At 57.4% G+C, this 496,261-nt stretch overlaps 17 protein-coding genes, 8 long non-coding RNA genes, 2 other non-coding genes and 2 pseudogenes across 175 annotated transcripts, besides 84 other annotated features; 14 read left to right on the forward strand and 15 right to left on the reverse strand.

Annotated features, from left to right (window-relative positions):
* Positions 1,092-1,386: a silencer, noted in NCBI's record as "tiled region #5782; K562 Repressive DNase matched - State 20:ReprD". NCBI's record gives its function as "represses a minimal TATA promoter and a strong SV40 promoter by Sharpr-MPRA in K562 cells {active_cell/tissue: K562}" and the evidence as "EXISTENCE:reporter gene assay evidence [ECO:0000049][PMID:27701403]".
* GPIHBP1 (glycosylphosphatidylinositol anchored high density lipoprotein binding protein 1) lies at positions 12,682-16,634 on the forward strand. 2 transcript variants are annotated; one of them, NM_001301772.2, is made up of 5 exons: positions 12,682-12,783; positions 13,286-13,414; positions 14,477-14,590; positions 14,723-14,802; positions 16,475-16,634. In NM_001301772.2, exons 1-5 carry the CDS (start codon positions 12,732-12,734, stop codon positions 16,475-16,477), a joined length of 378 nt encoding a protein of 125 aa, NP_001288701.1. In that variant the 5' UTR covers positions 12,682-12,731; the 3' UTR covers positions 16,478-16,634. The 2 variants fall into 2 exon arrangements, with proteins under 2 accessions (NP_001288701.1, NP_835466.2); NM_178172.6 differs by having other exon boundaries at positions 14,723-16,634.
* LOC124902036 (uncharacterized) lies at positions 19,331-22,165 on the forward strand. The gene is made up of 2 exons (XR_007061138.1): positions 19,331-20,549; positions 21,536-22,165. It is a non-coding gene; the product is annotated as an uncharacterized LOC124902036 (long non-coding RNA).
* Positions 45,498-45,657: a silencer, noted in NCBI's record as "silent region_19610". NCBI's record gives its function as "represses an Ori minimal core promoter by ATAC-STARR-seq in GM12878 lymphoblastoid cells {active_cell/tissue: GM12878}" and the evidence as "EXISTENCE:reporter gene assay evidence [ECO:0000049][PMID:35858748]".
* Positions 45,858-46,747: a silencer, noted in NCBI's record as "silent region_19611". NCBI's record gives its function as "represses an Ori minimal core promoter by ATAC-STARR-seq in GM12878 lymphoblastoid cells {active_cell/tissue: GM12878}" and the evidence as "EXISTENCE:reporter gene assay evidence [ECO:0000049][PMID:35858748]".
* ZFP41 (ZFP41 zinc finger protein) lies at positions 46,403-62,169 on the forward strand. 2 transcript variants are annotated; one of them, NM_173832.6, is made up of 3 exons: positions 46,403-46,606; positions 49,154-50,804; positions 59,239-62,169. In NM_173832.6, exon 2 carries the CDS (start codon positions 49,308-49,310, stop codon positions 49,902-49,904), a length of 597 nt encoding a protein of 198 aa, NP_776193.3. In that variant the 5' UTR covers positions 46,403-46,606; positions 49,154-49,307; the 3' UTR covers positions 49,905-50,804; positions 59,239-62,169. The 2 variants fall into 2 exon arrangements, with proteins under 2 accessions (NP_776193.3, NP_001258085.3); NM_001271156.3 differs by lacking the exon at positions 59,239-62,169 and adding an exon at positions 52,352-53,055 and having other exon boundaries at positions 46,403-47,213.
* Positions 46,788-46,837: a silencer, noted in NCBI's record as "silent region_19612". NCBI's record gives its function as "represses an Ori minimal core promoter by ATAC-STARR-seq in GM12878 lymphoblastoid cells {active_cell/tissue: GM12878}" and the evidence as "EXISTENCE:reporter gene assay evidence [ECO:0000049][PMID:35858748]".
* Positions 50,148-50,648: an enhancer, noted in NCBI's record as "H3K4me1 hESC enhancer chr8:144332854-144333354 (GRCh37/hg19 assembly coordinates)". NCBI's record gives its function as "activates a minimal SCP1, AML or CMV promoter by ChIP-STARR-seq in naive H9 embryonic stem cells {active_cell/tissue: H9 hESC(naive)}" and the evidence as "EXISTENCE:reporter gene assay evidence [ECO:0000049][PMID:30033119]".
* Positions 66,375-67,084: a silencer, noted in NCBI's record as "silent region_19613". NCBI's record gives its function as "represses an Ori minimal core promoter by ATAC-STARR-seq in GM12878 lymphoblastoid cells {active_cell/tissue: GM12878}" and the evidence as "EXISTENCE:reporter gene assay evidence [ECO:0000049][PMID:35858748]".
* GLI4 (GLI family zinc finger 4) lies at positions 66,909-76,395 on the forward strand. The gene is made up of 4 exons (NM_138465.4): positions 66,909-66,948; positions 68,824-68,984; positions 74,168-74,266; positions 75,361-76,395. The coding sequence occupies exons 2-4, from the start codon at positions 68,861-68,863 to the stop codon at positions 76,266-76,268; spliced, it is 1,131 nt and encodes a 376-aa protein (NP_612474.1). The 5' UTR covers positions 66,909-66,948; positions 68,824-68,860; the 3' UTR covers positions 76,269-76,395.
* Positions 67,245-67,364: a silencer, noted in NCBI's record as "silent region_19614". NCBI's record gives its function as "represses an Ori minimal core promoter by ATAC-STARR-seq in GM12878 lymphoblastoid cells {active_cell/tissue: GM12878}" and the evidence as "EXISTENCE:reporter gene assay evidence [ECO:0000049][PMID:35858748]".
* Positions 67,925-68,747: an enhancer, noted in NCBI's record as "H3K4me1 hESC enhancer chr8:144350631-144351453 (GRCh37/hg19 assembly coordinates)". NCBI's record gives its function as "activates a minimal SCP1, AML or CMV promoter by ChIP-STARR-seq in naive H9 embryonic stem cells {active_cell/tissue: H9 hESC(naive)}" and the evidence as "EXISTENCE:reporter gene assay evidence [ECO:0000049][PMID:30033119]".
* Positions 69,374-69,563: an enhancer, noted in NCBI's record as "active region_28067". NCBI's record gives its function as "activates an Ori minimal core promoter by ATAC-STARR-seq in GM12878 lymphoblastoid cells {active_cell/tissue: GM12878}" and the evidence as "EXISTENCE:reporter gene assay evidence [ECO:0000049][PMID:35858748]".
* Positions 70,349-70,849: an enhancer, noted in NCBI's record as "H3K4me1 hESC enhancer chr8:144353055-144353555 (GRCh37/hg19 assembly coordinates)". NCBI's record gives its function as "activates a minimal SCP1, AML or CMV promoter by ChIP-STARR-seq in primed H9 embryonic stem cells {active_cell/tissue: H9 hESC(primed)}" and the evidence as "EXISTENCE:reporter gene assay evidence [ECO:0000049][PMID:30033119]".
* Positions 74,501-75,144: an enhancer, noted in NCBI's record as "H3K4me1 hESC enhancer chr8:144357207-144357850 (GRCh37/hg19 assembly coordinates)". NCBI's record gives its function as "activates a minimal SCP1, AML or CMV promoter by ChIP-STARR-seq in naive H9 embryonic stem cells {active_cell/tissue: H9 hESC(naive)}" and the evidence as "EXISTENCE:reporter gene assay evidence [ECO:0000049][PMID:30033119]".
* Positions 75,145-75,788: an enhancer, noted in NCBI's record as "H3K27ac-H3K4me1 hESC enhancer chr8:144357851-144358494 (GRCh37/hg19 assembly coordinates)". NCBI's record gives its function as "activates a minimal SCP1, AML or CMV promoter by ChIP-STARR-seq in naive H9 embryonic stem cells {active_cell/tissue: H9 hESC(naive)}" and the evidence as "EXISTENCE:reporter gene assay evidence [ECO:0000049][PMID:30033119]".
* Positions 79,005-79,647: an enhancer, noted in NCBI's record as "H3K27ac-H3K4me1 hESC enhancer chr8:144361711-144362353 (GRCh37/hg19 assembly coordinates)". NCBI's record gives its function as "activates a minimal SCP1, AML or CMV promoter by ChIP-STARR-seq in primed H9 embryonic stem cells {active_cell/tissue: H9 hESC(primed)}" and the evidence as "EXISTENCE:reporter gene assay evidence [ECO:0000049][PMID:30033119]".
* MINCR (MYC-induced long non-coding RNA) lies at positions 79,619-81,164 on the reverse strand. Of its 2 annotated transcripts, NR_120682.1 has the most exons (3): positions 80,946-81,164; positions 80,346-80,461; positions 79,619-79,979 (listed from the first exon to the last, which is right to left on the reverse strand). It is a non-coding gene; the product is annotated as an MYC-induced long non-coding RNA (long non-coding RNA). The 2 variants fall into 2 exon arrangements; NR_120683.1 differs by lacking the exon at positions 79,619-79,979 and having other exon boundaries at positions 80,286-80,461.
* Positions 80,944-81,093: an enhancer, noted in NCBI's record as "active region_28068". NCBI's record gives its function as "activates an Ori minimal core promoter by ATAC-STARR-seq in GM12878 lymphoblastoid cells {active_cell/tissue: GM12878}" and the evidence as "EXISTENCE:reporter gene assay evidence [ECO:0000049][PMID:35858748]".
* Positions 90,370-90,945: an enhancer, noted in NCBI's record as "H3K27ac-H3K4me1 hESC enhancer chr8:144373076-144373651 (GRCh37/hg19 assembly coordinates)". NCBI's record gives its function as "activates a minimal SCP1, AML or CMV promoter by ChIP-STARR-seq in naive H9 embryonic stem cells {active_cell/tissue: H9 hESC(naive)}" and the evidence as "EXISTENCE:reporter gene assay evidence [ECO:0000049][PMID:30033119]".
* Positions 90,370-91,135: a biological region, named in NCBI's record as "H3K27ac-H3K4me1 hESC enhancer GRCh37_chr8:144373076-144373651".
* Positions 90,416-91,135: a silencer, noted in NCBI's record as "silent region_19615". NCBI's record gives its function as "represses an Ori minimal core promoter by ATAC-STARR-seq in GM12878 lymphoblastoid cells {active_cell/tissue: GM12878}" and the evidence as "EXISTENCE:reporter gene assay evidence [ECO:0000049][PMID:35858748]".
* ZNF696 (zinc finger protein 696) lies at positions 90,881-99,416 on the forward strand. The gene is made up of 3 exons (NM_030895.3): positions 90,881-91,231; positions 92,436-92,529; positions 95,204-99,416. Exons 2-3 carry the CDS (start codon positions 92,466-92,468, stop codon positions 96,262-96,264), a joined length of 1,125 nt encoding a protein of 374 aa, NP_112157.2. The 5' UTR covers positions 90,881-91,231; positions 92,436-92,465; the 3' UTR covers positions 96,265-99,416.
* A 1,432-nt stretch (positions 99,417-100,848) lies between these two features.
* On the reverse strand, positions 100,849-102,543 carry LOC124902037 (uncharacterized). The gene is made up of 3 exons (XR_007061139.1): positions 102,214-102,543; positions 101,474-101,618; positions 100,849-101,297 (listed from the first exon to the last, which is right to left on the reverse strand). It is a non-coding gene; the product is annotated as an uncharacterized LOC124902037 (long non-coding RNA).
* Positions 106,770-107,270: an enhancer, noted in NCBI's record as "H3K27ac hESC enhancer chr8:144389476-144389976 (GRCh37/hg19 assembly coordinates)". NCBI's record gives its function as "activates a minimal SCP1, AML or CMV promoter by ChIP-STARR-seq in naive H9 embryonic stem cells {active_cell/tissue: H9 hESC(naive)}" and the evidence as "EXISTENCE:reporter gene assay evidence [ECO:0000049][PMID:30033119]".
* Positions 107,271-107,771: an enhancer, noted in NCBI's record as "H3K27ac hESC enhancer chr8:144389977-144390477 (GRCh37/hg19 assembly coordinates)". NCBI's record gives its function as "activates a minimal SCP1, AML or CMV promoter by ChIP-STARR-seq in naive H9 embryonic stem cells {active_cell/tissue: H9 hESC(naive)}" and the evidence as "EXISTENCE:reporter gene assay evidence [ECO:0000049][PMID:30033119]".
* Positions 108,788-159,441, reverse strand: TOP1MT (DNA topoisomerase I mitochondrial). 20 transcript variants are annotated; one of them, XM_047421333.1, is made up of 16 exons: positions 159,339-159,441; positions 158,728-158,868; positions 131,951-132,065; positions 130,688-130,803; positions 128,814-128,935; positions 125,686-125,808; positions 124,810-124,997; positions 123,949-124,093; positions 123,463-123,606; positions 120,665-120,850; positions 117,482-117,550; positions 117,187-117,301; positions 115,463-115,590; positions 115,191-115,285; positions 109,532-109,681; positions 108,788-109,007 (listed from the first exon to the last, which is right to left on the reverse strand). In XM_047421333.1, the coding sequence occupies exons 2-16, from the start codon at positions 158,852-158,854 to the stop codon at positions 108,905-108,907; spliced, it is 1,926 nt and encodes a 641-aa protein (XP_047277289.1). In that variant the 5' UTR covers positions 158,855-158,868; positions 159,339-159,441; the 3' UTR covers positions 108,788-108,904. The 20 variants fall into 20 exon arrangements, with proteins under 20 accessions (XP_047277289.1, NP_001245375.1, XP_047277290.1 ...); NM_001258446.1 differs by lacking the exon at positions 131,951-132,065; XM_047421334.1 differs by lacking the exons at positions 158,728-158,868; positions 159,339-159,441 and adding an exon at positions 133,572-133,744.
* Positions 120,531-121,194: an enhancer, noted in NCBI's record as "H3K27ac-H3K4me1 hESC enhancer chr8:144403237-144403900 (GRCh37/hg19 assembly coordinates)". NCBI's record gives its function as "activates a minimal SCP1, AML or CMV promoter by ChIP-STARR-seq in primed H9 embryonic stem cells {active_cell/tissue: H9 hESC(primed)}" and the evidence as "EXISTENCE:reporter gene assay evidence [ECO:0000049][PMID:30033119]".
* Positions 121,195-121,858: an enhancer, noted in NCBI's record as "H3K27ac-H3K4me1 hESC enhancer chr8:144403901-144404564 (GRCh37/hg19 assembly coordinates)". NCBI's record gives its function as "activates a minimal SCP1, AML or CMV promoter by ChIP-STARR-seq in primed H9 embryonic stem cells {active_cell/tissue: H9 hESC(primed)}" and the evidence as "EXISTENCE:reporter gene assay evidence [ECO:0000049][PMID:30033119]".
* Positions 121,859-122,522: an enhancer, noted in NCBI's record as "H3K27ac-H3K4me1 hESC enhancer chr8:144404565-144405228 (GRCh37/hg19 assembly coordinates)". NCBI's record gives its function as "activates a minimal SCP1, AML or CMV promoter by ChIP-STARR-seq in primed H9 embryonic stem cells {active_cell/tissue: H9 hESC(primed)}" and the evidence as "EXISTENCE:reporter gene assay evidence [ECO:0000049][PMID:30033119]".
* Positions 122,523-123,184: an enhancer, noted in NCBI's record as "H3K27ac-H3K4me1 hESC enhancer chr8:144405229-144405890 (GRCh37/hg19 assembly coordinates)". NCBI's record gives its function as "activates a minimal SCP1, AML or CMV promoter by ChIP-STARR-seq in primed H9 embryonic stem cells {active_cell/tissue: H9 hESC(primed)}" and the evidence as "EXISTENCE:reporter gene assay evidence [ECO:0000049][PMID:30033119]".
* Positions 131,359-131,892: an enhancer, noted in NCBI's record as "H3K27ac-H3K4me1 hESC enhancer chr8:144414065-144414598 (GRCh37/hg19 assembly coordinates)". NCBI's record gives its function as "activates a minimal SCP1, AML or CMV promoter by ChIP-STARR-seq in naive H9 embryonic stem cells {active_cell/tissue: H9 hESC(naive)}" and the evidence as "EXISTENCE:reporter gene assay evidence [ECO:0000049][PMID:30033119]".
* Positions 133,568-134,252: an enhancer, noted in NCBI's record as "H3K27ac-H3K4me1 hESC enhancer chr8:144416274-144416958 (GRCh37/hg19 assembly coordinates)". NCBI's record gives its function as "activates a minimal SCP1, AML or CMV promoter by ChIP-STARR-seq in naive H9 embryonic stem cells {active_cell/tissue: H9 hESC(naive)}" and the evidence as "EXISTENCE:reporter gene assay evidence [ECO:0000049][PMID:30033119]".
* Positions 133,568-134,501: a biological region, named in NCBI's record as "H3K27ac-H3K4me1 hESC enhancer GRCh37_chr8:144416274-144416958".
* Positions 133,792-133,841: an enhancer, noted in NCBI's record as "active region_28069". NCBI's record gives its function as "activates an Ori minimal core promoter by ATAC-STARR-seq in GM12878 lymphoblastoid cells {active_cell/tissue: GM12878}" and the evidence as "EXISTENCE:reporter gene assay evidence [ECO:0000049][PMID:35858748]".
* Positions 134,042-134,501: a silencer, noted in NCBI's record as "silent region_19616". NCBI's record gives its function as "represses an Ori minimal core promoter by ATAC-STARR-seq in GM12878 lymphoblastoid cells {active_cell/tissue: GM12878}" and the evidence as "EXISTENCE:reporter gene assay evidence [ECO:0000049][PMID:35858748]".
* Positions 138,601-139,338: an enhancer, noted in NCBI's record as "H3K4me1 hESC enhancer chr8:144421307-144422044 (GRCh37/hg19 assembly coordinates)". NCBI's record gives its function as "activates a minimal SCP1, AML or CMV promoter by ChIP-STARR-seq in naive H9 embryonic stem cells {active_cell/tissue: H9 hESC(naive)}" and the evidence as "EXISTENCE:reporter gene assay evidence [ECO:0000049][PMID:30033119]".
* On the forward strand, positions 149,636-149,742 carry RNU6-220P (RNA, U6 small nuclear 220, pseudogene; annotated as a pseudogene).
* Positions 159,442-163,718: 4,277 nt separating the features above from the next.
* Positions 163,719-183,685, forward strand: RHPN1 (rhophilin Rho GTPase binding protein 1). 12 transcript variants are annotated; one of them, XM_005250772.4, is made up of 16 exons: positions 168,340-168,511; positions 173,599-173,757; positions 175,017-175,132; positions 175,989-176,117; positions 176,844-176,919; positions 177,733-177,810; positions 178,160-178,284; positions 178,376-178,542; positions 178,779-178,972; positions 179,293-179,449; positions 179,526-179,639; positions 180,053-180,247; positions 180,732-180,808; positions 181,036-181,182; positions 181,271-181,432; positions 181,900-183,685. In XM_005250772.4, the coding sequence occupies exons 1-16, from the start codon at positions 168,452-168,454 to the stop codon at positions 182,113-182,115; spliced, it is 2,172 nt and encodes a 723-aa protein (XP_005250829.1). In that variant the 5' UTR covers positions 168,340-168,451; the 3' UTR covers positions 182,116-183,685. The 12 variants fall into 12 exon arrangements, with proteins under 12 accessions (XP_047277275.1, XP_005250829.1, XP_005250830.1 ...); XM_005250773.4 differs by having other exon boundaries at positions 179,529-179,639; XM_047421315.1 differs by lacking the exon at positions 168,340-168,511 and adding an exon at positions 169,289-170,170.
* RHPN1-AS1 (RHPN1 antisense RNA 1) lies at positions 166,087-168,099 on the reverse strand. The gene has a single exon (NR_026785.1). It is a non-coding gene; the product is annotated as an RHPN1 antisense RNA 1 (long non-coding RNA).
* Positions 167,298-167,853: an enhancer, noted in NCBI's record as "H3K4me1 hESC enhancer chr8:144450004-144450559 (GRCh37/hg19 assembly coordinates)". NCBI's record gives its function as "activates a minimal SCP1, AML or CMV promoter by ChIP-STARR-seq in naive H9 embryonic stem cells {active_cell/tissue: H9 hESC(naive)}" and the evidence as "EXISTENCE:reporter gene assay evidence [ECO:0000049][PMID:30033119]".
* Positions 168,017-168,086: a silencer, noted in NCBI's record as "silent region_19617". NCBI's record gives its function as "represses an Ori minimal core promoter by ATAC-STARR-seq in GM12878 lymphoblastoid cells {active_cell/tissue: GM12878}" and the evidence as "EXISTENCE:reporter gene assay evidence [ECO:0000049][PMID:35858748]".
* Positions 168,097-168,556: a silencer, noted in NCBI's record as "silent region_19618". NCBI's record gives its function as "represses an Ori minimal core promoter by ATAC-STARR-seq in GM12878 lymphoblastoid cells {active_cell/tissue: GM12878}" and the evidence as "EXISTENCE:reporter gene assay evidence [ECO:0000049][PMID:35858748]".
* Positions 168,594-169,501: an enhancer, noted in NCBI's record as "H3K4me1 hESC enhancer chr8:144451300-144452207 (GRCh37/hg19 assembly coordinates)". NCBI's record gives its function as "activates a minimal SCP1, AML or CMV promoter by ChIP-STARR-seq in naive and primed H9 embryonic stem cells {active_cell/tissue: H9 hESC(naive and primed)}" and the evidence as "EXISTENCE:reporter gene assay evidence [ECO:0000049][PMID:30033119]".
* Positions 168,757-168,806: a silencer, noted in NCBI's record as "silent region_19619". NCBI's record gives its function as "represses an Ori minimal core promoter by ATAC-STARR-seq in GM12878 lymphoblastoid cells {active_cell/tissue: GM12878}" and the evidence as "EXISTENCE:reporter gene assay evidence [ECO:0000049][PMID:35858748]".
* Positions 169,502-170,408: an enhancer, noted in NCBI's record as "H3K4me1 hESC enhancer chr8:144452208-144453114 (GRCh37/hg19 assembly coordinates)". NCBI's record gives its function as "activates a minimal SCP1, AML or CMV promoter by ChIP-STARR-seq in primed H9 embryonic stem cells {active_cell/tissue: H9 hESC(primed)}" and the evidence as "EXISTENCE:reporter gene assay evidence [ECO:0000049][PMID:30033119]".
* Positions 182,904-183,003: an enhancer, noted in NCBI's record as "active region_28070". NCBI's record gives its function as "activates an Ori minimal core promoter by ATAC-STARR-seq in GM12878 lymphoblastoid cells {active_cell/tissue: GM12878}" and the evidence as "EXISTENCE:reporter gene assay evidence [ECO:0000049][PMID:35858748]".
* Positions 199,967-200,614: an enhancer, noted in NCBI's record as "H3K4me1 hESC enhancer chr8:144482673-144483320 (GRCh37/hg19 assembly coordinates)". NCBI's record gives its function as "activates a minimal SCP1, AML or CMV promoter by ChIP-STARR-seq in primed H9 embryonic stem cells {active_cell/tissue: H9 hESC(primed)}" and the evidence as "EXISTENCE:reporter gene assay evidence [ECO:0000049][PMID:30033119]".
* Positions 200,615-201,262: an enhancer, noted in NCBI's record as "H3K27ac-H3K4me1 hESC enhancer chr8:144483321-144483968 (GRCh37/hg19 assembly coordinates)". NCBI's record gives its function as "activates a minimal SCP1, AML or CMV promoter by ChIP-STARR-seq in primed H9 embryonic stem cells {active_cell/tissue: H9 hESC(primed)}" and the evidence as "EXISTENCE:reporter gene assay evidence [ECO:0000049][PMID:30033119]".
* Positions 200,761-200,937: a silencer, noted in NCBI's record as "fragment chr8:144483467-144483643 (GRCh37/hg19 assembly coordinates)". NCBI's record gives its function as "represses an EF-1alpha promoter that drives an FKBP-Casp9 reporter gene in an ReSE screen in HepG2 liver carcinoma cells and K562 erythroleukemia cells {active_cell/tissue: HepG2 | K562}" and the evidence as "EXISTENCE:reporter gene assay evidence [ECO:0000049][PMID:32094911]".
* Positions 201,263-201,910: an enhancer, noted in NCBI's record as "H3K27ac-H3K4me1 hESC enhancer chr8:144483969-144484616 (GRCh37/hg19 assembly coordinates)". NCBI's record gives its function as "activates a minimal SCP1, AML or CMV promoter by ChIP-STARR-seq in naive H9 embryonic stem cells {active_cell/tissue: H9 hESC(naive)}" and the evidence as "EXISTENCE:reporter gene assay evidence [ECO:0000049][PMID:30033119]".
* Positions 201,911-202,557: an enhancer, noted in NCBI's record as "H3K27ac-H3K4me1 hESC enhancer chr8:144484617-144485263 (GRCh37/hg19 assembly coordinates)". NCBI's record gives its function as "activates a minimal SCP1, AML or CMV promoter by ChIP-STARR-seq in naive H9 embryonic stem cells {active_cell/tissue: H9 hESC(naive)}" and the evidence as "EXISTENCE:reporter gene assay evidence [ECO:0000049][PMID:30033119]".
* Positions 205,097-206,076: an enhancer, noted in NCBI's record as "H3K4me1 hESC enhancer chr8:144487803-144488782 (GRCh37/hg19 assembly coordinates)". NCBI's record gives its function as "activates a minimal SCP1, AML or CMV promoter by ChIP-STARR-seq in naive H9 embryonic stem cells {active_cell/tissue: H9 hESC(naive)}" and the evidence as "EXISTENCE:reporter gene assay evidence [ECO:0000049][PMID:30033119]".
* Positions 207,100-207,419: a silencer, noted in NCBI's record as "silent region_19620". NCBI's record gives its function as "represses an Ori minimal core promoter by ATAC-STARR-seq in GM12878 lymphoblastoid cells {active_cell/tissue: GM12878}" and the evidence as "EXISTENCE:reporter gene assay evidence [ECO:0000049][PMID:35858748]".
* Positions 207,460-207,659: a silencer, noted in NCBI's record as "silent region_19621". NCBI's record gives its function as "represses an Ori minimal core promoter by ATAC-STARR-seq in GM12878 lymphoblastoid cells {active_cell/tissue: GM12878}" and the evidence as "EXISTENCE:reporter gene assay evidence [ECO:0000049][PMID:35858748]".
* MAFA-AS1 (MAFA antisense RNA 1) lies at positions 207,657-218,614 on the forward strand. Of its 7 annotated transcripts, NR_186793.1 has the most exons (6): positions 207,657-207,833; positions 209,279-209,452; positions 212,656-212,946; positions 216,378-216,625; positions 217,188-217,383; positions 218,439-218,614. It is a non-coding gene; the product is annotated as an MAFA antisense RNA 1 (long non-coding RNA). The 7 variants fall into 7 exon arrangements; NR_186792.1 differs by having other exon boundaries at positions 212,528-212,768; positions 216,374-217,383; NR_186791.1 differs by having other exon boundaries at positions 212,656-212,843; positions 216,378-217,383.
* Positions 221,957-222,544: an enhancer, noted in NCBI's record as "H3K27ac-H3K4me1 hESC enhancer chr8:144504663-144505250 (GRCh37/hg19 assembly coordinates)". NCBI's record gives its function as "activates a minimal SCP1, AML or CMV promoter by ChIP-STARR-seq in naive H9 embryonic stem cells {active_cell/tissue: H9 hESC(naive)}" and the evidence as "EXISTENCE:reporter gene assay evidence [ECO:0000049][PMID:30033119]".
* Positions 225,952-226,041: an enhancer, noted in NCBI's record as "active region_28071". NCBI's record gives its function as "activates an Ori minimal core promoter by ATAC-STARR-seq in GM12878 lymphoblastoid cells {active_cell/tissue: GM12878}" and the evidence as "EXISTENCE:reporter gene assay evidence [ECO:0000049][PMID:35858748]".
* On the reverse strand, positions 227,528-230,196 carry MAFA (MAF bZIP transcription factor A). Its single transcript, NM_201589.4, has one exon. The coding sequence runs from the start codon at positions 229,868-229,870 to the stop codon at positions 228,809-228,811; it is 1,062 nt and encodes a 353-aa protein (NP_963883.2). The 5' UTR covers positions 229,871-230,196; the 3' UTR covers positions 227,528-228,808.
* Positions 230,113-230,552: a silencer, noted in NCBI's record as "silent region_19622". NCBI's record gives its function as "represses an Ori minimal core promoter by ATAC-STARR-seq in GM12878 lymphoblastoid cells {active_cell/tissue: GM12878}" and the evidence as "EXISTENCE:reporter gene assay evidence [ECO:0000049][PMID:35858748]".
* Positions 235,231-236,016: an enhancer, noted in NCBI's record as "H3K27ac-H3K4me1 hESC enhancer chr8:144517937-144518722 (GRCh37/hg19 assembly coordinates)". NCBI's record gives its function as "activates a minimal SCP1, AML or CMV promoter by ChIP-STARR-seq in naive H9 embryonic stem cells {active_cell/tissue: H9 hESC(naive)}" and the evidence as "EXISTENCE:reporter gene assay evidence [ECO:0000049][PMID:30033119]".
* Positions 235,255-235,429: a silencer, noted in NCBI's record as "fragment chr8:144517961-144518135 (GRCh37/hg19 assembly coordinates)". NCBI's record gives its function as "represses an EF-1alpha promoter that drives an FKBP-Casp9 reporter gene in an ReSE screen in K562 erythroleukemia cells {active_cell/tissue: K562}" and the evidence as "EXISTENCE:reporter gene assay evidence [ECO:0000049][PMID:32094911]".
* Positions 236,017-236,800: an enhancer, noted in NCBI's record as "H3K27ac-H3K4me1 hESC enhancer chr8:144518723-144519506 (GRCh37/hg19 assembly coordinates)". NCBI's record gives its function as "activates a minimal SCP1, AML or CMV promoter by ChIP-STARR-seq in naive H9 embryonic stem cells {active_cell/tissue: H9 hESC(naive)}" and the evidence as "EXISTENCE:reporter gene assay evidence [ECO:0000049][PMID:30033119]".
* Positions 237,123-340,911, reverse strand: ZC3H3 (zinc finger CCCH-type containing 3). 4 transcript variants are annotated; one of them, NM_015117.3, is made up of 12 exons: positions 340,840-340,911; positions 337,467-338,784; positions 335,721-335,917; positions 307,210-307,363; positions 274,862-275,049; positions 268,081-268,123; positions 267,846-268,004; positions 267,673-267,742; positions 265,181-265,312; positions 240,400-240,584; positions 239,505-239,827; positions 237,123-237,551 (listed from the first exon to the last, which is right to left on the reverse strand). In NM_015117.3, exons 1-12 carry the CDS (start codon positions 340,883-340,885, stop codon positions 237,520-237,522), a joined length of 2,847 nt encoding a protein of 948 aa, NP_055932.2. In that variant the 5' UTR covers positions 340,886-340,911; the 3' UTR covers positions 237,123-237,519. The 4 variants fall into 4 exon arrangements, 3 of the variants coding, with proteins under 3 accessions (NP_055932.2, XP_011515245.2, XP_011515246.2); XM_011516943.3 differs by lacking the exons at positions 237,123-237,551; positions 239,505-239,827; positions 240,400-240,584 and adding an exon at positions 250,022-250,115; XM_011516944.3 differs by lacking the exons at positions 237,123-237,551; positions 239,505-239,827; positions 240,400-240,584; ... (3 more) ...; positions 268,081-268,123; positions 274,862-275,049 and adding an exon at positions 275,073-284,411.
* Positions 249,103-249,397: an enhancer, noted in NCBI's record as "tiled region #10662; HepG2 Activating DNase matched - State 5:Enh". NCBI's record gives its function as "activates a minimal TATA promoter and a strong SV40 promoter by Sharpr-MPRA in HepG2 cells {active_cell/tissue: HepG2}" and the evidence as "EXISTENCE:reporter gene assay evidence [ECO:0000049][PMID:27701403]".
* Positions 261,347-261,456: an enhancer, noted in NCBI's record as "active region_28072". NCBI's record gives its function as "activates an Ori minimal core promoter by ATAC-STARR-seq in GM12878 lymphoblastoid cells {active_cell/tissue: GM12878}" and the evidence as "EXISTENCE:reporter gene assay evidence [ECO:0000049][PMID:35858748]".
* Positions 261,347-262,133: a biological region, named in NCBI's record as "H3K4me1 hESC enhancer GRCh37_chr8:144544126-144544839".
* Positions 261,420-262,133: an enhancer, noted in NCBI's record as "H3K4me1 hESC enhancer chr8:144544126-144544839 (GRCh37/hg19 assembly coordinates)". NCBI's record gives its function as "activates a minimal SCP1, AML or CMV promoter by ChIP-STARR-seq in primed H9 embryonic stem cells {active_cell/tissue: H9 hESC(primed)}" and the evidence as "EXISTENCE:reporter gene assay evidence [ECO:0000049][PMID:30033119]".
* Positions 261,817-261,886: an enhancer, noted in NCBI's record as "active region_28073". NCBI's record gives its function as "activates an Ori minimal core promoter by ATAC-STARR-seq in GM12878 lymphoblastoid cells {active_cell/tissue: GM12878}" and the evidence as "EXISTENCE:reporter gene assay evidence [ECO:0000049][PMID:35858748]".
* Positions 261,907-262,076: an enhancer, noted in NCBI's record as "active region_28074". NCBI's record gives its function as "activates an Ori minimal core promoter by ATAC-STARR-seq in GM12878 lymphoblastoid cells {active_cell/tissue: GM12878}" and the evidence as "EXISTENCE:reporter gene assay evidence [ECO:0000049][PMID:35858748]".
* Positions 262,134-262,846: an enhancer, noted in NCBI's record as "H3K4me1 hESC enhancer chr8:144544840-144545552 (GRCh37/hg19 assembly coordinates)". NCBI's record gives its function as "activates a minimal SCP1, AML or CMV promoter by ChIP-STARR-seq in primed H9 embryonic stem cells {active_cell/tissue: H9 hESC(primed)}" and the evidence as "EXISTENCE:reporter gene assay evidence [ECO:0000049][PMID:30033119]".
* Positions 264,978-265,886: an enhancer, noted in NCBI's record as "H3K27ac-H3K4me1 hESC enhancer chr8:144547684-144548592 (GRCh37/hg19 assembly coordinates)". NCBI's record gives its function as "activates a minimal SCP1, AML or CMV promoter by ChIP-STARR-seq in naive H9 embryonic stem cells {active_cell/tissue: H9 hESC(naive)}" and the evidence as "EXISTENCE:reporter gene assay evidence [ECO:0000049][PMID:30033119]".
* Positions 267,702-268,608: an enhancer, noted in NCBI's record as "H3K27ac-H3K4me1 hESC enhancer chr8:144550408-144551314 (GRCh37/hg19 assembly coordinates)". NCBI's record gives its function as "activates a minimal SCP1, AML or CMV promoter by ChIP-STARR-seq in primed H9 embryonic stem cells {active_cell/tissue: H9 hESC(primed)}" and the evidence as "EXISTENCE:reporter gene assay evidence [ECO:0000049][PMID:30033119]".
* Positions 270,041-270,742: an enhancer, noted in NCBI's record as "H3K27ac-H3K4me1 hESC enhancer chr8:144552747-144553448 (GRCh37/hg19 assembly coordinates)". NCBI's record gives its function as "activates a minimal SCP1, AML or CMV promoter by ChIP-STARR-seq in naive and primed H9 embryonic stem cells {active_cell/tissue: H9 hESC(naive and primed)}" and the evidence as "EXISTENCE:reporter gene assay evidence [ECO:0000049][PMID:30033119]".
* Positions 278,547-279,047: an enhancer, noted in NCBI's record as "H3K4me1 hESC enhancer chr8:144561253-144561753 (GRCh37/hg19 assembly coordinates)". NCBI's record gives its function as "activates a minimal SCP1, AML or CMV promoter by ChIP-STARR-seq in primed H9 embryonic stem cells {active_cell/tissue: H9 hESC(primed)}" and the evidence as "EXISTENCE:reporter gene assay evidence [ECO:0000049][PMID:30033119]".
* Positions 287,244-287,781: an enhancer, noted in NCBI's record as "H3K27ac-H3K4me1 hESC enhancer chr8:144569950-144570487 (GRCh37/hg19 assembly coordinates)". NCBI's record gives its function as "activates a minimal SCP1, AML or CMV promoter by ChIP-STARR-seq in primed H9 embryonic stem cells {active_cell/tissue: H9 hESC(primed)}" and the evidence as "EXISTENCE:reporter gene assay evidence [ECO:0000049][PMID:30033119]".
* Positions 287,782-288,318: an enhancer, noted in NCBI's record as "H3K27ac-H3K4me1 hESC enhancer chr8:144570488-144571024 (GRCh37/hg19 assembly coordinates)". NCBI's record gives its function as "activates a minimal SCP1, AML or CMV promoter by ChIP-STARR-seq in primed H9 embryonic stem cells {active_cell/tissue: H9 hESC(primed)}" and the evidence as "EXISTENCE:reporter gene assay evidence [ECO:0000049][PMID:30033119]".
* Positions 300,916-301,416: an enhancer, noted in NCBI's record as "H3K4me1 hESC enhancer chr8:144583622-144584122 (GRCh37/hg19 assembly coordinates)". NCBI's record gives its function as "activates a minimal SCP1, AML or CMV promoter by ChIP-STARR-seq in naive H9 embryonic stem cells {active_cell/tissue: H9 hESC(naive)}" and the evidence as "EXISTENCE:reporter gene assay evidence [ECO:0000049][PMID:30033119]".
* SNORD149 (small nucleolar RNA, C/D box 149) lies at positions 305,649-305,712 on the reverse strand. The gene has a single exon (NR_145785.1). It is a non-coding gene; the product is annotated as a small nucleolar RNA, C/D box 149 (small nucleolar RNA).
* Positions 315,065-315,259: a silencer, noted in NCBI's record as "fragment chr8:144597771-144597965 (GRCh37/hg19 assembly coordinates)". NCBI's record gives its function as "represses an EF-1alpha promoter that drives an FKBP-Casp9 reporter gene in an ReSE screen in phorbol 12-myristate 13-acetate-treated (for megakaryocytic differentiation) K562 erythroleukemia cells {active_cell/tissue: K562(+PMA)}" and the evidence as "EXISTENCE:reporter gene assay evidence [ECO:0000049][PMID:32094911]".
* RN7SKP175 (RN7SK pseudogene 175) lies at positions 341,574-341,862 on the forward strand (annotated as a pseudogene).
* Positions 348,709-349,298: an enhancer, noted in NCBI's record as "H3K4me1 hESC enhancer chr8:144631415-144632004 (GRCh37/hg19 assembly coordinates)". NCBI's record gives its function as "activates a minimal SCP1, AML or CMV promoter by ChIP-STARR-seq in primed H9 embryonic stem cells {active_cell/tissue: H9 hESC(primed)}" and the evidence as "EXISTENCE:reporter gene assay evidence [ECO:0000049][PMID:30033119]".
* Positions 349,299-349,887: an enhancer, noted in NCBI's record as "H3K4me1 hESC enhancer chr8:144632005-144632593 (GRCh37/hg19 assembly coordinates)". NCBI's record gives its function as "activates a minimal SCP1, AML or CMV promoter by ChIP-STARR-seq in naive H9 embryonic stem cells {active_cell/tissue: H9 hESC(naive)}" and the evidence as "EXISTENCE:reporter gene assay evidence [ECO:0000049][PMID:30033119]".
* GSDMD (gasdermin D) lies at positions 352,851-362,526 on the forward strand. Of its 2 annotated transcripts, NM_001166237.1 has the most exons (14): positions 352,851-353,224; positions 354,523-354,660; positions 355,398-355,494; positions 357,826-357,915; positions 358,796-359,016; positions 359,241-359,433; positions 360,067-360,235; positions 360,466-360,568; positions 360,834-360,887; positions 361,206-361,292; positions 361,423-361,595; positions 361,673-361,814; positions 361,912-361,985; positions 362,126-362,526. In NM_001166237.1, the coding sequence occupies exons 5-14, from the start codon at positions 358,800-358,802 to the stop codon at positions 362,366-362,368; spliced, it is 1,455 nt and encodes a 484-aa protein (NP_001159709.1). In that variant the 5' UTR covers positions 352,851-353,224; positions 354,523-354,660; positions 355,398-355,494; positions 357,826-357,915; positions 358,796-358,799; the 3' UTR covers positions 362,369-362,526. The 2 variants fall into 2 exon arrangements, with proteins under 2 accessions (NP_001159709.1, NP_079012.3); NM_024736.7 differs by lacking the exons at positions 352,851-353,224; positions 354,523-354,660; positions 355,398-355,494 and having other exon boundaries at positions 357,810-357,915.
* Positions 352,965-353,710: an enhancer, noted in NCBI's record as "H3K27ac-H3K4me1 hESC enhancer chr8:144635671-144636416 (GRCh37/hg19 assembly coordinates)". NCBI's record gives its function as "activates a minimal SCP1, AML or CMV promoter by ChIP-STARR-seq in naive and primed H9 embryonic stem cells {active_cell/tissue: H9 hESC(naive and primed)}" and the evidence as "EXISTENCE:reporter gene assay evidence [ECO:0000049][PMID:30033119]".
* Positions 353,283-353,577: a silencer, noted in NCBI's record as "tiled region #11851; HepG2 Repressive non-DNase unmatched - State 1:Tss". NCBI's record gives its function as "represses a minimal TATA promoter and a strong SV40 promoter by Sharpr-MPRA in HepG2 cells {active_cell/tissue: HepG2}" and the evidence as "EXISTENCE:reporter gene assay evidence [ECO:0000049][PMID:27701403]".
* Positions 353,711-354,454: an enhancer, noted in NCBI's record as "H3K27ac-H3K4me1 hESC enhancer chr8:144636417-144637160 (GRCh37/hg19 assembly coordinates)". NCBI's record gives its function as "activates a minimal SCP1, AML or CMV promoter by ChIP-STARR-seq in naive H9 embryonic stem cells {active_cell/tissue: H9 hESC(naive)}" and the evidence as "EXISTENCE:reporter gene assay evidence [ECO:0000049][PMID:30033119]".
* LOC100310756 (uncharacterized) lies at positions 356,283-357,735 on the reverse strand. The gene has a single exon (NR_147504.1). It is a non-coding gene; the product is annotated as an uncharacterized LOC100310756 (long non-coding RNA).
* Positions 357,625-358,266: an enhancer, noted in NCBI's record as "H3K27ac-H3K4me1 hESC enhancer chr8:144640331-144640972 (GRCh37/hg19 assembly coordinates)". NCBI's record gives its function as "activates a minimal SCP1, AML or CMV promoter by ChIP-STARR-seq in naive H9 embryonic stem cells {active_cell/tissue: H9 hESC(naive)}" and the evidence as "EXISTENCE:reporter gene assay evidence [ECO:0000049][PMID:30033119]".
* A 3,129-nt stretch (positions 362,527-365,655) lies between the features above and the next one.
* On the reverse strand, positions 365,656-372,236 carry MROH6 (maestro heat like repeat family member 6). 18 transcript variants are annotated; one of them, XM_047422089.1, is made up of 15 exons: positions 371,885-372,236; positions 371,497-371,649; positions 371,131-371,285; positions 370,341-370,458; positions 369,937-370,121; positions 369,707-369,844; positions 369,415-369,529; positions 369,161-369,304; positions 368,905-369,078; positions 368,016-368,183; positions 367,588-367,725; positions 367,250-367,352; positions 367,075-367,140; positions 366,862-366,929; positions 365,903-365,981 (listed from the first exon to the last, which is right to left on the reverse strand). In XM_047422089.1, the coding sequence occupies exons 1-15, from the start codon at positions 372,176-372,178 to the stop codon at positions 365,976-365,978; spliced, it is 2,025 nt and encodes a 674-aa protein (XP_047278045.1). In that variant the 5' UTR covers positions 372,179-372,236; the 3' UTR covers positions 365,903-365,975. The 18 variants fall into 18 exon arrangements, with proteins under 18 accessions (XP_047278048.1, NP_001094348.1, XP_011515517.1 ...); XM_011517221.3 differs by having other exon boundaries at positions 368,905-369,081; XM_047422090.1 differs by having other exon boundaries at positions 365,904-365,981; positions 367,606-367,725; positions 368,905-369,081.
* Positions 370,745-371,594: an enhancer, noted in NCBI's record as "H3K27ac-H3K4me1 hESC enhancer chr8:144653451-144654300 (GRCh37/hg19 assembly coordinates)". NCBI's record gives its function as "activates a minimal SCP1, AML or CMV promoter by ChIP-STARR-seq in naive H9 embryonic stem cells {active_cell/tissue: H9 hESC(naive)}" and the evidence as "EXISTENCE:reporter gene assay evidence [ECO:0000049][PMID:30033119]".
* Positions 372,237-372,337: 101 nt separating the features above from the next.
* NAPRT (nicotinate phosphoribosyltransferase) lies at positions 372,338-377,794 on the reverse strand. Of its 5 annotated transcripts, none has more exons than NM_001286829.2 (13): positions 377,557-377,794; positions 377,280-377,407; positions 377,121-377,203; positions 376,733-376,863; positions 376,526-376,641; positions 376,110-376,306; positions 375,896-376,036; positions 375,542-375,626; positions 375,086-375,166; positions 374,887-374,989; positions 374,694-374,809; positions 374,450-374,557; positions 374,249-374,364 (listed from the first exon to the last, which is right to left on the reverse strand). In NM_001286829.2, the coding sequence occupies exons 1-13, from the start codon at positions 377,780-377,782 to the stop codon at positions 374,302-374,304; spliced, it is 1,578 nt and encodes a 525-aa protein (NP_001273758.1). In that variant the 5' UTR covers positions 377,783-377,794; the 3' UTR covers positions 374,249-374,301. The 5 variants fall into 5 exon arrangements, with proteins under 5 accessions (XP_047278379.1, NP_001273758.1, NP_660202.3 ...); NM_145201.6 differs by having other exon boundaries at positions 374,655-374,809; NM_001363146.1 differs by lacking the exon at positions 376,526-376,641 and having other exon boundaries at positions 374,655-374,809.
* Positions 377,202-378,109: an enhancer, noted in NCBI's record as "H3K27ac-H3K4me1 hESC enhancer chr8:144659908-144660815 (GRCh37/hg19 assembly coordinates)". NCBI's record gives its function as "activates a minimal SCP1, AML or CMV promoter by ChIP-STARR-seq in naive H9 embryonic stem cells {active_cell/tissue: H9 hESC(naive)}" and the evidence as "EXISTENCE:reporter gene assay evidence [ECO:0000049][PMID:30033119]".
* Positions 378,110-379,018: an enhancer, noted in NCBI's record as "H3K4me1 hESC enhancer chr8:144660816-144661724 (GRCh37/hg19 assembly coordinates)". NCBI's record gives its function as "activates a minimal SCP1, AML or CMV promoter by ChIP-STARR-seq in naive H9 embryonic stem cells {active_cell/tissue: H9 hESC(naive)}" and the evidence as "EXISTENCE:reporter gene assay evidence [ECO:0000049][PMID:30033119]".
* Positions 379,192-396,879, reverse strand: EEF1D (eukaryotic translation elongation factor 1 delta). 54 transcript variants are annotated; one of them, XM_047421441.1, is made up of 11 exons: positions 396,812-396,879; positions 392,111-392,124; positions 390,072-390,202; positions 388,455-389,545; positions 386,193-386,316; positions 385,683-385,754; positions 380,693-380,792; positions 380,518-380,618; positions 379,970-380,191; positions 379,476-379,670; positions 379,192-379,294 (listed from the first exon to the last, which is right to left on the reverse strand). In XM_047421441.1, exons 4-11 carry the CDS (start codon positions 389,543-389,545, stop codon positions 379,256-379,258), a joined length of 1,944 nt encoding a protein of 647 aa, XP_047277397.1. In that variant the 5' UTR covers positions 390,072-390,202; positions 392,111-392,124; positions 396,812-396,879; the 3' UTR covers positions 379,192-379,255. The 54 variants fall into 54 exon arrangements, with proteins under 54 accessions (XP_047277397.1, XP_047277377.1, XP_047277388.1 ...); XM_047421421.1 differs by lacking the exon at positions 390,072-390,202 and adding an exon at positions 393,880-393,982 and having other exon boundaries at positions 391,553-393,535; positions 396,343-396,879; XM_047421432.1 differs by lacking the exons at positions 390,072-390,202; positions 392,111-392,124 and adding exons at positions 392,179-392,357; positions 393,339-393,535 and having other exon boundaries at positions 393,880-396,879.
* Positions 388,551-389,052: an enhancer, noted in NCBI's record as "H3K27ac-H3K4me1 hESC enhancer chr8:144671257-144671758 (GRCh37/hg19 assembly coordinates)". NCBI's record gives its function as "activates a minimal SCP1, AML or CMV promoter by ChIP-STARR-seq in naive and primed H9 embryonic stem cells {active_cell/tissue: H9 hESC(naive and primed)}" and the evidence as "EXISTENCE:reporter gene assay evidence [ECO:0000049][PMID:30033119]".
* Positions 389,053-389,552: an enhancer, noted in NCBI's record as "H3K27ac-H3K4me1 hESC enhancer chr8:144671759-144672258 (GRCh37/hg19 assembly coordinates)". NCBI's record gives its function as "activates a minimal SCP1, AML or CMV promoter by ChIP-STARR-seq in naive H9 embryonic stem cells {active_cell/tissue: H9 hESC(naive)}" and the evidence as "EXISTENCE:reporter gene assay evidence [ECO:0000049][PMID:30033119]".
* Positions 395,527-396,126: an enhancer, noted in NCBI's record as "H3K27ac-H3K4me1 hESC enhancer chr8:144678233-144678832 (GRCh37/hg19 assembly coordinates)". NCBI's record gives its function as "activates a minimal SCP1, AML or CMV promoter by ChIP-STARR-seq in naive H9 embryonic stem cells {active_cell/tissue: H9 hESC(naive)}" and the evidence as "EXISTENCE:reporter gene assay evidence [ECO:0000049][PMID:30033119]".
* Positions 396,880-397,294: 415 nt separating the features above from the next.
* On the forward strand, positions 397,295-402,688 carry TIGD5 (tigger transposable element derived 5). Its single transcript, NM_032862.5, has one exon. The coding sequence runs from the start codon at positions 397,368-397,370 to the stop codon at positions 399,294-399,296; it is 1,929 nt and encodes a 642-aa protein (NP_116251.4). The 5' UTR covers positions 397,295-397,367; the 3' UTR covers positions 399,297-402,688.
* On the reverse strand, positions 402,674-409,039 carry PYCR3 (pyrroline-5-carboxylate reductase 3). 3 transcript variants are annotated; one of them, NR_138144.3, is made up of 7 exons: positions 408,922-409,039; positions 408,228-408,340; positions 407,526-407,590; positions 406,417-406,596; positions 405,931-406,143; positions 405,526-405,618; positions 402,674-405,346 (listed from the first exon to the last, which is right to left on the reverse strand). NR_138144.3 is itself a non-coding variant. In NM_001329866.3 (6 exons), exons 1-6 carry the CDS (start codon positions 409,010-409,012, stop codon positions 405,164-405,166), a joined length of 765 nt encoding a protein of 254 aa, NP_001316795.2. In that variant the 5' UTR covers positions 409,013-409,039; the 3' UTR covers positions 402,674-405,163. The 3 variants fall into 3 exon arrangements, 2 of the variants coding, with proteins under 2 accessions (NP_001316795.2, NP_075566.3); NM_001329866.3 differs by lacking the exon at positions 408,228-408,340 and having other exon boundaries at positions 405,931-406,083; NM_023078.6 differs by lacking the exon at positions 408,228-408,340.
* Positions 410,147-410,646: an enhancer, noted in NCBI's record as "H3K4me1 hESC enhancer chr8:144692853-144693352 (GRCh37/hg19 assembly coordinates)". NCBI's record gives its function as "activates a minimal SCP1, AML or CMV promoter by ChIP-STARR-seq in naive H9 embryonic stem cells {active_cell/tissue: H9 hESC(naive)}" and the evidence as "EXISTENCE:reporter gene assay evidence [ECO:0000049][PMID:30033119]".
* On the reverse strand, positions 412,082-417,512 carry GFUS (GDP-L-fucose synthase). 11 transcript variants are annotated; one of them, NR_182148.1, is made up of 11 exons: positions 416,938-417,013; positions 416,031-416,187; positions 415,570-415,684; positions 414,251-414,379; positions 414,088-414,161; positions 413,784-413,917; positions 413,628-413,688; positions 413,215-413,281; positions 412,988-413,067; positions 412,660-412,759; positions 412,082-412,429 (listed from the first exon to the last, which is right to left on the reverse strand). NR_182148.1 is itself a non-coding variant. In NM_001413408.1 (11 exons), the coding sequence occupies exons 2-11, from the start codon at positions 416,174-416,176 to the stop codon at positions 412,374-412,376; spliced, it is 966 nt and encodes a 321-aa protein (NP_001400337.1). In that variant the 5' UTR covers positions 416,177-416,187; positions 417,392-417,512; the 3' UTR covers positions 412,082-412,373. The 11 variants fall into 11 exon arrangements, 9 of the variants coding, with proteins under 9 accessions (NP_001400337.1, NP_001400339.1, NP_003304.1 ...); NM_001413408.1 differs by lacking the exon at positions 416,938-417,013 and adding an exon at positions 417,392-417,512 and having other exon boundaries at positions 413,628-413,692; NM_001413410.1 differs by having other exon boundaries at positions 412,082-412,421; positions 413,628-413,692.
* Positions 417,135-417,314: a silencer, noted in NCBI's record as "silent region_19623". NCBI's record gives its function as "represses an Ori minimal core promoter by ATAC-STARR-seq in GM12878 lymphoblastoid cells {active_cell/tissue: GM12878}" and the evidence as "EXISTENCE:reporter gene assay evidence [ECO:0000049][PMID:35858748]".
* Positions 417,135-417,794: a biological region, named in NCBI's record as "H3K27ac-H3K4me1 hESC enhancer GRCh37_chr8:144699896-144700500".
* Positions 417,190-417,794: an enhancer, noted in NCBI's record as "H3K27ac-H3K4me1 hESC enhancer chr8:144699896-144700500 (GRCh37/hg19 assembly coordinates)". NCBI's record gives its function as "activates a minimal SCP1, AML or CMV promoter by ChIP-STARR-seq in primed H9 embryonic stem cells {active_cell/tissue: H9 hESC(primed)}" and the evidence as "EXISTENCE:reporter gene assay evidence [ECO:0000049][PMID:30033119]".
* LOC105375798 (uncharacterized) lies at positions 420,050-433,368 on the reverse strand. Of its 2 annotated transcripts, none has more exons than NR_188083.1 (3): positions 432,914-433,368; positions 431,754-431,928; positions 420,050-420,364 (listed from the first exon to the last, which is right to left on the reverse strand). It is a non-coding gene; the product is annotated as an uncharacterized LOC105375798 (long non-coding RNA). The 2 variants fall into 2 exon arrangements; NR_188084.1 differs by lacking the exon at positions 432,914-433,368 and adding an exon at positions 432,198-432,247.
* Positions 433,369-435,482: 2,114 nt separating this feature from the next.
* Positions 435,483-453,194, forward strand: ZNF623 (zinc finger protein 623). Of its 8 annotated transcripts, none has more exons than NM_001261843.2 (2): positions 435,483-435,609; positions 449,362-453,194. In NM_001261843.2, the coding sequence occupies exon 2, from the start codon at positions 449,457-449,459 to the stop codon at positions 450,945-450,947; it is 1,491 nt and encodes a 496-aa protein (NP_001248772.1). In that variant the 5' UTR covers positions 435,483-435,609; positions 449,362-449,456; the 3' UTR covers positions 450,948-453,194. The 8 variants fall into 8 exon arrangements, with proteins under 8 accessions (NP_001248772.1, NP_001075949.1, XP_047278457.1 ...); NM_001082480.2 differs by lacking the exon at positions 435,483-435,609 and adding an exon at positions 435,626-435,879; XM_047422501.1 differs by lacking the exon at positions 435,483-435,609 and adding an exon at positions 436,234-436,254.
* Positions 445,374-445,433, reverse strand: LOC124902077 (U7 small nuclear RNA). The gene has a single exon (XR_007061197.1). It is a non-coding gene; the product is annotated as a U7 small nuclear RNA (small nuclear RNA).
* A 9,387-nt stretch (positions 453,195-462,581) lies between the features above and the next one.
* Positions 462,582-467,951, forward strand: LOC105375799 (uncharacterized). The gene is made up of 4 exons (XR_928737.3): positions 462,582-463,832; positions 465,381-465,503; positions 467,309-467,381; positions 467,683-467,951. It is a non-coding gene; the product is annotated as an uncharacterized LOC105375799 (long non-coding RNA).
* Positions 468,510-469,010: an enhancer, noted in NCBI's record as "H3K27ac hESC enhancer chr8:144751216-144751716 (GRCh37/hg19 assembly coordinates)". NCBI's record gives its function as "activates a minimal SCP1, AML or CMV promoter by ChIP-STARR-seq in naive H9 embryonic stem cells {active_cell/tissue: H9 hESC(naive)}" and the evidence as "EXISTENCE:reporter gene assay evidence [ECO:0000049][PMID:30033119]".
* Positions 469,011-469,511: an enhancer, noted in NCBI's record as "H3K27ac hESC enhancer chr8:144751717-144752217 (GRCh37/hg19 assembly coordinates)". NCBI's record gives its function as "activates a minimal SCP1, AML or CMV promoter by ChIP-STARR-seq in naive H9 embryonic stem cells {active_cell/tissue: H9 hESC(naive)}" and the evidence as "EXISTENCE:reporter gene assay evidence [ECO:0000049][PMID:30033119]".
* Positions 481,518-481,743: a silencer, noted in NCBI's record as "fragment chr8:144764224-144764449 (GRCh37/hg19 assembly coordinates)". NCBI's record gives its function as "represses an EF-1alpha promoter that drives an FKBP-Casp9 reporter gene in an ReSE screen in HepG2 liver carcinoma cells {active_cell/tissue: HepG2}" and the evidence as "EXISTENCE:reporter gene assay evidence [ECO:0000049][PMID:32094911]".
* Positions 483,943-494,849, forward strand: ZNF707 (zinc finger protein 707). Of its 12 annotated transcripts, NM_001288805.2 has the most exons (8): positions 483,943-484,006; positions 486,381-486,478; positions 487,458-487,531; positions 488,126-488,765; positions 489,521-489,587; positions 490,537-490,663; positions 491,064-491,177; positions 493,135-494,849. In NM_001288805.2, exons 5-8 carry the CDS (start codon positions 489,573-489,575, stop codon positions 493,992-493,994), a joined length of 1,116 nt encoding a protein of 371 aa, NP_001275734.1. In that variant the 5' UTR covers positions 483,943-484,006; positions 486,381-486,478; positions 487,458-487,531; positions 488,126-488,765; positions 489,521-489,572; the 3' UTR covers positions 493,995-494,849. The 12 variants fall into 12 exon arrangements, 8 of the variants coding, with proteins under 8 accessions (NP_001275734.1, NP_776192.2, NP_001275735.1 ...); NM_173831.4 differs by lacking the exon at positions 486,381-486,478 and having other exon boundaries at positions 488,668-488,765; NR_110191.2 differs by lacking the exons at positions 486,381-486,478; positions 487,458-487,531; positions 488,126-488,765 and adding an exon at positions 486,845-486,942 and having other exon boundaries at positions 490,537-490,696.
* The last annotated feature ends 1,412 nt before the right edge of the window (positions 494,850-496,261 follow it).

A 496,261-nucleotide genomic window follows, 5' to 3' on the forward strand; every position in this document is an offset into this window, starting at 1 on the left:
TCTGGCGTGGCGTTGGCATCACATGGCAGACAGCAGACCCCCTTACCTTAGGTGTTCCCTCAACTCAACCAATTGCAAACTAAAGAATCCTCAACCGACTATGACTTGCAAGCCCCAGCTTCCAGATGTCCTGCCTTTTCAGGTCAAACGAATGTGTACCCCCTCCCCATGTACTGATTTATGATTTTACCTGCAATTCTTGTCACTCTGAAATGTCCAAATTGTAGGGTCAGGTGTGGTGGCTCACGCCTGTAAACCCAGCACTTTGGGAAGCTGGGGTCAGGAGTTCAAGACCAGCCTGACCAACATGGAGAAACCCCGTCTCTACAGAAAATACAAAATTAGCCAGGCGTGGTGGCACACGCCTGTAATCCCAGCTACTTGGGAGGCTGAGGCAGGAGAATGGCTAGAACCCAGAAGGTGGAGGTTGTGGTGAGCCGAGATGGCGCCGTTGCACTCCAGACTGGGCAACAAGAGTGAAACGCCGTCTAAAAATAAAAAATAAAACTGTAACCCAGTGGCCTCAGGACCACTTTCCCAGGACCTCTTGAGGCTGTGTTTCCCAAGCCTCCATGGCTCACTTGCATAGACTCAGGATAAACCTCTAAATACTTTGGCAGAGCTTGCTTTTTCCATCGTCAGTAGCAAAAGTAACGTGGAACACGGGACATGCTTAGTGAGAAAAAGCCATATCATTATCCAATTTAAGTCTTCCTTCCATCTTATTTCGGACATTTTGCTACCCACAGGACTCTTTCCTCAAAGAAAACTTTATACGAAAGCTCAACCTATAAATAGACAAAAGCACAGCTAGTCCTTTTTAAGTCAGATTTGGGAAGTCCAGGCCCCTGAGTCCTCCCCTGCGGCCCCTTGAGACACCTGGGTGGGGTCCCAGCACTCTGAGGAGCCTACTCGGAGGCCATGGCCATGCTCATAGGAGCGCGAGGGCTCCCAACCTCAACCTCTGGCTCTGGCTGGGGCCAAGGGCCGGGGAAATGCAGCTAGCACTGGCAGAAGGGACTGTAGCTGCCCGTGGGACAAGAGGGCTTAAAAAGCTGCCTAAAGAGTGCTCATGGAAGGCTGAGCTCTGAGTGAGACCCAAAATCTGTGGATGAGGCGGCTGTTCCCAACAGCACTGGGAACTTAAAGAAAGAGAATGAGGAACCTGAAGTCCTAAATCTGGCTCAAGATGCAGCCTGAGACTGGGACTTCCTGTCCTGTAGCTAAAGGACCTTCTGCTCTTGCCGATATGGCTGACAGAGCCAGAGCCAACGCCGAGTGTGATCCCCCAGGATGCTCTGTGCAGATCAGCCGAGCTCCACCCCGGCAGGAGCTCAGTGTGAAAGTCAGAGCGTCGGCCTAGAGCTGGGGGAGAGGAGTGGAGGACCCGGGAGTCTCCTGAACCCCAGCCTGCCTTCGGCCAAGGCATCCGCATCTGACGAGGCTGCACCCGCCCTGTCTGAGGACCCTGCGCCCACTCCACCTCCGAGACAGGTCAGGAAGAAGCTGGTCGCACCCAAGACCCTGCCAGCTCCCCGCTACCCAGGCCTCCAGCTTACTTCTAACTGCAGTCAGAACGTCATGCCCCAGGGCACAAAGCATATTCAAACCTGAAAGGAGGAGGCTACCTGGCAAAAGATTCACAAGAGTTTGCTATTTTACATCAGCAAACATCTGGTGAATATGAGTGGAGCTAGGGAGGGCATCGTTTTGGATTGAGCTCAATGTGTTGGTCTGGACGCCCTCAGTGGAGATTTCATATTTGAAGGGATAGCTCTAGCAGCTGGCAGGAGCTCGAACAATTTGCTTAGCTTGGTGACAAAAACCTGGAATTCACAGTGGCCACGTGGAGCCGAGAGGCGCAGCTGATAAGGAAAGAGGACTTAAGCTAGGTGCAGTGCACAGAGGCCCCCTGGCTGGGGACGGAGGCCCAGCCAACGTCTCTGCAGCAGTCCTTGGGCCGGGGCCAGTTCACAGACCCTGCTGTCCTCCCGGCCTCCTGCACGGGGCTGCTGCCATTTGTCAGAGGAGCCAGCAACTGAGAAAGGAAAGTGCCCTGATCTCTCGGGGGAGTCTGGCACGGGCTCCAGGCCATCACTGCTTTTTCTGGGCACCCTGGCTGCCCAGGGATTTTGCAGTGTGGTGGGGGCATATGAGGGTGAGGTGACTGAGTTGTGGCCCAGTTCTGCCCTCAAGCTCAGTGGGAATAGAACCTCCCCCTTGGTGACTTTCCCAATCCCGAGGTGCAGTGGCTACACCCACAGCATGCAGGCTCATCTTAAAGGCTCTCCCACCTTGGAGGAAGGATCTGCAGGACGTAACCACTAGTGAGGCCACACTCGGCGGTCCAACCATCAGCACCACGACCAGGGACGTGAGAGGCACAGGGCCCATTCCCTCGCTCCCAACTCACCACCTGGCTGGTGAATGGTAAGCGGGACCTGAGGAATAACAGCAACCATCAGATGCTCAGGTGGCAATTTACCCACAGGTCTACGCTGGCTCTTGGAACACAGGGCTAGTGATCGGGAAAATATGTTTTTCTCCCTGCCAATAAGCAGAAAACACACAAATGGGTTCCCTCGTCTGCCAGGGATGCAGCACTCCCTTCCTGTCTTGCTCCAGGGCTTCTCTGGCCAGCTCTGTGCCTCGGTTTAGACTGAGGGGCCTCAATGGTCTCACGTGGCCCCGGCACCAACAGCCCTGAGCCCTGGGAGAGCCGAAAGCTGCTGAAACTTCAGATGTCCTAGTGCAAACTCACCTCCAAAAGCGGAGCTGGAGAAATGTGGGACCCACCACTCAGTGCATTCCCAGGGCCCAGTGGTCGGGGCCAGGGTGGGTTTCGCCCATGAAACTGAAGGACCAGTGCACCCACCAAGATGGAGCTCAGCTCCTTATGCAGGAAAGACACCTGCATTTGGCTCTGCTGTCCCCACAGAGTCAGCAGTGGTTCAAGGGCTGCAGCAGGAATGGTGCTGCCCTGCCCTGGCCCGGTGGACCCAATGGTATCCGCCAGCTGTGCCAGAACAAGTCCTGGACAGAGCCTGTGGCAGCCCTGGGAGGAGGAGAGCCACACAGACCCTGGGGTCTGAGCAAGGTATGGCCCCTCGCAAGAAGCTCTTCGCAGCAGTCAAGGAGCTGGCAGGGCCACGTTTCCTCCGGAGACTCAAGGGGAAAGTCCCTCCTGGCCAGGGGCTCCCAGGGCTCCCCACCTTCCTGGGCTTGTGGCCACATCACTCCGGTCTCTCCTCTGTCTCCACACTTCACATCTCCCTGCTTTCTTTTGTAAGGACATCTGTTACCCTAACTCCAGATGATGTCTTCCCAAGATTCTTAATTACATCTGCAAATACCATTTGCCCAAACAAAGGCACATTCATGCATTCAGGTGATACGGTTTGGCTGTGTCCCCACCCAAATCTCACCTTGAATGGCAGCTCCTATAATCCCCATGTGTCGTGGGAGGGACCCGGTGGGAGGTAACTGAATCATGGGGGCAGGTTTTCACATGCTGTTCTCGTGTTAGTGAATAAGTCTCAGGAGAACTGATGGTTTTACAAAGGGCAGTTCCCCTGCACACACTCTCTTGCCTGCCACCATGTAAGACTAGCCTCTTTCATCTTCCACCATGATTATGAGGCCTCCCCGGCCATGTGGAGCTGTGAAAGAGCCATTAAACCTCTTTTTCTTTACAAATTACCCAGTCTCGGGTAGGTCTTTATTAGCACCATGAGAACAGACTAATACGTGGCCACTGGGGCTTGGATATGTCTTTTCAGGGGACTGTTTGACCCACATCACGACTCTTTCCACGAAACAGCTTCTGACTGGTTAGCAGCCCAGATGGTGAGCATGTGCCTGGCACTGGGCTCCAAGGGGTCGTGCCACTGGACAGCCCACCACGAACAGGTGTTTTCTGATCCATGGAGTCTTGCAGTAAAGGTGGCCACCACAGTCCACTTCCCCGGGGAGGGGGAGAGACAGGAGTGGCCCTAGGGTCCTCTGCACCTACGCCCTCCCTCTCAACCTATGAACTCCAAGGAACCTTTCAACAAACTCCTCTTCTGCTCCAACCAGCCAGAGTCCATTGCAGTTCCCCACAGTTGGGGTCCCTGTCTGATACAGCAGAGAAGGTGAAGCCTCCGACACAGGGGCAGAGATGACAGGAAGTGTGTCCAGAACACAGGGGTGCAGAAGCCCCATCCTGCTCTGTGATTTGACAGGAAGTGTGTCCAGGACACTGGGGTGTGGAAGCCCCATCCTGCTCTGTGATTTGACAGGAAGTGTGTCCGGGACACTGGGGTGCAGAAGCCCCACCCCGCTCTGTGATTTGACAGTAAGTGTGTCCAGGACACAGGGGTGCGGAAGCCCCATCCCGCTCTGTGATTTGACAGGAAGTGTGTCCGGGACACTGGGGTGCGGAAGCCCCATCCTTCTCTGTGATTTGACAGGAAGTGTGTCCAGGACACAGGGGTGCGGAAGCCCCATCCTTCTCTGTGATTTCACAGGAAGTGTGTCCGGGACACTGGGGTGCGGAAGCCCCATCCTTCTCTGTGATTTGACAGGAAGTGTGTCCAGGACACAGGGGTGCGGAAGCCCCATCCCTCTCTGTGATTTGACAGGAAGTGTGTCCGGGACACTGGGGTGCGGAAGCCCCATCCTTCTCTGTGATTTGACAGGAAGTGTGTCCAGGACACTGGGGTGCGGAAGCCCCATCCTTCTCTGTGATTTGACAGGAAGTGTGTCCAGTACACAGGGGTGCGGAAGCCCCATCCCGCTCTGTGATTTGACAGGAAGTGTGTCCGGGACACAGGGGTGCGGAAGCCCCATCCCGCTCTGTGATTTGACAGGAAGTGTGTCCGGGACACTGGGGTGCGGAAGCCCCATCCTTCTCTGTGATTTGACAGGAAGTGTGTCCAGGACACAGGGGTGCGGAAGCCCCATCCTTCTCTGTGATTTGACAGGAAGTGTGTCCAGGACACTGGGGTGGGGAAGCCCCATCCTTCTCTGTGATTTGACAGGAAGTGTGTCCGGGACACTGGGGTGCGGAAGCCCCATCCTTCTCTGTGATTTGACAGGAAGTGTGTCCGGGACACTGGGGTGCGGAAGCCCCATCCTTCTCTGTGATTTGACAGGAAGTGTGTCCGGGACACAGGGGTGCGGAAGCCCCATCCTTCTCTGTGATTTGACAGGAAGTGTGTCCGGGACACTGGGGTGGGGAAGCCCCATCCTTCTCTGTGATTTGACAGGAAGTGTGTCCGGGACAATGGGGTGCGGAAGCCCCATCCTTCTCTGTGATTTGACAGGAAGTGTGTCCGGGACACAGGGGTGCGGAAGCCCCATCCTTCTCTGTGATTTGACAGGAAGTGTGTCCGGGACACTGGGGTGCGGAAGCCCCATCCCGCTCTGTGATTTGACAGGAAGTGTGTCTGGGACACAGGGGTGCGGCAGCCCCATCCCGCTCTGTGATTTGACAGGAAGTGTGTCCTGGACACTGGGGTGCGGAAGCCCCATCCCGCTCTGTGATTTGACAGGAAGTGTGTCCGGGACACAGGGGTGCGGAAGCCCCATCCCGCTCTCTGATTTGACAGGAAGTGTGTCCGGGACACTGGAGCGTGGAAGCCCCATCCTTCTCTGTGATTTGACAGGAAGTGTGTCCGGGACACAGGCGTGCGGAAGCCCCATCCTTCTCTGTGATTTGACAGGAAGTGTGTCCAGGACACTGGGGTGCGGAAGCCCCATCCTTCTCTGTGATTTGACAGGAAGTGTGTCCAGGACACAGGGGTGCAGAAGCCCCATCCTTCTCTGTGATTTGACAGGAAGTGTGTCCAGGACACAGGGATGCGGAAGCCCCATCCCGCTCTGTGATTTGACAGGAAGTGTGTCCAGGACACAGGGGTGCGGAAGCCCCATCCCGCTCTGTGATTTGACAGTAAGTGTGTCCAGGACACTGGGGTGTGGAAGCCCCATCCCGCTGTGTGATTTGACAGGAAGTGTGTCCAGTACACAGGGGTGCGGAAGCCGCATCCTTCTCTTTGATTTGACAGGAAGTGTGTCCAGGACACTGGGGTGTGGAAGCCCCACCCCGCTCTGTGATTTGACAGGAAGTGTGTCCAGGACACAGGGGTGCGGAAGCCCCATCCGGCTCTGTGATTTGACAGGAAGTGTGTCCAGGACACAGGGGTGGGGAAGCCCCATCCTTCTCTGTGATTTGTCAGGAAGTGTGTCCAGGACACAGGGGTGCGGAAGCCCCATCCCGCTCTGTGATTTGACAGGAAGTGTGTTCGGGACACTGGGGTGCAGAAGCCCCATCCCGCTCTGTGATTTGACAGGAAGTGTGTCCGGGACACTGGGGTACGGAAGCCCCATCCCGCTCTGTGTGATTTGCCTCCCGGCACCTCTCCCTGTGAGGTCCCACCCCACACTGCTGTGTGAGCTCAAGAGGGGCTTACAGCCTGGGCTTCTGCAGCCAGAGACTCTGGCTGGGACATGAGGGCTGCGTCCTGGGGCTAAACACAGAGCTTCATAAGTCAGGCTGGAGAAGAGGAGCGGGTCTGGGCAGGTGGGGAGAGGAGGCTCAGGCTGAGCCCCACGCAGTGGGGACGAACGGGAGACTGCTGGTGGCCACTGCCATTCCTGGAGGGCTGGGTGAGGCTGGGGGCTAGGGCTCTCCATCCACCCTCCACCCAAGCCCACTCACAAACAGGAGCTCAGGTGGCCCTGCCACCCCTGCTGGGCCCTCACCTCTGCTCCTTACTTCCCCCTCCGGGGGCCCATGCTAAAGTGCGCAGGACAGTGCAGTATACAGGAGCTTTTGATCCTCAAGTGGAGCAGCCCTGGCTTTGACTCCCAGACCCCTGTTTCCTCCGGGTCGTTGTGAGCCAGAATAGAACAGGCATCAGATGAGGGCTGTGGGCAGTCAGAAGGGGTGTCCTGTGGCACAGGGGCAGCATCTCACCCAGGCTGGGGGTACAAGGGGCTGATGTGCACACTCCTGTCCTGGGCCCCCAGGCTGGCTCTGGAGTGCGGCTGCCGGGGATCGCAGGCTGGCTCTGGAGTGCGGCTGCCCAGGACCAACTGTGTCTCCCTGGAGTGTGGCTGCCTGGGACCAACTGTGTCTCCCTGGAGTGTGGCTGCCCGGGACCCACTGTGTCTCCCTGGAAGGCTGAGGCTCTGAGGTTGGGTACCATTTCCAGCAGGTGGCTGGATATCATCAGGGTATCCCACCCTGGGGCTCACTGCATCCTGGCCCTCGAGCTTGGGGCCTCTCCTCACCCACCTCACACCCCAAATCCAGTTGGATCCAAAGGACCAACTGTGAGAAAGCCATTGCGGTGGCCCGGGAGGCCCTGCGTCCCCATAGTCACTAGAGCCACCTCGACACTTGGTGCAGGTGGTCAGCTGCCCATCACCACCTGCGGGCAGAGGGAGGCCCCACCCAAGACCACCTCCCGTGGCCTCCTCCCTCCCCTCCTCCTTGCTTCCCCCACCTAACCTCCTATCCTCTCCCCTGCCCCTCCAGTGGGGCCACTGTGGAAAACACTGGAAGTTCTGCCTCCATGCCTGCCAGGAGTCTGAGTGGGACATCCCAGTGACGTGGTCCTGATGTGCAGAGGCTGCCAGGAGGCCCTGTGCCACCCCCAAGGCTGGGGGCCCACGCCATAGCCTGGGGGGGCTCCTGCCTGCCCTGGGCTGCACCTCTCTGGCTTCTCTGGTAGCTGCTCTCCCTCCACACACCCTCTCCCCGCCGCTGTGGGTGAGTGCCTGCCGCTCACCCACCCACACACAGATCCCACCCTGAGCTCAGCCATCAAGTTCCTGCCTTCCAGGGACTGCAGGGCCCCAGGCCTCTCATTCGCAGGCCTCTGCTGGGTGGCAGGGCCCAGGGGTCGGCTTGAGCAGAAGACATGGCCCTGCAGATCAGTGGCCAAACGTGGACCTTGACAGAAGGCGAGCCCAGCGGGCAGTCTCCATATGAACACACAGCAGCAGGCGCAGATCCTGCCTTCTCCTGTTCCTGCAGAAAGCAACGTGCTGGGACACTCAGTCCTCGGCTTCCTCCGCTTCCTGTTTTTCTGATCAGGATGTAAAGAGCTTCTTCACTGTCATACAGCTGCAAAGTATCCCTGCATCGTTATTTTTAGTCTCTTTCAATATTGTGAAATTGCTACATTGTTTTTAACATTTTAACAATCTCACTGTGAAGGAGATTGATTTCTAAACGGATAAAATAAATGATAGGAACAATGTATTCCTTGCTCTTGCATTTTTCCAAGAGGGGGACCCAGTACGGCCATAGGGGGATGTTAAAGCCAAGCCTTGAATCCCTCCGAGGGCACCGAGCTAGGGGTGGGTACAGGAGTGCCGCTGTGGAGAAAGGTCTCTGGAGAGGATGGTGCCTGGGCCCTGCCTCTAGAAATCGAAGATGGATAGTGGCAGGAGGCAGCGGGGGTGGGAGCTTGAAGGACCATCTGAAGCTCTGCTAAGCGGAGCTAGACAGAGATCAGTCACCCTCACAAGTGGGGGACAAGAGGGACCCCCTTGGAAGAGCAAGGGAAAGGAGACTCTCCAGGGTTATGGTGGTGGGGCTGAGGGTGTCTAAGGACTAGGAAATGGAGCATAGAGGGTTCCAGGTGCAGAGCAGCATGGAGGGGAGCTGGGAGGCCAGGGAGGGTACCTGAGTGAACCACACGTGAACGAGTTAATGAACGAGCTTCTGGAACCAGGATGTGTTTCCCTCGTGGGTTCTAGGGGTGCCTGGGAGCTGCAGGACCCGTGGGAGCTGCTCCCCCTGGCCGGCCCGCCCACCCACAGCTACCTCTGAGTGCTGGATCCCAGGAAAGAAAAAGGGCTTGTACCTCAGTGCACATGGTGGGCAGCCTGCTCAGCCTGGCACTGTGGGGTCATCAGAATCAGAGAGAGCCGGGCACAGCGACTCACTCCTGTAATCCCAGCACTTTGGGAGGCCGAGGCGGGTGGATCACCTGAGGTCAGGAGTTCAAGACCAGCCTGGCCAACATGGTGAAACCCTGTCTCTACTAAAAATACAAAAATTAGCTGGGCGTGGTGGTGCGAGCCTGTAATCCCAGCTACTCAGGAAGCTGAAGCAGGAGAATCGCTGGAACCCCGGAGGCGAACATTACAGTGAGCCAAGATCCTGCCATTGCACTCCAGCCTGGGCGACAGAGTGAGACTCTGTCTCAACAAAAGAAATAAATAAATAAAAATAAGCGGAGAGTAACCCCAGGGGAGGAGAGTCTGGACTCTGCTCTAAAAACAAGCCCCTCCCTCTGCCAGACTCAGGTTCAGTGAGACAAGAGAAGGTTGGCTGCAGAGAGGGCAGGAAGGAGCTCAGAGCAGGGAAAGTGTTGCAAGGGCCAGCACATCTGCAGTCTGCATCTGCCCCAAAAGGCCCTACTCTCCCGGTATGGACACCCTACACTTGCCCCTCAGTCAGAAACACTTGCCCACCCTTCCTTATAGAAAAACTCTGCTCACCCCTCAGGCCCAGCCCCAAGGTGCCCTCCTCCCAACGCCTCCCTCATTCCAAACCCAATCTCACGGCAGGCTGCCTCCCAGAGATGGCAGTGCACAGGTCTGGATCTGACTCGAGCTGGTGTCAACACGGGGGAGGGCGTACAGAGTAGGACGCGCAGGCCCAGGACAGGGCCACACAGCCCCCCAGGACAGCAGAGCCCATGGCCCCACCTGGGCATGATGCCAGCATGGACCCTGCCTGCCGAGCCCCGCCCCCACATGTCACCTAGGCAGGATGGAGTGTGGATGGCCAGGCATCCCCTGTCCACAACCAGCACCAAGCTCTGAGCCCAAGGCTGCCGCTGCCAAAAAGAGCCACGTGAGTCATGCAGGCCCCACCGTGAGAGGAGGCCCAGAGAACCGCTGTGTCAGAAGGGCCAGCCCCACGAGCCAGCAGAGCAGGCAAGTCCAGGCCCCAAGGCACAGAGGTCTGTGGGCAGGGAGCGGGGGTGGCCGGGCTGCCCTTCAACGGTGCCCTGGGGTGTGCGCATGGCTCAGGGAGGAAGCCTGGGCCTGGAAAGGCGGTTGAGCCCAGGGGCGCAGGTGCAGGCTCGAAAATGACCCATGCAGCTGCCATCAGGACCACCAGACCTTAGCCCTGGCCCTGGGGGACCACAGCCCTGCCCTGAAGGTCTTAGGCATCATATCTTCACCCTGGAGTGTCTGAGAGGTCATGACCTTGCCCTGGGGGCTTGAGGGAGGCTGCGTGGTGCCTGGGTGGGATGAGGGGGTGGGCTCCACATACAGAGCCCACCACGCCTACCTGCCGGCTGTAGGCAGTGCTGGGGAACCAGGTGTCTGCCACTGCGGGTCCCCTTTCACACCTGCGCACCATCCCAGGTGGCACCTTCTGTAGGGGCTGGACCAGACCCACTAGCCTTTCCGGGGCGGGACAGAGGGAACAGCCTCTCAGTGGCGAGCACTAAATTTAATTCAATCTGCGAATCAAATGTGCTCTGATTGTCCCTAGGTGATTCTCGCAATAAGCACTTGCCTGGGCTGGGCAGTTTGCACCTGGGCTGAAGAGGAGCTGGGCCCAGAGGGAGGCAACGTGCAAGGGCCTGGGCCCCTGTGGAGGGGAGGCGGCAGGTGGAGGCCCCTTGAGAATCCCAGTAGCGCCCTTCCTAGGAGCAGCTCCTGCAGCACTAGATTCAAGGGCCTGTAGCGGTAGCCGGGGCGGGGCGCGGGGGAGGTAGGGCAGCAGGAAAGCGGGGCACCAGGGAAGAGGGGCGACAGGGAGGCGGGGCGTGGGGGAGGAGGGGTGAAGATGACGGGAGGCGGTGCACGGGGGAGGCGGGGCACAGGAGAGGCGGGTCGACAGGGAGGTGGGACGCTGGGGAGAAGGGGCGAATGGGGGCGGGGCGATGGGGAGGCGGGGCGACGGGAAGTAGGGGCAGTGGGGGAGGCGGGGCATGGGGTAGACAGGTGTGGGGGAGGCGGGGCACCAGGGAAGCGGGGCGTGGGGGGAGGCGGGGCGTGAGAGAGGCGGGGCAGTGGGGGAGGCGGGGCGTGGGGGGAGGCGGGGCAGTGGGGGAGGCGGGGCAGTGGGGGAGGCGGGGCGTGGGGGGAGGCGGGGCAGTGGGGGAGGCGGGGCAGTGGGGGAGGCGGGGCAGTGGGGGAGGCGGGGCGTGGGGGAGGCGGGCCGAGGGCGAGAGGGCGCAGGGAGGCGGGTGGGGGTGGGGCCACGCGCGGAGGGGCAGGGAAGGGCGGGGCGGGGCGGGGCGGGACGGGGCTGGGGGGGACAGGCATCAGGTATGAAGAGTTTGGGGCTGGCGGGGCGTGTCCGGCTGTGGCGTGGGCACCACTATGGGAGACCCTGGCTTGGCAAGTGACCTTGCAGCCTTGGCTGGGGAAGGGCTAGATGCTGGGTGGGTGCCGGTAGAGTGGAAAGAATGACAGGTTCAGGTGAATTAAGGAAGGATGGTTGACTCGGTGGCTGGGACATTAGAGACAGGTATTCCCAGCCTCAGGCGCTGTCCTAAGCCCAGCAGGTACTGACCCTTGATGGTCACCTCACCCTATGAGGGAGCTGAGGCCTGGGGAACCCAAGGGGCTAGTCCAGAACCCACAGCCGGGGGAAGGAGGAACCGGGTCTTAAACCCAGGTAGCTCACTCCAGAACCAACTCAACCTCTGTTACAGGTGGCCGGCCAGAAAATGCCCCACCCCACCCATTGACAGTCGGGGAAACTGAGGCCTCAGTAGGTGAAGTGCCTGGCCCAAGCACCAAGGCACACAGAGACGCTCAGGCTTGACCCTGGCTCCGGACGTCCAGCCCCTGCCGCTGCCCCACCCCTCTGCTGCCCTTGGGAGAGGGGCAGCTCAGAGCCTCGACTCTGCACTCTGCATCAGCACCCCCCAAGGGCTTGGGTGGGGTCTTGAGAGGAGGGGGTGGCCTCAGGGAGCGACCTGGGCTTTCCAAGCCTCTCCCAGAGCAGCCCGTCTCTCACACAAGGCCAGAAGGCAGGTGGGTGCTGATGGCTTTCCCAGCAAGAGACCGAGGGGGCGGGCCCCCAAGAGCTCCAGAAAGCTCTCCACCGGACACCAGCAGGAACAGCACTGCAGATGGAGCAGCAGGGGCAAAGACCCGAGGTGATAGTGAGGGGCAGCCGGGAGGCCTTGGGCCTAGCAGTGCATTGCTGAGTGTGGGTGAGGAGGAGGTGAGCACGCAGCCTTAGCTTGAGGGCATTGACTGTGTTTTTACTTAAATGCTCTTAAAGGGGCCTGGGTGTGATGCTGACTCTAGGATGACGATGCTTGGCCAGTGACCAGCAAATAGAGGGTCTGTGACCCCAAGGTCCTGTGACTATGGAGCCCAGACATGGGGTTGAGGGGTGTCAGGCATGGCCCATTCCGGGGCGAGGCTCCCTGCCCTGCACTGCAGGGCTGAGGCACTGAGCGGCAAGCCAGGCGAGGGCCAGCACCACCTTCCACCTGCCGTGGCACGGGTGCACAGGACGTTCCAAGGCCAACCACAATGACTTCTCCTTCCCCTCTGGCCCCAGATGTCCTGGAGGGAAACAACAGTCCCTGGCCTGGCGCCTGGAGCTGGGGACCAGTGTGAGGCCCATTGTTTGAGGCTGGAGCTGGTGGGGGCCACTAGGAAGCCCACGGCAATGCCCTTCATCCCACTTACCGCAGCTCCAGAGCCCTGCGGGAGGACTCAGAGTCAGGGACACAGCAGCGTCCGGCGAGATGAAGGCGCTCGGGGCTGTCCTGCTTGCCCTCTTGCTGTTCGGGCGGCCAGGTGCGGGGCAAAGGGTAACCCTGCGGTGAGGGGGCAGCAACAGCAGTCCTGGAGCACAGGGACCTCCAGGGACCCCCAGCAGGGGCTTAGGAAGAAGGAGGGGATGAGGCTGGAGTCCCCAGCCCAGAGCAGCATGGATGGAAGCTGGCCTGGGTCCCCGAGAGTCCCCAAATATCTGCGCCCCTGTTTATGTGGGGTGCGGGGAGGGGCTACCATAAAGGGCCAGCCCACAGCAGCTGCTGTTGTAACTACAATGCCAGGGCACACTCGGCTGCAGGACAGTGAGTAGGGTGAGTAGGGTAGTAGGACAGTGAGTAGGGTGAGTAGGCTGCAGGACAGTGAGTAGGGTGAGTAGGGTGTTCAGGGTAGGGGCCCTCCCCAGCCACCCTGGGGCCCGAGGATGGCTGGGGAGGGCCAAGGAGTTGGGGGCACGATGCTTGCCCAGAGCAGGTGTCCTCCATACCCGGGTAGCTGAGGCTTACAAGCATCCCTGCACGGCCAGGGAGAGGGCAGACACAGCAGGAGGAAGAGGAAGAGGACGAGGACCACGGGCCAGATGACTACGACGAGGAAGATGAGGATGAGGTGGAAGAGGAGGAGACCAACAGGCTCCCTGGTGGCAGGAGCAGAGGTATGGCCGCCCCAACCCCAGAGCCCTGCTGCCTGATCTGCCTGGAGCATTCTGGGCGGGGCTGTGTGATGGAAGCCAGCAGGCCACAGTCCTGCTGTGAGCTTGCCTCCAGCAGAGTGGGGGACACTCAGTACACCCCTCACTGCTGCTCACCATGACACTCAGTTGCCTTCCAGAGTAGGGAACAGGGGAAGAAGCCACCAGCTGGGAGGGTCAGTGGTGCCAGGATGTAGAGGTTAAATAGGAGTTCACCAGGCAGAGAAGGGCTCAGTGGGGGCCTAGGGTGGAGACACAAGCACAGAGGCCCCAGGGTAGGGTTCAGTTTTGTGGGGCAGAGAGAGCAGCAGGGTGGGCCGGTCCTGTACAGGGGAGGGCTGGATTGGCTGCTGCGGGCTGGGGAGCCAGGGAACCGCTTAGAGCAGAGCAGAGTAGGGCTAAGAAGAGCCCACCCTCACTGCCCACCTGACACACCCCTACACGTGGGCCACCCTCTGCTCTCTCCCATCCCGAGAAAAGCAGAGCAAATCGCCGCATCCAACCCGAGGGCCGGCCCCTCCCTAGCCAGGGACCACAGCGTGCCCCACCACACACAGCCCCTCCCTAGCCAGGGCCCCCAGCATGCCCCACCACACACAGCCCACCCCCCTCCCAGGAGCCCCAAGCCTGCCCTCAGCACGAGCCCTGCCCCACACACCCACGAGGTGTCCCCTGTGAGGCCCTCCTCTGCCAGGCCTGGTGCTCCTGGAGGCAGGACTGAGTCAGACCCACCTCCAGGTTTCTGTGACCACGGCAGGAGCCTGGGCAGCATTGTCGCAGGACGTGAGTGATGATGGGAAGTTCGCCCTGCCTGACCCGCAATCCCTTGCCCCCTAAACACACAGGCTCACGCACACAGCACAGCTTACAGGACCAAGTCAGGGGTCGCCCGCCCATCTGAGCAGTGGGTGCTGGAGGCTCACCAGGCTAGGCTTTGGGAGCACAGCTGAGAACGGGGAGGTGGACAGGGACGTGGGAGGAGACCCTGGGGGGCCCGGCCTCGGCCTGAGCCCGCCTTGTCCCCAGTGCTGCTGCGGTGCTACACCTGCAAGTCCCTGCCCAGGGACGAGCGCTGCAACCTGACGCAGAACTGCTCACATGGCCAGACCTGCACAACCCTCATTGCCCACGGGAACACCGGTAAGTGGGCGTGGGGCCGCAGCACATGCACCCCCAGGCGGCGGGAAAGCCAGGGGCCCGGAACAGAGCCCTGCAGAGCCACCTCAGAGACCCCGCCCATCCTCAGCACTTGTTCCCCACTCCCCTTCCCAGAGTCAGGCCTCCTGACCACCCACTCCACGTGGTGCACAGACAGCTGCCAGCCCATCACCAAGACGGTGGAGGGGACCCAGGTGACCATGACCTGCTGCCAGTCCAGCCTGTGCAATGTCCCACCCTGGCAAAGCTCCCGAGTCCAGGACCCAACAGGCAAGGGGGCAGGCGGCCCCCGGGGCAGCTCCGAAACTGTGGGCGCAGCCCTCCTGCTCAACCTCCTTGCCGGCCTTGGAGCAATGGGGGCCAGGAGACCCTGACCCACGGCCCCTCCCCACCCCCACCCGGCTCACCCCCGGCCCTGCCAGCACTCTGTCTGGTACCTTCCCCTCCTGCCCCTGCACCAGCTTTGGAGAATGGATTTGGAGTGTCTTGGGCGATCCAGCCAGCGCAGGCCCCCCGGCCCGGTTGCTTCCTCAGTTCCCGGCTGTGTCCTTGGTGTCCTTTCTCCACCACCTGTGAGCAGCAAGACTGCCGCACGTGGGCGCTGGGTCCAGACCTCGGCTGCCACGCCCCAGGACCTGCAGCCCTCATGGGGGCTGGGGATCCCCATCAGCACAGCCAGGCAGAGATGATACCCACCACACACCTGGGGGCCCCCACACCCAGTCCTCACCCTTAACTTCTGCCATGGGAATTCCTCCATCTGCAGCGGTCACACGGGCCCACCCTGCCCTTCCCCAGGTCGGCCTCTCCGCTGTCTGGAGGGAAGGGGATTTGGAGGGAGGCTGTCGTCGCCCCCAGGAAAGACGGGCCTGGGGGAGGCGGGACAGTGGGAGAGGCGCGCTGAGGATGAGAGGGCACAGGGAGGTGGGTTGGGGTGAGGCCACATGCGGAGGGGCGGGGCGGGGGGGGGCTGGGGGGACAGGCACCAAGTATGAAGAGGATGGGGCCAGCGGGGCCTGTCTGGCTATGGCGTGAGCACCGCTATGGGAGACCCTGGCTTGGAAAGTGAACTTGCAGCCTTGGATGGGGAAGGGCCAGATGCTGGGTGGGTGCCTGTCACCTTGAGGTGACCATCTAGGGTCAGTACCTGCTGGGCTTAGGACAGCGCCTGAGGCTGGGAATACCTGTCTCTGCTCTAGCAGAGGCTAAAGCAGGCTAGAGCAGTGGAGGGGTGGAGTTGATGAAAGGAGAGGAGTAGATGAGATGGAATTTTTCCAGCCTCATCCTGGCCTGCCCTCTAGACTCCAGTCCCCAAGCCCTCAGCCTAGTGGGTGTCATGGATGGATCTGGGGGTGTCAGACAGGCTACCCTGTGCCAGGGAGGGGGCAGAATGGGCCTGCAGCTTCCTGCAGAGGAAGCAGGACTGGGTAGCAGAGCCGGGAAGGTGGGTGGCCCATTACAGGGGGGTCCCCAGGGTGTCCTCTGGCAGGGCTGTGACTGCTGCAAGCTCTGCCTTCACCAGTAGCTGGTGCCAGGACAGAGCTCTGGGACAGCAGGCAGAGGCCGAGCCTGGGCCACAGCTCAGCCACTGACTTGGGTATCAGTTTCCCCTTCTGAGAAGTACAGAGTGAGACTTAAAGAACCCCTAGATCCCCACCAGTTCAACACTCCATTAACTGGGAAGCCCAGAGTCCTGTCCGGCCTGCCAAGTTCATCCTGGTGGACAGCGGGAGGCCTCCGCTAACTGTTCTCTTCTTTTCCTTATTAATAAAACACACAATGCCTAGCTGGGGGGTCGGAAGGCAAATGCCCTAGATGGTGGGGTCACGTCTTTCTCCTTCTCCTTCCTCCTTCTGCTGGCTGAAGTGATGACTGGAGCTCAGCAACCACTTTGCACCATGAGGCAGCACTGAGCACGGTAGGGCAGCCTGGTGAGAGGGGCCTAGCTCGCTGCCGACAGAAGTCACTGCCTACCTCAGGGTCCCCTTACCTGGGTGGGAAATAAATTTCTGCTGTGTTGAAGCTAGTTATTTGGGGTGTCTGTTACTTGCATTTTCACACTGACACATGCACATGTGTGCACACGAACACGCACGCCTACAGCCCCACTGGAGCACAGTGCAGGGGTCAGGCTGCCTGCTTCGAATCTAAGGCCCAGCCCTCCCCAGCTCCATGACCCTGGAAGCCCCTTCACCTCTCACTTGGCTCCGTCCAGCGGGAGTCCTAGGAGAGCCCTCCTTGTGGGCTACAGTGAGGATCCTCCAGAGTGCTGGAGCACCACGTGTCAGGGCTTACAGCCCCGTGCCTGGCAGAGAGCAAGTGCTCGACAAATGGGAGCTGTGGCCATCAGGACACTTCTCATGACCCCACTCTTCACTTGCCATCTGTATGTGTGAACATAGCACATGCCCCACCTGAGCCAGCCCCAGACCCTCATGATCCAAAGAAACCTCGTTAACCACACCCGACTTAGAAACACTGGGCGACGTAACCTGAGTTCGCCAAATGCTTCCTTCAAACTGATGCCTTAAAGCCCTGCACAGCTCTGAGTGGACAGACCCCCACCCCTCCCGGCCCACACCACCTCCTGGCGTGCAGTCTGAAGCCACTGGCTGTAGGGCCTGCCCCAGCCTTGGGGTCCTGTCTCTTCTCCCAGGGTCCTGGGCCCTGCCAGCAGCTGGGTCCCTCATCCTTGCCCCTGAGGAAGCAGAAAGCCCAGTCAGACTCTCCTGGGGCTCTCACCTGACCTGCCCAAAGGCACGGGAGCTGTGAGTGTCTCCGCAGCTATAGAAGCCAGAGAGGGGCCAATACAAGAACAGAGAAGCCCATCAGCCAGTACCCATCCCCACACCACCCCCACACCCCCTCAACACCACCCCCAACACCACCCAACACCACCCCCACACCACCCACCACCACCCACCACAAGCCCCAACACCACCCACAACTCCACCCCCCACACCACCCCCAACACCACCCCCAACACCACCCAACACCACCCCACACCACCCCCACACCACCCAACACCGCCCCCACACCACCCACCACCACCCACCACAAGGCCCAACACCACCCCCACACCACCCCCAACACCACCCCCACACCACCCCAACACCACCCCCAACACCACCCCCACACCACCCCAACACCACCCCCAACACCACCCCCAACACCACCCCCAACACCACCCCCACACCACCCCCACACCACCCCCACCACCACCCCAACACCACCTCACACCATCCCCAACACCACTCCCAGCAGCTCACAGAGGGCTTTCTCCTGGCACCCACTCAGGCTCTGAGCAGGAAGAGAGGGTATCGTGCTTAGCTGTCTACGGTGGGCCCTGTCACAGCCCCCCGAGGTACGAAAGCCTGCAGCTGCGACATGAGGCTCGAGCTCAAGGTCACACAGCTGGGCGGTACAGATCCAGGATCCAGTCCCCGGGCTTCCTGCCAACCGCACCCAGCTTCCCAGAGGTGTCCCAGGCTCCAGGACGCCTCAGCTGGGGAGGAGCTGGATGCCAGCCAAGAGCCAGCCAGATTCCCAGGCCAAGTCGAGTCTGAGCCAGGCAAGTCAGCGGTGCCAACGGGCGGATGGTCACAGCCAAGACACCCTGGGCCCCGTCTCAGAGCCCAACGCATGCTGTCAGTCTCAAGAGTGAACATAGAGGGACCTCCCTTTCTCATCCAGCCCAGCAGCAGGGAGACTGGGGGCTGGGGGGCTGGGCAGGGAGGGGGCGGGGTCTGGGCAGGGAGGGGGCAGGGCCCTGGCCCAAGAACCCATGTCCCTCTGTACCAGTTTCCCAGGGCTGCCATAACAAATCACCACGAACCTAGTGACTTAACACAAGTTCATGCTGTGGCTCTGGAGGTCAGAAGTTCACGTCAGGGCTCTGGCTGGGCTGCGTTTTCTTGGGAGAGAATCCACCCCCGCCCTCTCAGCTTCAAGAGGCCACCTGCTCTCCTTGGCTCATGGCCCTTCCTCCACCTTCGAAGCCGCTCCAACCACTGCTCCCTCACCAGCTTCCCGAGTCAGCTCTCCCTCGGCCTCCTTCTTACAGGGATCCTGTGACCACAGTTAGGACTCGCCTGGAGAATCCGGAGCCATCTCCCATCTCAGATCCTCCGCTTCCTCATGGCTGCAAAGTCCCTTTTGCCATAGAAGGCACATTCACAGGCTTGAGGATTTGAACCTGGGTATGTCAAAGACCTTTCCTGAGCCCACATCAGCCCTTCCCTGGACACCTGCTCCGAGACTAGCTGTGCTCTGGAAGCCACGGTCCTGGGGAGGATAAAGCCCAGCTCCCTGGCTCAAGGGGGCCACAGTCCCAGGAAGGAGGCCTTGCCGGGCCCCTGGTGGCCACAGTCCAGAAGTCAGTCCCACAGTGGTCTCTTCCTGCCCCAGAAGAATTCAGACCCCTTCGCCTGTGCTCATCACGAGAAGCCGGGCAGAGGCTTGTTCTCACTCTGTCTCTCCCGCACCCCTTGGGTCTGCCCACACCCAGGTCTCCCCGCCATCAAAACTGACCAAGACCAGGGTGCAGTGCCTGACTCACTCATGGGACAAACCCTAACCACGCCTCCCTCCTGACTCAACTCATGGGACAGACCCTAACCACGCCTCCCTCCTGACTCAACTCATCGGACAAACCTTAACCACGCCTCCCTCCTGACTCAACTCATGGGACAGACCCTAACCACACCTCCCTCCTGACTCAACTCATCGGACAAACCCTAACCACGCCTCCCTCCTGACTCAACTCATGGGACAAACCCTAACCACGCCTCCCTCCTGACTCAACTCATGGGACAGACCCTAACCACACCTCCCTCCTGGCTCAACTCATCGGACAAACCTTAACCACGCCTCCCTCCACCATGAGCTCTGGCCACTCCCACATAAGGACACACGAGGACACAAGGGGCGTCTGACACCCCCGGGACTGGGCCCCCAACCTCTGCCCGCCAGCCATTCGGGGACAGGTGGACTCAGATACGTGGGTGGGGGAGACCTGGGTGTGGCAGAGCCGAGGGAGTGCAGGAGAGACCGTGAGAGCAGGACTCTGCCTAGCACCCTGGAGATCCTCCCCAGAACCCACCAGATCCATCCCTTTCCTCCTCCTTAGGGACTGGGGCCAGCAGGCACTGCTCCGGCACCCACTCTCTGGAGGATGGAGCCAACGTTGCCTTGGAAACGGGCATCCAGGAGTGGAGTTCATTCCTAACACGTTCGGCTTTTTGTCTCTTAATTCATTGGACTTAATAATGACGTCTGCGCAGAGGAGGAGCAGGGGAGGAGGCGGCTGGAGAAGCTCGCCTCCGAGGCCAACTCTCCCTCAGCCCTGCCTCTGCCCCTGGTGATCCTCTGAGCCCAGGATCCGGTGACTCAGTGGTGTCCCCAGCAGGCTCTGGAATGCACTGCAAGTCACACCACGCCCTGGGCAAAAGCCAGCTCCCCCTTCCCCTTCTCTCCCCTCTGGGCTCTGAAGGCCACAGGTCAGCCTCCCCTGGAGCCCTGGCTTGCGCAGCCACCGCTCTGCCTTGACCCTGCAGCGCCTCAGGCTCCTGCCCCCTGCCTCAGGCTAGGGAGCCCAGGAACCCAGGGAAAGGGAACCCTGCCACGCCCCTCCCCGAAACCTCTCGCAGCTTCTAACTCCCCGGGCCTTGGCTCCGGACCACTGCTTCAGGAAACACAAACTCCACCTCCCCGTGAAGAGACCCAGCATCTGAGAAACAAGATGAAGGGAAGGGGGCAAAACCTCGGCTGGATGTCATCCTACCAAAGGCGTGGCGGCGTCCTTCCTCCCTGGCCCTCAGCCCTTCCCGGAGCTCCGGGGCCAGCAGGGGCATCCAGCACTCCGAGTGGGAGGGGAAGCCTCTCGGCGCCTGAGCCGGTCAGCCCGAGGTCTGGATCAGGCCCCAGTGCTTTCAGTAGCAAGGTACAGGAACCGAAAATCCTGTCATTGCAACTTTAAAATAGAAGTTTCATTTTGCTCCCGTAAAGAGAACTGTGGAGGCAGGTGACTGCGGGGAACCCCTGAACGAGCCAGGGATGAGTGAGCAGGGCCTGGCCATGCTGTCGGGGAGACCCTGCTTAAGCCGCAGGGAGTCAGGGAGCACTGCCCTTCATGTTCATCCGTGGTGGCCCTAGAATTGCACCATCAACCAGAGTCTGCTTCTGGCAAAAGGGCCCGGGGGTCTCCGCCATCAGACCACTCACCGCAGGCCACAGCTCGGATGGGTACGGGGCACCGGGGGAGGCGGCCAGTGCGTTAGACTCCCCCGATGCCCCTGGGGAGGGCCGGGGGTGCGGCCAGGCCTGCGTGGGCGGAGGGGTCCTGTCCAGGTGGTCCCGGGCCTGGAGACCTGCTCCTGCCCCTCCAGGCCTCGTCCTCTTCTGTAAAGGGGAAGCTGGCCCAGGAGCTTCCGGTAGCTTCCAAGGGAACCTGGTCAGCCCGCAGGAGACTGGGTAGGAGGAGGGGATGCAGAGATGCCTCCAGAACACGGCCTCCAGCCCGGTCACCGCGCCGCCTGCCGTCTGGGGAGCGCGGGTCACAACCAGACCAGACCCGGAGCCACCTGGGGCAGGGGTTAGGCCTGGTGCTAGGGTCCCGCCCCCTCCACCGGCCCTGCCCTGGAGCCACCAAGGGCCACCAACAGCCGGTCCTCCCCAGCCGAGGGCGACCCGAGGAGCTGCCGACCTCCGCACCCAGCCTCTGTCCCCTGCCCCCGGCCTCTCCCCAACCCTGGGCTCTGCACCCTACTCCAGGCCCCTCTCCTGGGCCTCTGTTTCCACCGTCCCCAGCCACTGACCCCCACCCTGGACCTCTTCCCCCCAACCCCGTGCCTCTGTGCCCCCCTTCAGCCTCTGTCCCCTGCCCCTGGCCTGTGTCCCCAGGGGGACTCTGTCCTGTTCTCTGTGCAGCGTCCATGTGGGTTCCCCAGGGACCATCGCCTGAGCACTTTGGCAGCTCCGAGTGGCAGCCACGCCTTCCAGGTCCCGGGTGAGAAGGCCCTGCAGCTCTCCGCCGTGCTCTGTGCACACGTCACCATCTACTCAGCAAGCCCCTGGTGTTCCTGGCGGCATGAAGGTGTCACGGCCCTTCCAACAGAGCGACTCCATCCTGAATAGGGGCTGAGTGAAATGAGGCTGAGACCAGCTGGGTTCCAGGACCTTGGGCGTTCAGTCACCAGATATTACAGTTAAGGGAACAAGTGAATAATGTTTACCAAAAAGACCCAGGAAATAATGTCCTGATGTCCGATCTCTTAGGAACAAAAGCATTCTTAGCTTAAGAATGAGTTTCGCTTTGAACATAGTAACATAGATTCTTGCTAGACAGTAGTTACACAAAGATAAACAATCCTTTGTCAGGAGCCCCGGCAGCGGAGCAACCTCCCCCGTGATTTTTTGGCTTTCTTGTCTCACATAGAAACTCCCACTACACCTGAGGTGGGCCCCTTCCTCCTCTTGCTTTCAGGAACTCCCTGCTCTGTCTACAGAGTAGCCATTGTTTTATTCCTTTACTTTCTCAATAAACTTGCTTTCTGTGGATTCAACCTGAATTATTTCTTGCACAAGATCCAAGAACCCTCTCTTAGGGTCTAGATTGGGACCCCTTTCTGGTAACTAAGGTAACTGGCAAACCAACCTACAACCTGGGAACCCTGGGACCCAGGAGCCCCAGTGGTCAGGCCCTTCCTTTCCTTGAGGCTCTGGGGGCGCACCCCAGGGCTGGTGCTGGCATCCTCGCTCCTTCAGGATCCTTGGAGTCAGTTTTCCCTGGAACTTGCCCCATATTTGTGACAGTAACTAGACTGTGGCCAGAAATCCCCTACCCCTGAGCTGGAGCTGCCCCTTGTAAGCCAAAAGTGCCTGAGATGGGTCTCAATCAATTTAGAGGTTTATTTTGCTAAGGTTAAGGATTGTGACCCTTGACACAGCCTTAGGACATCCTGAGAGCATATGCTCAAGGTGATTGGGGTACAGCTTGATTTTATACCTTTTAGGGAGACAGAAGTTACAGGCAAGGCCACAAATCAGCACACGTAATGTATATCCTGGTTTGGCCCAGAAAGATGGGACATTTGGAAGCAGGGGCTTCCAGGCCACAGGTGGAAAGCTTCCCTGATTGACCATTGGCTGGAGGGGTCAAGCTCTGCCTGAAGAGTTGAAATCAGCTAGAGTCAAGCTAAGAGGGGTGCAGGAGGGTGTGGAAGCCAAGGTTCTTGCAGCCAAGCCGCTTAGCAGCTTCACCTCAAACCGCGTTTTAAAACTTCTTTTTATTTCCCCTCTTCTCCTTTCTCCCCAGTTTCAAGCCATAGCTCTGGAGATAAACTTTACAGCCTCGGAATGTGCTGTGACCTCCGCTCTCTTTTCCTGTTCTGTGCTCCAGGCCTCATGCACACTTATTTACGTGGAAGGTTGTTAGGCGCGCACTATGCTCACCAATCTGGTCATCTGTTTCCTTAAAACCTTCAAGGGTCAGATCCTGACACAGACCAGACACCTCTGGAATTCTCTCTCCAGCAAAAGGTTACTTCAAGGCAGGAACCCACTCCCGTCTAGAGACTGACAACAAGATTGACAACAATTAGTTTATAACCTGGTAGAAGCCACGCTGGCCCCTGCACCAGAAGGAACAACAATTCAAGACAAGCCACGGGAGTGGGTCATGCACCTGGCACCTCCTCACCCCCCAGCCTTTTCTGCAAACCCTCTCTTTAAAATCCCCTGCGTGGCAGGGTGCGGTGGCTCACGCCTATAATCCCAGCACTTTGGGAGGCCGAGGCAGGTGGATCATCTGAGGTCAGGCGTTCAAGATCAGCCTGACCAACATGGTGAAACCTCATCTCTACTAAAAATGCAAAAATTAGCTGGGCATGGTGGCGAACGCCTGTAATCCCAACTACCTGGGAGGCTGAGGCAGGAGAATCGCTTGAACCTGGGAGGCGGAGGTTGCAGTGAGCCGAGATGAATCACTGCACTCCAGCCTGGGCCACAAAAGCAAAAGCCTGTCTCAAAAAACAGAAAAAGAAAATCCCCCTGCGTTCCCTCCACAAATGGAAGAGTGGAATTGCTTTCTGCTACGACGGATAATAAAGTCTCATTCTCCATCACACCTCGTTACTATTTTGGCTTCCTTCTACAAGCCACGGGTGGCCAGACCCTTCTGCCCATTACATTATCTTGTAGATGAAGCCTCCAGGTAATTCTTGTAGAAAACTTAGAAAGTAATGACAATGACCTACACACCACCAACCAACTGATTTATGCCAGGTTTTTTTCCTTGTCCATGTTTTGGAGTCTTTTATCTAGTTTATCGAATGACTGTTTCATTCTGGACAAACTCCGCGCACAGCTTTGTCTCCTGCGTTTTTGCTGGGATCAGGTCATGGCCATCTGGAGCAGCGTGCATTTCAGCAGCTTGGATGGTCTGTGACGGAAACCAGCTAGGGGCCTTTCAAACCTCAGTGGCGCTGGCACTTATCACTAGTAACAGTCTTTATTTCTGCTCTGTAGAAGGAGCTTGGCTTTGATATCCTTGAGGTCGGTGGAGTGACGTGAGGAAGCACTGCCGTTGTGGTAAGCCCCCTGAGAAGGGAGATGGTTCCTCGCCACCGGCCTCAGCCTCCCCAGCTGTACAGGGTACGGTGATGTCCTGCAGAGATTTTAACAGATCTTGGGACCCCCTCTTGCTGCCTCAGTGTCATTTCCCACCAGCCCTGGACTGTCCCCTCCAGAATCTCTAAGTCCAGGTGACAGCAAGGTGCACACTGCTTCTTGTCACCCTCCTGGCCACACTGGCTCACTTACACTCAAGAACAGCCTCACAGAGGGAAAGAAACTCATGCAGCAACCCTGCCGGTTACAAGTTAGTGTTTTTTTTTTCTTTTTTTTCTTTTTCTTTTTTTTTTTTTGAGACGGAGTCTCTCTCTGTTACGCAGGCTGAGTGCAGTGGCGTGACCTCGGGTCACTGCAACCTCTGCCTTCTGGGTTCAAGCAAGTCTCCTGCCTCAGCCTCCCGAGTAGCTGGGACTACAGGCGTGCACCAACACGCCGGGCTAATTTTTGTTTTTTTGTTTTTTGGTAGAGTTGGGGTTTTACCCTGTTGGCCAGGCTGGTCTCGAACTCCTGACCTCAGGTGATCCTCCTGTCTCACCTCCCAAAGTGCTGGGATTACAGGCATGAGCGACCAGGCTCAGTCCTTTTTTTTTTTTTTTTTTTTTTTAACAAATTGTTGTTTTCAACATGTGCTTTTGCATAGGCAGAGAAAACTGTCTGGAAGCGGGAGCAAACTCCTGGGAATTGCTTTCAGAGACAGCAGTGGGGAGGGCGCTGCTTCTCACTTGAGGTACTGCTCTTTCATTTGGATCTTCTCGGCAGGCATGCTAATTCTGTAATGAAGAGTCAATGTCAATAAAAGAAAAGATGTATGTGGCTGAATCCCCACAGCAACTAGGCCCCTGCTCTCCTGTCTGGGGCTTGCAGGAGGCCTCCAGGGAGGTGACGCTCCACTGAGCACTGAAGTCAGGGAAAGAAGGGCGGGAAGGCAGCGCAGAAGCAACTGGGAAGGGGTGGGGCTTCCAGGAGAGACTGGGAGCCCCCCGCAGCCCAGCAGGCCTTGGGGTGCTGGGCAGGGTGCTCCATGCTGGACCAAGGTGAGTGGGCGCCCAGGTCCGGGATCTGGGATGTCAGCCGCAGGAGCAAGGAGGTGGTGGTAGGAGACAGCATGGCCCTGAGGGAGGCCCCCCTTGCCCCCAGCTTCCCCTACTGCGGTGCCCGTGAGTCATTCCCGGGTTCATTCCACAAACCTTCCCAGAACTCTGTGCCAGGCACTATGTGGGAAGTGGGGCTGGGGCTGGGGGAGACGCATCTTAGTGAGAACATCCCAGACCCCACAAAGCCCAGGCTGGTAAACACAGGCACAAGCGGAGACAGCCGTGTGGTACAGGGAGGCCTGCCTGGAGGAGGGGGTGCCCAGCTGCCTGGCCCCCTGCATCCTGCGCCTCCCCACATGCAGTTGGTCCCCCTGAAGTCCCTCCTGGGTGCTTTGGGAATATGTATGAAGGGCCCCGAGGGCCTTTCCATACTCCAGCCCCACCTCTGCCCTGGACTTCTCTCCCCAGCCCAAGCCCCATGCTTTAGACCTTCCTGACCCAAAAGCCCCTCCTGTTCTGAATGAGGAAACTGAGGCCCAGGCAGAGGAAAGGACTCAGCTTTTTGTTTTCACAAAGGTTGCACAAGTGATGCAACTTTCCTCACAACACGACGTGGGGGCCCCCAACTTGCAGGCCAGTGCCCCGCCCCGCAGCACGCTCCTGCCCCATCGTTGTATGGACTTAGCACCCCTCACCTTGGCTCCCCCGTCCCAGGCCCAGGCTGGGTCTTTGTGACGGTCTCATGCAATCCCACACAACTTGTGAGGTTGCTGTTGCACTCCATTCTGCAAAATGCGGAGGCTGTGAGGAGACCTGTTGGAGCCAGGATTCAAGGAGCTTTCTCGGCTCCGGAGCACAGGGCTGCCTCTCCCAGGGTTTTCCAAATTCTGGGCTCTGCCTGCTTCCTCTGTCCTCCAGTGAGCATCCTGACTGCCCTGCCCTCTCCATCCTTCTCTGACCCCCAGGCTCCTTCTGTCCTGCACCCATCAGCTCACAGTTTTATGTTGCTGCCGCCTGGGGTCCTGCCCAGTGTCCCAGTTGGTGGGAAGCTCCTGAAGGGCAGGCCGGTGCAGGCACAGCTCTCTGAAGAAGGTTCTGAAGTTGTTGTTAAGACTGCAGTGGCCGGGCGTGGTGGCTCACACGTGTAATCCCAGCACTTTGAGAGGCCAAGGCAGGAGGACCACTTGAGCCTGGGAGTTCCAGACCAGCCTGGGCAACATAGTGAGACACCATTTCTACAAAATAAAAAAAAAAATTAGCCGAGCATAGTGGCGCAGGCCTGTAGTTCCAGCTACTCAGGAGGCTGAAGTGGGAGGATCGATTGAGCCCAGGAGGTTGAAGCTGCACTGAGTGAGGATTGCACCACTGCACTCCAGCCTGGGCAACAGACTGAGACCCTCTCAAAAAAATAAAATTAAATTAAATTAAAATTAAAAATAAATAAATAAAAGAAAGAGACAGAGACTGCAGTGAAAGAGAATCTGCAGAGAGGAAGGGGCTGTGTGTGACTTTGCATCCACAGGATTTTAATTTATGGAGGTGACTGTGCTGGCACAGAGAGGCCAGTGCCATGAGAGAAGTGCCGTCATGCCTGGGAGGATGTGAGGATGAGCGATATGACAGGAATGAGTGTGGGGTCAGCCCCAGGCCACCTAACAGCCAGGCCAGAGGTTGCCTGCTGGCACCTGGGCTCTGACCTTGTGTCTGAGCCCCACAAGACTCCAGGACCCTCTGCACCCCAGGCAAGACATGCCTACCCACTCGGTCTCCTTCAGAACCACGGACAGTGCCGGCGAGCACCACGCGCCACTGACCTGAGCTTCTAGTTAATTCCATATGGTGCCTCTGCCTCCTCCAGACTCAGCTGTCACCACGACCTGGCCAGCAGCAGGACCACCGGCACCCAGGTCTGACCTCAGGCTCCATCCCCTGCTGGACCCATGGGACCTGGCCCAGTGGCACCAGAATACCTGGGCCCCACCCCTGCCCTGGGCCCCACCCCTGCCCTGCGCTGCTGTTTCCTCAGCACTTGCTGTTTCCTCCCAGGCCACCTTCCCAGCAAACTCCCATTTATTTATCTATTTATGAAACAGGGTCTCACTCTGTCACCCCAGCTAGAGTGCAGTGGTGCAATCATAGCTCACTGCAGCCTCACCCTCCTGGGCTCAAGCGATCCTCCCACCTCAGCCTCCTGAGTAGCTGGGCCCACAGGCATGTGCCACCATGCCTGGCTAATTTATTTATTTTTGGTAGAGATGGGGTCTCACTATGTTTCCCAGGCTCATCAGCAACTCCCGTGCTCAAACGATCCTCCCACCTCAGCCTCCCAAGTAGCTGGGATTACAGGCGTGAGCCACCACACCCGGCCTCCTTTGTCGTTTAAATCCAAATATCGCCTTGTTCTGCAGGCCTGACCACCTGGGTCCTCGTGGGCTGGGCTCCTCTCTGTACTCCCGTTCCATCATAACCTGCCTCCCCTTCCACAAGGAGCACTCAGGGCGCCAGGGGCTGCGGTGGGTTCCCTGCCCCTCTGGAGCGTAGCAGCCTGTGCCCAGTGTTGGTGCCTGCGGGAGAGGGAGGCGGGGGGGAGAGGGAGGCGGGGGGGAGAACAGGTTCAGATCCTGCTGCTTCCCTTTCTGTCCTGGTGGCCAAGGCTACCTGCACAGGTAGATGAGGAGGGCACTTCCTTTCCCAGTGGGCCCTGGGTGGGATCATGGAGGGAGCCCTCGAAGGCATCTGGAGCCCGGGGCGGGTGCTCAGTCGACATGCACCCCTTCTGTGGTCGGACCCTGCTCCTGGCTTCCTCCCAAGCCCCCGTGCCTCCTGTTCGCTGTTGCTCTGAGTGCCGTCCAGGCACAGGCCCCAGTCCTTGGTGACCTTCCAGGCCACGCCTCTCAGCCCCGACACCTGCAGGGGCTTGGGCCCGTCCAGAGAGCACCCCTCCCTGGAAACCTCCGGGGCCTGGAGCCTGGGGCAACGCCTCTGTGTGGGCCCCGAGGTGAGAAAGGGACCTGTGTGGCCTGGAGTGAGATCCCACTGGGACCGGAGTGTGGACCTGCTGCCTGCCAGCTGTGCCGTCTCAGGCTGGCCATTTAGCCGCTCTGTGTTCGGGTCTCTCGTCCACGACACTGGGAAAAACCAAGCCCATCTCACGGGACTGGTGTGGAGATTTTCTGACCTTCGGCCGCCACACCCTGGCATGTGCTGGGCGACCCCTGCCCTGCCTCATTGCAGTCTGTTTCCCAAGCCGGGTTCTGGTTCCTTGCTTGTCCCCACCCCCCACAGTGTTTCGGACCCTCCTCCGGCATGGGGTCTGCCCGAGGCCCGGCTTCTCACACACACCCCTGCCACACCTACGCACCCTTAATAGGGAGGGACCAGCAAACCCACGGGGACCGAGCCCCACCCCCAGCTGGCTCACCACCCACCCAGAACCCAGCCCTGGGGCCACCATCTGGCCCCTGTGACCCTGCACCGGCCCCTGTGACCCTGAACCGCCCCTGACCCAGGAGCAAGTGCAGTGAGAACACCCTGTTTCCTCCTGGCTCAGGGCGGCCGTGACCTGCAGCTGGAGTGAGGGGCACTTGGGCCTGGCTCCAGGGATAGAGGAGGGGGACCTGCCCAGCATGCTGACCCTGCTCGAGTCTGTTAGATGGGTCTGGGAGGGCCTGCCTCCCTCTTCCACACAGACCCTGAGGGCTCCTCCTCTCCAGCATGGCAGCCTCCAGACCGAGTGCGTCCCGTGCCCACGCCCCGTCCCCCGGGTCGCCTGTCCAGACCGAGTGCGTCCCGTGCCCACGCCCCGTCCCCCGGGTCGCCTGTCCAGACCGAGTGCGTCCCGTGCCCACGCCCCGTCCCCCGGGTCGCCTGTCCAGACCGAGTGCGTCCCGTGCCCACGCCCCGTCCCCTGGGTCGCGTGTCCAGACCGAGTGCGTCCCGTGCCCACGCACCATTTCCCGGGTCACCTGCTCAGACCAAGTATGTCCCAAGCCCGCGCCCATTCCCCGGGGTCACCTGCTCCTTCTCCACTCACCCAGAGGAAGGTGACAGAATGTGGGGATCTGCTTTAATCTGATATCTTCCTGGGGATTTCCTGTCCCCCAGGACAGGAAGCGGGCATCCACTGCTGGGCCTCCGGCTCCTTGTTCTAGTCTGTGGGAACTCGCTGGAGAAGGAGGCAGTGTCCCCAAAGCAGGAAATTCCTAAGGAAGGAACCTCTGCCTTCGGTCCCAGGCAGACCCTAGGGACGCTTTCCTGAGACCACTGAGGTCTGCAGAAGCTAATGGTCACCGGGATGGGTCAGCTCTGCAGGAAGCAGGGCGAGGCCACCGCTCCTGCACCCAGGTCCCTGACAGGAGATGCCCGTATTGGGACCTTTCCAGAGGAGAGAGGCGTCCCCAGCTCCTGTCATGGAAGCAGGTCATGCACCTTCAGGCTGGCCTCAGACCAGGGCACAGCCAAGGCTTCCTGCCCTCTAGGGTCTGCAGGTGGGAGGGGAAGGGGGTTCAGCTAGTTCCATGCTGGATACCGCGGGGTGCAGGGGCTTCCAGACATCAGGAGGTGGGAGCGCTGCCTGACACTCAGGCTTCCAGCAGCAGAGACCTCACGGGGGTGAGCCCTTTCACTGCCGCTTTGGTGGTGCAGGAAGCCTGGACCCAGCTCCCGGCTGGGGCATCCCATGAACAAGAGGAGGGTAGGAACCCAGCAGAGGACAACCTCCTCGACATAAAAACTTCTCCACAAAAGACCCAGGGAAGAGGAAGGAAAGACAAACTACAGACTGGGAGAAAATGTTTGCAAACTGCATAGCGGACAATGGACTGGAATCTACGATCTATTCACAACGTATCTCAAAATTCAACAGCACAAAAACAACCCACTTACAACATGGACAAACGACGTAAAGAGCTATTTCCCTGACGAGGACACGCAGAAGGCAAACGTGCACAGGAACAGATGTTCGACACCACGCACCCTCAGCGTTCCGACACTAGAACCACGGTGAGGCTGCAGCGATGGCTCACTCATGTCATCCCAGGACTTTGGGAGGCCGAGGGGGGTGTATCACTTGAGCCCCAAAGTTCAAGATCAGACTGGGCAACATAGCAAACCCTGTTTCTAAACAAACAAAAAATTCACGGTGAGATCTCATTATACACCTATCAGAACGGCTAAATAAAAAATAAACTGTTGCTGGATGCGGTGGCTCAAGCCTGTAATACCAGCACTTTGGGAGGCCAAAGCAGGAGGATCACTTGAGGTCAGGAGTTTGAGACCAGTCTGGCCAACATGGTGAAACCCTGTCTCTACTAAAAATATAAAAATCAGCCAGGTGTGGTTGTGCGCTCCTGTAATCCCAGCTACTCAGAAAGCTAAGGCAGAAGAATTGCTTGAACCCAGAAGGTGGATTATGCAGTGAGCCGAGATCACACCATTGCACTCCAGCCTGAGTGACAGAGAGACGCTCCATCTGAAAAAATAAAAATAAATCAAATAAATAAATAAATAAACCATGACCACCCCACATGTTGATGGGGAGGCAGAGAAGCTGGGTCACCTACCTGCTGCTGCTGGGAGTGGACGATGGAGCAGCCGCTCTGGAAGACAGCTTGGCTGTTTCTTATCAAACTAGACACGCAACTCCCACGACCCCCTGATGCGCCCCAGAGAAATGAAAGTCATGTTCATACAAAAACCTGCTCATGAGTGTTCACAGCAGCTTTACTTGTTTTAGGCAAAACCTGGGAAGCAGCCCAGATGTCCTTCAATGGCAAAGGGTTCAGCTGGTTCCATGGGCACCAGGGGAGACAGCCCAGCCACAGGAAGGCGGTGCCGCTGAATGGCATAGCCGCCAGGGGGAACTACAGAGACTCTCCGGAGTGAAAGTGGCCTCTCAACAGGCGGCCTCCAGGACAACTTCCTCTGCACAGCTCCCTGCAGCCACAATTCTGGAAATGGAGAGAACCAATGAGTGGCCACAGGGGCTCCCAGATGCCCCTCCCCACAGCGGAGGGTGTAATATTGCACCAAGTTATGCAAAATGATAGCCTTGGGTTGGGCACGGTAGCGCACGCCTGTAATCCCAGCACTTTGGGAGGCCAAGGCCAGTGGATCACCTGAGGTCAGGAGTTCAAGACCAGCCTGGCCAATGTAGTGAAACCCTATCTCTACTAAAAATACAAAAAAAAAAAAAAAATTAGCCAGGCGTGGTGGCAGGCACCTGTAATCCCAGCTACTTGGGAGGCTGAGGCAGGAGAATAGCTTGAACCCAGGAGGCAAAGGCTGCAGTTAGCTGAGATCATGCCACTGCACTCCAGCCTAGGCAACAGAGTGAGACTCCATCTCAAAAAAAAAAAAAAAAGAAAGAAAGAAAAGGTTACCCTTGGAAGAAACCGAGCGAAGCATATAATGAATGTCTCTCTGTTATTTCTTACAACCATATGTGAATCGACAATGACCTCATTACAATTTTTAATTGAAAACTAAAGGCGGCTGGGCATGGTGGCTCATGCCTGTAATCCCAGCACTTTGGGAGGCCAAGACGGGCAGATCACGAGGTCAGGAGATCGAGACCATCCTGGCTAACACGCTGAAACCCCGTCTAGACTAAAAATACAAAAAAATTAGCCGGGCATGGTGGCAGGCTCCTGTAGTCCCAGCTACTTGGGAGGCTGAGGCAGGAGAATGGAATGAACCTGGGAGGCGGAGCTTGCAGTGAGCCGAGATCGCGCCACTGCACTCCAGCCTGGGTGACAGAGCGAGACTCCATCTCAAAAAACATAAAATAAAATAAAATATTTTTAAAAAACTAAAGGCAGACTATTTTTAATAAAAGCAGGTGTCCGAAGCGTCAGGGAGCCCCGCTGGAGGGAGAGCCTGTGGGCGTCCTGGGGAGAATTGGGTGCCAGGTGCTCACCGGACCCCTGGAGCCCAGTGCGGGGAAGCTGTGGCAGGGAGCATGGAAGGCTCTGCGCAGATCAGCCCTCCCTGGGCACTGAAGATCTTCCCTGGAGGGAGGGCCTGTCATGGAGTGGGAACATGCTGGGGGGCGCACAGGCCCCAGCCCTTCTGCCCCCTAGAGAGGGAGGCCCTTGGCCAGGCACGGTGGCTCACGACTGTTATCTCAGCACTTTGGAAGGCCAAGGTGGACAGATCACCTGAGGTCAGGAGATCAAGACCAGCCTGGCCAACATGGTGAAACCCGGTCTCTACTAAAAATACACAAATTAGCCAGGCGTGGTGGTGGGCACCTGTAATCCCAGCTACTTGGGAGGCTGAGGCAGGAGAATCACTTGAACCAAGAAGTGGACGTTGCAGTGAGCCAAGATCACGCCACTGCACTCCAGCCTGGGTGACAGAGGGAGACCCTGTCTCAAAAAAAAACAGAGAGAGAAGGAGGCCCTTGCTCACATGTCAGGATTGAGGCCCAGGAGACCCAGGGGTGGGCAGAATGTGAGGGACTGAGAGCTCAAGGCTGAGTCGGCTTGGAAGAAAAGTCAAGGTGATTGAGCTCCGTGTGAACAAAGCTGGTTGTGTGCTGTTTTGCTATTGTTGTTGTTTTGTTTTTTTTCTTTTTCTTTTTTTTTTTTTTTTCCAGAGACAGGGACTCACCTTCCCACCCAGGTGGGAGTGCAGTGGCGTGATCTCGGCTGACTGCCGCCTCGACCTCTCAGGCTCAAGCCATCCTCCCACCTCAGCCTCCCAAGTAGCCGGGACCACAGGCACGCACAACCACACCCAGCTAATTTTTTGGTGTTTTTTGTAGAGACAGTCTCGCTGTGTTGCCCAGAATGGTCTCACACTCCTGAGTGCAAGTGATCCTCCCGCCTTGGCCTCCTAAAGTGCTGGCATCACAGGCATGAGCCACAGTGCCCAGCCATGTTGTCGTAGTTTGGGTTTGGTTTGGTTTTATTGTGTGTTTTGGCACAGCCCTTGCTCAAACCCTGCAGAAAACAGAAGATAGGTATGTACTGACTGGTTTCAACTAGTGTGGGAAAACCTGGGTACCCTCCCCTCTGTTTCCCTGAAGGCGCCCAGGCCACCAGCTTCATGAGCACCCAGCGGATAGGGTGTGCCTGGTACCACCACAGGAAGGCCAGCTCTGGACACAGGGAGGACGCACGAAAGGCCGAGACAGTGCCCAGCCAGTGCGGATCCTGTACGCCGGCTGCTGGGTTCTCCTCCCTGTGGCCATCCACCTTCATGCTCTGCCCTCACACCCTGGGGCCATGAGGCCAGACAGACTGGGCTTCGATCTGCCATGTTCCTGGCATGCACTTTAGGTGGGCGCGCTGCTCCAGTTCTCCCTCTGTGCCATGACAGCAGCTACAACTGAGGGCCCTGGGTGCACATGAGTGTGCAGTGAAGGTCAGGCATCCGTGAGGTCCACCGTCACACACTCCCAAGGGACCCCCAGCCAGCGCTGCACAACCACCAGGGCCACAGCAGCTCTGTCTTAACCATGTGCTGAGTTGTCTCGTAAATCAGTCCCAAAGCCACACACAAACCCTAGTATCACACAGACCTCCCTCAGGTGCTGGGGGCCCTGGTCCAGTCACCCCCTGCCTATTGACCACACTCCTCCACAGTGATGCACCCCAGTGCTGAGACCTCTGGCGGACTCATATAACCCTCCCCCCAGCACTGTGGTTCGGGTCTATCTCTTCCTGGGCCCAGGTCTCTTCTACCCAGGATCCCGTCTCTCCCGGACTGTGATGTGGGCGGCCTCGGCACTATGAGGCCAGGTGTCTGCCTTCCCTACAGACACTGGACTCTCGTATCTTCCCCGCTGGCTCCCTGGACCCAGGGCAGTGCAGCTTGGTTGGCTCAAGATCACAGCTCACCCCCGCTGAGGATTCCAAGGAGCATAATAGCTATGACAAAAATAATCTTAGAACAGACCTCTTCACATCCCTGAGAGGAGATGACTGTGACCTTCATCACTCCCATCTTACAGATGAGGAAACTGAGGCACAGGAAGGCTAAGTGCCTTGCCCAGGACCAGACAGCAATTCTGAGGCAGTTCTGGGATCTAAGCACAGGTGGCCTGGCTCCTGGGTCCACACACTCAACCCTACCCACAGCCCCCTCAACATGGTGGGGCCATCTGTGCTTCATCATGCACAGTGGCCTTCCAACCTCTGCCAGCTGCACAGAACAGGTGTGGACAAGGCCTTGGCCATGCACCATACTCAGGATGGTCTCTGCCTTGGAGAATCATGAGGCAGCACTGGTCTCCAGGGCCAGGTGGGCTGATGTCCAATGCTGGCTCAACAGCTTACTTGTTGTGCAAATCAGCCTGGTCCCCTGCCCTCTCTGAGCCGTGGTTCTTCATCTGTAAAATGATGATGTCCACGGCTCCTACCATATTGAGCTGGCAGGATCACACACACAGCACCTGCCTACAAGGATTACAGGATCACACACACAGCACCTGCCTACAAGGATTACAGGATCACACACACAGCACCTGCCTACAAGGATTACAGGATCACACACACAGCACCTGCCTACAAGGATTACAGGATCACACACACAGCACCTGCCTACAAGGATTACAGGATCACACACACAGCACCTGCCTACGAGGCACATGGTGCAGGACTAACATAGTCCTGGCGGTTATCCAAATGGCCAATTCACCAAAGCCAGTGTGACTGCTTGCAAAACGGCCACAGAACTTGCACCTGTTATCTGTTGCTATATAACCCATTCCCCCGACATGTACTGGCTGGAACAGCAAGCGCTTCTCTCAAGCTTCTGTGGGTCAGGCTCACAGGAGCAGCTCAGCAGGTCCCTCGGGCTCAGGGTACTTCATGGGGCTGCAGCCGTGCTGTCGGCCGGAGCTGTGTCGTCTGGGGCTGGCTCCCAAGATGGCCCCACAGGCGGCTGCTTCTCACTACATGAGCGTCTCCATCGGCTTCTGGGTTTCCTCACAACATGGCGGCCGGCTTCTCCCAGAGCAAGTGACCAGAGGGTGAGAGCAGTCGGACGCCATGGAGCCCCTTGGGACCTGTGTCTGAAGTCACTCTGTCTGGACCTCACTTTATTCCGTCTGTGGAAGTGAGTCACTCAGCCCAGGCCACACTCAAGGAGGCGAATGAGGTTCTGTCTCTGGATAGGAGGAGTGGCCAAGAGTTTTGCCCCAGGTTCTAAAATAGAACCATTTCGTTTTCACTGACCACTTCCATTCGCTGTTCGTTACAGCTCTGTAAGAAAAGGCGCGTCTGTGTCCCAGGTCCTGGCTGCTGCCAGGTGACAGAGAGATGGGAAACAGAAGGTTGTAAAGAAATATGCCCCCAAAATACATTCCTGACTATGCGTCCTCACGGACAGACGCTCCATGGCCATGTCTGTATGCGTGGGAACACAGCCATGGGCCATGGTATTTGCTGTCTGTCCCTCTGCCAGGACAGTCCCTCTGCTGTAGACAGCATGGCATGCCCACCATCCCTCCTTCAGGCTTCCGAGGAGGCTTCCCCGAGGCCATGCTGCGGTGCTTGAGGGTTGCAGGAAGCAAAACCGCGAATGAGGGGGGCTGCTGCTGGTGTGAAGCGAAGCATGGACACATGTTCTTTGTTCCAGCACCCCGAATGGAGAAGCCTAACCCTTCCCCACTTCCCCCACCACTGTCACAGTCAGGTGTCTGCCAGGTGTGCAGCCCACTCTTCCTCTGGGCTGCTTCTCTGCTCCTGTGCTGAGACTATGCTGTGCCAGTTACTGTTGCTTCCAAAGGGCTGTGTCTGCTTGAGCAAACTCTCTTCCCGTGTTCTTCGTTGGTTCCTCAGCTGCCGTGTCTTACCATTGGTATGTCCATGTAAGTTCTAGAATTAGCTTTCCTTTTTCTTTAACTTTTTTTTTTTTTTAAAGACTAGGTCCACTCTGTCTTCCAGGCTGGAGTGCACTAGCACAATCATGGGTCACTGCAGCCTTGGCCTCCCAGGCCCAAGCGATCCTCCTGCCTCAGCCTCCCAAGGAGCTGGGACTACAGCACGTGCCACCATGCCCAGCTAACTTTTTTTTTTTTTTTTTTGTAGAGACGGGGTCTCATTATGCTCCCAGGCTAGTCTCAAAATTCTGGGTTCAAGTGATCCTCCTGCCTTGGCCTCCTAAAGTGCTGTGATTACAGATGTGAGCCACCATGCCCAGCCTAGCTTTTCAAGTTTACAAAAGTCTTGCTAGGATTTTGACCGGAATTGCATTGCATCTGTAAGGTGAAATTGAGAGCTGATATTTTAAAAATATTAAGTCAGGCAATTCACGAGCCTGGGCTTTATCACCATTTATTTGGGTCTTGTTTAATGTCTCACAAAAACACTGTATAATTTTCCCCATGAAGATCCTCCATATGTTTTGTTGGGTTTACTCCAAGTTACTTTATGCCTTTGATGTTGTGAATGGTGTCTTTCCATTTTCATTTTCATTTTGACCATCAGAACTGGCTTCTGACGACCCTAAAGTAGAATCCTCACCCCTAGTTAGGACCCACGGGTCCCAGAGCCCTCACATCCTCCTCTCTGGCTTCCCAGAAGACCAGCTCGACAGGGGCCTCCTTGGGCACCCAGCAGCCATTGCTCTAGGTGGACCAGCGGTGGGGTGAGAGGACTCTGCCCACCCCGGACCCAGCTCCTCGGCTTCCCCTTCTAGGAGTTCAACTGAATGGGCAGTGAGAAGTGGGGACTCTCCAAGCCAGGCCATGCACCTGCTTCCCAGGGCTGGCCTGAGGCCGGCAGATGCCCTTATACCCTACCTGGGGCCCGCTCCTCTTGCCTGCCCTGCCTTACTTAACATCATAAACTTCATCCTGGAAAGAACCCTGATGTGATGGGTGGGCAGTGCCCTAGGAGGGGCTCAGACCCCAGTCCACGTAAGGAGATTCATCCTGCAGAGAAACCCCGTGAAATCCCAAGGGGAGAACATTCACCCAGTGAGTGCAATGAACTCACAGAAACGTTCAGGTCTAGGTAACCTGTTACCAACACCAGAGAATCCACACAGATAATTTGCACAGGAAGAAGCCCTGGCCAGGTGTACTGCTCACGCCTGTAATCCCATGCTTTGGGAGGCCGAGACAGGCAGACGGCTTGAGCCCAGGGTTTCGAGATCAGCCTGGGCAACATAGCAAGGCCTCGTCTCTACAAAAAAAAAAAAAATGAAAAAATTAGCCAGGCATGCCGTTGCACGCCCATGGTCCCAGCGACTCAGGAGGCTGGGGCAGGAGGATCGCTTGACCCAGGGAGGTTGAAGCTGCAGTGAGCAGAGATGGAGCCACTGCACTCCACCCTACGTGACAGAGCGAGACCCTGTCTCAAAAAAAGAAAGAAAAAAGAAACCTTGCAATGATCCTGAGAAAGGACTTTTAAATGTAGCGTGGAAGAGCTGGACAAACTGCAGCCTTTTGGTATGTCCATGTAAGTTCTAGAATTAGCTCAGAGAGTGGGTTTATGCTGGAAGGGAGCTTCCTCTACTGCCCAGCCTGTGCCACCCTGGATAAGTTACCTCTGAGTGAGTCCGTTAGTGGGTGAACATGGGAAAGATTACGTAATTGGAGAATAAATGGATTTACCACCAATGTCTTGTCATAGATTATAAGCCCGAGGGGCGGGTGTTAATTTTTCCAATTAAATTGGTGTGACATATAATTAAGGAATGTGCTCACAGGTAAGGAGCTGGGGTTTCATGGAAGAATGATTCTGCTTAGTGGCCTGACATTTTTGTGTCTCTTGCTTGCTCTGCATGCAAAAGCCTCACCGGTTCACTTGTTCACGCGGTCTCCTCGCCTGTGCTCCAAAACAGAGATTCTGGACCCCGGCCACACACAAGAATCATCTGGGGGTGATTTTTCAAAACGCTGATGCTAGATGCCAGCCCCTCTGCCCCTACCCCAGCTACAGTGGGATCTCTTAGAGGTGGGGGACTGGTCAGCATTTCTCCAAGCTCTTAGGAGTTTCAAATGAACAGCCCGAGCTGTGCCCCACTGCACCAGGGAGCTTGTGCCATCTGCTGCCACTCAGGCCCTGCCTGATCATCAGAGTCACTGGGAAGCTTCTAAAATTACAGGTTATGAGGCTTAACCCCAATGGCATTCTGTTTGACCAGCTCTTGGATGATGTCTGGAAATCCCTTTTTTTTTTTTTTTTTTTCTTAAAAAGATTCCAAACTGATTCTGATTATGAGCAGGTTTAGGAACCAATGCCATAAAGGGCGTGAAAACCAAGGTAGCAGCTGTCCCGCCAGGCAGGGAAGACCTGGGCACTCCCTAGGCCCTGCCATGCCCCACACCATCCTGGGCATCCTCCATCTTCACACCATTTGGTCTTCATTGAAGATCCCATGAGATCCTGTTCCTACCCCGTCATGCAGGAGGGACCGCTGAGGGCATCTGAACATTGTGCAGGAGGGAACGCTGAGGGCATCTGAACATTGTGCAGGAGGGAACACTGAGGGCATCTGAACATCGTGCGGGTGGGAACGCTGAGGGCATCTGAAGTTGAGGAGCTTGCCCACATCAGCAGTGGGGTGCAGGGGTTGGAATCCAGACCCAGACCCGCCTGCCTTGGCTCCATCCCACCTGCTGTCCGAGACTCTGGGCGCCTGCCTGTGGATCCAGGCTCCAGCACACCGCTCAGCAGGCCCCACAGTCCTGGGAGGTCCAAGCCCTGGAACAAAGCAAAGCGCAGGCCTGCGTCTACACACCTGTCTCTGTGGGCTCTGTTCCTCTGATGCAACCCTGACGGATCCATTAGTATGACTGGAATGTCCTTGGGATCAAAACTCACTTTTTTTTCTTCTTTAGACAGAGTCTTGCTCTATCGCCCAGGCTGGAGTACAGTGGCACATTCTCAGCTCACTGCAACCTCGGCCTCCTGGGTTCAAGCGATTCTCCTGCCTCAGCCTCCCAAGTAGCTGGGATTAGAGGTGCCCGCCACCATGTCCGGCTAATTTTTTTTGTATTTTTAGTAGAGACGGGGTTTCGCCGTGTTGGTCAGGCTGGTCTCAAACTCCTGACCTCATCATCCACCTGCCTTGGCCTCCCAAAGTGCTGGGATTACAGGCGTGAGCCACCGCGCCCGACCGGAATCAAAACTTTCTAACTTCTAAAAGTTAGATTCTGGCTTCTAAAAGTGTGGCGCTGTTTTAGGATGGTTTTAGGATGGCTCAGTCCATCCAGTGGGAAGATTCTTTAAGCCCCTTGAACGTTTGGGCTGGAGAGAGAGTGAAATGAGGGCAGAGGTGCTGATTGGCCCCACACCAGTCACTGACAATGGCAGCTCCCGAGACGGCCATGGGTGCAGCCAGTGGGCACATTGCCCCCATTTTAAAATAACTTATAAATTACAAGCCAAGTTTAGCAAGTGGGTACTGCACTAAGGGCTTTGTGAGGACTTTTCACGTAGCCTTCACAATGACCCCACAGGGCAGGTGCTATCATCTTGCCCCATTTGACAGGAAATCTACTGACCATCCCAAGGCACACAGCCAGCAGTGGTGCTGATGTCCAGGCCCAGTGCTTTGACACTGTCGAGTTTCTTAAACCCTCTGAGCCTTCATTGTTTTATCTGCAAAGTGGAGACACCACCAGCAGTGAGTCAAGCACGAAACTAGGTGATTGATGCCTGTGCCCAGGATGCCGGGAGGATCTCAGCCACAGCTGTTGCCTGTGCCAGCCGCTGCGGAGAAGGATGCCACAGGCACAGGGCACCAGGGCGATGGGCTCTCCAGGGGCAGTGTCAGTGGCTCAGTCACCCACTGAGGCTGGTATCCCAGGCTCAATGCCCACAGGGGTTCCAGTGCAAGTCCTGGGCCCCAGGAGGACCCGCACCCCAGGGCTCATCAGTCAGCCAGTCAATCAGTCCACAGGCACTAGCTGAGCGCCCGCTGTCTGTGAAGCACCCTGGTGGAGCTGACGCTCTTATCCTTGGGCAGTAAAGAAGCGAACACTGCGGTTCAGGAGTTCAGCACAGCAGTCCTGGGGTCACTGCTAAGGTTCTCGTAGCCGCATTAAAAAGGGAAAAAGAAGCAAACGCAGGCCAGGCGCGGTGGCTCACGCCTGTAATCCCAGCACTTTGGGAGGCCGAGGTGGGTGGATCACCTGAGATTGGGAGTTCAAGACCAGCCTGACCAACATGGAGAAACCCCGTCTCTACTAAAAACACAAAATTATCTGGATGTGGTGGTGCGTGCCCGTAATCACAGCTACTTGGGAGGCTGAAGCAGGAGAATCTTTTGAACCCGGGAGGCGGAGGTTGCGGTGAGCCGAGATTGCACCACTGGACTCCAGCCTGGCGGACAAGAGCGAAAATCTGTCTCAAAAAAAAAAAAAGAAAAGAAAAGAAAACACAAAATCCCAGTGAGCTCTCTCTCCAGTGTCCTGCACAGACCTTCACAAAGTAAGGGCCACCCAGGAAAACTGCACAGAAGAGAGAAAAGGAACTGGCTGTGGGCCTGAGGTTGCTCTCAAAACATTTTCCAGAAAAAGAAAGTCCATCTGAGTGCCAAAATACAGAAAAGTGTCTACATTTTGGAAAGAAATTTAAAATGACTATGGAACAGGTGCAGCGGCTCACGACTGTAATCCCAACACTCTGGGAAGCTGAGGTGGGAGGACTGCTGGAGCCCAGGAGTTTTAGACCAGCTGAGGCAACAGAGTGAGACTTGGTAGCCAAAATAGTAAAAGACTGTGGGACACAGGAGGATAGTCTTGGGAAGGTAACGCAGGAGAGAAGAGGGTTAAAAGTTAGGGAGGAGTAGTCGGGTGCAGTGGCTCACCCCTGTAATCCCAGCAATTTGGAAGGCCAAGGTGGGTGGATCACCTGAGGTCACGAGTTCAAGACCAGCCTGGCCAACATGGTGAAAACCTGTCTCTACTAAAAATACAAAAAATTAGCTGGGCGTGGTAGTGGGTGCCTGTAATCCGAGCTACTCGGCAGGCTGAGGCAGGTGAATCACTTGAACCCAGGAGGCGGAGGTTGCAGTGAGCCCAGATTGTGCCATTGCACTCCAGCCTGGGCAACAAGAGTGAAACTCCGTCTCAAAAAAAAAAAAAGTTAGGGAGGTGCAGCCTTTGAAAGTCAGGTACTAAAGAGAAAAAGAAGCAAGAAGGGGAAATTAAGATGCTGAAAGACAAAAGACCTTTTTAAAAAGTCAAACATCGACCAGGCACAGTGGCTCACACCTGTAACCCAAGCACTTTGGGAGGCAGGGGCAGGCAGATCACGAGGTCAGGAGATCAAGACCATCCTGGCCAACATGGTGAAACCCCATCTCTACAAAAAATACAGAAATTAGCCGGGCACAGTAGTGCACGCCTGTAGTCCCAGCTACTTGGGAGGCTGAGGCAGGAGAATTCCTTGAACCCTGGAGGTGGAGACTACAGTGAGCCGAGATCACGCTGCTGCAGTCCAGACTGGGCGACAGAGCAAGACTCCATCTCAAAAAAAAGAAAAAAAAAATCAAACCTCACAGCACCCTTCTCCACTGACTCCCCTCACCCCCTGCAAAAAATAAATAAATAATAGAGAAATAAATAAAATAACAGGCACTAAGTAAAGAAACCATACCTTGTTACCCTGACATGAAAGGTCCCTCTTGGACTAAGAATCTCATAAAATAACTGAAACTTCTGTCCACAGACATGCTAAGGGGTAACTTCATCTATTTAAAACCACTATAAAAAGAAAGGGGAAAATGAAAAGATGATTTAGCTTATGAAAATTCCCAAAATAATGCCAGGTGTGGTGGCTCACACCTGTAATCCCAGCAGTTTGGGAGGCCGAGACAGGCGGATCATCTGCGGTCAGGAGTTCAAGACCAGCCTGACCAACATGGAGAAACCCTGTATCTACTAAAAATACAAAATTGGCCGGGTGTGGTGGCACATGCCTGTAATCCCAGCTACTTGGGAAGCTGAAGCAGGAGAATCACTTGAACCCGGGAGGCAGAGGCCGCAGTGAGCCAAAATCACACCATTGCATTCCAGCCTGGGCAACAAAAACGGAACTCCATCTCAAAAAAAAAAAAAAAAAGAAAAAGAAAATTCCCAACCCACCGACCCTGTGGGGCTGGACCCTACATAATATACTGCAAAAATCAGGGCTTCCAGGCAGAAACATCAAATAACTTTCAGGAGCATGAGAATTAGATGGGCCTGAAACTCCTCAAAATCAATAAAAATGAACATAGCAACAACGAAGCAGCATTTTCAAAAATCTCAAGAAAAGGGAGAAAACAACGAACTGTGCAGCCATTCAAGCTTTCCTTCAAGGAATTACAGCTTCAAGAGAGCAGTTTTAAACTTGCCAGAGCTCAGGGGTCCTGCAACTATAGGCCCATCAGGAGGAACCTCCTAGATGGGCTTCCTCCAACCACAAGCTGCTTACGGGTCAGCCGTAAGACCCACGGGGGTGATACATTGAATGGTAGACCCAACATAGAAAGAGAAGTGCAGTCGAGAGGGGAAGAACCATATGTGCTGTGTGTGTTCTGACAAAGTTGAAATGGCATGACTTCAAAAAAAACACCAGGAAGAGGAGGAGGAGTGGGAGGAGGAGAAGGGGGGGAGGAGGAGGGGGAGGGGGAGGGGGATGAGGGGGAGGGGAGGAGGGGGAGGGGGAGGAAGAAAAGGGAAAAGCTCCCGGGTGGTTGTGCAGGCAGTAGGGAAAAGTGAAAGGGCACCATTCAATCCAACAGGCCAGACAGTAAACCACTCAGGAGGAAAGCAGTTCTCTGTCCCTCTCTAAGCTAAGAGACCGAAGTGTTTGTCTCCTGTCCTCAGTCCTCTTCTCTGGTGGCTGTCCCCTGCAGAGCAGACTGGGACCCCACTCACTAGCAATAGGACTCCCACATCGGAACATAGGACTGTGACCCAGAGGTGCCCAGGCAGCCATGAGAGGCAGCCCGCCACCCAGAACAAGAGGCCTGGGCTTCCGGGCAGCTCCAGCCTTTGCAGCACGCAGGCAGGGCACAAAACAGGGATGTGCGAGAGAAATGAGGAGCAGAGACATGGCAGAGCCTGGGGCCCCCAGCCCCTCTTCAGAGAGGCTGCCTCTGTGGGAAGCTCTGCAGGAAAGGGGTCCTCAGCCCTTGGAGCTTCTTTCCATATTTACAGGGTAGCTGGAGCGGGGGGGTCTGGTGACAATGGGAGATTCCGGGCCAGGGAAACAGCCTCTGCCCACATATCACATACCAATGGTGTTGGCACCAAATGGAGTCTCTGGTGGGCCGGCCCAGCCACCACCACGCCTGAAGGGACTGGAGGGGCCACCTGGCTCATTTAGAAGGCAAGGGGCTGTCTCTTTTGAGATAGGGGAAGGACACCTTTCTCCTTCTTCTGCTTTTGTTTTTTGTTTGTTTGCTTTTGTTTTTTTTTTTGAGATGGAGTCTCGCTTTGTCACCCAAGCTGAAGTGCAGTGGCATGATTTCAGCATCACTGCAACCTCTGCCTCCCAGGTTTAAGCAATTCTTTTGCCTCAGCCTCCCAGGTAGCCAGAACTACAGGCACGTACCACCACACCCGGCTAATTTTTGTATTTTTAGTAGAGACAGGTTTTCACCATGTTGGCCAGGCTGGTCTCGAAGTCCTGACCTCAAGCAATCCACCCACCTTGACCTCCCAAAGTGCTGGGGTTACAGGCATGAGCCACTGCGCCCACCCTGCCATTCTTATTCTCAGTCTTATTCTCTCTGTCCCAGCCCCATCAGTCATCAATTGCTCAATAAATATGGATTAGGCACCTGCTATGGGCTATGTGTTGGCCCCCGATAATACAAAGATGAAAAAGACAAGCCCTGACCGAGGGTCATGTGCAGCATGTAACCTGTATGGACAGCTACCCACGCAGCCTTGGCCTAAGGCTGGCAGGGGCGAGGCCGGGGCTGGCACAGAGGAGCTCGAACAGGTGGAGTCTTAAAAAGCAGGAAAGGGTCTGTCAGGCGGAGGCGGAGCGGGGGTGTTCAAGGCCCAGGGTTGAGGCATGCAGCCGATGCTGTGTGGCAGGGCAAGCACTTGCTGCTGAGTCTCCTGGAAGGGGAAAGGGTGGTGAGAGGGGCGGCCTGCAAGTCTGTGCAGGCCCCTTTGCAGCTGCTAAGGGGGCCCAGACCTCATCCTGCAGGACAGGCGTGAAGCTGGGAGGGCCACTGTGGGTTTGCCCGGTAAGTCAGTCCCTCCAGCTGCTGTAGGAGGGGTGGACAGGGGAGCCCAAATGAAGGCAGGGAGACCCCAGGGCAGGGCACAGAAGTAATGCTGGTGAGAGGAGATGGGGTTGCAGCCGGGACAGAGGAAGCAGGCTGGACAAGAGTGGGTGGTTTAAAACATTGGGAGGTAAAAGCAACAGGATGGGAGAGGGGGGTGGGACGAGGAGGGAGCAGAACTGCCTGGTTTTCAACACCTTGCTAAGTCCAGGAGGCAGTTGGAGAGAGGGCTGGGTGGGGGCAGGCAGTTCCTAGGGTGCCACGACACCAGCAGCACCTAAGATCTCCACTCATGCTCACTCAGTCCACACGACACGAGGGCCCAGCACACATCAGGCACCCAGAACAAGAACAGGTGGCTGCCCTCCAAGAGCTGATTTGCATGGGAGTGTGGGAGCGGGGGATAATTAATAATAAATATAATAAGGAAATCATATAGAAAGTGGAAATGGGAAGTGTTGGGGGGGCAGAATGCTGCAGATATCCTAAGGAGATGTGCCAGAGCCAGCCCAATGCCCATCCTTCCCTTGGCTACAGGCGGCACTTGTGACTTGAATCTGAGTAGAACTGGGCCGAGGGGGTGGCATGTCACCCACAATTAGGTTCTGTTCCACAGGACTCCATCTGGGGGTGGGGCTCTCCCACGGACCCTGGGGAAGCGGCCACCCTGTGAACCGCCCACCCTCCCACAGTAGGGACTGGCAGGCAGCCCCCGGGAGCTGAGAGCAGCTCCTGCCGGCCCTCAGTCCTACAGGCACCAGGACATGACTTCTGCCAGCAATCGCATGAGGTGGGAAGTGATCCTTCCCCAGTCCAGCCCCCAGATGAGAACACAGCGGCTGACCAGAGCTGAGGACCCAGCTAAGCCTGGCCTTCTGGCCCACAGAAGCCTTGAGATAATAGGCGGATGTCGTTTTAGGACACCCAATTTGCGGTACGTAGGGAACTAACACGCGGGGCTCTGGCGGGCCTGGCGGCTCAGTGCGATCTGGGCAGGCAGGAAGTGGAGTGAGCACAGCCAGCGGCTGGGAGCACATCCCGGAGGGGCTGCCTGCGGCGGGAGGAGCGGCAGGGGCCACGTGGTGGGGGACGGCTCGCCAGGGCGCGCACGCGGTGGCGGCGGCGGTGGAGGCGTTGCCCGCCTAGCTAGGGGCCCGCGGCCTGGAGAGGCGTCGGTTCTCCTTCCGCGCTGAAGGCGGAGACAGCGACTTCCCGTGGAGGCAAGCCGTGGGCGCCGCGGAGGCGGGGGCTGGGGGTCGGCGGAGGCGGGAGCTGGGGGTCGGCGGGGGCTGGGGGTTGGCGGGGAGCGTCCTCAGGGACAAGTCTCCCAGCACGCGGCCGCGACCTCCCCGTTGGGGGTCTGGAGCCAGGAGCCCACGCGCGTCGGATCCGGAGAGTCTGGTGGGCGCAGCCTACGTGACAGGGTCGGCTCGGGACCGAGCTGCTGGGGACTGGGCCTTGCGGGGCGGGGCCGCTGGGGGCGGGGCATGAGGGTGCCGGTTCGGGGCGGGGCTTTTTGGGGGCGGGACATGGGGCGGAGCCTGGGGGCGGAGCATGTGGGGAGGTGGCTGGGGAGGAACTTTCGGGGGCGGGACACGAGGGCGGAGCCTGAGGGGGCGGGGCATGAGGGGAAGCCGGCTCGGGAAGGAGCTTTCGGAGGCGGGGCCCGCTCGGGGAGGGACCTGATTTCGGGGGAGCCTTCGGGAGGGCGCCTGCCATAGACGACTGTAAAGGGGCGGGGTCAGCTCGGGGAGGACCCTGCGGGCGTGGCGGCAGTTATGGGTGAAGCCTGAGGGGGCGGGGCCTGATCGGGGCGGGGTCTTCGGGGGCGGAGTCGGCTGGGGATGGAGCCGCTCGGGCCGAGCCCTCCACCGCCCACCATCACCGAGTCCGGCCCAGGCTCCTAGCGCGGCCGCCGGAAGGGGCGGGTCAGCGGGCGGGCATTTCCTGCCGGTGCCTAGGGCCGACGGGGACGCTGGCACTGGTGGGGAGCTGTTGGGGGGTCCCGCATCTAGGGCTCTCCTTTCCTGCCTCCGGCCCCCGCGAGGGGCGCGCGCCTCTCCCCGCCCTCCAGCAGTCCTGGTAGGGCCCGGGCGCGTCCGCGCTCTGCAGCGGGAGGTCCTCGTCGCCTCTCGTCTCCAGCCAGGTACTCACTGGGCTCCTGCCTGCCGCCTCCGGCCCAGGACGCGCAGCGTCGGTATGGGCCCCGCCGCCTCCCCGCACCCCGGCGCTCCAGGGATGTGGCAAGACCCGGCTTTGAGCACCTCCCGGGCGCCGGCCCCGAGGCCGACCTAGCTCTGCACGTGGGCCGCGGGGCTCTGCCGTTGAAAGGAGAGCCTCTAACTAGGAGCACGCACGGGACCCTGGCGGGCCCCTCCGCCTGGCTCAGATGCCTGGCATCTCAGGCCTTGGCACAGCTAGCAGGCCCCTGGCAGGCCGTGGACCCAGCAGGCTGTTTTAGTGCAGATTGCCCCTGAATCTCAAGCCCACTAATGTTCCAGTCTCTCCATGAGACCCAGATCCCTGAAAGTAGTGGAGGGAGGCGCCAGGGTGAGTGAGGTTTTCTAGGCAGCCCTTACCGCCCACGGATACCCAGAGCTTCATATTACAAGTGAAGGGTCCTCCGCCCAGAGAGGCGACGGAGCTACGCTGGAGTTGCACGACAGAACCAGAACCCCAGTCTTTAGGGGTGTGGCAAGCGTGGGTTGCGCTGTTTGTAACTAGCTAATCACTCCTGTCTACAGGCCTGTGAGGTGAGGCCAAGAAAATCGCTATGGTCCAATCCGTTTTTGTTTTTTGCGTGTGGGGTTTTTTGTTTTGGTTTGGTTTGGTTTTTTTGTTTGAGACGGAGTCTTGTTCTGTCGCCAGGCAGGAGTGCACTGGCGCGACCTTTGCTCACTGCAACTTCTATCTCCTGGGTTCAGGCAATTCCCCTCCCTCAGCCTCCTGAGTAGCTAGGACTACAGGCACGTGCCACCACGCCCAGCTAATTTTTTGTGTTTTGGTAGGGACAGGGTTTCACCATGTTGGCCAGGATGGTCTCGATCTCCTGACCTCGTGATCCGCCCACCTCGGCCTCCCAAAGTGCTGGGATTACAGGCATGAGCCACCGCGCCCGGCCAGTCCACTCTGCTTTTAAGAAATATTTTATTTCTCAGGGTGGGCAGCGTGTAGAGAAGTGAGTCATTCCAGTCTCTGCCGGTTAGCACCTGCCAGCCTAAGTTGAGTCGACAGAGCCGTTATGGAGAATGTTCCCTGACCACAGTATGTGACTAGGATTTGGAGATAAAAAAGATACGATCCTCGCCTTCAGGAGACCCTGTCGCATAAGGAGACTGCCATGTCAGTGACCAGCCACACGTGCAGTGACAAGTGTCTGGAAGAAGGAACAGTGCTGTACAGCATGGAGGACCCCCACACAGGCCTCGGGCAGCAGCCGTTAGGCTCAGTGGGTTCACAAACCACCCCCCGCCCCGCCGTGGAGTGGAGTCTGCAGAGAGCCAGATAGGTTCCCGCCATGCCCTGGAGAGCTGCCGTTTCTCCAGCTCCGCCCTGCCCATGAGGCAAACAGCTGGTCGACTGGTCTTCTGTGCTGGTTCTTGGTTCTCACCTTTGTTTCCTACCAGAGCTGGACCCCGGCCTCAAACTCCAGCCAGCTTGGGCTGTGATCCTCTATCCTGGGCACCAGGGCCCACCCCCTGCCCACCCCAGCAGAGATGCTGCTTTATGCCTGCATCCTCCCTCAGCACACGTGGCCTTCATCTTCAGTTCTGGCGCCCACCTGATCTGCCTCCTCCCACACGCCACCTCTAGATAGAGCCCTAGAAAGTGATGTTGGCCTGAAACTGAGTCACATTCATCTAAACATTTTCCTGTAGAAAAGACCAGACCCTCCTTGTTGAGATAGGAAATCTGTAGTGAGTTTATGTGTTACCTGCACTCATGAGGGAGAGGAGGGAAGGCCACCAACCTCCTCTCAACAAAGAGAATTCAAAGTATTTATGTGTTGAGTTGTGTCACTTACGACATGCATATCAGCTCCACTTTCTACCTAGGGTCAACCCTGGCCTCAAACTCCAGCCTGGTTGACCAAGAACTAATACAAAGGGTACGGAATATTATTTCTTAGAATATGACTGGGCATGGTGGCTCCCACCTGTAGTCCCAGCTACTCAGGAAGCTGAGGTGGGAAGGATGTGACATGAGGGGTTCTGCTGGCTGCTGTGGTCCATGGCAGGGGGGCAGCCCTGGTTTCATGAACTCAGAACCCAGCCTCTGGGGGATGGAAGCACTCTCCACTGGGCACGTGTGGTCCCTGCAGCCTGTAGCTTCAAAGCACGGTGACTGGTTCCAAGCCCAGTATGGTGGAGAAGGAGACTACGGCAGGAACCAGGGGGATTCGGGGGTGGAGGAGGGAAGCCGCAGGGCAGTTGGTGGGTACATCAGATCCTGTGGACATGGTGTGCAGACCCGGAACCCCGGCAGAGGAGCAAGGATTCCTTGGTGAGCAACTGATCCCTTCATCGAGACAAGGAAAGGCCGGGAGAGAGTCAGGTGGGGCTCCGGGGAGATCAGCAATGCCGTTTGAGACACTCTTGGGGGAACACATGGGAAGGGAGGGGCCGCACCTGAATCCCACATCCCCTGAAAGGCAAACCTTTAATCTGAGGTTCATGTTCTTGCTTCTCCCCAGCACCAAGAGGATGGTGGCCCTTGGCCTCCTGGTGCAGAGCATCAGTCCCACGCTGGGAGTGTGGAGAGGTGCGTGGGAAGCAAGCCATTGAGGAAGTGGGGCCAACAGAGAGGTCAGCAGCCCCTTAGCCCTCACGCTTCCAAGGAACAGAATGATGGAGAAGCCTGCAGGCAGAAAAAAGAAGACGCCGACCCCAAGGGAGGAGGCAGACGTGCAGAAGAGTGCGCTCAGAGAGGAGAAGGTGTCCGGGGACAGAAAGCCACCTGAGAGGCCCACTGTGCCCAGGAAGCCCCGCACAGAGCCCTGCCTGAGTCCTGAAGACGAAGAGCACGTCTTTGATGCCTTCGACGCTTCATTTAAAGATGACTTTGAGGGGGTTCCCGTGTTCATTCCTTTTCAGAGGAAGAAACCCTATGAGTGCAGTGAGTGTGGGCGGATCTTTAAGCACAAGACAGACCACATTCGCCATCAGAGGGTCCACACTGGAGAGAAGCCCTTCAAGTGTGCGCAGTGCGGGAAGGCCTTCCGGCACAGCTCTGACGTCACCAAACACCAGAGGACTCACACGGGAGAGAAGCCCTTCAAATGCGGGGAGTGCGGGAAAGCCTTTAACTGCGGCTCCAATCTCCTGAAACATCAGAAGACGCACACCGGGGAGAAGCCCTACGAATGCACGCACTGTGGGAAAGCCTTTGCCTACAGCTCCTGTCTCATCCGCCATCAGAAACGCCACCCTCGGAAGAAGCCCTGAGCCGGGGCCATCTGCGGACTCGGGCCCTGCGGTGCGAGCCTCGCCGGACACCTGCTCCGTGGCTCCCTCGTGTCCCGCGTCTGATGGGGGCGCAGGGCCGTGCGCACTGTGTTCCGTGCCCTGGGGACCCCCGGAAAAGCAGCCCAGTCAGATGTGGGAACGTGCCAGCGAGGGAGAGACCTTTCCACTGCAGAGAGTCTCTCTGATCAAGACACCGCAGTGATGGAGAAGCCACCAGAGGCTCCTTGCAGCCACAGAGCATTTTCCAAGTTCCCGATGGCGAACGGGGCTCAGCACCAGAGACCAGGGAGTATTCACTGCCATCCATTGGACGTGTTTGGGTCACCTCAGAGCACCCAGCAGGAGAGGCTCCTGGTGTAGTGGGCAGCCCAGCACTTCCCGCTGCTGCCTGCCTGTGATGTCCACTCTGCTTAAGCCTTTCATCTGCCGCTGAAGGCCCCAGTCTGGACTCTCTGCCCTCTGGGTCCCCGAGCTCTGCAGCGAGCCCTGGGACCACTCATCCCTGCCCAGCCAGCTTCAGTGCCCGGGGCCGCTTGTCCCTGCCCGGCCTCTGTGCCCCAACTGTGCTTGGTCCTCTGGCTTCTCTCCTCCTGCTGGAGTGCCAGTCCCTGAGCTCAGACCCCCGTCCCCGGAACTGGGCCACACCACGTGCCCTCTTGGCCCAGCCTTCCTCCCAGAGAGGCGGCCTGACTTACCTGGATGGACTTGGGACAAAGGTTCCTCAGGACCTTGGACACCACCACCTGCTGAGCTTCCCGTCCCAGCCATGCAGTGGGGCCCCTGGGGTGCCCTCGGCAGCTTCGGTCCAGCCTGCATCTGCCCCTCGGCCTTCCGACGTGGGCGGTGGGCCCCAGCCCCACAGACCAGCCCAGCATTCAGGTTAGTTCTACTTCTTCATGCCTGTACCCAGTCCTGTCCCACCCAGTGGCAGGTCCACAGGCCTGTGCCACCCTTGTGTCCATCCAGGAGCAGTGTGGACGGGATCCTGTGCTCTCTAGGGACTGTGGTTTATAAGAGGGTAGCAAATGACTTTGTAAACCAGGAGGTAAGGTTTTTTATTGGGAAATGTTGGCGCCTATGTTTTCAGCTGTTTAGACGTGAAACACTAATCACGGCCCTAGTCTTTGGGGATTCTGTCCTGGAAGGAGGGTCCCGATTCGAGCTGGAGATGGCCTTGGCCTTGTCCATTGAGCAGTCTCAGAAATGGACTAGGGTACACTGCCCGGATGATGGAGAGCAGTCCTGTCTGGGTGGAAACGTTTACTGGGTTAACACATTTTTCCTGCCGCGGTCTTTCTGAGGGCTGTAATATTCCTGCCTGTCTGTGTAGGCCCCATACCAGCTTGGCCACTGTGGGGTCACTTGGAAAGGGAGCCTTTCGGCAGGCCTCCCCTCCCACTGGGAGGATGCTTCAGTCCCTCTGCACTCAGACGTGTTGGAAGCACATTCCACACGCAGAGTGTGTCTCTTCTCCCGGCTGCTCCTGCTGCTGGCCTGGACAGAGGAGCCTGTTCCATGGCAGGGGGTCCTGAGTGCTGCCACTTGTAGTATCGTGGGGAGGCTGCTCGGCTCCCAGCCTCTCTCATGCCCACTGCCCATGGGCTGCACTGACAGATGTGTCTCCTCACTTCCCCTTCCCCGCAGAAATAGAAATAGCCTAGAACTGGAAAATAAAACTCCCGTAAATCCCAGAACCACACTGTCACCCACACTAGCTTTGCCTCTGGCCTGGTTAACTTTCTATATAGCAGGTCCCAGAGCCCAGCCCGTCACCTGCTCACACTGGGTCCTGACCCGCAGGGCAGCATCTCCCAGATGGCTGTAGGGCTCTCTGAGGTCGGGTGACACTCAGTGCCTGGGCTGGCTGCGGACCCAGGCAGGCTGGTCCATGCGGAAGGCCCCACCCCGCCATGCCCCCATGGCATTGCTGGTGTGGCTGTGCTCGCCTGCGGGCCCTGCCTTTGTTTGGGTTGAGGCTGTGTTGGCCTTCATCAGACGTGTTGCCTGGGGGGGTTCTGCTCTCGGGACCACACACACTGGAGGGGCCTCCCCAGCGCAGGTGAGCAGGTGAACCACCAGAGGGGAGCCGTGGCGCCTGTGGCCTCCTGATGGTCCTGCCGCCTCAGTCGCTGCTGGAAGCACGGCCTTCGTGGCTTCTCAATGGCCCGTGGTCCCAATGGGGGTAGGTAGGTGGCAAGTCCCGTGGTGTCGTGTACCTGCCTCTGTGATGACTGTGTCTCACACTATTGGGCGTGTGCTGGGGAGGCCAGTCTTCCCGTGGGGCTCCCCGGGGCTGTGGTCAGCCCACTGCCGTCAGCATGGGGGTGAGGGGGTGAGGGAGCGAGGGGGCGGGCAGCCTCAGCCTCACCTAGATAGACTGTCCCTGGATGCCGCCGGCGGACCACGGCCAGTGTTGACCCCCACAGGGCAGGACATCCTGGTGGGCCCCCTGGCCCGGATCTCCTTATGCAGCCGTTCCCGGTATGTCCTGAGGCTGGACGGCCTCAGCCAGCTGTCACCAGGAGAGGAATACTCGCACTCCCAGAAATGGACATATCAGGAGGTGAATTGTTCAGAAGCAGGCATCAGAGCACGTGTGACGTGTGATCCTGGATCGGAAGAGTTGCTTTGAAGGACTTTGCTGGGACGTTTGGCCGACCTGGATTGTAGACTCCAGGCACAGTCAACTGCAGGCACAGTCAACTGCAGGCACAGTCAGCACCAGCGCAGCAGGGACGGGGCGGTCCTCACTGACGTCCTCCTACTGCAGATGCACACTGAGGCTCTTGGCCGCAGAGCGTGGCGTCTGCAGTTCATGCCAACGGTGTGTGCACGTCCCCGGAGAGTGACAGAGGAGAGTGGCTAAATGTCAGTCATGGGGAATCTAGAGCACAGGTGGGCACGCTTCTCCGATGAAGGGTCAGGCAGGAAATATTCTTGGCACTGCAGCCATACAGCCTGTGCCTCAGCACCCACGGGGGACCACAGAAGGTTGGGGACCACTGCTTTAAACAACTAGCTCTCCCGTGAAGAGCAGGTCCCCACCCTGCTGTGTAGGGCAACAGCAGATGTCAATGGCATATGAATGAACGAGCGTGGCTGTGCCAATAAAACTTTATTTACAAACGTAGGAGGTGGGCCGGATTTGCTTGCCGATCCTGTCCTAGGTGAAGGGTGCATTCGAGCTCCTGGTATAGTTTGGACGTCTGTCCCCTCCAGATCTTATGTGGAAATGTGATCCCCAGTGTGGGAAGGGGCCTGGCAGGAGGTATTCGGGTCACGGGGACAGATCCCTCGAGAATGGCTTGGTGCCCTCCTCACAGTAATGAGTGAGCTCTCACTCTTGAGGTTCACTGGAGAGCTTGTTGTTTAAAGCAGTGGTCCCCAACCTTCTTGGCACCTGGGACCAGTTTTTTCCGTGGACAGGGAGTGGTGTGGATGGTTTGAGTATGAAACTGTCCCACCTCAGATCATCAGGCATTTGATTCTCATAAGGAGCGTGCAACCTAGATCCCTCGCATGCAGTTCACGGTGGGGTTCGTGGTCCAGTGAGAATCTAATGCCACCGCTGATCTGACAGGAGGCGGAGCTTAGGCGGTAACGCTCACTCGCCTGCCACCCACCTCCTGCTGTGTGACCCACTTCTAACAGGCCATGGACCCGTCTTGAGGTCAGGGACTCCTGCATTAAAGAGCCTGGTGCCTCCTCCCGTCTCTTGCTCCCTCCCTGCAGCCTCACCAGAAGCCAAGCAGATACCTGTGCAGCCTGCAGAACCGCCAGCCACGTAAACCTCGTTACAAAAACTTACCCAGCCTCGGGTGTTCCTTTATAGTAACACACAATGAACTAACACAACTCCCAGTCCTTGCACACGCTCTCTGTGTCTTAGTGTCCTTCAGAATTAGCTGTTGGCAGGGAAGAGCCGGCGTCAGGAGTCAGGAACTCGGACACAAGAAAGAAACCAGGGGGCGGGACAGGGAGCTGCTCAGAGCAGGCATCCTCTGCTGTCTGTCGGGATGTGCCACAGAGGGTGGCAAGTGTGGACACGGCTGTCTAGGATGGCCCAGGAGACGGGCACGCATTCCCTGGTGGTGTCTGCATTTGGTTTGATTTTACTTATGATAGTATGATCGTTGCTTTTCCCCGTTACTGACAATAGGGAGCGTTACTTTTTTTTTTTTTTTTTTTTTGAGACAGAGTCTCATTCTGTTGCCAGGCTGGAGTGCAGTGGCACGATCTCAGCTCACCACAACCTCCACCTCCCGCGGTCAAGCGATTCCCCTGCTTCAGCATCCCGAGTAGCTGGGATTTCAGGCACGCACCACCACGCCCAGCTAATTTTTGTATTTTTAGTAGAGACGGGGTTTCACCATGTTGGCCAGGAAGGAAGCATTACTTTTAATGCCTGCACAATGACCAGTTGAATCGAAAAGGCACAGGTGACTTATCCACTTCCCAGCATGGGCATGTGGGCTGTTTCCAACCTAGGTTATTATAAATAATGCCACAATAAATATCTTTTCCATATTTAGGGCCAATAGGACGGATTCCCAGGTGTGGATTGACATCTCACCAAATGCCAGCCCCAGGTCATGCCCACAGAGACGCCTGCAGCAGCGCATGGCTGGCAGGACCACCTCAGCCTCTCTAGCAGCAGGCAGGTGGGTTCCTGATCCTAAACTCACACTTTAATCTGATGTCTTTGATTTCTAGGACGCACGTAGTGGGTCAAGAGCATAGCTCTCAAGTCAGGGGCTGTGGACTTGACCCTCACTCTGGAACTGTGGGGCCTTTGCCTCAGTTTTCCCAGGTGTGAAATGGCGATGCTGACAGTGCTTAACCCCACAGGGTTGCCAAGAACAAGAACCGTAATACGTGACGTCGTAAGCACACTGCTGGATCCTACGAACTGTGTGACCGTGTCAGCTCGCCCCGTGTCTGGTGTTAGTGAGATCAGAGCTCGCCCCGCGTGCTGGTGTTCTTGAGATCAGGGCTCACCCCGCGTCTAGTGTTAGTGAGATCAGAGCTCACCCCGCGTGCTGGTGTTAGTGAGATCAGGGCTCGCCCCACGTGCTGGAGTTAGTGAGATCAGGGCTCGCCCCGCGTGCTGGTGTTCTTGAGATCAGGGCTCGCCCCGCGTCTAGTGTTAGTGAGATCAGAGCTCACCCCGCGTGCTGGTGTTAGTGAGATCAGGGCTCGCCCCACGTGCTGGAGTTAGTGAGATCAGGGCTCGCCCCGCGTGCTGGTGTTAGTGAGATCACGGCTCACCCCGCGTGCTGGTGTTAGTGAGATCAGGGCTCTCCCCGCGTGCTAGAGTTAGTGAGATCAGGGCTCGCCCCGCGTGCTGGTGTTAGTGAGATCAGGGCTCGCCCCGCGTGCTGGTGTTCTTGAGATCAGGGCTCGCCCCGCGTGCTGGTGTTAGTGAGATCAGGGCTCGCCCCGCGTGCTGGTGTTAGTGAGATCACGGCTCGCCCCGCGTGCTGGTGTTAGTGAGATCAGGGCTCTCCCCGCGTGCTAGAGTTAGTGAGATCAGGGCTCGCCCCGCGTGCTGGTGTTAGTGAGATCAGGGCTCACCCCGCGTGCTGGTGTTCTTGAGATCAGGGCTCACCCCGCGTGCTGGTGTTAGTGAGATCAGGGCTCGCCCCGCGTGCTGGTGTTAGTGAGATCACGGCTCGCCCCGCGTGCTGGTGTTAGTGAGATCAGGGCTCGCCCCGCGTGCTGGTGTTAGTGAGATCAGGGCTCGCCCCGCGTGCTGGAGTTAGTGAGATCAGGGCTCGCCCCGCGTGCTGGTGTTAGTGAGATCACGGCTCGCCCCGCGTGCTGGTGTTAGTGAGATCAGGGCTCGCCCCGCGTGCTGGTGTTAGTGAGATCAGGGCTCACCCCGCGTGCTGGAGTTAGTGAGATCAGGGCTCGCCCCGCGTGCTGGAGTTAGTGAGATCAGGGCTCGCCCCGCGTGCTGGTGTTAGTGAGATCAGGGCTCGCCCCACATGCTGGTGTTAGTGAGATCAGATATTGGTTCACACACGAAATGGGGGCCATGCAAACTGACTGCCTTGGATACTTCTCCAAGGAAAAGATGAGAGAGCTGGCTTCAACAAAATCGGCATGGAAAACAACAAAAGATACATTTTTGGGGCCAGATGTGGTGACTCACATCTGTAATCCCAGTGCTTTGGAAGGCCGAGGCAGGAGGATCACTTGAGGCCAGGAGTTCAAGACCTGCTTGGATGACAGAGCAAGACCCTGTCTCAAAAATAAAAGATACATTTTTTTAAATCCACTTGGAAATTTTTTTTAACGTTTATGGTTATGAGAAAAATTGCATAACCAAAACAAAACCAGTCTGCCATCTTTTTTGTCCCTATCATTTGGCACAGACAGACGAACTCCTGACGTCACAGCAGGACCAAGAGCTGAAGCCGGAGGCACAGACAGATGAATTCCTGATGTCATAGCAAGACCAAGAGCTGAAGCCGGAGGCCGTCTAGGCTGACCTCTGCTTCGGTGTCTTGTTTAAAAGAAGCTCTTATTGCAGGAAGAGAAAACCTACATGACCCAGGTGAAAGATAAGACACTTAAAATTCAGTGATCATATGACTTAACAGAGCACCTGATGGCAGTGGGAGCCAAGGGCAGTATCCAACCCTGTGTGCTTCTGTTGCTGTTAGGAGAGGAGCTGGAAGTCAGGAGAGGAGCTGGAAGTCAGGAGGGAAGCACCCAGTGTAACAGTTAGAAGAAGAAAGGCCCAGGCCAGGCACGGTGGCTCACGCCTATAATCCCAGCACTTTGGGAGGCCAAGGCAGGCAGATCACCTGAGGACAGGAGTTCAAGACAAGTCATGGCTAACATGGTGAAACCCCATTTCTACTAAAAATACAGAAGAAAATTAGCTGGGTGTGGTGGCGCATGCCTGTATTCCTAGCTACTTGGGAGGCTGAGGCAGGAGAATTGCTTGAACCCAGGAGGCGGAGGTTGCAGTGAGCCAAGATCACGCCATTGCACTCCAGCTCAGGCAATAAAAGTGAAACTCTGTCTCAAAAAAATAAATACATAAATAAGTAAATAAAGCCACTTATTAATACAATTAATGGAAACAGACACCATTGAGAGGACAAAAGAGCTAAGAGTTGGTTCTTTGAAAGGACTATTAAAATTGACATCCTCTGGCAAAATGACTAAGAAAAAAGGAGCAAATCACCCATCAGGAATGAGAAAGGAAGACAGTTCAGCCACATCCGATGCTGAAAAGGTGAGAAAAGCCTGTGCTGACAAAGAGAACTCCACCAAAACGGTTCGACCATCAGGAGGAAAGTCACGTGGCAGCCCAGCTCGAGGAGACACGCACACAGAATCCATCGCCATGACAGAGATTGTGTGGATGATTCTCAGTCTTGCCAAAGAACACCAAGTCCAGGTGCTTTGCACGTGAGTTCAAGAAACAGCTCCAGTTTTACCCAGACTCGGAGACAGACAAGAAACACACCCTGTGTTATTTTCTGAAGTGAGTGTAATCTGGATATCAAAATTACAGTTCAGTGTCACTCATACACATATACATGAACAAAGGTACTAAGCACTTGCAGGCCAGGCACGGTGGCTCATTCCTGTCATCCCAGCACATTGGGAGACTGAGGTGGGAGGATCGATTGAGCTCAGGAGTTTGAGACCAGCCTGGGCAACAGAGTGAGATTTCATTTCTAATAAAAATTAAAAATTAGGTATGGTGGCGTGCGCCTGTGGTCCCATATACTCGGGAGGCTAAGGTAGGAGGATCAGTTGAGCCCAGGAGGTTGACACTTCAGTGAACTGGGATTGTATCACTGCATTCTGTTCTGCAGACGTGAGCAGGAGTGATGGACGCCTCTTCCAGGCCTGGCCTCCTGAAATCTTCCCTGTAATCATCTGCTGTCCTCCCTTCCTGTGACTGAGAGAGAAGGACTCAGAGATGGCAGAGCCACACACCAAGAGAAGGAGCCATGTCCTGGAGTCACCCTCGGGAGAGCCTCAAGACCCTGTCATGGTGTGAGCAAGAAGGGGAGGCCTCCTGAGCCAGACGCTGACATGCGGAGGTTCTTCGTTATCCCAGCCACCGTTACTTACCCTGACCACTGTAGCAACAAATGACAAATGTTCAGAATATGTGCAGCATTCATAGGAACCAGGATTTTTAAAGACAAATATCTAAATAGAAAAATGGCCAAAACAGGAGTTCAAGACCAGCCTGAACAACGCAGCGAGACCCCATCTCTAGAAAAAAGAAAAATGGGCAAAAGTCGCAGAAGAAAAAAACATCCATGGCTCGTAAATACCTGAAAACATGCTCAATCTCTTTAAAAATCAGAGAACACAAGTTAAAACAACAGATCCAATTCTGTGCCCCACAGCGTGGTAAAGATGGCCAGGTCGGATTCGGATCCTTGCATGGGACGGGCGGGGGTCCTCATCTCCTGCTGCGGCACCAGGCAGCAGCACAGTCTGGAGAGCAGCCTGGCGTTTTCTGGCAAAGGCGAAGATGTGCGTTCCTGCTGACCCAGGAGCCGCCTGTTGACTTCCCCTTGAGAAACGTGTGTGCACGCAGCCAGAGACACAACAACGTTCATGGCATGCACTGTCAGGAAAGCCGGAAAGAACCCAAATGCCTGTCGGTAGCGAAGCGGGTAAATCATGGTCTGTTGGTCAAGGGAAGCTGTTGGCACAGTGGCCACGCAGCTAGCCAGGACCCACGTCAACCCCTACGTGACAGACACACACTGAGCAGAGAATGTAAGGCACAGAAGACACACGGCGTGATTTTAACCACCGCAAAGTTCGAAACCAAGCAAAACTACACAGTGTGGTGGTTGGGGACACATGTGGTCCAACTGCAGAGAAAGGCAAAGGCATGGTTCACACTCAGGAGAGACGGGCCGGCACAGGGCACGGGCCCCTGGGTGGTATCTCGCGCTTAAACCGGATGGAGGGTGAGTGAGCATTTGCTCTAGCGCGGTTAAAGGATCATGTCATGTACACTCAGCTTACACATCTGACACCCTCCCACCTTCCTTAACGTTTTTAGAAAACAGGGAGCACTTCCTCATGAACCTGGTGCCATCCAGCCCTGGGGTGCACGGGTTAACGCCCACTTCCACGCCCCCCACTGATCTTGAGGCCCCCCCGCCCCCAACCCTGGCCTCCGTTGCCCACAGGTGCCTGTTTCCACTCAACCCAAATTTAAGCCATCTTCTTGCTTTCAGAGTGTGGTCTTTACCAACAGAGGAACCGGGTAATCACCGCACTTCTCATGTATTCAGAAGATATTTCTCATCCTTTTCAGGCTGGTAGAGCAGATCACCCCCAAAGCAAGAAGTTCCAGATGAAATATGCATAAGAAGCAGCCTCAAAACTAACAAAAAAGATTCGCACATTCCTCAGTTAGAGGAGGAGCAGAGATGAAGAAAAGGAGAAGAAAAGCGCTGGAAAGAGAAGAAAAGGAACCTCCTTCTGTGCAGCAGGCTCCTGGCCCAGGGAGTGCGGTGTGCGGCAGAGTGCGTGCAGGGAAGCAGCCTCTGAAATCGTGCAGGGAAGCACCCTGTGAAATCGTGCAGGGAAGCACCCTGTGAAATCGTGCAGGGAAGCACCCTGTGAAGTCGTGCAGGGAAGCACCCTCTGAAATCGTGCAGGGAAGCACCCTCTGAAATCGTGCAGGGAAGCACCCTGTGAAGTCGTGCAGGGAAGCACCTTCTGAAATCGTGCAGGGAAGCACCCTCTGAAATCGTGCAGGGAAGCACCCTCTGAAATGCCTAGAAATAGCTGCCGGGCTTTCACTTGGTTCCCAAATTTCTTCAAAGGTCAAAACCATCACAGTGGGCAACTTTACACCCCAGTGTTCACTGTCCTCAGGCCACTGCAGAGCCATCCTAGTGGGGCAGTGGGCGCGGGGCGGGGGCTCCTGACTCCGGTGAGGTCACCCTGGAGGGGAGTCCCAGGAATCAGCCTGATGTTCAGAATGCCTTCCTGGCATCTCAGAAGTGTACTGGGGGAGACGTGAGGACCTTTCAGCCAAGTGTCAGCGTTCTTATTGCAGGAGAACATTAAAGCCACAACCCAGAAACTTCTCAGGAGCATGGCGCACCCACACCAGCCCCGGGCTCCGCCTGGACAGCACCTCCTGGGCCGCCCTGACCAGCAGACACCATCCTTCCAGCCTCTCTTGGCCACCCGGACCAGCGGGCACCACCCTCCCAGCCTCACGCGGCCACCCTGACCAGCAGGCACCATCCTTCCAGCCTTGCTCAGTCACCCTGACCCAGAGGGCTGCCCTGACCAGCGGGCACCATCCTCCCAGCCCCACTCAGCTGCCCTGACCAGCGGGCACCATCCTCCCAGCCTCACTCGGCCAGCCGAGCTCTGTAGGCCTCAGAGTGCAGAGAACCTCAAATGTTGTGACTTTGCTCTGCTGCAGGGACCTGCCATGGAGTGTCCCTTGTGCGAGCATTTTGAGAGCTATGCCAGCATCCATCCCTGCAGGTCCCATCCCTGAGCCATTTCTCAGGAGAGCAGGAAGGGAGCAGGGAGAGGGGTGCTCCCAGCCAGCCCCGGAACCAGAGGTCTGGGGACGCAGCCGACCAGCCCTCCTTGTCTGGGCCTCTGTTTCCTCTTCGACACAGGGAAGCAGGGAGGGGCCGATCAGCGACTTAGGCCTGTTGGCTGTGGTGGGGTCCACCTGCGTTTCTGGGGAGCCCACGGACCCTGGGGTGTACCTGGGTTTCATTCCCAGTGACCTCTCCTATTGGTCCCCATTTGGGGCGCTGAGATGTGATCGTTTCTTTCCTGAGAATGAGCTGAGGTAAAAACATGCTGGGGAGGAAGATGGGCCCTGGGGGCAGCGAGCTGCGCCTCTGCACCGGGAGAAAGGCCGTGTCCCCAGAGCTGAGGCGGTGGTGGGCAGGGCTCCTGAGAAGCCGGGGCAGGGCAGGGTGTCTCTGAGGTCAATGAGGAACAGCTGAGGTCCAGGGACGCAGGAAGGATGGGGTGAACTCCGGGATGGGGCCGGCAGGGAGCCTCACGCTTACAGAGCCTGGTGTTGGCACTCTCCTGGCTTCCTCCGCAAACCTAGCCACGTGGTCAGGGAGCCCGGGCCTAGCAGACGGCCCCCACCTTGACAGAATCCCCAGGGTCGTGCGTGGCGGTGGGGGCGACTTCACAGCCGAGACCGGGCCTAACGCTGCTGTCTCGCAGTCACCCCTGCAGGCCGCTCAGGGCAGGGCTCTGGCCTGACGGGGGTTCCTGGACACGCCTCTGAGCCGGCAGCCCCTACCCGCACCCGTGCACCTTCCACGCCCGTCTCCAGCAGCCCCTGCCCCCACCCGCACCCCTGCACCTGCCACGCCTGTCTCCGGCAGCCCCTGCCCGCACCCGCACCCCTGCACCTGCCACGCCCGTCTCCGGCAGCACCTGCCACGCCCGTCTCCGGCAGCACCTGCCACGCCCGTCTCCGGCAGCACCTGCCACGCCCGTCTCCGGCAGCCCCTGCCCGCACCCGCACCCCTGCACCTGCCACGCCCGTCTCCGGCAGCCCCTGCCTGCACCCGCACCCCTCACGGCTGTCTCCGGCAGCCCCTGCCCGCGCCCGCACCTCTGCACCTCCCACGCCCCTCTCCGGCAGCCCCTGCCCACACCCGCACCCCTGCACCTCCCACGCCCGTCTTGCCCTGGGGCCCAGGTGCAGGTCTGTGAGGAGGGCAGCCCCGTGCTCCCGTGGCCACCGCTCAGCCAAATGGATTCAGCGAGGGTTTTTAGTGTTTGTGCCTGTGTCCCCGTGTGCCTGTTTCCTGGTGAGGCTGGATGCCTGGCATGTCTGAACACTCACATTCCCCAGGCATGCATGTGCAGCCGCCGCCGCCACCCATGTACTGTGGCGCTGACCCCTCCTGTAACAGCTGTGGTCTTGGCCTCTCGTGTTGGTGGCAGATGTCCCATTTCCCAGTTACTTTCTGTTGTCCAAAAGTTTAACTGTCCTGCCAGCCAAAGCTGCTGAGCATTACTCTGATAGACCATCAGTCCTTGGTAAGTGTCCTGTGCATCTGGGATAAGCATCCGTTTGTTTTCAGCTGCGCTTTCTGTGACTTGCTCTGCGTGAGTCCTCGGTCCACGTGGGCCGTTGCGCTGGTTCCCAGCCTGCCCGACACACTCACTGCGACGCCTCCCTTGCCTACTGCTTGCTGGCTTCTGTGTTCTCTGCAGTAAACATTGATTTCTGACTCGAGTGCTGTCTTCATTGAGCTCTCTGCACTCTGGGGATGCAGTCAGCGACCCCACGAAGGCTACCGGCTTCCTCCCAGGGAACAGTGCAGGTGCTGCTTCCCAGGACCACAGGACCCTGGCTGGTCGCTGCCTGTGATGGGTCTCCACAAGACCACTCCCCATTAGCCAGACTCACAGGAGACTGACACATAAATGAGAAAGTTGTTCACTAACTCACAATGGGAGCAACCCTTTGCAGTGCGGAAATGCTCTCAGCCTTTCTGGCCCCGGATACCTGGGAAGCTAAGGGTTCATTAGGTGGCCTAGTGCCTGCACTCAGGATGCCCCAGAGGAGGCCCCGGGGTTCCTGAACGCCTTCTTCAGGCCCTGTCTTCAGCCCTTCTCCAGGCCCTCTGAGTTCCAAACAGCACTCACTTTTGTCTGGTCCTCTGTTCCCCGGCTCGCACCTCCTTCGTCAGGGCAGTTGCTCTCAACCAGGGGTACTTCTGCCCCTGGGGCCCACTCGGCAATGTCCGGGACCGTGTTGGCGGTCACAGCTGGGCGGGGGCACCACCGGAATCTGGTGTGCAGAGGCGGGGGTCCTGCCCAGATGCCAGAGGTGCTGCAGGTGAGAGATACAGATTTAGACCCTGTGACGACAAAGAAAAGGACGGGAAAGGTGGCTCTCAAGGCCCCAGGGAACCGCCCAGAGACGCCTGGGGTTCCAGAAGCTGGAAAGGCATGGAGCGGTGCGGGAACAAGCCTCTGCGGTGGCTGGAGATGTGGGGATGGAGACTGGTCATGCCTTCACACACTTAACCAGAACCCTCCCAGCTCTCCCTCCCCTGCAACCAAGCCAGCAAGGCGACACGGTGGCTGGCGCTGGCGAGAGGCAAGTGTGCTTGACTGCCTTTCTCCACTCTTGAGGACAACACCCAGAGTGGCCCCGTCTTTGCCCCACCAGCCCAGGCCTAAAGCTTCCTCATCATCCGCATCCCGGCCTGGGACTTAGGCGGACTTCTGCCAGCTGTGTCACGTGCAGGGGACTGCAGCCACTGACCCCCTCTCCCTTCTGTCCTGCTCTTCTCTACCCCACAGCCCCAGGCAGATCTTCAGTGCATGTCAGCTCTCCTCCCTCCCTCCCTGCAGACCCCTGTGCCCCGCAGTGCCCTGAGAATGACGTCTGAGCCCCCAGTGGAGGTGTCAAGGCTGTTCGGTCTGTCCCCATCCCGTTCTGTCCTCCCCTTGCTCACCACACTCCCCTGCCTGGTCTTCCAAACTCGAACCCCAGGCAACTCCTTCAGGCATCAGACCTCTGCCCCTGCGCCCCTCCTGCCTCTCTGTGATGGGCTGGCCCTTCCCTTCTGCTGCCTCCCCTCCCTCCTTCCTGCTCCAACCCCTATCTCTCTCTGATGCTGCCCCTTAGAGAAGCCTTCTTGGACCTTAAGCCTGGCCACTCCTCTAAGCCCCTCATCTCCAGGTGTGGTCTAGGAAGTGCTCTCAGCCTCTCTACTCCAGTGGCTCGGGGTCTCTGACCAGCCCTCCTGCCAGGGAAGCTTTGAAGGTTCCCACAGGGACCCCTAGAGACAAGGGCACTGCCCGTCCAGATGGCACCCTCACCCCAACCCCAGCAGCACTGGCTGGAGCAGGCCATGCCTGTGTGGGTATCTGAACAGGCACTGGATTCCCCGATCTCAACAAAAGAAGCCCATGGAGGCCTTTTCTAATCCACAGTCCAAGAGGACAAATCAAGACAACAGGCTGGGGGGGCTGGCTGTGGGCCGACTCCCACGTCTTAGGACCAGGGGCTCTGGGGCTGTTTGGGCTGGAACCCCTCCTCCCAGCATAACAAACACTAGCTCATTATTTACAGTGAATACCCAACAAAACCCTGCTCGAGGTGAGGAGCGGGGACCTGCTGCTCCAACAGACCAGACTGGCTGCTGGCTCCGAGCTCATTAAATCAGCAACCTTTGCACTCCCTCCAAAGCCCTGCCCGTCACCTTCACACCTCCCTGGTGGGGGAAGGGGATTCTTCCACTCTGATTACACCCGTTCCCATCTCCCTTCACTCCTGTGAGCTGGCCAGGCTGAGGATTTGTCCAAAGGGCCTGGGGAGTGAGACGCTCCACAGCTTCTCATGGGTCAGCCGACATGGACGGTAGCTTGGGTGACTCAGCTTCCCGTGATGCGCTGGATGCACAGGGAGCTGGTGACAACAGCCTGTGTGTGTGACAGAACAGCCTGTGCGTGTGACAGGACGTCAAGAACTACATACAAAGACACAGCTGCCCCCAAAAATGAGTCTGCACAGCCTGGTGCAATGCAGCTGCAGCCTGTCATCGAGTCAATTGCATTGTCGTCCGCCGCTCTCCTGATGTAGTTCTGTGTTTGTCCATTTTGCACTGCTATAAAGGAATACCTGAGACTGGGTAAGTTGGTGAGCGCCTGTAGTCCCAGCTACTCAGGACGGTGAGGCAGGAGAATAGCATGAATCCGGGAGGCGGAGCTTGCAGTGAGCCAAGATCGCGCCACTGCACTCCAGCCTGGGCCACAGAGCGAGACTCCGTCTCAAAAAAAAAAAAAAGAAAAGAAAAAAGAGGAGCTGGGCGCAGTGGCTCACGCCTGTAATCCCAGCACTTTGGGAAGCTGAGGCGGGTGGATCACCTGAGGTCAGGAGTTCAAGACCAGCCTGGCCAACATGGCAAAACCCCGTCTCTACTAAAAATACAAAATTATCCGGGCATGGTGGCGCATGCCTGTGATCCCAGCTACTTGGGAGGCTGAGGCAGGAGAATCACTTAAACCTGGGAGGCGGAGATTGCAGTGAGCCGAGATCGCACCAATTGCACTCCAGCCTGGGCAACAAGAGCGGCAACTCCATCTCAAAAGTAAATAAAGAACAAAAGGGGTTTGCTTGGCTCACAGTTCAGATCAGCGTTCAGAGGGTGCTGCTGTCCCTGGTCATACTGTACAAGAAGAGGCTTCTGGGGAGGGCTCAGGAAGCTTTTACTCACAGCAGAAGGCAAAGTGGGAGCCAGGGCATCCGTCACTTGGTAAGAGCCAGAGCAAGAGAGGGGCGGAGGCGCCAGGCTCTTTTTAACAGCCAGCTCTCACTCATCACCAAGGAGAGGGCACCAAGCTACTCATGACCCAAATAGCCTCCCACCAGGTCCCACCGCCACCATCAGGGGCCACATTTCCATGAGATGTGCAGGGGGCTCACTTCCAAACAGTATCAGATATAGTACTAGTTCCTTTTTTTTTTTTTTTTTTTTGAGACAGAGTCTCATTCTGTTGCCCAGGCTGGAGTGAAGTGGCGCGATCTCGGCGCAATGCAACCTCCGCCTCCCGGTTCAAGTGATTCTCCTGCCTCAGCCTCCCAAGTAGCTGGGATTACAGGTGCCCGCCACCGTGTCCGGGTAGCTTTTTTATATTTTTAGTAGAGATGGGGTTTCTCCCTGTTGGTCAGGCTGGTCTCAAACTCCCCACCTCTGGTGATCCACCCACTTCAGTGTCCCAAAGTGCTGGGATTACAGGCGTGAGCCACTGCGCCCGGCGCTACTTATAACTTTTTAAGAAACTACCAAGCCAATTTCTAGAATGGCAGCACCACTTTGCCTTACCACTGGCGATGTCCCAAGCTGCTCCGCGACCTCAGTGATGCTTGGCACTTGTTAGCAGTTTTTACCTGAGCCACCTGGCAAGTGTGCAGTGGCACCCACCGCGATGCTGGCCGGCCCTTCCCTGACAGCCATCCCTTCCCGAGCCTATTGCCATCCCTGTGCCCTCTTCGGTCAAACGTCTGTTGCGGCTCTTGCCAATTTTCTAACTGGAATGTTTGTTTTCTTGCGGTAGAGTTTAGAGATTTTTACATATTATCAGCCTGGGGGCTCCTCCACCCACACAGCCCTGAGCGTCCACCCTGGCAGCTGTTGCCCGTCTGCAGGCCCCCCCGCCCTCTGCTCCGCGTGCCCCTCCAGCTCAGGGGTCCCCTCGCCTCGGCTCTCTGCACCCCTGCTCAAAACGGTCAAAGAACCCTCCCCGGCCGTTTATTTTTCCCAGAAAGTGACAATTTTCTCTTTTCAGGTCGTAAGCACAGAACTGAGGGAGAAACTGTGGCTGAACAAGAGGAAAATGAGGAAGGAGTCCATGAAGGGGCTTTGGGGAACCTGTAACATCCTCCTCAGGCTCCCGGGGACGCCCCTGGAAAGCAGGCAGAATCGAGGGCGCTGGGGCCCCCGCGAGGGGAGCGGGAGGTCGCGCGTCTCGCAGCGGTTCCCGGCCGCCGGTGACCATCGCTGCGGACACATCCCGAGGAGGGAACCCAAGAGGGCGGCGGGGGGGACTCGCGAGCTGAACGTGGAAGCAACTCCAGCCGAGGACCCCCGGAGGCCTGGAGTGCACGGAGGGGCCGCGGGCAGCGTGGGGACGGCGCCGTCATCTCCCGAAGCCCGGCCCCGCGCTGGCTCCCCGGGCGGTGCAGGGCCGGCGTCGGGAAGGAGGCTCCGAGGCGCCGGCTTCTGCGCCCCACGCAGCGCCGCTCCCCGCGCCCGGGCGCTTTGCAGGCGCGGGCGGGATCCGGGCCAGCGTGTACGCGAAAGCCACGCGCGGGCGCAGCCCACGAGGGGAGGGGCGGGGAAAGGCCTCCTCTTCGCTCCCGGCCCCGCCCCCACACGGCCACCGAGGCGTGCGGTCCTCCCGGGGCCCAGAGCGTCCCGGAAGTGCGCGCCGGCCGGGCGGAGTGGGGCGGGGCCGGACACTTCCGTCCGGCGCGCGGCGTCCTCCTCCCGCTCGGAAGGTGAGTGGGCGCGGGCGGCGGCGGCGGCTCCGGGTGCCTGGGACCAGCCCAGTCCGAGCTCGTGCGCCGTACTCCGCGGTGCAGCCCTGCCCAGCCGGGCCGTGCGGCCCTTGCAGCCGCCGCTCGCCGTGACCTTGGCCTTGGGCCAAGCCCGGGGAGCGGGGTGGGCTCCTGGGGGTCGCGGAGCAGCAGCGGACCGCCCCGCCCAGCGGCCCTGGCGATAGCGGGTGTCCGTTCGCAGGGCGCCTTTCCCAGGCACCCAGTGACGGCAGCTGTCGTCATCGCCACTCTGCAGATGGGAAACTGAGGCCCGGAGGTCCCGCCGCTCCGGAGCGAGGAGCCGCCGGACCCCAGCGCCGCACCGCCGGGCGGACGCGCTCTGTGCCGAGCTCCCGGCGATTGGGTCCGCTCCCACGGGGCTGGGAACAGAGGGGCAGAGGATGCTTCCCCCGAGCCGCTGGCAGGAGTGCCCTTCCCCCTTCAGTCTGGAGCTCAGAGTTTGTGCGTCCCTGGGGGTGAAGGGGCGTCCACGCTGTGATGGTCGCCTCTGCTCAGTCCTGGGGGCCAAGCCAGGGTCGGGGTGATCGAGCAGGCCCTTTTACCAGGTGTCCCCAGTAAGTTAACTAAGTAACTTGAGATGTGACTTCAGGGTGGAGGACCTGCACCCAGTGGCCACCTACCTGGTGACCTGACCCTTCCCATCATTAGGGGATGGAGGCTGGCCCAGAAGCCGGGCACTGGGGTGGCGGCCGTGTGGGAGCTGCCTCTCCCACTTCCTCGAAGCAGGCACTGTCTGCTGTTCTTAGATCTGAGTATCCGTTAACTTTTGTCCTCTTTTCCCGTTCCTTTCTTCACTCCCTGCCCCAGATTAGGAGTTCCTACTCTATCACAGTATGAAAGAAAAGTCACTTTTCACATTGGACTCAAGCCGTTTTTGCAAAGTAAACTAAGAAGTGTCTTGGAGCCCTGAGTGAGTCTCCCAGTGCTGCTGCAGGGCTGGACTAGGGGATTCCAGCCTGCAGTCTCTGAGGGCTCTGTAGGGTCTGAGGAAGAGAGTTGCCCTCTGGAAACGTCTCTTCTCTGCTGTTCGGGAAAAACCTTATTAAGATTTCCTCCAAAACACTCATGCGCAGCAGGCATGGTTCGGTTTTCAGCCCTCCCACAGGGCCAGCAGCTGAGGTTTTTCTGGAAGACTCCCTATGCCTTTCTCTGGGGGAGGGGTGATGCCACGGGCTGGAAGGAGATGCCAGAGCCTCTGCTGGGACAGGAGCTTCGCTTCAGCCCCCACAGGCGTCTGCTGTGCCGCCCAGGCGGTGGCTGCTTCCTAAGCGCGCCTTCCAAGGCGTTACTCCTTTGCTGCTGCTGCTGCTGCTGCTGTTGTTTGAGTCTTGCTGTGTCTCCCAGGCTGGAGTGCAGGGGCGCCATCTCGGCTCACTGCAACCTCCACCTCCTGATTTCAAGCTGTTCTCCTGCCTCAGCTTCCCAAGTAGCTGGGATTACAGGTGCCCGCCACTGCGCCCAGCTAATTTTTATATTTTTAGTAGAGATGGGGTTTCACCATATTAGACAGGCTGGTCTCAAACTCCTGACCTCATGATCTACCCACCTCGGCCTCACAAAGTGCTGGGATTACAGGCATGAGCCACCGTCCCCAGCCACTCAAAGCGTTATTCCTTACTGAATAAATGTGCCAGGTCCCCCAACTGCCTCACCCCAGGCCTATGTGTCTCTGTGGGTTCATCCTCCATCCTTGCTCCTCCTGGAGTGGATAAACCTCCATCTCCCCTTGGAGAGCTGGCATGTTGCCTCCTCCTGCACCATCCCCCCGACATTCCTCCCAATCCCCTCATCTGCCATGGTTTTCATTTTCCCCAGGTCCCAGGTGTGACACCTTCAGCAGGTCTCAGGGAAGATGGCAGCCCTAGGGGACATTCAGGAGTCCCCTTCTGTCCCGTCCCCTGTCAGTCTCTCATCACCGGGGACACCTGGAACCCAGCACCACGAGCCTCAGCTTCACCTCCATGGGCATCAACATGGTACTCACCCAGCCCGCTGTGCGCCCTCCACCCTGCATCCCCTGCCCTCACGTCCCCTGCCCTGTCTCCTCCTGACCTGCCACGCTGGCTGACTTGAGAGGCGCCTCCAGACACCTGTATGCAGCTCCTTCAGCAGCTGGGGTTCCCACACCCTCAGGCCAGGGGCTCGGCGCGGGTTGGGTTGGGGCAGCGGTGGTTGAGGCTGGGGCCAAGCCTGAGCTCTCGCTCCCTAGGGACAGCTCCCCGCATTGTTTCTTTCCTGAGTTGAGGTATAGGAGGGAAAGTGGCCTCAAAATCTGGATCCAGCGTGACCAGGAGCAAGGCATCGCCCCTCTGAGTGTGTGTTGTCATTCAGGAAGTGGAGCAGCCAGAGTCCTTGCCAAGCTGGTTTGGGTGTGATCCCCCGGGACTCGCAGGGACAGAGCGCCAGCCTTGCTCCACCCCTGATGTTGTGGCCTCATGGTCACATGGCAGGCTCTGGGAGTTGAGGTGTGGGGGAGTCCCAGCCCCATAGTGCCCCTGGCTCTACTCCCTCTCAGAGGTCAGGGATCCTGAGGCTACATCTCTGCTGGGTGTTCCACAGGAGGCCTGGCCTCGGCCCTCGTGGCCCAACCCAGCACATGAGCTGCTGACAGCAGGGGCAAGGCCCCATATAGGTCAAGCCTGGAGAGCCCGTGCCTGGCCCAGGAATGGGGGCAACCTGGCACAGGGTTCTCCCTCTTGGGGAGTCAGAGTCCTGGTGGCTGAAGGGACCACTGAGGCTTGTGGAGAGCAGCTGCGCTGCATGGGGCCCTCAGGTGGGCACTCAGATGGGGACAGAGAGTCCGGGGGGCTCCCCCAAGGAGCCAGGACCAGGGTGAGTTAGAGGAGCAGGGAGCCAGGCAGCTTGGCATCCACTCCCCTGCAGCCCTGCCGTCTCCGCTGCGGTGTCCCGAGCAACTCCCCAGGGACTGCGAGGAGGCTGGGAAGGGGCGCCCGTGGGCTGCCTGGGCTGCCTGTCCTGGTGGACCTGGCCAGGGGCTACCTGGAAGGATCCCAAGCCCCTGCAGCACACACTGTGGCTGGGCCTCCAGCCCATGCCCCTGAGGGCCGTGCTCCTCACCCCTTAGTCAGAATCTCAGGGCCCACCCTTGCCCTCTCATGTCATCTGTACAATGGCTGAGAGGAGTTCTCCTGTCCCGTTACCAGTGGGGACACAGAAGCCCAGAGACAAGGCCAGGAGGTCAGCAGACTCAGGGCATGCCCTGGCACCCCCCCAGGCCTGATGAGGTGTGACTTCTCTAGGGGGACAGTTTCTGAGGGAGGGCACAGCCCAGCAGATCATCTTGGCACAGCACAGGACACACACTGAGGTGGCTGCAGGCCAGTTTCTGCAGGATAAGAAACTGACGCCCAGGTGGAGGGTGGGCTGGGGAGCATGGAGGGGCCTGGGGCCAGGCCCCCTGAGCCTGCAGGGTTGCGCTACCCCCAGCCCTGTCTCCACCAGCTGTGGGCAGCCAGGCCCAGAAAGCCAGGCATGAGTCCCCAGCCCCACAGGCCTGGAAGCCTCCTGGGCACTGGAGCCATGTCCGAGTGCCCTGAAACCCCCAGGGGTTTTGCCCCGTGGGAGGGAGTGGGGGCTGCACCAGCAGCTTCTGCCGTCTCCTTGCTGTGCTAGAAACAACATCCAGGGAGGACAGATGAGCTGGGCCCTGAGAACAGCAAGTGTGGCTGCTTTCCCCCAGCAAGAGACTGTGGCAGGAGGAGATTGTGGCTGAGGCACAGCGGGGCCTGGGAAGGCTGTCAGGTAGCCAGAGCCAGATAAGGGGGCGGCCTTCATCCCCTCTTCATGCTGATAGGCCTGGTGTAGAGAGAACGGGGCCAGGCCGCAGCAATGGGCAGCTACTGTCCCAACTTCCAGGCACTGGGTGAAGGCAGGGGCTGTTTCTGGGCGTTTCCAGCTTCCTCTGCTCCTTGGGAATGCCCAGGGGCCACAGATTCCTAAGCAGGGGAGACCTCGCTGTTTCTGGAACTTGCCCAGGGCCATCCTGCCAATTAGGGATCAAGACAGGACTTGGAGCCGCAGCCTCCCAACTCCCAGAAAGAAGTTTGCAGTGGGCCAGACCGAGGTTCCTGGGGCCCACCCCAGGCACATGTGGTCACCTCAGGAGCCTCTGGTGGGTGCGTTGCTGGGCACCAGGCCGTGACGTATCAGGGAGCAGAGGAGGTCCCAAGTAGGAGCCGTTTATCAGTGGGGAGGGTCGTGAGGGGCATGAGGAGCGGCCGGGTAAGGTTCTCTGCGGTGGTCCCTGCAGCCATGAAGCTGGGGTCCCACAGCAAAGGACTTGGGGCCATGGCCTAGCCCAAGCCTTGCAGAGCGGGGAGACCAGGCGGTGGGAACAGGCCACAGTTCCTCATCTCCCAGGACCTCTGTGGTCCCCACGGAGATGCAGATCAGGAGCTGGGCTGGGCTTGGGGGACTGAGGGTCCCCACACAGCTTCTCAGGGATTGTGTTGTGCCCCAAGGCCACGCCCACCAGAGCCAGCACTGCCTGGGCCGGTTCTGGAAGGTTTACCCAGGGGTCCTGCGAGTGGAGGGGCAGTCTGGGCAGGAAGAAGTGAGGGAGGGGAGGCCTGGGACCCTTGGGGGCTTGCAGCCCTGTGGGGGTTACTGAGTGCCCAGGCTGTTAGGGAGGACCCCATGGGCAGGGCAGGGCCACCCCGCGACAGGCACAGCATCTTTCCACATGGAGCGCCTGGCCTTGGCACCTGAGATCTGGACTCTAGGTTCCCACAGACCACCCCCCAGCGCCTAGCTTGCTCCCCTAACTCACCCTGGTCCAGGCCCGGGCACACAGCACTTGCTGTGCCATTTAATACACAAAGGCCCTTCCAGCCAGGAAAGCACCCACCTGCCGCCTGTCCCCAGACGTGTACAGCCACCTCACCTCCACTTGGAAGACCAGCCCCAGCAGGTGGGCAGCCCTGGTGTTTCTCCAGTTCGGGCCACACTGTCCCTGTGTCACAGCACAGTGGGAGGGCACTGGCCAGGTGAGGGGTGGTGAAACTGAGGCAGGGGTACTTCTGCATAGAGCCAGCAGGGTGGGGAGCAGGGTCTGGGTGTGCACCCTGTGGAGACCTGGCACAGCCTGGGCACAGCCAGCAGGTGGCAGGTGACTGAGCTCTGCAGAAATGGCCCGAATGTGGGCAGGTGTCAGGATCCAGGGTTAGGCAGTGGAATGACAGTGACCCATGCAGCCCACACCTGACCCTAGGCCACCCCCATCCTCCCCTAGAGAAGGTCCTAGGAAGTGCTTTGCTGCCTGCACAGGGCAGTTCCCAGGGAGCTGGGGGCCATCCTGAGTCGGCTTGTTCCGCAGCAGGGTAGAGACGGTGCACACCACCTGGCGTTGCTTGACTCTGAGGGTGTCTCCGGGCACCCCTACAGCTGGCAGCGGCTTTGGCGTGCTTCCTATCTTGGTAATGTCACTGGCCCTCTTAAAGTGACAGCCCGGGGAACATCCTGCCTGTCAGTGCCAGGGCATGGCCCCAGGAACAAAGCTGGAATCGGGGTCACTTTCTTTCTCAAAGGGCTGCCAGGTCCTCTCCAGTGGTGTCCCAGCGCAGGGCAAAGGTGGCAAGGCTGTCTCAGGTGATGTCCTCACCGCCCCCTCTGTAGGAGCATGGCGCTGGAGCCTGCCCTGTATTTGGCCATCTGTGGAACAAGCCAGCTCCCCTGGCTGCCAGGGGATGGTGACATGGTGCCCCCAGGCCTGTCTCCACAATGGGGAGGGTATCCGAAAGACCCAAAGATGGTTTGGGACCCCCACATCCTGCTTTGGGGCAGCCAAGCAGTTCTGGACCCTCGGCTCTCGAGGAAGGGACGTCGCACAGCCGCCCCCACCTGCTGAACTTCCCAGCCCTTCATATCGGGCCTCCCCTCACTCCTCAGCCTGGGTTCGGAAGGTCTCCCAGGGGCCGACCTGAGGGCGGGAGGGCGTGTCGGGTGAGTGAGTGGCTGGCTGGACTGGGGAGGTCCCCCCTCCATGGTGGGCCAAGCTGGTCACCCCACCGCAGCTGGGGCAGGCCTGCCTGAGGCTGGAAAGCCCCATGAAAAGCTCACAGCCAGGCACTGTTATGAACGGGGTGTCACAGCCAGGCACTGTGTTATGAACAGGGTGTGGACAGGAGCCTCTGCCCACCCCAGCCCTGCGTCTTTCTGTGCCCATCTCTGCATTGTCATTGCTGGGGACACCCAGATTCGGCCTCACGGGGCTAAGAGACACACCCGTCCTTGAGTACAGCCCCCAGCCACCCTCTCTGCTGTGGGCAGAGGGCAGGTGAGGCACCAGGGTGGCACAGCACTGAGGGGGCAGGTGAGGCACCAAGGTGGCACAGCACTGAGGAGACAGGTGAGACCCCCAAAGGGGCCTGGTGCCCCTGCTGGCGTGAGGAGAGCTGACCACTGGCCTCGGGCAGTGGAGCCCACGCCCCTCCCTTTTCAGTCTGTGCTCCTTGAGCATTAAGGCCATCCCCCCACCCTGCCCCCACCAAGTCTTGGGTGGGAGGGGGGTCTTGGTCCTGGGTGCCCAAGCCTGGTGTGCCCAGGGGTGAGGGGCTCATAGATGGGCCCAGCCCATTCCTCAGGCTCTGCCTGAGGAAGCCAGGGGCCAGTGCGCTGGGCCTGCTGGAAGCAGCTGCCTCTGCTGTTTCTGGGCGCTCGTCAAGGACAGCAGAGAGCCCCGGAGGGACAGAAAGGTCTGGGGCCAAGGCAGGAAGGCTTTGTGAGGTACGGGTGTGGGAGCCTGCAGGGCCAGCACTTTGAGAGGCCGGTCCAGAGCAGCACTGCAGGATGCTGGGGCATGGAGGAGGGTGGGCCACAGCCCACCAAGGTGACAAAGCCGCCTTCAACGGCAGGAGGGCCGCTTCAAAGCTCCCCCAGGTTTTGGCTCTGCTTACTGGGCTGAAGGGGAATGAGCTCCCAATGCTGGCCCCTGGAGGAGGAGGCTCTTGAACCGAGCTGGGAAGGAAGGTAAAGGGCATTCGTGGCTAGAGAAGCCCAAGCAGCGGGCCTGCTGTTGGGATTGGGAGGGCCAGGAGGTGTCCTGTGTCAGGGCCACAGCCCGGGAGCACGTGGCGGTCAGAGAGGAGCGGAGGCAGTGGTCCAGAGGGTGGAGGTGAGCCCCAGCCTCCCTGACCCCCAGGCTCCCCTGGCTCCAGCCCTAAGGTGCTCTCCCAGCCGTCCGACCTGGATCTCCAAGACGTAGAGGAAGTGGAGATCGGCAGAGACACCTTCTGGCCCGGTGAGTGAGCAGAATCGGGTTACTGGGGGACCAGAGCTCTGCGCGTGCCAGGCTCCTCACAATGCCCACCTCTGTGGCACCCCCAATGCTGGCACCACCCCCTTCCTGGGGCCCCTTTTCTTCCCTGGCATCAGCTCACCTCTGCCCCGTGGCCCCTCCCCCACTCTAATGCCAGTCCAGTTACTGATGCTTCCCGAGGCGGTGACTGCAGCCCACAGCCACCTGCGCCAGTGGCCCCACGTGGACTCCTGCCGGCCCCAGCTGGACACAGTGAATCAGGAACTCCTCCCTCCCCTCCACCTGCCTTGGGCTGGGGCTTCTGGCTCAGGGCACCACTGTCCCCCCAGATCCACGAGTTATCCTGTGTCCCCTCCTCCTCCTGCATCCCCTAGATGGCCTCCCCTCAGCCTGGTTGGAGCTGTGTCCAGGTCCCCTGCACCTCCCCCTTGAGAAGCTCCCAGGGTTCCCTCTGGGCGATGTTAGTGATATGGCTGGATTTAACAGTGCTGAGCCCTCGCCCACATCTGGGCGGCCCTGGGGTGGGGAGCAGGTGTCTGAGGTCAGGTCCCTGGAAAGAGACCCTGGGCCAGAGATTTGCGTGGGAAGCTCCTGGGGTGGGCATGGGAGCTGGGCGGCAGCACACTTGCCACCGAGGCCTGGGGCAGCCCCATGAGGAGCTGTGCCCATATGGACCACATCCTCGGCAAGGGCTTTGAGGCGCCCTCTGGAGCTCTGGCGTCCCCCAGGCTCCGGGTCCTCACCAACACTTAGTGCTTCCTCCTGGCTAAGGGTGACCCCATGGTCTGTCTTGCCACTGTGGCTCCGTGCACCGGCACGGCCGCCGTGGTGACTGTGGATGGTCCCAGCAGCTCTGGGTCACCCTGCAACGCCCCCCACCCCTGTGTCTATGTCAGCTCTCCTGGGCACGGCACTCCGAGCCCCTGTCCGCTTGTCTCCCATCCACTGGGTGCCTGGCCCCTCCTTGTCCCCTCTAAGCCCCCCCGTCCAGCTCTGCTCTCACTCCCCGTCCCCGTCCCTCCGTGCCACGGTGGGGGCATGCGGGTACTATCCGCCTCTGCCGTTTCTCATTTCAGACTCCGAGCCCAAGCCGGAGCAGGCTCCACGCTCTCCTGGCTCTCAGGCCCCTGACGAGGGGGCGGGCGGGGCGCTGCGCAGCCTCCTGAGGAGCCTTCCCCGCAGGGCCCGGTGCAGCGCCGGCTTCGGGCCTGAATCCAGCGCGGAGCGGCCGGCGGGCCAGCCGCCTGGGGCCGTCCCTTGCGCCCAGCCGCGGGGCGCCTGGCGCGTGACGCTCGTGCAGCAAGCAGCGGCCGGGCCCGAGGGTGCGCCCGAGCGGGCTGCCGAGCTGGGAGTCAACTTCGGTCGGAGCCGGCAGGGCAGCGCGCGGGGGGCCAAGCCGCACAGGTGCGAGGCCTGCGGCAAGAGTTTCAAGTATAACTCGCTGCTCCTGAAGCACCAGCGCATCCACACGGGCGAGAAGCCCTACGCCTGCCACGAGTGCGGCAAGCGCTTCCGCGGCTGGTCGGGCTTCATCCAGCACCACCGCATCCACACGGGCGAGAAGCCCTACGAGTGCGGCCAGTGCGGCCGCGCCTTCAGCCACAGCTCGCACTTCACGCAGCACCTGCGCATCCACAACGGCGAGAAGCCCTACAAGTGCGGCGAGTGCGGCCAGGCCTTCAGCCAGAGCTCCAACCTGGTGCGCCACCAGCGGCTGCACACGGGTGAGAAGCCCTACGCCTGCAGCCAGTGCGGCAAGGCCTTCATCTGGAGCTCCGTGCTCATCGAGCACCAGCGCATCCACACTGGCGAGAAGCCCTACGAGTGCTCCGACTGCGGCAAAGCCTTCCGCGGCCGCTCGCACTTCTTCCGGCACCTGCGGACCCACACGGGCGAGAAGCCCTTCGCGTGTGGCGCCTGCGGCAAGGCCTTCGGCCAGAGCTCCCAGCTCATCCAGCACCAGCGGGTGCACTACCGCGAGTAGCCGGGCGGGGGCTCGGGGCTCGGCCTCCTACCTGCCCCCAACCCACCCTCCACCCCGTCCCCCACGGTGGGCACTGCCCAGCACCGCATGCCACGTGTCCGGAATAAATTCTTTTTGATTGTTGGAAGTGGGAGCCGGCACCTGCCTGGGTGAGACCTTGGGGCAGCTTCCTGTCCCCGAGGACCCGCTGCGGGATGGGGGTGATGGGGCTGCTCCACCAAGACCTGCCATACAGGGCCACGGGGTCCCTGGGGTCTGGCGGGCGGCCCGAGTGTCGTAGGGGAGGATCTGAGGCCTGGAGGTGTCCTGACTTGCCCAAAGCTGATACCCCACCATCAACACGGGAGGCGGGGGGGGCGCGCCCAGAGCAGGGGTCGAGGACGGGGCCAGTCTAGAAGTGCTCACAGGCCTGGCCAGGCTGCCTGTCTGCCACCTGGGTGAGGGGTCTCTGGCAACTCGGTTCCCTTATGTATTTGGGAGGCCTCTGCTTCTGTAAATGCAGCAGGCTTCCCCACGTGCCCTGTCAGCTCTGCTGCCTCCATTCAGTGGGGGGCCTGCTGGGCAGCAGTGGCCCGGGCTTCCTCTGCACCAGCCCCTTGCCCTGGGGTGTGGGGGCCCAGGGTGTTCAGGTCTTGACAGGTGTGGGCTGGTACGGCTGGGCCTGCCGGGCCCTCTTCAGAGCTGCCGGAACACTGCTTCTGGGCAGGGGAGTCTGGGCCACGAAGCTCTGGGAGAGCTCAGCTGGGGGTGGCTCCAAGTGCTGAGTGCCAGTGATTCTGCCAGTGCCTTCTCCCTGCCCTGCCTGTGCCCTCCGGGACAGCTGGCAGACCCCGGACCCCAGCCTGGCTCCTCCGAGGCTGTCCCTCTCCAGGTCTCACCTCCCCTCCTACTGTGACTCATCCAGAACCCCGGGCCTGGCCCCCAGATGTGCCTGTGGCGGGCCTCTGAGGTCACTGTCCTGGTGAAGACGAAGGCTACCGTCCCCGCTTTCTGGCAGTGTCTGCGAGGGCCTGCGCAGCGCGCATCTGATGTCATCAGCCCCCAGCAAGCCCGTTTTCCAGAAGAGAACCCGGAGGCTCCGAGGTGACGTGTGGCTTGCTCGAGATCACACGATCAGTGACGGCACCAGATGAATCCCTGAGCTCCCTGACCAGCCATCCACCCAGGCCCCTGCTGAGACAGCGGGACCTCGTTTCCAACTCAGAAGCCCCCGGAACGCGGCTGCCCGGCTTGGGAGCCTGCGGCACAGGGCCCTGTGCAGCCCCTTGGGGAAGACGGCCCCAGGCTCTGCCAGCCCCCGCCACCCTCTCCAGACCATGCTCTGGGGGCCCTATGGCCACCAGCGCTCTGGACGCCCCACTCTGCCAGGTGAGAACGAGTTTAGGGGTGCGGGCTGGAGGTCAGTGTGTCTGTCCGAAGTCAGCTGGGAGGCAGGCGCCTACTTGAGGCGTCCTTGCTGGTGTGCGGTGGGCCTGGGGTTCAGACTGTCTGCCTGAAAGGTAAGGGTGAGGACGCCTGCATTCTCCTTGTTCAGTAACACGCGTGGGCAGCCAGGCCGAGGTGCTGGCTCTACTAGGGGATTCATCTGGTGCCGTCACTGATCGTGTGACCTCGAGCAAGCCACGAGTCACCTCGGAGCCTCCGGGTTCTTCTCTGGAAAACGGGCTTGCTGGGGGCTGATGACATCAGATGCGCGCTGCGCAGGCCCCCGCAGACACCGCCAAAAAGCGGGGACGGTAGCCTTCGTCTTCAACAGGACAGTGATCTCACAGGCCCACCACGGGCACACCTGGGGGCCAGGCCGGGGGTTCTGGAGGAGTCACAGCAGGAGGGCAGGTGAGACCTGGAGAGGGCGACCCCGGCGCCCGGGTTGGACTCCCGCCCGCTGCGACCGGAGAGGGGAGCCCGGCGGTCCTCCACGCCGTCCCAGATAGTCCCGGAAGTGGCCGCAGCTCCTGGAGGGGCGGGGAGGGGGCGGGGCCATGCGCACTCGCGGCAGCCCGCACGAGACTCCCGCAGCGGCAGCTGACGGGAGGCTTCCCGGAGAAGGAAGTGGGGTGCGGCGGGTCCTGGGCCAGGCAGGGCTGTTCCTCCGCGCCGGGTCCTAAACTCTCTGCAAGGTCTCTGTGTCCTCCCTCGTTGGGCAGGGCCCGCGAGATGCGCTGAAATGGCATTTACGTCTTTCCCAGTGTCCTCAGTGCCTTCTCCAAGCCCGCGGGCACGGGGCTGATTCTCGAACGTGCCATCTGATCCACTCAACATTTCTCGGGAACCCCAGAGCGGCCCGGCAGGACCCAGGCGTGGACTTTTAAGGGCATTTTTCTACCTTGTGGTGGCTGCCGGGTTTATCAGCGTGCAGTTGAACCGGACGTGATATTCCTGAGCCCTCCCGGGACGCCTGCGACCCTGAGCTGTGCTCGGCCTCTTGGTCACGCCTCTCCCCATCCTCCTTCGATTTGCGTCACACGAGGGCCGCTTGTCCGGGTGGCCGCCCCCGGGGCTGGCTCGGAGCCCCGTCCCACCCCTGCCGGCTCTGCCCCATCCCCCGCCACCAGAGGAACCTGGACGCAGACCACCTGGAGCATCTCCAGCTCAACGGCCAATCTCCAACCCACACCACCTCCAAGCCCACACCACCACCCCTCTCCCTCCTCCGACCCAGGACCCCGATTCTCAGCCTTCGCCCTCTCTCTCCTCCCCGAAGTGACCAGGGATCTTCCTAAAGATCCCATGGTATCTGGGAGCCAAGGTTTGGGATCTGCCAGCCCTGATTCCATAACCCACACTTATCCTTCCTCACGGAGCCTGTTTCTGCCTCTGACAATGGTGGTTAGCGCAGCCCGCTCCGCACCGCACATGGCGGCTGCAAGGACGGCATGGGTGGGGTTCTTTGCACAGTGCCAGGTACATAGCAAATCCCCACAAAAAGAGCTCCTGGAAGGGCTCTGTCAACAGCGTGAGTGGACAGTCTCAGCAGAGGACCACCTGAGGCTTGGGTTGGTCACAGCAAATGTGAGAGACCAGGAAAAGGGGTGCATGTGAGTTCTGGAACCCAGAAAGTGATCATCTGTATCTGGCACAGTATCTGCTTTTGAGCCCAGAAGGAAATAAAGGCCCTGGAGGGGCGCTGAACCCTAAAGCACTGGAGCTGCAGGGAGAGGTCTTCTGAGGCAGCTTCTGGCAGCCCCAGACAAGGGGAGGGCCAAGTGCTGACCTAACCATGGCCTTGGGGGCAGGTGTGCAGGCCTATGGATTAGCAAATAAGGACCGAAACATGCTTATGGATTAGCAATTAAGGACCAAAACATGCCTATGGATTAGCAATTAAGGACCAAAATGAGCTTAAGTTTGGACCCTTTTCAGTTCACAAGCGTTTTTATTTTTACATACATATATGTAGCATGGTGTATTGGCTAAGAAAATCGACCTTGGAATTTCAAGCCCAACTCTACAGTTAACTGTGAGGTTGGATGAGTTATTAATGTCTCTGAATCTATTTCCTGATTAGTAAATGATGTATTATGGTTCTCCAGAGAAACAGAACCAATGATGTGGGGTGGGGGAGGACAAGAGAAAGAGGGTTATTATCAGGAATGCACTCACAGGGTTATGGGGGCTGGGCAGTCCCAAGACCTGCAGCTGTCAAGCAGAAGAGCTGATTGAAAGCCAGTAGACTTGAGACCCACAAAGAGCTGATGTCTCCATTCAAGTCTGAAGGCAAGAAAAGACGTAGGTCCCGGTTCAGTCAGGCAGGAGGTGGTTCCTATGCGGGCCTTGAACTAATTGAATGAGGCCCACCCACATTATGAAGGGCACTCTGCTTCACTCAGTTCACAAATTCAAATGTTAATTTTATCCAAAAACACCCCCACAGACACACTCAGCACACACAGTGTCACTACTTACTCTCAGATTGCTCTCCAGACTGGGGGAACCAATTGACAAGGCCCCCAGCTCCCCCAGCTATGAGACTACATTCCCCATAACTTTTCAGCATGTTCACTTGATTCTCCAACCTTAACAGACTTGTGATATTACTTTAATGGCAAACAAGGCTCTGCTGTCCCACGCGCTTACTTTGCCACATGGCACAGTATCTGTGTCACAGACGCACTCTTCCCAAGGACAGGTCCAGGCCTGTGTCAGTCACTGCTTCATCCCAGCACCTAGCACAGGGCCTGACTCATGGTGAGCTGTGGACAAACGCACATGCAATTAACGACTTGTTCCTGCCTCAGGGTTCTCTTTTCCAGATGAGTAGAACAATTCACATTTTTTCACTCCTTACTTCAGACTGGGAGAAAGGGCCTGAGCAGAAGGATCAGAGTTCAAAGGAGGGGACACAGCGCCACAGAGGCAATGCCTGGAGCAACAAAGATTGGGGTTTGGGCATGTACTGGAGTGAGAGTGGAAAGGGCATGGAAGTCAGGGTCCAGTCAGAAGACAGAGGCCTCGTCAGTTATTTCAACAGAGAGGATTTCGCATCATGAATCACTATGTACGAAGTGACTACCGAAGGAGCTGAAAAGAGAACTCTATCTCAGAAGCAAAAACTGCAGGGAGCACCTGCTACGCTAGGGCTGTGGAAACAAAGGGAAGCGTTTGGAATTACTGGGGTCAGAAAGCCTGGGAACTAAACCCCTAAGGAGAGGGCTTCGCAGGTCTCTGGTCCCTGACCTGGCCCCGAGGGTGGGGACAGATCCCCGAGGCGAGGCGTCGATGGCTGCGGTCTGAGGTCTCTAGCGGGGGGCCGATGAAGCTCTTCTGCGAAGTTGGGAACCCGCGCACCAGTTTTAGCAGCCGCGGAAGGAAGTGCTCTTGCCGGGGCGAAGCAGCAGAGTTCGGAAGACACGCGACCAGGGCACCAAACAGACCGGAAGCCTGAGGAAAAAACCGGAAGCAAACCGGAAAGAGTGTGCCCCTCTCTCCTCCGCAGCCTCGCGCGCTTTCTCTGGCGCCCCTAGTGGGAAAGCCTAGCATGGCACCAGCTGGCCAAGCAGAAAAAGGTTTGCGGAGACCGGGCCAGCCGCAGAGGTGGAGCTGAGGGTCAAAACCTCCTCCCTGGAGCAGGAGGGCAGAGAGGCCTTCCTTGTACGTTCGAGCGGATTCATAAGATAAATGGTGAAGGACTCAGATGGCTGAGATGAGATTTTGTAGAAAAACCTCGCCGAGTGCCAAGTGCAGCTAGGGCTTCAGGAGTCCAGCCTGGTTTGTAAGCCTCGAGGAGCCCACGCGTGGCCGCAGGTGCAAATGGTCTCAGAGCAGCCATGCACGGGAGAATTCCTCCCAGGGAGAAACGCCGTGAATGTGACTTCTAGGGACACGCACAGCCGGTGGAAACCGTATGCATGTAGTGTGCATAGGTGAGATGTAATGGAACACTGGAGAAGCACCTTGTGAACGTGGGAAGGGTTTCGCGCATGCTCAGGCTCCGTTCGGGATCAGAACATTCCCGCAGGAGAGAAGCCAATGAGCAGCACTGGACGTGGCCACACCTTCGTGGAAGCGCTGGTCCTCAGGCATCAGAGTGGACATAGAGAGGCCCTGCAAATGTAATGACTGTGGGAACGCCCGCCTCCTGAGTTCATGCTGCCGTGAGGGAGCGGACTGTGGGTGCGGGCATGCGGAAAGGTCTCAGATAATCCCCACTGGAGAGGAACACTGTGGATGTCATCCACGCAGCAGAATCGGATAAATTGCACCAAGGGACCCCACCCCCACCCCCTGTGCAGTGACCACCGCAAAACCTTTAAGCAAAGATCTCATGCCCCGAAATGCCAGGGCCGTCACCAGGGATGCAGCAGGGAGTGAAACACCCATCTCTTTTCTCACACCAAACCGTAGCCAAGGGATTCACCACGAGGTGAGCCGGTGCGAGAGGGAGGACTCTGCAGGCGGAGACTGCCCTCGGGGTTGTGGCCTCAGAACGGGGTCCTGCTCCCTGGAGACATGGACCCTGTTTCTTACAGTAGCTTTTGTGCATCATGGGCAGGCAGTGCCAGTTGACACCAATCAAGTCTCAACACTCAGCCTGCACACGTGCAGATCCTCTGGAAAAACGCAGCCCCTCCCATCCTCAGATCCTAAGAGAGGTAGGGGCCTTGCCCATTAGCTGACTCCAAGACAACCTGGCTGGGACTAGAAGGTGAGAGCCAACCCCTGCGGCTGCTACAAGCCCCACAGGAGGCCCGGGGAGGGTTTCCTGGCAGTGTCTTCCGAGTCGCCGCAAGTTTCTGCCCAGTTTTCACAGCCTGCTCTTCCCTGGGTTCCGGCTGGGTCTCTTCCTCAGGTATGGCTCCACGCCTCCCCTGCCCAGTTGATGCAGGTCTCGCTCTGATCACATCCAGTTCCTGTAGACCATTGGCCACTCACCAGGCCGCTTTGCCTTGCGTTTTCTAGGGTCTTGTTTCATGGGGTCATGGGAACCCACTCAGGGACCACCCAACTACCTGAGAGGCCCACTGGAAAACGCAGATTCCCAGGCCCCACCCCAAGGGATTCAGCAGGCCTCAGGGGAAGCCAGGAAATCTGGATTTAGTTCAAATACCCAAATACATTGATCATGGGCCTGGTTCGGGAATCTGTTCTCCTCCAAGCCCTCAAAGCAGGAGCTGCTGGCCTGCCCTCTGCAAGGCCGCTGCCCAGGCTCTCCTCAGACACCACCTGGACGGGCAGCTCGAGCCGTGGGACGCCCCTGCTTGGGCCAGAATCGGGTCCTGCACCTCAGACCTGCAGGGCCCAGCTCGGCCTCTGGGCCTCTGGCAGCCGCGCCCTGCCTGGCACCCCCTGCCTCCGTGACGCCCCATCTCTCTCTCTACAACGTAGCCCCGTGCTAGTTCACAGCCTCGCGACCCCTCCCAGAGAGGCCCCACAGCCATGGCCCCCAGCCGCGCGAGCAACGCCAGGCACTCGCCCGGCCCTGGCCCGCCACCCTTGGGTTCGCCTGGGGTCCCCCGCCAGTCTTCCGAACGGGTCCTCCGAGCTGCCTAGAGCGCCCGGAAATGCCCTCGGCATGGGGCGGGGCTTGCGGGGGCGGGGCCGCGCTGCCGACTCGGGCTGGGCTTGGCTCACTGGGCCTAGGCAGTGCCTCAAGCGTGGGATACCCTGGTCAAGTCTTTAAAGATCACAGGTTTTAAACAGATTTCTTTTTACCCAATAGCATTTATTCATACTCTTTAAAGAAATTTGGGAAGTGTAGGAAAAATAGAAGAGACAGAAATTTTCTCCTCAGCACTACGGGCTAAGTATCCCAAATCCAAACACCCCCAATTCAAAACTTTTGAGCAGCTGACATGCCGCACAAAAGGAAATACTCACTGGAACACTTCAGATTTCGGATGTGGGAATTTGGGAGGCTCACCTGCTAACTATGGTACAAATATTCCCCAAAAAAAGCCAAAGCTTTTTTTTTTGAGACAGAGTCTCGCTCTGTCGCCCAGGCTGGAGTGCAGTGGCACGATCTTGACTCACTGCAAGCTCCGCCTCCCGGGTTCACGCCATTCTACTGCCTCAGCCTCCAGAGTAGCTGGGACTACAGGCGCCCGCCACCGCGCCCAGCTAATTTTTTTTTTTTTTTTTTAGTAGACACGGGTCTTCACCGTGTTAGCCAGGATGGTCTCGATCCCCTGACCTCGTGATCCGCCCGCCTCGGCCTCCCAAAGTGCTGGGATTACAGGCGTGAGCCACTGTTCCCGGCCGCCAAAACACTTCTGGTCCCAAGCATTTTGGATAAGGGATACTCAGGCTGTACAAGGAATGTCTGTGCACGTTTTTAGCAGCTCTTGCTGTTACACTAAATAGACTTCATGGTTAGCTTGTCCCTAAAATAACCTTCACGTCCTGAGGTCTGAGATCTGCTGGGAGCAGTGCTGGAAGCCCTATTCCCCCACAGCGAGAGGGGCGCCAGCATCCCTCATTTACGGGAGGAAATCGAGACTTGGTGAGGACGTCCCACAGCCCGGATTTGAACCCAGGCTTGGATCCGAGGCCCACGTGCTTGCTCCACAATGCCCCCTGCTGGCCACCCTCCCTGCCCTCAAAGATTGCTGTAACCAGAAGTGGACGAGCATTTCGGGGAGGAATGCTCCCCGCACAAGCCGAGGGGTCTCCCAGACTCCACTTTGGTGTCCCTGGAGTGCCCATGCCAGCGACCTTTTGGTGGGTCTTTTACCCCAGATGGAACTGTCGCCAAGTGTGTCCCCATCGTGGGGAGAGGAAGTGGATCAGCAGCGTCAGGCCTTGCGGAGGTGCACTCGCACCCTCCTGCGCTACGGTCTCAGAGGCAGGAGGACGCTTTCAGGGAGCCAGCCGCTGTGGCACCTGCAGCAGTTTCAGCAGTTGGGCAGCTCCAGCCGCCCTGCCACACCCTCACTCCTCATCCACTCCAAAATTCAACGCAGCATGCCGAGCCCCAGGTACGTTGAGGCGGAAAGCTATGGTCCCCGCCCGGAGGAGCCATGCAGTTCCCCGCAGCGTGGGTGGAGGAGGAGGGACAGGTGTCCCAGTCCTTGAGTCTCAGGTGGGCAAAATCATGCCACTACTGTGGCACTCGTGTGCCTGACTCCAGGCAGGGCCTTCCCGTCCTGCCGCCCTGCACTCTGTGCATGGCCATTCTGTGAGGCTGCTGCTCCTCAAGCAGCCCGTGGGATGGGAAATCCCCTCGTTTACACGGTAGACCATCCAGCCCAGCGCCTGCTGCAGAGCCTGGGTGAACAGCGTCTGGGTGACGAGAGTAACAGGCAGGATGCAAGTGGGAGCAGGCGGCTTCCCAGGACCTCGGTCCATGTGCCCATCCAGCAGGACCCTGAGCCCAGCTCCCATCTGGGGAGAGGGCTCCACGGGGGCAGGCAAGAGGGGCTGCATGCTGAGCTCCTGAAAGCTCTAGAATGCCCTCTGTAGCCATTACACTCGACGGAGGGCATGGCGAATAGCAAGGGCTTGGGGCATGTGGTTGGGTTTTAGGTTTTTCCTTGCAGGACTGTGCTGAGCCTGCACCACTGGGAAGCCCTTGGCCTCTGCCCTTTCTCTGAAACGCTCCTCTTCTGCCTGGATGCCTTGGTCATTCTTTCCTCATCCATAACCTTGAATAGCTTCACCAAGATCCGTGCTGGTGTCAATATTTTATATTAAGTTTTCCTGGGATATGGTGTTCTTGATTTTTTTGAATTAGGGTATAATTTACATAGCGAAAATGCCCAAATTTTAAGCACTCGGCTTGACTGTTTACATGTTTACACTCTTGCTAATCCCCCCAGGTCACAGCATGGAACTTTCCAGAGCTTCTCCTCCCTTTCCCTTCCCCTCCCCCAGCTGATGGGTATTCTAGCTTCTGGAGGGCCCTGTCTGCCATCGGGCCTCTCAGGAATGGATTCGTCTGCCCGCCCTCCTGGCACTCCTTTTGCTCCACACGATGTGCTAGAGGTCACTCCGGGTGGTTCTGTGTGTCTGTTGGCCCCGTCCGCGCCGGCGTGTGGTTTCCCATTCTGAGTGTTTGCTCTGACCCCATTTTTATTGCTGGGGTTGTGTGCTTCTCAAGCCCTTTTCCAATCCCAAACCTGTGGTGTCTTTTCTGAGTTAGAACACCCTAGTGGCTACAAGGACCCCAGAGTAGGAAGCCCAGCATCCGTGCGACAAGGCTGGGTTCCCTGAGAGCCAAGCGGCCTCCCCACCTCAGCGCCCTCCCCAAACTCCTGCCCACACTTCAGGACCCGCTGGCAGTGCTGCTTGAGTCACTGCTCCCTGCTCTCTGCTTCTAATGAGGCCTCCACGCGCTGCTTTCTGGCACCTGGCAGGCGGTGCCTGCTGTGCCTGTGTTTCTCCCTTCTCTTTCGCGAGCTCCCAGGGCAGCCCCCGTGGTGCTCTGTCCACCTTCGGGGGTGTCCCTGGTGCCCAGCGCAGCAGGAGTGAATGTCCTGAGCCTGAGCCAGTTCTCCTTGACTGCACAGCACCAAGGTGCCAGTCAGTGCTGGTCAGGCTGGCCGCTAGGTCTTGGTGCACCCGCCACTTCCTACCACCCTTGCATTTTCTCCTCTTAGGGCCACTGGTGTGTCTCACCTGGAACCTGCTCACCAAAAACCCGTCTGTTACTTCACAGATCCTGCCACGCGGGAGCCCGGCACAGCTTGGCTGAGGTCTCTGCCAGGGTCTCCTGGAGCTGCCATTAAGCTGTCCTGGTCTCCGAACTCCTGTGGAGCTTGAGGTCCTTCCCTGACCATTCGGGCCGTGGCAGGATTTCCATCCTGCGGCTGTGGGGGTCAGGCCCTCGGCTTCCAGGGGTAACTCAGAGGTCTCTGCCTCCCCTGCTCCTTCTGCCAGGAGACTGGGAGTCCTTCCTTTCTGTGTCACCTGTTTCCTGGCTGCGTGTCCACTTGCTTCAGTTGACCCACGGCCTCTTCTTTGAACAACAGTCCTCTTTCTCTGAGGTCTTTTTTTGTTTGTTTGTTTTTGTTTTGTTTGGTTTGATTGGTTTGTTTTGAGACAGAGTCTTGAAGGGGTGGGTTGCCCCTCCACACCTGTGGGTGTTTCTCGTTAGGTGGAACGAGAGACTTGGAAAAGAAAAAGACACAAAGTATAGAGAAAGTAATAAGGGGACCCAGGGAACCAGCGTTCAGCATATGGAGGATCCTGCCAGCCTCTGAGTTCCCTTAGTATTTATTGATCATTCGTGGGTGTTTCTCCGAGAGGGGGATGTGTCAGGGTCACAAGACAATAGTGGGGAGAGGGTCAGCAGACAAACACGTGAACAAAGGTCTTTGCATCATAGACAAGGTAAAGAATCAAGTGCTGTGCTTTTAGATATGCATACACATAAACATCTCAATGCTTTACAAAGCAGTATTGCTGCCCGCATGTCCCACCTCCAGCCCTAAGGCGGTTTTTCCCTATCTCAGTAGATGGAACGTACAATCGGGTTTTATACCGAGACATTCCATTGCCCAGGGACGGGCAGGAGACAGATGCCTTCCTCTTGTCTCAACTGCAAGAGGCATTCCTTCCTCTTTTACTAATCCTCCTCAGCACAGACCCTTTACGGGTGTCAGGCTGGGGGACGGTCAGGTCTTTCCCTTCCCACGAGGCCATATTTCAGACTGTCACATGGGGAGAAACCCTGGACAATACCTGGTTTTCCTAGGCAGAGGACCCGGCGGCCTTCCGCAGTATTTGTGTCCCTGGGTACTTGAGGTTAGGGAGTGGTGATGACTCTTAAGGAGCATGCTGCCTTCAAGCATCTGTTTAACAAAGCACATCCTGCACAGCCCTTAATCCATTTCACCCTGAGTTGACACAGCACATGTTTCAGAGAGCACGGGGTTGGGGGTAAGGTCATAGATTAACAGAATCTCAAGGCAGAAGAATTTTTCTTAGTACAGAACAAAATGGTGTCTCCTATGTCTACTTCTTTCTACACAGACACAGTAACAATCTGATCTCTCTTGCTTTTCCCCACAGGTCTCACTCTGTCACCCAAGCTGGAGTGCAATGGCGTGATCTCAGCTCACTGCAATCTCCACCTCCCGGGCTCAAGTGATTCTCCTGCCTCAGCCTCCCGAGTACCTGGGATTACAGGCGAACACCACCACTCCCGGCTAATTTTTGTAGTTTTAGTAGAGATGGAATTTCACCGTGTTGGCCAGGCTGGTCTCAAACCCCTGACCTCAGGTGATCCACCCGCCTCGGCCTCCCAACGTGCTGGGATGACAGGAGTGAGCCACTGCGCCAGGCCCAGCTGTCTTTGTTTTTCAGGGGTGCCTTTGGTAATTTCTTCATCGTACTTTTTTTTTTCAGGGTAGCAGGTAAGAGACTCAGTGGATAGGCTCATGGAAACAGTCCTTGAAGGGGTGGTATTCTAAGACTCAGCTACTTTTTTTTTTTTTTTTTTTTTTTTTTTTTTTTTGAGACGGAGTCTCACTGTGGAGTGCAGTGGCGAAATCTTACTGCAACCTCCGCCTCCTGGATTCAAGCAATTCTCCTGCCCCAGCCTCCCGAGTAGCTGGGACTAAGGCAAGCACCAACATGCCTGGCTAATTTTTTGTAATTTTTTTTTTGGTGGAGATGGGGTTTCACTATGTTGGCCAGGCTGGTCTCGAACTCCTGACCTCGAGTGATCCTCCTGTCTTGGCCTCCCAGAGTGCTGGGATTACAGGCGTGAGCCACCTCTCCGGCCTGGACTCGGCTACTTTTGGATCAAGAAATCCAGAATTTTCTAGACTGTGAACTTGCCCTTTATCATGGACATTTACCACCTGCAACTGCCCAGAGGTTCTCTGTCTCACCCTACACCGTGAGGACCCCCTTAGCAAACAGAATTCCAGGGCGCGGGCTCTTCGCAGGATCTGAGCTATTCGCGGGCGTCCTGAGTTGCTTGGATTCACTCCCCCACCCCCATGTCCCTGGAGTCCTGCCTTGTGTTTTCGATTCTGTTTCTCAGGGGCCCCAGCGTGTGGCCTCCCATTGTGGGAGAGCAGGAGGGAAGCGGTGAGGGGTGATTTCGGAGGAGGCAGAGCCCCGGGTGTCCGTGGGAAGCTCCAAAGCCGGGCCGCGGGACGGCTACCCTGGGCTGTGACGCAGTCCAGGATCTTCGCCAAGGCACCTGCTGGAGGCCCCTCCTGGGTCCCACGACCCCGACTGCGCCTGCCGGCTGCCAGCGAGGAGGCGGGGCCAAGGCGAGGGCGGGGCCGAGGCAGGAGGGGCGGGGTCGGCCTGATGGGCGGGGCTTCCGTGTGGGCGGGGCTGCTGGCCCTGCGGTCTGAGCCAGCGGGGAGAGGCCCGGGCGGAGGAGGCTGCGGACTCCTAGAGGTTCAGTGCCGGAAGTTGGGCCTGGAAAGGGGGCACCGCCTTCCCGGTTCTGGTGGCGGGGAGTGAGGGGACGGGCGAAAGCGGCACAGGGAACAGCATGACACGGGCCTGAGGCAGGGCACATTTGGAAAGGGGCGAGGAGAGGGCAGTGGCTTCTGGCACGGCAGCAGTGGGCATACAGAGGCAGTCGGGACCCGTCTGGAAGAGCCTCCGCCCGGGGTAAGGAGCCGGGACTGTGTCTAGGAGGCAGTGGGGAGCTCCGGAGAGCGAAGCGCCTCCTGCGCAGACTCGCGTGCTTGGAGTACCGGAGCCTGCAGGGCAAGAGAGGGTCTTCAGAAGACCCACGACGTTCCACTGGGATGCAGAGGGAAACGGTTACTTGTACTTCTACATCATCTCTTTTAGATGTGTGTGTGTGTGGTGTGTGTTGTTGTTGTTGTTTTTGTTTTGCGACAGAATCTCTGTCACCCAGGCTGGAGTGCAGTGCCAATCTCGGCTCACTGCAGCCTCCGCCTCCCGAGCTCAAGTGGTCCCCCCGCCTCAGCCTCCCGAGTAGCTGGTACCACAGGCGCCGGCCACCACGCCCGGCTAATTTTTAAAAAAAATTTTTAGTCGACACGGTTCTAACTATGTTGCTCAGGCTGGTCTGAAACTCCTGGACTCAAACAATCCTCCTGCCTTGGCCTCCCAAAGTGCTGGGATTACATTCATGAGCCTCTCGCCCACCCAGTCTAAGTGTTTTAATTTTTATCTTTTACAACAGCTTCTAATTTGTTACAAATAAACGTGCAGCATGTGGTGGGAGTGTTCAGGTGTTTACTGGTGCAGTGCGCAATGAACGCGGTTCCAGGCACGAGATGTGGAGGCCCAGAGGCAGATGCCGGGTGGCGGCGGCGCGGGACTGTCGGAGGCGCGGGCAGGGACCTGGGCTCCCAAGGCTGTGGCCCTCCCGCCCCAGTCCAGGGTCCAGTTCCAGGGGCGCGTCTGGCCCTCTGTTGCTGTCTTCTTAGGGTTCTCTCATGGGAATCGGTTCTTCAGCCTTTCTTTTCTCCCCAGAGAGGGTCTGTCTACTCGTTGTAAGAGGGAACAAGTCCACATTGCAGCTGTACACTTTGCACCCATGATGAAAAGCGTCACTTTTGCAGCATTCCAGCTGGAGATGCGTGACCTTCGGTCTGCGGCAGGCGGAAGGGCGAGAGACTTGGACAGGAGGTGCATCTTGCCCGGGGAAGGCTGAACGAATGAGAGCTCGGTCCCTGGTGAGAAAGAGCCCAGAGCCCGCGAGAGGCGGGCAGCAAGGGCTTCTCTGCAGCGGAGACGCGAGGGCGGCGTCCTGCAGGGAGGCGGGGGGCAGCGCCTGGGGCGCTCCAAGCTCTCGGCCCCAAGGAAGCCCACGCTCGGGACCCGCGTGCTGCCACAGCCCCGGGGGCCTGGAGGGTCCCGTGAGCCGAGCGGGACCCGGGACAAGCGCGGGACGCCGCGGGGAACGGACGGGAACGCGCGTGGCCGCCCCACAGCGGGCCTTCGACACCTCCTGACACGTCCTGCGGGTGCCCGGTCCTCAGTTGGCTCGAGCCGGATCCCGGCGCGCCAACGGCTCGACCTTGCCCCCCACGAGGCAGGGCTTCCTGCCCGGCAGGAAGGACTCGGCCGGCGCCTGCGGGCAACCGATGAGCTGAAGGCGCCGCGGCTGGGCCGTCCCGCTCTCCCGCCGCCGAGCGCGCTGTCCTCCCGCTGCCCAGAGCGTCGCCGGAAGTGCCGAGGGGGCGGGCCAGGGGTGGAGACTGGCGTTTCCGGCGCGCGACGGGGCGGGGACCGTAGCGGGTGCAGTCCAGCTGCTCTGGACGCTGAGGCCCCGGCTTCTCTTGCTGGGGTGTCGATTCGGGAGGGCTGAGGGCGCGGCCGAGAGAACGGGGCGGTCACCGCCGCCGTGGCCCGCGCGTCCCGCGCTCTCCTTGCAGTGCAGGCCCCAGCCGCTCTCGGGCGCGGCGTGGGGGAGGCGGCCCTGCAGGTGCGTACCCGGGGTCCGACACGTGCGGGGCTTCCTGCGAGCTGAGTCCCCGCTGCGCGTCTTCAGGCCTTTGTAAGTTGTCAAATTTCCCACCGGCCCAGCTCATCGAGCTTCTTCCCAGCTGTGAACAGGAGGGCCTGTTCCCTAATTCTTGCCGGTAAGGTACTTGCAAAAATCTGCTTCCAGACTAAAAAATTGCACTTTAAATTACCTTTTTGTAAAAGCGGCGGGGTCTCGCTATGTTTCCCAGGCTGGCCTCCTACTCCTGGGCTCAAGCGATCCTCCCGCTCAGCCTCCCTGGCAGGCGGGATTACAGGCGGCTTAAATTAAATTTACTAATTAATCACTTTATTTACTTATTTTTTTAAGACAGGGTCTCACTCCAACGCCCAGCTGGAGTGCAGTGGCGAAATCTCGGTTCACCCCAGCCTAGACCTCCTGGGCTCAGGCAGTCCTCCCACCTCAGCCTCCCTAGTAGCTGGGACTACAGACGCCCACCATCACACCTGGCTAATTTTTTGATTTTTTGTAGAGACGGGGTCTCACTATGTTGCCCAGGCTGGTCAGGAACTCTTGTAATCAGTCAGTCCTCCATCCTGAGCCTTTTGAAGTGCTAGGATTACAACTGTGAGCCACAGCACCCAGCCAAATTACATTTCTTAATTGCACTTGAGGTGAGACCTAAAAAAATGTATTGCCTACTGGTTTTTCTTCTTTGTGAGTTACCTATTCATGATCTTTGCCAATTTTCCTTCCTTTCTCATTAATATATAGAGGTCTTTATCAGATAGGGATGAATCTTTGCATTGCACGTATTCCTCCCTTTTTGGTTTTTTTTTTTTACATTAAATTTTTTTATGTAGTTGAATTTGTCAGACATCTGATGTCAGGCTTAGAAAAATCATTCCTCATTCCAAAACTTTACCATTCAAATAAGTTGTTCTTTTCTTCTGGTTTAACATTTTTATATTCAAATCCTTATAACTACCAAGAAAATTTTAAAACCCATGGGAATTTCTCTAGACATTTGAAGACTGCTGGAGGGCGCGGGCTTCCTCAGCATGGAGCTAGGAAGCTGTGGCCACGCCCACCTGTGCTCTGCGTCAGCCCTGGGTGGAGGGGGACCCGCAGAGCCTGGACCAGAGTTCCTGGGCATCCCACAGAACAGAACACCCGCTTCTGGGAGTGTCTGTTGAGCCAGGACCTTGATTGCTAGTGACAGGAGTGGGCCCAGCTGGGTGATGCAGCTCCCACAGGGCCTGTTCTGACAGTTTCCTCTGAAGGCATTCTGACCTCACTGCCCCTGGCCCCTGTACCTAGCCCTGGCTGTGATTTATTTTCCTTTTCTTTTACCTAAGCAGAAATTGTTCCAACTGCTGGTGTTCTGCAAGATGGAGCCAGGAGGAGAGCCCACAGGTGCTAAAGAGAGCAGTACCCTGATGGAGTCCCTTGCAGGTGAGGGGACATGTCCACAGTCGGGCCCAGAGTTCCAGGGCAGGAATTGAACAGGAATACAGGAAAAACACCATGTCTCAGTCACTGACGCAGAGCATATACTGTGTCCTTGGGCGCAGGGTGAGGGAGGGAGGTAAACGCAGGCCCATCAGATCTCCTGGGCATCTGTTTGGTGACTGTCTTTGCCAGTGAACTGAGAGCTTTTGGTTAGAAAGTCTGGCAGCCCCAGGCTCTGCCTCTGGGAAGGTCTCTCTCTCAGTGCTTCTCCACCTTGGCACCGTGGCTGTTTTGGAATGGACGAGTCTTTGTTGAGGGGCCATCCTGTGTGTTGTAGGACGTTCGGCAGCACCCTCGCCTCTGCCCACTTGGTGTCAGTAGGGCCCCCTCCCAGTTGTGACAATCCAAAACATCTCCACACATTGTCAAATGTGCCCTCAGGACAAAATCGCCCCCATGAGAACACTGCTTTATGTTTTGGGGCCACCCTGAGAGTGTGTCACAGCAACAGCCCGGGAGATGGCGTGGGCAGTGCAGGCCCTGCTGTGAGGTCTGGGATTGCCTCCATCGGAAAGGCGTCCTTGGGGCCTGCAGGCTGGATCCAGTAGAGCTCCACCACGTATGTGTCCCCTTCTCACCATAGTCTTGGTTCTTTTTCCTCATAAGCAATACCTTTGAGTCAGTTCTTGAACTTCCAAGTCTGCAAACCACAAGACCAGGGCTGGGCCTCTGCCAAGGGGCTTCTGTTCTGCAGGCCGCCCTGAGCGCCTCCCGCCCCCTGGCTGCTCAGTGTCAGGGGTCTGCAAGGGCAGAGAGAGGTGGGGACTGTCGATAGCAGCCTGCTCTCATCTGCCCTGGAACATCCCTGCCCCACCCCCACCTCCACAGGAGCTTCCGTCTTATCTGCGCCCTCCACATTCTTGAGAGGTGCAGCTGGGACTCAGCCGCTTCTCCTCTGCTGCCACAGCGGACTGCCTGCAGACTGAGAAGTCCTCCTCAGTTGCTGTGCTGGCCTCGTTGGCCCCCCTCCTCCTGCTGCCCCTCCTGGCTGAGTCCTCCTGCCTCCTATGCAGGCCAAGCTCAGTTGCCAGCTTTCTCATGTCCCAGGGTTTCACCCCTACCCCTTAAGCCTTTTTTCTAAATGGCCACATGGTCTGTCCCTGTGAGCCAGTGGAACCAAATCTAACCAGTGGCTTGACTGCCAGACAAGGGCCATTGATAACGCAGCCTGGATGGGGTTGCTCAGCCTGACCAGCGCCGCCGCCGCCCAGCCCACATGGGACGTGGGTTGCTGCTTCCAGCTCTTGTTCCGGATTTCTTTTCTTTTCTTTTTTTTTTTTTTAAGACAAAGTCTTGCTCTGTCGCCAGGCTGGAGTGCAGTGGCGCCAGCTCACTGCAATCTCCACCTCCTGGATTCAAGTGATTCTTCTGCCTCAGCCTCTCAAGTAGCTGGGACTACAGGTGTGCACCACCACACCCAGCTAATTTTTGTATTTTTATTAGAGATAGGGTTTCACCTAATCTTGATCTCTTGACCTCGTGAACTGCCCACCTCAGCCTCCCAAAGTGCTGGGATTACAGGCGTGAGCCACCGCGACTGGCCTCTTGGTCCGGATTTCTGTCTGAGTGAGGACGCTCCTGTTTGCACATAACAGAAGCCCTTAGAGTTTGGTGTTTGGGGGCAGTTGTTAAGGAGTCTGCGTTGTCTCAGGGAGTCCAAGGTAAAAGGAATGAGCTGGGGCCATGGCTGGGTGTGGTGGCTCACACCTGTAATCCCAGCACTTTAGGAGGCTCAGGTGGGAGGAGGGTTGAGCCCAGGAGTTCAAGACCAGCCTGGGCAACACATTGACACACTGTCTCTACAAAAAATTTTTAAAATAGCCTGGTGTGGTGGTGCTCACCTGGAGGTGCGCCACCTACTTGGGAGGCGGAGGGAGGATCACTTGAGCCCTGAGGCTGCAGTGAGCCATGATGGTACCACTGCACTCCAGCCTGGGTGATAGAGCAAGACCCTGGCTCACAAGAAAGGAAGGAAGGACAGACAGAAGGCAGAGCTGGGCCGTGGGCTCTGTTGGGTGCCACTGTCCCCGGGCCTCCTGCTACATCTGCCTCGCTCCCGTCCTGGCTTGCTGCCAGCTGTCTCCAGCCTCCTTTGCTTTCCCAGCTGTCCCGCAGAGTAAGGCAGTGCCCAGAGCCTGCGTTTCTGTCCCCTCCCCTCCCAGGACTGGGTGGGCCGAGGCTAGAGGTTTAGCCCTGTTTCTAGCCCCGTTTAGCCTCGTTTCTGTTTGTATATTTTTAAAATTCTATTTTTTTAAGAGACAGGATCTCACTATGTTGGCCAGGCTGGTCTTGAACTCCAAGTCTCAAGTGGTCCTCCTGCCTCAGCCTCTGAAAGTGCGGAGATACAGGTGTGAGTCACCACATCCGGCCCCACAGCCCCGTTTCTGGAGTGGCAGTGCAGGATTCTCGTCTACCTCATAACCATGGGGGTTAAGAAGGTGGGGAGGAGAAAAAAACTAAAAAAAACGAGGCGGGAACTGAATGGGCAAAATCAAAGGTGTCTGTGGCACACTGACGTCACCATCACTGTCACTCTGTCGTCACCACGATTGCCAGAGCCACCCTCGACTCACGTTCTCTTACATCTAAAATCGTTCCTGTCTGGCCTCTTTTTCAGCTGTGAAGGCTGCTTTCCTGGCGCAGGCCCCGAGTGGCAGCCGGTCAGCCGAGGTGCAGGCAGCTCAGAGCACGGAGCCTGCCGCAGAGGCAGGCGCTCCCGAGGGAGAGGGCCACAGAGGGGGGCCTCCCCGGGCGTTGGGGTCTCTTGGCCTTTGTGAAAACCAGGAAGCCAGAGAGAGGCCCGGAGGTTCCCCTCGAGGCCCGGTCACTTCTGAGAAAACTGGAGGACAGAGTGGCCTCGAGTCAGACGTCCCTCCGAACGCAGGCCCCGGCGCAGAGGGCGGGGGCAGCTGGAAGGGGCGGCCTTTCCCGTGCGGCGCCTGTGGCCGCAGCTTCAAGTGCTCCTCGGACGCGGCAAAGCACCGGAGCATCCACTCGGGGGAGAAACCGTACGAGTGCAGCGACTGCGGGAAGGCCTTCATCCACAGCTCGCACGTGGTCCGGCACCAGCGGGCGCACAGCGGGGAGAGGCCCTACGCGTGCGCCGAGTGCGGCAAGGCCTTCGGCCAGAGCTTCAACCTCCTCCGGCACCAGCGCGTGCACACGGGCGAGAAGCCCTACGCGTGCGCCGACTGCGGCAAGGCCTTCGGCCAGAGGTCGGACGCCGCCAAGCACCGCCGCACCCACACCGGGGAGAGGCTGTACGCGTGCGGCGAGTGCGGGAAGCGCTTCCTGCACAGCTCGAACGTGGTCCGGCACCGGCGGACCCACCACGGGGAGAACCCGTACGAGTGCCGGGAGTGCGGCCAGGCCTTCAGCCAGAGCTCCAACCTCCTCCAGCACCAGCGCGTGCACACGGGGGAGCGGCCCTTCGCCTGCCAGGACTGCGGCCGCGCCTTCAGCCGCAGCTCCTTCCTCCGCGAGCACCGCCGCATCCACACCGGGGAGAAGCCCCACCAGTGCGGCCACTGCGGGCGCGCGTTCCGGGCGCTGTCGGGCTTCTTCCGGCACCAGCGACTCCACACGGGCGAGAAGCCGTTCCGCTGCACCGAGTGCGGCCGCGCCTTCCGCCTGAGCTTCCACCTCATCCAGCACCGGCGGGTGCATGGCGCCGAGTGAGCCGGGGCTGCGGCGGAAGAGATGCCGGCGGCCTGGTGGGCGCGAGGCCGAGGCCGGGGGAGGCTCCTGTCCGCCCCGTGCGCGGTGAGGAAGTAACAGCCGGCTGCGCGCCTGGTTCTCGGGTTGCGAAAGCCTCGCCAGGCCTGCATCCGCCTTGGCTTGGGAGCAATCAGGAGAGACAGGGCTCGGGGAAGGCGAGCGCTGCCCGCGGGAGGCGATTCCCAGAGGCGGGGAGGTCTCAGGGGTCTGTCCCGGGCCGGCCGCCCGCCTCTGAGACTCCCCGCCTCCCACGGTCAGCTGCTGCGGGGCAGTGGCCGGTGATTGAATCGGTCATTCCTCCGCAACCAGGCCTCCATCAAAACCCTGCATGAGATGAGGGCCTCGGGCTTCGGGTTGGTGAAGGCGGGGTGGGGGGGCAGTTAGGAAGGGGGCGCCCAGACAGGGCATGGAAGCCTCGCGTCCTCCCCCGTACCTTGCGGGTCGGTGGTTCATCCATGTATTTCAACGCCTTTTCACAGCCGGTTCATATGGTCCCGACTTCTGTGTGCTTAGAAAATTATGGAACTTGGCCGGGTGCGGTGGCTCCCGCCTGTAATCCTAGCACTTTGGGAGGCCGAGGCGGGCGGATCACACGGTCAAGAGATCAAGACCATCCTGGCCAACATGGCAAAACCCCCATCTCGACTAAAAATACAAAAAATTAATTGGGCGTGGTGGCGTGCGCCTGTAATCTCAGCTACTTGGGAGCCTGGGGCAGGAGAATCACTTGAACCTGGGAGGCGGAGGTTGCAGTGAGCGGAGATCTGGGCACTGTACTTTAGCCTGGGCGACAGAGAGACCCATCTCAAAAAAAAAATTGGAACCTGAGAAGGGGGTCGTGGGGTCCCCGGGGCCCACCGTCTGCACTTGGCATCTGAAGTCGGGGTGGTCTTGTGGGACTGACCCCTTACCCTGTGGGTTCTGCACTAGCTCCGGGCAATTGGTGACAGAATCGAGTTAAATTGTAGGACATCGCGTTGGTGTCTGAGAGGGAGTTGGAGAGCTGGTTGGTGTGGAGGGAAAGGCTTACACACATGTGATTTCAGAAGCGTTCTGTGGGTAGAGGAATCGTTTTCTCTTTGAGACTGTTATGAGTATGTACAAATGTTATTTCCTGTAAAATATTTTCATTTTTTAAAATGTTATTTTCTAGATAGAAAAGTAGAAGTGTCTCTTTGGGGAGCGTTTTTGGGGGCGTATAGTAAAGCTCTGTCATCATGAATTAAGCGAGGTGGGCTTTGAGTTTCTTGGGATGACAGGGAAATGTGAGCCGCCTACTGGCCGTGAGCCCCTGGGGTGCGGTTGCAGGATTCGCCCATCCTGGTCTGGGTGTGGCTTGTGACCACCTCCTGCAGTTCTCTGCCCAGGTAAGGACTAATTGGGAAGAATTCTGGGTCCTGAGCTGGCTGCCGCTTCCAAGACAGTCGCTTTGAGGGCTCTTGGCACCGATTTTGTTAAAATGCATGAGCTTAGGGTTGTGCAGCCTGTAGGGGCAGGGGTGGTCTCAGAATGGATTTGGTGGCCCCACCGTTAATTAAGCTCCTGACCCCTGGGCCGGTGGTGAGGTGGGAAGATGAGCCTGTGTCTCCCATGCTGAGCCAAGATCCTCAGGTACCAGTAGCGGTCAAAGCACCTGCTCCCTGAAGGAAGCTTACCTGGCTTAGCCTCATTCCTGCTCGTAAGTCAGGCATTCAGCTTGCAAAGATCCCCAAGCACACAAGGAGAGTCAGCTGACTGAGGGCCAACAGAAACAGCAGGCAGCCGCTGTCAGCCACAAAGAAACGCAGATCCTGAAACTGTCATCATACAGGTGAGAGGATAGTTATGTGTGAGGTGTTCAAAGAAGTCGCGCAGTCAGTGATGAGAAAGCTGTAGGGTACATACTGTCACGCATGAATAGGCAGGACTCCTTAAAGAACTTTTGGAAATGAAAAACAGGCCAGGTGCAGTGGTTCATGCCTATAATCCCAACACTTTGGGAGGCCTAAGGGGGAGGATCACTTGAGCCTAGGAGTTCAAGACCAGCCTAGGCAACATAGGGCTGGGCACGGTGGCTCACGCCTGTAATTCCAGCACTTTGGGAGGCTGAGGCAGTGGATCACCTGAGGTCAGGAGTTTGAGACCACCCTGGCCAACATGGCAAAACCCCATTTCTACTAAAAATACAAAATTAGCTGGGCATGGTGGCCCACACCTGTAATCCCAGCTACTCGGGCAGCTGAGGCAGGAGAATCCCTTGAACCTGGGAGGCAGAAGATGCAGTGAGCCGAGATCACGCCATTGCACTCCAGCCTGGGCAAAAAGAGCAAAACTCCATCTTAAAAAAATAAATAAATAAAGGAAAATGAGCCGAGTGATGGTCTTAGATATAAGATGGAATGGCAAGCAAATAAAATTATAAATATGAATACATATGTATATATAAAAGAATAGTGTCAACTAAAATACTAGACAACAATAGCATGTAAATTAGAAGGGACAGAAATGTTCTAAGACCCTCCGGTTGTTGGGAAGAGGGTGTAAGATAGTGTTTAATTTGACTTTGATAAGTTAAATGTGCATAGTGTAATTTAATGTTAATTACTAAAAGAGTGTAACCAGTCTATACATCTCTAATCCAATAAAAAGAATAAAACACTGTGATTTAAAATGTAGTCCCAGCTGCTTGGGAGACTGAGGCAGGAGGATCTCGGCTTGGATCCTCAGACCAGGAGTTTGAGGCAGCAGTGAGCTACGATTGTGCCGCTGCACTCCAGACTGGACAACACAGTGAGAGCCCATAAAATAAATAAATGAACTGAACACAAACTTCTGTCAATTAAAAAATAAGAACGAAATCAGGCTGGGCCTGAGCGCTGTGGCTCACACCTGTAATCCCAGCACTTTGGAGGCCAAGGTGGGTGGATCGCTTAAGCCCAGGAGTTCGAAACCAGCCTGGGCAACATAGGGAGAACCTGTCTCTACAAAAAATACAGTAAGTAAGCCTATAGTTCCAGCCACCCAGGAGGCTGAGGTGGGAGGATCACCTGAGCCTGGGAGCTCGAGACTGCAGTGAGCTGTAGTCATACCACTACACTCCAGCCTGGGCAAAAGAGTGAGACCCTCTCTCAAAAAAGAAAAAAAAATCAGAAACAAACTGGGCAAATTAAGATGGTGGAAACAAAACTAAATATGTCCCTAACGACAGTAAGCTGTATAGAATTGCCGGTTGACAGGTAAAGGTTAGGACTGGGTGCAGTGGCTCATGCCTGTAATCCCAGCACTTTGGGAGGCCGTGGTGGGTGGATCACCTGAGGTCAGGGGTTTGAGACCAGCCTGGCCAACATGGTGAAACCCCGTCTCTACTAAAAATACAAAAATCAGCCAGTTGTGGTGGTGCATGCCTGTAATCTCAGCTACTCGGGAGGCTGAGACAGGAGAATGGTTTGAACCTGGGAGGCGGAGGTTGCAGTGAGCCAAGATTGCGCCACTGCTCTCCAGCCTGTGTGACAGAGTGAGACTGTCATACACACAAACACACATAAAGATTAGGAGGAAAATCTGTGACCCAGAGTCACACACATGAAGACAGACAGGAGGGAGGCGTGAGTCAACCAGGGGAAGAAAGGCAAGCTCAGGTGCCATATGAAGTCCAGAACATTGTTTTAAAAAGGAAACTCAAAAATAATGATGGGCCAGGCATGGTCGCTCACCCCTGTAATCCCAACACTTCGGGAGGCAGAGACGGGCGGATCACTTGAAGTCAGGAGTTCGAGACCAGCCTGGCCAACATGACAAAACTCCATCTCTATTAATAATACAAAAATTAGCCAAGTGTGGTGGTCTGCGCCTGTAATCCCAGCTACTTGGGAGGTTGAGGCACGAGAATCGCTTGAACCTGGCAGGCAGATGCTGCAGTGAGCCGAGATTGCGCCACCGTACTCCAGCCTGGACTTCACTCAACCTGGGAGGCAGAGGTTGCAGTGAGCCAAGATCGCACCGCCAACTCCAGCCTGGGCGTTACTCAACCTGAGAGGCGGAGGCTGCACTGAGCCAAGATCACACCGCTGACTCCCAGCCTGGGTGTCACTCAGGCTCAGTGAGACTCCACCTCGAAAAAAATAAAAAAATAATAAAAATGTCTTAGAGATGGAAATGTAATGGGCAAAATTAAATTAGCAAGAAGGTGGAAAGTGGAGAAAATCTGTTTGAAAGAATGAAAAGACAAGAAGGTGGGTGACAGGATAGAAAGATTAAGACTAACAGGAATTCCAAGGAGGGGAAAACAAAAACAGAAAATGGTGGGAATGAAGTTATTAGAGAAATAATTTTCCCCCAGAACCGAGAAACATGAATCTCCAGAGTAAAAGCACCTACCGATATCTCGCACAAAGATGGAAGGAACGACCTACATCCAGGCATGACGTGAAACATCAGACAGTCCAGGACATAGAGACGATCTGAAAGCGCAGATCACACACACAGGCTGAGGAATAAATCCCTTCCCAAGGGCAGACTGGAAGTTAGAAAATGACAGAACAATGCTTCGAAAATTACAAGTGAAAATAATTTCCAACCTAGAACTTTATACCTACCCAAGTGGTCAGTCAAGTGTGACAGTATGACAACATTTTCAGATATGCAAACTCTTACTTTTAAAAATTCATTTTCAAAATACATGTTTTCAGGAGCCTACTAAAGGAGGAGCTCCAAATCAAGGGAGCAAACCAAGAAAGAGGAAGAAGGGGCTGGCCACTGTGCTGTAATCCCAGCACTTTGGGAGGCTGAGGCAGGTGGATCATGAGGTCAGGAGTTCGAGACCAGCCTGTCCAATATGGTGAAACCCCGCCTCTACTAAAAAATACAAAAATTAGCTGGGTGTGATGGCGCGTGTCTGTAGTCCCCACTACTCAGGAGGCTGAGGCAGGAGAATCGCTGGAACCCGGGAGGCGGAGGTTGCGGTGAGCCAAGATCACACCACTGCACTCCAGCCTGGTGACAAAGCAAGACTCCGTCTTAAAAAAAAAAAAAAAAGGAAGAAGTGGAATCTTGTAAATGGGGTTTCATAGAAAAAAAGTGGTGAGGGGCATCCCCACGTGACAACGGAGCCCCAGGGCTGGGCAGAGAGAGCCGCGTGTCCTGGGACCGTCCGATATTTCCCACAGTCCACTCTGGAGCCACAGTGACTTACTTTCCTTCCACAAGTGAAATATGCTCGCCACCCCCCACTCAAGCCACCCAGAGGTCTCTTCCTGCTGCTGTCTCAGCTCAGAGGCCGTCAGCTCATGATTCTCCTCTGGTCCGGATGTGTGTGAGATGCCTCTTGAGGCTATAAACTAAAGAAAAAATTACCTGCCTCGACCCCAGCACAGGATTTTGAGACAGGCCCAGGATAAGCACAATAACTCTCTCGTTTGAAAAAGAGAGCGGTGGGGGCTCATTCACTGCAGACCCCAGTCTGTAGTACTCTGTTGACTCAGTCAACAGCATGTTGCCAAGGGACCTCATTAAGGGGGCAGAGTCTGTGTCTTTTTTAGGGCCTCATTTTCCCTGGAAGTGACATTATTATCCTTTTTTTTTCCCTCAGATTTTGGCTCTGCCCTTGGTCTCTCTCCTCTGTGTTTTTAGATGTCCGATAGCCTGTATTTGAGGCTAAGCAGCTTTCTTAGCTGCTTACTGCCTGTAGAAGGAGGGAACCCAAAGGCTTCATTTTCAGCTGTTTCCATCTCTGTTCATTTAAACTGACACAATGCCCTTAAAAATCTGGTGGGTTTCGGGCCGGGCGCGGTGGCTCACGCCTGTATCCCAGCACTCTGTGAGGCCAAGGTGGGTGGCTCACGAGGTCAAGAGATTGAGACCATCCTGGCCAACATGGTGAAACCCCGTCCCTGATAAAAATGACAAAATTTAGCTGGGTGTGGTGGTACGCACCTGTAGTCCCCGCTACTCAGGAGGCTGAGGCAGGAGAATCACTTGAACCCAGGAGGCAGAGGTTGCAGTGAGCCGAGATCGCGCCACTGCCCTCTAGCCTGGCAGAAGAGCGAGACTCCATCTCAAAAAAACAAACAAACAAAATCTTGTGGGTTTCTTAGATTATATTCTCCACTAGACAAAAAATATACTTAAACATTTGTCAGTGTTTTCTCTGTTTCATATGATGTGTTAGCATGTTGTGGGAAAACATCCTTTAGGGTCTTAGAAACACTTTTGTCTAGCTGAGAGGATTTGTACTATATACTATCTTCCAGCATATATATATATATATATATATATATATATATATATATATATATATTTTTTTTTTTTTTTTTTTTTTTTTTTTTTTTTTTTTAGAGACAGGCTCTTGCTCTGTTACTCAGGCTAGAGTGCAGTGGTGCAATCAGTTCACAGCAGCCTTGAACTCCTGGCCTCCCACCTCGGCCTCCCAAAGGGCGGGGATTACAGGTGTGAGCCACCACACCCAGCCCCAACATGGTAAACTTTTCTGGGGCCTTAACAATGGATATGGCCACAACCTTGATTTTATCTTTATCCTGAGGCCACTTACTACTTGAATTCTTTGCAGGCAGTGGTGATACACCCTACAGTCCCAACTGATCAGGATGCTGAGGCAGGAGGATCCCTTGAGCAATATAGGGAGATCTTGTCTCTAAAAAATAAAAGTAAATTTAAAACAACTTTTGAAAGAAAATGCTTTGCTGACTGCAGAGACAAGATGTGAGATGGTTTTGTTTCCCAAGCCAGTTCAGGCCCCGGCTCTGTGTCCTCCAGATTCCGCCTGCAGACTAGACGATCCCTCCTTTCACACATTTCATGCTCGCAGGCCTCACCAGTGCCACGAGGAGCGTTCCGCTGACATTTTTGCCACTCTGTCTGGAGCTCTGCTTAGCTGGGTCCATTTTCTAATTTCCAAGTTACTGAAGGCAATTTTTTTTTTTTTTTTTTTTTTGAGACAGAGCCTGGTTCTGTTTCTCAGGCTGGAGTGCAGTGGTGCGATCTCGGCTTACTGCAGCCTCTGCCTCCCGGGTTCAATTGATTCTCCTGTCTCAGCCTCCTGAGCAGCTGGGATTACAGGTGCCCGCCACCACGCCCGGCTAATTTTTGTAGTTTTAGTAGAGACAGGGTTTTGCCATGTTGGCCAGGCTGGTCTTGAACTCTTGACCTCAGGTGATCCACCCACCTTGGCCTCCCAAAGTGCTGGGATTAGAGGCACAGGCCACAGCACCCGCCCAAAGGCAATTTTTTTCACCCAAATTTTTCACTACTACCTAATCATGGTTTCTTCTGCTAATAGTCTCCTCCCCGTGTTTCTGTTCTCCAGCCCCAGACTGCACTCGCAGTCAGTGCACTGCGTCTTAGGTGTTGCTTCTGCCAACAGCTGTCTTAGACGAGGTGGCTCTGCCAACACCTGTCTTAGACGAGGTGGCTCTGCCGGCACCTGTCTTAGACGAGGTTGCTGTGTCAAAATTCCACAGACCGACTGGCTTCACAGCAGACATTTCTTTCTCCCAGCTCTGCAGGCTGGGAGTCCAGCCTCCAGGTGCCACAGACCCAGTTCCTGTTGAGGGACCACCCCCAGCTTACGGACAGCAGCCTCTTGCTCATGTGACCGTCCCGTGTGTGCTCCTGGAGAGGAGGCTCCGGTGTCTCTTCCCATGAGGGCACTCATCTCATCGTGAGGGTCCCCCAGGATCTTCTCTAAACCTGCTCCCCTCCCAAAGGCCCCACCTCCAACACTGTCTTGCTGGGGGTGAGGACTTTAACATGTGAACTGGAGGTGAGGGACAAGTATCCAGTCCACAGCAACCCCAACTCTGGGACCCAGTTTCTCTACTGGCACTTGCTGAGTAACCACCCACCCAGACGCCTGGTGGCTCACAGCTGCAGGGACACGGTGCTTCTGTGGCCGCAGGCGTGAGGACCCGGGTCCTGGCCTCCCTGGGGCCTGTTCCTCGGCTGTGCCCGGTTACTCAGGGCTGCTCTGGTCCTGCCTCCCCAAGGAGAGCCCTTGTGAGGTCACAGGTGCAGAAGGAAGCCCGTCCGATGCAGACGGATGTTCCAGCCAGGCGGAGAGGAGAAAATCAGTACCTAAAGCATCTGACAGAAAAGGAAAAAAAAATCCAAAATAAACCATTTAGAATAGACTCAGAGGACATAACACACCTGGGACTGACTTACATGATATTTAGGAAAGATGTGTAAGATTTCTACATGTAAACTGAGAGATGGGATGTTATTATTACAAATTTTCCTAAGCCAGGGTCACCCATGCTGGAGGGCCGTGGTACAATCACAGCTCACTGCAGCCTCAACCTCCCGGGCTCATCCTCCAACCTCAGCCCCACGGGTAGCTTGAGACTACAGGCGCGCACCACCATGCCCAGCTAATTTTGGGGGTTTTTGTTTGCTTGTTTTGGGAGAGACAGGGTCTCATTATGTTGCCCAGGCTGTTGAGATGGAACATTACTCACAAACATGTAAAAACTCAAACGATGGCGGGTCTGCCCATTCATGGATGGAACAGGGGGTGTCAACATGTAAAAACTCAAACAACGGTGGGTGCCTGTTCGTGGATGGAGCAGGGGGTGTCAACATGTAAAAACTCAAACAACGGCGGGCGTGCCTGTTCGTGGATGGAACAGGGGGTGTCGGGAAGGCGTCAGGGCTCCCGGTTGCTGTCAGTCGCCCGTGAGACCCGAGCAGCAGTCGCTCTGTTCTTGTGATCATGGCTGAGTGGGATCCAGTGTGAGTCTCCACCCGGCCTGTTACCCAGTTCCAGCTGCAGGGCCTGGGCGCCCTTTTCCGCCTGGGCAGCAGTGAATGAAGTTGCTCTAAGTCCCTTGCTGCTCTTGGTGCACTTAAGAGAGGGCTCGCAGGCCACAGGATAACAGGAGAGGCTGAGTGCGCGGCATCCTCCATCATGGAAACGCATCTCGCACCAGCACACGCAGCTGGCTTTTCCACTACTTTTGCCCGTCGATGGCACCACCCAGCTTTTCTCTGGGTGGGACAGGTATCTGTCCACCTGGGGTTTCTACTCTGCATGTTTTATCTTTTTTTTTTTTTTTTTCCTGAGATGGAGTTTCACTCGTCGCCCAGGCTGGAGGATAATGCCATAATCTCAGCTCACTGCAACCTCCGCCTCCCAGGTTCAAGTGATTCTCTTGCCTCAGCCTCCTGAGCAGCTGGGACTACAGGTGCCTGCCACCATGCCTGGCTAATTTTTGTATTTTGAGTAAAGACAGGGATTCACCATGTTGGCCAGGCTGGTCTTGAACTCCTGACCTCAGATGATCCGCTCGCCTCGGCCTCCCAAAGTGCTGGAATTACAGGCGTGAGCCACCGCGCCCGGCCATGTTTTATCTTTTATCCAGGTAGTCTGTGACTATCCAAACGAGGCTCTGACAGTCTACAGGGATCGTGTCAGTCTGGAGAGTTGGGTTAAAGGCAGGTTGTTCGGGGTGAGAAGGGGACGCTGAGGCAGCAGGTGGTCACAGCCTCACGTCTCAGAAGGATGCGCTGAGCAGTCCCGGGGTTTTGGGCAAGTGAGGTCCACACCCCTCTAATGAGTACCTTTAGAGGCCACTGGCCTGCAAGTTCTGATGACGGGGAACAGCCTTAGGGGCCTCTCCCTGGAGCTCCCACTCACCCCCTCGACCCCCACCCTGCTGTGTCCTGAGCTGTGGCTTGGGAGATGTTTCTGGACTGGGACCAGACCCCGCAACCTAGAGAGCCAGCTCTAGGCTGGGAATTCCTGGGCTTAATGTCCAGGCATGAAGTCAGCTCCTTGTGTGTCCTCATCTGTACAGAGAGGGAAAGGCCCATCACCGTCTCCGCGAGGACAGACTCCGAGGTGATGTGGGTCGGGCCTGCACCCTCAGTGGTTTCCCTTCTGGAGTCTGGGCCTGCTCGGCCAGTGCCCTCATTTTCTGTGGAGCTGTTCCATGTCTGGGCACAGAAGCACCTCTCTGGGAGCAGGTGGGGACGTGAGAGCCCCCTGCTGGAACTGTTCTGTCACAGGCCCCGGGAGGAGCTGGACCTGCTGCCGGAGCCCCTTGGGGCAGCGGGTGAGCCGCGGTGTGAGAGACTCGGGCCTGGAGCACCAAGGGCCCCACAGCAGGAGGGATGGGGGTGCAGCCTCCAGGGCGCTGGGGTCCTCTTGGCTGACCAGGAGCCTTACACAGGGGCTGCCTCATGGGGTTGGCGGGAGCCCCGGTGTGAGGGAGACAGCCACAGAGGCAGCCCCGAAAGCAAAGCGCGGAGCAGATGGCAGAGGATCCCACGTGGCAGAGGAGAGGGCAGCAGAGGATCCCACGTAGCAGAGGAGAGGGCGGCAGAGGGTCCCGTGTGGCAGAGGGCAGCAGAGGGTCCCACGTGGCAGAGAAGAGGGCGGCAGAGGGTCCCGCGTGGCAGAGGATCCCACGTGGCAGAGAAGAGGGCAGCAGAGGATCCCACGTGGCAGAGGAGAGGGCGGCAGAGGGTCCCGTGTGGCAGAGAGGGCGGCAGAGGGCCCTGCGTAGCAGAGGAAAGGGCAGCAGAGGGTCCCACGTGGCAGAGAAGAGGGTGGCAGAGAAGAGGGCAGCAGAGGGTCCTGCGTGGCAGAGAGGGCGGCAGAGGGTCCCGCGTGGCAGAAGAGAGGGCAGCAGAGGGTCCCGCATAGCAGAGGGCGGCAGAGGGTCCCGCGTGGCAGAGGAGAGGGCGGCAGAGGGTCCCGCGTGGCAGAGAGGGCAGCAGAGGGTCCCGCGTGGCAGAGGAGAGGGCAGCAGAGGGTCCCGTGTGGCAGAGAAGAGGGCGGCAGAGGGTCCTGCGTGGCAGAGAGGGTGGCAGAGGGTCCCGCGTGGCAGAGGAGAGGGCGGCAGAGGGTCCCGCGTGGCAGAGGAGAGGGCGGCAGAGGGTCCCGCGCGGCAGAGAAGAGGGCGGCAGAGGAGAGGGCAGCAGAGGGTCCCGCGTGGCAGAGAAGAGGGCGGCAGAGGGTCCTGCGTGGCAGAGAGGGCGGCAGAGGGTCCCGCGTGGCAGAGGAGAGGGCGGCAGAGGGTCCCGCGTGGCAGAGGAGAGGGCGGCAGAGGGTCCCGCGTGGCAGAGGAGAGGGCGGCAGAGGTTCCCGCGTGGCAGAGGAGAGGGCGGCAGAGGGTCCCGCGTGGCAGAGAAGAGGGCGGCAGAGGAGAGGGCGGCAGAGGAGAGGGCGGCAGAGGGTCCCGCATGGCAGAGGATCCCACGTGGCAGAGAAGAGGGCAGCAGAGGATCCCACGTGGCAGAGGAGAGGGCGGCAGAGGGTCCCGTGTGGCAGAGAGGGCGGCAGAGGGTCCCACGTGGCAGAGAAGAGGGCAGCAGAGGGTCCCACGTGGCAGAGAAGAGGGCGGCAGAGGGTCCCGCATAGCAGAGAAGAGGGCAGCAGAGGGTCCCGCGTGGCAGAGGAGGGCAGCAGAGGGTCCCGTGTGGCAGAGAAGAGGGCGGCAGAGGGTCCTGCGTGGCAGAGAGGGTGGCAGAGGGTCCCGCGTGGCAGAGAAGAGGGCAGCAGAGGGTCCTGCGTGGCAGAGAAGAGGGCGGCAGAGGGTCCCGCGTGGCAGAGAAGAGGGCGGCAGAGGGTCCCGCGTGGCAGAGAGGGCGGCAGAGGATCCCGCGTGGCAGAGGGCAGCCGACAGGCAGCTCTGAGAGGATACAGGGTTGGGAAGCTCAGGCAGAAGGCCATCGTAAGAGCTAAGAGCTACGTATGGAGAGTGTGGAGGTGATGAGAACTGAACGGGGGCCGCTGGGCTTAGTGACCAGGCAGCAACTGTGCCCTTGCTGAATTCCAGGCGCTAAAGAACTTGGTGAAGAGTCCGGGCCCCGCTGAGAGGGTGGCGCGTGCGCAAATGTGGAATCCTCACCCAAAGTCCTCAGCCTCAGAGCACACGAAGGTGTTTCTCCTCCCCTGTCGAGCGGGAACCGGGGGTCCAGGCTGGGACGCTGATTGGATGTGACAGCCCAGCAGACTCCATGCTCGGGGTGGAGGCTTCAAAGGACACGGCAGGCGTCAGGGACTTTTCTTTCTCTTTGAGATGGGGTCTTGCTCTGTTGCCCAGGCTGGAGTGCAGGGGCGCAATCACAGCTCATTGCAGCCTCAATGTCTGCTCAAGCAATCCTCCAGCCTCAGGCCTCTAACATGCCAAGATCACAGGTATGAGCCACTGTGCCTGGCCTAGGGACTTTTTCTTTTTCTTTTTTTTTTTTTTTTGAGACAGTCTCACTCTGTCGCCCAGGCTGGAGTGCAGGGGCACGATCTCGGCTCACTGCAAGCTCCGCCTCCCGGGTTCACGCCATTCTCCTGCCTCAGCCTCCCGAGTAGCTGGGACTACAGGCGCCCGCCACCACGCCCGGCTAAGTTTTTTGTATTTTTAGTAGAGATGGGGTTTCACCGTGTTAGCCAGGATGGTCTCGATCTCCTGACCTTGTGATCCGCCCGCCTCAGCCTCCCAAAGTGCTGGGATTACAGGTGTGAGCCACCGTGCCCGGCCGGCCTGGGGACTTTTTCTAGTGATGTACAAGCACTTGCACACATTTTATTGTACAAAATTCCCCAGTACTGCTTTAATAGTGAAAAAAACACACACACATACAAAAGAAGTTTCAACACGGCTCGTCGTTAGAATTCAAAGTCTTCTCCTGCCATGGCGAGAGCCCAGGCGAACCTCTCCCGCTGTGTTTTGCTGTAGATCTTCTCCACTGGCACCCTGAACCGCTTGCACCTGCGGGAGGCAGCATCAGCCCAGGCAAGCAGGCAACTCACCCACCTTGAAGGCCAGGTCAGGGTGCTCGGCAAGGGCGAGCGTCCTCCATGCAGCAGAGACACCAGAGCCGCCTGGTGTAGCTGGGACCTGCTCCTCTAGGCCAACCCCACCCCACGCATGCCGCCACCCTGGAGCATCAGCGAGGTGTCAAAGACAACCTGCTGTGGCCTAGGTGTCCACCGAGCAGGGCGCTCAGCCACCTCCCACTCCCTGTGGGCAGGCTGAGCTCCACAGGCCCTCCTGATGCCTCCGAGTCCCAGGCCACTGTCAGCACCCCCACTTCACCCTGTCCATCCGAACGTTCAGGGCAGGGAGAGCTGATGACACAGGACTCAGCATCATGGGTCCCTGTCACAGGGAGGGCCTGTGCTGACCCCAGGGGACACGGGACAAGGGCAATGCTGGGACTGAACAGAGGCCTCCTGGAAAACCCAGGCCCCCCATAGGCCACAGGTGGGAACTGAGACCCCAGGCACACGCACCAGGCAATGCTGATCCTGGGGTCCAGGTAGTTGAGCTTGGACGTGCCCAGGGCCACCTGCTTGTTCTCCTCCTTGTCCGTGGCCTGCACACTCAGCTGCGCCAGCTGCTCCTGCAGCTTCTCCAGGAGCCGCCTCTTCTTCTCCAGGACACTGGCAAGAGAAGAGGAGGCCGCGAGGCCCCGCGCTGGACTAGCGCCACCTGAGGAGACCTGCACTTCTCTGGCCCTGCCGCCTTCCCTCCCAGTGCAGCCCTGTCCCTGTCATTGTCATCAGTCATCCATCACAGCAAAAGACCAGCCGGGATCAAAGGTGGAAGCTCAGCCCCACCCCAGCTGCCAAGTCAGATACAGAGGAGGGCCGTGGGCGGAGGGTGAGCAGCCCGTCAGGACCTGACTCGCAGGAGGGTGAGATGCTCGACACAACAGACTGAGGCCGGCCCAAACAGGATGAGGGCAGCGAGACCAGGCCCGAGAAAGCAAACACAAATGTCCTTTAACCTCCGGGAAGCCGCTAAGCCCTCCTTCCTGCCTCCTTAGGGAAAGCAAATTTCAGCACAGAGATGCCCTTTCCACATTACTTGCACCCTCCAATGCCAGAACATCACCCACACATGCAACCTCTGACCCCAACTCTTCTAGGAATTTGTGCCACAAACACTCGAATGTGCGTGGAAAGACAAACTTGCGCCTGCAAAAATACGGCTGAGAATGGGGCAGCCCGCCGGGCCAGAAGCATAGGTCCGGGGAAGTGCCTTCCCAGCATGAGCCACATCCCCAGGGGCCGAGGGACACATGAGGGGCTGCTATTTATGTGAAAACAAGGAGGGAAAACAGAGGAAGAGCCAGCACGCACACACAGTCCTTCTGGAAATGCTTAAGAAATTTCTCTTGGCTTTTTTTTTTTTTTTTTGAGACGGAGTCTTGCTTTGTCACCCAGGCTGGAGTGCAGTTGCATGATCTCAGCTCACTGGAACCTCTGCCTCCCGGGTTCAAGTGAATCTCCTGCCTCCTGAGTAGCTGGGACTACAGGCATGTGCCACCACGCACATGATTTTTTTTTTTTTTTTTTTTTTTGTATTTTTAGCAGAGACAGGGTTTCACCATGTTGGCCATGATGGTCTCAAACTCCCAACCTCAAGTGATCTGCCTGCCTCGGCTGCCCAGAGTGTTGGGATTACAGGCATGAGCAACCTTGCCTGGCCAGGAAATGCTAAAGAAATTTTACAGCAGCTGCCTCTGGGGACAGGAGGTCAGGGGTGAGTCACAGCCTTATTTTTCACTGAATACCCTTTGTTCCAATTGACATTTCCTTCGCACACGCCACCATTAAAAACAGACCCCTGCATCTCCGGATGCTCATCCTGAAGAGAAAACTTTTACCCTTTAAGAACCACAGCCAGGCCAGGAGCAGTGGCTCACGCCTGTAATCCCAGCACTGTGGGAGGCCGAGGCGGGTGGATCACGAGGTCAGGAGATTGAGACCATCCTGGCTAACATGGTGAAACTCCGTCTCTACTAAAAATACAAAAATTAGCCAGGCATGGTGCCGTGCACCTGTAATCCCAGCTACTCAGGAGGCTGAGGCAGGAAAATAGTTTGAACCCGGGAGGCAGAGGTTGTGGTGAGCTGAGATCATGCCACTGCACTCCAGCCTGGGCAACAGAGTGAGAGACTCTGTGTCAAAAAAAAAAAAAAAAGAACCGCAGCCACAATAATGAGGAATGAATGAAAGAGGGAACATCACTAAAGAAATAAAAAAGATAATATGGGAATACTATGAATAACTGGGCACCAGCCAGTTAGACACCCTAGACTAAACAAATTCCCAGAAAGATACAAACTACCAGAACCAACTCACAAAGTATAGAAAATATGAATAGAACTATAACAAGTGATTATATCAGTAACTTTAAACGTCTCCCAAAGAAAAGCCCAGGCCTAGATGGTTTCACTGGTGAATTCATTTAACAAACTGACCCTAGCCAGGCAGTGCAGTGCAAGCCTATAGTCTCAGCTATTCAGGAGGCTGAGTTCGGAGGACTGCTTGAGCCCAGGAGTTCAAGACCAGCCTGAGCAACACAGCAAGACTCTCTCTTTAAAAAGGCACCAATTTTTCATAAACTTTCATGAAATATTAGATATTATATTAAATATTATTCAACTCGTTACCAGTATTACCTTGATACCAAAATCAATGACATCATAAGAAAACTATAGACTAACATGCTCATGAATACAGATGCAAAAACCTCAACAAAATATCAGCAAACTGAATCCAGCAATAGACAAAAATGATTACACAATTGCTCAAGTAGGATTTATCCCAGGAATGCAAGGATGGTTTCATATCTGATCAATTAGTATAATACATCCTATCAATATAAGGAAGGGACAAAAACAAGATCTCAACAGGTGCAGAAAATCATTTGACAAAATCCAATGCTCTTCATGATAAAAAAAAAAGAACCTCAACAAACTAGGAATAGAAGTAAATTTTGTTAACTTAACAAACAGCTTCTGTGAAAAACCTACAGTTAACATCATATTCCATGATAAAAGCATGAGAGTTTTGCCCCCAGTATCAGGAACAAGGCAAGGCTGCCCACTCATGTCCAGTGTACTGGAGATTCCTGCCAGGTCCATAATGCAAAAATATGAAATAAAAGGCATATGATTGGAAAAGAAAAAGTAAAACTATCTCTGTTTGCATACAATATGGCCTTTATAGATACAGTCCTAAGGGCCAGGCATGTTGGCTCATACTTTTAATCTCAGAGCTCTGGGAGGCCAAGGCAGGATTGCTTAAAGCCAGGAGTTCAAGAGTAGCTTGGGCAACATACAAAAATTTTCTTAGTGTAAAAATTAGCCAGTTGTGGCCGTTGGCACCTGTGGTCCCAGCTACTCAGGAGGCTGAGGCGGGAGGATTGCTTGAGCCCAGCAAGTTGAGACTATGGTGAGCTAGGATGCTGAGACATCTGGCTGTCCACATGCAAGAGAATGACCCTGGGCCCTTCCCTCAGACCACACACAAAAATTAACTCAGAACCAATGACCTAAATGTAAGAGTAAACCAATAAACCTCTTAGGAGAAAACAGAGAAATCTATCTTCATGGCCTTGGGTTAGGCAAAGCCTTCTCAGCACGCTGACTCATCCAAATCTTAAATGTGTCACAGGACACCAACAAGAAAGAAGAAAGATGTGGCCGGGCGCAGTTGCTCACACCTGTAATCCCAGCACTTTGGGAGGCCGAGGTGGGTGGATCACCCGAGGTCAGGAGTTCAAGACCAGCCTGACCGACATGGTGAAACCCCATCTGTACTAAAATACAAAAATTAGCCAGGTATAGTGGTGTGTGTCTGTAGTCTCAGCTACTCGGGAGGCTGAGGCAGGAGAATCGCTTGAACCCAGGAGGCAGAGGTTGCAGTAAGCCAAGATCACGCCACTGCACTCTAGCCTGGGTGACAGAGCAAGACTCCATCACCAAAAAAAAAAAAAAAAAATAGGGCTGGGAGTAGTGACTCACACCTGTAATCCCAGCACTTTGGGAGGCCGAGACAGGCAGATTGCCTGAGCTCAGGAGTTCAAGACCAGCCTGGGCAACATGGTGAAACCCCGTCTCTACTAAAATACAAAAAAATTAGCCGGGCATGGTGGCGGGTGCCTGTAATCCCAGCTACTCAGGAGGCTGAGGCAGGAGAATTGCTTGAAACCTGGAGGCAGAGATTGCAGTGAGCCGAGATCATGCCATTGCACTCCAGCCTTGGCGACAGAGCAATGCTCTGTCTCCAAAGGAAAAAAAAAAAAAAGAAAGAACAAAGACAACCCAAGAGTGGGCGAAACATCGACGAGCTCTTACAAGTCAATAATAAAACAACAACCCGACTGGAAAATGGACAGAGGACCTGAGCAGTCATTCTCCAGAGACGATACAGAAGTGGGCAACAAGCACCTGCAAAGAGCACCCACGGCCAGACGCTCCTTCACACCCACTGGGCTCTAATCGACACATGGAAAACTGACCCTACAGTGGCGCCTGGACAGAGGAATCGGAGCCCTCACACACTGCTGGTGGGGAGGGGATGGTGCCGCCGCCCTGGAGAAGAGTCTGGCACCTTCTTCTCATTTCCTGACCCCACAATGACAATCACAAACCTCCTTGGCGGCCAGGGTCTCCTCCTCCCACGGCTCCATGTGTCCCACTCTTGTCCACAAGGCATATAGTTTGTATTTTTAAAAATCACAAAGTTGGCCAGGTGCAGTGGCTCATGCCTGTAATCCCAGCACTTTGAGATGCCAAGGCAGGAGGATCACTTGAGGCCAGGAGTTTGACCAGCCTGGCCAACATGGAGAAACCCCGTTTCTACTAAATAAATAAATGAGCCGGGCGTGGTGGCGCGCACCTGTAACCCCAGCTACTCGGGAGGCTGAGGCAGGAGAATCACTTGAACCCGGGAGGCGGAGGTTGCAGTGAGCTGAGACCGCGCCAGCGCACTCCAGCCTGGCGACAGAGACTCCATCTCAAAAAAAAAAAAAAAAAAATCACAAAATAACAATTGAAGAGGAAAACAAAACTGGCCATGGGAAGGCGCGTCTGAAGCTGCCACATCTGGGTTGGTGTGGGCGGCAGCTACCTAGGTGCTGAGGCAAGAGACTGAGGGCACGAGCTGTTCCAGTATAATAAAATACATAAGAATAGTTATACTATATATAGATCATAGATATGATTATATATGAATATCATTAATCATTAGTTGGTAGCAATTACTCTTTTTTCCAATATTATAATAATCCTCGCTCTACAATCATAGCCTAGGAAAAACCAGGCCATACAGAGATATGAGGGGACATAGTGAGGAGTAACCAGAAGACAAGAGTGCGAGCCTTCTGTTATGCCCAGACAGGGCCACCAGAGGGCTCCTTGGTCTAGCGGTAACGCCAGCGTCTGGGAAGATGCCTATTGCCAGGCCAACCATGGTCTAGCGGTAGCATCAGTGTCAAGGAAAAACACCTGCCACTTAGCAGACCGGGAAAGGGAGTCTCCCTTTCCCCAGGGGAGTTTAGAGAAGACTCTACTCCTCCACCTCTTGTGGAGGGCCTGACATCAGTCAGGCTCGCCCGCAGTTATCCGGAGGCCTAACCGTCTCCCTGTGATGCTGTGCTTCAGTGGTCATGCTCCTAGTCTGCCTTCATGTTCCATCCTGTACACCTGGCTCTGCCTTCTAGATAGCAGTAGAAAATTAGTGAAAGTACTAAAAGTCTCTGATATGCAGAAATAATGGCGTAAACTGTTCTCTCTCTCTCTGCCTCGGCTGCCAAACAGGGAAGGGCCCCGTGTCCAGTGGACATGTGACCCACGTGATCTCACCTATCACTGGAGATGACTCACACTCTTTACCCTGCCCCTTTTGCTTTGTATACAATAAATAACAGCGCAGCCAGACATTCGGGGCCACTACCAGTCTCCGCGTCTTGGTGGTAGTGGTCCCCCGGGCCCAGCTGTCCTTTCTTTTATCTCTTTGTCTTGTGTCTTTATTTCTACAATCTCTCGTCTCCGCACAAGGAGACAACAAGGGTCGTCTCCCACCGACCCTGTGGGGCTGGACCCTACGGGTTGGGACAGGGCCCCGGGAGAAGGCGTCTGAGGGCACGGGTACTCACCTCCTGGACTTGCCATCCCCTTGGGCTTTGTGCTCAGCCCTCGCCCTCCTCAGCTCTGCCCTGGCCTCAGCCACCTGCTCCTTCTTTGCCTGGATCTGCAGGAAAAGGGTCCAGACAGGGCTGCCCCTCCCCATCCCGCACCAGCCCCTGTGCCCACACCCTTCCACACCCTACGTGCCCACCGCAGCTGGCTCCCAGGCCTGTGCCGAGGCTCTGGGGAGGGGGAGGGGTCCCTTGAGGGCTGGGCTGGGGGCTCTCCTGGGAGCTGCTACCTTCGTCTGGAGATTCTGCATCGACTTCTCGAACGTACTGGGGGTTGCTCGCTGATGGTTGCAGAGAATGGCCACGACTCGGTTGGCTCGGTTGTAGGATAAGATCTTAGCTGCTATGCTGTCCTCGGCTGAGAGGCACGGGCTGTCAGAGGCAGCACCCACGGGGCCGGCCACCCTCCCTGTCTGCCCTGAGCCGGCCTTAACGCGCCACACAGCGCAGCCCCTTCCACTCACACAGGCACCCACTGGGATGGGGAGAGTGAGGGCCAAGGGTCAGTGACCCTCCAAGGTGGCCTCGAGAGCAGGGCCCAGCGTCTTTAACCACAGCAACAAGGCTTCACGTGGGGCCACAGCACAGGTAGCACCACCCGGGCCTTCCCAGGCCCCATGGCAAGGAGGAGGCCCAGCCGCCTGGACGGGCGAGTCTGCCTGTCACAAGTCCCCAGCACCCGGCTTCCCCTGGCGAGTCTGTGGGTCCCTGCCTGTCACAAGTCCCCAGCACCCGGCTTCCCCTGGCGAGTCTGTGGGTCCCTGCCTGTCACAAGTCCCCAGCACCCGGCTTCCCCTGGCGAGTCTGTGGGTCCCTGCCTGTCACAAGTCCCCAGCACCTGGCTTCCCCTGGCGAGTCTGTGGGTCCCTGCCTGTCACAAGTCCCCAGCACCCGGCTTCCCCTGGCGACATCCCCTCAAGGTACCACGTTGTCTCCATTTTCCAGTCAAGAATGAGGTTCAGAGAACGTAAGCACTGGCCCCAAGGCACCTACTGGAGCGGCCACTCCTTCACGCCCATCCTGCATGGCCCACCCAGCTCTGGAAGCACGTCCACAGTGGGCCCAGCACCTTCATTTCCTCTCCCAGGCCCGGCCTCGGCCCCTATGCCCTCACCCAGAATCTTCTGCCTCCCTCAGTGGAGGGGGCGTCTCCTCTCCTGGGGCTCTCACCTGGATGCCAGCTAGCTCCTCCGCATCCCACAGCCCCAGTGCTGCCCCAGCTCCAAGGTTGTCCCCAGGGCAGCACAGCACCGGCCTCTGAGGCCCACGGGTGCACGCGAAACACATGCCGAGCGTCAGCGCCCCTGAGCACCCAGCCTCGGCGCCTCCTCCAGGAAGCCCTGCTTGGGGAGTGCGGTGGGCGCCGGGGTGGGAGGCACCCTCTGGACAGTCTGTGCGTCCAATCTGCCCGGACATCACAGAGCAGCCCGGACATCACGGAGCAGGGGCAGCGCCAGGGACAGAGGGAGGAGAGGCCCTCGCCAAGCTTAGACAGCATCCCCAGGTTGATGGCAGGGGACAAAGAGCAGAGGGCCCTGAAGCTGAGACAGGGCCGTGGACAGAGGCCCAGAGGTCGGGGTGCTCAGACAGCTGAGGGTGGGAGGGACAGAACCACTGGAAAGTGCAGAGGCCTCCTGGGCCTTCAAGAAAGAACCCTGAGGAGGAGCTGAGGAACACCACCAGGCCATGGGGCCTGAGTAGGGCTCAGCAGTAGGGGCCGCCCCGCAGGGAGAACGTGGCTGGGATGCCTGGGGTCCCGAGAGCCAGAACCTCCCTCCTCCTCCCCAGGACTCTGGCCACCTAGGCTGCCAAGCAGCCAGCCCACAACCTCAGCCCATTTCCCAAAGAAGCGGCCCCACCCCGAGGCTCACTCAACAAGGGCCAGCCGGGGAGCCCGGTCTGGGGCAGGGGCCGTGCTCCCCCCGCGCTGAGTGTGGGTGTGGGGCAGGCTCACCGCGCGTCAGGGCCCGCAGCTGCTCCTGCAGAGTGATGGAGGCGTTGTAGGTCCGGAACACCTTGGCCGTCAGCCCGTCCATCAGCTCCTGGAGGTGCTTGTTCAGGCTGGTCGTCTGGGGAGGAAAATGGTCTCTATAATTACGTGGTTTTGCGGGGCCGTCCCAGCCTCCCGCGGGAAGGAAAGGACATGTCAGCCGTTGGGTCAGGACAAAACCCTGGGCCAGACTCAGCGCCCACGCCCTCTCACTGGGTCCTGCCGCCGCCCACTGCTGAGGAAACACGAGCCGGCTTACGGTCAGCCTGTCGAAGAGGTCGTCCCGGGGGTCCTTGTTCTCCATAAAGAGCTGTAAGTTCTTGTACACCTGAAGGAGAAAGAAGGAATTTCAGAGGACAGAAAAAACCCGAATCCAGTGAGGACCTGAAGGGCGTCTACGCAGAGCCTGGGAGCCCACGGGAGGCTTCCCTGAGGAAGGTGGCCCGAGCAGCATCACCGTCACCTGTCGGCATCCTCCCGTGACACGGCCCCCACCCTCCAGTGTGGCAGTCACCGCTACCACACGCACAGGCAGCGTGCTCAGGAGGTGGGCGTGACTCCTGCCCTGCAAACCCCCTGGGTGACCGCGGCAGGTGGCCCAGAGTCCCCGGCTCCTTCTTCCATCAATGCCGGATTTCCACCAGGTGAGCCCACACCCTTGTAATGTGAGACACTCATCTGACATCACAGGACCTCAGGGCCTTCGGGGTTCCTGTGTCCAACCTCCCTCCACCAGTCCCTTTGGGGAGAGGACATTAATTCCCTTCTGGAAAGACCAACCCTGCTCCGAGGAAACGCCAGCCTGCACCTGCACCCATGCCTGCCCTCCCCTCAGTTTCACCTGCTGGTCCTCCTACAAGTGGCAGGCACCCTCCCTGAGCGCTGGGCATCGGCTCCAGGGCGGAGGTTGCTGTGGCCTCTGTGTTGCTCTCTCCAGCACCAGCATGGCAGCCCTCCCTCACCAGACACGGGCAGGAGGCCCCGCACCCCCAACTGGCCCCCTCATCAGCCTGGCACCATGGCTGATGAACCCCATTCTACAAACCCACAGGCACCGGGACATGGCGGGAAGCCCCAGCCCACAGCTCCCGACTTCTGGCTTCTTCCCTCATCTTCCTCTACACGTTTGGTTTCACACCGCTGATCTTGACGAGGCTTTATGTCCCGCCTTTTTCTCTACATCACATGCATTCCGTTACCGAGTGCTCCCCTGGACAGCACTGCAAATGGCTGGCTAGTCCTCTGTCTGGACAGAGTGCAACTCCCCATCCAGGCCTGCACCACAGCCGATGCTTCACCACGGCAGGGGCACTGTGGTGAGCACCTCCTTGCCTCTTCCTTTCGTGTGTTGGCTTCTGTCTCCTACCTCCGATTAATTCATTCCTTAGGAATGACTTCCCGACCAGACTGCCTGAGGCCGGGCCCTGCCAGGGACTCCTGTTTCTCTGCTGCCCTCAACACCTGTCCCCAAACTTCCATTTCTGTTTTTCAACGGCTCCACTCCATCCCACGGTTGGGTCACATTAATTTTTTTATTTTTTTTTTTAATTTTTAGAGACTAGGTCTGGCTCTGTCACTTGGGCTGGAGTGCAGTGGCACAATCATAGCTCACTGCCGCCTCCAACTCCTGGGCTCCAGCAACCCTCCCACCTAGCCCTCCCAAGGTGTCTGGACTACAGGTGTGGGCCTTGCGCCCAGCCTGAGTCACATTTGTGCTTTTGAGGTGCAGGGAGTTCGTGCGTGGATCTGTCCAACGTCACTGCGACGTGGCGCCCACCCAGACAGGGGACACCGTGACTCTTCAGGACAGCCATTCAAAGGTGAGGATGCTCCCCAGGTTCCAGTCTTCCTTCAAGCCAGTCTGGAGACCAGAGATCTACCCAGCCCTTCCCGACCACACTCATCCCTCTGGGCATCTATGCTGGTGGAGCTAGGGGCTGTGGGGGTGGTGGGCAGCCACTAGTCCCTGCAGCAGAGGAAAGAGGGCAGCCCCTCCCAGGTGTACTGGGGTGAAAAGTGTTCCCGAAATTCATATCCTCACCAGAACCTCAGAATGTAACCTTTTTTTTTTTTTAGAACGGTCTCAGCCAGCCACAGTGGCTCATGCCTGTAATGCCAGCACTCTGGAAGGCTGAGGCAGGTAGATCACGAGGTCAAGAGTTCAACACCAGCCTGGCCAACATGGTGAAACCCTGTCTCTACTAAGAATACAAAAATCAGCTGAGCTTGGTGGCAGGCACCTGTAATCCCAGCTACTCGGGAGGCTGAGGCAGGAGAATCGCTTGAACCCAGGAGGCGGAGGTCGCAGTCAGCCAAGATCTCACCACTGTACTCCAGCCTGAGCAACAGTGCGAGACACCGTCTTGAAAAAAGAAAAAAAATTTAAAGAAGACAGGGTCTCATTTTGTCACCCAGGCAGGAGTGCAGTGGTGCCATCTTGGCTCACTGCAAGCTCCGCCTCCTGGGTTCACGCCATTCTCCTGCCTCAGCCTCTCAAGTAGCTGGGACTATAGGCGCTCGCCACGATGCCCGGCTAATTTTTTTTGTATTTTTAGTAGAGACGGGGTTTCACCATGTTAGCCAGGATGGTCTCGATCTCCTGACCTCGTGATCCACCCGCCTTGGCCTCCCAAAGTGCTGGGATTACAGGCGTGAGCCACCTTGCCCGGCTGTTTTTTTAAATTATTATTTCAGAGACAGGGTCTCATTATGTTGCCCAAGTGGTCTCAAACTCCTGGGCTCAAGTGATCCTCCCACCTCAGCCTCCCGAAGCACTGAGATTACAGGAGTGCACCACCATGCCTGGCCAGAACGTGACCTTATTTAAAAACAGGGTCTTTAGAGACTGATAAGATGAAGTCATAGAAAGAGTGGGCTGGGCCCTAACTCCAATACGACAGCGTCCTTGTGAGAACACGCAGAGGCAGAGATGCAGGGAGAAGATGGCCATGTGACAACGGAGGCAGAGACTGGGATGAGGCAGCCTCAGGCCAAGGACACGCAGGATCCGTGGCCCCACCAGATGCTGGGAAGGCAGGAGGATCCTCCCCGAGTGTGGGCGGGATGTGGCTCTGCCAGCACCTTGACTCAGACTCTGGCCCCCAGGGCTGAGCGACAATAAACGTCTGTTAAACCACTGGGTCTGCAGTGCCTTCCTCCAGCAGCCCTGGGAGATGCTCCGGCCGGGGGGCAGGAGACGAAGCTGGCGTGACACACGTGCCCTTTTCAGCCCCCGACCAGCTCCCTTGTGAACCCTTGGGTCTACCATGGTGCACAGCCTCTCCTTCACCTTTACCCCGATCAGCCCCGGCACAGCAGGCCTCACCCAGCAGGCAGGACGTGGCAAACGGGCCACAGACCCCACGGCAGCTCCGGCACGCCCCCAGACATCCAGAGCAAATACGTGTCACATAGCGGGGGCAGCTGGCGCGAGGGCACTCACCGGCTTCTCCACCGGCACTCTGTTGTAGTAGCGGATGCAGTCCTTCCCCAGGAAGTCAAATTCCACCACGTGTTGGCAGCCATCGGCCTCCGGGTGCAGCTGGACGTGCTCCACGCGGAGGGAACAGCAGCCCACGGTGTCGGCCGCCTCACCGTCCTCCTTCTCATTTCCTGCTCTCAGTGCCAGCTAGTTGGTGGGGAATGGTCAAAGTGGGTGGTGCGTGCACACGCACGCCACACACACGCACGCCACACACACGCACGCCACACACGCACGCCACACGCACGCCACACACGCACGCCACACACACGCACTCCACACACGCACGCCACACACACGCACGCCACACACGCACGCCACACACACGCACGCCACACAGGCACGCCACACGCACGCACGCCACACGCACGCACGCCACACGCACGCCACACACAGGCACGCCACACACAGGCACGCCACACACACGCACGCCACACACGCACGCCACGCACGCACGCCACGCACACATGCCACACACGCACGCCACACACAGGTACGCCACACACGCACGCCACAAACACAGGCACGCCACACACACGCACGCCACACACGCACGCCACACACGCACGCTACACACACACGCACGCTACACACACACGCCACACGCACGCCACACACGCATGCCACACGCACACCACACGCACGCCACACACAGGCACGCCACACACACAGGCACGCCACACACATGCACGCCACACACGCACGCCACACACGCACGCCACACACATGCTCACCACACGCACGCCACACACATGCACGCCACACACATGCACGCCACACCCACAGGCACGCCATACAGATGCATGCCACACACACAGGCACGCCACACACGCACGCCACACACAGGCATGCCAAACACGCACGCCACACATGCACGCCACACACACAGGCACGCCACACAGGCACGCCACACGCACGCCACACACGCATGCCACACGCACGCCACACAGGCACGCCACACACACAGGCACGCCACACACAGGCACGCCACACACATGCATGCCACACACGCACGCCACACACACACGCCACACACATGCACGCCACACACATGCACGCCACACCCACAGGCACGCCATACAGATGCATGCCACACACACAGGCACGCCACACACGCACGCCACACACACAGGCACGCCACACACGCACGCCACACACATGCTCACCACACACGCACGCCACACACATGCACACCACACGCACGCCACACACAGGCATGCCACACAGGCACGCCACACAGGCACGCCACACGCACGCCACACACACAGGCACGCCACACAACAGGCACGCCAAAGATGCACGCCACACACACGCACGCCACACACAGACACGCCACACACATGCACGCCACACACATGCAGGCCACACACATGCATGCCACACAGGCACGTCACACACACACGCCACACGCACACCACACACGCACGCCACACACGCACGCCACACACGCACGCCACACGCACGCCACACGCACGCCACACACAGGCACGCCACACACGCCACACACGCACGCACGCCACACACGCACGCCACACACAGGCACGCCACACACATGCACACACACATGCATGCCACACACAGGCACGCCACACACGCACACCACACACGCACGCAACACACACGCACGCCACACGCACGCAACACACGCACGCCACACGCACGCCACACACGCACGCCACACACGCACGCCACACACAGGCACGCCACACACGCCACACACGCACGCCACACACGCACGCACGCCACACACGCACGCCACACACAGGCACGCCACACACATGCACACACACACATGCACGCCACACAGGCACGCCACACACAGGCACACCACACACGCACGCCACACACAGGCATGCCAAACACGCACGCCACACATGCACGCCACACACACAGGCACACCACACACAGGCACGCCACACAGGCACGCCACACACACAGGCACGCCACACACGCATGCCACACACAGGCACGCCACACAGGCACGCCACACACAGGCACGCCACACACACAGGCACGCCACACACATGCACGCCACACACGCACGCCACACACGCACGCCACACACATGCTCACCACACGCACGCCACACACATGCACGCCACACACATGCACGCCACACCCACAGGCACGCCACACAGATGCATGCCACACACACAGGCACGCCACACACGCACGCCACACACACAGGCACGCCACACACGCACGCCACACGCACGCCACACACATGCTCACCACACACGCACGCCACACACATGCACGCCACACAGGCACGCCACACACACATGCACGCCACACACATGCTCACCACACACGCACGCCACACACATGCACGCCACACACACAGGCACGCCACACACACACGCACGCCACACACACAGGCACGCCACACACGCACGCCACACGCACGCCACACACATGCTCACCACACACGCACGCCACACACATGCACGCCACACACACAGGCACACCACACACATGCACGCCACACACACATGCACGCCACACACATGCACGCCCCACACAGACATGCCACACACAGGCACACCACACGCACAAGTGCACACACACCACACAATGCACATGCACACCCTACACACATGTTCACACCCACACACGTGTGCACATGCACACACCCCCCCCATCAGAATGAGGTTCCACCCCACACACAGGCCCACGTCGCCACACTGCACCATCCAACTGGGAGTCCTCGCCAGGAGAACCAGGATGAAGAGCCGCCAGGAAGCGAGAAGGCCGCATACCTTATCGATGAAATACAGGGCCACCGCCCGCTGTCTCGTCTTCATTTCCCGAGACTTCCAGTCAGCCCGGTACTGGGAGCGGATCTCGTCCACAAATCCCCGCAGGCGTCGAGCTGTTTCAAACTTCTGCCAAGCTGTCTCCCCCTAAACGAAGAAAATAACAGGAAAGAAAACATTCACATTCCTGTTAAATAACGGAGGAGGCTGTCAACTCTCCCTCCCCCAAACCTCGTGCTTCTCCACTCAGTGGTGCCGTGGTCAGGGGCTGGGGCAGCAAATCTAGCTGGGTGATGCCGGCAGTGAGCACCCATGCCCACTCCTGGCTTTGGGGCTTGTGCCTGCTGGCACAGCATGACCTCAGCACGGGCTGGCCGACTCCCAGCCCATCTCAGAAGCCTCTGCCGGTGCCCGGCTTACACACCTCCCTGCCGGCGTCCTCAGGGGGACCTCCTGGGGAGGAAACACCCTGCCAAGCCCTGCGCTCACCTTCAGCTTCGAGCAAGGGTTCAGCATGATGTACTTGATGGAGTTCTGAACGCTCTCGGTCCAAGCTGCCAGCCACGTGACGGTGTTATCGGAGCGCACCTCCTTCCACTGGTGCCCCGCCGGCGGCTCGGGGATCTTCGAGTCCCTGCAGCAGAACAACGACCCAAACATAACTTGGAGACCTTATTCTCTGGAATGCAAGCAAAAGGAGCTGCTCTGGTCAACCGTCCCACGTGGTGGCTATGGTGGTGGCATGGCTCCTGACCGAGTCTGGCATCAGAGGTGGCCTGCCTGGCAGCTCAGACAAAAGCAGCCACTCAATCTACCCTCTGCACACACAGGAAGGCCACAGTGCACCAGGAGGCTGGGCGGCCACCCAAGCAAGGCACCGCTCTGCACAGACCTCTCAGCACCAACTGGGACGACGAGTGCCCTGCCCCACACAGCCTGGCCACTGGGGGTCCTGCAGGCAGGGTCCCTACTCCACCCTGTGGTCACACAGTACAACATGTGGCCCAGCAGTCCCCTCTCCACCACTTGGAATGTCCCTCCAATAAGTTCAAAACACCTAATGCTACTGGGCCATCCAGATGGTGTGGGATATGAAAACCACATGGAGGTGTCCTTGGCGGGAGAAAGTCTCAGCCATAGCAAGGCGAGGACTTCCGACCCCGTGGGAAGCACCCTGGGAAGGCCGCCCTTGCCCGGCCACGCCTACAGGCTGAGCTCCACAGGAATGGTGTGGGGGTCACCAACCACATGTTTCTCGGTGTGCCTCCCTCTCCCAGGAGGTGAAGAAAAGCCAGCCTCACCCGGGTGGCGGGGGTCCAGTGCCCGCCTGCTGCCCGCCCGGCCACGCACCTGCTGCAGTTGATAACCACATCCTCTGGCGTGATCCTTCTCTTCAGCATCCCCATCTTGGGATGGTCGCCACGGCCACGGAACAAGCCAGGCGGCTCAATCTTGAAGTTGCCTATTTTTTCTTGGTGACCATCTAAAATACAGTAGCCGAACTCTTGCTGAAGTTTTTCTGCCTCTTCTTTTAGCTTCTGAGTTAATAAAACAGTCAGTGGACATTAGCAGTGAAGAGAAGAGAACAGGCCTCAGTCCGTTGTTGCTAACCCGGGACCACCCTGCTCTGTCTGGCTAACTCAGCTGGACCCTCAAAGCCCTTCACAATCCATGGAGGTTGCAGGGGCAGGGGACAGTGCAGGTGGGCTTGCAGGGGGCACCGAGAGCCATGGCCTAACCACCCCATGGCCTGGACTCCCCGGCCCCTGCACAGACTTCGGCTGTTTTAGGCCTAAGCAGTAAAGCCAGGTGGAGGGAGCGTGGCTGCCCGCCATGGAGGAGGAGGGCTAAGGGAATCCCTGAGAAGGCCACATGGAGATCACAGCACGGCAGGTTCCTGTTAGATGTAGGGAGACGCATGGCACAGAACAGCAAGAAGCCGACTGGCCTGCACAAGCCCCGCCCTCAGCCCACGGCCCGTCTGGGAACCCACCCTTGATCAATGATGGTAAATTATCCATTTCAAACCGGGTTTACTCTCAAATGTGCTCTGGGGAAGCGGAACGACACTTAAGCACATGCAGGGGCGCTAAGGCTGACGAGAAAAGAGCAGCTTTGTGAGAAGGGGCTTCTCTAAGGCCACAGGCCTTTCTCAGTCTTTGGGCCAGGCCGGCCTCTCGTTCCCAGGGGCCACTTCAGGTCACACAACGCTCGAGGCAGCCCAACCTGCTTCTCCTCCCTGCTCAGGACTTTCCGGGCTGCGGCCTTGTCCACAAAGTATCTGTGGATCTCCGTGAAGTCACACTTGTCCAGGCTCTTGATGACTTCCCTCTCTTCCACCGCCATTTCCTGCAAAAACCACAGACACGCGCTCTCACCATGTCTGAAGGACAGACATGCAGAGCGCTCTCGCCATGTCTGACGGACAGAAACGCGCTCTCGCCATGTCCGACGGAGGCGTGTGTGCAATAGGCAGAACCTGCGCACGGTCCTGCGGCCCCGTAAATAGAGCCTCTCCCCGCAGACCCCACAGATAGAGCTGGTTCTGTTATTGCAGGCATGGAGTTGGGTGGGGCAGCGGAGGGCACAGTTCTCCAAAAGCAACTTCACAACAAGTCAGTAGTAAAACTGGCTAAAACCTTTGCACCCAATAATTCCACTTTGAGATCCATCCTAAATAAACTCTCCAGTATGAAAACCCGGATGACGACCGCACTAAGGGCAACTGCAGAAACGTCATGACCGGACAGAGCAGGATACATGGTCGGGAGCTCATCTGGTGAACGTGACGGGATTCGCGAGGGCAAAGTCTCAGTCCATACGTGCTGCTGCCACAAAATACCGGGGACTGGTCAGTTGTAAATCATAGTCACAGCTCTGGGGGCTGGAAGGCTGGGATCAGGGTCCCAGCATTTGACGTCTATGGAGGGCCCAGTCCCTGCTTCTGAGAGGATGCCCTGAAGGCTGTCCTCACACAGTGGAGGGGACAGAAGGACAGAAGGGGCCCAGCTAATTCCACCCAGCCCTGCCCTAAGGCCCTAAATTAATCCTAAGGGCTGCAGCAAGGTGGAGTCCTCACAGCCCAATCAGCTCCTAAAGGCCCTCCCTCTGTCCTGTGGTGCTGGGGATTCAGTTTCAAGGTGAATTTTGGAAAGCACAGCAGAAAACAGTTTGACGATGATCTACCCGTGTGGAGACTAAGCGGGATAAAATGCTAAGTGGGGAAAACATTACAGGCACACTGATCACACTCACACGAAAACTAGTGCCCAGGAAAAGCCAGGACGCGGGAACAGGAGACACTGACCTGAGGGAGAGCCGCAGATCACAGGCAACTGTTTCTCCTTTCGTTTCCTACACAACAAAAACTCTGCACAGCCCATGGACAAAAGCCCAGGCTTGCGGGCACCAGCTCACGGTCCCAGTCCAGGCTCGGCCACTTAGGCCTGTGAGACCTCAGGAGCTGCTGTCAAACGTGTCTCGCTGTGGGATGGGGATGATCCGCCTCTTCCGAGGAGCTCAGGTACGACACCATCTGTGCCAGGATGGAGCCCTGCTCGGCCACAACCACGGGCTCAGGGTCCGTCCCTGTGTCTCCCGGGGCCGCCGGATGTGCCACCCACTCCTGTTCTGCTGCTTTGTGACACTGCCTCCCTTCCTAGCTCTGCTAGTGACTGGAAGAAGTGCTGACCAGAGGGAGAATGAGGATGCCGGGCAGCTGGTGCCACCTCACAAAGCTGTCGTGAAAGGCAGAGGGGTGGCATCAGGCCAAAGAAGAGGGTCCAGAAGCGGAGCCTGCACAGGGGACAAGGAAGCACAGGCTCCAGCAGCTGGCTCGGGGCAGTCAGACACCCACATGCAACACACGAGCCTCGGCCTCTACCCCACACTATAACCAAAATTAACTCAGAGTTCCACCTAAACCAAGCTGACCTCAATGGAAACCTAAAACCAAAACTTCTAGGAAAAACATAGGAGGAAATCTCTGTGCTGCCGAATTCAGCAGATTTCTTAGACAAAACAACAAAAGCAAACCTGTGACAAAACATGAAACGTGGGACCTCATCAGTATTCCAAACTCCTGACCTTCCAAAGACATTGTTAAGAGAACGCAAATAGAAACTACAAACACCATGAAAGATTTTTGCAAATCATATTTCTGATAATGGACTTAAAACAGGACACAAAAGTACTCACCATAAAAGACAGATTGATAAACGGCATAACTAAGTTACAGTTTTCTGTTTGGAGACCTCACTGAGAAGTGAAAAGGCAAAGTCTGGGAGATGACATTCACAGCATGTGCGTCTGGCAAAGAACCTGCACCCAGGATGCGTTTTTAAAACTCCGATAAATGAGCGAGGAATACGCAAGCAACTCAGTTTTTTAAATAGACAAAAGTTCACGAAAGAAAATACTGAAATGACACGTCAGTACACCAAAAGATGCTTAATATCACTTGTCATTAGGGAAACGCAAACCACACCCACGGCGAGGTGTCATTTTGTGCCCACTAGAAAGGTGCCTCGCACCCGCGGCAGGCGTGTGGACAGTTCAGCCTGGTGTTGCTAGTAAGCTGGACACACGTGACCCAGCAATTTCACCCCAAGTCCTGTCAGAGGCAACTCACACATATGTGCCCTCACCCACGTGGGAATGTTCATGGCAGCTTTACACATGCAAAGGCCTAAAACAGGAATTAATCAAACACCCACGAATAGGGAAATGGACTAGCATGAGTCACGGAACAGAGGAAACGCGACCCGGCCAGAGCCAGGAAGATGCTGCGGGACAAGCAGTCAGGGGCGAGCCTCGCAGGTGTGGGGCAGACAGAAACCCCGGAGGGCACAGAATCCGCGGCACACACATAAAATCAGTCAGGCCATGGGCGAAGGGCAGTCACCTTGAAAATGAGCAAGGAAAAAGCCTTGAGGCAGCACCCTCCCCTCCAAAGAGCTTCTCGCCAAGCATGTCTTCCTGGGGGCTGGGAAATGGCATGCGGCCTCCTCTACTCTCCTTCTTATATGCCAGACCCCTGTCCTTTCAGCGGTCCATGGAGTAAGGACCACAAATCGGCCTCCACATCCACAGCCTGCCTGGGAAGGGAAAGGTCTGAGGTGCACTAGGCTGGACACACTGGCACCGCCTATGGTCCCAGCTACTCAGGAGGCCGAGACAGGAGGATGGCTTGAGCCCAGGAGCTCGAAGCTGCAAAGAGCCATGACGGCACCTGTGAGTGGTCACACAGGGGCCACCGAGAACTTGCGAGGGGCGTTCAGAGGCAGCACTGCAGAACCGCAGACGCCTAGCCAGCCAGGTCCAGGACAGCTGTGGCGGCCGCCCAGGGTACCTACCTTTCGCCAGTCATTGAAGAAGTTCTTCCGGAAAACCTCCTTTGTTGTGTATTCATGATCTAACATCCTCCCATAAAAAGTGGCGACCTCCTCCGCTGCCACGCTCAATCTCACAGGCCTTCCTGCAGGCATCGGAAGACACATCGTATGAGAGAGCGGCCAGAGGCTCGGCCTCCAGCTGACATGACCTCATTGCTTTAAACTACGCTTTCGTGCGTACTATGCCAAGAGCAAGAAGCTAGGCCTTCTTCTGTAAGTTCAGAAGCATGTTCTGCATGACACACGACAATCAACCTGCGTGGAGGTGGCGACCACAGTGATCTGGGAGCGGGTCGTGAGAAAGCTGCAGAAGATTTCAGGCGCTACTGCTTTCTCCTCCTTTACCACTTAACGTTGCTACTACATTTATATTACATGAAAATGGAACATGTACAATTTTAAAACACACCAATTTCCACAAAATTTCACAAGTAAAATAAAAGTTAAGGCTTCAAAGCAGAAAACTGAATAACTAGGTGTACCCTTTTACAACTCTGCGGCCTCTGTCCCACCATTCCCTGCATTTTATTCTAAGATCAGTGTGGTTTAGAGATGGGGGGTGAGCTGGGAGCAGGCGAGCAGAGTGAGAGGCTCGTGGTGGGAACGAGGGTGTTCACCAGGAATTCTTTCAACTGCACGTCTGAAAAGCTTTCATAAGAAAATTTTAGAGAAATAAATGCATAATCATTTGGTAAGAAGGAGGAAGGCATTTCTGATAAACAGCAGCAATCCTTCCCCAAACTAGCTTCTCAGGACAGAGGACGAGAGGCCCAGAGACCAGCAGCACAGGCCCGAGGGGCTCAGCTCCCACTGCCCCTCTGTGGAGGCTCGGCCCCACTGGGCCCCACGCGACACCACCACTCCCCGGACTGTCCACCATGGCCCTGCATAAGCAGTCCTCGCCTGCCATGTCCCTCCTGGCCAGGGAGGTCCTGCAGGGCTGCTGTGGGGCAGGCGAGGCAGCCGCTACACCAGGCCAGGGGCACAGCGCGAGACGCTCAGTAAGGTCCCATGGCCTCCCGTGGGCAGCCCCCACAGACACAGCTAGAACCTCTGTCCCTGTGGAAGCTCCAGTACCGCTTTGGAGAAACAGGCTTTGAACAAAACATTGCATCAAAGGAGCTCAGCAAACTCAGGTGTGCATGTGACTCGGCAGGGGGCCCACGGGAGGGCTGGTGGGAGGGGCACAGCATGGCGTGGGGGCCTGCCCTGGGGGAGAAGAGGTTTGCTTTTCTTAGAAGGATGCCTTCTAGCAGAGATGAAGAAAATAGGCTGAAGCAGCTAAAATCAGCAGCACAAGAGCCAAGCCAAAGCTCCTGGGCCCTGGGGTAGAGAGGAGGGCTCAAGGGCAGGAGGGGTGTGTGGGCCCTGCTGCCCCAGAGCCCCCGGGTCCTGCCTCTGAGGGTGGCTCAGCGCTCATGTCAACCACGGGCTCCGCTTCTTGCTGAGAATCACAAGCTGGGGTCAAGTGACCGTTCTGTGATCCATGTGTGTACACGCAGTGTACGTACTGTGTATACTCAGAACACACAGGGAACACAGTGGTGCGGGGGGAGGGAGGGGGGGTCCGCTTTGCCCAGAGGGTCCTGGACACAACAGGCACAGCCAGTGCAGGCTCAGCAGGAAAGGCAGGGACGGGAGCCCCCGAACTGCCACCCTCTGAGCATGGGTCAGTTGGTCAGCAGCCCCCACGCATCACCTGCAAGAAGAGGGCACAGAGCGCTCATAGCCAGAAGCCTGCAGGGGGGCTGAGGGAGCGAGCCAGATGCCCACTGGGAGCCCACGCCCAGGGAACCAAGCGCAGGCTGGGGAGGAGCCGCTCCCTGCATCCTTACCTTCATAGAAGAAACGCACTCCGTCGGGAAGGGGCTCGTATGGGGGTGCGAAGTACGGGCCCTTGTGCTCCAGCTGTCTCCACTTCACCCCGTCTTCGTGCTTCTCCTTCTCCCACCTAAAGACGGAGACAGGACGTGTCACTCTCCTGGGCCAGGCCCTGCATGAGCCTCTTCCCCGCTCCCACAGTGGCTCCTCCCTGTGGCTCCTAGCAGGTGAGCAGTGTGGCCTCCACCTCACGGGGGAGGAAAACAAGGCCTGCAGAGGGAGGCAACCCTACCTGACCTCAGACCCCATGCCCGTGTACCCGCCCATGCCCCCCACCTGCAGAGGCCCGTGTGCTGCTGAGTCACGGATCCCACCAAGCCCAGCTAAGCGGGAAAGGGCAAGCCCAGCTAAGTGGGAAAGGCAACGTGCCTCTCCCAGGCTCTAGGGCCTCTCCCCAGATGGGTCCCTTCAGAGCCGGTCTAGAATCTTCGGGAACCTCTCCATGGGACCATTTCATTTGCTAAATAAAGGACCTGGCTGCTTATGAGAGAGCCCTGCCTCCGAGGAGCTGGGTGGAAGGGGGTCCAGCAGTGCAGCCAGTGGAGAGGCACCACAGCAGGGCGCAGGACCGCCGCCCACAGAGGATCGGGCAGGGTGGAAGGGTGGAAGAGGCAGGGCGGGGTGGAGGAGGCGGGGCAGGGAGGGGAGGCCCTGAAGCCAGAAGCCTCAGGGGTTTTCAGGGAAGGGCTCCTTTTGTAAGGCACTAACACAGTGAGGCTCCACAGGGCTCCCTGCCAAGGTCCCCCTCCCCAGGGCGCCCCCTTCTGGCAAGCCCAGCTCTGGAGATTGGGGGGGTGTTGGAGGGGGTGGGGGGACACAGCCAGCGTGGCGGCTACAGCCCATCCTAACTCTCCAGGCCAGTCATCATCTATCCATTGAGGCAAGCCCAAGCCTGCCCTGAACCAGCACTGCGCTGGGTCCTGCGGATGCAGATCACCAAAACCCATACGAAGGGCTCAACTGAACCTAGATTCTGAGATGGGCCTGGGAGAAGAGGAGCGAGATGGGGCGTGGCTGGCAGGCAGTGGGCAGGCTCGGTCAGCAGGGCTGCGGGAAGAGCAAGTCCAGCACCCAGGATGGCCAGTGCAAAGGCCTCAGTGGGAGAGGCTTTGGCGAGAGGGTGGGAGCACCATCAGGATGGGGGAGAGTGAGATGGGCACACCTTCTGAGCCTCCCCCAGACGCACAAGGACAGAAGGTTCCAGATCACACCCCCACCTGCCAGAGCCAGGAGACCTGCACGTGACCCCAGCCAGGTAGTGCTGTTGGGGGCCTGGTGGGCCTGGTCGGCTGGGATGAGTGTCCTCAGAGCAACAGGAAGTCTCTGAAGGGTCTGAGAGGGGAAAGCATGTGCAACAGACATTTCTGAAAGGGCCTTTCTGGCTGTTTCTGCAGAGGAGGGAATGGGCAAGGTTAGAAGACGTAGAGACGGAGCTGATAAAGTAGGGAGAAGTTAACGGGCTCAAGAACCTTCCAGGGTGGAGCCGGGCGTGGTGGCTCACGCCTGTGATCCCAGCACTTTGGGAGGCTGAGGCAGGCTCAGGAGCTCAAGGCCAGCCTGGCCAACATGGCGAAAGTACAAAAAAACTAGCTGGCAGATGCTGCAGGCAGCTGGAGTCTGGAGGGAGACTCGGGGAGAGGGGGGTTCTGCTGACTCTGCAGAGCTTTTCCACGTCAGGTGAGACCAGCCTCACCTTTCTTACAGGTTTTAGGAGTTCAAGAGAGCCCACCAGCCCTGATACAGCATGTCTAGGGTGGGGCTGGTAGGAGGCTGCACCACTAAGTGCCCTGAAGGATGCAAACCTAGACAACGCCTTCTTAGAGAATAAGGGAAGATGGATCATGTCGGGTGTGAGAAAATGGGAAACCACGTGTATCTCGGAACTAACTGATAGGAGCCAGGCGCGGTGACTCACGCCTGTAATACCAGCACTTTGGGAGGCCGAGGCGGGCGGATCACTTGAGGCCAGGAGTTCGAGACCCGCCTGGCCAACATGGCAAAACCCCCGTCTCTACTAAAAATACAAAAATTAGCTAGGCGTGGTGGCGGGTGCCTGTAATCCCAGCTACTCAAGGAGGCTGAAGCAGGAGAATCACTTGAACCCAGGAGGCAGAGGTTGCAGTGAGTTGAAATTGCACCACTGCACTCCAGCCTGGGTGACAGGGCAAGATTTTGTCTCAAATAATAATAATAAAAATAAAAATAAAGAACTGACAGTGACCCTGACTGCCAAGTCCTTCACAAAGCCTCTAGGGTAGTCACATCACCAGTCTCATTTCACAGATGAAGACACTGAGGTGAAACAACCTGCCGGCCAGCGGCCAGGCAGGGCTGCACCACTGGGTGTGCGCTCAAGCCCAACTGAGGGCTGCACATTGTAGTGACATTCTTTCACCCCTGCAGAGACCAGGGCACCAAGCACCACCATCAGACACAAGCTGGCTTTCAAAGCCAGAGACCTTGCTCCAAACCCACCTGTCCACCTGGGCGACTGCAGCTCAGCAGCACTTTTTGGAAAGCACCTACCTGCCTGTGCACCCTCGGAGAGATGTGCCTCAATGCAGGGCCCACAGCCAGCCCCAGCTCCAAGCGCAGGCCAGAACTCCCTCCTCCCAAGACACCCTGCCCCATCTGGGGCTCTCTTTGGGTCCCAAGCTCCTGCAGGCAGACAGGACATTTCTGCAGCATGGCCTTAGGCAGCTGTGCAGGCCCTCAGCTGTGAATGGGTATGCTGATAGCGCACCACCAGGTCACAGAGACATGCCACGCTGGAAGCACTAAGTGAATGATGATAAACCGCGAGACCTGGCGGGAACTCCTGCAGGATCTCCCACGCACCAGTGAGGCTGTCAACTCTCCAGCTCTTCGGAAACTCCAGCATTTCATGCGCAGAGACCCATCCCCATGCGGCTACCCCAGGCCCAGTATGCGCCGGCAGGGCTTCTCACATGTCCTCCAGGAAAGCGCCTGGGACCACCAACGGCCACCAGGGCCACTGGATCCATGCGGCTTGTGCCTGGTGATGTAGATATGACAGTGAGCGCCCGCCGCCATGCAGAATCGGTCCTGGAGACAACCCGGGAACCGACTCCAGGAAAGAGCGGGTCTCAGAAGACCATGCACAGCAACATAAGCTTTTTATAAAGTACCTAACCAAACCCTACAGTGTTGAGGCCCAGGCACAGCTACACAAATGATGAAACCACAAGCGGAAAAAAAGAGGGGAGATTTCCCCAAATAGGGTTGGTGGGGTGGTGCCTGGGGAAGCAAGGGCGACGTCATGGGGGGGCCTGTACACCCCGGGCAGGAGGCGGGCCGGTCACACCGCGGCACGCATGCTCTCCTGGCCCGACTTTTGGGAAAACCGGAAGCAGGGCAAGGCCGTCCCACGAGGCCTGCCACTCCCCTTTCTGGACCTACCCAAGCCCGGTGCTCAGGGCCCTCGCCGCCTGCTCACTGGGACACCTTACCTGGCTCCACTGCCCTTCTGCGTCCTGCGCGAGCCCGGGACACCCCGGGAGGCCGGGCGGCGGGGGACCTCCCCGAGCAGCGTCAGAGCCGCCCGGAGCCGCAGCAGCCGCACCACGCGCATCTGCCAGCCTCCGGGAAAGAGCGACAAGCTGGGCCCCGCCCCAGCGGCCAGCCCCGCCCCGCCCCCAGCGGCCAGCCCCGCCCCCGAGCGCGGCCTCCGCCCCCAGCGGCGCTCATCCCAAGGCTGGGCGGTCTAAGCCTGCACGGGGCTGCGGCAGCAGGACCACTGACTGTCCTGCCGGCCTCCCCCTGGTTTCCCTGCCTTCGTGGTCCAGCGCCCCTTCACGCTGGGCGGGGACCCAGATCCAAACCCAGTCCCACTGACCTCTGCAGCACAGGGCTGGCTGTCAGGATGCCCCACAGGTCACACGACCAGGCCAGTGAACTCCTGCCCAGGGCTTGCACACAGCTCTCTCCCAGAGCCTCTGAGGGCAGGGGCACCTAGCAGGTCCTTCCTAAGTACACGCTCTGCTGCTCTGGAGAAGGGACCACACAGGCTCAGATGGCCCCCTACCTCATCCCCTACAAACAGCAGCACTTCCAGGACGCAGAAACCGGCAGAAGCACCTGCTGTCCAGCCCACAGCAGCCCCTCAGAGGTGGTGCCTCTGGACAAAGGTCACAGGAAGTCCTGCGAAATCATCCCTGCCAACCAGCCTCTCACTCCCAAGGAGACCAGAGACCAGGCACAGCTGGAGCCTCCTTCCTGCGCTCAGTCCCCAGCGTGACTGCTGACCCTGACCAGGGTTTAACCCCAGTGTCTTCACTGGGGAGCATGGCCAAGGGGCAAAACCTCTAGATCAGCACTTGGCGGTAGGCCCTGAGCCACAACAGGCCACACCGCTCACCTCTGGCAGCACCGCAGCCTTGGTCTTCCCCGGTAAAACCCTGACACCAGGACCGTGGGAAGCAGATGAATTCACATGCATTCCGCACTTTCACTGTGACCGTTGGGGGGAATGCAGTGGACACAGGCAGGAAAGGAGTCCGGGCTGCCACCGCACGCCCTCAGCGACCCTCCCCTGCCACCAACTGACTCAGTGTCCATGTCATCTAGCTGCTGGAAGCCATGGGCAGAGGCCGAGGGCTGCAATTGCTCGCTCTTAGGGCCCAGGCAGACCTGGTAGGTGTCCCATCATTTCAGAATGAGCAGCTCAGCAGCTGAAGGTACACACACACCAGGACACAGCAGCTGACTCTCCAGGTGGGCCACCTCCTCCCAGGGGCTGCGGAACAGTGATGCATATTTTTTCAGGTAACCCTTTCTACAAACCAGAAGAGGGCCTTGGCCCAGGCCCACCATTCCTTCAACGGAATCCTGAGGTCAATGTGTTTTCCAGTTCAGGTTTCTAAGGGTTTTTGATTTTTTGTTTTTTACTTTTTGTAGAGATGGGGTCTCCCTATGTTGCCCCGGCTGGTCTCGAACTCCTGGGCTCAAGTACCTTGGCCTCCCAAAGTGCTGGGATTTCAGGTGTGAGCCGATGCCCAGTTGGTTCCTCAGGTTTTGTAAGAGGGAGTGTGGCAGGACAAAAACCCTAAGATTTCTCAATAGATGCAGAAAAAGCAGCAGACAAATCCAGCACCATTTCATGATAAACAGAATGGAAAACCCACTCAAGAACAGAATAGAAAGAAACTTAACCTGAAAAGCAGCATCTACAAAACCCCGCAGCTAACCTCATATGCCAGAAGAAAGACTGGACGCTCCTGCTGAAATGAAGAATAAGACGAGGATGTCCACTCTCACCACTGCCTCTCAACATGGTACCAGAGGCTCTAACTGAGCAAACAGGCAAGCAGATGAAATAAGACACCCAGATCAGAAAGAAAGAAGTAAATTATGTCTATTTGCAGGTGGCATAATCTTGTATATAGAAAATCCCAAAGAATCCACAAAAATTGGCCGAGCACCGTAGCTCATGCCTGTAATCCAAGCACTTTGGGAGGTCAAAGCAAGTGGATCACTTGAGCCAAGGAGTTCAAGACCAGCCTGGGCAACATAGTGAGACCCTATCTCTATGGAAAATAAAATTTAAAAAAGAATCCACAAAAACTAGTAGAGCTAATAGATGAATTCAGCACAATTGTAGGGTACAAGATCAATATGCAAACATCAGTTGTATTTCTAACCAGTAGCCATACGCAAACTGAAAATGAAATTAAGAAAATAATTTATTATAGCATGAAAAAATAAAATACTGCACAATAAATTTAACAAAGGAAGTATCAAGCTTATACTCTGAAAACTGTAAAACATTGCCCAAAGAAATTAAAGACAGCCTAAATAAATGAGCAGCCATCCCATGTTCACGGACTGGATGATTTCATATGGTTAAGACAGCATTGGCCAGGTGCAGTGGCTCACGCCTGTAATCCCAGCACTTTGGGAGGCCGAGACGGGCGGATCACGAGGTCAGATCGAGACCATCCTGGCTAAAACGTCTCTACTAAAAAAATTAGCCTGGCATGATAGCAGGCGCCTGTAGTCCCAGCTATTTGGGAGGCTGAGGCAGGAGAATGGCGTGAACCCAGGAGGCAGAGCTTGCAGTGAGCCGAGATCACGCTACTACACTCCAGCGTGGGCAACAGAGCAAGACTCCGTCTCAAAAAAAAAGACGGCAATACTCCCCAAACTGATCCAAAAACTCAATACAATCCCCATCTAAATTCCAGCTGGCGTTTTTACAGAAATTGACAACCTGATCCTAAAATTCACAGGGAAATACAAGGGACCCAGAATAGCCAAAACAATGTTTGAAAAAGAATAACAAAGTTGGAGGATTCATACTTGCTGATTTCAAAACTTCAAAACTGGCCCAGGGAACACAGCAAGACCCCATCTGTACTAAAGATTTTTAAATTAGCCAGGCATGATGGTGTACACCTGTAGTAAGGGAGGAGACCACCTCTCATATTGTCTTCTGCCTAATTTCTGCCTCAAAGAAAAGAAAAAGTAGGAGTTAAAGAAAAGGCAGAAGTGAAATTCAATAGTCAAACAGCCCGGCGCCACACCCCAGGCCTGGTAGTTAAAGATCGGCCCGGACCTAATCGCTTCTGTTATCTACAGATTCCAGACTTCTTATGAGGAAGCATTGCGTAACTCCCTGTTTGGTTCTGTTCTGATCACCGGTGCATGCGGCCCCAGTTACGTAGCCCCCACTTGCACAATGTATCACGGCCCTTTCACATGGACCCCTTAGAGTTGTAAGCCCTTAAAAGGGACAGGAATCTGGACCTCGGGGAGCCCGGATCTTGAGAGGCGATTCTACTGATGCTCCCAGCTGATTAAAACCTCTTATTCCCTAAAACCGGTGTCCGAGAGGTTTTGTCTGCAACGTGTCCTGCTACAGTAGTCCTAGCTACTCAGGGGGCTGAGTGGGAGGATTGCTTGAACCCAGGAGTTCAAGACTGCAGTGAGCTATGATCAGGCTACTGCACTCCAGCCTGAACAACAGGCTCCATCTCTTAAAAAAAAATTTTTTTTTTGGCTGGGCTTGGTGGCTCACGCCTGTAATCTCAGCACTTTGGGAGGCCAAGGCGGGCGGATCACCTGAGGTCGGGAGTTCAGGACCAGCCTGACCAACATGGAGAAACCCCGTCTCTACTAAAAATTCAAAATTAGCTAGGCGTGGTGGCTCATGCCTGTAATCCCAGCTACTCGGGAGGCTGAAACAGGAGAATCACTTGAACCCGGGAGGTGGAGGCTGTGGTGAGCTGAGATCGCACCATTGCACTCCAGCCTGGGCAACAAAATGAGACTCCGTCTCAAAAAAAAAAAAATGTTAATTTTAAAAAGGGGGATAAATAATCTAAATAGACATTTCTCCAAAGATGAGATATAAAAGGCCAACAATCCTGTAAAAAGATGCTCAAAATCATCAGCCATGGGAGAAATGCAAATCCAACCCACAGTGAGGTCACCTCACACCTGGGTGGCTGCAGTCAACATGCTGGGGAGGGCGTGGAAAAGTGGCACCCACTGCACAAGGCCAGAGACACAGTTGGGGAGTCTGGGCCTGCAGACCAGAAGGGGTTTCTATGAACTGTCTGCCAATATTCCTGGGGTTGGCGGCCTCCTCCCCTTGTGCCCTCTTCTTCCCCAGGCCACTCAGGGGTTGCCCAAGGGAGCGGGGACAGGGCTTCACGCACTCTTCCTCACAGCAGGTAGGAGGACCCCTGTTTTGCATGAGAGAAACTAGGCTTAGAAAATTTAAAGAATTTCCCCAGAATCAAACAGGTGCTGAATGCAGGAGCTGATACCTATAAAGACGTTTCCCACCCAGAAGCCGGAGCTCCAAGGCTATGCAGGGACTGCCCAGGTGGGAGGCGGCGCCGCCCAGCAGACACAGCTGCGAGCAGTGGTGGAGTTTACCCCATCCAGAAGCCACACTGCAAAAGAAACAGTGACTTTGACCTTAACAATATACTTAATTTCAACTATTTCAACCAAAATACTGTCATTCAACATAATATGCTAATGCGATGGTATGCATCGTTCTTCTCAAAGCAGGCGTGCGTATCACACCCCCAGCACGTCTCCACTGGGAGAGCTGCGCAGCTCGTGGCTGCGTACAGGACACAGCAGGGGTGACGGCTACAACTGCAGTGTGGCCCACTTGTGGCCATGTGACCTTGGCCCGGTTACTTAACCTTTTTGTACCTCAGTTTCCTCATCTGAAAAATGGACATAGCAGTACCTACTTCATAGAGGACTGACCAAAAGCAATGCCAGACACACAGCAAACACTCACTTACTGCTGGCTGCTCCCAGTACCCTACAACCCACAGCTCAAAGCTGCCGATGCAAGAGGGCACTCTGGGGGGCACCCAGGCTCCCTGGCAACCTACAGTGGGCAGGCAAAGGCCAGCACTGTAGCATTCCCACATTCCCAGCACTGGTCTACACAGCACTCCCCGCCTCCCCCACCAGGGACAGGGAGGGGAAGTGGGCCTGTGCTGGTCTAAACTGCATTCCCCTGCTCCCAGCGCTGATCTACACAGCATTCCACCCCTGCCAGCACTGGTCTACACAGCATTCCCCCCGTCCCAGCACTGGTCTACACAGCATTCCCCCACTCCCAGCACTGGTCTACACAGCATTCCCCCCGTCCCAGCACTGGTCTACACAGCATTACCCCACTCCCAGCACTGGTCTACACAGCATTCCCCCGTCCCAGCACTGGTCTACACAGCATTCCCCCACTCCCAGCACTGGTCTACACAGCATTCCCCCGTCCCAGCACTGGTCTACACAGCATTCCCCCGTCCCAGCACTGGTCTACACAGCATTCCCCCACTCCCAGCACTGGTCTACACAGCATTCCCCCACTCCCAGCACTGGTCTACACAGCATTCCCCCACTCCCAGCACTGGTCTACACAGCATTCCCCCACTCCCAGCACTGGTCTACACAGCATTCCCCCCCTCCCAGCACTGGTCTACACAGCATTCCCACACTCCCAGCACTGGTCTACACAGCATTCCCCCCTCCCAGCACCGGTCTGCACAGCATTCCCCCCCTCCCAGCACTGGTCTACACAGCATTCCCACCACCCCGTCAGGACATGGAGGGAGAGAAGGGGTGGGGTAGGGTACACACCATTTCCACCTGCTGCCTTCGGCCTTCTCCCACCCTTTCTGGCTCTCCTCCTGTGGCTTAGCTGCCTCCTGGCCATCTTTCTTCTCTCCCTCTGGACACCCCAGCATCAACTGGCTCCCCCTCCTTCCACTTCTCTCTGCTTCTGGCTGGCTTCCGGCTGCCCTGAGCTTTCTCTTCTTGGGGCTTCTTCACCAGGCCCCCCACCTCCCAGTCACCCTTTGCCCCAGGGCAATGGCGAGGCCACGCCGCTGGCTGTGGTGCCCCGTCCAGCTCACTCCCACACTGCACTTCTCTGTCTTCCTCCAGGTCCTGAGCTTTTCATTTCTTTGGTTTTCGAGTCCCCTCTTCCCCAGCTTTGTCTGTCTCCCTCTTCTTTTCTTTTCTGGAAACCAAGGCCTCCTGTCCCACTTTTGTGCCACTACCTAATTTGTCACTTTCTTCTTTCTTGGTTTTTCCCACCCACACTTCTTTTACATCCTCGTCCTCGTTCTGTGCTTGTCTCCTGGCCCGTAACTCTCCTTTCTGCTCAGTGTGGCCCTGGCTCGTCCTCCGTGCTGGGGTGGGCACCATGCCCTCACTGTGCACCTGCTCCTGGCCACGCTTCGCACCTCTTCTGTGGGAACTGCTCTGTCTATCCCACTGCCCAGAGCGCGCTCCTCCCCAGCTCCCACGGCGGCCCCTGCACTCTTCCGCTCCCCACAGCTGAGGGTCTCAGGCTTGCCCCTAGCGTCCCCGCCACCCTCTTCTCGTGCTGCCGCCCCAGTGCATCTCCCCACACGTTTGTCCTGAAGCCCTTTCTCCCCTTTCTCTTCGGATATTCTTTTTTTTTTCTCAGTTTGTGCCTCTCTTCCACACAGCCCTTGCCCCGGCCAGTGTCTGTGAGCTCACAGTCCAGGTCCTCTTCCAGAGCCCCCTTCCGGCTGGGCACCGCCTGCAGGGCCATGCCCTTCTATCTCTTCTCTTGGGTGTCAGGACCCCGGGCACATCCACCAAGGGCCATCTTCATCTTGTCTGCAGGAACCTCCGTGTGGCCTTGGGACCTTGCCCAGAACAGAGAGCACACACCATGAGAGGGGCCACAGGGCCACAAACATACCCACCCGGAGACCCCAGAGGAGGAGGGAAGGTTCACCTTCCCCACCCCAGCAATGGCTGCCCTCCATGGGCCTAACAGATGCTTTTAACTCAGCTTTGGAAAATGGCCTCTTGATCTCAGCCCTTGTGGCCTCTGTCAGGAGCAGAAACCAAGGGCAATGAACAAAGGAGCCAGGGGTCAGCTTGGGGCTGCTCCCAACTCCGGAGCAGGTGCAGGCCGCAACAGGCCATACTGCCAGCGTCCACCCTGACCCAGACACAAAACACCAGAAAGGGAAGGTCACAGAGCACTATCCCGACACCACTGCCCCATCTAGTGCTTCCTTCTTCCTTCTTCTTCCTCTTCTTCCTCCTCCTCCTCCTTCCTCTTTCTCCTCCCCCTTCTTCTTCTTCTTATTAGCGACAGAGTCTCACTCTGTTATTATTATTATTATTGAGACAGAGTCTCGCTCTGTTATTATTATTATTAGAGACAGAGTCTCGCTGTTATTATTATTATTAGAGACAGAGTCTCGCTCTGTTATTATATTAGAGACAGAGTCTCGCTGTTATTATTATTATTAGAGACAGAGTCTCGCTCTGTTATTATTATTATTAGAGTCTCGCTCTGTTATTATTATTAGAGACACAGTCTCGCTCTGTTATTATTATTATTATTAGAGACAGAGTCTCGCTCTGTTATTATTAGAGACAGTCTCGCTGTTATTATTATTATTAGAGACAGAGTCTCGCTCTATTATTATTATTATTAGAGACAGAGTCTCGCTCTGTTATTATTATTATTAGAGACAGAGTCTCGCTGTTATTATTATTATTATTAGAGACAGAGTCTCGCTGTTATTATTATTATTAGAGACAGAGTCTCGCTCTGTTATTATTATTAGAGACAGAGCCTCGCTGTTATTATTATTATTATTAGAGACAGAGTCTCGCTCTGTTATTATTATTATTATTAGAGACAGAGTCTCGCTCTGTTATTATTATTATTATTAGAGACAGAGTCTCGCTGTTATTATTATTATTATTAGAGACAGAGTCTCGCTCTGTTATTATTATTATTATTAGAGACAGAGTCTCGCTCTGTTATTATTATTATTAGAGACAGAGTCTCGCTGTTATTATTATTATTATTAGAGACAGTCTCGCTCTATTATTATTATTATTATTAGAGACAGTCTCGCTCTATTATTATTATTATTATTAGAGACAGAGTCTCGCTGTTATTATTATTATTAGAGACAGAGTCTCGCTCTGTTATTATTATTAGAGACAGAGTCTTGCTCTATTATTATTATTATTATTATTATTAGAGACAGAGTCTCGCTCTGTCACCCAGGCTGGAGTGCAGTGGCGTGATCTCGGCTCACTGCAACCTCTGCCTCCCGGGTTCAAGCGATTCTCCTGCCTCAGCCTCCCGACCACCACACCCGGCTAATTTTGTATTTTTAGTAGAGAGGGGGTTTCATCATGTTGGACAGGCTGGTCTCAAATTCCTGACCTCAGGTGACCCACCCACCTCCGCCTCCCAAAGTGCTAGGATTATAGGCATGAGCCACCACGCCTGGCCTGCTAACTTATTTCACCATAAAATCTTAGAAGAAAATCAGACACTAAGTTCATTTGTGTTGTCATATCTGCAAGAATAAGCATTCATCAGGCATGAGTGCCTGGGAAGTTGCTTATCAGAATCATGTTCACACATTCATTTCCTATTTAAGATGCCGACTTGGCCTTTTTTCTTGGGTGGCTTTTCATGGTGATTAGTCTTCACTGGCGTGGTGATCTGTGCAAATCTAGAATTCAAATGTATACATAAACATGCAGCTCTGCGGCTCATTTAGGGTTGCCATTCTAACAACAGAGAGTCAGAACAACCTCATGGAAGCCTCCCAAGCTCTTCATGACCCTTTTCTCATTTTTCAAAAGTACACCTGGCAAAGCTGCTGGTGACCCACGTGCTGGGCATCAAGGAACCTCTGACTCTGAGCACAGCACCAGCTGGCGGTGGGAAGTCCCGCCCGAGGCCAGAAGCTGCGAACACATCTCAGGCCCCTCCCGGCCTCGGGAAGAGTGGGCAGGCAGTAAAAGGCAGCTCCCAGGTCCCCTCTGGGACCATCTCTGTCCCCACCAACACCACAGCAGTTCAGAGATCATCAATTTGGAAAAACAGTCTTTCCAAAGTAACTTTTGAAGAAGAAGTGTGAGAAAATATATTCAGAAACAAAACCCACATTGAACAGAGAGAGGAACAGACACTTCGCTTAAGTGGGAATGGCACGGGGCCCACCTCGGGCTGCACGCTGGGTCAGAGGCGCCATCCCTGGGAACCCCGAGGAGGTTATGGGGGCACCAGGCACCCCGGTCTGAACGCTCCCACTCATCGGCTGACTGGCCACCCTCACCCACACCTCACACTATGGCTGCTCTCACTCCACCATCTGACCATCACAACACACGCCCACATCCATGCAGACTGGAGACACAGTGAAACACGCGTCTTGCAAGGAAAAACCTGTGAGATTTCTGAAAATCATGTTAGAGCCCTACTGAGGCAGAGGCCTGGGCCAGCCGAGAAAGGTGAGAGGAGGCCCTGTTGTAACACAGCTGGAAAGCAGGATTCATAGATGGATTTCATGTGGAATCTAGGCCCTCAAGGATGGGGCCCTCAAAGATGACACCAAGGTCTGTGCTTGAGAAGACAGAAGGAGCCGCTTCACCGAAACGAGAGGACTAGGGAGGGAAGGGCAGCAGACACCCACGGTCCTCTCAGGATGTGCTGACTGCAGAGGCCTAGAGTCCCACAGGGAAGCCGTGGGAGGCCCCCTCTGCCCCAGCCCAGCTCAGCCCTCCTGCTTGAGGAAGAAGGAGTGGCGGGACACCAGAGGGACAGGCTAGGAAGCACTCAGTAGCAGTGGCAGGAGCTCAGGAGGCTTTGGGCTGGCCCTGAGACACCACCACCCACTGGCCAGCAGCAGCTGGTCCTCCAGGTCTCCGTGACTCCCCCAGCCCCATGCCCACCCAGGATACAAAGGCAAGCCTCCCCACTCCCCAGCCACTCCCTTACTCAGTGAGGACCCAGGGCTGCTCACTGTGCCACCCGCCCGCCGCGCAGCACCATTCCCCAGCTACAGGGACAGCTGATGGTCACACAGACCCCACAGCGATCTCTGTCACTCCCAGACGCCCCCTCCCCAGTAACCCCTGTTGTGGGGGTGTAGACGGAGAGGCGCAGACACTGTCCTGTCAACAAGCCAGGCTCCATGTTGTCCGTAAGTCCAGGGCCCAGCACCTAAGGGTGATTAACTGGCAAGGACACCAAACAGCGGAGGAGGAGGGACCTCAGCTGAGCGAGATGAGCGACAGTGAACAAGGCCAGGCAGGAGACAGAATGGATGGGCGTCAAGGGAGGAGCCACCCAGCACCTGGAGAGCAGCTGTGGTCACAGGCACGAATTCATCACAGCCACAGTCATCAGCACGGGCTGCAGTCTGGGGTAGAAAAATCAGAAGGAAGGAAACGTTAAAGTTTTAAGCAATAAGAGACCCAGGGGCCGTGTTAAAAGGTAACTCATTCTCTACCTCATCCCAACTCAATGACACAATCCTGGCTCCACCTGGGCCAGCACAGGGGCTTGTAAAAGAGTATGCATGGGAGACTCCCCATAGACAGGTCCCAGTCCCCGGACACAGACACGTACCACACTGCAGGCACCAGCCAGTCCTTCCCGAGGAGCTTACCCTCACTGGGCAGAGCCACGCACTGAGGGGCAGAGCCCACAAGCCCACTGGCAGCCGAGGTCACCCCCATGCCTGACCTGGCAGAGCCCTGCAGGAGGCAGGTCCACAGGGCATCCCTGGTGGCTGAAAAGGTCTGAACCAGCACTGGGCACAGGAGCCCAGCAATGCCAGCCCGAGGCGTCTGCTGGTCTCCGGAGGACACAGTTGCAAACTCGACACAGACACAGAGAAGCAGGCTGGCCCCTCCAGCTCCTGCTGCCACGCGCGGCTGGGAGGTGTCACTCACACCCCACGTGGAACAGGGCCTCTCGGGCTATACTCCCACACCTCTGGCTGGCACTTCAGCAGAGAGTTTTTCACTGTTTTAAATTAAAATACAGATAAGGCTTGCATTAATTTAGTAGAAAAGTTTAGCGCCAACTCAGGGCTTTCATAAATTATAGAAGAATACATTACATAGTACCAGAACACAGAGAAGAGATAAAGTAATTCACACTTAAACTATACTGATGAAGTCAGTCATCAGTAAAATGGCAAAATCCAAATCATCGACACTTTTTCTAAATTGAAGTCCCACAAAGCATTTACTATTGCATTGCTTTTCAAACAAACCGTTATCTAACAACCCACTGTTAATGGGGTAGACTGTGGAGGGTCTGATTCTGCCCTATCAGCACATCCGCAGGAAACACCTGCAGAAATCATCACCAGGGAGATGCCGGGGGCAGGGGTGATGGTCGAGTGTGTGTGGACATGTCTGTATTCTGAGTGTGGCAGTGGCTTTCCAGAGGGACACTTCTGCCACAACTCATCCAATGGTCACTGTCAACGAGTACAGTTTATCACGTGTAGATAATGTGTCTGTAAAGTTCACTTCTCACAAAGTGCTCCTGTGTGACTCCAGAGCCCAGGAGAATGGGAAGCTCTTCTGGCTCTTGGCCAAGGGTTTGTTTCACCTCCAGAACAGCTCCGAAGGCAATGCCAGGCCTCCTGAAGCTCAGGAGTGAAGAGGAAATGCCAGGTTCCTAAATATGAGGCTGCTCCAAACTCCTTACAGGCAGTGCAGGAACAGAACACCCAAAGGGGTTATCTTCATAGAGCACTTTTACCACCCAACTAATGGGATATTGAGACACCCAGAAACTTAGTTCTTGGACCAGGCATTGCCCCTCAAATTTGCTTTCCCTTGCCAAGATCTCACAAAATGATTTTTTAAAAAAAGATATATTTTAAACAAACAAAGCAGCACAAGAGAATAAGAAAGGGGGCTGTGCTGGGTATAGCAGCATGCTTGTAGTCCCAGCTACTCGGGAGGCTGACATGGGAGGATCACTAGAGCCCGGGAACTGGAAGCCAGCCTGGGCAACACAGCAAGACCTCATCTTAAAAAAGAGAAAAAGAGAAGGAAGGGGGATGTATTTTAGTCCATTTTCTGCTGCTGTAACAAATAGCACAGACTGGGCAATTTATAAAGAACACAAATTTATCTGGCTCACCAGAGGCTGGGAAGGCCAAAATCAAGAAGCTGCATCTGGCAAGGACCTTCTTGCTGCATTACCCCAGGGGCAGAAGATGAACTAGCGCACAGGTCAGAGGGAGGACACTAAGCAAAATCACGATTTTGATCAGGAACCAACTCCCATGGTAAGAAATCTACTCTCAAGATAACAACATTGTCCACTTATGAGGGTAGAGCCAAATCACTTTTCAAAAGCCTCACTTCTTTATTTATTTATTTATTTATTTATTTATTTATTTATTTATTTATTTTGAGAGATGGAGTCTCACTCTGTGGACAGGCTGGAGTGCAGTGGTGTGATCTTGGCTCACTGCAACCTCCGCCTCCCAGGTTCAAGCGATTCTCCTGCCTCAGTCTCCCAAGCAGCTGGGATTACAGGCATACGCCACCACACCCGGCTAATTTTTGTTTTGTTTTGTTTTTGAGATGGAGTCTCACTCTGTCGCCCAGGCTGGGGTGCAGTGGCGCGATCTCTGCTCACTGCAAGTTCTGCCTCCTGGGTTCACGCCGTTCTACTGCCTCAGCCTCCCAAGTAGCTGGGACTACAGGTGCCCGCCACCATGCCCAACAAACTTTTTTGTATTTTTAGTAGAGACAGGGTTTCACCATGTTAGCCAGGATGGTCTTGATCTCCTGACCTCGTGATCCGCCCGCCTTGGCCTCCCAGAGTGCTGGGATTACAGGCATGAGCCACCGCACCCAGCTAATTTTTGTATTTTTTAGTAGAGACGGGGTTTCACTATATGTTGGCCAGGCTGGTCTTGAACTCCTGACCTCAAGTGATCCACCTGCCTCGGCCTCCCAAAGTGCTAGAATTATAGGCGTGCCTGGCCAGGCCTCACCTCTTAAAAGTAGTTACTATTTAGTATTAAGTATTACAAATGGCAACTAAATTGCAACCTGAGTTTTAGAAGGAACATTGAAACCACAGCAGGCAGGCAGCCAGCCAGCCAGCCAGCCAGCCAGCCAGCCAGCCAGCCAGCGGGGAAGAGTTGAAACAATCCAGGAACTTTATAAAGCACAATGGGAGAGAGGGCAGAGCCACCCTCAGTCCAAGGTGGGCTGTGCGGGACCACCGCTTTGAGCCCCACAGCAGGCCAGGCCTCGAAGCTCAGGCACCGAGGTGAGGACGGGTACCTGGAGCTCAGCAGGCTCCTCTGTGACGCAGCTGTAGCAGCCAGGGGTCTCCCCACGCTGAGGAGGGTGAGGAGGGGTGGCTGCCATGGAGGGTGCCCAGGAGATGTGGGGCCTGACCAGGGCCTCCACATCCCACAGCAGCCTTGCAAGCCAGAGGGGACCTCCACCCAGGGCCTCCTTCTGTGCTAAGAGTGGAGTTCCTGGAGTTGGAAAGTCCTGCCGCCTAAGCCCTACCACCCTGGAGAGGCCCCACTCAGGACAAAGCCCACTGGTAAACCCAGGCCCGCCCCATCCAGAGATACTCCCACCAGCTCCCTGCTCCAAAGTCCCTCAGTCATTGTCACAAATAGTGAGCAGCAGACATGTGAGAAAATCACAAGAAAATGTCCACACAGAGGACAGCACAAGGGGTGGTAAGACCATGAGACCACCTGGGGCAACAAGAGAATTGATAGAAAACCCAGTCACGGCTTTGAAAGGGCCCAGGACTTCATGCCCTGAGCCGCAGCTACGGCTCAAGACTCCATGTGACCCTGTGGCCCTTCTGTCCCACACTCACCTGACAGACACCCCCCACCGACCTCCCCCACAAGCCCAGCTGTGTAGCCTGTTAATCCTGCCATGTAAAGGGGTGCCCTGCAGGGGTGTGGCAGGAGGGTCCTAAGAAGACCAGCATATTTCATCCTGTGTCACTCTTGTACTCACTGAGAGCTGGGGGGTGGGGGGGGGTGGGGGCCCTCCAGGTGGGCCTGATCTAGCCCCATGCGCCGCTGAAAAGCAGTTTCCTCCAGGTGGTGACAGGGAGAGTCAGAGACTGGATTCAGGTGCCTCTGCAGGCTGTGAGGATGAAGGGCCAAATGGAGGGGCATGGAGAATGGACGCCAGCTGACAGCCAGCCAGAAAACGGCCCTTGGTCCCACAGCTACAGGGACTGACCCAACTCCCAGGAGCCTGGTGCCCTGAGGCAGGAGCCCAGCCCGGCCAGCGTACCCCGACTCAGCACACCCCAACTCACCCTAAGCTGAGAATCCTGCCAAACCCACTTGAGCATCTGACCTACAGAACTGTGAGCTATGACCAGGCATTGCTTATTGCCTGCACAGAATGCTCGTAGCTGGCTTAGAGGGCAGAACCGCGGTCTCCAGGGCAGCAGCCAAATCACCTGAGGATCCTCTCCTCAGGAGGCAGGTTCTCAGCTCCTCACCACAAAACTACCCACCAGAGACCAACAGGCGGGCCATGAGCCTCTTCTGTTTAATGTTTCATTAGAGAAAATCTCAAGCACACACAAACAGAGAGAGAACGGCTTATGAAAACTCATTATACAAATTGAGCTTTTCCTACCACACCCAACCAAATCAGAGTCGAGGGACCCAGGAAAAGCTCTCAGGCACACGGCACCTGCTCCCAGAGCCCCCCTCCCACCCCCCTGCCCCCTGCAAGTCTAGCTGCTGAAATGACCTGCTGCAACCTTACAACCGGGTGTACCTAATGGCTGTTGGAACAACCTACCTGACCCAAAGACTAGGTTTACCTACTGTGTCTTTCACCAATCTGAGCTTGCCAGCTCCCCAAAACTTCATTAGTGCCAATGTGTTTTCTTTCAAAACAATAGGTAACATTTCTCTTTCCAATAAACCCCCCAGCATGCTCTTCGTTCTTGGGACCAAAGACCACTCTGGTCTGTGTGTATGCCTGAATTGCAATTCTGTTTTTCCCAATAAAACATTTTGTTTAGAGATTCATCTGTACACTTTTTTTTTTTTTCTGTTGAGACAGAGTCTTGCTCTGTCACCCAGGTTGGAGTGCAGTGGCATGATTTCGGCTCACTGCAACCTCTGCCTCGTGGGTTCAAGTAATTCTTCTGCCTCAGCCTCCCGAGTAGCTGGAACTACAGGCACTCACCACCACGCCCAGATAATTTTTGTATTTTTAGTAGAAACAGGGTTTCGCCATGTTGGCCAGGCTGGTCTCGAACTCCTGACCTCAATTGATCTGCCCACCTCAGCCTCCTAAAGTGCTGGGATTACAGGCACGAGCCACCGTGCTGGGCCTCATCTGTGTATTTTCATTTGAGTCTGACAAGTATTAATACACTCCCACAACCCCATTACACCAATTCAAAACTTATCAGCTCACATCCCATCTCCTTCCATTGAGTGCCCACCCTCTTCTCTCCCCACTGGGTTATTCTGAAGCAACTCCAAGACAGCACATCGTTTCACCCACAAACATCTCCAATTATGTCCAAAGATGCAAACTCTTCCGTTAAAGACCACAACCACGTGCCCACTTCGGCAGCACATACGCTAAAAGTGGAACAATACAGAGAAGATTCTCATGGCCGCTGTGCAAGAATGACAGGCAAATTCATCACGCTCTCCACAAAAACAATTAAAGAACACAACCACTATACACCATCACTCTTTCTTTCTTTTCACTTTTCTTTTCTTTTATTATTTTAAGACTGAGTCTCGTTCTGTCATGCAGGTTGGAGTTCAGTGGCACGGTCTCAGCTCACTGCAACCTCCATCTCCCGGGTTCAAGTGATTCTCCTGCCTCAGCCTCCTGAGTAGCTGGGATTACAGGCGCCTGCCACCATGCCTGGCTAATTTTTGTATTTTTAGTAGAGACGGGGTTTCGCCATGTTGGCCAGGCTGGCCTCGAACTCCTGACCTCAAGTGATCCTCCTGCCTAGGCCTCCCAAAGTGCTGGGATTACAGGCGTGAGCCACAGCACCCAGCCCACTATCACACTTCAAAAAACAAATTCCTTATTATCGAATATCCACGGAGTGCTCAAATTCCCTAATTGTCTCATCATTTAAAAAATCTTTCTGTAAATCAGAATTGAAACAAAGTCCAATGCATCTGAACAGACTTTTTGGTTCTCTTTTTATTTTTACTGCAATCTACTTCAATTTAAATTTTTAGAAAACTTCCTATTTTGGAAAATTTCAAGCACATGCAGAATTATAAGCACTCCCCACCGACAGAGACTGTCCTCGACCACACTTGAGTCTGGCTCCTGGGTCCTCCTCTTCGACCAGGCCCTGACCTTGGCTTAGTCCTTGACCTACTTAGTCCAGTTTCAGCAAGACTCCCGCTGGTCGCTTCAGTGAAAACGCCCACCTTGGTATCTGATCGCCTTCATCATCGGGTCAAATTCCTCCTCCCTCAGCCTCTACAGCTCATCACCCTGGCCTGCCTTCAGCAAGAACCCCTACCCCCGATGTCTCCTCATGGTAACTTTCCAACTCTGCTTCTTGGCTGTACATCCCCACATCTTTGTTGTATTTGGAGTTGAGCTCAATCTCTCTCCCCTACTGCAAAACCCCATTACAGCGGCCTCTCCTGGAAAATCTGCCTTACCATCTTCAACAAGTGTCATAAAAACATTTTCTTGGCCAGGTGCGGTGGCTCAGGCCTGTAATCCCAGCACTTTGGGAGGCCAAGGTGGGTGGATCACCTGAGGTCAGGAGTTCAAGACCAGCCCAGCCAACATGGCGAAACCCTGTCTCTACTAAAAATACAAAAATTAGCCTGGCAAGAGTGACGCATGCCTGTAATCCCAGCTACTTGGGAGGCTGAGGCAAAGGCAGGAGAATCACTTGAGCCTGGAAGGCGGAGCTTGTGGTGAGCCAAGATCATGCCACCGCACTCCAGTCTGGGGGACAGAGTGAGACCCAGTCTCAAAAAAAAAAAAAGAAAAAAAGAAAAGGAAAGTAAAACAATTCCATTTACAATAGCATCAAAAAAGTAAAATACTGAGCAATAAATTTAACAAGAGATATAAAGCTTATACTCTGAAAACTGTAAAACATTGCCAGAAGAAATTAAAGACACCCTAAATAAATGAACAGCTATCCTGTGTTCATGGACTAGATGACTTCATATGGTTAAGACAGCAATACTCGGCCAGGTGTAGTGGCTCATGCCTGTAATCCCAGCACTTCGGGAGGCCGAGGCGGGTGGATCACCTGAGGTCAGGAGTTCGAGACCAGCCTGACCAACATGGAGAAACCCCCTCTCTATTAAAAATACAAAATTAGCTGAGTGTGGTGGCACATGCTGTAATCCCAGCTACTCAGGAGGCTGAGGCAGGAGAATCGCTTGAACCTGGGAGGTGGAGGTTGTGGTGAGCCAAGATTGTGCCATTGCACTGCAGCCTGGGCAACAAGAGTGAAACTCTGTCTCAAAATATATAAAAGACAACAATACTCTCCAAACGGATCAAAAAACTCAATGCAATCCCCATCAAAATTCCAGCTAGTGTTTTTGCAGAAATTGACAACCTGATCCTAAAATTCACAAGGAAACACAAAGGACCCAGATTGTTTGACCCAGGGTCAAACAGTCTTTTAAAAAGAAGAACAAATTAGAGGATTCATACTTCCTGATTTCAAAACTTCAGGGCTACAGTGATGAAGACAGCGGGGCACTGTCAGAAGGACACGCAGAGACCGGTGGGTTCACTCAGAGTCCGGAAATAAACCCACATGCCTGTGGGCAACTGATTTCAACAAGGATGTCAGACCACTCAATGGGGAAAGAACAGTCTTTTCAACAAGGGGTGCGGACTGTCCACATGCATAGAATGAAGTTAGGCCTCTTCCTCACATCAAATGCAAATGTTAACTCAAAGTGGATCAAAGACCTAAATGTAAGAGCCAAAGCTATAAAACTCTTAGAAAAAAACATAGGTATAAATCTTTATGACCCTGAATTAGATCATGGTTTTTGGGTTGGTTGGTTGGTCTAGGCCAGGTCTCACTCTGTCACACAGGCTGCAGTAAAGTGGCACAATCATAGTTCACTGCAGCCTTGAACTCCCAGGCTCCAGCAATCCTTCCACCTCAGCTTACCATAGCTGGGACTACATGTGCTCACCACAATGTCCAGCTGATTTTTAAATTTTTCGTCAAGTCACAGCCTCACTTCAAAGCCAAGCCTGGTCTCAATCTCCTGGCCTCAAGTGATCCTCCTGCCTCAGCCTCCCAAAGTGCTGGGATCATAGGCAGATAATGGTTTTTAAAAACACACACAGGCAAAGCACAAACAATCAAAGATAAAACACATAAATTGAACTCAGGTAAAAGAGATCAACTGAAAACTTTTGTGCTTCAAAAGACACCATCAAGAAAGCAAAAAGACAATCCACAGATAGGGGTCTAGTATCTGGAATATACAAAACACTCTTACAACTCAACGATAAAAAACAAATAATCCAATTAAAACCAGGTAAAGGGCCAGGCGGGGTGGCTCACACCTGTAATCCCAGCACTTTGAGAAGCCAAAGTGGGAGGATCACTTGAGCCCACAAGTTTGAGACCAGCCTAGGCAAAATGGGGAGACCCCATCTCTACCAAAAATTTAAAAAATTAGCTGGGCGTGGTGACGCACACCTGTATTCCCAGCTACTCAGGAGGCTGAAGTGGGAGGGTGGCTTGAGCCCAGGAGTTCAAGGCTGCAGTGAGCTATGACGGTGTCACTGCACTCCAGCCTGGGCAACAAAGTGAGACCCTGTCTCTTTAAAAAAAAAAAAAAAGGTAAAGATTGTAAATAAACATTTCTTCAAAGATGAGATACAAATGGCCGATAAACACATGAAAAGATGCTTGGTATCACTAATCACTAGGGAAATGCAAATCAAATCTACAGTGAGTTACACTGAGTTACCACTTTACATCAACCAGAATGGCCATAATGAAAAAGACAGAAAATAAGTGTTGGCAAGAATGTGTAAAAACTGGATTCCTTGTACAATGCTGGTGGGAATGTAAAACGGTAATGCTGCTTTAAATAAGTTTATTGGGGCCGGACATGGTGGCTCATGCCTGAACCAACACTTTGGGATCACTTGAGGTCAGGAGTTTGAGACCAGCCTGGCCAACATGGTGAAACCCCGTCTCTACTAAAAATACAAAAATTAGCCAGGCGTGGTGGCGGGTGCCTGTAATCCCAGCTACTCGGGAGGCTGAGGCAGGAGGATCGCTTGAATCCAGGAGGCAGAGGTTGCAGTGAGCCGAGATCGCGCCACTGCACTCCAGCCTGGGCGACAAAGAGAGACTCCATCCCAAAAAAAAAAAAAAAAAAAAAAAAAAGTCTGTTGGTTCTTCAGTAAATTCAACATGAAATTACCACAGGAGCCAGAAATTCCACTTCTAGCTACATACCCGAAAGCACTGCAAAGAGGTATTCAGACAAACACTTATAAAGAAATACTTGTAGCCTCATTATTCACAATAGCCCTACGGTACAAACAACCCAAATGTACATCAGCAGACGAACGGATCAACGAATCCCAGATATACACGCAGCAGGGTGTTTTCGGCTGTGAAAGGGAATGAAGTGTTAACCCAGCACAGTGTGGATGGATCTTGAAAACACCTGACATGAAAGAAGCCAGGCACAAAAGGAAAAATACTGCAGGATTCTGTTTACAGGAAATATCCAGAATAAGCAAATCCATGGAAATAGAAAGTAGATTAGTGGTTGCCAGGGGCTGGGGGAATGGAGAATGGGAACATTAAAAGAAAAACGTTAGCCGGGCGTGGTGGCTCACGCCTGTAATCCCAGCACTATGGGAGGCTGAGGCAGGCGGATTACCTGAGGTCGGGAGTTTGAGACCAGCCTGACCAACATGGAGAAACCCCGTCTCTACTAAAAATACAAAATTAGCCAGGCGTGGTGGTGCATGCCTGTAATTCCAGCTACTAGGGAGGCTGAGGCAGGAGAATCGCTTGAACCTGGGAGGCGGAGGTTGCGGTGAGCCGAGATAGTGCCATTGCACTCCAGCCTGGGCAGCAAGAGTGAAACTCCATTTCAAAAAAAAAAAAAGAAAAACTTTAGATAAATTAAATTTAACAAAGTTTAACTGAGCAAAGAGTCATCTGAGAATTGGGCAGCTCCCAGAACCAGAACAGGTCCAGAGCAAGTCCGGGGCTGCTGCATGGTCAGACCACACTTAAGGACAGGAAAAAAAAGGGACAAAAAGTGAAAAAGACAAAAACAGAACAAAAAGAAAAGAAAAAAAGGAAAGTGACGGACAGAAAACAGTCACGCAATTTTGTGAAGTTGCAGCAACATTTAACGCTTGGGATATTTCACCATAAAAGTCTCCATTTCTGGCTTCATTTGAACAGATTCAGCAGCCTGGGAGGTGTGGCCCGTGCACCGCCTGCCTACTTAGAATTACATTCCCAGCTCACAGCCGGGATGGCAGGAGAGTGCGGAAGCGGCACATGGCAGACACAACCGGGGATGACCCAGCTCCTCACCAGAGGGCAGGTACCGGAAACCAGCAAACACGATTTGACAGGACGCAGAGCAAACACCGCATTAAACAGCTCCTGCGTTCCAAGGCCAGGTGCTTAGTTCATCTATGGAAACCTTACTTAAAACGACACAATTAGCTCAAACGGACTCATCCTACCTTAGATTCTACTCGCCGCGAATGGATGCATGCAGCCTGCCATCAAGCCACGGAGGTACCACATTTCTCAAAAGCAAAAGCTAACCGTTTTTCCATCGGGCTCTTTTCTTTGTTCTGCGGGACACAGAAAGCTATTTACATGATTATCTGACACAAGAAAGCAGGAGAGAAGAGAGCAGAGGGAGAGAAAGGTGAGTGAGGACTGCAGGCCTAATGCCTTTCAACTTTTTTTTGGTTCTAATCTTTGAAAAAGATGTGGTCACACTGGTTGTTAACCACAGTAACAATCTGACAAGATGATTTATCTAAAACAAAAACAAACAGAAAGGGCCCCTGGCACATGAGGGAGATGCCAGACCCCCTTGTTACATCTGGGCCCCCGACACGAATGTGCAAGAGCCGGACCTCTGCACCTGTCAGAGGCGGCTCGCATTACGAACCTGCTCCACAGTCCTGTGGATTCCTAACTCCGCTCAAGCGGAAACAAAGACTGGAAAAAGAACACGAGGCAGGTCCCAATTCCACTGCAAAGGCCAGGCTCTCAGGACGAAAGCTGATCTCACCCTGTGCCCTCGCTCCCCCCATTCCCTCACTGCCCCATTTCACCTCACTCTTAGAAGAGGGATAAAGGGAACAAACCTTACCCAACAGTAAGATTGTCCCGCCCTGGATTTTCTTTTGAAACGGAGAATTTATTTTCTTCCCTCAAGCACTGCTATAAGTCACAAGAGAACAGGGTTACGTTGAGGACATTTCCATGTCATAATAAACAGAACTTCTGTGAAAACACTAGGATGAACCCCACCACAGCATCCTGCATGTGGCCAGCGGGCAGACAGACACAACTCTGAGAATGGGGCCGGCCAGGCCCAGGCCACTCACTCCCCGGCCCACGGCTGCTTGCCATTACAGTTCAACCAAAGCCTGGCAGCAGCCGTCAAAGGATTCCAGGTAACCAGTAACCAACCCTCCCAGGATGGACAAGCGTGCAGTCCCCACACCTAACTCCAGCTCCTTCTACACCCTACACACGACCCAGGCAGCATGCTGGCAGCAGATCCAACCCTTCTGAAATTTGACATAAATGCACCTTGTGTGAACACAAAGTACATATTTTTAAATTTATCTAAGTAAATGATCAAAAAAGCTTTTTATACTTGTAAAATACTCATTTCAAAAAGGTTCATCCAGGTGCAGTGGCTCACGCCTGTAATCCCAGCACTACGGGAGGCTGAGGCGGGCGGATCACAAGGTCAGGAGTTTGAGACCAGCCTGGCCAACATAGTGAAACCCCGTCTCTACTAAAAATACTAAAATTAGCCAGTCATGGTGGTATGCACCTGTAGTCCCAGCTACTCAGGAGGCTGAGGCAGGAGAATAGATTGAACCCAGGAGGCAGAAGTTGTGGTGAGCTGAGATCGCGCCACTGAACTCCAGCCTGGGCAACAGAGTGAGACTCTGTCTCAAAAAAAAAAAAAAAAAAAAAAAAAAGACCACATGCAGTGGCTCACGCCTGTAATCCCAGCACTTTGGGAGGCCGAGGAGGGTGGATCACAAGGTCAGGAGATCAAGACCATCCTGGCTAACACAGTGAAACTCCATCTCTACTAAAAAATAGAAAAAATTAGATGGGTGTGGTGGCGGGCGCCTTTAGTCCTAGCTACTCGGGAGGCTGAGGCAGGAGAATGGTATGAACCCGAGAGGCAGAGCTTGCAGTGAGCCAAGATAGTGCCACTGCACTCCAGCCTGGGCGACAGAGTGAGACTCCATCTCAAAAAAAAAAAAAAAAAGCTTCATGAGGCTGAGCACAGTGGCTTACACTTGTAATCCCAGTACTTTGGGAGGCTGAGGCAGGAGGATCTCTTGAGCCTAGGCGTTCTAGACTAGGCTGGGCAACATAGGGAGATAGGGAGATCCCATCTCTACAAAAATTAAAAAGAAGAATTAGCCAGCACAATAGTGCACACCAGTAGTCCAGCTACTCAGGAGGCTGAGGTGGGAGGATCACTTGGGCCCAAGAGGTTGAGGCTGCAGTTAGCTATGATCACCACTGCACTCCTGGGCGACAGAGTGAGACCTTGTCTCAAAAAAAAAAAAAAAAGTTCGAGAGTAAAAACAAAAATTAAGAATACAACATATTGAACATGTTGAAGATTGTGAGTTTAAAAATGAAACATTAAGGCCAGGTGTGGTGATTCACATCTGTAATCCCAGCACTTTGGGAGGCTGAGGCAGGGACTGCTTGGGGCAAGGAGTCCAAGATCAGTCAGAGCAACATAGTCAGGCCTTGTTTCTACAAAAATAAAAATAAAAACATTAGGCCAAGTGCGGTGGCTCACGCCTGTAATCCCAGCACTTTAGGAGGCTGAAGCAGGCGGATCACCTGAGGTCAGGAGTTCTAGACCAGCCTGGCCAACATGGTGAAATCACGTATCTACTAAAAATACAAAATTAGCTGGGTGTGGTGGCACACGACTGTAGTCTCAGCTACTCAGGAGGCTGAGGCAGGAGAATCGCTAGAAACTGGGAGGCAGAGGTTGCAGTGAGCCAAGATTGCACCATTGCACTCCAGCCTGGGTGACAGGAGCGAAACTCCGTCTCAAAAAAAAAAAAAAAAATTAGCTGGGCATGGTAGCACACGCCTGTGGTCCCAGCTACTGGAGAGGCTGAGGCGGAGGATCACTTGGGCCCAAGGGTTTGAGGTTATAGTAAACTATGATCACCACTGCACTCCCACCTGGGTGACACAGCAAGACTCTGTCTCTACACAAAAGTAATAATATAAATAAATAAAAATGAAACATTCACAGTAAATAAAAGGCTGGAACCTGGTCTTCGCCCTGTCTTCCCTGATTTTTATGCTTTGGCTTCTTCACTTTGAGCTTCTTTGCATTTTCCAGCCTTATCTGCCCAGTACTCTCTCTCTTCCTTTAATCAAAGAAATACGCTCCTGTAACTCCAAAGAAGAAACGGCAACACCAGTGCCAAAATGATGTTTTTGACAGGAAGAAACATAAACTTCACAGGAAAGCAGTGACATCACGCCCCTCCCATTCCTCCCCTGTTCTGATCCTGGGCTGTGGTTCAGACAGGACCTACAGCCCAGACAGCTCCTTCCACCCCATTCTCTACCATTGTAGTGATGAGGTTAGACCCGAATGTTACAAGAGCTGGGCAAGCAGGTGAAGCACCCCCAGCAACAAAATCCATCATCATAAACATGCAAAGGCCACTGCTTCCCAAAAGTATTTGCTACCTCTTGAGAGCAACTTTATCATCCACTGGCAACTGCTTCAAATTGGGCCCCGACTGTCTCCCATCACCTATCTGCAACTGAGTGTCCCCACCTGCAAGAAAACACACACATCTCCAGGGCCCTGGGGTGAGCAGCAGGACCGTTCCACAGAGGTGAGCCTGGACCCAGGCAGCAGGGACACTGCTGCACCTGCGGCTGGAGTGACACCGAAAACACAGCAGCAGCTGAGAGGGCAGGAGAGGCAACCGGCCACGAGCCTCTGTTGGCTCCAACCACCAAAGGATGGTGCTTATTCCTGACCCCATTACTACGCAACCAGGCTCACTAGAAAGTTTCCATTAGCCGGTCTGGAGCATATTCCTGGGTGTGATATGCCATCATGTTCATGTTTTTTAAATCACTATTAAGTAAAGCGTTTTTTTTGTTTTCTGTTTTTTGGTTTTTTTTTTAGAGACAGGGTCTCACTATGTTGCCCAGGCTGGTCTCAAACCCTGAGCTCAAACGATCCTCCTGCCTCAGTCTCCCAAAGCGCTGGGATTATAGGTGTGAGCCACCGCACCGGCCCTTAAGTAGACTATTTTGAATGCTGCATAGAGACTCCCCTGAAAATAGCCTGTTCTTGGGTTTTAGCTGGGAGCTTATGGCTTTAGATGCGCCAGACCAAAAGAAAAAAAAACAGCTGCAAACCTGAGGTGTTACAAGGTGGCTGCCAGCAAAGCGATCCAGGAGAAGGGAGGCAGGTCACCACGCCAGGAGAAGAGAAGGGCAGGGAAAAGGCCAACTCCGGGAAGAAAGGCCCTGGGGCAAAGCGCATCCAAAGCCGTCACTCTGGGGCAGAAGACAGAGCGGAATCCCATCAGCGACGGCCGTTTCCAGACCCTTTTCCTAGGCAGCCAGACCGGCACCGCTGGCCAGGTGCAGGGCCCAAGCAGAAAGTCAGGAGCCAAGGGAGCGATGAGGAGGGGTGGGGCAGCCAGGGGAGAGGACACCGAGCGGGAGGGGTAAGCGAAGGGGGAAGAGAACAAGGGGGCCTGGAGGGGGGACACAAAAGGAGGGCCCATGGAGATGGAGGAAACACTGAGGGGTGAAGCACACGGAGGGGGGACACAGAGGAGGAGGGGACACGTTGGTGGCGTCGTGCGCGGAGGGGGAGGTACACGGAGGAGTCGCGGAGAGGCGAGGGATGTGGGAGGTCGTCACCAACAGCGCGACCTGGGTCACCCACAGGAAGAGGGCCACTGAGGGCCCCGCCTGACCCCTCCCTCCTGGTGGCCCTGCGCCCTCAGGCCGAGTCCCACCTCCTCTGCAGCTCTTCCAGGACCCACGCGGTCCCACCGCACCACGGCTCCCCCGGACCCCGCTTCCCCGAGGCCTGCGCGGAGACGCCGGGAAGGCCCGAGCCCGCGCATGCGCAGCCGCCGCCACGTGCCTGCCTTGACGCCGCCGGTGCTGCCGGGAAGGGGGCGGGCTGCGCAGGCGCGGGAGAGGCCCACGCGGTGGCCACGCGGGGCGTCCGGTGGCTGCGCTCGGTTGGGCCCCTGGGCTCGCGCGCTCCGTGGGCCGCGGTGCTGACGGGCACCCAGGAGGTGGGGTGGGAGGCGGCCGGCCGGGGTGGAGGGGCGTTCCTGGGCCGACGTGCTGTTGGCTTCCGCGACGTGGTGGAGTCTCGCCAGTCCCTGCAGCGCTTCTGCGACTCTGAAGATAAAGAGGATCGTATTTTGAGAAAAGCTCATGGAGCAAGGAGCTCAAGGAGCAAGGCCTGAGGTGCAAGCTGTCACCGGGTCGCATCTGCTTAGCAGCCTGCACATTGCTAGCGAGAGTCTCCACTCAGCCTGAACATAGTGCTTGGGAGGAGGAGGGCCGCCAGGCCACACCCGTGGGGTGCAGGATGCGCCATGTCGGGGTCCGTGAGTCTGGGGTGACGTGAGATCCCAGAGGCTGAGTCTGGAAAATTGAGCGGATGTGGCCGCGGTAGCAGAATGGACGAAGGCCTCCAGGCCGAGAGGGAGCTCTGTGTACAAGGGCACGGCAAGTGGCCACCGGTGGCCAGTGTGGAGTACGGCTCCCTCCAAAGCAGGCTCTTCCTGCAGGTATTTTATCCGGGAGGTGGACTCAGGAAGCACAGGTAAGGGAGTAGGGAAGTACACGTGTTGGGGAGCAGGTGAGAGCCGGGGCCCCTGGACTAGTCCTCCTGGAGGCCTCTGGGAGAGCACAGGACACAGTTCCGAGTGGGTTTGCTCTGGTTTTGAGGGGCCATCCTTGCCGCCCCACCTCTGCCAACTGCACTTCCAGCAAGCCCCGGGCATAGGCCAGCACCCCTAAGCACTGAGAAAAGCGCTCAGGCAGGAAGTTGCAGGTGCTGGGGGCGGGGGGGCGTTGGGGTGCATGGGAAAGGCAGGGTGCTGAGAGCGTCAGCCGCACTGCATGTGTGTGCGTGGTGGGGCTGGGGAAGGGCTGGCGCGTGTTGACACGATGGTGCGGGCACCGGGGAGCACCACCCCCACATGATCCCCTGTATGTTGCAGAGAGATGATGGCACCAGTGGGCACACTGCTCGCAGGTCAGGAGGAAACAGGGCTTGGTCAGGCCAGAGACAGTAGGAGCCTAAACCGCAGGCCTGCAGAGGTTGAGGGGAGGTGTCTGATAATTAGTAGGGTGTGGAAATGAGAATGAGCGAGTTGAGGATGGTGCCCAGGCTTCTAGTTTGGGTGGTCCGGTGAGTGGCGCTGTCTTCTGGCCCTAAAGCCCTGTCACGGTAAGGAGAACTGCCTGGAAAACGTACACTTGGGGAAGACAGAAGAGGTTATTACAAACACTCCTTCACTTTACAACTTGGCTATTTTGTGATAAGTTTTAGTGCATTTATTTGAGTTTATTAAAGATGCCATGTTACTGCCTTCTTAACAAATGGACATAGGCAGATAGCTGTTTTCCTGTTGTGGTGAGTAATGGCCAGGAGAGGCAGCCTTCTGTGGAGCAGGCACCGCAGAACCTTTGCATGCAGATGGCATCTCCTCTACAATGGCGCCGGGGTTGCTAGAGCCACAGACGCTGAGCTTATTTTACTCAGAAAGCCACAGAAACAATAACCAAAAAAGGATACTATGAAGGCAGCATAGATCATATGCTTTTTAAAAAGCCCATCGTCAGCATCAGTGACAACACCATTACCGCTCAGTCACCGAGATTAAAAATTAGTCACACGTGGAAAATAGAAACAGGTTTTCAGGGAGAAGAAGGTTTTGATTCCACTGAATAATGCTCCCTCTTTTGCTTGGTAAATAGATGATCCATATTTCCTGATGATGTACATTTTCGAGGGTAGCTATGCCTAGGTGGTCTCAGATTTGGGGAAAAAGCCTTGGCCTCAGTTGACTGGGAAGGGCTCAAAAACTATAAATTGTATCCAAAAATGTCTGACAACAAGGTATTCAGTAATGACATCAGAGACTCCATCCAGACTGAATCTAGATTAGGTCACAAATGATTAACAGTCCTTGGAATTAAGAACTTTTATCTTGGCCGGGTGTGGTGGCTCATGCCTGTAATCCCGGCACTTTGGGAGACGGAGGCAGGCGGATCACTAGAGGCCAGGAGTTTGAGACCAGCCTGGGCAACATGGTGAGACCCTGTCTCTACTAAAAATACAAAAATTAGCCAGGTGTGGTGGCGCGTGCCTATGATCCCAGCTACTCGGGAGGCTGAGGCGGGAGAATCTCTTGAGCCCAGGAGACGGAGGTTGCTATGAGCCAAGATCGCAACACTGCACTCCAGTCTGGACGACAAAGCAAGACTCCGTCTCTTTTTTTTTTTTTTTTTTTTTTTTTTTGAGACGGAGTCTCATTCTGTCACCAGGCTGGAGTGCAGTGGCGCGATCTCGGCTCACTACAATCTCTGCCTCCCGGGTTACATACCACCACACCCAGCTAATTTTTTGTATTTCAGTAGAGACGCAGTTTCACCACGTTGGCCAGGATGGTCTCGATCTCCTGATCTCGTGATCTGCCCGCCTCAGCCTCCCAAAGTGCTGGGATTACAGGCGTGAGCCATGATGCCCGGCCGCAAGACTCCGTCTCAAAATTAAATAAAATATTTTTAAAAAAGAACGTTTTTCTTGTGTGCATCACAATACTTCAGCGAGACACAATCCTCATCTGAGCCACCACGGGGCTGGCCCTTGCCCCTCTCCTTCCCTTTAAGCCCTGGTCCAGCCCAGCCTTCGGTCTTCTGAGCCTCCATGTACCTCGGCTGGGCCCCGGCCCCTGTCCTCAGCCCGTCCTGCCCGCTTCCCCTCCCTGGCCACTCTGGGCAGAGGCCTTGCTTCCTGTGTCACTGACACCTGGGGACAATCCACAGAGGTACCCCACACTCCCAACACGGCATCTGTCCCGCCTGTGCCCCCCACCCACCAAACCTCTGCTCCCCTCCATCTTCTCTCCTGTTACCGTGGTTGAACACTTCACGCCCCCTATTAAGTGCCAGCCACCCATCAGCCCTCCCCTGGCCCCACAAACAGTACTGCACCTGTCCTCAGAATTCAAATGTGCCCACTCCCTATGGCCGTCTCTGCTCTTCTGACTCACCTTAATCCCCGTTGAAGCACTCTCATTCTTTGGCTGGGTGCAGTGGCTCATGCCTGTAATCTCAACACTTTCATGAGGCTGGCGGATCACTTGAGCCCAGGAGTTCGAGACCAGCCTAGGCAATATGGGGAGACCCTGTCTCTACAAAAAATACAAAAATGAGCCAGGCATGGTTTCTCATGCCTGTAATCCCAGCTGCTTGGGAGGCTGAGGCAGGAGGATTGTTTGAGCCCAGGAGTTCAAGACTGCAGTGAGCTGTGATCACACCACTGCACTCCAGCCTGGGCAACAGAATGAGACAGCCTGTCTCAAAAAGAAAAGGTCTCACTCTCAAAGCCCCCTGAGACCACTTCCAACAGGGTCTCCACCAGCCTCCTCCACTCTTGGCAGCCTGGTCTTGCTGTCAATGGCGCAGGATGGCGCATGTGTTGGTCACTGGCTTCCCTTGGAACTGGTTCCTCCCTGAGCTCCTGGGGGCCACCTGACCCTGTTTCTGTTGCCCTCCTCCTTGGGCCCACTGTCGTGAACTATCCTGGCACTCTGTCCCCAGCAACTGTATAGCAAAGACGTCTACAGTGTGGACCTTGGCCTCCAGCCTGGCCCCTGAGCTGGAGACTCGGCAGCCTTCAGGACCCTTCCCCTGAGCTGTGTGAGAGAAGCTCCAGCCCAGCATCCCAAACCCAAGGCTCTGCCTGCCGAAACCTCCTCCTCCCAAACCGTCCCCGTATGGTGGTCACACCAGCCATCTCTGAGCTGCCAAGGCCAAAACAGTGTCGGAGTCCTCTACACCTCTTCCTCCCACCGCCCCGTGGAACCCACCGGCAACCCTCACACACGTTCCAGTATCACTGCTCTATGGCGGTGGGCTCTGCACCAGGCTGGACCACAGAAGGCCATGGTCGCTTCAGTTGTATAAAACACGCCACAGGTGCATCCAGCTGCTGGGATCAGTGCCAGTAAGTGCCCACTGCAGAAACCCAGTGTGCTGTGCCCGGGGCACCCTCACCAAGGCACTGTCCTAAGAATGAAACTGGCAACCAGAGGAAAGTCCACAGCAGGCCACTCTGCCACATTCCAAGGACAATCATGTGTTCCCCTTCCCCATATCCTTTTCTTTTTATTTGCCAGAAAAGTGCAGTTCTCCAGAAGCCAGCAGGCCAACCATGGGCGTCTCCCTCCCTCCCTCCCTAAGCACACTCAGCACCCAGGAGGGACATGAGCACCCACAGCCTGGGAAGGTCCCTCAGCGGCCGGGAGGGACATAAGCACACACAGCCCGGGAAGGTCCCAGAGCAGGCTGGGTGCTCCTTGCTTACGGAGGCCCCACCAGGGCCTGGCAGGGCACCCAGAAGATGAGGGCTTTAAAGAGCTCTCTTTGTCCCCATGTGGCTCCTTCTACCATGCTCCCGGCAAGCTAATGTTCTCAGTGGCTCTTTTTTTTTTTTAACAACTCTTATTTTCAAATAAGAATAAATATGTGTGTCTGTTCTCTGGGGGTTTAGGCAGCCCCGAGCTGACCCTGTGACTGGGGAGGGATTGATGGCCCCGTCTCACCGGGAAGCCAGGTGCATCTTTTACTAAAGGTGGTTTCTGAATGATGAATGGCTTTCTCACGAACATAACACTGTTGATTGTATTTACAAACAATTCATTTTCACGTTCTGTTGATTCTGCCCCAGCCGTCCCTCCTGTTGCCTCCACAGATGATGCATTGGTGGCTATTACCACCATTGATGAAGGCGTCCTGCTCGCCCTGTGGTACCTGTTACTCCATTCATCACAGTTGAGCAGCCTGCGTGCAGCGGGAGAGCGTGTTCTCTTCGGGCCTTGCAGTTATTTATCCTTGAATTTGTGTGGGTTTGTGCACCTCTAAATACAGGTGCAAACCCACACTCCAAGATCTTAACAGGCGCAACAGTGGCCAAAATACACGGCCAGTTAAATTCTTGGGGTTTAGCCAGTCCCCCAAAGCCCACCTCTTCCACTCCACATTCTAAAAAAATACCGATGCGCATAAACAGTGTCAGCAACCTCCACTAATTAAGGCTTCCAACCAGAAGGAAAGCTGAAGTAAGTACCAGCGATCAGCATCAAATCATCAACTTTTAGGGCTGACCTAAAAGACCCCAAGCCTGAATGCCCCAGCACCCACTGGGCAAGGGGCAGCCAGTCCCCAGCATGGCCTAATCCAGGCCAAGCAGGAAATTTCTGGAATCAGCTGCTTTTTCCACATTTCTCTATCTAGACCCCCTCCTCCTGGCTGCCTCTCTGGTTCAGTGGTGGCGTTCCCCTGAGCTTGACCGGGCTCTGCAGATGGGCTGGCATGCATGGAAGAAGCTGGCGCTGTGAGGAGTCCTGGCTTCCCGCTCACAGCCATTGGGCCTTGGGTGAGTCAGTCAGTCTCTCCAGACCTTGAGGTCTTCACCCAGGACATGTGGAGGCTCAGAAAGGAGCCCAGGTTCCTGCCCATCTGGAAAATCTGCATGTTCCTGGTTGCAGCAAGAGTCTGCCAGGCTCACACTTGCAAAGTACTGGTCCATATAAAAGCATAAAGCAGGCCAGGCACAGCGGCTCACACCTGTAATCCCAGCACTTTGGGAGGCCAAGGTGGGCCAATTGCTTGAGCCCAGAGTTTGAGACAAGCCTGGGCAACATAGCGAGACCCCATCTCTACAAAAAATACAAAAGTTATCTGGATGTGGTGGCGCATGCAAGCGGTCCCTGCTACTTGGGAGACCGAGGTGGGAGGATTGCCTGAGCCTAGGAGGTTGAGGCTGCAGTGAAGTGAGCTGTGATCACACCACTGCACTCCAGCCTGGGCGACAGAGAGCCACCCTGTCTCAAAAAAAAAAAAAAAGGCCAGTCACAGTGGCTCACACCTATAATCCCAACACTTTGGGAGGCCAAGGCAGGCAGATCACTGGAGCTCAGAAGTTCAAGACCAGCCTGGGCAACAGGGCGAAACCCTGTCTCAATTTTTTTTTCTTTATAAATTACAAAAGAGAAAACGAGCATAAAGCAGCCCCATCAGCAATTATCACCTCATCTGCAAAAGGTCCCGGCGCTCACTGCCGTGCCCCTCCCGCCGCTGTCCAGTTCCCTGCCTGTCACACCAAAATTCTCCTCTACTTTCTCACCTCCCATCCTTTCATTTTTCCCCCTAAATTTTTAAACTTCAGAAGTGCACAATACACATGTAACAAACCCACACATGTACCTCCAAATCTAAAATAATTTAAAAAAACAAAAAGGAAACTCTAAATTTTTTGAGTGCAGTGATACATTCTTGCTGTGCCAAATCCAGTAACACAGAAGCATGCAAAGAAAAAGGCAGCACCACCCCCCTCCAACACACACACACACACACACACACGCACACACGCACATATGCACGCACACACACGCACACGCACACACGCACACGCACACACTCCAGCCTGGGCGACAAGAGCAAGACTCCATCTCAATAAATAAATAAAGAAAATAGTAATTGAATATTTTCCTTCAGGAAACAGCACCCTGCAGGGAGGGGAAGTCTTATGACCCTCAAAGTTTGAGAGCCTCTCTTAACTTCCCAATGGCCTCTGTCTGCTGAACCAAGAAGCCTGCAAAACAAATACGTAAGAACTGGATACCATTTCAGTCACACATGCTTGCTGACAGTCACTGATATGGTAATGCCTCCTGTACACATAGCTGACTCTGAAGACTGCTAAGAGGGTTTGGGTCTCTGCTGTACAGGACCTTGGCAGCCTGCAAGGAGATGACTCACATGGAAGTCCCCACACAAGTGCACCCAGTGTGAACTTTGGAAGCATCGGCCCATGCTCAGGCCCACAGGTAAGATGGCCAGGAGCCCCTAACCTTGAGGAAACTTGAACCACAGAGCTGCTGGCGAAGGGGGTGGGTGAAGGTCTCATGTAGCCTGTGTGATTCAGGCAGAAGTGAGAAGGACGGGTGGGAACCCACCAAGTGGACGACAAGCTGAAGGGCTCCCAGGGAGCAGACACTTCAAGGGCCCCAAAAGGCCAGGAGAAAGAAAAAAAAAAGCCGGGTATGGTGGCTCATCCCTGTAATCCAGCACTTTTGGGAGGTTGAGGCAGATGAATTGCTTGAGCCCAGAAGTTTGAGACCAGCCTGGGCCTGGGCAATGTGGCGAAACCCTGTCTCTACAAAATATACAAAAATTAGCCGGGTGTGGTGGTGCAAGCCTGTAGTCCCAGCTATTCAGGAGGCTGAGGTGGGAGGATCACATGAGCCCAGGAGGTGGAGGCTGCAGTGAGCTGTGATCGTACCACTGCACTCCGGCCTGGGGAACAGAGTGAGGCCCTGTCTCAAAAGGCCAGGAGTGGAAGACAGGCCCTAGCCAGGAGGTTTCGCGTGGCTGGCAGGGGCCTTATGAGAAGGCTGTTGCTGGGAGGGGCCTGCTGCAGATGGCTGCGGCAGACCACGGAGCTTAGCCTTCAGGATTTAGATCTGGGGATGACAGGCTCCTGTGTGCTTGTTGCGGAGCCGGGAGCACAGGCACCAGAATGATCCCAGGGCTCAGCTCCAAGGCTCCGCTGGGCCTGTGGTGGGGCAGTGAACGTGGACAAGACCTGGGCTTCAGAGGAACTTGATGACCAGGAGCCGTGGTTACCGCCTGTGCCCTGGCCTTCCTGCTCTTCAAAGGGTGTGTTCTGAGCTGAGGCGAGACCCACACGAAATCCGAGCGGGCTCCGGAGTCACCAGACACCTAGGGAAGTATGGAAGGCCCGGAAGGACACACACAGCCGGGTGAGCCCCGCAGGGAGCTGTGCAGTCTCAGGTCGTCCAGTCCTGGGGCTGCAGGCCAGTTCTCCAAGCAGGTGGTCCTGGAGGCAAGCTGGTTTTGAAAGTAGGTTCTGAAAATAGGTCAGTCCAGGAAACAAGCTCTGGAAGTAAAGAGATTCGGAAAGCAGGTTCGTTCTGGAAACAAGTTCTACAAACAGGTAGTTCTGAAAGCACGTGGGTTCCAGAGGCAGGTGCTAGAAGGATGTGGGTTCTGTACGGAGGTTCTGGAGGGAGGCGGGTTCTGGACGGAGGTTCTGGAAGGAGGCGGGTTCTGGAGGCCGGTTTTGGAAGCAGGACGACACCGACAGAGGCGCCTCGGACTGGGGCCAGGCCTGGAGCCTCCGCTCCGCGGGCAGAGAGAAGAAAGCAGGCATTGTCGGAGGACTCACACAAGCACTTGTCCCTAACAAAACCGTTTTTAAAAACCCCATTGTGAACATTTTTGGAACAAGCCTCTTAGAGGGTCCCGTTGCCGGGGTGACAGGACGAAACGGCGCGAGCGGGCAGACTCCTGGAGTCCCCGCAAAGGGAGCCGAGGAGCTAGGCGCGCCGAGTCCAGGTCCGCCCTGACTCTCAGCTTGGGACGTTCCGTATAGTTTTTTTCTCCGTTTCCCGAACTTCTCCCGCACGCTCAGCGGCCGCCGCGGCGCATGCGCAGTACAACCTGCCAGCCAGCCGCGGGCGTTCCGGCCGCGGTTGCCAGGGGTTACCGTCCCGCGGGCGGGCGGAGCTGGCCGTCCAGAGCCCGCCTTCCTGGAACTCTGGTTGGCTGATATAGCTGTCCGTCGAAGCGGCATTGCCGCCTATTGGGCAATGGCCAGCTTCGCACGCCAGACCCGTGCCCCGCCCAGCCGCGCCGCGGGCCGCCCCCACTCAGGAGGGACAGTCGGGGACCGGCGCGGGCACTCAGGAGCCCGCGGCCCAGGTGGTGCGGGCGGCCCTAGCCCGGCTGCGGAGCGCTGCGCGAGCGGCGGGCTGGCTGACCCCGAGGGACCCCCAGCGCAGCGGGTGCGGCGATGATCCTGGAGGAGAGGCCGGACGGCGCGGGCGCCGGCGAGGAGAGCCCGCGGCTGCAGGTGCGCAGAACTGGCGCGGCGGCGGGAGGAGGGGCCCGGAATCCCGGCCTTTTCCTGCCCCCCCTCGAGGCGCGTTCCGGGCGCCCCCCTCCTACGTCTCATTCGGCCCGGACGCAGGCAGGGAAACTGAGGCCAGAGCCTGCGTCCCTCCTCCTCTGAGCTCGGTGGAGGTGCTTCCAGGCCACTCATGTGAGCCGGGAAATGCGGACAGCCAAAGTCTGGATCATCCTCACCGCTGAAGCGGGTTGGGGGGACGCCCTCCTCGTGTCCCCCTTCTGGGCGGATGTGGGGCTGGGCTCTGTGAGCGCCCTCCCCACACCCGCCATCGTGTTCCTTTCCGGCACCTGTACAGCCTCCTTCCCTAGTTCGGTCCTCCCTCTGCATCCGCTCAGGAACTGCATGCCCATTGGGTGCACTGGTAGCAGCGGGCAGCGAAGCCTCCTGGGTATGGGAAACCGAGAGAGGTCTTCCCGGCTGGCCTCTTCTCACTTCCCAAACCTCCTTCCCTTCTGAAGTCCCTAACCCGGGGTGCTGACTGGGCAAGTGGGAGGGGTGGGCAGGGCTGTGGAGACCTGCTGAGTCTGTGCCTGGGAAGGAGGGGACGTCTGTGGGCCTTGCTCTGCAGCCCAGAGCCTGCTTGTTCCCTGCGGACCAGCTCGAGGCTGCCCCAGTCCTCCTGCCAGGCCCTGGGCGCCCACGCCCGCCACGGGCTTTCAGCCGCGGGCTGCTCCTGCTCCTCGCCCCGGGTGAGCCTTTGATAGCGCGCGGCCCTCCTCCCCTCTGGGACGTCAGACTGTGTTGTCCCTGGGCTGGTTCTACTCGGCTTTGGTGTTTGGGGTTAGGTCTCCTAGAGGAGGAGGCGGTGCTATCAGCCAGGGTTTGGCTTCAGGTCACTGGGCTGGTGATGCTGACCGTAGCCCTCAAGGACGCCCTTCTTGCCCACCCCGAGGCGTGCCAGAGGCTGCAGCACCTCCTGGGCACTGGAGGGAAAGAGGCAGCCTGTGCCTGCCCCCTATGAACTTGCTCTGTCAGGGCGGCCATGCCTGCAGGTGGCCTGGGACGGCACATGTTGTTTTGGGTGGAATGTTTGGGAGGCTGTACAAACAAGATGTCCCAGAGGGCTCCGGAGGTGACGCTTTTCAGGCTGGGGGCTGTGCCTGGGCTCCCTGTCCTGGCCCTCCCTGGGCTGCCACCTTGGAAAGTTGGGGAGAAGCTGTTTCCAGGCTGCCGTGTCTCTCACAGCGTCCAGAAATGACCCCACAGTCAGGGTACTGGGGAGGGGCCCGTGGGAGGTGGCAGTGGGGCGGAGGCAGGCCCTGTGTCACACGCGCACCACTCAGGCTGTCCTGCCATCTGGAAAGTCTTCCCCGATGCCTGCTGCCGGGCTAGAGTGAGGCCTGTTCCACCCCCATCAGGCTGGCCCCCAAACTGGCCCTAAAGCTCAGAGTTCAGTGGGTCAGGGGTCGGTCGTTCATCCACTTAGAGGCCACACCTGGGCCTGAGGCCCTGTGGACAGGTCTGGGTGACTTGTATTTGCCCCAGGCGTGATGAGAGCAGGCTTCCAGCAAGCGCTTACCTGGTGCCAGGGCCAGTGCTACAGCTGGAGTCCTGCCATTGGTGCCTCCCAAGCCCTGGGCCTCAGCCCGTCTGATGAACAGGGTGAGTAAGTGGCCAAGGCTGCCAAGCTGGGAAGGGGAGAAGCCTGGCACGGCCCAGGGTGGCCAACCCAGCTGCCGTCCCTCCCGCAGGGGCTGCAGGGGCTCCCGGGGGAGGACCACAAGGAATACAGCCTGGCTGTATGCAGAAGGTTCTGTGGTTTCCTGGGGAGGCCAGTGGGAGAAGGGGGAGCAGGCTGCAGAGGGAGAGCGTTGGAGCAGCAGGTGGGCAGGGTGGCTGTGCCCCCCTCACCTGGTCTCCAGCATGCCGAGTGGGTCAGCCTGAGGTTCCCCAGCCTGGCTGGACAGGAGCACCCTCTGGGTGCTGGTTACAGGTTCCCAGGCCCCTGCCCAGGTAGATTGGGCTCCAGGAAGAGGGGTGCTCAGGAAGCACCAGTGCCTGGGTACCCCAGGGAGCATCAGAGAGAGTGGGAGTCCCTGCCGTGAGTGGCCAGTCTATGATTCCTCTGGCGTGCGTGCTGCTTATAGCCCTGTGTCCCAGGAGACACCTGTGCAGCAATGCCCTTTGAATTCTGTTCCCTCATCAGTGGGGGGCAGAGATGGTGGGTCAGGTGGGTGCTGGGCTTCCACCCTCCTGGGGCTTCCAGTTCTTGCATTCAGGTGAGACTTCAGTGGGGGCAGAGGAGAGGGGTACCTGAGATGGGTGGCTGTCAGCATACAGGGTGCCCAGGGCCAGGGCTCTGAAGGGAAAAAGCTGGTTTGCTCCAGGTGGGTGACCTCTCCCTGGGGACTGCCTGGCCCAGGGCCAGGGGATCCTGGGGGAGAGTGGAGGTCTGGCCCTGCTCTGATGTTTTGCTGTTCCCAGACCTGGGCTGGGATAACTATCTCTGCCTTTTGCCCGTCCCCAGGTCAGCCCCACTCTGGCCAGGGCCACACTGTTTCCTCCTGGGCAGAGGAGCCCCAGTGTCAGGGTTGGGGGGCTGTTTCTCTGTTCTTCGTCCCTCTCCATCGAGGCATGGCCAGGCCCTTCATGTGTGGCTGCCTCTCGGGACCCCCACAGACCACAGCCTCTCTGTCCTTTCCTAATGCAAGGCGGAAATGGCCACAGTGGGGTGTCAGGGCACCGTGGACGTGGGGGTGGGGAGCTCCAGGTCACCTTTGTCTCCAGAGGGTGGGGAGGTTGTAGCAGGAGTAGGGGCCTGAACGCCTGTGTCTATGCCCCTTCCACTGGGCTCAACCTTCAACCCAGTGTGGAAAGTGGGGCATGGGCCGCCCACCTCCAAGGTCTACCCAGCCTCAAAGGTCCGGCTCGGGTCTGCTCCTCCGCCTGTAGGCCGGGAAGTCACTTGGCCTGCAGGGAGCACTGCGGGTAGGGAGGCCGAGGAATGGACCAGGCCCACAGCAGGTGCCTGTGGGGCTCCAAGGGGCCAGGCTCCCCGCAGCTCTCCTGGGGCCAGGAGGGGAGCAGGGACCTGGCTGGGTGTCTGATGCCCGTCGCACAGCCAGAGCCCTTAAAGCTGCTGGAGCCTTGCAGCGGGGCCTTTGCGGGGAGGGGGTGTAGCTGCGGTGGGTGGCACGGGGGTCTCCTAGGTACTGGGCAGAGGCCCTCGAGGTGGTAGCGCCGGTGGGAAAGGTAGGGATGGGAGGCGGGGGTGGGCGGGCCTCAGGTTCAGGGAGCTTCTCAGATCTGAGGCGCCCATGCCCCTCTCCCACCTGTGGGCCTCTCCAGCCCGAGTCCCTGAAGCAGCTCTGGAGGGAATTTCTTTTCTGGAGGAGGCGGGAGTGAGAAACGGGAGCAGGGTGAGGGTTCCCAAGTGCACATCGGCCCGTCCGCTGCTGGGTGGTGTCCACGGGGGCAGGGCTGGGCTGGGGGAGGCCAGGGTCCTGGGCCGGCACACCCTCCTTCCGGCTGCCTGTGTCCCTCCCTCCAGCTGCCTGTGTCCATCCCTCCGGCCGCCTGTGTCCCTCCCTCCGGCCCCTAAGCGCCAACTCATCTTCAGTTCAGGGACCTCCGTCAGGCTCCCTCACCCCAGCACTCAGCAGGAGGCTGCCGGCCTGGGTGTCCAGGGGATGGTGCGGGTGTCCAGCAGACAGTACAGGGGTTTGGGGGATGGTACAGGTGTCTGGGGGATGGCGTGGGTGTCCAGCAGATGGCGCAGGGGTTTGGGGGATGGCACAGGTGTCTGGGGGACAATGCGGGGGTTTGGGGGATGGCGTGGGTTCCAGGGGATGGTGCAGGGGCTTGGGGGATGGTGTGGGTTCCAGGGGACGGTGTGGGGGTTTGGGGATGGCGCGGGTTCCAGGGGACGGTGTGGGGGTTTGGGGATGGCGCGGGTTCCAGGGGATGGTGTGGGGGTTTGGGGATGGCGTGGGTTCCAGGGGACGGTGCGGGGGTTTGGGGATGGCGTGGGTTCCAGGGGACGGTGCGGGGGCTTGGGGGATGGTGTGGGTTCCAGGGGACGGTGTGGGGGTTTGGGGATGGCGTGGGTTCCAGGGGATGGTGCAGGGGCTTGGGGGATGGCGTGGGTTCCAGGGGATGGTGCGGGGGCTTGGGGGATGGTGTGGGTTCCAGGGGACGGTGTGGGGGTTTGGGGATGGCGCGGGTTCCAGGGGATGGTGTGGGGGTTTGGGGATGGCGTGGGTTCCAGGGGACGGTGTGGGGGTTTGGGGATGGCGCGGGTTCCAGGGGACGGGGCGGGGGCTTGGGGGATGGTGTGGGTTCCAGGGGACGGTGTGGGGGTTTGGGGATGGCGTGGGTTCCAGGGGACGGTGTGGGGGTTTGGGGATGGCGCGGGTTCCAGGGGACGGTGTGGGGGTTTGGGGATGGCGCGGGTTCCAGGGGACGGGGCGGGGGCTTGGGGGATGGTGTGGGTTCCAGGGGACGGGGCGGGGATTTGGGGGATGGCGTGGGTTCCAGGGGACGGTGTGGGGGTTTGGGGATGGCGCGGGTTCCAGGGGACGGGGCGGGGATTTGGGGGATGGTGTGGGTTCCAGGGGACGGTGTGGGGGTTTGGGGATGGCGCGGGTTCCAGGGGACGGGGCGGGGATTTGGGGGATGGCGTGGGTTCCAGGGGACGGTGCCTCATCCTCCAGTCTCTGTCTCTGCCTTCCCATGGCCACCTCCATGTGACTGTGTTCAAATTCCCCACCTCGTATAAGGACCCTTGTCACTGCGATTAAGGACCCCCTACTCCAGGGTGGCCTCATCTTAACTCATTATATCTGCAAAGACCCTATTTCTAGAAAAATTGCAGTCACAGGTACTGGGAGTCAGGACTTGAACCTGTCTTTTGTGGGGACACAATTCACCCATAATAGATGGTCACCCGCTCAGCTGGCTGCTGTGATTTTGGGGGGCTGGACGAGCAGGCCTTCTGTCTAGGAAATCAAACCTTTCTTGTATAATGGGAATAAACTAATTAAAATGCACACAAAGATCTCGTTCACATTAGCAAAAAGAACTCTCTCCAGATATCTAGGAGAAAACCCAGGAAAACACGTGTGAGCTCTTTACGGGGAAGACGGGAAGGCCTGAGAGACGTGTGTGCGTGGAGAGGGTGTCGGGTCCACAGAGGGGAAGACCCAGTGCGTGTGCACGTTGGCCCCATGAATCCGCAGCTTCATGCAGTGGTAGGTCAGTTTCATGGTGGCAAGATTCACCTTCAGACGCCACAAGGTCCTGGGGAAGAAGAGGTCCTGTCTCCCGACAAGGGCGGGAAGCAGTCCCAGGAGCCACCAGAGGCCTTGTCTTGCTGCTGACTGGCAGAAATGGCCAGGTTGGCCACGCCTGACTCAGACCAGGCTCGCCCCAGGGCTGGGTGGGAGTCAGTGTCCCTGAGCAGTGAGCCCTGAGCAGCACTGTGGGTCTCAAAGCATGGAAGGAGTGGGTGCTGGAGAGGCAAGCCAGCCAGCCCACGCCTGGGAGCCCACCCAGGGGACAGCCACAGGTAGCTGCAAATAATCTTGTCCGGGTGGAGACCCAGGCATTCCCACATGGCCACGGGGAAGAGTGGGGGTTGGGAGGCCATGGTGAGAGGGAGGGACACGTGAGGATCATGTGGGCAGGACCCCAACACCACAAGGGTGGGGTGGGCTGAGGCATGAAACTGGATCTCCCTAGAGTGAAATGTAAGCTCCAGCACGCTGGCACCACTGACGACACAGGAGCCATCAAAGTCCAGAAGGGGCCCCGCTGGGCACGCCCCACTCTTTCGCCATGGCTGGTGCTGGGCAGGGCCGCGGGGCTGCAGTCTGGGTGCAAGGCTCAGAGTCATTTCTCTGTGGATAGGGAGGGCACGGGTGTGCGTTCGCTTCGAGAACCATTCCCAAAGTCAGACCGCAGCCTCTGCACCAACCATCGGGGGCCAGTGGCCGCCCCCAGAGCCTCAGGGACCCTGTCCTTTGAGCCCACGCCTAAACCCACATGGGAATGATTTGGAGGCGTGGGTGAGTTGGATGGGAAAAAAATTGGGAGGGGCAAGGGGGGGATCCAGAATGAAATCCAGAAGCGCAGAAGGAAGGCTGTGAGGAGCAGTGGGCCGCCTCCTGCAGGGCTCCCGGAGCCCCTACTTGTCCAGGCTGCCTGGTGAGACCCTGGCTTCTGGTGTCCTTGGCAGGTGCCAGCCTCCCCCGCTGACCCCCATCACGAGTCAGCAGCTTACCCCACCGACCACGTCCTTCTGCATTGACTGCCTCCTGTCCTGCTCTGGCCAGGCCTGTGTTCACACTAGTTCTGTCCAGCCCCTCCCTGTGAGGCCAGCTCCAGCCCCAGCGCATGGTGACCATCCCGTTACCCATGGGCAGGATGCACTCCTCTCAGTGGCTGGCGAGGCGCAGCCTGGTGCGGGCGCCACGGGGTCGGGCTGTGATCGCCTGTGGCCTCCCTGCAGGGCTGTGACTCCCTGACGCAGATCCAGTGCGGCCAGCTGCAGAGCCGCAGGGCCCAGATTCACCAGCAGATTGACAAGGAGCTGCAGATGCGGACGGGCGCTGAGAACCTCTACAGGTCAGTGCTTGAGACTGCCCGGCCCCGGGAGCAGGGCCCACCTGGGTGAGGGGGGCAGGACAGCCACGCAGGCAGATGTCTGCCCCATGGCCGGGTCACAGAGACAGGTGCATGAGCAGCTGGGTCCTGGTGGGCACGTAGTACACGTGATGCTCAGCCATGACCCTCACAGACCTGCCTCCGTGGGCCTCTGTGCTGGGCTGGAGGTGCCAGGAAACCAGTGTCCCTGCCGGGTGTGCAGCTTGGGAAGCCCCAACAGTGCACGTGGGGGCTTCTCAGAAGAGGCATGGTTGAGGCTGAGCTGTGGCAGGTGATGGCGCGTCCCAAGGTTGGGGACCTGGGAGGGGGTGGAAGACCTGGGCTGCCTCTTCCTTAGAGCACACCGCCTGTGTGCCACACATGTGCGTGTGAGTGCCCCTCGGTCCCCTTAGCACCTGCTACCTCCCTGCCCCCATCCTGGCCTTCCCTGGGGACCTCCGGTCCCTTTGCCAGGCCCTGATGCAGGCACAGAGAGGTGTGTGGCTCTCACCCACCATCCAAGGAGTGATGTTTGAGTGCTGTCGAGGGCTGTATGAGCCCCAAAGAAAGCCGTGGTGCTGAGGGAGGTGCCCCCAGGCCAGAGTCGGAACATGCAGGTGCTGGGGTCGGGGTGATGAACTGTAGGGGGCATCACCTGTGAGCCCCCGGATCCCACTGCTGCCCCTGCCCCACCCATGGGGGGCAGACCCTGTCAGCGACGTCCTCTGCAGGGTGGGCTTGGAGCTTTGACAGGTCAGCTGGCAGGACGGCTGCAGTGGGCACGGGGCCTTTGGCTCTGCCTTGGGGCTGGGCTTTCAACTGCCGCGGCCTCCCTCAGAGCCACCAGCAACAACCGGGTGAGAGAGACGGTCGCCCTGGAGCTGAGCTACGTCAACTCCAACCTGCAGCTGCTGAAGGAGGAGCTGGAGGAGCTCAGCGGTGGCGTGGACCCTGGCCGGCATGGGAGGTGCGGGTGGGGGCCGGGACAGCACGTGCGTGTATGTGTGTGCACGTGTGCGTGTGTGTGTGCATGTGTGTGCACGCATGTGTGTCTCTGTGTGTATATGTGTGCATTGTCTGTGTGTGTGCGTGTGTGCATGTGTGTGCATGCATGTCTGTGCGCGTGTGTCTGTGTGCATGTGTCTGTGCATCTCTGTGTGTGTGCGTGTGTCTCTGTGTGTATATGTGTGTGCATGTGTGTGCATGCGTCTGTGTGCGCGTGTGTCTGTGTGTCTGCATGTGTCTGTGTGTGCATCTCTGTGCGTGTGTCTGTGTGCACGTGTCTGCGTGCGTGTGCATGTCTGCGTGTATGTGGGTGTGTGTTTGCCTCTATGTGTGCGTGTATGCACGTGTGTCTGTGTGTGTCTGTGTGTGCGCGTGTGTGTGTCTGCACGTGTGTGCATATATGTGTGTGCGTGCGCATGTGTGTCTGCATGTGTATGCACGCATGTGTTTGTGTGTGTGTGTGCGCGCGCATGTGTGTGTCTCTGTGTGTGTGTGTTTGCTTTTGGGGCGGTTTAGGACGGTGGGGGGTGGTGCACAGGTGCAAGGATGCCCCCCAGGACACAGGCGCACGTGCACACCCATGAGGGAGGGAGGCACCCTGTGCCACAGAGCCCTAGGAGTGGACCCCGGGCTGCCGTGGGCAGCAGGGTTTGGCCTTACAGTCTGAAGTCGATGCTTCTGGTTACAGCGAAGCTGTCACTGTCCCCATGATCCCCCTGGGCCTGAAGGAGACCAAGGAGCTGGACTGGTCTACACCGCTGAAGGTAGGTACTGGCCTCCAAGCTCTGAGATACACGGCCCTGCCCTGGGACCAAGGGGGTCTTGGAGGCTTTCTGGTCCAGCTGTCTGGTTGAACAGATAGGGAAACTGAGGCCCAGAGGGAGGGAGGCTTAAAAGGGACGCAAGGGACCTGGCAGAAATGGCCACAGGGACCCAGCCTCTGCTGCGTTCAGGGCCCCGCTGGTGCCTGCGCCCCAGGCCGGGGCTGATCCCATAGAGTGGGTGTGAACATGTGCCCTACCCTCGGATGGGCAATGCCCTAGGAGGATGGGGCCTGGAAGCCCCAGCCGGAGCACAGGGTACAGGCTCGCCCATGGAGGGCACCACTGGCTTGGGGCCACACACCCAGCACTGGCTCACGAGGGTCCTGGGGAGAGCTAGAACAGACTGGCACTGCCTGGCAGGGCCCCACGGGAGCCACTGACTGTGTTCCGTGTCCGAGTCACTGAGTGGCAGATGGCACCTGCCTCCCGGCCACGGGGATGAATAAGGAAACGCACGTAAAAGTAGCGCTGAGTCTCCAGGCCCCGCTTCTGTGATGGGGTGGGGAAACCCCAGGGCCACAGGGGCTCCGACCCGCATCAACCCACCAGGCCCCTCCATACACATTGGCCCCCAGCCCTTCTCTGGGGCTTCCACTGAGGGGCCCAGGGCCCCCACGCTGCATGGCAGCCAGCCTGCTCTGCGGCACAGACCCTCCCTCCACCATGAGTCTTTTCCCAAGGTGGGTTGGGAGACCTCAGGGAAGGAGGCCAGGCACAGGGGTACTGTGGATGCCAACACCTGCCCCCCATCAGGAGCTGATCTCAGTGCACTTTGGAGAGGACGGCGCCTCCTACGAGGCAGAAATCAGGGAGCTGGAGGCCCTGCGGCAGGTGTGTGGTTCCCCCGCCCACCCACCCTCCTGCAGCCCTGGGAGACACATGCGGAGGCTGAAGCTGAAGTCAGGAACAGACAGAGGAGCTCAGCGTAGACATCTCGAGGACGTGGGGAGACGGGCGCACCAGGGGCCCTGTGTGTCCAGACCCAGCCAGGGGGCGTGGAGGGGCTCCCAGGTGGCTCCGGTGCCGCATGCTGCTGGCCTTCGGGAGTCACGGCTGCCCAGGGCCCCACTGGCTTTGCCTCCCCGCCCCCCATGGTGCTGGTGCCCATGGGACTTCCCAGGGCAGTGTGTGTGAGTGGGGTGGGCCAGGGCGGTGGGGCCCAGTGGCTCCTGCCCTGCAGGCCATGCGGACCCCCAGCCGGAATGAGTCGGGCCTGGAGCTGCTCACAGCCTATTACAACCAGCTGTGCTTCCTGGATGCGCGCTTCCTCACCCCTGCCAGGAGCCTCGGGCTCTTCTTCCACTGGTAGGGGCTCTGCGGGCGGAGGCACCCTGGGGAGGGGAGGCCCAGCTGCGGGAACCGTGGGAACTCCACCCAGCCTGACCCAACACTGCAGGTACGACTCGCTTACTGGGGTCCCGGCCCAGCAGCGTGCCCTGGCCTTCGAGAAGGGCAGCGTTCTCTTCAACATCGGTGCCCTCCACACGCAGATTGGGGCGCGCCAGGACCGCTCCTGCACCGAGGGTGCCCGCCGCGCTATGGAGGCCTTCCAGAGGGCCGCTGGTGAGGGCGGCCCGGGCCGCGGTGGGGCACGGCGCGGTGCCAGGGTGTTGCAGAGCCCCTTTTGCAGGGCAGGAGCTGGGGAGTGGTTAGGACATCAGTCCCTCAGGTAGGGGGAGTGAGCACATCAGGTCCATATGTGTCCCAGGAGCATCCCTAGCTGGCCGCCCTGAGTGCTGCATGGGGCAGAGATGGGCAGGTACAGGGCCCTGCCTGTGTGAGCACCCCTCCCTCCGCAGGGGCCTTCAGCCTCCTGAGGGAGAACTTCTCCCATGCGCCGAGCCCAGACATGAGCGCTGCGTCCCTCTGCGCACTGGAGCAGCTCATGATGGCCCAGGCCCAGGAATGTGTGTTTGAGGGCCTCTCACCACCTGCCTCCATGGCCCCCCAAGACTGCCTGGCCCAGCTGCGCCTGGCGCAGGAGGCCGCCCAGGTGAGCTCGGGCACCCGTGTCAGGATGCAGGGGGTGGGGCCGAGCTGGGGTCAGAGCCCAGGTCCAGGCATGCGTGAGCTCTCCCACCTCCTTCCTTGTGTGTCAGCCCCGAGCCAGCTGTTGTCCTGCTCCCTGGGGGGGCTGGTCAGGAACCTGGGGACCCGAGCCTCTGCCTCCAGGGGATGGCACAAAGCAGCAGGAACTGAGGTGCCAGGGAGGCTGCTGGGATGGTGGTCGGAGCAGGTGGAGGCTGGGTAGGGAGAAGCAGGCACCACCTGGAGAGTGGGAGGCCCTCGCGTGCCTGCCACATCCACCGGCAGGTGGCAGCCGAGTACAGGCTAGTGCACCGGACCATGGCCCAGCCACCCGTCCACGACTACGTGCCTGTCTCCTGGACTGCCCTGGTGCATGTCAAGGCCGAGTACTTCCGCTCCCTGGCCCACTACCACGTAGCCATGGCCCTCTGCGACGGCTCCCGTGAGTGCCCACCACACTTGCCCATGGTACTGCCAAGGCCCCCCCGCGCAGGGCTCACAGCCTCTCTGTCCCCCAGCAGCGACCGAGGGAGAGCTCCCCACGCACGAGCAGGTCTTCCTGCAGCCCCCCACCTCCTCTAAGCCCCGAGGCCCTGTGCTGCCGCAGGAGCTGGAGGAGCGCAGGCAGCTTGGTAAGGCGCCCATGGGTGGAGTGCCCTGGGGCTCAGATGGTCACCAACGGTGGCAGGGTGTCCCCCACCACCCTCATGCTGTTTGCCACCTGCTGTCCCCGTGCTGACGAGTTGGGCCACCTACCTATCCCTGGATGGCCTGTGCCTGATGGGTGACGGCCCAGCGCAGGGGCCCCAGGAGTGCTGGGCAGCCTCTGAGCAGGTGGGAGACCACTGGGAGCAGCTCATCCCTGGCCCCTGCTTTGCACGTGGCAGAGCCCTCCTGCACAGCCAGCTCCTCACCCCCGTGGCGCGCACCCCCAACGAAAGTGGCTGTGATGAGCCCCACAGCCCTGGCGTTGCCCACTCCTTCTGCCACGTCCCAGGGCCCACGGGCCCACATGGTGTGTGACATCCCAGTGCCCCGCGTGCAGGCAAGGCACACCTGAAGCGTGCCATCCTGGGGCAGGAGGAGGCGCTGCGGCTGCACGCCCTGTGCCGCGTCCTGCGCGAGGTGGACCTGCTTCGGGCTGTGATCTCCCAGACGCTGCAGCGCTCACTGGCCAAGTATGCGGAGCTCGACCGTGAGGATGACTTCTGTGAGGCTGCCGAGGCCCCGGACATCCAGCGTGAGCAGCCAGGGCCTGTCTGGGTGGCTGCATCCCTGGCCAGGGTGGGGGCCTTCGTCCTGGAGAAAGGGAGGCTGATTGCATTAAAGATGCAGTCACCACGATGAATTAAACAGCAGTAGCACTTTCCAGGCCACGATCACAGGGACCCACAGAGCTGCTGGGCCCTTCAGGGGCCTGGGGGATGACCACGCTCCTCAGCACCTCCCTCCCTGCACTGGCCTCCTACCCTGAGGGGAAGCCCACAGACCCAGGACAGGCATGGCTGGGACTTCAGGGAGGGATTTTGGGAGCCACTTGGGGCAGAGGGGGCCGTGTGTTCAGGGCACACCTGGGGCAGCTCCTCCCACCATTGCAGAGTGGCCAGGCCTGGAGGTCAGAAGCGGGGCCTGTGTGCACTCAGGGTCATGCCCTGCGCCCTGGAAAATCCCCGAGGCAGGTCTCCACAGTCTCCCAGCTTAGCTCTGCTCTTACACCCTCTCAGCTAAGACCCACCAGAAGCCAGAGGCCAGGATGCCACGCCTGTCCCAGGGGAAGGGGCCTGACATCTTCCATCGGCTGGTGAGCACACCCGTCCCCAGGCACCGCCCAGCATGGGCAGCTTGGGCTGTGTGGCTCTGACCAGCACATGGCCTCAGACAGGCCATTGATGGTGGTCCAGCCCTCCCCACCCACCTTGTGGAACCCCACGGTGTCCCTCGGTGCACAGGTTGGATGGATGTGCTAGTCAGGCGGGGTCTCCTCAGTGTGTGGCCCAGCTGGGCCTCTGACCTCTGAGCCCCTGCCAGGGGCCCCTGTCTGTGTTCTCAGCCAAGAACCGGTGGCGGCTGGTGGGGCCCGTCCACCTGACCCGAGGAGAGGGCGGCTTTGGCCTCACGCTTCGGGGAGACTCGCCTGTCCTCATCGCTGCCGTCATTCCAGGGAGCCAGGCCGCGGTAAGGGCCCCGCCGGCCCCCTGAGGCTGAGTCCTTGGTGCCAGCCAGGGTGTCCTGTCCCCACCTCACCGTCCAAGTCTCCCCACAGGCGGCTGGCCTGAAGGAGGGCGACTACATTGTGTCAGTGAATGGGCAGCCATGCAGGTGGTGGAGACACGCGGAGGTGGTGACGGAGCTGAAGGCTGCGGGAGAGGCGGGCGCCAGCCTGCAGGTGGTGTCGCTGCTGCCCAGCTCTAGACTGCCCAGCTTGGTGAGCCCCTGGGGCCCCAGAGGGGCGGTCCCCAGCTTGCTGTCACCACCCTGGCCCTGGGCCTGCCTTGGATGCTTGAGCAACATTGGGAAGGGGAGGTGGGGCTGCAGGTAACCCTCCCTGGGCCGCCTCCTGGGCAGGGGCCACCTGTGCTGTGGCCTCCATCTGGCAGCTCTTGCCCTGACCCCGAGGATGCTGCAGCCCACCCCTCACTGGGCCTCTGTATCCTCAGACTGGAGGCTTCTGGGCCAGGCGCTCCATCCCAGAGGTTTTCTCTACCCAGCATGGCTGACCCAGGGTTGGGTGAAACCCATGGGCCCCTGCTATGTGGCCACCCTGATGGGAGCCCCCAAACAAGCCCCCGACGTGCCAGCCCCTCCCAGGTGGTTCTCACCCCTCCCAGACTGGCTGCAGGTGGGGACAGGCCAGCAGTGGCTGACCACAGTCTGTCTCTGTCCCTGCTGCAGGGGGACCGCCGGCCCGTCCTGCTGGGCCCCAGGGGGCTTCTAAGGAGCCAGAGGGAGCATGGTTGCAAGACCCCGGCATCCACGTGGGCCAGTCCCCGGCCCCTCCTCAACTGGAGCCGAAAGGCCCAGCAGGGCAAGACTGGAGGCTGCCCCCAGCCCTGTGCCCCAGTGAAGCCAGCTCCGCCCTCATCCTTGAAGCACCCAGGGTGGCCGTGAGGGCCAGGATCCCTGCACGCCTCAGCCCTGGCTCCAGCTGGCAGCAAGCACCGAGCATGCCCTCCCCACCCAGAGGACCTCCGGGCAATGCCTGTCCCGCCTCATGCTGGAGGCTGCCTCGGGCACCTGCCTGCCCATTAAAGACTGGTCAGACCTGTCTGAGCCCAGTGATGGGAGCTGTGGCCTCTTCACCCACACACAGAAGGATGCCAGTCCCTCTGTCGGTCTGAGGTCAGCTTCCTGGGGCTGCCCCACCCTGAGGGCTCCTTACAGGGTGCTCCTCACAGCCATCCCATCTGTACCCCCGGGCTCTGTCCACCCTGCTGCTGCCCTGGGCACAGACCCTGAGGTCTCAGTCCTGCCTCCAGCCAAGTTTCTGCCTGGTGCCCAGTGATTCCTGCTGGGCACCCCTTCGCTCACTGCCCCTCCACCATGCAGCAGCCAGACACACCCACAGCACCCGCAGACCTCTAGGCCGGGTCCCAGACATGGCCTTCCCCCAAAATACTTCCTGCTGTCCTGTCTGTGCACAGAGCAAGGGACTCCCCACCTCTGCGCCCTGTGCTGGTCATCATGGGCTCTGTGCTGGTCAACCCAGCAAGTGTCCCGTTTGCCCAGGAGTCCCTGGTGTCGTGGCCCAGGTCTCATGGTGGCCCTAAGCCTGCCAGCCCTGCTGCCCGCCTTGCTGTCCTGCTCTGAGCATGGGTGCCACCCTCCAGCTCCTGGGCGTGTCACTTCTCTCTGAGCCTGGGGCCTGCATGGGCCCCCAGCCCTCCCCAGCCTGCTTGGGCCGCTCCTGCTGGCCTCCACAGGCCGTGAGCTGTCAGTGTCTCAAGCAGGGGAAGTGAGGGCTGCCTCCAGGCCTCCGTGTACTGGGTGGACAATGGCCCCCAAAGGCCGTCGGCAAGAACACCACCTCCAGGACCCCTACAGCAGTGGGCTCAGGACTTGGGCACCAAGAGGAGAGGGTGGGAAGGGCTGCAGAGTCAGGGCTGCACCCAAGAGGAGCCACGGAGCCGGAGCCGGAGCGGAGGCCCCCACCGAGGGCCCCAGGGCCTGGCAGGTTCCGGAAGAGACAGGGCCAGCGGGAGTCATTCCCTGCAGCCACTAGGGGGCAGCCGCCACCCGCTCAGCAGCCCTGGGAGGCGGCACGGGCAGGTGCGCCTTGGGAGGGCTGAGGCAAAGACCCCGGGTAGAAAGGCGGCCCCCAGCTCTGCGAGACCCCTGCCCTCTTGTCCAGTCCCTTCCGAGGGTCCGCAGGTGAGAGCAGCCTGCCCTGCATCCCAGGCTCTGGTTCCAGGGTCCAGGGCCCTGCGCTGCCACCTCCCTCGTGCTTCAGCCAAGAAAATGGGGGTGCAAGTAGGGTGTTTGGGGTCCCAGAGACGCAGGCGCCGCGGCGCGATCTTCCTGGGCAGGAGGGCAGGGCTCCCCAACCTGCCTGAGCCGGGGTGGGGGTCCAGGTCCCCCACTTGCCCTTGTGGGAAAATCCCTGTCTCAGCAGAATGGGCCAAGGTCACGCAGGTCTCCCCAGCACGTGTTAATTTGGTTAATAAAACTGTGGATCAAGGAGGCCAGTAGGCACTAACTGGGGATGACAGGGTGGCAGCCCTGTCTGGGAAGTGCAGGGACTCCCCACCTCCTGTGGCCTGTCGAGACCCAAGCTGGGGACAGAGCTGCCACCTGCCTCCTGCATGGTGGGCGCCAGGCCACCATAGCCTGGGGGAGGGGGCTTTTGCCCAGAGAGCACGCCTCTCCCCACCGCAGACCCCTGGGGTGCGCCCAACCCGTCCCACCCCTGCCCACACATGCCTCTCCCCTGGCTGCCACCAAGCCTGGGCCTGTGCTCCTGGCCCTGCCCTCTGCCCCAGGCCATCTCCTCCCCTGCTGCCCCCCCCCCCGCCGTCGTGTCCCTCTGCCACAGAGGGGGGGCCTCACAGCTGAAGCCACACGTGGCTGGGACCTGGCTCCCGTCACCGCCTCCGTCCTGTGAAGTGGAGGAAGCCTGGTGCACAGGGGTGCTGTGGCGATGTGGGGGGCCCTGAGGTCCTGCTGCCAGCCAGGGGGAGGGGGGCGGAGGTCCTGGGATCTGGGGTCCAGAGTTCTAGTCAAGGCAGGGCTGGGCAGGAGGGGGGTCCCCCTCCCCACCTTCCACTTGGGGCTGCTCTCCAGAAGAGAAAGCGGATGCCTACCAGCCCAGCCCCTCAGACTTGGACCATGCCCCTCCGGCATCTGTGGGAGTCCTGCCAGACAGCCCCTGGGCTGCGGGAAGGGACCGCGCCCCATCCCATCCTCATCCCTGCAGTAGCTGGTGGCTGCCTGCCCGGCGCAGGGGCCTGCTGAACAGGGGACTGCCCTGTCCAGCCCACCCACGGGACTCCAAGTCCACACAGGCAGCAGAGTCGGCAGCGGTGGGCAGAGTGGGGGGGCATCACCATGGCTCCTCAGGGACTGGTCAAGGGTGTGATGCCTGGCCTGGCAGGACCTGCAGTTTCACCCCCGGGGCCAGCTGTGGCCTGTGCCCCGCCAGAGGGCAGTGCAGCCCCTGGGGCCAGCACACAGGAGGCGGCAGCTCAGGGTCCTGTCCCATCTGCCCAGGCTAGGGAGCAAAGCAGGATCAGGGCGAGGCTGCGAGGCTGGGGGAAGGCAGGGCTGGCCGCTGGGGAGCGCTCGGTCCGCAGGCTGTGCGGTGAGAGCCACTGGGTGAGGCTTCCCGGGGGGCACAGCTGCCCCGAGGGGCCGGCTCAAGGCTGTCCCTGCAGCAGCACGTGTTGGTGCTTGCCTGCCCCCCCCGCAGCGCCACACCGCGGCCTCAGTGGAGCCCGTTCTCTTCCCTTGAAGTCCTGCTTGCGCACTCCTGGGCGTTTCTGGCTAGCACCTTTTTGGCTTTTAGGGACGGGTTAGTGTCCCTTCCTCAGATGGCCCGGCCTGGACACACCCCATGCATGGGCCTTAGCCCCCACTTTCTGGGCCAGCCTTATCACTTTGGGCACTGTGTCACAGATGGGCCGAGGGCAGGGATGGCACCGGCATGTCCGTGAGTGCCTGGATGTGTGGGGCATATGTTGCCTGGGAGGGAGGGGCCGGCACCCAGGAGCTGCTGCGGCCACAGTATGGTCCCGACCTACTCCCCATGCCCACGCGGAGCCAGGGCTCACGACGGATGTCGAGCAGCGCAGGGGCCGATGGCACACCGAGACCGTGTGTGCACCCTGCCCAGGCTTGGGGCCCACGGGGTGATGCTCCATTTTCAGAGTGGTCCCCAGGCAGGAGGCTGGGCTGAGCCTGCGCTGCCGTCCTTTCTGCTTTGCCAACAGAAAACTGCCGAGAAGGGAGAAGGCGGACTCTGTTTTGCTTGGGTCAGCAGTGAGCGGGATTAACACAGGGAGAGGGAGTGGGGAGGGGTGGGGGCGGGAGCCTGGGGATGGACAGGGCTGGGAGTGAGGTTGGGGATGGATTGCGGGGCACGAGGATGGATGGGTTGTGGGGACTGGGGATAGACCGAGGTGAGCCAAGGGCAGGGTCGCCCACTTCACTCTCCTCCTCACCCCCTCCCAGCCTCTCCCGCCGCCTCAAGCCAGCAGTTCTGGAAAATGAGTGAATGCAGACTGCCTGCAGGTGTTGGGGGTCAGGCCCTGTCCAGCACCCCCCTCCCACCGCACCCTCCCACAGTCCCCAGAGCACTATGTTTTCCCTGTTCCCAACGGCCATGGTCAGGATCTGTGCCTGTGCGAGGTGGGCCACAGTGGCCGGTGGGCTGGCAAGGCTACAGCTGTCCTCATGCGCAGACAGCACCGCGGACCATCTGCAGACATGGCATGGAGGTCCAGAGTGCCCAGGGGTTGATCCTGGAGGGGAGGCAGCGGAAGGCGGGGACTGGGGGCGCTCCGCAAAGCTCCAGATAGAAACCGGCTCCACGGGCTTCAGACCCCCCAGGACGGGGGTGCCGAGTGGGCAGCCGGGAGGGGCCCTGAGGAGAAGAGGGCATGGGGCCTAGACCCAGTGAGGCCTCAAGCCAGGGTGGCGGAGGTGGCACTGGGAGCTCTGGGTCACCTAGGTGGTGCTGCTGTCCACCTGAGAGGTGGCAGGGGCCAGGTCAGGCCTCGGTAGCAGACAAGCTTAGAGGGCTGAGTTTAGCCTCAGCTTCTCAGCATAAGGAGAGAGGCTGACAGCCTGTGGCCATGTCCTTGGCCACATCCTTAGCCACCTCCAGGGCACTGGAGGCCTGCCTGTGGCCACTGTAACCCTCCCGATGTGAGAGGAAGAGATGGGACTCCAAAGCCACAACCCCACTACCCTCCCCACCATCACCAGGGTCACAGCCCAACCACCGTCCCCTTCCACCACCCCCGAGGTCACATACACACCACCATTCCCCCCCAACTCCTGATGTCACACCCCCCACCACTCTCCCCAACCCGAGGTCACATGGCACATCACTGTCCCCACCCACTGCTGACATCACGTCGCCTGCCCCTGTCATAGAGTGGACAGCACATACCCCAGCCTCCCCACACCAATCTCTGGTCCCCATGAGGCCGTCACCAGTGATATCAGTTCCCCCATCACTGCTGCCCTCACCTCCAGCTCACTCCTCTCGGCAGCTGCCCCATGGCGGTGGTCCCCTCACCCCCACCATGGCGTTCAGTGCATTAGCTTCTCTGCCTGGTCCCCACGTTTTTGTTGTTTTGTTTTTTTAGATGGAGTCTTGCTCTGACACCCAGACCGGACTGTAGTGGCGCGATCTCGGTTCACTGCACCCTCTGCCTCCTGGGCTCAAGCAGTCCTCCCACCTCAGCCTCCCAAGTAGCTGGAACTACAGGTGCCCGCCACCACACGCAGCTAATTTTTGTATTTTTGTAGAGACATTTCACCATGTTGCCCAGGCTGGTCTTGAACTCCTGGACTCAAGCTATCCTCCCGCCTTGGCCTGCCAAAGTGCTGGCATGACAGGTGTGAGCCACCACGCCCATCCTCCGAGCCCAGCCTCCGTGCCCGGCCTCCACTGTTTTTTTCTTGGCTCCAGAGAGCAAGGTGGGACGGGCTGGGGATCTGCAGCGGGGGTGACGACCTCTCCAAGTCAGCAGGAGGAAGGGGCACCCACTTCTCCAGGGAAGGGTGGGCGGTGGAGGCTGCAGTGCCACCCTTCTGCCTTCCTGTTTGTCCTCATGGCCACTCATTGCCCATCGGCGATGACTGAGCACCTGCTGCTGGACACTTGCCTCCCAGGAGCCCCCTGGAGCCCTGGCCCCTCTCTGTGTGCGCTTCTTATGTCCTGCACATCCCAGTGATCATTATGACACATGAGGTGCGCCTGGAAGTCAGAAGATAACGCCTAAGAGCTTGTCACGGGGGCCCCAGGCTCTTCATCTGCAGACGGAGCTGCTAAGGGAGCCTTGCAGATTCAGGGCCTTGACAAGGTCCCCGGTGCTCCCTGAGGACCAGGCCCAGTCTTGACCACATCTCTGTTCTGCCCACAACTCCCAGTGAGCAGTTGGGGGAGGGAGTAGAAGCCAGTGGTGGGGGAGATGCAGCCAAGGTCGGGGGTGAGCAGGTCACCAGCTGGGAGACGCATGGCAGGCTGACCTAGGTTCAGCTCAGGAGAGCCGCTGGAAACTCTCTCTGCCATGCTGGGCTCTGGGCTGTCAGCGGTGAAGACAGGCCTGGCTCTGCGGGGCTGACCATCTGGAGGCTGAGATTGCATCTCAGGGCAGAGGAAGCTCGGGGAGGTGTGAGAGGCCTGGTTCCCGCTGCACCTCCAGGCGAGCATGGTGTGGAAGGAGTGCGGGCCAAGCAGGGCTGGCATGGGAGGGCAGGCCGCCTGTGGAAGGGGACCTGGGCCCCTATGGGGGGCTGCCCCAAGAGGGTACTGCCTGGGGCGCTGCGCCGATGCCTGGTGGGTGCTACTGGCGCCTGCACCCAAGGACCAGGGGGCATCACCCCAGAGCACGGCTTATGAGGGTGCTGGGCGGGGTGTGGGGGGCGCCAGGGGATGTCTCAGCCTGGGTGTCAGCAGAGGAGGGGCAGGTTGGGGGTTCAGCCCAAGGTGGGCCCGCTGGTCGGGATGCCAGTGGGTTCCCAGGGGGGCGGCCTCCAAGAAGCTGCTGGGTGCACACTCTGTGGCTGGAGGGGGACTCAGGGGGACCTGGGGGTCACCCAAAGCCATGGGAGAGGGTTGGGGGCTGGACCTGAGGGGAGGACTGCCTGGGGACCCCTGGAGAGGAGTTTGAGGAGACTTGGGGCACAGGGGCTGTGCTGCGGGTGGGGAGGAGGGGAAGAGGAGCGGGAGGAGAGAGAGAGGAGTGGGGAAAGAGGAAGGGAGGGGACAAAACTGAGCAGAAGTGGTGAGCTCTGTCCACCTAAGGGCAAGTGCAGCCCGGCTTTGGGTGGGAGCCCTTGCGGAGGGAGATAGGCAGGGGCCCCTGTGGGTCAGCAGCCCAGGCTGGGCTTGGGGTGGGTCTCCTGGGTCTGGGAGCCTGAGAGCTGCTGGGGTAGGCTGGACAAGAGGCCTGGGCAGGCCCCTCTCAAGGCTGTCTCCTCTGGAGTCAGGGCTCTGGCCTGGCCCTGTCCACCCCTTCTGGGAGTAGGGTCTCCGGCTTCCCCCTCCTCACAGGGCTCTGCCCCAGAGGCTGTGCTGTCTTGAGCCAGTGGCCCAGGCACCGATGCCTGCGCCACGGAGAGGCCTTGCCCACAACCTGGTGGGATAACCCTACTGGGCACCCACCCCGTGATAGCTGGGCTGCACGCCCGGGCATAACTCAGTGTTTACCTGGTGGGGGGTATTGGCGGCCCCCGCGGCTCCAGCTCCCCCCACACCCCCTTCGGCCCCTAGACCGTGCGCCAGACATGCATTAAGGCAGGAGTGACTTATCGAGCTGTCAGGGGGAGCGTTTTAAGACAGAATTATAGGGGAGAGGAAAAAGATTTTTACCAAATTAATGAAAAATCAATGTGGCCTCAAAAATCCATTAGCCTTCATAATGCGCTGGTTCCAGGCTGAGCCGCATAATCCGATGCCGGCTGTTAAACTCGTGGCGGTGCCCCCGCCCACCATTCATCACCGCACGGTGCTTACTCCTGAGAGTGACACCTGCCCGGTGCCCAGAGCCCCTGGGGGCCCCTGCCCTGGCTCCCTGACCACACACAGAGGCTGCAGGGAGCCCTGGGGTGAAGCATGTAGACGGGGCAGTGGCGTGGATGGGATAGAGAGTGCGCCGCTGGTTTTGGTGGTGTCCAGGGTAATCAGCTGCCAGGGTGGCATTGCCGGGGTGGCAGAGGGCCTGGTGTGCTGTTGGTGAGGGTGGCTAACAGTGACGGTGGCAAGTGACTGTGAGGTGAGTGACCTGGTGTGAATGACCACGGGGTGAGTGACCAGGTTTTAGTGACCACGGGGTGAGTGACCAGGCTTCAGTGACCACGGGGTGAGTGACCAGATTTTAGTGACCACGGGGTGAATGACCAGGTTTCAGTGACCACGGGGTGAGCGGCCTGGAGTGAGTGGCTGTGGGGTGAGTGACCAAGTGACCATGAGGGTGACTGACTGTGGGTGAGTGGCCTGGAGTGAGTGACTGTGGAGTGAGTGACTGTGAGGGTGAGTGACCTTAAGGGTGAGTGACCATGGGATGAGTGACCGTGAGATGAGTGACTGTAGGTTGAGTGACCTGGTTTTAGTGACCGTGGGGCGAGTGGCCTGGTTTTAGTGACCGTGGGATGAGTGACCATAGGTTTAGTGACCTGGTTTTAGTGACTGTGAGGGTGAGTGACATGGTTTTAGTGACTGTGGGGTGAATGACCGTGCAGTGTGTGACATGGTTTTAGTGGCTGTGGGGTGAGTGACATGGTTTTAGTGACTGTGGGGTGAGTGACATGGCTTTAGTGACCGTGGGTGAGTGGCCGTGGAGTGAATGACTCTGGGGTGAGTGACCTGGTTTTAGTGACCGTGGGGTGAGTGACATGGTTTTAGTGACTGTGGGGTGAGTGACATGGCTTTAGTGACTGTGGGTGAGTGGCCGTGGGGTGAATGACTCTGGGGTGAGTGACCTGGTTTTAGTGACTGTGAGGGTGAGTGACATGGTTTTAGTGACTGTGGGGTGAGTGACATGGCTTTAGTGACCGTGGGTGAGTGGCCGTGGGGTGAATGACTCTGGGGTGAGTGACCTGGTTTTAGTGACTGTGAGGGTGAGTGATTTGGTTTTAGTGACTGTGGGTGAGTGGCTGTGGGGTGAGTGACATGGTTTTAGTGACTGTCGGTGAGTGGCCGTGGGGTGAGTGACCGTGCAGTGAGTGACCTACTTTTAGTGACTCTGGGGTGAGTGACTGGGTCGGTAACCATGTTGCTGCGTGGAGACAGGGTGGGCAACATAGGAGGCTGCTGGTCTTGGGGCTGAGCCAACCGGGCTGTGAGATGTTGGAAAGAGGTGTTTGTACAGCCATAACAGCGACCTTGCGGTGGCCAGGCACCCTGAGGAGGATGTGGACAGCTCCCTCCTGGGAACATCCTGTCTCCCCCCCCGCCCACCTGGAGGCCCTTTGCCTCACACAGGTCACTTGCTGGGTAGGCAGAGCCAGCGTCGTGGCCCCAGGGAGGTCTTGGGACAGCAGCAATCCTGATGGAGCCTGGAGCAGGTGGTTCGAAGGGAACTCCTTCCTTCCTCCCAAGAGGAAGATCTCCCCTCCACCTCACCCTGCCCCCTGCCCACCTGAGCTGAGATGGGGCACGTCCAGGTTGGGCAGCCGTAGACAGAGGGGTTGCCTGAGATCTCTGTGTGCCCAACATGGAACAGGCGAGGCACTGGGAATCTAGATGGATTTTTTATTAAATTGACAAAAGTCTCTCTTGCCCTGGTCTCTCCTGGAATCTCACCTTAAAACTCTCCCTGGGGCCCTGACAGCTGCCTCCATCAGTGGCCCCCTCCCTCTGATCCCTCACAGAGAGGCAGGGCCAGCAGCTCTCTTGTCCCCACCTCCCTGAAGGGCTCTCCATGGGGCAGGGCAGGACTCCCAGGGAAACCACCCATCACCTTGTAGTCCAGGGGCCCTCAGGCCACGTGCATCTGGCAGCTCCCCTCACCTGTGCCCCTCTCCCCGGCCCCCTTGCCTCACCCTCCTCCAGCCAAGGCCACAGTGGCACGTGGCCCACCTGCCTGTGCCCCACCTGGCCCCATGTATAGGCCCTGCGCACCCGGACTGCACTTTCCAGTAGGTTTATCCTCCCTCTGGAGCTCCCAATCCCCTTCTTATCGCATGCATCCATCCACCCATCCGTCCATCCACCCATCCGTCCACCCACTCATCCACCCATCCATCCACCCACCCACCCATCCATCCATCCATCCATCCATCCACTCATCCATCCATCCATCCATCCATCCATCCACTCATCCATCCATCCATCCATCCACCCATCAATCCATCCATCCATCCATCCACCCATCCATCCAACCATCCATCTATCCGTCCATCCACCACCCATCCACCCACCCATTCATCCATCCATCTACCCATCCACCCATCCATCTATCCACCCATCCGTCCATCCACCCATCAATCCATCCATCCATCCACCCATCCATCCGACCATCCATCTATCCATCCATCCACCTGCCCATGCACCCACCCATCCATCAACTCACCCATCCATCCACCCACCCATTCATCCACCCATCCACCCATCCATCCATCCACACATCCATCCATCCACTTGTCCATCTGTCCATCCACCCATCCATCAACCCATCCATCCATCATCCAACCATCTATCCATCCATCCACCCACCCATCCATTCATCCACCTATCCATCCACTCATCCACCCATCCATCCACTCATCCACCCATCCATCCATCCATCCATCCATTCACCAAAGGGTCCCTGAGGTTCTCCTGGGATTCCTGCCCTACTGCAAACTGGCCGCCCAGGAGTGTCTCAGTCCTGGCTCTCACAGGCCTTCTGCCCCGACCCTCACTGGCTTGGCCTGGGGCCTGCATGGGCAGCAGCCCATACAAAGCCTAGCAGCCAGAGCCAGGGAGGGACAATACCAGGGCTGGGAGGAGGGGATATTCAGGGTGCTCCCACCTGCGTTGAGTTGGGGAGCCACAGCCCAGAAGGGAGTGCCTTTGCCCAAGGGCACAAGCATGAGGGGCGGTGGGCAGCGCCAGCCCCCAATCTGCAGCACCCCAGCCGGTGTGCAGCTGTCTCCGGGGCTCCAGCACTCAGCTCACTCAGCCCTGCTGGAGCCAGCCTGGCCACCACTATTGTCTCATGGATCAAATCCCAATTCATTAGTGGTGGATTGGTGGGGTGGGTGTGGTGGCCCAAGGACCTGTCTGCGGTTTTCTGGGTTGCCTGGCTCCGGGGTCCCAGAGGCTCCCAGTGCCCACCAAGCACACCTGCTTCCCATGGTCGATCTGGTGGATGACATGCACCAGCCATGAATTGCTCAGGCTGGCAGGGCCACCCCAAGGTGACCTCTGAGGGGTGCCCAGGGCTGGCATAGGGCCCTTGTCACAAGCAGCCACATTCCTGACTTCCCAGCCCCTCCCTGCCGGTGGGACACACCCCCTCCTGCTGGTCTCTGTCTTTGTCCTGGAATCTTCATCCTTCCCCAGTGTGTCTGTCTGCAGGTCTCATGTGGGTATCTGGGGTCCCTGCTCCCTCCTTCTCTCTGGGTCTGTGTCTGCCTTCTCCCCACCGCCCCACAGCCTCTGAGCGGCCTCCTCCCTCTCTGTTGCTGGGGACCCTCCCCTCAGGGTCTCCCTTGGGGCTGTCTCTTCTCACACCTGGGAGGATCTGGGATGCCCAGGGCTGGGCAGCCAGTAAAGCCCGGCCCTCAGGGCCAGCAGGCACCTGGGAAGGGGCTGTAGCTGCCCCTGGGTGCAGAGGTCACGGAGCCTCCCACCCTTCGGCCTGGGGCCAAGGTGGAGCTCACGGGCCAGGGATTGGGTCCCCCTGCCCATCCTGGGCAGGGCTGAGTGCCACTCACAGCAGGGGGGGCCAGGCCTCAGCTCTGTCCACTGCCCTAGGGCAGCATTGGAGTCCCCTCAGGCCTCTGGGTCCATGGAGCAGTGCCTGGTGGGGGTTGGGGTGGGAGGAGGTGCTTCTCCAGATCAGTGCTCACTCCGTGGCCTCTGCTGGGTGGACACCCCCACCCCCAGGCCCAGCCAGGCCCTCATCTGTCTGATCAATGTCCGGGCACATCTGATGCCGGAGCGGATCTGCTGACCCAGACCTGGCCTGCCCCCTGCCGCCCCCACCTCATCAATAGCAGATCATCCGGCCTGGTGCCGTCCTCAGCCCCCTGGGGAGCTGGGGCAGGAACAGTGGCCTGGCCCTGGAGCCATAGTAGGGCGCCGTCCTGAGAGACAGGTCGGGCAGCCAGCTGGTGGCACATGGCTTCAACGCTCAGCCCATCTCCCCAGTGGGTTCTTAGGCCCAGCAGGGCAGCCCCGCAAGCCTCACTCCTGGGACTTTAGTACAGACATGTGGGCCGCTGACCCTCAACAGGATTCTGAGATGGGGCCAGCCGGGCCCCTGCAGGAACTCCTGGGTACATCACTCTCAGGTGGAATTGCTAACAGGCAGGGCTGACCCAGAGCGTGTGGGGCTGTGGGGCCAGGGGGCTGTGGGGCGGGTGGGCCCCCATCACGGGGTGTCCACGGGGAGGCCCAGTGGCCCTGCCCGGTTAGAGGGCCCATGGCTCACTGTCCCCAGGACGAGGGCTCAGAGCTCCTCACCAGGCCTGCCCGGCCACCTCCATTATTGCCCTTAGGAGCCCTGGCTGGGCAGTTCACATGAGGCACAGAGGCCAGGGACACAGATGGGACAGAGAAGAGATTAATCCACCTGGGGTCAAGGCCTGGCCCACGAAGCATGGCAGCCAGCGGGTGCTGCCCTGGTGAGGGTGGACATGGGCCACCCAGCCTCTCCAGGCCCATCCAGGGCAAAGAGTGTCTGTTCCTCCCAGGTGAAGGCTGTGGCCAGGACAGTGGAGCAGCCGGTCAGGGGCAGCTTCCCCGGGAAAGGCCCTGGGGGGCTTGCAAGTAAGGGAAGAAATCCAGGCCCCTCCCCTAGCAGGATCCTAGCAGTGAGCACTTCTGGGCTGGGGCCCTGCCTCCCACCCCTGCAGAGTCCCCTCCGCCAGGGTTCCCTTCCTCTCTGTGTGCACAGCTGACCTCATTTCCTGACAGTGGCGATCCCAGCAACTCCAGAGTAGATGAGGGAGTGGGACAAAGTGTGAGAGCTGGGGTTCACATCTGCTTGGGTTTCCCTTGTGTGTGTTTGTAATGGACACATGAGTTCTCCTGAACAGGGAAAGCCTTTTTTTTTTTTTTTTTTTTAGCAAGGTCTCGCTCTGTCACCCAGGCTGGAGTGCAGTGGCACAATCATGGCTCGCCGAAGCCTCTACCTCCTGGACTCAAGTGATCCTCCCGCCTCAGCCTCCCAAGCATCTGGGACCACAGGTGCATGCCACCACACCCAGCTAGCTTTTTTTATTTTTTGTTGAGACAAGGTCTGGTTATGTTGGCCAGTCTGGTCTTGAACTCCTGGGCTCAAGTGATCCTTCTGCCTCAGACTCCTAAAGTGCTGGGATTACAGGCATGAGCCACTGTGCCTGGCTAATTTTAAAAATTTTTTTTAACTTTTTTTTTTTTGAGACGCAGTTTTGCTCGTCGCCCAGGCTGGAGTGCAAAGGCAGATCTCGGCTCACTGCAACCTCTGCCTCCCAGGTTTAAGTGATTCTTCTGCCTCAGCCTCCCAAGTAGCTGAGATCATGTGCCACCACTCCTGGCTAATTTTGTATTTTTAGTAGAGATGGAGTTTCACCATGTTGGCCGGGCTGGTCTCTAACTCCTGACCTCAAGTGATCCGCCCGCCTCAGCCTCCCAAAATGCTGGGGTTATAGGTGTGAGCCACCGCACCCAGCCTAATTTTTTTACTTTATTTCTATCTTTTGTAGAGACAGGGTCTCGCTCTGTTGTCCAGGCTGCGGTAAATCCTTGAATAAGCTTGTGTGTTTCTGGGTGGTGGGTTTTATAATGCACACACCATGTGAGCTCATCTGAACAGATAAGCACTTAAAGAAAAACACACTTGAGACTGGTTTACTACCCACTCTGGGAACCTGGGTCTTTGCTTTCCCTGTAGGAGCCTGGGCCCCAGCCGTCTATTCTGTAAGCCCTCCGTCCCTATGGGCTGGAGGAGTGAGGGGAGCCGCCCGGGGACAAGTCCTTGGTGCACAGGTACCAGGATGGAGCTACCCAAAGGGGAGAAGTACAGTTCTCCCTGGGAAGGGGCAACTGCAGAGGGTTTTGAAGAATGAATAGGAGTTCTTTAGGCTGACTGAGGAAGCTTGAAACAGCATGGTGTGGGGAGTTAGGGAGGAGGGAGAGGAGGTCAGGCAGGCCAGCTCGTGGGGGCTGCAGAATAAGTTTTGGCAGGGCCAGAACTTGGAGCAGGTCGCCTGGTCACTGTGGGGAGTGGGTTGGAAGAGCAGCTGAAAGGTTTCCTAGGACCCTGATACAGCCCTTAGGTCTGTGGGGCTGGACTTGTGCTCCTATTTTAGCACCAGAGAAGTCCAGAGACCTGTGCAGGGTCACATAGCATATGGGACCTGGCTAGGTGGGACCTAGACACTCACCTACTGGCCTGTTCAGGGCTCTCTGTTGAGGCTTGACTTGAAGCCTCCAAGGGCAGGCCCGGCCCCTGCCCCCAGCATCCATCCCTTCCCCACCCTGGCACAGCGTCTGGGGGTGCACAGTGGGGCTGAGAGGAGGCTGGGTGGGCCCTGCCGTGGGGTGGTTGCATTTGGCTGCTCCCCCTCCCCGTGGCTGACTTGTGAGGAGGCTAGGATTGATCCGTTCTTGGAACTGGCGCTTGTGAATATTCCTAAAGAGGAAAATCAATCAATTATCCCAGAGCAGGGCCATTTTTCTAACCGGGAGAACAAGCAGTTTTATGCACCTCGGAAGAGCCTCCCGGGGTCGATCGTGGCTGGGCCAAGCCAGACGCCCTCTGAATCTCTCCTGGACTGGCGGTGGCCCCTGTCTCTACAGGCAGCCCTCCCGCGGCCTCACTCTGCCCGCTGCCAGGTCAGCATCCCCAGCCTCTGTGTGACAGGGAAGCCCAAAGCCGCCTGCTGGGGCTCCAGGGAGGGAGTTAAGGCCCCTCAGTGACTGGACTGAGGCAGAATTGCTCCTTCTGTTGAGCCCCAAATCCCACTGCCAAGATAGGGTCCCAGGCCTGAGGACCTCCCGCCAACACCAGAGCCCCACGCATGGGGGTGCTCCCACTCCGGCCTGCCCTGTCCCGGACGCCAACCCAGCGAGGGTGCGGAGTGCAGGGCGGGCGCAGACAGCGAAGGCCTGCAGTGGCTGCCTGCCAGGCTGGGAAGCTCCAGTGGCCTGAGGGTCCCAGATTCCACTGCCATCGAGGGAACTCCCTCCCCGCACCCCCAGCATTGACTCCTCTGTTCCAGGAGCTGGACCCTGACTGTATGTGGCGCCTGCCTCCAGCCCTGCTCTTCCCAGAGCCCTCCTGGGTCTGGCCTGGGCCAGGCCTGCCCTCCAGGGACTCCCACAGGGTGCTGGGCGGCAGGGCCCCGCCCATGCCCTTCTGCTCAAACCTTGGGTGCTCTACCCTCCCACTGTCCCCTCCTGGACTGTCACTGTTCCTCCTAGGGGGCAGTGATGGAAGGGGCCCACCTACCCATATGTCCCCTGGTTCCCTCAGTCACCCCGACCCTGGCAGGAGGGTTAGGCTGGCCTCGTGAGCCCCAGGACAGGCTGTCCTGAAACGGTCACCTCCCAAGCCCAGTGTCCCACTCAGAGCTGGGCCTCCATAGAGGACCCCACAGGACGGCTTGATTACTTAAAATTGTGATTACGGTAAAATGTGTTACGATTTCAGCCATCTCTGAGGGTGCACCTGAGTGGTGTGAAGCGCGCCCACATCCTCGTGCCTCCAGAATCTTCCATCTTCCCAAACTGACTCTGTTCCCGTGAAACACTCGCCTCCCCAGCCCCCGTCCCCACCCTGTGAATCGGAGCCTCAGAGCCTTAGGTCACTGGGGTCACAGCATGTGTCCTGTGCCCACCACCTTCGCTCAGCATGGGGTCTCCCCAAGGGGCTCTGGCGAGGGGCGGGCATCCTTCTGGCTGGGCAGGTGGAGGGGCCCCTCACCCAGGAAGGGTGGCGGAAGCCAGAGAGGCCCTGAGGGTGAGGGTTTGAGGGCGGATGTGTGGGGGTGGGGCCGCAGTAACTACAGGCCAGCAGCAAATGGACAGCTCACAGCGGCCGGCAGAGAGCATTTTTAATGGTCCCTAAAGCCCTCAGCCAGCCAGCGCTGAGCTCAGCATCCCCTCGGTGAGCCTGGGAGGGGCGTGGGGCAGCCCGGGACCACCTCAGATATCTCCCACTGCCGCCTCTTCCCTGCCAGGACCCCCAGAACCCACCCAAGAACTCAGGGGCAGGGGACAGAGCCCTGCGGGTCCCCAGACCCCGGTGTTGATCGTTCCATGCTGGGCCGGAACTGCCCTGCCCTTGGGGACTCTGCAGGGATATTCGGAAGCTCCGCCAGCACCCCCGCCCTATTCGTCACAGGGCCCATTAGGTGCTGACAGTTGCTTCCCCATCTGCCTGGCTGGGGCGGGGCCAAGGCCCCAGGGGCCCATCCATCTTGGACCCTGGGGTCTTCCTCTTCCTCCTTGGTCTGGGCTGGAGGCCTCTGAGGGTGGCCTCCCCCAACCCAGACTCCGGGGTGGGGGCAGGCGTCTTCCGAGAAGGACAGCAGGGAGGAAGTGTGGGAGGAGGCGGCTCCCTGGCCAATAGGGCAGCGCAAGGCAGTCCCAGCACCATCACAGTCCAACCCTGGGGGCACCAGAACCCGGGGACTCCTGCTTGGGCTGGGGGAGCCTGGAGCTGATTTGTTAGCTCTCCCACCCCAACCAAGCTCATTCAGCTGGGGCTTTGGGCCTCAGCTGCCTATCACCTGGGCGGGAGGGTTCGTGGGAGGCCAGCTAGGCTCCAGGCAGCCCAGACAGGGTCCAGCCACCGGCCTTGTGGGACTGGGTGCCAGGTGTGGGGGAGGGAGCCAGCAGCTCCCCGGGGTTCCCCTTGGTTCAGCACCCAGGCCCAGCTGTGGGTACTGGGAGCCCAGGGCTTCTAGGAGCCTCCTCTGGGCCTGTGGGGAGGGTCTGGCAGTTTCTTCACTCTTCCCAGAGGGTGTGGGCAGGCCTTGGGTGCAAGAGATAGCCTGGCCCGGCACTGCAGCTGCCCTGGGGTCAGGACTGCCTGGCAGGCTGTGGTTTATTTATATGACCAGCTTATTTATTTATAGGGTTCTTGATGGGAGGTGCGGGCCCTGGCCTGCACCCCAGAGATATGCAAGCCCCACCGCAGAGGGGCAAGGGCGTACCCCTGGGCCATAGCCAATGCCCACTACTCCTCCGGGAGGCAGTCCTCAATTGCACACTCCCCTCCCGAACCCACCTCCTCCCTCGGTGGGGAAGCAGAGGCCACAGAGGTGAGCGTCACTGGAGGCGTGCCAGGACACAGCGCAGGACACAATGATGACATCAGTCTGATGTCACCACCTCTATTGAGCCCTGGCTCCAGGCTGCCCCCCTGTGATCCTGCTGGCTGTGGCTCCGTGAGGGTTGGGGGTGTCAGGGGCACTGGAGCTGGGCAGGGCTGAGGCAGTATGGACCCAGCCAAGCTCTGGGGCCACCAGACTCCCCTCCTGCCTTTCACACAGGGTGTCCAGATAAAATTCAGTACACCCAGGTACTTGTGAATTTTAGACAAGCAATGAATTTTTTTTTAAGTATAAGTATATCCCAAACAGTGCATGGGATATACTTAGACTAAAATGGTTTTGTTGTTTTTTTAATCAGAAATCTAAATGTAACTCCGCACCCTGGATTTTTGTTTGCTAAACCTGGCTGCCCTCCTGGCACTGGGCAAACACCTGCCCAGGAGCCCCCAGAGGAGAGAAAGACCTCGCCTTGGCAGGGGTGTGTCCCGGGAGGCTGGGACAGGCTGGCCACCCACACATCACTGTCCTTGCCCTGTTTCCTCTGTACTTCAACTTCCCACTTGCCCTGTGCCCCCACCCCTGAGGCCCGGATTAATTTGGGAAGGACAATGTTTATATTAACCATTCATTTATCGACGTCTGCTTGCTGGGTCAATGGCCAAATTTATTGTCTCACAAGATGGGCCGCGTCGAGCCGCGTGCAGCCTTCACCCTCCCCTGCCAGCCGGGGCAGTCGGCCGCTGTCAATACGCAGACCGCTGACCTTGGGCCTGCAGTCTGCTGGGGGCTGGGATCTCCCGGAGAGGCTTCTGGAGCAGGAAAGGGGTGGGCAGTGGGGTTCACCCCTGCATCACCCCGTTGCTGGGCTCAAGGGCCCACACTCACCCCCACAGCCAGGGGGGCACTGACACAGGCTGAGGGTTGGGCCCAGGCAGGGGGAGGGTACAAGCCCTAGAAGAGAGGCCCCTGGGGACCCCGGGCCACACCCCACTGAGCACCTGCTAACGGCCGGCTCGGGCTGCCAGTCTGATGGGGGAGGCAGTCACCAGATGGCCCCATGAAAGACGGTTTCGTGGGCTGAGGAAAGGAGACTCTGGGGGTCCCAGGCTCCTGAGGAGACACCATATTGGACCCCACCGGGGGGGCATCTGGAGCAGGGAGGGGCAGAGAAGCCTGGGGAGGGGACAGAAAACCTGGGGGCTGGCTGCCCCCCCAACCCCTGGTCACCGGGCTGTCATCGGGGCAGAGAGGAGCACTAAGGACCTGCGATGGGGTGGGCACAGGTCTTGGGACACCTGTGCCTGCATGCCGGCCTCACAGGCTGGCTGAGGGCGGGAGGGGTGGGAGTGTGCCAGGCCCCCTCCAGCCCTGGGGCATAGTCCATGGGGGCCTTGTTCTCCCTCTGTCTCACGACATCCTCCACACCACTCCACACCCCTCTCCAGGAAAGACCCTGAACCCCAACTCCCAGGAGTCCCTTGAACCCTCATAACCTCAACAGACACACCTGGGAATGCTCCTCAGAGGAGCAGCTCGGGCACCCCAAGCTGAGGCCCGTGCCCACCTGGGCTGCGCCCAGACTCCGGTCTTGAACCTCTGGGCTCTCCTGCTCTTGGACAGCTCAGTGCATTCATTCAGCAGTGGGCCCTGCTGAGCGTCCCCCAAGCGCAGGGCCCTGAGGAACAGCTGTGACCCAGTGGACTAAGACCCCTGCCCTCCAGGGCCTGGGTGTGCAGCTGGGTGGGGGCGGGTCCAGCCACAGCATCCATCGGCAAGGGGGGAGGGGCTTGCAGGCAAGGTGGGGACCTGCAAGGGCATGGTATGCGCGCTGGGTCTGTGGCCCCCTGTGCAGGGGTGAGTGGCTGCAGGGCCGAGAGGAGGCTGTGCAGGGGTGAGAGGAGGCTGTGTAGGGGTGAGAGGAGGCTGTGCAGGGGCGAGAGGAGGCTGTGCAGGGTGAGTGGAGGCTGTGCAGGGGTGAGAGGGCATGCCAGTCCTGTGGGAGGTGGGAAAAGGGGGTCCAGGGTGAGCAGCGGGCTCGAGATGGGGGTGTCTGCTGGAGCCTCTTCCCAGCTGCCCAGTGCGTAGACCTCAGGGACACCTTGCCAGCCTCCCCTCCCCGGCCTTCCCTCCACACCCCAGGCTGTGCTGCACCCTACGGCCACCAGACGGCGTGCAGAGCCCAGCAGGCATACAAGGCCTGGCGGGTGGAAAGGGGGCCTGGCCAATGGGCTCATTTGTTGGCCGGAGCAGGCAGTCAATGGCCTGGGACAGCAGAGGTGCTGATTAAGATGCCACACTTGAGTTAGAACCTCCTGCCAGCGGTGATGAGCAATTGATCAGCTTGTCAGGGGAGGCGGCCCAGAGATGGGGAGGGGAGTGGAGGGGAAGGGAGGGCAGAGGGGAGGGGAGGGGAGGGGAGGGCAGAGGGGAGGGGAGGGGAGGCAGGGTGGGAGAAACAGGGCGGTGTGGGGGAGAGCGATGAGAAGACACAGGTAGATGAAGAGAGACAGAGACAAAGGAGAGGCATATCCAGCGAGCTCTTGCCCACAGCCCAAGCGTCATCCCACCTGTGACCCAGGGCTGGGAGGAGGGTTGGAGACCCTCGGGACAGGTGGATCCCAGCCCCTCAGCACCCCCTTCCCGGCATCCCCCCCAGCGGGCGGGGCATCCTGGCTTGCAAGTCTTTCTGCTGTTTCCATTTGTATGTAGAATTTATAGACTTTTTTGTTGAGCATTTTAAAATTTACAGAAAAGTAAGCAGAAAGTGCAGAGCCGCGGGCCTTGCCCTCGACCTGTCCCCGCTCCCCGCTTAGCCCCACAGTGCTCCGTTTGGCATCACTGATCAGCCGCAGGGCTCGCCCGAAGTCTGCACTGACACCGGGGCTCACCCCAGGTGTGCCACGTGGGTTCTGGTGCACACTGCTGTTTCCACCGTCGTGGCACCACACGGAGGGGCGTCACCACCCTCAGCACCCCTGCCGCGCCCCCAGCTCTCCTTCTCCCGACCTTGGCAGCCGCAGACTCTTCCTTTCCCTGTGGTTTTGCCTTTCCCAGAGTGCCTTCTGGTGGGACTCACAGCATGTGGCCCTTTCAGAGGGCGTCTTTCCCTTAGAAATGTGCCTCGAAGGCTCCTGCTGGTCTTTCCGGGCTGGAGAGCTCCTTCCCTGTGGTGCTGAGTAACATCCCCCTGTCTGGAGGTTTGGGGCTGATCTCCCAACCCCGCTCCAGGCTTGGCTCTGAAGAACAGAGCTGCCTTGACATCCGCATGGGGGTTGGTCAGTTTCTGCTCATCTGGGTGAACACTGAGAGTCCGCTCCCAGACCCCGTGTGGTGAGAGTGTGCTGAGTGTCCTAAGCTGTGCCCAGCTGTCCTGCCGAGGCTGCCCCATCTGCACGGCCACTGCCATCGGTGCCTCTTGCCACTCCCGCCTTCTCTCTGTGCTTCTCCGTTGCCGGCCTCACAGCGTTCTCCTTTCAGCTTCAGATGTTCGCCCTTGCCTGCCTTCCACAGAACAGGAATCTCCTGCCCCTGACCCCAGCTGCCTCTTGCTTGTCATCACCAGCTGTGGTCACAGCCGCGGGTCTGGTTGGTCACCCTGGACAGCGTAGATACAGTGTAGATACTGCCCACAGTCATGGTGGCCTGAGGGCTGCACTGTCCTGAAGTCAGGCGTGCACTCTCTATCTCTGTCTCGCTCTGTCTCTTTCTCTCCCTCTCTCTCCATTCATGTCTCCACCCCCACCCCATCTCTCTCCTGCTCACTCACCCCTCTCTGTCCTGGCCTGCACATGGCCTGTCCCCACACTGAGTGTCAACAGCATGATTTCAGGACCTTTTGTTTTGGTTTGTTTTTGAGACAGGGTCTCGCTCTGTCGCCCAGGCTGGACTGCCGTGGTGCAATCGCAGCTCCCTGCAGCCTTGACCTCCTGGGACTCCAGCGATCCTCAAGCAGGTGGGAGGTTCTGGGGGTGCCCCCTCTCCACCCCTGGGGCAGAGATCACCTTTCAGTCTCGGTCGGCCCCCACCTCAGCTTCCGGAGTAGCTGGGACTACAGGCTAGTGCCACCACACCAAACTAATTTTTAAATTTTGTGTAGAGGCAGGGTCTCACTAGGTTGACCAGTTTGGTCTCGAACTCCCCAAAGGCTCCTGCTAACTCAGCCTCCCAAGGTGAACTTCGGGCCCGTCTCTCTCCAGTATGTCCGTCATTCTGGGATGACACAGTCACTGCCCTGTGGCAGCTTCCCTGGGCTTTTCCTGGAACCCTCATCTTCTTCCTTCCTGGTTTTCTCTCCCATTTCTAGAGTGCATTGCCTGCTCGCTCCCTCAGAAAGGGAATGCGGGGCCGGGCACGGTGGCTCACGCCTGTAATCCCAGCACTTTGGGAGGCTGAGGCGGGCGGATCGCCTGAGCTCAGGAGTTCAAGACCACCCTGGGCAACATGGTGAAACTCTGTCTCCACTAAAATACAAAAAATTAGCCGAGCATGGTAGCACATGCCTGTAATCCCAACTACTCAAGAGGCTGAAGCATGAGAATCGCTTGAGCCCGGGAGGCGGAGGTTGCAGTGAGCCAAGATCACACCACTGCACTCCAGCCTGGGTGACAGAGTGAGACTCCGTCTAAAAAAGAAAGAGGAAAGAAAGAAAGAGAGAGAGAAAGAGAGAAAGAAAGAAGAAAAGAAAGAAAGAAAGAGAAAGAAGGGAGAGAAGGAAGGAAGGAAGGAAGGGAGGGAAAGAAAGAAAGAAAAGAAGGAAAGAAAGAAAAAGAAAGAAAGAAAGAAAGAGAGAGAAAGGGAAAGGAAGGAAGGAAGGAAGGAAGGAAAGAAAGAAAGAGCGAAAGAGAAGGAAAAACAAAGGGAACATGGTCGGCAGACCTCCCAGCCTTTGCCCACCCTGAAGCATCCTTCTCCAATCCCCATGGCAGCGGGTGGCCCGGCAGCAATCCCGGGCATGGAAACTGATTGTGAAGAGGCTGTTCGTCGGTGGTCTTGCTCCTGGGGAGGGCCCCGCCTTTCTGATGTCCTACTTTGTGTGGGACCTGCTCCTCCAGCCCCCGAGCCTTTAGGTGCCCACAGTCCTCAGGGCTGTGAAGTTCATGCTGACATGTAGGTCACCAAGTGTCAAAGGAGGTGCCCACAACCCAGAGCGGGGGATGTGTCACTGTCGTTGGCAGGGCCTGGCTGGTCCTGTGCAATCCTTGGTGCTCCGGGGACAGCTGTGTGCACCCTGGGACCCTCCCAGGGAAGCTCCCACCTCTTCATCTGGTGGAGGGTCCTGCCGCAGGGTCCCCATCCCCAGACAGTCCATCCCAGAGCTGCCCCACCCATGCCCATCCCCCACCTCAGTCACAGCCTGATTTGGCAGCCACGGGAGTCCAGGTCCAGGCTGGCACCTGGCTGGATACCCAGGCAGGTCCTGGGGGGAACCCCTGGTTATCAGAGGAGAGGCTGGGGCAGGCGGGAGGCTCTGGGGTTGCCCCCCACCCCCCGGGCTGAGGTCACCTTCCAATCTTGGTTGGCTGCATTTTTTCGTGGTCCGGCAGAGTGGCCTGAAACCCAACCCCAAGGCTCCAGTTCCCTCTGGCAGGGCCGGGAGGGCTGGGCTGACTGGGGATGCCTTCCCCACACCCCAAGGAGCCCTGTGGGTGGTGGGGTGTACAAGTCAGAGACAATTAGAGAGGGGTGACTTTGCCTCTGCCACCCAGCTGGGGCCCTGACCTCTCCAGCCCCTGTGTCCCTGCTATTCGGTCCCCTGGCTCGGCTGGTCTCTGGCCTCTCTGACTGGCTGTGGGTCCCTGCAGGGTTACGTCAGATGCCACCTCCACCAGGAAGCCCTCCCTCTCGCTGCTGCCCCTACGCTTCCTGCAGGCCCTGGTGATCCAGCCACGTGGTCAGCTGGGCCCCCGCACATCCCTCCCAGAAGTCTGTGGGCTTCTACCCCCACCCTGCCTGCTGCTCCTGCTGGGGAATCCCCTGTCAGCGAGGGAGGCGTGCCCTGCCTTCCCCAGTAAGATCCCACTCCTTTCTTGTCCCATCCTGCACGCCTGACCTGATGCCAGGTGTCCGACCTGATGCCAGGTGTCCAGCCTGATGCCAGGTGTCCAACCTGATGCCAGGTGTCCGGCCTGATGCCAGGTGTCCAACCTGATGCCAGGTGTCCGACCTGATGCCAGGTGTGCAGCCTGATGCCAGGTGTCCAACCTGATGCCAGGTGTCCGGCCTGATGCCAGGTGTCCGACCTGATGCCAGGTGTCCGGCCTGATGCCAGGTGTCCCCTTGGAGCAAATGGCAGTGTTGCAGGTGTTTGTTTGTAAAATTGCAGCTCCTCGGCTGGGCTGGGCCTCGGAATCCCAAGGGCAGGGATCTGCCCCGGGGTAGCTCCTGGTGTCCCTGCCCCTGACAGCAGGGGAGGGGGCTTGCAGGGAGCCTGTCCCTGGACTCCTCCCGAGGACCCCTCACTGGGACCCTGACAGAACTAGAGTCTTGGAAGGGGCTCAGGAACCTGCAGCTGAGAAGCCCCTGCTGCCCTCCGCCTCCCTCCGTGGCTGCCCGGTCTCAGCCTCGAGTCCCCCCACCCCTAAGAAAATTAGCTATCTGTGACCAATACATTCCACTTTGCTCAAAAGTATTTGACTGGGGAAACCATGAGCAAAGAATTTCATCGCTTTAAAAAAACACATTGAGTGCTGGCTGGAATCAAATTCTTTTAATTTTAATCAAGTGTATTGGCCCGAGGGGTTTCTAGGAGAAAGCCCCACCCACTCCTAGCACCCCCGTCCTCAGGAGGCCCCTGCCCGGCCTCCACCTCCAGCTGTTTGCCTCCAGGCAGGACTGTGCCAGCTCCCAGCTCACTCTCTCTGCCAGCCTGGGCTCCCAAGGCAGATCTGATGTGTCCCTATCACAGCCCAGGGGGGCAGGACGCCTGGCTCAGCGCAGATGCAGGCTGAAATCCCAAGGCCTGCAGGCCCTTCTGCAGCCACACCCCAGGGACCTCAGCCTCCTGACCGCTCCTGCTTGCCAGCCGCCAAGACAGCTGCACCCCAGCCCTTACTCCCTCAACTCCCTGGCCCTGCGTGGCCCCGGCCAGCCTGAGTGCTTTCCACTTCACGCTGCCCATGCCACCATCTCCTCTTCCAAGGACTGGGGCGATGTGCCCCTGTGGGCTCCCACCCCCACCTCTACCCACAGCACGCGGCCTGGTGAGACGTGAGGCTCAAGGCCTCCCACAGCAGCCAGGAGGGAGGGCTGGGGCCCCTCCCCTTCAGCCAGGGGACCTGGTAGGCTGGCCTGGCCTCCCCCGCAGGACCCGGGTGGAAGGGAACTCTGCCCAGGGCGTGCTCCCCACAGTGGTCCTCAGGGACAGTGGAGGAGGCCGCCTTCTCACAGGCTTCCTCTCCAACCCCAGGCAGCCTCAGCTATTCCCAAGAGGCTCTCCTGGGTCCGCATCCAAAAGCTTCCTCAGCCCACAACCCCTGGAGAAGGCAGAGGTAGGAGGGAAGGCTGGAGGACCCCTGCTCTGCACAACCAAGCTCTGCCCTGCCTGCCTCAGGCTGGCCTGGGCACTGATGCCACTCAGAGCCGAGGACATCAGGGCCTGGAATCTCCGCCTGGTAGGTCATGCCCCTTCCTGGTAAGGGGACCAGGGGTGATCACACACCCGAGTGGGGCTGGCCACCACCCCAGGGGCAAAGCCACTGTCCCGGGTCTCCCGCCCTGTGCCGGGCCCCACTGCAGCCATGCACGAGCTGCCTGTGCCCCCCACGCCCCATCACAGGCTCTGCTGCTGGCCGGGCAGAAACTAAGAGGGGCCCTGGGGTCCTGGCACCCACAGCCTGAGGGGAAGGCCGGTACCAGCCCGGCCCACAGGGTGGAATCAGGGTGCTGGTCCCTCGCTGAGTGAGGGGTCCTCCCCGAAAGACTGCCTGACTCAGGCCCAGTCTACCAGGCTGTGCCACTGACCCTCCCCAGGGACCCGTCTAGGCGGCAGGGACTCCCCAGGCCCAACCCAAGCCATCTTTCCCTGCGGGGCGTCGTCCTGCTGGGTGCTCAGTTGGCGTCTCCCTGGCGAGGGGCCCCAGGACTCTTGACAAGGAGAGCTCAGTGGCTGGTGGTTCAGGCATGAGGGTGTCCGTTGGGGGCAGGCCTTCTCACCCTCTCAGGAGGTCCCAGGCTTCTCACCCTGTGCCCGCATTTCTCGCTTCTGCTCTCGCCTCCCCCTCGCCCACCCTCGCTGTTGTCCCCCTTGTACCCCGCAGGAGCAGACCCCGCGCACGTGCACTGGCCGCCCGGGGACCCCTAGCCGGGCAACTGCGGGGAGACAGCTGTGCCCGCGCGCGGTACCCCCGCCCCACCCTCCAGGTCGGGGCAGCCCCGGGCACCGACGGTGGCAGTCGGCGTGTCACCTCTCCTGCCATCCGCAGGGCGCAGCGGGCACGTGGCCCCTCCAGATAAGCAGAGCCCGGGGCCCCAACTCGCTTCCTCATGGCGGGCGGGGGGCAGCCCCAGGCGGCGCCATCTGACGCCCCCGCCCTGCGCGCTCCTACCCCCCACGTCCGCTGCCGTCTGTCGGTCGTGGAGCCGCGCTAGGCCACGGGGTCCCGGCCAGACGGGAGCGCCAGCCCCTCCCCCTGTCCCGATGTCCCCAAACCCAGGCTCAGCCCCTCCCTCCCCGACCCGATGACACCCCTGGGTCCTAGAATGCTGCTGGGGGCGGGAGACCGGAGAAGAAGCAGGTGCACGGGGAGGTGGGTGTCCTGCCCTCTGCGAGGAGCCCACCCCCTGGACCTTCTCCTAGCGCTAAGATCGGGTTCAAGCACCAAACCCGTCCCGCCTCGCCCAGGTCCCCGGCCGGTCCCCGCCCTGCCCCTTCCTGCCACGGCCCCTGCCCCGATCTGCCCCGCCCCTTCCGGCTCCGCCCCTCCGGCCTCGGCCCCGCCCCTTCCCGGTCCCGTCCCTCCGACATCGGCCCCACCCATTCCCCGCCCACCCTTTCCCTTCCCGGCCCCTGCCCCGCCCTGTCGTGTCCGCCTCTGCACTGGGATTCCTCCAGCCCCAGCAAGTCCCTCAGGTGGTCCCAGCCTCTGTGTCCGCCTCTGCTCTCCCAGAGCGCCTCAGGCAGAGCAGCCAGGATGGGGACCAGGCCCGCCTTACCGGGAATGAGCCTGTCACCTGCTCCTCCCACCCCGCAGCAGGTACGTCTGTCATCAGCACCCACCTTACAGCTGAGGTCACTGAGGCTCAGCGAGCGCGTGGCCAATCTACAGGGCCCCTCTTCTCTCCTCCAGGGAAAAGAGGGTGCGGTCCTACTGCCGCCTGGTGACCCAGGCCTGGCTGGGATGGAGACCGGGGCTGGTGGGCTGGACGAGAGTGGCAGGAGGTCTCTCCAGACAGTCCCCAACCCCCAGGCTCCCCACCTATCCCCAGGCTTCCCTCCGTCAGCCTTCCCACCCCCTAGCCCCTCTCCTCACCCCACGAGCCTGTTGGGGAGGGGCCGCTCAGAGGAGAAGGACTCCCAGGGTGTGGGGTCTGGCCATGCTCACCTGCCTCTCACCTGATGCCATGTTCAGGTTCCCGTGGACCTGTGGCTGCTTGGAGAGGCCGGGGGTCACAGATGGCGCCAGGACACTGTGGTGAGGAGTGAGTGTGCTGCCCTGGGGGCAGAGCCTGGACAGGGCCAGTGGCTGGAGGCTCCAGGACACACTCTGCCCCAGGAGGCTGCCCGGAGAGGGCCTGAGGCCCAGCTCCCAGGACGCTAGGCTGTCCTTGGGCAGGGATGCTGAGGGGTGTGTGACAGAGGAGAGAGCCCAGCATGGGGAGGGGTGACCAGGCCTGAGAGTCACAGAAGGACAAGAGAGGCCACAGGCCGTGACCAGAACCAGGGAGATTTGGGACCATCAAAGTTGGGGGTCAGGCCAGGGGTGGGAGGAGGGGCAGGGCCTGGGGGCCCAGGCCAGAGGTGCAGACATCACAGCCAACAGCTGGGGCTGAGGGTAACAGGAGGCAGAGGTGAGGGCACAGGGGCCGGACAAGGGCCAGGTAGAGGGTGGGGGCCAGGGTGAGGGGTGGGGGCCACTTCCTGGGGATGCAGAGAGCAGAGCTGTCCAGGCTGGGGAGGGGGACTTGGTGCCAGGTTGCCCTTCACCCTCCTTCAGTCTCAATAAAGTCACTAATTAGCATCCTGACCACTCAATTAGTTAGGCTGTATGCACTTAATTATGACAGAGTACACCGGTGGGGGCAGGCAGTGCCATCAGCTCCTCCAGCCCCAGGAGCCAGGGTTTATTGACCAGAAAAGACATATGAGACTGTGGCCCGCAGCCCTGCTTCCTGATGCGGGGCAGGGTGAGCGGAGGGGTAGGGAGGCAGGCGGGAAGACCCCCACCCTGAGCGTCTACAGGGGTTCCCATATCCTCTGCTCAGCTCCCCCAGGCCCCTGGGAGGGAGTCCTCCCCACTCCACACCTCTGGCCTCTGACTTCCACCTGTACCTGCCTCTTTCTCTCAGACTGCGATTACCTGAAGGGGTCCAGGCAGGGTGGGTTCATGGCCTGGTGCCTCCAAGTGAAGGCCACACCACTTCCCAGCCCTTTGCTCCTGGGGCCTGGAGCAGATGTGTCTGAGTCAGCTTCTCTTTGTAGCCTCTGTCGGGCTGACAGTGACTTCAGGAATGCTCTCCTCCTGCCGCACTCTGGACCTGTTGGCCATGCTGTTCAACTTAGCAAATGTTCTTCCTCACCGCCAACCACAGTGGCCAGGTGCAAGTCCCTCTTGGACAACCTCAGCCCTGGATACACCGCCTTATTTACCACTTCGTGAGCAAAAATAGTCCTTTTTTTTAAATGGGGTCTCCTTCTGTTGACCAGGCTGGAGTGCAGTGGCGCAATCACAGTTCACTGTAGCCTGACCTCCTGGGCTCAAGCGATCTTCCCCTCAGCCTCCCAAGTAACTAGGACTACAGGTGCATACCACCATGCCCAGCTAATATTGTTTATTTTGTGTAGAGACAGGGTCTAGCTATGTTGCTCAGGCTTGACCTTTAGTTTTTCTCAGAATTTCAAGAGGTTGTGTCTTATCTGCCAACAGATCATGCAACCAGCAAGGCTCTGGTCCAAGTAGGAACGGATGGTAAACTGGGCAGTGATGATGGTGGAGATGGTGGTGGTGGTGATGATGATGACAATGATAATGATGATGGTGATGGCAGTGGTGGTAGTGGTGATGGTGCTGGTGGTGCTGGTGATATGATGATGGCAGTGATGGTAGTGATAATAGTGATGATAATGTGATGGTAGTGATGGTGGTGGCAGTAATAGTGATGGTGATGGTGGCAGAGAGGGTGGTGACAGTGATGTCAGTGGTAATGGTGGTGGTGATGGTAATGGTGATGGTGGTGGTGGTGATGATGGTGGTGATAGTGGTAGTGATGGTGTGGTGGAAATGATGGCTGTGATCGTGATGATGATGGTAGTGATGGTTACAATGATAGTGGTGGTAGTGGTGGTGATGGCAATGATGGTATTGATGGTGATGGTGGTGGTGGTGGTAGTGATGGTGGTGGTGGTAGATGGTGGCAGTGAAGACGGTGGTAATGGTAGATGGTGGCAGTGAAGATGGTGGTAATGATGGTAATGGTGATAGTGGTGCTGGTGGTGATGGTGATGGTGGTGGTGGTGGTAGTGATGGTGATGATGATGGTGATAGTGATGGTGGTGGTGGTGGTGGTGCTGTTAGTGGTGGTGGTGGTGTTGCTGGTGGTGTTGGTGATGGTGGTGGTGGTGGTGGTGATGGTCATGGTGGTGGTGGTGGTGGTGGTGGTGATGGTGGTGGTGGTGGTGGTCATGGTGATGGTGGTGATAGAGCCAAGAGGCTCTTGGGACCATATGGCTGGGACTGAAGGCAGTGTAGACACAGCTGACCCTTCATGAGGGCTCTGCCTGGCTCTAGTAGCTTCTATCCTGAAAGCCTGGTGAGTGTCTGAAGGATGGTCCCCTTGTTAAGTGAGGGCAGGCTTGTGGATTTCAGGGGCCCCAGAGGCCTGGGAGGACATTTAGTGGGGGCGGGGTCCTCACCAAAGACTCAATGGGCTCTGGAGTTCCTGTGTCTCCTGAGACCTGCGCCTGACGTCACCCTCTGGATGGCCTCTGGCCTCTACCTGGGCTGGGGTGTCCCAGGAACAGAGAAGGACCCAACTATTGTTGGGGACCCCAGCACTCTCTGTCCAACCGAGCCTGGGGCCTGGGTGGCAAATGTGGGCATTGCGAGAGTGGCAGGACTGGGAGGAGGCCCAAGCCCTGGGTAGGGCCTGGGGGGTGCCAGGTCCACACCTCCGAGGTGGTGAGTGGTGCAGACAGCTGGTGCCTGTGGGTCCCTAACAAATGCAGCTGAGAAGTGGGCCCTCAGATGTCCACGTGGCATAACCCTGCTGTGACTGAAGCCGCCAGCCTGGATTGAACATTCTTCAAGATTTCTGCCTTCATTTAACAAGTATGTGTGTCACTCGTGTTGTGAGCCAGGCACTCCATGCAGCCAGATCAAGGCAGGGAAGTCCCTGCCCAGGAGTACTCATGTCCCAGTAGAGACAGAGGCCACAGGGCTTGCCCTGTGAAGCCAGCAGGCCCTGGGGGCTGGCTGTGATGAGGACCTCCGAGTCCTTTGGGGAATCTGCTGCCCAAGTCAGACCCAGATGGAAGCCTGGAGCTGCCCCGCAGGAGCAGGGAGGGAGTGCTCTGTCCTGAGGTATACAGCTTTTACTAGCTCCGATGGGGTGCCTCTTGGGGTCCCCCAGCCTGGGAAAGAGGCGCCATCAGCTCTAGGAGGCTGAGAGCCTGGAGTCTTGGCCTCTGAAGGCTGCGTTTCCTGGATGGCAAAGTCCAGCAGGACCCTGGCACCAGGGGTCCTTGGGCAGGCAGTTGGTCCTAGGCAAAGAAAAAAGGGCAGAGCTGCCCTAGCTGAGAGGGTGGAAGGCCATGTGCCCCCCCCAACCACGATGGGCGCTAGGAGTCAGATACAATTACTCTCTCAGTGTATCATAATTACTGCAAATAGCCCATTAAAGAGAAATTATCATCAATATGATATTAGCAGACAGCGGGGGAAATGAAGAAAGAAAAGTGCTTATTCTCTCATTGTCCCCTTAATGGGGACAAGGGGTGGAGAGGCAGTGGCCCCTGTTCACTGACCTCACCTCCCTGCCCACTGCATGGAGCCACGAAGGACCCGGCAGGCTGGGAGCCAAGGCATGACCCTGGAAACAGCAGTGCAGGAAGAGCGGGTGCCATGGGTGGAGTCGGACCTGCCTCTGCCCACTGTCGGGGGCTCCGCTGTCGCCTCCCAAACCTGGCTTTAGTCCAGCTTGGGTGGCTCGGGCCTCCCTTGAGGTAGCCTCTGCTGCGCCCCCACCCCCACCGTGAACCCTCCAAGGGAAGGCCCTGGAGTAGGAGGGGTCTTGGTTCAGCCTGTCCTGAGCTTGTGGCCCTTTAAATCCTGGGAACCAGGCTCCACTAGACGTGGCCTCTGGAGCACAGGTCTCTCCCAAACATCACCAAAATGACCGAAGAGGAAGAGGGAGGTGCCGTTTGCAGGAAAGAGAGAACGGGAGTGGAGCAGCAGCCACCAGTGAGGGAAGAGGTGGCAAAGTGCTCCATGGCTGGGGTGCCTATCTTGGCAGAGTGGAGCAGATGGTGAGCCAGACGTTCAGCTGGGCCCGGGTGGGCATCCGTCAGAGCCATTAGGCCCCTCGCTGTGGCCTCTCCCAGCCACAGGGGACCCTGGGGAAACTGGGCCTGGGACCAGGCTCACTGGAGGGTGGGTATGAGGCTCTCACTGAAGATAGGGGATTGAGTGGCCATCACAAACCAAGCTCAGCCGCCTGCCCCTCCTTCTCTTAGCAATGACACCAGCAGCCCATAGTCCCCAGGCAGGAGAGCAGAGGAGCCTTCCTTGAAAAACTCAATGGCCAGAGGAAAAAGACCAGCCTCTCAAAATGATAGATTCCCCATTGCCTGGTCCTCTACAGAAAGGCCCATCTGCCGACAAGACCACTGCCACCCTCTGCCACCCTCCACCACCCTCCGCCAGGTCACCAGAATGCCAGGCCTCACTCATGATCAGCTGAGCACCAGCAGGCAGGTGAGAAGAGCCTCCAGTGTGGAGCAGGTCAACCAGCAACAGAGCCAGGGAGACCCATGGAGTCCAGAGAAAACGGTAACAACGGCAGCAGCACCCAGAGACTGGCTCCCAGTGAGTTAAGCCCAGCCGCGACCCTTGGATGTGCCAGCTGATTTAATACTCATGATAAACCCAGTAGGTCAGTGCCAGTATTATGAGAGAAGTGAGGCACAGAATGTCACATCCACCTCCCCAAAGTCAACAGCTAGGAGTGACAGAGCCAGGATTCTGCCAGGCAGGTTGGCCTCAGAGGCCACACTTCTTATCCCAATAATAAAAGTGAACAAGAACAGGATGAAGTTAGAGTGAGAGAGCGAGAGTGGTAACACTCATGCAATCAGAGAACAAGAGAAAGCTCAATGGAAACATGTATTCACTGACAGGATTAAAACACAAAACAACAAAAAGAGAGACGGCCAGGCGCGGTGGCTCACGCCTGTAATCCCAGCACTTTGGGAGGCCAAGGCAGGCAGATCCCCTGAGCTCAGGAGTTTGAGACCAGCCTGGGCAACATGGTGAAACCCTGACTCTACTAAAAATACAAAAATTAGCTGGGCATGGTGGGGCATGCTTGTACTCGGGAGGCTGAGGTGGGAGGATCACTTGAACCCGGGAGGCAGAGGTTGCAGTGAGTCCAGATCGCACCACTGCACTCTAGCCTAGGTGATAGAGTGAGATCCTATCTAAAAAAAAAAAAAAAAAAAAATAGAAGGCAGGAAGGAAATATCAGAAAAATGCAGAATTGATCCAGGAGGTCCAAGTTCCAAAAGGAGTCAGAAAGAGAAAGGAGAGAAAAAGGTGGGGGATCAATGATCAAAGAACTAAACTGAGACCAGCGCCCAGAATGACAAGGCACAGGCCAGACAGCAAGGCTCACCCAAGTCCAGCACAATGCAAGTGACACGTGTGCATCACTGTGGAATTGTAGACCACTGGTGCCAAGGAGTGCCCCAAAAAACTTCCAGAGGGGGAAAAAATAGTCACATATGTCTCTCTCTCTCTTTTTTTTTTAAGGATAAAGGGAATTCTTTTTTTTTTTTTTGAGTCAGGGTCTTGCTGTGTTGCCCAGGCTGCAGTGCAGTGGTGTCATCATAGCTCACTGCAGCCTCTAACTCCTGGGCTCAAGCGATCCTCCAACCTCAGCCTCCTGGGTAGCTGGGACTACAAGCAAGCACCACCATGCCCAGTTAATTTTTTAATTTTTTTTGTATGGATGGGGGTCTCACTATGTTGCCCAGGCTGCAGCAGGTTGGTCTCAAACTCCCGGACCCAAGTGATACTCCCACCTGGGCCTCCAAAAGAGCTGGGAATACAGGCCTGAGCCATCATGCCCAGCCACATACTGTCTCATAAAAAGGCAAAGCAACCCCCAAATGCAGAAGGAGCTGAGAAACCAAAGGAGGAGGCAGACAAATTCAGCTTGTTGTTAAAGTGTGTTTTATGGGGGATCTTATGAACAGAAGAGTGGTCTTGGACAGCCACAAGACATATAGATCTCCACACCATAATTCCCCAGACCCAGAGGTTATATACCATAGGGAAAGGGTACATGTGCTTCAGAGGGAATGGGGAGGAATTTGATCTAAAGGCAGGACTTACAGTATATGCTCTTATGCAAGAAACAACAGATAAACTGAAAATCTCAGAGGCATTCCTGGAACCAGTGTTAGTCAGAAGTCAGCATGGTGGATTAGCTTCCATGGTATGTTACTTTAGCCTCCACACATACCAAGGATTAGTAGTAAAGATGGAACTGGACTTCCAGTAACCACACAGAAGCTCAAAGACAGAGTACCTTACAGATGCTGAGGAAAAGAGACTCCCAACAGCAAATTCTATACCCAGCCAAACTATCTGTCTAGTGTGAGGAAATACTAATGACACTGTTAGATTTGTTAAATCTCAAAACACTTATCTCCCATGCATCTCTTCTGAAGAAGTATCTGAAGGATGCTCCCCTACAAGGAGAAGTCAACCAAGAAAGAGAAGGGGGTGCCAACACAGGTGAGGCAGGAGGGGCCAGCAGGCCTGGAGAGCAGCCAGTCCAGCTGTGGCAGGAAACTGGTTGGCTCCTGCTGAAAGGTATCCAGGGAAAATGGCCTTCCTAGATTACACAATGCAAGTTTCTGTGTGGAAGCCATGTCACGAGAGATTTCTAAAATGATTAGAGCATTTAGGAAGAATTTGTTGTTGACACATAGAAAACCAAACAAAGGAAAACCAGGAGGCAATTTTTAACTCCAGGAAAAACAAAGAAGTTGCTCAGGAAAGAGCATTTAATTATAGTATATAACGTTGTTCAGGCAAGAACAATTCTTATGTAGTCATGATAATTTAAATATGGAATATTTTTAAGCTAAAAGTATTGTGGGGTTTTGTTGTTGTTGTTGTTTTGTTGTTGAGACGGAGTCTCACTCTGTCGCCCAGGCTGGAGTGCAGTGGTGTGATCTCAGCTCACTGCAAGCTCCACCTCCTGGGTTCACGCCATTCTCCTGCCTCAGCCTCCTGAGTAGCTGGGACTACAGGCGCAAGCCACCACGCCCGGCTAATTTTTTGTATTTTTAGTAGAGACGGGGTTTCACCATTTTAGCCAGGATGGTCTCGATCTCCTGACCTCGTGATCTGCCCGCCTCAGCCTTTTTTGTTGTTGTTGTTGTTTTTTGGAGACAAGGTCTCACTCTGTCACCCAGGCTGGAGTGCAGTGGTGTGATCACAGCTCACTGCATCCTAGACCTCCCAGGCTCAGGCAATCCTCCCACCTCAGCCTCATTTGTAGCTGGGACTACAGGTGCATGCCACCATGCCCAGCTAATTTTTTGTAGTTTTGGTAGAAATGGGGTTTCATCACATGGCCCAGGCTAGTCTTAAACTCCTGGGCTCCAGCAATCTGCTTGCCTTGGCCTCCCAAAGTGCTGGGATTACAGGCATGAGCTGCTGCACCCGGCCTAAACTAAAAATGTTCACATAGTATATAGGGAGGATGTGGGGCGGGGAAGAGCAAATGTGTAATGGAGTGAAATCCTAAACAATGCCTAAAATTAATAAATCAAGAAATAGTAATATAAACATTTTATTTAGAGATTTGGAGGTGTACTAGTCTGTTCTCGCACTGTAATAAATTACCAAGACTGGGTAATTTATAAAGAAAAAGAGGTTTAATGGACTCACAGTTCCACATGGCTGGGGAGGCCTCATAATCATGGCGGAAAGTGAAGGAGGAGCAAAGGCGCGTCTTACATGGTGGCAGGCAAGAGAGCGTGTGCAGGAGAACCGCCTTTTATAAAACCATCAGATCTTGAGAGACTTATTCACTATCACGAGAACAGCACAGGAAAAACTCACCCCCATGATTCAATTACCTCCCACTGGGTCCCTCCCATGACACATGGGGATTATGGGAGCTGCAATTCAAGATGAATTAGGGTGGGGACACAGCCGAAACATATCAGGAGGTTCCTGGAAGAAACAGAGTTGAAAGCAGTTATCTTGCTGAGTGGGGGACTCAGGGCATGGGCAGGAGACTGCTGAGTTTTGTTTTACGTCTTACTACATTTGATTTATAAAAGACAGATGTGCATATATCACTTCAAAAAAACAAAAGTGGATGTGGCTGATGCCAAAGTGACCTGCCCCAGAAGAGCTGCTAACAGAACAGCATCCCAGGAGGCTGCAGAAGGCTGAAGAGCAGAGCCCACACCTGCTATGGGCCACAAGAGGCCCTGGATGCCATGGAGGCCGCAAGGGCCCAGGCGGGACTTGCAGAATGAGAGTCCTAGGCCCAAGTATAGAGTCCCTGGTGGGCACAGAGGAGAGACCAGGTCAGTGGGAGGGGTTGTCAGACCCTGTGGAGTGCCCCACCTGTGTGCCAGGCCCAGAACTGGGCTCAACTCTGATGGTAGCAGGTGGAAAGTAGACTTCACTACTGTGGGAGTGGGGGCATTCCTGGACACAGGGGGAAACCAGCTCACAGAACAGCCTGGGGTCTTCTTGGAGGAGGCCATTTTGGCCCAGATCCTAAAGGAAGACTGGAAGCCTCAGGGGGCAGTGAGAACAGGGACAAGAGAGGGCAGGTCTCAGGACTGACTGAGCAACTCAGACTGACCTGGATCAAACTGTGGAGCCGGCGAAGGGTTTAGAGGGTTGCTGCAGGACAGTGGTGTCTGCAAAGACGCCTCTGGCTGCTGTCTGGAAAATAGACAGGGGAGGCTGGGCAGGGGTCTGGGCAGGGGCTGGACAGGGGTGCTGGGCAGGGGCTGGACAGGGGTGCTGGGCAGGGGCTGGACAGGGGTGCTGGGCAGGGGCTGGACAGGGGTGCTGGGCAGGGTCAGTCCATCTCCATCCTGCTTTCCTTTTCTTTCTTTTCAACAAATATTGATGGAGCACCTCCTCGGTGCCAGGCGCTGCTGCAGCCTCTAGGAAATCAACCGTGGAAACACACGGACCCTGCCCTCCCGGCGCCAGTGTTCTGGTGGTCAGGAGGTGAAGAAAACCAGCAAGAACCAGCACAGGAATCCGACGGTGGCAGCGCCGAGAGAAACAAGCTTGGAGGGGAAGGAGAGCTACAGAGGCTGCATGGGTGAGGCCAGCTTCTTGAAAATGGAGGTGTGAGATTTGAGGAGGGCTCTGGAGAGAAGAGGGAAGAGGGCCCAGGGGAGAGATGAGCAAAGGTTCGGTGGTACAAACTGAGCTCCCTCACTCCACGTTTGGAGTCATTCCACAGCTTCCTAAACCACCCACCCAGGCAACCCCATCCCCCTACCCACCCATCCACCCACCAACTCACCCCCAACCCCCCACCCACCCATCCTCCCACCCACCTGCCAACCCCCTACCCACCCACCCACTCATCCTCCCACCCTCCAACCCCCTACCCACACACTCACCCATCCTCCCACCCACCCTTCAGCCCCCTACCCCCCACCCACCCACTCATCCTCCCACACACCCTCCAACCCCCTACCCAGCCACCCACCCACTCATCCTCCCACCCTCCAACCCCCACCCACCCACCCACTCATCCACTGACTCTCTAACCCCCTACCCACCCATCCACTCACTCATCCACTCTTCCCCATACCCCCCCACCCACCCACTCATCTTCCCACTCACCCCCATACCCCCTACTCACCCACCCACTCACCAACTTACCCGCCCATCCATTCATTCACCCTCCTCCCACTCACCCACTCCCACCCATCCCCCATTCCCCCATGCCTCATCCTCCCATCCATCCATCTACCCACTCACCTACCCAACCACTCACCCATCTACCCACTCACCCACGCACCCTTCCATCCATCCACCCACCCATCATCCACCCACTCATCTGCCCATCTCCCCATTCCCCCACCATCCCATCCATCCATCCACCCATCCACCCATCCATCCACCCAACTGACCATCCACGTATCCACTCACCCACCTGTTCACCCATCTACACACCATTTATTCACCCACCATCAACCATCCATATATCCTTCCATCCAGCCACTATCCTCCCGTTCCTACCCATCCTGCTGTCTTCCTCATCTTTCTTGTCACACGTCCAGCTGTCTGTCCGTTCATCCACCCATCACCTCATATGCTCCTTTTGTTTTTACCTCTTTCACCTTTCTTCATCTTCAAATGCAGATGTGATGGTTGGAGTGGAAGCTGACATTGTGGGCCAGGAGACCCTGGGAGTACAGGCCAAGATGAAAAGAGCCTCAATCCAGAGCGTTCTGTGAAGCAGTCACCACGGCCACCCTGGGCCATCAGCTTCTGGACTTTTACAACATAGAAATTAAATTTCCATTGAATTTGTTGGAGTCATTGTTCCTTCAGCTCTCTGTTACCTGCACTTACATCTCTCTGTGAGTCGCGGAGTCTTGCAGTTAAGGTATTAATATTATTGCGTCTCAAGGTGCCTCAGGTCAGAGGTTCCAAAGGTGAATGAGGGCACAGCTCTCCGTCTGAGACTCACGGTGGAGAAGCCTCCTCACCTTGCTCCTTCTCCCTGTCACCAAGAAAGGAGGTCTGGGGGAAGGAAGGGGTCCGTGTGGCCCTCCCGCCCCCACACTGTCCCTCTTGGATTCTGCTAGCCTGTGGGTGTGGGCAGCAGCTCAGCCTGGCCCTGGAATTTTCCATAAAGGTCTTTCCAGGTAAGAATGATTAGACAACATATTTTGTATTCATTATTATATAGTGCGTTTTAAATGTTATTTACGTGTATGTGGGTGGGTAAGATTTAATGGCTAAAGAGTGCTAGACAGCGGGAGCCAGGAGTGTGTCTGGGCTTGTCACATGAATTCCTGCAGAAATAATTCTCTTTTGGAGAATGCTGAACGTCATACCTTCCTGATCGTAACCTCAACGTGGCCCTAAGCGCCCTGTCCAGGGCCCCAGAGTTTCTGAACTCAGCTTAAGTCAGCTCCCCAAATTCAGCAGAAAGTGGGAGGAGTTGGGGCTGTTCTGTCCCTAGTACACAGGTCTGGGCAGGGCTGGGTTTTACCTTCTGGGAAGGGCTGTGGAAGGGAGGGTGAGGGGACAGACCCAGCGGATGAGGGGTTTGAAAAGGAGGAGTGGGGACTGCAGTGATGGGCAGCGCACTGCGGCTGAGTAGGGGGAGGAAAGCCTTCTGGGAGCTGAGCTGGGCTGAGCTGGGGACCCCCCATGGATGGCAGCTCTGGGTGCCCCTCCCATGCCTGCTCCTTCCCTGCTCCCCTCCTGCCAGGAGCCAAGCTCTGTTCCCCCAGGCCCCTCTGCAAGCCCCACAGACGTGGCCAAGACATCTCCGGTCTTGGATTGGGGGCACCCCTGTAAATCCCGCCCCGGTGCACCTGGAGAGGCACATCCCACTCCACGCCCTCCCCTCGGAACAGAGCCCCCTCTTCCAAGAAGCCTTCTCAGATTGACGAAGGGCTTGCTGAACGGGTCCCTCTCTTTACTGCTCATGAGGCCCCTGTGTGGATGGCCGATGGGAGGAGCGTCTTCTTACAGATGAGGTGATTGAGCCCTGAGAGACGGCCCCCGCTCTACCTCCAGCTGGGGAAGGGCAGAGGTCAGGCCGACTCCAGTCCAGCCCCTCTGCCACCATGGCGGGGGTGGCCTGGTGACTGGGCCGGGGGGCTGGGGAGGTGCCCACCTGACCTAACCAAGGCCAGTGACGAGGTCCAAGGCCCCGTCTCCACCCACGCCCCACCGCCTGACCCGCCTCCAAGGCGATGGCAGCCCCCACCCTGCTCCAGAGAAGACGCGTGGACAAGGTGAGGAGGAGACCAGAGCCTTCCTCCCAGACTCGCAGAGCCACCCCCGCGCGAGCCCTCCGCACCACCCGCACCTCCTGAGCTCTCAGGTATGGTGGTGCCAGGGCGGTGCACCAAGCACCCTCAGATGTGCTGCGAGGCTGCCCTTCGGAGGCACCCGTGCCGGCCTCCTGCTCTTCCATAGGGCAGCGGGCCCAGGCAGGGCACAAGGCGGACAGAGTGTCCCGTCCCCCATGCGATACGCCCAGGACCCAGAGGGCAGAGACGGTGGGTGAGGAACCATCTCTGCAGGGAACCGCCAGCAGGAACAGAAGGGTGAGGGGCCGGGCCAGCGACCTCCCTGGACTGTGGCAGCTCCCGCCTGTGCCCCCACGATCCTCTCTACACAGAAGCAGGGGCCCCTGCTGCCCCCACAGTGGCCCCAGGATCTGTCCCCAGTTCCTCGCCGCCCTCCCTGCCCCCATTTCACGGCTGCTCCCCTGCAGCCGCTCCAGCCCCGACTTTATACACACAGGCCCAGCCACCTACGGGCAGGCGAGGCCTCCTGGAGGCCCGGCGGGCTCTTCCCCCTCCCTCCCCGCCCTTTTCCTCTCCCGATTTCCTGGCCACCCTCTGGCTTAGTCTGCAATTCATCTTCCCGTCTCTCTTCCCATACCTGAGCCTCGTGCCGCCCGGGATTGCGGCGCCCGCGCCACCACGCTGGGGTAATGGTCCCAGCACCGCTGCCCTGCGTCCTGCCGCGCCCCAGCCCGCGCGTCTCACACACCGCGACTGCGTGTCTACAGGTGCCGCCTCTTGACGCCTCTGCTGCACCGCCAGTGCCCCGCTCGGCAAAGCACAGCCCCTCCCCAGCACTGCAGCAAATGGGCAGGAGACCCCCGCCCGGCCGGGGGAGCAGGGGCAACGGCAGGGCCCCAGTAGAGAGGGTGGAGCTGGAGCCGAGGCCGGGCCAGGCGCCTGCGGGGCCTAACGCTTCTGAGACAGGCGAGCCGTGCTCCGTGCTCCGTGCTCCGGGACGAAGGGGGCTGTGGGGTCGGCAGAGGGCTTCCCGTGAGGAGGAGCACACCAGGAGTGCTGAGGCCGGGGGTGGGAGGCGGGCAGATCCCTCAGGAGGGTGGGCTGGAGGGCCGGGACAGCCATGGGCGGCTTCTGTGCGGAGGGGCAGCCTTGGGGTTGAAGAGAGGAGACCAGAGGCTGCAGGGAGAAGCTGGGGATGGGTGGGGTGGGCCCAGCCAGGGCCCCTGTGTTTGAAACTCCCTTGTCGCAGAGGAGCCGTGGGCTACGCCCCTCCCCCAGGGCATCAGCTCCCCTGGGGCATCTGTACCAAGAGCTGGGCAGAGGCGGCGGCTGGAGAGGGGCCACCCAGGGCATGTGGCTTCCCGGAGGACATGGCTTGTCCCTGAGACCCACCCCTCTGGGGGAGGTGACCAGACACCTGGGTCCCAGCCAGGAGACGGGAGCAAGGGTGCTGCAGGAGAAGGGACTCCGGGACCCTCCTTCCTAGAGAAGCCAGAGTCCCCTAGAGTCCCGCGGGGCCCCGCCAGCAGCCTGGGACTCTTCTGTGCCCAGCACCCTGCCTGCACGCTCACTGCTGCTCCCAGGCTGCTCCGGGGAGGCGATCAAGGCCCATGGGGCTGGCGCCTGGCATGTTCCAGATACCTCCCTGTGTCAGCCTCTGAGGACTGGGTGGGAGGGAGGCAAAGGGGCCATCCCCTGCGAGCTAGACCACGCTGAGTGGGTGCCGGGAGGTGCAGTGGAGTCGGGGAGGCCCCAGGGCGGAGCCCGCCACATGGGAGGGAGGGGCTGGGCCACAGACGCAAGTCAGGGGCCAAGGTGGCTCTGTCTGGGAAGGCGGTGGCCTGAATGTGGAGAGGAATTATCCTCCAGGCTGGAACTGATCCCAGCTGCCCTCAGGACACCTAACTCGGGTGCCAGGGGTCAAGGGCACTGGAGTCCCAGAGGCCGGCATGGAAGAGGTGGCAAGGCTCAGGGGAATGCCAGGGTTGAAAGGGGCAGCAAGGGCTGCGGCTGAGGGGCTTCAGGCCTGGTGGGCTGCTGTTGGGGGGCACCCCACCTTGCTGCTCTCCACAGCCAGGTTGGGGTGCCTGGGGGGGCGGGCCGGACCTGAAGGCCACAGGCCTCCTCCTGCGCCTACCCCTCCTGCAACCCCCACAGCCTCCCCCGCCGACCCCTTCATGCCCCCCCGCCCCCCTGCCCGGCGCTCCTCCCCGGCCGCGGGCTAATTGGCTGTGACAGCTGGAGCCCTGGGCAGCTGAGCGGTGTCACTGCAAATTAGGCAGGCGCTGAGCCCGCCAGCCGCAAATTCCTCTGTCACTGCTCCCCATGCGGACTGCCGACTGTGTGTGGGGGTCGAGGGTGTGGGCTCCAAGCCACTCCCACCTTCCTGCCACCTCCTGATTCGGGGTACACTCCCTTCCCCCATCCCCCACCTCCTCCGCCTCCCAGGTGAGGAAGCGGTTTCCCCTCCTCCTGGGCCAGCCTCCCGCCTCAGACCCTCTCCCAGGCCCTGCCTCCTCCCCCACAACTTCCGAGTCCTCTGAGCACCGGTCCCACTTCCCGGGCCCTGGCTGGCCCTGCCCCGCCAGTCTCCCCTGCCACCCCAGACTCCCTAATTCAGGGTCCCTCGGCCGCCACCCTCTCCCTGGGAGCCCGGGGATCCAAATGCCTCCTCTCAGGGACCCTGGAGGGTACTCCTGTCTGAGCTGCCTGCCCCCACCTCGAGACCCCCTAGGAGCCAGGCTCAGCCAAGACCCCGCAGGCCTCCACCCTCCCCGGCTCAGCCCACAGCCTCGGGCTCTCCCTGCTGACCCACATGCTGCACCCCCAAAGTCCACCCCGTGCTGCCCCTCCCCGTGCACCCTCAGGGATTACACCATCAAGGTCGAACACAGAACCTGCATCCACCTCACGCCCCGACTTTCCACGCGCCTCCCAGCTCCTATCAGGAAAGGTCTCCCCCAGGTCCGTCCCATCCACGCTCTCCGGGACCATCTGGGCCCTCGCCCTGGTCTCAGCCTTTGCTGCCCCCGACAACCTGCCAGGACCCTCAGCCTTAGGGAGGTGGGCCCCTGTGAGGGTGGGGCCAGGCTGGGCTTGAATCTGGGACAGCGGGGGCACTCAGGCCCTGCCCCGCACCCTTGCTGGGCCTCCCCAGCCCTCGGCTGGACTCCGTGGCCAGGAACTGCTGAGCAGGCACCCAGGCCCAGGGACGGCAGAGGTATGGCTGCTTCAGCCATGAGGGCAGCGGGGAGGAGTCGGGGCTGGGCAAGGGAAAGCATGGACCCCACAGGGCTGGTGGCCCTTTCCTGTCCTGCAAATGTCAGCCCATCACCTCTGTGTCTGACTCAGAGCCCCGGAGTATCTGCTTTCCAGAGTGGCTGGCAGGTGGGGAGACCAAGGCCCCCTGGGGAGAAGGCCAGGCTCTTCCTGACACCCGCCCTGTTCCACGTCCCCAGGCCCTGGGCCAGGGATGGCTTTGCCCTTCCTCCAGGCCCAAGGTAGGGGTGTTGGGTCCCCAGGCTCCCAACCATACCCAGTGGCAGGTCACAGCACTGGCCCTGGGCCAGGACCCTTGGTGACGCTGTGACCTGCACAGGCCTATCTGTCGGACAGGCCCCTTCAGGGCCCTCCAGGGCTGAGCCAAGTCCCTGCTGAGCAATTGGAGCCTTCAGCCCCCCACGATTGGCTGGGCTGGTTAGTGATGGTTCCAACCAGAGGGTGGCTGGGTCTTGCACCCCACATCCATCCCTGGAAGAGGGCGTGACCCTAGGGAGCCTTCAGCACCTGGCAGTGGAGGATGAGGCTTCCATCCTGGAGGGCATCTGGGCCCCTCACGGTGGCTCCAAGGACCAGGGCTGGGAGAGAGGTGGCAAGGAGAGGCCAAGGCAGCCAGGGCAGGGCAGGGCCAGGACCCCTCCTCCCGGACAGGGTGGGCTGGGCTGAACCGAGCAGACAGTGGCTGAGGACCGCACTTCACTGGAGAGGCCCATGTCAGAGCCCACTGTGGCCAGGCGGGACTCAGCATGGAGGACCGGCCCAGACAAAACCATGGGGTTGGTTTGCGTATAGGGCCGGTGGGTCCACATGCATGTGTCTGGGTGTAACTCCACCCTCATGTGTGCCAGCCAGGTGCACGCGTGTGTGTACGCAGGGCCACAAGTGTGTCTGCTGTTGTGTCCCCGGGTGGGTAGAGTCTGCTCCCACATTCTGGGCTGTGTGTATGTGTGTGTGCCCGTGCATGTGTGCACGTGCCACAGCGTACCCACCCTTGTGCTGGGGCTGGGGCAGAGGACACTTCCGCTTTGTCCTGGCCCTCATCTCAGAGCCGGCTCTATAGGAGGCTGGGGGGGCCCTGCCGACAGCCACCACTGTGACGTACTGGGGGGCAGTGGGGGGAGGAAACAGGGCCACACTTGGCCCAGCGCCTGGGAATGGCAGAGGAAGGAGGGAAGGCCCTGGCCTTCTCCTGTGAGCACCCCCAGCCCAAGCCCTGTGCGTGGCTGACGGGGGCTTAAGGCAGGAGACCAGTGACCATCCAGGTGGGCTGTCGGGCCCAGGCGAGCGTGTGTGTGGGGGGTACAGATGGGCTGTCGGGCACGGGCGAGTGTGCGCGTGGGGGGGTCCAGGTGGGCTGTCGGGCACAGACGTGTGTGTGCGTGGGGTCCAGGTGGGCTGCGGGCACAGACGTGTGTGTGCGTGGGGTCCAGGTGGGCTGTCGGGCACAGGCGAGTGTGGGGGGAGTGCAGCCAGTGCTCCTGCTCGTGTGTCCAGTGTGTGCCATGGGTGTCCACCCAGGCCCAGGGCCTTAACCCCGGCCCCTTCAGCCTCTCCCTGCTGTCTGGGAAGACACAGCTCCCATTGGTGGGAGATGGGACACAACTCCTGGGGCCACATATCTGAGCTGCCCCAGGAACACTAGGTCCTCACGCTGCACCCTGTTCAAGGCAGCCTCAGGCCCCAGCCTCCCCTCTCCCAGGGCTCACGCGGGGGCCGAGTGTCACATGCAGGACACTCCAGTTGGTGTCTCCCTCCGGAGCTCTTGGGCCAGGGCTGTCACCTGGGTCCCTGCTGTGGGCCCCCAGTGGGCAGTAGGGTGGGTAGGGTGGTTGCCAGCGTGTGTGGGAGACAAGCTCTGCCCTCTGGGCCCAGGCAGCCTCCTCCAGGAAGGCAGAGGATGGCACCTTCGAAGTGCCAGGAGTCCCTGCCTGCCTGCTCTGGTTCTGGGTGACGGTGGCGGGGGCAGGGGGCACCCAGGCCAGGCACCATCACTGACCTCTGGGGACATCCAGGTGGGGGTGGGGGTGAGGTCAGCTGCTCTTCCAGGATGGGTCAGGGGCTAGGGTCCCAGGAGCTGAGCGGCGGATGCTGTGGTCGCCCCTTCCAGGGGCCCTCCAGCTCCCCTCAGCCCCAAGCACCTTGGTGCTGCCTTGCACACAAGGGACACACATGCTCACGACTGCCGTTGGCACTCCAGCTCTGCTGCCCTCCAGGGCTCCAGGCCCAGTGAGGAGGAGCTGAGGGATCTAATTCTCCGATTCCTTGCTGGCCACACAACCTCCCTCAGCCAGGAACCCCAGAGCTGCCCACCCTCCCCCGCTGCCGGCTCCAGCCAGGTCTGGCTGCAGCAGCCCCTCCTGAAGGGTCACACTGGTCCCAGGGACTCCCTCGGGGCAAACTGAGGCCTCCAGCCAGCCCTGCCAGCTGTACAGAGTCTGGGTCAGGTGTGTGCCGCTGGTCCAGGCCTGTGCTGTGTGGGTGGGCACGGGTGCAACTGAAGCCAAAGGTGCTTTCCACACATGGCCATCTTCCCGCGGGGGCTCACGGAGCCCCCAAAATGGTTTTCAATAAAGCTCTGTCTCGGAACACAGGAATAAGAAGTCCCCTGCCCGCAGGGGTCCCCGCGTCCCGGTGCTCACCTGCCTGCTCCACCTTGTGTGTGGCGGAAAGCAGGGGGACAGACGAAAGAGAGAAAGAGAAAGGGGAGAGAAAACAGAAAACAGGAAAGTGAACTGACTCCAGCAGCAGCAGCTGCTAAGGTCCCACAGCTCGGGCCCGGCCATGCTGCGGAGAAAGCTGGATCCGGTGGCAGCCCCGGCACGTGCCGCAGTGGGGTTCCTCTGAGTCCCAAACCCAGCAAGCCTCCAGCAGCGCCCGCAGGCCCCGTGCACCAGGAAGCCCAGTTCTGGCCCCTGAGTGCAGGGCTCCCAGACGCCTGGGGTGGGGGTAGGGAGCAGGGAGGGTGACACAGCTCCCTGCCCGCCGCTCCCACCCCAAAAAGGCCGCCTCTGATCCAGGCTGCCAGAAGTCGCTGGGTCCTGTACTTTCTCGGCCAGGGAAAGGCTCTGTGCAAAGGGCTCCTGGGGGCGGCGATGGTGAAAACTAAGGTGTCCCATGTCCTCTGCTCTTTACAACTTCGGACTATGAAAAACGAGCCAGCAGATTCCCGTCCAAGAATGTGCCCAAGGCTCCCCGCCCCTCCTTGGGGAGAGATGGCCTGTGTAAGCGAAGGCCCGGGCCGGGCGGCTGAGCCACCCGTGGCTGCCTGGAACCCGCCTGTCCCTGCCGGCGTAGTCTTTTCAACTCCATCTTCCGCCCCACATTTCTGTAATTCCCACCAGCATTCTCCTCCACAGAGATGCCTTCACGGCCAGCTCCCCTGCTGGGATTCTGCTTGAACTCCCGCAGAGACCCAAAAGCAAAGGGGGAGGCGGCAGGGACTGACGGAGGACTCGCCTTCCTCTCTTCCTCCAGGTCTCTCCGCTTGAAACGATAAAACAAACTCAGGAGACTCACTCACAGAGGATTCCGTCCCGTCCCCAGAAAGAACCTCCGCTTACCCCCGATGGAAAAGCAGCACAGCCCCCTCCCAAGAAAGGCGAGTTTGGAAGCCCTTGCAGGCCAGAAGCCCTCTCTCCAAATTTGCAAACCACGGACCCTCGCCTGCCTCTCTTCCGGCAGTGAAGGGAGGGAACCATCAACGACGTGTCCTGCAGCCGCCCTGGGCCCTGTGAACTGAGATTTCTGGGGTACTGCCTCCTCCCCTGTGCTCCCAGTCCATGCCCAGCCAGCCGTTCAGAGGAGCAAGGGTAGGCTGCGCCTTCAGGTGGGAGACGGGCAGACTCCGAGGGCTGGGGACAGTTCTGGCCACCAGGATGCAGCGGTGTGTCCCACCAAGGACACCTCCTGCCCTGCACCCCCAGCCTGCCTCAGTGACTCTCCCCAAAAGCCCCTCGGCCTTCTTTGCCGAGGGCAGACGCAGAGGGCACAGGTCTGCGGGGTGCAGGCCGGCTAACGCTGCCTCGCTGCTCAGTTTCTCCCTGGTCCTGCCGTCACCCAGGGCCCGTCCGTCACCCAGGGCCAGCACAAAGCCCAATGCAGGGCCCTCCTCTTCCTTCAATTCAGGGAGAAACACGGCAAAACTGAAAGCCACCGACCAACCAGCCAGGCTGCGGTGACTTGGATCTGAACAGATTTATTTTGTGTATTTTTTTCTTTTTCTCAGTTTCGTAGCAAATGAAAAAAGAACTCAACGAAAACCAACTACACAACAAAACTTTCAACGAGTCGGCGCGCCTTCCACTCCGAGTGCTCAGGGGAGGGGTGTGGAGCGGCTGGAATCCCACTGATGGCCCCTGAGGGCCTCCGAAAACGGGCAGATCCCCCAGGCGCCTGGCCCAGCCTACAGGGCCTGGAGCACCCGCCTCCTCGCCCTCTCTCCCGGCTAGTCCAAAGAGCGACGAAGCATTAAAGAAAGATTCCACAAACAAAACGAAACACAATTTAAATTAAAATAAAAACACTTTCTCCACCCGCCCCATGCCAGAAGGCTCTGGCCCAAGCCTCCTCTTAAAAAAAAAAATTTTCTGCTAGAAATACTGTGCATTACTTTTTTCTTTCACTTCTCTTGAAGGTTAAAACAAGATGTATTTCCCCAGGAGTTACAGATATGTTCTGGTGCATAGAGAGACAGCAGCTCGGGATCCGGGCCAGCCCCCACCCGACTGAGCACAGGACTCACCCCCCTCCCCCCACCCCCGGTTGAGCATAGTAGGACAGCAGGCCTGGACACAGCACGGGTGACGTCCCTGGCTTCGACCTCCAAGGAACGCCGGTAGCAGGGTCGGGGGCAAGCGGGGAGGGGGCAGGCAGGGGCCGGGCCCCTCCTGGCGAGCGACTCATGCTGTGACTCGCGACTGAGGGCGGACCCCGGCTGGGGAAAGAAGGGGCTTCCTCCAAGGTTTTCTTTTCTAATCACCAAGCATAATAATTATAAATACTTCGAAAATAAGACCGATTTTAAAACGGGGAGGGGAAGTTAAAAAAGGCAAGGAAAGGGAGGCTGAGAAGAGAACGAAGGAGGGCGGGGGCAGGCAGGGGCCACCCGGGAAGGGACGGCAGCGCGGTCCCTCTAGGCTGGCAGGGCGAAGGTGGGAACGGAGAACCACGTTCAACGTATGTACAAGCGGACGCTTGGAAAGAAGTTAGACCTGGCTCAAGTTTCCTTAGAAATCACCGTTCTCCGCTCAACCTCAGGACGGCGACCCGGGCCGACGCGCGCGAACGGGGACCGGGAGCGAAGGGGCCTCCAGCCCCGCGCCCGCAGACTTGGCACCGGGGCCAGCACGGCCGGGCCGGGCCTGGTGTCCACGTCCTGTACCGCGGAGTCCGAGCCGAGGCCCCGAGAGGCCTGCGCGAACTTGTCCCCGGCGACGGCGGCGCGGGCTCGGGGTCCGGCGCCTACAGGAAGAAGTCGGCCGTGCCCTTGGCCCCGCCGGGACCGGCCTGCGGCGGCGAAGGCTCCCGCGGGAAACCGGCCCCGCCCGCGCTCCCGGGGCCGCCCCGGCCCGCCAGCTTCTCGTATTTCTCCTTGTACAGGTCCCGCTCTTTGGCCAGGCGCCCCACCTCCAGCTTCAGCTGCTCCACCTGGCTCTGGAGTTGGCACTTCTCGCTCTCCAGAATGTGCCGCTGCTGCACCCGCTTGAAGCGGCAGGACTGCGCGTAGCCGCGGTTCTTGAGCGTGCGCCGCTTCTGCTTGAGCCGGATGACCTCCTCCTTGCTGAAGCCGCGGAGCTGCCGGTTCAGCTCGCGCACCGACATGGACACCAGCTGGTCGTCGGAGAAGCGCTCCTCCAGGCGCACGTGGTGGCCCGCGCCACCGCCGTGTCCCGCGCCGCCATGGTGGTGGTGGTGGTGGTGGTGGTGGTGGGCGGCGTGGTGATGGTGGGCGGCGTGGTGCGCGCCGTGGTGGTGGCCGGCGCCCATGTCGTCCGCTCCGCCGCCGCCCGCGAAGCCCGGGCCGCGGAAAGCCTCGTAGGCTGCGGCGGCCGCCGGGTGGTGCGCGCCGTGGTGCGCGCCGTGGTGGCCGCTGCCGATGAGCGCCTCCACCGCGTCCTCGGGCGTCAGGTTGAGCGCCTCGGGGTTGAGGTGATGCTGGTAGCCGCTCATCCAGTACAGATCCTCCAGCGCCGGCTTCCCCGAGGTGCCCCCGACGGCGCCGGGGCCCCCGCTCGGCGGCCCGGGGGCGCCCCCGGCCTGAGACGAGCCGCCGCCGCCCCCCGCGCCGCCGCCGCCGCCGGTGCCCGGGCTGGGCGCGCAGAAGCTGGGCGAGGAGGGCACGGAGGAGCAGGGCGTGCTGAGCGGCGTCGAGGACAGCGAGCCTGGCGGCAGGCGGTGGCAGAAGCGCTCGGCCTCGGGAGGCTCCTTCTTCACCTCGAACTTCATCAGGTCGAAGTCGTTGACGTACTCGATGGCCAGCGGGCTGCTGGGCAGCTCGGCGCCCATCGCCAGCTCCGCGGCCATCGCCCGGGGCCCGCGCCCGGCCGCGCCCCGACGGGCGGCGTGGGAGTGGGGGGGGAGCTGCAGGCCTCTCCCCCCCCTGCTCCCCGCGGGCGGCGGTCCCGGCGGGGGCGGGGGGGCGCCGGCGCGGGGCGGCGGCGCCGAGGGGCGCAGGGAAAAGTTTCACGTGGTCAACTCCGGGGCGGCGCGCTAGGGGCACCGCTGGCCAGGTGTCTCGGGCGACCCCGGGCCCGCGTCGCCGCCTCCTCCCCGCGGCCGCCGCCTCGGGCTGCTCCGGGACCGCTCCCGCGCCCCACCCGCGCCGCCGGCCGGCCCCGCCTCCCACGGCTAAACGCGAAGCCGCGCGCGCCCCTTTATAGAGCCGGGTGCCTGGGCCCGCCTCCCCGGGAGGGGCGCGCGCCCCCGGGCCAATCGGAGCCCCAGCCCCGCCGCCCTCATTTGCTTATCCCCATGGCAACTCAGAGCCCAGCTGTCAATCTCCTGCGGGAAACAGCTGTGGGAAGAGGTAGGGACGGGCCGCCGGCTAGAGGAGAGGGCAGGGCCCTCTGGTGGCCATCACGGGGCACTGCACGGGCAGAGGGCGCGCCGCCTCAGGGGACAACTGCCGTCTCCAGGGGCCTCAGCTCCCACACCCGGCGGCCGGAGAGTCCGGGGAAGCAGACGGGGACCGCGCCCGGGGACCCCCTCGGGGCCTCGTCCGCCTCGGGCCACGCGGCGGGACGCCCCCTCGGCCCCCTGGGTTTGCGGCCGGGCCTGGGGGCCGGGGGCAGCTCCGCTAGCGGCGGCGGCGGCGGCAGCGGGACCTCCGGGCCTCTGGACACGGGTGACACCGCGCGGCCCGGCAGAGCGCGGCGCGCTGAGCCGGTTATTTTTAGCCCGCGGCTCAGACGCGTTCAGGAATTTGGTCAACAAAGTTGCCGGCACCTCCGGGCACCGGGAAGCACGGGGCGGGCGGAGGGGGACACACGCGTGCGGGGCGGCGCGAGGGGCCGGGGACGGAGGGCCGGCTTGTGGGGGGCCGCGGAGAGCGCAGGACTGTGGGGGTCGCGGGACAACGCGGGTGGGTGCGAGCGGCGGGGGCGGGGCCCACGGGCTGGCAGCCCCTCAGGGCGTTAGGAATCCCCGCCCAAGCGGCCACCACTGCCCACTTTCGCCCCCCGCAGGGCTGGAGGCGCCTTGCTGGGCCTGGAGTGGGACGGGGGGTAACTGAGACGGGAAGGCGGGGATTTCCACCTGGCGGCCGTGCACCTGCTGGGAGGAGACGGCTCCGGTTCACGGGGCAAAGGAGGTGACGATGGGCGGTGGGCCTGTGACCCCAGGTCCCCGACACCAGCGAGCCGGGTGATGGGAGGGTTGCGCCAGGAGTTACAAGGCCGGTGACCCGAAGTGGGCCTATTGTTTCTTCTCGAAATTCTCTCCATTGCTGTTCTATGACTTCAGCAATTTAAAAAAAAAAAAAAAAAGTCTAAAATGTAACCACCTGTGTAGAGAAAAAAAGCCTGGAAGGAGTTGCGCAGAGGCCACAGGGAGGCCTGGTCACGGCGCCGCAGATTTAGTACCAGGCTCTCACCTCCTTCCCTCTACAAAGATCTATTGTTTTGTAACAAGAAGACTGTCATGAAGTGAGGACTGAACATCTGCTTCCTAAGGTGTCTCGGGGTGTCCCTGGCCCTTCCCTGGGCCCTCCCACTCCTCTGGGCAGAGCTGGGACTGCTGATTTGGGAAGACCAGGCCTTCCTCCCCGCAAGGGAGGGCCAAGGACAGCATGAGGACCCACCTGCAGGGACCCCTCTCCCCCGATCCTGTCCCAGAGGGGGCTCTGAGCTCCCCACCCTTCTACAGATGAAGAAATGAAGTGGGCATGCAGCAGAGCCAAGTCCCCACACTGGGTACCTGGACTTGAGACCACACGAGTGGTCAGCCAGCCAGGGGTGTGGGGTTTCCTTTATGGCACCCCGTGTTGAGAGGGAGGCCCGGGAAGGGAGGATGCCGCCGCGCAGTGGAGCTGGTGGTAGTCCAGGTTGTCTGCACCTGCAGCCCCAGGAGAGGCCTTGGGGCTACAGGGCCCTCCCACGGCCCCTCCAAGGGTCTAGCAGCATTTCTGGGTACCACACCCTGGAGGCCCTGGGGCACACTGGAAAGGGGGTTGAGGAGGAAAGAGAGAGTGTTTGCACCGGGCTGTGTCCCCACTGTCCCCCCCTCCCGCCCATCGCACTGTGGCTCCTGCCAGGCCAAGGAGACCAGGAGAGGGTGTTTGGTCACCAGCCCAGGAGGACTCCAGCACACCCGTGGGAATGAAGGAGACGCCTGACCCCAGGCTGTTGCAGTGGGAACCTTCCCCGGGGCCACAGCTGTGACCTCAGGCTGAGGGACGCTGACCCCACAGCCATGCTTGGACTCAGTGGCACCCCCATCCCGCCACCACCCACAGGAAGCCTAAGTGCCTCATCTTGCTCTGAGAGGTGGGAGAAGGTGGTGGAGGCTGGGGTGGCCTCAAAGATTGACCCCAACCCATCCGCCCCAAGCCTGCCAAGCCCTCCTTGAGGCTTGGTGCTGTCACCACCAAGCCAGGATGGCTCCCTAGAATTCGCCTGTGCTCCGCTGTTCCCTGGGCTCCCAGAAGCGCTTTCCCTTCCCGCCAGCCTCCCAACCCAAGGGCTTCTCACACCCTCCAAACTTTCAGCATTTGGTCCTCACAGAATTCTGCAGGGGCAGTCTGTGTGGCTGGGTAACTCAATGCACCCAACAGGCTTCTCTTGAGCACCTAGAGTACGTCAGCCAGCCTGCCTAGGGGGCACATCCCATCAGGGAGGTGGCCAGGGTCCCTTGTTGAGAAGCCCCCTGGAGCTTGATGGCACAAGTATTATTTCATCCATGGGCTCTGTAAGGGGGAGATGTGTCCTGGGAATAGGGGCACAGCTTGCCTCTGGTCCTGACAGCTGGGAGGACTTGGGGGTTGGGGTAACGGGACAGCTGATGGATGGTGCCACTGGGCAGGGTCTTCACACCCAGGCCTGGCAGATGGTGAGAGCTGTCGGCCAAAACAGCTGCTTGTGACACCTCCACAGGGCTGCTCCCTGCAGCTGGTTGGGCTTCCTCACAGCATGGCTGCTGGTTCCCAGTGTGTGCATCCGAGGAAGGTGGAGGGGTGCATGTGCCTCAGAACACTGCACCATGCTGGTGGTCCTCGTGTGTAGAGGTCGGCCACCCCCCTGGGCAGGGGTACGGACACTGCCTGTGTAGGTCATGTGAGGAAGGGGCCTGTGGGCTGAGATGCACTGTTGTAGTGTTTTTGGAAAATACAGTCTGCCGAGTGGGCCTCAGAGAACAGAAAATCAGCCATAAAAATAGTAAGTAAAATGAGGCCGGACACAGTGGCTCATGCCTGTAATCCCAGCACTTTGGGAGGCCGAGGTGGGCAGATCACAAGGTCAGGATTTTGAGACCAGCCTGGCCAACCTGGCAAGAGCCCGTCTCTACTTAAAAAATACAAAAATTAGCCGGGCGTGGTGGTGCACACCTGTGGTCCCAGCTACTTGGGAGGCTGAGGCAGGAGAATCGCTTGAACCCGGGAGGCGGAGGTTGCAGTGAGCCGAGATCACGCCAGTGCACTTCAGCCTGGCCAACAGAGTGATTCTGTCTCAAATAATAATAATGAGTAAAATGATAGTGGATTTGCCTTCTATTGCTGTCTCACCAATTACCACACGTTTAGTAACTTAACACACATTTATGGTCTTGTGGCTTCTGTGAGCCAGGTGTCCAGGCAGGGCTTAGCAGGAGCCCCCGTCCAGGGTGCAGTCTAGGAGGTGGCCGGGCTACAGTTTCAACGTGGGACGAGAAGGGCTGTGCCACCAGGCATCGTCAGGCTGTTGGCAGAATTATTTCCTTAAATCTGTACAACTGAGGACCGGCTTCTTGCTGGCTGGAGGCTGGAGGCCACCCTGAGCTCCTCACCAGGTGCAGCCCCAGCACAGGCCCTGACGCCTCGGGCCAGCAGGGAGAGGCTCTCAGCGGGGCGTAAGGTGCCGTGATCACAGCTGCGGCATCTGGCCACCCTCCAGGAGTCTGTCGGAGGAAAGGGGTCACCCAAGGGTGGGAACGCTGGGCAGGGGGGTGCGTCATGAGGCTACCTCAGGGCCTGTCCCCCACACTCGTTTGTGAGAAGGCGGAAGCTTGGCTAGGTGGGGAGTTCTGGGTTGGTGGGGTTGGGGGGCCTCACAGACACCTGAGCAGATGGAGGGGCAAGCCCTTCAGGCCGGGGAGCAGGGAGCCCAGAGCCACTGCCTGGGAGGGGCCTGGAAGGGCCCAGGGTGGCTGGGTCAAGATCAGAGCCCATGGGGGCTGGTGTAGGGCCCAGGAAGTCATCGTGGGCCCCCAGAGGGCTCTGGGTGGAGGGAAACCTGGTACGAGGAGGGACAGGGAGGTTGGGGTGCTCACCAGCTGAACCCCACAGCTCCCTCTGCTGTCCACCATGGGACCCCACGCAGTCTGCTGTCTGCTGGGGCCCTGAGCTCATGCATTTTACTGCAGGGAGGGGCCTGAGGGGACCCTCCTGGCACGGCTCCTCCACCCCTGCCAGAGCACAGCTGCGCAGGAGGGCTGAGCTAACCCTGCCAGGCCATGCGTGGACCTCCTGAACCTCACCCTGCTGCCCCAAGAGTAAGTGCTCGGAACTGCGTAGAGCCTCGCGTGGGGTCTGGAGTGTCATTTTTGGGGCATGTATTTAGGTGGGAGAACCCCCACACCCCCAGTGCCCGCGTTTGCTGTGCGGAGCTGATCACAGGAGACAGAACCTTCTCCGTCCCGCAGACAGAGGCTCTGCATCTTCTGGGCTAGGGGGCTGCTGGGGCTGCCTCCACCCCCACCCTGCTCCTGCTGCCCGGGCGCCCCTCCTCCACTCAGGGGCTCATTTGCATTTAAAAACGACAACCAAAAAACAAGCCCAGGGCCTCCTGAGAGTCCCTCCTCAGCCTGTCGCTGCTCTGCCCAGGGCCTCCTGAGAGTCCCTCCTCAGCCTGTCGCTGCTCCGCCCCTTCCTTGTGCCCCTACTCAAGCACGGATGGTGCGCCTGCTGTATGCCAGGCGCCAGTCAGGGCACTCGCTCAGCCACTGCACGCCCAAGCTCCCTGCCCTCCCGGAGCTCCCGTGCTGCTGGGCGCTAAGTGAGGCGGGGTCAACGCCCTCAGCCCAGAGGCAGGATGGGCACAGGCCTAGCCCAGGAAGGTGCTGGCGCTCCCGGCGGACCCCCAGACACTCTCCCTTCGGTCACCTCCCAGCCCCCAGGGGCATCCAGGCCAGCATCCGACTGCCCAGCCGGCACCCCTCCAGGCACACAGGGCACAGAACCACACTCTGAAGTCACTGCTGCACCCCTGCTCGCCCATCCACCTCCCGCAGTGGCCCTGGACTCTGCCCACGGCTCCCACCTCTGCGGCCATCACATCTCCCTTATAAGAGACAACAGCGCTAAGACCCATCTGCTTGGCGCTGGGGGGGTGCATCACCTGCCTGGGACCCGGCCGTGCCCCGCCAGGGCTCTGAGGACCCCCCAGGGTGCTGTGTGCTTCCGCTTCAGGGTTTCCATCCGGCTGCCCCAGCACACACCACTCTGCTGCACGCACAGGCTTGGGTGCAGGGTTACGCCCTCCTCTCCTCAGGAAGCCTTCTCCTTCCCTGTTCCGACCACCCCAGCAGGGGACATTCCACCAGGCTGTCCTCAGCTGGGGCCATGGTCAATACAGGGGCAGGGACTCTGCTAGTCCCAGCCTCCCAGGTCCCTTGGCCAGGTGCCCTGGCAGTCACTGGTCTGCTGCCAGCTGCCCCTTGGCATGAGGGGCCTCGTGTGACCAAATGGGCACACTCCATGCAGGGGAAACGCAAGGACTTGAGACCAAGCAGAGCCCAGGCTGCACAAGGTCCCCAGGTGGGGGATTGGGACACCATGGTGGCCCCCTGAAGGCAGTGGCCAGCCTTTTCTGAGTCTTCCTGCTGGCCACTCCTGGGGGGGGCTGCATTTGGGGACAGTGGACCTGGCCCTGAACTGCCATCACACCCCCTTGCCCAAGAGCAGTGCCCTGGGCCTCCGAGTGGCTGTGCCGTGTGTCAGATGGCAGCGCTCACGGTCCCAGACAGGCGCTGGGTGGATGGGGAGCCTATTCCCCAGCCCCCACGGACGTTTCACGTTTCAGGGGCTATGTGCCAGCCGCAGGGTGGCCAAAGGAAGTGGCACCCATGGGTGGGTCCAGCTGCGCACCGGGCCTGCGGCAGACGCTTCCCGGTGGCACAAAGTGAAGTTAGAGGATCTGGCCGCCTCATGCCCAGCCGGTGCCCACCCTCAAATCTGGGGTCCCGAACAAGGACACAAGCCCCTGTGAACACTTGGGTCTGGGTGAGCTGAGCCAGTGTTGGAGGGGACAGAAGCCAGCTGGGCACACCCCACCCACAGCTCTGGCTTCCAGAATCCGCCATCCCACCCGATCCGGCTGGAATCCCAGCAGGGCCAAGGCCACAGGCTGGGTCCCAGGGCCCCAGGGTAGAGGCCACAGCGACGAGCACTGTGGAGAGAACCGGAAACTGCTGCCGTGTCACCCAGCACTCGCTCTGGTGGAACCGTCGCACGAGCCTCACGCCTCGTCCCCTCTGATGCCAACGTCAGGACACCCCACTTCAGGGTGGAGGCCGCGACCTCAAGGGGGCGGAGCATTCTCCCCGCCCGAGTGTGGACCAGGCCAAGGGGCCCCGCGGGGTGTGGGGTGGGCAGTGGCAGTGCCACCCACCCAGAGCCCAGGCAGGCAGAGGGCACAAGGCTCGTGCATCTGACTCCAGGCTGTGCCGTGGGGCCCCTGAAGGTGTTGCTGGCCTGCCTCGCCCAGGGGCCACCCCCCATTTCTTTGGAGGTGAGGAGAGGAGCCTTGCCCCTCCAGGCCTTGCCTCTCCCAATCCAGGGTCTGTGGCACAACCTCAGCCAGGCCTCCTGGTCAGGCCCCTCCAGCACGGGCACCCGTGCAGGGCAGGGGAACCGGGAGCTGGCCGAGCTGCCCCACCCACCATGGCTCTAGCCTGTTGCATCCGGGTCCCCAGAGTGCCCCCTAGGCCTTCCCCACCCCAGATGGTGCTGCTCAGGTCCAGGGAGAAGCGCCTTCTGACTTCTGAACCATCGTGGGAGGTAGGAAAGGGGCCCCATACTCCTGCCCAGAGGGGCGGTGCTTTCCGCCTGGCGGTGGCATGGCAACAGTCAGGACAAGCCAACCAGTTACGGATAGAACCTTTATTGCTGAACATAAAACACCTGCCTGGGAGGCCTGGCCAGTGGCCTCTTCACTGGGCCGAAAACCTGGGTGGGGAGGGCTGGGGGCTGCAGGGCCACTGTTGCCAATGGCAGTCGGGGACAGGCCTGGAGGCCAGCCCTGCCTGGCACCCTGGAAGGTGGTGGGGTGGGGACAGGGGCCTGGCTTGGGGGAGGAAGACCAGGCCCTGCGCACACGCTGGTCATGGAAGGTTGAGGGCCAGGCAGGCAGAGCAGTGTCCCTGTGGCCCCCAGGTGAGGCTTGGTGGCGGGCGGCCCTCCTGTGGGGTAGAGTGGTGGACAGAGCCTCTTTCCTCTCCAAGGATGAGGGTCTGAGGTAGGTGCAGGCCGGTCCCTGGGGTCCTCACAGACGTGGTTTGATGTGCAGAGGCTTCCCTATGCAAAGAGGGCAAAAGTTAGGTGCCCGGAAACCCCTGGAAGAACCTCCCCAGCCTGCAAAGCTCCTGATCGGGCTCAGGATCGGGGGGCTCTGTCAGCCCAAGCACACACAGCAAGGTCTGCAGAGATACCCTCCTGAGTTCGAGGGAGAAGAGCACAGACAGGCCACAGGCTTCAGCTTCTGCCCCCTGCTGCCAACAGGTCCTGGTGAGCCTCTGTGGCTGTCTAGCCATGGTGCAGGCTCAGTCTATGAGGTCAACTGAGGCTTCTGCCTACAGTCCAGGGGTCCTCCTGGGCGGGCGGCAGTCCCGGCCACAAGGTCTGCAGGGTGGGCCATCAGTACTGGTGCACACAGCACCAGACTGCCCTGCACGTTCAGTGAGGCTGCCAGACACACGAGGCGGCCACGATGCAGCTTCCATGTGGAAAGCCGGGGTGCACACAAGCTGTGGCGGGGAGGGGCAGGAGCAGAGCAGAGGCCCCAGGGTGAGGCGGGCAGGGCCTGGAGGCAGGCAGTGTGGAGGGAGCAGTTCCCCACAGCGGGGAAGCCCAGGGGCTCCTGCCCCATGAATGTTCACTCACTGGGTGCCAGCGCCTCTCCTCCCTCCCCAGATCTCCCCTCCAGACCACCCGACAGGCACCACAGTGGCCCGCTGAATAGAGATGTCTCCGTGTAGCTGCCCACAGGACTGGGCCTGCCCAGGTGCCCCTCTTCAGGGCCGATGAGCCCGCTCACCCATGCACAGCTGAGTCGGGCCCAGCAGCCAGGGCCCAGGCTACAGACTACACAGGCTCTGACCCGTCAGCCTGCCCCTGCGGTGGCCGCTCCAGCAGCAGCTCCAGCTTCCTGCCCAGAGACTGTCCCAGGCACCTCCACCTGCCCGAGCTCCTGGCCATGGCCAAGCAGGGGAGGTTTCTGCAGCCTTTCCCAGGCCCCGCCCAAGGTGCACACAGGACCCCTCAGCACCCTGCCCACCTCCACTGGCTCTGGAACTGGCTGCTAGGTTCCTGATCTTAAAAAAAAAAAAAAATACAAGTCGCTGCCTCGGGGCCCCATCTGCTCCCCGACCCCAGAGAGGCCCACCCAGATGGAGGGAGCGGGTGCCCAGGTCTCGTGGGGCGGAGGGTCTGGCCACGGCTCCACGCCCCTGACGTGGAGGCTGTGAACAGGAGGCGGCCCCTCCGAGGCAGGCATTTGAGTGTGCTCAGCGGAGCTGTTGCAGAAGGCTGCAGCAAGCATCTTCCATTAACGTTACGACCGTGAAATATGACAATAAAATGATAGCCGTATGGTCGCAAATTTGCAGCCCGCCGAGCTGCGTGGGGTTTATCGTCACTCAAACGCGCGGAGAGCTGTAAAATGTTTACAGAAAGGGTCGTTTGCAGCCATAAAATCCTCTTTTCTCTCCTAAACAAGGCTGAGTGGAGCCATTTACCAAGCCCCAAATGCTCATCGGGGGAGAGGGAACATCTGTTCTCTCCAGGAGTGCGTGGTGATCTTCCAGAACAAATTAACAGAAATGGGTGCTTTCTAATTAAATCAGCCCTCAGCTGGGGCAGACTGCGCAGCGGCCACCGCTACACTCGCACCTTGGCTGGCCCTGCCCCAGGGCTGGCAGGTGCACCCCTGGCGCCCGTGGGACTCACCCAGGCCCCACCTGGAGATTCTGACGTGGTGGTCTGAGGGGGCATTTAAAGCTCCCCTGTGCCCGAGCCCGGCCATGCTGCCTACCTGAGCCCTTGGTGAGGGGGGCCCTGGGGGCCTGAGCCAGGCCATGCTGCCTACCTGAGTCCTTGGTGAGGGAGGCCCTGGGGGCCCGAGCCAGGCCATGCTGCCTACCTGAGTCCTTGCTGAGGGGGGGGCCCTGGGGGCCTGAGCCAGGCCGTGCTGCCTACCTGAATCCTTGGTGAGGGGGGCCCTGGGGGCCCGAGCCAGGCCGTGCTGCCTACCTGAGTCCTTGGTGAGGGGGGCCCTAGGGGCCCGGACCCTGGGCTGGGCTCCTGGGCTCGGCGAGGACTGCAGGGAGATGAAGGAAGGCAGCTTGCAGAGCCTGTTGGAGCACGCTGCTGCTAAGGCAGCCTCCTGGAGAGATGGTGCCTCGTGGTCCAAGGAAGCGGGAGGGGATGAGGAGGAGGAGGAGGAGGAGGAAGCCTTCGAGGATGAGGGAGAGGCTGACCCCCCTGGGCAGTGGGGAGGTGCAGCCACGGCAGCCGCAGTGAGGGCAGCCGAGCTGGGCGTCTGCCTGGTGGGGCGCTGGGATGCTGAAGGCTTCCTGCAGGGAAGGAAGGGGCAGACGTGTGAGGTGGGGTGACGGGTGGGGATCCCAGCGACAGACTGCCCATGCTCTTGGCTGCTTCCTGCTCCCGTGGCCCTCCGTGGTCTCAGGGCAGAGCTGGAGGCACAGGTCAGGCCTGGCCCTTGGCCGCAAGGACAGGCTGGGTGCAGGGATGGCCCCAGCTCCACACCGAGCCTGCCCCTCACATCCAGGGCCTTGGCTTCCTGGTCTCCATGGGGCTCCACACCCACATGGCAGGTGGGCTGGATGAGGGGGCCCCCAGACTCCTCCCGGGGCTGGGCCTCCCACCCGGTCCCAGTGAGCAGGTCTCTGTGAGGCCCCACCTTCCTCCATTGGCCAGGGATGCCCTTGGCTCTGTCCAGACTTGGAAGTGGGGTAGGGGCATCTCTGGAGGTCATGTGATCCCCAGCCTTGGATAGGGATTTCTTTCTGGTCTGAGGCCCAAAGAGCTGGAGTTGGCGGGAGCTCAACCAGAGGGCCCCGGGCATCTCCCCAGACAGGGAGGGGGCCACCCAGGCTCACATGCACAGTGCCCACTGCCCCATCACCTGGGCCCGTGGCTGGCCGAGACCCTGCTCCTGGCGGTTGCGTCGCTGGGCCCTGGGGCGGGGGACGTGGCTGCCCGCCGACTGTGGCGTTTCTGGGTACGGTGGAGCAGCTGGCACTGGGCGCCGCGGGGACACGCCCCCCTGCGGGCAAAGTCGGGGCACAGCAGCGTGTGTTTCTTCTTGCACTGCAGAGAGAAGGGGTGCAGGTGGGTGGGCCGGCTGGAGGCTGTGGCGCTGCACGGGGAAGGCAAGGAGAGCCAGGCCAGGCCCCCCGAGTACCCACGGGGCCCCATAGGCTCCGTCCAAGTCTTGGGGCCAAAGGCTTCCTCTTGGAAGGCTGAGGCCACCAGTCCAGAGAGGTTCCACCTGGGCCCTCACCCACCCACAAGAGGCCCTCAGCCAACTGTAGGCCCTGGGCACAGACTGAGAGCAGGGCGGGGCTGGGCCAGCGTGGGGACTCCCAGAGCCTGCAGCCAGGCCATGGCTCAGGGCTCTGCCCACCCGCTGCCTCTGCCAGACCCCAGCCAGCCCATCCTGGCAGCACAGAGGGAGCCCGGGAAGGTGGGTGTGGCTAGAGACCTGGGGGTCTTAGGCTGGGCCGGGAGAGGGTGGGGCAGGTCAGCCAAGGCCAGGCTGCACTGGGTCAGGGCTGGGCTGGGCTGGGCACGCGATCCCTAGCACCTGTCACAGTGCTAATTATACCCACAGGGCAGGGGGTGTGCCAGCCAGCAGGTGCTCTGGGCAGCAACATGGCCCCAGCTCTCCTACCAGGCCCACAGGGAAACACAAAGAGGCTGCCCAAGGCCCCAGCGGCCCAGCCTGGCCTGTGGTGCAGGGCGCCCAGCCTGCCCTTCCTCTGCCCACCCCTCCCGGGCTCTGCTCTGCAGCCCAGCTGCCTGCCTGCCTCGTGCCCAAGGCCTTTCAGGGAGGGTATGCCCTCCCCCTCACCCTGCAGAGCCCACTGCATGGGGCACCCAAACTGCTCTTCATGGGACTAAGCGACAGGCGTCCCCAATGTGAACTGTGACAAGCTCCAAGAGTGGAGCTCAAATCTGTCACGGCACTAGAGTGGCCGGAGTGCTTCCAGCTCGTGGGGTGCCACAGCCTTGAACCCACATCCTCCCAGCCACACAGTCCCTTGCCAGGCACCTGACCTAAGAATCTGGGATCCCAGGTACTGCTCCTGTACCTGGGGCTGGCCGTGAGCACCTGCTCAGAACCGGGCCCTACACTGTACCCCATACCTTCCCTGGATCCTGTGGTGTGGCCCCCGCCATACCCCCAGGTGGAAGCCAGGCTCAGGCCAGTGCTTGCACCCTCACTCACTCATTCATTCCTGCGACACGGAGTCTGAGTCCCTCTACACAGCGCCTCGCAGTGCTTTGGGGCCCAGAGACCAGGGGCTCCTCAGGGGCCTGCGGCTGGAGAGATGCCCGGTCCTGCAGCAGAGCAGGCTTCAGGGGCCGGGGGGGGTGGGGGGGCGGGGGCAAGGCCTCCGGGGGGGGGGGGGGGCAGGGGCAGTGGCTGTGCCTGACAAGGAAAGCCCTGCCACCAGCACAGGCATCCCACGCGGTACTGGGACGGGCGTGGGGGTGTGCAGGTCCACTGTTCACAAAGGGGCAGGACTGCAGGCATTGCCAAGGCTGCGGGTGCATTTTATCAGATGCACCCACAGCCCCAGCAACGGCTGGTGGGCAACACTGGATGCAGAGTGCCCGGCTGAGATGTCCAGAGGGCACCTGCCACACAGCCAGTGTGAGCTGAGGTGTGGGTGTTGGTGTAAACCATGTGCCAGGACTCAGACTTAGTAGGAGCAAAATAATGTAAAATGCACATTTCTTTTTCCTTGATGACATGTTGAAATTTTTGATAGGATGGGTTAAATAAAACATGATTCCATCTGCTTTGGTGTATAATCTTTTTTAACCTTTTAAAGGTGGCTACTAGAAAAGCTGAAATTCACAAATGACTCATCCATGTCTGTACTGGACAGCGCCGATGAGAACCCTCCTGCAGAACACAACCAAATCCCGAGGATCAAAGAGAACTTTCTGAGGCCCTGCACAGTGGCTCACGCCGGTAATTCCAGCACTTTGGGAGCAAAAGCGGGTGGATCACTTGAGGTCAGGAATTCGAGAGCAGGCCTGACCAACATGGTGAAACGGTCTCTCCTAAACCGTCTCTACTAAAAACACAAAAATTAGCTGGGTGTGGTGGCACGCACCTGTAATCCAAGCTACTTGGGAGGCTGAGGCAGAAGAATCGCTTGAACCTGGGTGGTGGAGGTTGCAGTGAGCCAAGATTGCACCACTGCACTCCAGCCTGGGCAACAGAGTGAGACCCTGTCTCAAAAAAAAAAAAAAAAAAAAAAAGAACTTTTTGAAATTACTTAGGAGCGATGAAGAAAGTAAAATGATGGAAGAAAATATACAAGGAAACACACTGGACATGAAATGAATCTTAAATTTCAAAGGCCTGAGACCTTCATCTCATGTTCACTAATGAAAAACCCAAACCAGCCAAACAAAACCCCCAGAAAACTCTCCAAAGATCTGGAAATGTATCACCATCTGTGGAACAGCGAAAACAGGGCTTAAAGGAAAATACATAGCCTTAAATGCTTATATCACAACAGAAGACCTAGCTTAAAAGTTAGGGGGAGAACAGCAAATGAACTCAAAGCAGAGGGAAAGAAAAACAAAATAGGAATTAAAACCAAGAGAGTTAAAAGTTGGTTCTTTTAAAACAGTAATCAATTTATCCAATAGGGTTAATCAGGAAATAAAGAGAAGGAAGATGTAAACAATGTTGGGAACGCTAAGCGTGTAACTAAAGATGCTGCAGATGATGAAAGACACCGCACGCTGTGGTAACAAACGTCATGCCAGTATGTTTGAAAACACCAGTGAATTGACAAATTCTAGAAAAACTGACAAGAAAAATAAATCCAAGTATTTCTATAACCATGAAGAAATTGGAATCAGCAGTTAAAAAGCAAAGCTCCAACCCAAAGGGTTTTACTTGTAGTTCTTTTTTTCCTTTTTTTTTTTTTTTTCTGAGACAGAGTCTTGCTCTGTTGCCCAGGCTGGAGTGCAGTGGCACGATCTCGGCTCACTGCAACCTCTGCCTCCTGGGTTCACACCATTCTCCTGCCTCAGCCTCCCGAGTAGCTGGGACTACAGGTGCCCGCCACCATGCCTGGCTACTTTTTTGTATTTTTAGTAGAGATGGGGTTTCACCTTGTTAGCCAGGATGGTCTTGTTCTCCTGACCTTGTGATCCACCCACCTCAGCCTCCCAAAGTGCTGGGATTACAGGTGTGAGCCACCGCACCTGGCCTTTACTTGTGGTTCTACCAAATACTCCAGATGTACAATTCCAGTCTTCCATGAACAAGTCCACTGTATAGAAAAACACAGAACACTACTCAGCTTATGGGGCCAGAATAATCTTGAAACCAAATCTGACCAGGACTATATGAGAAAAAAACATTTAGGCCAATATCACTCATGAAAAGAATGCAAAAAGTCCTACACAAATTATAAACGAGAGTCTTGCAATGTGTAAAAACACTAATATATCAAGGACCAAGTTAGATTTATCTCAGGAATGCAAGGTTGGTTTAATATTAGAAAATCAATGAACAAAAATTAGCACATTAACAGGTTAAAAGAGAAGAATCATATGATCACCTCACAGATATGAAATAAGTATTTAATAAAATTCAACAGTTTTTTAAAAAGAAACATTTAGCAAATTAGTGATTGAAGGTAACTTCCTCAGCCTGAAATACAGGGTTTCGTAAAAGATAACTCCCAGAAAGCATCACATGTCAAGGGGAAAGTTTGGAAGCCCACTATCATCACCAGTCAATATTGTATTGGGGTCCTATCCAAGGCAGGAAGACAAGAAAAAGAAAGAAAACTTGTCTGGACTCAAAAGAAGAAAAAAAGTCATTATTTGCAAATGACATAATTGTTTATACAGAAAAATGCAAGAGAATTTATAAACTAATTACTAATATAGTTCAGCAAAGTTGCTGGAGATAAAATCTATATAAAATTATATTTCTATACGCCAATGAACAGTGAGATAATACAAATTTTAAATATACTATTTATAGTAATAAAACTATTAGGAATAAATCTAACAAAACCTAATCAAGGGCTGGGCACAGTGGCTCATGCCTGTAATCCCAACACTTTGGGAAGCCAAGGCAGGCGGATCACCTTAAGTCGGTGGTTGGAGACCAGCCTGACCAAAATGGAGAAACCCTGTCTCTACTAAAAATACAAAATTAGCTGGGCATAGTGGCACATGCCTGTAATCCCAGCTACTCAGGAGATTGAGGCAGGAGAATTGCTTGAACCTGGGAGGTGGAGGCTGCAGTGAGCCCAGACTGCACCATTGTAGTCCAGCCTGGGCAACAACAGTGAAACTTTGTCTTAAGAAAAAAAAAAAAAAAGATAATAAAGAACCTTATTAAAACACATTAAAGGTAGGAGGCCAGGGCGGGAGGGTGGGAGGATTGCTTGAGACCAGGAGTTCGAAATCAGCCTGGGCAACACAGCAAGACCCTGTTTCTACAAAAGATTAAAAAAAAACAAAATTAGCCAGGTGTCATAGCATGTGCCTATAATCCCTGCTGCTTGAGAGGCTGAGGCAGGAGGATTACGTGAGCCCAGGAGTTGGAGGCTGCAGTGACCTATCATCACAACACTGCACTCCAGCCTGGGTGACACAGTGACACCCTGTCTCTGTCTCTTAAAAAAAAAAAAAGACATTAAAAGGGAGGGTCTAACTGAAGAAATACAGATGCCATCCCCACAGGCTGGCAGCTCACTGCTCTGGGGACAGATGCCCATTCCACCAAACCGAGCTACAGATTCAAGACAATCCCAATCAAAATTCCAACTTTTTTTTAACCTGACAAGAAAAATCTAAAATGTATTTCTGGGAGAATAATGGTCAAGAATAGCTGAAATTCGTTCTAAAAAAGAACAAGGTGAAAGAACTTGCTTTATTATTATGAAGCTCAAATAATTCAGAGCATGGTTTGGCTCAGGGACAAACTGACCAATGAACAAACAGAGAGCCAGAAGCAGAGCCCGCATCCACGCAGACCTCACGACAGGAGGGAGGGCTGCACCGCACACCCGCTGGAAACAATGGGCTTTTCGAGGCCAGGCGCTGTGGCAAAATGAAACTGGACCTCACCGCACACACCACACAAGAAAATCACCTCCAGCTGGATGAAAGTCTCAATGTGAAAGGTAAACACAACAAAATATTTAGAGGCAACTGAGCACAATCTGGTGTAGAGAAGAATTTCTTATTCAAGACACTAAGGGTGCAAAATGTAAAGAAAACTATAAAACTATGTCCGTTAAAATCAAGAACTTCTGATTTTCAACACGTCACAAAGAAATGCAAAGATAAACCACAAACAGAGAAGACATGTGACTAACAGATTAAAGTCCAGGACATTATATGTATTTTTATGTTTGTTTATGTTTATAAATTCCCTCTGAGTCAGTAAGAATCAAACAACCCAAAAGAAAAACACCCTCACCCTCACCAAAAAGATTCCAAAAATCACCAAAAAGATTTTCCAGAAGCGAAGACACAAAGGCCTTAGAAACATGGGAAAAGGTTTTCCACCTCAGTTTACATCAGAGAAATACCAATTTAAAATATCAGACAGCTTTTAATCCTTCTAATGGTCAAAAAGTAAAAAAAGGTTGAACACAGCCTTCACAGAAAGCACAGAGGCCCGTCCAAGCTGCCGAGCGTGACAGGCCAGGTGGCCTGGGTGGGCTCATGTTTCCAGCTAAGCCAATGTCCACACTGCCTGGCCATGCACTGAGGCACTGCTTCCCACAGGGGGCCCTCTGGGGCCTGGACTGGGGCCCGCAACCGGAGAACTGTCTTCAGATAACTAATTGGTCGTCTGCCTTTTCTATCAGCACCAAGACAGTGGAGAGCCTCAGGTGAATCTCCCAGGCACCAGGTCACCTTTTCCCCAAGCCAGCCTGGCCCTGGGAGCATGGTCCATAGGGAGACTCTTCCGGCCTGTGCTTGCGGAGCTGACATGAAGGGCACAGGGACTGGGCCAGGCTCCACGGCGCTCTCTTCCTTGGCCAAGAGCAGGCTGATTTGCCCAGCTGGCTTGACCACAGCAGCTCCCTCACCACCTGTGCTGATTCAGCCCAGGGCCTGAGGGGCCCCTGCCCTACCACAGCACCCAGCCCTGCTTAGTTCTCTCCTGGGGGTGAGGCCCTAACCCCACAGCCAGCAGCACCTCTGATGGCTGTGACGCACCCTTTGTCCCCAGCAGAGTTGCCAGCTTCCTTCCCACTGTCCAAAATCAAAGCTGCCCCCTCTACCACCACCAGCCACCTTGGAGGACGTGTTCCAGACACTTCTATCCACGCTCTCCATCTTTCTCACGCTCCTCTGCATTCCAAAATCAGTGACTTCATGGAATGTAGTATCTTGGAACAGAAAACAGCATCAGGGAAAACTGAGGAAATCTAAATAAGGTCTGGAGTTGACAGTTACACCACACCAAAGTGGATGTCTCAGTTCTGACAGCGAGATGGTACATGAGTCCATTCTCGCACTGCTATAAAGACATACCTGAGACTGGGCAATGTATAAAGAAAAGAGGTTTAACTGGTTCACAGTTCACAGGCCGTAGAGGAAGCATGGCAGCATCTGCTTCTGGGGAGGCCTCAGGAAGCTTCCAATCATGGCAGAAGGTGAAGTGGGAGGGAGGCACTTCACACGGCCGAGCAGGAGGACGAGAGAGAGCGGGGCAGATGCTACAGACTTTTAACTGACCAGATGTCATGAGAAGCCTACCACAAGAACAGGACTCGGGGGATGGTGCTCAGCCATTAGTAACCGGCAGGGATGGCCGGGTGTCGTGGCTCATGCCTCCCACCACTTTGGGAGGCTGAGGCGGGTGGATTGCCTGAGGTCAGGAGTTCGAGACCAGTCTGGACAACATGGGGAAACCCTGTCTCTACTAAAAATACAAAATTAGCCAGGTGTGGTGGTGCATGCCTGTAATCCTAGCTACTCAGCAGACTGAGGCAGAATTGCTTAAACCCGAGAGGCGGGGGGTTGCGGTGAGCTGAGAGAGTGCCATTGCGCTCCAGCCTGGGCAAAAAGAGTGAAACTCTGTCTCAAAAAACAAAACAAACAAACAAACAAAAAATTAGCCAGGCGTGGTGGGGCATGCCTGTAATCCCAGCTTCTAGGGAGGCTGAGGCAGGAGAACCGCTTGAACCTGGGAGGCAGAGGTTGCGGTGAGCCAAGATAGCACCATTGCACTCCAGCCTGGGCAACAAGACTGAAACTCTGTCTAAAAAAAAAAAAAGAGACCAGGCAAGTCCTTTCTACCTATGAACCCATAAAATCAAAACAAGTTAGTGACTTCCAAGATACAATGGAGGCATAGGTATTGGGTAAATACTCCCATTTCAAAAGGGAGAAATCAGCCAAAAGAAAGGGGTACAGGCCTTATGCAAGTTCAAAACACAGCAACGCAGTCATTAAATCTTAAAGCTCCAAAATCATCTCCTTTGACTCTACATTTCACATCCAGGGCACAGTGATGCAAGGGGAGGGCTCCCAAGTCCTCAGCCAGCTCCGCCGCCATGGCTCTGCAGGGTTCAGCCCCCACAGCTATTTTCAAGAGCCAGCACTGAGTGCCTGCAGCTTTTCCAGGTGCATGGTGCAAGCTGTCGGTGGATCTACCACTCCAGGGTCTGGAGGACAGTGGCCCTCTTCTCACAGCTCCACTAAACAGTGTCCCAGTGGAGACTCTGCGTGGGGGCTCCAATGCCACATTTCCCCCTAGCAGAAGTTCTCTATGAGGGCTTGACCCCTGCAGTAGGCCTCTGCCTGGACATACAGGCTTTTCCACGTATCCTCTGAAATCAGGCAGAGGCTCCTGAACCACAACTCTTGCACTCTGAGTACCTGCAGGCTTACCACTACGTAGAAGCTTCCAAGGCTTACTATGGTTTGCACCCCCTGAAGCAGTGACCAGAGCTGTGCCTTGGCCCCTTTGAGCCACAGCTGGAGCTGGACTGGCTGGACACAGGGACGCAGATCCTGGGGCTGTGCAGGGCAGTGGGGCTCTGGGCCAGGTCCAGGACACCATTCAGTTCTCCCAGGCCTCATGCCAGTGATGGGAGGGTCTGACATGAAGGTCTCTGAAATGCCTCTGAGGCTTTCTCCCCATTGTCTTGGTTATTAGCACTTGCCTTCCTTTTAGTCACACAAATTTCTATAGCCTGCTTGAATTCCTCCCCTGAAAATGGGCTTTTCTTTTCTACTACATGGCCAGGCTGCAAATTTTCCAAACTCTATTTCCCTTTTAAATATAAGTTCCAGCTTGAGGTCATTTCTTTGCTCACACATATGAGCACCGAATGTCAGAAGCAGCCAGGCTACACCTTGAACACTTTGCTGCTTAGAAACTTCCACCAGATTGGTTGTGTACAGTGGCTCATGCCTGTAATCCCAGCACTTTGGGAGGCCAAAACGGGTGGCTCACCTGAGGTCAGGGGTTCAAGACCAGCTTGGTCAACATGGTGAAACTATGTTTCCACTAAAACCCCATCTCTACCAAAATACAAAAATTAGCTGGGTGTGGTGGTACATGCCTGTAACCCCAGCTACTTGGGAGGCTGAGGCAGGAGAATTGCTTGAACCCAGGAGGCAGAGGTTGCAGTGAGCTGAGATTGCGCCACTGCATTCCAGCCTGGAGCAAGACTCCATGTCAAAAAAACAAACAAAACAAAACAAAACAAAACCCAGGAAATTTCCACCAGATAGCCTAAATCATCATTCTCCAGTTCAAAGTTCCACAGATCCCCATGGCAGGAACATAGTGCAGCCAACCTCTTTGCTAGCACATAACAAAAGTAACCTTTGCTCCAGTTCCCAATAAGTTCCTCATCTCCATCTGAGACCTCCTCAGCCTGGACTTCACTGTCCATATCACTCTGAGCATTTGGTCACAACAATTTAACAAGTCTCTAGAAAGTTCAAAACTCTCCTCATCTTGCTGTCTTCTTCTGAGCCCTCCACACTCTTCCAACCTCTGTGGGTTACCCAGTTCCAAAGCTGTTTCCACATTTTCAGGTATCTATATAGCAATGCCTCACTCCTCAGTACCAATTTTCTATATTAGTCCATTATCGCATTGCTGTAAATAAATACCTCAGACTGGGTAATTTATTTCTTTATTGAGACGGTGTCTTACTCTGCTGCCCAGGCTGGAGTGCAGTCACACAATCTCAGCTCCCTGCAACCTCCACCTCCAGGTTCGACCGATTCTCATGCCTCAGCCTCCCAAGTAGCTGGGATTACAGGCATGTACCACTGTGCCCACCTAATTCTTCTATTTTCAGTAGAGATGGGGTTTGGCCATGTTGGCCAGGCTGATCTTGAACTCCTGGCCTCAAGTGATCCACCCACCTCGGCCTTCCAAAGTGCTAGGATTACAGGTGTGAGCCACTGCACCCAGTCAAGACTGGGTAATTTATGAAGATAAGAGGTTTAATTGGCTCACAGTTCACAGGCTGTACAGGAAGCATGGCAGCATCTGCTTCTGGAGAGGCCTCAGGGAGCTTCCAATCGTGGCAGAAGGCAAAGGGGAGGCGAGGCACTTCACGCGGCTGAGCAGGTCGAGAGAGGGGGCTGGAGCAGGAGGTCGAGAGAGGGAGGAGGTGCTACACACTTTTAAACAGCCAGATCTTGTGAACATTCCATCACAAGAATAGCACTGGAGGATGGTGCTAAACTATTATAAACCATCCCCATGATCCAATCACCTCCCACCAGGCCCCAACTCCAACATCGGGGATGATAATTCGACATGAGATTTGGGCAGGGACACAGGTCAAAGCACATCACACTGCTAGCTGTGGATCTGCAGGACGCTCCTGGCAGGGGAGGCTGGCTGAGGGTGTATGGGAACTCTCTGTGATATGTCTGCAACTTTTTGGTAAATCTAAAATAATAACAAGTATATTAAACACAGTAAGTGACTGGATGCTTTCTACCCTGACCAGTGAACAAACCACCAGAGAAGGCCTGTGGGGCTGCTGTGGGGGACTGCGGGTGCCCACAAGGACAGCAGGGAGGGGCTCCTGAGAGGGAGGCCAAGAGCTCAAAGCACATCAGCCAGAACCCAAAACCTACAGACACGGGAACAGGTGCTCCCAGAGCAGAAGGCAGGAAGCAGGACAGGAGCCCGGGGAAAACCTAAAGCAGGAGGGAAATAATAAAGAGCAATGACAGAAGTCAATGAAAAAGAAAAGGAGCAAGCAACAAAGAACACTAGCAAAACCAAAAGCTGGTTGTCTGAAAAGGGCAATAAGACAGACATGCCCCTGGCAAGACTGTTCCCAGAAACAAGTGAGAAAACGCAAATTAAATACAGATGAAAAAAACTCTAGACGCGACAAAGGATGTTGTAGACACACCGACATGCACCCATACGTTGAAAACCTCAGTAAAACGGATCCACTTCTGGGGGAAAATAAGCCAAAACTGGCATTAAAAAGAAGTAGGCCGGGCACGGTGGCTCACCCCTGTAATCCCAGCACTTTGGGAGGCCAGGAGTTCAAGACCAGCCTGGCCAACATGGTGACACCCTGTCTCTACTAAAAATATAAAAATTAGCCTTGCATGGTGGTGCACACCTGTAATCCCAGCTACTTGGGAGGCTGAGGTGGGAGAATTGCTTGAACCCAGGAGACAGAGGTTGCAGTGAGCTGAGATCACACCACTGCCCTCCAGCCTGGGTGACAAAGTGAGACTCTGCCTAAAAAAAAAAAAAAAAGAAAAGAAAAGAAAAGAAAAAAGGAGGAGCTTGCATTGCATTGCTTGGAACACAGACCCAAAGTACCAACCTACCATCCCTGTACTTCCCGCTAAGTGCCACCGTAACAAACCCAAGCCACCTCTGGCTGCGGAGAAGGTGCTGATGGAAGGGATCGGGGCACGACTGGTGCTGGGTGCCCTTGGGCTGCTTCCTGCCCCATCCAAGACTTGGAGTCAAGGAAGCCACAGCCCAGAAATGCCCAGAGGCACAGGCAAAGGGCAGCCCAGCAAGACAGAAGGTCTCGGGCAACAGCCATCTATTCCAGCCAACACGCAAAACCACTGCACCCCCAGCCAGATCAGCAAAGGCTGAGGAGGGAGCCTGGACTCAACCCTGGCCAGGAGGCCCTTCCCTTCCTTGCCGGGGTGGTGAAAAGCCAGGACATTCACCCCTTCTCCATCCCCCACGGAGTCAGTGGAGGCCATGTGGAAGAGGCACTGTGGAACTCCTTCCCCCAAGGCAGGGAGGGAAGGTTCAGGGAAGGTCTGTTTTCCACACCACCCTCCACAGTGTCAATGAGGCCAAGTGCAGGGAGCTGGGTTTCCACTCCTAGCTGGCAAGAAGGAGGCAGCCCCTCCACCCAACAGCCAGCATGACTAGGCTCCCACAGAAAGTGGCTGCTCACACTAAGAACAAGGGAGGCTCCAAGCTCGGTGAAGAGGGGCAGCGCCAACGCTGACAGACAGGGCGTCAGAATTATTTCATAAAGACAGAACAGCATCACAAAGACACTTCTACATGCAATACAAACATGCTGGAAACAGAAGAAATAGAAAGTATCAACAGAGAAAAAGAAGATACAGTAGAACCAAATGAAAATTTTAGAACTAAAAAATACAATAACTGAAATAAAAAACTCAGTGTGTGGCACAACAGCTGAATGGATGAGACAGAGAACTGGAAGACAGAATAACAGAAATTAACCCATCTGAACAACAGAAAGAAAATAAGGTTTAAAAAATGAACAGAGCCTTCGGGACCTTGGGACCACAACAAAAGACCTAACATTCATGTAACTGGAGATGCAGAAACAGAGCAAAAAGAACTCAAAGAAATAATACAAACTTTACAAATTTGGTAAAACACATAAGCCTATAGATTCAGGAAGTTGAGCAAACCTCAGACAGGATAGACCAAAGACATCTACCCCAGATGTCAGACAGGATAGACCAAAGACATCTACCCCAGATGTCAGACAGTGAAAGTTAAAGACAAAGAAATAATCTTCAAAGCAGCCAGAGAGAAACTACATTATGTTTGTTTTTTTGAGACAGGGTCTCACTCTCTTGCCTAGTGGTACAATCATAGATCACTGCAGCCTCGACCTCCAGGGCTCAAGCAATCCTCCCAACTCAGCCACCTGAGTAGCTGGGACCACAGGCGCATGCCACCATGTGTGACTAATTTTTGTTTTTTTGTTTTTTTTTTTAAAGAGATGGGGTTTTGCCATGTTGACCAGGCTAATCTCAAACTCTTGGGCTCAAGCAGTTTGCCCACCTGGTTCTCCCAAAATGTTGAGATTACAGGAACGAGTCACAGCACCCCACAGAAACCACATTTTACCCACTGGGGAAAAATTCAAACAACAGTGGATTTCTAACTAGACACCATGGAGGACATAAGGAAGAGGCATAACATTCTTCAAGCTCAAAAGAAAGAACTGTCAACACAGAATCCCATATTCAGTGAATTATCCTTCTGGAATAAAGGGGAAATCAAGACATTCTCTGATGAAGAAAAACAATGTCACCAGCAGTCTTACCCTAAAAAGTGGTTAAAGTTCTCCAAACAAAAAGGAAACAAAAGAAAAAGGCTTGGCACAACAGGAAGGAATAAAGAACAAGATAAGCAAAAATATGGATAAACATACCAGACTTTCCATCTCTTCCCCAGTTTTTAAAATTATGTTTGATGACTGAAATAAAAATTATAACTGTGTCTGTTGTGGTTCTAACTTCTGTAGAGGAAGTATTCCAGATGGTTATAAAAGGGGAGGTTAAGGGAGATGAGGGAAGGTAGGGTTTCCACACTTCACTCAAACTGGCAAAACGACACCACCAGCAGACGTGGATCAGTCATGCAAATATAATATAATACCCAAGGTAAGCACTACAAAAGCTATATAGTGGTCCTCCCCTTTCCACTGTTTCACTCTCTGCAGTTTCAGTTACCTGAAGTCAACTGTGGTCCAAAAATATTAAATGGAAAATTCCAGAAATAAACAATTCATAACTTTTTCTTTTTTTTTTTTTTTTCCCAGATGGAGTTTCACTCTTGTTGCCCAGGGCTGGAGTGCAGTGGTGTGATCTCGGCTCACTGCAACCTCCATCTCCCGGGTTCAAGCAATTCTCCTGCCTCAGCCTCCCAAGTAGCTGGGATTACAGGTGCCTACCACCACACTCAGGTAATTTTTTTTTTTTTTGTAACTTTAGTAGAGACAGGGTTTCACCATGTTGACGAGGCTGGTCTTGAACTTCTGACCTCAGGTGATCTGCCCACCTTGGCCTTCCAAAGTGCTGGGATTATAGGTGTGAGCCATCGTGCCTGGCCAACAATTCATAATTTTTTTTTTTTTTTTGAGATGGAGTCTTTCACTGTCACCCAGGCTGGAGTGCAGTGGCGCAGTCTCGGCTCACTGCACTGCAAGCTCCGCCTCCCGGGTTCACGCCATTCTTCTGCCTCAGCCTCCTAAGTAGCTGGGACTACAGGCGCCTGCCACCATGCCCAGTTAATTTTTTTTGTGTGTGTTTTTAGTAGAGACAGGGTTTTACCGTGTTAGCCAGGATGGTCTCGATCTCTTGACCTCATGATCCACCTGCCTCGGCCTCCCAAAGTGCTGGGATTACAAGCATGAGCCACCGCGCCCAGCCAACAATTCATAAATGCTTAAGTGCATGCTATTCTGAGCAGTGTGATGAAATCTTGCACCGTCATGCTCTGTCCTGCCCAGGACATGAATCATTCCTTTTTCCACACTGTATACACGACCTAACATTAGTCACTTAGTAGCTGTCTCCCTCATCACACTGACTCTTGTGGTACTGCAGCACTTGTGTCCGGGTAACCCTTATTTTCATAAAAAATGGCCCCAAAGTGCAACAGTAGTGATGCTAACAATTTGGATAAGAGAAGCTGTAAAATGCTTCCTTTAGGTAAAAAGGTCAAAGTTCTCAACTTCAGAAAAAAAAAAATAGGCTGGGCGTGGTGGCTTACACCTATAATCCCTGCACTTTGGGAGGCCAAGACGGGTGGATCAGGGGGTCAGGAGTTCGAGACCACCCTGGCCAACACAGTGAAACCCCATCTCTACTAAAAATACAAACATTAGCTGGGTGTGGTGGCGGGGGCCTGTAATCCCAGCTACTCAGGAGGCTGAAAAAGGAGAATCACTTGAACCCAGGAGATGGAGGGTGCAGTGAGCCAAGATTGCACCACTGCACTCCAGCCTAGGTGACAGAGCTAGAGTCCATCTCAAAAAAATAATAATAAAAATAAAAATACAAAAATTAGCCAGGCGTGGTGGCGCGTGTCTGTAATCCCAGCTACTTGGGAGGCTGAAGCAGGAGAATCGCTTGAACCCGGAAGGCAGAGGTTGCAGTGGACAGAGGTTGTGCCACTGCACTGCACTCCAGCCTGGGTGACAGAGCGAGACTCTGCCCCCCCTCCCCAAAATAATAATAATAATATAATATTCTGAGGTTGCTGAGATCTACAGTAAGAATGAATCTTCTATCCAAGAAATTGTGAAGAAAGAAAAAAAGAAATTAATGTTAATTTTGCTGTCACACTGCAAACTGCAAAAGTTAGGGCTACAGTGTGTGATAAACGTTTAGTTAAGATTTAAAAAGGCAGCCGGGCGTGATGGCTCATGCCTGTGATCCCAGCACTTTGGGAGACCTAGGCGGGTGGATCATTTGAGGTCAGGAGTTCAAGGCCAGCCTGGCCAACATGGTGAAACCCCGTCTCTATTAAAAACATAAAAATTAGTCAGGCGTGGTGGTACACACCTGTAATCCTAGCTACTCAGGAAGCTGAGGCAGAAGAATTGCTTGAACCCAGGAGGCGGAGGTTGCAGTGAGCCAAGATCAAGATCACACTACTGCACTCCAGTCTGGGCGACAGAGTGAGACTCTGTCTCAAAAAAAAAAAAAAAAAAAAAAAAGACTTAAAAAAGCGTTTGATTTGTGGGTGGAAGATAATAGAAACATGTTCCAAATGATGGAATTGGGTTCCATGACATCTATGGGTTCAGGTATCCATGAGGGATCTTGGAATGTATCCCCCACAGAGAAGGGAAGACTACTGAATAAAGATCTATATTGAAAAACACTATAAGTAAATCAAATAAAAATTCTAAAAAGTGTTCAAGTAACCCATAGGAAGGCAGGGGGAAGAAAACCCACAGGGAAAAAAAGAACTAATAGAAAACAAAATAAATCAAATGATACACTTAAGCCCTAATATAGCAATAACCACATTAAATGTAAATGTCCTACATATATCAACTAAAAGACAGAGATTGGCAGAGTGAATTTTAAAACATGATTGAACTATCTGCTGTCTACAAGAAAGTCACTTCAAATATGACACATATATACATTTAAAGTAAAAAGAGAAAAAAAGACATGAAAACTTGATTCAAAGAAAACAGGCGTGGCTATATTAATATCAGAAAAAGATGACTTCAAAGCAAAGAAAATCATCAGAGACAGAAACATTATATAATAATAAAAGAGTAAATCGATCAAGAATGCATAGTAGGGCCACACTTATAATCCCGGCACTTTGGGAGGCCAAGGAGGACCACTTGAGGCCAGGAGTTGAAGACTAGCCTGAGCAACATAGCAAGACCCTATCTCTACAAAAAAAATTTTAAAAGTAGCCAGACATGGTGGTGCATGCCTGTAGTCCTAGCTACTCAGGAGGCTAAGGTGGGAGGATCGCTGGAGCTCAGGAGTTTGAGCTTGCAGTGAACTGTGATTGTGCCGCTGAGCTACAGCCTGGGCAACAAAGCGAGACCCAGTCTCTAAACAAACAACAACAACAACAACGAAAAGAATGCACAGCAATTCTAATGTAAATGCACCAAACAAAAAAGCTGTAAAATACATGAAGCAATAACTGTTAGCTATGAAAGGAGAAACAGACAAATCCACAATTATAGTTAGAGACTTCAGCACCTCTCTCAACAACTGAAAACTAGACCGCAAATCATCAAGGATATAGAGAACTCAAAAGCACCTTTAACTAGCAAGCTCTATTAGACATTTACAGAGCACCAACAACAGTGGGATATACATTCTTTTTCAAGTACACATGGGACATATACCAAGATAGACTATATCCTCAGCCATAAAACAAACCGTGAGAAACTCAGAATTAAAATCTGTATGATTTTAATCAATACAGATCGAACTAGAAATCAATGAAAGAAAGGTAACAGGAAAATCTCAAAACACTTGGAAACTAAATAACACACTTCTGAATAATCCATAGGCAATACTCTGGTTTCTCTTCAGATCATATGACTCTTATGCCTTTTACTAAATAATCCATAGGGCAAAGAGAAAATCTCAAGGGAAGTAAAACAAACAAAAAAAAATCACAGGAGCTGGGCTTGGTGGCTCATACCTATAATCTCAGCACTTTGGGAGGCTGAGGCGGATGGACTCTTAAGCTCAGGAGTTTGAGACCAACCTGGGCAACATAGCGAGACCTCATCCCTATAAAAAAATACAAAAATTAGCCAGGTGTGGTAGCAGGGACCTGTAGTCTCAGCTACTTGGGAGGCTGAGGTGGGAAGCCTGCTTGAGGCCAGGAGTTTGAGACCAGCCTGGGTGACAGAACAAGACCCTGTCTTACAGAAAATTTAAAAAATTAATCAGGTATGGTGATATGCACCTATAGTCCCACCTACTCAGGACGCTGAGGCAGGAGGATTGCTTGAGCCCAGGAGGTTGAGGCTGTAGTGAGCTATGATTGCACCACTGCACTCCAGCCTGGGTGAGAGTGAGACCCTATCTCAGAAAAAAGGGAAAATATTCAAATTATTCAAATCAATAATCTAAGCTCCCATTTCAAGAATGTAGAGGAAAAAAAACAGCAAAATAAACCACAAGTAAGCAGAAAGAAAGAAATAATAAGAGCAGACAGCCCAATGAAATCGAAAACAGAAAACCAAAAGAGAAAAATCAGTAAAACAAAGAATGGGTACTTTGAAAAGATCAATAAATTGACAAACCTCTAGTAAAACAGACAATGAAAAAAAGAAGTCACAAACTTCCAGTAACAGAAATGAAATTTCCAGTATCACTGCAGATTCTGCAGACATCAAAAGGACAATTATTAAATACTTCAAACAATTATACACACATAAAATTGACCACTTAGATGAAATGGACCAGTTCCTAGAGATACACAATCCACCAAAACTGACTGAAGAGTAGAAAATCTAACTAGATCTACACAGCGAGGAGACTGAGTCAGTAATCAAAAATCTCCCAACAAAGAAAAGCCCAGGACACAGCTGGGTGCAGTGGCTCACGCCTATAACTCCAGCATTTAGGGAGGCAGAGGTGGGAGGATCACTTGAGCCCAGGACACAGCTGGGCGCAGTGGCTCACGCCTGTAACCCCAGTATTTAGGGAGGCAGAGGTGGGAGGATCACTTGAGCCCAGGATACAGCTGGGTGCAGTGGCTCACGCCTGTAACCCCAGCATTTAGGGAGGCAGAGGTGGGAGGATCACTTGAGCCCAGGACACAGCTGGGCGCAGTGGCTCACGCCTGTAACCCCAGCATTTAGGGAGGCAGAGGTGGGAGGATCACTTGAGCCCAGGACACAGCTGGGCGCAGTGGCTCACGCCTGTAACCCCAGCATTTAGGGAGGCAGAGGTGGGAGGATCACTTGAGCCCAGGACACAGCTGGGCGCAGCGGCTCACGCCTGTAACCCCAGCATTTAGGGAGGCAGAGGTGGGAGGATCACTTGAGCCCAGGACACAGCTGGGCGCAGTGGCTCATGCCTGTAACCCCAGCATTTAGGGAGGCAGAGGTGGGAGGATCACTTGAGCCCAGGAGTTCGAGACTTGCCTGGGCAATATAGCGAGACCTTGTTCTTCAAGAAAAAAAAAAAGAAAAAGAAAGAAAGAAAAGAAAAAAGACAGAAAAGCACAGGACCAGACGGCTTCACTGGTGAATTCTACTAAAACATTTAAAAGAAGAATCAACACCAATTCTTCTCAAACTCTTACAAAATGTTTAAGAGAAGGAAACATTTCCTAATTCACTCTGTGAGGCCAGTAGTACCCCGATAACAAAACCAGACAAAGACACTAAAAGAAAACTACCAACCAATATATTTTATGAATATTGATGCAAAAATCCTCAGCATAACATTCAGCAACACATTAAAAGGATTACACATCAAGGGCCAGGTGCAATGGCTCACGCCTATAATCCCAGCACTTTGGGAGGCCAAGGCGGGCTGATCACCTGAGGTCAGGAGTTTGAGACTAGCCTCACCAACATGGCGAAACCCGCGTCTCTACTAAAACTACAAAAATTAGCTGGGCCTGGCAGCGCGTGCCTGAAATCCCAGCTACTCATGAGGCTGAGGCAGGAGAATTGCTCCAACCTGGGAGGCGGAGTTTACAGTGAGCTGAGATCGTACCAGTGCACTCCAGCCTGGGCAACAAGAGCAAAACTCTATTTCAAAAACAAACCAAAAAAAGGATTACACATCATAACCAATTACTCCCAGATGCAAGGATGGTTTCATACACAAAAATCAATTAATGAGATTGTGACTGACTGTGATTCAATGTGGTCAGAGTCATGAGCTGACCACCTTAATAGAATAAAGGAAAAAGACCACAAGATCATTTCAATTGATCTACAAAAAGGCCTGACAAAATTCAACACCATTTCATGTTTAAAAAAAACCAAAAACCTAATAAATAGGATAGAAGGCAACTTCCTCAGTGTGGTAAACTCTATACATAAAAGCCCATAGCTTACGTCATATTCAATGGTGAAAAATGAAAGCTTTTCTTCTAAGATGAGGAAAAAGACAAGGATGCCCACAGTTGCCATTTTAATTCAATATAGTATTAAAAGTTCTAGCCAGAGGCCGGGCGTGGTGGCTCACACCTATAATCCCAGCACTTTGGGAGGCCAAGGCAGGCGGATCATCTGAGGTCACGAGTTTGAGACCAGCCTGGCCCCATGGTGTGACCCTGTCTCTACTAAAAACACAAAAATTAGCTGGGTTTGGTGGCACATGCACCTGTAGTCCCAGCTACTTGGGAGGCTGAGGCAGGAGAATCACTCGAACCCGGGAGGCGGAAGTTGCAGTGAGCCGAGATCATGCCATTGCACTCCAGCCTGGGCGACAGAGTGAGACTATGTCTCAAAAATAAATAAATAAATAAATAAATAAATAAATAAATAAATAAAAGGCATCCCAATTGAAAAGGAAGAAGTAAAATTATCTGTTTGCTGATGACATGATCTTATATGTAAGAAAACCCTAAAGAATCCACACACAAAAAAAGTTAGAATAAAGAAATTCAACCACAACAAGTGGTGGGGAGGGTGTGGAGAAACGGGAACCCGTGCGCCGTTGCTGGGAACGTAAAGTGGTTCAGCCACAACAGAAAACACTTGCCGATTCCTCAGAAAGCTAAACACAGAATTACTCAGACTCCAGCAATTCCACTCCTCAATATACACCCAAAGGAAGTGAAAGCGGGGCTCAAACAGATACCTGGCTGTCAGGAATCACTACAGCACCAGTCACAGTAGCCACATAACCACCAGCACACGAAGGAACTAACAAAACGCAGTGCACACACAACGGAATGTTACTCTACCATAAGAAAGGAATGAGGTGCTGCTACACGTGTGAACCCTGGAAACATTATGCCGGGTGAAAGATGCCAGACACCAAAGGACAGATGCTGGATGATTCCACTGACGGGACACAGCTAGACCCTGGAAACATTACGCTGCGTGAAAGACGCCAGACACCAAAGGACAGAATGTACGATTCCACTTAGAGGACATAGCTAGAGGAGGCGCCTTCACTAACTAGTTAGGTGTCTAACTAGGGTTTGGGAAGCGGGGAGTGGAGAGTCATTGCTGAATACTCAGTGTTTCTGTCAGGAGTGAGGAAAACATTTTGGAATGTTTCCACGGTGTTGTGAATGTAGTTAGCTATTGAACTAAGTGCCATTTTGACGCTTAAAAATGGTCAAAATTTATGTTATATATATTTTACCACAATTAAAAAGTAACACAGTATATACCAAAAACTATTGAATTGTACACTAAAATGGGTGAATTATGTGGTACGTGAATCATATCTCAACAAAGCTGTTTTTCAAAAAAAGATAGGAATGGCCCATAAGCACCCAGGTGCTCTGCGCATCCAGGCCATCAGGGAAATGCAAACCAAAACCCCAGGGATACGGCACGCCACGCCCACCAGAACGGGTGTGCCAGAAAGGCAGATACCCAGAGCTAGCGAGGAAGTAAGCAAGACGAAAGCCTTGCTCGCTGCCGGCAGGAGTGTCAAACAGTGAAGCCGTTTTAGAAAACAGGAGGCTGTTAACCTAGAGTGACCCTGTAGCCCTGCAGTGACCCTATGGCCCTGCAATTCCACTCCTAGGTGTCTACCCAAGAGAAGCAAAAGCATCGGCCACACAAAGGCTGGAGCGCGGACATTCGAGGCAGTATTATTCACGACAGCCCCCAACTGGCAACCACCCGAACGGACAAAGAAAGTGTGGAGAGCCTCTGCAGCGGCTTGACTCTGTAATAAAAACGGGTGCAGCGCTGAGGTGCTGCAGGACAGACCTCCAAACATGATGCAAAATCAAAGATGCCAAACAACCATGTACTGTATGATTCCAGCAACACGAAAGGCCCACAGAAGAAACTTACCGAGACAGAAGTGGATGAGTGTTAGGGGCCGGGACTGATGATGAAAAGAGTGAGGGAATTCTGGGGGGCGATGAAAACAACTGAAAGCTGCGCTGTGGTGCAGCTGTACCACTCTAAGTTTACTCAAACCCACAGAACCATACACCTAGAGCAGAGGAATTGTGTGGGAGGGAAACTGTACTTCAGTTAAGCTGCTTTTTTTTTTTTTTTAAAGCTGACACCACAGATCAAAGGGTTAGATCACCGTTGAGGGAAAGCACCCACGACATGAAGAAAAACTAAGTGAGGCCCCACCTCACACAACACGCAAATGAAGAACAGCAAACGGCAGCCGACTTGTAGGGAGGCCTCCCTGTGCCAGGGCCACCCAGGACACTGCCAGGCCCACTGTGGCCCCCTGAAGAGTCGCCACGACCCTCTGAGATAGGCAGTGCCGTTATCCCGACTGTATATAAAAGGAGACTGAGGCCAGAGGAGGAAGTAACCGTGCAGGGACAAGCGACACCCACAGCTGCCTCTTGAGCCAGCATCAGGCAATGCAGGAGGCACTCTGTGACCATGGGTGGAGACTGGTCCTAAACAAGACCCCGAGCACAAATCACAGGGCAAAGGATGTCAGGACCTTGCCTCATAAAGGACGAAGGATTCGGCCTAACAAAGGGCAGCACTGGCGAAAGCAAGGCACCAACAGAGAAGCGCTGTATGTGAACAAAACCAAGACAGGCGCTGTCCAGAGGACACAGGAGCCCTTGCAAGCCTGGAGGATGAAGGCAGGGTGTGCGTGAGGGGAATCCCAGGTGACTCAGGTCTCAGCTCGCACTTGGGGAGCTGAAACCCAAGGCTCAGCCAGGGCCTTCCCTCTCCCGACAGCTCCCTGCAGACAGGCACCAACCACACACAGGGTGTGGGGAAAACGGCAGCGCGGAGGCTCACGGAGCAGGCACTGCAGATGCAGGAGGGCCAAGGTGTGCAGGAGCTCTCAATGCAGAGGTGGGGATGGAGTCACTGTCACCCCTGCACACGTGCACACGATGCTCCCCAGCCCTGTGCACTGGGGGCGCTGGCAGCAGCCAACACCCTAGCTGCAACAAGCACACGCAGCGCCCAGACCCTGAGTCCTAAACACACCCAGAAGGAACCAGGGCGCCCTGCAGGAGCAGCTGTCCCACCTAGAGCCACCAGGAGCAGCGCCCAGACCCTGAGTCTCTTTTTTTTTTTTTGAGACAGAGTCTCACTCTTGTCACGTAGGCTGGAGTGCAGTGGCGCAATCTCAGCTCACCACAACCTCCACCTCCCGGGTTCCAGCAATTCTCCTGCCTCAGCCTCCCGAGTAGCTGGGATTACAGGCATTTGCCGCCACAACCGGCTAACTTTTCGTATTTTTAGTAGAGATGGGGTTTCACCATGTTGGCCAAGCTGGTTTTGAACTCCTGACCTCAGGTGATCCACCTGCCTCGGCCTCCCAAAGTGTTGGGATTACAGGTGTGAGCCACCGCGCCCGGCCCAGACCCTGAGTCTTAAACACACCCATAAGGAGCCAGGAGCGGCTGTCCCAGAGCCGCCGGGTGCTGGGAGCATCTGGGTGCCAGAAAGCAAGCAAGGGTGCAGAAACTGTCAGGCACATCATAAGGGCAGGAGCCCTGGCAGGGCAGCATATTAAAAGGGGACGGCAATGGACACAGCCGGACACACCCGTGGACAAACAGGCGAGCGGTGAGCACGGAGGAGGGAAAACTCTTCCGTTCAAGGACGCCGGCCGCGGATCAGAATTTGACAGCAGACAGACACAGCTGGCTATTAAGACTAAGGGGAGAAGGTGGAGTTTTCTAGTCTCAGAGTCTCCCCCCAGCAAGACGTATCAGCCGGGGAGATCCCTTTGACAAGGATGGAGCGAGCGCCTGAGGCAAGGGAGGAAAACAGCGCTGCACCAGGACAGGGACGCCTACTGGGGAGGACTCTGCGTCTCCGGGTCTGGGCAGGACGTGGCAGACCCCGCAGGTGTGTACAAACAGGCAGTCTGAAGTCATCCCCGTCCTGATATCTAGGAGGGCAGGCGGCATCTGGCAGAGGTTGACCCCTGAGCCACAGCCGTGGCCCCCCAAAAGGGGAAGGAGCGGAGATTTACTCCCAGCCTAAATTATTCACAAGGAAAGGGAATGTGGCTCTTTAACAAGCCATCGCTTTATGAAGCAAGGTTAACAATTTCACTTGATTCAGTGGAATATTATAAACTCTCTGGGGCCCATTTGAGGACTTCTACTTCAGGCGCAAGGTGACGATTCAGCACTTTTCACATTATTTAGAGAATAAAATTAACCCTCGCAGGCCCGGGCTGCCGCCTGTCCCCGCTGGATCTGGCCGGCTCAGCGCTTTCCCATATATAATTACAAGCTGCTATCCATCATGCGGGCGCCGCGGCGCGGACACACGGAAAGGCAGCAGTAAGCACTTCCACTAATAGAAGCAGGACCTAAATATCACTTTGATATTTTCATTTAAATCGAAACATTTTACAATAATCAGCCATGGCCTCCATGGGGATCCTGCCACTGCCCCCACAGGGTCTGGGGCTGCCCCAGCCAGGCCCTACCTCCCCGGAGGGGATTGCCTGCCAGGTTTCAGGTTGGGGAGCCCGGCCTGGCCAACCCTTGGCCCGGCAGCAGGGGCTGCAGGCTGACTCCTCCTGGGAAGTGGGTGTGAGGACTGAGGATGAGGGAGAGGATGCTTGGGAAGGGCCCGGCCCACCACAGAACGCTGTGCACAGGAAGGAGTGCGTGGCCCAGCTTCTACAGGACCCCACAGGTGAACCCAGCAAGGGAGGGGCAGGAGAGCCGCCAGAGCTTCGGGCCCGGTGTCCTTGCGGGTGGGCTGAGAAAGGGTTCCTGGGGTGCCTGGTGTTCTCGGCTTCACGGGGGCTGCAGACCCTGAGGCAGCGCCAACACAAGTGTGAGGTCCAGGTGGCAGTGAGCCGTGCTGCAGGCCCCGGGGCTCCCTCCCAAGATGCCAGGGACAAGGAGCATCTCCAGGTCCCCCAGCTCTGGCCCCTCCCCAGCCTGAGCCAGGAGGCCCCCAGCCTCAGCCACAAGCCTTAGGCCAGGTGCAGGAGCCCCCAGGGCGGGGAGAGAAACAGGCGTGAGAGGCTGGGGTAGAGGGGGCTTGTACCCGGGACCAGGCCCACTGGAGATGCTGAGGCCACGCTGCTTGTGGCGGGGAGTCCTGCTGAAGCCCAGGAGGGCAGGTGAGGCAGAGGGGAGGAGCTGGCTGCACTGCCGGGAACTTCCCAGACAGGTGAGCCTGTGAGTGCCTCTGCAACACAGGAGTCAGTCATGCCCCTAGGAAGAGGGGAGCCGCAGCCATCAGCTACAGCCCAGGTCCCCAATTCTCCACCCAGCAGTGGTGCCCCGCAATGAGCTCCAGCGCCAGCTCACTCCACCCTTGCCAGCCACGGCTCAGGCGGCCCCCTTGGCTCTGCCTGGCCCACCCCTCTGCCCCAGGCTGGGTGGGAGTGTCCCGTCCACCCCCTGCCTTCCTGGGGAGGCTGCTGGCCCCACATCCTGCAGCCCTGCGGGCTCCCTGGCCTCCAATATCCCCTTCACTGCACTGCCGCCCCCAGCAACATCCCAGGAGCTGCTCCGGCCCAGTCACCACACCCCTACCATGGGGGGCCAGCTCCTGGGGCTACCAGTGCTGCACCTGGAAGTCTAGGTCCTCTGCGCCTCACCTTCCCATGGTTCAAACCCCGCCCTGTGTTGGTGCTGTGCAACCCCGGGAAAGTTGCTGGACCTCTCTGAGTCACCTGTGAGGTGGACGTGATGGCACTGACCACCTCAGGGCTGCAGATGGGTCATCCAGCCACCACGGCAGGTACCCAGGAGTGAGCAGAGGACCAACAAGCCACAGGAACCCCGCCCACTCGGGCCCCCACAGACCACTCACCTTTGCACCCAGGGGGCAGTAGCCTTTGAGGAAGTCGCTGCAGACCTCGGCCTTGCGGGACACGTACACGTGGCTATAGGGACAGTTGCTGTTGCTGCAGATGCCCTTCAGGAAGTAGGAGCACACCGGCATCTGCAGGGAGGGCCGGCAGTGAGGGCCAGCAGGCAGCCACCCTCCAGGGCCCAGAGACGGTGGCTGGGGACCCTCCTACGGCCCCGCCCGAGAGAGAAATGGACACGCGGCACCAGCAGGCAGGAAGGGCAGCCACCACGACCTGCGGGGCAGGGAAGCTGCTGCTCAGAAGTGGGCCCCAGCCTCCCCAGGTGAGCCACACCCCTGCCGTGCTCTGTCCAGAGGAGGCATGGAGCAGCCCTGTAGCCCTGTGGCTCAGCCTCAGGGGCGCCCTCCTCTGAGTCCCTCACCTGTTCTGAGCCTGCCCACCGTCCAGGGCAAGATGGCAGCCAGGGCTCCCAACCACTAGCCTGTGGCCAGGGCTGCCCTTGGAGCCTCTCAGGCCATGGGGACCAGTGTCTAGGTGGGAGGACGAGCCACGGGCCAGCAGCCAACAGAGGGCTCTCCCTCTCCAGGCACCTGACCCGTGGGCCACAGGCAGTGTCCCTGGGCTCTAGGTGGGCAGGAGCCACCTGGAAGCAGGGCTGGTGTGGCACTGGCTGCAGGCCAGCACCGTGGAGGCCAAGGCTGTCAGCAGGAAGGGTCCAGCAGCGTCTTCCTCCCCAGCACAGGGCCGCTGGCCACAGTCAGTGCTTGTTATCACCACTGGGCTGGGAGAGGGAAAAAATGTAACTTTCCTCCCATTTGGGGGAACCTCAGGCCTAAGGAGCAATGGCTGGGCTAGGGCCACCCAGGGAGGGAAGCAGGGGGTCTCTTGCCATCTCCAGGAGACATCTCCCTGCCCCTCATGGGCCACCACGGGCTCTTCCTGGGCTGCCTGGGTGTCCAGAACAAGGATGTCACCGTCCAGCCTCAGCATGGAGCCCCCACAGAGCCCCTGCCAGCACCCCAGGGTCTCCAGTCTTGCCCCAGGCTATTCCCGCTCCCCTCCCAGGGCCTTCCTCCCTCCTGGGTCAGACCACCCTCCCTGCTCCCACTACCCTTGTCCCCCTCCCCTTCCCAGCCTGCTCAGAGCTGCTGGGGCCTGAGGAGCCCTGGGGGATCTGGGCAGACCCAGAGGCTTTAAAAAGTCACTTTTCTGGGGCAAGGTTGGGGATGGGAAAGGAACTTGTCTAAGGCCAAGGAGGGAAGAAGGGGTCCAGAGAGCCAGCGGCCAGGGCTGAGAGGGAGGGAGGGAGAAGGCAAAGAAACAAAGGGTGATTTAACGAGCGGGAGTTTATTTCTAATTGTCTTTTAACTGCAGCCGCAGAGGGGAGAGGGGCTGGGGGCCGTTTGGGGCTGGCGGTGGTGGGCTGTAGACAATTCCCTTAATGTGGTTTTTGATATAGAGCCCAAATTAGCTCTAATAAAAAGGGATGATAAAGCCAACTCTACAGCAAACGGAGCTCCTCTTGGCTGTCAGAGCGGGGCTGTTATCAAGAGGAAACTGCATTCTCATTTCAATTAACCTTGTTTGCACCCCGCCACGTCCACACAAATAACAATAACATTAATTCAGGGCACTGGTGCGGGGCGTCCACATTAGACAGCTTGGAATGTGCTCTGGCTTTGGAGCTGGGAGCTAATGAACCCGAAACTCGATGTGAATTTCCAAATTGCTCACAACAGAGTTCCGAAGCTCTATTAGGGAGAAAAATGCTGATTCTTTTCAAGTTCCTCAAGGGGAAAAGCTGTTGCGGCAGCAGCACCCCTGCCCAACACCGCCTCCCTCACCCAAGGCAGCCCTCACTCCACTCGCATGCTGTGGTCACACCGTGGCTGAGTCCGGGGCACAGGAGCTACACATGTCCCCCCCAGCCCCAGGGCTCTCTTGCTGCTTCCCAGCAGGGGACCCACCTTGGCTCAAAGCAAGTCTGTTGGGTTTCAGGCCGCGGGGACAACCACATGAGCCAGGAGTCCAGCTGTTCTCCCTCCAGCCCCTCCCTCCCGCCCTCTGCCCAGGCAGCCTCTCCACCCAGCCCCCTCACATACAGCTTCCCCCCTCCTGCCAACCCCAGTCTGAAGAGGCCCTGAGGCCTCAGCCCTGGGTCCACAGGGGCACCTGTGGGACCACCTTCCCCTAGGCATGTGTAAGGGGGGCCTGGGGATCTGGTGAGGCCTGGTGCTGCCAGGAGAAGGGAAAAGAGACCCCTGTGCGTGGTGAGCAGAGACCCTATCAGCGCTGCTTTCCGGGGAAGAGGAAGCCCAGCTGCAAAGCCTGCAATGGGGTAGAGACGGTACAGCAGACTCTAAGGACGCCAGGGCAGGGATCTGCATGTCCCAAACCCAGAGAAAGCTGTGGGCACCATCTGCCCGGAGGCCAGGTGGCTGAGGCCCCGGAGAAAGGTGCACGGGAGCAGGGCCACCAGCGCCGCACTCACCTTCTCCTTGGACACATGGTGGGAGAAGGGGCAGGTCCCATCCGTTTTCTTGCAGGTGCCCCGGACAAACCTGCAGCACCAGGAGAAACGGGTATGAGGAAGGGCCGGCAGGGACCAAGGGCAGGGCCCTGCACAGAACCTCCCCCAGGCCCACAGCGAGGGCAGGAGGGCACCTGGTGCACACGGCCACCTTCTCGGGATCGTGGATGTAGGGGCAGCGCTCGCCACGGTTGCACCTGCCGAAGCGGTTGTAGTACATGCAGTACTCCTTCCTCTTCTCCCTGCGCTGCCGCGCCTGCCGGATGATGGCCAGGCTGCGCTGCACTGCCCGGCTGCAGACGGGGAGAGAGGTGCGTGAGCCTGAGGGCGAGCAGGGAGCCCACCCACTGCCCAGCCCAAAGGCATTACCTGGCCAGGGAACGGCTACAGCTGCCTGCAGGATCCAGCCGGCCTGTGGGGGAGAGAGGCACGGGTCATAGCAGGCCACAGCCTGGCCCGCACGCCCTTTCCCTGCTGACCCCCTTAGTCGAGGCCCTCAGGGGTCCCAACACTCAGCTCAGGCACAGCCTCCCCTCCAGGAAACTGCCCAGAGCTCCCCTCCCCACAGTGGTTCAGATGCCCTGGGCCCTGCCAGGCCCCTCTGGGGACACAGCACCTGAGAGTGGGGAGCTGCTGGGCCCTGTGTCTAGCTCCTCTCCAGGGCAGGGTCCGGGCAGGGCTCCTGTCCCTGCCCTCAGAGCCAGCAAAGCCAGGCAGCACCCGCGGAGGGCTTGGCCACGTGGGCTGGAGACGCCCGCCTGTCCCTGCTGCCTCCCTGGCCAGGCTCCCCAGGGCCACGCTTTGCTGGCTGGAACCCCCCTGCTGGCTTCCTCATGTCCCTGGGTGCCCACCCTGGGCCAAGGCAGTGACTGGCCTATGGACACTGCTCCTGGCTCTCTCCTCAGCCCTGGCCACCCAGGAAGCTGCCCTGTAAACAGAACAGCTGCTAACAGCAGCACCTCCCTCTGCCAGGGCCTGGGCTGGCAGGACCCGCGGGGTCACTTAGACCAGGGGGTGAATATGGCCCATGGGGCACACATGGTCTGGCCTTTTGGGAGCAAGAATGGCTTCTGACTTTTAGAGGGCTATAAAACTAAAGACATGCAGCAGAGAAGGTGTGGGGGCAAAGCCCGCTTGGCGGAGGCATCTGCCCAGCTGCCCACTGCAGCTGTGGAGGTCTGGGGGAAGGGCACCTGTCCCTGAAGCCCTGGGCTGGCGCTGGCAGATCCTGGCTAGTGTCTGTTACTCTAAATTTTAGAGGTGCCTCATCAGATGCTCCTCAAAACCCCAAGCATAAGCACCACCCCCGCCTTTCTGAAACCGCACACCACGGCCTGGGAGGGCGGCCTGGGAGTGCGGTGGTGGCAGGAAGGAAATGGACCTTGGGGCTGGACATGGCCGAGTGCTGCCAGGCCTGAGAGCCAAGGGGATGAGGCGGGGAGGGGGTGCCATCTGGAGGAGGAGGGTCTGCTCCGGTGACACAGCCCTGCCTGCCTTTTACAGACAGAGGTCACCCAGGATCACGGGGTGGGCAGGGCAGGACCAGCCTGCTGAGGGCGGCTTTCCCGGGTTCCTCAAATACGCGCATGATCCTTCCCAGACCAGATCCAATTTCCTACAGGGCAAATGCTGAAATGGACACTGCAGTTAAGAGGCAGAGGTGACATCACTCAGAAATTCTGGGGACCTGAGGTGGTGACAAAGCCATCCTGGTTTAAAAAGGGATGTCCCAAAGCCGCCCAGCCCCAAATAGCCAGACCTGCCCCACTCTTGAGCACCAGAGAGCAGCCTCGTCCTCACTCTCCCAGATGGCCCAGCAGCCGCAGACTCCCACCCGAGGACCCAAGGCTTCCGCTCCCTCGCACCCCCAGGCTGGAGCCCCCCCCACTCCTCGCTTTGTGCTTTGCGTCCAGCCCAGTGCTCCCTAGCTAGGGTCAGTGGTGCTGCTGCCCTTCACCCTCAGGGGCCCTGCCTACTGTCCCCACTCAGCCCGTCTCAAGTTTCAAAAGGGCAGCTCCAGAGCTGAGTGGCCAGCGAGCCCGGCTGGGGCAGGAGCAGGAGCTAGTCATGGTACCTGGGGCAGGAAAGGGGGCGTTGAAGAACGCAGAAACCTGAGGCGTGTGGGGGGCCAGGGGCAAAGGGAGGGTGATGAGGGTCTTGGTGCGGAGGGACCAACGCGGGGGTGCTCAGGGCAGCCCCCGTTCTCAGGCCGGGACCCTTGTCCCCGGGTGGGCAGCAGGGCCCAGTCCAGACGGCACGGGCACGCCCTCACACCTGCCAGCCTGTGGGGTGAGGGACGCGGCAATGCGGCGGTCTGTCGGCACTGCTGGTTCCCAGTCTCTCGCCCAGGCTGCCAGTGACACTGCGACGCCATCTGCTCCAGGCAGGGACACACTGGCATCACGTGCCCGCCTGGCAGGACCGGGTGCAGCAGGAGGGGTTACCTCCCTTTCCACTTTGTGCTCTTTAAAAAAATGCCAGTGTGAGGCTCACGGCAGGAGTTCTGACAAGAACAGGAGGCACTTTTTCAAATGCTTTGCAGTGTTAAAAAATGCACATAAAATAGCTGGCTGGAAAAGAAGCAAGGGCTGCCTGAGAAGTGCTAAAAAGTTCAACTGAATAACCCCCAGCAGCTCCACAGCAGAAGGCGCCATGCATTCCAGAGAACTTTCACTTCCCCGGGATCTTCTCAGAATAGACTCGGCTCCCACCAGCCCCACCCCCTGCTCGGTGCCCCAGTGCCAGCTCTGGGCACCGCTGGATGTCAGGCTCTGCAAGGCAAGCGGGGTGGGGGCCTTGCAGTCAGAGGTTCCTCAGCACCTCCAGGCCCTGCTCCGGCCAGCACCCACTGGACAGCTGCTGCCTGGCCCAAGGGACAACATCCACGATGACCGGGGCACGCAGGCAGCCCCAATTCCCAGGCCAGCACTCTCCCAAGAAGTTAGGCAGGGCTGCGCCAAGCCCTGGTCTGCTCACAGCGCGCCCACCAGGCCCTCCAGGGCACGTCCGTCTGGCACATGGAGGCTGTGCCCTTGGGAGAAGGCAGCCAGCGGCAGAGGGTGCCCCAGAAGAGGCAGTGTGGGGCGGGGGCAAGCCGACAGGGCCTTCGTCACCCCAGGGAGGGTGGGCAGGTGACCAGCAGGGGAGGCGCAGAGGCCGGACGTGCCAGGAACACGCAGCAGCTGGCCCACAGCAGGGAGGGCCACGGCCACAGGTGGCTGGGGGCTTTGGGGACACAGAACAAGCCAAGGCCAGCCCTGTGGCCAGAGACTGGGGCCTCTGCCCCACCACAGGAGCCATCAGGCTCATGGTGGCCACATATGGGCCATGCTCACTGGGGGCCCACACAGGATTCTGTGGGGAGGGACCCTGGAGCTCAGGCCTTCAGGTGGCAGGCGGGCCCAGGAGGGAGGGCTCGGCTTCAGGGACTGGGGAAGCTGGGGGTAGAAGCCATACTGTCCTCTGCCGTCAGGGGCCCAGAGCCCAGGGGGTCAGCCAGGACAGCCACCCCCACCCCTTCCAAGAAGGCTGCTGCACTTTCTTGTTGAAGTCAAATTTCTGCTGACACCAGGGGAGGAAATTTATTTCTTTAATTATTATTCCTCTTAAGTGGGCTGGTCAGCGGTATCCCACAGCTGGGAGCCATCTACCTTCCTCATGGCGAGGCGGGGCCGGTGGTGGCCCAGGCAGCTGGAGCTGTGGCCTCGCCTGTCGACCCAAAGGGCGAGTGCGGCCTCACTGGGCTCTGCACAGCCCCAGGACTGCCACAGTCGCCACCAAGGCTGGCCAGCGGGACACCGGAGGCCATAGCCCTACTCGATGGCAGGCGGGCCTCCCCAGGGGCAGGGGTGGGAGCAAGGAGGCCCCTGGACCCCTGCCTGCCCTGGCTGGCACCAGCCTCTGTGCGCCAGACCCTCCTTGCTGGCGTTGCTGAGGCTGAATGAAGGAGTTCTGGGTTGCTGCTGGTGCAGGGGTGAGACATGCCCCAGAAGGGCTGGGGGAACCAGACTGGCTCTCTGATGGCTCTGGGCCAAGGGAAGGGCCAACGGAGGCAGAGGCCAGTCAGCAAGGGTGGCCGGGATAGACTGTTCACAGTGTGGTGACGTCAGGGGCTCTGCGCCCGCCAGGGCTCTGCCATGTGTGTAAATGGCAAGGCGAGATTCTGCGGAGCTCAGCACTTGGCACCGACGGGGAGACACAGCAGCACCACAGCCTCCCAGGGAGGAGTGTGCAGCCCCTCCCTCTCCTCCCCACTGCTGAGCGGGCCAGGGCTATGCACTCCCTCCTCCCCAAAGCTCAGACCCTGGGCCATCCGGGTGGTGGGCACCGTGTCTGAGGGGGCCAAGTGCAAACCTGCTGCCTGCCACAGGCGTCTCTGTGGACACTGAGGGATGGGAGAGCTGGGATGGCAGGTGCACCTCCCCACACAGGCCCACCCAGCCCAACAAACGTGGGCCACAGGATCCCGGCGAGGGCTGAGACGACCCAAGGGCCCCGGTGCGGGGAGACGGACCCATGCCACAAGCCCCTCCGTGGGTCCCGCGGGTGCACGGTGCAGGGAGAATCCCAAGGACGCACCGCGACCTGGGTGAACAGGCGGGGCCAGCCTTGGCCCTGTGCAGGGAGTGGGATGCAGCTGCTGCAGTGGGGGCCACTCCCTGAGTGGGTGGGTCCTCCCTGGGATGGGCTCTGGCTCTGGAAAGGGCAGTAGGCATCCCCTCCCTGGCTCCAGCTTCCGCAGAGCAGGGCAGGGCCTGCAGACTGACTGCCAGGAGCAGCCTCTGCTGCCTATCCTGGCCGCCTGGGGCTCTCGCGTACGTCAGGACATCATGGTCTCCATGGCTGCTGTCTTGGCCACTTAATTATCAACCTCAGTCAGTACTACTATCGTGACTACCGGGAGCTTTCTGAATGTGGGTGCAGTGGTGCCAGGTAGACCCCGCCTGCCCCCAACCCATCTCCTCCCCCTGCTGGCTGTGCACAGGGTCCTGCGATGCCTCACGCCCCCTCCCACTCCTGCCCAGGCCTCTGCATGGCGGCCTCAGGATGCTCTTGCTGCTTCTGTCCCTTCTGGGCCCTCTCAGTTTTCAGCTCATGAGAAAGGCCTCCCTGACCACCTGACTGGACACGAGTCTGCGTATTTACACCTGTGGGCCCCAGGAATCTTCACTGGTGTTCAGCCCACGCCTCTCCCTGCACTAGGGACGTCAGAGGCAGCATCCATGGGAGATGCAGGGCACCCTCCCACCCAGGCAGGCAGGTGAGGGCTCGGGGTGCCCTTCCCTGGGCAGAGGGATCAGCCTGGCTGCTCTGCCCACTGCCTCTAGGACCAGAGAGGAAAGCCAGTGCCAGGACTGTGCCTGCAGTGTCAGTGCACTCAGGACAGTGCCAGCCAACGTGGGGCTTGGCCTCTGCCAAGGAGGCCCAGGGGAAGGTGGGACCACCCGGCATGAGCAGAGAGGCACCTCATGGCTTTGTCCCTGGGGGTCAAGCACGATGTCCTCAGAGCACCTGCTGCTGGCCCCGGGAGCTCCACTGGTCAGGGTCCCTGTTGGCTCACATGGCTGGTGGCTGGTGGACGGCCACAGGCGCCTGGGACCTGCTGTGCCAGAGACTGGCCAGGGGCTTATACTTCACTCAGGGAAATGACTGCTGGAGAGAAGCCCGAGGCCCCTCCCCTCCACGATACAAACAGCTGTGTGTAGCCCCACAGGCCACCAAGCTCCAGAGTCCGAGGATCAGAGGTAACCAGAGAAGGCCCTGCTGGGTGACAGGAAGGCCTATCCCCCAACCCACGGCAGCATCCCCCAGGGGCAAAGCCTCACCAAGGCCCCCATGTTCTGAGCCAGCTCCTGCACTGAGCACCCGGGGTGTAGCAGAGATGAGACCACACGCACAAATCACACAGCCCAGTCCCTCAAGGTACGGGTGGGGAAGCGGAGGCACACACAGGGGTGACACAGTGCCCAGGAAGGGACCCAGGGCTTCTCACCAGATCCTCAGTGAGTGGGAGGCACACACAGGGGTGACACAGTGCCGAGGAAGGGACCCAGGGCTTCTCACCAGATCCTCAGCGAGTGGGGATTTATTCCTGCCCAGTTCACCAGGACCCCCCAGCCCCAGCCACCAGGCTACAGGCATGGTCATGGGCACTGACCAGCCACAGTGTGGCTCAGAGCCCTGTGGGGCAGGTGCCAGGGCCCCCGTGCTGCTCCCAGCGACTCTGCCCAGGAAACAGCCCAGAAGCCCCTGGAGCCCAGAGATGGATGCTAGGAACACAGCCAGGCAGGGCGGCCAGTGAGGCTGGCTTCCAGGGAGGTACGCTTCCTGCCTCTCCTCTGACCCCCGCAGACCCTGCCGTCGGAGTCTACCTCCTCCAGGGGCTGAACCTGTTCTCTCTCTAGGTCCCAGGCGGGTCGGGGAGCCAGCATGGCCCAGCCTCTGCAATCCCAACACCACCTGCAATCTCCCTCTTTTTTTTTGATGGACAAGAAAGGGGGTAAAATTGGACTGAAACCAAAATATTTTTCTAGTTAATTTGTAGGATAAGTGAATCCAAAGCATTTCCTTCTCCTGAGCCTGTTTCCCTGGGCTGGGAGGGCGCAAGGTGGCGGCGCCGGCTGCCTCCAGACACAGTTGTCGAGGCGTCGCCAATGCGATTACGGGCGCCGCGGCCCCAGGTGTGCGCTCGCCCGGGCGTGTTTGCCGTACCTGGCATCATCCTTTTTCCAAAAGCGAAACATGGTGCTTGTGAGCAACTCTCCCCCACCCCACAGAAAATCAGGGGCCGCTCAGCCACGCGAGGTGGGCGCCACTCCAGGGCCCTTCCTGGGGGATGGCAGAGGAAGGCCTCCTGGCACCCTCCATTCTCCGGCTGCCCTGTTGGTCTCACTAGGGATGGCTACGAAGGCGCCGGGTGTATGGAAGAGTGAAATTAACTCCCAGGATGGGACGTGACCCATTTGGGAAGTGCTTGTTTGGACTGGCTCCCTGGGAGCATGAGGCCCCTGACCTCCTCCCCAAGACAGGGGCGTGAGCCAAGGCCCAGAGCAGCCACAGCATGTTGGAGGTTAGGGGGTCTGGCCTGCAATGCCCACCACACGCTAGCCGGTCGGTGTCATCTCCCAGCGCCCCCGCCCTCACCTCTCACCTGTGCGCAGGAGGGGCCTGCTGCCCGCATCACTGGGCTGGCCGGAGGTCTTGGAGAGCTTGTTGGCAGATACTTTGTAGAGGACCCCTCCGATGCAGCGGTAGCCTTTGCTCCGCCACCAAGGGGAGCCCGGTTGGGCTTTCCCACCCCCGCTGGCAACTGGACGCAGGCGGTTCAGCACCAGGGACCTGCAGAGACAGGAAATGCCCGTCAAACCTGGCCCCAGGACAGACTACAGCTCTGATGGTCAGTGCCAGGGGCCGAGCCCAGGCCTGGCCTCCCAAGGGGGACAGGGAGCAGCACTTGCGGTGGGTACACACTCCAGCTGGGTGACCACGGGCCATTGGCCCAGCTGCCAAGAGACCTCTGTCCCCCTCTGGCCCCCAACCCCCACCTCAGGGACATTTTGGCCGTCATCAGGGAACACTGACAAGGAGTCCCAGGAGGTGGCGCCCCCGACCCCACCCACGAGGCTGGGAACTCATGCGCCCCTAGAAGCCACGGTGAGAGGGCAGCGTCGTCCTCCAGTGCACACCTCCCCGTGGATATAACCACCCCTGGGCCCTGACCACCTGGCTGTGTGCTGCAGGGTAAGGGTCCCTGGGGCTGCAGGGCAGAGGGGCTGCAAGGTGTCTGCGTGTTGGTGAGAAGCACACCTGGCCCTTGGCACCTGGGCTGAGGCTCCCTTGAGTCGGCTTCAAGGCTGGGGCTATTTCTACCAACCGGCCCCAGCACATACCACCCTGGCCGTCAGGACCACAGACACCATAGGGTCAGCAGGCTACCCTGCCTCTTCTCCTCCTCCACCCTGTCCTGCCTCCCCTTCATCCACAGCTCAGAGAGCCCTGCACTGAGAGGGCATGGGGACAGCCTCACAGACCCCGGGCCAGGCTGTTTGAGGGAAATGCTGATGTTGCCTCAAGTCCAAGGGCTGAAGAGGCCGCGACAGCCCCTGGAGTTAGCTGAGCTGATGACCCTGGCTAGAGGAAGAGACCTAGGCCGACAGACCCTGAGCCCTGGCAGCCCCCACTCCTGCCAAATACTCCACAGCCTCCAGGAAGCCAAGGGGCAGAGTAAGACAAGAGGGGCCTGAGCTGCACTCCAGAGGCACCTCCCTGCAGCTGCCAGCCACACCCACAGCCCTGCGGACCCTCGGGCAAGCAGCCCCCAAGGTGGGGGGCTCAGGGCCTGGCAAATTGAGCTTGATTCCACATGAGCTCACGCTCTGCTCAAGCTGCCATGACCCCTGAGGTGGATACCACACCCCCAGCAAATCTGGGCAAGACATTTTTGGGCAGCCATGGGTGCGCAGGCAGCAAAGGGACCAGTCAAGTGGGAGGCGAGGACGGGCAGCTCAGGCCTGGCACAGGGCTGTGCCCCTGCTCTACGCTCCCCATCCCACACTGGTCCCCATGGCCCTGCAGCTACACAGCCCTCTCTGCTGTGGAGTACCTGAGCCCCCCAACCCATCCACAGCCGCAGGAGACCCTTTTCCAGCTGGTCTGGGCCAGGGTGGGGTGCCCCCTAGACCCAGGCCCGCAGCATGCATGAAGGTGGGGCTCGCTTGTCTGGCTGGATGGGGCAGGTACAGGGGGACAGCAGCATATCCATCAAAGCCACCCACGAGGAGCCAACAGACCTGGTGGTACTGGGGATGGAGCAGCCCTTCTGTCGGGTTCCACCGCCATCCCCACCACTCAGCCCTGCAACCCCTCCGGGCCTTGGTCCCTCTGCCTGCAAGCTGGGGTAATTCTCAGCAGCCGGGGGCCTCCAAGGGCCCATTAGAGAGAGAATGGGAGCAGAGAGAGCCCGGTGCCGGGGATGGGAGCTGCAGTGTAAGTACAAGCACGGCGGCTGGAGCACTTAACCCAGTTTCCTTTAATTAAAATTCAAGTTCACAAACACCAATCTTGGCGGGAAAGAGCCCACCAAGGGGCCTGGCAGTGCTGAGTGGTCTGCTGGCCCCCACCTCCCACCTATCCTGTCTGCGCCCTGCACACTCCAGCTGCTCCCCAACCCCCAGCCGGGCACTGTCTGGGCCAGAGGGGTGGAGGGTAGGCATCCTGCCAGCCAGACTCAGACCTCCAGGCTCTCATCAGACCCTGGGGTCCCAGTGCAGCCCCGGCCTCCAGGTGCCTGCAGGCCCAGCAGGTGCATGGCCTGTACCTTCAGCTTATCCTGGCACCAGGCCTGGAGGGAGGCAGGCCAGGCAGGACCTCCTGCACCAGCCTCTCAGTTGGAGAACCCCATCAGCCTGGGGGGCTCAGAGGCAGGTTCTGACCTTCCACAGGAGCTACGGCCACTACCTGGGGGACACTCAGCTTGACCCCAAATCCCAGTCAGGCTGAGCCCAGGGCCCTGCACCAGCCCCACAGTACTCACAGGCCTCAGGGGTCTCACCATTGGGAGGGTGAGGGGGCTGGTGGCCAGGGTGCACCCCCCCACCGCAGCACCAGCCACTCACAGAGCCTCTGGCCATCATACAACTGGGGCCAAAGCTAACTGTGGTCCTCGCCCCGGAAAGGCTGCTCAGGGCCAGCCTGGACTTGCTCCCGGGAGCCCCCAGCTCCCTGCCTCCCCACAGGCTCCAGTGAGTAGATGGTAAGTCTGCACTCTCGGGGGAAGCACCCAATCCTGCATGCCTGACCCCGCCCACGGCACAGGCTGGGTTCAACCCTGGCCGCCACAAAGCAGGAAGGACGAGCAGGCAACAGAGCCAACCCAGCTCTCCACCTGGGTCCAGCCAGGACTCCCTGAGGAGATGGTTGGGAGGGAGGCCCAGAACCCAGGTGTGCAAGGACTCACCTGCAGGAGTGTCCCCCTGACTGAGGCTCACATGGGGACAGGCCACCACCCACTCACTGTGTGGCTCTCCAAAGGCACCCGGATGGAGGGCGAGGCCCGGGCTGCAGCACTTGCTCCCCTCCCCCAGGGGCAGCCACAGCTGGCCAGGCCCAGGGAAGGGCCCGTGGGGCAGAGGCATCAGGGCCTCTGGGGGTCAGCAGGCACTGGAAGCTTCCAGGACCGCCCCACCCACCAGGGCCGCCCCTCAGCTCTGTTTCAGGACCTCGGCCTGGCTGGGCACTACAGCAGCCATGCCCCCGCTCCTTCTTATTTTTTTGTTTTTTTGAGATGGAGTTTTGCTCTTGTGACCCAGGCTAGAGTGCAATGGTGCGATCTCGGCTCACTGCAACCTCCGCCTCCCGGGTTCAAGAGGTTCTCCTGCCTCAGCCTCCAGAGTAGCTGGGATTACAGGCATGTGCCAACACGCCCGGCTAATTTTTGTATTTTTGGTAGAGATGGTGTTTCACCCCATTGGCCAAGCTGGTCTCGAACTCCTGACCTCAGGTGATCTGACGGCCTTGGCCTCCCAAAGTGCCGGGATTACAGGCATGAGCCACTGCGCCCAGCCGCCCCTGCTCATTCTCATGGATGAACATGAACAATTAGCTTGTCCCCTTCTCTTCCCTCCTAAAAAAAACACCTTACTGGAGTGTGAGAACACCCAGAGGACATTAGAGGATCTGGGCGGAATGGAGATGTGGCAGCCCCTGCTGAGCCGTCCCGGGATCTGCGCCCGCTCTTCATGCTTGGGAATGTTCCCAGCCCCCCACTGCCCACCATAGCCTGGGAGCCCAGGGCCTCCCGGGAATGGGGCAGGGCGCTTCCTGGTGCTCAGCACACCTAGCCCAAGAGCCTCATTCCGAGAAGCTGCATCCTGGGAAGATGCTGTGGCAGAACGTCGGGCCTGTGCAGGTTGGCGGGGGTGACGGAGAGCTGTCTAGGGTTGCCCTCACCCCTGCCCTCGCCCTGGCTGCCTGGCTGGCTTTGGAACCTACAGCAGGAGGGTGCTGGGAGGGCATGGGGCGAGGGCCTTGTAGCTTTTCACGGCCGTGGGTGTCACAGCACTCCAGTAAATTGTGACCCTAATGGAGAGGATGGCCTTTGGAAACGAACTGCATTGAGAAGGGGGATGAAATTAATGAGATAATAGCAGGGCCAAGGACCCGGAGCGCGCGTCTGCCCTCACGGAAGGCTCTGTAATTCCTTTTCCGCAACGGGAGCTGCAGATCTAAAGGCCTCTCCCATCCGTCCGGCAGGCCCACGCTGCCAGGAAATTTCATTAACGCTGGAAAATAGGAAAGGTATTAAGCGTGGATAATGAAGGCCAGGGAGGGAACAGTGCCTTAAGATAGTCTTCTTTCTCGCCTTTGTAATGGGAGGCATGAACTTTCCCTTCAAATCCATTTCTAATCCATTTGAAATACTACAGCAAATTATCTTTCCTTCAGCCCAAAAGCAGCCAGCCAATTTACTCCGAACAGAAGTGACAATGCCCCAGGATTTATCACCATAACCTTGACTACACCAGGGCGAGGCTGGGCCTCCCCTCTCCTCCCTGGGGGGGGACAAAGGCCAGGAGGGGGAGATAACATTTTAAATGAAAAGCAGCAGTAATGGGGAGAAAGACACACACACTACAAAAGCAGGTGTATGAAGAAGCTGTCTGTGCAGTACTGCCTTAGGAGTAGCTGGAAACTTGCAGGCCAGAGGCTGCCCGGGCTGGCGAGGGGCACCACAGGTGCCCAGAGGGCTGAGCCCAGGCCCTCCTGTCTCTGAAAGCCCCTGTCCTGCCTCAGCCTGGGCCCCTCGGACCTGCTGAGTGCTGCCAGCCTCGCTAGGCACAGGTAGCAACAGTGGGGGCCGGGCGGACCTCTGGCTCTCGACCCTCAGGGACTCCTGTCACCTGTCCCCAGGACTTCAGTGGTGCTGGGGGCCTGGGCAAGATGGGAGAGAGGCTCACTCTGAGGTCTTGGTTTTCCTGAAAGCCCAGGGGCAAACCTGGTGCATCCCCTGCCGGCATCCACAAGGCATGCCCACGCACAGCCTGCCAGCTGCCAGGCTCCCGGGCCTGCAAGCCCTGGCCTGGGCCACTGCTGCCAAGTGGCCCATGCAAGGACTCTGAGGACCAACCCTGGACACCCACACTCTACCCACTCCGAGGGCACTGCCCGTGGCAGGTCAGAGCAGCCCCCGCGCCATGTCATGTGGGCCGTGCAGGCTGAGAGGGGCCTCACCCCAGGCCACGTCATTGATCCTGGGCACAGATGCACACATACACGTGGCCCAGATCAGTGGCCTCGCAGTCAGGGCAGTGCATGCACAGCAAGCAGGCCCAGTGCACTGCCTGCCCCCAGGGTGACAGCCTCAGCACTTGCGCTCCCAGCAGCAGAAGCCCCAGCTCAGCAGAAACACATCTGACAAACCAATGCGGCTCCTCGGGTGAGTCCAGCCCTCTGAGCACCCGGGCCCTTTCAGGTCCTGCTCCCTGCCATGGGCACTGCCTGCGGTGTCTCCGTGCCATGCGACCCAGCTCTGAGACCAATCAGAGAATGCTGGGCCTGGTAGTCAGCGTGACTGGCACACTGGCATGGCAGGAAGGCTGGGGAAGGGGCCCGGTCTCTTGACTCAGGCAGAGGTGGTAAGGGGACTGGGGGAGGCCTCCTCCACCCTAGAGACCCGGGAAGCAGCCCAGCACCCAGGATGCCCCGGCGGGACACACACTGGTGGGACCCGAGGGTCCAGGCCACAGACAGGCAGCTTTTAAGCCCAAAAGCTGTATCTTCCGATTGCCCAGTCCCACAGCACCTTCAGACACATGCTGCCCAGGACACCCTCCCTGAGGCTCTGTGGCTTGTTCAACAGGGTCTTCCAAGGCCTTGGGTCATGTGGCCAGGGGTTCGAGGCCTAGGCCAGATTGCAGGCAGCCCTGGGAAGGCTGGGCCTCTCCGGAGCACCTCCCAACCCAGCTCCCAGGCCCAGTGGTGCGACCAGCGGCTACACAAAGGCCAACACAGACCACAGTGGGGCCAGAGACCCTCATCTGGAGGAGAGCTGCTGATGGGAACCAGGGGCTCCTTCCCCATAGCAGCCCCTCAGCATCCTTCCCTCCCCGCCACCGAAGTTCCCATGCCAGCCTCGGTGACATCCCACCCCACGTGAGCCCCTGAGAACTCCGTGAGGTTGTGTCTGTGCTTGAGGAGAACACCTGGGAACAGAGAGGTCGCTGTGTGACCAGGGGCGGGAGAGGCGAGGCCAGCAGAGGGGAGAGCTGCTCCCAGACCCTCCAGACCCGCCAGGGGCTCCACAGCAGGGAGGGCTGGGATTTGAAGATTTCTTCCTGCCAAGCGCCGCCACACGGTGGAGCCGGCGAGGGGACATCAGACCCTGGGAGGGAAACTGAAGGCAGACAGGGACGATGGGGACCTTCCAGGACCCTCGTGTTGTCGCTCTGCACCTCCGGCTGCTGCCAATCCAGCTCCAGTCTTGTCTTTTAAACACACTCCAGCACTAGCTGGCCCTCCTGCTCCCACAGCCAGGCCCCGCAGCCAGTGTCGGTCAGCAGTTCTCCCCATGAGGGGCCTCATCAGCCTCCACTCGGACCCCCTGCCCAGGGCCCTCAGCCTCACCACTGGCAGAAGCCCTGCCCCGAGGCAATGCCCAGGCCCTGAACATGCCACGCAGAGCCCCAGGCCGGCACTGAGCCAGCTGGGTCTCCGCCCTGGTTCACAGCTGAAAGGGGGCTGCACCCACCCCACCCTGCCAGTTGGTTTGAAAGCTGCACATTTGATCAAGTCCCTGCCAAGACCCTGCAGTGGGTCCCCTCGTTCTCAAGATGACCAGGTTAGAAAGCCCTGCAGGGCCAGGCACTCAGGTCCTGCTGGCCACAGCCCCCATGCAGCCTCTCTCCAGCCTAGAACTCCAGTTCTCCTGGGAAGTTCTGGTTTCTGGAAAGCACTGTGCTCCCTCCTGGCGCCAGGTCTTTGCACGTGCTGTCCCTCTGTCCAGATCCCAGGGCAGGCCTGAGGCCAAGTGCAGATGTCACAGCACTGGGGAGGCCGGCCCTACTTACCACTGGGGAAAATGAGCACAGGGGCCGTATCTGCAAAGACCACTGCTGCACCCCTGGCCCTGCGGATGTGCCGGGCACGCAGGGGGCTCTGTAAATGTGTGTTGCGAGAACACACCCAAGTGTGTGCCACCCTGGGGCTCCCAGGACCTTAAGAGGTCCTAAGGGAGGAGTGTGGGGTGGGGAAGGGTCAGGAGGCCCTGGTCAGTTACAGACACTCAGGAAGGAGACCTGTGGCAGAGAGGTGGCTGCCAGGGCTTGGTCAGCAGATACAAGGAGTGGGCTCAGGCAGCAAGGGCCAGGCGCTGGGAATGCGGGCTGGGGCAAGATGGGCTCTCTGAGAACAAAGGGAGCAGCGGGGCTCAAGGAGGGAGGCATGGTCAGAACACATGCCCTGAGAGCTCCGAGAAGGGCGAGCCTGTCCCTGTCTCCCCAGGACGATGGCAAGGCTGCTACGGACGTGACACAGGGACGTGCAATATGCAGACGTGGAAAGACCCTCGGGGGCATAAGTATGGTGACAGCAGGAGAGGCCAAGGGCTGAGCGAGGTCTTGGCCCGGCCCTAGCAGCCAGAAGAGGCAGGACCACAGGAGCAGGTACCGGGCCACGGGGACACGACCTCAGGGCCTTCTAGGCCGGGGTTGTGTCTGTGTGTGGGCCGGGGACCCAGCAGCCCCTGGCCAGGCCGCCCAGGCCAGTGGCAACGTGCAGTAAACAGGCAGTCCAGCTGAGACACAGAGAAAACAACCGGAGAAGCATTTTCAGGAAATGGAGCACAATTTTTCGAAGCTTGGAGCCCGAGCGGGGAGTGCGAAGTCAGCAGAAGAGGAGCGGCCGGGGGGAGGCGGCGCCGCAGCGAATCCCCAAGTAGGTCAGGCAGAGCTGCGCCATGACAGGCACTAAACTGCTTAAGTGGGGCTTTCCACTGGAAACGCTGACACCCCCATCACCGTGCTGGCTCGGGAGGGCGAGCATGCATGTGTGTCCATGCGTGTGCGCGTGTGGGGCTGGCTGGAAGCCTCCCTCCCGGTTTCTCCTGGTGCTGAGCCACTGCGGCCCCCGAATGGGTTGGCCAGGCTACATGGGGCCCTTGGCTGGAGAGGCCCAGCCCGTGAGGCTGGGGCAATGCAGGGGAGGTGGTTCTACTGGACAGACACTCACAGAATGTCCTGAGTTCCGGAGGAGGAAGACAGAGTCCCTCATGGGAGGGGCCCAAGCTGGGCCGGCAGGGAGGGGCGCTCAGGCCAGACAGAGCAGAGGCGTGCAGTGGGGGTGCTAGGCGGGCTCCCGGCTCCTGGACCCTGCCCCCACGATCTCAGGGGCAGGGCTAAATGCTCAAGGGCCTGTGGCTGCCAGGGCTGAAATCTGACTACGTGGTGGCCACGCAGGCCTCACGATGGCTATGGCCACCTCATCTCACAGAAAGAACCCTCTTCTAACTTACTCCTCACAAGTCTGGCCCCCTATCCTCCAAACCCCTATACCCAGACCGTGGGGCCCTCACCAGCTCCAAGGGGCCTCCAGGTACCTGGGGCAGTAGCTGCTGTTCAGCAGGGGCTCCGGCACCATGGCCAGATGGGCTCTCTAGTCCCGCTGTCACCCCCACAGCATCTACCTCCCAGTATGGGGGCCTGCAGAGACCGTCCAGCCGCTTGGCTTTCCAGGATACACCTTCAGCAGGCAGGCAGGGTTACAGGCCTGGGTGGGAGCTGAGAGCCCTGCACCAGCGGCCAGGGGCGCCATGAGGGGAAAGAGCCATGCAGCCTTAGGGACAGCAGCCTTGTTTGGGGGCCCCTGAGGACAGGGACAGCCTTGAGTGCGACTGGTCCAGCTGAGGCTGAGCACGGCTGGCTCCCCCGGCCCCTGGGCTGACTCGTGGGGTGGAGGCTCTGTTGTGACATCTGAGGACTTCCTCACTGGGCACTGGTCCTTCCGAGGGCCATCCCTGCCCCGTCTCACCCCAGTAATGAATAAGAAGGATTCGGAGGCGCCTCTGCAGCCTGGCTGGGTGGCAGGGGGCAATACTAATGACACTGCCTCCGTTACAAACGTCGTGCTCCATTATGAGGGGCTGGGACTATTTTATGTATTTTATGTGCTCACATCTATTCAATTGGTATTTCGATCAATGGATGCATTACAAGCTTTCCCTTTAAGAGCCTAATAAACAACAAGATGGAAAGTAAAATTCTCCATAAAATGACACTTTTAAAAATCCATTTCAGCTGAAGCTATTGGTGTTTTGTATGTCAGCTGCAAAAAAACAAGTATTAGTGGGACTTCATGGCCCCGGAGTGCCGAGTTCAGCTCGTCCGGCAGAGGTGCCAGGCGGCCAGGTGCAGCTGTCCTTGGCGGGCCCGCGACCCTCTGCACCTGTGCCACCCTTTGGGCTGGGTCATCGGCCCAGGACCCACTCTGTCTGTGCCAGCTACTGAGGGGCAGGCTGGCCAGGAATCCTGCCTAGGCCCTCAAGGACCCCTCAGGTCACTGCTGTCTAAAGAGACTCACAGCAGACATCCCCCCACTCCCAGGCCCTGGGACAGCCCCTCCGAAGACCACACAGCAAATCCGGCTCAGCTCCCTGGAAAGGCGTGGTGACCTCAGCAAACTTCATGCGGCCCTTGCAAGGACAGTGGTATCTGCAAAAACCACGGGAAAACCACAATAAAAACCCACTCACTTCAGAGGGGTAACCAGAACTGATTATGAAGCAAAGATGTGTGAAAACCAAAGCCCTGCAAGACAGTGGCAAACACCAGTTGGAACATACAAAGAAGAGAAGCCAGAAACACTCTCAAATAACTGAGGAAAAATTCTACAGCAGGGGCGCCGGGCCAACATGTGGAAGTTATGGAGCATGAGTCCCCCTGGTGCTGAGAACAGGAGGGAGGCAGGCGGGGCCAGGGATCTGAAGTGTTTGTTGTGTGTGTGGCTGAAATCCTAAGAAGAAGAAAATGCAAATCTATGATTTGGAGGCTGGTTCCTTGGTGAGGCCGAGAACCCGGTCCAGTGTTTCTAAGGTGGTCTGGAAGAGTAAGCATTCAGGAATAACGAAGGGCACAGACAAGTGGGTCAACAGTGAGGATGGAGAGTCTGGGAACAGCCCATACATCTGCTCACCCGAGTGACGCAGGCGCCCCTGCACCTGAGTGGGTCAGGATCTCATTTCAATACATGTGTCTCCATGGGGAGACAAAAGGACTCTGGCCCCTACCTCAGACCACAGGTAAAAATTAATTCAAGAAGCCTCAGGCTTAAAATATAAAAGCTAAAATAGCCAAGCTTCTAGAAGAAAACATGAATGTGGGATAGACAAATATTTCTTAAACAGGACACAAAGAGCACTACTCATAAAAGGCTAAAAAACCAGATGCCGTGGAAGAGCAGGTCCCTCGCTGTAAGCAGACGTGTGGGGCGGAAAACATCCACAACAAAAACAAACTCCCACAAATCAGCCAAAAGGCAAATCACACAAAAACAGGCCAACACCCAAAGAGGCCCTTTACAGTAAAGAAGGGCACCACCAGGAGACCTGAGTGAAGAAAAAGATGCCCAGCAATGCCAGCCAGCGGGATGGGCGTGAGGCCCCACACCCCCCAGCATGGCAAGAACAGGAGACACGGGCCTGAGAATCCTGGCCAAGGCCACGGGCCAGCCACAATGCTCACATGCTGCTGCTGGCAGGCTGGGACAGCTACCTGGGACAGCTTCCAAAGCTCAGTGTCCATCACCCTCTGAGGCAGCAACTCCACACAAACGAGGGCTACCAGCACCCAGAGACACACCCAAGACAGCAGCTTCATAACTGGCAAGGATGGGAGAGACTCCAGATACCCACCCATCAACTGCAAGATGGACACACATGGCGTATCCATATCACAGAACACCACACGGCAGGGAAAAAGAATGAGTTCCCGCCAGGCGCGGCAATGTAGCGGAGTGAGAAACGTGGGCGCCTACGGCTGCCTGGCTGCTGCCATGGAATGCTCTGCAGTGGGCGGCTACGACAACAGAAACACACTTTCTCACAAGGCTGGGGCCGCACCGAGGCTCTGGCAAGGCTGGTTTCTGGTGAGGTCTCCCTTCCTGGCTTGTACTGTCCTCCCGTGGCTTTTCCTCTGGGCATGTGCCCCTGGTGGCACTTTTTATTCTTGTAAGGACATTAGTCCTAGTGGATCAGGGCCAAACACGTATAATCCCATTTAACCTCAATTACCTGTTTGAAGACCCCATCCCCAAACGTAGTCACATTGGGGGTTAGGGTTTCCATCTATGAACTTGGTGGGGGACACAATTCAGTCCATGAAAAGTGATGAACAAAAGAAGTCAGACACAGAATGGCACCCGCTACATGACCCCACCACCAAGAAGCTCACACACAAAACAGCACCTGCTCCACAACCCCACCACCACGAAGCTCACACACAAAACAGCACCCGCTACACGACCCCATCACCACGAAGCTCACACACAGAACAGCACCCGCTACACGACCCCATCACCACGAAGCTCAGACACAGAACAGCACCCGCTACACGGCCCCACCACCACGAAGCTCAGACACAGAACAGCACCCGCTACACGGCCCCACCACCACGAAGCTCAGACACAGAACAGCACCCGCTACACGGCCCCACCACCACGAAGCTCAGACACAGAACAGCACCCGCTACACGGCCCCATCACCACGAAGCTCACACACAGAACAGCACCCGCTACACGACCCCACCACCACGAAGCTCAGACACAGAACAGCACCCGCTACACGGCCCCACCACCACGAAGCTCAGACACAGAACAGCACCCGCTACACGGCCCCACCACCACGAAGCTCAGACACAGAACAGCACCCGCTACACGGCCCCACCACCACGAAGCTCACACACAGAACAGCACCCGCTACACGGCCCCACCACCACGAAGCTCACACACAGAACAGCACCCGCTACACGGCCCCACCACCACGAAGCTCAGACACACAACAGCACCCGCTACACGGCCCCATCACCACGAAGCTCACACACAGAACAGCACCCGCTACACGGCCCCATCACCACGAAGCTCACACACAGAACAGCACCCGCTACACGGCCCCACCACCACGAAGCTCACACACAGAACAGCACCCGCTACACGGCCCCACCACCACGAAGCTCAGACACAGAACAGCACCCGCTACACGGCCCCATCACCACGAAGCTCACACACAGAACAGCACCCGCTACACGGCCCCATCACCACGAAGCTCACACACAGAACAGCACCCGCTACACGGCCCCACCACCACGAAGCTCAGACACAGAACAGCACCCGCTACACGACCCCACCACCACGAAGCTCACACACAGAACAGCACCCGCTACACGACCCCATCACCACGAAGCTCACACACAGAACAGCACCCGCTACACTGCCCCATCACCACGAAGCTCAGACACAGAACAGCACCCGCTACACGGCCCCATCACCACGAAGCTCAGACACAGAACAGCACCCGCTACACGGCCCCATCACCACGAAGCTCAGACACAGAACAGCACCCGCTCCACGGCCCCATCACCACGAAGCTCACACACAGAACAGCACCCGCTCCACGACCCCATCACCACGAAGCTCACACACAGAACAGCACCCGCTACACAGCCCCATCACCACGAAGCTCAGACACAGAACAGCACCCGCTACACGGCCCCATCACCACGAAGCTCAGACACAGAACAGCACCCGCTACACGGCCCCATCACCACGAAGCTCACACACAGAACAGCACCCGCTACACGGCCCCATCACCACGAAGCTCACACACAGAACAGCACCCGCTCCACGACCCCATCACCACGAAGCTCACACACAGAACAGCACCCGCTCCACGACCCCATCACCACGAAGCTCACACACAGAACAGCACCCGCTACACAGCCCCATCACCACGAAGCTCAGACACAGAACAGCACCCGCTACACGGCCCCATCACCACGAAGCTCAGACACAGAACAGCACCCGCTACACGGCCCCATCACCACGAAGCTCACACACAGAACAGCACCCGCTACACGGCCCCATCACCACGAAGCTCACACACAGAACAGCACCCGCTACACGGCCCCATCACCACGAAGCTCACACACAGAACAGCACCCGCTCCACGACCCCATCACCACGAAGCTCAGACACAGAACAGCACCCGCTACACGGCCCCATCACCACGAAGCTCAGACACAGAACAGCACCCGCTACACGGCCCCATCACCACGAAGTTCAGGAACAGGCAAAGCCAATCAAGGTAGGCAGAGAGCAGAAAAGCAGGTGCTCATGGGGTAGACATGAGTGGGAAGAGCCAGAGGGAAGCTTCCAGAACTCATGCCATCTTAGGTAGGAAAGGCTGTTCTCAGCACATCAATACATGAAATCTCAAGAGACTGGCAGATTTAAGTGCACAGAAAAGTAAAAACTTCTGCAAACATCCTCACGAAATTCAAAGCGAGGAAAATGACAAAAAGGCGACTCCCCCTGAACACTTGGAGTTCCATGAATCCATAAGAAACAAGCCAGCTGGAGACAAGCGAATAGGGAACACAAACCATGTTGAACTTGACCAAGAATTAAAGTTAAGCCTGGATGGCACCCTCCTCAGATCCGCTGTCCATGTTTCTGCCCGTGGCTGCTGACGCTGACGAGGCCCGGAAGGGCCAGCAGTCATGCCCCCTCTGTCCCCCAAGCCAGTGGCAGCGCTGACCCCCAGGACTGTTCATCCAGATGAAGGCGCTTCTCTGGGAAGGGCCTAAGACCAGCAATGAGAGGAGTGAGGTGGGGCCTGGGTGGGGATCAGCTTGTGTCTACCTGGCCAAATGTCATTGCCTGCAGGGAGCCTTCCAGGCTGCAGACACCAGAGAAAGGTTGGAGCTGGGTCTGGTACCTATGCCCTAACTGAATCCTATCCTTGCTCTGCCACTCTCCATGACTGCTAGTACCCACTGGGCAGGGGACGCCCCAGGTGGGAAGGGCTCAGCCAGGGCCTGGTTCCAAGAAGCTGGGTAGGGTGGGGTGGGGGAGTCCTGGAGGACAAGCAGCCAATGGAAAGGAGGGAGCTGGGGCCCCTCAGCCAACCTTTGGGGGGATGCGCCCTCCCACCGCGGCTGGGCCACGGAGCCCCGCCCACCACCGCCTGGCCCCGCCCACCGCCCTGGCCAGGGGAGAGGGGCCAGGGGAGGAGCTGGCTGGAAGCAGCCTCCGCAGGCAAGGGGGCGCCTTGCCCCTGTCCCGCCCCAGGACCGCCCCAGGCAAGCCAGAGCACTGAGGGTACTGAGCTGGGCCATAATTTATGCCCGCCCGCCTATGCTTTATGGCTTTCTTAATTCGGCTCCTGCTACTATTAATGTAGTTAATGCTGAGATTATATCTATTTTCTGGCGTCAGGCGGTGATTTATTCAAGCCATTTTTCCGGTGGAGGCTCCCACGCTGTTAAATCAAGCGCCTTGCCAATTAAGTGCTGACTTGGGAAGTGGACGCAATCTTAGCAGACGTCCAACCGCAAATTAAACCGCGCCTGACTCTGGGGAGTGGACGGGGCAGCGGGACCCTTGCTGACTTGCAGGAAAGTCAGGAAAGTGGTGGGTGCATCCTACCCACTGTGGTCCCTGGGCCGGTCCCTGGGCCTGTCCCTGAGCCACGGGTCTCTGGAACTGCAGCCCACACCCACACTCCAGGCCACAGGGTTCCAGGGAAACACCCTTAGACACCCGTGGTTCCTAAACCACGCCCAGCAAGCACCTGACACACAGGGCCCTGGCAGGTACTGGGGATGGGGCAGGGGCGGCGGGGGTGAAGGGGGCCATGAGGAAGGTGGGAGCCTCCCCAGCAGGTGGGTGGGGCTGCACAGTGCTCAGCAGCTGGGAGGCCCCCCGGGGCCTGGACCCTGCAGGAGTCTCACCCACGGTCCCATCTCTGAGGGCCCACATAGCAATACAATAGAAAGGAGGTAGGGAGGCCAGGGTTGGGGGCAGCCAGGCTAAGGACTCCCACCCCCAACAGGCCCAGCTCTCCTGAACACTCCTGTCCCCTGTGGGGGCCTCAGTCCTCTGTCAGGCACTGTCCACATGCCAACTGCAGTGACCACCCAGGCCCAGCCCAGAGACCACCCGGGCCCAGCCCAGAGAACCTGCTGTCACCCTCCTCCCCAGTGGGGCCCTGGGACAAGGTAGGCAGATGTGCCACCCTTGTCCATCTGCCAGATACTCAGCCCAGCCTTGAGAGGTTAATCATGTTTTGGGGTGAGATCTGGCTGGAGGATTGATATATTCGAGAAGTTAAATAAGATACTGATGGCCGGGTGCAGTGGCTCATGCCTGTAATCCCAGCACTTTGGGAGGCCAAGGCAGGCGGATCACTTGAGGTCAGGAGTTTGAAACCAGCCTGGCCAACATGGTGAAACCCTGTCTCTACTAAAAATACAAAAATTAGCCATGAGTGGTGGTAGGTGCCTGTAATCCCAGCTACTCCGGAGGCTGAAGTGGGAGAATTGCTTGAGCCCAAGAGGCAGAGCCTGCAGTGAGCTGAGATTGCACTCCAGCCTAGGTGACAAAGCAAGACTCCGTCTCAAAATAAATAAACAAATAAATATTGACTATGTAAATGATACTTTACGACCACCTCTAAAACCAAGGTAAAGTGGTATTTAAAACGGCGGCACCCAGGTAGCGCCGGGTGACAAGGACATTTTATTTCTTCCTGTCAGGGGTGGTTTTTCAGTTTCCAGGAATGTCCATGCTTGCCCCTCCCTCCAGGGAGCCCAGGCACCAACTGGCAGACACACACATATCCACGGCTGGGCAGATGGGGCAGGAGGGCCCAGGCACAGGGGGCTCCGCCCTCCCCGGCCTGAGGGGAATTCCACGGATCCCACAGGAACCCCCGGGGGGCCCTTGAGCTCCCTCCCCGAAGGTCCTTGTGCAAACTGAAGGAAGGCTCCCTCCAGATTTGTCACCAGACACTCCCTGCAGCCTGTCCCTGCGATGCCACTGCCGGCCCACACGGAACCACGCTGTGGCCTGCGGTTCCGCCAAGGTGGCAGCAGCATCTCACCAGGGAGCTCCTGCATCCTGTCCCAAGGGCTTGCCCATAACAGGGACAGGGACAGCCATTCACAGCCGGGCCTGGGCGAGGCTCACACCCGTATGACCCCACAGGAGCCAGCCCAAAAGGGCAAAGCAGCATCTTGAGCCCCACGGCTGGAGACGCAGTGTGCCACACCCGGCTCGGGGCACATGCCCCATCACCAGCTCCTCAGGCCAGCCCAGCCTGGAGCCATGCATTGGTCACAGTGGTACAGAGAGGACCCCCCTGTCCTGGACTCACGGGTCCCTCTGCCACCGTCGCCCAGCAGGCCATGCTCTCACAGCAGGGATGGGGTGGACTGAGCAGAGCTGCCCTCAGGGGCAGGGGAGGCAGAGGCCGTGCAGGGCTGTGGGGCCGGGTGCAGGGTGGGCCCTAGAGAAGGAGCAGAACAGGGCATGACTCCCTCAGTCCTGCAGGCACAGGACACCCTCGGCCCTGGGCCTGGCTTGGACCACTCACAGCACCTACTCCTTTTGGCCTCCCTCTTTGCTAGGAAGCCCTCAGCCACCGTGTTTCTAGCAGCCCACCCCACAGGCATGTTGCCTCCACCTGGTGCACCAGGCGCAGCACCTAAGCGTGGCTCGTATCCCTGGGGAGGAGGGCAGAGAAGGAGTGAAAGCAGAAAGAGGGCACACTACAGAGAGCCGGACACATGCGTGCCGAGAGGGAATGGAGAGGAGAAACAAGAAGGAAAAGACAGACGTTGCATGGGACCAAAGGGTGGAGGCCTAAGAGGCACAGAGATGCAGGGACCAGCAGGCCCAGGTCGGGCGGCAAAGCCTCGGGGGGAGGAGTGTGCTGGCCTTGGAGGCCTCCAGGCGCCCCCTCCTCACCGGCCACCCACTGAAAACACCACAGTCAGGGGATACACACCACGGACTGGCCCAGTGGGGGGGATCCGGTGGCGGCCACCTCCCTCCTCCCACCAGGGCCTCAGCATCAGGCCACTCCCAGGGCCCTGGCCCGCCTTATATCCCCCACCATCTGGACCCTCAGTCCAGGACACACTGGCCCTGAACCTCTGCAGCACTGACCACAGGACCATCCTGAACTGCCTGCCAAGAGCTGCCCACCTGTAGCGTCAGGAACGGAGCCAGCAAACAGACCTGGACCCAGAGCCACTGCCAGCTTGATGCTCAGCTCCCCAGGGACTGATGCCGGAGGGGCCCGGGGAGGGCCTCACCTCGCACCCACACCTGCGTGGGCACCTGACCACACGCACATCCTGCTGATCAGAACAGCAAAGGAAGAAGGCGCCCTGGCCCAGGGGCTCCCTCCTCAGGGTCCCGTGTCCTGGCCCAGGGGCTCCCTCCTCAGGCTCCCGTGTCCTGGCCCAGGGGCTCCCTCCTCAGGGTCCCGTGTCCTGGCCCAGGGGCTCCCTCCTCAGGGTCCCGTGTCCTGGCCCAGGGGCTCCCTCCTCAGGGTCCCGTGTCCTGGCCCAGGGGCTCCCTCCTCAGGCTCCCGTGTCCTGGCCCAGGGGCTCCCTCCTCAGGCTCCCGTGTCCTGGCCCAGGGGCTCCCTCCTCAGGCTCCCGTGTCCTGGCCCAGGGGCTCCCTCCTCAGGCTCCCGTGTCCTGGCCCAGGGGCTCCCTCCTCAGGCTCCCGTGTCCTGGCCCAGGGGCTCCCTCCTCAGGGTCCCGTGTCCTGGCCCAGGGGCTCACTCCTCAGGCTCCCGTGTCCTGGCCCAGGGGCTCCCTCCTCAGGCTCCCGTGTCCTGGCCCAGGGGCTCCCTCCTCAGGGTCCCGTGTCCTGGCCCAGGGGCTCCCTCCTCAGGGTCCCGTGTCCTGGCCCAGGGGCTCCCTCCTCAGGGTCCTGTGTCCTGGCCCAGATCTGCCCTGCCTGCCAGCAAGGGCTGGGGTCTAAGATCTCCAGGAAAAAGTCCCTCTCCCTTTGTCCGGAAAAAGTCCCAGAGGATCAGCGGTGTCCCTCAGGGACATCCCAGCCTCGGTGTGGATGCGGGCTAGCTCAGGCCCTGGCAAGACTGGCTTCTCCTCCCTCTTCCCTACCCCAAACCACCAAGGCCGAGGCTGCAGGAGGGGTCTGGCCCTCGGCCACACCTGGAGAAGGTGGAAGGTATGCAGGCTCGGGGGGATGCCAGCTCAGCCCTGCTGCCATGGGCACTGCCAAGGACTCCACTCACAAAGCCGAAAGGCCTGCCTGCCTCAAACAAACAGAGAAATAAATAAATAACCACAGCACACTTTGAAACAACTTCCAAATTAAGAGTTGCATCCATGCTGTCAAGCCCCTGCTAGCAGCTTCTGTGGCACCTTCCGTGCAAAACCGTATCTCAGCCCATTTATTAGAATGATGAAGGCAAAAGGGATCTAAAAATTGCACTCCTTCCTTAATGAGCAGCCGAAGGGATCGGTAAGCATAATTTCAGAGGCCAGTAATATTTTATATAATCGCCGAGTGGTTTAAATTGAAAACCCCCAACTGAATCAATATTTACTGCATTGAAACGAAATGAATAGTAATAAGTCACTAAGCTCCCTGTCCTGTTTCATAAAATAAAAAATTATAAAAATGAGCACAGGCACAGGGAGGCCATCACATTAACTTTTACAGCACTTGGGGAGCCGTAACCGCCTGTTCCCATAAAATAAAACTCTAAAAAACCTGCCGGAGTCCTGCCTCAGCAGCACGTGGGGAAGCCTGGGGAGTGGGAGGGGAAGGGGAGCGCTGAGGGCCATCCCCACAGGCCTCCCCAGGGCCAGGATGGGCCCCAAGACCCCACAGGCTGACCACGCCTGGTGCCCACCCACACCCCACACAGAGGCCCAGAGCGCCCTGGACCCAGCTTCAACAGAGACTTCCTGCCACCCTCAGGCCGAACTTCCTGCTTTGATTTCTTTACCAGTTTTCTCAAATGACAGAGTATCTCAGAGAGCGTGAGTGAGCAGCTCAGGCTACGGGACCGGTGGCAGCCCGCCAGCCCTCCCTCTGAGCAGGCCCCAGGCTCTGGGTGGGAAAAGCACAAATGCCTGCCAGCGTGGAGGATGGGGCTCCGGCAGATGACCCCCGAGGGGTGAGCACAGGACCTCACCCCACAGTGCAGGAGCCTGTGGCCACCCCTGCCAACAGGCCCACACAAGGCCCGGGCAGGTCAGGGCCTCAGAGCACAGCGGCGCCGGCAGAACCCAGAGCGAGGGCCAGCCGGGAAGGAGGGCCGGCCGGGACAGGAGGGAAGCGGCAGGTCGGGGGAGGGGGGTGCTGTGGGCAGACACACGAGGGGATGGGAGCACAGGAACACAGCCCCCAGAGGGCCAGGAGCCCCCACACTCACCCTGAGACCCTGGGCAGGAACAAAGGCCTCATTCCACCAGGTAAGGCTGGCTCAGCAAGGTGGGGAAGGGGGCCTCCTGCAGTCAAGAATGAGGAGCCAGAATACCGGCCACCAACGGGCAAACGGCCTGAGCAGACCTTTCACACGGGAAGACCACCAGTGGCCTTACGTTAGCCCGAGCAGGTACTCAACATCACTGGACACCAGGGAAACGCAAATGAAAACCACAGTGAGAGGCCACACACGTGAGAATGCAGATTAGAAAGGCGGTAACACCACGTCTGAGGGGAACAGAAAGGGTCGCGGCACGCTGGAAAGCAGTTTGGTGATGTCACATCAAGTCAGCAGATGTCTTACGTCCCAGCGATCCCACGCGCGACAGTCATGGAAACACAGGTGCACAGAAAGAGCTGCACAAGGACTCAGCAGGCTCTACTCACAGTCACCCCAAACTGCAAGTGACTCAAGTAAAATTAATAAAGTGCGGAACAAGAAAGGAAGGCTCCCTGGCAAGGATGGGAAATGCACTGTGAAGCCAGCAATGACACGAGCCTGAATCAGATGCCAAGTGAGTGAGCCAAGCTGGAAGCAATGCGAGAACATCTGACTCCATTGACAGAAGCTCCAGAGCAGGCAGCTAATCCACAGTGAGACTTAGAGGCACAGGATGCTCCAGAGCAGGCAGCTAATCCACAGTGACAGACTCAGAGCCACAGGATGCTCCAGAACAGGCAGCTAATCCACAGTGAGAGACTCAGAGCTGGGGCTGCCTCTGGGGATGGAGGCCTCTACCGGGAAGAGGACAGAGAAGGGCAATGGCAACGTTCTTTATCTCGACGAGGTATGCGTTGCGCAGGTGCATGCGTTTTGGGGTTTCTGTTGTTGTTTTTGAGACAGAGTCTCACTTTTTCACCCAGGCTGGAGTGCAGTGTCAGTCAGGGCTCATTGTAACCTCGACCTCCTGGGCTCAAGCGATCCTCCTGACTCAGCCTCCTGAGTAGCTGGGGTACAGGTGCATGCCACCATGCCTGGCTAATTTTTCTTTTCTTTCTTTTTTTTTTTTTTTTAACTGTAGAGACAGACGTCTCACTATGTTGCCCGAGCTGGTCTTGAACTCGCAGGCTCAGCTATCCTCCTGTCTCAGCCTCCCAACGTGCTGTGATTACAGGTGCAAGCCACTGCGCCTGGTGATTCATTTGTTAGAACTCACAGACTGTTAGATTTATGCCTCCCACTATACGTAAATTCTACCTAGAAAAGAACTATGAACACATGTGGACCTCTAGTTAGTGGCCCTGCTTTGCTCCGTGGTATCTGTTAATACTACTGGAACTTGTGTGCTAGGCCTGAGCAAATGAGCAGACAGACTGAGGGTGATGGGGCAGGTGTCTCGTGGCTGGAGAAGAGTCAGGAACACGGAATGAGGGCAGGCTGAGTAAACCAGCAGAGATGGAGTGGAACTTGTGCTGTCAGGGTGCGGGTGTGCATGGGAGTGGGAGCAGACACTCAACGCCCTTGTTCTGACTCAAGAGGGCAGCAGCGTGTGCCCCCAGGCCAAGACCTTAGCACCACTGACACCTGTGGCTGCATGATTCTTGGCCATGGAGGGCCGAGAGCCACTGCCCCCCAAGGAGCCGGGGTTCTGCAGAGAAACAGCTGACTCCACGGTGAGCCTGGAGCACCTGCCGTGCAGAACGTGATGACGTGCCCAGGAATGAGAGGACACATCAAAGGGACGCAGGCCAGCCTCAAGCGGCTTCCACCAGCCAAGGCTGGGACCACCTGAGAACCAGAATAACAGAGCAGATTACAGCCTATCAAGTGGAGTAAGACTCCTGGGTCCACGCCGTTAAAGCAAATCAACAACGACGCAGGGCAAAGGCGACAGGGAAAGCCACCACTCACAGCATGGAAGGAGGGGTGGGAAAGTTATCCCAACATCTAGAATGAGTGGACAGAAGTCCGGTAAGAAACAGGATGCTCCCTCAGTCCTCACACTTTTCCCCAACAATTGCCCAAAGTAACCTGCTCCGCAGAGAAACTGCCGGATGGCCTAAACCCAGCGGTCAGGCCAACACTGCTGCACCAGGCAGCCTGAGGCCACACCAGTGCTGCCATGGCTTTCCCGCCAAAATTGCGAATCTGCATCTCATCACAAAAAGACATCAGATAAGCCCAGTGGAAGGACAGTGCACAAAATAGCTGGCCTCTCTTGTCCAGACTCCCAGCCCTTCCTGCACTGGAGAACTGTGCATGGTCACAGAGACACCCCAAAGCACCAGGCTCCGGGGGCACCAGGGCTCCGCTTCTGTGCAAAAGCTCGTTTATAAAGGGAGAGAAAGCAATACTGCAAATGCGATAAAATATCATATAAACAACTGGTGAGTTTCAGTAAGGAAGTCCTGGGTGGTATTTTTGCAACTTCTGTAAAAGTATATCAAAACAAAAAGTTATCCCAAAAAATTAAACGCAAGAAGCTAGTTAGGAGAGGAAAGAGGAGAGAGCCCAGGAGCCACACAACTATTCTCCTCCCTCCCAGGGGTTCCCAGAACAGCCAGGACAGGGAGACTCGGCACCCAGGCCTGCCCCAAGGCTTCTGCATCCACCTGTCCATCAAGCAGCACCGCCTTCCCAATCCCCCCCAACCCCGCCACCAGTCACAGCCACCTCATCCCTGCAGCTGGGTGGGCAGCAGCAGGAAGCTGCCCCCGAAGGTGCAGCCATAAAGCCAGGGGGGCAGCCTGGGGTCCACATGGGCCATGAGCCACAGAGCAGTACCACCTCCGACAGGCAACAGCCCAGGACCAGCACCGCCTGCCCCTGTCCCATCCTGGCAGCTGTGGTCTTTTGGTGCTGACTGCACCCACCGGTAGGCCAAGGTCTCAGTGGAGTCCTGGAGTAGGCAGAGCACAGACGCAATGCTGCGGTCAGGAGGGCCCTGGGCAGCCAGGGGCCAGGGCAAGCCTGAACACAGATGTCACACCTGCCGGCCAGCAGCCCCACAGCAGGAGCTGAACCAGGGCCGTCGCTACATGGCTGTCTGGTACGGCCAAGTCCAGGTCCCCTCAGTGGTCTCCGGGTCTCACGTGTGTTATCTGGGCCGCCAGCAGCTCGAGGCCTGGCCAGGTCTCTGCACTCGAACACGCTGTGCCTCCCACAGGGCTTTCTGGGGCTCCCCGGTGCTGTGCCAGCTGCTTCCTTCCCCAAGAGAGTCCCCTCTCTGCCTGGCAGGCACCACAGCACGAAGAGGCCCCAAAAAGCCTGTCCCTAAGTCCCCACGGGGCCATAGCTTCCATGCAGGCAGGGCCAGACAGAGATCAGGCCCTCAACACACACCGGGTGAGCGAATGCAAGTGAAGGAGCCAAGGAGAACGGCAGGAACTGCCTGGGCCACGCACCGGGGCCCGGGGCAGGGGCTGTGTCACGCAGCCTGCTACAGCCACCTGCCTGGGGGACCCTGGAAAGAAGGTCAAGAAGCCAGACCTCAGCCTGAGTGGCAGCAGCCACAAAACCCCATAGACTCAAGGCTCCTACCCAGTTAAAAATCACAACCCAAAGCACCACCCCTCTATGTGAAGCCCTGTCAGGCCGCGTTCTCCCAGAACCTGCAGGGCTGAGCCTTCCTGCCCTTCTGGCTCGGGGGGAATCAGGAGATCCCGGTACTTAGGGTCACTTGCACCCAGACCCCCTGACCTGAGTCCACAGCCTCTGAGTGTGGCCCGCTCACCGGTCATCTTGCCTGGCCAGCCTGCTGTCCTGCCACGGAGGCGAGGAAGGGCCGTGGAGGCTGTGGTGGCTCCAGGATGCCCCCAGAGCTGTGCTAGGACATACAAGTAGGCAGCAGTGCTCCCAACCAGCCTCCTGCCCCATGCAGCCCTGTCCTCCCCGGCTGAAGGGGGTCACCCCGTGTTCTGCCCACTCACCACCTTGGGCCTACTGGCCCCCACACTGCTGTGTGGACCAAGCAGCCCAAGGGGGATGGGAACCGGGGGCAGAGGGGTACAGGGCGGGGCGGAGGGGCACAGGGCGGGGCGGAGGGGTACAGGGCGGGGCGGAGGGGCACAGGGCAGGGCAGGGGGTACAGGGCGGGGCGGAGGGGCACAGGGCGGGGCAGAGGGGCACAGGGCGGGGCAGAGGGGTACAGGGCAGGGCAGGGGGTACAGGGCGGGGCGGAGGGGCACAGGGCGGGGCGGAGGGGCACAGGACGGGGCAGAGGGGCACAGGGCAGTGCAGGGGGTACAGGGCGGGGAAGAGGGGCACAGGGCGGGCAGGGGCAGAGGCAGAGCCATGGCTCAAATGCAAGCCACCAACGTGAGCCTCCCCCAAGAAGGGGCGGAGAGCTGCCGAAACCACGCAAGCCGCATTTCTGGGCCCTTTGCTGGCCAGGACCACTGCCAAGCCCAAGGTTGCAAACACTGAAGGACTCAGCAGAGGCTCCTGGCTGTGAGGGAAGCCTGGGAGCAGAGGGAAGGGCCTGGGAGCAGAGGCTCACTCCTGGCCGTCAGGGAAGCCCAGGACGAAGAGAACCGCATGTCCTGGGTTCTCTGGACAGAGGGATGAGGGGGCCTGGAGGTTGAGGATGCCATGCAGGGCATCAACACCCAGGGCCAGAGCATGGTGGGAGCCGGGAAGGCAGTGGCAAGGGCTCCCAGCCCCTCCCGCCCAGCAGCCAGGCCCCAGGGCTCCCCGCCCCCTCTGTGCTCTGGCCCTGGGTCTTGCCCCTCTGTCCTGAGTGGGCACCTAGACCTGCGCCCAGCCGGTGTTCAGTGCAAACACAGTGGGTGCATCTCTCCTCCCACGAAACCAACACTTGCTTTTAACAAAATCAGTCGAAACTCAGCAACTCCATTAACCAAAACCAGAAGCGACAATGCTATCATTCTTCAGCATTTTCACAGCATTCAGGGCCGCCCTTGAATGCCCTCTCCAGCATTCAGGGCCTCTCCAGGCTCTTTGTGTGAGCTGCTCACAGTAGAGCCAGCACCGGGCAGCAAGGATACAGACAGGATACCTCCACCCTCCACGGAGGCCCTGGGGACCGGGCCAAGCTAGACACGGGCAGACACAGGGCTTCAGCACTCTTGGCAAAGGCCCAAGCTCCCCAGGCTCCATGTCAGAGGGGAGGTAGCAGGGAGGCAGTAAACACCCTGGAAACGTGCCCTGGAGCCACACCGGCCCTCACAGCCCAGGAGGCCCGCAGCAGTGCCGCCTCTCAGCTGGCCTGCTCCTCACCGGGGGCTGGCCCTGCCCTGATAACCCCTGGCCCCCCACCAGAGCAGCGGCCGGGCTGCAAATCCCACCTTCGACACCACCCCCCAGCCCCTATCCTCTCTGCAAACACTCCAAACCCTTCGTGGTATGGCCATGCTGGCCTCTCAACCCCCCACAGGCCCCTGCCCTCAAAGGGGCCTTCTCTGAGCCCCACACAGATCCATCCTGGGTGGGCCTCAGCACATCCGGCAGCAGCCACCCACAGAACTATCTGCTTCTGTTGTCTGCTTGCTTCCTGACCGCTCCCCACAGAAGGACAGCACAGTGGGCAGAGCCTGCCTGCTCAAACTCTGGAGCTGCCTGCTGCCCAGGTATCTGTGGGTGGGGGGAGCCCCACCCATCCAGTGCCGGGCACTCAACAACTGACGCTACACACTGACACCCCTTTGGTGTCTAGGACCTCCCCATGCCAGCCTGTAACAGGGTCCCGGGCCTGGGGCTGGCTGAGCAGAGCATCTGCACACTGCCAGGATGAGGCGGGCAGGGCGTCTCTGGCTCTCACCAGATGCAGAGCAAGCCCTGGAGTCTAAGTCCATTTTCTGCTGCTATAACAGAATACCACAGCCTGCGTCATTTATACAGAAAACAAGTGTCTTTGGCCCACAGTTCTGGAGGCTGAGAGATCCAAGAGCATGGTGCCGGCACCAGGTGAGGGTTTTCTTATGGCAGAAGGCAAGCAGGTGCCTGAGATTGAGAGGCAATCATGCCACACCCTGCCTTTCTGATCAGGGGCCCCTCCCACCACACAGCACTGACCCATCCACAGGGGTGGAAGCCTCACAGCCAATCACCTCTCACAGACCCCACCTCCCCACACCGTCACGTCACAATGTCTATTTTTTTTTTTTTTTGAGACTATCTCACTCTGTTGCCCAGGCTGGAGTGCAGTGGCGCCATCTTCGCTCACTGCAACCTCTGCATCTGGGTTCAAGCGGTTCTCCGGCCTCAGCCTCCCAAGTAACTGAGATTACAAGTGCCTGCTACCATGCCCGACCTTTTTTTTTTTTTTTTTTAAGTAGAGACGGGGTTTCACCATGTTGGCCAGGCTGGTCTTGTACTCCTGACCTCAAGTGATCCGCCTATCTCGGCCTCCCAAAGTTCTGGGATTACAGGGGTGAGCCACTGCACCCGGCCATGTCTGTTAGATGTCAACATAAGTTTTGGAGGAGACATTCAACACCAGGGCACCCAGAGTTGGGCCATGATGGAGTGCTGGGGTTTTTCATTTTTGTTTTTGAGACAGGGTCTTGATCTGTCGCCCAGACTGGAGTACAGTGGCATGATCATGGCTCACTGCGGCCTCAACCTCCTGGGTTCAAGTGATCCTCCTGCCTCCTCAGTCTCCCAAGTAGTTGAACCCACAGGCACAAGCCATCACACCCAGCTAATTTTAGTACTTTTTGTAGACATGGGGTCTCACCATGTTGCCCGAGCTGGTCTTGAACTCCAGAGCTCAAGCGGTCCACCTGCCTCGGCCTCCCAAAGTGCTGGGATTATGAGTGTGAGCCACCACGCCTGGCCACAGGGTGCTGGTTTTACATAAGGATTCATCCCAAGTTCCTCTGATCACGGGTGTGAGCCATCATGCCTGGCCACGGGGCGCTGGTTTTACATAAGGATTCATCCCAAGTTCCTCTGATCACAGGTGTGAGCCATCATGCCTGGCCACGGGGCGCTGGTTTTACATAAAGATTCATCCCACGGTCCTCTGACTACAGGTGTGAGCCATCATGCCCGGCCCCGGGGCGCTGGTGTGACGTTGGGATCCCATGGTCCTCTGACTACAGGTGTGAGCCATCATGCCCGGCCCCGGGGCGCGGGTGTTACGTTAGGATTCATCCCACGGTCCTCTGACTGGCACACCCTTTGAGGCACATCAGAAGATGGCGAGAACCCTGCTGTGGACTGAATGTTTGTGTCCCTCGAAACCCGATGCTGAAGCCCTGACCCCAGCGGGATGGCGTGAGGACGCAGGGCCTTCAGAGGTGATGAGGTGAAATGGTCCTGAGGTGGGGCCCTCATGATGGGACGAGCATCCTCATAAGAGACCCCAGAGTGCACACGCACTCACCACGCTCTCCCTGCCTCTCCCTGGGCCATGTGAAGATGCGTGGGAAGACAGCTGTCTGTAAACCCGGAAGAAGGCCCTTGCCAGACACCAAGTCTGCCCAGCAACCTGGTCTCAAACGTCCGGCCCAGGACTGTGAGAAGTCAGCGTCTGATGCTGAAGCCCCAGTCTGTGCTACTGTGTGACACGGCCCCAGCCGACGAAGACAGTGCCCAAACCAGAAGACGGGCAGGAGGTGGGGCAGGGTGGCTGGCGTCCCAGGAGGCTGTGCAGGCACACCTGCTCATTAAGGAGACACGCGTGGGGAGCGCAGCATCGCAGTGAGGACCCCTCCCGTCCCCAGGCTGAATTCCTCTTTAATGAGACGCCACTTTGGAGAAGCGTTTCAGAGCCCTTCAAAATCCTGGCCTAACTCTCGTCAAAACTGCACAGATTACTTAAGATTTACCGCACAGACACAAACTAAAATAAAATAAAATAAGGCAGCCCAGTGAGAGGCAGCCTCGTGACAGGACCATTTGTAGTCAGATGGAAAAGCCTCCGATTCATCTGCTTAAGCACAGCAGCTTCTGTTTATTTCGCACTTTCATGTCAAATGAATTTGGAAAGAGAAAAAAAGTGACAAGCAGTTAGGGATATAAGTCACATTTCAGCTTCAGTTCAGATTAATGAACTTGCTGGAGCTGGTGAGGGCACCGGCAAATCTACAAATCTCAGAACAACAAAAAAATTAAATCCCCTCAGCAGAGCCTCAGCCTTCAGGGTGACTCCTCCAAAACCCTTCACTGACCTTCTGCCTCGCACCCCTGCATTCCAGGCCCTCTGGGACAGGCTTCACTTCAAGGCAGCAGTCCTGGGGCCCGGGGGAGGGCTGGCCAAGGCCGGCTCTCAGGGACCACTGTGGCATGGCCGAGGTATGCGTAAGGCAGCAGTACAGTAAGCTCCCAGGGTCCCCGAGCCAGAGCAACAGCCCCGTCCTGTGTATTTGGCAGATGCGACGGGCACCACGCTCAGCAGAACAACCCAGTCCCATGCCTCAGCTTCTGGGGAGAGGTGGCACATGGCCAGCACACCGCCAGCATGCCCCCGTCAGCTGTTGCCCCGCCCCAAGCAGCCACATGGCCGGGCATCTGCAGGCCAGGGCAACGCGGCCTCTGATGGGAGCACAGGTGGCACCGTGGATGCCACCCGTTGAGGCAGGAGTCCCGTTCTGCCCTTGGCATACAGGCACTGCTCCTTTTCTCCTCCCACCCTCTGCCCCACCCCAGTCTCCACACATGATGTCTGGCGTGTGCCTCAATGGTGTGCCCATCCTCAGAGACCCTGGCTGGCAGCACACAGAAGCCCCAGAAGCTACTGCCCAGCAGCCTCTGCCTTCCATCTGACAACGACGAGCACTGGCCGGCCACAAACCTGAGGCCACTGGTCAGCACCCAGCCATCTCCCGACCACCTCCCCCAGCACCCAGCCATCCCCCGACCACCTCCTCCAGCACCCAGCCATCTCCCCAACACCTCCCCCAGCACCCAGCCGGCTCCACCACCACCTCCCCCAGCACCCAGCCGGCTCCACCACCACCTCCTCCAGCACCCAACTGTCTCCACCACCACCTCCTCCAGCACCCAACTGTCTCCACCACCACCTCCCCCAGCACCCAGCCGGCTCCACCACCATCCCCTCCAGCACCCAGCCATCCCCCGACCACCTCCTCCAGCACCCAGCCATCTCCCGACCACCTACCTCCTCCAGCACCCAGCTGGCTCCCCACCGCCTCCTCCATGTTCAGGTCCAGAGAAAGCCGCTGACAGGGAGGAGAGGCCCCAGCCCCTATTACAAACCCAGCCATCAACGGGCCCTGACGCTGTCCTCCAGCCTTCCACATGGGCCCAACATGACCACCAGGCCGACAGTAAGTTTCTACTTAAATTAGGAGGGGGAGAGAGAGGGCGCGTGTGCCAAATCACCCCCTGGGACAGGGCAGAGGCCTAGACTCAGGCCGGGCACTCACTTGCCTACCCTCCTTCCCTCGGGCTGCAGGGAAGGGGAGTTTCTAGAGCTTCCCAGAGGAGGGAACAGGCCTAATCACCCTGAGCCCTCCCCAGTGCCCAGGGCAGAGCTAGGGCCAATAGCTCAGGGCCTGGGGCTCTCCAACCGAAAGCTGAGAGGAACTGCAGAGGGGTCCTGGGGGCTCATGGCCAGGAGAGGGGCCCCTTCTCGTGCCTCCTCAGGGCGGTGCAGTCCCCGCCATGAGCATCACAGCCAAGGGGAGGGGACGGGAAAAGAGGGCAGGGGAGGTCCCAGGGACAGGGTCAGAGAGAGGACAAGGTGAGGGCTGTTGTCAGCAGCAGAGCTGTGCAAGCTTCACTGCGGCAGCCTGTGTTACTGTTTCTTGTCCCCACCTTGGGCAGGGCCCAGTCCCATTCCTCTCAGGACGGGTGGTAGAGGTCCTGCCCCCTCCTCCGTCTTTGGGGTTCCAGCTCAGGCCCTGTCCTGAACACCCCACCACAATCAAGCCTAGAGACCCTACCCATTTCGCATGGTACAAGCAGGCAGGGACGGGCTGTCAGGTTCACGCTGCACTGCGCTGCCCCCAACTACACCCTACCCAAGATGCTCAGCCACTCCCAGCACCTGGGACCTTCATGTGCATCCTGGGGCAGGGTCAGCCTGGCCTTCACACACAGACCCCCAGGGCCTTCCCTCAACACTCAGAGCCCCCTGGGCCTCACTGTACTCCCCACTGCCGTCCCTTCGCAGAGCCTCTGCCAGCGGCTCCCTCTCCTCCCAGAGCAGTGCTGTTGGCCTCGTCCATCTCCCAGGAGCTGGCAGCTTCACAGAGAGCAGGCCCGGCTCCATGCTCGGAACTCGCGGGTTTGCTTCAGCAACAGAGCAAGATGCTAAGGCTCTGAGGGCAAGAGGCCTAGATGACTTCCTCTCAGGGTGACCAGATCTCCAATCACAGTGAGGGGTCGGCTGGGGCATCCCACACCGGCGCTGTCCCTCAGCCACTAGTCACCCTGCCTCCCTCCCCTCCCGCGTGTCCACCAGCCCCTGCCAACTCTGACCACCGTGGCTTCCAGGACTGCTGGGGCTTGCCCGCCAGCCCCTCCAGGGATGGGAGAGGGAGCTGGGGCCCAAGGAGAGCTCTGGTCTCAGGCTCCAGCCAGCCAACTGGCAGGACAGCCTGCCTTCTTCCTCTCCATGGCAGCCCTTAGTCCATGGTGGCCTGGGCCTGCCGAGGGAGGGCTGAGGGTCCAGCCACATGCAGGCAGCCCTGGCTCTGATGCAGCACCGGAGATGGCGCATGGGCCAGGCTAGACCAGCCGCTGGCCCAGACGCCCTTTCTGCCTAAACAACCCCGAGCCCAGGCACGCAAACAGGCAACAGCAGGCCAGGCAGCCATGCTGGGACGCAGGTGGCAGGTGACCCTGGGCGAGGCAGGCCCAGCCCACTGGTGGCCATTCTTCCCAGGACTTCCTAAGAGTCGTGCCCCTCAGCTCAGCACCCTCCCCACTCCACTCCCACACCCTATCCACAAGCCCAGGGTTCGTGTCCCGAAGGGTCCCAGACGCCTGGCAAGGAGTGGAACAGGACTGGGGTGAGGCGGTCAGGAAAGCAAGGAGGGCCCCTCACACACCCCCTCAGCCACATGTGCATCCTGGGGCGGACTCAGCCTGGCCTTCACACACGGAGAAGACACTGAGGCCTGGAGCCCATGGCCACCAACCACAGCCAGGGCCTCCAGGGGTGGGCTGAATTCAGGCTTCTGGTGCTGGGGCCCTTGATCCATCAAAGGCGATGCCTGCTCCACCTCCTGCCCACCCATGCCTGTGGTGCAGCCCCTACACCAGGGCACTCAGAGAGTCACGGCCGCTCCCTGCAGGGCAGCTGGCCAGGCTTCACTTTGGAAGGACAGGGAACTTGGAGGGAGCCTATCAGCTGACCCGCTGCTCTCAGCCACATGGCGCCGACAGGAGGCCCTGGGCGCTGGGCCGGCTGCCACCTCCTCCTCCTCCCGGCCTCCTCAGCCCCAGGGCATGGGCACTTGTTTCTGTGCAACAACACCATCAGGGCCCTCCTGGGCAGGCCCAGCTACAGGAACCAGACCAGCCGGACCCAAACCAGACGCCTTCTTGGCCTTCAGAATCCAGAAGGAGAGGCCCTGCTGGGTCCGCCCTGAGGAAAATCATCACTTGGCCCCGAGCCGCACCCCTGGGAGAGGTGGACCCTCGACGTCGGGCTGACGACGACCACAGGACGGGAAGCAGGAGCGGAGAATCCATAAATCTGAACCTCATTCCCGATGATCCGGGGCTCTTATTAAGTAAATTAATTTAAGTTAATTTAGCTCGATCATGACTCCCGATCACAGTGATTTAGTGTGGGGGAAATTGCATTAGGAAAGGCCATGCTCACCAGATAGAAGAACGGAAGAAAATTAGATCCACTTAGCAATGTGAATTAATATGGAAATAGCAGGTGTAAATTTAACCTTATCGAGAGAATAAAAATTATCTTCATAAATTTGCAGAAATAGCCCCCGAGATGCTTATAAATCTATTTAAAACAAAAATATTACAAAAAGTGCAGTAAAATTAATTTAAAATATACTCCAGCTATTGCCTCCAGAAAACTCAGCAGCAGGGCCAAGCTGAGTGTGGCCTGGTGATACGGGAGGCAGCAGGACACCACCTGGTGGGCTCGCCAGCTGGCTGACCTGCCACGAGGCTCCAGAGCTGGGTAGGGCTGTCCATACTGGTGGGTGGATCCCCTGGGGTTAGCCTCAGGCCTGGAAACCTCTGGCTAGCAGCAGGGAACCACCAGGCAGCTACGGTCCGGTGGGTGGCCGTGCCCTGGGCCGTGGCTGCTCGCCCTGAGGCCCTGCCCACCATCTCTGGCCCACGCCACTCCCCCAGGAGCAGATTCCCGCGGGGAGGGTCAGAAGACAGAGGGAGGGGTCTGCCACTGCCTGCTTCCCATCTGCCTGCCAGAGCTATTACCCTCTCCCAACCTGGAGATGGGGCACCACCACCACAGCAAAGGAAGGGGCCAACCTCCTAGAGCCAGGCCTCCTGAGGCCCAGAGGCTGAGCAACCTTGACTGAGCAGGTGGCAAAGCCTCCCGGGATAGCGGCCCCAGGAGGGCAAAAGCTGTTCCCTGCCGACAGAGCCGCCCTCCCAGCCTGCATCGAGGTCAGAGTGCGAGTGGGGGCCAGAACACGGACAGGCAGCCAGCAGCAGGGCAAGGAGTAGCTCACATCACCGCCTTGACAATCATACATTGACAGCTTCCAGACAGACCACTGAAGGCCCAGCCTCTCCCACCAGAAGCTTCTCCCCGAGAGATGCTCAGACAGCACATGGCGTGGGCCCTGACCGTCTGGGCAGCAGAAGCTTTCATGGCACAGAGCCCTCACCAGCTAATAGGCTTGCTGAGAACAGCAGAGCATGTGTGTGCATGTGTGTCCGTCCGTCTTCACGTGTATGTGGTAAACACAAGCTGGCCTCCTATTTGGTGCAGAAATTGCTAAAGACACAGAAAAATCAGGCTGGTCCCCAGCCAACGAGCCCAACACCAAGCAGTTCTGGGATGTGCTCAGCTCCCCCTGGCCCTTGGATTCTACCCTGCAGCCCTCAGGGCAGGGCCAGACAGCCCAGTTCCCAGGCCTGCAGGAGCCTGCAGGAAGCCTTCCTACCTGGATAGTGAGAGCCGCCGGGCCCGCCAGGAGGGCAGAGACAGGGGGAAGGGCGGGGCGCTGAGAGGCGAGGCCGGCGTCTTCTTGACAATGCGGTAGCGGGTCTTGATCACCTTGCTGGTGGGTGCAGTCCGCACGGCATGCAGGCTGGACGCTGTAGAGAAAACCCAGGGCACAGACATGGGTCAGGGAAGGCCGGCAAGGGTAGGGTCAGAGAGGCCACCCACAGTGCCAGCTCTGCCCACCGCCTCCGCCGGAGCTTGAAGACCCTCCATCGCCCCGTGGATAAAACCCTCAACCCATGTGGCACACACATCCCCAGGGCGCCTGGCAGCCGACGCTTCAGGAGCTAGCCAGTGCAGCCTCTGAGAGGCGGGCACCAGCCCCGCACACCCTCCAGCCATCTGGAGAAACAAGGGAATGCCCACACCACAGGAAAACCAGGAGAAGCCAGGGGTCTGGCAGCCGGGGATGCCTTGGAGTCCCCTAGACAGTATCCGCAACAGGGGGACTCGAGGTGGCTGACTGACTTCCAGCAGAGCAGTGAGGAAGGCAGATGGGCCACCTCCACCCAGGCCAGAGGGGCGGGGCTGGGAGGCTCCTGGCCTGTGCCCTGCACAGGGGAGGGGCGCTGGAGCACTCACCTCCTCAAGCGGCACCTCCTCACCGCTGTGCCCAGACAGACTTATGTACTTAGTCACTGTTTTCATAACATTTTGCAGGGTGATAGACACGACGGCTTTTTTCTTGCTGAATGTTTCATGCAATTAACAGGAATCTTTTGCCCGAGTTCCCTTCCACTTGATAGCTGGCAATTTACCCACAGCTTCGAGGGTTGCGTCTAATTGCCCAGCTTGCATCATGTACAGCTCTGACTGCCCAGATCATTAAAGCTAACTCAGCAGTGGGCACAGGCCCGCCTTCCCAACAGCTTCCCTGGCAGCCCAAGGCTCAGGGGCTGCTGCAAGAGGCCCCCGCCCCCCTCCACCCCCTTCAGGGTCGCCCACAGGAGGACCCCACCCAGCCCAGCCCAGGGGACCTCACTTCCTTCCAGTCAGTGCCCAGCTTCCCCTGTGCCCGGGACCCCTGACTGCCCAGGACACACCCTCTTGGCCCCCACAGCCAAACAGCCCTCGAGGCACCCTGCTCCTTGGACAGGACCAGTAACTGTTACCATTTCCCAAATTCTTTTCCAGAGCCCTAAACGCAACGGACCTTGAGCAGCCAGGGCCCCTCCTTGAGGCCGAGCTTCTAGCCCATCTCTCCACAGACTCGCTCACTCTCCTGCCCACACTGCCCTGTCCAGATGTCAGCAAAGAGCCCCTCCCTCAGGCGTTCCCCCAGCACCATCCAAGCTGCAGCCTCTACTCAGGCACCTGTCAGCCTGCACAGGAGCAAGTCAGGAACACTTGGCCCCAACATGACATCAAAGCCTTCCCCAGAGTCCCCCAGAGTCCACATCAGAGAGTCTGCCGATTGTATTTTCAAGGTCTTACAAACAAGGAGAAACCAGCAAAAAAATCAATAATAGCTTGTTTCAACTAAGCGCTGGAGAACGTAAGAAGTCCTTAAGTTATCAATAACCCCGAGGTGACCTCACCACCTTCCAGCCCTGCTGCAGGCTCCTTGCTTCTGCCTGAGGAGAGCATGGGCTGCCCGGCTGCTCCTGCCCCACCTGGGCCAAGCTGGGGGCCAGCCTTGGCACCTGGGCAGTCAGGGCACCCACTGGAGCACTGCCAGCCATGGGGCCGGGCCTCAGGGCTGCCACCAGCCCACCCCCAACCCCAGAGTGCCCAAATGGCCCACTTGCCAGCCTGCAGCCTGCTTCCCACCATGGCTTCCCACAAGCCTCCCAGGCCGCCCAATGCCTGCTGCTCTGGGACGCAGAGCCTGGGGCGATGCTGGCCCCTTGGAGCCACAGCATGACAAAGCTAGGGTACAGTCCTGCTCAGAGGCCAGGTGGGGCCAAGCAAGGCAGGAGGGACACTGGGCCACACTCGGGACACTGGGCCACCCTCGGGCCCCGGGGGTTCATGTTCCCCTCCCCATCAACCTCTTTCCCCAAATTCTAAGTACAGGAGCCCCCAGACCTGGCCCAGCTCCATTCCCGTCGCCAAATGCACAGCCTCCCTTCGGCTAAAATCACTTCTAACCTTGGGAACCAGAGCTCGCCCTCCCTCCCAGGTCCAGCACATGCCAAGTCCTCTAGGAATTCCCAGCCCCGACTGCACACAGGACTGGACTCTGCATTCTAGAACACTTCTGCCCAGGAGGGGCAGCTTGGGGCAGGCAGGGCCTGGCGGGCGGCGGCACCATGATCACACTCCTGCGCAGTGCTGGCAGTGGTCAGGTCAGGCTTCTTTGCCTTACTGCGTGTTACTTCTTAGTGCCCAAGTGTCACTCCTGAAAACCACACGGTAATAACGCAGCGCCAGCCTCTTGTCACAGCCCACTCAGGCTGGGCAGGTATATTCTGCACGTCACCTAGATAGACCCCTCTCCTACAGTCCCTACCAGACTGGGGGCACTTCAAGGGGCTCACAGTGACAAGGTGGCAGCTAGTGTGGGCCCAAGCTGGGCTCCAGCCTGCAACCCACCCCCACAGCAGGGTCGTGTCCCCCACGGCCTGGCCCTGCAGACCATGGGCAGTCCCTGTCATTCCCAGATGGGCAGCTCGGACAAGCTCATGACAACCCAGGATGAGCAGGGCACAGCCGGACAGATGGGTAGTAGCAGATGAATTCTGAGCTGGGCACCCAGCGACTGGCAGGAGCAAGGGCTCCTAAGACCATGCATGGCACACGGACCCAGAAAGTCAGGCTGCAGGAAGGAAGGGTCCCTCCCTGGCCCTGTTCCCCAGGGTGTGCAGCGATGGCGTGGGCAGGTGGCAAGGCTTGGGAGGCTGCAGGACGCTGCTCTGTAGCCAAGAAGGACCCAGGCAGAAACAGGCCTCTGCCCTCCTCCCTGAGGACACAGGCCCAGGCGCCCATCCCTCCTGGCTGGCTGGGGTTTGTGTAGATAATCGTGTTATTTAGATAGGATGTTGGTTTAATTCCCCTCATTACAGACTCCCAGGGCTGTAATTTTTTTTCTCCACGTGATGCATTCCCGTGGCACACTCCGCGCACATCAAACCCCTTGCGCCTTTATTGCCGGCGATGCCCCGGCCCGCGTTATCAGCCCCACACACGCAGCCCTCTCTGCCCGCCATCAAGAGGTCACTTCTAATGACTAATCGATCTCATTAGCTTTCCTAATTAAAAACTTTACTACCGCAATGGAAGACAAACTACAAAGAAACTGCTGGCATCATATGTGAATGAGATATGAGCCCATCCATCAGCAGGGTTTGAGCTCTTGCACACGGCACCATGCCCTCAGGCCGGGGACCAGGTGGGACAGCCCTCAGGCACCTCGAGAGCCCTGCTGTGTACCAAGCACCACATGCCCAATGACGCATCATCAGGAGGGCGGCCGCTGAGGCTGGGCCCGGCCATCAGGGGTCCAGGAGTCCTGCAGAGCCTGGCCCTGCCCACCCGGCTCACTCTCCTCGGACAATTCCAACACAGATGGCTGGTCTGATCAGATGGGGGTCGCAGCCTTGCTCTGTTTTATGTGGAGCAGGAGTGAGGGAGAGTTCAGATTTTTATGGAACTTCAAAGGGAAATAACTAGGAAGAAAATAAGTTGCTAATTTCACAATTGGTTAATGAATAAGAAGATGAAACTAGAATTACTACTCTGTGCAAAGAACTGTCTGAGGCTGCCAAGCAGGAGAGAAGGCTGCTCCACCACTTCACTGTCCAGCCCACCAGGGCCAAGGTGAGTATCCTGGGGAGCTGTCCAGCTATCTGTCCAGCTCCCAGCCTGCTGATGGGAGGGTCCATCAGGGAGGGTCTCGCCCATCAACTGAGGTGGAGACCCAGAAGGCCTCTGACCGTGCCCCAGGCCAGCATCCACCAGCCCCTGGGCCTTATGCACAGTGGGCTACAGAGATGGGAGCACCAGGGCCTCCAGAAATAGCAGGCACGAGAGTGGGCCCTGGTGCAGACGGGCCCAGCGCAAAGACAGCAAAACTGTCACTGCTGGGCTGCCAGCCCGAGAAAATACCCTGGTTCTAGAAGCCCCTTCCCCAAGCCTCCGCAGGCTTCATCCCAGCTGGGGAGCGGGGAGAGCTGAGCAGGAGGCCAAGACTGGCACGGAATTTGCTGGAATCAGCCACAGCCACCCCCACAGCAGCAGACAGGACGGCGTGGGGCCCACGAAGGGATGATGTTGACTTGCCTGACAGACACCTTGCACCACACCATGTTCCCGGGAGAAGTGACAGCAGCGAGCGGCCAGGATGGGCCAGACCCACAGAACAGGCCTGGGGCAGCCCAGACCCTGCATGCAAGGAGAGCGAGCAGGGAAGGGGCTAGTCCAGGTGCAGCCCCCGGGGCCACTGCAGCGCTGCCCAGGGTGACGGATGGCTGTGGGCTGTGGGCTGAGGGCATTCCGGCCAGTCAGGCCCCCCATCCCTAATTCCTGAAGATTCCACCTTCTTTGTACACTGCCTGATCTGCTTTTTATCAACAGCTGCCCTGGCACCTCACCATCTCCACACTGCCTATGTCCTTCTCTGACTAACGGCAGCTTGCACGCCTGCAAACCTACTTTTCCTGGTGTCTGTGACCCGTTTCTGTGTCTTTCCAGTCCTCTTGCAGTTTCTGAGGCGGTGCCAACTCTGTGCCAGCCCAGGTCTCTGGCCCCGGTGCCCTGAGCACGAGGCAGGAGGGGCCGGGCAGCAGCACCGACTGGGGATGGCACCTTCCAGTACGGCCGTGAATGCCCCACAGGCAAGCAGGACACGGCCTAAAGAGAGGGCAGGAGGCCCTGTGCCATCCCCAGAAACCTGAGTTCACCCGGCCCCCGGACACAGCTCCAGTCACACTCCCCGCCCCACTCACTGGCTGGGCCTCTTCCTCCGGCACTGCCTGACCACCCCAGAGCTCAGGGGGTTGCACCTTCAGCCCCACAGCCGCAAGAGGGCGCCAGGGACGAGGCAACGTCTCCTCCCACAGAGCAGAGTTCCCACGATTAATCGCCTAATTAGAGCTGTGATTACAACTGAGAGTGCTCAGTGGCGCGGGGAGGTACACGCAGCGGGCAGGACCCCGGGAAGTGCCCCTCCAGGAGAGCCGAGCCTGCCTGGAAGGAGCAGAGCCTGGGGTTCCTGAGAGAGGAGAGAGCAGGGCATAGGCCCAGCGCCAGAGGAGTCGGGGCTGCAAGAGGCGGGGACAGCCTGGGCAGGGGGTGCCCAGGCGCTGTGGGGAAGTCGGGGCGGGGGGCGTGGGAGGAGAGCTGGGGGCACTGGGAGTCAGGGCCAGACCCGCCCTGTGCTGCTGCATGGCTGGCACCATGCTCACACCCACGGCCTCAGCTGGCTCCACAGCCTCTGGGACCATGCCGCCCTCAGGAAGCACCTGCCAAGCGCAGGCCCCACCTTCCCTGCAGGTCCAGCTCAAAGGCCCCTCACACCCCCACCCCTCCCAGCTTGGCTAGGAGACTGCTGAGGGGCAAAGGCAGGGGAGCAGGGGGAGCCCCAGGGAACGAGGCAGGCAAGTTCCAGACCAGCCGACAAGGCAGGTGAGCCCAGAGTCCCCATCTCCTCTCCTGCAGCTCGCAGGTGATCCTGCCCCCACCAAGGCTGCTGCACACCCAACACCAGGCCCCACGCTGGAGACTCTCAGGCACAAGGAGTCCCGTCAGGCAGCGTCCCTGACAGTGGCTGATGGCGCTCTTGGAGAAACAGCCATGAAAACTCCAACAGAGCATGTGGCCCATGTTCCCGAGAGCCCTGGGCTCTTGCATTTCAGACCGTGACATATGTCTGAGCGGGGCGCAGACCCCCGGGCCTGCTTGGGGTACAGCGCCTGCTACTGCAGCCAGTCAGAGGCAGCGTCCGCAGAACTGTCTCTCGTTGAAGGCAGCTCAGGCAACAGCTCTCGCTGTTCCTGGGACAGGAGGCTCTGCCCATTGTGAGCACAGATGCCCTTCCCTGCATAGCCAGGCCTAGTCCGAGGCACCTCCTGGAAGGCACCTGGGCCTGGCAGCTCCTCACAGCCTTTGCTGAGGCTGGTGGGGGTGGACAGGGTGGCCCAGCCAAGGTGAAGGGCTATGGAGCAGCTGAAATCCAGCTTGGCCCCCGACCAGTGTAGCTCGCCAGGGCTGCACAACAAGGGCCCCTCCACCAGCCCCTTTCTGAAGTCGGCCCAGTCTGAGTTGTCCCCTGGGGCCACACAGAGTCGCCACCTTGGTAGCCTGGTGCTCACCCCTGGCACTTCCACACGCTAGGTCCTGAAGGTGGCGAGGCCAAGGCTACACTGGGGGTGACATGGGCTCTGGCCTCCAAGAAGGGGTAGGCAGACCCCAGGGGCCATCAGGAGCGGCTTCCCCGAGGTCCACCATGTGCAGGGGGCAGTGAGGTCAAACAGGAGGTCTCTGGCCCTCAAGTGCCACCGTGAGGTCCACAGGAGACTGCCCTCTCTCCCAGGAGCCTCAGGCCGTGTGTCCCCACCACTCCCACCCGGGCTGCCACCGCAGGCCCCATCCTGGCTCGGGCCCTGGTCTCCCCAGTGTCTGCAGCATCCACAGTGGAGCTGGCCTGGAGCCATTGGCCCACCCAGGGCCTGCCTCCCAGCGTCCACTCGGTGTTACCACACAGCAAACATGATCCTGCCAGGACACACAAGTGCACTCAGGAGCACACGCAGAGACTGACATGCACACGGTGGGCGGTGGGCATGCACACAGGCGTGAGCACACGTGCATGGTCATTCCCGATCCTGTGGCTCTCGCCCCTAGCAGCCAGGACGGGGCCGGGTTGCTCACCCCACAAACCTGTACCCTGCTCTCGCGCCCCCTCAGGCCCTCGAGTTTCACGCAGAGCCAGGCCATGCAGTTCAAATGCAGCCCAGCCCAGGAGCTGGGCTCACCGCCTGGACGTTCACCTGCGGGCACCCATCTGCAGGACCAACAGCCTCGTTTCTACTGACACCTGGTGCAGTGAGGGGCTGCATGGCCACGCTCCAAGGCCACTCTCCGAGGCAGGACAGGAAAGCCTCCTTGGTTCTTTGTCTGTTTCTTCTCTCTGCCCTCCTCAGTCCCCTCCCTGTCAGGCCCATGTGCGGCTAGGCCCGGCCGCCGCATCTGCTGTGGTCCTGGGTGTCTGCTCCTGCAGGACAAGGCCTGTGCCCGGCCAGTGCCCCCACCATCCTGCAGACACACACCCCTCCCGTGAATGCTGGGAGCTCAGGGAGCGTGCCATGCCTTGCACCCACCGTCTGGATTCACCAGTCCTTACTGCTGGGTTCCGAGAAACATGAGGGTCAGTCCCTGGGGCCCAGGCCTGCCATGGGGCTCCCGCCTCGCTCCCCGATCCGGAAGCCCAGCCTCTGCTTTTCTCTTCCCCGACCACACATGGGCAGTTCCCAGCTGCTTTTCTCATCTAGACACCGAGCAGGGCAGGATGGAGCCAGCCTGTGGCGCATACGCACTCCCCCCGCTGCAACGCCTCGGCCCTCCATCATGCCAGCCAGGCAGGTCATCGGCAGGGCCCCTGGGGCGCAGCGAGGGGCTGCAGTGATTAGTACTGATGAGCACACAAACCGGGCCAGTCATGCGTGACATCAGCTTCCGGCAGACGGCACTGGCAGGCTGTGGGGACCCTGCAGTTGTGCGGAAAAGTGGAATCATAGTGGGCACCACGGGAGGCTCAGGCTCTCCCCACGAACGGGCCTCCCAGGCCCCTCCACTGTTTGGAGGGAAAGATTCGGGTAGGGCTCCTGCCTGATTCTGGCCAGCTCAGGCAGAACGTCCCCATCACGAGAAGGAAGGCACCTCTGCCCCTCCTGGCCACCACACAGAACCCACAATGCCAGCCACATCAGCTGAGGGCACCTCGGCCCCTCAGCCCACAGGTGGGAATGTGGCCAAGGCCTAGAGGAAGACACCAGCCCACGATGCCCACAGATGGCACAGCTGGGCCAGGCAGGGGCTGGGCCAAGGAGCCTTCGCAGGTGCCTTTGGAAGGGATGGAGACTGGACACACCGGCCGCCTCTACCTGTGCACCCGGACCACCATCTATGTGGGCAGACCCCTGGCTGTGCTGGCACAGGCTCACTGCCCACCTGGAGCCAGCCCCAGGGGTTACCCACACTCAGCACCCTAGCATCTAGCCAGCCCTGCCGCTTCCAGCCCAGGCCCTGCAGGTGCAGGGAGTGTGCTGCTGACGTGGCTGGGCCCTCCGCCCCTGCTGGCCCTCCCCTTGAGTGGCTGGGTGTGCTTCAGGCCCGTCCATTTCTCTAAATGAGCCGCAATGGCAACCGAGGCAGGGGGCGGCTGGTGAGTGCCCCGCCCCTACGCTGGCGCGGCAGGAGCTGCCAGGACCGCACTCTAACAAGCCTCAGATGTGGGATGACTGGAACCACAAAGTATGAATTTTTATGAGTCTAATAAATCACTCCACTTTTCTTGTATGTGATGGCTCCCAGGACCTCAAACGCTGCAGACAGAGGGAAGGAGCCCCTGTATGTGGTGGTGGCCAGGAGCAGGGCCACGGGGCCGCTGGGGCCCTCCTGGGCACCCTCGAACCCTCTGGCCCCACGCCCTGAGGCTGCTCCGCAGGGTGGAGAGCAGAGACCTGCTCGCTGCCCCCATTAGGCCCTCCCTGCCAGAATCCCACATTGGCAGAAAAACTTGCCTCAAAGCCTCGTCAGCGCGAAAGGAAACTTTGCAATCACACACACACACACACACACACACACACACACACACACACATACACACACACACTCACTCTCATGCACATGCTCACCCCACAACAGAGACTGCAGAGGACCCCAGCCCCGAGACAGGAGGAGCAGGTGCATCCGGCCCCTCCTGGGAGCCCTGCCAGGACTGCCTGGGAGGCTGGGCCCCAGCACCTCCCCAGGTGGGTGCAGCACGTGGCCAGCCACATGAGAGGATGGCCCCTCAGCTTTCATGTCCTGGCCTCGCGTCCCTGGGACGCAGCCCCGTGGGATCCGGGGATTCATCTTTGACAAACATTTACGGATTATCAAATCACAACGGCAGCCCGACAGGGCCATAAGTCACCCTAAGCAGCCATCCGCAGTGCAGTCTGAGGAGTTTGGGCAGCTCAGTGATGACAAATGACCGCTGTCAGCCGCCCTGTCCCCCCCGTGTGGGATCCGTGCTCTCTGTTGTTCCACACTACCTGGTGTTTAATGACAACACTGTCAGCTGGAGACGCAGCACCACCGAAGCCGCTGCCGCGGACTGTCAGAGCCCTATTAAAGGGAAGATTGAGACCCTACTCTTCTTAAAGTCACTCAAGCAACACAAGCTGCTAGTTCCCGTTAATTATTGTGCGCGAGCCATCGATCGCACGCCGACACCTGACCCGTCTGTATGAAATGGGAATAGTTTGCTCCGTGACAGTTGCTATAGATTATGGAGAGTGGGGCTTCCTCCCCTCTTCCCCACGGCTCTACCCAGCCTCAGGTGCAGGGGAAGGGAGGGGGCCTCCCTGCCCTCCACGGCTGGAGAAGACAGTGCAGCAGGCAGCTAAGGGGGTTCCCAAAAAGGGTGAACACAGGCCTTGGGCAGGGGTGCAGAGGAGCAGGAGGAAACCGGACCAAGTTGGGCCTGTACCCCAGGCCGCGCTCCAAGCAGGTGGGGTAGGCTCGGGGCATGCAGGCTGCAGCGAAGGACAGCTGGGCTTGGGCCTGGCCAGGTGTGTGTGTGGCCAAGCGTGCACCCAGCCTCGGTCCCCACTTCACAAAGAAGGGCACTGGGGCCCAGGGCACGTGCTCTGTGAACGACGTCTCCCAAGCTCTCCCCACTGGCCTGCAGCCCCAGCCAGCCTGTGTGTTCAGAACCCCAGGCCTGCGGCTCACCTGCTCCCAGTCTGGCCATAAGAGGCACCTGGGACGGGCCCTTCCCAGGGCTGGGAGCTCTGCCGGATTGAGAACGCCTCTTCACCTTGTCTCTGCTTTGACCCCCCGCTCCTGCCTGCCCCGCACCTGAGCTCCCTCCCCGAATCTCCAGGCCCACCTGTGCTCCCTGCCCCACCTGCACACACAGTTACTGGGAGCACTCAGATACTCGAGGGCGGAAGAGCAGCCCCCAGAGGACAGACCTGCTCGGGGCCAGGACAGCAGCTCCAGGCTCTGAGTGAGGCACGGCCAAGCCCCGAGGCCCTGGCCACCACGTCTCAGGGTACAGGACCTAGAGGCGGCCACTCAGCACAGCCTCAGGTCTCCTGGTCCACAGGGCCCCCAGCCCTTCTGCATGAGCGCCATGGCCCTGGTGCTGCAGGAGGGGCTGGCGCTGTGGGCCAGCAGGCAGCTCCAGGGCCAGGATGGCCTAGCGCAGAGTCAGGCTCCTGTCTGGGGGGACCCAGGTGATTCCACTGGGCAGTCCAGGCTGGAAACGGCCTCAGCCTAACCCAGGGAGCCCGAGGCCCTTCCCTCCCAGCCCACCCCTGACCTTCACATGGCTGGGCCTGGCTGGATCCCAAGGTCAGTGGAACAGATCTGGGGCCAACTGGCTGCCGGGCGGCACGGAGACCCAGCTCCGCCATGTGGCACGGCCTTCTCTCAGGAATCCTCTTCTGCTTCCTCTGAGCATAGCCCAAGAAAGACTCTTTGGAGAGAGTCCTGGCAACACCCTCCACAGAAAGCAGCGGCCCCTGAGAGAAACGACGTGTCCCGCTCAGACAGAAACCGCAGGCTGCCAGGACTCCCCGGCCACATGCCGCTCTCCTCTGGGCCACTCCTGGCCTTTCCTGTGACTGCGGGACAGTGGGCAGGCCGCAGAGGGGAGGTCGTGGATGCCAGGCACCAGGTGTGCCCTGAGGGCCTCCTCCAGGGCTGGTCTTGGCAGCCACAGCACCGGGGCCAGGCCCACCAAAGCTGGAGATGGCACGTGGGAGCCACAATCGCAGTCTCAGGGACACTGGCCCGACCGCTTGTGCTCCCTCTGGCACATACAAACGTGCAACTGGGGACCCTGAGAAGGCAGCAAAGGAATCCCTGCCCTCAGCCCACCCAACGGGAGCCACAGGGGCAAGGGACAGAGGCTCCCCTGGCCTTGACCGGGGTGGCACCAGCCCGGCAGGCAGCCCATTGCCTTTGAGGGAAGCCCATCCCCTCTCCTCTGGATCCTCCATCCCCAAGCACGGGGTGCAGCCCCAGCAGCAATGCCTGCCTCCCGGTGATGCATCCCCAGTGCACAGTGAGCGAGGGACCCTATGGGGGCTAAGGCCAGGCCAGGGTGCAGCGAGCACTACGCCGGCCTCCCCAGGAAGGTGACTCACCGGCCTCTGAAGGAGGGGAGGAGAGGGGTAGCAGCGAGTGTGCTGACGGCTGACTGGGGGCAGTGGGGCACAGGGCCAGGCAGGCAGTGGCCCAGCATTCGGGTCAGGGTAGGAGCTGGGGAGGCAGGCTGCAGACAGGCCCCCTACCAGCTCCATTCCCCCTAACTAGACTCCTGGCCAATGCCCTGGGGCTCCAGCCTTCGGGGCCAACACAGGGAAGGGTGGGTGAGAACCACCGGGGCCAGTGCCAGCCCTGGCCTTCAGGGCCCCAGACCATAGTGCAATGGGAGGGACCTGGGGTTGGGAGCTCATCTTTCGGTAAGATGAGCTCATGTGTCTTGAAAGCGCAAAGGTTAAAAATGAGTAAGCCTTGCATTCCTCGTTACCCCAGGCCTGAGCACCCCACATCACAGCCGCAGAAACGGAGGCTCAGGCTGCCCGGAGGCAAGCCCCAAGCGGCAGGCAGGATCTGACCAGTGTTCACGTGTGCTCACACTGGCACCCGTGGGAAGGACAGGCGAGCGTGCCGTGCTGTGTGCGTGCACATGCGCCACAGCGGCCCACACAGCAGCACGGGGCAAGCGGCCCGCCTCACCTTTCACAGCCGCAGGCCCCACGTTCAGGCCACCTGGGGACAACAGCCTGACCAGACCCCAGGGCAGCCAAGGCCACCACTCCATCCATGCACAGGACTCATCACGGGCCCAAAGGCTGCACTGCAGGGGACGCAGGACACCCCCGCAGTCCCAGAGGTGCCCTGCCCTGTGGGAAGCCACGGCCCAGCACCTCTGAGCCCGACGGTGCCACAGGGGAGCTGCGCCAGCCCCATGCCATCCCAACAGACGCAAACCACCCCCCAGCCTGCCTAGGGCCGCCCCCCAGGCCTGGCAGGACTGGAACAGCACTGCTCGCCCCACCCACCTCCTTCCCACACGAAGGCACAATGGAACTGGGTGGGCTTCTTCGGGGCTCAAGGAGGGGCCCTGGCAGAAGGCAGGAGCGGTGGGGGTGCCCAGAGCTCTGCAGGGCAGCCCCAGCCCTGGATGCATGGCCAGCATCATGAAAATGCTGCCTAGGGGCCACCATGAGAAAGAGGCAGGTGGGGTCTCCCCCTCAACAGAACAAAGAAGAGGCTGAGAGCTCTTCAGCAGGGGACTGATGTCTCCCGGGAGAGGGCAGGTTGGGGGCAGGCTCCCCTGCTGGACCCCGACTTGGGAGGAAGTAAGAGCACCCTTCCGGGGCCACTCCAGCCCTGCATGCGGTGAGGGGGCAGCTGGAGGCCACCAGGAAAGCCTGGGGGTGGTGGAGCCGATGGCCAGCTGCCCACCCTGCGCCCCCACACAGCCCTGGTGCTGCTTCGTCCTCCCAGGCCCACGCAGTGGGAACCGGCTGGGAAGCACCGGGGTGCAGGTCAGAGATGTACCGCAGGGTGCTGGTTTCAGCCGGGCCCACCCAGACACCCCGAGATCACCCAGCCTTGTAAGCTTCTGGCTGGAGCCAAGTTTTGCGTCCTCCAATCCTCAGGCAGAGCCCAGGCTGAGCCGTTTCCATTTGCCACAAGGTTCTAGGCCTTTCCACGTTTTGTGAGCGTCCACCTCGAGACACCCCAGATCCCAGCTGGCCAGCACTGCCCCGCTAACAGGGCTGTGGGGCTGAATCTCACAGTGTCCTTCTGCCCCATGGGACAGAACATCTGATTTCCCACTGACAGGCAGCTCACGGTGCCCACTAGGGCCCACCCCTGCCCAGGAGCTAGGCCAGGAGCTGCCCCCTCCCTGCCTCGTTGGCTGGTGCTCTGCCCAGCAGCACCCTCCATGGCTGGGTTTCTGGCCCGTATACCCAGAGAGGGGATCAGGCTTCATAGCAGCAAGTTTCCCACACACACTCACAGCCACACAGGTAGACGGCCCGCCCGGCCCACAGGGCTCTCAGCTGCAAACAGCTGGCCTGGGGCAGTGAAACAGACCCTGGGAGGGGCAGGCCCGGCCCCGCCACAGCCCCTGCCCAGCCCAGAGGGTTCTCAACAAGAAAACCACGGCCACCCCAGGGGCAGCCTGGCTCCTCCCAAGAGGCCTTGCCAACGAGACGAGGCAAGGAGGCTGGAGACACAGGGCAGAGGCGCGGGTGGGGGCACTGGCCCGAGGTCACAGGGCTACCGAGCACACCAAGATCCAGGCCGTGAAGGTGGTGATATGTGGGTGGAGCCTCGAAAGTCTGAAGGGACTGACCCCACACTCCACCCACTGGTACCCCCTCCCAGGTCTTGAGGGCTCCTCAAGTCCTGGTGCCCCATGGGCAGCCCCTGCCCCCAGCACTATGTCTGCCTCTGGGGAGCTCCCAGCAGGCCGGGAGGACTGGGTGTGGGCAGGAAGCCCAGGCTGGAGCAGCTCCGGGCCTCCTGCACATGGGGCATCTGCTACTTGTGTTTTCAAAGGGCCCAGAAACAAGCCACGCCTGCAACCCTCCAGAGGCACCCACCGGGGCAGGCAGGAGGTGGGACAGGCATGGAGGACTTCCTGGGAGGCCAGCCCTATCCAAGCAGCCTCCCCGCACCGCCTTACTTCATTCTCACCACCCCACAGCCGTGAGGCCAGGACTCAGCCCCTCCCCCACCAGTGCACCTGCCTGGGGCTCTCAGAGTCTGGGGCCCCCAGAAGGGGTCCCCAGGAAGAACGTAAATTGAGCACACATGCATCTTTCAGGGGTGCTGGAACAGGAGGGAGGGTTTTTCTGTTCTCCACCCCACCATCCCAACAATGCAGCCCCAGCCTCTGGCCACAGAGGCGGCTCCCATATTGAAAGGAGAGCCAGCATCAGTGGGCACGGCTGCCATGGGAGTCCTCCCTGCTGGGGGCTCAGGGGATACCCGCAAAGTGCCCTCTATGGAAGGGTCAGACTAGAAGGGGTGTGTCCACCCAGGTGTGTCTCTGGGGTCCCTCTGCTGCTGGTCACCCTGTAAGCGTGTGGCCCAGTGCTGAGCCCCCTGACGCCTGGTCCTCTGTCGGCCTTCCCTAGGGATCCAAGTTCACCCCGAAACAGAACTGATGACCTGTGGCCTCATCAGAGCCTGGCTCACTGCAAACGTCATGCTGCTCCTCACAGGCCTTTACATGGGCCACACACAACCCTGTGGGCCACAGCACCTCACAGCACAGAAGACTCCCTGACCTCACTACAGGCCTATTTCCTTTGCCTCATTAAAAATGTATTGGAAGCCAGGCACAGTGGCTCACGCCTGTAATCCCAGCACTTTGCGAGGCCAAGGCCGGAGGATTACCTGAGGTCAGGAGTTCGAGACGAGCTTGGCCAACATGGTGAAACCCCATCTCTACCAAAAACATAAAAATTAGCCGGATGTGATGGCGTGAGCCTGTAATCCCAGCTACTGGGGAGGCTGAGGTGGGAGAATCTCTTGAACCCAGGAGGTCGAGGTTGCAGTGAGCCAAGACTGTGCCGCTGCACACTCCAGCCTAGGGAAGAGAGCAAGACTCTCTGTCTTAAAAAAAAACACACACACACAAATATATTGGGCTGGGTGCAGTGGCTCACGCCTGGAATCCCAGCACTTTGGAAGGCCAAGTTAAGCAGATCGCCTGAGCCCAGGAATCGGAGACCAGCTTGGGCAACATGGTGAGACCCTGTCTCTACAAAAAAAAGAAATACAAAAATTAGCCAGGTGTGGTGGCGCACACCTGTAGTCCCAGATACTTGGGAGGCTAAGCTGGGAGGATCACTTGAGCCTGGGAGGCAGAGATTACAGTGAGATGGCGCCCCTGCACTCCAGCCTTGGTGACAGAGCAAGACCCTGTCTCAAAAAAATATATATATATATTGCCCTTTGATTTCAGCAAGAGTCCTGTCCTGGGTGACTTGGAGCCATCCAGCCTAGCCCTTCACATACACAGAACCTGAGCCCCCTCATCCTGATAGTCCAGGGCCCCTCAGGGTCAGGGGCTAGTGACGGGGCAATCTGCCACAAGCCCTGCCCAGAGGTGCCCCAGACTGGGCCTCTTCTCCCTGGAAGAGGTGCTTTACCTCCTCCTGCTTTCAGCAGTGCTGGCCACTACTCCCTCGTCAACCAGCACTCTGGTGGGCAGACCCTGGCTGGACCACCTGGCCCCCACACCTCCCACTGCACACAACCCTCCAGGCTTGCTCCACGTCCCCAGGGGCTATAGCAAAGACAGACGCACGATGAAACCAAGCTCACCTGCAGCGCCAGCGGCTCAGAGCCAGATGGGGGTCCCACAAGAGCAGGCAGCTTCAGAATGCTGCCGCGACGCCCCTGCAGTTCATGTTTTCCCGGTGCCCTGTCTGGAAGGTGATCTCAGGGAGGGTGGTGTTTGCAGCCATCTTGGAAGACACTCCCCGCTGCAAGCTCCATGTGGCCCTACAGACGGAAGCCACCTCAGGACAACTGCCACCATCCCTCAGGCACCAGCTTGGTGAGCTCCCAGAGGCAGTAGGAGACCACAGCTCAGAATTCCAGGACATCCGTTTGAGGACCCCTGTCCTCATCCAGCTTGGGCAGGCAGACCCTCTGCTGCATTCTAGGGAAGTGGCCACCGCCAGGCTTCACGCCACCAGGAGTGCATTCTCCGCAGGCTCCCCACCCCTGAATCACCCCGAGATAACGGAGAGGGCAATCAGCAAGAGAAGAGCTGCTGCCTCCCACCGCTGACCTGCTAGAGCCAGAGCACACTGAGACGCAGCACAACGCTCCAGGGCCAACTGAGTCAGAGCGGGGCCGCAGGATGATGGAGAGCAAGCTGGCATGGGCTGGGGGCGGGTGAAGGACGGGGCCTCACTACAGGCCCCACAGGGCCATGTCTGAGCACCCAAGGCCAGCCAAGCCCCCGGGGCAGCCTGGATGCCAGGAGTCTCCCAGACACAGCTAGCCAGCGGGGGAGGGCGCAAGCCTGGAACAGAAGTCCGTGTTCCCAGGTGGCCCCGTCTCTCCCGGGCAGCCTCCCCAGCCCCTAATGGGCAGGAGGGGCAAGTGTGCCTGGGAGAGACACCGGGCACAGTGCCCCTGCAGTGCCCACAGCCTGTTTCAGGATGGGCCCTGGAGCAACATGGCCGGCACAGAGCAGATCGTGGTGGGCTCTGAGCCCCACTCCCTCAGTCCTCCCCACAACTCCAGCAGGTGGGGACACAGTCCCAGAGTCCACAGTTACTGAAGCCAAACAGTCTATGACACCAGGCCCTAGGGGAGAGCTCCCTGGGAGTCTGGGCTAAGGTTCCCAGGGCCCTGACATGTGCCATGCTCTGCTAGGAGCCAAGCCACTGGAAGCGCAGGACAGCCTCAGTACTTCATGCCTGACTGTGCTGGTCAGACACACCCGGCCGAGGGGCCAAGAGCTCACCGCCAGCTGGTCGGCCTCAAAGAAACCCCAGCTGGGCCAAGAGGCCGCAGCCTCAGAGCCAGGCCCCCAGCCCATCACGCTAGCAGCAGGCAAGTCGCACAGAGGTGGGTCAAGGAAGCGGCCAACAGCAGCTGGCCCCTGGCCCTTGGGGAGGAGACTGGCCCCTGTGAGCTTCAGGCACACACCTGACACCTGCACTGGGCAGCACCTTCGAGGCAAAGGGGAGTGAGCTGCGCTGCGCTGCACTGGTGGCCGTGTGGCCCTGGCCTTCAGCTCCCCGGGGGAACAAGAGGAATAGGGAGGGCAGCTGATGCTTCTGCCCACAAGACCCCACAGCAGGGCACCTGCCAGCCACGCTCTGCCCCAAGCCCATGCTCTGTGTCCACGCTGTGCAGACCAACCAGTGGCAGAAGCTGGCACATGTACCAGCCCCTGGATCAAAGGCACCAGAAGGGAGCTTGGGGCCCCAGGGCTGATCTCCGAGACCAGGGCTCTGTAATACACACTCGAGCAAACCAACAGCTAACTTGACACTTGATGTCTGCAAGCTGCTAAACTTACGGTCATCGTATCTAGCCACACACCTCCCTTGAAATGCCATCTACTCTCTCCGTGAGCCCCAAGGCCCAGGCCAGGCAGAGTCGCACCTCGCCATCTCCAGCCAAGCCCAGACACAGCCATGGCACTTGCTTGGCTTCTCCTGGCCTGGGTGGCACCTCCCAGCAGCGCTCGGCCTGCCCTGAGGCTCCCCCAGGAGCTGGTGACAGTACCAGCCTCCTGCTGAGTGAAAGCTCCTGACAGCAGGGTCAGCACAGCCTCGGAGAGCCACAGGCGAGGGGACCAGAAAGGAGGGCCCTGAGGGGTGGCAGGTGGTGCAGGCACGGGCGTGGGCGCGGTCTCCTCTTCAGGATTCCTGTGGCCATCTAGAAGCCCTGAAGAGGGACACATGGCCCAGCCCTTTCCAGAACAGCTGAGCCCAGAGACTCTGTGTCCCTTTCCAGGCAGAGCCACCCAAGGGACCCCACAGCACGAAAGGGAGAGGTCTCAGCTGGGAGCCGAGAGAGGAGCGTCCCTGGGGCCCATCCTGAGGGGGCTCCTTGCATGTCGCCCTGCTCCCATGAGGACACGGACCAGAGGCTGCGGTCACCGGACTCAGCCCTGGAAAGAGGGGGCTCCAGTCAAGGGTGCCACAGACAGCCCTGGTCTTCCTGCTATGCCTTCCCATGCACCTCTCTACAGGAAGCACAGTTTGACCAGCTGGGATGCCGCCACTCAGCACCCACGCAGTGACCAGAGCTGGCCATTCACTGAAGCAGTTCTGTACCGAGGGACAGGATGGGACAGGAGGACAGGGAATGGGCCAGGCCATGGAGGCGGGCAGTGCCTCTGCACCACTCTCCCAGGAGGCCTCCCCACCCAGCTGGATGCCACGCCTGCCACACAACCCCAAGCCTGCCGTCCGCCTGGGCCTGGCACTGGCCCCGCTTCAGCGGCATCGGCCTGCGGCTGGCCCAGAGCCCAGGGTGCTGGCACTGGTGCTGACGATGTGGGGGGCCTGGAGAACCCCCACAGCCACCATAGTTCAAGTCCACCCAGGGCTACACCAAAACCCACGCTAGGATGCAGGCTGCTGCCCCAGTGGGGCCACAGAGGGCACTGACTTCAGTGGGGGTCCAGTGGGAGAACCCTGGAGAGACCCTGGCTGGACATTCTCTGTCTGCCATCAGGCAAGAGCCCAGCACCTCCCACCAAGAGTCACACCCATGACATCAGGGCCTCGCCAGGCTGGCCCACCAGTCACAGTCCCAACATAGCCCCAGAGCTCAGCGGATGCCCAGTGAGCAAGGGCAGGGCCAGTTCTGGAGAATGAGTGGCAGGAAGACCAGGTGCCTGCGGGCAGGAGACACTGGCCTGGGGCTGCTTCCTCTCCCAGTCCTGCTGCTGGTGCCGAGCAGGAGACCCCTCAGGGAACCAGGACTTCCTTCCCATCAGGACCCCGCCCAGCACGCGATTGGACTTGGTGCAGGGGGAAACAACCAGTGGGGATCACGGGGTTCCCAGACGATGCCCAAGTCCACATGGACTCTGACCACACCCAGCTTTGCCACGACCCACCTGTGGGACCACAGCAGGGGCCCTCAGGCAAGGGTCAAGGTGGAGAGACAGAGGAGGCTGGCAGGGGCCACTTACGGGCAGCAGATGGGGCACAGAAGGCTACAGCCCCAGCAGGGGACTAAACAGGGGCCCAGCAACATCCTGACCCCATGCAGAGAAGGGGCCAAATCCCAGAAGGTGCAGGCCACATTCGTCCCCAGCTGGAAAGCCGCCTCAGTGCCCAGAGCCACACCCACTCCCCAGTCCCTCAACAGGAGGCCAGCTGAGGCTGGCAGAGCCATGCCCCCATTACTTTGGTGGGAGAACCGAGAGCTGGTGAAAAGACACCGCCAGGAGGCAAGCAGGAGGCAAGCAGCACAAGCCCTGCTGGCCATGCCTGAAGATAGACCCCTGAGAGGCCGGCACAGGAAGAGGACAGGCGGGCAGAGTGGGAGGAGGACCAGGCCAGCAGGGGTGGCCATCGGGACGGCCCTGTGCCGTGCCCACCCGCCACCCGAGCACTTGGCAACGTGCCCCTGGCTGCCTGGTGGGGGTTAGCAGGTGGTGACAGAGCCTGTGTCCTGCACCCCAACACCCACTGCCTGGTGGACTCCTGAGAGAGGCCACCAGGGTGAGGGACCTACCCAGGCTCTCGGACAGGTGTCCTGCACTTGATTCAAAGTCTGCCAAGACACGTGACTGGGGGGATGTGCCAGCCCTGGGCTGGGAAGAGAGGGACAAGAGGACTACCTCAATCCATTCAACAAAAGGAGCAGCCCAAGCTGTCCCCAGTGTGGGGACCCAGGGTCCTACGGTGGTATGAGTTCTGGCTCTCCTGAGAACGCCACCCTGCCTGCGCAGCCCAGGTCTTCAGCTTGGCACCCACAGCACAGTGCAGCACCACCACGGCACACACGCGATCCCACGCCAGTTCTGTGAAGTAATTAATTAGCACAGCCACAACCCACGCAAAACTGGAGGCCGCCGGCATGCCTGATAATTTATGCAAGATTCAAAGATCGCTGTGGCTGCCTTTCCTGAAGCCTAATTCAGCATTTTCTTTTTCCCTTATGAAAGCAGGACTCCAGATCTAACTGCTCTCATGCCCTTTCACGGGGTTCACCGCAGTAAAATTGAACAGCCCAGCTGCACACAGCAAGCAATGGTGGATCACATACCCCAGAGGCACCAGGCAGAGCCTCCCAGGTGGGCAATGCTGGCCAGCAGCACAGCCCAGCAGGAACATCACACCGGGCCAAAGCACCCAAAGGCACCGCTCAGCCCCACAGCAAACATTCCTGACCCCATTCACAGATAGGGCACCGAGCACCAGCAAGGAGAACGGGCAGACAGGGCCAAAGTCTCCCGCCAGGCCACGCCCACACCACGCCTGGGGGCTCATAACCCTGCCTCCTGCATCCGGCAAAGGTCCAGGCCTCCAGCACCGGACATGGGGCTGCTCCCCAGTACCTAGCAGCATGGGACAGGGTGCCTGCTCCTCACTCTCGCTGGGGCCAGGGGAGAGTCTCCGGCCCCTCTGGCCCTGGCACCCTCCCCCACTGCCAAGACACAGCAAGCCCACCCTGGCAACCACCCTGCGGTGCACCTCGGGCCCTGCGTGCTCCTGCCTCCTCGGGGGCCGCCACTCATCTCTGCGCAGGGCAGGGGAGCCATATTGTTTCTGACCACAGCGCTCCAGCTCCCCACAAGGCTGGGACCCAGACCCAGCCAACTCACAACAGAAGCCAGGCGGCACTGCCGAGGCGCTGTGGGGCCAGCGGCCACGCCTCGGCCAGGCAGCGACAGACACCCTCCACGGTCAAGCTTCCATCCTCAGGCTCTGTGCAGCAGGTCAGGGCTCCACCCATGCCTCACATTCCATCCACGGCCAGCCTCCCGGGGAGATCGCCAGGCTCAGAAAGGCCTCCCAGCAGCCTGGCACAGGAGGTTACGGCGAGGATGGCACAGAAACCAGCCCCTCTGCTGGAGGCCGGGGATCGAGGCTGGTGGCACTCTGCCCACTTGCTCACTGAGCCTCTGAGTGCTGCTGCCGACCTCCACCGGCCTGCACATCTCAAAGGGGCAGGACAGCGTCAGGGCAGGGAGCCCTGTGTGGCTTTTCCTCCTGGTGGGCAGCCCTCTGCCAGGCCCTCACCCCTCGGTTGCCCGCTAAGCATGGTGACTGCCCCACCTTCCCGCCCATGGCCTGCCCATGGGGCCTCCTGAGGGAGCGAGGCCCTCCCTTCTGCCCAGGTCCAGTCCTCTGGGAGGGGGGGCGCCTCACCCTCACCAGGAGCTGCCGCAGCCTGAGGCTCACGTGCACGCAGGGCGGCCAGGGTGCTCCCCACAGCACCTTCTTAACAGGCAGGACGGACAATAAGCCGGCAATTCCTGCAATACAAAACATGAGGCAGGAGGAAGGAATGCCCATGGTGGCGGGGTGGCTGGCACGCGATCTTAGAGGAGCTGGCCTGGCAGAATGGACCACGGCCCACCTCACAGACTCCCGAATGAGGGGAGCAAACTGTGCACACCTAAGGGTGGGGGACGGGCCTGGCCAGAGGTTGGGCCTGGTTGGAGCAAGCCGGGCCTTCGAGGTGGGGCAGGGCCAGTCGAGAGAAAGCGGTTGGGTTTTTCCCATGCACTGGAATCCACAGGCTGCGCTGGTCACCGGGAGAAGCCGCTGGGGACAGAGGGACAGAGGGGTAGGGGGCCATCACACTCCCAAGCTGGTGCCTGCTCAGTGACACCCCCATAAGCATCTGTGGCCAAACAGTGCAAAGCCACAGCACGGGCTGGGTGCAGAATCCACCCAGGCCTCTGATGCCAGGGCTGCGTGGCAAACCACCCCCTCTCCAAGGCACCGGGAGGCAACACAGAAAGGATCGTGTGCACAGGGAGGACCCAAGGACACAGGAGGGCCCCAGGGACCTCTGAGGACTCAGAGAGGTCACATGAACAGCCGTCAAGGCAGGCCCTTCTGAGACCGAGAAGTCAGGAGGCAGCGTTCCAGGAAATGTCGCACCACAGTCGGGGGGAGACCCCACACAGGACTGGGCGGGCGGCCAGGGCTCTGGGGAGGCTGCCTTTGGCTTCACCAGGGCTAGAGGGTGAGACCCAGTATCCAGAGAGCGCCGTGTGCCTGAGGGACCCCAGCCTCTCAGGTCCCACCTGGGTCCTGCTCTGGGGCTGGGGGAAGCCACGACCACCTGGTGGCAGGGAGGGGCTGAGGGCCAACAGCTCACACAGGCTCTCCCTAAGCACTTCCTCAGAGAAACTCGGACTCGGGGAATGGGCATCCAGGCCCCAAAAGAGTCACCCAGGCAGGACAGCCCTGGCACCTAGTGACACCAGCCAGAGGTGGGTCCAAGACCCACGCCTGCCCTTTCTGCCAGTGAGCTGGGGTGAGTGGAGACTCCACTTCTCATCTGCAAATGCTGACAGCAGTTCCTCCACACCCAGGGGCGGGCACGGCAGACTGAGGGACGGGTAGGAATCGCCCTCCGTGTGTACAGCAAGCTCTGGGCCAGAGGCAGATGCCCGGCCTGGCTCCTGTCAAAGCCTGGGCAGCCGGCAGGCCTCGACCCAGCCTGGTTGTCCACACGAGACCACCACGCAAGCCAGGCCCTTTCTGTCCACCACAGGTGTGCCCAGGACCTGCCAGGCCCGCACCCTCCACCAGCACACTGGCGACAAGTCTGGGAAGGCGGCTGCTTCCCAGGCAGGGCCCTGGGCTTATTCCAGGCCACGGGGGAAGGGGGCAGGCCACCGGCATGCATCCACCATCCTGGGTGGGTGAAGCAGAGAGGGCCCTCCCACTCCAGCAGATGACGACACCACTGCCTACCCACCTACCATGACTTTTCCCTGGCGTAAAATAGCAGACGTTTCCATGTGGCTGGTAGGAATCCCATCACCTCCCGCCACCAAGAAGCTCCCCAGCCTGGGCACAGGGTGGTGGGTGGGAGAGCTGGCCCTCACTCCTGGCCTGGCCTGGAGTGTACAGCCTGGACAGCATCCCTCTGCACAGGCCGGCCAGGCTTAGGGAGTCATGCCTGTCATCTCAGGGTGGCCGAGCACAGCGACGGGCCCCAGGAGGATGTACCACGAAGCTGGCCCCACTTCCCCCGCACCACAGTGAGAGCCTGGCCACAGTGCTCAGCCGTGTGTACTGTAAACACTGTACTCGAGAACACTGATTGCCACAGTTATGTGAGTGGCAAACAGGACACCATTTTTCAGACTCCAAAAAGGTTTTCTTCTCTTCTGCCCAAATGCCCCCTCTAGCATCGGTCCACCAGAGACAGATCAACCCAGGCAGGTCTCTACTGCAGCCTCCAGCAAACATTACTCGCCCAGGCCACCCTTCTGGGGCTGTCTTCTATCTCCTTTTTTTTTTTTTTTTTTTTTGAGACAGGGTCTCATTCTGTCACCCAGGTTGCAGTGCAGTGGTGCGATCATGGCTCACTAGAGCCTCAACCTCCCAGACCTAAGCAATCCTCTCACCCCAGCCTCCCGAGTAGCTGGGACTACAGGCGTGTGCCACCATGCCCGGCTAATTCTCGCATTTTTTGTAGAGATGGGGTTTTGCCACGTTGCCCAGGCTGGTCTTGACCTCCTGGGTTCAAGTAATCACCCGCCTCAGCCTCCCAAAGTGTTGGGATTCCAGGCATGAGCCTCGGCACCCGGCCAGTGTCTCACATCCTCATCCCCCAGCTGCCAACAGACCCATCCCCAGGAGAAAAGGGAAGGAAGAAACGGAAGGCAAGGGGCACACTGACAGCAGAGGAAGAGACCCCCAGGAATCCCCTGCCCCGCCCCCAGCCGAGGTCTGACTCCAGGCCCAGAGGACTTCGGAGGGCCGGGAGAGGCAGGGAGGGGAGGAGAGGCACCGAAGAGTCAGGCTGAAACCTTCCAAACAGTCTCAGTCCCCAGGCGTGAGCGGCCACAGTGCTGCTGAACAATGCACTTTTGAATTCAATTAAAGCGATTATCTGTTGTGCCAAATAAATTGTGTACAGCATATATCCTGTGGCACTTTACACCTCCAGGCTCATTATTCCCTAACTGTTTCCTCCTGTTTATGCCTCTCAAATTAAATTGCTGATAATATGCGCCAAAATAAAAAATGAACGCACCTTGTCCCAAGAAAATTGATTCTCCCTTTTCCTGAACTGGCGATGGCCAGGTTTTATATACTCTGTTCTTGGTGATCATTAGTAATTCAATTTTCTTTTTATTAGCCCCCTTATCTGCTGAGCAATATAGTGGCAGGGCTGACCTCTTTCGCACGGGTAAATGTTTAAAATCTTTTCCCTGATTAATTTTGCCAGTTAAGAAAAAGAGGAGAAATGGCCCGGCTCTTAGCCATCACAATGAATAAAGCTTAATGTTGATTGTGACGGAATTTCTAATGCCAGGGAAATTGATTGAACGCGGCAATTACGCTGCAATAGTAACTCAGGGGAGATGGGATCGCTTTCTCCTGGCCGTAGCCTTTTGGTTATTTAAAATAATCCAATTTGCAAGGATAATTATGTATTAGCGTTTTATCTGCCACTTGAAATGAACAGGGGAGTTTCGATACTGGCCCAGCATTAGCAGGTTATTGCTGCAAATTACTTGGTATCTGCTTTCTTTCACATAAAAAGGAAATTACGCGATTACCAAAAAAGGGTGGACGGAGGCGATAGGAGGGGCAAGCATGCCCTCTGCTGGCCACTGGGCCGCACGGCAAGGCTGAAGTGCGGCGGGGGAGGGAGGCGGCAGCAGGGCTGCCTGGCAGCTTTCAGAAGCCCCTGTCCCTGGTGCATAAGTCCACAGGGCAGTCGTCCCCAGCTGGACACTGGGACACTGCCGTCTCCTTGAAGAGGAGAGGTGGAGCTGGAACTAAGCTTTTGCTGGGCAGAAAATGGGGAAAGAAAACTCCCAACAGCCAAATGAAGGAGCAGTCCCACCTGGCTGCCCCATCCACAGCCCACACGACCCCAGCATCCAGGAACGAACACCCCAGCCGATGGAGGCCTTGGCCACCCGGGAGGGCTGAAGGAGGGCCTGGGAAGGGCTCACTGGCTCACCAGAGCACTGCAGCGTTCAACGAAACAAAGCTGGGCCCTGCCCAGAAGCCCACTGGCCAAGGCAGAGGACAGGCAGGCCTCAGTTCCTAGGCAGGCAGGCAGGCATGGAGACGGTGGGCCTTGCAGGAGGGCACCTGGGGGAGCCACTCAACAGCTTCCTGGGCCCCAGCCTCCCATCTCCTCAGCAGACGCCCTGGCCACGCCCACCTCCCCTGCGGCCAGCTTGGAGTCTCACGGTGGCTGTCTCTGGGGTCAGCCGCCTGAGTGACCAGGCCAGGACGCAGGCTCGGCCTCTCACCTCCGCGCACATCTCCACGGGCTCCCTGCCTGCTTGAGAGCCTGCGGACTCCGCTCCTTGGCCTGGCGTCAGTGGCCTCACGCACAGGTCCTCCCGACTCTGCCCACTCGGGCCTGCCAGACACCCCGGGGCCCTGGACACGCCCCTCCCAGGGTCCTCCCCTGTCCCTCCCTGGCTTCCCAACGTAACCAGAACCAACCCCCCGTTCCCTCCTGTGGCCTACAAGACCCTTTCCCAGGACCTGGTCCCTCTGCCCCGTTGGCTGCATCCCCTCCAAGCCACACTCCCAGATGGTGAACTGGCCCCACAGCCTCCTTGTGCTCCAGAACACAGTAAGCTCGTTCCCACCTCCACCTCGGCCTCAGAGCTGAGCCCTATTCGCTCCTCTCTGCTCAGGTCACCTCCTCAGAGAAGCCCTCCCACTCGCCAACCACCTCTCTGCAGCTGGCCCTGTGCTCTCCCCCTGCCTGTTCCTCAGAAGGCATTTTCCACCCAGGAGCACCTTCCTGGCTGATGTACAAGCACTCCAGTGGCTGCCTGTCTCCACCACTGGAAGGCGGCTCCAGCCTCATCATCTCTTCACCTTCACTGCAGTATCCCCAGGAGCCGGCAGGCTGCCAGGCACAGTGACTCAACCACGCTTGCCAGTTGGGCCAGTGGTGGGCAAGTGAGTGGGACGCCTTCCCCACCCCTTCCTCAGACAGGACCCTCTCCTCTCACTCCATGCAGCCGCCACGCTGGTCTTTTTTTTTTTTTTTTTTTGAGACAAAATGTCACTCTGTCGCCCAGGCTGGAGTACAATGGCACGATCTAACCTCTGCCTCCTGGGTTCAAGTGATTCTCCTGCCTCAGCCTCCCGAGTAGATGGGATTACAGACGCTCGCCACCACACCCAGCTAATTTTTGTATTTTTAGTAGAGACGGGGTTTTGCCATGTTGCCAAGGCTGGTCTTGAACTCCTGACCTCAGGTGATCCACCCGCCTCGGCCTCCCAGTGTGCTGGGATTACAGGCATGAGCCACCACGCCCAGCCTCACGTTGGTCTTTAACTATGAGTTTGGCTGGGCACAGTGGCTCACACCTGTAATCCCAGCACTTTAAGAGACTAAGGCAGGAGGATCACTTGAGCCCAGAAGTTCAAGACCAGCCTAGGCAACAAAGCAAGACCCTGTCCCTACAAAAAAATTAAAAATTAGCCAGGCACAGTGACATGCACCTGTAGTCCCAGCTATTCAGCAGGGTCACTTGAGCCCAGGAGGTTGAGGCTGCAATGAGCTGTGACTGCACCACTGTACTCTGGCCTGGGAGGGAAGCAGGGCCCTGTTTCTAAAAACATTAAAAAAAAAAAAAAAAACGACGAGATCAATTACGCCCTTCCCTCTAGTGAGGCAGGACCGCAGCAGCCCCTCAGCTGTGCACTCCGAAATGGTCAGCCGGTGAAGCTGGTGGCCTCCCAAACCCACTCTTCCTGGCAGGAGTCCGGGGGGCGCCGAGCAAGGCCCCACCAGCAGGAAGCAACCTCCCCCATCCCCTGCCTATGCCCCACTCTACTAGAGGCCTGAAGAGGGAGCAGGCCAGGTGAGCAGGGCTGAACCTGCACCCAGTGGGGAGCCTCTCACCCCAACCACCACGCCATCTGCAAGCCTTGGCCTCCTAGGGCTCAGCAGACCCTGCTGGCCTCCCAGAGCTGGACACCTCCCCAACCCCTCCTCCCCAAGTGACCAGGGGATACCGCCAACTGTCCAAGCCACCCCTACCATCCACTCCCAGATAAGCCCACGACCTAACCACCATCCGGCCACCTCACTGTGGCCACCAGGGACCGCATGGGTCTCTGCTTGCTCCCTGTCACCAGGATGAAATCCACATGTCCTGGCGTGCAGCAGGTGTCGGCTAACGGGGTACAGCCGACCAGCGCCCCCAGCCCCACTTCCTCCCACCCCACTGTGCTGCAACACCCGGCTGCATCGCCCCATTCAGCCCTCCACCTGGGACCCAACGCCCTGCCCTCCCGCGGCAGCCCCCACACGGCTCTTGGGTCTGCCCAGGCCCAGCTCCTTCCAGAGCCGTCTGAAGCCTCCCTAGATGACGGTACGCTTGGCTGGGTTTCTTTTTTTTTTGAGACAGAGTCTCGTTCTGTCGCCCAGACTGGAATGCAATGGAACGATCTCGGCTCACTGCAACCTCCCAGGCTCAAGCAATTCTCCTCCCTCAGCCTCCCGAGTAGCTGGGATTACAGGCATGTGCCACCATGCCCAGCTAATTTTTGTATTTTTGGTAAAGATGGGGTTTTGCCATGTTGCCCAGGCTGGTCTTGAACTCCTGGCCTCAAGTGATCTTCCCACCTTGGCCTCCCAAAGAGCTGGGATTACAGCCATGAGCAACCGCGCCCAGCCTTGGCTAGATTTCTGAGCACCGGTTCCCAGTCGGAGTGCCCAGGTCCAAGCCTGCTCAATCCCCAACGCCCCACCTTCTCCAGATGTCACAGACACGAGCTCGGGAAGTCACTGCCCTAACGCGCCCAGCAGAGCCCCAGAGTCGCACAGGACCAGGTGCACACAGACGAACGTGGCTCCACACTGACCCCCACGGTGTCTGGGGGGTGCCACACCCAAGGGCTCTAGACCCTCACCACATACCCCCAACCACGTGCCCGCCTGGAGGCCGCTCCCCCAGTGTGTCCTGGCAAACATCACCGCAGTGGGGGTCAACCTCAAAGGGGCTACGCCCCACAATCTGCAGGCCGGGGCCTTCCCAGGCCACCACAGGGGCTCTCAGGGGCTCAGACCAGTTCTCTCCAGGCGTGACTGGGCACACTTAGAGTGGTACAGCAGGAGACCAGACCAATTCTTTCAGGCCACTCAAAAAACTCACACAGTACCATGTGACACTCAGAAAGGGCAGGGCAGGTAGACCTGCAGCCCCAGCCAGCTGAGCACAGAAGGGCCCTGGAGGAGGCAGAGGCCTGGGGGTGCCCAGCGCAGCACAAGCGAGGGCTTCACCCCTGCTTAAGGGCTCAGCAGCCGCCGCCCTCTCCTCCCTCAGGAGGGACACAGCTGGGTCCATACCAAGGGACACACAGAAGAGGCCACAGCACCTGCCCAGCAGCACATCCCACAGCCAGACTGCAGGGCGCAGCATCCGGGCCCTATCCTCTATCTGCCAGCCCACCACCACCGTCTGCCAGGCAGTGCCCTCCCAGCCAGGGCCTCTACCAGCATGAGGCAGGGAAGGTGCCCATGGCTCCTAACACGCCAGCATATCCCATCAGGCAGGCCCAGCCCCAGTGCCCAGCGCCCCTGCTCCCAGCATACCTTCCTTGGTGGGGAGGTGGGCCCGGCTCGGTGGCAGGCGACATAGTCGGTGCGTGGTGACCTGTACCAGGCCCTTGTTGGGGGTCTTCTTCAGGACAGGGCTGCTCTTCCCCCTGAGGGCCTGTCTCCGCCGGAGGCTGAGGTGGCTCTTGGCGGTGGCGGCAGGTGAGGTGCCGCTTTTCTTGTCTCCAGGAAGGCTGTGGAGACAAAATACAGGCAGCTCTCAACAAGCCCTGGGGGTTCTGCCCACCCACCCTTCCTCACCAGGACCCGAGGAGCGTGGGAGCAGCTCCTGAAGGCCAGGACCAGGCCACAGCGGGTCCTTTCTGGACCCTGCCTCCCTCAGCCCATGGCGGCCCTGCCCACCCTCCACAGCCAGGCTGAGGCGGCAGGCTTGGATCCACAATCCCAGATGACCCCAGAACTAGGGCAGGCTGCCATGCTCCCAGGGAGAGCAGAGGGGCCTCAGTGCTCCGTCCCCACCCGCATGTCCACCCCCTCCCCATCTGCCCAGGAAAAAGGAGCCTCTACGTGGGGCAAAGAGAAGGGCCGACATCCCTGAGGAGAGCGGCCACCGGCCCCAAGTGGCCTGCCAAGCCCCTCAGTAAGGGGGCAGCTTCTCCACGCTCCCTCTCCACACTTCCTGGACAGAGGGAGCTGCCAGCATGGTTTAGAGCAGAGTTGCCACCGAGAAACAGCCAGGAGTGGGAGCCGGGTGCCCATGCGCCTCAACACGGCACCTATCTGGGGGACGAGGGCCAGAGAGAATGAGCTACACGAGCCAGCAACCTAGACCAGACGGCAGGGCACCACTGTGTCTGATGACAGAGGCAGGACCCCCGCCCTCTGCCCAGCAGGTGCAGCCACCACCTTAGCTGCCAACCTCATGGAGTCCCTGAGCCCAGACCAAGCACTGTGCCATGACACCATCTCTGAGTCTCATCACAAGTCCGCAAGGGTGGAGGCCGGGAGAGATGTGCGCCAAGCAAGTGAGTGACTCTGCCTGGCTGCCTGGCCAAGGGGGCTGGGACCTAACACCAATCTGCTCGCCCTGGGACCAAAGGCCAACTGCAGCCTCAACACTCCGCAAGGGAGGCCACAGAGCCCAAAGCCAGGAATGCCTAAGGAGGCTCCCGCCTACCAGCAGCCCCCGGCCCCTGCCCACTCAGACCAGCTGGAGCAGCCCTCAGCCTGAGGGCCAGCAAAGGCCAGGCCTCCTGGAGCCCAAGCCCTAGACACGGGGCATGCAGGAAAGACCAGGCACCCCTGGCAGGGCCCAGAGCTCTGGTCCACCTCCCAGCACAGACCCGTGGCCGGCAGGTCCAGGCCAGGGGCAGACACACTGCTCTCTGTCTCACCATCCCCCTGGGGACACATGGACCCTGGACTGGTCCCTGGGAGCTACTCCCCCTGCGCCTGGCCTGGCACAAAGCCTTCCCTCTGTGAACCCTGTGCAACTGGAACGGAAGCTGCCCCCAGCGAGCTGCTTGTCTCTCACCGGCAGGAGAAAGGATGGGCTTGCCAGCAGTGTGAGGGACGGGAAACCTGTCCCCTAAGTTTATGCCGGCCAGGGCCCCGGCCCCAGGCAAGCCCAAACCACCACAGCAGCACTTCCTGCCTCATTTCTTGCTGGAAATGTGAACGCAACTGCAGGCAAAGCTCCGAGCTCAGCAGATCCATTAGGGGTGCCAAACAAACCCTCCTCACAGCCCCTCACACTCTACCGCAGCCGGCCGGGATGCCCACCTTGTGCTGCTGCGTCTCCGGATGATCTTGGTGCGGCTCTTCACTTTGTAAGCCGAGAGCGGGGTCTCCCCAGAGAGGGGCTTCAAGCCACTGTGTCCTACTGCTGGTCTGTCCCCCGACGGGGACCTAGACAGGACTGGGGAGAGCTGGGAGGCATGGTCCTTGCTGCTGGCCTCCGACTGCCAACGGAAGGAGGAAGAGGAGGAGGCAGAGGGGCTGGAGGCCTTCCACTTGTACTTGCTGGGGGCAGACCCTGGCTTGGAGGACGTGGCTGGCTTCCTGGGCTTGGGCTCTGGGTCAGCTATGAGCTGCGGCTTCTCCACCTTGTTTGCCATGCCAGCAGAGGCCTTGCACACATTCTCTGCAGCCACTCTGGGACTGAGGGCCCTCCGAGCAACCCGGGGACTCTTCGAGGAGGCAGCCACCCATTTGTAGTTGTTTTTCCGGAACTTGTTAGTTCGACAGGTCACAACCAGCGAGGCCTCCCGGGCCTGCCTGGGTCCTGAGGCCGGTCTGGCGGGGCCCCCCACTGAGCCAGACGGAACTGGCTGATCTGTGTGGCCAGCATCTACTCTCCTGTCCCCAAGGAGCTGTGGAGCACAGCTGGCCACGGAATGAGAACCCAGCTTCCGGCCCAGGGCCACGCCAGTGCGTGGGGGCAGAGCGGAGGATGGGAAGCTCGCCTTGACGGCAATCACACTCTCACTGACTGTCCGGCGGGGCTCCCGGGGGCTGTCGCCCACACTGCCCACTGACTTCACCATCCTGGGCTTACCAGGCTCCTTCTGGCAGACCAGAAGAGGATCTTCCACACTGCAGGTCCCCCTGGCTCTTGTTGGCCTCGAGGGCTGCAGCTGTCCCCGAGGGGGCTCACCTTCACCTTCCCGGGGCCTTTGGTCACTCCAGGGGGTTTCCTCAAATTCTTCCAAAGAGCCCCGCTGGGCCCCTGAGGCACTGGCAGAGCCAGACTTTGATGGCGGTTTAACTTTGATGACCACGTTCTGACCCTGACTGAGCTGGACCTGTCTCTCAAGGACATGCTGCTGCGGGACAGGAGGCTGGCCCCCCCGGGCCCCGTGCAACGGCCGCACAGCATGGTCGGCAGGAGGGTCTGAGGGTCCCGGGGGCCGATTCACGAGGGAGTATTTCTTGCGCCACGAAGGCCCATGGTGGGAAGAGTAGCCCCTCCGGCTTGGACGAGGGTAGCGGGCACTAAAGGCTCTGCCACTGTGGTAAGTGGGTGGCTGCCACCCAGAAGCTGCTGGGGTACCAGGGGCCGGGGCATTGCCGTGGAGGGTTTTGTAGTCATCAATCAGACCTGAGAAGACAGAACCACAGGCCCAGTTAGCCAGAGGGTAACCGCGATAATCATGACTACCCTGGAAGGGCATCAGCTGGCAAGATACCCCCAGATCCCATCTCACTTCTGAGCCCCTGCCAGTTTCAGGAGGGGCAGCCCCCAGAGCCTGGGACTCACTGACAACTCAGCCCGCGTCACCTGGGCCTGTCGCTTCTATGAGCCTTTTCTCCATCAGCTCCACTTCAGTCCTACTTCTGCCTGCTTCACACAGAAATGAACCGTGTGGTGTAACAAGCCTTATTTGCTGGTCTACTGAGTCCACAGTCATTTGCTGAGACGTGTCACTCAGTCTGAAGAGAATCGCAATGATCCCCTCTGCACTGTTTGAATCAGAGGGGACAAGTGGCCGCACAGGCCCTCTGGCTTGCCTACAGATGGAAAGGAGTCACTCCACTGAGTGTAACAGAACTGACACTCTCGAGGACCCCATGCCTGACAACAGGAAAAAAGAATACTAGGAGCAGAGGCCATTGCTCTGCCAGATTCATAGTCTTCCCTGCAGAAGAGGAAACATCAATGGGCTAGAGTCCTACTGCAGTGAACTGACACAACCACAGGACTTTCCAAATAAGTCCCTGGATAGCTACCCCGGTGCAGGAGGGCCAGGAACACAGGCAAGGGCGGCAGCAGCCAGCCTCCCAGTTATCAGCATTCCCCCACCACAGGCCCTGCCCCCGGGGGCACAGAAAGCCACGTCCAGACGTGTTGACGCCCCAGAGCAGGTGTGATGGGAGCTCAAGAAGTGTCCCCAAGTGGGAGGCAGCCCACCTGGCCTCTTATCCATACACACTTTCCCAATCCTTAAGTCTTCCCTTTGTGAGAGTAAAAGCAAAAAGGATTTTTAATTTTTAAAGCTTTTTTTTGTTTGGTTGGTTTTGGCTTTTTATTTGAGATGTGGTTTTTCTCTGTTGCCCAGGCTGGAGTGCAGTGGCCCAATCACGGCTCACTGCAGCCGGGACCTCCAGGGCACAAGCAAACCTTCCACCTCTGAGTAGCTGGGACTACAGGCGCAAGCCACCACGCCCATCTCACTTTTTAAAATTTTTCTGTAGAGACGGGCTCTCGTCATGTTGCCCAGGATGGTCTCAAACTCCCGGGCTCAAGCCATCCTCCTGCCATAGCCTCCCAAAGTGCTGGGATTACAGGTGTGGGCCACTGCGTCCGAACATGGATTTTCTTTTTAAGTTTAGAAAGACCAATTTGGGTTTTTTAATGTTTAAGTGTGGAAGCTGAAGCCTGTTCAGTCTGCGCCTGGAATGGCAAGGGGAGTGTGACTGTTCGGAGAAAAGGGGCATCAAAACCGGGCGTCGAGGCTGGGAGCGGTGGCTCATGCCTGTAATCCCAGCACTTTGGGAGGCCGAGGCGGGTGAATCACCTGAGGTCGGGAGTTAGAGACCATCCTGGCCAACATGGTGAAACCCCGTCTCTACTCAAAATACAAAAATTAGCCAGGCGTTCTGGCGCCTACCTGTAATCCCACGTACTCCGGAGGCTGAGGCAGGAGAATCACTCGAACCCAGGATGAGGAGATTGCAGTGAGCCGTGATCGCGTCACCGCACCCCAGCCTGGGTGACAGAGCAAGACTCTGTCTCAAAAAAAACCGGGCGTCAAGGAAGGAACCCGCGTGCGCCCTTAGCCTGCTCTGCCGAAATGAGCCATGAACTAGTCCCAGCCCCGCAGTGGGGCGCGGGGAGAGAGTGGGCGCCGGGGGACGCGACAGCCCGCGGTGGTGGGGAGGGCCGCCGCCCCCCGCGGGTTACTAAGCGACGGCCCTGCCTCCACCCTCTGCAGCCCCAGCAGGGCCGGCACCACTCCCTCGACAAAGCTGGAGCCGGGGACTGACCCGGGCCCTGAGCCGGCCCACAAGTCCTGGCGGACCCTACCGTCCCCCACCCCAGCCGCCACCCAGAACACGCGGGCGGTGAGCGACCCCTTCGACAAGGGGGCAGGGGACCCGCCGCGAGGTGAGGGGGAAAGAAGGGGACTCGCGTCCCGGCCCCGGCCGGACCTACCCTGCAGTAGGCGGATCTGCCGCCGTAATATCTCCTTTTCCTCCATCTCCCGAGTCCGCGACGGCCGGCCAGGCCCCCACGACGTCATCGCTACGCGACCTTTTTCCCGCGGGCGGGGCGGAGCGGGCCAGGGCGGAGCTGCCAGGAGCAGGCCCGGATGTCTGCCGACCGCCGAGGACCCGCCGTCGCGCTGACAACGGCAGCGGAGAGGCAGAGCCGCGCACGCGCAGAACGAGGCGGGGACGTCACTAGTGAGCGCCGGGAAGTGGCCTGGTAACGGCTGGGAAGGGACTGCTTGGGCTCTGGGAGGCCGCGCGGGCCCAGCTTGTGCAGTCCGGGATCGCGTCCCCTTGGGAGACTTGGCGAGGGGCGAGACCTGGGGCCCACCCAGCCCATACCGCAGTTCCTTCCCACAGTCCCTGCGTTTCATTTCGCCCCAGTTGAGTGTTGGGGGGGGGGGGGTCTACGCGGGGACCCATGGGAGAAGGGCCAGTTAACAATTACTCTTGACCCAGGAGGGTCTGTGAAACCTCTTACTGTGGCCAGAGGAGAAGACATCGGAGAGCAAGGTTCCCTGGATAGACATGTTGAACCTCTGAAAACATGAAAGTTTTTAGTTCGTCATTGGAAACATGTACAAGTGTAAACCTCTGTGCGCTGTTGGTGGGAATGTAAATGGCGCAGCACCGCAGAAAACTATGGAGATTCCACAAAAGGTTAAAAGTAGAACTACCGGATATGAGGGCGATCTGGCTGCGACACCTGTCATCCCATTGATCGCCAGGGTTGATTCGGCTGATCTGGCTGGCTAGGCGGGTGTCCCCTTCCTTCCTCACTGCTTCATGTGCGTCCCTCCCGAAGCTGCAGCTCAGTCGAAGAGAACGACCATACCCAATAGAAGAGCTGGGCTTCCCTGGTAGAACCTCCAAACAAGCTCTCAAGGTCCATTTGTAGGAGAAGGTAGGGTAGTCAAGATTCCAGACACATCCAAATGAGGCGCTGCATGTGGCAATCTGCCTTTCTAGGAGAAAACAAAAATGGAACTACGGTATGATCCAGCAACCCTACTTCTGGCTATATTCCCAAAAGAATGGAAACCAGAGACTCAAACATATTTGTGCCCCCATGTTCACTGCAGCATTTTTCCCAATAGCCAAAAGACGGAAACAACCCAAGTGTCCACGGGTGGATGGAAGGATAAACAAAATGTGATCCATACAAACAATGAAATATTTTTCAGCCTTAAAATGGAAGGAAATTCGGCCGGGCGCAGTGGCTCACGCCTGTAATCCTAGCACTTTGGGAGGCTGAGGCGGGCGGATCACGAGGTCAGGAGTTTTGAGACAAGCGTGGTCAACATGGTGAAACCCCGTCTCTGCTAAAAATATAAAAAATTAGCCAGGCGTGGTGGCGCACACCTGTGGTCCCAGCTACTCAGGAGGCTGAGGCAGAAGAATCGCTTGAACCCAGGAGGCGGAGGTTGCAATGAGCCAAGATCAAGCCACTGCACTCCAGCCTGGGCGACAGAGCTAGACTTTGCCTCAAAAAAAAAATAAAAGGAAAAAAAGAAGGAAATTCTAACACAGGATACACCATGGATAAACCTTGAAAACACTGTGCTTTGTAAAATAAGCCAGTCACTAAAAGACAAATCTTGTGTGATTCCACTTCCATGAAGTATCTAGAATACAGATTCCTAGAGACAGAAGGTAGATTAGAGTTTCAGTGGCTGGGATAAGGAGGAATGGAGAAATGTTGCTTAATGGGTGTAGGCTTTCTGTTTGGAGTGATGAAAAAGTTTTGGAAGTAGTGGTGATGGTTACACAAAATTATGACGGTAATAATGCCACTGAATTGTACACGTTAAAATGGCTAGGCTGGGCTGGGCGCAGTGGCTTATGCCTGTAATCCCAGCACTTTGGGAGGACGAGGCGGGCGGATCACAAGGTCGGGAGATCGAGACCATCCTGGCTAACACGGTGAAACCCCGCCGCTACTAAAAATACAAAAATTAGCTGGGCATTGTGGTGGGTGCCTGTAGTCCCAGTTACTCGGGAGGCTGAGACAGGAGACTGGCGGAGCGAGACCCTTTTTTTTTTTTTTTGAGACTGCAAAGCCCTTCTTAAGGTTCTGTACCAGCACTTTGGGAGGCTGAGGTGGGTGGATCACCTGAGGTCAGGAGTTAGAGACCAGCCTGACCAACATGGTGAAACCCTGTCTCTATTAAAAATACAAAAATTAGCTGGACGTGGTGGGGGGGCGCCTGTAATCCCAGCTACTCAGGAGGCTGAGGCAGGAGAATCACTTGAACCCGGGAAGCCAAGGTTGCACTGAGCCAAGATCGCACCATTGCACTCCAGCCTAGGCGACGAGTGAAACTGTATCTCAAAATAAATAAATAAATAAATAAATAAATTTCTTCAGGCTGAAGAGGATACAATATGGAGACTCAGATCTACAAGAAGAAAGAGTATAGGAAATGAGAAGTGTGTTAGGAAATGAAAATGTTTTCTCTTTTCTCTAAAACAAGTAGCTGCAGCAAAAATAAGATACCAAGGTTTCTAACATATGTAGACGTGAGACACATGGCAACAGTGACGCAGAGGACTCCCGTGCATGGTGCTTCTGAGGAGACACCTGTGCACGCAGGTAAGGACGCAGTCCACAGCCTCCACCCAGCCCGCCTCTGTCCTGCTCCCAAGGCCAGCACTAGCGAGGCTAGTGTCACTCCACCTCACATACAGTGATGGGCACTGTGAGGGCTTCTCTAGCGGCAGCAGCAAAGGCAGCTTGCTGGCTGGAGAGGGCTGGCTCCCCGAGCAGAAGAGTGAATGAATGGAGGCTGGGAAGTCCAGGCAGTAGAACAGGCTGACTCAGGCCATGGGAGCCCCAGCCAGGAGTCCCACCTAGCCCAGATGGATCTAGGAGAGGCGGAATCCATGTGAAACCATCTTTGCTTCCTGCTGCCTTGCAGACCCCATCCAAGCACCACCCAGTCCTGTCTATCCTCCCTCCTCATCCTCCTCCTCTCCCGTTGCAACTCTCCCAGCTGAACACTTGGCTAGAGCTTCTGCCTCTCTCCCTCCAGGCAGCCTGCGAGTGGCCTGGAGACAAGCCCATGGGTGACTCTGGAGTGACCTATGTGCCAGGACATGGGTGACCATGAGAGGACTCTGAGAATGAATGGGATGAAATTTCCCACCATGGGGCTTGATGAGCAGTTGTGCAGTGGACTAGCCCTGTCTCGTTTCCCTTGAGACTCTTGTGACCACTACCTTGTGACAGCCGGGACTGGCCTGCCGGACCATGAGCAGCACATGCAGAGCACTGAGAACAGAATGTTTGTGCCCCCACATGCTAAATTCATCTGTTGAAATCCAAACCGTCAATCTGATAGAATCAGGAAGTGGGGCCTCTGGAAGGTGGTTAGGTCATGAGAGTGGAGCCCTCGTGAATGGGACTAGTGCCCTATAAGAAGCAGACAGGACAGGCGCGATGGCTCACGCCTGTAATCCCAGCACTTTGGGAGGCCAAGGTGGGTGGATCACGAGGTCAGGAGTTCGAAACTAGCCTGGCCAACGTAGTGAAACACTATCTCTACTAAAAATACAAAAATTAGCCAGATATGGTGGCACGCACCTTTAGTCCCAGCTACTCAAGAGGCTGAGGCAGGAGAATCGCTTGAACCCAGGAGGCGGAGGTTGCAGTGAGCTGAGATGGTGCCACTGCACTCCAGCCTGGGTGACAGAGCAAGACTCTGTCTCAAAAAAAAAAAAAAAAAAAAAAAAAAAGCAGACATTGAGACATTGTGGCCGGGCGCAGTGGCTTACACCTGTATGTAATCCCAGCACTTTGGGAGGCCCAAGGCAGGTGGATCACCTGAGGTCAGGAGTTCAAGACCAGCCTGGCCAACATGGTGAAACCCCGTCTCTACTCAAAATATAAAAATTAGCCAGGCATGTTGGCACATGCCTGTAGTCCCAGCTATTTGGGAGACTGAGGCAGGAGAATCACTTGAACCCAGGAAGTGGAGCTTGCAGTGAGCCGAGATCACGCCATTGCACTCCAGCCTGGGCGACAGAGCAAGACTCTGTCTCAAAAAAAAAAAAAAAAAAAAATTGCCGGGCATGGTGGCGGGTGCCTGTAATCCCAGCTACTCGTGAGGCTGAGGCAGGAGAATCGCTTGAACCAGGGAGGCAGAGGTTGTAGTGAGCTGAGATCATGCCACTGCACTCCCGCCTGGGTGACAGGGCGGATTTCTATCTCAAAAAAAACAGCAGCAGCCAGAGACTACCTCTCTTTTTTCTCCACTGTTAGATGTGAGTTCTAAATTTCTTTTCAAAGAATCAATATGTCAATATGTTCAGTTCGTTACCTCCTACTTTTAAACTTCCTCATAAAGCAACATTTTCCGATTACCTGCTCCACCCTGACTCATTCCAGTTACCTGCTCTGTCATACCCATTTTTCCCGCCAAACCACTCACCCCATCACTCTCTTTAAATCAGCCAATCGGAATTATTTAGCCTGTGCGGTCTAACGCTAGCTAATAGGGGAACAACACAGCAACAGGGACCACTTGCGTCAGGGATAAGAACCACTTCCCCTCCCGTGTCCAGATGTGTGCTCACCATTGCTCCATCTGTAAGGGTGCACCCTTCTATAGAAGTATCTTGCCTTGATGAGAATTAAAAGGAAAATGTGATATTGGAGTGCTAGTTCTTTTGCGGCACTGAAACTTTATATATAACATCCACCACGTGATAACAGCAAGATAACAGCTGGGCCAGGAACGGTGGCTCATGCCTGGAATCCCAGCACTTTGGGAGATCCAGACAGGCAGATCACTTGAGCCCAGGAGTTCAAGACCAGCCTGGGTAACCTAGTGAAACCCTGTCTCTACAAAAAAATACCAAAAATCAGCTGGGCATGGTGGTGCGTGCCTGTAGTCCCAGCTACTAGTGAGGCAGAGATGGGAGGAGTGGTTGAGCTCAGGAGGTTGAGGCTGCAGTGAGCTACAATCACACCACTGCACTCCAGCCTGGGCAACTGAGCAAGATCCTGTCTCAGAAAAAGAAAGCGAGAGAGAAAGAGAAAGAAAGGAAAAAGAAAGGAAGACAGCTGACTGTGTGTCTGTGTGTCACAGGGAAAATCCCCAAATGGGGGCTCAGCCCGGGAGGCCACATGGGTTCTTGGCTTCACATAGGAAATAATTTTTTTTTTGAGACAGAATTTTGCCCTTGTTGCCCAGGCTGGAGTGCAGTGGTGCAATCCCGGCTTACTGCAACCTCTGCCTCCCGAGTTCAAGTGATTGTCCTGCCTCAGCCTCCAGAGTAGCTGGGACTACAGGCGCACGCTACCACGCCTGGCTAGTTTGTGTGTTTCTAGTAGAGACAGGGTTTCACCATGTTGGCCAAGATGTTCTTGATCTTCTGACCTTATGATCCGCCTGCCTTGGCCTCCCAAAGTGCTGGGGTTACAGGTGTGAGCCACCGCACCCGGCCACAGGAGAGAACTTAAGAGCATGCCGGTAGACGAAAATGAAAGCAAGTTTATTAAGAAAGTAAAGGAAGGCCAGGCTGGTGGTTCACGCCTGTAATCCCGGCACTTTGGGAGGCCAAGATGGGCGGATCACGAGGTCAAGAGATTGAGACCAGCCTGGCTAACATGGTGAAACCCCATCTCTACTAAGAATACAAAAATTAGCCGGGCGTGGTGGCAGGCACCTGCAGTCCCAGCTACTTGGGAGGCTGAGGCAGGAGGATGGCGTGAACCCAGGAGGCGGAGGTTGCAGTGAGCCGAGATTGGTGCCACTGCACTCCAGCCTGGGCGACAAAGCGAGACTCCGACTCAAAATAAATAAATAAATAAATAAAAACAGGAAAGGAATAAATGGGTGGCTATCGACAGCAGAGTAGCAGTGTGGGCTGCTTGACTGACTCTTGTTATGATCATTTCTTGATTATGTGCTGAACCAGCAGTGGATTACTCATGAGTTTTCCAGGAAAGGGGTGGGGAGTTCCTGGAACGGATTGTCCTCCCCCTTTCAGACCACATAGAGTAACTTGCGGAAGATACTGGCGTTTGTAAACCATCATGGTGCCGGCGGGAATTTCCCGTAGTATGCTAACGTGTTGCAATGAGGGCACAGTGAGCCGTAAGGATGAACAGAGGTCGCTTTCATCACCATCTCGGTGTTGGAATGAGACCACCACTTCTCCTGTTGTCCTTCCCAGCTTCTCCCCCACCTCCCCTTTTCCCTAGTTTATAAGACAGGAGAAAAGGGAGAAAGCAAAAAGTTGGAAAGAAACAGAAGTAAGATAAATAGCGAGACGACCTTGGCGCCACCACCTGGCCCTGGTAGTTAAAATAATAATAATAACATTAGGCCAGGCGCGGTGGCTCACGCCTGTAATCCCAGCACTTTGGGAGGCCGAGGCGGGCGGATCACGGGGTCAGGAGATCGAGACCATCCTGGCTAACACGGTGAAACCCTGTCTCTACTAAAAACACAAAAAATTAGCGGGGCGTGGTTGCAGGCACCTGTAGTCCCAGCTACTCAGGAGGCTGAGGCAGGAGAATGGTGTGAACCCAGGAGGCGGAGCTTGCAGTGAGCCGAGATCGCGCCACTGCACTCCAGCCTAGGTGACAGAGCAAGACTCCGTCTCAAAAAATAATAATAATAATAACCCCTGACCAAAACTACTGGTGTTACCTGTAAATTCCAGACATTGTATGAGAAAGCACTGTGAAACTTTTTGTTCTGTGAGCTGATGTATGTAGCCCCCAGTCACGTTCCTCACGCTTACTTGAGCTATCATGACCCTTTCACGGGGACCCCTTAGAGTTGTAAGCTCTTAAAAGGGCTAGGAATTTCTTTTTCAGGGAGCTCGCCTCTTAAGACATGAGTCTGCTGACGGTCCCAGCCTAATAAAAACCTCTTCCTTCTTTAATCCGGTGTCTGGGTTGTTTTGACTGCGGCTCGTCCTGCTACAGTATTGATGGGTTTTGACTGGCTTCTTTACCGCAGCCTGCTTTATCAGTGGGCTCTCTGTGACCTGTATCTTGTGAAACAAGTCGTGCTGAACTCCCATCTCATCGAAACCAGGAAGTGGACCCTCACCAACAACCCAGCCAAGCTGGCACTTTGCTCTCAGACTTTCAGCCTTCAGAATTATGAGAAATTTCACTATCTAAGCCACTGATTCTTTTTTTTTGAGATGGAGTTTTGCTCTCATCACCCAGACTGGAGTGCAATGGCGTGATCTCAGCTCACTCAACCTCTGCCTCCGGGTTCAAGCGATTTTTGTGCCTCAGCCTCTTGAGTAGCTGGGACTACAGGCACCTGCCACCACGCCTGGCTAATTTTTTTTTTTGAGACGGAGTCTCGCTCTGTCGCCCAGGCTGGAGTGCAGTGGTGCGATCTTGGCTCACTGCAAGCTCTGCCTCCCGGGTTCAAGCCATTCTCCTGCCTCAGCCTCCCGAATAGCTGGGACTACAGGCGCCCGCCACCACACCCGGCTAATTTTTGTATTTTTAGTAGAGACGGGGTTTCACCGTGTTAGCGAGGATGGTCTCAATCCCCTGACCTCGTGACCTGCCCACCTCAGCCTCCCAAAGTGCTGGGATTACAGGCATGAGCCACCGTGCCCGGCCCAACGCCTGGCTAATTTTTGTAGTTTTAGTAGAGATGGTTTCACCATGTTGGCCAGGCTGGTGTTGAACTCCTGACCTCAGGTGATTCACCTGCCTCAACCTCCCAAAGTGCTGGTAGTACAGGCATGAGCCACCGTGCCCGGCCATAAGCCACCGATTCTGTGGTGATTTTCATAGCAGCTCAAGCTGAGTGAGACTCCGGTTTCCTACCACTGACCCTCCTGCCAACAGTTATCTGCCCAACATGTTGGCCGACTGACTGTCTCTTGCCCACCAGTGAACCCAGATGGCACCACAGGGACCAGAGTTGAGCCATCTTAGGCGAACACAGCCTAAATTACCAACTCCCATAACTATCAGCAAATCAGTGGATGTGGTTTTAAGCCACCGCATTTTAGGGTGCTTTGTGACACAGCAAAAACTGATGTATTCTTGGGTAGTAGGGTGGTGGGAGAGGCCCAGCCACTTGCTGAGACAGGGCAAGGTGTGTGAGTTTGTTTTCTGGGGTTGTGAAACTGTAAATGGGATGTGAGCACTGTCAGAGTCAACTTGCTACAACTGGTCTCCGCAGTTACGCTGAAAGCTCTGGCACGTGTGAAACTGGCAAACGTGAAAACAACCCACCTTGGCGGGAAGCAGAGTCACCTAAACCGCCTGCTGTGCACACCGGTGTTCGGAAGGGCAGCGCACTGCACATCCTGGCCAGGCTGCTTCGTGGCCGTCTCTCCCACCGGGGTCTGCAGGTGCTGGCCGCCCACTCTTCCTCGGCGTCTCCTTCCTTCTCATGGAGCCCCTTCCCATAGCGCTGCCCAGTGTGGGTCTGAGTGGGGTGGGATTCCCATCAGACTTCAGTAAACAGATGAACCCCGAGAGTAAGCCATCACTGTTGTCTGTTGCAGTGGACTTCTCCCCTCCTTCCCCACGGGGGATTTTTCTCTGTCCCCATCCCACCTCCCTCTGCTCTCCTCCCCTCCCCAACACCCAGCTTCCAGCTCTTTTCTTATGCAGGGGCTTACTCTGCACCAGAGCCTAAGCAGCCTTCTTCCCTCTGGGTCCGCAAGCTGCCCTGCGCCTGCCCAACACCCCCCCAGGGGTGCTCTGGGCCTCAAAGCACCCCACTTCTCTCCAGCCCAACCTCAGAAGGCTGCCCCAAGCACTAGCCTCTGTTGGGGAAGGGAGGACTAATAAGACGCAGTGTAGCCATGCTAAACGCACTTTTATCAGGGGACATGCGCAGAATGTCAGGCCTTTTGTGGGCTTGTTATGTACCCCACGCCCCCCAACACCACTCCCCGGACCCCACCACCCCTCCACCCCACCCCTAACCCCATCTCATTGCCCTGCAAAAGTCCCTGCCTCTCCCCTCCAGTGACCCAGCCACACCCACCCCGGGGGTGTGGCCCTGGAGCCCTGACCCCTCCAGCCACCTTCCTTGCCAGGTGGGGGTTCTGCATGCAGCCAGGCCCCAGGCCCTCGTGATAGTGGCAGGAGACAGACAAATGCCTACGCAGATAGGAGTGGGTCCCTGGTGGAGCTCCACCTCCAAGCCAAAGACAGCCTGAAAGCCAAGCTACAAGTTAAATCCTCAGACCGGATTGAGAACCTGACTTCCTGTCTGGCGTGCTTTCCTCTAATTCGTCCCCACCCTTCACCTATTTTACATATACCTACCCTACCGAATTGGCTTTCTACATCATCATGCCCACCTTTCAGTGGTGCCTTTGCTTTAGTCTCTCTTTGAATGCCCACAAACCAATCAGCATGCCCTCCCCTGTTCTGAGCCCATAAAAGCCCAGGACTCAGCCACATTGGGAGAGAAACCACCCCAGCATCATCCCCTCCACTGACAGCTATTCCATTGCTCAATAAAATTATTCTCCACCCTCCTCACTCTTTATTGGGGTGTGTTGGGGTTGTTTGGAGACAGAGTCTCACTCTGTCACCCAGGCTGGAGTGCAGTGACACAATTTCGGCTCACTGTAACCACCTCCTGGGTTCAACCAATTCACCTGCCTCAGCCTCCCGAGTAGCTGAGACTACAGGTGCCCACCACCACACCTGGCTAATTTTTGTATTTTTATTTTTTGAGACAGAGTCTCACTCTGTCACCCAGGCTGGAGTGCAGTGGCGTGATCTCAGCTCACTGCAACCTCCACATCCCAGGTTCAAGCGATTCTCTTGCCTCAGCCTCCCAAGTAGCTGGAATTACAGGTGCCCACCACACCTGGCTTTTTTTTTTTTTTTTTTTTTTTTTTTTTAGTAGAGACAGGGTTTCACCAGTTGGCCAGGCTGGTCTCAGACTTTTGAACTCAAGTGATCCTCCCACCTCAGCCTCCCAGGCCTGAGCCACTGTGTCCAGCCCCTCCTCACTATCTGATTGTCAACATATCCTCATTCTTCTTGGATGCAGTACAAGAGCATGGGACCCATCGAACGTGGTACAGAGAAGGCTGTAACACTGTGGTCCTCTGCCCTCCATGACAGAAATGGCGGTGGGCCTGAGCCAGCCCTGAAGTTGAGGGCCGAAGCAGGGCAAGGGCCGGCTGGGTGTCTCCAGCTGGCAAAAGTGATTGAGGAAAGTCCTGCATCACTCAGGTGGGAACAGGTGTCTGGCCAGCCACACCCAGTGCCCCATGATGCCCCTTGTGCCCTCTATTATGGAGGGAGAAAGTGACAGTGGGAGAAAACTGCTCTAGAGGTCTGGTGGGTCCCCCTCATCCCACTCTCCCCACTGTCACGGATGCGCAGTGACACCTACCTCCCACTGCAAGGCCCTCACACCCTCTGGGCTGGGGACCTTGGGAGAAAGTATATTTTTATTTTAGAGATGGATTCTTGCTCTGTCACCCAGGCTGGAGTGCAGTGTTGTGATCTTGGCTCACTGCAACCTCTGCTTCCCAAGTTCAAGCGATTCTCCTGCCTCAGCCTCCTGAGTAGGCGCATACCACCATGTCTGGCTAATTTTTCTATTTTTAGTAGAGATGGGGTTTCACCACGTTGCTCAGGCTGGTCTCCAACTCCTGACCTCATGTGATCCACCCACCTTGGACTCCCAAAGTGTTGGGATTACAGGCATGAGCCACAGCACCAAGCCAAGAAAGTGTATTTTGTTGGTCTCCTGTTCCTGAGGTCAGGCATTGCCATCAGGCTCTCCGGGACCATGGTGGGTGAAGGGTGTGAATCTCTCTGTGCCAGGCTTCCACGGGCATTAAACACTGGCCAAAGTGCAGGAGTTCCCCACCTGCATGGAAAACATTCCCCACCCCCAAAGTAATGCCCGGATCCTGGCAGTGACGGCTTCTTCTAGCAAAGTGAAGAGAGGCGGAGGCCCAGAAAGCCAGAAGCCAGGTGGGGCATGCCTCTGTGTCACCCTCCCTCAAGCCCACCTCAGACCTGCCCAGGGAGCAACACTCCTTCCAGAGCTGGGGAGGAAAGGACAGGCCTCAGGGCAGGGACCCCAGAAGGGGACAGGATGGGGGGTGCGTGCCAGGGAAGAGCGCTGGGAGGCAAGGCCTGGGTTCCCTGCAGGCAGCGGCTGGCCCCTAACCCCATCGCCCTCTGCCCCAGGAGCGGGTGTAAGCCGTGGGGTGCCCAGGAGCTGCTGGGGGAGTTTTCCTGAGGCCCCCTGGCCTTAGCAGGGCTCTTCTGCCACCTGCCTCTCCTCACTCTTGGGGCGCCTCTGAGCCCGACACCCCTCCCACAGGGCCCCCATCACCACAATCCGCCCCATGTGGGCTCAGACGCCCAAAGCCCTGGAGGTGGGGGTGGGGGGATAGGGAGGTGGGGTGGGGGGTGGGTTGTGTGTAGAGCAGGGGGCAGGAGGACCAGCAAAAGTGAAGCTGTGAAGAGGCAGGGTGGGGCAGAGTGGGAAAGGCGGGGAGGGGTAGGGGGCAGGGGTAGGGGAGTGGGGGGAGGGGAGGGGAGGGTGGGGGTAGGGGAGGGGAGGGTGCGGGGAGGGGAGGGGAGGGTGCGGGGAGGGGACGGGCAAGGCAGAGAAGCCAGCGAGGAGTGAGGCTGCCAGGACATAGTGGGGACTTCCCCGGCACCCCAGACCCCCTCGGGAGCTGCTGCCAGGCCAGGACAGTGTCTGGCAGGCACCTGAAGTCCCGCCCTGCGCGGGGCTGGTTCCCGAGGCCGGGTTGTCCAGGTCGCGGTCTGGCGTGAGTCCTCGTGCCCTTCCCGGCTCGGGGATTACCTCTCTGGCTGGTCCCCTCCTCCGTGCTCTGCGCGCCTCCACCCTAGCGCTTGTCTTGGCTCCTAGAACCAGGGGCCTGGACGCTGCTCAGGGCAGAGGCGCCCCCTCTGAGGGGCTGGCCCCTCAGCCGCACTCCGAGACAGCCGCCCCCGGGACCGCCCTTCCTTGGAGCCCCGCCGCCCGCCGCTCACTCTGCACACGCAGCAGAAGGGACGTGGTGTTCCCCAGGCTCTGGCCCCCCAGGACCTGCGCGGATCTGGCCCAGGGCGCCTCGCCGACTTCCGTAAACTGGGCGGAGGGATGAACCCCGACCCAGGGGACGGAGGCGCTCGCCCTCTCGCTGCAGGGTTCTGCCCTCAACACTTCTGGCCCCGCCTGTGAATGGGGGCCGGAGCGATGGGGCGGGGCCGGCCTCCCTCCCTCCTCCCAGGCTGACCTCTGCCCTCCTTCGAGCACTTCCCGTTCGGGGTGATGATTGAAGAACTGAGTGTGGACAGAGCACCTGTCCTCGCCAGCGCCCAGCTGGAAGCTGAGGTAACTTCGTCACTGCCCGTTGACCTGCGGGCACGGTGGGCCACACCTTGCTCAGCCGTCCGGGCCCTCACCTGCCCCTCCTGCCCGCAGACGGCGCCTGCTTGGCCTCAGACCAAGTCCCACAGGGGCTGCCGTGCCTGCCGCCTCCACCCCATTCCCCCAACAAGGCAGCGAGGCCTTCCCGGAAAATAAGCCTGGGCTCTTCACACCCCTGCTGGAGGCAAGGCCCGCCCTGCACTCTGGAGGCCGCCACCTCCTGCCGGTGTCTGGGAGGGGCCTGACGCACCACAGACCTAGAGGCAGCGAGGCTGTACAGGGCTTTCCAGGAATTTTGCTGCAAAGGAAAGGAGAAAAGCGGGAGGAGGGGAGGAGGGAGGAGGCCCAGATGGGCTCCCCTTCCTGCAGCGGACAGCCACGGGCGTGGCACCGGCTGCGCACCGTGACCTGCACATGAACACACACAGCGACATGTGCACACACAGGAACACAGAGGCCCACTTACATATAAATGCAGATGCGTGCCTGCATCAACGAGCGGGAGCACATTGGGCAAATGCACGTGTACATGCCCTACGTGAACACAAACCCGTGGACACAACACGCACGTGCATGCACCCGCACACAGACACGCGCACAAACGCGCACACGTACGTGTATGCACACGCGCACAAACATGCACAAAACACGGACGTGCATGCACACGCGCACATGTACACAACACGCACGTGCATACACATACGCACAATACGCACGTGTGTGCTCACGTGCACAAACGCACACAACACGCACGTGCATACACGCGCGCAAACGCACACAACACGCACGTGCATACACGCGCACAACGCGCACACAACACTCAGGTGCATAAACGCGCGCAAACGCACAACACACACGTGCATACACACGTGCACAAACACGCTCAACACGCACGTGCAAGCACCCGCATACAAACAGGCACACAACACCCACGTGCATACACACACACCTGCATGCACACGCGCACAACAGCCACACAACATGCACGTGCATACACACGCGCACAAACGCGTTAGTCTCTTCTTAGGCTCCTGGAGCCTCCTGCTACCATAAGCAAGGATTCTGGGCCCACACCCAGCTAATGGGCTCCAGCTGGACCAGAGCTAGAAGCCCGCCAGGCCGAGTTGGGTACCCCCTGCCCTAGGTGCCCATCACCAGCCAAAGCTCTCAGGCCTGCCTGTGTCCAGCCTGGGGTACACAGCAGTTCTGGGTTTCTGATTACACAAGATAATGTTTCCTTCTGTTGGCATCTGAATTTCCAGTTATTTGTGGCTGCAGCATTCCAACGCACACACCACCAGAAATCCCCTTCAGCATACTGGCCTCAGACCTACCAGGGCAGAGACCTTGTCTTGTTTGCTGCTAGAACCCAGGATCGCTGGAAAATCACCTAGCAGCAGGTGCTAATACACATTTGTTGGATGAATGAGTGAGTGTGAGAGCCTTCAGGGTGAGGCTCAGGCCAGGTCAGCCAGGCAGGGTGGGGGGCTGGTGTGGCCCCAGAGCTCTTGGAGGTAAAGGCCAAGAGGCAGAATGTGGCGGTGAAGGGTGGAGGGTGCAGAGCCCCAGGCTGCCGCAACATCCCTGCCCTGGACACCTCCAGCTGGGCTCAGGGTTGGGCTGCAGGATCTGGGTGAGCAAATGAGCCTGCATCCTCCTTGCCCAACTCTGCCCCAGCCAGGACCTTGACCCCTCGGGAGTGGCTGCTAGGACAGGGCAGGGAGCAGCGACCCCCAACACCTGTGGCCTTGCAGGGATGCTGTGTGCCCGGCTCCTTCCATCTTCACCATGGAGGCTGCAGCACAACAGCTCAGCACGTGCTGGCCCTGTTACCCAGCAGGGACGGGCTGCCACACCCCAGGGCGCTGGCTTCCAGGGGCAGCAGTGTGTGGGCTCCTTGCCTGCCGGGGTCACGGAGGAAGGTCAGCTCTGCCCAGCAGTGTGTCCTGAGATGAAACCTTAGACCCACCTGGTCTGCAAAACAGTACCCAAGCCCAGTGTAGTGGCTCAGCCCTGGAATCCCAGCACTTTGGGAGGCTGAGGCGGGAGGATCACTTGAGCTCAGAAGTTCAAGACCAGCCTGGGCAACATAGTGAGACCTTTCTACTGAAAATTAAATAATTTTAAAAACTTACAGCCAGGTGCGGTGACTCACGCCTGTAATCCCAGCACTTTGGAAGGCCAAGGCGGGTGGATAGCAAGGTCAAGAGATCGAGACCAGCCTGGCCAACATGGTAAAACCCTGTCTCTACTAAAAATACAAAATTAGCTGGGCGTGGTGGCGGGCACCTGTAATCCAAGATACTCGGGAGGGTGAGACAGGAGAATTGCTTGAGCCCGGGAGGCAGAGATTGCAATGAGCTGAGGTTGTGCCATTGCACTCCAGTCTGGGCAAAAAAGAGCAACACTCCGTCTCTCACACACAGACACAAAATTAGCCGGGTGTGGTGGTACATGCCTGTAGTCCCAACTACTCGGGAGGCTGAGGCAGGAGAATCGCTTGAACCTGGGAGGCAGAGGTTGCAATGAGCTGAGATCACGCCACTGCACTCCATCCTGGTGACAGAGCAAGACTCAGTCTCAAAACAAAAACGAAAACTTTGCCAGGTGTGGTGCTGAGCACCTGTAGTCCCAGCTACTCAGGAGACTGACAGGAGGGGATCACTTGAGCCCAGGAGGTCGAGGCTGCAGTGAGTGGTGATTGTGCCACTGCACTCCAGCCTGGGCGACAGAGAGATCTTGCCTCACACAAAACAAAACAAACAACAAAAAATACACAAAACAGCCAGGAGACAGCACCAGCAGGGACCCGCAGGGCACCACTGTGTCCCCACTGTGGTCAGGCCTAGGAGTGGGGCCGAAGCCCAAGTAGCCCCATCCACAACCGCGGAGCGGCTGGGAGGGCCGGGTGGGAGGACTACCGTGTGCAGGGGTGGGCCCATGGCCCTGGGCCCACCATGACTTAGGTCAGTAGGGCACTGAGGGAGCCTGTGCCGAGACTAGGTGTTGCTACTGGGCACTAGATTTTTAAAATAACTGCTTTAATGAGACATAATTGTGTAATTCCCATACCATACAATTCATCCATTTAAAGTGTGCAATTCTGTGGGTCTTAGCATATTCAGAGGTATGCAAACATCACCAACGGCCAATATCAAAACACTTCCTCACCCCAGAAAGAAACCCCAAACCAGCAACCGTCGCTCCCAACCCCCGTCCCGGGCACCGGCAGCGCCATCTCCCTTCTTCCCTCTGGACGTGCCCATTCGGGACACATCACGTGAGCAGGATCACGCCGTCCGCTCCGTGTGCCTGGCTTTTCACTTAGCATGATGTCTCCAAGTCTGTGTCGCCCGTCTGTGTCGCCCAGTGCATCAGGGTCTCATTCCTTTTGACCGTGGGCGCCGTTCTACGGCCTGGATTCCAGTGCCTGGACTGGCCATGTTTAGTCTATGCACGCCTCAGTGGATGGACAGGGTTTCCACCTTGCCGCTATGGCGAAGGATGCTGCCGCTATGGCGAAGGATGCTGCCGCTATGGTGAAGGATGCTGCCGCTTTGGCGAAGGATGCTGCCGCTATGGCGAAGGATGATGCCGCTGTGACGACAGCTGCTGCCGCTGTGGCGAAGGATGCTGCCGCTGTGACGACGGATGCTGCCGCTATGATGAAGGATGATGCCGCTGTGACGACGGATGCTGCCACTATGGCGAAGGATGCTGCCGTGAACTTTGGTGCACAGGCATCTGTTTGCGTCTTTGCTTTCAATTCCTGTGGGTGGAGCTAGGAGTGGAATTGCTGGGTCACACGGTAACTCTTGGAGGAGCTGCCAGGCTTATTCCAGAGGGCCGCACGGGTTGACATTCCCACCAGCATTGCACAAATGTTCCAGTGACTCCACGTGCCCCCCGCGCTGGTTATTCACCTTTAGTAATACGACCATCTTTGTCAGTGTGCAGTATCTCTCTGTGGATTCCATTTGCATTTCCTTGATGACTAAGGGTGTTGAGCATCTTTGCATTTGCTTGAGGGCAATTTCTACATTTTGTACATCTTTGGAAGATCTGCCCAGACCCTTCGGCACAGGCCCAAAGTTGTTTGTTTGCTTGTTTGTTTTTGAGACGGAGTCTCACTCTGTCGCCCAGGCTGGAGTACAATGGCATGATCTCGGCTCACTGCAACCTACACCTCCCAGGTTCAAGCGATTCTCTTGCCTCAGCCTCCCAGGTAGCTGGGATCACAGGCATGCGCCACCACGCCGGGCTAATTTTGTATTTTTAGTAGAGACGGGGTTTCACCATGTTGGTCAGTCTGGTCTTGAACTCCCGACCTCAGGTGATCCGCCCGGGCACAGGCTCAGAGTTTTAAGAAAAACCACAAAGTGCTATGAAGTTTGAGGCTACCAGGATGGGGCGCCAAGCCAAGGTTCCTCCGGACGCGCGAGGCTGGTGCTCCAGGCGGGCTGGCGGGAAGAGGGGGCAGGAAGGGGGCCGGGGCGGGCTCTCCGGGACGGTTCCGGGAGGGCGTCCTGGGCGGGCCCTGCGTCAGGTTGCAGTTTCACTTTTAGCTCTGGGCACCTCCAGCTCCTGCTCGCCGGACGGCTCCCAGGGAGAGCAGACGCGCCAGACGCGCCACCCTCGGGGCGCCGACGGTCACGGTGAGCTGCGCCCCGCCCCCTCCCCCGGCCTGGCTGGAGCTCCCGAGTGGGGCCGGCCGCTGGCTCCCGGGTGGGGGATGCTGGCCCTGCTGCCCCAGCGTTCGCCCAGAAGGCCCCGCGCCGCACACGGGGGCGGAAGCTCCAGGCTTCGGGAAAGGCTGCCCCTGGCCAGCCCAGGGGCCCGGCCTTTGGACCTGGGCTTGGGCTTGACTCCCAGGTCCGCCATCCAGGTTCCCGGGCCGGTGCTGTTCCCGCCCCCAGCTGCCTTCTGGGCCCAGCCTCCACTTTCAGCAGACCCAGCACTCAGAGGCTTCCTGGGGCAGCTGCAGCCCCTCCACAGTGGCCCAGGTGCCCCCTATCCCAGCGGAGGCCCGCTATGGCCTCTGACCCCCAAAGCCTCAGCCTTGGACAGGTGGCTCATGGAGCTCCAGGCACAGAGAAGGCCCTGGAGGACGCAGCTGGGGTGGGGCGACACTCTGGCTGGGTTTTGCAGTGGGTCCCTGGTGACACTCTGGCTGGGTTTTGCAGTGGGTCCCTGCACCACGCTCAGGAGGTGACAGCTTGTTTCCTCCCAGCCAGAGGCAGCCATTCTAGTGGACAGAGCCCTCTGTGTTAGAGCAGGTCTGGGCGTCAGGCCTCACTGTCCCTGGCTGGAGGTGCTCATGGTACCGTAGACAACAGGGAGAACACTGTAATTCTGTGTTGGGGAGGGCCGGGGACAGAAGCTTTCTGCTAGTGGGAGCATCCCAGGATGAGCTGGGCAGGGCTGTTCTGGAGGGAAGGAGTCCCCCATCATGGGAGACATCCAAGTACTGACCCTTCTCCCACTCCCTCCCGCCCGCCCCGAGAGCACAATGCCTGACCCATTTCCCCTCCTCAGGAGCATGGGGTCGGCCTTTGAGCGGGTAGTCCGGAGAGTGGTCCAGGAGCTGGACCATGGTGGGGAGTTCATCCCTGTGACCAGCCTGCAGAGCTCCACTGGCTTCCAGCCCTACTGCCTGGTGGTTAGGAAGCCCTCAAGCTCATGGTTCTGGAAACCCCGTTATAAGTGTGTCAACCTGTCTATCAAGGACATCCTGGAGCCGGATGCCGCGGAACCAGGTGCCTGATGTGGTGCTGAGGCAGAGCCCCAGGGAGGCTGGATGGGAGAGGGGAGCGGGCTGGGGCCAACCATCCACTGGGCTCTGCAGCCTCTAGCTCTGGGCCTCTCTTCCAGAGGCCGGGGCCTTTCCAAAGGTCCCTCTGCCCTGGGGCTGGGACAGGGCTGGTGGGGGCGGGGGAGAGGCGGGGCGCTGGGCACAGCCTCAGGTCTGGCCTTGCTTTAGACGTGCAGCGTGGCAGGAGCTTCCACTTCTACGATGCCATGGATGGGCAGATACAGGGCAGCGTGGAGCTGGCAGCCCCAGGACAGGCAAAGATCGCAGGCGGGGCCGCGGTGTCTGACAGCTCCAGCACCTCAATGAATGTGTACTCGCTGAGTGTGGACCCTAACACCTGGCAGACTCTGCTCCATGAGAGGTGGGCCCGAAGAGGGCAGGGCAGGGCAGGGCCCCACCTACCCCAAGCAACCCTGCTTTTATTTATTTATTTATTTAAATTATTTTTTGAGGTGAGGTTTTGCTATCTCGGCCAGGGTGGTCTTGAACTCCTGGCCTCAAGCAGTCCTCCTGCCTCGGCCTCCCAAAGTGCTGGGATTACAGGGGTGAGCCACTGTGCCAGGTCCCAGCCTTGCTCTTGGGAAGGTCACAACCTTGGGGCATCAGGAAAGTCCCAGAGGCAAAAGAGCGCTGTGGCCGGAACCAGCTTGCAGGAAGGAAGCTGCAGGGGTCATCTGGGGCCTCCGCTGCCAGGACTGGATCCTAAGGACCGGACTGAGCCCCAGGCTGCTGTGAGGACAAGGGGTGGTGTGAACACGGGGGCCCAGGTGAGGGGGCCGCACCTCGAGTCTGGACTTGGAGTCCCCGAGTCCACCTTTCCTCATGGGGTCCCGTCCCCGTGGGGAGCACACGGAGAGGCTGCCGGTGCCCCGGCACCCACAGACCTCTGGAGGGCCCCTCTGCACCACCTCCCCCGGTGGCGTGGGGCTGTCAGGGGAGGGAAGACGCCTTCAGGGGCTGCGGCCCAGCGAGCTTTGCTGCTCCTCGGACACAGGCACCTGCGGCAGCCAGAACACAAAGTCCTGCAGCAGCTGCGCAGCCGCGGGGACAACGTGTACGTGGTGACTGAGGTGCTGCAGACACAGAAGGAGGTGGAAGTCACGCGCACCCACAAGCGGGAGGGCTCGGGCCGGTTTTCCCTGCCCGGAGCCACGTGCTTGCAGGTGTGTAGCCAGCCCCGGGCCACGCCTGGCCCCCCACGTGGGCATGCGGCGGCGGGTGACGGAGGCGGCGGGCTGGGCTCCGCCAAGGCCCCTCGGAGCAGCTCCCAGCCCTGCGCTTGGCTGCGGAGCCGAAGTCACCTGGCGGCGGGCCTGCCCCCGGCACCCGGCCCGCACCCGCACCCCACGGCCCGGTGCCAGGGCCCAGCCCCGAGCCCATCTCCATGCCTCAGGGTGAGGGCCAGGGCCATCTGAGCCAGAAGAAGACGGTCACCATCCCCTCAGGCAGCACCCTCGCATTCCGGGTGGCCCAGCTGGTTATTGACTCTGACTTGGGTGAGCTGGAGTTGGGGGTGTCTCGGGCCCAGGCCCTGGCAGAGAAACAGGGAGGCCTGGGGAGAGCTACCCGCCAGCTTGGGCTGCCGTGGGCCCCTGGCTGAACAACGTCCTGTGTCTGGCAGGTGGCTGAGGTCCTGTGCTCTGGTGTGTGGGTGATTGGGCAGGGCCTGAGCTGGACAGGGGAGCTCCTAGTAGGGGAGGGGAGGGGATGCTGGGATCTAGGTGACATGCCTGTCCCTGTCTGCTCCCGTCTGGCTGCCAGACGTCCTTCTCTTCCCGGATAAGAAGCAGAGGACCTTCCAGCCACCCGCGACAGGTGAGAGCCGAGAGCCCCCAGCATGGGGTGTCCGGTGGGAAAAGCACACTCCCTGGGCAGTTGAGGCCTTCTCCTCATGTTCTCAGGGCACAGGGAGGCCGGGCAGCCCCCTGAGGCGGTGGGCACCCCCCATACACACACAAGGGGCAACACAGGACAGCTGACCCTGGGCCTCCCCAGCCTCCCTTCCTGCCCTGGGCTGCCAGTGTTGGCAGTGGTGAGCGGGGCTGTGACGGCCTGGGGAAGGCCTCAGCCCTCTCTGGCTCAGACACCCTTCCCCGGCACTGACCAGCCCTGCCCTCCCATGCCCCTGCCCAGGCCACAAGCGTTCCACGAGCGAAGGCGCCTGGCCACAGCTGCCCTCTGGCCTCTCCATGATGAGGTGCCTCCACAACTTCCTGACAGGTCAGTGCCCTCCTGACCGCCCCGGGGACCTTTGGTGGGCTCTCCTGCCCCCTGGGGTCTGCCTGTCCTGACCGAGGCTTTCCAGGGCCCTGTAAGCACCTGGGCAGTGCCAGCCCTTCTGTCCCTACAGATGGGGTCCCTGCGGAGGGGGCGTTCACTGAAGACTTCCAGGGCCTACGGGCAGAGGTGGAGACCATCTCCAAGGAACTGGAGCTTTTGGACAGAGAGCTGTGCCAGCTGCTGCTGGAGGGCCTGGAGGGGGTGCTGCGGGACCAGCTGGCCCTGCGAGCCTTGGAGGAGGCGGTGAGCGGGGGAGGGTGCCCGGGGCACACAAGGCCTGCCCAGCCAGCCAGACTCACCTGCCCTTCCCGTGCCCACAGCTGGAGCAGGGCCAGAGCCTTGGGCCGGTGGAGCCCCTGGACGGTCCAGCAGGTGCTGTCCTGGAGTGCCTGGTGTTGTCCTCCGGAATGCTGGTGCCGGAACTCGCTATCCCTGTTGTCTACCTGCTGGGGGCACTGACCAGTGAGCGGCCGCTGGGGGCAGGTGGCGGGTGGGAGGGAGGGAGGTGGGCTTTCCCGGTGGGCGTTCAGAAACCCCCTTTTACCTGACTCTCTCCCAGTGCTGAGTGAAACGCAGCACAAGCTGCTGGCGGAGGCGCTGGAGTCGCAGACCCTGTTGGGGCCGCTCGAGCTGGTGAGAGGGTTGGGTTCGGGCTGCAGGAGGATGGGCTGAGCCAGTGGAAGGGGCCCTGTGGCACCTGGGAAGGGGTGGTATGGGCAGGCACAAGATGCCCAGATTTCCCCATCTGACTCACTCCTGCCCTGTCTTGGCAGGTGGGCAGCCTCTTGGAGCAGAGTGCCCCGTGGCAGGAGCGCAGCACCATGTCCCTGCCCCCCGGGCTCCTGGGGAACAGCTGGGGCGAAGGAGCACCGGCCTGGGTCTTGCTGGACGAGTGTGGCCTAGAGCTGGGGGAGGACACTCCCCACGTGTGCTGGGAGCCGCAGGCCCAGGGCCGCATGTGTGCACTCTACGCCTCCCTGGCACTGCTATCAGGACTGAGCCAGGAGCCCCACTAGCCTGTGCCCGGGCATGGCCTGGCAGCTCTCCAGCAGGGCAGAGTGTTTGCCCACCAGCTGCTAGCCCTAGGAAGGCCAGGAGCCCAGTAGCCATGTGGCCAGTCTACCATGGGGCCCAGGAGTTGGGGAAACACAATAAAGGTGGCATACGAAGGAAAGGCTGGTAGCAGAGTTTTTGAGGGGTCCTGGATCTGGGGTAGGGTGGGTAGGGGTGGGGACAGTACCCATGCATGATCAGGAGGGACATCAGGGCCAAGTGCAGGTGATGTCTGCATTGCCCGGCTTCTTTTGCACCCTGGAGCTAAGGGGAGCCCCATGCTGGGCTTGGCCGCTCTCTAGAGTAATGGGCCCATGGCCCTGCCCACCCCTGCCTGTGTGTTTCTCTACCTGTGAGGAAGGGCAGGGCGATTTAGGTGAGACAGTTCCACCAGGCGTGTCCGTGGCTGAGGCATGGCAGGAACCTCTGCTTCAGGGAGCTTGAGGCATGTGCTGAAGGGTGTAGCCATCCTCGGCCCACAGGGGCTTTAGGGGTGCAGGTGTGACTGATGACAGGCCCTGCCCTCCTGGGGCCACACAGGAGGTTCCTGGGGAAGCAGTACTAAAGAAACTGACCTTTGGTACATTTCACCCACATCTGCTTGCCTGAGCTAAGAGCCTGGAGAGAGGAGGTCTCCGGCCTGTGGGAATTAAGCAGGTCCAGGGTCACATCCAGTTGCTTACTTGCAGGAGCTCAGCAGCTGTGGCCTCCACGTCCAGGGAGGGACACGCAACACTTGACGTGGCCGGGGAGTGATTGTTCCTGGGAGAGTGGACAACCTTCCTTGGTGGGGACCAGTCTACCTGCACATGGTCGCCAGCCTTCCCCACTTCTGTCAGGGCACACAATGGCCACACAACTTGCAGAGCTTGCAAAAGAGAAGGAACAGTGGATTTGGCTACAACTGGGACATTAAATCCACCAGAAAACCTGGTATCCAGGCCCAACAGTGACTTTTTTTTTTTTTTTTTTTTTTTTTTTTGAGACGGAGTCTCTCTGTCGCCAGGCTGGAGTGCAGTAGCGTGATCTCGGCTCACTGCAACCTCCACCTCCCACAATTCTCCTGCCTCAGCCTCCCGAGTGGCTGAGGCTACAGGAGCACACCACCACACCCAGCTAATTTTTGCATTTTTACTGGAGACGGGGTTTCTCCATGTTGGCCAGGATGGTCTCGATCTCTTGACCTTGTGATCCACCCACCTTGGCCTCCCGAAGTGCTGGGATTACAGGTGTGAGCCACCGCACCCAGCAGACTTTTTTTTTTTTTTTGAGATGGAGTCTCGCTCTGTCGCCCAGGCTGGAGTGCAGTGGCGCCATCTCGGCTCACTGCAGGGGTTTCACCGTGTCAGCCAGGATGGTCTCGGTCTCCTGACCTCGTGATCCACCTGCCTCCGCCTCCCAAAGTGCTGGGTTTACAGGCGTGAGCCACCGCGCCTGGCCTTTTTTTTTTTTTTTTTTTTAAAGAGACAGGGTCCTGCAATGTCACCCAGGCTGTGTAGTGGGACAATCATGGTTCACAGCAGCCTCGATCTCCTGAGCTCAAGGAATTCTCCCGCCTCAGCCTGCTGAGTAGCTGGACGATAGGCACATACCACCAGTCCTGGCTAATTTTTTCATTTTTTGTAGAGATGGGGTATTGCTATGAATAGTGACATTAACATTGAAACAGGAGACAAAACAAACTCCAGTATCTCAGATCCAAGTTACAGAATCTCCTAGACACTCCTACCCACAGTGTAGGAACAAACTCAACGCCTCTCAGACTCATGGTCCTCCTTGGAAAACCCTTTCGGGTGACTTGAAAGGGTGAGTGGGGTGGGAGTAGCCCGGGTCCTAGAAAGCATTTGGAAAGGCAGGCACACAAGGCACAGCCTCGGGGCCCTGAGACCGGCAGGGCCATGCCATGTGACAGGCCACACCTGAGCCCCATCTTGAGAGCTGCACCACCAATGAGCTCTCTGGCAACATGGCCCGTTAGAGATTGTTTGGGCATCCAGGCCAAGACTGTCCCGGCCCACTGGCTGGAGGTGGAAAGGGAATGAGTGTCAGGGTGCACCTGCCCTCTTGCCCTCCAATCTTAGACCCCGTTGGAATATTTGCCCTGGGGTGGGCTCTCTGCAGGTGGATCTGATGGACCCTGGGGACACAGCATCCCCATGGAGGGACCAGCCCACTGTGCCACCTGGAGCCTCCCAGGAATTCCAGCAGGGAAGAGTCACACTCTAGAGGCCATGTGGACTTTGCATGAATCTCACTCCTGGCAGGGCAACCAGGTTCTGGGCAGTGCCAGAGCAAGGCGGGGCTGGACACACTCCTAACAGGGAGCTGTATGGGGCAAGCCCGCCTGCGCTGCACACAGCCTGCCGCAGGACGGCGCGGACTCTCCCGGGCACCATGAGGGAGGGGGAGGAGCGCAGGGGTGCTGCCTGCCCACCACAGCCAGCTCCCCGCCTCAGCCCCCATCTGGGGTGAGCGTGGCATCACTGTTGGGTTTGCCCACCAGACTGTCCAGCGTGCTGTGGGGTGTGGGCAAGCCTGTGCTAGGTGGGCAGCACATGCTTGCCCTGGGGCCTGGCTCCTGGTTGCAAGGTGAGCAAGGAGGCCGGGCTTGCTTCCCTCTTTGGGGCTGCTACTGAGACGATCCATGTGGCTGTGTCCCGAAACCCGTCCCCGCCAGTGCCGAGGGTGTGCCCCCCATGGGTGCTCCTAGCCCGTCCTGGGAGGTGCGGACCTCGGACAGATGGCTGGTTTGAGAGCTTCCTGAAGGCTAGCACGGACGTCCATGGGGCTTCCGTCTATCTGACCTTCACTGGGCATCTGGTGGCCTCTGGCCTCTCTGGCCTCTTTCTCTCTATCTGTTTCTGGTATGTTGAATCCCGTTTTGGTATCTGCTGTGGAGGCTCCAAACTCATCCACCAAACCTTGCCCCTGACTCCACGAAGACCCGGGCCCTTCACCTGATCCTCAGCTTCCTGCATATGACCTGCAAAGAGACACTCACCCCGGTGCTGACAGCTCTAACCCCATCCATTCCATGCCTGTTAGACCAGAGCGCAGCTTCTCTGTCTTAGGGTTAACCCAACCTGACCTGGCCATAGCCTGTGCCTGGAGCCTGCCTGACCTTTAACCCTGCTGCCAAACTGACTCTACCTGGGGCCATATCAGGGACTATGGCCTATTACCCCAGCCTGAGCCAGATCTTGGACCAGGGTCAGCTCCCATAACCACACTCAAAACAGATGCCCAACGCTTTCCATCCACGTGTGTTTATTTTAGATGCTTTCTGTGTGGGAGCTGGGGAGACAGGTCAGTAGGACCCCACGCCTGTGCCTGAGGGGCCCCAGTCTGGGCAAGTGGTCCCAGCCCTTCACAAGGCTGCACACACTCCCTGTGCACTCGCAGAGGCTTCTCTGAGGAGGAGGCTGTGAAGGAGGCCACGAATGCAAGGACATTTCCAGGCAGGCATCCTAGGTGCAGGGACCTGCCGCCCAAAGCCAGAGAGGTGAGGTCACAGCATCAGTAGCTCCCAGAGCAGCCTCTTCCTCATGTGTCCAGTGGCGCGTTCCTCATTCAGCCCTGGGAGAGGTGTTGGGGTAGTGTCACAAGTGCTCGGTCTGATTGGGCGTGCACACAGGACCCCTACATCTGGACCCCCAGGTGTGATCTGGGGCCTACGTGGTCCAGCTTGGGAGGACGCCGGGGCCAGCTTCTGGAGAAGGCCAGGCTCCCATGAGGCCTGACATAATGAACAGGGGGTGATGATGGCCTGGCTGAGAGGGCACAGCAGGTGTGGCCGGGAGACAGGTCAATAATTTTGAGCAGAGAGGATGCCCGCCAGGAGCCTTAGGATGCTGGCAGGGAATGGGGTGAGGGATGAGGATCGGGGGTGCAGCTGCAGGGCTGGCCAAGGCCCGGACAGGCCACAGCGTCCTGTCCAGGCATGAGGTGGAGACCCAGGAGGGCAGGCTATGGGACCACCAACTTTGGGGTCCCCCAGCAGACTCAAGAGGCCAGGTGCCATCTGGGCCAGGAGCCAGGCCCAAGGTTGGGGCATGGGGCATGCTCCAGGGGGCTGTGAGAACAAGAGCCCTGACGGGGACAGATGGGTGCTGGCTGTCCCCCTCTGTCACCATCAGGGTGGTGGGTGCCTGAAGAGGGGTCACGGGGGTGGGGGGTGGGGGAGGGCATTGGCGTCCAGCACCAGGCCCAGGGAGCCCCTCCGTCAGGGCGGGGACAGGCTGCTATGCGCGTGGGGTGCCCGAGTCGGACCCTGGCCCTCGGGCCCCAGCCCCGAGCCTCAGGCTCGGCGGGGTCCGGAGCAGCCCCAGCGGCCCGCGACGCTCCGGCGCTGGAAGGGGCTGTCGGCGAAGACTGGTGGGGGCCGGGCGGGGCGCGGGGCGATGCGGAGAAGGCGGGGCCCGCGGGGGCAGCCCCGGGCACGGGCCAGCATCGCCACCTGCTGAGCGGACACGTGCGCTGCCGCGGCCACAGCCGGCTTGGGGTCGCTCTGCAGTCGCCCTAGGTCTGCGAGGAGATCGCGGCTCAGGCTGGGGAGCCCAGGAGGGCCGAGTGCCCGGGCCCCTGGCCCTCCACCCACCGCTCCCGTCCACTCCGCCCTAGCACCAGCCACGTCTCCAGGACACCATCCCCTGGCAAGGTGGGGCCTCACCCTGGAACAGGGAGTCCAGCAGGTCCTGGTTGACACAGCCGGGGCTGGCGTGGTGGACAAGGAAGCCTGGACCACAGCAGATGCATGAGTGCAGGCCCCACAGCCCCCCAGGGGGAGGCTGGCCCAGCTCCCAAAGCCCCGGTGCCAGGGGCAGTGTGACCCCGGGCGGCCTCACCTATAAGCACGGCGGCTGCCCGGCGCAGGGGGTCCTGTGGACTCCGCAGGTAGCCCTGGGTCTGGCTCAGGAAGTTGGGCACGTGGCCTGGGTATCGCTGAACCTGGGGACAAAAGGGCTAGTGGCAGGACAGGAGGGCTGATCCTGAGTGCGGAGGAGGCTGCAGAGCTGAATCCAGGGGCCGGGGTTCCAGGGGAGCCCCCAGGGCAGGTGGCATGGTCGGAGACCTTGGACTTGCCCCACCAGTAGCCTATCTGGTTTGGCTGCAGTAGAAACGGTTGGGGGCCCCGGTGAACCCTGGAACAAGTGGGCTGCTGATCATACCCCCTTGCGGTCACCTTGCTTCCCCTACTGACCAGGCGGCAGCAGAGGTGGCTCAGGGCCTCGGGGCTGTCATAGTGGGCCACGGTGACCAACTCCTCCAGCAGGCCCCAGCAAAAGGCGTGGTCACAGCGGGCCAGGGTCCACTCTGAGCTCTGGGATAGGGGAAGTGAGCCGGGTCAGGGGTCCAGGAAGTAGAAAGGCAAAAGGTGGGGTGGGAAGAGGGGGAGCAAGGGCATCGGGTGAGGGGCAGAAGAGCCCAGGGCAGGAGACTGGATTGATTCTGCTCAAGGGAAGAGCAGTAGTAACCTGGCCGCCCGTCACACCTGCCACTGAGGTCCTTGGGATGGGTGAGTCCCTGACCTGTAATTGTCGGAGGGGAGGCACGGTGGGAGTGGTGAGTGTTGGATGGCATAGGGGTGGGATGGTGTCGGGGGCTGCTGACCTCAGCAGCGTCCCTGCTGGGGTCATGCAGGCGCAGCAGCAGCGGCACGAGACTCTGCAGCACCAGCTTCCGCAGGGGGCCGCGGAGCCCCAGCCGGAGCCCGCCCCGGCCCCGGCGCACCAGAGTCCCAAGGAGCCCGACGGCCGAGGCGCGGATTGAGTCCCGTGTCTGCGTGGGAGGGCGCAGTCAGGGCAGGCGGAGACAGAGAGGGGCTGCAAGGGTGGGAGGGGGCGGCCAGCGCGGAGCGAGGAAGCGGCGGGTCTAGGGAAGGCTGCTGACTCGGTGTGATCTGGGGACAGGGAACAGGGCCTGGAGCTGGACCTGGTTGGGAAGCCTGGAGAGCCCCTGCAGGGGGTGGGGCTTGAAGGGATGGGGTCCGGAAGGAAAAGTCGAGCGGGGAGGAGCTTGGCGGGACACGGCCCTGGAGGGGCGGAGCTGGGCGACAGCAGGCGGGAGGGGCGGGGGCGGTCAGGAGGGAAGAAATCTGGGACGGAGACACTGGGGGGACGGGGCCTGGGAGGGAGAAACTGGAGGGGCGGGGCGGAGCCTGGGAGGTCAGGGCCTGGGAGGGACAGACTGACAGACTGGGGGGCGGGGCATGGGAAGGAGAAACTAGAGGGGCGGGCGGGGCCTGGGAGGCGGGGCCTGGGAGGGAGAGACTGTAGGGGCGGGGCGGGGCATGAGAGGGAGAAACAGGAGGGGCGGGGCGGGGCCTGGGAGGGAGACTGGGGGCGGGGCCTGGGAGGGAGAGACTGGAAGGGCGGGGCGGGGCCTGAGAGGGCGGGGCCTGGGCGGGAGAGACGGGGGCGGGGCCTGGGAGGGAGAGACTGGAAGGGCGGGGGCGGTGACAGCGGCAGGGGCGGGACCCGGAGGCGGGGCGTTTGCTCACGTCGTCCAGTAGCGGAGGGAGGCGCGGTCCCAGCTCCGCGCTCAGGAGCCGCACAGGCGCCCGGGGCCGCAGCAGGAGCCTCCTCAGGGCGCCCAGCGCTGCACCCACGAGCCGCGCGTCGCCTTCGCCCAGTGCGCCCAGGAGCGCCGGCAGCAGCGTGCTCACGTGCCGCACCTGCTGGGACTCGGGGTCAGCCTCTTGCAGACCTCGCCGCGACCGGGCCAAGCCCCTCTCCACCCCTCCCCTTCTCTCACACCTTCCTGCGATTCAGCGCGAGGTGGCCCAGGCCCAGCAGGCCCAACCAGCGCACAGTGGGTTCGGGGTCTCCCTGCCAGGTGAGGAGTCGCTCCAGGATGACCTCCTCCCGCAGGAGCCGTGCGGTGGGCCGGCTCTGCAACAGCTAGGCGAGGCACATGGGGTCAGCACGCCCGCGGTCCCCGTGCAGGCCGCTGCGATTCAGGGATCAAGTCCAGGGTCACCCTTCACCACCCATCCGGGAAGCAGGCTCACCCCTGTGAAGAAGGCCATAGCCGTGAGACGCTGCGGGTCGTCCGCGCTGCGAAGCCGAGGGAGCAAGTCTGCGAAGAGGCCTCGCAGGTGGTGGTCGGCATGTGCCACCATAGCACTGGGGTGGGTGGAAATGGGAGCTCTCGCTCCGTTTGGCGGCCTTTCTCCTCGAGAAGACCCCATCCCAACACCACCCTCATGCCCCTGCCTTTTCCCTGTCCCCCTGCCCAGCACCTGGCCAGCAACGACTCTCTTCCTGGTGTGACACCCTGGGGCCCCTCCTCACCCTCCTCACCTGGCCAGCAGCAGGACGCCCTCCAGGTGGGTGTGGGCTCCCACCAGCCTCCTCCAGCCTCCTGCCTGCTCCATGCACGTGACCACCATGCGGCCTCCATCCCCGGTGAGCAGCGCCTTCAAGGCCTCCACAGCACAGCTGGTGGTGGGGACAGTGAGCAGGTGGGCAGTGGGAGCTGAGAGGGTGACAGCATGCTGGCCCGCCCCACGTAACCTGGTGTTGCCTCTCACCTGGCATGGCTATGTGGTGGCCCTCGGTGGGACAGAACCCAAATCTTGGGCATGTCGGGGGAGCACGGGCTGCGGGCCAGCTTGTGCAGCTGTGTGACCAGCGCAAGCAGCAGATGTGGGTAGAAGCCCCTCGTGGCTCCCACGCAGCCCGAAACAGCCAGCATCTCCCCAAGAGCACGTGTGGCCTGTGGAGCAAGTGGCCCACTCAGGCCTGGGGCACGCCTGGAGCTGCACTGGGCAGCAGAGGGACAGGCGTGCTGTCAACAGGATGGGGACAGCCTCAGACACGCATGGGACATTCCAGGAGCAGTTACCTAGGTGCAAACTCCCTATGCCCATCCTCCCCGCTCCTCGCCACCCCCCACCCCCGCCCCCACCCCCTGGTAATGGCTGGAGCCACCTACCGCCAGTGCCTGGGGCTCCGGCCCCGAAGCACCCTTCAGCGCCCACAGCAGTTGCACCAGCACCTGCCCATTTACACGCTGGTTACGGCTTAGGCTGCGCCAGAGCTCGGCTGCTACCCTGAGGGTTTGGAGGGGGCTGGTGTGAGACAAGAGATGGGTGGGTGTCCAGGGAATGTAGGGAGTCCCCAGCCAGGGTGGAGGCAGCCAGTAGGACTCCAGCAGGGGAGGGGCAGGAAACCCCTCCCATCTCCCCCCATCCCCAAATCTCAGAGAAACAAATGAAGGGTTAATTGTGCAGACCACAACATAGCCTATCTCAAGCTGAGCTGCAGGGTGGGGACCCACTGGGAGTCCCGTTGGGTCAGCGACAGTGAAACAAACCTGGCATTATTAAAAAGAAAAAAATTGCCACAGAGAATAAAACCAAAGATAACTTCTGGGGCCAATTAACCAAAGAGCCAGGGGTGTCCAGGCACGTTAGCCCCCCAGCCTCATTCACCCCACTCCGGAGCCAACCCCAGGACGGTCTCCAGGGGAGGCCACCCGAAGATAGAAGGTGGCTCCAAGAGAGGAGCCCAGCATCAGAAACTCTGTGGCAGGAGTGTGGGGGGAGTTTGCGGAGCTAAAAATGAGGGGAGCGGGAATGGATACGGGGCATGAGTCATCGCGGGGCTGGAATAAGGAGGCCCTGCCCCTTTTCAGCTCCCTCTTCTGGGGCCAGACTCCACCGCCAAGCGGGAAGAGGGAAGGAAGCCGCGTGGGGACCGCAGGGCCAGGACGGTTGGGTTACCGATCGGCGGGCAGAGAGCGGGGTAGCAGCGCACACACCACGTCCCGCGCATGCTCCAGGGCCAGTGCGCTCAGCACTCGCAGGGCCGCCCTCCAGGGCCTCCCCTCCGCTAGGCTGGGCACCTGCGCCAGCAGCCCACGCACCAGAGCATGCACCTGGTGGGGAAGGGGGCAGACTTCAGCAGTCAGGCCTCCTCCACCGTCCATTCCCCTCTGGCCTGCACCCCACCTCCACCCCCACCCTGATCCCGCCTGGCAGGAGCAGCCTGAAGATGGCAGGGTCAGGCTGCGCTCTCCAGGCCCCTCCCACCACCTTGGTGCCCGAACCGGCAGGATTCTGTAGGGCATGAAGTGGGTGAAGGCTGACCTGGTCCTCCAACCGCTCGCCCCGGGCCTCCAGGGCTGAGGACAGGGTGAGCACTGTCGCCTGGGTCCCTGCAAAGCCAGCCTCCTCCAGGCAGGCAGCCGTGTACAACGCGAGGTCGGCAAGAACTCCCTCCTCCCAGGAACTCTGGGGAACCTAGGGCAGGATGGGTGGGGCGTCTGAAGTGCCCAAACCTCTCCTAGCTCTCCTCCTGGTCCCTCGGCCTCCCACCTGGCTTCCTACAAAATCCCTTGCTCCTCTGTTGCTCACCAGCCTGTTTCACGCTGACCTCCCCCGGGGCCAGCACCGCCCCCCTGCCACCCCGCCTTCCACCTACCATCCACAGGACCCCCAGGCCGGTTCGCACAACATCCCTTCCCTCCCCCGTCACCTGGTGGGGCCCCTCAGGGGCTGGTTCCAGGGCACTGTTGAGGGAGCAGGGCTCGCTGCCAGCTTCAGGGACGGTGGCCCCACGTCCAGGCTCTGCCTCAGAGGGGGCGGTGAGTGCCTGGGTCTGTGGCTCAGCCTCAGGTTTGACCTCCCAGGACTTGGGCTGAGGGCCTGCGGAAGGGGGTCCCTGGGGCTGCCCCTGCCTGGCCCGGATTCCTTCAGTCAGTGCTGTCAGGGTTAGAGCCCCCACGGGAGCCTCCCGGGCCCGGCTCCGGCCCCACACACCCCCAGCCATGGCGGCCCTTGCCTGCAGCACCTGCCGCTGCTCCTCCTGCGAAGTTGTGCCCAGGACTGACCTAGAAGCCGCCCCGGGCGGGACCACGGACGGGCGTGGTGGCGTGCGCTAGCGTGAGCTTGCGGGGGCTGGGGAGCCACACGGACGTGCCTACAATGGGCCTTTGAGGGGCCCTCCTGCCTGGGCTGCTGGAGGGGAGTGGCCACCTGCAGCCTGAGTGCCTGTGGTGTGGCTCTACCCACCAGGGCCCTGAGAACAGGATCCCCAAGAGCTGGCAGATCCACGAAGAAAGGGGGAGAAGGGCCCCCACCCTGACTACCAGCCCCTGTTGACCAGGGAGCTCAGGGCAGTTGTGGACAGCTCTGAGGAGGTCCTCGCAGGGTCCAGGAGTCTGGGCCCCACCCTGAGTCGAGGCCTGATTCAGCCCCCAAGCAGCAGTCAGCTCCCCACTGGGCCTGGGGCTAGGGGCTGGCCCCGCCCCCTGCACGCTGGCTCCGCCCCCTGCACGCTGGCTCTGTCAGACACCTTGCAACAGGCATGACTGGGTGAGCTTGGGGCAGCCCGGAGGTGTGGAGGGGGCAGTGAAGACACCAGAGGAGCGGTGGCCCCTCCAGAGCTTGTGCAGGCCCCTCTGGGTCCTGGGTCCTTGGCCAAATCTCATGTTGAAACGTAATCCCCAGTGCTGGAGGTGGGGCCTGGTGGGAAGTGATTGGATCCTGGGGGCAACTTCCCCCTTTGGTGCTGTTCCCATGATAAGACTTCTCAAGATCTGGTTGTCTGGAAGTGCGTGGCACCGCCCCACCCCTTCCTCCGGCCATGTAAGACCTGCCCGCTTCCGCTTCCACCAAGATGGTAAGTTTCCTGAAGCCTCCCCAGCCATGCTTCCTGTACCTGCAGAACCACAGGCCAATTAAACCTCTCTTCCTTAGAAATTACCCAGTCTCAGGTATTTCTTTACAGCAGTGCAAGAACGGAAGAATACAGCCACTCTGGCTGGGCCCCTCGGAGTGCGCGGGTGCCCTGGGGGTGCCTGGGGTGTGGTGTGTTCTGTCCAATGTGTGTGAGTCTGTATCTCTCTCCTAGCTCGTACTCCCCGGGGCTGGCTGGACTGGGCCTCTGCTCCAAGTCCCCACCCTCCACCCTCAGCCAACCACACAGTGGTGCTGCCCACCCTGAAGCCCGGGGAGCCAGGTGAGCTGGTCTGGTGGAATGCCTGGGCAGACGGAAGTGCCCCAGGCGGTCAGCATTCCCCCCACACCCTTGCCTGTCTGTGCCACCTCAGGCTGCTTCGACAAGAGAGGCCCAGGCCCCCAGCCTCCACTTCCTGCCAAGCCTAGAACCTCTCCCCCAAGCAGTTCCTCTTGAAGCTCACGTTGCCCAAACTGGCGGAACCCTGAGATCAGGAACTTGCTGGTGCAGAGGCAGGGCCAGCCCAGCACAGCCACGTGCAGTGCCACTCTGGCCAGGTGTCTGGGGCTGAGTCATCTCCTGGAGCTTCAACTTCTTCCCCATTCTTCCTCTCCTTCCGTGGGCTGCTGGGTCAGGAGCTGTGTCCCTGACGCCAGATGCCAGGGTGGTGCTGGGTTGGCAGCAGCAGTGGCAGGAGACACCTGAGCACTCCCTTTTGACTTGGGGAGTTTGAGACGTCTTCACTGACCCTGAGCCTGGGGGGCAGTGCCTAGGCAGGCGTGGGAGCCCAGGGCCACGGCTGGACCCTCTTACCTGGCACTACCCCCAACCCTGTCCTGTCCCCAGCCTGCCTCTAGCAAGGAAAGGTCTGCAGCAACTCCCTCAACTCCAAGGCAGACACCAAAGCCCTCCCTGCCTGTGGCTTTGTAGTTCTAGTGTGGGATCTGACTCCCCACAGCCTACCCAAAGCCGGGGAACTCCTCACTGCCCTTCGGGCTTCAGCACAGGGCTGTCTCCCACGCCGGCAGGGCCTGTGCTTTCACTGGGATGCAAATCTTCCTGCTACCTCGAGCTCAGATTCCCGACTCCAGCCCAGCCGCAGCCCGGGAGGCGCAGCCCGTGGGCTGGGTGAACAAACGACACAAACAACACAGGACAAGCTGTGGGGAAAAGTGAGTGATTCGTGTTGTTTCCAGTCAGCCCCGCTCCGAGTCTCAGGGGGACTGCCCCGCACACAGACTGTTCACCAGGGCCTGCAGCCTCTCGGACAGCACCACCTGCAGGGAGCAGAGGACAGGAGCGGTGGGCAGGGTGAGGGCGGGGGCGCACAGGGCAGAATGACAGGGTGGGCCTCCCCCCAACCTGGTACTGTGCAGGGCTCCGCAGCCGCCTGTGCTCAGGGCTGAGTCGGCTCAGGGACAGCTGGGCCAAGGCTCTAGACTCTGCCAGGGATGGGAGCGGCTCACACAGCTGCAGGGAGGAGGTAAGGAAAGAGAAGCTTGGGGCTAGCTCCCAGTCAGGGCTCTACCGGGGCTGGGGGTCAGGATGAGGGCGGTGGGGCAGCCACCTGTCCCTGCTGGAGGCAGAGCCGCAGTAGTGGCTCCACCTGGGCTGGCCTCACGGTGCAGGGCTCCTGGGCCCCTGGAGGCCACACCCTCAGCTCCTGCCCAGCCTGTGGCACTGGCTCTTCTGCTAACTGCAGCATGTCCATGAGTGGAGACCCTGTGTGGACGGGGCAAGAATAAGCGGGGGCCCTGGTGCTTTGAAGGTGGACAGCAGGGGGGATGGGAGGGCCTCACCGTCAGAGCCCAGGAGCCGGAAAGCAGCCTTGCTCCCAGGCAACGTCTGCTTCTCGGGGTCCTCGGTCAGCTTCATTCGTGGCTGGCCCCCCACGGCCACCAGCTGCAGGAAGAGGGCGTTGAGCTGGCTGGTCCTTATCCCCCACCCAGCACCATCCCTCAGACCTGCCCCCACCTGGGCCCCCGACACTGTCCCTACCTTATAGACGCCACCCAGGGAAGGCTGTTGGGGGCAGGTGACCACACTGGTGCCAATGCCAATGACATTCACCTCACTGCCCTGGGTGGGGAAGGGGGTGGCCGTGAGCCCAGCTGCCCTGGGTGGGGAAGGGGGTGGCACTGCCCTGGGTGGGGAAGGAGGTGGCACTGCCCTGGGTGGGGAAGGGGGTGGCAGTGCCCTGGGTGGGGAAGGAGGTGCCAGTGCCCTAGGTGGGGAAGGAGGTGGCACTGCCCTGGGTGAAGGGGGTGGCAGTGCCCTGGGTGGGGAAGGGGGTGGCAGTGCCCTGGGTGGGGGAAGGAGGTGGCAGTGCCCTGGGTGGGGAAGGGGGTGGCAGTGCCCTGGGCGGGGAAGGAGGTGGCAATGAGCCCAGCCAGAACCTGCAGGGGCCCCCAGAGCCCCCCAGCCACCCTCCGCCTACCCACTCATCCACCCCACCTCCTGGGCCAGTCGGGCCAGCGCCTCCTCGTCAATGTTGTTGCTGACTACGATGAGGACTGACTCCAGCCAGGGCACCTGGAACCTGCCGCGTGGGTGGAGAAAGGGTGGGGGCCACCCCTCGGGTCTTCCTGATTCACCCTGGTGTCCCCCTGCTCCCCGCCCCGCCTCAGTCAAGGACACCTGTGCTCACCTTCTGCTTGGGAGCTCCTAGGGAGCCCCACCACTTACTTCCCTGCCACGGCCTGCAGTATCACCGCTGAAACTTCAGCAGAGTACCTCACTGTCCTTCCCTGCCCATTCCCAAACCCCGGGGATCTCCCACCAGGCACACCTCCTCCCCGGGAAACTCACTGGGCTGCAGCAGCTCGGAAGACCTTGCGGATCTCCTGAGCCTGCTGTAGCAGGTCACCACTGTCCAGCCTCACGCCCACTGCCCGGTAGCCCAGCTCTCCCAGGGCCAGGGCGACTGCTAGGAAGTTGGGGAGACCACTCCTGCAGAAATAGATAAGGGAGTCAGAGGCTGCTGAGGTTCTGCTGAGCCCACCCCTAAAGTGCCCGGGCTCACCTCCACACGCTGTAGGTGTCCAGGAGGCCCTGGAAGGCCCGGGGAAAAGCCAAGGCATAGGCCACAAAGGCTGCCCGCTCGCCTGGATGCGGCTCCTGCACCCCCAGCCCCAGGTGGGCACACACCTGCTCCAGCCACACCTGGGCTTTGGCCGCCAGGTCCACCCCAGGGCCCTCACCAGCTGCTGGCGCCAACATCTGTGGAACAGAGTCGGTGAAGAATGGGGGCCAGGAATGCAGGATGAGGCCTGGGAGCAGCCAGGGACACCCTAGTTTGAGAGCAAAGGTAATGCAGCCCGTGCCAGCTTCCTGGGACAGCACTGGGGTGACCTGCCTGGGTGGCACACCTCTCGCCAGGGCAAGGGCTGGCTTGGGGCCTGTCGCCTGGAGACAGCAGGGTTTAGAGGAGGGACTGACCGGGTCAGGGGGCACCTCGCTGCCTGAAAAGGAAGTGACGAAGGAGTGGGCCAGGGTCCCGGCCACCGGCACACCTCGCAGCTGGCCCGCTAGCACGTTGCTGCTGCTGTCGAAGCCTGGGGAGGAAGGCGGTGGGATTGGGGGACCTCGGGCCAAGATGGGGCTCCTCCTTCCCGGCCCTTGCCTTGCCCCGCACCAGACACTCACCGCCCAGGTAGCTGTAGGTGGAGGCTGTCAGGCCCCCATCGGGGCCCTGAGCCCGCCTCAGGCCCATCTCTAGCAGCCGCTTCTCTGGCCCTGCGATCAAGCGAAGCCGCGCTGCGTTGGTGGCCACCAGGCTGTGGGGAGCCAAGAGTCAGGGGGTCCCAGGGTGAGGATCACTAGGCCACCCAAGACGGCGGTTACCTGGGGCCTGGAACTTCCAACCTGGGAGCTCCACCCTCACCCAGCCCCTCCTTACACCCTGAAGAGTGGGGGCGGGAGGCCAGTCCTGGGACCCCTGGGCAGCCAGCCCCGCCGCCACAGTCCAGCACGGAGCCCCGGCGCTGGGGGCCCATCCCATGCCCACGCTCCCTGCCAGTGGCCCGCAGCCCACCTGGCGTAGCTGACCAGGCAGAGCAGCGGTGTCTCCAGCAGCTGCACCACCAGGAGCGGCCCGGACACCTGCAGGAGCGGCACCTGCGGGGAGAGAAGTCAGCTCCGCGCTCGGCCCAGCACCCCGTGGCCGCCGCGCCGCCCGCTTACCCCTACTCACTCCGGGGAAGGCGAGGGAGCCCTCGGGCAGGGCTCGCACCGTCACCTCGGAGCAGTCGAGGGCCCGAAGGTGCTCGAAGAACGCAGGATCCGTGTCTGGGGGCAGCACCGAGGCCAGGAACTGCACGTCTGGAAACGAGGTAACTGCGCTGAGACCAGCGCGGGGACAGACCGGTCGTGGGACATGGGGGGTTCCACGGGGGGACAAGGACTTCCACCGGCCATAGGTGGGGGTTTCTGCCGGGCGTGGGGGGCTCGTCGCGCGGACGGGGGACTACCGGCGTCCCGCAGGCGGAAGGCGCGCAGGAAGCGCACACAGTCGCGCAAGCCGGCGGCCAAGGCGAAGGCGCCGCCGAACGGGCAGCGGCGGAAGAAGAGCTCGAACTCGGCGGCGTCCCGCGCCCGGCCCGCGCGCCAATAGCCCAACGCCATGGTGGCCTGGTAGAGGTCAGTGAGCAGCGGCCGCGCCGCCGCGCGCGCCTCGGGGTCCTGCTCCGCCGCCATCCTGCTCCCGACGTCCGGACTCCGCCCCGCCCCGACCCCGTGACGCGCCCCGGCCTATGGCGCACTCCCTGTGGGGCTTATCGTGCCGTTTGGGAGCGGCACGGGACTCGATGGAGGACGGGTGGGGCTAATAGTATCGGCGCGCCGAGAGGGGCTGAAACAGCTGGACCCGGGATGGGGTGGGGGATGTCACCCAACTCCTCTCGGACCCCCCAACCCCACTCCAGGCCCAACGGCCTCTTTGGAGCGCAGCCCGGTCTTGGTCACCAGAGGTGCCCCCAGTCGCTCGTGTCTCTGCCCTTTGGCCGGGCAATGAGGTGCAGCTCAGGACTTGCCAGGCGGCGGAAAGGGTGGAGGACAGACCAGCCAGACTCCACCCCCACCGACCCAGAAGACAACCGCTGGCCAGCAGCCAGCTCCTGCCCTGGGCCTGGGGAGGGAGGCCAGAGGCTGCCTTAGTTAGAGCTTGAGCAGCCAGGCTAGGACGAGGCAGCCCAGATGGACGCAAATGTCGCTTGGAAAGAGCTTGGCACCCAGGAAAGGGCGGCGTGGGGCAGGGGGGCGCATGCCCACTGTCGGCTGGCACCAAAAGACCTTTTGTGGCTATGAAGGCCCAGTGTCCCTCAGTGGTGGCTTTTATGGGGTCCTGCAGTCCAAGCCCCACAGGAAACTTTCTAAAGGTTTGAGGGCAAAGTCAGGGGCCACTACCCAGGGAGAATCCATTCCCCTGTGGCTTGGGGCCCCGAGGACAGAGTCTGACCAGAAGTAATCAAGTAATTACACCCCATCCTCTTTCACCCCAATGCAAACACGGGTGGTCCAGGGGAGGGAGTGTGGCCACCCATGCTGACCACATACGGCTGTCAGGATGCTGAGGCACAGCTCCACAGAGCCCAGGCAGCCACGTTCTGGCCACCCCAGAACATCATGGGAGGGGCACAGTCCCTGGAGCAAGGGGCAGGGATTCCAGGAATGAATGAGGTGAGGGGAGGGCCGGGACAGCACATGACAAAGGGCATGGCAGCAGGGCCGGGTGCTACTGGGACTTCTTTCCTGGACAATTCCAGGCTTGCACGCTTGCTCCCATGGGGACAATGCCAACAGGAGGCAGAGTGGTGGGGTGGTGGCCTCTCCAGATAGTGACCTAACAGTTTCTGTTTCTGGCTTTTTAAACCCCCTGAACTGGACTTGCTTTTGCAATGGAAAGAAGAGGGAGGGCCAGAGCTTTGGGAGGGAGTGGCCAGGAGATGGAGGGACAGGCGGAGGTCTGCTGGGGGCAAGGTGACATGGCCACAGAGGGTGGCAGCAGCCAGGATGACTGTGTGGGAACAGCAGGGCAGAGATGGGGCTGAGACAGGGAGGGAGACAGGCCAGGTACGAGCAGGAAATGACCAGGACGGAGCCAGAGGGCCGGTCTCAGTCTTTAATCGTGGCAGGGCCTCACGCACGCGCGCACGTACACACACTCAGGCTTCAGATCTTGTTGAAAGCTGCGATATCGACACTCTGCACCTGAGGAGAGGCGGAGGGTGACGGTCAGGGCTGTTCCCCTACAGCCCACTCGGAGCCAGGAGCCTCCTCTGAGGTGGGGTTCACTCTGGGACTCGCTCCCCACTGCCGTGGGGTGGAGTGCAGGGTATGGGCCAGGGTCCCCAGTCTCCTCTCCCCTCCTCTCCCCGGCCGGCTCACTCACGTGCTCCTCAAACTTGGTGATCTCCTCCTCCAGCAAGTCTGTCCCCACCTTGTCGTCCTCCACCACACACTGAATCTGTAGCTTCCGGATACCGTAGCCCACGGGCACCAGCTTGGAAGCCCCCCAGACCAGCCCGTCCAGCTGGATAGAGCGCACACAGGCCTCCAGCTGGGCCATGTCCGTCTCATCATCCCACTGTGGGGAAAGGGGAGGAAAAGCTGGGGTCAGCCACCCTCAGAACACCCAGGAAGTACCTGCATGCACCCTACCCTCAACCACTGTGTGTCCACAATTCTGTTTCCTTAAAGGGCCCACAGAAAACAATCCAAATTCACACCTTCCTGCCTCCAAGTTTGTGTTTATCCCAAGACTTCTAAACTCGGCTTTAAAGTCTCCCCAGAACCCAGAGGGCAGGGGGAGGGTCACAGGCTGAGCCGGCTAGGCGGGCACCAGGGCAGTGCCTGGCCCCCTGAAGCCCCACCCCGCCCACTCACAGGCTTGACATCCAGCAGGATGGAGGACTTGGCCACCAGTGCAGGCTTCTTGGCCTTCTTCTCCGCGTACTGCCGTAGCCGCTCCTCCCGCAGCTGTGCCGCCTCCTTGTCCTCCTCCTCATTGTCACTGCCAAACAGGTCAATGTCATCATCCTCGTCATCCTCTGCTGGTGTGGCTGGCTTCTTGGCTGGGGGCTCCACTTGGCGCATGGGAGATACGTGCTGCCACAGGGGAAGGGACAGGAGGCACGGCTGAGACGCCCCAACCAGGGCCCAGAGCTGCCTGGCCACCTCCTGGCCCTCCTCCCTCCTTTGACTGGAGGAAGGGCAGCCCCTGTGTACCGCAGCTGTGTACATGCAGGGCCCCAGGAAAGACAAAAACTGCCTCCACCTGCCCAGGGCTAACTGTAAACCTTCCTGGGGACCTGAGGACTCCAGTATCCTGGCTGCCAGCTCATCACTGCTGCTGGGGCCAGCCCACAGGGCGACGTGGAAGCCAGCAGGGCCACGTGGTCCCCTGCAGTGTCAGGCGTGGGGAGAGCATTCACCTGGGTCTGTGGGGCCGTGGCCCGGTGGCCAGGCGAGCTCTTCTCCAGCACGTTCAGCCGGGCCTCCAGCTTGGAGATGGCCTGCTGCAGCTCCTGTACCACTGGGGGGGCAAGGGGAGCACGGTTAGATGGCAGGGGCCAGGGACAGCCCCAACCCACTGGCCCGGGGCCTCACCGCCACGCAGACTCTGGTTCTCCACTTCCAGACTGGCAATCCGGACGACGAGCTCACCGTGGTCTCCGCTGGTGCCGCTGGAGGCCCCGGGGCCTGAGCTCTGCAAGGCAGGAGGAGGGGAGGGCTCAGTGCCCAGCCTGCTCCTAGGGTCCCCCTGCCATGCTCAGGACTGCAGGAACTCACGGAAGGAAAACTACAGCTCGGGAGAGCAGGAGGTGCCCCCCGCTGATGCCCAGCTCAAACTTATGACCTCAGAGGTGGCGGCCACCACAGACCACAGTGAAATTCTCAGCCAGGCAAAGTCCAGGACAGGAGGCTCTTGGTGCCCCAGAGACGGAGGCTGTGGGGAGCTGGGCCATGGCTGCTGCTGCCCGGCGGAATCCTGCTGAGCAGCCAGGCTCAGAGGCTGGGTGGGAGGTGCTGAAGGACTCACAGTCCTAGGGACAACCTGGGACACGCCTCAGGGGACCAGGCAGCACTGGAAATGGGAGGCGGGAGCAGCTGAGGGCCCAGTGGGGGAAGAAGGAAGGAGCCCACCTGTGTGGACAGCAGCCACCCAAAGCTTTGTCTCCCTGGGCCTCACGCCTGCCATCTCACTCAGCAAGCCAGTCTCTAGGTGATCCAGGGCCCCAAGCCCACCTCATACTCTGCCATAGCTGAGACTGATACCTCGGGGCCCAGACAGGATCCCAGCCTCCTGGCCCTTAACACTAGCCAGTCCTTAAGCATCTACCTGCACGCATGGGCCATTTAGCCTGCCCACCCTCCAACAGGATGGCTCGAAGGACAGGGTGCACCTGGCTGCATGGAGCTCTCAGCAAACCCCATCTCGGCAGCTCCCCGGGGCTCCCTCTCTGTGGGGAGGGGCCTGGAGTAGCCGGGCAGGCAAAGCCGCTCCTTGCAGCAGGTGCGGACATACTCAGGCCTTTGCCCAACGTGCAAACCCATCCCTGGGGCCCTCCTGCCACCGTCCTTGGGACCATGCTGTGGGGAATGCTTGTTTATGTATCTGGAGGGTGTGGGAGCTAAGCCCCGCAGATCATGGGCAAGGCCGAGCCAAACTGGCCCAGGAGGCCCACCTGGCAGCAAGGCCAGGAGGAAATGGACAGGGAAAGGCCAGGCTGGCAGAGGCGCGTGAATGGTGGTGGGGGTACGGGAGGCACCGGCAGAAACTGACAAACTCGGGGGCAGAAGCCGGAGCACGGGAGGGCCAGGCTTTGGGGCGCCAGGGGGCATGGAGAATCACAGCAGACCTCCCGCGGGAGTGGGGCTGGGTCCTGAGGAGGCCGGAGTCTGTGAGTGGCACCTGAGGCCTCATGCACCCCACACAGCAGGCCCAAGGACAGGGAAAAGGTCCCCTCTGGAAGAGGCACTAAGTCAGCACTGGCCCCGGGCTGCATGATGAGCAGCGGGGGCCGTCTCACCACTGCCTGGCTCTGCGGGCCACTAGGCCAGAGCCCACAGCACTCAGGACACAGGGAGAGTCCCCTCCTTTGATGCTGACTCAGGGGGGACTAGGGATGCCAGGCATCAGAATCCCTGAGCACAGCTTCAACGGGCAGGCTCAGGTCACCCAGTGCAGTCACAGCGGGCCTCAGAGAGCCCCTCAGGGACTTGGGGGATGCCAAAGGCAAACACTTCAGAGCCAGACCCATGCCTGTAACCCTGTGCCAGCACCACGCTACCAGAAACCCTGCAGTTCTGAAACCCCAGTGTCTGCTGAGCACTCCCACCCCAAATCCAAGATGAGACTGGGCCCCTGCCATGGGCTGAATAATGTCCTTCCAAATCCACATGCTGGAGTCTTATCCCCCGGTATCTTAGGATGTGACCTTATTTGGAGACAGGGCCTTTGCAGAGGTAACTGTCACTGAGGGGCAGGGGGCTAATCCAATCTGACTGGTGTCCAATAAGAAGACATCAGGACACACACACACTCAGATGGATGACCGTGTGAAGACATGGAGAAGACGGTCTACATGCTGAGAGAGGCCTCAGGAGAAACCAGCCTTGCTGCCACCTCGATCATGGACTTCCAGCCTCCAGAGCTGTGAGAAAATACATGTGGTTTAAGTCACCCAGTCTATGGACCTTTGTTATAGCAGCAAACCAGTCCCTAAGCCCTAACAGTGCGACCACCTGCCTGTCCCAGAGACACCTTAGGGTTGACTCCACACAGCCAGGGCTGAAGAGTTCCTGCAGCCCCAGGGCCAAGCCCCCGACCGCTGCCTTCTGGGCACTGGAGTGCAATATGCCTGACTTGGGCGCAAAAATCTGTGCTCCCTTAATCTCATGTCTGCCTAGCCTGGACTTGGTCAGGTGCCTGGGCAAGCCAGGGGTGCAAGCCAGTGGGCAGAACGCAAGGCACAAAGGAGCACCCCACCTGGCAGACAGGAGTGGCAGCCCTTCCTGGGCCCACCCACCCAGGGATGCCCAGCTTATGGCCCGGGAGCCAGCACACCCCTAGGTGGCTGTGGCTGTGGCAGACAGAACAATGGCCCCCACAAAGCCACATACGAGTCCGCAGAGCCTGTAAATATGGTCTCCCATGGCAAAGGGATTCTGTAGATGTGATAAGATTAAGTTAAGCGGCAGAGAGGATGCTGGATCACCCAGGTGGGCCCACTGTCATCACAAGGGCCCACACTAGGCAGCAGGAGCGAGGGAGGGGAGAGGGAGGCTGAGTGACAAGACAGCTGCCTGGGAGCCTTGGGCCAAGGACCGTGAGCAGCTTCCAGCAGCCAGAAGAGACAAGGAAGCGGATTCTCCCCGCAGAGACACCAGAAGGACCACAGCCTTGATTTTGCCCCATAAGATGATCTCAGACTTCTGGCCCCCGGAACTGTAAGGTGAGGAACTTGTGCTGTTTTAAGCCACGGAAGTGTGGCAACGTTACAGCAACATCAAGTGGAAACCAACACAGATCCTGGCCCAGGAAGTGGGGTGCTGCTGGAATGCCTAACAATGTGGAGATGGCTTTGGAGTTGGGCAGTGGTGAGGCGGGAAGAATTTTGAGGAGCGTGACAGAAAACCCCTAGACTGGGCCGGGCACAGTGGCTCACGCCTGTAATCCCAGCACTTTGAGAGGCCGAGGTGGGCAGATCATAAGGTCAGGAGTTCAAGACCAGCCTGGCCAACATGGCGAAACCCTGCCGCTACTAAAAAAAAAAAAAAAAAGAAAAAAAAATGTCAGCTGGGCTTGGTGGCAGACACCTGCAGTCTCAGCTACTCGGGAGGCTGACACAGGAGAATCGCTTGAACCCCAGAGGCTGAGGTTGCAGTGAGCCAGGATCATGCCACTGTACTCCAGCCTGGGCGACAGAGCAAGACTCTGTCCACAACTCACCCACCCCCTCCAAAAGAAAAACCCTAGCCTGTCTTGAGCACCCTGTTGGCAGAATTCAGATGCTAAGGCCCTCGGTGAGGACTCAGAGGAGGTGAGGAGCAGGGCAGAGAAAACACGTCATCTTCTAGAACAACCTAAACTGCCACGAACATGCTGTTGGTAGGAATAGGGATGTTAAAAAATGACAGCGGGGGGGACCATGGGCCACACAGGAGCGCTCCCTTCAAACCTCACGTGACCCGCCGGGCTGGACTGTGAAACTGCCTGGGACTAGTGACGCCCTGTTTCCTTCTTCTTTTTCCCATTTTGAAAGGGAATGCCTGTCCCACAATTGTATTTTGGGAGCAGATAACTTGCTTTCCAGTTTCACTGGTCCACAGATGGAGAGGAATTTTGCCTCAGGATGGACCACGCAATCCCCCATGCCTGATTGGATGGGATTCTGGACTTTGGAGGGACACTGTGGGGGACCCAGGCTTCTGCAGATGTTGGTGAGGAGCAATGCACCTTACAAATGAGACAATGAGAATCTCCGGCGCCCACGTCCCAACCCCCAGAGCCTGCAAATCCACTACCTTACATGGCAAAAAGAAGAATTGGCAAACACGATTAAATTCAGGATTTTGAGGTGGGAACATCCTGGACCTGGGATCCTGGGGGCCCAAAGCAAGTACAAGAACCACGTAAGTGACAGAGCGAGGCAGGAGGTTCGAGAGAGGCGCGAGATGGAAGTGGAGGCGGGGCGGGGATGAGGCTGCCTGCTGAGCACCTTGAAACAAGCAACGTGGGCATCCACCAGAATCTGGGAGAGGCAAAGGAACAGACTCCTCCTGAGCCTTTGGAAGGATGGCGACCTTGCTGACACTGGGGACAGCCTCGTGAGACACATTTCAGATTTCTGGCCTGGAAACCCGGCATGATACAGATGTACTGTTTCCAGCGTGAGGCTGTGGAAAGCCATAGCAGCAGCCACAGAAACACTGACCCCGTTCTTGGGGCCAGGACACCACCCCGTCCCGGGGAGAACGCAGTCCCAACTCCTCGGGAACACCAGGGCTGCCACCTCCCGGAGGACACCCCTTCCCCAGCCAGCCTGTCAGGCCACAGCTACTGCCTCCAACTCCTGATCTTGGCCCGGGGCCTGGAGGCCAAGCAGGGATACAGGGCTCCTTCTGGGTCTCCAACTCAAGACGGTGCCAACTCTAGGCTCTGAACTCCTTGCGCCTTGCAGAACCACCACTTCTCTCTCCCCAGTGAGGCAAGATCTAAGAGGGAATGTGGGAAGGCCCAGCAGACACACAGTCCTGCCACAGGGAGCAAGCAGGGAGGCACAGGCTCTCATGCCAGGTGCCCACAGGACACCCTGCAAATGGCACCACTCAGCTCCCAGCCGGCCCCACAGGAGCGGCCAGTGTGACCGCCAGCCGGCAGACGAGGTAAGCACGGAAGGGACGCGAGAATAAGAACACTGTCCGTGGCAGTCCGGGCATGGAGGTCACAGAGCCACACGTCCCAAGGAGCACAGCGCCGTGCACCCTGCCCTGACTCTGCTGTGAAGCCAAAACAACCAGCAGCATCAGGAAAAATCAGACATGCTGCTTGGCCGAGCAGGAGCCCGCAGGTCCGTGGGCCGCGGGTACTCACTCCAGCCAGGGATTTCTGGATGTTCTCTCTGGCTCTCGCAATGTCACGGAGGATCACGCTGGCGCCGTTCTCCTGCAGACAGTGCAGAAAGAACCAGTCTTTTTTTTATTATTAAAAAAGAATTTAATTAAAAAACAAACCAAAAAACCCCATGAACCCTCACATAGAGACAGCAAGAAAGTACTGCACAGAACGAGAGCTTGGCGGGCCAGAAAAGCGGGAGATGCCTGAGGCTGTGACGACAGGCAAAGGCGCCCATGTCTGCGGGGGAAGGAGTGCCAGGCCTGGCCCCACACCAAGTGCACAGGCGCCGGCAGGAGGGCCCTGAGCAGACCCGGCCCGGGGGCCCGGCCAAGGCCGCCTGCCCCGAGACCCCACTCCCAGCACCCACAGCAGAGCCACTGGGCCAGGGTGCCTCTGCCTTCCTGGCCTGGCTGAATCCGCTTTGTGTGCCCCGGCCACTCCTGTCGGGCAGCAGAGCCGCCCAGCCGCCCCACGTGCAGCTCTCACCTGGCGGGAGGCACCTGCCACAGGCCCGTTCATCTGCTCGTAGAATCTCCTTTCTGCGTCGTCATATTTGAACTTGTCGAACCAGATCTTCTCATGTGCTAGGAAGTTTGTAGCCATTTTTCTGCTGGGAGGGGAAAGAGGCAAAGTCAGCATGGCTGGGAAGTGGGCCTCGGCATCAGGACAGCCCAGAAGCACCAAGGTGCAGTGGGGCTGACACCCGCTTCAGACACCAGCGGTTCTCCACAAAGCGACACCAAGCCCGTAAGCCCTCACCCCACATGGCATCCCCAGGCCTGTCTTCCAGACGAGGAGTTCTCAAAGTGTGGTCCGAGAACCTCTGAGGGTCCCCAGGCCCTTCCCTTTCACTCACACGAAGCTGGGTTTATGTCAAACAGCTGAAGTGCGGAGGCAGGTATGAGGGCCCAGCTGCCTCCCACTAAGCCAGACACCCGAGAGATTTGCAAAAACCTCAAGCAAGGCCATTCTGCTCACTGAATTTTTTGGTTATGGGAAAAGTATTTCTCATAAAAAAAAAAGATGTTAGTAATATGTAACAAGTTTCTTCAACAAATAAGTACACTTAGCATTTCTGAGTTTTTTTGTTATTTTTTTTTTGTGTGAGATGGAGTCTCACTCTTGTCGCCCAGGCTGGAATCAGCGGCGCGATCTCGGCTCACCGCAACGTCCGCCTCCTGGGTTCAAGCGATTTTCCTGCCTCAGCCTCCCGAGTAACTGGGACTACCAGTGCACACCACTGTGCCTGGCTAATTTTTTGTATTTTTAGTAGACAAGGTTTCACCATGTTGGCCAGGCTGGTCTTGAACTCCTGATCTCAGGTGATCCACCCGCCTCGGCCTCCCAAAGTGCTGGGATTACAGGCGTGAGCCACCGTGCCCGGCCCATTTCTCAGTTTTAATTGCTAATGTGGTAAAAATCAATAGATACAATGAAAGCTCTTTGGGGTCCTGAGAGCAAGAAGGTTGAGAATTGCTGCCCTAGACAGGGACCATGGCCCGCAGGCAAATCCAGCCTGTGGTTTTACTGGCACAAAGCCCCACCTCGTGCCACTCCCACTGGCCAGCAGCAGAGGAGCTGGGCAGATGACTCTGTGGCCGGGGCCCAGACCCTCTGGTTCTTTATGGAGTTTGCCGCCCCCCACCCTGGACTGGCCAAGACCCTCTTACTGTCCAACCAAGCACAACAGAACTGTCCCCCTCCTGCCCTGCCGCCAGTCTGTGTGTGGACTCCGGACCATCGCTGGACCTTGCCAAGTGTCCTCTCGGTAACAAAGGGCTGGAGTCTGTGAGCGTCCTCTGCGTCCCTGACCCAGGACACTCTCTCGGCAAGGAGGGACCAGGCCACCGTGAACACCAGGGCAGGTGGAAGGGCAGGAGGTAGCATTCCCCTATGGGGTCCTGCCCTCAGGTTATCTTGTTAACCAGCAAATCCAGACCCCTAGGGGTCCAAGGTTGGAACCACTTCCTTGGGGGCCTCAGCAGCTGCTTGGGACCTTCAGAGTCCTTCCCTGACTCAGCCCGCCCCACCACCAGGACACCCTCGCCAACAGGCCAGCCTCGCCACTTCCATGCCCTCTGTATTCCCCTCCAAGTCCAATCGTCCACCCACCTGCCTGGCCCCAGAGACCGCTGCTGGGGTTGCACCTGCACCCTGGAGCAAGCCCACAGCACCCAGAGGGAGGTCACACAGACGGGGCACCCTGGGATGGAGGCCACCTGACCAGCCACATGCCCATGCATCTGAGACGCCACCACCTTCCCTCAGAGGTGGTTTCAGGTGACAAGGAAAGCTGGGGGTGCACAGGATGGACAGGCAGGGACACACTGGCTCCCACATCTCATCGCAGGGGAGCGCTAGGGCCAGAAACCAGCTTCAATGCTTCCCGCCCCTATAAGTAGCCTTATCTTCTCAGCCCTGGCATGTGACAGCCACAGGGGACTTGGGGAGCTTCCCAGCCAAAGAGGGACCCTGGGCAAGGCAGAGATTCTGCCCTGTGCTGAGCCCTTCCCTGCCCTCATCCAGGCAGCCTGGAACTTTGTAACCTCAAGCAGTGTCCCTGGAACCCACAAGCGCAGCACCACCTTTACTCAGCCTGCTCCTGCATTCAACTCTGCTGGGCCCACGGGTCTCGGGGAGCCCCCACCCCAGGTGGGCAGGGGAGGAAGCTGGAGGAGCCCCAGCCTGGGATGGCTGTCCCTGTGCCCACAGCCCAGGCTGGGTGCCCACCCAGCACGTTTCTCCTACTTGGGTCTCAGGCTGGACACGGACAGGCCAGACCGAGGACCGGGTCGGTGAGACAGGGAGGCAGCTTCGAGGCACCAGGCCACCCGCAGGGCCTCGGCAGCGTGGTGGCGGCACTCGGCGCTGTCGTAGGCAGGCTTGCTGAGCCAGGGGGCCTCTGCATCCTTCTGCAGGAAGTAACAGTAGGGCAAGGCAGAGGGGGCCTCCCCATCGGCCCGTCGCAGCCCGGCCCGCTTGTTCCCTAAGATGTTGCGGCCCCGCCGGTCTCTGCGGCCCCGCCGGGCACCCTCGGCCAGGCCGGCTCGCTCTTGCAGGCGCACCTTCCCTGGGGGATGGCCGTCAAACAGGGCCTCGTAGAAGCCCCTCTCGGCTGCATCATACCGGGGCTTCTCCAGCCACACCTCCCGAACCAGTGCCTGCAGGCTGCCCAGCGGGGGCTGGCCATTGACCGGTGGGCTGGGCTGGTGGGCCAGGTCGGGGACGGCCACCTGCTGGCCTGTGTTGGGAGTCCCCTGCCTGCGGCTGCCGTCGGGGGCCAGCAACAGGGCCTGAGACCACTCCACGAAGGCCCGCTCAGCCTGGTCGAAGGAGGACTTGTTGACCCAGATCCCCCAGGTCACGTGGTGGCAGGCCACCTGGTTTCCATGGGTGCAGAGACCCCAAGGGGCCAAGGCAGGAGGCCAGGCTGCCTGGGCAGCCACATCTGCCAGCTTCTGGCGGTAGGAGCTCTCTGCCTGGTCGAAAAGTGACTTGTCCAGCCACACGCGTTCGGCCGAGAGGCCCAGGAGGGCCAGGTCCGCGGGGCCGAGCCCGCTCTTGGGGGAGCGCTTCCTCTTTTTCTGCAGGGGCTTCCTGCTGTCCTGGCTCTTCCTGGGATCACGCCTGCTGCCGCCGTCAGGGGCTTCCGCCTCATCAGCGTCCTCAGGGTCGTCCTGGCCGGGCCCATTCATGGCTGGCCCCTCGGCTGGCAGCTGCTGGGCGGAGGCGGCCGCCTGTGTGGCCTCGTGTTCGTAGAAGCGCCGCTCGGCCTCCTCATACTTGTGCTTGTCTTCCCACACGGTCTCCAGGGTGCAGGAGGCCTTCCCGCTCCTCATCTTCCGGACACAGCGATAAAAAGCAAGCAGAGGGCAGAGTTGCAACACAGCGGGTGGCCGCAGCCCCGTGCCCACCCTCCCCGTGCCCGCCCTCCCCGTGGCTGCCCTCCCTGGGCAGGGGCTGAGGATGCTCCCCAGTGGGGCTTCCATGAGATGACATTCGAGGACTTCGAAGTCAAGCCCATGTGGGGACGTTTTGTTGTGAAGAGAAAACAGGCCGGGCGCAGTGGCTCATGCCTGTAATCTCAGTACTCTGGGAGGCCAAGTGCCTCCCAATACATGAACAATATATAATTTTGTTAGTGAATGTATGGCCCATGAAGTATCTGAGACATACTTACACTAAAAATTTTTCGTCATTTATCTGAAATAAGCTTTAACTGGCTAACTAGCTTTCCCTGCATTTTTCCACAGGCCAGGCCTGGCCACCCCACCATGGTGGCTGGTGTTCCCATTCTACAGAACGGTCTCTGTGGCTGTCCTGGCCACACCACTGCCACACCCAGAGCACCCTCAAAGTTCTTACAAAAGAAGGAGCCTCGGCCAGGCACGGTGGCTCACACCTGTAATCCCAACACTTTGGGAGGCCGAGGCGGGCGGATCACAGGGTCTGGAGACTGAGACCATCCTGGCTAACACGTTGAAACCCTGTCTCTACTAAAAATAAAAATAAAAATTAGCCGGGCGTGGTGGCAGGCGCCTGTAGTCCCAGCTCCTAGGGAGGCTGAGGCAGGAGAATGGCGTGAAGCCGGGAGGCGGAGCTTGCAGTGAACCGAGATGGCGCCACTGCACTCCAGCCTGGACAACAGAGCAGGGGAAAAGAAAAAAAAAGAGGGAGCTTCTTTGTGGGCCTGACTGTCCTCCCCAGGAGGGGGCCAGGTGGCCGGGCAGAGGGTGGAGTGCCCACTCATGAAGGAGACGCCAGGGAGGATGCTGGTGACCACTGTGTAGAAAGGAGGGGCCAAGCGCCTGGAGCACTGAGACGGCTCTAGGCTCTCTATCAGCTGCCCCCGCCTCCCAGCTGGAGTCCATACCTTTGGGTCCATCCAAGCTAAAGGGGAATCATGGGGCTCTCACAGTCCCAGGACATCAGGGCCCCCTCTAAGGTTTTGCTTCTGTGTAATGTTAAGAGGGACCATCTTGGTGGGAGGCAGGTTGTGAGGCTCCACTCCCCACTTGCTACTGTGGCCTGGGAGCCTCAGCCTCCTCCCTGGATGAGGTGTTCCCTCAAGCTCTGGGCGACCTCAGTCACCTGCTGCCCCAGTGCTCCAGCAGCCATGTGGGATCCTGCCGGGGGCACGCTCTGCTCCCAGGTGTCCAGTGTGGTGTTACAGAAAGGACAGGCCCAGAAGGCCAGGGGCAAATCTGCTCTTGGGATGCAGGTCAGCACCCCAGCCCGCGCTCAGCCTGCGATAGCTTCCTCCCCAGCCATGCCCGACTCCAGGCTCTGCTCCCCAAAAGCAGAAACGCCTGGGCCTAACCAACGCCTAGGAGCACCCTCAAGAGGGGGCTGTGCAGCTGCCCCTCACAGACACCGCTGCTAGTCTGCTGCCTCCGCAGGTGTGTCTAGTGGAGCCTGAGGGCAGACAGACCCAGTGGCCCCAGGGCACCGTGACTGGGACCACCTGCCTGGTCTGCACCCAGAGGGAGGCAGCCTTCGGTCAAGAGCAGACCCTTCACACCAGTGGCTATGGGTCTTCGCCCCTCTTCTAACATCCTTACCCAACAAAACCAAGGCTGGCTCCAACGCCCCCCGTGGGGTGCTGAGCTGTCTACGCTCCACCCAGGCAGGGAGGACTTTTGGGAAGGCACCCCTGGCACTGCACTCTGCAGCCTCTAAGTGGAACATGGAGTTCTTTGCGGGCATGTGGCCCGAATCCCGCAGTCCCAGCAACAAGTTCTAATGGCACCAACGAGGAACCGGGGCCCATGGGAGGCCACAGGGCCCATGAAGACGCTCCCTAGGCTCCCCTGCTCATTCCTTCCCCAGGCTGGGGCAGCACTTACCAAGGCCAGGCTGATGGGCAGAGGCAGGGGTTGTGGGTTGGGGGTGGGGTGGGAGCAAGAGCCCAGGAGACAGGGCATTGTGACATCGTGCGGTGGTACCCCCACCAGTCTCTCTGCTCCCATGGAGCCGTGCAGGTCCCATCAGCAGTGCCACTGAGCTGGCCCCCAGTGTTGATGCCCTACCAGACTTTATTGGCCAAAGTGGCCTCAGACTATGTTCTTGGGGGCTCCGGGCAGAAGCCGCCGCTCAGGGAGGGGAAGCCACTTCAAGGCTCCTACCGAGACCTGGCACTGCCACCTGTTCCCTGCAGGGAGCCGCATGTCAGCTGCTGACCCGCCAGCCCAGGACAGGACCCTGCTCACGGCCACACAGGGTGCCCACCTGCTGCTGCCCCATCCAGAAAACCCAATTCCTCCACTTTCCAGATGGGAAACTGAGGCCCTCTGGGCAGACTGGGCCATGCGCAGGTGGTGCTGGGTTCCCTCAGGTGCAGCGAGGGCTGGGGGTTCCCCGGTCAAATGAAGGGGAATGGGGCATGAGGACAGGCGAGTACTTACTTTGCTTTGGCCTCCTAGGACAGCATGAAGGAAAAGCAGCAAGGTTAGAGGCAGCCAGAAAGACTAACCGGGTCAGACACAGCAGCAGGTCAGCCCGGGGCGGCCGGGGGCCTTTCCAGAAGCTGCTTGGCGAGGTGGTGTGGAGGTGACACTGGTGGAGATGGAAGCTGAGCGCCAGACAGACCCGCCGCCACCACAATCCCAGGTGGCAGCTGAGTCCACACAGGTGACGTCACTCCGTCATCCCCTGAAAGGGGAGCTCTTGGGATTACTGTCAGTTGGAGCCTAGGCAGGCCCTGGGGGACAAGCAGGGACCACTATCTGAGCCAACCTTTCCCAAATCCACCCACCCTGTCGTCACCTGAGCAAGGTAGCCTGAGACAAGATAAGCCAGCGCCCACAAGCATCCCCTGGAGCTGCCAAGGAGCTCCCCCAAGCCCCTCACCTGCACTGCCCCTGTGTCCGGTCTGCTGAAGGAGGCCCGGAAGATGACAAGGACCCTCAAGGGGGAGGCAGCCCAGGGCTCACATTAATACAGGGCCTCTCTCTCAGCAGGAGCCACCGTCAAGACAGGGCTGGCACCCAAGGGCCCCAGCACAAGCTACAAAGGCCTCCCAGACTGACTCTCCCACAATGTGCACACAAGGACAGGACCTCCACCCAGTTCACTCCTCGGCTGGAGACACTAGGTGTCCTGCCCCTAATCTCACCAGAGCCACCTCATAAACCCTGCAAGCTCTGCGAAGGGCAGCTGGGCACAGCTGAAAGCCCAGCCACCAGCCCATGTCCTGGGTGGGACTGGGCAGGAGGGGCCACCTCCTACTGCTGATCAACCCGAGAGCCCTGGCTGGGATCCGTCTTCCTTCACCAACGGGAGCTCCGGCCCCAGGGCCCTGCCCACCTCTGTGCACCCCACACTGCAGCAGGGAGCACCCTGCAGGGAGGAACTGGGCACCCTGCAGGGGTCTGGTGGAGACGAGGATGCTACGGAGGCAGCTGCCCCATGGGACCAGTAAGAGGGATCTTGGGTGGGCTTCCCTGCAGAGAGGAAGCCCTCAGGAGACACCACAGTAAGCCATGCTGGAGACCTGGAGGCCAGGCCCGTCACCTGGGGAGCTGGCCACTAACAGCGGGCAGAGAGCCTCCCAGGACAGCCAGCACAGCCCCCCACACGTCCGAGCCCACCTCCTCATTTCCCCGCTTCCCGCATTCCCAAGCATGGGAGGACCTGCCGGACGCAGCGCACCATCTCTCCTAACAGAGACCAAGTCTGAGCTTCAAAGCTTGCGCAGACGACAGGCACGTGCAAGCCTCTCCTCTCCAGCAGGAGAGCCCGGAGCAGGACACAGCGACTCTTTCAACTGCGTCCCGACAAACGGTCAGCCCCTTCGCTCCTGCAGTTTATCCAAGCTCAGGAGGAGCTTTCTAAAGAGAACACAGGGAGACAGCTGGCTGCCAGAGAAGCAGTCTTGGAAACGCCAGAGCCAGGCCCCAGGGGGAAGTGGCCAAAGTGTCCCTACTCTGCTCCTGGAAGCAGGCCAGGCTCACCACCAAGGCTCTTCCCTGAGGGGTAGACAGTGTCTGCCAAGCACCTGAGCCTCTGGCAGCTGCCCAGAGTTTGAGAGTGCCCTGGGGTCCTGGCTCTGGAAGGCTCCACCCAGCTAACAGGGCCTGTGACACAGGTGGCAGCCAGCAAGACCCACTGCAGCGGCATGGCCCTCACAGCCTCCCCTGTCCCTGTCCTGGGAGCAGCCCCGGCAGACTCCTACCCAGAACACTCCAGGTCAGGAGGGCAGGGCCCTGAGGAAGGTGAGGACATCCTGGAGAGCTGTGGCCACCAAGGTGCTGCACGGCCTGGAGGTCTCCACACATCTGGGCAAACGGAAGCTTTCTGGGAGGAGCTGGCTCCCAGGCCCTGCCCTCCACGCCACCCCATCACAGTCGCACACACAGACAGGCTCCCAGATTGTCCACCCTCCACAGGGAGAAGTCAGGGAGGTGGGCAGGGGACGGGGTCAGCCACCGGCTCAGCCTGTGCACGCCCACCCCTCCCAGCAGCACCCCTCTCCGGCCCACCTGGCTGGCCTGAGTCTGTGGACTGGCACTGCCTGATAGAACTTTCAGTACCTTCAGTGCCCAAAGGGCGCGACGACTAGCCCTTAAAAGAGGCTGGAGCCCCTGAGGAAGCGGGTCTTTAGGCAAAACCACCGCACGGCAGAGCAGCCACAGGACAGATCAATGTCTTCCTGCGTGGAGTGAGGCCTTCGGTCTTTTTTTGAGACGGAGTCTCACTCTGTCACCCAGGCTGGAGTGCAGTGGCGCGATCTTGGCTCACTGCAACCTCCAACTCCCCGGTTCAAGCGATTCTCCTGCCTCAGCCTCCCAAGTAGCTGGGACTACAGGCATGCGCAACCACGGCCAGCTAATTTTTGGGTTTTTTTTGAGACGGAGCCTCACTCTGTCACCAGGCTGGAGTGCAGTGGTACGATCTCAGCTCACTGCAACTTCCACCTCCCGGGTCCAAGCAATTCTCCTACCTCAGCCTCCCAAGTAGCTGGGATTACAGGCGTGTGCCACCACACCTGGCTATTTTTTCATATTTTTAGTAGAGATGGGGTTTCACCATGTTTGCCAGGCTGGTCTCGAACTCCTGACCTCAGGTGATCTGCCTGCCTTGGCCTCCCACAGTGCTGGGATTACAGACATGAGCCATGCGCCCAGCCTAATTTTCGTATTTTTAGTAGAGACGGGGTTTCACCATGTTGGCCAGGATGGTCTCGATATCCTGACCTCATGATCTGCCTGCCTCGGCCTCCCAAAGTGCTGGGATCACCAGCATGAGCCACCACGCCCAGCCGCCTTTGGTCTTTTTAAGAGAAAAAACTCCACAGTTCCACATTCCCACTCAGCCACTTTCCTGTCTGACCCCTGGATATTCCAGCCCCACTGGGAAACGCCAGCCTGTCCTGCATATCTCAGAGCACTCACTGTAGCTACCCAACCCACCCTGCCCCAGGCCAAGCCCCGCCCCAACCACGTCTTTTCTTAAATGCCACTGCAGGCCAGCTCCATGGCCAGCCCTGCTTGAGGGGCTCTGGCCGACCTGCCTGCCCGGCGCAGCCCCTGTGCCTCCTGGGTGACTCCAGCACGGCACAGGCTTTCTGGAACCCCAGACAATACCCACGCCACACCTCACACGGCACCCTTGGCTGTCAGCGAGGTGGGAGAGCTGGAGACCTGTGGCAGGCTCCTACACCAGCACTTAGCATAACTCACTGCCACCAGCTTCCAACACGCTGATGTCACCTTAACACACTGGCACAGGATGATGACCCACAAATCCTCAATGCCACATTTCCTGTCCTCAGCCCCCAGAAGGCTGACGCCAGTGCACGGCACAGCCCAGGTACTCTTTGTCCATCATCAAGCACGTGTGCCCACCTGTGCTAAACCTTGCAGCCTCACCCAGCAACCCGGGAGCAAAGCCCAGAGGGCCTAGTCCTCCAGAGGAGGCGGGAGGCAGCGGGGGCTCTGTCGGCTGGGCGCTCACTCTGCCAGCACTGACTGCGTGTGAACCCTGCAGCAGCCCAGGGGAGATGCTGCTGTCTCACAGGATTGGCACTGCGCCCAGAAAGCCTCTACAGAGGCAGGTCTAGGAGCCTGGCTGGGCCTGAGGCATGTGGTGAGAAGGCGAAGGTGAGCGTCTACTTCCTCAGAGGACGCTCGGGGGCTCCTTCCACACCTGCCCAGCCCCTCAGCTGCATCCCCCACCCCCAGAACGGGGCTGGGCACACACGGGCTCCGGAAGTAACCAACTGCCTGCGAGCCAGCTGCTTAAGGCTCATGGGGTCCAGATGACGGGGTGGGCGGAGCTGTAGAAGGAGGCTGCTCAGGTGAGATGGCCTGGCCTGCCTCCCTGGGAGGTGAGCCGCAGGCAGTGTCAACTTAAGAAGCACCCCGCCCTGTCGGGCAGGGACAACCCCAAGTTTAGCTACACAGTTCTTCTGCTGCCAGGCGGTCCTTCATTCTGGAAACCAATCCTGACGTCTCATCAGGTCCCCAACCCACTCCGCCCCCTTTGCCTTCTTCCTTCCACTTAAAGCCTCTGAAAGTACTACTTCTTAGCAACAGCATCCCCGCCCCCTTCAGAGACTGCCCGACCACCCTATCCAAATCAAGAGACAGAAATTTTGACCCAGTCACAGTACAGGCTTATTCCTTTCCGTGCTCACTAGCGTCTAAGTTCCAAAAGTGTTGCGTCCGTGCCTATCCCCTCCGTGCTCAGCTGATGCGTGCAGTAACTGGTGCTTGACAAAGACGTGGTGTACGAAGGTCTGCAGGCCAGAGAAACAGCTGGGGCAGATGTCTGGTCTCCCACGGAGACGGCAGCAAACACAGGCCTTAGGCCCCAGCAGCCTGGCCGAGGGGCTTCCACGACCGGGATGCGCCGTGAGACAGTGCTCCCGGCGCCCCCGTCCCGCGGACGCCCTCCAAGCCGGCCACGTGGCCTCCGTCGCCCCGCCTCTCTGCGCTCGCCCCAAGTGCCGCACTTGGCCCACGGCCCCTAAGCCCGCGCTGGCGCACTTGTGCCTCAGTCCCTAACGGCGCGAGCTTCTGGCGCAGCCCGGGCCGCCCGCCCTCCCGGCCCCTCGGGCGTCTCTGTCGCGCCCGACTCCTTCCGGCGGGGGCCGCGGTACTCACACGCCAGCCAAGGACGCGGCGACCAAGGAGGAGGAATCGGCGGACGCGGGAAGACTGATGAAAGGGAGGGCCGCCCGGGCCGCGCACGGGAAATGAAGCACTGGGCTCTACCAAGAGCCACGGGCCGGGGGCCCGGGGGGGGGACGCGACCCTTGCACACGCCCCGCCTGGCCGCCAGGACCCTCGACGCGCCGTGCCCCGACACTTCAAAGGCAGAATTCCGTTGGAGATGACCGCGGAGGCCGCTCTTCCCCGGAGGAGTCTGCACAAGTGCTGGGAACGGGCGGCAGCGCGCGCGCCCCCCCTGCGCTTCGCGGCCAGTGGTGTCGCCGGTGGGGGCGGGTCCGGCAGCCGGCAAGCGCCGAGTGACGCACGAGGCGGCCAGCGCGCAGGCGCGGGGCGGGGCCGGGCCGGGCTAGGTCAGCGCGCGTGCGCCCGCCAAGCTGCGGGACAAAGGGGAGGGACCCGTGCGGCCCCGCCCCCGAGTGCCCCGCCCCGAGCGGCTGGGCGTGTGGCTCCCGCGACCCGCGCGGCCCGGGTCCCCCCCGCCGCAGCCATGTACCCCGCGGGCCCCCCGGCCGGCCCGGTACCGCGCCGCGGCCGCCGTCCCCTGCCCGGGCCCCCCGCGCCCGCCCCAGCCCCCGTCCCCGCTGCACGGCCGCCGCCCCCCGCGCCCGGGCCGCGGCCCCGCGTGGCCGTGAAGATGGCCTTCCGCAAGGCCTACTCCATCAAGGACAAGCTGCAGGCCATCGAGCGCGTCAAGGGCGGCGAGCGGCAGGCCAGTGTGTGCCGCGACTTCGGCGTGCCGGGCGGGACGCTGCGCGGCTGGCTCAAGGACGAGCCCAAGCTGCGCTGGTTCCTGGAGCAGCTGGGCGGTGAGGTGGGCACTCAGCGCAAGAAGATGCGGCTGGCCAACGAGGAGGAGATCGACCGCGCCGTGTACGCCTGGTTCCTGGCGCTGCGCCAGCACGGGGTGCCGCTGTCTGGCCCGCTCATCCAGGCGCAGGCCGAGGCCTTCGCGCGCCAGATCTACGGGCCCGAGTGCACCTTCAAGGCCAGCCACGGCTGGTTCTGGCGCTGGCAGAAGCGCCACGGCATCTCCAGCCAGCGCTTCTACGGCGAGGCCGGGCCCCCAGCCCCGAGCCCCGCGCCCGGCCCGCCCGTCAAGGAGGAGCCCGCGCTGCCCTCCGGCGCCGGCCCCCTGCCCGACCGCGCCCCGGCCCCGCCGCCCCCGGCCGAGGGCGGCTACGGGGACGAGCAGATTTACAGCGCCAGCGTCACCGGCCTCTACTGGAAGCTGCTTCCGGAGCAGGCTGCGCCCCCGGGCGCAGGGGACCCCGGGGCGGGGGGCTGTGGCCGGCGCTGGCGGGGCGACCGCGTAACGGTGCTGCTGGCCGCAAACCTGACCGGCAGCCACAAGCTGAAGCCGCTGGTCATCGGGCGGCTGCCGGACCCGCCCAGCCTGCGCCACCACAACCAGGACAAGTTCCCGGCCTCCTACCGCTACAGCCCCGACGCCTGGCTCAGCCGCCCGCTGCTGCGGGGCTGGTTCTTTGAGGAATTTGTCCCAGGCGTCAAACGCTACCTGCGCCGAAGCTGCCTGCAGCAGAAGGCCGTGCTGCTGGTGGCCCACCCGCCCTGCCCAAGCCCAGCTGCCAGTATGCCCGCCCTGGACAGCGAGGATGCCCCCGTGCGGTGCAGGCCGGAGCCCCTCGGTCCCCCGGAGGAGCTGCAGACACCGGATGGCGCTGTGCGGGTGCTGTTCCTGTCCAAAGGCAGCAGCCGGGCACATATCCCCGCACCGCTGGAGCAGGGCGTGGTGGCCGCCTTCAAACAGCTGTACAAGCGCGAGCTGCTGCGACTGGCTGTGTCCTGCGCCAGCGGCTCCCCGCTGGACTTCATGCGCAGCTTCATGCTCAAGGACATGCTCTACCTGGCTGGCCTCTCCTGGGACCTGGTGCAGGCGGGCAGCATTGAGCGCTGCTGGCTGCTGGGCCTGCGGGCTGCCTTCGAGCCCCGGCCCGGCGAGGACAGTGCTGGGCAGCCGGCCCAGGCCGAGGAAGCCGCCGAGCACAGCAGGGTGCTCAGCGACCTCACCCACCTGGCGGCTCTGGCCTACAAGTGCCTGGCTCCGGAGGAGGTTGCGGAGTGGCTGCACCTGGACGATGATGGGGGTCCGCCCGAGGGCTGCAGGGAGGAGGTGGGCCCAGCCCTGCCCCCTGCAGCGCCTCCGGCCCCAGCCAGTCTGCCCTCTGCCATGGGGGGCGGAGAGGACGAGGAGGAGGCCACCGACTATGGAGGGACCTCAGTGCCGACTGCCGGGGAGGCCGTGCGGGGGCTAGAAACAGCTCTGCGGTGGCTGGAGAACCAGGACCCCAGAGAGGTGGGGCCACTGAGGCTGGTGCAGTTGCGCTCACTCATCAGCATGGCCCGGAGGCTGGGGGGCATCGGGCATACCCCAGCAGGCCCCTATGACGGTGTGTGACCAGGCCAGCCCAGTGACCTTTCTCCTGCTGCACTTGGAGGGAGGGGACATACACACAGTCTCCCATCTCTCCTCCCCTCCCCCTGGGGTGGCCCACCGCATGGGTACAGGGGGTTCCAGGAATCCAAATCCAGCATGGCTTGGAGGAGCTCTGTTGGTGAGAGGTCGCCCTGCCTCACTGGCACCCTGGGGGCACAGCTGGAAGAGAGGCCTGGCCCATGCTCCTCTCAGGGCAGGCACATGTACGGGGCATACAAGGCACAGCGCCTGTTGGAACAGGTGGCTGTGTTCCTGCTCTGGCCCCCGTGGGGCTGGGCCTCCGCCCCTGCACCAGTCACATGCACTGGACGAGGGCCGAAACTCCTGTCTGCTATCGAGCCCTGGTGCTATGTGGCCCCGGAGCCACAGCACAATCATCTCAGTGGCGAAGCACACCACTTGATTCTATTTTTTTTTAACACATTAAATCTGTTTTTAAAGATACTCTTCAGAGGGGCCGTGAGAACAGGGGCCGGGTGGGCTGGTCTCGGGCCGCCCTGCGGTTTCTCTGGAGGTCAGAGGCCCCAGGTACTGGAGCATCACTGTGGAGTGGGAGGGGTGGAGCCCTGTATTAGGTTCTGGGTGCAGCAGGGAGGTGTAGAGTTCCGTTTCCTTGGATTTTTAGTTTTCCCTAAGAAAACTGAACAGATCTCTTATTCCGTGGGATTGGCAGCTGCCTGGCTTTGGGCCCTGGTGACTTGGCCAACGGCAGGAGAGTTTCCCCTGCTTCCTCATCAGCCACAGACCATTCTGTCCAGTCCCAGGGCCTGGAGCCACCTGACTTACCTGGAAGCAGGCCCTGGCATTAGCCCCCAGGGCAATACGCAGTGCCACCCTCTGTGGGCTCTCCTCCCCACCCTCAGACTTTTCTGCCTCTCCTGGGACTGCCAAGGATGTGGCTGACAAGCTGCTCCTGGGAGGCCTACTTTGAAAGGAGGAAAGGGCCCCAGGGCCTGTCAAACCCTGGTTCTGTTCTGCTCTGGCCAGGTCTAGACCTACAGTCCTTCTGGTTGGACTGGGGCCAGGGATGCCCATGCCTCCTCAGGTAGGGTGGGAACTGCCTTTGCAGAGATGCTGCCCGAGCTGGTGTGAGGGGCAGGGAGCTGGCCTGCTTGCCTCCAGGTGTTGACCCCTCGTCCCCATCTGCCCCCAGTGTCCTCCTAGGAGAGGGAACCTTGAAAACCCAGAGTTGTGGAGTGCAGGGGTAGGCTGGAGGCCTGCACGGGGAAGGGAAGGGCTGTGCACCAGCTTGGCAGTGGGGCAGCTGGAGGGTGTCCCCCAAAAGTGACCTTTATACAGGTCCAGGAACAAACAGTTCCTTGGAACTGCCCGCAAGTGAAGAAATATATACATATATATGTATATATCTATATCTCAAAATCTGAGAGCTCAGGGAGGCCGTGGAAATTTGGGGAAGAAGAAACAGACTCCCTGAGCAGAGCTCAGGGCAGCAGCTCCAGGCATGCCTGCTGAGCCCATCAGGCCACCGCCACCTGCAGGAAGAGCCTCTGGCCTGAACTGCTGGGGATGGGCTGCAGAAAGCCTGAGACATTTGGGCCAGCACCTTCCCAGGGGCACAGGCCCCCAAGGCGGGGACACCACCTCTGCTCTGCCAGGCCTGCCTCCAGGGCTCTGAGGAGAAGCTGACTTCACGGCCGCGGTGCCAGTGAGGGCTGCATAGCCAGGCCTTGTCTGTAGTCTGGGCGGCCCGTGGCGCTGCCCTTCAGCCCAACTACTCATTGCCGCTGCGTCTTTGGCGAGGCTTTCATTTCCAACCTTTCTTCCCATCTCAGCCCTTTTGTTGGCCCGGGTCCCAGGAGGCTGGTGTCGGTGAGGGCAGGCCCGCTCCTCTCATCGGGGTGGCTGTGGCCTGTCCCCCAGTCCCTCAATGGCCACTTTCTATAAACAAGGCAGCACTAATTTTTGCTATAAGATAAAAGAGGCCAGGCACGTTGGCTCACACCTGTCATCCCAGCACTTTGGGAGGCTGAGGCGGGTGGATCACCTGAGATTGGGAGTTCGAGACCAGCCTGGCCAACATGGTGAAAACCCCGTCTCTACTAAAAATACAAAAATTAGCTGGGCGTGGTGGCAGGTGCCTGTAACCCTAGCTACTCAGGAGGCTGAGGCACGAGAAATGCTTGAAGCCAGAAGGCAGAGATTGCAGTGAGCCAAGATCACAACACCGCGCTCCAGTCTGCGCGACAGAGCGAGACTCTGTCTCAAAAAAAAAAAAAAAAAAGTGCAGGTGCACGCTGGTGGGGACATTAGGAGCCTGTCAAGAGTGGGTCTGCCTGCTGGCACTTACTAGACGGGAAATACCCCCTAAAGAGGGCTTAAAAAGCATCTTCTCCCTAGCACGGGGCATGCTGGCACAGGGTGCTGTGTGACAGAGGCTTGGCCGCTGGGCCCCGCTGCTGAGAAGGCTGCTCTGCCCATGCCTGGCCCTGTGGGCAGTGCCAGCCATGGATCCCTGAGACCCTGGGCTGGAACCTGGGGCCCCGTCCCAGCCCTACCTGCAGCTCACTAACCCTCTCTGGGTTCTGCTCAGTGTCTGAAGTGATGGAAAGACCCCAGGGTTGGTGGCTGTAGCGGCCCCCAGGGGTGGCAGAACCCTTTGGGAGGCCAAGTGTTCTTTCCCAAAGCTGCGCGGGTGCCATCGCCTGCCAGGCCCTGGCTGTGGTGACAGACGTGGGCTGGGGTGAGGCTGCATCTGCTTCCTCTAACAGCCGTGGCTGCCTGCGGGCTCTGGCCTCCGCTCTGGCAGATTCTGCACATTCCCTGCAGGCGCAGGGGTGGGTGGGGGTGCCTGTGGCCTCGGAGGTACAGCCAGCTGTCCTCAGCTCAGATGGCCCCCAAGAGCCCCCAGCTCCTGTTCACTGCTCTTCCAGTTAGTGACCCCCGTGTCAGCATCATTGTCAGAGTTCCTGGGCTTGTGGGGGCTGGAGAAGGGAAGGCGCTGAGGAGGGAAAGATGAGTGCAGGTTTTGTTGAAACCACCCGACCCGCGTTTTCAGGGGGACGAGGCCACTGCCTTGGCCCAAGGACCTGCAGGCTTGGGGGACCCCCTCGATGTCCACTGGGCTGCGGATGAAACATCACACTGTGGTAGGAAAGGAAGGGGAGCACCCCCAGACGGGGGGGTCCTGCAGAGACCCCAACCCCTTACCTACCTAGTTGAGACACCCATGGGGAGCAGCCCCAACAGCATGTCGGAGTCCCTAGGCTTGTGGGGTCATGCTCTGTTGAGGGCCCTTCCTCTAACTGGCGAGCTTGTTTACAGCTGAGCTCGCCTGGTCAGATGGGCCCAGTGGCTTTATCTAATAAAGGCTGGACATGTCCACTTCATGAGCATCCCTGTTTTGAAGTCTTATTTTTAAACTCTTGATCCAACGCTTGGATCAGGAATACCCCCTAGATTAACAGTTGGGGCATAGGGCATAAAAGTGGAACATTGATCAAAGATACCGTAATCATATCCATCGTTTTCTGTCTTGAAGAACAGTTTTCACCTGGAAGTAGAAGGCACAGGGGAGGCCTGGCTCACCACAACGCTCCCTGCCGTGCCGAGAACTGAGCCCGTGTCTTTGTCACAGGCCCTCACCAGCTGGGCCAGGAGTGGCTGGCTTGGGATCTCCACCTCCCGAGCTGAGCTCACCTAGTGCCCAGGGCTTGTCAGAGGTCCCAGGGGGAGACAGGTGTTGGTGCAAAGTCAATGATTTCTCCTTGCAGATGGGCTTGGTGTGAATGCAGGTGGCCGTCAGAAGGGCTGTCCACCTTCCTTCAGGGGGCCGCCTGCACCAGACCCCAGGCTCCCAGGCCTGCCCAGGCTTGGCATACAGTCCCCTGGGGTGACAGCGTGCAGGGGAAACTGCAATTCCATGCCCTACAAAGCCCCCAGGTGATGTAGAGGCCTGTAGCAGGCATGGGGAGACCTCTGCTGTCCACAGTGCCAGCACCCCCTTCGGCTGACACCTGTGCTTGACCAAGGTTCCAGGCCTCAACTTATGGGGCAGGCATTGGACCTTCTTTTTTTTTTTTTCCAAGACAGAGTCTTGCTGTCACCCAGGCTGGAGTGCAGTGGCATGATCTTGGCTCTCTGCAATCTCCGCCTCCTGGATTCAAGCAATTCTCCTGCCTCAGCCTCCCAAGTAGCTGGGATTACAGGCACGCACCACCACATCCAGCTAATTTTGTATTTTTAGTAGAGATGGGGTTTCTCCATGTTGGTCAGGTTGGTCTCAAACTCCTGACTTTGTGATCTGCCCGCCTCGGCCTCCCAAAGTGCTGGAATTACAGATGTGAGCCACTGGGCCCAGCCCAGAACTTGGTTTTATCCACCTCTGGTGAAACATGAGCTCACTTGGTGCTCTCTGGCCTCTTTATTCCCATCTCCTTAGGCTGACCCTGACAAGTGCCAGGGCCAGGCTTGGACCAAGCAGTCAACTGAGTCAGCCTGCCCTGGGAACCAGGCAGGGGAGGGAGCTTACGGACGGGCTAGGCTCAGGAGAGTAAGAGAGAGCAGATGAAGGGCAGAAGTCCGTGGCCGCAGAGGCAGCTGAGCATGAGGGATGGAGCGTGCTGCTGTCCTGCAGGTGCCGTTAGCCCTGTTTTGCACTGGTGGATTGATCTGCTCAGGCGCACAGGGAGATGGCACAGCAGGACCCGCCGCCCAGCCTCGCTGAGGGCATGCTCCCGCCTCACCTCCAGAGGCTGTTGGGCGGAAGCCGAGAGCTGCAGCAGTTGGGGCCAGCGTGGGACTGGAGGCCCAGGTGAATCTTGTGGGGCAGGGGACGGAGCTGAGGCTGTCCGGCCCGGGCCCTCCCCACCCAAAGGCCCTAGAACCCTAGCCTTCAATCCTGGGGGTTTGCTTCTCCCCTGAGTCCTGGCTTTCCTGACCTGCCGTCCGTTAGGGACAGGTGGAGGGGCCAAGTCTTGCCATCAGAGGCCAGTGTGGTGGTGCCAGAGCTACGGGGTATTCCAGGACCCCTGACCTAGGCACGGGGCAGGAGGGCCCAGAGCCACCTGGCCACTTGTCAGGAGCTTAGGATTGGGAGGAAAGAGGGAGCCTGTATCCAGACTAAAGCCAGGGGTCTGCATGTGTCCTGGCTGGCCAGGGCCACCCTCCCAGACCTCAAGCCACCCCACCTACCACTGCCCACCTGGTGCCACCCCAGCACTGCCGCAGACCTGGCCCAGCAGCTCCTGCTCCTTAGCAGGGGATGAGCACGCCCACCACAGCCACCCTCTTCTCCAGGCTGCAGGGCAGGCTCCAGCTCCCCATGGGGGCCCCATCAGGCCAGGGCCCCTGGCTTTACTGCAGGGGAGAGGGTCTCTTGTGCAGACCCCATATGGCTCGTGCCCCCTAGAGCTGAGATGAGGCAGCCGGCCTGGCTGTAGCTGCACGGAGCCACCTGGAAAGCCAAAGGCAAGCTCCAGCTCCAGACCAGGCATTGGGCCAGCCGTGCCTGTTACCGTAAGTTCTGTTCATGGCCTCAACCAACTGCCCAACCATGCGGGCAAATGACCAAGACGCCATCTCTTGGGCCCCTCAGAACCAATGTTGCAGCAAGGTGGGCTCACTGCAGCAAGGGGCAGAGCCACCACCACGGTGCCTTCTGCTCACTGGGGAGGGAGGAGTGTCCCCACTGGTCGGGGCTCCCCCGCCTGCTGGAACCTCCCAAGTCCTGCCCCCTGCATTTCCCTGTGCAAGGGGAGAAGGAGCAGTAGGAGACCCTCATGCAGGAGGGAGGGAGCCGCAGTCCTCAGGGGAAGGGACACAGGGAGAGGCAGGGGCACAGAGGCAGGAAAGGATGGCCAGAGCCCAGCCTACTTTCTGCTGAGCTCCTTGGCCCGGCAGGTGGCAGCCTCCACGGCGCTCATGGTGGCTGCTCGCAGCCCGCCCTGCTCCAGGGCGTGGAGTCCATAGATGGTGGTGCCACCCGGGGTGCACACGTCTGAGCGCAGCTGGGCTGGGTGTTGGCCCTCGTGCAGCAGCATCTTGGCCGTCCCCTGAGGAGAGCGTTAGGGCCTGGTGACGGGGGGAGGTGGTGCGGTCCCCACTGTGCGGCCTGCCCTCGTTGCATCCCCCAACCTTGGCCCCAGCTTCTCGAGCCTGCTGTTTCCCTGCGCACTGGAAGAGGTACAGGCCTGGGCCTTCCCGATGTTCCCCAGGGGCCACCCTCACTCACCAGCAGGGTCTGGGCAGCGATGCGGTGGGCCAGGCTGCTGGGCATGCCCATCTTGACGGCTCCTTCAGCCAGGGCCTCGGAGAATGCACACACCTGTAGCCGCGGCATGGTGGTTGGGGGGGATAGGTGTCAAAGCCTGGGGGCTCAGGACCTTCAGGAACAATGCCCAGAGCAGTAGCCGTGGGTGGCCAGAACCAAGGCCTGAGCCCAACGGTCTGCAAAGGGGCTGGCCTCAAAGATCCCCAAGGCAGTGAAGTCCCGGGGACAAGCAGAGCTCCCAGTGGGCCTGGGGAGCAACCACGCAGGCCTCAAGGTTGGACTCTGAGGGCAGAGGCTGTCAGAGGGACTGGGGTGGGCCCCCTCTTTGCCGAGGGTGGGGCCGGGGATGGACGAGGCAATACTCACGAAGGCCACGCCACTGCCACTGAGGCCAGTGTGGATGTCGACGTAGGCTTCAGGCACCTCCTCACACCGCCCACAGGCCTCCAGCAGATGCTGCAGGAGCTTGGTCTCGCTGCTCCCCACGTGGCGGCCCCGCGCCATCACTATGGCCCCTTCCTGGACCACACAGGGCAGGTTGGGCAAGACCCGCAGCACCCGTGTGTTTGGGGGCAGCAGCTGGCCAGAGAGAGGTCAGAATCAGGGAGTCTGTAGGACTGGGCCCTGCTGGGCAGGCCCCAGCAGGGGCCTCAGGAAAGGTCCACGTCAGCTCGCGGTGGGCTCCAGCGTCTGCCTCCCAGGTACAGCACCAGGAGGGAACCCTAAATCCAGCCACTTGATCCAGGTGGGCCACACGGCCACCTCTCAGGCTCTCTGGGGGGCTGCCTGCCGCCCAAGCCTGGCCAGCAGAGCCTATACTGGGACCAAGGCCTTAGCCCAAGGGACACTCACCTCCTCCAGGGTGCTCAGAGACACCCCAGCAGCCACGGACACCAAGATGTGTTCAGTGGTGACCACAGGAGCCACCTCTGCCAGGACAGCTGGCAGCACATGAGGCTTGGTGGCAAAGATGACGAGCAGGCAGCTCTGCAGCACCTCCTGGTTGGAGTGCGTGGTCCGGCAACCCAGAGCCTGCGCCAGGGACACCAGGACCAAGCCTCAGGGGCCATGTAAGCGGCGCACCCTCTCCATCACAGCCCTTCCTGCTGGATGCCACACGTTCCCATGGTCCCAGGGCCTCTCCCATTGCAAGTGTCTAGACCACCCCGACTTCTCCAGTGCCCAAGACTCCCCCAGACTAGCCCTACTCCTCACAGGCCATCCTGATGTCAGCGCCTCCCCAAGCCCTGAGCCCTCCATCCCCAGTGAATGTCTGTGACCACCACCCAGCATGCAAACACACCCATGCACATGCACGCACTCACGAGCATGCATTCATATACACACACGCAGACACATGCACTCACGAGCATACATACACATGTACACATGAATGCACTCATGAGCACAAACACATGCACACACACCCACTCGAGCATGCACTCATGTGTACACGCACGCACTCATACACGCACACACGCACTCATATACACATCTGCACAGGCACACATGCACAAGCACATACGTGCACTCACGACCACACAGGTGCACATGCACTCATGAGCATGCACTCATACACACACGCACACACATGCACTGACATACATGCACTCACCACACGTGCACACGCACACACAAGCGCACGTGCAAACGCACATGAGCACATACATACACACATGCACACGCATAGCCTCACATATACACACGTGCATATACACACACTCACGGACATGCACTCACACATGCATACACACACACACACAAACACTTTGCTTTGGCCCTCCACAACCTTACTTTCCTCCTGGCCTCTAATCTCCCTTTTCCCAGCCCAGACCAGCCAGTCTGCAAACTTCAGCTAAATAAACCACCCATCCCTGGCTCTGATAAGTGTCTTAGTGGGACAGGAGCCAAGAGCTATCCTGGGCTCCTGAGGGTATGAAGAACCTGGGCTCTATGCTCACTTGAAAGTGACATAGGTTCCTGTCTGTTGGTGCACTGGCCAGTATGTGCTGAGCTTCCACTTTTCCTGGAAAGAAAGGAAAAGGAAGAGGGGTTGGTGAAGGGGTGGGATAGGATGGCACGGAGAGGAGAGGGAGCTCACTTGGCCTCTCAGGCTCAGCCACGCCTGGCCCATCCTGGGCCCCCTCCTGGCCCCAGGAACCCAAAGCGGGATGCACCATTCACTGGGCCCAGGCAATCAGATCCACTGATTCTACTTGGCGGTCAACGCCCCTGACTGCTGCTGGGTATGGAGGCCAGGAGCTTACCTCATTGGTGAGGACACAGATCCCTGGGGCCTCTGCCTCCAGGGAAGGGAAGGCTGCCTGGAGCAGAAGAGGCAGTACCTCTGGAGGAACACCAGGCCTTGGGGGAATGTGGTGGGTACAAAGGCAGTTGATTGGCCACAGAAGGCCCAATCGGGGCCCAGGTTCTTCGAGAGGGAGAGTCTATGCTGGAATGTCTAAGAAAAGGCTAAATGCCTACTTGGTAGAAATTATCTGCTTTTGTCGGGTACGGGGTGGAAAGATTGGGTTAGATTTTGGTAAGGTCGAACAGGAAGGCACAAGTGTACACCACAACCTGAACACAGCAATTAATCATGACAGTGGCAGCCAAACACACCAGTACTAAGCTCAACACTAGACATTTATGTCTCATTTAACCTGTACAGCTCTGGGAGGCATGCGGTACTGCCAGGTTTCACAGGGAAGACTCCTGAGACTCATAGTAAGCTATTTCCCGATTGATCTTGACTCTTCTGGACCCTGAAGTATGGCTGAAGGCAGAGAGTCAAAAGTCACCCAGCTCTCCCTATCCACAATCTGCAGAGAGGCTTCTAAATGCCTGGAGGAGTATATGGTCAGCATAAATATTCCGGGTATAAAGCAGTGTTTCTCAACAGGGGATGATTTTGCCTGTCTCCTCCCCCCACCCAGGGGACATTCGGCAGTGTCTGGAGGCATTTTTGGCTGTCACAACGTGGGGGTGCTGCTGGCACAGGATGGATAGTCTGGCCCAGGTGTCCCTAGAGCCAAGGTGTCTGGGGGAGAAGCCCTGCTGCTCCCCATGAGAGGGGCTGGCGCGCAAAGAGAAAATCAGAGGCTGGAAGAGGTGAGCCTGGCCAAGGCCACGCGGCCAGGAAGCCGGCCACGGAAGCGGCACCTAGCCACGTGTGACTCAAATCTTCCCGCAGCCACGTCAAAAAAGTAAGAGCAAACAGGCGTGGCCCCGGCTGCGCCCAGCGGAGCGGAGACCCGGTTGGCTGGGCCCGCGCCCCCGGCCCCACTCTCGCGGCAGGACACCTCCCACGGGGCTGCTCCCACTCCAGACCGCAGGCCTAGCCCCGCGCCGCCCCACCTGCTCTGATGAGGCCCTGCGCGATGGCCCCCGCCATGCGGCCCGCGCCCACGAAGCCCACGCGCCGCGGAGACGGCTCCGCAGCTGCCATCTTGTTGCCTCGGACGCCGCTGCGCTCACCGCCCATCCACAGGCCGCGCCCCGCCCACAGATCTAGGCCCCACCCCCGCCCTCCAATAGGACTCGCCTCCCCGTCCCCACCCTCGCCGATTGGTTACTGGGACGGCACACTCCGGCCGGCTTTTTGTCCGCACTCTACAAGTTCGCAAGGCGCGGGAACCCCGCCTCTCGCTGCTTATTGGCCCGAAAGGGCTATGCCGCCCCTCACTGCCCATTGGCTGAGAGAAACTGGGGGCGGGGCCGTAAGGGGCGGGGCCGGCGGGGTACTCGCGCTCGGAGAGGCCGGAGGAGCGGGGAGGGGTCCCGGTCGCGCGTGCGAGGAGCACATGTTGGTTTTCCGGAGGGGAGGGGTAGCGAAGCGGGTTGCGGGGCTGGTCCAGAGCGTGCGGTCACTGAGGCCCCGCCGACCACAGACGGTGGAGCTGCGGGGAAGCACTAGGGGCGGAGACCCAGGTCACGGAGAGCAGGCCAGGGCCAGGGGCCTGAGACCGACGGAGGGGACAGTCGGGGAGGGGGTACTCGTCACTTTTAATGACACAAGGAAAACAAGGCTTGAAGATCTGAGTGCGGTTTTTTCATCATCCAATCTAAAGCTGCATGTTACATATGTTATTTTCTTTTGAAGCCTTTGACATTTTCTTTTTTCTTTTTTTTGAGACGGAGTCTCGCTCTGTCGCCCAGGCTGGAGTGCAGTGGCGCCATCTGGGCTCGCTGCAAGCTCCGTCTCCCGGGTTCACGCCATTCTCCTGCCTCAGCCTCCCAAGTAGCTGGGACTATAGGCGACCGCCACCACGCCCGGCTTATTTTTTTGTATTTTTAGTAGAGATGGGGTTTCACCTTGTTAGCCAGGATGGTCTCAATCTCCTGACCTCGTGATCCACCTGCCTCGGCCTCCCAAAGTGCTGGGATTACAGGCGTGAGCCACCGTGCCGGCCCAAGCCTTTGACATTTTCTAAGCTCTTCAGTAATGAAATCCTCTCATTGATTCAACATTCACTGTGCAGCTGCAGCCTCTGGGCCCTGCTCTGGGCCTGGGCAAGATCACCCCACGGCAGCAGATGGGACAGGCTGGACCCCACCCTGCAGCCCTGCTTGGTGGCAGTGTAGACAGACTACAGTCAGCACACACGCAGGACAGCCAGTGTGTCAAGGCTCTGAAGCAAATGAGGTGGAAAGGGACAGAAAGCCACCAGGAGGCTGCTTCGGCCACTGCAGCCGAGAAACGTGGGTGGTGGACACTTTGCACCAGCACACAGCGTCAGCAGCTGTATCTCCTGCCACCTCGGATCCTCCCAGCCCCTTCCCACAGACTCCCTGGATTTTCTCCCAGGCCCCCTGGGCCAGTGATGGCTCAGGACCAAGGCTGTGGGGAGGTGAGAGGGGCCAGAGGCATCCAGTGCCATGCCATCATACATAAGGACAAAGCTCATCATAAACAAGTGGACTGAGGCGAGGTGAAGGAGGATTGCTGGCTGAGTGCCCAGGGCCACAGTGGGTAAAAGGAGGCCCAGGGGCCCAGCCCCGTTCAGCTTCTCCGTCCCATGCCGGGCTGGGCTTCTGAGCATCAGCTGGGAGCCCTCAGCTGACGTGGACACCCAGCCAGCCAAGGCTTGTGTCCAGGGCACCTCTCTGCTCTTGGCTGGGCTTCTTCCCACTGTTCACCTGGTGGATCCAAGCAGCCACATAGGCGCCACCCTCTCCAGGAGGCCTTTCCTGAACCCCCACATGGGCAGAGCCTTTATCCACAAAGGGCTGGGGCCAGGGGATACACTGTGAACGAGGCCAACCCGTCTCCTGGAGCTCGAGGTCCTGGGGTGTCAGCGGGAGGGTTAGGGGTTGAGGCGGGGCTCCCAGAGGTTTCCAGACAAACAATCCCAGCAGGGCAGGGTGGATGCTCCGAGAGGCGCTGTGAAGGTGCCATCAGGGAAGGTGTTTTGGAGGCTGGGCCACCTCAGCTGAGGCCTAAAAGGTAGGGAGGCCTTGACCCAAGAGGGGGCCAGTCTCAGGGGAGGCCTGGAGGACACCTCGGCTTGCTGGACACAAAGGGACAGTGAGAGATGAGGTGAGCGGTTGGCTGGGTGCAGGACACACCGGTCTGGACTCAGTGCCGGGACAGGGAGGACACATCACCGCTGCCGGAATGAACGAAGAAGTGAAGCAGCAGGTCCTACCTGCAGCCAAAAGGCATCATGTGCGTGAAGACGGCACAGGGCGCCCAGGAGAGGGACCCTGAGGACGTGGGCCCAGAGTTGGGCCAGGAGCCAGGGAGGGCATCTGGGTCCTGGATGCAGTGGACCAGAGGGTTCTGGCATAGGGGCTCCCTCTGTGAGAGGCACTGAGAAAGGGGGCGACGGGCAAGCCGGGGCCTGGAGCCCAGTGCTCCTGGTCCATACCCCAGCGCCACCCTGCCTGGCTGAGGCACTGGCCCGGGAACCATTCTGGACTTTGCTGTCTCCCCTCTGAGAATGGACGGGGGCGGCGAGCAATGACACCCCACCTCTGGTGGCTGGAGCTGACCTGTCCAGCAGGCACCTGTCCCTCTCCATGGGATAAGGCCAGGTGGGGGACCCACGCCCAAGCCTGAGAGCCACAGAGAGGAGGGGCCAGGCCAGGGGAAGCCCGAGCCACCCAATCATCAGCCTCCCCTCATATCCATCCATGGGCTCAGCTCGGCTGGCTCACTAGACGTTTCTGGCCCACTAGACCAGCTTCCCCAGAGCCCTCAGGCTGAGGCAGGGAGGTCCGGGTGAGCTCAAGTTACTCAGGCCTGCAGGTGGCCACATGTGGAGGGGCTGGGACTGGCCCTGCCCTGCACATCCTTGTCCAGCTGACAGTCCACACCAGTCTCACTGCTGCCTGCCTGCTGCCTGCCCACGTGTGCCTTCCCATCTCCAGCCTCTGCGGCCTTTCCACCCCAGGGAGTCACCAGCTCTTGGGGGCTGAACAGTAAGCCAGGGGGATAGTGGGTCCTGGGACTGGCCAGGCTAGGGGGCAGTCCCTGGGTGTGGGGGACGGCTCAGCACAGAGCTGCCAAGGCCAGGCCTGTGAAAATGCACTTTATTGGCTCCCAGGGAGTGGGATGCAGGATCAGAGTGGACACGCGCAGGGGGCTGGTGTGGGGAGCAAAGCGCCGGGCCTGCCCGGGACCCTGGTTTCCCTGAGGACCAACGTGAATGGGGGCCCCACTGGAAAGATGCTTGGGGCTGCAGAGCGGATGGAATGCAGGCCCAGGTTGCTGGGTGGTGCCCTCAGCTCCTGGCAGGGTTGACGGGTGGTGGCCGCTGGGCTCTGCCAGCCGATGGTCCGCTGGCACCTGATCCTGTCTTCCAGCTTCACTTCCGGGCCTGCTCGTAGTTGTCAGTGAACCAAGCACAGGTCTCCTTCACCGCTGCAGAGGCAGGCAGGTGAGGGCCATGGACAGGGAGGGTCGGGGCCGCATGGGAGGAAGTGGGGGGAGGAGGCCCAGGGACAGGGAAGTCACCCCTCAGAGCTTTGGTGTCCCACCTCCAGGGCAGTACAGGCTCTGAGGGGGCACCTCACCTCTGCCCTGGTAGCGAGCATGAGGGAGGGGCTGGGGCAGGCCTCCACCAAGTGGAGGGCTGTGGGGTCAGGGCTCACCCTGCTTGAAGGGTGTGAACCGGAAGTCGGGCAGGTAGGTCCTCAGCTTGCTGTTACTGGCTGTCTTCTTAAACTGCCCATCCGACTTGGTTGTATCAAACTGGAGGCTTTGTCAAGGCCACAGCGAGAAGAGCACCTCCACCCCAGCCCCCGCAGCTTGCCCTTGAACCTCTGCCATTCCCAGGGGAGCCACAGCAGAGCTCCTCCGCCTGCCAGGGTGAGCATCCTCCCTCCGCAGTGTCCCACCCACGCTGGCCCTACACCGGGTGGCCACTGAGCCCGCCCAAGGGGCCCCCGCCCAACCCCCAGCACTGGAGCCAGAGGATACGGTGACTTCCCCATGGAAGTCCATGGCCTCCACCACCGCCTCGGCTGCCTCCTTGATGGAGACCTCATCTTCCTCGCCCACTGTGGGGAGCCACCGGGTCAGGCCTCCCCTTGGTGCCACCCGACGGCCCATGAATATTCCTGCTCCCACCCCTCAGCCAGCCTCCCAGGACAACCTTGGATCCTGTCCTACCATGGAGGAAGGGGGCTGAGGGCTGAGGTACCCACCGGAGAGGATGATGGGCTCCACTTCATTGTACTCCCGCAGGACCCAGATAAAGAGCTGGGCCAGGTCCTAGAGGTCAGACAGGCAGGGTCAGAGACCATGGGTATAGCCAACCCTCTCCCAAACGCCCCTGCTGGGGAGTCCATACTGCTGTCCTTGTTCAGTGGGGGCTCAGCCTGGGGAACAGGGGTCCCTCCTTTCTCCCTTGGAGCTCAGAGCTACGCCAGTGACTCCTGGAGACAGGAGCCTATGGGGCCTCCACGAGGACCAGAGATGGCTCCTCTTGGAGCTCAGCCCAGATTCTCTGCTGGTAGGAGCCTCCCTCCTGCACCACCTCCCCGACAGCCCAGCAGGGGCCAGCCCAGGGCTCAATAGGGCAGGTTCTCTGGGGAGAGCTGTGCCTTCCTTTACGCACCAGCGAGTATATGAACTGCCTCCGCGGATTCCCTGTACCCCACACCGTCAGGGCCGAGCCGCTGCCTGCAGATTTGGGGAAGGAGCAGGTGTCAGAGGCACTGGGTCACCTCCTCCCGAGCTGAGCCCGGGCACCCCATCGGACGGACGCACTCACTCTTGGCCAGGTGCACCTTGTGGATGAGGCCAGGCAGCACGTGGCCATCCTCGATGTTGAAGTTGTCGTGGGGCCCGAAGACGTTGGTGGGGATGACAGCGGTGAAGGTGCAGCCGTACTGCTGGAAGTAGGCCCTGCGGAGGCACAGCGTCTCCTGCCCTCGTCCTGGGCCCGCGATCCCACCCCAGGCTGCCGCTGGCCTCTTACTGAGGCTGGCACGAAGACCCGACCAGCCGGCCCCACCCGCCCCTGGGGGCCCTCTCCCCGACTCCTGGCTGGGCCTCAGCAGGATGGGCGCGAGGACCTGTTCTGCACGTCGATCATCCTCTTGGCATACGAGTACCCAAAATTGCTGTTGTGGGGAGGCCCATTGTGGATCTGCGGGCGTGGGAGAGGCAGAGGCCGCTACTTCCTGGCCCTGCCCACCGGCTCCCCGGCCCCACCCACAGCCAGGCCCTGCCCCTCACCATGGTCTCATCTATCGGGTAGGTCGTCTTGTCAGGGAAGATACAGGTGGACAGGCAGGACACCACCTTGCGGGCGCCCACCTCAAAGGCCGAGTGCAGGACGTTGTCGTTCATGTGCACGTTTTTCCTCTGCAGGGGTGAGGCGGGGACAGTTCAGGCTCCCCAGGCCAGATCCCAGCCCTTACCTGCTCCTCCAGACGCAGAAGTGGAGACACACCCTGGCCCTTCAGCCCTGGGAGGACCCAAGCCTGCCCATCCTAACCGTTTCCGGACAAGGCAGTGGGCTTACAGACACCATTGCTCTCCAGCCCCACCAAGGCTGGAGGAGGGGCTGGCTCTGCCTTCCACTATGAGGAGAACCACACCCCCAGCTCAGGGCTGGGCCCCACCCAGGAGGCTGCTGAGGTCAGGGCATAGGACCCCACTGGAGGCTGGGAAGGAGCCCAGTCTGGCCCTGGGCTGGGCTGGGGCTCCCACTACACGGGGAACAGGGCGGTCTACTTCCCCACCCTGGAGGAGCTCCCACCTGGCTCTACTTCCCAGGATCAATGGAGCCTGCGCTTGCCGGGTCCACCCCGCGGGCCCCACTTCCCGTGCATGAACTAGACACGGCATGGCTGGAGCCCTGGGACTGGTCTTGGGAGAAGGGAGAGGTGGTGGCCAGGCAGCCTGCTGGGAAGGCCGAGACACCGACAAAGAGGGCTCTGGGGTGACAGGGCTCCTGGGCAGAATCTCCTCTGAGCCTCTGCTCACGCTAGTGCCTCCTACGCTTAGCAAAGCCAGCTAAGGCAAGGCTGCTGCCCAGTGACTGGTGGGGCCAACCCTCCGGAACACAGCTAGCCACGGCAGGGCCCTTACACCACGCCCCCTTCCCCCAGACACAGGCAGCAGATGCACAGAGCGCGGTTCACACCCCTGCACCCCAGAGTGTGTGGTGGGCCCGGCTAAGGGGAGCTGGGCCAGCACAGTCCTGGGAGCCAGAGGCTCCAGAGGCCCTGGGGACTCAGGGGGCAGGAACCAGCTCCCAGTCCCACGTGGCCGCTGGCTCTTTTCAGCCTCCCAATGCTGCAAGTCAGCTCCACAGCTTTGCCTACTGGGCCAAGTGCCTCCAGGCCCCCTGCATGGCCCTCTGTCCACAGCACCAAGTGTGAGTGACTGGGGGTCCCTCAGGGGCTGCCCCCACCAGGCTGTGCCAAGCCCTGATCCTCAGGGACTTCCTGGGGTGGGAATGTGGGCCTGTGAGAGTGGGAAGCCCGCCAGGAAGTTCCCAGAACCTGGGATCCTGGTTTCCAGTGCTTGCTGGGGCCACCCTCACTTACCCAGAAGTCCAAATTGTATTTGATATTCCGGAACAGGCCCCCCACCATTGCAGCAAGATGGATGACGTGTGTGGGTTGGACCTTCTCAAACAGGGCGCGGGTCTGTGCTGTATCCCTGTAGGAAGCCAGGCTGTCAGGAGGCTCTGGAGGGAACCAGCACCCCAGGGTTGGGTGCCAAGTGCAGGAACTGGGTGGGACTATGGCAGGAGGGACAGTCAAAAGGGAGGGTGGCCCCAGGGCCTGGCTGATATGAGGGTGCAGGCTTCCAGGAAGAGATGGGAGGGTGTTTGTTTTTCCAGGAACACAGCCAAGCACACCCAGGCCAGGCCAGCCACCTGGCAGGAAGGACCCAGAAACACAGCTACTGTTAGACTCAGCAACATGCCCAGCCTGGAACTCTTAGTTCTAGGGTGGGGGGTAGGATGGAGAGGAAGGGCTGATCTGGGGATGGGCTCACTCACGTGAGATCGGCGTCTTTAGAGGAGACAAACACCCAGTCCTCTCCAGGAAGTCCAGCTCCATCTGCTACCACCTTCTGGATGGCTTTGCCTACCAGCCCAGAGCCCCCTGTCACTAGAATCCGCATGGATCCCTGGGGTTCACCCATGTCAGTTGCACCTGTAATGTCAAACAGTGGGAGGCTGAGGTCATCACGCTCTCATCCTTTGGAGCCCCACTCTTCTGTGGCAACTGGCACAGAGTGAGGCCCTCAGAGTGGGGCATAGTCCACTGGCAACCAGAAAGACCCAGCTGGACCGAGGCACTCCCTCGTCGCAGCCCTGTTCCCCTGGGAGCTCTCAGCCTACAGCGCCGCAGGGGTCCTGAGCTACCACCCAGCCCAGAGCAGCTGGTCCCAACCCACGACTCCCCACTAGGCCGAGAAAAGGTACATTCTACTCCCCTCTGACTGACAAGAGGGGAGGCAGACAACCTTGGGACGGGGGCTCCTGGCACAGGTCGTTAACACGGTTCGCAGCTAAAGCCCGCATGCTAGGGACAGGCACGAGACGGCGCCTGTGTGCAGCCCACGCCCACTCGAGGCTGGCTGGTCCTGGAGAGCCCTGGCGAGCCAGATTCCTCCAGGGCAGGACAGGCCTCGGGGCGCAGCCACCCTCAAGGATCCCATCCTGGGAGCCGGAAACCTGCTCGGGCTCCCCCGGCAGGGCCCCAGGGCCAGCCCTTAGGGGAGGGGGCCCTGCGCAGGCGTCGCGCGGCTCCCAAGCACGCGGGGAGACCTCACCGCAGCCAGACCCTCTACCACAGCCCCAGGCTGCCCCCATGCCCCTCGATCCCAGACCCCCACAGCGCTCCCTGACTCTCACGGAGCATCCAGGGCCCAGGGCGCGGCTGAGTCCGGTGCCACCTCACCTGCGTCCAGCCCCACCGCCGGCTCCCCGACAGCGGCTTCCGGCCGGGTGCGCTCCGGCTGCCCGCGGAGCCAGGTGGGGGGCGGGGCCGGGAGGCTGGGGCGGGGCACTCTGGGAAATGGAGTCCCGGGGGCGCGCAGCGTCCCGGGCACAGCTGGGACTTGGAGTCCGCGGCCGCAAAGCCGCTTGGGAAGCGCAGTCTCGTCCGCCGGCCGCGCGCGGGCGGGTCCCCGGACGAAGTCCCGGGCCGCAACCTCTTTAGCCCGCGGGGCGCTGGGCCCAGGCCCTGCTTGGGACGGCGGAAGGACACGAGACGAGGGCCAGCCGGCAGCGCCGCGCGGGATGCCCGCGGCGTCGGAAGGAGCCTCGCCGGCGCTGGGGCCAGGCGGGCTTACGCTGCGGCGTCTCCCTTTGCTCCCCTTCCCTCCCAGGGTTCCGCCCCCGAATACGCAGACCTCGCGCCGCAGCCTCTTGGATTCCGGCCGCGATGAGGAGCCCGGGTTGTCGTCCCAAGCACTTGCACTGTCACCCGCGCCCATGGGTACGCCCAGGCTCGGGCAGCAAGCAGCAAACAACACCAGAGTTACGGCGAATCACGTTGGGTGACTGTGGGTGACAGCGGGTCACGGCGGGTTAAGAAGGATCACATCGGATCACGATGGGTCACGGCGAGTCAAGGAGGGTCGCGGCGGCTCACAGTGGTTCCCACGGTCGCGCTGCGAGCCGCCAGCTGCTCCTGCCCTCAGCTCAGAGCCCAGTCCTGCTGCCTGGGGCGGGAGGGGGTGGCAGCGCGGCCCTGACATCGAGAGGCCACCGTCATCGTCTTCCATCGAAAGGCGTTTAAAAGCAGTCACGGCCATGCGCGGTGGCTCAGGCCTGTGATCCCAGCACTTTGGGAGGCCGAGGCGGGCGGATCATTTGAGGTCAGGAGTTCGAGACCAGCCTGGCAAAACATGGTGAAATCCGGTATCTAATAAAAATGAAAAATTAGTCGGGGGTAGTTGCGCGCGCCTGTAATCCCAGCTACTTGGGAGGCTGAGGCAGGAGAATCGCTTGACCCCAGGAGGCAGAGGTTGCAGTGAGCCCAGGTGGCGCCACCGCACCCCAGCCTGGACGACAGAGCGAGACTCCATCTCAAATAAATAAAATAAAAACAGTCACTCAGGCTGACAAGGGTAAGGGAAATGTGGTCCGCCCCCACCACCTTAACATCTTGCTATGAAAGGACGTTTCATGATGATAACGTTTAAAGACATCCGTAAGGCGATGGCTTTTATCTGACTGGAAGTTAGCAAAACATTAGAGATGACTGAAGTGAGTCGCTGCTGGGTATGTCCACCTGCTCTGGTGATGGGCAGGCAGCGTTGCTTAATAAAGATTTCACAATTTTAGGCCGGGCGCAGTGGCTCACGCCTGTAATCCCAGCACTTTGGGAGGCCGAGGCAGGCGGATCACGAGGTCAGGAGATCGAGACCATCCTGGCTAACACGGTGAAACCCTGTCTCTACTAAAAAAAAACAAAAAAATTAGCCCGGCATGGTGGGGGGCGCCCGTAGTCCCAGCTACTCCGGAGGCTGAGGCAGGAGAATGGCCTGAACCCGGGAGGCGGAGCTTGCAGTGAGCCGAGATCGCGCCACTGCACTCCAGCCTGGGCGACAGAGCGAGACTCCATCTCAAAAAAAAAAAAGACTTCACAGTTTCTAAATTGTTATATATTTCTTCCATAAAAATTTAGTTTTCTTCATTTCAGCAGTTACTAATTATGATATTAAAGTCACATAATTTGTATTCTGTTGACCATAGTGTCGAACTACACAATCTTTCTTAAGTCATTGTACTTCTTTTTTGTTTTCAGAGATGGAGTCTTGCTGTGTTGCCCAGGCTGGTCTCAAATTCCTGTCCTGATCACTCAAATTCAAGCATTCCTCCTGCCTTGGCCTCCCAAACCTCTGAGATTACAGGCATGAGCCATTGCACTCGGCTTGTACTCTTCTTTTTAAAAATTGGTTCGGCTGGGTGTGGTGGCTCACACCTGTAATCCCAGCACTTTGGGAGGCCGAGGTGGGCAGATCACCTGAGGTCGGGAGTTCGAGACCAGCCTGACCAACATGGAGAAACCCCGTCTCTACTAAAAATACAAAATTAGCTGGGTGTGGTGGTGCATGCCTGTAATTCCAGCTACTCGGGAGGCTGAGGCAGGAGAATCGCTTGAACTAGGGAGGCAGAGGTGACTGCGCTGAGATCGTGCCACTGCACTCCAGCCTGGGTGACAGAGCAAGACTCCGTCTCAAAAAAAAAAAAAAAAAGATTCAATTTGGAGACTTTTTTCTGTTGAGGCAGTAGAAACTGAAATTATCAAAGAAATCCAAAATTTCTTTTTTTGTTTTTTTTGAGATGGAGTCTCGCTCTCTCGCCCAGGCTGGAGTACAGTGGTGTGATCTCGGCTCACTGCAACCTCTGCCTCCCAGATTCAAGCAATTCTCATGCCTCAGCCTCCCGAGTAGCTGGGACTACAGGTGCGTGCCACCACGCCCAGCTAATTTTTGTATTTTTAGTAGAGACGGGGTTTCACCCTCTTAGCCAGGATGGTCTCGATCTCCTGACCTTGTGATCCGCCTGCCTCGGCCTCCCAAAGTGCTGGGATTACAGGCATGAGCCACCACGCCTGGCCTCCATTTCTTAGATTCAGAAATTAGTCGTGGATTTTTTTTTTTTTTTTGAGATGGAGTCTTGCTCTGTTGCCCAGGCTGCAGTGCAGTGGCGTGATCTTGGCTCACTGTAACCTCCGCCTCCCAGGTTCAAGCGATTCTCGTGCCTCAGCTTCCCTGAGTAGATGGGATTACAGGCGCCCGCCACTACACTTGGCTAATTTTTGTATTTTTATTAGAGACAGGGTTTCGCCATGTTGGCCAGGCTGGTTTTGAACTCCTGATCTCGGGTGATCCGCTTGCTTCAGCCTCCGAAAGTGTTGGGATTACAGGTGTGAACCACTGCACCCAGCCAGTCATGGATTTTTATATATAATGTTTAATTTCACTTTATAATCACCACCTTTATAGAGCGCTGCTCACCATCTGTCTTAGTCTGTTCAGGTCTCTGAAGCACAGAGTGGATGGCTGTAAACAACAGAAATTTATTTCTCACAGATCTGGAGGTTGGGAAGTGCAGGAACCAGGTGCTGGCAGATTCCGTGTCTGGTGTGGCCACTTCCTGGTTCAAGATGGCATCTGTGTCCTCGCCTGCTGGAAAGGGCCAGGAGCCTTTCTCTAGCCTCCTTTATGAGAGCAGTCATCCCATCCCAAAGTCCTCACCTCCTCATACCATCACCTTCGGGGTTAGGATTTCAACAGATAACAAATATTCAGGCCATAGATAGCGCCGTGTCTTACAGCAACAGTCTTTCTCATGCTCCTTCAGGCTTCCCAGTGCTGGAGTATTGTAAACAAAAAGAAAAAGAGCAGGAAGATAGTCTGTCTGTTCACATCTCTCTTTGATTGGCCCTATACCTTAATCTCTAACAGTCAGAAAATCCTTTATGCTAAAATTACCTTAGGATTATTTATGTGAGAATTTTCTCCTTCATAGTCATACAAACATTTTTGTGCCAATTTCCCCTATTTTATTGGTATGCCACTCTTGTGTATTTCATGTGCAGCTTTTTCAATTTAGAAAAATATTTTCTCTAAAATTAAAGAAATGTGTTTTAAAATCCTTTCGAAAGTGAATTTGTCAGTCTTTCTGCTTGGGTTTTGGTGAGCTTTCTCTAACATTATTAATGACCTACAGTTCATATCAAATAGCTGTGGCAGTGAACATTCAAAATTAATTTTGTTTCCCATGAAAGACAATTAGGTATTCATCTGGGTATCCTACACCATTTCCCTTCTCTCTCAGAGCTTCTCAAATCCTGTCTACATCGTATCTGATGCTTTTGACATGTCACTATTCCTATTCTGTGTCCAAGCAGGGAAGGGTTCAAGGTCAAAACGGATCCAGATTTCTTCAAGATGTTCCATCTTTGGGCGAACTTAAGAAATATTGGGCCGGGCGCGGTGGCTCATGCCTACAATCCCAGCATCTTTGGGAGGCTAAAGCAGGAGGATCCCTTGAGCCCAGGAGTTTGAAGCTGTAGTGAGCTGTGATTGTGCCACGGCACTCTAGCCTGGGGACGGAGTGAGAACTTTTCTCTTAAGAAAAAGAAGAGATAATAATAGCATTTGTAATTTTGAATTGTTTTAAGGCAGCGGTCCACAGCCTTTTTGGCACCGGGGATTGGTTTTGTGGAAGACAATTTTTCCATGGACCAGGGCGGGGGTGGTTTCAGGACGAAACTGTTCCACCTCAGATCCTCAGGCATTGGATTCTCATAAGGAGCGCACAACCTAGATCCCTTGTCTGCACAGTTCACAATAGGGTTGGTGCTCCGATGAGAATCTGATGCCACACTGATACCAGAGGAGGGAGAGTTCAAGCTGAAATGCTCACTCGCCTGGCCTCACCTCCTGCTATGTGGCCCAGTTCCTAACAGGCCACAGACCGGAACTGGTCCATAGCCTGGGGGTTGGGGATCCCTCTTATAAGGAATATCACTGGTCTCAGATGTGCAGTTGAATCCACATCTCTTAGTAACAAATTAAAACAATGTACCAGGCCAGTAATTCACGCCTGTAATCACAGTGCTTTGCGAGGTGGAGGTATCACCCTTGAGGCCAGAAGTTTGAGACAAGCCTGGCCAACATAGTGAGACCCCGTCTCTACAAAAAATAAAAAATTAGCCAGAGGCCAGGCACGGTGGCTAACCCTTGTAATCCCAGCATTTTGGGAGGCTGAGGTGGGCAGATCACCTGAGGTCAGGGGTTCGAGACCATCCTGGCCAACATGGTAAAACCCTGTCTCTACTAAAAATACAAAAAAAAAATTAGCCAGGCATGGTGAGGGGCGCCTGTAATCCCAGCTACTCAGGAGGCTGAGGCATGAGAATTGCTTGAACCCGGGAGGTAGAGGTTGCAGTGAGCTGAGGTTGTGCCACTGCACTCCAGCAGGGGCAACAGAGTGGGACTCCGTTTCAAAAAAAAAAATTAGCTGGATATGGTGCTGCATGCCTGTGGGTCCAGCTACCTGGGAGGCTGAGGTGGGAGGATCACTTGAGCCCAGGAGGTCGAGGCTGCAGTGAGCTATGATTACACCACTGCACTCCAGCCTGGGCGACAGAGTGAGGCCCTGTCTCAAATCAAACAAAAAAACCCAATCGGCCAGGTGCGGTGGCTCACGCCTGTAATCCCAGCACTTTGGGAGGCTGAGGCGGGCGGATCACGAGGTCAGGAGTTCAAGACCAGCCTGGCCAATATGGTGAAGGAAGTTAATTAATTAACTCTCAAAGTGCTGGGATGACAGGTGTGAACCACTATGTCCGGCGGAAATACAAATTAAAACCACAAAGAGAGGGAGAGGGGAGTAAAAAAACCCTAAAACCACAAAAAGAGCATTTTATATCCATCAGATTGGCCCATTTAACCATCAGATGGTGCCTAGGGTTGGTGAGGACGCAGAGCTACAGGTGGCACAGACACTACGAGACAGGAGGTCCCCCTCGCAGAGTCGCAGGCCGATCCCTGTCTGCACAGCAGCGACGCTCCCAGAGTCTACCAGAGAGGGTGTCCTGTGTGTGCACTGGGAGACGGCGCAGGAATTCCACAGCAGCCCTGCAGTAAAGCAAAAAGATGCAGACAGCACTGACGGCCTGGACAGGAGAATGGATGGATAAGTGATGTTGATACCAGAAACTATTTTTCTGTGAAAATGGATATGTCAGCCTGAAGTAATCAAAAGGTTAGAATCAGTTTTTTTGTGTCGTTTTGTTTTGAGATGGAGTTTCGCTCTTGCTGCCCAGGCTGGAGTTCAATGGCGTGCTCTCGGCTCACCGCAACCTCTGCCTCCTGGGTTCAAGTGATTCTCCTGCCTCAGCCACCTGAGTAGCTGGGATTACAGACATGCACCAACATGGCTAATTTTTTTTTTTTTTTTTTTTTTTGTAGAGATGGGTTTCTCCATGTTGGTCAGGTTGGTCTCAAACTCCTGACCTCAGGTGGTCTGCCTGCCTCGGCCTCCCAAAGCGCTGGGATTATAGGCGTGAGCCACTGCGCCTGGCCCAGAATCAGTTTTGTATTATTTTGTTTTGAGGCAGGGTCTTGCTCTATTGCTAGACCCTGTCCCAGAACAAAACAAAACAAAACAAAAATTCAACTGCCCACTGGAGTGCAGTGGCCAATCATGGCTCACTGAATCTTTGGCCTCCTGGGTCCAAGCAATCCTTCTACCTTGGCCTCCTGAGTAGCTGGAACTAGGGGTGTGCACCACCACACCCAGCTAATTCTTGCATTTTTTTGTAAAGATGAGGTCTCCCTATTTTTTTTTTTTTTTTTGAGACGGAGTCTCACTCTAGCGCCCAGGCTGGAGTGCAGTGGCACTATCTCGACTCACTGCAAGCTCCGCCTCCCGGGTTCGCACCATTCTCCTGCCTCAGCCTCCCGAGTAGCTGGGACTACAGATGCCCGCCACCGTGTCTGGCTAATTTTTGTATTTTTAGTAGAGACGGGGTTTCACCGTGTTAGCCAGGATGGTCTCGATCTCCTGACCTCATGATCTGCCCGCCTTGGCCTCCCAAAGTGCTGGGATTACAGGCGTGAGCCACTGCGCCCGGCCGAGTTCTCCCTATTTTGCCTAGGCTGGCCTCAAACTCCTGGACTCAAGCAGTCTTCCTGCCTTGGCCTTCCAAAGTGCTGGAATTACAGGACTGACCCACCATGCCCAACCCAGAATTAGTTTTAAAGAGTTTATTCAGGCAAAAAGCTGGGAATAGCTACCTAGGAGACACTGACTGCAGAGAAATGGGTTCAATGTTCCTGTATTAGTCTGCTTTCACACTGCTGATAAAGACATACCCAAGACTGGGCAATTTACAAAAGAAAGAGGTTTATTGGACTTAGAGTTCCATGTGGCTGGGGAGGCCTCACAATCATGATGGAAGGTGAAAGGCATGTCTCATATGGTGGCAGGCAAGAGAGCTTGTGCAGGGAAACTCCCCTTTATATAACCATCAGATCCTGTGAGCCATACTCACTATCACGAGAACAGCACAGGAAAGACCTGCCCCTGAGATTCAATTACCTTCCTACCAGGTTCCTCCTACAACACGTGGGAATTCCAGATGAGATTTGGGTGGGGACACAGCCAAACCATATCAGTTCCAAAGTTAAAAGTTAAGTTCTTGCTTATTAGAGACAGAAAACAAAGACGTTTACCTGGATTACAAAATTTTCTATACAAGGCTGGTTTAAGAGGTACGACAAATTAATTAGTTGGTTTCAGTGTGTTTTCTTTTCCCTACAGCATGTTTTCATTTCCTTTCTAACTTAAAAGAGTATATTTAACATTCCATCTTAATACAACTTGAGAGCCATAAAGCCTTTGTGTGAGGCAGCTGAGAAGGAGGTTAATCTACAGTGAAAGTCAACATTGGAGAGGCAAGGGCTCTTCCCTGGTACCCTTCAGCCATTTACAGCCTTTTACGAAACAATGCATGCAAGGAAGAAGGCTTAATCTAAAATCAGAGAAAAAAAAGGTTCTAGTTGCCTAGGTTACATACAACTGTCTGTCACATGACTCAGGTCTATAAGCATTCTTTTTTTTTTTTTTTGAGATGGAGTCTTGCTCTGTCGCCCAGGCTGGAGTGCAATGGCGTGATCTCAGCTCACTGCAACCTCTGCCCCCCAGGTTCAAACAATTCTCCTGCCTCACCCTCCCAAGTAGCTGGGACTAGAGGCACACACCACCACACCCAGCTAATTTTTGTATTTTTAGTAGAGACAGGGTTTCACCACGTTGGCCAGCCTGGTCTTGAACCCCTAACCTCAAGTGATCCACCCCCATCAGCCTCTCAAAGTGCTGGGATTACAGGCATGAGCCACCGGGCCTTGTCTCATAATCATTCTTTTAAGGCTTAAAATAATTTAGAGTTTCAACAGCTTAGATTTTGAATTATTTATTTTCACTGATAATTTATAGCTTCATATATTGGCAAATCTCAAAAATCTCAAAAAACATAACATGGAATGAAAAAGGCAGTGCTGTGGGTTGAATTACATCAACCAAAAAGCTATATTCAACTCCTAACCCCCAACTTACTGGTGAAGGTGACCTTTTTGGGAATGGGGTCTTTGCAGATGTCATCAAGTTAACATGAGGTCATATGGAGGTAGGGTGGGCCCAAATCCAGTGACTGATTTTTTTTTTTTTTTTCTGAGACAGAGTCTACCTCTGTCGCCCAGGCTGGAGTGCACTGGTGCCATCTTGGCTCACTGCAACCTCCACCTCCCAGGTTCACGCCATTCTCCTGCCTCAGCTTCCCGAGTAGCTGGGACTATAGGTGCCTGCCACCACGCCCGGCTAATTTTTTGTAGTTCTAGTAGAAACGGGGTTTCACTGTAGCCAGGATGGTCTTGATCTCCTGACCTCATGATCTGCCTGCCTTGGCCTCCCAAAGTGCTGGGATTACAAGCATGAGCCACCACGCCTGGCCTTTTTTTTTTTTGTTTTTGAGACAGAGTCTCTCTGTCGCCCTGACTGGAATGCAATGACGCGATCTTGGCTCAGTGCAACCTCCACCTCCCGGGTTCAAGCAATTCTCCTGCCTCAGCCTCCAGTGTAGCTGGGATTACAGGAGCATGCTGCCACGCCCGGCTAACTTTTTGTATTTTAGTAGAGATGGAGTTTCACCGTGTTGCCCAGGCTGGTCTCAAACTCCTGAGCTCAGGCAATCCTCCTGCCTTGGCCTCCCAAAGTGCTGGGATTACAGGCATGCGCCGCCACGCCCGGCTAATTTTTTGTATTTTTAGTAGAGATGGGGTTTCTCCATATTGGTCAGGCTGGTCTTGAACTCCCGATCTCAGGTGATCCGCCCGCCTCGGCCTCCCAAAGTGCTGGGATTACAGGCGTAAGCCACTGTGCCCGGCCCGATATTCTTTTTTTTTTTTTTTTTTTTTGAGACGGAGTCTCGCTGTCGCCTAGGCTGGAGTGCAGTGGCATGATCTCGGCTCACTGCAGGCTCCGCCCCCCGGGGTTCACGCCATTCTCCTGCCTCAGCCTCCTGAGTAGCTGGGACTACAGGCACCTGCCATCTCGCCCGGCTAATTTTTTTTGTATTTTTACTAGAGACAGGGTTTCACCGTTTTAGCCAGGATGGTCTCCATCTCCTGACCTCGTGATCCGCCCGCCTCGGCCTCCCAAAGTGCTGGGATTACAGGCTTGAGCCACTGCGCCCGGTCCGATATTCTTATAAAGAGAGGAAATCTGGACACAGGGAGAAGACGGCTCCGTGATGATAGAGGCAGCTGTTGGAGAGATGCCGCTACAGCCAGAGAGTGCCAAGGATTGCCGGCCATCACCAGAATCGGGAAGAGGCTGCAAAGATTCCTCTCTAGATCCTTTGGAGGGAGCACAGTGCTACAGACACCCTGATTTTGAACGTCTAGCTTCTAGAACCACAGGACAATAACCTTGCGTTGTTTTGTGGCAATTAGCTGGGGCAGCCCCACGAGGTGTCTGCAGGCCTGCGTACACATCCTGCCTGTGCAGATGAGTGCCCTGACGGGGACGGAGAACTTCCCCTCCACCCTCTGAGCATTTGATACCTGAGCCTGTGGATCAATTGACCACAGGCAGATGAACAGGAGAAAAGGTGGACAAATATCTTCCATGCACAGGGCCATCCCAGGAAAGAAAAGTAAATATCTACACTAAACCCAGGGAGATCTAGAAGCTCTGACACTCTCAGCACAGGGGAGATGCAGGGGGATGTAGGCAACTTCAGGAGAGTCGATGTATTACATGGCATTTTTTGTATTTTTAAATTTTAATTTAATTAATTAACTTTTTTGTTTTTGAGATGGAGTCTCTCTCTGTGGCCGAGGCTGGAGTGCAGTGGCACCATCTCGGCTCACTGCAACCTCTGCCTCCTGGGTTCAAGCAATTCTCCTGCCTCAGCTTCCCAAGTAGCTGGGATTGCAGGCCCTGGCACCATGCCCAGCTAATTTTTGTATTTTTAGTAGAGACAGGGCTTCACCATGTTGGCCAGGCTGGTCTCAAACTCCTGACCTCAAGTGATCTGCCTGCCTTGGCCTCCCAAGGTGCTGGGATTACAGGCGTGAGCCTCTGTGCCCAGTCCCTCTGTTTTTTTACTCCAAAGGTAAACCATTTTAAATGATTTCTTATTAATACCTCCAATAATCTTTCTCTAAAGAGAAAACCAATTTTTATCTTTGCATCAGTATACTACTAATACTAAAGTTAATTTTTTTTTTTTTTGAGACAGAGTCTTACTCTGTCACTCAAGCTGGAGTGCAGTGGCATGATCGCGGCTCACTGCAACCTCCACCTCCTGGGTTCAAGTGATTCTCCTGCCTCAGCCTCCCGAGTAGCTGGGATTACATGTGCCTGCCTTAATGCCTGGCTAATTTTTGTATTTTTAGTAGAGACAGGGTTTCACCATGTTGGCCAGGCTGGTCTCGAACTCCTGACCTCAGGTGATCCGCCCACCTTGGCCTCCCAAAGTGCTGGGATTACAGGTGTGAGCTATCGTGCCCGGCCCCTAAAGTTAATTTTAATATAACTTTATAAACATATCTATCCGATTTCAGTTTTTATCACAGAAGATAAGATTTCCAAAAACATTTTATAACCTTTTACAACTTTCTATTAAAGAGCGGATCAATGCTCCAGGAAAACTCTGTTATTCCAACACAGGGCCCAGACTCTGGCTCTGCATCTGTGTGCTTTGTATATTAATGCTCAATTTTTAGTAAAACTAAATGATCCCCTTCTAATTTTAGCCATCTTGATCACACACACTTTTTTCTTTTCTTTTCTTTTCTTTTTTTGAGATGGAGTCTTGCTCTGTCGCCAGGCTGGAGTGCAGTGGCGCGATCTCAGCTCACTGTAATCTCCGCCTCTCAGGTTCAAGCGATTCTCTTGTCTCAGCCTCCCGAGTAGCTGGGATTACAGGGTGCACCATCATGCCCGGCTAATTTTTGTATTTTTAGTAGATAAGGGGTTTCACCCATGTTGGCGTCTTATTTTTTTTGGGACAAGGTCTCACTCTGTGGCCCAGGCTGGAGTACAGTGGCGTGAACGTGGCTCACTGTGTCGCCCAGGCTGGAGTACAGTGGCGTGAACGTGGCTCACTGTGTCGCCCAGGCTGGAGTACAGTGGCGTGAACGTGGCTCACTGTGTCGCCCAGGCTGGAGTACAGTGGCGTGAACGTGGCTCACTCTGTCGCCCAGGCTGGAGTACAGTGGCGTGAACGTGGCTCACTCTGTCGCCCAGGCTGGAGTACAGTGGCGTGAAGGTGGCTCACTCTGTCGCCCAGGCTGGAGTACAGTGGCGTGAACGTGGCTCACTCTGTCGCCCAGGCTGGAGTACAGTGGTGTGAACGTGGCTCACTCTGTCGCCCAGGCTGGAGTACAGTGGCGTGAACGTGGCTCACTCTGTCGCCCAGGCTGGAGTACAGTGGCGTGAACGTGGCTCACTGCAGCCTTGTACTCCTAGGTTCAAGCAATCCTCCCGCCGCAGCCTTTTGAGTAGCTAGGACTACAGGTATGTGCCACCACACCTGGCTAATTCTTTGGATTTTTAGTAGAGATGAGGTCTTGCTATGTTGCCCAGGCTTATCTTGAAGTCCTGAGCTCAAGCAGTCCTCCCACCTTGGCCTCCCAAAGTGCTGGGATTACAGGTGTGAGCCACTGAGCCCAGCCAGAAAATTCTTTCCACAAGATTCATCTTCCACAAACCTTGCACAACTCACTACCCCTCCAGTTTTAGCCTATACTTCCTTTTTATATTGGCATTCTGTACTAGGACCAAAATTGTTTTCCTTCCCCCATTATTTTGACCACACAAAATTCTCCTATGTAAAAGAAAAAAAATTGGCCAGGTGTGGTGGCTCATGCCTGTAATCCCAACACTTTGGGAGGCTGAGGTGGGTGGTTCACAAGGTCAGGAGTTCGAGACCACCCTGGGCAACATGGTGAAACCCAGCCTCTACCAAAAATATAACAAAATTAGCCGGGTATGGTGGAAGGCGCCTGTAATCCTAGCTTCTCCGGAGACTGAGGTAGGAGAATTGCTTGAACCTGGGAGGCGGAGGTTGCAGTGAGCCAAGATCACACTACTGCACTCCAGCCTGGGCAACGGAACGAGACGCCAGGTGCAGTGGCTCATGCCTGTAATCCCAGCACTTTGGGAGGCCGAGACTGGTAGATCACCTGAGGTCAGGAGTTCGAGACCAGCCTGACCAATATGGTGAAACCCCGTCTCTAATAAAAATACAAAAATTAGCTGGCGTGGTGGTGGGTGCCTGTAGTCCCAGTTACTCGGGAGGCTGAGACAGGAGAATTGCTTGAACCTGAGGCAGAGGTTGCAGTGAGCTGAGATCGTGCCACTGCACTCCAGCCTGGGCGACACAGCGAGACTCCGTCTCAAACAAAACAAAACAACACACACACACACACACACACACACACACACACACTCACTGTGAACCACTGCTGTTGGCCACCTCCAAAACTGCACAGCCCCCTGTGTAATTAACACTCACTGCAGACCACTGCTGTCAGCCACCTCCAAAACTGCAGCTCTCACCTATGACTAACTAGCCATCACACACGCAAAAGCACATAGTGTCTCACAGTACAAAGTAATCTCTGGTGGCCAGGTGCAGTGGTTCACAGCTGTAATCCTAGCACTTTGGGAGGTCGAGGCTGGTGGATCAACTGAGGTCAGGAGTTCAAGACCAGCCTGGCTAACATGGTGAAACCCCGTCTCTACAAAAATACAAAAAGTAGCCTGGCGTGGTCGTGGTTGCCTGTAATCCCAGCTACTCAGGAGACTGAGGTGGGAGAATCGCTTGAACCCGGGAGGTGGAGGGTGCAGTGAGCTGAGACCGTGCCATTGCACTCTAGCCTGGGCAACAGAGCCAGACTCCATCTCAAAAAATAAAAAATAAAAAAAATAAATAAATAAAAAAAACAAAAAACAAAAAACAAAGTAATCTCTGGTGCCCCCCAAAGCCAAAGAGATCAGGTGATACAATACAAAGAGAGCAGAGTTTTAGACCTGAGAGGACCCTGTCCATGACTCTTCAGCCTCCACAGGACGACCCAAAAGGGTGTGAGTGCCACCTTTTTCTGTGTTCCTTAAGGGGTCTGAGACACTGGACATCTTGTGATACCAAGACAGCAGAGGAGGGAGGAGCTTGAACCTCAGCTTTCAGTTAAGCTGACTTTTAACCATAGAGTTTTTTTTTTTTTTTTTTTTTTGGATATGGAGTCTCACTCTGTTGCCCAGGCTGGAGTGCAATGGTGTGATCTTGTCTCACTGCAACCTCTGCCTCCTGGGTTCAAGCGATTCTCCTGCCCCAGCCTCCCAAGTAGCTGGGATTATAGGCGCGCGCCACCACACCCAGCTAATTTTGTATTTTTAGAAGAGATGGGGTTTCACCATGTTAGCCAGGCTGGTCTTGAACTCCTGACCTCAGGTGATCCGCCCACCTCAGCCTCCCAAAGTGCTAGGATTACAGGTGTGAGCCACCGCACCCGGCCAGAGATCTTTTAAAAAAATATTTTTGATGAAGGGCAGGCGAGCCCCAAAATTGTGGCTTAGCCCACGAGGGTTCTTGGCTTTGCCCAGGAAAGAATTCAAGAGCGAGCCTATGGTGTTCAAAGCACCTTTGATTGAAGTGGCGTGTACAGCAGCAGCAGAGGGACTGCTCCTTGCAGACAGGGCTACCCCATAGGCAGTGAGCCCAGGGAAGCAGCTCAGAGGCACTTCTGCAGTCACATGTATATCCACTTTTAATCATATGCAAATTAAGGGGTAGCTTATGCAGAAATTTCTAGAATTAGGCCAGGTGAGGTGGCTCATGCCTGTAATCCCAGCACTTTGGGAGGCCAAGGCAGGCAGATCACCTGAGGTCAGGGGTTCGAGACCAGCCTGACCAACATGGTGAAACCCATCTCTACTAAAAATACAAATATTAACCAGGTGTGGTAGCGCACGCCTGTGGTCCCACTACTTAGGAAGCTGAGGCAGGAGAATCACTTGAACCCTGGGGGCAGAGGCTGCAGTGAGCCGAGATCACGCCATTGCACTCCAGCCTGGGCAACAGAGTGAGAACCTGTCTCAAAAAAAAAAAAAAAAAAAAAGAAATTTCTAGAATTAGCTTGGTAAGTTCTGCATTGTCTGTTTGTTGCCATGGAAAGAGGCGGTAGCTTCCGGTGTTGCCATGGCAATGGTAAACTGATATGGCACACTGGTGGGTGTGCCTTACAGGAGGCTCTTCTGCCCTGGACCTGTTTTAGCTAGTCCTCAGTTTGGTCCCATGTCCAAGCCCTGCCTCCGGAGTTGAGCTCCACCTCCTACCTCATTTTCTTTTTTTCTTTTTTAGAGACAGAGTTCCACTCTTGTTGCCCAGGCTGTAGTGCAATGGCATGATCTTGGCTCACTGCAACCTCCACCTTCCAGGTTCAAGCAATTATCCTACCTCAGCCTCCCAAGTAGCTGGGATTACAGGCGCGTGCCACCACACCCAGCTAATTTTTGTATTTTTAGTAGAGACGAGGTTTCATCATGTTGGTCCAGCTGATCCACCCACCTCAGCCTCCCAAAGTGCTGGGATTACAGGCGAGAGCCACCACACCCGGCATCATTTACTTTTGGATGTGCTTTGTGATACTCAGAAGAGACCTGCCTCCAGGCCACCCCTACCTTCTCTCTCCACCTGCAGGCACCTGAGGCCGCCTCTGTCTCATCCATCTTGAGTCTTGTGTGGGCTCAGCGATGCCCCTCCTTGCACGCATCACTCGTTTTCTCCCGGTGTCTGTCCCTCAAGATGGCCACTACTGCCACAACTCCCATCTGCACGTCTCGGGTCCTTCTCCAGCTACCAGCAGATTTTAAAAATCTTTTAATTTTTTGGCCTCACTTAGCAGCAAGGTCTCAAACTTACATCCCAAAGTGACCTTCTGTTCTTCTTTCACCTTTCTCCCACCTGCCCCACCCTGCGTCACCATGGATGTCAGCTTCCTGCCCACTCCCCACCCTCCTGTGAACCCTCCCTCGGCCTTCAGAGCCAGTCCCTGCCTCTTCCTGGCTCGGTCCAGTCTCACCCCAGGTGCTCTGCTGTGTGGCTGCCATTGCCACCGTCCTCACCCTGTCCTCTGTGGTCACCACGCAGCCAACGTGTCTTTCCAGTGTCATCTGGCTTTTGTTACACTCCTGCTCAGAAGCCAGTGTGGGCTTCCTGTGTGGCTTGGACCGGGACCACACAATCTGCCCCACCCAGTAGTTATCTCGGAAAGACTAATTCCCAAGCTGTCTTCAGCCCTCCATTGTCATCAACTTGTCCCCAGACTCCATTCGCCCAAAGCAGGAAAGCTCTGCTCATGGCCCGAAGACACAGTGGCCTTCCTCAGGGACATTTCCCAGACAGTTTTGTGCTTGCTCCCGTACCAAGACCACCCATGGCCTGTTTTCCTAAACCCCACATCCCAGATAGCTTGAAACTATGTTTTGGGATCTTTTATCAGAATTTCTGCTTTGTCTTCAGAATGGCTCCGTCCCCTCAAATCCCTATAAATTCCCTTTCTGGCTGAATGCAGTTTCTTTGGACAGCTTTCCTTTCTTGAGCTCTGGTTATGGCAACAGCGCCAGCCTCATCTTGCATGGCAGCCTCCCCTCGGGCCTTTTGCCTTCCAGCCACACTCCTTGGTTTTGGCATTGTACTTGCTCTAGGTCAAGGGCTTTGGAGGCAGATGGCTACATCTGAGGCCTCCTCCAGCATGTCCTGGCTGATACCTTAGGTGAGCCATTTGGTTTCCCTATTTCTGTTTCCTCATCTATAAAATGGAGATAATATTAGAAGTCACCTGGCAAGGCTGCTGTGGCTCGAGGGGGCTCCTAGGTGGGGAGCAGACTTTCACGGAGTGATGTTGGACCTGTGGAGGGGAAGACACAAGAGGCAGGAGTGGGGCTGTGATGCCATCAAGCACAGCGGCTACTGGTCCCCCACAGGGAGCTCTGCCACAGAAGTGGTCCTCAGGGCTGTCCTCGGTTGGACCAGGATGTCCAGGACTTTGCAATGTGGGCTGTCCCAGGGAAGGGTGTGACCCTGGCGAGTTGCAGCTGATGGCTGAAGGCCGCTTACCACACCCTGAACAACTGGGACACCCAGCCTGTCACTGGAGGGGTCTCCCGGGGCCTCTCATCGCAGCATCCACCACAGTTGCTGAGGTCCACATGGGCCAGGCACTGGGCTAGACATGGAACGAGACGGGGGTCCCTGACCTTACGGAGCTTCCTTTCTACTGGCAGGGACAATCAGTACCAAACAAGTAAACTCAAAGTATTAAGTGCCAGCCGGGCATGGTGGCTCAGGCCTGTAATCCCAGCACTTTGGAAGGCCGAGGCGGGTGGATCACGAGGTCAGGAGATCGAGAACATCCTGGCTAACATGGTGAAACCCTGTCTCCACTAAAAAACAAAAAATTAGCCGGGCGTGGTGGCGGGTGCCTGTAGTCCCAGCTACTCGGGAGGCTGAGGCAGGAGAATGGCATAAACCCGGGAGGCAGAGCTTGCAGTGAGCCGAGATCGCGCCACTGCACTCCAGCCTGGGTGACAGAGAGAGACTCTGTCTCAAAAAAAAAAAAAAAAAAAAAGTATTAAGTGCCAAGCTGCAGCCATGTGTTAGCTGTTGGTGGGGTTGAAGTGGCAGGCGTCAGGTGTACAAGGCAGATTTTGATCTGTGACAACCTGCTCAGGCGGTGTTCTCAAGCTCTTTGGGCCTGCGGACAGGGAGGCTGAAAGGTCTGTAAGCCCTGTGGGGAAGAGGCCTCAAGCCCTTCTCGCCTTAAGAGCTGGGTCCCATGGTAAGCTGGCAATAGGGTTGCAGCAGCCAAGGTCTCCGGGCCTGGATGAGAGGTGGGGTCGCTCAATGTAGGGCTTTCACACACACCCCTGGAACACAGAAGCCTTTCCAAGAGCCGGGGAGCCCCTGGAGAATCACAGCAGGAGTTCCACATGGATTCTGCCCTGGAATTCCTGTAGAAGGTCCTTGGATGAGGGCACGCGCCTAGCGTGTCCCCCTTGGCCACAGCTCCTTCTCCCACGTTGCTTCTCTTCCTTTATTCACCCTGGTACCTGGCCTTGGTACCTGGGCTGTCCTCCTCATCAAAGGGACAATTCAAAACTCTGCAGTTGATTTTAAGAAAGTAGGTGAATTTATTGGCTGGGAAAGACTTCATGTAGTTTTGCACTTTAGGTTACTTCTAATTCTTTGTTTGCTTCTGTCAAAATTTAAAAAGGACCTATTCAAGTGGTCAACTGACAGGTCATTAAGTACACTTGGTGATAAACTGCTGTTATGTTTTTTGCATATAAGTCAGAAAGAGCTAAAGAAATTGAGCGTCGGCTGGGAACAGCGGTTCACGCCTGTAATCCCAGCACTTTGGGAGGCCAAGGCGGGTGGATCACGAGGTCAGGAGATCAAGACCATCCTGGCCAACAAGGTGAAACTCTGTCTCTACTAAAAATACAAAAATTAGCTGTGCGTGGTGGCGCATGCCTGTAATCCCAGCTACTCCAGAGGCCGAGGCAGGAGAATCGCTTGAATCAGGGAGCCATAGGTTGCAGTGAGCAGAGATCACGCCACTGCATTCCAGCACTCCAGCCTGGTGACAGAGCGAGAGTCCATCTCAAAAAATAAAAATAAAAATAAATTGAGCGTCATTGCTAAAACAAAATTCCTCCCAATCCTATCTAACAATTTAGGTAAACAAGTTTCCTCAGTGCTAGCAGAAAAATGGAAAAAGAAAACCCAAAATACGAATATAATGTTTTTTTGGTGGGGGGGGGGGGCAGGGGAATGTAATTATTTCGATTATTTCGGACTGTGACTCATTCTAGCAATGAGTAATGTCTACCAAGAATCAATGAGCCGGCGCGGTGGCGCGCGCCTCTGGTCCCAGCACTTTGGGAGGCCGAGATGGGAGGACCACCTGAGCCCGGGAGGTCGGGGCTGCAGTGAGCCGAGATCGCGCCACTGCACTGCAGCCTGGGCGACAGAGCGAGACCCTGTCTTAAAAAAACCAAAACCCGAAAACCAAAAAACTCCACAGCGCGCCGCTTCCCCACTTCTCTGGGGCGCAGAGAGGTGAAGTTTGGCCCTCACGGTATTTACTTCCCCTGGATCCTCGCCTCCTGAGAAGCTGGTCTTGGGCTGCGGTCGGACCTCGCCGCGAGCTCCAGACCCGAGTTTCCGAGCCCGCGCTTCCCGGCCCGCAACCCTCCCAACCGCGTAGCAACGCCGCTCCTGCCGGACACCCCTGGCCCCTCCGGGGGTCTTAGTCCCCGGGCCCGGAAGTCCGCACCACTGAGAGGGGAGCCGATCCCTGGCGCTCCTAGAACGGCGCAGGAAGTTTCCCAGGCGGGGCCTCTCGCGACTTCCGGTCGCGGCGGGCTGGCGGCGGTGCAGGCTTTGTCGGCTGATCTGTGGGGCCCGCGCCGGCGGGGTCCAGTCAGCGGCTGCAGGGTCGGGCTCGCGCCGTCCTCTCCCCGCCCGCGCCGGGTGAGTGGCGCGTTCCGGACGGGGGCGGGCAACGCCTTAGCCGCAGCCCCGGCTGGCTCCGGAGCCCGGCCGCCTTGCCAGGGCACAGTCCGCCGAGAGGGCCGGGCGGGGTCCGCAGGCCGCTGCCCGCCCCGCTAGGGCGTCCAGGAGCGGGGCCTTGGCTAGTCAGTCTCCCGGACGCAGCCACGGCCGCCCCCGCGAGGCTGCGGCGTCTCTCCAGCGAGCCCGCCTCGGGCCCGAGCCTGGGGTCTTGTCCCTGAGGAGCGCCGTGTGGGTACCCCTGGTTCCCTCTCCTTCCCCCCGCCCTGAGCCCAGGCCGGAGAGCCGCGGGCTTGAGTGTCCGTGTCGCAGTCTTCAGGTCCGCCAGGCCTGCGTGAGGTTGATGCCGCAGACATGTTTTACGGTGTGGCAGGACTGGGTGTGGGCGTTCCCGCGGCTGTGCCTGAACCCTGCCTCCGCTCCCTGGGGCCTCGAGGCCTCTCGGTGCTGGAGGAGATGCAGCGCCAGCATCTTCTGTGCTGTTGGGGATAGGGGTGGGGAGGGAAACATGATGAGCAGAATTAGAATTAAGTACAAGACTTGGACCTGGAGAATTCCCAGATGGGGAGAGGTGGTGTGGCTACGCTGTCCTGCTTTTTCTTGAAGGTACCCTTTTCCCTTCGCGTCTTTAAGAATCCCAGTGGCGTTCTCTGTGCTTCTGTCAAGGCTGTCTTGCTCCCTTCACACACAGGCTACGTCATGGTCCAGGGACTCTCAGGGTCTGGGCAGCGCCTGGATGCTGGCCTCAGACTCATAGGTAGTTGGTGTGAAGCAGCTCAGGGAGCTGCCGAGCTTGTCTTCGCTGCCTCAGGGTCATGGAAGATGACCCAGGAGAGGACACAGGGGGCTCGTCGTTGTCCTTGGGCAGAGCCCTGAGCAGCATGCCGGTAGCAGAAGCCAAATGGCCTGGGTGGGGCGGGGGCAGTTGACAGCTGGCTCCAGTTCTCTGACCTTACGCTTCTTACCTCCCTGAACTTCCGGGGCATCGTGGGGAGCACTAGGAACAGAAGCGCTCCCTGCCTAGCCTGTGGCGCCCAGTAGGCCCCTTGGTGTGGCGCGGGGCAAGGAGGTCCAGATGTTAGTGGAGCTCTAGTCCACGTCTCACTCGGTTGCCCTCTGGTTCTGCTTTTCCTGTTTCCTGAGGGTGAAGCTTGGTGTATCCTGTTAATTTCTTCAGGCTGTAAGCAACACACAGTGACTCTGGCTGGGAGCTTGAGGCTGGAATTTCCCCTTACCAGTGTGGGTGCAAGAGCTGGGGGCTTCTAATGCCAGATGGGACACCCCTAGACACCCCAGAGCTGCTGTGGCTGCTGATGATACACAACATCTGCTGTTGAGACAATTTCAAGTGATATTTATTTATTTATTTATTTATTTATTTTTGAGACGGAGTCTTGCTCTGTCGCCCAGGCTGGAGTGCAGTGGCATGATCTCGGCTCACTGCACCCCCTGCCTCCCGGATTCAAGTGATTCTTCTGCCTTAGCCTCCTGAGTTGCTGGGACTACAGGCACACGGCACCACGTCCGGCTAATTTTTGTATTTTTAGTAGAGACGAGGTTTCACCATATTGGTCAGGCTGGTCTTGAACTCCTGACCTTGTGATCTGCCCACCTCGGCTTCCCAAACTGCTGGGATTACAGGCGTGAGCCACCGCGCCTGGCCTCAGGTGATGTTTTATCCAGCAAATTCTGTGTTACAACAGGAGATGGGTCCATGCTAGTCAGTTTGTTGTGTGGAGCCACAAGTCAGGTGGCTTCCTTTTTTTTGCATTTCATGTCAGTTTCTTTAAATGAAAATGTATTGATTTAATTTTACTTAAATTCATACAAGAAAAAGTTAAGCAAAAACTGAAGATAGCTATTTCCTTTTTGAGATAACTGTTTCTTCAAAGCAAGATATTTGCAATTTTAAAAACTTTCTCTAGAGGCGGGCAGATCATGAGGTCAAGAGTTCGAGACCAGCCTGACCAACATGGTGAAACCCCATCTCTACTAAAAGTACAAAAGTTAGCCAGGTGTGGTGGCACGCCCCTGTAATCCCAGCTAGTCAGGAGGCTGAGGCAGGAGAATCACTTGAACCTGGGAGGTGGAGGTTGCAGTGAGTGGAGACCATGCCATTGCACTCCAGCCTGGGCGACAGAGTGAGATTCCGTCTTAAAAAAAAAAAAAAAACTTTCTCAAAAGTTAAAAAAATTATGAAAATTATTAAGAGGCACACATATGGTTTTAAGATATGTTCTTGTAAACAGAAACACCCTGTTTCTGGCCGGCCGTGGTGGCTCACACTTGTAATCCAATCCCAGCACTTTGGGAGGCCGAGGTGGGTGGATCACCTGAGGTCAGGAGTTTGAGACCAGCCTGGGTAACAAAGTGAAACCCCATCTGTACTAAAAATGCAAAAAAATTAGCCGGGCGTGGTGGCAGGCGCCCATAATCCCAGCTACTTGGGAGGCTGAGGCAGGAGAATCGCTTGAACCCACGAGACAGAGATTGCAGGGAGGTGGAGATTGCAGTGAGCCGAAATTGTGTCACTGCACTCCAGCCTGGGCGACAGAGTGAGACTCTGTCTCAAAAAATATATATATATATCAAATAAAAAAAAATAAACAGCTTGTTTCCAGGTAGTATAACAGCCATTTTAAAATTTAAAATCAGAAGGTATCAACTGAGTTCCAAAACAAGAAACCAACATCTCCACCCCACCGTTCTCCCACTTCTTTTTTTTGAGATAGAGGTTTGCTCTTGTTGCCCAGGCTGGAGTGCAATGGCGCGATCTCAGCTCATTCCACCCTCTGCCGCCCAGGTTCAAGAGATTCTCCTGCCTCAGCCTCTCGAGAAGCTGGGATTACAGGCGTGTGCCACCACACCTGGCTAATTTTGTATTTTTAGTAGAGATGGGGTTTTACCATGTTGGCCAGGCTGGTCTCGAACTCCTGACCTCAGGTGATCTGCCTGCCTCGGCCTCCCAAAGTGCTGGGATTACAGGCATGAGCCACCATGTCCGGCCCACCCCCTTTTTAATTTATTTTTATTTTTATTTATTTATTTTTGAGATGGAGTTTCGCTCTTGTTGCCCAGGCTGGAGTGCAATGGCGTGATCTCAGCTCACTGCAGCCTCCACCTCCGCCTCCTGGGTTCCAGTCATTCTCCCGTCTCCGCCTCCCAAGTAGCTGGGATTACAAGCATGTGCCACCATGCCCAGCTAATTTTGTATTTTTAGTAGAGACGGGGGTTTCTCCATGTTGGTCAGGCTGGTCTCGAACTCCTGACCTCAGGTGATGTGCCTGCCTAGGCCTCCCAGAGTGTTGGGATTACAGGCGTGAGCCACTGCATCTGGCCTGTCTTTTTAAAATACAGACTGTGTTTCACCATGTTGACCAGGCTGGTCTCTAAGTCCTGAGCTCAAGCAGTCTACCTGCCTCAGCCTCCCAAAGTGCTGTGATTACAGGTGTGAGCCGCCGCACCTGGCCCAGTTTGAATTTATCATCATGGGGAGAATTGAATCTGAATATTTTGAGTTGTATATTAGCATTATTTAAGACGTAGGTTAAAGTTGCTGTAACAGATTCAAATACGGTGTTTCAAATAAGAAACTTGAGTTGTCTTATTCTCTCTTAAAGGTAGGGTTGGCCTCCAGGGACTCTGGCTGCCCTGCCTCATCAGCACTGTGGGGAGGGGAGAGAGTGGACAGCACGCACACATCACTTCCCTTCTCGCCTCATCTTGGTCACAAACTCACCTAACTTAAGGGGACACTAGGAAATGTCATTTATGGGGCAGTCATTAGTAATTTGATGGGGTTTCTAACACTTAAAGGAAGAAGGAAACAGGAATGCTAGGGAACCACATTGGCTACCCAAGTGTCCAGTGGACCTTTCATCCCACACATGGGGATGTGCCAGTGTGGGTCCAGACCACTGCAATAAAGTGAATAGCAAAACAAAGCAAGTCACAGAAACTTCTTAGCTTCCCAGTGTATATAAAAGTTACGTTTAGGTATGCTGTGGTTACTATTCAGTATGCAATAGCATTATGTCTAAAAATGTAAATAATTTAAAGATACTTTATTGCTAAAAGATGATCATCTGAGCCTTAAGTTGTAATCATTTTGCTGATGGAGGGTCTTGCCTTTCTTGATGGCTGCTGACTGATCAGGGTGATGGTTGCTGAAGGTTGGTGTGACTGGCAGTTTCTTAAAATGGGACGATGAAGTTTGTCACATCAGTGGAATCTTGCTTTCACAAAAGATTTCTCTGTAGCATGCAAAGCTGTTCGCTAGTATTTTACCCAAGTAGAACTTCTTTCAAAATTAGAGTCAAGCCTCTCAAACCCTGCCTGTGTTTTATCAACTAAGTTTATGGAATCTTCAAAATCCTTTGTTGTCATTTCAACAGTGTTCACGGCATCTTCACCAGGAGCAGATTCCATGTCAAGAAGCGTACTTGTTTTCCTCATCTCTAAGAAGCAACACCTCAGCCGGGCATGGTGGCTCGTGCCTGTAATCCCAGCACTTTGGGAGGCTGAGGCAGGTGGATCACCTGAGGTCAGGAGTTTGAGACCAGCCTGGCCAACATAGCCAAATCCCGTCTCTACTAAAAATACAAAAATTAGCTGGGCGTGGTGGCGCACTCCTGTAATCCCAGCTACTCAGGAGGCTGAGGCAGGAGAATTGCTTGAACCCGGGAGGTGGAGGTTGCAGTGAGCCGAGATTGCACCACTCCACTCTGCCTGGGGAACGAGAGTGAAACTCTGTCTTTAAAAAAAAAAAAAAAAAAAAAAAAAAAGCAGCAGCACCTCATCCATTCAAGTTTGATCACGAGATTGAAGCAATTCAGTGACATCTTTAGGCTACACTTCTAAATCTAGCTCTCTTGCTATTTTCACCACATCTATAGTTGCTTCCTCCACTGAAGTCTCAAACCCCTCAAAGATTCATGAGGGCTGGAATCAGGTTTTTCCAAAATACCAAATGTTGATGTTTTGACCTCCTCCCATAAATCATGAATGTTCTTCGTGGCATCTATAATGATGACTCCTTTCCAGAAGGTTTTCGGCTGACTTTGCCCAGATCCATCAGAGGAATCATTATGGCACCTACAGCCTTGTGAAACATATTTCTTAATAAGACTTGAAAGTTGGAGTGACTCCCAGCCAGGGGCTGCAGAATGCACGTTGTGTTGGCAAAAGAAGAACATCAGTCTCCCTGTTCATCTCCATCAGAGCTCTTGGGTGACCAGGAGCATTGTCAGTGAGTAGTGTTTTTTTTTTTTTTTTTTTTTTTTTCTTTTTTTTTTTTTTTGAGACGGAGTCTTGCTCTGTCGCCCAGGCTGGAGTGCAGTGGCGGGATCTCGGCTCACTGCAAGCTCCGCCTCCCGGGTTCACGCCATTCTCCTGCCTCAGCCTCCCAAGTAGCTGGGACTACAGGCGCCCGCCACTACGCCCGGCTATTTTTTTGTATTTTTAGTAGAGACGGGGTTTCACCGTTTTAGCCGGGATGGTCTCGATCTCCTGACCTCGTGATCCACCCGCCTCGGCCTCCCAAAGTGCTGGGATTACAGGCGTGAGCCACCGCGCCCGGCCGTGAGTAGTGTTTTGAAAGGAATCTTTTTTTCTGAGCAGTAGGTCTCATTAGTGAGCTTAAAATACTCCATAAACCATGCTGTAAACAGATGCACTGTCATCCAGGCTTTGTTATTCCATTTCCAACACAGGCAGAGTGGATTTAGCATCATTCTTAAGGGTCCTAGAATTTTTGGAATGGGAAATGACCATTGGCTTCACGTCACCAGCTGCATTCGCCCCTAACGAGAGTCAGCCTGTCCTTTTCAATCTTTGAAGCCAGGCATTGACTTCTCTCTAGCTGCGAAAGTCCTAGATGCCATCTTCTTCCAATAGAAAGCGGTTTTATCCACACTGAAAATCTTTTTAGAGTAGCCACCTTAGTCAACCATCTTAGCTAGATCTGGAGAACTTGCTTCAGTTTCTCCCGTAAAGCTTGCAGCTTCACCTTGCACTTCTATGTGTGGAAGTGACTTCTTTCCTTAAACCTCATGAACCAACCTCTGCTGGTTTTCTGCTTTTCTTCCGCAGCTTCCCTCACCCGTCTCGGCCTTCATAGAATTGAGGACGGTTAGGACCTTGCTGTGGATTCAGCTTTGGTTGCCAGTCACACCAGCTGTCGGGCAAAGTTGTTGTTTTAATCTCTCCAGACCACTCAGACTTCTTCCACATCAGCAATAAGGCTGTCTTGCTATCCTGTCATTTGTGTGTTCACTGGAGCAGCTCGTTTAATTTCCTTCTGGGGCTTTTCCTTTGCATTGCCGCTCAGCCGTTTGATGCAAGAGGCCCGGCTTTCTGACTGAGTTTTAGACATGCCTTCCTCACAAAGCTTAATCATTTCTAGCTTTTGGTTTAAAGTGAGAGATGTGGGATTCCTCCTTTCACGTGAGAGGCCATGGTAAGGTTACTAATTAGCCTAATCTCAATATTGTTATATCCAGGGAAGGGGGAGGCTGGAGGAAAGGGAGAGATGGGGAACAGCCGGTTGGTGGTGGATGTAGGAAACACACATTGATAATTCAGCTTCTTATATGGGTGCGGTTCATGGTGCCCCAAACAGTGACAGTAGTTTTAGATTCCTGTTACCTGCCGGGCACCTGGCATGGGTGTGGAGGGCAGAGTTCTGAGGTGGTCTCTTAGATTCCTGGCCCCTAATGTACACACCCCTTCTTCCAGTTACTCATTCAGACACTCATCTGGTACTGTCATGAAGAGACTTGCAGATGTCGGGAGGTCCCAGGTCAGTGAGGTGAGAAGGGAGGTCGTCTGGGAGAGCCTGACCTAATCACACAGACCCTGGGAAGCAGAGGTTCCTCCATCTGGTTGGAGAACAGAGGCTGAGATTAGATGCGTGAGAAAAATGTGATGTGCTGTGCCTGCCTTGAGATTCAGGTGGCCCCTAGGGGCGGCTCCTGCTCACAGCCAGTAAGCACACAGGGTTCTTAGTCCTACAGTTGCAGGGAACTGGATTCTGCCACGAAATCTGAATGAGTTTGGAAACCAGTTTTCCCCAGGGCCTCCAGATGAGAGCTCAGCCCGATGACATACAGTTGCAGCTTTGCGTGACCCTGCGTGGAGATCCCAGCTGGCCTGGCCTGGATGTGTGACCTGCAGAACTGTAGGGTAACAAATGCATGCTGCTTTAAGCTGCTGAGTTTGTGTAAATTGTTTTTGGAGCAGTGGATAACTGGGAGAGGGCTTGGCACTGGGCGGGTGGAGTCCCCTTCTTGGAAGCAGTTCCCAGAGTGAGGATTCCCAGACTGCAGGCTGGGGCATTGCCCTCCACAGCGGGGTTGGATAGAGCATCCCAGTGCCTGCGTGAGGTCGCATAATTCCGGGTCCAGTCAGCTTTTCCAAAGTGAGCACCTGTGTGACTCAGGGCACCACCATGTGCCCCTGCCAGTGACAGTGTCTCCTGAACACCATTGCAGCTTACATCCTTCCACCAGGGATTGGCTCTCTGTTTTCTAGCTTTATGTAAATGGAGTCGTACAATATGAGCTCTTTTGTGCCTGGCTGCTTTTGCTCAGCACTTCGTCTGTTGTGAGGTCCACCTGTGCTTTTATGTGTGGCAGTTTTTTTTCTGTGCATTATTGTTTGTGTGAGTCTTCTGTTGCTAGATATTTAGGGTGTTAGAATGTTGCTAAGAACACTCTAGCTACAGACTTCTGCAGGGTAGGCTTGCAGTTTCTCCAGCAACCTAATTCCCTTGAAAATATCCTCACTGTTGGGGCTGCTTGCTGCCAGTGCATCCCACGTCACAGCTCTGGTTTTGGTTTTTGTTTTTTATTTTTTGAGATGGAGTCTCACTTTGTCACCCAAGCTGGAGTACGGTGTTGTGATCTCTGCTTACTGCAACCTCTGCCTCCCAGGTTCAAGTGATTCTCCTGTCTCAGCCTCCCGAGTAGCTGGGATTACAGGTGCATGCCACCACACCTGGATAATTTTTGTATTTTTAGTAGAGATGAGGTTTCACCATAGCCAGGCTGGTCTCGAACTCCTGACCTCAAGTGATCCACCCACCTTAGCCTCCCAAAGTGTTGGGATTACAGGCATGAGCCGCTGTACCTGGTGCAGCTCTGGTTTTTAAACGAGCAGAACCTCCAGTTTTATTTACTGGCTTCTGGGCTGGGCTGATCCCCCCTCCCTCATTATATTGGCAGTGGCCTTGAGGTATTGAAGACAGTAGTAGTGGATGGGAAGGCAACATTACTGATCTTCGCAGTGGCCCGGCTCCCACTGCCCAGCAAGAACCCCAAAGAGAAGGTTCTTGAGGCGAGACAGTCAGCCTTCTCATCCTGAGAGCCACATTAATGGGTCCTCAGTGCATAAGCAGAATATATATGGAAATTAAGCAAATACATGGCTGGGTGTGGTGGCTCACTCCTGTAACCCCAGCACTTTGGGAGGCCAAGGTGGCTGGACTGCTTGAGGCCAGGAGTTTGAGACCAGCCTGGCCAATATGGAGAAGCCCCATCTCTACTAAAAATACACAAGAATTGCTTGAACCCAGGAGGCGGAGGTTGCAGTGAGCTGAGATCACGCCACCATGCAATCAGCCTGTGCGAGAGAGCAAGACTATCTTTAAAAAAAAAAAAAAAAAGCCCGGGCGCAGTTGCTCAAGCCTGTAATCCCAGCACTTTGGGAGGCCAAGGTGGGCTGATCACCTGAGTTTGGGAGTTCGAGACCAGCCTAACCAACACGGAGAAACCCCATCTCTACTAAAAATACAAAATTAGCTGGGTGTGATGGCGCAAGCCTATAATCCCAGCTACTTGGGAGGCTGAGGCAGGAGAATCGCTGGAACCCGGGAGCTGGAGATTTTGATGAGCCGAGATCGTGCCATTGCACTCCAGCCTGGGCAATAAGAGCAAAACTCCATCTCAAAAAAAAAAAAAGAGAGAAAATACAAATGGTCGGCCGAGCGTGGTGGCTCATGCCTGTAATCCCAGCACTTTGGGAGGCCAAGGCGGGCGGATCACAAGGTCAGGAGATCGAGACCATCCTGGCTAACGGTGAAACCCCGTCTCTCCTAAAAATACAAAAAAATTGGCCAGGCATGGTGGCGGGCGCCTGTAGTCCCAGTTGCTCGGCAGGAGAATGGCGTGAACCCAGGAGGCAGAGCCTGCAGTGAGCTGAGATGGCGCCACTGCACTCCAGCCTGGGCAACAGATCGAGACTCCATCTCAAAAAAAAAAAAAAGACAAATCCTCAGACTTGAGGCTGGTAAAGTGCAGGCGCCAAGAAAGAAACTTTCTCTCAAAGCAGTCACTGTTCCTTTGGTCTCTGCTTTCAGAGAGTGGATTCTGGCTTCCCCCCTTTCCATGGCAGAGCCTCAGATATCATTGTTTCGTTATAACATCTATGAGGGAAAAAGTGATTCCTGGCTGGGAGCACCATGTGTGGAGTGTGCACATTCTCCCCACGGCCGCCTGCTTTCCTCCACGTCCCAAAGATGTGTCCATTAGGTGAATTGGGGTGTCTCCTTGGTCCCAGCATGAGCGAGTTTGGGTGTGTGAGTTGCCCTGTGGTGGGACCCTGTCCTATCCGGGGCTGGTTCTCACCTCGCACCCTGAGCTGCCAGGATAGGCTCCAGCTACCCAGAACCGTGCATTAAAATAAGTGGGTAAATAATTATCTTGTTTTTCTTAATTTTTTTTTTTATGGGAGATTTTCCAGTAAAAACTGAGAAACCTGCTAGACATTCTAAAAGAGCTGTAGCAAGCACTGTTAATCTTTCTTTAAGGTAAGGTATGTATAACTCACATTTATTTCAGTGTTTAATACTAGAAGTGTTGGAGCTTTTTTTTTAATTAGAGACAGGGTCTCACTCTGTCACCTAGGTTGGAGTTCCATGGCATAGTCATGGCTTACTACAGCCTCAAACCTCTGGGCTCAAGTGATCCTCCTGACTTAGCCTCCCAAATAGCTGGGACCACAGGTATGCAACATCACACCCAGCTAAATAAAAAATTGTTTTTTAGAGATGGAGTCTTGCTATGTTGCCCAGGCTGGTCTTGGACTCCTGGCCTCAAGTAGTCCTCCTGCTTTGGCCACTGGAAATGCTGGGATTATAGGCATGAGCCACTGTACCTGGCTTATTACCTTGTATTGAGTGTATTATGTATGCATGATTAGAACATTCATTCATACAGCAGATATTGATGAAATGTATTACTTTATGCCAGAAATTGTTTGGGTTGCTGAGGATAAAGAACAGAACAAAGTTCCTGCCCACACAGCACTCACATACTTGTGGGGGAGACAACAAAACACATAGTTTGTTGCCTGTGGGGTGTGTGCGTGTGTGTGTGTGTGTGTGTGTGCATGCATGTATATATCACAATTCATTGATTCTAAGATACACTTTCTCCATATTTTAATGTCTCTGAAATTGAGTTGCCTGTTAGAATTGATGGAGTGTTTTTTGTTGTTGTTTGAGACAGGGTTTTGCTCTGTCACCCAGGCTGGAATGCAGTGGCACAAGCACGGCTCACTGCAGTCTCAACTTCCTGGGCTCAAGTGATTCTCCTGCCTCAGTCTCCCATGTAGTTGGAACCACAGGTGTGCTACCTTGCCTGGCTGTTTTTAAAAATGTTTTTTGTAGAGATGGGATCTTTCTACCTTGCCCAGGCAGACGTTGAACTCCTGGTCTCAAGTGACCCTCCCACCTCTGCCTCCCAAAGTCTTAGGATTACAGGAGTGAGCCACTGTGCCTGGCTTGATGGAGTGTTTTCATTTAAATTGGTACTTTTATTTTCCTTCATGGTTCATAAAATTGTGTCACATCTCGCAGTCGATGGCTGCTTTGATTGGGTGACTTATGATTGGTCAAGTGGTCAGAACTGTGCAGAGAAAGCAGAGGCAGGAGAGAGGGCATGCTGAGGGTGGGGGTGCCTTGCTGTTTTTTTTTTTTTTGTTTTGTTTCGTTTTTTGAGACGGCGTCTTGCTCTGTCACTCAGGCTGGAGTGCAGTGGCACAATTTTGGCTCACTGCAAGCTCCGCCTCCTGGGTTCAGGCCATTCTCCTGCTTCAGCCTCCCAAGTAGCTGGGACTACAGGCGCCTGCCGCCACGCCCGGCTAATTTTTTTTGTATTTTTGGTAGAGATGGGGTTTCAGTGTGTTAGCCAGGATGGTCTCGATCTCCTGACCTCGTGGTCCGCCCGCCTCTGCCTCCCAAAGTGCTGGGATTACAGGCGTGAGCCACCATGCCCAGCCAGCCTTGCTGTTTTATAGTGTGACTAGGAGGGACTCTGATCAGGTGACGTCAACACAGACACCTGAAGGACATCTAGGAGTGAACCCTGCAAATATCTTTGGAGTCTTTCTACGAAAGTGCAAAGGCTCCGAGGGGGCAGGGACTGCAGGGGCCAGTGTGACCAAAGAAGAGGGAAGGGGAGGGCAGGGTGAGCAGCAGGAGTCCAGGCCCAGTGGCCCTTGTGGGGCCAGAGTAGGGGATGGGAAACCTTTGTCAGTTTTGAGTAGAAAAGTGACATCTGATTTATGATTTTAAAGCGTAATTCTGCTGGCTGTGTAGAAAAGAGCTGGAGAAGGGGAGAAGTAAGCAGGTGGGAGGTGGTCACGCTTCATGGTGAAAGGCGATGGTGCAGATGGCAGCCCTGTAGGCTGTGGGCGTCTGGCGCTGGGCATGGTTTTGAACAGATGTGGAGTGTGAACAAAGGGAAGAGGATTCAAGGGTTATTGCAGTGTCTGTGGCCTGAACAAATGAGATAATGGAGAAAACTATAGAAGGAGGAAAATCAGAAGTGAGGCTGGACGCATTAGGGTTGAAAAACTTCTGAGAGCATCCAAATGAAGGTGTTGGGTGAGGAGCTGGTCAGGTGTTGGGGCTGGAAAGAAGGCCAGGTTGGAGGCAGGCATGTGAGTGTTCAGCATAGATGGCGTTGGTGTCTGATAATGAGTGCACTCCCCTCTGTAATGGACAGAGATGAGGGCTGAGCCCTAGACACGCCAGGGCTTTGAGGCGTCAGGGGACACTGGGAGGAGCTATCAGTGAGGCGGGTAGGGAACAGAGAAAGGCTGTCCCAGATTCACATAAGGAGAGTGACTTCTGAAGGAGCGGGGCTGTGTCAGTGCCACCGCAGGTTGAGTTGGAAGTGTGGCCATAGCTGACCCCTGATATGGTGACGTGGATGTTTGGGGTGAGAGCCCTACTGTAGTAGGCTCAGGGGAAGGAGGAAATGGAGAAATCGAGCGTGGGGTGGGGGCTCTTTGAATGGGGCTGCGGAGGAGGAGAGTCATGGGGTAGTAATTGGTGGGACATGGGGCCCATGACGTGCATTTTTCAGGTCGCTGGGAACTGGCGCACTTCTTCATGCTGAGGGGAGTGGTGGGCTTGGAGGGCAAGGACTTCAGGATGGAGGAGAGGGATGGGTGCTCAGGTGCTGTCCCTGCATGTGTGAGAGGGAAAGGGAGCTCACACACAAGTGGAAGTGTTGCCTTTAAGTCAGAACAAGGGCAGTTTAACCCAGGTAACAAGCCTGGCAGAGGATGGGTGGAGATACAGGCTGGCAGGAGACGTGGGAGGCAGTGGATGTCCTTGCCTGATTTCTTCTGTTTTCTCATTGAAACAAGAAGCAAGGTCACCAGTGGGGAGGGAGGAGGGAGTGCTGAGTTTGTAAGAAGATAGGAGAAGTGGAAGGTCCTGTGGGGAGTGGGAAGGGTAGGAGTTGCTGGCAGCTCTCAGGCCCCATTAGGCAAGCAGCTCTGAATTTAAAGAGCTCAGTCAGCTGGCTGGATGTGGTGGCTCACGTCTGTAATCCCAGCAGTTTGGGAGGCCGAGGCGGGCAGATCACGAGGTCAGGAGATCGAGACCATCCTGGCTAACACGGTAAAACCCCGTCTCTACTAAAAATACAAAAAAATTAGCCGGGCGTGGTGGCGGGCGCCTGTAGTCCCAGCTGCTTGGGAGGCTGAGGCAGGAGAATGGTGTGAACCCAGGAGGCAGAACTTGCAGTGAGCCGAGATTGCACCACTGCACTCCAGCCTGGGTGACAGAGCGAGACTCCATCTAAAAAAAAAAAAAACAAAAACAAACAAAAAAACAGCAAGAGTGCAGGCACAAATCAAAACACAACCTCGTTTTAACCAAAGGTTGGGCTTTCCCATCCAAGTATCATGGAGGGAGGAAAGGGCAGGGGAGCCCGATTCTGTGCAGGAGGGTGATTCTCATGCAACTTACAGTGAACACAGTGCCCCAGATCATGGGCTCTAAGCTAGGTATGGAGGGGAGAAGAGGACATGAAGGAAGGAATGAGGAACAGTGAAGAGGTGGCAGGGCTGATGTGTTTATACGTTTGTTTAAAGTATCTGTCTCGGTTTTTTAATGGAGTTCAAGCATATCCCCACCCCTCTGCAACTCATCCAGGATTCACTAATGGTCAGAGGAGTGTTGTGCACCACAGACCAGTCTGTCCTGGTGTTGGATGTTAAAAGTGGAGCCACAAAGAAGCCATCTTATGTGGGACAGGCTTGGGTGTGAGACCAGAGCTGTGGGTAGCAGCATGTTGGGTCAGGATGAGGGGCAGAGGAAACACTTTCCACCTCTTGGATATGGATTTTATCCTGCCCTGATTCAGGAGATCCCCATCTGTTAAGTAAGGGGAAAGATGATTTTGTTGTCTTTTGTTTCAGATTCTAATGTAGGAACTGGTGAGAAGAAGGTGACTGAAGCCTGGATTTCTGAGGATGAAAACTCACATAGGACGACGTCAGACAGACTCACGGTGATGGAGCTCCCCTCTCCCGAGTCTGAGGAAGTCCACGAGCCCAGATTAGGGGAGCTCTTGGGAAATCCAGAAGGTCAGAGCCTGGGGAGTTCCCCCTCTCAGGACAGGGGCTGCAAGCAGGTGACAGTGACCCATTGGAAGATCCAGACAGGAGAGACAGCTCAAGTGTGCACCAAGTCAGGAAGAAACCATATTCTGAACTCAGACCTTCTTCTGCTTCAGAGAGAGCTCATAGAGGGGGAAGCCAATCCTTGCGATATCTGTGGCAAAACCTTCACGTTTAATTCGGACCTAGTTAGGCATCGGATTTCGCATGCTGGGGAGAAACCTTACACGTGCGATCAGTGTGGGAAAGGCTTTGGCCAGAGCTCACACCTTATGGAGCATCAGAGAATTCACACTGGAGAGAGACTCTACGTCTGTAATGTGTGTGGGAAAGACTTCATTCACTATTCAGGTCTCATTGAGCATCAGCGCGTTCATTCAGGAGAAAAGCCCTTCAAATGTGCGCAGTGTGGGAAGGCGTTTTGTCACAGTTCAGACCTGATTAGGCACCAGAGAGTTCACACCAGAGAGAGACCTTTTGAATGCAAAGAGTGTGGGAAAGGCTTCAGTCAGAGCTCCTTACTTATTCGCCATCAGAGGATTCACACGGGAGAAAGGCCCTATGAGTGCAATGAATGTGGGAAATCCTTCATAAGGAGCTCGAGCCTCATTCGCCATTATCAGATCCACACAGAAGTGAAACAGTATGAATGCAAAGAATGTGGGAAGGCATTCCGTCATCGCTCAGACCTTATTGAACACCAGAGAATTCACACCGGAGAGAGACCCTTTGAATGCAATGAGTGTGGGAAAGCCTTTATTCGGAGTTCAAAGCTCATTCAGCATCAGAGGATCCATACTGGGGAGAGGCCTTACGTATGCAATGAGTGTGGGAAGCGCTTCAGCCAGACGTCAAACTTCACCCAGCATCAGAGAATTCACACTGGAGAGAAACTCTATGAATGTAACGAGTGTGGGAAAGCTTTCTTTCTGAGTTCATACCTTATTCGACACCAGAAAATCCACACTGGAGAGAGAGTGTATGAATGTAAGGAATGTGGGAAAGCGTTTCTCCAGAAAGCCCATCTCACTGAGCACCAGAAGATCCACTCTGGGGACAGGCCCTTCGAATGTAAAGACTGTGGGAAAGCCTTCATCCAGAGCTCCAAGCTGCTTCTGCACCAGATTATTCACACTGGAGAAAAGCCCTATGTGTGCAGTTATTGTGGGAAAGGCTTTATTCAGAGGTCAAACTTCCTTCAACACCAGAAAATTCATACTGAAGAGAAGCTCTATGAATGTAGTCAGTATGGGAGAGATTTTAACTCAACTACAAACGTTAAAAATAATCAAAGGGTTCACCAAGAGGGACTCTCCTTGAGTAAGGCCCCCATACATTTGGGTGAGAGGTCTGTAGATAAGGGGGAACACACAGGTAACTTATAAAATAATTACTTTCCCGCCCAGTGAGTGATGTTTGGAAATGCGTGGAATTAGGATTCATGTGGTTTCTAAGATTTGGACATGTCAGAATTTTGTGAGTCATGGATGGGGCTGCTTTTGCAGTGGGTGCCACCTGCCACTGTGCAGCCCTACTCGGCTCAGCCCTTCTCCTCAGCTGTGAGCACTGTCCTCAGGAGAGTCACAGGGCTTGACACCTGACTCTGAGCTGGAACAGTAGGGGCAGGGAGAAGACAGGTCTCAAGAAAAGGTTTTTAAGAAGTTTCATCCCCAGTTAAGCAGAGTCCATCCTTGACTTAAATCCCTTATTACAGCACAACTGTGTATCTAATCTTACGATTTAGGAGAATGTTACCTAGGACATTTTGATGTGTTAAGTTGAAGAAAGGTAACTCGTGTATGAACCCCGAGCCATTTCCCTGTTGTCCTGAGGAGGAACTCCAGGCCTCCCATCGTGTGCCCTAAGGCCTCCTGCGTCCTGGAGCCCTGCCTCCCACTGCCTGACTTCCTGCCACACGGTTAATGCTGCAGCAACACCGACTGCTTCATCTTCCCTGTGCTCCACGTGGCTTCCTACCTCTCTCGCCTTTGTTCTTGTTGAAGGGTCTCTTCTCAGCTAATTAACTCTGAATCATGGTTCAAGACAAGCCTCAGGCATCATGTCAATGGGTGTTTCCCTCAAGCTTAGTTGGCAGCACTCTCCACACTTCTGTGGCTCAGTGATTACTGCTATTACTATATTTACTTGCATATGTCAGAATGATGTGATAGACTATCTCTGTCACTATGCTGTTGGGTTCCTGAGGACAGTGATCATATCTGATTGATTTCCATGTGTCCACTGTCTAGCACAGGGCAATAAAAAATACACCCCTAAATCTATGTGTAATTGGCATCTCTCTTGCTTTGTCCTTTCTATACTGCCATTCTAAAAATTTTCAGCTGTTGGCTGTTTTTTTTGTTGTTTGTTCATTTTGTATCAGTATAATCTACGATTCTGTTAGAAGTATCTTCTCAGCCCTGCTACTGTCTGCTGCTCCTACTTAGAAGTTGCAGGCAATATCCTGTGCACATCCACGCCCTCCTGTGTGCCACCTTACAGCTCATGCAGAACTGTCTACTTGATCTGGAGGGCATTGACACCTGGCTCAGCTGGAACAGTGGGGACAGGAGGAGGCAGGTCTCAAGAGAAGGTCTTTACTTACTTGTCTGTATCTTTCTGTCTCACTCGAAAGGCACAGTCTCAATGCGCTACGTAACTCTTCTGTTGTAGCAGTTCTGAGGTTGAACTGAGCTCTTGTCATTTTCCATGCTCTCTGGCTCATTGTGTCATTTCAAAATGTATTGATATCTATAAGGAATAGTCCTCAATGTTGGGAAAACAGATGAGCAACCCACTACCCTGAAGTCATCCACCGTGTAGTGGGGAAGACGGAGATCACAGTAGGGTGAGTTAAGTATGTGCCCTCAGGTGTGAAGGAGCACAGGTGAGGGGGTGCCTGCTGTGGCACAGAGCTGGGAAGGCCTTACAGAAGAGGTGACATTTCAGCTGGGCCAGAGATCAGTAGAGAGCAGCTGAAGAAGAAAATAGGGTCCAGGAGAGGAATCTGCAGAAACATGGAGCCATGACAGATGGCTTTTTGGCTAGGACTGTTCGAAAGCAGGCGAGGTAAATGGACAGTGGACAGCCGCCTCGCCAAACTGTTAGTCTTTACCTCTGAATTTCATCTGGACATGAACCCCAAAGTCCAGTTTTGTAACGATATAATTTTTTTCTCATGAGGCCATATTTTGAGTTCTTAAATACTACCAACCCTGAACGTCTCAGGACAAATAATTCAAAAAAGAGATCTACATTTTCTGGAAAATCAGCATTACTAGAGATGTTTCAAATGTAGATTTTACCAGACCATTTTAATCAACTTTATTGAGATTCAATTTTCATATAGTAAAACGCCTATTTAAGTGTACAAGGTTTTGAAAAATCTATACACCTGTGTAACCACCACCACCTGTGTAACCACCACCGCCAGAACCAAAAACGTTTCTGTCACCCAAAGAAGTTCCCTTTTGCCTTTTCCTAGTTAAGCCCACTCCAGCCCCAGATAACCACTTTCTATCCTCATAGATTAGTGTTGCTTGGTTTAGAGCCTCATACAAATGGATTCATTTACTATGTGTTCTTTTGCGTCTGATGTCTCACTTTGGCATGTTTTTAGACTCATCCAAGCTGTTTTGTGTTTCAGTAGTTCTCCTTGCTGAATAGTATTCCATTGTGTGGATAAGCCATCATTTGTTTATTCATCCATGTGTTAATGGGTTTCCAGTCTCGGCTCTTAAAACTATGAGCATTTGTGTAAAAGTATGTATTTGCACATGTGTTTTTATTTCTCTTGGGTAAGTACCTAGGACTTTAATTGCTGTGTTGTAAGTGTCTTAGTTCATTCAGGCTGCCATAACAAAATACCATCAACTGGGAGGCTTATAAACAACAGAAATTTATGTTTTACAGTTCTGGAGGCTGGGAAGTCCAAGATGAGGGTGTCAACATTTGGTGTCTAGTGAGGGCCTGCTTCCTTTTAAGTAGATGTCTTTTTACTGTGACTGCACGTGGTGGAAAGGGACTAGCAAGCTTACCCCATTCATGAGGGCTCTCCCCTTGTGATTCTGTCCCCTCCCCAAGACCCCACCTCATATCATCTTATGGGTTAGGAATTTGACATGAATTGTGCAAGGATGTAAACATTCAGTCCATTGCAATACGTGTTTCTAACTTCCTAAGAAATTGTCACACAGCCCTCTGTAGTGGTTGAATCATTTTACACTATTACTACATTATGGGAAGATTCCAGTTGCTCCATATCTTTGCTAACACTTGGCATTGTCAGTCTCTTAAAATTTAATCCACTCTAGCCTCCTTATGATTTTAATTTGTATTTGCCCACTGAATAATGTATGTCTATGATTTCATCTGCTTATTGCTTTTCCGTGTCGTCTTTTGTGATGTGTCTGTTCGTGCCTTTTGCCTGTTTTTAAGTTGGGATGCTTATTGTTGACTCAAGTTCTTTCCATATTCTGCATGAAAAACATACATGTAATATATAGAATTCTTTGTCTCCATTTGTGACAAATATTGTGAATATTTTCATGTTTGGTTTGCCTGTTCATTTTCTTAATGGTGTCTTTTGAATATTTTTTATTAAGCCTAATTTATCAAAGATTTGGGTGTGGTGGCTCATGTCTGTAATCCCAGCACTTTGGGAGGCCAAGGTAGGCAGATCACCTGAGGCCAGAAGTTTGAGACCAGCCTGGCCAACGTGGTGAAACCCCGTCTCTACTAAAAATACAAAAATTATCTGGGCGGGTGGCACACCCCTGTAGTCCCTGCTACTCGGGAGGCTGAGGCAGGAGAATCACTTGAACCCAGGAGGCAGAGGTTGCAGTAAACCAAGATAATAATAATAATGATTTATGATATTTTATAATAATTTGAGTTTAAGAAATTTGCCTACTCAAAGGACATGATTTTTTCCTATGTTTTTTATTTTTATGGAACTTTTATAGTTTTACCTTTTACATTTAAGTCTGTGATCCATTTTGAGTTCATTTTTGTGTACCATATGTGATAAGGGTCAAGATTCACTTTTTTATCTGTGTGGTTGGTTGGTTCGGTTCTATTTGTTGAGACTCTACTTTCCCAATGACCAAGTCTTCACAGGTTTGTAAAAACTGAAGTGACATAGAAGTGGTCTGTTCTGGACACCATTCTTCTTGTGTGTATAACTTTACACCAATATGACACTATATTGATTACTGTAGTTTTATTTGAGGCAGAAATCTCATTCTGTTGCCCAGGCTGGAGCGTAGTGGCACAATCACAGCTAATGTAACCTCGAACATCCGGGCTCAAGTGAGCCTCTTTCCTTAGCCTCCCAAGTAGTTGGGACTGTAGGCATGCATCACCACATCTTGCTAATTTTTTATATTTTTTTGTAGAGATGGGGGTCTCACTATGTTGACCAGGCTGGTCTTGAACTCCTGGCCTCAAGGGATCCTCCTGCCTCAGCCTCCCAAAGGGATTACAGGTGTGAGCCACCACTCCTGGCCAACTGTAGTTGAACTCAGGTATTGGAAGGGCTTCCGTTTTGTTCTTTTCCCATTTTTTTTTTTTTGACTTCTAGATCCTTTGCATTTTCGTATAAAATTTGAAGTCAACTTCTATCAACTTCAGGCCAGGCCCGTGGCTCATGCCTGTATAATCCCAGCACTTTGGGAGGCCGAGGCAGGCGGATCACTTGAGGTCAGGAGTTCAAAACCAGCCTGGCCAAGATGGTGAAACCCCATCTCTACTAAAAATACAAAAAAATTAGCCAGGCGTGGTGGCAGGCGCCTGTAGAATCCCAGCTACTCGGGAGGCTGAGGCAGGAGAATTGCTTGAACCTGGGAGGTGGAGGTTTCAGTGAGCTGAGATCGTGGCATTGCACTCTAGCCTGGGCAACCAAGAGTGAAACTGTCTCAAAAAACAACTTTTATCAATGTCTGCAAAAAGAAAGTCTTCTGGGATTTATAGATCAATTTAGGGAGAAATGACATTTTAACAATTCTGAGTTTTCCAATTGTTGAACATGGTGTACTGCCCCATTTATTTAGATCTGTTAATTTCTCTCAGTTTGCAGCTCTCACATTTTGTTAAATTCATGTATTTAATATTTCTGCATGCTATTGCAAGTGGTAAGGTTTTCAAAAAGCTGTTTTCTAGTTATTGCTAGTATATAGAAATGCATTAGACTTGTACATTGATCTTGTATCAAGCAACTTAGATCAGTTAACTTATTCTAGTAGCTTTTTTCTAGATTCTTTAGCATTTTCTATGTAGATAATCATGTCATCTGTGAATAAAGTATTTTACTTTTCCAATTTATATGGACTTTGTTCCTTTTTCTTATTGTACTGACTAGGGCATCTTGTTCCGTTTTCCTTAGAATTGGTAAGAGTATGTCCTTGTATTGATATCAGGATACTGTTACTCCCAAAGAATTGCGAATTATTCTATCCTCTTCTGTTTTCTGAAGTTGTTTATGTAATATTGATACTATTATTTCTTCCTTAAATGTTTTCTTCCCTTCTTTCCTTCCTTCCCTCCCTCTCTCTTTCTCTCTCTCTTTTTTCTTTTCTTTTCTTTCCTTTTTTTTTTCTGAGACCCAGTCTCACTCCGTCACCCAGGCTGGAGTGCAGTGGCATGGTCTCGGCTCACTGCAACCTCTGTCTCCCAGGTTTAAGCGATTCTCCCACCTCAGCATCCCGAGTAGCTGGAACTACAGGTGCGTGCCACCATGCCCAGGTGTTTGTATTTTTAGTAGAGACAGGGTTTCACCATGTTGCACAGGCTGGTCTTGAACTCCTGGCCTCGTGATCTGCCCACCTTGACCTCCCAAAATGTTGGGATTACAGGAGTGAGCTACTGTGCCCAGCCATAAATTCAATTTTTTTAAACAGCTGTAACAGTTCAGGTTTTTCTATTTCTTCTTGTGCCAAGTTTGGTAACTTTTATCTCTCAAAGAATTATTCATTTCATGTAAAACAGTGAATTATTGGCATAAAGTTCAAAACATTCCACTACATTTTATTCGACATTCTATTTTAATTATATTTAAAAGGATCTCCTCTGGCAGGGCGCAGTGGCTCACTCTGTCGCCCGAGCTGGAGCGCAGTGGTGAGATCTCAGCTCGCTGCAACCTCTGATTCCTGGGTTCAAGCAATTCTCCTGCCTCAGCCTCCTGAGTAGCTGGGATTACAGGCACCCACCATTATGCCAAACTAATTTTTTCTATTTTTAGTAGAGACGGGTGTTTCACCATGTTGACCAGGCTGGTCTCAAACCCTTGACTTCATGATTCGCCTGCCTCGGCCTCCCAAAGTGCTGGGATTACAGGCATGAGCCACCGCGCCCAGCCAGAGTAGATTAATTCATCTGAGAGCTTCACCCTCATGATCCAATCACGTCTTAGACGCCACCTCTCAGTACTGCCATATTGGGGATGAAATTTCTACATGAGTTTTGGAGGGGCAGATACTCAGCATTCTGTCCAAAACTCATGTCCTTCTCAAACAGATTTGTTGCAATCCCATAGTCCCCAGATTTTATTCCAGCACTGAATCAAAAGTCCAGAGTCCAGAGTCTCATCTGTGAGCCTGTGAAATCAAATAAGTTATCTACTTCCGAGATACAATGATGGTGACAGGCAAAAGGCAGACATTCCCACTCCATCAGGGAGGGGTAAGCAATAAGAAAGGGTTAGCAGGTCCCAAGCAAGTCCAAAACCCTGCAGGGAAGGCATTAAATCCTGAAGTTGGAGAATCATCTCTTGACTCCATGTGCCACTTCCTGGACACCCCAGGGCGAGGGTTGGGTCCCCAAGGCCTCAGGCACCCCCACTCTATGGCTTTGCTCTACCTCCTATGGGTTAGAGTCTGGTGCCTGAAGCTTTTCCAGGCAAGCATGCATGCTGCCAGTGACTCCACGGTTCTTGGGTCCCAGTGGTGGTCCCACTCCCATGGCTCGCTAGACATTACCCTGGTGGGGACTCTCCAGCACCTCCAACTCATTTCCACTCAGCATTGCTTTAGTGGGGGTTCTCTGTAGTGCCTCCACCCCTGCTACAAGTCTCTGCCTGGCCCCTCAGCTTTCAGTGGTATCCTGTGCAATCTGGATGGAGGCTGCCAAGCCTTCACAGCTCTGGCTTTCCCTAAGCCAGCAGAACTAGCACCACATGGATGCCACCAAGGTTTAGGGCTTGTGTGTTCTGGAGTGAGGCATTCACATCTGGGGCTACTTGAACAACGGCTGTGGTGCCCAGAGCAGAGTCCTAAGGTGGCCCTGGGTGAGCTTGTGGAGGGCTCCTGGGGTCTGTCCCCCGAAAACATTCTGCCTTCCTAGGCCTCTGAGCCTCTGATGGGAGAGGCAGCCTCGATAATCTGAAATGCCTGCTGGGACTTAGTTTCATTGTCTTGGGAGAATTGCACCTGGCTCCCTTCTACCCAAGCTAATTTCTTTCACAAACTTCACTGGGCTATACCCTTGGTTTCCTCTGCTGAACATACTTTTACTCTACATGGCCAGGCTGAGTTTTCCAAATCTTTCCACTCTGCTTCCTTTTAATTTATAAATTCTGTTTTTAAACTATTCCTTTACTCTCAAAGCTCAGCATAAGAGGCCAAAAGTAACCAGCAGCTCCTTCTTTTTTTTTTTTTTTTTTTTTTTAAGATGAAGTTTTGCTGTTGTTGCCTAGGCTGGAGTTCAATGGTGTGATCTCGGCTCACCGCAGGCTCTGCCTCCCGGGTTCAAGCGATTCTCCTGCCTCAGCCTCCCGAGTAGCTGGGATTACAGGCATGTGCCGCCACACCCAGCTTATTTTGTATTTTTAGTAGAGATGGGGTTTCTCCACATTGGCCAGGCTGGTCTCGAACTCCCGACCTCAGGTGATCCGCCTGCCTTGGCCTCCCAAAGTGTTGGGATTACAGGTGTGAGCCACCACGCCCGGCCACCAGCAGCTCCTCTTTTTTTCTTCCAGATATCCTAGTTCATCACTCTTAAGTTTGACCTTCCTCAAAGCCCGAGGCATGGACACAATTCAGCGAAGCTCGTTGCCAATTTATATTAAGGATGACCTTTACTTCACTGTCCAACACTTTGTGCCTCCGTTCCATCTGAAACTTCATCAGAATGGCCTTTATAGTTCATACTTCTATCTGCGTTCTGGTTGTGACCACTTAATGGATCTCTAAAGAGGTCCAGTCTTTCCCTAGTCTTGTCTTCTAAGCCCTCACCAGAATCTAGGCCTTTTCTAGCCTGCTCCCCCAAATTCTTGCAGCTTCTGCCCATTACTCAGTTTCAAAGCTGCTTCTACATTTTTGGTTATTTTTTATTAGCAGCACCTCACTCTCAGTACCAATTTTCTGTCTTAGTCCATTTTCTGTTGCCTACAACAGAATCCCTGCAACTGGATTATTTATGTTTGTCTGACAGAATCTCACTCTGTTACCCAGGCTAGAGGGTAATGATGCCACAATAGCTCACTGCAACCTCAAACCTCTGGGCTCAAGTGATCTTCCTGCCTCAGCCTCCCGAGTAGCTGGGACTACAGGTGTGCGACACCATACCTGGCCTGAAACTGGGTAATTTATAAAAGAAAAGATTTTATTTCTTACAGCTATGGAGGCAGAGAAGTCCAAGGTCAAGGGGCCGCATCTGGTGAGAGTCTTCTTGCTAGTGGGGACTCTGCAAAGTCCAGAGATGGTGCGGGACATCAATGGTGAGGCGCTGAGCATACTTACGGGATAGCTCAGGTCTCTTCCTCTTCTTACAAAGCCTTCAGATCCCCTCCCTGGTAACCCATTGATCTATTAATCCACAAATGAGAGCAGAGCCCTGGTGATTCAGTCACCCCCTTAAAGGCCTTACCTCTCAGTACTGCCACATTGGAGACTGGAGATTAAATTTCTTTCCTTTTTTTTTGAGATGGAGTTTCACTCTTGTTGCCCAGGCTGGAGTGCAATGACGTGGTCTTGGCTCACTGCAGCCTCCGCCTCCCAGTTCAAGTGAGTCTCCTGCCTCAGCCTCCCGAGTAGCTGGGATTACAGGTGCCCACCACAATGCACGGCTAATTTTTTGTATTTTTAATAGAGATGGGGTTTCAACATGACGGCCAGGCTGGTCTCAAACTCCTGACCTCAGGTGATCTGCCCCCCTCAGCCTCCCAAAGTGCTGGGATGACATGGACATGAGCCACCATGCCTGGCTCTTTTTTTTTTTCCAAAAAAAAAAAAAAAAGGGTCTCGTTATGTTGCCCAGGCGGGTCTGGAACTCCTAGGCTCAAGCAATCCTCCCGCCTTGGCCTCCTCCCAGACTACTGGGATTACAGGTGTGAGCCACCATGCTCGGCCAAGTTCTTTCAACTTTTATCTTTGGAAAATATTTTGATTTCGCCTTCATTTTTGAAGGATGTTGCTGGATATATAATATGTAATTTACTTTGCCTCTGAGTGCTTGTAAGATTTTCTCTTTATCACTGGCTTGTAGCTGTTTGATTATGATGTGCCTTGGTGTGGCTTTCTTTGTTTTTATCCTTCTTGGGGGTTATTGATCTTGGATTTGTAGCTCTATTATTTTCGTTTTATTTGGAATCTTTTCCATCACAGTTTCTATTTTTTTTTTTTTTGAGACGGAGTTTCACTCTTGTTGCCCAGGCTGGAGTGCAATGGCACGATCTCGGTTCACCGCAACCTTTGCCTCCCAGGTTCAAGCAATTCTCCTGCCTCAGCCTCCCGAGTAGCTGGGATTACAGGCGCCTGCCACCACACCCAGCTAATTTTTTTGTATTTTTAGTAGAGACAGGGTCTTGCCATGTTGGCCAGGCTGGTCTTGAACTCCTGACCTCGGGTGATCCACCCGCCTCGGCCTCCCAAAGTGCTGGGATGACAGGCGTGAGCCACCGCACCCAGCCCACAGTTTCTTACAATGTTTTTCTGCCACCCTCCCACACCAAGAGGAATTCTAATTTTATTTATTTATTTTTGTTTTCATTATTATTTTTTGAGACAGAGTCTCACTCTGTTGCCCATGCTATAGTGTAGTCTCATGATCTCTGCTCACTGCAACCTCCACTTTCCAGATACAAGCAATTCTCCTGTCTCAGCCTCCCGAATAACTGGGACTACAGGTGTCCACCACTACGCCCGGCTAATTTTTGTATTTTTAGTAGAGATGGGGTTTCACCATGTTGGCCAGGCTGGTCTCAAACTTCTGACCTCAGGTGATCCACGCAACTCGGCCTCCCCAAGTGCTGGGATGACAGGCGTGAGCCATCCCTCCTAGCCAGGAATTGCAATTTTAGGTGAAATTTGCTTCCTGTTGCCCTCGGGGCACTGTGGCCCTGTTTGCTGGTGCCTTCCTGCTCCTTCACTCGCCTTCGGGGCGCTGTGGCCCTGTTTGCTGGTGCCTTCCTGCTCCTTCACTCGCCTTCGGGGCGCTGTGGCCCTGTTTGCTGGTGCCTTCCTGCTCCTTCTTCACTTGCCTTCGGGGCACTGTGGGTCTGTTTGCTAGTGCCTTCCTGCCTCTTCGCTTGCCTTCGGGGCACTGTGGCCCTGTTTGCTGGTGCCTTCCTGCTCCTTCACTCGCCTTCGGGGCGCTGTGGCCCTGTTTGCTGGTGCCTTCCTGCTCCTTCACTCGCCTTCGGGGCACTGTGGCCCTGTTTGCTGGTGCCTTCCTGCCCCTTCGCTCGCCTTCGGGGCACTGTGGCCCTGTTTGCTGGTGCCTTCCTGCCCCTTCGCTCGCCTTCGGGGCACTGTGGCCCTGTTTGCTGGTGCCTTCCTGCCCCTTCGCTCGCCTTCGGGGCACTGTGGCCCTGTTTGCTGGTGCCTTCCTGCCTCTTCGCTTGCCTTCGGGGCACTGTGGCCCTGTTTGCTGGTGCCTTCCTGCCTCTTCGCTTGCCTTCGGGGCACTGTGGCCCTGTTTGCTGGTGCCTTCCTGCTCCTTCTTCACTTGCCTTCGGGGCACTGTGGCCCTGTTTGCTGGTGCCTTCCTGCCCCTTCGCTCGCCTTCGGGGCACTGTGGCCCTGTTTGCTGGTGCCTTCCTGCCCCTTCGCTCGCCTTCGGGGCACTGTGGCCCTGTTTGCTGGTGCCTTCCTGCTCCTTCTTCACTTGCCTTCGGGGCACTGTGGCCCTGTTTGCTGGTGCCTTCCTGCCCCTTCGCTCGCCTTCGGGGCACTGTGGCCCTGTTTGCTGGTGCCTTCCTGCCTCTTCGCTTGCCTTCGGGGCACTGTGGCCCTGTTTGCTGGTGCCTTCCTGCTCCTTCTTCACTTGCCTTCGGGGCACTGTGGCCCTGTTTGCTGGTGCCTTCCTGCCCCTTCGCTCGCCTTCGGGGCACTGTGGCCCTGTTTGCTGGTGCCTTCCTGCCCCTTCGCTCGCCTTCGGGGCACTGTGGCCCTGTTTGCTGGTGCCTTCCTGCCCCTTCGCTCGCTGTGCTGCAATGTGGGCATGTTCTGTGGGTTTGTCTTCAAGTCCATTGACCTTTTCTTTTGCCTTTGAGGTCTTTTTTGTTTGTTTATTTTGTTTTGTTTTTATTTCTAAAAGGTCACCTTAGGTTCAGAAGCCTTTGTGGTCTCATGTTCATTCCACCATTGAACTTTTCATTTCAGATGTAGGTTTTTCAGCTGTAGAAGTTCTACTGGATTCTTCTTTATACCTTTCATTCCTTTCCTCATTACCACGTTTTCCTTTAAACCTGTGAAATTACTCATTTGGCTTTTTAAAAGTTCTTATCTGCTAATTCCACCATCTTTATCATGTCTGGATGTTCTTCAGGGTTTTGTTTTGTTTTGTTTGAGATGGAGTCTCACTCTGTCACCCAGGCTGGAGTGCAGTGGCGCGATCTCAGCTCACTGCAACCTCTGCCTCTCAGGTTCAAGCGATTCTCCTGCCTCAGCCTCCCGAGTAGCTGGGACTACAAATGCACGCCACCACGCCCGGCTAATTTTTGTATTTTTAGTAGAGATGGGGTTTTGTCATGTTGACCAGGCTGGCCTCAAATTCCTGACCTCAAGTGATCTGCACACCCAGCCTCCCGAAGTGCTGGGATGACAGGCATGAGCCACCACACCCGGCCTGGATGTTCTCCAGCTGATGGATGTTTCTCTTGGCTATGGGTGACATTTTCACCTCTGTGTGTTTAGTAATTTTTTTGATAGATATTGTGAATGTTACATTGTTGAGGGTCTGAAATTTGTCTTCCTTTCAAAATTATTGAATTTTTTTGCAGGCAGCTTAATGACTGTAGATCAGCTTAGTCCTTTGAGGCTTGTTTCTGAGCTTGGCTGAGGCTGGTCTACAGCGGCCTTTACTCCAGGTTAGCCGTGCTCCTGGTAGGGCTGGACCCTTCGCAGTTCTCACTGAGTGCCGCCACTGGGCAGCAAGGCCCACCACTCTGGCTCATCACACTTTGAGCACCTCCCAGGCCTGCAAGCTATTTGGGGATTGTCTGCTGTCAGCTCCCCGTGGCTTGTGGCCTGGCCCCATGGTGTGTGCAGCTTAACGTTCATCCAAACACTCATGGCAGCACTGGGGACTTCCTCTTCATGGGTCCCAGTTTCTTTCTCGTACTGGACCCCATAAATGCGAGCCTTCTGTACCTCCCCAGAGTCCAACCTCTGCCTCCTCAACTTAGTGAGTTGATACCATGCCTGTGTTTCCCCTTCATATGCTGTATTCTAGAAAATGCCACCAGGCAGAGAGCTGGCATCATGGGAGGTGCCCCCCCCATCTCCATCCTCCTGGGCAGGTCACAGCACTGCACCCTCCAACATCTAACAGCAGCTGTTGCATGGATTTTGTCCAGCTTTCTAGTTTAGGGCAGGAGGGCAAGTCCAATACTTGTTAATCATGGCTGGAAGGGGAGGTCACTGTACCATTTTTTATGTAACCGGTAAATATAAATTGGTAAGGAGTTGACAATCCTATTAATTTGGAGTCAGCTACCTGGTGGCTATCAGTCTCATTCTCTCTCCTGCCCACCTTTCCTGCCTGTGTTCCTGGCGTTCTTTTTGAAAGCAGGCTGCAAGCAGTCACATCGTCACCCTGGGGCATTTCCCTGTGCTTTGTGCTGCCTGGAAGAGCTCATAGCCAAGGAAGGGTGAAGACGGCGCGCTGCGGTGTGCGGCTTCTAGGCTGTGGAGCTCTAGTGTTGCCTTTTGGGTTCAGGGACCCACTGGGCCACTGTGAGGTGGGCTGGAGCTGCATTTCACCGACTGCCTTGCTGCAGGAGCCCTGCTCTGACTGGAGGGCCACAGAGCACACCGGGCCCCCCCGTAAGCCAGGTACGAGACTACCCGTCTCCTGCAGCAGGGCTCGGGGACCTCCCCATGGAGCCACAGGCATGGGCTTGGGGAGAGGCCCAGTGGAGAATAGAGGGTGGCACGGGGACCTGGGCCATCCTTGTGCCTTCTGGACCTGCCCAAGCCCAATCTTGGACTCCACTTCCATCTCCCAGTAAACTCCTGACGGCCCCTTGGATGTGCGACTGGTAGCTCCGACAGCACCCAGTCACGATGGGCAGCGCCAGTCTCATAAACACCGTGGCCTCCACGGTCAGGGCCCGAACACTTGCCCGCACCACCTACCAGCTGGTGGAGTCCCCTGAACATGACGGGGCCCTGCGCCGGTGGCCTTGGGCCTGGGCTGCACATCCTGCACTGAGGCTCGTCATGGGCGCCACTCGTGTCTTTGCCACACATGTGAAGCCTGTGGGAACTTCACGGCCACATGACCCACGTGGCAGGACTGCCTGTCACCCAGCCTGGGCCTGCCTCAGCCCCTTCCCTTGCTCCAGACCCCACTCAGAGCCGACGGCTTTCCCTCTCCCCCGCCAAGGGCAGAACATATTGCCTTCAAGCCCAAAGAGGCATCGGGCCTGCCCCAGCACCCTACAGGCCACCGCACCCTGAGAACATTGCTCATGGGGCAGGTCTCTGAAGTGTACGGAGTCTGCCTCCTGCCCTCCACAGCGCCCGTGTTTTTCTGAGGCCATCAGCGCACCTGCTATCTCTGCATGAGTCCAGTGCCCATTAAGGCATCCACTGAATGGGCCAACCTTTGCTCGTGGACCATCCAGTGGGTCAGGCCTTTGGGCCATGTTGGGACGAGGCACCCCACTCGGTTCTGGAGCGACCGTACCTGTGTGCCGCTGTTGGCCCCGCGTGGGCAGGAACTGCTCCGATTCCCCTTCCAAACAGGTTTCGGAAATGATGTGTTTATCAGACCAGTAGCCAAAAACCACATGCACGTGGCCACATCAGTCTCTTCTGGAAAGACCATGTGGATGGCCACAAGCGTGCCTCAGCTACTACTGTTTAAGCCTGTGGTAGTCCACTGCTGTCCACCACGGTCATGCAGCTTCCGCAGGGGTTGGGTTTCCAGATTGTAAGGCGGGTGGGGACAGGCAGATGGGGACAAGGGGGACAAGAACAAGAGGGACAGGGACAAGGGAGTGTATGGGGACAAGGGGAATGGGGATGAGGGGGATGGAACAAGGCGGGTGGGGACAAGAGGGACAGGGATAAGGGGGATGGGGACAAGGAGGGCAGGGTAAAGGGGGATGTGAATTAAGGGGACAGGAACAAGGTGGATAAGGGGACGGGGACAAGAAGGATGAGGACAAGGGGGATGGGGATGAGAGGGATGGGGATAAGGTGGGCGGGGATGAGGGGGACAGAAACAAGGGGGATGGGGATGAGGTGGGTGGGGACAAGGGACAGGAAGAAGGTGGGTGGGGACGAGGGGCACAGGGACTAGGGGCACTGGGACGAGGAGCCTGGGGACGAGGGGGATGGGAGCAAGGCGAGTGCGGATCTTTTACGTCTTCACAGGTGGCCTTAACGCCTGCCATTCTCCACAGAGGGTAGAGTTGCAGGAGCTTCCACTTTGATTTTCCCACTACAAGACTCACTCTGTTGATCAAGGAACCAGTTGAGGTTTTGCCCAGTTGCCAGGTGTGTCCAAAGTGATTTTGTTCCTTTCACAGGACATTCTGCCTCCCTGACAGCGCGGGGGATGCTTCCATGGCCTCCACAAGTTATAAAATACTCCAACACCAGTAGTATGTTAGTTACACCAGGGTGCCATTAAAAATACTGCAGAGTAGGTTACTTAACAACAGAAATTAATTATTCTCTCACAGTTCCGGAAGCCAGAAGAGACTAAAGTGTCCCAGGTTGGGTTTTGCCGGAGGCTCCTCTCCTTGGCTTGCCGATGGCCGCCTTCTTGCTGTGTCCTTGTGTGGCCTCCCTCCCTCCTCCGTGTGCACACACATCCCATGCTGTATCCCTGCGTGGCCTCCCTCCCTCCGTGTGCACACACATCCCATCCTGTGTCCCTGCGTGCCCCTCCCTCCTCTGTGTGCACACACATCCCATGCTGTGTCCATGCGTGGCCTCCCTCTCTCCGTGTGCACACACATCCCATCCTGTGTCCCTGCGTGCCCCTCCCTCCTCTGTGTGCACACACATCCCATCCTGTGTCCCTGCGTGCCCCTCCCTCCTCCGTGTGCACACACATCCCATGCTGTATCCCTGCGTGCCCCTCCCTCCTCTGTGTGCACACACATCCCATCCTGTGTCCCCGCGTGGCCTCCCTCCTCTGTGTGCACACACATCCCATGCTGTGTCCATGCGTGGCCTCCCTCCCTCCGTGTGCACACACATCCCATCCTGTGTCCCTGCGTGCCCCTCCCTCCTCTGTGTGCACACACATCCCATGCTGTGTCCATGCGTGGCCTCCCTCCCTCCGTGTGCACACACATCCCATCCTGTGTCCCCGTGAGGCCTTCCTTCCCTCCATGTGCACACATATCCCATCCTGTGTCCCTACGTGGCCCTCCCTCCTCCGTGTGCATGTACATCCCACGCTGTGTCCATGCGTGGCCCTCCCTCCTTCCTCCATGTGCACATACATCCCATGCTGTGTCCCCTCGAGGCCCTACCTCCCTCCATGTGCACACACATCCCATGCTGTGTCCCCGCAAGGCCCTCCCTCCCTCTGTGCAAACACACATCCCATGTCTCTCTGTGCATCCAAATTTCCTCCTCTTAGAAGGACCCTAGTCAGATCAGGTTAGGGCCCACCCAAAGGCCCCATTTTAACTTTACTACCTCTTTAGAGGCCCTATCTCCAAATCCAATCACATTCTCAGGTACCGGGCATTAGGTTCAGCATTTCAATTTGGGGGGAAACAAATCAACCCATAACAGGTGGATTTCCCAAAGCCTGCATTATTCAATTGTAATCAAACACACATTATTATGTATTTTCCCTGTAAAATAAGAGACAAGATCCAGGCTTGGTGGCTCAGGTCTATAATCCTGGCACTTTGGAAGGCTGAGGCAGGCAGATGCCCAGGAGTTTGACACCAGCCTGGCCAACATGGCAAAATCTCGTGTCCACAAAAAATACAAAAATTAGCCAGACGTGGCGGCATGCACCTGTTGTCTCAGCTACTCAAGCAGCTGAGGTGGGAGGATTTCTTGAGCCCAGGAGGATGAGGTTGCAGTGAGCCAAGATCGCACCACTGCTCTCCAGCCTGAATGACAGAGTGAGACCCTGTCAAAAAAAAAAAAAAGGCAAGGTTTTCTTCCAAGTGGGAAGAAAGATGGTGGATAGGATTTTTACGGAGTGTTGAAAGAGCTACTTGGAGAATCAGAAAGAAGATTAGTTGTTGGGAGGCACAGAGTGAGTACTGAGAAAACCAAGGGCCCAACTGAGGCTTGAAACTGCCAATTCTCCATTTACTGTCTTTCAGCTTCAAATACATACTTCATCGCCTGCTTGGTGAAAATGGAGCTGGGCCCTAAATTGTTTCTCCTTTAAAGCAGGTATGACGTTAAGCTTTGTAAGTAGAGGGCACTGGAGGGACCCTGCAGGAGGAAAGTGCTTCTCTTCCTGTTCTGCACTTTCTTCTGTTTTCTTCTTGTTCCTGCCATGTGGCTGCCAGCACACTCAGTGTTGCTCACCCCCAGCCAACTTCACTTGCAATGCCATGGGTGGATCCCCGTGAGTCTTGCAGATGCTCCACTGGTCAGCATCCAGCCTCAGCCTGCCCCAGAGAGGTGTTTCCTGCTTGCCAGTCCTGGCCAGGCTCCCTACCTGCCACCTTCAACCCCTCTACACCTGCAGGAGTGATTGCCCATTGACTGTGGACCAGCTCTGGCTACGGGAAAACCAGAGAACCTCTCCATCATCCATACTGCACCAAACAGCATCTCTGCAACCACACCTTTTCCAAGATTTGAGCCCCAGCCTTGGGGAGGAGGCCATCTTTCACATTTTCTCCTTCCTTGGGAACTCTCTGTCAGCCCAGAGTATTCTTTTGCATTATCTTTAGCCCTGTACAGATAATTCCATTATAGTAAATAATCCTTTATATTAAACGTTCCTTGCCCAAATGACTGTGCAGTTTCTGTCTGCTGATTGATTGCGCCCTGATGCAGAAAGGTAAAGTAACTTGACATGTTGCACAGCTGGCCCACACAATCACACAGCTGAGACTGCACAAGGACAGCTTCCTCTCAAATGTGTTGGAAATAAGAGCTTGGAGTCGCAAAGAAAATGAGCACTCAAGGCTGGGCGCGGTGGCTCACACCTGTAATCCCAGCACTTTGGGAGACCAAGGTGGGCAGATCACGAGGTCAGGAGATCTAGAGCATCCTGGCAAATATGGTGAGACCCCGTCTCTACTAAAAAAAATACAAAAAATTAGCCGGGCAAGATGGCGGGCACCTGTAGTCCCAGTTACTCGGGAGGCTGAGGCAGGAGAATGGCGTGAACCCAGGAGGCGGAGCTTGCAGTGACCTGAGATTGCACCACTGCACTCCAGCCTGGGCAACAGAGCAAGACTCTGTCTGAAAAAAAAAAAAAAGAAAAGAAAGAAAAAAAAAAAAAGAAAATGAGCACTCAAATACTAAAAACACACACAAAAAATTAGCCAGGGCTGGTGGTAGACACCTGTAATCCCAGCTACTCAGGAGGCTGAGGCAGGAGAATCGCTTGAACCTGGGAGGCAGAGGTTGCAGTGGGCCAAGACTGTGTTACTGCACTCCAGCCTGGGCAACAAGAACAAAACTCCATCTCAAAATACAAACAAAAAAAAACTTCCACTGGCTTTTTTTTGAGTGCTCACAAATTTGCCTTCTCAGCAAGGCAAATTTACTTCTGCAGAAGAGTGCCGCTCTCTCTTCTGGCCACTGGGAGAGCACACCGAACAAAGCAGGGCAGGGGTGTTTATCCCTAAAGCAGTCACGCCCTGCTACTGTGTCCAGTCCCCATTGGCTGGAGTCGCACCACACCATCTAAGCCGATCCCCATTGGCTACTTCAAATGGATCAGGGGCGGCTACAGTGGCCAAATAAGGAACAGATGTGGGTTTTACAGGTTGGGCTGCAGATTGGGAACAGATGTGGGTTTTACAGGTTGGGCTGCAGATTGGGAACAGATGTGGGTTTTACAGGTTGGGCTGCAGATTGGGAACAGATGTGGGTTTTACAGATTGGGCTGCAGATTGGGAACAGATGTGGGTTACAGATTGGGTTATAGATTGGGAGTGGCTGGAAGGTTGTTTGCTGTAAAGTGGAACCTTTGAAGAGGAACTCACTGTATCTAACAAATGTAAATCCAATTATGTCGAGTCTACTTCAAAACTTCCTGCCAGGTGTGGTGGCTCACACCTGTAATCCCAGGAAGTGGGCACGTTTTCCATGGCCAGAGCAGGAGGAGGAGAGGAGTGGGGAGGTGCCACATACTTTTTTTTTTTTAATTCTCCAATTTAAAACTTTTAGTTAAAAAGTAAACTTTAATGTTGAAAATGCAAACTTGGGGCAGGTAGAAAGATTACACACAAGGCTATCACTTCACATTTGGAGGGTTGCACAGCAGCCGGGCAAAGGCGCTCCTCACTTCCTAGACAGTCGGGGGACCCGGGCAGAGACGCTCCTCACTTCCCAGACAGTGGGGGTACCCGGGCAGAGGTGCCCCTCACTTCCCAGACGATGCCGAGGCTGGGGTGCCACATACTTTTAACAGACCAGATCTCAAGAGAACTCACTATCACCAGAAGGGCACCAAGTGGGAAATCCGCCCACATGATCCAATCACCTCCCACCAGACCCCACCTCCAGCATTGAGGATGACAGTTGACATGGGATTTGGGTGGGGACACAGACCCAAACCATATCACTCCTGAAGAGCTAGGACTACAGGAATGCTATACCTGGCTAATTGTTTTTCTTTTTTTCGTTTGTTTGTGTTTTTTTTTTTTTAGATGGAGTCTCACTCTGTTGCCAAGGCTGGAGTGCAGTGGTGTGATCTCAGCTGACTGCAACCTCCCAGGCTGGAATGCAGTGGTACAATCTTTGCTTACTGCAACCTCTGCCTCCCGTGTTCAAGAGATTCTCCTGTCTCAGTTTCCCGAGTAGCTGGGACTACAGGCGCCTGCCACCACGCCCAGCTAATTTTTTATTTTTAGTAGAGACAGGGTTTCACCATATTGGCCAGGCTGGTCTTGAACTCCTGTCCTCAGGTGATCCACCTGCCTCAGCCTCCCAAAGCGCTGGGATTACAGGAGTGAGCCACTGCGCCTGGCCACACCTGGCTAATTTTAAAAAAATTTCTTGTAGAAATGAAGTCTCACTATGTTGACCAGGCAAGTGTCAAACTAACTCCTGGCTTCAAATGATCCTCCTGCCTCAGTCTCCTAAAGCACTAGTATTAAAGCTGTGAGCCATCATGGTTAGCCTGTTTTTATATCTGGGAACTGTTGCTGTACAAAAATCAAATATGGGGTTGGAGTGGTTCACATCTATAATCCCAGCACTTCAGAAGGCTGAGGTGGGATGATTGCTTGAGTCTAGGAGTTTGATACCAGCCTGGACAACAGGAAGTCTAGGCTGCAGTGAGCTGTGTCGGGCTGCTGCACCCCAGCCTGGGCAACAGAGCAAGCCCTTGCCTCAAAAAAAGAAATCAAATATGAAGACTAAGAGTTTTAGGATTTGGTGTTAAGAGGTTTTGTTTTGCGTTGTTTTGAATTTTTGTGGGCACATAGTAGGCGTACGTATTTATGGGGTACATGTTTTTGTTTCTTTTTTTTTTTTTTTTGAGACAGAGTCTCACTCTGTCACCCAGGCCGGAGTGCAGTGGCGTGATTTCAGTCCACTGCAAGCTCCGCCTCTCAGGTTCAAGTGATTCTCCTGCCTCAGCCCCCGAGTAGCTGGGACTACAGACGAGCACCGCCACACTTGGCTAATTTTTGCATTTTTAGTACAGACGGGGTTTCATCATGTTGGCCAGGCTGGTCTCGAACTCCGGGCCTCAAGTGATCCACCTGCCTCAGCCTCCCATGGGGTATACGTTTTGATACAGGCGTGCAAAGTGTAATAGTCACATCATGGATAGTGGGGTATCCATCCCCTCAAGCATTTATCCTTTGCGTTACAAACAATCCGATTATACTCTGTTACTTTAAAATGTACAATTAAATTATTATTGAATATAGTCACCCTGTTGTGCTATCAAATACTAGGTCTTATTCTTTCTAATTTTTTTGTACCCATTAGTTAAGGGTTTTTTTTTTTTTGAGACAGAGTTTCACTCTTGTCACTCAGGCTGGAGTGCAGTGGTGAGATCTCGGCTCACTGCAACCTCTGCCTCCTGGGTTGAAGCGATTCTCCTGCCTCAGCCTCCTGAGTAGCTGTGATTACAGGTGCACGCCACCATGCCCGACGAATTTTTGTATTTTTAGTAGAGACAGGATTTCACCATGTTGGCCAGGGTGGTCTTGAACTCCTGACCTCAGGTGATCCACCCACCTCGGCCTCCTGAACTGCTGGGATTATGAGACTTACGGTTTACCAAAGGGGTGCGATGGGCCTTCTGTGTGGTGTCCGCATCCTCTCCTAGCTGGTTTCGGGAGAGTGCCGGCCCTCTGGGGCCTCTCTCCCTGGCTCGCCCTTTAGAAGGGGTTCACATAGTTAGAACCTTAGCAGTAAAGGTAACCTGTGCCTTGCGCAGGGCGGGGGACCTGGTGGGGACCCCAGAGGCAATGGTGTCAGCCCCGGTTATGGACTGGCGTCACTTGCGGCAGCCAGGTCCCACATGCACCCACCCTAATTTAATTAGACCAGGCAGCTAGGCAGGAACACGTTTATTTATTTTTAATTAAGCTTTTTGTGATAATTTTAGATTTGCATGCAGCTGTAAGGTGTTTTACAGAGAGATGCTGGGCACCCTTTACCTCCCTCAGTGGTAGCACCTGGAACCCTGCAGTGCACACAGCTGGGGTATTGATGTTCACAGAGTCAGGATATGGTCCTCACCCTTCCACAGCCACACCCACTCCCTCCCTCCAACCCTCCTTCAGGGCTGGCAACCATTCATCTGTTCTGTCCATTTCTGTAATTCTTTTTTCTTTTCTTGTCCTTTCCTTTTCTTTTCTTTTTTTCTCCTTCCTTCCTCCCTTCCTTCCTTCCTTCCCTCCCCTCTCTCTTTCTCTCTTTCTTTCTTTTTCTTTTCTTTCTTTTTTTTTGACAGTCTTGTTCTGTTGCCCAGGCTGGAGTGCAGTGGCGCGATCTTAGCTCACTGCAACCTCCACCTTTCAGGTTCAAGAGATTTTCCCAAGCCTCCCAAGTAGCTGGGATTACAGGCATGCACCATGCCTGGCTAATTTTTGTATTCTTAGTAGAGACGAGGTTTCACCATGTTGGCCAGGCTGGTCTGGAACTCCTGACCTCAGGTGATCCGCCTACCTCGCTTAGCCTCCCAAAGTGCTGGGATTACAGGCATGAGCCACAGTGCCTGGCCCATTTCTGTAATTCCATCTTTTCAAGAATGTCCTGTGAATGGAATCATATACAGTATATATGGAATTGTTCTATTGAGGCCCAGTGTCACCAGTACCCATGGATATACAATCTCCTGGTGGGGCCAGGGTGCACCATGGCTCATGCCTGTAATCCCAGCACTTGGGGAGGCCAAGGTTGGAGGATTGCTTGAGGTCAGGAATTTCAGATCAGCCTGGGCACCATATTGAGACCTGTCTCTACAAAAAATTTTGAAAAGTTAGCCAGGTGTGGTGATGCACTCCTGCAGGCCCAGCTACGTGGTGGGCTCAGGCGGGAGGATGGCTTCAGCCCACGAGGTAGAGGTTACAGTGGCTGTTGCTGGGAAAGTGTGATACATGCAAGAGAATGAAGTTGGACCCTCGTCAGTACCACATACAAAAATTAACTAGAAATGGATCATGCTGGGCACCGTGGCTTGCACCGCTTGTACCTGTAATCCCAGCACTTTGGGAGGCTGAGGAGAGTGGATCACCTGAGGTCGGGAGTTCGAGACCAGCCTGGCCAACATGGTGAAACCCTGTCTCTACTAAAAATACAAAAAAAAATTAGCCAGGTGTGGTGGTGCACACCTGAAATCCCAGCTACTTGGGAGACCGAGGTGGGAGAATCCCTTAAACCCGGGAGGCAGAGGTTGCAGTGAGCCGAGATCACGCCACTGCACTCCAGCCTGGGCAACAGAGCAAGACTGTCTCAAAAAAATAAGTAAATAAAGTAAAATAAAAAGTAAAAATGGATCAAAGATCTGGATGCAAGACCTGAAACAGTAAACTCTTGTTAGAAACTGGGAGCAGAAGCTTTTGACACACACTGGGTTTGGCAATGATTCCTTGGACACCAAAGGTACAGGCAACAACAACAAACAGCCAAATGGCTTCGTGAAAATTAAAGCCTTTTGTTCATCAAAGGACACTCCTAAAAGAGTGAAAAGCTGCCCCTTCCCCACAGAACGGGAGAATATCTGCAAATCACGTGTCCGATGAGGGACTCATATCCAAAATATCGAAGGAACTCCTTGTGGAGGCCAAAGCCGCTCCAGCCTGGATGGTGACTATTGTGTGGGCTTTCGACTAACCCGTCCAGGGAAGGCCTCCGACGTTTCCAGGTGATCTGTTGTTCCTTGTGTAAGGGCAGGCACTTGCTATAAACCCTGCCGCAGGGTCAGACGGCCCTGATGCCGCCCATTGTCCTGCACTTCCCTCCCAACCCTCCCCGTGGTACACAAGCCCTGGGCGGGGGCAATGGTGGGATCCAGTATCTCCTCTTGCCGCTGCCAAGACAGACATGGCTTCTTTTTCTAAGTCCCTGTTAAGTGTTTCTTTCTAAGAAACTGGGTTTGTTAGCCTTTTTCTTTGACCTCTCAGCTTCCTCGGACTTTGGAGACAGGTTTACATAGACCTACTTACCATGGAACACTCCAGAAAACGACTCCCCAAAAACAACCTGATTCAAAAATAGGCAAAGGACTAATTAGACCTCTCTCCCAAGAATGGCCCAATAGGCTGGGCGTGGTAGCTCACACCTCTAATCCTAGCACTTTGGGAGGCCAAGGTGGGCGGATCACCTGAGGTTGGGAGTTCGAGACCAGCCTGACCAACATGGATAAACCCTTGTCTCTACTAAAAATACGAAATTAGCGGGGCGTGGTGGTGGGTGCCTGTAATCCCAGCTACTCGGGAGGCTGAGGCAGGAGAATTGCTTGAACCCAGGAGGTGGAAGTTGTAGTGAGCTGAGATCACGCCACTGTACTCCAGCCTGGGCGACAAAGTGAGACTCCGTCTCAAAAAAAAAAAAAAAAAAGTAAAGAAAAGAATGGCCCAATAAGCACATGAGAGGATGTTCACACCACTCATTCTTAGAGAACTGCAAATCAAAGCCACAATGAGATACCACCTCACACCCATTAGGATGGCAAACAATTAAAATAACAAAACAAACACAAAACAGAAACAACTTAAAACAGAAAAATAACAGGTATTGGCAAGGCTGTGGAGAAGCTAGAACCCTGTGTGCTGCTGTTTGGAATGTAAAATAGTACATAGTACACCTCCTAAGGAGAGCAGCATGGCGGGTCCTCGGCGTGTGGTGCCTGGAGTGACGTCGGGTCCTCGGCGTGTGGTGCCTGGAGTGACCGGCGGGTCCTCGGCGTGTGGTGCCTGGAGTGACCTTGTGACCTGGCCATTCCACTTCTGGGCATATTCCCAGAGCTGTGAAAGCAGGCACTCACGCAGACGTTTGCACCCCTACGTTCACAGCAGCACCATTCCCAGCGGCTCAAGAGTCCGTCAATGGACAAATGGATACACCGAATGTGGTATGGACACACAGCAGAATATTAGCCTTAAAGAAGAAGTCAATTCTGACACACGCTTCAAGAGGGATGAACCTTGAGGACATTGTGCTGAGTGAGATAATCAGTCACAAGAGGACCAATACTGTGTGTGATTCCATTTCTACGAGGTATCCACAGTAGCCAGATTCATAGAAACAAAGTAGAACGGTGGTTTCTAGGGCTGCAGAAGAGGGGAATGGAGAATACTAGAGGATCATAGAAGTTAAAGACTTAAAACAAACTTTAACAATTAGGACAGGATACCAAGGTGCAAATGCCTGGTTAAAATGGATCAAATATTCCATCTACACATTAAACAAAAGCAACTGTTACGCTTGTGCACATGGCAGGCCAGAGGCCCAGATTGTCCCCCTCCACTAAGGTGGTCGCCAGTCGACCAGGCGTGGCTGCATAGTAGCTCTTTTCCAGGATTCTACAGCCTGCAGTAACAAGACGTGCCAAGCTCTCTCTGCTATATCCCGAAATCCAGCACCCTGTGGGTCAGCCCGCAAGGGCCATCCAGCTTCTGTCTCCCAACACTAAGTTCACTTCGTGTCTCTCACGACAGGGAGGAAACAGCATTCCTTGGAGACCTGAAGGGATGCGATGAGCTTAAGAATTTTCGAGAGCTTATCAATCAGTCAGCCCTTGTTCATCCCTGTGCGGATGTGTGGTGGTATTGTGGTGGACCTTTACTGGGCACTCTGCTGAATAACTGGAATGGCACTTGTGCTTTAGTCCGTTTGGCTATCCCTTTCACCCTGGCATTTCATCAACCAGAGGGAGAAAAAATAAGACGTCATAAAGCGAGAGAAGCCCCTTATGGGTCTTTCAACTCTCACGTCTATTTGGATGCAGTTGGGGCCCCTCAAGGAACACCAGATCAATTAAAGCTTGAAATCAAATAGCTATAGGATTTACGTCAATATTTTAGTAGGTGACAGTTAATAAAAGTGTAGATTAGATAAACTACATCTATTACAACCAACAGCAACAAGCTTTTCATGAGTTAAAAGAAAAACTCCTGTTGGCCCCAGCCCTGAGTCTACCTGACGTGACAAAACCTTTTACACTCTATGTGTCAGAAAGAGAAAAAATGGCATTTGGAGTTTTAACCTAGACTGTGGGGCCCTGGCTAAGGGCAGTGGCCTATCTCTCTAAACAACTATAGGGGGTTTCCAAAGCCTGGCCCCCGTGTCTAAGGGCCCCGGCAGCAACGGCCCTGTTAGCACAAGAAGCAGATAAACTAACTCTTGGACAAAACCTGAATATAAAGGCCCCCCATGCTGTGGTAACTTTGATGAATCCCAAAGGACATCATTGGCTAACAAATGCTAGATTAACCAAGTACCAAAGCTTGCTGTGTGAAAATCCCCACATAACCACTGCAGTTTGCAACACCCTAAACCCCAGCACCTTGCTCCCGGTATCGGGGAGCCCAGTTGAACATAACTGTGTAGAGGTGTTGGACTCAGTTTATTCTAGCAGGCGCAACCTCCGAGACCATCCTTGAACATCAGTAGACTGTGAGCAGTACGTGGATAGCAGCAGCTTCGCCAACCCCTGCAAAGTGACTCTGAGGAAGACGACAAGCCCTGCTCCAGTCACGCCCAGAAGCTGACTGGTCCATGCACGGCCGAAGCATGAGGAAACTCATCGCAGGACTCGTTTTCCTTAAAATTTGGACTTGTACAGTAAGGACTTCAACTCACCCTCCTCAGACTGAGGACTGTTCCTAGTGTATACATCAAGTCACTGAGGGAGGACAAAATGTTGCTACAGTCCCATTATTTTACGGTTATTATAAGTGTACTGGAACTCTAAAAAGAACTTGTTTGTATAATGTTATTCTATACAAGGTATGTGCCCAGGAAATGACCAACCTGATGTGTGTTATGACCCATCTGAGCCTCCCATGACCACAGTTTTTCAAATAAGATTAAGAATTAAAGACTGGTGGGGGCTCATAAACAATATGAGTAAAGTGTTAGCCAAAAAAAACAAACAAAAAGAGGTGCCCAAACAAGTCACCTTGAAGTGTGATGCCTGTGCTGTCATTAATACTAATAAGTTAGGAATAGGATGTGGTTCTCTTCATTAGGAAAGAGGCTGTATGGCAGAAAATAAGTACATTTATCATGAGTTAGGACTGTGTGGAAATGAATGTAGTTACTGGTCTTGTGTCATTTAGGCTACTTGGATAAAAAATGAAAAAAATTCTGTCCACCTTCAGAAAAGGAAAAGTGGCCCTTCCTATACCAGTGGTCAGTGTAACCCCTTAGAACTAGTAATAACCAACCCCCTTAATCCTCGCTGGAAAAAAAGGAAATGTGTAACCCTAGAATTTTTTTTTTTTTTTGAGATGGAGTCTCGGTCTGTCACCCAGGCTGGAGTGCAGTGGAGCGATCTCGGCTCACTGCGAGCTCTGCCTCCCGGGTTCACGCCATTCTCCTGCCTCAGCCTCCTGAGTAGCTGGGACTACAGGTGCCCGCCACCACACCCGGCTAATTTTTTGTATTTTTAGTAGAGATGGGGTTTCACCGTGTTAGCCAGGATGGTCTCGATCTCCTGACCTCGTGATCCGCCCGCCTCTGCCTCCCAAAGTGCTGGGATTACAGGCGTGAGCTACCGTGCCCGGCCATAACCCTAGAAATTCATGGGGCTGGACTGGATCTTCAAGTAAATATTGTGGTTTGAGGAGAAGTTTATAAACGCTCTCCTGAGCCAGTATTTCAAACCTTCTATGATGAACTGAATGTGCCAGCACCAGAAATTCCAGGAAAAATAAGAAATTTGTTTGCAATTAGCTGACCATGTAGCCCAGTCTCTCAATGTCACTTCATGCTATGTGTGTGGAGGAACTATAATAAAAGACCAATGGCCACGGGAAGCCCAAGAATTAGTACCTACAGACCCAGTTCCTGACGAATTCCTGGCTCAGAAAAATCACCCTGATAACTTCCGGGTCCTAAAAGCCTCAATCACTAGACAATACTGTATAGCAAGAGTAAGGGGCCGGGCGCGGTGGCTCACGCCTGTAATCCCAGCACTTTGGGAGGCCGAGGCGGGCGGATCACAAGGTCAGGAGATGGAGACCATCCTGGCTAACACGGTGAAACCCCGTCTCTACTAAAAATATAAAAAATTAGCCAGGCGTGGTGGCGGGCGCCTGTAGTCCCAGCTGCTCGGGAGGCTGAGGCAGGAGAATGGCGTGAACCCGGGAGGCAGAGCTTGTAGTGAGCTGAGATCACGCCACTGCACTCCAGCCTGGGTGACAGAGCAAGACTCCGTCTCAAAAAAAAAAAAAAAAAAAAAAGAGTAAGGAAGGACTTCACCCTTCCTGTAGGACGACTCAGCTGCCTTAGGCAAAAACTGTATAATGGTACTACAAAAACAGCCACCTAGTGGAGTTCAAACCATACTAAGAAAAATCCATTTAGTAAATTCCCAAAGTTGCAAACCGTGTGGACCCATCCGGAGTCCCACCGAGACTGGACAGCCCCCACTGGATTATACTGAATGTGTGGGCATAGGCCTTACACCAAATTACCCGACCAGTGGGCAGGCAGTTGTGTGATTGGCACTATTAAACCATCTTTCTTCCTACTGCCTATAAAGACAGGTGAACTCCTGGGCTTCCCTATGTTTCCCGCGAAAAGAGAAGCATAGCTATAAAAAAATAAGAAAGATAATAAATGGCCCCCTGAGAGAATGATGGAATATTATAGGCCTGCTACTTGGGCACAAGATGGCTTGTGGGGATACCGGACCCCCATCTACATGCTCAACCAAATCATACGGTTACAAGCTGTCTTAGAAATAATCACTAATAGGACCGGCAGAGCCTTGACTATTCTGGCCCGGCAAGAAACTCAGATGAGAAATGCTATCTATCAAAATAAATTGACTCTCGACTACTTGCTAGCAGCTGAAGGAGAAGTCTGTGGGAAATTGAACCTTACCAATTGCTGCCTGCACATACATGATCGGGGCAAGTAGTTGAAGATACAGTTAAAGACATGACGAAACTGGCACATGTGCCTGTACAAGCGTGGCACGGATTTGATCCTGAGGCCATGTTTGAAAATGGTTCCCAGCGCTAAGAGGATTTAAAACTCTTATAATAAAAATTACAGTAGTAATAAGAACCTGCTTACTGATCCGTTGTTTACTACCTGTACTCCTTCAAATGGTAAAAGGTTTCATCACTACTCTAGTTCACCAGAATGCTTCAGCACAGCCGAGCGCGGTGGCTCACGCCTGTAATCCCAGCTTTTTGGGAGGCTGAGGCAGGCGGATCATGAGGTCAGGAGATCGAGACCATCCTGGCTAACGCGGTGAAACCCCGTCTCTACTAAAAATACAAAAAAAAAAAATTAGCTGGGCATGGTGGCGGGCGCCTGTAGTCCCAGGTACTCAGGAGGCTGAGGCAGGAGAATGGCGTGAACCCGGGAGGCGGAGCTTGCAGTGAGCCGAGATCGCGCCCCTGCACTCCAGCCTGGGCGACAGAGCAAGACTCCGTCTCAAAAAAAAAAAAAAAAAAAAAAAAAAAAAGAATGCTTCAGCACAAGTGTACTTCATGAATCACTATCGCTCTGTCATGCAGGAAGACATAGCTAGTGAGGAAGAAGGTGAGAACTCCCACTAATAAAATGAGTGAGAGTCTCAAAGAGGGGGAATAAGGGAGGAGACTGCCCCTCATATCCTCTTATGCCCAATTTCTGCCTCCAAAGAAAGAAGAAGTAAAAGCTAAAAGGCAGAAATGAAATCTACAGGTAGACAGCCCGGCGCCGCACCCTGGGCCTGGTAGTTAAAGACTGACCCCTGACCTAACCGGTTGTGTTACCTATAGATTCCAGACATTGTAAAAATCCCTGTCCCGTTCTGTTCCGTTCTGATTACCAGTGCATGCAGCCCCCAGTCACGTACCCCCTGCTTGCTCAATTGATCACGACCCTCTCACGCGGACCCCCTTAGAGTTGTGAGCTCTTAAAAGGGACAGGAATTGCTCACTCAGGGAGCTCGGCTCTTGAGACAGGAGTCTTGCCAATGCTCTCGGCCAAATAAACTCCTTCCTTCTTTGACTTGGTGTCTGAGAGTTTTGTCTGCATCTTGTCCTGCTACAAGCTCACGGCAACCTCTGCCTCCTGGGTTCAAGCAATTCTTCTGCCTCAGCCTCCTGAGTAGCTGGGACTATAGGCACGCACCACCACGCCCGGCTATTTTTTGTATTTTTAGTAGAGATGGAGTTTCACCCTGTTGGCCAGACTGGCCTCGAACTCCTGACCTATGATCTGCCCGCCTCGGCCTCCCAAAGTGCTGGGATTATAGGCATGAGCCACCGCACCTGGCCCATACAGCTTTTATAATATTATAGATTTTTTTCTTCCCAATGTTTTAAGAGATGGGGTCTTGGCCGGGCACAGTGGCTCACGTCTGTAATCCCAGCACTTTGGGAGACCAAGGCAGGCAGATCAACTGAGGTCAGGGGTTCGAGACCAGCTTAGCCAACATGGTGAAACCCTGTCTCTACAAAACATACAAAAAATTAGCTGGGCATGGTGGCGGGCCCCTGTAGTCCCAGCTACTCGGGAGGCTGAGGCTGGAGAATCACTTGAACCCAGGAGGTGGAGCTTGCAGTGAGCCGAGATTGCACCACTGCACTCCAGCCTGAGCAACAGAGTCAGACTCCATCCGAAAAAAAAAAACAGTTTTGAAAGTGTTGAGCACCCGATTCTATCGCTGATCGGGGCGCCACTTGTAACCTGCACGGACCTAAGGGGACTGAACAAAGGGGGCGAACTCGGGAATAAAGACAAGAGACAAAAGAGTATATTTGGAAGAGGGCGTCAGGGGGCACCTTGCCTCTAGTGGACAAGGGCCCTGAGCTTTACACAGCCCTCCGTATCTATTAGGCAAAAGAGATAGTGAGAAAAGGGGGGTGATTGTCGGGTAATTGTCAGTCGGCCTTGAACAGGCTGCATCCTTTGGACAATAGAGTATTTCTCAATAGATAACTTCAAGGAGCCCAGAGCCAGGGAGCGAGGCCCTCAGCAAACCTTTTGGTGGCAGGGCAGTGTGAGTTCACCCACATCCTGCATTCATGGTAAACAGTTTGCTGTTTGATCATAGAGCCTCCAGCGGAATGCTGAGTTGGTCACGTCCCACGGGCCTTCGGCTCCCTGCATGAAGCTATGACACAGGTGCCCTCCCTACAGTCTTTCCCAGGCCTGCTGGGTCTCAAGTAGCCATGTGGCACCCAGGGAGGCTGTCAAGGCTGTCTGAGGCCCGAAGTTACATCCTAGGTTAGAGCTCAGGACAGAAGACAGAGCTGTGAAGGCAATGCCTGGAGGATCCAACCTCTCCCAGAATAGCCAGGAGGCAAAACTGGCGAAAGGGGACCACATGGGGCTGGATTCTGCTTGGGAGCTGCTGGTCGAGGCACTGAGAACTTGTCCCCAGACCTCACCATGGCCACCTGTCCAGCCCCGATTCCAGAGGCTCAAAACCAAAAACATAAGTAACAGCAAATCAACAAGTATTAAATTATATGTAACTAACAATTTTGAAGACATTCCTATTGACATAGGATGTTGTTCTCAGTCATTCTGCAAGCCAGGGACCTCCGGCCAGCGACGCCCCGCCAGGGCCTCGCTTGACACACTACCTGCTGCAGGAGACAGCCCGTCAACTCCCCCGAGTTCCCGAATGCTTGTCCACGGCCAAGAAGAATGAGGAGGCTCTGACAATCGAAGAGTGAGCAAGGCGGGGAATTTCACTGGGTGACGGGGCAGCTTTCAGTGGAGAGGGGACATGGCGTGGTCCCCCTACATGAAGGCAGGAAAGTTCCCCATGTTATGGACTCAGAATGGGGAGGGCGTGCTGATTGGTTTGTGAGTAATGCAAAAAAGGTTAAAGCAAAGGCACCACTGAAAGGTGGGCATGACAGTGTAGAAAGCCAATTAGAAAAGGGTAGGTATATGTAAAATAGGTGAAGGGTGGGACCAATCAGAGGAAAGTGCGCCAGACAGGAAGACAGGCTCTCAATCCGGTCTGAGGATTCGACTTGCAGCTTGGCTTTCAGGCTTTAAGCTGTTTTCAGCGTCGAGGTGGAGGTTTCACTGGGGACCTGCCCCCATTTGGCTGGGCATTTGGCTGCCTGCCTCCTGTCGCTATCACTCCTTTACTAGTGAGGACTAAACTGATCTTTTTCTCTCTTGCTCAAGTTCTTATCTAAAGGGCCTGGGGAGTCTGCCCTACAAACCATAAAATGTCATCAGATAGGTTTTATTTAACCCTATATAATTGGCTTAGTTTCCAACCTGACTCTAGCATAACGTCACATGACAGATAAAGGAAATCAAAATATTTTACTCTTTTTTTTTTTTTTTTTTTGAGACGGAGTCTCACTCTGTCGCCCAGGCTGGAATGGAGTGGCGCGATCTCGGCTCACTGCAAGCTCCGCCTCTGGGTTTCACACCGTTCTCCTGCCTCAGCCTCCCGAGTAGCTGGGACTACAGGCGCCCGCCACCATGCCCGGCTAATTTGTTGTATTTTTAGTAGAGACGGGTTTCACCATGTTAGCCAGGATGGTCTCGATCTCCTGACCTCGTGATCCACCCGCCTCGGCCTCCCAAAGTGCTGAGATTACAGGCGGGAGCCACCGTGCCCGGCCTATTTTACTTTTAAATATATTTCTTGGCTATACTTTGGATGCTTTCAGGTCATAGGTGGATTCAAAGATTTTCTGATTGGCAATTGGTTGAATAAGTTAAGTGATTACCTAAGACCTGGAATCTATAGAAAGGCGTGTCTAGGTTTGAACAGTTGGCCACCCTTGTGTGGGTGGAGTATTACATAGGTGCCTAGGCAAGAGACTGAAGGCACAAACTGTTTCAGTATAATAAAGAAAATAGTTAGAATAAGAATAGTCATAATACAAATTAGATATAGAGATGACCATGAACAATTATCAATCATTATTATAAACATTATTAATCATTAGCTTTTACCATTACTCTTTGTTGCATTACTAATATAACCTAGGAATAACCGGCGGATATAGGGTCGGGTGCTGAAGGGACATGGTGAGAAGTGACCTAGAAGGCAAGAGGTGAGCCTTCTGTCACTCCCACATCAGGGCTGCTTGAGGGCTCCTTGGTCAAGCCCTAACGCCAGTGTCTGGGAAGTCACCCGTTGCTTAGTAGACTGCGAAAGGGAGTCTCCTTTCCTTGGAGGAGTCAGGGAACACTCTGCTCCACCAGCTTCTTGTGGGAGGTTGGATATTACCCAGGCCTGGCCGCAGTCATCCGGAGGCCTAAACCCCTCCCTGTGGTGCTTCAATGTTCACGCTCCTTGTCCACTTTCGTGTTCCTCCTGTACTCCTGGTTCCTCTTTGAAGTTCGTAGTCGATAGCGGTAGAAGAAATAGTGAAAGTCTTAAAGTCTTTGATTAATGCTAACTTATGCTGCCTTCTCTCTCTGCTTCCGCTACCTAAGAGGGAAGGGCCCCCTGTCCTGTAATCATGTGACTTGCTTCACCTTGTCAATCACTTAGAAGATTCACCCTCCTTACCCTGGCCCCTTGTCTTGTATGCAATAAATATCAGCGCGCCCAGCCGTTTGGGGCCACTACCGGTCTCTGCGTCTTGATGGTAGTGGTCGCCCGGGCCCAGCTGTTTTCTCTTTATCTCTTTGTCTTGTGTCTTTATTTATTACAATCTCTCATCTCCGCACACGGGGACAACACCCGCTTAGCCCCGCAGGGCTGGACCCTACACCCTTGATTGGCTGGAACTGGGTGACTGGCAGGAGAGCAAGTGACAGTCTGTTCACACCTCCAGTTAGGTTACAGTTCACTTTGTAGGATAAACCTTTAGGCCGACTTTAGGTTATGAGGGCCGGGATCGGTGGTTCACGCCTGTAACCCCAGCACTTTGGGAGGCCAAGTCAGGCGGATCACCTGAGGTCAGGAGTTCAAAACCAGCCTGACCAACATGATGAAACCCCCGTCTCTACTAAAATTACAAAAAAATCAGCCGGGCGTCGTGGCGCTTGGCTGTGACCGGGGCGGGGCCTGCCGGCTGCGGCGGAACCACAAGCGGTGCGGGGCGAGGCGGGCGGCCTGGACGGCCTGGAAGGCCAGCGCGCACCACCGAGACGTGGGCTCCTAGAGGGGCCGGAAGCTTTCGGATAACAACTTCCGCTCGGGAAGTTTGTAAAAGTCTGGGCTACCGGCGCGGCGTAGTGGATGCAGCATCCTAGTGGAGGACGCCCCTGTGGTGAGTGCGCCCGTGTCCCCCGCCGCCCCTCCGTCCCTGGGTCGTGGGCTGTCAAACCTTCTAATTCTGCGGCCGCCCCAGGGCTGTGAGACCCAGCGTCGCGGCTGCTGGGACAGACCGGGGAGGCTGCCCGTGCCCTCGGCTATTCGGGGGCTGTTCTTCAGCTTCTTCCGGCTCGGCCTCCTCTTCTCTCCTCGCTCCTTACACTTGCAGGTTTGTCAGGACCCGGTTGCGTATCCTCTTGAAGCTGGTTTCTTCCTGGCCGACCCCGTCCGCGATCGTGACCTTAGTTATCCCTCATAGACACTTTCCACACCTGTGTCTCCAGCCCTATCGCTCCGATGAGACCCGAGCGCTTAGACTTGATTCATAACACCCAAAGCTCCCCGGCCCCAGGCTGAGCTCCTGCAACCTCCACACCCCACCCTCTGGTCCTCCCAGGCATTCCACCGCGAAGGGGAGGAGGCAGAAACCCGAGATTCGCTTCTTCTCCTTTCCTGCCCACGCCCAGCCACACAGTCACTGGTGCGTTAGCTCCATAACTGAACCATTTGCCTCCTTGCCATTCCCACCCTGTAAGTCCCAATCCTGGCCGTCTTCCTCTCTCACCTGAACGCCTCCCTGTCTTCTCCCCACCCCCATCCTGTTTTGCTGCTTTCTCATTTGTTCATCACAGAGGATCTTTTATAAAATGTAGCTTAGCCAGGCAAGGTGGCTCCCGCCTGTAATCTCAGCTCTTGGGAGGCCGAGGCAGGTGGATCACTTGAGTCCAGGAGTTCTAGACCAGCTTGGTCAGCATGTTGAAACCTTGTCTCTACAAAAAATACAAAAATTAGCCGGGTGTGGTGGTGCACGCCTGTAATCCCAGTTACTCTGGGGAGGCTGAGGCAAGAGAATCGTTTGAACCCAAGAGGCAGAGGTTGCAGTGAGCAGAGATCGCGCCACTGCACTCCAGCCTGGGCGACAGAGCGAGACATCATCTTATTAAAAAAAAAAAAAAAAAAAAGGTAGCTTAGGCCGGATGCTGTGGCTGACGCCTGTAACCCCAGCACTTGGGGAGGCTGAGGCCAGAGGATCTCTTGAGGCCAGGAGTTTGAGATCAGTCTTGGCAACATAGTGAGACCCCGTTTCTGCAAAAAACTTAAAACAATTGCAGGGCATGTTGGCACATGCGCTTTTGGTCCCAGCTACTGGGGAGACTGAGGTGGGAGGATCACTTGAGCCCAGGAGGTCGAGGCTGCAGTGAGCTGTGATTGCACTACTGCATTCCAGCCTGGGTGACAGAGCAAGGACCTGCCTCAGAGAAAAAAAAATCCTGTGTTAATTTGCCTAGGGGAAAAAAAGTAGCTATGACAATATCCTTCTGTTCTCCCGTATTAAACTTTGTTGCATTACACATGAAACCACGGCTCAGGAGGCCTTGAGGAATCTGGCTTTAGCCCCTTTCCTGGCCTATCTCACGGTTCTCCCTGACTCTGCTTTCCAGGCTGGGAAGCCCAGTCCAGGTTGTGCAAACACAGCTGTTGAGCTGAGGGGAGAGGGTGTTTTTTTTTTGTTTTTGTTTTTGTTTTTTTTGAGATCGTCTCGCTCTGTCTCCCAGGCTGAAGTGCAGTGGCATAATCTCGGCTCACTGCAACCTCCGCCTCCCGGGTTCAAGCAGTTCTCCTGCTTCAGCCTCCCAAGTAGCCTGGCTAATTTTTTGCATTTGTAGTAGAGATGGGGTTTCACCATGTTGGCCAGGCTGGTCTCGAACTTCTGACCTCAGGTGATCCACCTGCCTCGGCCTCCCCAAGTGCTGGGATTACAGGCGTGAACCACCGCGAATGGCCGGGAGCTGTTATTTTTATCACTGTGGTCATTGCTACTTGCTAGAGGAACTCAGCAAGGTGTTCTAATTGGAAAACACCACCCATGACCCATGTGCTCAGTGTGCCTTTTCATGTTTTTATAGACCGTTGTATAACTTTGGTTGAAGTGTCTGTTCTAATATTTTGCCCAGTTTAAATTTTATTTCTCTTTTTTATTGATTTGTAGGAGTTACAATTCTTTATATAAGTCCTTTGTCAGATACATGTATTGGGAATATTTTCTCTTAGTCTGTGGCTTACCTTTGTGTCTCTTTTTAGAAAAAAAAATTTAAACAATAGAGACAGAGGTCTCCCTATGTTGCCCAGGCTGGTCTCAAACTCCTGGCCTCAAGCAATCCCCCTGCCTTAGCCTCCCAAAGTGCTGGGATTACAGGCGTGAGCCACTGCACCCCGTCTCCTTTTTTTTTTTTCTTAACTGCCTTGGTAAACAAAAATTTTTAATTCTGATAAATCCAATTTGTGATTTTTTTTTTTTTTTGAGACGGAGCTTTGCTTTTGTTGCCCAGGCTGGAGTGCAATGGCGCGATATCGGCTCGCCGCAACTTCTGCCTCCTGGGTTCAAGTGAATCTCCTGCCCCAGCCTCCTGAGCAGCTGGGATGACAGGCAAGTGCCACCACGCCTGGCTAATTTTGTATTTTTAGTAGAGATGGGGTTTCTCCATGTTGGCCAGGCTGGTCTCAAACTCCGTACCTCAGGTGATCCGCCCACCTCGGCCTCCCAAAGTGCTGGGATTACAGGCGTGAGCCACTGCATCCGGCCTGAATTTGTAATTTTTTAAAAGTGCTTTTAGGGATCCATGAAAGAAATGTTTGTCTACCCCAATGTTGTGAAGATGGTCTCTCTGTGTCACCCAGGCTGGAGTGCAGTGGCACAATCTTGGCTCACTACAACCTCTACCTCCAGTTTGTGTTTTTTGTTTGTTTGTTTTTGTTTTTGTTTTTAAGACGGAGTTTTGCTCTTGTTCCCCAGGCCGGACTGCAGGGGTGCGATCTTGGCTCACAGCAACTTCCACCTCCCGGGTTCAAGCGATTCTCCTGCCTCAGCTTCCCAAGTAGCTGGGATGACAGGTGCCTGCCACCATGCCTGGCTAATTTTTGTATTTTTAGTAGAGACAGGGTTTTGCCATATTGGCCAGACTGGTCTCAAACTCCCCACCTCAGGTGATCCACCCGCCTCAGCCTCCCAAAGTGCTGGGATTCTAGGCATGAGCCACCACGCCCGACCTACTTCTTTCTTTGTAATCTTATGGCTTTATGTGTTTTTTCTACCTCCTTGCACTGACTCAGGCCTCCAATAAGGTGACAGAGAGAAGCAGTGGGCAGACAGCCCTGCTTTTTCCTGGTCTCAGAGGGAAAGAGCTCCGTAGTGGCCCATGAAGCAGGATGTTGGTTGCAGGTCTGCCGGGTTGAAGAAGTTCTCTTCTGTTCCTTGTTTGCTGAGAGTTTTTGTTGGGATTAGGTGTTGAATTTTAACAAATGCCTTTTCTGCAGCTATTGAGATAATAGCTGTTATATGGTTTTCTCCTTTATTCTGTTAATTTGGTTAGTTATATCATTTTCTTTTTTTTTTTTTTTTTTTTGAGATGGAGTCTCACTCTGTTGCCCAGGCTGGAGTACAGTGGCGTGATCTCGGCTCACTGCAAGCTCTGCCTCCCGGGTTCGTGCCATTCTCCTGCCTCAACTTCCCGAGTAGCTGGGACTGCAGGCTCGTGCCACCACGCCCGGCTAATTTTTTGTTTTTTAGTAGAGATGGGGTTTCACCGTGTTAGCCAGGATGGAGTTATGTCATTTTCAAATGACAGCAAATGTTGGGGATTAACATTGTGATTAAAGTTGATGCTATGCTGTTGAAAGAGTGAAAAAAAAATATCAAGTTGAAAAGCATATTCATGAAAACATGTAGCAGTTAATGTAACCACCTGTGAGTGTCAGAAGGAGAAAGGGAATGTCTGTGTACCTGCTGTGCTGGAGGTGGGAGGGACGAGGGGTCAGGGGTGAACGCCGAGGGAGCCGCCCCATGCAGTGAGTGTTGAGTGCAGGTGGTGGAGGGAGCCTCCTGGGCACCAACTGCAGTTAATGGGGATCAAACCAGCTGTGTACTCTTAGGGTCCATGTCACTTGGTCATGACAGAGAATTCTTTTTATAAACTGCTGGATTTGGCTTCCTAATATTTTTTGAGAATTTGTGTTTATGAGAGTTTGGTAGGTAATTTTTTTGTAATATCTTTTTTTTTTTTTTTTTTTTTTTCAGACAGCGTCTCAGTCTAACATCCAGGCTGGAGTGCACTGGCATGATCTCAGCTCACTGCAACCTCCGCCTCCCATATTCAAGCAGTCCCCCCACCTCAGCCTCCTGAGTAGCTGGGACTGCATATGTGCACTGCCACGCCCCGCTAATTATTGTATTGTTTATAGAGACAGGCTGGGCAACTGCTGGGCTCGAACAGTCCTCCTGCCTCAGCCTCCTAGGGTGTTAGGATTACAGGCGTGAGCCACTGTGCTTGGCCCCTTGTAATATCTCTGTCAGGTTTTCGGTTTGGGTTTTGCTGGCCTCATTAAGACAGACTGGATAGCGTCTGCTCTTCCTCTGTTCACTAAATAGCTTCTAAGATCAGTACTGTGCTTCCGTAGGCTTTGGTGGAGTTTACCAGGGAATCCAGCTGGGTGTGGTATTTTCTGTGTGGGAAGGGTTCCAGTTACATTTTCAATTGCCTTATCAGATGGAAGGCTTCCCTTTCTTTTGTCAGTTTCATGATACTGTGTTTTTCATCGAGTTTGTCTGTTTCATCTCAGTTGCTGAACCTGTTTGCATGAGTTGCTCCTGACGGCCCTTTAGGATACTTCCATGTCTGTAGGGTCTAGAGTGACATCTCCTCCCCTCCCCTGACGAGGTAACCAGGCATGGGCTATCTTCCTCCAGCTGGTTCTGTCTCTTCTCAGGGGTGCCTGTGGGGCTGGCCTCTTCTGCATCTTGGGGCTCTGAGCTTTACTCACGAAGGAGGCAGGACCCACTGTGGCAGGAGGGCAGTGGGATGCCAGGGTGGTTCTCTACAGACCTGGGGGTAGAAGCTGGATCTCAGCGGGCTGGGGCCCTAAGGTTTAGGGGATCTTGTGGCTTGATCTGGAGACTCAGTGAACATTATTGGGGTTTCTCGGGGCTGCACCAGGTTTTCACTTGGGGGAAGGCTGCGAGGTGGCCTCCTTGTAGCGTACCCGAGAGCATCCTCCTGGCACAGTGCTGTGGGAACGGGCTGCCCGCCTGTCTCCTGAGGAGGAGCCTCCGCTGCCTCAGTTGCGGTTAGACTCTCCAGTCATGTGTTTGCAGCTAAGCTGTTGGCTTTCAGCCAGCAATGGCTGGCCTGTCCTCCTCTGGTGACAGGCCTGGCTTGCTGTCTGGTATTTCAGAGTTCTTGTTTGTGGAGGTGGCACACTGTACCCAGCTGTCCCTTAAAGATATGTTGGCCCCTCACCACTGCCAAGTTTCCCCACACCTGGTGGCTGTCAGTAGTTACAGAGCAGACCCTGTGTGTGCATCACTCATTTTTCCTGAATTCCCCGTGATTTGCTGAGTGGGGGGGCTCCTGGGGTCAGGTGCGGGGGGCATTCCCAGGCCGGCTATACCCGCTTACATTTCTTGTCTCCCCAGATCTGCCCTCCTTGGCACTGTGCTTCCCCAGAGGGGTGGCCTCGCTGTTCCCATGGACATGGCCCAGGTGAGCCCTGCTGCTGCCGAGCGCAGCCTCCCTTCTGCCCTGCTGGCTGCCTGAGACCCCAGCACACACGCGGGGAGGGTCTGTGGCAGTGGCTTCCCAGGCACTGTGCCCGTGTCTGCCTTTCTGCCTTCTCTCTTAAGGGGTGGGGAAAGAAAAAGAAAATTGGGGCCAGGCGCAATGCCTCACGCCTGTAATCCTAGCACTTTGGGAGGCTGAGGCAGGTGGATCTCGAGGTCAGGAGATCAAGACCATCCTGGCTAACACGGTGAAACCCCATCTCTACTAAAAATACAAAAAATTAGCTGGGCACGCACCTGTAGGCCCAGCTACTCGGGAGGCTGAGGCAGGAGAATTGCTTGAACCTGGGAGGCGGAGGTTGCAGTGAGCCAAGATCGTGCCACCACTCCAGCCTGGTGACAGAGCAAGACTCCGTCTCAAAAAAGAAAAAAAAAAAGAAAAGAAAATTGGATTCATTGACACTAGGAGAGTAGTGGCTGTTGTAGGAAAGTAGACTAGATTCTCTTAGTCCACTAGAGCTACCGTAACCAAACATGACACAGTGGGTGGTTTACACACATGCACTTCCTCTGTTCCAAAGGCTGACGTCCAAGATCAGATGCTGCAGATCTGGTTTCTGGTGGGGGCCACTATTGTGCTGTGTTCACGCGTGTGCGGGGAGGGAGCCGGGGGGCTCTCTGGAGTCTCCTGTGAGGACCAGGTCCATGGGTCAGGGCCCCTCCCTTCTGACCTCACTTAACCTTAATCTCTTCCACAGAGGCCCATCTCCAGACACAGCCACTCGGGGCTCTGGGCTTCAGTGAATGGATTTAGGGGACACAAACAATCAGTCCACCGCAGGGCCACTCCCATTCCCCCTTCCCACCCAGACCTGTGGGCTGAGCCTTCTTTTTCTTGGGAATGGCCTCTTCGGGAGCTGTGTGTGTTGCAGGAGCCAGTGACCTTCAGGGACGTGGCCATCTACTTCTCAAGGGAGGAGTGGGCGTGTCTGGAACCCAGCCAGAGGGCCCTCTACCGGGACGTGATGCTGGACAACTTCAGCAGTGTGGCTGCTCTGGGTGAGCACGGGCTGAGCGCAGCGTGAGCACAGGGTGAGTGCTGGGAGAGCTCTGCCGCTGCCTCTGGGCCCAGCTCGTCCAGGACAGTAGTGGGGCCTCCCAGCTGAGGGGGCTCAGGAGCTAGAAGTTATTGGCTTATGTAGACAGAGGGGCCCACTCAGCGTTTCTCTCGGGCTCCCTGGAGGCAGCCTCATCTTCCTTCCTCTGACCTTGCCAGGGCCTTCCGTGGGCCTTGGTGTCCAGGCCCCTCCCTTCCTGTCATCTCTGCTTTGGGGTGGCTTCTCCAGGGCCTCCCGAGGGCTGGCCTGGCGTCTTAGGCTGATGCACAACTGCTCTGAGCCTCGACCCTCACTTTGTCCTCAGTACAAGTAAAACAGAAACTTTTCTCTCCTTTGAGAAGGATTTTGCAGCCCCAGACCAGACCTCGTCTCTCGCCTGGAACAGTGGGAGGAGCCGTGGGTTGAAGACCGGGAGAGACCTGAGTTCCAGGCAGTGCAGAGGGGACCCCGGCCAGGTGAGTGCTGGGCTGTCTGGGCTCGGCGGGCCCCGTCCCTGTGGCCCACAGCTCCTGGGTAGTGCTCAGCACGCTGCAGTGACCAAGGGTGTGTCCTTCCCATGGGAGAGCAGACACACAGCTGCTCTCTAAATTAGACAGGCATTAGAGACGTAGGGGCAGCCACGCTCCTGCCCTGATGGACACTGGCCGGGGGTGGGGCTCGAAAGGCATAGTGCTGCAGGATGACATACAGCTGCAGCTCGGAGGGGCCTGAGGCTGGAGTGACACTTGAAGCCTGCACCTAGCCACCCAGGTGCTGTCCGGCGGAGGCCATTGGTGTGGGTGTCTGACCTCCCTGTGATGGCCATGTGGGGTCCCAGGCCTGGTACTGACTGCACGTGAGGGTCTCCAGGTATGTGGCTCTGGGTAGGAGTTTGCTCCACGTCCTTGTTTGCAAAACTGGGACAGTGGCCATGCTTCCCTCCATTAGGTGAGGGTTGCTCTTGGGGCAGTTGTCAGCAGGGTTTTGCTTTTTACTTACATTTTCAGAGTGGGATGGAGCAGCTATGTGAACACGAGCCCTGGGAGGTCCCCGGGTATGTGGAGTCCCCGACTGTGGAGTGTCAGGTTCCTAGGTGTGTGGAGCCCCCGACTGTGGAGTGTCAGGTCCCTGGGTGTGTGGAGCCCCTGACTCTGGAGTGTCAGGTCCCCGGGTGTGTGGAGCCCCCGGCTGGGGAGGTGTCGGATCCCCGGGTGTGTGGAGCCCCCGGCTGGGGAGGTGTCGGATCCCCGGGTGTGTGGAGCCCCCGGCTGGGGAGGTGTCGGATCCCCGGGTGTGTGGAGCCCCCGGCTGGGGAGGTGTTGCATCCCCGGGTGTGTGGAGCCCCCGGCTGGGGAGGTGTCGGATCCCCGGGTGTGTGGAGCCCCCGGCTGGGGAGGTGTCGGATCCCCGGGTGTGTGGAGCCCCCGGCTGGGGAGGTGTCGCATCCCCGGGTGTGTGGAGCCCCCGGCTGGGGAGGTGTCGGATCCCCGGGTGTGTGGAGCCCCCGGCTGGGGAGGTGTCGCATCCCCGGGTGTGTGGAGCCCCCGGCTGGGGAGGTGTCGCATCCCCGGGTGTGTGGAGCCCCCGGCTGGGGAGGTGTCGCATCCCCGGGTGTGTGGAGCCCCCGGCTGGGGAGGTGTCGCATCCCCGGGTGTGTGGAGCCCCCGGCTGAAGGGAGCCATGGCTCTGAGGCTGAGTGGTTGAGAATCAGGTGGAGCTACCCGTCTTCTAGACGACATCCTAGCACCACCTCCACCCGCATGAGTGGGGCCTGCTGGCGTGGACAGGGTGAAAGGACATTCTCTTGGCCCAGTTGCTTCTGTTGGTTGGCAGGCATGTGTCGGCTCTCCCTCACGTCAGCAGTGCCGGGTGGCCTGCGTACCACCGGGGCTGGGGAAGCATCTGAGCTCATCTTGGCTTCCGCTGTTGATACCTGTGGCTCATCTGTGTTTCTTTGAACGAGTTTTCCTGATCACTCGTAACCATGTGGAATGAGCTGAGTCAATGGAAGCCAGTCCACGCACACAGCAGGAGGGTCCTCTGGGCTTTTTTTTTTTTTTTGAGACGGAGTCTCGCTCTGTCGCCCAGGCTGGACTGCGGACTGCAGTGGCGCAATCTCGGCTCACTGCAAGCTCCGCTTCCCGGGTTCACGCCATTCTCCTGCCTCAGCCTCCCGAGTAGCTGGGACCACAGGCGCCCGCCACTGCGCCCGGCTAATTTTTTGTATTTTTTTTTTTTTAGTAGAGACGGGGTTTCACCTTGTTAGCCAGGATGGTCTCGATCTCCTGACCTCATGATCCACCCGCCTCGGCCTCCCAAAGTGCTGGGATTACAGGCGTGAGCCACCGCGCCCGGCCTCCTCTGGGCTTTGCTGGAGGCACTGCCTGGCTGTGGGCCACTGGCTCTGTGTAAGGGTGTCTGTTCCTTCCACAGGGGCAAGGAAGTCTGCAGACCCCAAGAGACCTTGTGATCATCCAGCTTGGGCTCACAAGAAAACCCACGTGCGGCGAGAAAGAGCCAGGGAAGGAAGCAGCTTTAGGAAGGGCTTCAGGCTGGACACGGATGACGGGCAGCTTCCCAGAGCTGCTCCAGAAAGGACAGACGCCAAGCCCACGGCTTTCCCGTGTCAGGTGCTCACGCAGCGTTGTGGGCGGCGGCCGGGCCGCAGAGAGCGCCGGAAGCAGCGCGCAGTAGAGCTGTCATTCATCTGCGGCACGTGCGGGAAGGCGCTCAGCTGCCACAGCCGGCTGCTCGCTCACCAGACGGTGCACACGGGAACCAAGGCCTTCGAGTGCCCCGAGTGCGGCCAGACCTTCCGGTGGGCTTCAAACCTGCAGCGCCACCAGAAGAACCACACGCGCGAGAAGCCCTTCTGCTGCGAGGCCTGCGGGCAGGCGTTCAGCCTGAAGGACCGCCTGGCTCAGCACCGCAAGGTCCACACCGAGCACAGGCCCTACTCGTGTGGCGACTGTGGGAAAGCCTTCAAGCAGAAGTCCAACCTTCTCAGACACCAGCTGGTGCACACCGGGGAGCGGCCGTTCTACTGCGCGGACTGCGGCAAAGCCTTCCGGACCAAGGAGAACCTCAGCCACCACCAGAGGGTCCACAGCGGGGAGAAGCCCTACACCTGTGCCGAGTGCGGCAAGTCCTTCCGGTGGCCCAAGGGCTTCAGCATCCACCGGAGGCTGCACCTGACGAAGAGGTTCTACGAGTGCGGCCACTGTGGGAAAGGCTTCCGTCACCTGGGGTTCTTCACGCGGCATCAGAGGACTCACAGGCACGGGGAGGTGTAGGGGCGCCCGAAGAGTGGGGTGCTGCGCCTCTGCGGGAGTACTGGGTCCTGAGGGAGAGCTGCAGTGAGAAGTTGCTCTTCAGCCTGGAAAATCAACCTGAATTCAGAGAAGCCTTCTTAGTCCTCAGAGCTCCCCAGTCCCCCGAGAAGTTTACTGGGAAAACTGCCAGGTGGGAGAAGCAGAGCCATGGGTACGCCGGAGATGGCGGGGGCTCTGGAGATGGCGGGGGCTGCGCCCCGGCGCCGGGCATCCTGGGGATGTGCTGAGAGTGTGCGCGACCCCGGAGCCACGTGCCAGGCCGGGCTCAGAGGCGGAGAAGCCTGCCTGGTGCCCACAGCCGTCTGGCTCAGGGACTCCACCCTGGCCCCGAGTCGCCGTCTGCTGGGCCTTTCCTTCCTGGCTCTGCACCCCATGCTGGCTGCCCGGTCTGGCTTCCCTTCTTGTCTCTGTCTTGGGCGAGGCAGCTGTGAGCATTGCACAGAGGCAAAGACCCTCCTGCAGCCTCTGCGCTGGGCCGTAGAAACAAGAGCCTTTGTAATACTGAACCTCATTCAAGGATTAGGAGTGGTGGTTAGGTCAGGGCCACCCCCAGTGCTGCAGGAACGGCCTCCACCCAGCTCTGTTGGTCAGAGCCTGGGTCATGCACCTGGAGTTGGGAGATCAAGTTGGGTCTCAGGGCAGTGAGGTGGCCATATCCACCACATCGCATTTCGTGGGGGAAGAGGTGACCTCTTTGTTTTAAACTTAAGGTGTCTGCTTATCCAGCCAGAAATAAAAATCTGCCAGTGGTGTTCCCAAGGGAAGACCCCCGTGGGAATGGGTCGGGACACTGCCGTGTTTCAGGTTAGCCAATTATTTTTGCTTTTGCCTGTTTTTCTTTAAGAATTGCAGCCAGGCCAGGCGTGGTGGCTCACGCCTGAAATCCCAGCTACTCGGGAGGCTGAGGCAGGAGAATCGTTTGAATCCGGGAGGTGGAGGTTGTGGTGAGCCAAGGTTGCGCCATTGCACTCCAGCCTGGGCAGTAAGAGTGAAACTCCGTCTCAAAAAAAAAATTCCAGCCAACAGATGCATATGTAATGTTGGAATCAGAAACGAGTTTACAAGAAATAGGGGGATGAGGAGAAGGTTGAACACACCGAGAGGAAGCCCTGAGCCAGATCCGGCTGGAGATGCCACCAGACGGCGACGTTTCTGTGGGAAGACGGGCACGCAGAAAGGCCGAGGGGGCTGTGTGTGACCCTGGTAGGAGCAAACCGAGTGCGAAGTCACTTTTGAGACAATCATGGAAATGTGGGCACGGGCCGTGAGTCGGGTGGGTAGGCCGTGAGTCGGGTGGATGGACTGAGTCGGGTGGGTGGGCCGTGAGTCGGGTGGATGGACTGAGTCGGGTGGGTGGGCCGTGAGTCGGGTGGATGGACTGAGTCGGGTGGGTGGGCCGTGAGTCGGGTGGATGGACTGAGTCGGGTGGGTGGGCCGTGAGTCGGGTGGATGGACTGAGTCGGGTGGGTGGGCCGTGAGTCGGGTGGATGGACTGAGTCGGGTGGGTGGGCCGTGAGTCGGGTGGATGGACTGAGTCGGGTGGGTGGGCCGTGAGTCGGGTGGATGGACTGAGTCGTGTGGGTGGCCGTGAGTCGGGTGGGTGGGCTGTGAGTCGGGTGGGTGGCCGTGAGTTGCGTGGTGGGCCGTGAGTTGCGTGGGTGGGCCGTGAGTCGGGTGGGTGGGCCGTGAGTCGGGTGGGGGTGCGGAATTGGCTGCTAGCGGTGATGGTGACACAGGGTTACGGAGGAATCCTCACTCAGATGCATTTGGACGTCTTTGTGGGGAAATGACGTGGCGCCTGGGATGTACTTTACGATTCTAATAAAGAGGAGAAAGACACAACAGTATTGGCTGAATGTTGACAGCTGTTGAAGCCGGGAGGTTGGTGTGCTTAAAAGTTCCCCAAATCTTTTATTTGCAGCATGAGTATGAGTTTCTTCGTGCTCACGGAAGATTGTAGAGAGCAGCTGTCGGTCATGGAGTCACAGGGCTGCCTTACCAGGACACCACCGGCAGCCCCACAGACAACACAGGTTTATTCTCTCCAGCTCTGCAGGCTGGAAGTCCGAGGTAGAGGTGCCAACAGGGTCCGTTTCCGGCGAGCGCCTCCTGGTTCAGAGGCATCCTCATGTCAGGAGGGGCTTTGGTGTCACCTTTTCCTTGTGAGGGCCCGGATCCCATGACCCCTATCACCCCATCGAAGCCAAATCACCTCCCAGAGACCTCCT

Source organism: Homo sapiens, chromosome 8 (genome assembly GCF_000001405.40).
Source record: "Homo sapiens chromosome 8, GRCh38.p14 Primary Assembly".
Classification (NCBI taxonomy): Eukaryota; Metazoa; Chordata; class Mammalia; order Primates; family Hominidae; genus Homo; species Homo sapiens.

Bases quoted from the DNA above. Each gene is read 5' to 3' on its own strand.
- RHPN1 (XM_005250772.4), top strand. From the start codon at position 168,452: ATGATCCTGGAGGAGAGGCCGGACGGCGCGGGCGCCGGCGAGGAGAGC. The intron at 173,758-175,016 runs GTAGGTCAGTTT...GCCTCCCTGCAG, and splicing joins ATCCGCAGCTTCATGCAGTG to GGCTGTGACTCCCTGACGCA. The intron at 175,133-175,988 runs GTCAGTGCTTGA...GGCCTCCCTCAG, and splicing joins GGCGCTGAGAACCTCTACAG to AGCCACCAGCAACAACCGGG.
- ZNF623 (NM_014789.3), top strand. From the start codon at position 449,337: ATGATTTTGTTGTCTTTTGTTTCAGATTCTAATGTAGGAACTGGTGAG.
- EEF1D (XM_047421423.1), bottom strand. From the start codon at position 391,675: ATGGGAGCAGAGAGACTGGTGGGGGTACCACCGCACGATGTCACAATG. The intron at 380,793-385,682 runs GTGAGTACCCGC...CCTGCCTTGCAG, and splicing joins TCCAGAAATCCCTGGCTGGA to AGCTCAGGCCCCGGGGCCTC. The intron at 380,192-380,517 runs GTGAATGCTCTC...CCCCTGTGGCAG, and splicing joins CCACGGCCCCACAGACCCAG to CACGTATCTCCCATGCGCCA.
- TIGD5 (NM_032862.5), top strand. From the start codon at position 397,368: ATGTACCCCGCGGGCCCCCCGGCCGGCCCGGTACCGCGCCGCGGCCGC.
- ZNF707 (NM_001288805.2), top strand. The intron at 490,664-491,063 runs GTGAGCACGGGC...TCCTTTGAGAAG, and splicing joins CAGCAGTGTGGCTGCTCTGG to GATTTTGCAGCCCCAGACCA. The intron at 491,178-493,134 runs GTGAGTGCTGGG...TTCCTTCCACAG, and splicing joins GCAGAGGGGACCCCGGCCAG to GGGCAAGGAAGTCTGCAGAC.
- PYCR3 (NM_023078.6), bottom strand. From the start codon at position 409,012: ATGGCAGCTGCGGAGCCGTCTCCGCGGCGCGTGGGCTTCGTGGGCGCG. The intron at 406,144-406,416 runs GTGAGTGTCCCT...CTCTCTGGCCAG, and splicing joins CTCTGAGCACCCTGGAGGAG to CTGCTGCCCCCAAACACACG. The intron at 405,347-405,525 runs GTGAGTGAGGGT...CGCTCTCCTCAG, and splicing joins TCGCTGCCCAGACCCTGCTG to GGGACGGCCAAGATGCTGCT.
- ZNF696 (NM_030895.3), top strand. From the start codon at position 92,466: ATGGAGCCAGGAGGAGAGCCCACAGGTGCTAAAGAGAGCAGTACCCTG. The intron at 92,530-95,203 runs GTGAGGGGACAT...CCTCTTTTTCAG, and splicing joins CCTGATGGAGTCCCTTGCAG to CTGTGAAGGCTGCTTTCCTG.
- NAPRT (NM_145201.6), bottom strand. From the start codon at position 377,782: ATGGCGGCGGAGCAGGACCCCGAGGCGCGCGCGGCGGCGCGGCCGCTG. The intron at 374,810-374,886 runs GTGAGGCCCTCC...CCGTCCACACAG, and splicing joins CCGGCTCCTGGGCTCTGACG to GGTCTCCACTCATGGACATG. The intron at 374,365-374,449 runs GTTGGGGGGAGG...TGCTCCCTGCAG, and splicing joins GGAGCCCTGCACAGTACCAG to GTGGTGCTGTCCGAGAGGCT.
- ZC3H3 (NM_015117.3), bottom strand. From the start codon at position 340,885: ATGGAGGAAAAGGAGATATTACGGCGGCAGATCCGCCTACTGCAGG. The intron at 307,364-335,720 runs GTATGCTGGGAG...TTTTCTCTACAG, and splicing joins CCACCTCCCCACCAAGGAAG to CGTCCAGCCTGCATGCCGTG. The intron at 237,552-239,504 runs GTAGGCAGCACG...CTCTTTGCATAG, and splicing joins CCCCCTCACCAAGGACTCAG to GGAAGCCTCTGCACATCAAA.
- GSDMD (NM_001166237.1), top strand. From the start codon at position 358,800: ATGGGGTCGGCCTTTGAGCGGGTAGTCCGGAGAGTGGTCCAGGAGCTG. The intron at 359,434-360,066 runs GTGGGCCCGAAG...CCTCGGACACAG, and splicing joins CAGACTCTGCTCCATGAGAG to GCACCTGCGGCAGCCAGAAC. The intron at 361,815-361,911 runs GTGAGCGGCCGC...ACTCTCTCCCAG, and splicing joins CCTGCTGGGGGCACTGACCA to TGCTGAGTGAAACGCAGCAC.
- MAFA (NM_201589.4), bottom strand. From the start codon at position 229,870: ATGGCCGCGGAGCTGGCGATGGGCGCCGAGCTGCCCAGCAGCCCGCTG.
- ZFP41 (NM_173832.6), top strand. From the start codon at position 49,308: ATGGAGAAGCCTGCAGGCAGAAAAAAGAAGACGCCGACCCCAAGGGAG.
- MROH6 (XM_011517214.2), bottom strand. From the start codon at position 372,178: ATGGCTGGGGGTGTGTGGGGCCGGAGCCGGGCCCGGGAGGCTCCCGTG. The intron at 371,650-371,884 runs GTGACGGGGGAG...ATCCTGCCCTAG, and splicing joins CCCCTGAGGGGCCCCACCAG to GTTCCCCAGAGTTCCTGGGA. The intron at 367,726-368,015 runs GTCAGCAGCCCC...CCCCTATCCCAG, and splicing joins CCAGCAGGGACGCTGCTGAG to AGCTCAGAGTGGACCCTGGC.
- TOP1MT (XM_047421330.1), bottom strand. From the start codon at position 158,854: ATGCGCTTTGCCCCAGGGCCTTTCTTCCCGGAGTTGGCCTTTTCCCTG. The intron at 124,094-124,809 runs GTGCGTGGCCGG...GTTCTGCTGCAG, and splicing joins GTGGTTATCAACTGCAGCAG to GGACTCGAAGATCCCCGAGC. The intron at 115,286-115,462 runs GTAGCAGCTCCC...CTTTTCCTGCAG, and splicing joins TGCAGAATCTCCAGACGAAG to ATCCAGGCAAAGAAGGAGCA.
- GLI4 (NM_138465.4), top strand. From the start codon at position 68,861: ATGGCAGCCCTAGGGGACATTCAGGAGTCCCCTTCTGTCCCGTCCCCT. The intron at 68,985-74,167 runs GTACTCACCCAG...CCTGACCCCCAG, and splicing joins CCTCCATGGGCATCAACATG to GCTCCCCTGGCTCCAGCCCT. The intron at 74,267-75,360 runs GTGAGTGAGCAG...TTCTCATTTCAG, and splicing joins CAGAGACACCTTCTGGCCCG to ACTCCGAGCCCAAGCCGGAG.
- GPIHBP1 (NM_178172.6), top strand. From the start codon at position 12,732: ATGAAGGCGCTCGGGGCTGTCCTGCTTGCCCTCTTGCTGTTCGGGCGG. The intron at 12,784-13,285 runs GTGCGGGGCAAA...CTGCACGGCCAG, and splicing joins CTTGCTGTTCGGGCGGCCAG to GGAGAGGGCAGACACAGCAG. The intron at 13,415-14,476 runs GTATGGCCGCCC...CCTTGTCCCCAG, and splicing joins CCCTGGTGGCAGGAGCAGAG to TGCTGCTGCGGTGCTACACC.
- GFUS (NM_001413409.1), bottom strand. From the start codon at position 416,091: ATGGAGCTGGACTTCCTGGAGAGGACTGGGTGTTTGTCTCCTCTAAAG. The intron at 415,905-416,030 runs GTGAGTGAGCCC...CCTTCCTGCCAG, and splicing joins TCTAAAGACGCCGATCTCAC to GTGGCTGGCCTGGCCTGGGT. The intron at 414,380-415,569 runs GTAAGTGAGGGT...TCACCCCTGCAG, and splicing joins AATACAATTTGGACTTCTGG to AGGAAAAACGTGCACATGAA.